Here is a 439570-nt window from a genome sequence, read left to right on the forward strand (position 1 = left end):
ATAGCTTCACTTTTTCCTCTATTTTACAACAATACTCAACCATTTCTGTGAACATCCTGTTCACAGTATTCTGAATTGTGCATCTGATAGGTTGGCCATCTCTTCATCACTTAGTTCTTTTTCTGGAGTTTTGATCTGTTCTTTCATTTAGGTCATATTTCTTTGTCTCAGTGCACCTGTTACATTGTAAGGTTCAGAGCCTTAGGTATTTTCCAAGGCAGGGCAACCCACTTTGCTGTGTTGGGGCACTGTATGTTTGAGAGGAGTCAGAGAGGGAACAGCAGCGCTGCTTCCTCACTTCCCAGCTGGCTTTCAGTCACTTCCCCCCAGTACCCACAAGCAAATTGGGCCCTTCTGGTGCTGATTCTAGGTGGGTGGGTTTGTGTACATTCTAGGACCCCATGGGTCTCTATAACGAACTCTCCTGTAAGGCTGGGAGTTTCTCCCACACAACCTACAAAGGTTTTAATAGCCGGAGGCTCTAAAGTTTTCCTTTCCCATGCTGGGACCCTGGGTTGCACGGTCTATCTTGCTCCCCAGTTAGTTGTTTCTCCCAGTTTATCCATTTGCAAATGTGGGACTACCAGCCACTGCCTAGCCGCTCATCCTTTCTACCCTGGCTGCCCATCTCTGCCCCTCCTACCACTCTGGTGAATGTTTCTTCTTTAACTCTTTGGTTGTCAGACTCCCAAACAGTTCAGTTTTCTGGCAGTTCTGGTTGTTTCTTGTTTTTAAATTTGTTTTTGTCCTTCTCTTGGTGGTGCAAGGAGGCTAAGTGTATTTATCTATCTATGCCACCATCTTGGCCAGGAGTCCTAATATAATTCAATAAAATTTAATACCAAACCAAAAAAATGTAAAGGACAGCCCTCCCTGGTGTGGCTCACTGGATTGAGTGCTGGCCTGTGAACCAACACTTTGCTGGTTTGATTCCCAGTCAGGGCACATGCCTAGGTTGTGAGCCAGGTCCCCAGTAGGGGTTCCGAGACAGACAACCACACATTATTGTGTCTGTCCTTCTCTTTTTCTCTCCCTTCCCCTCTGTGTAAAAATAGATAAATAAAAGCTTTAAAAAGAATGTAAAGGACACACTGAGCATCTGCATAAATTGGCCCTGAATGACAAACACTGAAACATATATTTTTTTTTTTTAATTTTAGGCTTAAAAAAGAAGGAAAAATTGTTTGAAAATCCAAACAAAGTACAAGTGATGAAGGAAAATTTTCACCATTATTTATTTTAATCCTCAACCAAGGATGCATTCATTGATTCCAGAGATAGAGGAAGAAAGAGAGAAACATCAATGGGAGAGAACATTGATAAGTTGCCTCCCCATCTTCACCCCAACCAAGGACTAACCCTCAACCAAGGCATATGCTTTGTCCTGGGATCAAACCTGTGACCTTTCAGTTTATGGGACAATGCTCCAACCAACTGAGGCACCCAACCAGACACCAGGCATTCTCGAAAACAATATTTTATACTAGTAGACCATAAATATAGGATAAGGAAGGAAAAATGTGAACCAAGAGTCTTTTACCCAGCAACTTAATTTTCAAATCTAAAGGATATAGAGAAATTGTCAACACATAGGCATGGGTCAACAACTTTCAGGAAAAAAAAAACAGACTATTTTTGCTATGAATTCTTACTTCAAGAGCTACTAGAGAATTATCTTTGGGCATCCATAATGGCTGGAATGACTATAATTGACATAAAGAGTGATAGTGAGCACTTTTTGAGATGTAGAACTAATGTATATTTAATGAGTATTTAATGAATGTATGCCTTGAAAAATTAGATACAAGACAGTAGAAGAAATGGTTAAAAGGCAGCATAGGCACATTTTTTTAAGCTGTTTTCAGTGATTATGTTTGTATCATTGTTGGTATTGTTATTCTGAGTCTTATGCATATATGGGATACAGCACATAAGAAATTATAGGGTGGAGCAAAAGTAGTTTACAATTGTAAGTACACAAAACAGAGAGGTTATTTTTATATTATTTATTATTGTATTTTTTCATAGGAAAATAATAAACTTACTTTTGCCCCACACTGTATATTCTAATTACATGGCTCCTGATGTCCTTGAGAATGATGTTTTTAGTATGAGAAAAAGAAGACACACACCTAAGACAAAACAGGTTGTTAAGTAAACATCGTTAGTACTGAATTTGAATTGGACATCATTGGTACTGAATTTGAATTGATAATATCAGTATGAACTCATGAAGTTTTTCTGAGGGGCTTCTTTTATTTAATTTTTAATTTTTAAGTTTTTTTATTTTTCCACTTACAGTTGACATTCAATATTATAAAACTTATGAAGTATTTCATCTTTTCAGGGGAGGGAGTACAGATAGAGATATAGGTCTCTCTATTCAATAGAGAGAACTAGACGATGGATTCCAGGTCTTGGCCCAGAGATGTACAACATGAGCCTAGAACATTTGTCACTCAAGACAGTGAAGACATTATCTAACACTAGTGGGTTTATGTTTAAAGTACTTGACAGCCAAATTGAAGAGGCTCCCACTTGACAAAGATAAAACAATTTGAGCAATAAATAAAATAATTAAATAGAAGTATTCCAAGTCATAAAAGGCAAGGAGCTACATCCAAGATTACTCTATCCAGCAAAGCTTTCATTTACAATGGGAGGGCAGGTAAAGTGCTTCTCAGATAAGGTCAAGTTAAAGGAGTTCATCATGACCAAGCCCTTATTATATGAAATGTTAAAGGGATTTATCTAAGAAAACACAGATAAAAATTATGTACAGTAAAATGACAACAAACTCAAAGTTATTGACAATCACACCTAAAACAAAAACAAAACAAACTAAGCAAACAACTAGATCAGGAACAGAATGACAGAAATAGAGATCACATGGAAGGCTATCAGCAGGGGAGTGGGAAGGGGAGAGAGGGGAAAAGGTACAGAGAATAAGTAGCATAAACAGTAGGTAGAAAATAGACAGGTGGAGGTTAAGAATAGTATAGGAACTGTAGAAGCCAAAGAACTTATATGTAGGACCCATGGACATGAACTAAAGGGAGTGGGGTGGGAGAGGATGTACAGGGCAGAGGGGAATAAAAGGGGGAAAATGGGACAACTGTAATAGCATAATCAATAAAATATATTTTTAAAAAAATAATAATTCAATGGACCAAAACACATTGGATATATTTAAAACCATGAACTCAAAAAAATTTTTAAATAAGGAAACAAACAAGAAAATAAAACCATCAGCTCATTATGAAATTACTTATAGAAAGAATTGCTCATCTTTGGGCCCTGACAGGTATAACAGTTTTGGTTGGGTGTCATCCCTGTGTGAAATGTCACTGGTTCAATTCCAGTCAGGGCACATGCCTGGATTGCAGGCCTGCACATAAGCAAGAGGGAACCAATGGATGTTTCTTACACACACCGATGTTCCTCTCCCTGTCTTTCTCTCTCTCTTCCCCTCTCTCTAGGAATAAATAAATAAAATCTTTTTGTAGAAAAAGAATTGCTCACCTTTGTTAAAATACAAGGGCCTTTCAATTGTTGAGCTGTAAGAGTTTTTCAGGTATTTTGGGTACTAGACCTCATTAGATATATGATTTACAAATATTTTCTCTCATTTTGTAGGTTTCCTTTTAACTTTCTTGACAATTCCCTTTGACACATACAAGTTTTTAATTTTGATGAAATTGAAATTATCTACTTACTCTTTTATTTCTGAGGTTTGGGCATTATATCTAAAACCCACTGACAAATGCAAATTTATGAAGATTTACCCTAGGTTTTCTTCTATGAGTTTTATAATTTTAATTCTTTTACTTGGGTCATTGATTCATTTTGAGTCAATTTTTATATATAAATTATTTTACACAAATTTTTTGTATGTGGGAACATATATAAACATTTTTATATGGATATCCAGTTTTCCCAAAATTACATGTTGAAGAGACTGTTCTTTCCCTAATTTGCCAGAAAAATTAGGTAAGAAAAAAGATTTTGTTTTTTATTTTTAAAAAGCATGGATGAACCTTGAGGATATTATGCTAAGTGAATTAAGACAGTCACAAAAAGACAAGTACTGGCTTTGGCCAGGTGGCTCACTTGCTTGGAGCATCGTCCTATACTTGTGGGTTCAATGACCAGTCAGGGCATACACCTGGGTTACAGGTTCAATCCCCAGTTGAGGCATGTTGGGAGGCAACCAATTGATGTTTGTCTCTTGACATCAGTATTTTTTCTCTCACACTCCCTTCCTATATCTCTAAAATTAATAAACAGCCTTGGCTGGTGTGGCTCAATGGATCGAGCACCAGACTGCAAAGCAAAAGGTCGCCAGTTTGATTCCCAGTCAGGGCGCATTCTTGGGTTGTGGTTCAGGTCCCCAGTGGTAGGTGCATGAGAGGAAACCACACATTGATCTTTCTCTCCCTTTCTCACTTCCTTCCCCTCTTTCTAAAAATAAATAAAATCTTTTAAAAAAATAAAATCAATAAACATAACCTCAGGTGAGGATAAAAAATAAAAATAAAATAACCAAATACTGTATGATTCTACTTATATGTCAAAATCCTAAAGACAGAAAGTAGAATGGGGATTGCCAGGGACAGGAGAAGGGGAGTATGGGGACAGAGTTTCAGTTTTACAAGATGACATATGGGAATAGTTGGTGGTAATGGTTGCACAACAATGAAAATATATTTAATACCACTAAAGAAGTATACACTTAAAAATAGTAAATTTTATGTTATGTGTATTTTACCACAATAAAAGAAAAGAGAGAGAATTTTAACATTGTGTCCATTAGGAGTTCCAAAAGAAAAAATTAAAATTGAGATGAGGCTGTAATTAAAAATCTAACAGTTGAGACTTTTCCCATATGAAAGAAAGACATACAACTCCAGAATGTAAAAATCACACTTAATTATGAACAAGATAATTAAGAACAAAACCTCACCAACAATCACAGTAAAATGGCAGAAAATCTAAGACAAAGAAAAACTTTAATACAGAAATGAAAGTGTCTATACAAAAAGTAAAATTAGAATAATTGTGAACTTCTGCTATGACTAGTGTGGTGCAGTGGGTTGGGTGTCATCCCACTAACCAAAATGTCTCCAGTTCAATTCCCACAAGTCTGGGCTGCGGGCCAGGTCCCTGGTTGGGGGCATGCAAGAGGGAACCAATTGATGTGCCTGTCACACATTCATGTTTCTCTCTCTCTCTTTCTCCCTCCCTTGCCCTCTCTTTAAAAAGTAAATAAATAAAATAGTTTTTTTAAGAATAATTATGAACTTCTCATTAGGTAAAATCCATACCTAAATATGATTCAATAGTATATTTAATGTGCTGAGGGAAAAACAAGGGTCAATTTAGAATTCTATACCTACTTCAAAAATCCTCCAATAGTGAGAGCAAATAAACACTTTTTATGACAGAAACTGAGGGAATTTGATTCTCACTGAAAAAACAAACAAATAAGATACTTTGATAAGCAAGAATTTTAAAGAACAAGAGTAACATCCAGGAAGCAATGGTAAACAAATGTGTGTATACATACTTTGGAGAATATAATCATGTACTATATAAGTAAAATAATAAGAAGAATCATGTTTAATTTGAAAAGTCCCCTATCAAAATAAAGGCTTTAGGCAGTGGCTTAGGCAATTTACCACCAATAGATGAGAAAACCATTAGCTGAAAATGAATGGAGACATTTATCATGGATAGACCAGCTGATATCACCTACGTCAGTTGTCATTTTATTGTCTCTCAGCTCCAAATTTGTCCTTTTTTTGCCAGCTCTGTGAAATGGGTTTGGGTCCTTCAAATGTGTTTTCTTTTATAACTGGCACGATGTTAAGTGTAGTCAGTATAGGGCACTGAAGAGTACGCTGCTGTAGGGGAAGGTTTTGCATTCTGGTCCGAGGGTTTGTTCACCAGGCTCCTACAATGCCTACAACCTCTTCAGCACCTACTTCCTGCAGGCTGGGTGGCTTCTCCAGAATCAGGCTCCCACAGCATTCACAACTCCTACAGGGCCTGAGTCCTATGGTGAAAGAGCCAGCAGCACCCTGCAGACAGTAGTTTCCCTCAGAACCTATTCCCTCATCAGGTTTTGTAGTAGAATGATTCTGGTGAGACAATTCCCTGTTGATAGCTTTCTCCAGTACCCTGAGAAGAGAATCTAAGCAAGTTCTGGAGGGTTGATTTCAGTAAGTTACAATGACACAACTCCAGGAATTCCAGTAAGTTCCAGCAGGCAGATTTCCAGAAAGTTCCACTGATGCAGCACCACAATGAGTGCTCTGCTATGCTGTGAGTAAGATCTGAGGAAACAGTTCCCATAAGAACTGTCCTTACTTCCAACAAGTTCAGGGAGTTCCTAAAACTATCCTCAGTTTCAATAATTTGCTGAAGCACACTCAGAATCCACAGAAAGTTAAAAATATTTAAAGGTTATTACAGGGAAAGGATAAAGGTTAAAATCAGTCAAGGGAGGGAGTACATAGGGCAGTATAGGGAGGATCCAAATGCAGACCTTCTGGTTGTCCACTCCATGTAGAAACATAAGGAGAGTTACCTTCCCCTGGCCATGACATGTGCACAGAGTACTGCCTACCATGTAGGCTCATCACACTTTTGGTGTCCACAGTTTTTATTAGCAATCAATCACATACTGCCCATGTGGCTGACTTTAGTCTTCAGCCATCCATTGTCCAAGTTAATAGCTTACTCTCCATGTCCTCCTGAGGCTGGAGCTGGCATGGCATAGCCAAAGTCCCCATCATAAATCTCACTTCGACTGTCCAGTGGCCAAGGCCCAGACAAACAAAGACACTCCCACCTGGTGTGCCTAAAAATCACCTCCCAGAAGGTGAGGGCAGACCAGACCTCTTCATACTATACACCTGTTATGTTTATAAATTTTTATTAATACTTCATTAATTGGAAAGTTTACATAAAGAGAATCTTTGTAGCAATAATTTCCTTATTCTAATATACAGTTTCCATAGTAAAATAAATCTTGACTATTTCTCTTTATTTACCAGTTTTCAAAATAATTAGTTTTAGAATTATACTTCAAAGGGATTGATTATTTTACTGGGATGAACACAATGATTAACTCAGGTATTGAAACATACATAATAGGAGGACCATATGGCTGTGGCAGTGAGGAGAACCACGCAGCTTTGGCCAGAGTGGGGGAGACACCCCCCCAGCCATGAGAAGAATCACCACTCAGCTTTAGCAGAGAACCACCATGTGGCTTTAGCTGGAGATCCTGGCAACACAGCTGATGGCACTGGGAACCAAGGAAAGCCTACCAGCAGAACATGGATTACTGGGAAGAAGCTCGAGCTGCCTGAGCCATGGATTTCTATTTCTTTCCCTGAGATACGAAACTACAGATAAGGCCCATCCTGGCTCCTGGGAAAAACAGCTGAGCTCCTGGGACACTGATAGAAAATTACTGCCTGGGGACATTTGAACCTTTGTTGCAGGGAGAGCGCAGATGACCACTCCTCCTCCCCCTTGGGAACAGCTAACTGCCCAGGACAGGAATGTTGCAGCTTCTGAATCTCAAAGACCTCACCGCACCTTGTTTGTCCTCCCCCATCCCTTTTATAAAAGATCTGGCCAGGAAAGAGAAGGGAAGATGGTTTGTTAGGGTATGAACCCGCTATCGTTTCAGATCGCTGGCTATCTGAATAAAGTACCCATAAAAGATTAAAAAAAACCATACATAATAGTTTTAATCCACTGTATTATCATTTATTAATAGTCATAATGCATTATCCTTGGTTATTTCAACTTTGCTCCTAAGTCCTTTGATATAATCTAAGTCATCTTTCATATTTCCTTGTTTTCTGTTACAACAAGATATTCCAGGCTCATCTCTTATATTTCTTGCCCCACACATGATGTAGTCATTTTTCCAAAGAACCATTGGCGTTTTTAGTGGGAAATAGTAGTCAGGGACCCTAATCTGGGCACCAGTAATCTTCATTGCTACTAGGGTTGTCATTGTTCATATGTTTTTCAGTGGACATAGCTAAAAATTAATACATTATATTAGGTTACATTATGTCATGCTATGTTGTATTAGTAATATAACATGAGTTCATACTGAACTACAAGGTTTTTACTTAAACTTATTGATCTTACATTTGTATTACCTTTGTTTCATGCCCCAAATCCAATTTCTCAAATATACAAACATAATTCTTATTTGCTTCATCCCACATACAGTCACAATGATCACAGCACAACAATAGACACAATACAATTACTGAAAATAGTTTAAAATTAGTGTGAAGCTAGTTTTTCCTTAGGAACAACTCAACTTAGCATGCTTGATAAATTAATGTATGTAAAGTCACTTGGCATTTCTTGCTAAATGGCTTTGCTACCAGCTGAATACACAAGTTTTACAAGTTTCATTTTGCTTTCAATTTTTATGGATTGCTTTTTAAAATTTAATTATGTTTGTAATACATAAAATACATGGAGTACAGGAAAAAATATAATTAAAATATTGTAAAGTACTTCCATATAATTTAAGTAGATATTTCTAAATCAAGTATATGTGTTAAAATATGTAAGAATAGCTACTAAAGGAATATAAAAATTAATACCAGTGAGAATAAGGGAAACTTGAGCAATCACACAAAAGGCAATATATTAGTTGCTATTAGTATAACTGAAGAAAACAGAGGTTTAGCTGCCTGCCACCACAAAAACCAAACTTGTGAAGCAAGTGCTGGTACAAAAAGAAAGAGGTTTTATTCAGGTGCATCATAGCCTGGGAGAATGGTGGACTCCTGTCTCAAAGACCATCTCAATCTTCCTGCTCAAGCCCAAGGTTCTTATGAGGATGGGGAGGGGAGAACTTTCTCTTTCTATCTGATTGGCACATGTGGGGCCCTGTCCACTCATATTTCTAGCTCTTAGCACTTGGGCCCTATCTACTCATGTCTCTAGCTTTCTGCAGGCTCAGTGTAAGAACCTCTCCCTGATGCCATGTTGGCCAATGGGAGAAGACTCCCCACTTTTTCAACTGTCTACAGTAACATTAGTGTATAACTAATTACTCCAAAACTTATTAGCTTAAAAAAGAAATATGTTTTATCTCACAGTTTCTTAGGTCAGCAGTTCAAAAGAAGTCCAGCTGGATGGATAGATCTCAGGGTAGATGGATAGATGGGGTTGCAATCCACAGGCTGGCCAGTGGTGTAGTTGTCCCAAGGCTTGATGGGGCTGATGTATCTGCTCTGAAGCCCAGTCACATGGCCACTAGCATTTGTCCTGTCCTTTACTAACTGTCTCCAAAGTTGCACACTGTTCCTTCCATTTTGTTTGATTCAGCAGATACAAGTAGCTAAATGCAGTCCCTGTTCAAGGAGATAAGAATTAGGCATCACAGATTAGATGGAAGAGTAGCAAGAATTTCTGGACATGTGTTAAAACCATCATAACCAGCCCTGGCCAGAGAGAGGCTCAGTTGGTTGGAACATTGTCCCAGAACTGAAAGGTTGCATTTCTATTCCCAGTCAGGGCACATACTTAGGTTGCAGGTTCAATCCCCTGGCTTAAAAAAATCTCCAGTTCAGGCACATATGGGAGGCAACTAATTGAAGCTTCTCTCTCACATTGCTTTTTTACTTTTTCCCTTCTCTCTCTAAAAGCAATAAAAAACTTTTTTAAAGTCCTCAGGTAAGGATTAAAAAAAACATCACAGTCAAGAAGGAGAAAAATGCATACACAAAGAACAAACTTAGTAAATAGGAATAACATCCATAAAATGAATACTGTACCAAAATATAAATAATTTCAGTGAGCATAAATAGGTTCATTATGCTTGCCTATTAAAAGAAAAACAAATTCTGAATCACTGGATTTTTTTAAAAAGGCAGCAATGTGCCTTAATTGGTGTTGCTCAGTTGGTTGGGTCATCCTACAAAATGAAAGGTTCGATTAACAGTCAGGACAAATGCCAGGATTGCAGGTTTGGTCCCCAGCTGGGGCACATACAAGAGGCAACGAATGGATTGATGTTTCTGTCACATCAATGTTTCTCTCGCTCTCTTTCTCCCTCCCTTCCCTTGTCTCTAAAAGTAAATAAAATCTTTAAAAAATAAAAGGCAGCAACATGCTGCTTATGATAAACGACACATCATAATATTAGAGAAGGTAAAGAAATTTAAAAAAGAATATATGACAAATACAGCGGGGGCAGAAGTAGGTTTACAACTGTGAGTACATAAAACAAAGTTTATTCTTGTATTATTATTTATTATTATATTATTTATTTGTACTACAACTATAAGCCTACTTTCGCCAATGCCTGCATTAAACAAAAGTTAGTGAAGCAACAATATCATATAAAATAAACATTATTGCAAAATGCATAATAGGTTTAAAAAAAGTAATTTATTGATAAAAGGAACAACTAACCAGAAAAGTAAAATTTTCTGATATTGTATGCACATTATATGCAAAATCTAAAATTATCAGGAGAAAATTTGAAAATCCATAATTATGCCACATTTTGATAAAATCCATTTATAAGTTGCTCCAGAGTCACAGCAACATGGACAATTCACTCACGTAGAAGAGCATGAAGGGAAAAAACAGAACCTTTGAACTTGCAGATTAAGTAACATGTGACATTTGTTTTCCATCTCCAGAAAAAAAGGACTGCAGGCTCTCCATGACAATCACAACAACAAGCAGAACACCCACTGCCACAGTTTTTAAATGCGTGTGATCTCCCACTGTAATCTTCAAAGTTGTCTCAAAAGGTTTTATCCTTTTATTTTTTCCATGTAAAATTTAGGTACAGCTTGTCAAGTTCCACAAAAATCTGAGACATGATTTGGATTGGAATTGCAATCAGTTTATAGATGAACCACAGTGACTTTTTTACAATCGATTTCCCACCAATAAGTGCTACTGGTCCCCTGACACAGAGCTTCTGTTCTGCCCTTCAGTGGTGGTGCTAAAGGACACTGCCCTTAAGGTCTCACACACCTTTCCTTAGATTTATTACTTACTCTTTTTAAAAATTTTATGTTTCAATTACAGTTGATATTCAATATTATTTTATATTATTTTCATCTGTATAGCATAGTGGTTAAATATTTATATAATTTACAAAGTGATCACCAACCCCCGAAAATTCACATACCAATTTGCACCACACATAGTTATTACAATATTATCACTATATTCTCTATGGCAAACTTTGCATCCTCATCACTGTTACGCCAGTACAAATTTGTACTTCTTAACCCCTTCACATGTGCCACCCAGTCCCCCAATTCCCCTCCTCTCTGTCAACCATCAGTTTGTTCTCTGTACCTGTGAGTCTGTTTCTACTATGTTTGTTAATTTATTTTGTTCTTTAGAATCCACATATAAGTGAGATCATATTGTAATTGTCTTTGTCTGACTTCTTTCACTTAGAATAATACCCTCTAACTCCACCTGTGCCATTTTCACACCATTTACCGAACAGACTGTCCTTACCCATTGTATGTTCTCGCCTCCTTTTTCATAAATTAATTAACCATATAGGTGTAGGTTTACTTCTGGGCTCTCTAATCTGTTCCATTGATCTATGTGTCTATTTTTATGCAAGTACCTAGGGACTTTGATTACAACAGCCTTGTATATAGATTGATATCAGGTAGCTTGGTATCTCCAACTTCATTCTTCCTTATCAAAATTGCTATTACTTTTCAAAATGTTGTGTGGTTCCATAAAAATTTTTGGATTATTTGTTCTAGTACTGTAAAAAACATCACTGTCATTTTGATAGGCATCACACCCATTCTATACATTGCTAAAGGTAATATGGACATTTTAATGATGTTAATCCTTCCTATGCATGAGTATTTTATATGCTTCTATTTATCTGTGTCTTCTACAGTTTCTTTATTCAGTGTCTTACAATTTTCCTAGTACATGTCTTTCCTTTTTATTGAATTTATTGGGGTAACATTGGATAATAAAACTAAATAGGTGTCAGGCACACCATTCTATAATACGTCATTAGTATATTGCATAGTGTGTTCACCACTCCAAAGTACAGGCCTTTACCTCCTTGGTTAAATTTATTTCAAGGTATTTTTTAAAGCAGTTGTAAATGGGATTGTTTTCTTAGTTTTCCTTTCTAATACTTCATTATTGATGTATAAAAATGCAGCACTTTAATGAATATCTATGTTGTATCCTGCTACTTTATTGAATTCATTTATCAGTTCTATTAGGTTTTTGGTGGAATCTTTAGGGGTTTTTTAATATGCAATATCATTTCAACTGCAAATAATGACAATTCTACTTCTTTTTTTCCAATTTGGCTGCCTTTTATTTCTTATTCATGTATGATTGCTGTGGCAAGGATATACAAAAGTATGTTTAATAAGAGGGGTCAAGGTGGCCATTCCTATCTTGTTCCTGATCTTAAGTAAAATTCTTTTAGCTTTTCCCCATTGAGTACGATGTTAGCTGTGGGTTTGTCATACATGGCCTTTATTATGTTCAGGTATGTTTCCTCTATTTCCACTTTGCAGAGAGTTTTTATCATAAATGGGTGATAGATTTTGTCAAATTTTTTTCTGCATCTATTGATATGATCATATGACTTGTATCCTTCATTATGTTTCTATGGTGTATCATGTTAATTGATTTGTACATATAGTACCAACCATGCATCACAGAAATAAATCCCACTTGATCATGGTGTATGATGCTTTTAATGTATTGCTGAATCCGTTTGGTAATATTTTGTTGAGAATTTTTGCATCTCTGTTGCATATACTTGTACATATACTTGTTGGTCATCTGTACATATACTTGTTGGTCATTTGTATGTCTTCTTGGGAGAAGTGTCTGCTGAGTTCCTCTGTCCTCTTTAAAACTGGATTAGTTGTTTCTTTTGTGTTAAGTTGTATGAGTTCTTCATATATTTTGGATATTAATCCCTTGTCAGAGCTGTTTGCGAATAATATCTTCAATTTAGTTGGTTTCCTTTTTGTTTTGTTGTATTTTTCTTCTGTTGTGCAATAACATTTTTGTTTGATATACTCCAATTCATCTATTTTTGCCTTTACTTCCCTTCCTTTTGGGGTCAAAATCATAAAATGTTTTCTATGACCAAGATCCATAACTTTAGTATTTATGTTTTCATCTATGTAATTTATTGTTTCATGTCTCATATTTAGGGAAGGCTTTGAGATTTTGCTACCCAGCATCTTTCATCAGTTTGTCTCAAATAAACTGACAAAAATTTTAAAATCTTATATTTAGGTTTTCAATCCATTTTTTTAAGGTTTATTTCTTTATATTTATTTTTAGAGAGGGAAGGGAGGTAGAGAGAGAAAGAGAAACATCAATGTGCGGTTGCTAGGGGCCACGGCCTGCAACCCAGGCATGTGCCCTGGCTGGGAATCAAACTTGCGATACTTTGGTTCGCAGCCCACACTCAATCCACTGAGCTACACCAGCCAGTGCTGTTTTAATCCATTTTGAATTAATTTTATTACATGGGGAGAAACTAAAATCTAGTTTCATTCTTTTGAACGTGGATTTCCAATTTTCCCAGTGCCACTTATTTAAAAGGCTCTATTTTCTCCACCATGTGTTTTTGGCACCTTTCTGAAAATATCTTTGCCCATATACATGGGGTTTTATTTCTGGGTGCTCAATTATGTTACATTAGTCTACATGGCTGTTTTTCTGCTAATAACATGCTGTTTGATTACTGTAGCTCTGTAGGATAATTTGAAGTCAGTTAGTGTGACTCCTCCAGCTTTATTCCTATTTCACAGGATGATTTTGGCTATACAAGACTCTTTTGTGGTACCATATAAATCTGATCATATTTTTTTCTATATCTTTAAAAATGGCATTAAGTTTTCGATGGGGATTGCATTAAGACTGTATATTGCTTTGGGTAACAAGGCCATTTTAACTATGTTGATTCTTCCAATCCATGAACATGGAATAGCTTTCAATTTCATTGTGTCTTTTTAAATCCCTTTTAATAATGCTTTTAATAATCATTTACATCCTTTGTTAAGTTGATTCCTAGTTATTTTATTCTTTTGGATATAATTGCAAAAGGAATTATTTTTTCTTTTTTTAAATTTAATTGTTAATATACAGGAATGCAATAGATTTTTTAAAAAGGTGTTTCTAAAGCCTCATCTAATCAGATGATGTTTACTGATGTTTACTGAAAATCAGATATGTTTACTGATTTTAGAGAGAGAGGAAAGGAGAGAAAAACATTGATCAGTTGCCTTCCAGAAGGGCCCTGATCAGGGTTTGAAACTACAAAGTTGTTATGTGGCCTGAGAGCAGATCAAACCTGCAATGTTTTGGTATACAGGATAACACTCCAACCAACAGAGGCACTCCGATAGGTCAAGCAGCAGATTTTTGTACATTGATTTTTGTATCCAGCAACTTTATTTTATTTTTTATTGCTTGTAATAGGGTTCTTTTGCATGCCTTTTATGTATTACTTTTGCCTGATTGCTCTGGGTAAGACTTCCAGAACTATGTTGAGCAAGAGTAGTGAAAGTGTGCAACCTCGTCTTGTTCCTGATTTTAGAGGAAAAATTTTTCGGTTTTTCACCATTAAGTATAATACTAGTTGAGGGTTTCTTATATATGACCTTTATTGTGGTAAGGTATTTTCCTTCTATACCCGTTTTATTGAATATTTTAATCACAAATGGATGTTGTATTTTACCAACTGCTTTTTCTGCAGCTATACATAAGATAACATGACTTTTATCCTTTGTTTTGTTAAGGTGCTATTACTATAGTAATCACTTTCCATATGCTGAACCATCCTTGTGCCACTGGAATAAATGCCATTTCACTGTGATGTATTAATTTTTTAATATACTGTTGTATTCAATATGCTAATATTTTGTTTAGGATTTTTCATCTCTATTAATCATGACACCAATCTGTAGTTTTCTTTTTTAGTGTTAACTTTGCCAGATCCTGGTGTCAGAGTTATGTTAGCCTCACAAAATGTGTTGGAAAGTATTGCCTCTTCAATGTTTGGAAGGGCTTGAGGAGTGCATTATATCTTCTTTGAAATGTTTATAGTAGAATTCACTAGTGAAGCCATCTGATCTTGGACTTTTATATTTGTGGAGGTTTTCTTCTGTTGTGGTTGTTCAGCTTTTATTTCATAATCATAAACGTAACTCTGCAAGCCAGCTAAACATGGAAGGGTAAAGAAATCATGAAACTCAATGAACTGTGTTGAGAGCATGAAGACTACAGAACATTCCAAGAAGATGGGGTTGAGAGGATGCTCTCCTGAGCTACAGAAGGAATGGTCTTGTGGTTAAGATAAAACACAAGTCAAATTTATTAGAGTTGTCCACAGTCTCTAATGGTGATCTCTGGTTGTGCCATTCCTGGGCCTGAGGTGCTCCACAGCTGTCAAAACATCCATGCTGTCTGTCACCTGACCAAAGACTACATGCTTGCCATCCGGCCATTCACTCTTGGCAATGCAGATGAAAAACTGGGGACTTCCAGCCAAGATGGAGGCATAGGTACATACTGAGCCTCCTCACACAAACAAAAGAAGAAAAACAAAAAATTAAAAAAAAAAACAAACAACCAGAACTGACAGCAAATGGAATTGTATAGAAGTCCAACAACCAAGGAATTAAAGAAGAAACATTCATCCAGACTAGTAAGAGGGGCAGAGAAGGGCAGCCAGGCAGAGGGGACTCGAGACAAGGCAGTGGCTGGTGGACTGGGCAGTCCCACACTGGAGTACAGATAAACTGGGAGGAACAGTGGAGGAGTGAGACAGACTGTGCAACACAGAGTTCCAGTTTAGGGAAATAAAACATTAAAGCCTCTGAAAGAAAACACCTGTAGAGGTTAAAGTAGCAGTGGGAAAAACTCCCAGCCTCACAGGAGAATTCATTGGAGAGACTCACATGGTCCTTAAACATACACAAACCAACCCACACGGGAATCAGCTCCAGAAGGGCCCCATTTGCTTGTGGATAACAGGGAAGAGACTGAAAACCGGCAGAGAGAGGAGCAAGCCCCATTGTTGCCTCTCAGAACTCTCCTTCCCACATACAGCATCACAACCCAGTGACATGGGTTGTGCCCCACCCCCGATACCTAAGGCTCTTCCCCTTACCACATAACAGGCATGCTGAGAAAAAAAAAATACAAATGAAAGGACAGATCAAAACTCCAGAAAAAAAATACAATTAAGAGACAAAGAGATAGCCAACTTATCAGATGCATAGTTCAAACAACTGGTAATCAGGATGCTCACAGAATGGATTGAATATGGTCCCGGATTAAAGGAAAAAATAAAGGCTATGCTAAGTGAAACAAAGGAAAATGTACAGAGAACAAACAGTGATGGGAAGGAAACCAGGACTCAAATCAATGATTTGGAGTAGAAGGAACAAAGAAACATTCAATCAGAACAGAGGAAAGAAACAAGAACTCAAAAAAATGAGGAGAGGCTTAGGAACCTCCAGGGCATCCTTAAGTGTTCCAACATCCAAATTATAGGGGTGCTAGAAGGAGAAGAGGAAGAGCAAGAAATTAAAAACTTATTTGAACAAATGAAGGAGAAATTCCCCAATCTGGCAAAGGAAATAGACATCCTGGAAATCCAGGAAGCTCAGAGAGTCCCAAAGAAGTTGGATCCAAGGAGGATCACACCAAGGCACATCATAATTACATTATCCAAGATTAAAGAGATGAAGAGAATCTTAAAAGCAGAAAAAGAAAAGGACGCAGTTACCTACAAAGAAGTGGCCATGAAACTATCAGCTGATTTTTCAAAAGAGACCTTACAGGCAAGAAGGGGCTGGAAAGAACTATTCCAATTCATGAAAGGCAAGGACCTACATCCAAGATTACTCTATCTAGTAAAGCTATCTTTTAGAATAGAAGGGGAGATGAAGTGCTTCCCAGATAAAGTCAAGTTAAAGGAGTTCATCATCACCAAGCCCTTATTATATGAAATGTTAAAGGGACTTATCTAAGAAAAAGAAGATAAAAAATATGAACAGTGGCCATGGCTTCTGTAGCTCAGTGGATTGAGCATGGGCTGCAAACCAAAGGGTTGCCAGTTCAATTCACAGTCAGGGCACATGCCTGGGTTGCGGGACAGGTCCTCAGTGGGGGCCATGTGAGAGGCAACCACACATTGATGTTTCTGTCTCTCTTTCTCCCTCTCTTACCCTCTGTCTAAAAATAAATAAATAAAATCTTTAAAAAATATGAACACTGAAATGACAACAAAGTCACAGTTATTAACAACAGAACCGAAACAAAAACAAACTAAGCAAACAACTAGAACAGGAACTGAATCACAGAAATGGAGATCACATGGAGGGTTATCAGCGGGGGAGTGGGTGGAGAGAGAGGGGAAAAGATTCAGGGAATAAGTAGCATAAATGGTATGTAGAAGATAGACAGGGGGAAGTTAAGAATAGTATAGGAAATATACAAACCAAAGAACTTATATGTATGACCCATGGACATGAACTAAAAGGGAGGAATGTAGGTGGGAGGGGTGTGCAGGGTGGAGAGGAAGAAAGGGGTGAAAATGGGACAACTCTAATAGCATAATCAATAAAATATATTTTAAAAAGAAAAAAGAAAAACTGGAAACAGTTTGTGTTGGGTCCAGCATTTGCCATGGACAAGATGCCATGACATGTGTGCTTCAGGATGAGATTCTCATCATCAAATTTCTTCCTGTAGAAATGTGCTGCCTGTGCTGTTGTGGCATGTGAAGTCACCACGCTGGCACATAAATCCCAGAATAATTCTGTGAAAGCAGGAATCTTTATAACCAAATCCTTTGTCCCCAGTGCTCAGAGCATGAAAGTTTTCTGCTTTATTTGGAACTTTGTCTGCAAACAAGTTGAAGGAGATGTGGCCCAAAGGCTTGCTGTCAGCAGTAATGTCAAAGAACAAGGTGGAGTTGACCATGGATGGGCACAGGAAGGTCCAAGATGGCAGTGACATCTGCGAGGCATTATTTGGGGAGGTTTTCAATGGTTGTTTCAATTGCCTCATTGTTGATTGGTCTATTTAGATTTTCTAATTGTTCATCATTCAGTTTAGGAAGTTTGTATATTCCTAGGAACTTATCCATTTCTGTAAGCTATTTAATTTGGTGGCACATAGTCTTTTGTAGTATTATAGTATGATCCTTTACACATCTGTGATGTCTGTAGTAAATTCTCCTTAATTTCTGATTTTATTTTTGATATCTTTAATTTCTTTTAATCCTCACCCAAGGACATGATTATCAATTTTTATTTTATTTTTTAAAAGATTTATTTATTTATTTTTAGAGAAGGGAAGGGAGAGAGAAAGAGAGGGAGAGAAAATTCAGTGTGTGGTTGTCTCTCATGAGTGCCCTACAGGAGACTTGGCCCCCAACCCAGGCCTGTGCCCTAGAGTGGGAATCGAGCCTACAAACTTTTGGTTTCCAGGGCAGCACTCAATTCACTAAGCTACTCCAGCAACAACTGATTATTAATTTTTAGAGAGAGGGGAAGGAAGAGAAATAAGAGAAATAAGAGAAAGAGGGAGAGAAATACTGTGTGAGAGAAAAATATTTATCAGTTGCCTCTCATGCATGCCCCGAACATGGACCAAACCTGTAACCTAGGCATGTGTCCTCAACAGGAATCGAACCTGTGACTTTTCAATTTATAGGACAATGCTCCAACCAACCAGGGCTGAGTTTTTTTATGAGTATGTTCTCTTTTTTCCTTAGTGAGTCTAGCCAGGGGTTTGTAAATTTTATTAATATTTACAAAGAGCCAGCTCTATTTTATTCAATTCTGCTTTAATTTTTAGTATTTCTTTTCTCCTGCTGACTTTGAGTTGCTTTTGTTCTTCTTCCTCTAGATCGATAAGATGTAATGTTATGTTGTTTACTTGGGATTTCTCTTGTTTCTTCAGATAGACATGTTTTAATATAAACTTCCCTCTTGTTACTGCATTCCAGAAGTTTAATTTGTTGTGTTATTCTCATTTGTTTCTATATATCTTTTTATCGCACCTTTTATTTCTTAATTGATCCAGGCAATTTTTAGTAGCATGTTTTTAAATCTCTACATATTTGTGGGTTTCTTCACTTCCTTTTTGCTGTTAATTTGTAATTTCAAAGCATTGTGGTCAGAAAATATGTTTGGTTTGATATCAATCTTCTTAAACTTCTTGAGGTTAGTATATGACCCAACATGTGGTCTGTCCTTGAGAATGTTCTTTGGGTACTGGATAATAATGTATAATCTAATATTCTGGGATGAAAGTCTCTGTAATGGTCAATTGTGTTCATTTGCTTCAATGTGTCACTTAAGGCCAATATTATTTTGAGGTGTTTTTTTAAATTGTTCTTCAAGTACAGTTTTCTGCCTTTTACTCCCATCCCACCCCACCCACCAGGCCTCCTGACCGCCCTCCCATTTCCAACCCCTCATTGTTATTGTCAACATGTCCTTTATACTTGTTCCTGCAAAACCTTCCACTTTTCCCCTGAAATTCCCTTCCCTCTCCCCTCTGGTCACTGTCAGTCTGTTCTCAATTTCAGTTACATTTTGATTGTTTGTTCATTTTGTTGATAAGGATCCTGTTAAAGGTGAGATCATATGGTATTTGTCCATCACTGCCTGGCTTATTTCACTTGCCATAATGCTTTCCAGTTCCATCCATTCTGTCTCAAAGGGTAGGAGCTCCTTCTTTCTTTCTGCTGCATAGAATTCCACTGTGTAAATGTACTATAGTTTTCTGATCCATTCATTTACTGATGGGCATCTAGGTGGCTTCCAGTACTTGGCTATTCTAAATTGTGCTGCTATGAACATTGGGGTGCATATGATCTTTTGAATTGGTGTTTCAGGGTTCTTAGGATATAATCCTGGCATTGGAATTGCTGGGTCAAAAGGCAGATCCATTCTTAGTCTTCTGCGAAAATTCCATACTGTTTCCCATAATTCCATACTGCATTCCCACCAACAAGGAACTAGGGTTCTCTTTTCTCCACAACCTCTCCAACACTTGTTGTTTGTTACTTTCTTTATCATGGCCATTCTGACTGGTGTGAAGTGGTACTCACTGCGGTTTTAATTTGCGTCTCTCTGATAGCTAGTGATATTGAGCATCTTTTCATGGGTCTCTGGATCCTCTCTATGTCCTCCTTGGAGAAGTGTCTGTTCAAGTCCTTTGCCCATTTTTTAATTGGGTTGCTTGTCTTATTAGAGTGGAGTTGTGTGAATTCTTTATATATTTTGGAGATTAAACCCTTGTCTGAGGTATCATTGGCAAATATGTTTTCCCATATGGTTGGTTCACTTTTTATTTTAATACTGTTTTCTTTAGCCATGCAGAAGCTTTTTATTTTGATGAGATCCCATTTGTTTATTCTTTCCTTCATGTCCCTAGCTCTGGGGGACATATCAGTAAAAATATTGCTGTGTGAAATATCCGACATTTTCCTGCTTATGTTCTCCTCTAGGACTTTAATGGTGTAACGACTTGTATTTAAATCTTTTATCCACCTTGAATTTATTTTTGTATATGTTGTGACTTAGTGCTCGAGTTTCATTTTTTTGCATGTAGCTGTCCAGCTCTCCCTGCACTATTTGTTGAAGAGGCTATTTTTACTCCATTTTATGTTGCAGCTCCCTTTGTCAAATATTAATTGACCATAGAGACTTGGGTTTATTTCTGGGCTCTCTATTCTGTTCCATTGGCCTGTGTGTTTTTATGCCTGTACCAGGTTGTTTTGATTACAGTGGCCTTGTAATACAGTTTGGTATCAAGTATTGTGATCCCTCCTACTTTGCTCTTCTAAAAATTGCAGCAGCTATTTAGGATTGTTTATGGCTCCACATAAATTTCTGAAGTGTTTGTTCTGTGTCTGTGAAATATACCATTAGTACTTTAATAGGTACTCCATTGAATCTGTAAATTGCTTTTGATAGTATGGACACTTTCATGATGTTAATTCTTCTGATCCATGAACACGGTATATGTTTCCATTTGTTTGTGTCTTCCTTGATTTCTTTCTTCAGTGTTGTGTAGTTTTCTGAGTGCAGGTCTTTTACTACCTTGCTTAGGCTTATTCCTAGGTTTCCTAGGTGTTTTATTTTTCTTCTTGCTATATCAAATAGGTTTTTTTCTTAATTTCTGCTTCTGATGTTTCATTGTTGATATACAAAAATGCCTTTGATTTCTGAGTATTGACTTTGTATCCCTCTGTTTTGACAAATTCACTTATTAGTTAGAGCAGTTTTTTGGCAGAGTCTACAGGATTCTCTATGTCCACTATCATGTCATCTGCAAACAATAAAAGTTTTCTTTCCTTCTTTCTGATTTGGAGGCCTTTTATTTCCTTTTCTTCTCTGATCATTGTGGCTAAAACTTCCAATACTATATTGAATAGAAGTGGTGAAAGTGGACAACCTTGTCTTACCTGTTTCTGATCTTAGTGGAAAAGATTTTAGTTTTTGCCCATTGAGTATAATGTCAGCTGTAGGTCTTTCATATATGGTCTTTATTATGTTGAGGAATGCTCCCTGTATTCCCACTTTGCTGAGTGTTTTTATCATAAATGTGTGCTGTATCTTATCAAATGTTTTTCCCACCTCTATGATATGATCATGAGGCTTTACTTTTGTTATGTGATGTATTACATTTATTGATTTGTAAATATTGTGCCATTATTGCATCCCTGGGATGAATCCCAATTGGTCATGATGTATGACCTTTTTAATATATTGTTCGATGCGGTTCGCCAATATTTTGTTGAGGATTTTAGTGTCTATGTCCATCAGTGATACCGGCCTGAAGTTTTCTTTTGTTGTCTCTTATCTGGTTTTGAGATTAGGATGATGTCAGCTTCATAAAAAGTGTTTGGGAGTCTTCCATCATTTTGCATTTTTTGGAATAGTCTATGAAGGACAGGGGTTAGCTATTCCTTAAATGCTTTATAGAATTTCCTATGAAACCATCTGGTCCAGGGCTTTTCTGTGTTGGGAGTTTTTGATTACTGCTTCAATTTTGTCTGCTGTTATTGGCCTGTTCAGGCTTTCTGCTTCTTCTTCATTGAGTTTTGGAAGATTATATTTTTCTAGAAATGTGTCATTTCACCTCGGTTTTCAAATTTCTTGGTATATACTTCTTCATTGTAATTCTCTTACAATCCTTTGTATTTCTGTGGTGTCAGTTGTAATCTCTCCTCTTTCATTCCTGATTGTGTTTATTTCAGTCCTCTCCTTCTTTTTCTTGATGAATCTTGCTTCAAGGCTTATCGATTTTGTTTATCCTTTCAAAGAACCAGCTCCTGGATTCATGATCCTTAGAATTTTAATTTTAGTCTCTATATCATTTAGTTCTGCTCTGATCTTGGTTATTTCCTTCTTTCTATTTGCTCTGGGCTGTCTTTCTTGTTGTTCCTCCAGTTCTTGTAGGTGTAGGGTTAGGTTGTTTGTTTGAAATGTTTCTATCTTTTTAGGTAGGCCTGTATTGTTATTAAGTTCCCTCTCAGGACTGCCTTCATTGTGTCCCATAAGTTTTGGATTGTTGTGAATTCATTTTCATTTGTTTCCAGAAACTTTTTGATTTCTTCCCTAACTTCATTCTTGACCCATTATTGTTTAATAGCATGGTATCATTCTCCACAATTTTGAGTGTTTTGGGTTTTTCTTTCCTTGGGGTTAGTTTTTAGTTTAAGTCCCTTATGGTCAGAGAAAATGCTTGATATGATTTCAATTTTTGTTGAATTTGTTGAGGCTTGTTTTGTGTCCTATCATGTGGTCTATCTTTGAAAATATTCCATGTGAATTTGAGAAGAATGTGTATTTAGCTTCTTTGGGATGAAAGGCTCTATATAGATCAGTTAAGTCCATTTGATCTAGGGCATTGGTCAATGCCACAATATCTTTGTTGATATTTTTTTTGGAAGATCTCTCCGTTTTGACAGTGCGGTGTAAATCCCCTACTATAATTGTTGCTGTCAATATCTTTCTTGAAGTCCTCTAAGATTTTCTTTATGTATTTGGGTGCTCCTATATTGGGTGCATATATATTTACAATGTTTATGTCTTCTTGGTGGATTGTTCCCTGAATATTATGAAGTGACCTTCTGGGTCTCTCTTTATGGCCTTTTTTTTGAAGTCTATTTCTCTGATATGAGTATTGCTACCCTGGATTTTTTTCCCTGTACTTTTCCTTGTAAAATTTATTTCCAGCCCTTCACTTTCTGCCTGTGTAGGTCTTTTGTCCTGAGGAGGGTCTCTTGTAGGAATGTGTGTGGGTCATGCTTTCTTATCTATTCAGCTATTCTATGTCTTTGATTGGAGCATTAATCCATTTATATTTAAGGTTATTATTGATAGGTATTTATTCATTGCCATTTTCATACCTGTGTTCCTCTCTCTCTCTCTCCCTCTCTCTCTCTCTCTCTCTCTCTCTCTCTCTTTCCTTCCTTTCCTTAAAACCAGTCCCTTTAGATCTCTTGCAGAGCTGGTTTGGTGGAGGTGTATTTTTTAGACTTCCTTTGTCTGGGAAGCTCCTAATTTGGCCTTGTATCTTGATTGGAGAGCCTTGCTGGGTAAAATAGCCCTTGGTTGCAGACCTCTAGTTCCCATTACTTGGAATATTTCTTGCCATTCTCTTCTGGCTTGGAGCACTTCCATTGAGAAATCAGCTGCTAGTCTTATCAGGGCTCCCTTGTATGTTACCTCTGTTTCTCTCTTGCTGCCTTGAGATTCTCTCTTGTCTTGGAATTTTGCCATTTTAATTATGATGTGTCTTGAAGTGGGCCTCTTTGGGTTCCTCTTAATTTGGACTCTCTGTGTTTCCTGGATTGTATGACTTTTTTCTCATCAAATTAGGAAAGTTTTCCATCATTACTTTTTCAAACAGGGTTTCTATACCTTGCTCTTCTTCTTTTCCTTCTGGTATCCCTATTATATGGATATTTTTACATTTCATATTGTCCTGTATTTCCCTTAATCCCTCTTCATTCTTTCTGAGTCTCTTTTCCTTTTCTTGCTCTTTCTGGGTGGTTTTTTTTTTCTACCTTGTCCTCCAGCTCCCTGATCAAATCTTCTGCTTCATCGAGCCTGCTTTTGATTCCTTCTACTGTGTTCTTCTGTTCAGAAATTTTATTCTTCATTTCCTCTTGGCCCTTGTTGATAGTTTCTATTTCCTTTTTCATGTTGATATAGTTTGCAGTTAGATCATTGTAGTTTCCCTGTAGTTGTTGGTAATTGTGAGCTCATTGAGCTTCTTGATAATCATTGCTTTGAACTCCATATCTGATAGTTGAGTTTCCTCTATTTCATTTAGCATTCTTTCTGAGGCTTCCTCCTTTCCTTTCATTTGGGGATTGTTTCTTTGTCTTCCTGTTGTTTGTGAGACTGTTCTTGTTAGCCTCTGCTTCTTAAATTGATCTGTTCTGACTCCCTGGGTTTATAGTGTGAACTTCTATGGTATAATACCTGGGAGATTCGGTGGGGCCATCTCCCTGATCTCCCGAGCTCACTGGTCTTCGGCTGTTGTTTATGTTCACTCTGTGTTTGTCTTTGGGTTTTGATTGTTGTTGGGTCTTTCTTTGGTGGGTCTTTCCCCCAGCTGGTTAACTGAAGGTCACTCTGTCCACCACCACTTGTATTTTGTTGTGCATGTGTGGACAGGTTGTGTTGAAGCTGGTTTTTTCGTGTGTACAAAGTTTTGAGGATTCTCTCTTGCTCTGACTCTTGTTTATTCTCAGTAATTTCTCCACTATTTAGTTGTAATTCTAGATAGTTCCTGGATTGAGGTTAGTGTGGCTTTCACTCCCTCCTTTACCTTCTTCTGTTGTCATCTGTTGGTGGTTCCTTTGTTGGTGGGTTCCTCTTCTAGCAGGTGTACTGGTGTTCACAGTATCCACCTACTTGTCTGGATTTTCAATGTCCACTAAAATTTTTTTGTCTCCTATGCTGGGGTACTGTTGGCTGTTTGCTCTCTTCCTCCATAGATCGGCTATGTTTTTCTTCCTTGTGTAGGGGGAAGTGGAATCTGCTCCCTCCTACCTCGCTGCCATCTTCAGTCTCCCCCAATATTTCTTAATTAATTTTCTATTTGGATGATCTGTCTAGAGCTACCAACGGAGTATTTAGATCCCCAACTATGATTTTGATTTTTGTCAGTTTTTCCATCTAGTTCTGTTAGTAATTGTTTTATATATTTTGGTGTTCCCTGATCGGGTCCATATTGAAAAGTGTTATATCTGCTTGATTGTAGTGTCCACTTTACCATTATAAAATGTCCATCTTTGTCTGTTACCTTTCTTTCTTCAATCTATTTTGTCAGACATAATAAGGCTACACTTGCTTTTCTGTCAATGCTATTTGCTTGGAGGATCATTTTCTAAGATTTCACTTTGACCCTCTCTTTTTTGTGTACAATAGTTTTTAATATCTTTTATTGATTATGCTTTTACAGTTGTCCCATTTTTACCCCTTCATTCCCCTCCACCTTGTGCACCCCCTCTCCCACTGCATTCACACCCTTTAGTTGATGTCCATGGGTCATATATATAAGTTCTTTGGTTTCTCCATTTCTATACTATTCTTAACCTCCCCCTGCCTATCTTCTACATACCATTTATGCTACTTATTCTGTGTACCTTTTCCTCCTCTCTCCCCACCCACTCCCATGCTGATAACTCTCCATGTGATCTCCATTTCTGTGATTCAGTTTCCTGTTCTAGTTGTTTGCTTAGTTGTATTGTTTTTGTTTTTGTTTAGGTTTGGTTGTTAATAACTGAGTTCTTGTCATTTTACTGTTCATATTCTTTATTGACTGCATGCCTGCTATTGAGAAGTTGTCAATGGATGTAAAACACACAATGAGATCCCTGCAACAACTTTGAGAGACCCATACTGCTCTTACAACAGTTCTTTTGGTTGTTTGCCCTGTACCCATGACATTCTGGATTGCTTCTATTATCATTTGTGGCTGAATGTGTACAATAAATAATCTCTTCTTTCTGAAAAAAAAAGTTTCTCTCCTTAATTTTAATCTTGGCTAGTGTAATTATGATGTGCCTTGGTGTGGTCCTCCTTGGGTCCAACTTGTTTGGGCATCTCTGAGCTTCCTTGATTTCCTGGATGTCTATTTCCTTTGCCAAATTGGGGAAGTGTCCTTCATATTTCTTCAAATAATTTTTCAATTTGTTGTTCTTTCTCTTCTCCTCTGGTACCCCTATAATTCAGATGTTGGAATATTTAAAGATGTCCTGGAGGTTCGCTAAGCCTCTCCTCATTTGTCTGAGTTCTTGTTTCTTCATGCTTTTCTGATTGAATATTTCTTTCTTTCTTCCTTCTGGTCCACAAACATTGATTTGAGTCCCAGTTTCCTCCCATCACTAATTGCTTCCCCAGTACATTTTCCTTTATTTCACTTAGCATAGCCTTTCCATTTTTCATTGTGACCATACTCAACATTCTGTAACCATCCTGATTACTAGTGTTTTGAACTGTGCATCTGATAGGTTGACTATCTCTTTGTCGCTTAGTTGTACTTTTTTCTGGAGCTTTGATCTGTTCTTTCATGATGTGGACCACTGACCAGCAAGTGACCTGTGAAGGCTTCGGATGGCTCGTCAACACGCGAGAAAAAACATACACAGAGACAACCAAGTCCTGTGGGGAAGTAGGAATGAATGGCCACTCTCTTCCGGTGGGGAGAGCGCCCTATTCCCCTTCAGAGAGGCTTTTTATTGGTTTCGTTTGCATAAGAATTTGGGTAAAGCTGATTACTGATTGCTAGGAAGTAAGGATCAAACAATAGATGACAAGGAGTCGAGGGCCTATTTTGAGTCAGGATCAAAGAGTTTGTAAAACTTTAAGGAAGAAACTTATTCTTCCTTGGACCCTCTATCATTCAAACAAGAGAATTCTAAACAAAGCAGGTTTCACAGGATTTTTACATATTCCCTTCCTTAGCCCTGATCACCCCGGGAACCCACCCTTTTCAGCACAGACTGCAGCACCACCCTGTCATCGTTCAGGCTTAGGGGAGCAATGGGAACTAAGCAGCCAAGAGATAGGAGATTTCTCCCAGACGGTGAGGACTCAGGCGTGTTCAAAGCCAAGGAGACGAGGGTCTATCACCCCTTTTGCTGTTAGCCCCAAAGTCCTTTCTTGGGGCCTCCCATGTGATCGTGCCTGTCATAGATCATTCTCCCTTGGGGAATCTTACCCATCATTGGCTAACCAACCAAGCATTGGGTTCAGTTATGAATGAAGCAGCAGAAGCAGCGCTCCTTCCAGTGGATAAGCTTTTGTCTCCTTGCTGCCTTATGGTCCAAGGTCATTCCTCAGCCTTAGCCTTGGCAGGTATTACAGCTTCTGACACAAGGCTGGGCGGTCCCCAACATTTCATTTGGTGCCATTTTTTTCTGTCTCAGTGGTGCTGTTACATAGTAAGTGGTGGAGCATTAGGTATTCGCCAGGGCAGGACAACTTATGTTGCTGTGCTGTGATGATGTATGTGGGGGAGGCATCTGAGACTGAACAGTATTGCCTGCTCCTCTCTCTGCCTGTTTTCAGTCTCTTCCCCTGCTACCCATAAGCAAATAGGGCCCTTGTGGTGCTGATTCCTGTGTGGGTGGGTTTGTGTACATTCAAGGACCCTGTGGGTCTCTCCAGTGAATTCTCCTGTGAGGCTGGGAGTTGCTCACACTGCTACGTTGACCCCCACAGGTGTTTTCAGTCAGACGCTTTGAGGCTTTATTTCCCCAAACTGGAATCCTGGGTTAAGCAGTCTGTCTCACTCCCCTGTTGTTCCTCCCAGTTTATCGGCACTCGAATGTGGGACCACAAAGTCCACAAGCCGCTGCTTGTCCTGGTCTGCCAACCACCTCCTTGCCCACTCCAGTCCTCTAGCTGCCACCTTGCAGCAAGTCCTCTCTGCCCAGCTGCCCATCTCCGCACCTCCTACTGGTCTGGATGAATGTTTCTTCTTTAACTCCTTGGTTGTCAGACTTCTATACAGTTCGAGTTCCTGTCACTTCTGGTCGGGTTTTGTTTTTAAATTTGTTGTTGTCCTTCTTTTGGTTGTGCAAAGAGGCACAGTGTGTCCTACTTGCCCCTCCATCCTGCTGGAGGTCCTCTTTGAGTCTCTCTTTATCTTTGCAAATTAGATGTGTCTCTTGAAGGAAGCATATGGTTGCGGGATACCGCTGAGACTTCATGGATTTGAAGCCCCATTTCCCACCACATTCCTTTCCAGTGTTGGTTCCCCAGGCTAGGGCAACCAGATTACACCTTCTCATTTTCCATCACCTCACAGAGATCTGAAAAGCCAGAGAAGTACAAGAGAAAAAAATAAGCCTATGACTCTTTGCCACTTACTGTAAACAATAGAAAGACTTCTTCTTATTTACTAGATAAGTGCCTTTCATACATAGATCCCTAGACAGAGAAGGAATTTATCTAATACTATGAAGAACCAATGTAGTGAGGCTGCTCAGAAAAGAAATGAAAAATCTCTAGAAAAATAACTTAAAGACATGGAAATATATAATTTAAACTATAGGGAATTTAATATTGCAGTTCTAAAAAAAACCCAGTGAGATGCAAGAAATACAGATAGCTAGTTAAATGAGCTCAGGAAAGAAATCAATGGAAAAAAATGAGTACTTTACCAAACAGACTGAAACTATAGAAATAACCAAACAGAAATTCTAGAGATGAGTAACTCAGTAAAAAGATTAAGAATAAACTAGCAAGGGACTTCAGGTCAAGATGGAGGTGTAGGTAGACATACTGCACCTCCTCAGACACCAAAATAAGGACAACTACAATTTAAAACAAAAACAACCAGAACTAACAGAAAACTGAATGGTATGGAAGTTTGACAGCCAAGGGTTAAAGAAGACATATTCATCCAGATTAGTAGGAGGAGTGGAGTCCAGCAGCCAGGGCAAAGAGGGCTTGTGGCCAAGTGGTAGCCAGTGGACCCTGGGCATGCAAGGCTGTGGCTGCCTGACCCAGTGAGGTAGCAGATTATGGAGCAGGCGGGGCCTGGCACACAAGGCAACTGACCAACCAGACAGCCCTACATTTTCATGCAGATAAACAAGGCAAAACTGGGAGTGGGGACAGACCACACAACCCAGGGTCCCAGCATGGGGAAATAAAGCCTCAAACCACAGATTGAAAACACCTGTGGGTTTGAGGTGCCTGGAGAAACTCCCAGCCTCACAGGAGAGTTCAGTGGAGACCCACAGGTCCTAGAACATACACAAACCCACCCACCCTGGAATCAACACCAAGAAGGGCCCAATTTGCTTGTGAGAAACTGGGGAAGTGACTGAAATCTGGCAGAGAGAGGAGCAAGTGCCACTGGTCCCTCTCGGACCCCTCCCCAACATACAGCATCACAACCCAGAGACCTGGGTTCCCTGCCCTGGTGAACAGCTAAGGCTCTGCCCCTCACTATGTAACAGGCGCGTCAAGACAAAAAAAAAAATGGCCCAAACGAAAGAACAGATCAACGCTGCAGAAAAAATACAACTAAGCGACAAAGAGCCAACCTATCAGATGCACAGTTCAAAACACTGGTAATCAGGATGCTCACAGAAATGGGTTGAGTACAGTTGCAAATTAGAGGAAAAAATGAAGGCTATGCTAAGCAAAATAAAGGAAAAGGTACAGTGAAGCAATAGTGATGGGAAGGAAACTGGGACTCAAATCAACGTTGTGGACCAGAAGGAAGAAAGAAATATTCGATCAGAAAAGCATGAAGAAAACAAGAACTCAAACAAATGAGGAGAGGCTTAGGAACCTCCAGGACATCTTTAAATATTCCCAACATCTGAATTATAGGGGGTACCAGAAGGAGAAGAGGAAGAACAACAAATTGAAAAATTATTTGAAGAATGATGAAGGAACAACTTCCCCAATTTGGCAAAGGAAATAGACATCCAGGAAATCAAGGAAGCTCAGAGATGCCCAAACAAGTTGGACCCAAGGAGGACCACACCAAGGCACATCATAATTACACCAGCCAAGATTAAAATTAAGGAGAGAATCTTAGAAGCTGTAAGAGGAAAAGGAGATAATTACCTACAAAATAGTTTCTCATAAGACTGTCAACTGATTTCTCAAAAGAGAGCTTTCAGGCAAGAAGGGGCTGGAAAGAAGTATTCCAAGTCATGAAAGGCAAGGACCTACATCCAAGATTTCTCTATCAAACAAAGCTTTCATTTATAATGGAAGGGCAGATAAAGTGCTTCACTGATAAGGTCAAGTTGAAGGAGTTTGTCATCACCACGCCCTTACTATATGAAATGTTAGCTCTCTGACTTCCGGCAAGATGGAGGAATAGGTGGGCGCACCGTACCTCCTCGCACAACCAAGAACAGAACCACAGTAATTTACAACAATGATTTGCAGTCATAATATCAGAACTGTCAGAGGATTTATCTAAATGGAAGTCGGACAGCCTGGAAGTTGAAGTAGACCCGTACATCCAGACTGGTAGGGGACTACGAGCCGAAGCGAGCAGGCGTGGGGCTGGCGCGGGTCGCAGGCGCGTGTAGGTAGGGGGAAATTTGGCGAGAATCGGTGCGACAGCAATCCGGGACGCAGGAGCGAGCGCAGCGGTGTAGCGGTGATCCCTGAGTACGCAAGCAGCGGCTAGGGGAATCAGTGGGGCAGCGACTGGGGATCAGGGCAGAGCTCACAGCCCAGAAGCCCAGGGAAGTGTCTGACTCCAGGAGAACAGAAGGGTCGCCATTGATCCCTCCTATCCCCGCTCCCGCCCCTGCCCCCACATATAACGTCACAAGCTAGCGACTGGAGCGCCCAGCACCGGTGAACACCTAAGGCTCCGCCCCCCCACCGTAACAAGAGCGACCAGAACCGAGAGAAAAATAAATAAATAAGTAAAATAATATGAGAGAACGGGGAAAGACGTAAGATATGTGTCCAGCAGAACAGATCAGACCCCAGGACTCATCCTTTTGAGTGACCAAGAAATAGCCAATCTATCAGATGCACAGTTCAAAACACTGGTGATCAGGAAGCTCATGGAACTGGCGGATTTTGGATCCAATTACATGAAAAATGCAGATTACCATAAAAGGGATGCAGGAAGACACACGGAGAAGAGCCAATTGTGAAAGGAAGGAATCTGAATCTCAAAACAACACAGTGGACCAGAAGGAAGATAGAATCAACCAAGCAGGAGAGCATGATGAAATAAGAATTCAAAAAATCGAAGAAAAGCTTAAGACCATCAAGGACACCTTTAAATGTTCCAACATCCGAATTATAGGGGTACCAGAAGGGGAAGACCAACAAGTGGAAAAGTTATTTGAACAAATAATAAAGGAGAACTTCCCAAACTGGCAAAGGGAACAGTCTTCCAAGAAATCCAAGGAGCGCAAGAGCCCCAAAGAAGTTGGACCCAAGAAGAACCCACCAAGGCACATCATAATTACATTAGCCAAGGTAAAAACGAAGGAGAGAATCCTAGAAGCAGCAAGAGATAAGGGGACAGTAACCTACAAAGGAGTTCCCATCAGACTGTCAGCTGATTTCTCCAAAGAGACCTTATAGGCAAGAAGGGGCTGGAAAGAAATATTCCAAGTCATGAAAGACAAGGACCTACATCCCAGATTGCTCTATCCAGCAAAGCTCTCATTTAGAATGGAAGAGAAGATAAAGTGCTTTTCAGATAAGGTCAAATTAAAGGAGTTCATCATCACCAAGCCCTTACTTTATGAAATGCTAAAGGGACTTATCTAAGAAAAGAAGATAAAGAAAAGACATGTATAGTAAAAAGGACAGCAAACTCACAATTATTAACAACCACACCTAAAGCAAAACCAAAAGAAACTAAGTAAACAACTAGAATAGGAACAGAACCACAGAAATAGAGGGCACAAGGGGGGGCTAAGCAGTAGGGGTGGCAGGAGGAGAGAGGGGGAAAAGGTACAGAGAATAAGTAGCATAGAATGTAGGTTGAAATAGATAGGGGGAGGGCAAGAATAGTACGGGAAATGTAGAAGCTAAAGAACTCATAAGTATTACATATGGACATGGACTAAAGGGGGGGAAGGTGGGTGGGAGAGGGGGCACAGGGGGGAGGGGAGTGAAGGGGGAAATGGGACAACTGTAATAGCATAATCAATAAAATATATTAAAAAAAAGAAATGTTAAAGGGACTTATCTAAGAAAAAGAAGGTAAAAAATGTGAACTATAAAATAACAACAAACTCACAGTTATAACAACTGAACCTATACAAAAAGAAAAGCAAACAACTAGAACAGGAACAGAGTGACAGAAATGGAGATCACATGGAGGGTTAGCAACAGGGGAGTTGGAGGAGGAGAGAGAGGGAAAGGTACAGAGAATAAGTAGCATAGATGGTAGGTAGAAAATAGACAGGGGGAGGTTAAGAATAGTATGGGAAATGTAGAAGTGAAAGAACTTATATGTATGACCCATGGACATGAACTAAAGGTGGGTAATGTGGGTGGGAGGGGGTGTGCAGAACGGAGGGGAATAAAGGAGGGAAAATGGGACAACTGTACTAGCATAATCAATAAAGTATATTTAAAAGTATATTACAAAGTTAAGAGATTCGAAAAGAGGGAAAAAGAAAGAAAGAAGAAGAAGAAGAGGAAGGAAGGAAGGAAGGAAGGAAGGAAAGGAAGGAAGGAAGGAAGGAAGGAAGGAAGGAAGGAATTCTTTCACAGTTCTGGAAGACAGAGTCCAAAACCAGTTTAAATGGGCCAAAAGCAAGGTGTTGAGAGTGCTATGGTCCCCTCTTGGAAGCTCTAGCAAAACATTCATTCCTCACCATTTTCAGCTTTGGGTAGTTACTGCAGTCCTAAAGAGGCAGCCATATCATTTCAATCTTTACTTCTATGGTCACATTGCTTTTTTGTGCTTTGTGTGTCAAATCTTACAAGAATTATAAGAATACATGTAAATGCAATTAGGCCCACACTGATTATCCCATACTCTTCCTTACTCAAAACCCTTAATCATTTACAAATCTTTGTTATATGAACAGACATTTACAGATTTCAAGATTAGGAACTGATATCTTTGGGAGACATTATTCAGTATACTACTGCTAGTGTGAGCCATTTATAATTGACTATTGTGTACTTTTTTTACTTTTTATTAAAGTTTTTTTTTAAACTTATACAGTATTCAGATTATCTGTTTCTTCTAGTCTTAGTTTTGGCAGAAAGTATCTTTCAAGGAATTAAAACATGAAACAGAGTTTTGGTACTTGGAAGTGGGGTATTGTTGTTATAAATGCCTAAAAATGTGGAAGTTGCTTTGCAACTTGACAGCATGTGGTGGCTGGAAGCTGTTAAAGAAGAAAAATTTCCTGATGAACATATTTTAAGTTAAAGCTTCACTCTGATTTTGCTTTGGGTCTTTCCCACATATTTTGACATTTTGTGTTATTACCCTTGTGTTCTTAAAGATTTCTTCATTTCCTTTACAATTTCCTTTTACCCCAACAGTTATGTAATTTTAAAACATCAATGGTTTCTACTTTTGTTATTATTTATATTTTATTGGATTATGGTTGGAGTACATGGTCTGTATGATATTTTTACAATTCATTAAGGATTACATATGGCTAAATCTGATCTATTGTTGTAAATGTTTTTATTTTATTTTACTTTTTCTCACCCGATGACATTTTTTCACTTGCTTTTAGATGGGAAGAGAGAGAGAGAGAGAGAGAGAGGGAGAGAGAAATTGATGGGAGAGAGAAAAAGAATGGATTGGTTGCCTCCAGCAAGCACCCACACTGGAGATAAGCAGTGGAACTGGAAATCACATGCCTCTGACCCAGGATAGAACCCAGAATCCAGGTATTTTCCCTGATGGAGAATCAGACCCACAATCCAGATCTATGCCCTGACCGGGAATAAAACCCTCAACCTTTGAGTTACCGGATGATGCTCCAACCACTGAACCACACAGGCCAATGCTATGTAAATATTTTTTTTCTGAAGATTTATTTTTAGTGACAGAAAGGGAGGGAGAAAGAGAGGGAAAGAAACATTAATGTGTGGTTGCCTCTTGCACGCCTCCTACTGGGTCCTGATCCGAAACTCAGACATGTGCCCTGACTGGGAATCCAACCCATGACCCTTTGGGTCACAGGCTGGCGCTCAATCCACTGAGCCATACCAGCCAGAGTGTGTGTAAATATTTTTAATGTAAAACTGTCTATTTGCTAATTGTGTGATTCTATATATACATATATGTATCCAGTGCTTATTAATCTCCTTGTTCCATCAATTTCTGAGAGTACGTATGTTAAAACCTTCACATGAAGGTGTTCATTGATTTATCTAATTCTTATTTCTTTTCTTTGTTTTTCTTTATGGCTATATTGTTCTAATAGTTTCTTAAGGCTGCCACAACAAATTACAAAAACTTGGCTTAAAAGATTTGTGGGAGTGGAGGATTAAAGGGAAAAGAAACTTGCCCTGGCTCTGGTGGCTCAGTGGATTGAGCGCCAGTTTACGAACCCCAAGGGTCACAGGTTCAATTCCCAGTCTAGGGTACATGCATGAGTTGTAGGCCAGGTCACCACTACTGGGCACACAAGAGGTGACCACACATTGATGTTTCTCTCCCTCTCTTTCTCTCTCCCCTCCTCTCTCTAAAAATGAATAACTAAAATCTTAAAAAGAAAACTAAGGGAATTAATACTTATTTTAGATAAACCAACAACAAAACAAGTGTTTTAAGCAAGAAAATGGAAAACGCTTATTAGAAGAGAAGAAACAAACATTGAAAAGCTTAAGATGGCTGGCTGATTTTTTAATGTTTCTTCCCCCTCTTTTAATAATGTTGAGGATGAATGCAATGATTTCCTACACGACTCTCTAAGATGCTGCAAATATTTTGTATCTGAGTTGCCCAACATGCCAGCTACTACTAGTGAGAGTTTAACTTGTTAGCTGATGATAAAGTTTCAAAGGCAGGCAATCTACCTCCAGAAAGTATACTCTTAGTTCCAACACTTCTGCCTTTCAACAAATGGTGAATCATTAATTACCAAAAGACCCTCCAAAAATAACACTGTCTTGTTCTTATCAGTTTCATACTTTTTAAATTTGGATCTTAACAACATCTTACATTATTATATTATAAAATAGGAAGTGAAGCTGAGAAAGAGTAAAAAATGGTCAAAGATTTGTAATTAGCCATGGACCAATTAAAAATTTGATTTCATATCTTTTGTCCTGGGAAGCTCAATGTCATTCAGCTTCATCTTACTGCTACCTTCTTTTAATTTCCTCTTGCGGTCTGTATAGAACCATTGTGTTTATCTTAGTAAAGAAAATTTATTTAGAGAATGAATTTTGTATGACATTAAATTTGTTAATGTGTATATATCATCAATAAAGATTTTTTGTTGTCCTATATTTTCAACATTCTCTGAAATTGTGGCAGCACACCACAGTTAGAGTTTTCACTGGAAAATGGACCTGGTACTCTGGCCATTATGGAGGAAAAGAAATGTTACCAGTTTTTTTATGTTGAAGAGTATCAAATTCCAGAGAATGATGAGCAAGTTCAGTGCTTCGGAAAATACATGACACATGGCTACTGAACTTGTAACACTTAAAGTCTCTGATAGACCTTACTTTAAATGATCTCCATAGAGCTTTTTCCTATCAACTCAATATACCTCTGGCTTTGCATTTACAAGTACTTAACCCACGAGGGATGACTATAATTAACGACAGCTATGCAAATGTTGGCATTTCTTTTTGTTATTTATTTCCAACCAATAATTGAGGGCTAAAAATAAAAATATTCTTGGTGACACTGTGTACACAAGAAACCCAGGACACTTCTCAATCCATAAACATGCTTTGTCTTAGATTATTTGCATCTGTAACTCAATAAACCTGTAAAACACTACATTAATTATGTTATTTGTATTACTAGACATTATGGCTGAATGTTTCACCAACTTCCCATTAAACCCAACTTCATAGTTGAAATAGCACTACTATCCACTAGGGGGAGACGGAGGAGGGCGGCGGGGGCTACCAGGGAGCCTTGGTGGGCTCAGCATCAGGGGCGACTGCATTGCCTCCATCTTGGCCGCTACGGGGGAGAGCGGTGTCTCAATGTCTCGGTTGTCTCCTTTCCCCGGGCCCCACTCGGACGCTGATAGCGGGCTGTCCTGAGGCTGAATTGCGGGTCACATGCCTTGTCCTGAGGGCTTCCCAGGGACAAGTTGTCCAGCCGCACTGGTCCTGTTCCGAGTGGGTCCCGGCAAGATGGAGGACGCCGTCTCCTCTTGCAGCCTTGACGGGAGTCGGGGCCACCCCTCAGGGACAAGGCATGGGTGGACGTGCGCCTGCCCCACATCGCTCGGGAATGCTTTCGCCCGCCGCCCACTGGCCTGCAGCAGCCCCTGCCCGGCGGCCCACATGGGGTGTCTAGGATCTGGACACTTGTGTTTGGGGGACATCCAGGCCCCATCCCTTCCCAGGCAGGGCCACTGGGAAAGACAGCGAGGGCAGGAGGGCTGGCCTCAATGTCTCGAGCCATCCTGACATGGGTGGCACCCCAAGCTCCTGTTCCTCAGGGACTGACTTAGTGGCCGGTGCAGCGGCAACAAAGGCAACGTCGGCCCACTGACCTAAGGAACAGGGAGGGGGCGAGAAGAGAGGGACTCGTCCCAGGCTAGGGCTGGCGGAGTAGGGAGGCCTTGGAAACGCCAGGGGGGTGTGGCCTGCGCCTGACGGACAGCCTCCCGAGCTGACACTTCAAGGGGACCCTGAAGGAGGGCATATGCAGCCAATGGACTCTCCCTAGGCGTCCTGAATCCTCCCCACCAGCCAATGGGGACGCGGAGGGAGGGGTGTGCTCGGATTTAGCTGCGCCGCAGCCGGTGCCAGCGCCACCGCCTCCTTCGCTTTCTCCGTCTCCCCTTCTGTTCGCAGAGCTGAACTCGGGAGTGGATCTTGCGGAGGTTGTGTGGTTTCCGAAGAGGGTAGGTCGGGGTGGGGAAAGTTCCTACCTGGGAGCCGCATCCAGAACCGGGTGAGGTGCGTCCTCGCGGTCTTAGCATTCTGGATCCGCAAACGGTGTGGCTGTGTGTAGCGCAGTTTCGAAAGGCGGGGATGAGTGAAGGCGGCTTCCGGAGCTTTCTACCGGCCCGGGGCTGGCCCCTGAAGCTCGGGTGCCGTTCCCGCTGCACGTTGGTTCCGGGGACTGGTCCGTACTTGCTCCTGGTATCGCTTGTGGCCTCAGGGCTTCCGTGAGGTGGGGAGGGGCCGGTGAGGAAGCAGGGTAGTGGAGTCGCGCGGGCATGTTCCTTTCTCTACGGGTGCTATGGGGGAGGGGCGCCCATTCCTCTCCTTCCCGGAGCTGAGCCAGATTGTGGCGGGGTCCTCAAGTTTGGGGGCAAGGTTCCGTGTCCACTCTTGAGTCCTGCTCCGTACACTCCTTCAGGCCTTATTAGGGCACGATTTTAAGGCGTAAAGGGACGGAAAATCTCGGGTCCTGGGCAAAACACTTGGGACAAGTGGGAGATTTCAACCCAGCGGGATGTGAGCTCCTACCTTTGAGTTGCTGTCTGGAGTGACTGGAGTGACGCCGGGTGGGCCCATTCAGGAGGGAATGCCATTCTCTTGCTGGTCCGGCACCCTTGCCCCTTACCCTTGAGTTGGCCAGGTACCTCCGTCCCCGTTCTGTAGTTTGAAGGAACAGATTTCATCCTGGTGGTTTTGTCACCATAGATTTTTAAATCTGGTTTCCCGCCGCATTGGTGGTTGGGGAGGGCAAAAGAGCGCTGAACTCCTTTATTCTTTGTCCCTCTGCTTCTTCCCTCTGCAGCGTAGGAATTGTGCAACATCCAGGTTGGCTGCAACTAAAGTGTTTTTCATCTTTTCTCTCATTTTAGGACCTAGAATCACCTTCAGGCCAATTTGGTGACGCTTTGGCAGAAATTAAGGAGGAAAATATACCCTTTGTGAGTAATTTTACCCTGCTTTTCTGTTTCATACACTGAGTGCAATAGTACATTGTTGTTTGTGTGACTTACCTCTCTTTTATCTTGAAGTCAAAAGAGCTAATTGCTTGGGGGGACCCTGTCCCCAGAGTCACACTCAGCCAACATCCTAACAGGAGATAGGTAGTCTAGTTATCACAGTACTCATGGTTTTGAGGTGGAACATTCAATTGGTAGTGACTGCCTGATCCTTTCATTATGACATGAATGTTTTTTCCTTTTTACCAGAAAGTAATCTGTTTGGTGTTTGTTTTGGCACAATAAAACACCCAGTTCTCTGTCAGCTATTCAGGTAACAGTTTTAACACCAATCCCTCCTTGACCCAATTGTATTAGGCTTAAAATGATGATTTTTTTTTTTAATGATTCTACATTCATTATCTGGGATTCTGGTGAAGGTGTCCACAGCCCACAGGTTGCATGTGGCCCAGGATGGTTATGAATGCAGCCCAACACAAAATTGTAAATTTACTTAAAACCTTTTTTTTTTGGCTCATCAGTTTTTGTTAGTGTTTGTGTATTCAATGTGTGGCCCAAAACAACTTTTCTTCCAATATGGCCCAGAGATGCCAAAAGGTTGGACACCCCTGCAGTACTGTCTTTGGTCTGCCTGTTTTGTCCTTTCAAGCTAATCAGATAGTTTCCATTGGTCATCAAAAAGAAACTTGTGGTTGGTTTTCTCCTGTTCTCCTAGTTCTCCTAGTATTCCTGCCTTCTCTTTCTTTGCCCTTGTTGCTCCTGGCCAAAGTTGGCTTTGCACTTACTCTATCATGCTTCACAGCACACCTTTTTAGTTAAGATCCAGGACAGTGTGTCGGGATGTAGAGTGCTATGTCTAGCTTTTAGGATTGAATAGTATTCAGCAGGGTAATTTTCTTACGAAACCTGCAGGGGTGATATTTCACATTCTCCAGTAGTTTGTGAAGATGATGGAATGTAGGTATGATTGTAGAGCTCTGATGGACCGCCTTAGCGAAAGGGAACTAGCAGGGACTGAGATTGACAGGGCAAGTCACTGACCCTGTTATAATCACTTAGAAAAGCCATTTTCTCATCAGAGTGTTTCTAGGGTATTTCATCATGATGTGGAAAAAAGGATCAGGTTTTAGTGGCAGCCAGAGTAGGATACACAACTGCTCTCTTTGACAAGTGTAAACGAAGGGTCAATACTTGCACCTTTGTTATGCATATTCACAAATGCACATTCTACTCAGTTAAATGTTTTTTTAGTATGCACATTTTATAAATGAGTAAGTTATGTTTCTCTCCCCAGGATTGCTATGAAGATTGAAATGAGTATAAAAATTGGTAAAGTGCCTGGCCCATAAATTGTGGGACACACACACACATAGACAGTCAAATCCTTTACTCATCTTGTTTTGACGAGAGAAAAAAATGTTTCAGCACTTGGCACTTGCTCGGAACTCATCCCCTCGCTAGAACTTACATGAGTCACAATGCTGTCCTGCAAGAGAAAATGCTTCATCACTTGTCGCTTGCTCACCATTTGGTGCCCCTCTCTCACGATGAAACACAGGTGGTCATATCATTCTTACAGAAGCCCATGAACATTGCAGAACCCCCACACATTCGTCATTAACTGTCTTGTTCTTTTGTGCAACTTAAGGGCTAACCATGGGTCGTAAAAAGGTTAAGAGTGATACTACTAAGCCTAAAAGGCAGTTAATAAGAACCACAATCGAAAAGAAAAAGAGATTGTAGCTAAGTATGAGAGTGGGATAGGTGTGACTGATATCGCTCTTATGTTCAAGATGCCGAGAACGACAATTTCAACGATAGTGAGAAATAAGGAAGCCATAAAAGCAGCAAGTGTTGCTAAAGGTGTAAAGTCTGTGAGTAAGCAACGTTCACAGACGTTGGAAGAAGTTGAAAAAGTGCTTTACATCTGGATTAATGAAAAAGAGTTAGCAGGTGACAGCATTTCTGAGGCAATAATTTGTGAGAAAGCTAGACAATTGCATGCTGATCTGTTAAAAAACAAGCCTGGAACAAGTGGTGAGAGCACTGAAGTGTTCAAAGCCAGTCATGGATGGTTTGATAAATTTAAAAAGAGAACTGGTATTCATAGTGTGGTAAAGCACGGAGAAGTCAATGATGGAGATGTTGAAGAATTAGTGGAGGAGCAGAGTGCAGAGCTCAGCACTGAGGATCTGCAGGAACTTCCAAAGGAGCAGCTGCAGATAGTGGCTGAGGACATTTCTGCGGGTGATACAGAGGAAAGGGAGGAAGCATCTACTGCATTGATTAAAGAAATGTGTGGTAAATGGGTTGAAGTTCAAAACTTTGTGGAAATGTATCACCCAAACAAAGCTCTAGCAAGCCGGAATGTGGACCTGATTAATGAACAAACAATGTCACACTTTAGAAACATTTTGAAACGTAGACAGAAACAAGTTTCTCTTGATAGGTTGTTAGTTGAGCTCCCTAAATCTGAGTCGCCAGCAGTGTTCAGTGAAGCCAAGAGACAAAAAACAGAAGAAACCCTTGAGAAATCTGAAATTATCTTGGAAGAGAACTCCACTCCCTCTACCTCACCACCATCCCATTATGTCAGGAACTCCTCTCAGTACAGGTAAAGTTAAATTTTATTTTATTTTATATAATTAATTGCTTTTTTATTCATGTCTGTTTAGTTTTATAGTTCTGTATTACAAACAACCTCATTACTTAATATTAGCCCAGTAAAATGTGAAAGTTCTGGGGAACTCTCTTTCTTTCTTTCAAGATTTTTTTTATTTTTATTTTTTTAGAGAGGGAAGGGAGAGAGAGAGAGAGAGAGGGAGGAAGGGAGGGAGGGAGGGAGGGAGAGAGAGAGAGAGAGAGAGAGAGAGCGCGGGAGAGAGAGCAGGAGAGAGAGAGAGGGAGAGAGAGAGAGACACACACATCAACGTGCGGTTGCTGGGGGTCATGGCCTGCCACCCAGGCATGTACCCTGACTGGGAATCGAACCTGCAACACTTTGGTTCACAGCCCGCACTCAATCCACTGAGCTACGCCAGCCAGAGATTTGTTTCTAATTACATTATTTCATATGGGAAAAATTCATTCAGCACTCATCACGTGACTATGAGTATTGAGATACCACTGCCTGTGTATATTGTTAATGATAGCTATAATTCTTATCCTTTATTGTTTGATTTCCTGAAATTTGCTTAGATTTATCTGTCAAGCCTTTTAACTGAGTTTTCCATATCTGCTAAAATTCCTGGAAGGTCTTTTTTATATGAGAAATGTTCATTTTTTATGGTCTTTTGCTCATTGGTGGAGAACCTCTTGAGTGCTTATCTTTAGGTCTTTCTTTTTTCATGGTTCCTAATTCCACAGGGAAGAGTAATTTTGAGAAAGAAGTCTTCCAGGAAAGAGTTTGCTGCCTGGAAGATAGAGGTTTAGATGCAACTCTCTGGGATCGGTGGGATTGGGGTCATTTCATTTACATGGTATTGAAGCATTTGACCTTGGTTGATGAACCCCAAAAAAGATCTTACATTCTATCCTCTCTAGAGAAAAAAGTCGAGAACCTGTTCCAGAGTAGGGAAAGACCTGTCAACATGAACATGCAGGGAGAAAAGGGATCAAGGATTTCCCAGTCTTCTTAGTTTAGCCACCTACCCCTATTTCAAGGGTATCTGAAGCCCTTTGAGGATTCTGCAGCCTAATTCAGATTCCCAGCTTTTCCATCACTGTTTCAGAGTTTAGCTCTTGGGTTGGCTGAGTTAGTTATCCACTCTACTGCTTATAAAATTTTGTTGATTTTGTTTCTTTTTTCCTGTGTGTTGTTTATGGAGACTTTAGAAGGGTGTGAAGTTAGTTGTGTATGATCAATCTACCAACTTAATCTCTGTCAATCAAAATCTCAGTCATACGATCCCCATTTACAGTTTAGAAAATGAAAACTTATTTAGATGAAGTAATTTGCTCAGTGGCACACAGCTAGTTAGCTAAATCATGGTGTTTTTTCTCTTTTTGAATAATATTATAGAAATAATAAAAACTGCCCTAGTTGCGTGGCTTAGTTGGTTAGAGCGTTGTCCAGTGCATTGAAGGTTGCCAGTTTTATTCCCGGTCAGGGCACCAGAGATAATTTGAAGGAAAAAAAAAAAAGAAATAATAAAAACTTTTCTGTAGTCTTGTGTTTATGGTTTTAAGGAAGCGTTTGATGGTTAAGTTAAATGCACACTGGCTTTTCAAGATTTTATTACTTATTTTTAGAGAGATGGGAACGGAGGGTGGAGAGGAACATCGATGTGTGAAAGAAACATTGATCAGTTGCCTCTTGCATATACCCATCTGGGGAACTAGCCCACAACCCAGGCATGTGCCCTAACTGGAAATTGAAACAGCAACCCTTTGGTTTGGAGGCCAGCATGCAATCCACTGAGCCACACCAGCTAGGATGATTTTATTTATTTTTATTTTTAGAGAGAGGGAAACGGAGGGAGAAAGAGGGAGAGAAACATAAATGCGTGGTTGCCTCTCACACTTCCACTACTGGGGACCTGGCCTGCAACCCAGGCCTGTGCCCTGACTAGGAATACAACCAGTGACCTTTTGCTTGGTGGACCAATGCTCAAGTAACTGAGCCACAATGGTTAGGGCTGAAATAGACTTTGTTGAATGTTAATTTTGTTTTAATGAATTTGCTTATTGTGATAAAAGATAAGTGATTTTATAAAAATTGTTTTATACATTAATTGCACGTTACATAGTAGCTATGAAATAGATTCTGGAGTCAAGTTTCTTAGATTTCAATTGACTCTATCCTTTCCAGTAATGGAGACTTGGGCAGACACAGATTTTTTTCCTTCTGAATCTTAGTTTCCTAATTGGTAGAGTGGGAAAAAGAATAGATCCTACCTCTTGTAAGCATTCATTGAAAGAGCATATTATTGACATAGTACCTATTAGGAATAAATGTCACCTGTTACGTGACTATAACTATCATCAATTAAATTACTTGTGAAAAATTTCAGAATAGAACTGTTACTTAGCATATTTCAATATGAGGTATTTCAAATGGAATGATGACTGCCAAATGAAGTTTTTTTAAAAACATTGGGCACCCATACAATTCCTGCCTCCTACACTCTCAAGTTTCTAGCTAGAAAACTGAGGCAAGCGTGGATAAACTTAACAGCTTCCCATCTGTCATTCCTATGTACTTATGTGCATTACAGTTATGCCTGCCTTTTTCCCTCTGGCCTTTTTGAGATAGTGATTCCTATTCAAGATCAATTTAACTACCGTCTGTGCACATATCTTCATCTCTCACCTGCAAGAGCCTTGTGGGGCCTCTTTTTATTCATTATTCACTTCTCCAAATTCTTCAACTGTATCCCTCTGTTAGAACCTTTCTTTTGTCATACTCAAGTGCATAGTAGGTACAAAGAAGTGTTTGTTGAATATAACAGAGTGGTGAATAATTTGTGGCCTACAATTAAAGCCCTGAGTTTAAGCCCCATCTGGGCTTACTCAGAATAATTTAATTAGCTTCTCTTTCCTGATCTGTGAAATGGATTAAATTATATCTGTGCTTCATGGTGTTGTTTTTAGAACTTTACATAGAAAATGTAGCATCATCTCTGACACTTCCTGGACAAGACAAAAATGATTTGGAGGGGGAGGACAGGGTTGCAAGCCTGCAGAACAGTGCCTCTTTGCAGCTGTAGCCCTGCCTCGAGCCAAGAGGCAGCAATGGCCCCCCTCAGGAGACCACTAAATTACCTCTTCACACAGCCTCGCCATGGCAACCTATGGACAGAGCTGTGCGTACCCAATGCATATCCCTCTATCATATGCTGGCTTTGGCAAGGCTGTCAGAGATATTTTCAACAAAGGATTTGGTCTTGGGTTGGTGGGACTGGACGTGAAAACAAAGTCATTCAGTGGCATGGAATTCTCAACATCTGGTTCATCTAATACAGACACTAGTAAAATTACTGGGACTTCGGAGGCCAAATATAAATAGTGTCAGTATGGAACACACTCACAGAGAAATGGAACACTGATAACACTCTGGGAACAGAAATTGTAATTGAAGACCAGATTTGTCAAGGTTTGAAACTGACATTTGATAATCACATTTTCACCAAACACAGGAAAGAAAAGTGGTAAATCAAGTCTTCTTACAAGAGGGAATGTATAATTCTTGGTTGCAATGTTGACTTTGTTTTTGCTGGACTTCCAATCCATGGTTCAGCTGTCTTTGGTTACGAGGGCTGGCTTGCTGGGTACCAGATGACCTTTGAGAGTGCCAGATCAAAGCTGATAAGAAATGACTTTGCAGTGGGCTTTAGGACTGGGGACTTCCAGCTATGCACTAATGTCAGTGATGGGACAGAATTTTGAGGTTCAATTTATCAGTAAGTATGTGCAGATCTTGACACTTCAGTAAACCTTCCTTGGACATTAGGTACCAACTGCACTTGCTTTGGCATTGCAGCTGTTTGTCATTTGGATCCCCTGACTTCCATTTCTGCAAAAATCAACAACTTGCCCTGGCTGGTGTAGCTCAGTGGATTGAGTGCGGGCCTGCGAACCAAGGGGTTGCTGGTTCAATTCCCAGTCAGGGCACATGCCGGGGTTGCGGGCCAGGTCCCCATTTGGGGCCATGTGAGAGGCAACCACACACTGGTGTTTCTCTCCCTTTCTTCCTCCCTCCTCCCCTGCTCTAAAAATAAGTAAGTAAAATGTTTGTGTTTTTTTTTTTAAATCAACAACTCTAATTTAATTGGAGTGGGCTAAACTCAGACTGTGAGGCCTGGTGTGATGCTTACACTTCTTCTGTGGTAGATTGGAAGAGCATTATAATGCTAGAGGCTACAAACTTGGGCTTGCCCCGGAGTTAGAGGCTTAATCCAGCTGAAAGAAAGCTTTGAGAATGGATCAACAGACCACCACCAACAACAACTATTAAAAAAGGAAAAATGGAAAGGGGGGGGGGAGCTCTGGGAATGGATATCAGAAGATTTGGTTTTAATATATTTACATTGTGAACAACAGGCTATTTTCCCCTCTAAGAAGGTGATCAAAACAAAGGCTGAGCTAAACAAGAGCTGTGTTTCAAATATTTACACAGTTATTTGTTGGTTTCAAGTTGAATTGGTTATCTACTTAATAGTGCAGCCTTTGTGCAGTTCCTTATACATTATTTAAATGTATTTATTAAACACACTGCCCAACAATAATGAAATAGACCTTTGTGAAAACTGCAGTTGTGTGCATGTTTGTTTTTATGTTCCTTTTAACATTGCATATTACCATGGAATAAAATGGATCAGTGGATTTAAGATGAGGTTAAAAAATTTTTTGTTAAATAGTAACCATTAGAATCACTTTTGGTAGCCTAAAACTTGACAAATTATGAATAAAACAAGTATACATTTAAAATTATTTGGGCCCTGGCTAGTGTGGCTCAGTGGATTGATGCTTACACTTTCTTCTGTGGTAGATGGGAAGAGCAATATAATGCTAGAGGCCACAAAGGTGGCCTCTAGCATTATATTTTATTCTAGCATTATATTTATATCCATTTTATTCAATGGCAATATTCAATGTTAAAAGGAACATAAAAGCAAACATGCACACAACTGCACAGTTTTCACAAAGGTCTATTTCATTATTGGTGGGTAGTGTGTTTAATAAATAAATAATGTATAAGGAACTGCAAAACCAAATAGTCGCTGGTTCGATTCCCAGTCGGGGCACATGCCTGGGTCGCAGGCCAGGTCTCCAGTACGGGGCGCACAGGGGGCAACCATACATTGATGTTTCTCTCCCTCTCTTTCTTCCTCTCTTCCCCTCTTGCTACACAAATAAATAAAATCTTTACAAAAATTATTTGGAAAGATTTAATCACATAGTTATGTTGGAAGTTTAGAGAATTTGAAAACAATAACAAAAGACTATGGAAATAGAAATTGGACAGTAACAATAATTAGTATTTGTAGTATATTGATTATATTTGGGCTCTAGGTTATTAATAGTTAGATAAGTTATTTTGTTAATGTTTTCTATTTTAAAGGAAAACAGGTATATTTTCCTATAAAGGGTGAGTGAGTTAAATTGAGTGCAGCAGTTCCTCAAATAATGTTTCATTATATTGTTGACGAAATGTTATAGGGACTTAGCTTTTGTTTGTATCAATTAGCCTGTGGTAAAATTGGTTTCCTTAAATATTTTGCGTAAAGTTGCAGAAGATACTGATGTTAAGTGAGGACTATACTGTTAGTTGAGTAGATTTTTTTTAAGGACTACCAAAAATCAAATAATTAGTTTTCATCAAACTCTGAAGAAATAAGCACAATATGGTTAGTGGGAAAGGAAAAACTGAATGGGTGTCTTAAAAGTTCAGTCAGCCTGGCTGGTGCTGCTCAGTGGATTGAGTACCAGCCCGTGAGCTGAAAGGTTGCTGGTTCAATTCCCAGTCAGGGCACATGCCTGGATTGCAGGCTAGGTACCCAGTTGGAGGCATGTGAGAGGCAACCAATTGGTGTATCTCTTTCACACATTGATGTTTCTCTCCCTCTCTTTCTCCTCCCCTTTCCCTCTCTATAAAAGTAAATAAATAAAATCTTTTTAAAAAGGTCAAAATCACATGAATATAACTTAAAATTTCTTCTGTGTCCTTTCTTATAATAATCATAATATACTATAACTTTTTTTCTTTTCTCTGTCTCTTATAGGTTCTTTGGCTTGAACACAGGTTCAGCAGGAGAATTAGACTTGACACAACAGACTCCTGTGTTTTTAGGTAGTAAAGCCATGACAGCTAGTCTCATGAAAGTAGGAAGTTCATTTGGTGACCCAACTAGTCCTTTAGTTAATAGATCTAGAAACTCAACAGTGGAAGATGATGATGATGATGTTGTGTTTATTGAATCTATACAACCTCCTTCCACTTCTTCAGCAATAGCTGATCAAAGAAATTTCATATTTGCTTCATCAAGAAATGAAAAGCTACAAGGAAATTATTCCATGATTCTTTCTTCCTCGAGAGATTTGGCTTCTCAGAAGGGAACTATAAGTGAGACCATTGTTATTGATGATGAAGAGGACATAGAAACAAATGGAGAGGAAAAGAAAACTTCTTCCAGTTTTACTGAATGGGGACTTCCAGAAACTAGAAACAGAACCAAAGATGTGGATTTCTCCACTTCCAGTCTTTCAAGAAGAAAGGTAAATGCAGGAATGGGTGATAGTGTTATCAGTGCAGAATCGACTCTGAAATTCAGATTGCTAGTTTTACAACCTTAGATACAGGTGTAAGCTCTGTGAATGCTGGGCGAGATATGAACTTAATGAGTACACTTGTAACATGACTGTAGAATACCAACTTGGGAGATGTCGCTAAAGGACTTCAGTCAAGTAACTGGTGTTAATATACAAACATACACCCCCATCTTTAACTTCACAGACCAAGACTGGAGTAGGACCTTTTAATCCTGGTAGAATGAATGTGGCAGGAGACGAATTTCAGAATGGAGGATTTGCAACTCATCATAGTCCTGGTAAGCCATAAGTGATCTTCTACCTTAAGTCAGTAAACTTTTGGCTTTAGTACTTGTATCATTTTGTTTATGTTTTATGTGTGGATGTTGTCTTTCTCTCAACTTTCAGGTTAATATAGAATATTTTAGTTAATAAAGCTGTGTGATCTACTTGTTCTCTGAATTTTCAGGAATTACTGTATTTTACCCATTGTGGTTTACATCTAAAGTGTTTTAATTGAAAATCTCCATAACCACTACCCCACCCTTGTTTACTAATATCTATTTTAATGTAAAAATTAGCCCCCCCAAAAGCCCCCACCCCTCAAGGCTGGTATATTTCACCATACCAGGCCCTTTTTATCCTTTCTTGGAGAATGAATAAAAACTTCACACTCTGCAAAAACAAAAGAAAAAAATTAAATAAAAACCATCCAATACTTCTGGCTAGTGTAGCTCAGCAGATTGAGTGCTGGCCTGTGAACCAAAGGGTTGTTTGTTTGATTCCCATTTAGGGCACATGCCTGTTTTGCAGGCCAGGTCCCCACTTGGGGACACACAAGAGGCTACCACACATTGATGTTTCTGTCACTTTCTCTATCCCTTCCCTCTCTCTTTAAATAAATAAATAAAATCTTTAAAAATATATCATCCAATAAAAAGGGTTGAAGTGAAGCGGAAGATAAAGTAATATTACTTAATCGAATTTTGTTTAATTTGTAATTATGTAACTTAAAATCTCAAATTTTTGCTTTACCAGTATTTACTGTTGAACTGCTTGTTTTCTGGTTTTCATTTTTAAATCAGTATTTTATTGCTTAATTTTAAGTTTCTTGCCTTTAATTCAGAGACCTATGTTTTAAAAACAGTCTTGTTCTGATAAAATTAAGATATAAGGAAAGTTATTTGCCAAATAGCAAATCTTTTTTTGTGACTTTTTCACGACACATGTGGTTTGGGGAGGAATTTTTTATATTTAAGACAAGGAAGGTGTTGTTGGTATTGGGTTTTGGCCTTTTTAGTGCTTTTTAGCTATTGACCAACTTAGACTTTTGGGAAAGGACTGAAAAGTAACTTAAATTACTTACTGTAACCTAGATACTTGCTGCTTTAATGGAATGCTGCTAGTAGTTTTTTTCCTTTTTTTTCCAATTAATCTTTTTCTCTGGTTATGCAAATACTATGTGGTTATTGTAGAATATTTGGAAGAAATCATAATACCTGTCACCTTACCCTTCTAACCAGAAGTAAGCACTGTAGAAATTTGGGGTGTACTTTTTTTTGCTTTTAGTCTTTGCTTCTATGGTTGTAGAAAATATAATTCAGAGTATATGACATATAGGTTTGTATTCTGTTGATTTGTTTAGGCTAAATTTTAGTGTGTTATGTCATTTTAAAATAGAAGTTTCATGGCTATAAAATAGTCCTTTGTGTCTGAGATACCTGTTCCTCTACTTTCTTTCAGCATTTATATGGTTTCCCATTTTTTACTGCAGACTTTTTTGGGTTTTGTTTCTGTTTTTGGATTTTTTGTTTTGCTTTGGGTTTTTTCTTTCTTTCTTTCTTTTTTGGACATGGCATCAAAACCTGGCAAATGGTAGTTTCTTAAACATTCTACAGTGAAGAATTTTAAACTATATACATAATGAACTTTTCATACTCTATTAAAGTCCAGGTGGTGAGCTCCAGAACAGTATTGACCAGCTGGTGTTTGAATGACAACCATAAGTGAAGATGATATTTTTTTCTTTTCTGCAAGTGCATGATAGTGGACAAAACTACTCAGCAGTTTTACCCATCATTGCTTTTTCACCAGTGGTGCAAATACCAACACAGTGAACAAGGCAGATAATTTTAGTATTATTATGGAAATATTTTGGCCTCCCAGGTTCTCTATTTATTTCTTTTTCTAATACAATATTTAGTAGAAGTGGTAAGAATATAAACCCTTGTCTTGGTCTTGACTTGGCATGGGCAGGGAGAAGCACTTGACATTTTATTGTTATATGTATTATTAGCTCCTCTCAAATATAATTAGCTCTTTATCTGTATATTTTATTTAATAATCTGTTATTTTAGGCAGTTTCTTAATTGTAAACAGGGTTCACAAGAATATTTGAAACTTGGCACACTTTTTTTCTTGAGAAAAGTTTCTGTAGGCAGAATTGCTAAGTCAAAATGTCAACATTTTTAAAGCTTTTGATGGTTAATGCCAAATTTTCCCCACCAAAGAATTGTATTACTTTCCATACAACAGAAGAGTTTTTGTTTCCATATTGTAAGCTTTCCTCAGGGGTAGGAATGGCATTTAATGTTTGCTAAACTGATCACTAAACTGTGGTATCTTGATTAATTTATACATCATTGAACTTGTAAAAATATATTTGCAAACGTTTTATGAATTTGTTCATTCATGTTTGTTGTCAGTTTACTACTATGTACACCTTTTGTTTATTGATTAAGAGTTGAGCCCGATAGACAGTATCATAAAAATTTAGGATCTCTATATTGAAAGATATGTTAAAAGTAATTGAATATGTTGAAGACTTAAAATAATATCCATTGAAAATCATTCTTTTGGGTATATTTCCTACATTGTTTTTCTTTTTTATTTTGTAATTATTTCTTAAGTTTTAGATGTGTTTGTTTGTATAAGCACAAACTTCATCTTATGTGCATTGATTATTAGAGAGAGAGGAAGGGAGAGAAAGAGCAAAACATTGAAGTAAGAGAAACATCTATCAGTTGTCTCCCGTACATGCTGATAGGAGGTTAAAACCAAGGTTCTGAAAGGAGGTTAAAACCAGAAGTCTTACCATGTATTTCTTTTATGTTTCAGTGTTCCCATTTTTCACCTGGACTGAAATGAAGTTGTTTATTTAATGTTGATGTGGATAAATAAGGTGCTTGTCAATTTTAAAGCATAGCAAATAATTGATAATTACAAAAAAGCAGCCTGTAGTTAGATACTTAATTGTGGACATAATTAAAACTTGCAGACCATTGTTTGCAAGTAGTTTTGATTACTGCTGGATTTTTTTTTATTTTTGTCCTTTTTATATTGCATTAAGTCAAACTAAACTATGTTTAGTTTATACTCTTCTCCTTATATAAATATCAGTGATTTTAAAATGTAACAGAAGAAGAAAAGGGTACTAAAATGACTCAGTTGAACACTCATTTATATAAGTGAAAAAAGTTTTGTTCTGGCTGGGTAGCTCAGTTGGTTAGAGTGTCATCCTGATATGCCAAGGTTGTGGTTCATCCCCAGTCAGGCACATATAAGAATCAACCAAGTGAATGTATAAATAAAATACTGGAACAAGAAATTGATTTCTCTCAAATCATAAAATTAAAATAATTTTTTAAAAGGAAAAATTTAGCTCTGGATGAGTGGCTCAGTTGATTGAAACATTGTCCTGTACAAACCAAAGGTTGCAGATTTCATCCAGTCGGGCACATACCTAGGTTCAGGTTGGTCCCAGTCTCAGCTCATATGGAAAGCAACCAGTAGATGTTTCTCTCACATCTTTGTTTTGCTCTTACCTCTTTCTCTCCCTTCCTTTTGCTCTAATAATCAATGAACATATCCTCAGTGGGACTCAAAAAGTTTCAGTAATGTTTAAACTATAGTTTATGATATGGTACAAATTTCTATTAGCTATGAAGTGTGAATGAATTAACATTCCTGAAGTTCTCAAGAAGTTTTATTTTGGGGGACAAAATTTATAAAACCAGATCCTTTGAATAAATAACATTTAGTCTAGAATTCTGAAAAGAACATTCATGAAGTTGTCAGATGAATTGTGATGAGATATGTTTGTAACTTTCTTAAAAGTTAGGTTACTTGTGGAAAGGACCAAAGGACCTTGTTTTTGTTGCAGTTTTTTCACTCTTTCTTTAACTTGAATGTAACATAGTAAAAAACTGTCTTATTAAAATATATTATTTAGATTTTGTTTTGCTTGCTATCAGCATTAATAAGTGAACCAATTTTTTACCACAAAAATGATAGAATGAGATGGAAAAAATTATTGTTGTTATTGTTTAGAGTCATAGCTCCCCTAGTGTCTTACCCTAGGTGCTCTTTGCTTCCCACTTCTATAAATTGAAGGATTCCAACACAGGACAATAAAAAAGTAACAGCAAGATAAGGATCTCTGGAGTGGAATCATAATTAACTGTAGGGCTTATGGGCTGATATTTCATATAAACATTATGGCTCTGCATTAAGTACACATAAAACTAAGTATTCCATCTTATGAAAAATAAGCTTATGTTCATTAGTGTGGACCTGTGAGGTCATTTAATTCTTTCTTTTTTAATGCTCACCCAAGAATATGTTTATTGATTTTTAGAGACAGATAGAAACATCTATGTAAGGGTAAATCTGTCACTTCCCCTTCTCAATCCACTAGGAGATTGAACCCACAACATTTTTGGTGCACGAACAATGCTCCAGTCAACGGTGCTACCCAGCCAGGGCTCATTTAATCATTTTATTAACCTTTTCTATCTTTTTTTTTTTAGATTTTTTTTTCAATTAAAGTTTACATTCAATGTTATTTTGTATTAGTTTCAGGTGTATAGCAATAGTGGTTAGACAGTCATATACTCCCAGTTTCCCATTGATATTTCCAGTAACCTAGAATTCTACATACTTGTTATAATATTATTGGCTATATTCCCTATACTGTACATTAAACATCCCCATGACTATTGTGTAACTACAAATTTGTGCTTCTTTTTAAAATTTATTTAGTTTTTACACAAAGGGGAAGGGAGGGAGTAAGGCAAGTAGAGATACACTGATGTTCACAGAGAAACATCAATCAGCCACCCCTTGCCTACATCCCAACTGGGGACAAAACCCCACAACACAGTCATGCCCTGATGGGAATCAAACCGGTGACCCCTCACTCTGGGGTCACTTCTCACTCCATTATGGGTTGGGATAATGCCCAACCCATAGCCCCACTGGTTAGGGCACAAATTTGTACTACTTAAATCCCTTCACCTTTTTCACCTGCCTGCCCTCCTCTTCCCTGTTGGCAACCATCAGTCTATTCTCTATTTATGAGTCTGTTTCTGTCTTATTTGTTCATCTGTTTTATATCTTGTTCTTTAAATCCCACATATAAGTGAAATCATGATATTTGTCTTTGTTTGACTTATTTCAATTAGCATAACACCTTATAGGTTCATTCGTGCTGTTACAGATGGTAAAGTTTTCTTCTTTTTTTTAAGTATTTTTTATTGATTATGCTATTAGCAGTTTTTCCCAATTTCTGCCCTGCCCGCCTAACCTTCCACCATTTCCTTCACCTTAGTTCATGACCATGGGTTGTACATATAAGTTCTTTGAGTCCTCTGTTTCCTATACCATTTTTTTATCTCCCCATCTATTTTATGCCTACCAATATACTGCTTCTTCCCTGTACCTTTTCCCCCCTTTTCCTCCCTTCCCCCTCCCACTGAAATCCCTTCATGTGATGTTCATTTCTCTGATTCTGTTCCTGTTCTAGTTGTTTGCTTAATTTTGTTTCCATCGCTCTTCTTTCCTTTAGGTTCATTTGTTGATAGTTGTGAGTTTGTTGTCATTTTACTGTTCATAGTTTTGAGCTTCTTTTTCTTAGATTGTCTGTTTATTTCATATAATAATGGATTGGTGATGATGAACTCCTCTAACTTGACCTTCTCTGGGACAGCCACTTTATCTGCCCTTCCATTCTAACTGAAAGCTTTGCTGGATAGAGCAATCTTGATGTAGATTGTTGCTTTCATGACTTGGAATACTTCTTTTCCAGCCCCTCCTTTGCCTGTAAGGTTTCTTTTGAGAACCATCAGCTGACAGTCTAACGGGCACTCCTTTGTAGGTAAGTGCCTCCCTTTCTCTTGCTGCTTCTAGGATTCTCTCCTTAATTTTAATATTGGGTAATGTAATTATGATGTGCCTTGGTGTATCCTTCTTTGGGTTCACCTTCCTTGGGACTCTCTGGGCTTTTTGGACTTCCTGGAAGTCTGTTTTCTTCATCAGATTGGGGATGTTTTCCTTCATTATTTGTTGAAATAAGTTTTCAATTTCTTGCTGTTCTTCTTTGGGCACCCCTATAATTTGGACATTGGAACATTTCAGGTTGTCTTAGAGGTTTGTAAGACTCTCTTCACTTTTTTGAATTCTTGTTTCTTCATTCTGTTCCCATTGAATGTTTATTTTTTCCTTTTTGTTCCAAATCGTTGTTTTGAGTCCTGGTTTCCATCCTGTCACTGTTGGTCCCTGAATATTTTGCTTTATTTCATTTTAGGTATCTTTCATTTGTTCTTTCATTTCTTGGCCAAGCTCCAACCAAGTTCAATCAGATCTGTGAGATGTTGATTATACCAGGGCTTTAAGTTCTCCATCAGATGTATTGGCTATGTCCTCATCATTTAGTTCTTTTTCTGAGGTTATGCTCTGTTCTTTCATTTTTGGGCCATATTTCTTTGTCTTGGCACACTTGAGAAGGTATAAGGGGGTAGGGCCTTAGGAACTCACCCAGGCCAGTGCTATGCTGCAGGTCTTTGCTGTGCTGTGGGTGCTGCCTGTGCGGGAGGTGCCAGACAGGGAACAATGAAGCTCACCTACTTGTCCCTAGCACACTTTCTGACGGACTCTTGTGTGAGACTGGGAATTTCTCCTACTGTATCAACCCTGAGTCTGTTTCCCCTTAAGTCAGCACAGCCTGAGCAGCCTGTCTCCAAGCCTCGGGCAGCCACATCCTGACCCAAAGGTCCGTGGATTGGCTTGGTTTTTCTCCACGGGCCTACGTTGTCTGCCACCTTACAGGTCTAGTTGTTCTGATTGACTTTTTTTTTTCTTTAATTCCTTGGTTGTTGGAGTTCCATGCAGCTTGATTTTTCTGGCACTTCTGGTTGTTTATTGATTTTAGATTGGTTGTTATCCTCATTTGGGTTGTGTGAGGAAGTGAAAGGTTTCTACCTATGCCTCCATCTTGACCGAAACCAAGCTCGTTCTTTTTTTATGACTGAGTAATATTCCATTCTGTAGGGAGAATGAGGGGGCATCAATAGGTGGTTGCCTCTCACGCCCCACAACGGGACCGGCCCACAACCCCCAGGCATGTGCCCTGACTGGGAATTGACCTGGTGACCCGGGGACCCTTTGGTTCATAGGCTGGCGTTCAACCTACTGAGGCATATCAGCCCAGCCAGGGCTGTGTACCATCACTTTATTATCCACTTGGCTATCTATCGACTCTTGGTTGCTTCCATATCTTTACTATCTTAAATAATGCTGCAATGAACATAGTGGTGCATATAATCTTTAAAATTAGTGTTTCGGGTTATTTTGGGTATATATCCAGAAGAGGAAACACTAGGTCATAAGATAGTTCCATTTTTAATTTTTTTGAGGACCTTCCATACCATTTTCCATAATGGCTGTACCAATCTATTCCCACCTACAGTGCACAAGGGTTCCCTTTTCTCCACATTTTCACCGTTTGTTGATTTCTCTATGATAGCCATTCTGACAGGTGTGAAGTAACAGATCATTGTGGTTTTTGTTTTATTTTTACTAGTATTTATTTATTCACAATTTATTCCCACAACATAAATTAATGTTTTTTATGGGATATTTTTTTTTCCTCTGCATTGCATCTTGGGAGCTTTGTTCATGTGGATGTGCTCAGTGACCAGAGAATCTATAGCTAAACCTTAAGTTCAGCATTACTTTCTGCATTTTTAAGCATGTGCAGCAAAAATTCAGCACTCATTTTGAGCCACTGATCCTGTTTCCACCCCACTGTTTGATGTGGGCACACCTACCAACTCTACCACTGTAATGATACAATGGCACAGCTTCTATAAAGTGATGTCCTTCAGATCCTTGGTGGCTTTTCAAATATGCATACCTTTCATGACCTGGGCAGTTTCTCGAGTGTTCTTAACATGAACACAAATATTTGAACCTCTTGATTTACGTAATTTTGCAGGTTTTTCTAGGTCAAGTGAATGGTGAACCATTTTCAGAGGTCACTTAAGGCCCCTTACAGGAAGCTCATTGTGTGTGGTTTTAATTAGCACTTCTCTGATAATAGTAAGTTGAGTGTCTTTTCATATGTCTATTGGCCATCTGTGTGTCCTCTTCAGAGAAGTGTCTATTCAGCTCCTTTGCCCATTTTTAAATTGGATTGGGGGGGGGTTCAAGGTTTATTTTGTTTCTTGATGTGTTGAGTTGTATGCATTCTTTATAAATTTGGGGTATTAGCCTTTTATTGGATGTATTATTGGCAGACCTTCCCTTATTCAGTAGGTTGTCTTTTTGTTTTGTTAATGATTTCTTTTACCTTGCCAAAACTTTTCAGTTTGATGTAGTAGCTTTTATTTTTTTGTTCTATTTCCCTTGCGCAAGGAGATATATCAGAAAAAGTAGTACTAAAAGAAATGTACGATTTTACAGCCAATGTTTTCTTCTAAGAGGGTTTTCTTTTTTTTTTTTTTTTAAGATTTTTATTTATTTACTTTCAGAGAGAGAGAGAGGGAGAGAAACATTGATGTGCCAGAGAAACACCAGTTGGCTGCCTCTCACAGGCCCACACCTGGAGATGTAGCCTGAAACACCAGGCATATGCTGCAAAAGGGAATCAAACCAGCACCCTTCAGTTTGCAGGCTGGGGCTCAATTCACTGAGCCACACCAGCTAGGGCTCTTGTAGGAGTTTTATGATTTCAAGTCTTATTTAAATCTTTGGTCTATTTTTGAGTTTATTCTTGTATGTGGTGTTTGAGGTGGTCTGGTTTCATTTTTTTGCATTGTCTATCCAATTTTCCAACACCATTTATTGAATAGGCTGTCTTTACCCCATGGTATGTACTTGCCTTCTTTGTCAAATATTAATTGACCATATAGGTGTGGGTTTATTTCTGAGCTTTCTGTTCCATTCCACTGATCTATGTATCTGTTTTTATGCCAGTACCATGTTGCTTCGTTACTATACCCTTGTGGTATAGTTTGATATCAAGTAGCATGATACCTCCAGCTTTGTTCTTCTTTCTCAAAATTGCTGGACTATTTGGGGTCTTTGTGATTCCATATAAATTTTGGATTATTCTAGTTCTGTAAAGTATGCAATTGTATTTTCATGGGAATTGCATTGAATCTGGAGATTGCTTTGGGTAGTATGGATATTTTAATGATAATTCTTCCAGTACATGAGCATTTAAATTCTTCCATGTATTTGTGTCTTCTCAGTTTCTTCAGTGTCTTATAGTTTTCTGAGTGAGGTTTTTACCTCTTTGATTAAAATTTATTTCTAGGCATTTTCCTTTTTTTTTAATGCAAATTATAAATGGGATTTTTTTTATTTTTCCTTTCTGATTGCTTATTATTGGTTTATAAAAGTGCAATCAACTTCTTAATACTTTGCATCCTAATACGTGAAGTTGTTTTAGTTTTAAGGTTCTGTATAACACTATTTTGTTATTTGCAAATAATGACAGTTTTTACCTTCTTTCAATTTGAATGCATTTTATTTCTTCTTTTGGTATGATTGCTATGGCTAGGACTTCCAATACTGTTAATAAGAGTAGTGAAAGTGGATTCCCTGTCTGTTCCTAATCTTAAGGGAAATGCTTTTAGTTTTTCCCATCGAATATGATGTTAACTGTGGGTTGTCATATATGGCATTTATTATGTGAGGTTATGTTCTCTTTGGTTGAGAGTTTTTAATCAAATTGGTGCTGGATTTTGTCAAATGATAATTTTCTATCGATATGTTCATTTTAATTTTTATTCTTTATTGTATTTATATGATATGTCATATCAATTGATTTGCAGATATTGTACTAACCTTGTATCTCAGGAATAAATCCCACTTGACCCTGGTGCATATGATCTTTTTAATGTAGTACTGAATTCAATTTGCTAATATTTTGTAGAGAGACTTTAGTGCAGGTCAGTGTCAGGCACTATCCATGACTGGCCCTGGGTTACCTGTTTGGAGCTACAAGTGAATCCACACTTTGTGACTGCCTGATTGAGCCTAGGTGCTCATGGGAGGGGCCAGGCTGTGTACCAAGGCCAGCTTCCACCTGATGGCTGCCTCTTCGGCTCAGTCATCGAAAGATCCTCTGGCTGTACATAAGTTGCATGATGTTCATTCTCAATGAGTCATGCGGTAGGGGTAAATGTTGTTCACCCTGTTGATAGAGATTCAAACTTGACACTCACGCTGGGTCTGAAATCGCTCAGCAAAAGTCTCATTGTACACCAAGGCTAGCCACCACCCACCTGATGCCTGTGGTTCTTTGTGGTGGGGCAGGGTCTTGGGGAATTGTTAGGGTGAGGTCAGTAGAATACATTAGCTAAAACAGATTAAGATTTGGCAATGTGGAGGGAGGGCTCTGTGCAGGAATGGTGGCGCTGAGTAGGGGCTTTCAGGGGGGAAAATGACCCCTTCGAGAGTCTTCCCCCCAAAATATCTGTTCCTCAGAGCTTCAGCGTAGCAGGGCAGGACTAGTACCTCTTTCTAGCCTAAATTGGCATGCAAGAGAGTGTTTGACCCAGGTAAAAATGGTGTGTATGAGCAGTATGGAAGAGAGACCTAGCACAGGGACATTAGCAGCTGTCCCTCTAGCTTTCTCCTCAAGGCTACACAGCCCAATTTCTCCTTGTATGACTCTGAGCCACCATCCCTCTGCTGGAGCCCAGGGTGAGTGTCCACAAATAAGATTTTTTTGCACTGGCCCTTTAAGAGGGCCCTGGGGGATCTAGCAGACTCCTGTTTCTCCCTGGTAGATACAAAATTCCCACTGGTTTCCTCGGCAAAATTCTGTGGACACCTTCCTGGCACTAGTGCTCTTAGCTGGGAGCCTACAGTGGAGTTGAGATACTAACTCCTTGGGAGGGGGTGGGGGGACCTTTTGTGGTTGCAGTTCAGATAACTTTCTAGATTCTCAACTATCACACATGGGTGCCAGGCCAGTCCTTTTTTGTGTCTCTGATCTTTCTACCAGTCTCAATTGGCTTCATTTGTAAATTCTTGGTTATAACATTTCTGTTCATTTAGTCTTCATGTGGATATTCTGGTTGACTGTTATATAATTTTGTTGTAATTTGGTGTTTTTCCTGGGAGAAGGTGAGTATGACTTCCACCTACTCCACTGCCATCTTGTATCCTTCCATCATTAACCTTTAGGGCAGACTTTTTTTTTTAATTGATTATACTGTTAGGGTTGCCCTGATTTATCTCCTTTTGCTCCTTTCCACCTGGCAACCCCACTCCCTCAGGCAATGCCCCCACCCTTGTTCATGTCCACAGGTCATACATGTAAGTTCTTTTGTTACTCCCTTTCCTATACTGTACCTTACATCCCCATGGCTATTCTGTAACTACCTATTTGTACTTAATCCCCTCACCTCTCACCCATTCTCCCACAACCTCCCCCCATCTCTTTATTTTTAATTTTTAGCATTTTAATTGTGATGTGTCTTGGGGTGGGCCTCTTTGTGTCCATCTTTTTGGAAATCTGTGCTTCCTGGATTTGCATGTCTATTTGCTTCACCAAATTAGGGAAGTTTTCGTTTCACTGTTTTTTTCAAATACATTTCCAATTTTTTGCTCTTTCTCTTCTTCTAGCACCCCTATGTGAATGTTGGATTACTGAAAGTTGTCCCACAGGCTGCTTACAAGCTATCCTCATTTTTTTGGATGCTCTTTTCTTCTTGTTCTAATAGGTTGTTTTTTGCTGCCTCATGTTCCAAATCGTTGATGTGATTCTCGGCTTCACCCACTCTACTGTTGTTACCATATAAATTGTCCTTTATTTTAATTAGTGTATCCTTTGTTTCTGATGAAATCTTTCTTTTTCTTTTTTTGTATTTTATTTATTTATTTTTAGAGAGGGAAGAGAGGAAGATAGAGAGAGAGAGAGAAACCTCAGTGTGTGGTTGCTGGGGGGTTATGGCCTGCAACCCAGGCATGTACACTGGCTGGGAATCGACCTGGGCACTTTGGTTCCCAGCCCCCCGCTCAATCCACTAAGCTACACCAGCCAGGCTTGATGAAATCTTTTTTAGGCTGTTAGGTCCTCACTAAGTTCCTTGAGTATCCTGCACCAGTGTCTTGAACTCTGCGTCTGAAAGATCACTTATCTTCATTTTGTTTAGCTCTTTTTTCTGGAGTTTGATATGTTTCTTTCCATTGGGCCATGTTTCTTTGTCTCTTCATTTTGGCAGCCTCCCTGTTGTTTTTTATGTGTATTAGATAGACCTGCCTGTGTCTTGGTAGTGTTGCCTAATGTAGTGGGGTGTCCCATAGGATCCGGTGGCACAGCTCCCCTATCAACCCACGCTAGGTTTACTTGAGGCACAACCTCCATATGTTGTGAGTACGCTCTCCTCTTGTAGTGAGCTTTGATTGCTATGACAGCTTAATGGAAGGGATTGACCCAGGTCATTCAGCTGCGAGGACTGACTGACCACTGACCACCATCCTCTGCCTTCCATGGATAATCAGCTGTGCAGGCATAGGGTGGTGGTGCACTGTCGTGGTCTGTACCTCTCCACTGAGTGTGCAGGCTCTGGGGTTCTCCAGATGGTGGAGAGTAATGTCAGTCTCAACACCTGGGCCACTCTGCCTGAGCTGTAAAGCAGTCTGAGATGACTGCTGCTAGTACCCAGCCTGAGGCTCACTGAGTCCAGGTATTGCTTGTTTGAGGGGATTTAGGAAGTTGTAAAGCATGTTAAGACCAGCCATTCATATGGAAAAGCAGCTGTGTGGGCCCATAAATTGGGTAGGGCAGAGTCTCAGGTTATCTCTAGGACTGGGCAAACAGTTTTACTCCAGGCAATGGAGACTCAGATATGGCACCAGCTTGCTAGCTCTGTGGGGAGAGGGTTCAGAAAAGGCACAGTGGCCTCTGCTTGCCTTGATGCCAGCCACTGCATTTTCTCCCTGGACGCCACTGTGTCTTTTAGGGGCTGCTTCCCCGCCCCCGCCCCGCCCGATGCTGAGCTCAGAGGGAATGGAGTCTGAGAGGTGAATCTTGTGTAGGTTTCTTCAAAGGAACTGCTTGGGGCTTTAGCACTCCTTCCACCAATTCAATCCCTGCTTTTTGTTTGCAGCCAGAGCAGCTTGTGGGGACTTATCTCCATTGTACTGGAACCCTGGGCTGGGAAGTCCTGTTATGGGGCTGGGACTCCTGGATCCTAAGATATTCCTCCTGAATTTTTATCCACATGTGTATGTGGACCAACCTGTTTCACGTATGTGTCCTCCTACCCTCTGGATGGTTGTGGTTTCTTGAATTCCGTATTTGTTGCACACTTCATTTACTTGATTTTGTCAGTTCTGAGTGATGGTGGTTCTATATTTAGATTGTAAATTTTGTTGTGGTTGTGTGAAGAGGCAAGCTATTTCTGCTTATAACCGCCATCCTGACCACAAGTAGCCAGCAGACTATTTTTCAGTGAAAGTTTTCTGCTTATCACATTTTTATATCAATAGTAAAAAACTCAACATGCAAAATACCTAACCCATTGGGAATGGCTCTTGCATCTATGTTGTATTTTTATTGCAATCTAAACATTTCTGACCATGATACTGATTCTAGGGAGTTCTTCTGATACTGATAAACTAGGTAATTCCTATCCCTCCTGGAGAGAATAATTAGGGAGGAAAAAGACAAAATGTATCTGTTGAAAGCATCACAGAGCTAGAAATATAGTGAAAAACTAGGGTTGTAAGATCTGAGAGGATTCTCAGCAAAGTAATCTGTTACTTGGGTCTGCTTTTCTTAGTGGTATGTGTTTATTTTCAAAAAAAGCTGCAGGGATAGCTCAGCATCTAAAAGGAACTTTCAACAGCCCTAACCAGCATGATTCAGTTGGTTGAGTGTTGTTCCACAAAGCAAAAGGTCCCCAGTTTGTTCCCCATTAGTGCACATGACTGGGTGCAGGCCCAGTCCTCCATTGGGTTTGTGCCAGAGGCAAACCTGTTGGTGTTTCTCTCCTTCTCTTTCCTCCCTCCCTTCCCCTCTCTCTAAAAATAATAGATATAATTATTTAAAAAAATAGATAAAAGGAGCTTTCAGCAGACTCTCAAGGGAACACACACATATACACATAAACCTCCAACCTTTGGATTGGAATACTAACATAAGTCAGAGCCTCGATTTTTTCCTTCAATTTTCTATAAAAATAATGAAAAACAATTAGAGTATGAGAAGATAAGACTATATAACAAAGTATCAATATTTTGCCCTGGCTGGTATGGCTCAGTGGGTTGAGTGCTGGCCTGCAAACCTGAGGGTTGCCAGTTCGGTTCCCAGTCAGGCACATGCCTGGGTTGTGGGCCAGGTCCCCAGTAGGGGGCACACAAGAAGCAACCACACATTGATGTTTCTCTCCCTCTCTTTCTCCCTCCCTTCCCCTCTCTCTAAAAATTAAATAAAACCTTTAAGCCCTGGCTGGGTGTAGCTCGGTGGATTGAGTATGGGCTGCGAACCAAGTGTCGCAGTTCGATTCCCAGTCAGGGTACATGCCTGGGTTGCAGGCCATGGACCCCCAGCAACCGCACATTGGTGTTCTCTCTCTCTCTCCTCTCTCTCTCTCTCTCTCTCTCTCCCTCCCTTCCCTCTCTAAAAATAAATAAATAAAATATTTTTTAAAAAAACTTTAAAAAATATATCAAATATTTTAAAAAGCAGAGAGTGGAGGTGAGCCCACAAGGGTATCTCAATAATTGGATTATCAGACACAGGTTTTAAGAAACTATGTTTTAACTTCATGATGGGACCCAGCTGAATAGAGGATGAGTGAACTTAAGTTATATCACGATATTATCCAGACTGAATCATACCCAAAAGGGGGAAAACACAGAAATGAATATGAGAGCCCTGACCGGGCAGCTTAGTTGTTTGGAACATGGTCCCACACACCCAAAGCTTGCAGGTTCAATCCCCATTTGGGGCACGTATGAGAGACAACCAGTTGATGGGTTTCTCACATTGATGTTTTTCTCTCTCTAAAATCAACAATAAAAAATATCCCCATGTGAGGATTTAGTTTTTTTTTAATTTTTAATCCTCAACCAAAGAGATATACATTGATTCTAGATAGAGAAGAAGTGAGAGAGAAATATTGATGTGAGAAAAACATCAATCAGTTGTCTCCGTGCACAGCTTAGCTGGGACTGAACTGGTACCTTTCTCAGTTCCCAATAAGATTACTGGGCAACCCTCCAACCAACAGAGCCACACCTTCTAGGGCACCAGTGATGATTTAAAGAAATGTGAGAGACCCTATGATACTTGATGAAAAAAAAGGACATGAAATTGATGTCCCAGAAAGAAGAGAAAAGAAATGAGTCAGAAGTACAAGTTTAAACTTTCTAAAATGAAAAAAAAAATTCAGAGTATGATAAATAACTAAGAAACCATTAAATGACAAGCACAGAAATCAAAAATTGGATGCATTCCAAGTGTCCATCAACAGTAGAATGGATAAGTGGTATTAGCCACACATTGGAATACTCCAATCAGTGAAAAAGAATGAACTACTATGTGCAATTGTTGAATGAACCTTAGACACGAGATGATGCCCTGACTAATGTGGCTCAGTAGGATGGGCATTGTATTGCAAAGCATAAGGTTGCTGGTTTGATTACCATTCAGGACACATGTCTCAGCTGCGGGTCAGATGGGAGAGGCAACTGATTGATGTTTCTCTGGTACATCTGTTTTTCTCCCCTCCTTCTCCTCTATATTAAAAAAATAACATCTTTAAAAAAAGAAAGATGTTGGGTTACGGAAACTAGACACAAAAGAGTACATATATAATCTCATGTATGTAAAGCTCAATATAAAACAAAATCAATTTTGAAGTCAGAATAGGGATGGCCTATGGGAAATTAGAGAAGTTTTTGAGTGGGAAAATACCTAAGGAAGGTTTCTGGGCTATTGGAAATTTTCTGTGTTTATCTGGGTGTTGGTCATGCAAATACAGTCATTGTGAACAAAAATTTCACTTGAGACCTGCACGTAAGATTTATAAACTGTGTGTGACATGTTATCCTTTACCAACTGGAATAAAATAAACCCCACCATGGCACTGAAAGAACTTCTCACCAACAGACCCAACACTAAAGAAATACTGATAAAAGGAAGAAAACTGTGCTTGATCAACAATTAAAATTAAAAAAAAAAGTGAAAGGTTGTTTAGGTAGAAGAGTTTAGATGCAGGAAGAAATGAAGAGTACCTGAAAGTCAAATAGTGGGTCTAATACTTACTGGATTTTCGGGCAAATCACCTAACTTGTAGGTCTTAATTTTCTTTGCATATAAATGAGAGACTTGAATTAAATAATATACTAGACCTCTTAAAATGTATTCCAGGAACAGGACATGGAGGAATTTGGAAGTTCTTTAAGTTTAATCTGGCCACACTAATACCAAAAATAAAATAAAAACTTGATAAAATATGAAATTTGAAATTAGGAAGAATAAATAATACAGTATAAACAAAGAAAATATTTGCTTTATTTATGTATGCACCAAAGCTAAAGTGAAAAAAAAATGTCAAGATCTAATTAGTGTCTTGAGCAGTGAAGTTGATATCTCATTTTCCATAATTATAGACATCTATGCCCCTTTAAATATGGATAACTTTACAAAATTAAAAGGCCCAATGTTTTTGTGGTCAGGTTTCTTATTTCTCCCATACTACTGGTAAGGAGAAATCATATAATAGTTGGCTTCTGTTTATTAAATATAGTTTTGCCCTTGCTGCTGTGGCTCAGTTGATTGGGTGCCAGCCTGAGAACCAAAGGGTTGCCGGTTCCCAATTAGGGCGCATGCCTGAGTTGCAGGCTGGGTCCCCAGTTGGCGGGTGTGCAGGGGGCAGCCATGCATTGATGTTTTTCGCCCTTTCTTTCTCTCTCTCCAAAAATAAATAAATGAAATCTTTAAAAAAGATAATTTTAAAAATAAATAAATATAGTTTCTTATCCAGATAATATTCAGAGAAGGTTGATTCCAGGATGCAATCTATGTTTATTTTTTATTTATTTTAGAGAGAGGAAGGAAAAAACATCAATTTTATCATTCCACTTATTTATTATGTTTTCACTGATGCTTCTTGTATGTGCCCTGAGTGGAGATCAAACCCTTAACCTTGGCGTATGGGTAGCTCTAACCAACTGAGCTACCCAGTCAGTGCAACCTATGTTTGTTTTATAGGTAAATATTAATTTTGGGGGGGTGGTGGTTCAGAATGATTTTGTTTTCTAAAGGTATAGCTTCAATTGAAGAAGAAAAATTTAGCAGTAAAGAAACTTCCTTTCTGATTACTTGGTGATAAAAATCCTTTTTTGGCATATATTCCATATTAACTAGCATGTCATCTTGTGGAATGAAATAATTCCTTTGTTACTTCTATTTTGGTTTTGCCTGTAAGATAAAGGATGTCTGGAAATAGAATGAAGAATATTAGAAGCAGGAAATAGAATGAAGAAAATTAGAAGCAGGATGCTCTTAATTAGAAAATTAGGGTGGGAATTTAGAAATGAAAATGGAATTATTAGTGTTGGAAGTATTATAAAAGGCCTCTGGAGCTGTAATAGGTAGAGGGGACCATAGGCCTCATATTGATGACAAAAGCTGTTATTGATGACAGCCTCATTTCTCAAAGTTTCATCATCACCCAAGAAATTCAGAATCTCAAGGTCCTCCCAAGACCTACTGATTTAGAATCTCTATTTAAACAAGATTCCCAAATTATCTCATGCATGTTAAAGTTTGAGAATCATTATTACCTGTACATAATATTACACCATTTTGAAGCCACAGTAATACATGATGGCGTGGGGGGGGTAGATTTCACTGTGCCAACTCTTTCCTGAATAATCTACTACATATATTAATGCCTATGAAATAATATTTTAGAAAGCTAGGAAGTAATTGTGGAAAGACTCAAGTTAAACTGTTATGTCTAAATTGCATGTATTTTGGAGAGAAATGTATTGATGTCTACATTTTACTTGTATTACCTAGGCCTGGTTGATATAGCTCAGTGGATTGAGCATGAGCCTGCAAACCAAAGAGCTGCTGGTTCGATTCTCAGTCATGGCACATGCCTGGGTTGTGGGCCAGGTCCCCAGTAGGGGGCATATGAGAGGCAACCACACATTGACGTTTCTGTCCCTGTCTTTCTCCCTCTCTAAAAATAAATAAAATCTTTTTTTTTTTTTTTTTTAAGAAACACATAAAAGAAGATGGATTGATTATTTAGAGGGATGAATAGATAGGAGGATGTGATAAAGCAAAAAGTAAAAAAGTGTGGAGGGACTGTAAATGTGGTCAAATACATCTTGACAGAGACTAGACTTTGGGTTGTGAGTACACAATGCAATATACAGATGTATTATAAACTTGTATGACTGAAACATATATAATGTTATTAACCAATGTTATCCTCAGAAAATTTAATTTGAAAAAATTGTAAATTACATTAGAATCTATTTGGTGAGCATATGGGAGGGCGTTCACTGTAAACTTCTTTCAACTTCTCTATGTGCTTTGAATTTTTCATAATAAAATGTTAGGGGGGAATGCTGTTATGAAAATGGATATCATATACCACACGCTAGTTATCTTTGTAGTTGCATATTTGCTTCATTTTATAATGCACTGATACTTTGTTCTTAGAGAAGGAAAAATGCTAATATTTTTTTGCAAGTGCCCTGGTACCAAACATAAGGCTTTACTGTAACACAGACACAGTTTAATACACTACTTGCACAACCTAGTAAGCTCAGGATATACCTTTTAAATCTGGCAAGACTGACTTTAGAGATGTCTACCACATAGCACAATTCCAGGCTCACCATTTACATCCTTAGCACAGTAGAGTATCAAATGTTTAGAATACAAAGTGAATAGTTCCCCTGGGGTTGGATAACAAGGCTTCCTGGCCTTAACCACTTGCTTCTATGGCTGCCTCACTATTTTCTTAGACTCGTACAAAATGAAAATTTTAAATATGAAAAATTTTATATTTAAACATTTTAAATATAAAAACATTTCTGATGTGAATTTCAAATTGTTCCATGATGTTTTTTTTCTGTTTTACTTTTAAGATTCTTGGATTTCCCAGTCAGCATCATTTCCACGTAATCAGAAACAGCCAGGGGTGGATTCTTTAGCACCAGTGGCCTCGCTTCCTAAACAGATTTGCCAGCCTTCAGTCCAGCAGCAACTTACTAAACCAGCTAAAATCACCTGTGCACACTGCAAAAATCCTTTACAGAAAGGACAGACAGCTTATCAACGGAAAGGATCAGCTAACCTCTTTTGTTCTACCACGTGCCTTTCCTCCTTCTCTCATAAGCGTCCTCCAAAGACACGCAATGTAATGTGTAAAAAGTAAGCTATGCTTTCCAACATGGCTCCATGTGTTTGATAATGACAGTGTAAATATGTGTCCTGGATGTAACTGAAGAGCTGCATAAATTCATGGGTAGAGGTGTCTACAAGTTTATTGAGCTTGAGTTATCTTAAGAATTTGTCAGAGCTCTGGGCTCCTTTACTGTCCTTACTCTTGACAGGAAAATGGAATGTAGATATGGAAATAAATGGACCCACTCCCCACCACTGACTCTATCTCACACCCTCCCCCATCCTCTACCTCAATTCTGCCAAGTTGATACCACCCTTTTTGATTGCTTCTAAAAGTCATCAGAGTCTGTAGCAAGGTTTTTCTGATGCAAAATATTTTTTACCTCCAAATCTTCTCTTCCCGCTTTAGGAACTCTTAGTGATGAACAGTGGATTTTGCTGAATCCAAAAATTATACTTGATTCCTACTGATTAGATTATGAGGAAATGAAGACTGTCCTTTAATTTTTTTATACTTGAAAATAAAATACAGCATTCTTAAATTGTGTTTATCCCTGTGTTTCAGAGATGCACCTGCAAAAAGGGCTAATGTTCCTCAAGTGCAATCGAGCCAGCCCTTCCAGGAATTCTGTAGTGCATACTGTGTGTCTCCCTATGAAGAAAACCAGAGTCTCAGAAAAAGAATTCTGAACAAGTCAAGATGTACAATCTGTAGTAAACTAACAGAGGTCTGAATTTTTATCTTATTTAGGTTATTATCTAGGATAACTTTAACTCTTTAAGTGCTATTCTATGCTCTGCCATCTACATATATAATGTATATGTCCTGAATCTGGACAGTGAAGTTAAACGAAGGAATAAGAATATGTGAGAACTATCTTATAAACAAATGTCCTATTTGCATAGTATGACAAATACACACCTGTTTTTATGGAGTTAGTTGTATTTGTCCACAGAGCAATAGTTATATGGTGAATTTTGTTCTTACAAGAAACGCTAAATAAAAATGTAGTATTCAGGACATGGAGGGAAGCTACCAATCCTGGTGCAAGAACATACAGAACATGTGGACTGAAAGTATGTCGATAACTTTGCATTCCTTAAATGGTATTGCCATCCTTCCAGTTGCTGAAAGAAGAAATATACATACAGGCTTTCCTCACTTAACACAGTCCTTAGTAACTGAGTTTGGTGTTGGTTGTCCCAGAGCTATGCAAATCCAGGACACATAAGAATTCTAAATCCATTTGTTTTAAACAGGTAGTATCAAAATTTGTAGATCTGTTTGATTTTTAGAATGAATAAGTATCTCTGGGGAAGTTATTACTGATTTTACTGCTTTTTGTTTTATGAATCTTTGTTTTCATAAGATAAATCAAAGATAAAAATGAAAGACTAAGGAAATGGGCCTTTTAGTCTTTTCCCTGAATATTTTTTCCTCTGAGAAGTTAATAATTTCTTTTTTTCTATTGAAGAAACTAGTTACCTCATTGCTTACTGTGTTAATGTGGCTCATTTATTTGATAAGTTCTCATTTTTCTTTTAGATTCGCCATGAAGTCAGCGTTAATAATGTGACACATAAACTATGCAGTAATCACTGCTTTAATAAGTACAGGTTGGCTAATGGTCTGATAATGAATTGCTGTGAACAGTGTGGAGAGTACCTGCCCACTAAAGGATCTGAAAACAGTGTTCAGGTGGTTGATGGCCAGCAGATGAGATTCTGCTGCCAAAGTTGTGTTAATGAATATAAACAGGTAATTCTTTTAATAAATTTTAGATGATCAGGTAAACAATAGTTTCTACCTGTTAGCTTACCTTACCCAGACTGATCTTAGAATCTCATTTAGTCTCACTTTTTGTCAGTCTGTCATTGAGCTGTCCCGTGTCAAGTGAGTATTGAAATAGCAAGCTTGTTTTTGTTTTTGTTTTTAAGATTTTATTTATTTATTTATTTGTTTTAAAGAGGGGAATGGAGGTAGAAAGAGAGGGAAAGAAATATCAATTGGTTGCTTCTCACCATGCCCCAAACATGGACCTGGCCTACAACACAGGCATGTGCACCAACCGAGAATTGAACCAGCGACCATTCAGTTTACAGGATGACATGCAACCCACTGGGATTAGAAAACTAAGAAATCGACCCACTAGGGGAGGGCTTAGAAAAGGAATGATGGTCTCTGCTGGGACTTCTGTCTGGGAGAAAGCTGTCCCCACCTCTTATCCTGATGCCAGACAATTCAATTTCTCCTTGTATGTTTTTGTTGCCTTTCAACCTGCTTCCACCATGCTAGAGCTCAGAGGGAGTGAATGCAAGTAAGTCTGTGTGTGGACCTACCTGAGACTCCAGTTTCTGTCTTCCATAGCCTCAATCCCTGCTGGATTTACAACCAGAAGTAATGGGGATTTATATTCCTGGCACTGGAACCCTCTGTTGGGGACCCTAGTGTCAGGTTGGGACCCCCTTGCTCCTAAGATATCTCTCCTGATATTTCCGCTATACATAGGTGTGGGACCAGCCCATTCCACGTCTCTGCCCCTCCTACCAGTCTTGATGTGGCTTCTGCTTTAATTCAGTAGTTGGTTTCTTCTTTAATTCCATAGTTGTAGGACTTCCATTCAGCTCAGTTTCTGAGGGTGCTGAATGATGGTTGTTCTATAGTTTAGCTGTAATTTTGAGGTGGTTCAATGTGGAAAGGCATATTTACATATGCCACTGTTACCAGAAGTCTTCAGCCATTTTTTAAATTGGATTGTTTTTATGTTATTGAGTTACAGAAGTTCTTTATATGTTCTTTATATGTTTTGTAAAATAAATGTATTGAGCCCTTGTGAGGGTTGCTCACTGGTTTGAGCACTGAGCTGTGAACAGAGGGGTTGCCAGTTTGATTCCCAGTCAGGGCATATGCCAGCATTGTGGGCCAGGTCCCCATTAGGGGCAGATGAGAGGCAACCGACCTTTGCTTCTCTCATACATCGATGTTTCTATCCCTCTCTTTCTTCCTCCCTTCCCTTCTTAAAAAATAAATAAACTTAATGTATTGGGAAGATTTTCTTGTGGGCAATATTATGTCTTTTCATTTTCTTAATGTTTATGAAAAGCCCAAATTTTTAATTTTGATAAACTGCAATTTACTATTTCCTCCTCTGATTAATACTTTTTGCATCTTGTTTTAAGGAATCTGTGCCTACCAAGGTTATGACGATACTTACCTTTACTTTTGTCTAGAAGCATTGTAGTTTTAGCCTTTATGTTTAGGTCTATGGTCTATCTTGTTAATTTTGTGTATGGAATAAAGTAAAGTTTAAAAAATTATCATTTTTCTGCCCTGCCTGGTGTGGCTCAGTGGATCGAGCTCCAGCCTGCAAACCAAAGGGTCCTGGGTTCAATTATGAATCAGGACACATTCCTGGGTTGCTGGCCAGATCCCCAGTAGGTTGCGTGCAAGAGGCAACCACACATTGATGTTTCTCTTCCTCTCTCCCCTTCTCTAAAAATAAATAAAATCCTTTTTTTTTTTTTTTTTTAATTTTTAAGAAGACCTTAAGGAAAAACTGAAATTTCAGTCATAAAATGGATAGACTTAATCTTGACCTTACCCAGTGATCTAACCAAGGGTGATTTGTTTCCCAGGGGATATTTGGCAATGTCTTAAACATTTTTAAATTGATTCTAGAGAAAGGAAGGGGAGGGGAAAGGGGGAGAAACATTGAATGGTTGCCTCTTGCATGTACCCTGACTGAGAATTGAGCCAGCAACCTTTTGGCTTGAGCCACACCAGCCAGGGCATCATAAACATTTTTGACTACAACTGTGGGGTTGCTGCTGGCATCTAGTAGATAGGGGTCAGGATTGCGGTTAAACATCTTGAAATGCCAGCACAGTCCCCACAACAGAATTAACTGGCCCAAGACGTCAGTAGTGCCAACATCAAAGTCTTGTAATCAAAGGATAAGTAGGTGCAGGAAGGTGAGTGTACAGTAATAAGCATAGTAAGAAAGATCTAAATTCCTGTCATTTTCATTGAGGACTCAACTGATGATACCTAAAAAAAAAACTAGGAGGAAAAACTAGTAAATAGTGGTGCAGAGATGCTACTTTGATATTTGGAAATAAACACCCAAAGAATCAGTTAAATGTGTTCAGAGTGGCTAACGTATGGGAAAGGAGGAAAAGAGACTAGTTGATGTTTTTTACTAAACATATACTCAATTTTGATTACATAATTAAAATTGTACAATATGTTAAAGATAATGAAATTCAGAGAAAACATCTTAGCCAGAATCATAGCTAGATTTGAACTCACATTTGAAACCTTAATTAGTGCATGATATAAACATTTGATTATATGTGTGCCTCATTCCCCCAAAATAAGTCCATAAGTCCCCTGAGGCAGGATCTATATCTGATTGAATTCAGAAGTCTCAGCATAACTAGCTTTATATGTGAGATGACTAAGCCATCTCACTAGGACACTTATGAGAGTGAAATGATCTTCCGTTAAATGTAGTTCTCTCCATCTTGGTATCTTTCTTCCCAGTGATTTCCCCCACTACCATTTTTAGAGGATTTAATTAATTGGTGCCTATCACCTGCCTTTTATTTGGCTTCAGTTTTCATCCTGATCATCAGTAAAAATGTTCATTTGACAAAATAATGTAGTATAGCACAGAAGTAATTTTGAACTTGATTTTCAAGGAATCTCAGTTGTGTGCCCCTGGAGAGAGAACCTGAGTGACATGGATGGGGAAAGACATTTTGACCTTCACCCTAGAGTATACAGAAAATTCACGAGTCTGCACCATGGAGTAGCTAAATCAACCACCTTTGTATTTTTTATCATCAGTTTTTCACTATTAGACCTTATTAAGTAATTGTCACCTAATTGCAAATGTTCTTGTATGAGTATATGCCAGTAAGGACAGCTAACATGAGTTTATTGTGGTGCCAGAAACAGCTTTTCATGTATTTTCACATTTAGTCATCTTAAGTTTTCCCTAGTTGAGTGCAATTAATGTCCTCATTTTGGTGAGAGGAAACTGAAGCATAGCTAATTAAGTAACTGGTTTGCCCAAGATTGTATAGCTGGGGAGTGGCCCACCCACTGAGAATTATAACATGAGAAACTCAGGTAGGAAAGAGGTAAGATCAGGCCTTGGCTTGGGTTGTGTTAAAATAACACTTCAGTCCCTGGTTTTCTGTGAGGGAGCTCCATCCTGCAGAGCCCCCCCAGCCACTGCAGAAGAGAAAAAATCTACCAAGGCATGATCTGCTTGGAGAGGAAAGGTACCCAATGTCTTAAAGGAGAAGGCCTTCAGCCTCTTTCTTAGTGGGCTTTTATTGTGTTAGTTTGCATAGGAATACAGGGCTTACATGTAAAGCTCATCAGTCATTGTCAGGCAGTAATGATCAAGGAATAGACAACATTCAAAGAGCTATAAGGGCTTATTCTGAGTCAGGGCCAGATAGATAGAGTGAAGCCAAAGGGCCATAAAACTTGGGGAAACAAACTCATTTTATGCTTGGACTCTTAACATTTAAATTGAGGGCATTCTTAGCAAAACAGGTTTCACAGGATTTTATGTATTCTTTCTTAGGCCTGATCCATCCTGCCTTCAAACTGCCTGTTCCAATACAGGGCTGCACCCACCTCCTGCATTGTTTTAGGTTTAAATCAGGTGGGGGAAGTAAGGCAGCCAAGAGATTAGCAGACTCTTAGAATGAAGGCTCAGGCTATAACTAAGCCGAGGGGTGAGGGTCTTTTGTCCCTCCTCCACAATCCCCTAAATCCTTCCCTGATGGCCCCTACGCAACTGTCTGTTTTAGGTTGTTCCTTCTTTGAGCAGTCTTTCCCGTCATTGACAATCCAGCCATCCTCCAGGGGCCAAGCTGGGTGAAGTAAAGAGGTCAGAGGCTGCGCTGCCACAGAGAGGATAAGTTTTGTCTCTTTACTGGCTTATGCCCTTACATTTTTACTCAGCTTTAGCCAAGGAGGGTTACAGCTTTTGAAACTAGGCAAGGCGGTTCCCAACGGTTTTCTATTTCTTTTTCTGTGTGCTCTTCTAGTATAGTCCCCTCTACCCCCACAGTTTCAGTTAATATATGTATTGATAACTTTGAAAATATCTGAAGATCACATTTCTAAATTTTCAGGCCATCTGTAATCTTCATTTGAATGTTTCACACATGCCTCAAACTTTATCGAAAGCTGAAACTCCAAACCTGCTTTCCTTATTTGTTTCCCTTGTTAGTCAATGATTCCATCATCCAGTCACATGCCTGAGCTGGGGTGGAGGTGATGGGATCACTATGAAACATATTCCACCAGAAGTTCTTTGAGATCATGCCGTGGAGGCATCTGATTTTTGAGTATTAGGGTCATTCTCTGCGTCTCCCTCCCCTTCAGCCTCCAAAGTCACTTAGCTACCAACTAACTAATCCATGTTCTACTTCATAAATATCTCTGGAATCTACCCTATCTCTACTATCATCCCAGACATAGCCTCCATCCTCTTGCCAGCATTACCCCAGCTTCCTGATTGGCCCTGTCCGATTGGTCTTTCTTACAGTTGGATATCCATATTGCAATCAGAGTGATCTATATAAAAGTACAGATTTGGTCGTGTTACTTTCTTTTTTTTTTATACTTCATTGCTACCCTACATTGCTTTCAAAATTAAATCAAGATAATGCTCTTTAGGTGGTTGTTTTATTTTGAGAGTATGTTTATGAAAGCTGGGAACACTGAAACAAGGAAGGGCTTAGGACAGAAAAAGCAGCAAGAGAGATCCTAGGTGGGGCTGCCGTTAGCTCATTTCTGAGCTAATAGAAACTCAGAGGAAAGGGAATCTTGGAGACAGGTACAGGGGATTAGCCCTGGTTGAGTTGCAGCTGCCCATTGTTTCTCTTGCAGTTTCAGATGGGATCCCTTATACTTCAGGAGATGCATGCCTGTGGAAGGAGAGGGAGAAAGGAAAGGCACAGTTGTGCTCCTGGAGGGAGAGTATGCCAGCTCTTTATTTCTTAAGCTCCATTGTATATGTTGCAAGTTGTGTTGTATACAGCTATCAGGCTTCCGGTCACATTGTTTACATCTTTATTCTTTTTTGTCTTTATTTTGCAGTTTTATTTTATTGACTCCAAAATAAATAATGTAATCTTTTTATTAAACAGAATCATATATGTGGTACTTTGTGACTGACTTTCATATATCATCCTGTTGACATTGCCCATCTATGTTATAGATATATCTTTGCTTCACTTTTTAAAATATATTTTATTGATCATGCTATTACAGTTGTCCCATTTCTCCCTTCATTCCCCTCCACCCTATACACCCTCTCCCACTCACATTCCCCCCTTTAGTCATGTCCATGTGTCATAAGTTCTTTAGCTTCTACATTTCCCATACTATTCTTACCCTCCCCCTACCTATTTTCTACCTACAATCTATGCTACTTATTCCCTGTACCTTTTCCCCCTCTCTCCTCCTCCCACTCCCCTGTTGCTAATTCTCCATGTGATCTCCATTTCTGTGGTTCTGTTCCTGTTGTAGTTGTTTGCTTAGTTTCTTTCGGTTTTGCTTTAGATGTGGTTGTTAGTAATTGTGAGTTTACTGTCCTTTTACTATACATTTTTTTTTAATCTTTTCTTAGATAAGTCCCTTTAACATTTCATAAAATAAGGGCTTGGTGATGATGAACTCCTTTAACTTGACCTTATCTGAGAAGCACTTTATCTGCCCTTCCATTCTAAATGAAAGCTTTGCTGGATAGAGCAATCTGCAATGTAGGTCCTTGTCTTTCATGACTTGGAATATTTCTTTCCAGCCCCTTCTTGCCTGTAAGGTCTCTTTGGAGAAATCAGCTGACAGTCTGATGGGAACTCCTTTGTAGGTGACTGTCCCCTTGTCTCTTGCTGCTTCTAGGATTCTCTCCTTCATTTTTACCTTGGCTAATGTAATTATGATGTGCCTTGTTGTGTTTCTTCTTGGGCCCAACTTCTTTGGGGCTCTCTGAGCTTCCTGCACTTCCTGGAAGTCTATTTCCTTTGGGGAAGTTCTCCTTTATTATTTGTTCAAATACATGCTCAATCTGTTGCTCTACCTCTTCCCCTTCTGGTACCCCGTATAATTCAGATGTTGGAATGTTTAAAGAGGTCCTGGAGGTTCCTTAGCTTCTCCTCGTTTTTTTGAATTCTTATTTCTCCATTCTTTCCTGTTTGGTGGTTTCTTTCTTCCTTCTGGTCCACTCTATTGAGTCCCAGTTTCCTTCCCATCACTATTGGTTCTCTGTGCATTTTCCTTCTTTTATGGTAACCTGCATTTTTTTCATCTAATTTGCACCCCAAATCAACTAATTCTGTGAGCTTCCTGATCACCAGTGTTTTGAACTGTGCATCTGATAGATTGGCTATTTCTCGGTCGCTCAAAAGGATGAGTTTTGGGGCACTGATTTGTTCTTCTGTTGGAGCCATCCCTCTGTCCCTTTTTTTTTTTTTTTTTTTTTTTTTTTTGGTCTGGTAGCTCCTGTTACGGTGAGGGGCAGAGCCTTAGGTGTTTACCAAGACTGGGCACCCCAGTCTCTAGATTGTGACATATGTGGGGGTGGGGGGAACACCTGCGGAGGAGGGAACAATGGCGGTAGCTCTGTTCTCTGTGGGAACTCAGTCCCTTATCTGGGATCCTGGGTTGCACGCTCTGCCCTGCTCCACAATCGCCGCCTGACTGGGTCTGCCAGCTGCCGCTTGCATACTCAGGGTTCACCCACTATGATCTTGCGTGCCCCAGTTGCCTTACGCGCCCAACTTTCTCTCTGCTCTCCTTGCTGCGACTGCGCCCGGTGGTTCGTCTCCACCCCTCCTACCGGTCTGGATGAACGGGTTTACTTCAACTTCTTGGCTGTCCAACTTCCATTCAGATAAATTCTCTGTCAGTTCTGGGTGTTATTCTGCCTCTAAATTGTTGTTGTTCCAATCTTTGGTTGTGCGTGGAGGTATGGTGTGTCCACCTATGCCTCCATCTTGGCCGGAAGTTTTGCCTCAGTTTTTATTCTCAAATAATATTCCATAGTATGGATAATACCACATTTTAAATTATCCACCATAATGGATTTTTTACTTGTTTCTACTTGTTGGCTATTGTGAATAATACTGCTGGAAACATTTTATACATGTCTGTGTTTGGACGTATGTTTCCATTTGTCTTTGCTGGGTCATATGGTAACTCGAACTTTTGAGGAATTTCATAACTTTTCTGAGCAGCTACACCATTTTAAATTTGCACCATCACCTTAGGAAGATTCCTGTTTTTCCATATGTTTGCCAATAGGTGTGTTGATATTATAGCCATCCTAGAGGTTATGAAGTGGAATGTGTTGGTTTTGATTTGTTCATCATGACTAATGATGAACGTCTTTTCATTGCTTACTTTTCATTACTTTTACACATACTAAATTTTTTCAGTGTTAACATTTTTAAGATAAAATTATAATTTCTTTCTTATTGTTTCTCATCTGTAGATGCTAGAAACAAAATCAAAAAAATTGTCCATATCAGAAAACAGAAAAAGGAAAGCTGTTAGAGAAGAAAATGGAAGAAAATTACATGGGTCATTTAATATACTTTTGGAAAAAGTAAAAGGAATACCAGAAAAAAAAGAAAAGACTTCAGAGTCACAGGTATCAGCAGAGTGCAACACAGATGCATCACTAACCAGACAGGATGTGAATTTACCTGCATCTGTGTCCACTATAGCTGATACATTTCAAGAGCAACTGGAAGAGAAAAAATCAGAAGATTCCACTCAACCAGTTGTGCTTTCTGCAGATCCAGGCACGTGGCCCCGAGTTTTGAATATTAAACAACGGAATATTCTTGTTGAAAATGATCCACCTCAAGTAAGAAATTTTAACTTTCCAAAAGACAATACAGGAAGGAAGTTTTCCGAAACTTATTATACACGAATTCTTCCAAATGGTGAAAAAACTACTAGATCCTGGTTACTTTATTCAACCTCAAAAGATTCTGTGTTTTGTCTATATTGCAAACTCTTTGGAGAAGGAAAAAATCAACTGAAGAATGAGAATGGGTGCAGGGATTGGCAGCATTTATCACATATTCTTAGCAAACATGAAGAAAGTGAAATGCACATCAGCAACAGTGTTAAGTATTCAAAACTAAAATCTGATTTGAAAAAAAAAACTGTTGAAGCCACAGATCACAGAGTACATAAGAATGAGAACAGTGACGGTGTACTGTTGCTGTACACATGATATACCTGACAGGATCTTACGTTCAACTCAGGATATCTGTACCTAATAGTCAGTACCATTGTGTTGTGAGGCTCCTACACAGAGTAACTCAAGTGTTCATTAGCAATAAGCATAATAGCAAATAAATAGTAAAGAATGTTTCTTTCCAAATTCTAAAGCTAGTTGGATTCAATAGTGATTAATGCAGGTTTCTATAAAGGAGTTGTTAATTTTTTCAGGCAGTTCACACCTTTTTAAAATGGCATTTTATAGGTTTGGTTAATTTTCTTTTCTGATTCCCTTGAAAGAGGGAGAAAAAGATTTAAATTTTTCAATACCAGTTTGAACAAAATACTTTGTGAACAATGCTTTTGTGCATACTTTTCTTCATCATTATTAAGATAAAAGCATCAGCCCTGACCTATGTGGCTCAGTTGGTTGTGTGTCATCCTATAAAGCAAAGCATCCTCCTCAGTTTGATTCTTGGTCAGGGCATGTGTCTGGGTGTGTACAAGAGGCAACTGATTGATGTTTCTCCCTCATATTGATGTTTCTCTCCCTCTTACCCAATAAATATAAAAATAAAAATAGATAATTTAATTAAAAACATCCAGAAGCCATTTAAAAACAGACTGGGATGTGAAACTGCAGCTTTTTACTATTAAACCAAATACTCATGATTTATTTCTTTTATTTGAGCAAAATAGCATCATCATTTGTTAAATAAAATTTTAAGGTGCATTTTATTGGTTCTGTTTTAATTGGTAAATGTTTTAGTTTTTATTGTTATGTGAGAACTATAAACATAAAGTGTATACCTATTTTTATGTTGGTACAAATACAAAAAATATGAAAATAAAAATATATTAAGTTAACCTTTAGGTATTGTGGCATTTTTTTTCTGAAGGAGATTTTATCCTTGAAATCTGAGAAGTACTGATGAAAATTAACAATCTCTTTTTTCTCAGGTGGTCAGTCAGTGTTCCCATGACTGTATATGTAATATATCTCCCGTTGTTTCTGGTTTCTGATACCAATTTTATCATATATTAAGTTCTTATATGTACTTTAACCTGTCTCATGGCCCTTCCCAGCAAACATATGAGCAGAGCAAGATGTATTATTCTTGAAGGGGCTGACACTTAGGGTACTTGTTGAATGTCAGTAAGGCTTGTGCTGGAACACCCAGGGAAATAATTAATTTATAACTTTTTTTTGCAGTGATCGTATGAGTCTTTCAGACTTGAATCTGAATGAGCTTTTCGGATGCTTCCAAAAATCCACTTTGCTCTCAGAGGCCCATGATGATATACTAGAAAATATAACAAGTTGTTCTGAAGTTCCTTTGCAAATGGTTAATATACTTAATTCATTAAAGCTAGAGTTAATTCAATGGCAGATTTGTTCTGTGATTATATTAGATAAACTGTTGATTAGCTAAGCAAAGTAATTAAATCAGCCAGGGACCACTTAAATAATTTAGTAAGGTCATCAAATTTATTCAGTGAGAAAACAAAATTAAATCCTCACCTTAAAATCCTTTTGTTCTTCCTGCACACTTGTCAGGCACCGTAAACCCTTCATGTAGTAATAACTTGAATGTAAAAAATTCAAAAGGTGGTCCTGGCTAGTGCCGCTCAGTGGACTGAGTGCTGGGCTGCAAACCAAGGGATTGCTAGTTTGATGCCTAGTCAGGCCACAGCACACCTGGGTTGTGGGCCAGGTCCCCAATTGTGGGTACTGAAGAGGCAACCACACATTGGTGTTTTCCTCTCTCCTCCCTCCCTTCCTCTCTCCAAGAATAAATAAATAAATAAATAAATATTTAATTTTTTTCAAAAGATGTAGATACTGGGTTTATCTGTGTTCACTAAATTTCAACTTTACTGCTGTATATGATGTTTTCCATAATGAAATGTTGAAGGGAAAATTAACTGTAAATTCAGGAGATAAAATTATCTCTAGGCAGAGGAATAACTTTTTTTTTTTTCATTGTAAAATTAGAATGTGTTTGTTATAAAGAAGGAAGGGACAATATGCAATGCAAAGTACAAGTTCTGTTTCCTGTGATGTGAAATAACCTAGAGTTTGTTTCCCATTTTTTTAGTTTCACCCAGTAAAGGCATTAGAAAAATGTATCTCCTACCACTAATTTATACTCAAAATTAGGAAGGACAATTCAGAATAACAGTTCTCAAGAAATGATAATTTTCTCACAAAGTAGAAGTGAATTTTTTTTTCATATACCTCAATTTCAGAATTGCCATCTTAAAAATTCTTAGTGGGAAGAAAAAATTCTTACAGTGAGCCATTTTCTTCCTGTGATTCCCTGGCCCACCATTGCTCAGTGCTATAAGCTAGTGAGAGTTGCTAATAGCTACTTTATGCGTACAATTTGCTACATAGATACAAAAGTGAGTAAGAGGTTGAAGAGCTCAAGCAATTTGGTAGAATAGTGCTATACCTATTTAGGTCATATCATTCACCTATTTCAAAGCTTTGAAGATTCCCGCCACTTCTAGTTTAAAACTCCAACTTAAGATAAAGAAAGGTAGCTACAGTCATCAATGGCAGGTAATAGGGAAAGTTGTAGACAGAACATGAAATACAAAATTTTAGAAATGGAATAGTCCTCTATAGTGCTGAATTATAGTGTGAACATACCAGGATGAAATTAGGAATTTGACATTTTAACTGGACTGAAAGGAAAATCTGGGCCAGATACACTTGTATATGAGAAAACAAGGAGTTTGTTTGAGGAGAGAGCATAATATTGGGGACTAAAGATAATTTTCAATAGCTTGTAGCTATTGTTACTGTGAAAAGAATTAGCCAATGGCATTTTACGAAGTTTAAGGACAAACACTAAATCATCCAATATAAAGGATGGTCACCCTGGCTAGTGTAGCTCAGTGGACTGATGCTGGCCTGAGAAGGAAAGGGTCCCTGGTTCAATTCCCAGTCAGGGCAGTTGCCTGGGTTGTGGACCAGGTTCCCAGTTAGGAACACATGAGTGGCAGCCACACATTGATGTTTATCTCCCTCTCTTTCTCCCTCCCTTCCTCTATATGTAAGTAAATAAATAAAATCTTTAAAAAAAGAAAAAGGGTGGTCAAGTGCCTTGTAATGGGTAATCAGCAGACACTGCAGAGTATAAGGACCTAGCAGCATCAACCAGTCTAGAGAGATAGAAAGATGATAAATAGATGAATAATAGAGCCACATTAAAATGGACCCTGGTTTGACATGCCAGAGGAACTGTCTTGTATGTCTTATGCCTCAAACCTTGAAATGTTAAAACAAGATTGGCAAAATAACCTTTGAACTGAGCCTAAAGCAATATTATGTTCCAAAAAAAAATGTTCACAAAGATAACAAACACCTCTTATGACTTCTAGAATATGGCTATAAGACTGAAACTTAAAAACATAGTTTAGAACTAACATTGCTATGTTAGCTTCCCTACACCAGTAGAAATGCCTTCCTTCTATTGATGTAATTGTTCCCCTTCCTCTCCTCTTTGCCTCTTAATTAGAACACTGTTTGGGCTTCTGCCTGAATCAATGTGTCCTGAATAACCTATTCTTTGATCTTCAAGTAAATGTAAGTTGTCCTGGCTGGTGTGGCTCAGTGGATTGAGCATCGGCCTGCAAACTGTGATTTGCAGTGTGATTGCTGGTCAGGGCACATGCCTGAGTTGTGGGCCAGATCCTTGGCTGGGGCCATGTAGGAGGCAGCCAATTGATGTTTCTCACTCACATCAATATTTCTCTCACTCTCCTCTTCCCCTTTCTCTAAAAAAATTAATGTGTTGCTACTCCCTTTGAAAGGCTTTTTTATTTGTAGGTTAAAAGAACCTCTAAGAGCCTGTGAAATGTAGCCCATGTTTGGAGGGCCAAGAACATGGGAACAGACAAGTTAAGAAGCAACAGTGCAGCCCCTGCTGGTGTGGCTCAATGGATTGAGCACTGGCCTAGGAACCACAAGGTTGCTGGTTCAGCTCCCATTCAGGGCACATACCTGGGTTGCATTGCAAGTACCCAGTTGGGGGCATGTCAGACACCAACCAATGTTTCTCTTCCGTTCTTCCTCCCTTCCCCTGTAAAAATAAATACATAAAACCTTAAAAATAAAAGCAAGTGTGCAAAGTAAACGAACAGAATAGACTAGGAAGAATAGGTAATGGGAACATTTTGATGGTTGCCATGTGGGAGTGGGTTTAGGGGATGGGTAAAAAAGGTGATGGGATTAAGAAGTAAAAAGTAACAATAGTCATGGGGTTGTAAAAAAGTACAGCATAGGGAGTATAGTAAATAACATTCTAGGAACTATGGTGTCAGATATGTTGTGGTCAGTGATGTGGGCTGTGAAAGAATTCAAAGAAGAAAAGGTAGAGAGCAAGGTTTTATTCACTTTCCAAGAGAGAGGAAAGGGGCATGCTGTGGAAAGAGGCACCAGCAGTGACATGTACAGACTTGGAATTTTTACTGTATTTTCTTTTGCCTGCAGCTGTGGGGGTAGGGGATGTGGTTAGTCACATTCTGTTCTTGCTTGCCAGTAATTTCCAGTCCTGGAACATAAGCTCAGAAAAGTAAAATGCCGGTCATAGGCCTGTTTGGCAAATGGTGCCAGACAGCAAATGGCACCAGCTTTATCCTTTCATTTCCGCTTCTCATTTTAAAAGTATTTTATTCCTAATGAACTGGCCAGGTTCTGGTTCTGGGGAGTAGGAATGAAGTTCTCTTTTTCTGTATCTGCTTCAAGCAGGTTAGGGTCATAGGGCTGTTCCTGCCTGTGGGTCCAGGTAAGGGGAAGAGGATGGACTTGGACAGCACAACAAGTGTGAGCTGTGGCTGGAGGCTGTTTGTGGAGGGAATCTCTCAGGGCCTGGATGCTCCATTGAATGAAGGATATGAGGTATTTGAGGAGACATGGTCAAAAAGCAAGAATTAAAAAAGGCTGCTATAGGTCCTATTAAGGGAGTTAGCCAGGAAAACCAGGAGCAGATACTGGTCTTAAAATCCCAAAAAGCGAGAGGCAGAGTAGTATGTAAATTCTCTATGGCTGACACTGCATCAGGATCTCTCAATAATTCCAAGTCAAAGGAAAGAAGAAAAAAGAAAAGGAAGGAAGGAAGGAAGGAAGGAAGGAAGGAAGGAGAAAGAAAGAAGAAAGAAAAGAAAGGAAGGAAAGAAAGAAAGAAAGAAAGAAAGAAAGAAAGAAAGAAAGAAAGAAAGAAAGAAAGAAAGAGAAAGAAAAAAAAATATTAGCTTGGTAGAAAACTAGAAATATTGGGATTTAACTCAGTCTGCGGGTGACAATTGAACATCACATATAAATTGTGATTTCCATTGAAACACAATTTCTCATCCTAAAATCACCCTCATTTTATCAAAGAGACTGTATTAAGTCAAGTTTCGATTTGGCCTGATTATTTGCATGAACATAATAAGAATTGTCATTGGTTACATAGGCTCTTTCAAATCTGCTTTGCTGGAATTTCAGAAGGAACCTTCAGATGGAGTTTTAGTTAGCTCTTCAGGGCACAGAAGCCAAGCCATACAGTTGCCATCGGGATTTGTCTGCAATACTTATAGTTTTGGATGGATTCCTGAAGTTTTTAAGGTGCCCAAAATGCCTTCAGATTCCTCCCTTGCCATTTTCAGGAAAGCAACCTTCATTTCCTACCTGGAAAGAGACTGCCATGAACCACATGACAAAGCAAGGTACCAGGCCATTTCTCCCAGGAACTCTTATTGGCTTCAAAAACCACAATGAGATACCACTTGACACCAGTCAGAATGGCCATCATAAACAAAGCAACAAGTGTTGGAGAGGTTGTGGAGAAAAGGGGACTCTAGTGCACCGTTGGTGGGAATGCAGACTGGTACAACCACTATGGAAAACAGTATGGAACTCCCTCAGAAAACTAAAAATGGATCTGTCTTTTGACCCAGCAATTCCACTGCTGGGACTATATCCTAAGAACCCTGAAACACCAATCCAAAAGAACCTATGCACCCCAATGTTCATAGCAACACAATTTACAATAGCTAAGTGCTGGAAGCAACCTAGATGTCCATCAGTAAATGAATGGATCAAAAAACTATGGTACATTTACACAATGGAATTGTATGCAGCAGAAAGAAAGAAGGAGCTCCTACCCTTTGCAACAGCATGGATGGAGCAGGAAAGCATTATGCTAAGTGAAATAAGCCAGGCAGTGAAAGATAAATACCATATGATGTCACCTTTAACAGGAATCTAAACAACAAAACAAAGAAACAAGCAAAATATAGTCAAAGACACTGAAATAGAGGACAGGCTGACAGCGACCAGAGGGGAGAGAAGAGGGAATTTCAGGGGAGAATCGGAAGGGTTTACAGGAACAAATACAAAGGACACATGGACAAAAACTAGAGGGGGGGTGGAAATGGGGCAGGTGGGGAAGGATGGGTGGGTGGGCTGGAATGGGAGTAAAGGACAGAAAAATGCACTTGAACAATGATTCAAGTCAAATCAAATCAAATCAAATAAAAAGAAATCAATCTTAATTCCTTAAGACTTTCTGGTGACATTCAGAGTCCAGGCATGATTCTTACCGTCACAACACTTCAGACAAAAACTTGGTTAATAAAACCACATTTGGAAACTGGTGCTAATATAAAGAGAAGAGATTCTTGTTGGGCTTATGCAAACAAACATATTGCCATGAAAATAATACTCATTAACAGTCTCGAAATCCTGCAGTAATTAGGGAGAAAAATATAAATGTTTCACTATTGTTTATGAGTATATAAATTGTTAAATTGCTCTGGGGAATAAAACAAGTTTCCTCATATCTGGAAAATAAAAAGATTTAAAATTAGCAATATTTTTAACAAAGTCTAAAGAATAACAATTATCTTTAGTTCATTTAATCCCATATAACCAGTTTTGTTTGTGTTTCAATTACTTACCAGTATTTCCATGAATCCAGTTATACTTTAGAGTTCTATAAAACTTCATTTACTTCAAGGCTTTGACATACTTAGATACCTGTAATTTAGAGTAAGTCAGAGTCCTTTTCATGAACCTATCCAAAGATACACTTGCAAATGCATTAGAGTAAAACAGTGACTGTTCATAAATGACCAAATTTAAAATGGTGAAGTTATATAGATTTGACTATAATGTAATGATAAAGAATATTGCTTTTCTGTAAAATACAACATTCCAAGATAACAATTTCTTGTTATGTAATAATTACTGTGAAATGACATAAAATAGTAATATAAAGCCCATATTTTTAGATTTAACACACAATCTCAATGTATATTAAGACCAAACAGTATGCAAGGTTTTAAAATGCTGTACAGGACTTACTGGAAGTGTGTATTGAGTATTGGAAACAATTTATACATTCCCAATGTGAGGGTTACAAATACACAGAGTACCACTGCTTGATGTCCCCACAGGGAATCATCACTCTTGGCTTGTCCAGTGTCACTGACAGGACACCTGCTACCCCTGAAAGCTTCATACTTGTACTTGATTCTAAATCTTTGCACGTTTCTTCCTAGGACAGGTTGAAATTTTTAGAATATCTATTTTGATAAAATACATGTATATAAGTAGAATATAGTTATTGTTACTTTGTTTGACAAAGTTTCCCATGTAATTTTTGAACATATTAAATAGGCCTAATTAGTTAAAAAAAAACTTCTATTTTTGTAAGTTGAGTGAGCAAGTCTTTGAGGTATTCCAGTGGCCTATTGGGATAACTCAAAGTCATTTTTTCAGTTTTTAAAAATTACACATTGGGAAGGTTATCAAATATACTTAACCAAAAGGTCATAACGAAGTTTTTGTAAAACAACACTTTTTTGGTTATAACCCTAAAAGACATCAGATCTAAGACTGCTTTTAATATCAAGTATCTAAAGATCTAATCAGATCTAAGACTGCTTTTAATATCAAGTATTTTGTCCAGATCATAAGATCCTGCTTAATTTATATAAGTATTTAATTTCTTTAGGCCAATAGAATATCACTAGTTATGCCATCAGGAGGCAGAAAGTGAACCACATGTAATACAGAGATGAACACATATCACATAAAGACCACACACATAAACACTGAACACATGAAGACCATACATATAATTTGAATTACTAATTTTTGTAAAGAAAGCACAAGAATTTTCTAATTTGCTTTTGACAGCTTTTAAGAATACTGGGAGAGGAAGATGGAAGGTCCTGAATACCAAGCAGAAAGACCTGTTGATACTCTTGATTAAAGTTTCAAGGACAGTAAATGAGTGGTGGAAGTAAAGAAAGTCCTGGCTTCAAGGAATCTAGCAGCAGGGAACAGCCTGGGCAGGGCTACTTTGGCCACCTGGAAGGTCAGATACCTGTGGACAGAAGATAACAGGATAAATGTTCCGGAAAAAGGACCTCGAGTTAAGTCTATAACAGCAGTGAAATACAAAGAGATGGATGAGTTTACCCTGTGCCTGAGGGTGACCTTACCAATGATGAGAGCACCAGCCAGATGGTCTAGGAATGGATTTAACCCACTCAGAGGACTCAACAGAAAACCCATTTGAGAGAGCCACACTGGCAGTAGAGAGAAAGCATGTTTAAGAGAGAGCCCATTTGACCAATGAGTGTGTTTACCCCATGCCCTAAGAGTGGCCTTACCAATTACCAGAGGACCAAAGAAAGGGAAAGGAATGGATTCCCTTTGGATGGCAGGGGTGATCATTTCCTGACTCACTGGATTCTGTGTCCAAGGTGTCATCTGGGGATGGTTATGAAGAGTTATTAAATGTCCAGAGGGAAACCTTACCTTCTTGTGTGTGTGTGTGTGTGTGTGTGTGTGTGTGTGTGTGTGTGGTTTTATTCTTTTTTTAAAATATATTTTATTGATTATGCTATTACAGTTGTTCCCCCCTTCTCTTCCCTCCACCCTGTACCCCCCTCCCACCCATGTTTCTCCCCTTTAGTTCATGTCCATGTGTCATACTTACGAGTTCTTTAGCTTCTACATTTCCTGTACCATTCTTGCCCCCCCCATCTATTTTCAACCTACATTCTATGCTACTTATTCTCTATACCTTTTCCCCCTCTCTCCTCCTCCCACCCACCTGCTGCTAACCCTCCATGTGTCCTCCATTTCTGTGGTTCTGTTCCTGTTCTAATTGTTTACTTAGTTTCTTTTGGTTTTGCTTTAGGTGTGGTTGTTAATATTTGTGAGTTTGCTGTCCTTTTACTATACATGTCTTTTCTTTATCTTCTTTTCTTAGATAAGTCCCTTTAGCATTTCATAAAATAAGGGCTTGGTGATGATGAACTCCTTTAACTTGACCTTATCTGAGAAGCACTTTATCTGCCCTTCCATTCTAAATGAAAGCTTTGCTGGATAGAGCAATCTGCGATGTAGGTCCTTGTCTTTCATGACTTGGAATATTTCTTTCCAGCCCCTTCTTGCCTGTAAGGTCTCTTTGGAGAAATCAGCTGACAGTCTGATGGGAACTCCTTTGTAGTTTACTGTCCCCTTATCTCTTGCTGCTTCTAGGATTCTCTCCTTCATTTTTACCTTGGCTAATGTAATTATGATGTGCCTTGGTGTGTTTCTTCTTGGGTCCAACTTCTTTGGGGCTCTCTGAGCTTCTTAGATTTCTTGGAAGAATGTTCCCTTTGCCAGTTTGGGGAAGTTCTCCTTTATTATTTGTTCAAATACGTGCTCAATTTGTTGCTTTTCCCCTTCCGATTCTGGTACCCCTATAATTCGGATATTGGAATGTTTAAAGGTGTCCTGGATGTTCTTAAGCTTCTCCTCAATTTTTTGAATTCTTATCTCATCATGCTTTCCTGCTTGGTTGATTCTATCTTCCTTCTGGTCCACTGTATTGTTTTGAGACTCAGATTCCTTCCTTTCACTATTGGCTCTCCTCTGAATATCTTCCTGCGTCTCTTTTATGGTAACCTGCATCCTTTCATCAAAATTGCGCCCAAAATCAACCAATTCCGTGAGCTTTCTGATCACCAGTGTTTTGAACTGCGCATCTGATACATTGGCTATTTCTTGGTCACTCAAAAGGATGAGTCCTGGGGGACTGATCTGCTCTGTTGAAAACATATTTTTCCCTGTCTCCCCCTTTTTTTTTCCCAGTCTGGTCACTCTTGTTACGGTGGGGGACGGAGCCTTAGGTGTTCACCAGGGCTGGGCACCCCAATCGCTAGATTGTGACGTTATATGTGGTTGTGGGGGCGGGGGCGGGGGCGGGAGCGGAGATGGGAGGGAACAATGTCGGTAGTTCCGTTCTCCTGGGCTCAGACCCTTCTCTGGGCTCCTGGGCTGCGAGTTCTGCCCTGGTCCACAATCGCTGTCCCTCTGGGTCTGCCAGCTGCAGCTTGCGTACTCAGGGATCACCGCTGCGTTCTTGCACCCCGGATGACTGTCGTGCTGATTTCGCGCCAAATTTTCCCCAACCTCCGCGCGCCGCCGACCTGCGCCAGCCCTGCACCCACCCGGCTTGTCTTCTCCTACCAGTCCGGTTGAACGCGTCTACTTCAACTTCTTGGCTGTCCGACTTCCATTCAGATAAATCCTCTGTCAGTTCTGGGCATTATTCTATCTGTAAATTATTGTTGTAAATTATTGTTGTTCTAATCTTGGTTGTGCAAGGAGGTACGGTGCATCCACCTATTCCTCCATCTTTGTGGTTTTATTCTTAGAACCTGGCCAGCCCCGGGAGGCTCACAGAGCTAGCGGCGCCAGCGTCATGTGACTGCCCAGAGTTGGTGCCAGGAGCCAGAGGGGAGCTAGGAACGAAGCCATGCGGAGCAGCGCGCAGCTGGGGCCCAAGCCAGAGCACAGGGCAAGCGTCTGCAGCACGCGCGCCCGTCTCCGTCCCTGTCCCCTGCGACCACCACCACCGCTGGCGCCCAGACTAGAGCACTGACACTGCTGCATTCGCGGGGTCAAAACCTTACCTCCTATCTCAGCATTGATGAGACACGTGTTGATGAAGGATTTCTTCCACAGCTGACATGTGGGTTTCCCAAATCAAATATAATAATATATGTCAACTGTAATTAAAAATATAAAATGTTTTAAAATGGGAAAATATAAATATCTTCCTGAAAAAAAGCAACAGCATCTACAGGTGTTCATTATTCCCACCTTCATTCCACAATTTCTTAGAACATGCCTGTGAAGAAATTGTTTTCATTTAGGAAAGAAATACTAGAATGAGAAATGAACTTGTTGTATCTTGGGCTCTTTTCTTACATGTTTTGATGAAAAGAGCTATTTCTTTCCAGGAAAGACACTTTCTTTACTATGTGATAAGTAAATTTAAATCTTTAGTGTTCCTTCCTTTTAAAAAAATATTTTTAGAGAGAAGGAAAAGGAGGGAGAAAGAAACATTGATGTGGGAGAGATACATGAATCGATTGTCTCACGCCCCCAACTGGGGACTTGGCCCACAACCCAGGCATGTGCCCTGACTGGGAATCAAACCAGAGACCTTTCAGTTCACAGGCTGGTGCTCAATCCACTGAGCCACACCAGCCAGAGCATATTCTTCCTTAAAGCCCAAAATACTAAAATAAAAAAGTTAATGACTTTATAATCTCAGAACATTCAAATATCAGTTCCTTGTGGGTTTTGATCCTTAATTTGTTGTTATTAGAAATATTTTCTGTGACTTTCTCAGAAAGATAATTGCTGTTTTCAGAGGTTTGGAGAAGTATTTTTCCACCTTAGAAGACCTGTGGAGGTTGTTTAATAAACTACAGATTTTCAGTGTGTGGTCCTGGAATATGTACTTTTCACATACTTAAGGAGTGATGCTGTTACTAGGTCACATTTTGAGAAATACTGTCCCAGAGGAACTGCTTCCTTACAACTAAATTCTGCATATGTGTGGTCCCGCTTTACTATGACTACACACCTATGAGAAAGGCCATAATCCAGAACACTGACAACACCAAATGCTAGCAGGTATGTGGAACCTCATTCATTACTGGTTGGAATGCTAAAATGGGGCAAACACTTTGGAAGATAGTTTGGCAGTTTTTTCAAACACCAAACACTTACCATGAAGTACATCTTATGGTTTTCAACTGTAAGGAATTGAAAACTTAGGTCCACACAAAAATCTGCATACAAGCAAAGTTGGAAACAACCAAGATGTCCTCCAGTAGGTGAATGGATAGATAAACTGTGGTACATTAAGACAATGAAATACTAGTCAGAATTAACAAGAAATGAAGCCTGGTCAGGAAGCTAAGTTGGTTAGAGCATCATCTCACTACACCAAGTTTGCAGGTTTGATCTCCAGACAGGGCACACATGAGAAGCAACAAATGAATGCATAAATAAGTGGAACAAGAAATTAATGATTCTCTCACATCAATAAATTTTTTTAGCTTTAATATATTTTGTTTATACACATCAATAAGTTTTCTTTAAATTTTTTAAGATTTTATTCATTTATTTTTAGAGAGGGAAGGGAGGGAGAAACAGAGAGAGAGAAAGAGACATCAATGTGTGGTTGCTGGGCCCATGGCCTGCAATCCAGGCATGTGCCCTGACTGGGAATCGAGCCTGCAACACTTTGGTTCGCAGCCCATGCTCAATCCACTGAGCTACACCAGCCACGGCTGACATCAATACGTTTTTTAAAAATGAGCTACTGAGCCATGAAAAGAATTCAAGGAAATTTAAGTGCATGTTACTAAGAGAAAGAATTCGATCCTGGCTTGTGTAGCTCAGTGGATTGAGTGTGGGCTGTGAACCACAGTGTCGCAGGTTTGATTATCAGTCAGGGCACATGCCTGGGTTGCAGGCCATGACCCCCAGCAACCGCACATTGATGTTTCTCTCTCTCTCTCTCTTTCTCCCTCCCTTCCCTCTCTAAAAATAAATAATAAATAAAATCTTTTTTTAAAAAAGAATTCAGTCTGAAGAGGCTACATGCTATATGATTCCAACCATATGACATTCTGGAAAAAAATGTGTGGAGAAAATAAAAAGGTCAGTAATTGCCCTGGATAGGTGACTCAATTGGAGCATTGTCCCATACACCAAAAGGCTTTGAGTTCAATTCTTGGTCAGAGCACATACCTAGGTTGCATGTTAGATCCCCAGTTGGGGTGCACATGGGAGTCAACTGATCGATGTTCCTTTCAATCCCTCTCTCCCTCTCTCCCCCTTCTGTTAGAGAACAAACAAGGGGGGCCTGGGACGATATACTATTACTGAAAGAAGCCCCCAGGTCTGTTATGTCCACTGCCAGAGGAAAGATGTCTCTCAATGCCAGAGATTTGTGAAAAGGAAAGGAAATGTTTATTTAATGCTATACAAACTAAAGTAGTGACCTAATGTCTTTATCAAAAATCCCAAAGTCCCTTAAAACACCAACAAACAGACACAGTCCTTCCTTCCTTCCCCCTTTGCCCAGTCCAGAGTACCGTATCTCAGGAAAGGAAATAGAAGTCCATGGCTCAGGCAGTCCTCTGGTTATTCCCAGTTAGTACTCCATCTTGACTGGGAGACCTCCCTGGGTTCCCGGCACCCTCTGCTGAGTCGCCGGGATCTCTGCTAAAATCAGGTGGTGGTTCCCCCTTCTAAAGCTGCGGGGGTCCCCACTCTGGCAAAGGCACGTGGTCCTCTTTCCCAGGGCCACGGGAGTCTTCACTCTGCTAAAGTTGTGTGGTTCTCTCCTCAATGGCTGTGATCCTCCCTGCACTTCCACAGCTGCATGGTTCTCCCTCTCAGGGCTGCGCATGGTCCTCCCTCCAATGGCTGCTGCATCTGGGTTTAAATCCCCGCGCCAGTCTTCCTCTGCAGCCCCATTTCCGACTCCTCCCACACTCGGCTTCACATGCCAGAACTCATACCCTTCCAGCTTTACTGGACTGCCATCATGAGTCTGGGCAGGTGTGGCCCCATGTTCTGGAGCCAATCTTCTCCAAGCTCCCACGCAGGTGCTGTAGCTCCGGGAACCTGCCCCAAGTCACATCTTGGTGGGGAAGTTACTTCCATTCCCCTGGCTCAGAGCATGGCCACAGCTATTTAACATATCTAAGCGACCAGCCAAAGGCTATAGATATGTTAAATAAGCACACCAGAGGTTAGCTGCAAGGCTGTTGCTATGCAAAACAGCTCTCAATGGCCCTGCTCCCTTTGTCCCTTCCCCCAACGCACACCTGGGGAGTGGGAGTGAGGACATCCAAAAATCTCTTGGACACCTTGAGTTCTGGACCCCATTTTAAATGCCCATTTGGGGTCCCCCCTCTTGGCTGCACCCTGTAACACTTCCTCTCTCTAAAATCAATAAACAGTGGATCTGCTCACTTACTGATATGCCAAAGATTTAAAGAAAGCAGTCCAGGAGTTCCAACCAAGATGGAGGCACAGGTAGAAATGTTTCCTCTCCTTGCACAACCAAAAGAAGGTCAACAACAAATTTAAAGACAAAAAAGAACCAGAAGTGCCAGAAATTCAAACTTCATGGAAGTCTGACGACCAAGGAGTTAAGGAAACATTCATCCAGACTGTTAGGAAGGGTGGAGACGGGCAACCAGAGCAGAGAGATTGCACAGTCCAAGAGTTGGCTGGTGGACTTGTCAGTCTCACATTTGTGGGCCAATAAGCTGAGAGGAACATCTGGGAAGTGAGACAGACTGCAGAACCCAGGGTTTCATCGTGGGAACTAAAGACTCAAAACCTCTGGATGCAAAAATCTGCCGGAGTTGTGGCAGTGGGAGAAATTCTCCGTCTCACAGAAGAATCTGTGGGAGAGACCTACGGGGGGGGGGGGGGGGGGGGTCCTAAAATGTACACAAACCCACCCACCTGCAAATCAGCATCTGAAAGGCCATAATCCACTTGTGGGAAGTGAGGGAAGTGATGATTAAAGAGGAAAGATTAAGGATAAGGAGAAAATCTTAAAAGCAGCAAGAGAAAAGGAGACAGTTACCTACAAAGGAGTTTCCCTAGGCTATCAGCTGATTTCTCAAAAGAAACTTTACAGGCGGGGGGGGGGGGGGGCGGGGGGGGGGGCGGGGGCTGGAGAACTATTCCAAGTCAGGAAAGGCATTGGCCTATGTCCAAGATTACTCTATCCAACAAAGCTATCATTTAGAATGGAAGGGCAGATACAGTGCTTCCCAGATAAGGTCAAGTTAAAGGAGTTCATCATCACCACACCCTTATTATATGAAATGTTAAAGGGACTTATCTAAGAAACAGAAGATGATAAAAAATATGAACAGTAAAATAAGAAACTCATAACCATCAACAACTGAAACCAAAAAACAAAAACTAAGCAAACAACTAGAACAGGAACAGAACCACAGAAATGGAGATAACATGGAGGATTATCAGTGGGGAATGGAGAGGCAAAGGTACCGGGAATCAGAAGCATAATAAGTAGGCACAAAATAGACAAGGGGAAATTAAGAATAGTATAAGAAATATAGAAGCCAAAGAACTTATATATACAACCCATGGACATGAACTAAGTTGGGGGGAACGCTGGAGGGTGGTGGGGTGCTAGGAGGAAGGGGATAAAGGGGAAAATAAATTAATTAATAAAATCAATAAACATATGTTCTGCTGCTTTGAGGTGAAATGCTCTGAAGATAACGATTAAATCCATGTGACCTAGTGTGTTGTTTAAGGCCACTGTCTCATTGTTGATTTTCTGTTGGACGATCTATCCATTGAAATTAATGGGCTGTTAAAATCCCCCACTATGGCGCATTTCCCTTGATCTATCTCTTTTTGTCCATCAAGATTTACTTTACAGTCCTGGGTGGTGTGGCTCAATGGACTGAGTACCAGCCTATGAATCAAGGGATCTCCTTTCTATTCCTAGTCAGTGCCCATGCCTGTGTTGTGGCCTGGGTCCCCAGTGGGGTACTCTCAGGAGGCAGCCACACATTGATGTTTCTCTCCCTCTTTTCTTCCCTTCTCCTCTCTACAAATAAATAAATAAAATCTTTAAAGAAACATTTACTTTACATATTTAGAAACCCAAAACACTAATTCAAAAGAACAAATGCGCCCCTATGTTCACTGTATCATTATTTACAATTGTCAAAGTATGGAAGCAGCCCAAGTGTCCATCAACAATAGATGAGTAGATGAAAAAACTGTGGGGATAGCCCTGGCTGGTATAGCTCAGTGGATTGAGCATGGACTGTGAACCAAGGTGTCACCAGTTCGATTACCAGCCTGGGTTGCTGGACCAGGTGCTGAGTAGGGGGGCTACGTGAGAGTCAACCACACATTGATGTTTCTCTCCCTCTCTTTCTCCCTCCCTTCCCCTCTCTCTAAAAATAAATAAATAAAACCTTAAAAAACTATAGGGATATTTATACAATGTAATACTACTCAGCAGTAAAAAAGAAGAAAATTTTACCTTTTGTAACAGTTTGGATGGACATGGAGAATATTATGCTAAGCCAAATAAACCAGCCAGAGAAAGACAAATACTGTATTATTTCACTCATATGTGGAATGTAATGAACAAACTGAACTAACAAGCAAAACAGAGACAGACTCATAGATGGAGAAAAGATAACAGCTAGTGAAGGGGGTAGGTTAGGCTATGAAGGAATGGAGCAAAAAAGGAAAAAGGACTCATTGACATGGACAACAGTGTGGTGATTGCTGGGGGTGAGGGGGTATAAAGGCATAAAATGGTAATGGAAAATATACAATAAATATTAAATAAAATATAAAATCAATAAGCATATCTTAGGGTGAGGAATATCAATAAATAAATAAATAAGATCAATAGTTGCCAGGGGTGGATGGGGAGGGGGATAAATAGATGAGGCACAGGGGAGTTTTAGGGTAGTCAAAACACTGATACTATAATGATGGGTAAATGTCATTAAAATTTTTTCTAGACCCATAGAATATGCAACACCAAAAGTGAATTTTGATGTAAGCTCTGAACTTGATGATCAGATGTGTCAATGTTGCTTTATCTTTTATAACATGTACCAGTATGGTAAAAGATGTTGATAATGGGAGAGGCTGGGCAAGTGTGGGGCAGGGAGTGTTTTGGAAATCTCTGTACTTTCCTGTTTTTTAAAAAATATGTTTTATTGAATATGCTAGTACAGTTGTCCCATTCCCCCCCCCCCCTTTACTCCCATCTGCCCTGTACACTCCCTTCTATCTACATTCACCCCTCTTTAGTTCATGTCCATGGGTCGTACATATAAGTTCTTTGGCTTCTACATTTCCTATACTATTCTTACCCTCCCCCTGTCTATTTTCTACCTACCATCTATGCTACTTATTCTCTGTACCTTTTCTGCCTCTCTCCCCCTCCCACTACCCTGTTAATATTCCTCCAATATGATCTCCATTTCTGTGGTTCTGTTCCTGTTTAGTTGTTTGCTTAGTTTGCTTTTGTTTTTGTTTGAGGTGTGGTTGTTAATAACTGTGAGTTTGCTGTTATTTTACTGTTCATATTTTTTATCTTCTTTTTCTTAGATAAGTACTTTTAACATTTCATATAATAAGGGCTTGGTGATGATGAACTCCTTTAACTTGACCTTATCTGTGAAGCACTTTATCTTCTCTTCCATTCTAAATGAAGGCTTTACTTGATAGAGCAATCTCGGATGTAGGTCCTTGCCTTTCATGACTTGTAATACTTCTTTCCGGCCCCTTCTTTGCCTGTAGAGTCTCTTTTGAGAAATCAGCTGACAGTCTCATGGGAACTCCTTTTTAGGTAACTCTCTCCTTTTCTCTTGCTGCTTCTAGGATTCTCCCCTTAATTTTAATCTTGGGTAATGTAATTATGATGTGCCTTAGTGTGTTCCTCCTTGGGTCCAACTTCTCTGGGCCCCTCTGAACTTCCTAAACTTCCTAGAAACCTATTTCCTTTGCCAGATTGGGGAAGTTCTCCCTCATGATTTCTTCAAATAAATTTTCAGTTTCTTGCTTTTCCTCTCCTCCTTCTGGTACCCCTATAATTCAGATGTTGGAACATTTAAAGATGTCCTGGAGGTTCCTAAGCCTCTCATTTTTTTTGAATTCTTGTTTCTTCATTCTTTTCTGGTTGGATGTTTCATTCTTCCTTCTGGTCCACACCATTGATTTGAGTTCCTATTTCCTTCCCATCACTACTGGTTCTCTGTACATTTTTCTCTACTTCAACTAGGATATCCTTCATTTTTCCATCTAATTTGTGACTAACCTGACTACCAGTGTTTTGAACTGTGCATTTGATAAGTTGGTTATCTCTTCATCACTTAGTTGTATTTTTTTTTTTTTGGAGCTTTGATCTGTTCTTTCATTTGGGCCTTTTTTTTTTTTTTTGGTCTTGATGCACCTGCTAAGTAGTGAGGGACAGAGTCTTAGGTATTCACCAGGGTGGGGTAACCCACGTTACTGCGTTGCTATGTTGTGAGCCTGTTTGTGGGGAAGGGGTCCAAGGGGGAACAATGGCGCTTGCTCCTCTCTCTGTGGGATTTCAGTCACTTTCCCCACTTCCTACCAGCAAATTGGGCCTTTCTGATGCTGATTCCTATGTGGGGGTGTTTGTGTATGCTCTGGGATTCTGTGGGTCTCTGCAGAGAACTTTCCTGTGAGGCTGGGAGTTTCTCCCACTGCTATGCTAACCCCCACAGGTGTTTTCAATCAATGGTTTGAGGCTTTATTTCCGTGAGCTGGGGCCCTGGGTCTTGCAGACCATCCGACTCCCTAGTTGTTTCCCTGGTTTATCTGCACATGAATGTGGGACCGCCTGCTCCACCAGCCGCCACCTTGCTGGGTCCACCAGCCACCAGCTTGCCTACCTGGGTCCTCCAGCGATGGCCTTGCTGGGAGTCCTCTCTGCCCATCTCTGCCCTTCCTACTGGTCTGGATGAGTGTGTCTTCTTTAACTCCTTGGTTGTCAGACTTCCTTACAGTTCAATTTTTTGTCAGTTTTGGTTGTTTTTTTGTTTTGTTTTTAAATTGTTGTCCTTTTGGTTGTGGGAGGAGGCACAGTGTGTCTACCTACACCTCCATCTTGGCCGGAAGTCCTGTACCTTCCTCTTAAATTTTGTGAACCTAAAACTGCTTTTTTTTTTTTTTCTAAAACTGCTTTTTATAAAAAGGTCCAAATAAATGGAAAACAATCAGAATAATGCCTGGTATATTTTGGTTTGTCACATCTTGGAGTAGGGTGCTATTGGCACCCAGTTGGTGGGAGCCAGTGATGCCGTTACACGTACTTTCAGAAATAATTATTTGGTCCCAAGTATCAATAGTGTTGAGGTTTTAGAAAACCTTCTCTGATGCTTCTAAGGCACCCTGGTATCTGACTGAGAAATGAGTAGCTAGAGAAGAGAGGAAAGGTGGACTTAGACATATGGCTTTCTAACATATGAAGTGAAGATTCCTACAAAAGACGTTGAGACTATGGAGTGGACAGTGAGGTATAAAAACACCAGAGAATATGGTAGAATGGAAGACAAAATGCTGTTTCAAAAAGGTAGGAGGGAAACGATCAATAATAATTTTATAGTGTCATAATATTTTCCAAAGACTGTAATTAATTCATTTAACATGTACAATAAGCCTATGAAGTAGGTCTTTTTCCCACATTATACAAATGAAACTCAGACAGAGATCTACTATTCAAGTGCTGTTGAATAATCTGAGGTTTGACACTTGCATCTGGTAAAGAAGAGGCTGTTGCCCACTGTAATGAGAAAGGTTTCTGAGGAATGGAATGTCAGGGTAGACATCTGATTAGTGGGGCTTAAGGAGAAATCAAGAGATGAAAGTGAAGAGACAAAGTATAGATGACTCTTCTTTCTTTTGTAAAGAAGTAGTAGCTAAAGGACATGTTATCTAAAGAGTTTTTATTTCTTTTCTTTCCTTTTTTTTAAAAGATGGAAGTTATATCAGCAGTTTGTTTTGCAGCTGGGAATAGTTCAGTACTGATCAAAGAACTGATCATCTGGGAAGGTGATCAGATAAAAGCAATGTACTTGGAAAGAAGATGCTATCCAGCTCTGACTGGGTACCTCAGTTGGTTAGATCATTGTCCTGATACACCAAGGCTGCAGCTTCAGTCCCCAGTTAGAGCACATACAGGAATCAACCAATAAATGCATAAATGGTTGGAACAACAAAATTGATGTTTCTCTCTCGAGCGCCCTCTTTTTTTTCCTATCTCTCTCTGTCAAATCAATAAATTTAAAAATAGATTTTGATTAGAAAAATAAGGATGCTACCCAGTGAGTTGTTATTATAGAAGATCAATGGCAATTCATTCAATGTAACAGGAGGGAAGGCAGTGTATATGGCTACATATGGAGTTAGGTTGGTAGATTTCATGCTTAAAGAATGAGGTACTTTTATTGTGTCTTTTCCTTCAGTGAAATTAATAAAAGTTGGCAATATCAGCTATGAGTGATGTGAGAAGCATTGGTTGGAGGGGAGAAAAAAATGTATGAAATTGTTGCATAGGAAATAAAGAGAAATAACTTGGGGCTGAGGTCCTATCTGATATCTGTGGCCATAAGTTTAAAGAGTCGACAGAAAGTTACTAAAGTGGGAGAAAGAAGGGAATGAAGAAGAGGGGGAGGGGAGAGAGGGAGTTTATGTTGGCATGAGCTTCTTGGATCTGGGATTTTTGTTTAAGGAGCAAAGGATAATGGTGTCCAAGTTTCATGAGATCAAGGAGAGTGTCCAGTGACACATGGGACATAGGAAAAAAACATCCACTTCTAGCGATAGCTGCAGGGGAAGCAGTCTTAAGAGGAAAACCATATTCCAGTTAAAGCAGGAAGGGGAAGACATGTTTAGAGGAGGGATTTTGCTGATGACAGAGAGTTAGTTTCTAAGGACTTTGGAGTGACTGAGCAGGCTGGGAGAAATGGGTAAGTTTGAGGAACTTGCTAAACTGTCTGTAGAGTCTGAGTGATTAGAATTTTGGTAGTAACCAAGGCAGATAGGGATTAGTCCTGTGGTGTTTTTATTTCTTTTGATAATTTATTTTGTTTAAGATATAATTTAAATACTGTAACATTGGCCCTTTTAGTGCCCAGGTTTGAGTTTAGACAAATACACACAGTTGTATAGCCAACACCGTAATCAATATATAGTTCCATTTTTCCAAAAATTTTCCGGTATCCCTGTGTAGTCAACCCCTCCCTGTCTCCCAGCTCCTGGTGACCACTGATTTGTTTTCTGGAGCTACAGCTTTGTCTTTTCTAGAGTGATATATACAGAATATAGCCTTCTGAGTCCCATTGTTGCTATTATCAGTAGTTTATTTTTTTAAATTTTATTTGTTGATTTTTAGAGAGAGAGAGAGAAAGAGAAACATTGATTTGTTGATTCAATTATTGATGCATTCATTGGTGGATTCTTGTGCCTTGACCATGGATGGAACCCACAACCATGGTGTATTGGATAATGCTCTAACCAACTGAGCTGTCTGGCCAGGGCTGTATTAGTAGTAGTATATTTTTTATTGTGTAGTATATTCTATTATGTGACTCTACCACTGTTTATCCATTTACCAGTTGGATATTTGGGTTATTTCAAATTTTTTGCTGATCATGACAAAAACCCCTCAGTTTTGTTTTTTTTTTTGCAGATTAACACAAAAGCCCCTTTAAACATTTGCATATAGATTTTTGTGTGAACACAAGTTTTTACTTCACTTGGCAGTTAGGAGTTGGATTTCTGTTTTAAAGTCATCCTATATGTAACTTTATGAAAAATTGTTGAACTGTTTTGCAATGACTGTGAATTCATTTCTTAACATTCACTGAAGACTTACCATGTACTAGGAGCAGTACTGGACAGCACCGAAGAGTTTATTAGACACTGGTGTGGCTGGCTCTCGTATCGTAAAATATTTGCCTTCAGGCCTTTTACAGAAAACGTTTGTGGACTCTTGTTACAGGGTAGTGCTATAGGAGTTCTGGGGCTGGTTGTGTTACTTTCATAGACACAAGTTATTTTATAGAATTGGAGTGTCTTATTAGGAAATATAATAAAAACCTTGCTCTTGAAACAGGCAAAACGTGTTTCTACTTGTTTCAATTATTGGCAAATACGCTGTTACTAAAAGCCATGCATACAATGTGTAGATTTTCATTTTCCAGTGGTCTTGAATTGGATATTTACCTAGAATATCGTATTTTAATACACTGCTGCGCACATCGCACAATTTTCCCTGTATGTACAACCAAGAATTCCTGTTATTTTAGGGAGTTGGAAAACTACTTGCTTGAGCTAGATGGAATCCTGTAAAGGTAACACTGGTAATACTGCGCGCAGAAGTGTGCTAGCTCAGGTGCGTTGGCGCCAAGGCTGCGCATGCGTGCTGGGGTTAGCATGTGGGCGGGGCTTAAGACCCGCGTCCCTTCCAACTGCGGCTGAAGGCAGCGCCATTTTGAATGTGTAGTGGCTGCGGGCTTGGGGAAGGTCGGGTAGCGCTGCTGGCTTGACCATCTCGTGGTTTTGTTTGGCTTTCTCCTTTTCCAGTACCATCTCCATACGGAGGCACGGAGCCGCAGACATATCTGTAGGGTTGGCTGCGGGCCCGAGGCGAAGCCCTCCGATGATGTTGAGGGGAAACCTGAAGCAAGTCAGAATTGAGAAAAACCCAGCCCGCCTGCGCGCTCTTGAATCGGCGGCAGGGGAGAGTGAGCCGACGGCCGCCATGGCGCTCGTGCTGGCTGGGGAGACCGCGCCACCCACTCCTGCTCCCGCGGAGGAGCGCCCGGACGAGGAGGTGGGCTTCACCATCGATATCAAGAGCTTCCTCAAGCCGGGCGAGAAGACGTACACGCAGCGCTGCCGCCTCTTCGTGGGCAATCTGCCTACTGATATCACAGAGGAGGACTTCAAGCGGCTCTTCGAGCGTTATGGTGAGCCTAGTGAGGTCTTCATCAACCGCGACCGCGGCTTCGGCTTCATCCGCCTGGTGAGTGTGGGGCGGAAGCAGGTCCTCGTCCTCTCCCGGCCGGCAGGTCTCCTGAGGTTACGAGCAGCTTGCGTTGCTGGCGGTTAGTCCTGTCCTGCTGATTGCGGTCACCGATACTGGGAACCAGTGGAGTGGCAACTCCAAGTCCAGGCAAAATGGGTTTGAAAAGAGAATGAATGGGAAAGGAATTGGGAACGGGAACTGAGGCCTTACCGGAAGTTTCATGGGGCACAAAGGCCCACCTAGCAGTCTAACTTATTATAAAATTACCGAAGTCGTCACCTTGGCTTCCACCAGACCTTCAAATATTTAACAGTAAACCCCGTTGTTCTTCACCGTGCCTCGCCTTAGTGCAACCCGCATTTATCCTACATTCCGCAGTGTTGGAACTGTGCTGAATTTATTACCTAGTATAATGTGTCCCCACTAACATTTGGGAAGTTTCCACATTTTGGAATTACATACTATTTTAATACTTACACACTTTAACACTGAATGTTATTTTTTTTGCTCATTTTTAATTTAAATCTTAGTTATTCAATGGGATACACAGTATGTGCCTCCTCTATATATTTTCTAGAGTCTGAACGGTGAGGGTTTACATTAAGGACACAGTATCATCTCCTTTCTGTTCCTAAGTGCTTTCTGGTGATATTCCATCAGTGTCAGTTTTATAGCACTGTTGTAATTCATATTTAGATGCTGAATCCTCCCCCCCCCCCCCATATCTTTCTTGGAGGGAGGCTTTTTACCCAAGTATATATGTGTGTTGTCTTGTTTGACCCTCAGATTTACTGTCAACGGTAGTTTGGGGAAGCTTTCCTATTGGAACTTCAGCTTTACTTTATTTATATTTTTAAAGATTTTATTTATATTTAGAGAGAGGGGAAGGGAGGGAGAAAGAAAGGGAGAAAAACATCAGTGTGTGGTTGCCTCTTGCAACCCCAATGGGGATCTGGCCTGCAACCAGGCCTGTGCCCTGACTGGGAATTGTCCCAGCAACCCTTTGGTTCACAGGCCGGCACTCAATCCACTGAGCCACACCAGCCAGGCCGGAACTTTAGCTTTTACTACTGTGTTCTCTCAGTGAGTGGTGAAGACAAATTTTAATATGAAGATAAAATTGATTGCGATTAAATGGCACTACTTTCTGGGAGGACATTTGAACGTCCTAAACGGCCTTAAGAGAAGGGGAAATCTTAATAGGGTATTAATGAGATGTGGAAATTTTCTTAACTGTGTATTTTCAACATAAATTAATGCACTTAATTATGTTTTTTAAAAAATAAATTACTTTTTATTGTTGTTCAAGTATAGTTTTCTGCCTTATCCCTCCCCCCTCCCCCCAAGCTCCCCCCTCCTTCCCTCCATTATGTTTTGGGACATCAGAGAAGCAGCCTGTCACTTGGTAAAAGTTGTTTTTAATATATATGTGTTCAGAAGTTTTCTTAAAATAAAGGCGTGTGTTAAGAAGTTTTCTTAAAATAAAGGAAGTTAGGTTTCTACAATAAATATTACTGACAACTTTTATTAAACTTTTCCGAAAGGATGGTATTTAACATTTTCGACATCTTTAGCCTCTAGCATCATCTTAGTCTATGCTGAAGTCGACATTCTGGAAGAATGGTAGGGCTGCATTTCTCTCTTTTGGAAGTCCTTACACTTAAACATTTTATTGACATGGAGAAATCTTTTTCTTATCTTTAATAATCCTTTATAAAAGCTGTGCAACAGAACTGTCTGCAATGATAGGAATGCTGTGTATGTGTGCTGGTGTGCTGTGTAATATAGTAGCCCCTAGACATGTGATTGTTGACTAAAATAAGGCCGTTGTGACTGAGGGGTTGAATTTTAGATTTTATTTATTTAATACTTTATTTATTTTTCTTTATTATATATTTTCTACATTTTTTAAGTTGTTTACTTACTTTTGAAGAAAGAGGAAGGGAGGGAGAAGGGAGGGAGAGAAAGCTCAGTGTGAGAGAAAATATTGATTAATTGCTTTTTGTATGCTCCCCTGACTTAGACTGAACCCACAGCCAGGCAGGTGCTCTGACATGGAGTCCAGTGACCTTTCGCTTCATGGAGTTACACCCAATTACTTGAGCCACACCAGTTAGGGCTAAATTTTATATATTCTTAAATAGACACATGTGGCCAGTGGCTACTACATTGGATAGGAGAGCTCATTGCTTTCTTTTCTTAAAAAAAAAAAAAAATCCATGGGATTATGAAATGGGGAGGTGAGAAGGGTTGCTGTAGTCTTGTGCCTTTTGCATATGCTCCTCCAAACCTATGACCCTAAGTTTTTGTGTAAGAATATTAAAAATTTGTCAGCTGGAAATTACAATTTGGTGTACAAAATTTGACTCTTTGGACTAATTTTATTATTTAACCTGAGCTCTATGCTGCATAGGTAAATGTAAAAAGTTTATGTATATTTGAGCTATTATGTATTTTTTTCTGTTTAGGACAATTATAGAGTATATGCCTGATTTGAATGTAAGTAATGGCATAGTGGCTGTAGTGTGTGTATAGGGGTGGTGTAGTAGCTCTAAAATAGTGATAGTTTTATCTGATTTGTGTTTTTAGACATACTTTTTATGCCCTGGCTGCTGTGGCTCTGAATCGAGTGCTGGCCTATGAACCAAAGGGTAGCTGGTTCGATTTCTAGTCAGGGCACATGCCTGGGTTTGCAGGCCAGGTCCCCAGTAGGGGGCGTGGGAGAGGCAACCACACATTGATGTTTCTCTCCCTTTCTTTCTACCTTCCCCTCTCTCTAAAAATAAATGAAATCTTTACAAAAAAGAATACTTTTTACTCATTTAGTAATTTTAAATGCAAATACATTTTCTAGAATGGTAGTTGTAGTTTGCAGTTAATTGATGAGGTCAGACATGTTTTTCAGGTGGTATAGGGTCAGCATATTACAGGTATGTAATGGTAGGGAAAATAATTAAAATGTATTTATTGATTTATGATAGAGAGGGAGGGAGGGAAAGAAGGAAAGAAACATCAGTTTGTTCCATTTATTTATGCATTCATTGGTTGCTACTTGTTTGTTCCGAGACAGAACAAACCTGCAACCTTGGTGTATTGTGATGATGGTCTAACCAACTGAACTACCTAGACAGGGCAGGGAAAAGAATTTAGGTGGCACTTCCTTGTGGTGACGTCCTAATCCATAGTGTTGAGGCTGTGGTACATTGGGGATGAAATAGACTGTATTTGTATTTTAGACACATTTTTCTGGAATTTTAGACCCAACAGGTTCTTTTTATGTTTTGACTGGTTACTGCCAATTTAGATCGGATACATTAACTCAAAAGTTGTAGTGCATTTTAAAGGTAGTGTAATGTAGTTAAAGATGGTATTTTATCTGGACTTGGTTTCTGCTTTTATTACCCCATCTCCTACTTTTATCTTTAGTAATCTAGATTTCTGGAGCCGTGATTCACAGAACTGTTGGCCCTGTCCAACTGCTTCAGATTTCTTCCTAGTGTAAGCAGAAGGCCACTTAATTTATTTCTCCTACTGTTCATGCTAGCAATGCTTACCTTATACTGTCTCAAAAATTGTCTCACTTCAACAATCAGTTAACTGGAAATTTGTTAGAAATGCAAATTTTAGGGTCCCTTTGTAGATCTACTGAGTCAAAATTTTGGGATTGGGATCCAGCAATTTCTGGTATTATTCTGATGGTAAAGTTTGAGAACCATTTTTCTAGTTAAAGAATTAGAAGTCATCTGGATTTACTTGTACTTATTTATAGGGGACTTAACCACCTCCCCTTGTGCTTTACATTTTTTAAAAAAGGTTTTATTTATTTATTTTCAGAGAGAAGGAAAGCAGGGGGAAAGAGAGGGAGAGAAACCTTGGTTAGTTTGCATGTCCCCAAGGTAGCATTGGTGGGTTGCCGCTTGCATGCCCCCAGCCTTAGACCTGAAAACCAGTGATCTTTCAGACTACAGGGTGGTGCCCAATCCACTGAGCCACACCAGCTGGGGCTTAGTTTTAGTTGTGAAATAATGTATGCTTTTAACAGAATGTTCAATATTCATTAGAGAAGACAATACAAAAGGTACTTAGTGGGCGTGTTCAGCATATGATTTCAAGTCATGTTTTATTTCAGGGAAGCTCTCTTGATTACAGTTTACCCTAGTGAAAGAAAGACCTTCCCTTTTCTAATGCACTTACTAAACATGATCACTGTTAACCTTTGTATATTTTTTCCATAAAAATAAAGCCATACTATGTACATCGTATTGTGATTTGAGTTTTTCATTATTATATCTTTGACATCTTTTTGTTTTACTAGTTTTTTTTTTTAAGATTGTATTTCTTTTAGATGGGGCAGGGGTCGAAGGGAGGGAGAAAAAGGGAAACATTAATGTGTGGTTGCCTCTCATGTGCCCCCTGCTGGGGACCTGACCTGGCCAGCAACCCAGGCCTGTGCCCTGACTGGGAATGGAACTAGTGACCCTTTGTTTCTCAGGCGGTGCTCAAGCCAGTGAGCCACACCAGCCAGGTCATCATTAGATTGTTTTTAATGACAATATTTCACAGTACAAACATACTGCAAGTTATTTCATCAACTTTCTATTGATCAGTTTAAAGGCTGTTTCCATTTTGCATCAGTAGATTTCCTTACAGTTATTAGTACTCTTGCAGTGGGGAATTTTAACCACTAATAAATAGTGAGAGAAAAGATCATGTGCTTTGGAAAGAGCTTTCAGAAGGGGTCTTGTGATAATCATTAGACCCTAGTTCAGGAATGTCCAACCTTTTGGTGTCTCTGGGCCACACTGGAAGAAGAATTGTTGTCTTGGGCCACACATCAAACACACAAACACTGATGAGCAATAAAAAGGTCTGTGCATAATTTCCGTGATATCTGTCACCACAGATAAGCAAAAGAGTAACCCTAATTATGCAGTAGCATAATTAGATGAAAAGGATGATCTTTTAAAATCATTGAGCACCTGACTGATGTGGCCCAGTGGGTTAGGCCTAAAATTGTTGAGCAGGTCCCAAGTTTGCAATCACTAATATGGAAAATGTATATTTCAAAGTAATAAAAGTAAGTAGTGTGTTAAGTAAATTTATGATTTTGTGTTGGGCTGCATGCATAGCCTTTGTGGGCTGTGGATTGGACACCCCCTGCCCTGGTTTAAGCAGTCTCTGTCTTGGGTAGTCACTTAGTTTCTTGTTTTTATTTTATTTTTTTCTATTGCTTTCAGTTAAGAACCTGTAGATTTACTTTTTATTTAGAGTGATGCAGGGACACCAGCTGGAAGGTGGGATCTATGGTATATTAGTGGAGATTGTGATTTGTGTATAGGTTCAAGTCAGCATTTGCAGTGTGTGAAACAACTTACTTTGTAAGACTGCTGGCAAGGATGATGAAAGAAAATATACGTGTGTGTGTGTGTGTGTGTGTGTGTTGTGTGTGTGTCGTAATGAATGGCTGGCATATAGTAACTACTTGGTTACATATATTTTTAATTGATTAAAAATACACATTTAGAGTGGTGGTTTGCAAATAAGGTAATTTTGCTTCCCATGGGATATTTGATAGTGTCAAGAGACATATTTGGTTGTTAAAATTGGGGTTTGGTTCTACCAACATACACATCCTACAATGCACAGGACAGCGCCCACACAAGGATTATCTTGCCCATGATTTCAGTGGTAAAAAACCCTGATGTAAAACCATTTAAAATCATGAACAATATAAACTTTAAAAAAAAAAAGATTATGATGCTGAAAATTCCTGACAGTATAAACACATTTCTTGGGCCAAAAAGTATTAAAAATTGAACTCATTTCTAACAGTAAAAAGTTACTTGATTTAACAAAAATTGAGTTCCTTGCTTCCCCTGGGGAAAAAAAGGGCATTGTTTATGTATTTGAATCTGACAATGTGATTTCTGCTAGAAACACTCTACAGTTTTACCATGTCCTCACTAAGCTCTCTATCCTCCTGTCCCCAAACATTTTGTTGTAAAAGATTTGAGGCAGATCATATATGTGTATATATGCATAACTTACCACCTTGATTCTACAGTTAAATGGTGTTGTATATATTTTTTCACATATCTGTTCATCTCTCCATCATTCATCAATTTATGACTCTTAAACAAAAACTCCCCCATGCTTATTACCTAAAGTCTAGTATTATTTCTTGAGGTACTTGAAATCTGTATTCAGTGAAATCTTCAACTTTTAAGTGTGTCATTTGGTGATTGTAGACAATTACATCAGTCTGTTTAACTCAAACTCTTACAAGGTACAGAACATTATTATCATCCCATGAAATTTCCTCATGTCCCTTCCCATTCCCAATTAATTATACTTGATGGCATTTTAGTTCAAGACTCCATTCCTAAAATCTTCCTTTCAGTTGTTGGATTATTACATATTGGGTACATAGTACCTATTCCTTGTTGGATACTCATTAAATATTTGTCTGGGCTACCACTATTAAGAGTAAAAAACAGTGGCCATTTTGAATATCTGTAAAAAGGTTAGATTCATTTTTCTTTGTAATATTTTGTAGGTAGATTTTTGTGTAAGTGCAGTATTTTAAAGCTGTATGAACATTTTAGGGATTGAGGAAAGAGCTTTTGTGATTTTAAGGCTTTTTTCATAAGATTTTTCATAAGATAATACATATTTGTATTCTTAAGAATGTATGCAAAGCCTCCTTTAAGTCTCCGGACAGTTCTTACAACACAAAGAAAACCACTATATCTGTGCTACTATATTTAGCAGTTTGTTGTTTATTGTTTTAGATATCTATATTCTATACCAGCTTTGAATTCAAGAAGAAACATCTCTTGGGGTTTCATCAGTGAACAAAATTCTAGTTTATATAAGTTCATGTGCATTTATTCCTGTATGAAATGGAGAGAACTCTTATAGTTCCTCTGTGTGTGTGTGTGTGTGTGTGTGTGTGCACACTTCTCAAGTGTAATTGTGAGAAATAGGTAGCCCATGAAAGTATTTCTGGAGAAGTGATTAACAGTACCTCTTAGTAGTTTTCACAGATAGCATAAAAGAGAAATGGAAATAAAAAGGAAAAGATGATTTTCTGACATTGGAGAGGTGATATATTTTATTAAGATATAAATAACCCTGGCCAGTTAGGGCAGTTGGTTAGAGCCTTGTCCCAATACAACCACGTTGCAAATTTGATCCCTTATCAGGGCACATACAAGAATGAACCAATGAATGTGTCAGTAAGTGGAACAACTATTCCTTGTTTTTCTTTCTCTTTCTCCCTCTCCCTCCCATTCCTCTCTTCTCTCTCTAAAGTCAATTAAAAACAAGATAAATATTAAAAACTTAGAGTGCATAGAAAATTTTGTTTTCAACAAGTTTCTAGTAACTGGTACTTGGTCTTGAAAAATAGGTATTTAAGTTTTTGATTTAATCTTTATTGTATTTTCCCCATGACTATTTAGTCTCTTTATACCTACCGCCTTCCCCCTATGTATTTCTTTGGATATATGTAGGAGATTTTTAAAAAAGATTTTGTTTGAATATTTAATAGTTTGTAATTTGTTTATGAGCAGATAATCTTTTAAGTGATGGCTTTTTAAAAATCCTTACGAGAGAGAAAGAGAGAGAAGAGAGTGTGTGTGTGTGTGTGTGTGTGTGTGTGTTTTAAAGATTTTATTTATTTTTAGACAGAGGGAGGGAGGGAGGAATAGAGGGAGAGAAACATCAGGGTGTGGTTGCCTCTTGTGCGCCCTTCACTGGGGACTTGACCTGCATCTCAGGCATGTGCCCTGACTGGGAATCTAACCCATGACCCTTTGGTTTGCAAGCTGGCGCTCAGTCCACTGTGCCACACCAGCCAGAGGTTTTTTTTTTTTTTTTTTTTTAATTGATTTTAGAGAGAGAGAAACATCAATCAATTGCCTCCCATAGGAAACCTGACAGGGCTCAGAACCTGCAGCCTAGTTTTTTGCTTGGATTTAGGATTGAACCTGCAATCCGGTGCATTGGCCAGAGCTCCAACCAACTGAGCCACCTGGCCAGGGCAAAGTGATGGCTTTTAATAGGACATTGGGGTTGGGACCTTGTACTTAGGATGTTTAAAATTATATCAAATAATGCATAAGTGCATGTTATACCAAGATTGAAAGACACAAAAACAAATTGATTCTATTACAAGTTACCTAGCTGACTAGCTAGTCTCCCTAGAAACAAACTGCTATTTCTAATTTTTCTGTTTCTGTCATCTTTAAAAGTAATTTTTTCCTCCTAAAAAGGAATCCAGAACGCTGGCTGAAATTGCAAAAGCAGAGCTTGATGGCACCATTTTGAAGAGCAGACCTCTCCGGATTCGTTTTGCTACACATGGAGCAGCCCTAACTGTCAAGAACCTTTCTCCAGTTGTTTCCAATGAGCTGCTAGAGCAAGCATTTTCCCAGTTTGGTCCAGTAGAGAAAGCCGTCGTGGTTGTGGATGATCGCGGTAGAGCTACAGGAAAAGGTTTTGTAGAATTTGCAGCAAAACCTCCTGCACGAAAGGCTCTGGAAAGATGTGGTGATGGGGCGTTCTTGCTAACAACGTAAGTTGTAAACATTTTGTCATTTTTCTAGGCAGTGACGTACTGGTTTTTCTCTGTTCTGAACTTCTGTCTTTCCTTGTAGTTCATACTGTCTTGGCATATGGTAAGTAGATGTTGAGTAAATACTCAGTGAATATAAATAAGGAATTTGTGTCTACCTCTAGGAATCAGGGTCATACTTTCTTCCAGCAGGAGTTTGTTGATTCATACTTGTATCTCAGGAATGTTTCATATTATGATTTTCATTTAACTTACCGAACTTCTATTATATGCAAAGCAAAGTTTTATACAGAAATACAGGAGATATTGTGGGTTAAATTACTGACCATTACAGTAAAACAAATGTGATGATAAAGCAAGTCACATGAAATATATTGGTTTTCTAGTGCATGTAAAAATTAAGTTTACACTATATTGTAGCCTATTATGTGTACAGTAGCATTATGTCTAGAAAATATACATACTCTAATTAAAAAATACTTTCTTGCTAAAAAAGCAAATGCTATTGGAGAAATGGTGCTGATATATTAACCAATATAGGGTTGTTACCAGCTTTTAATTTGTAAAAAATACAGTATCTATCAGGTACAATAAAAGAAGGTATGACTAAGTAGTGAATAAATGATATTTTAATTAACTTTATTGATGTTTAGTTTACATATATATTTTTAAAGGATTTATTTATTTTTAGAGAGAGGGGAAGGGAGGGAGAAAGAGAGGGAGAGAAACATCAATGTGTGGTTGCCTCAGGTGGCCTACACTGGAGACCTGGCTCACAACCCAGGCATGTGCCCTGTCTGGGAATGGAACCAGCAACCCTTTGGTTCACAGCCTGTACTCAGTCCACTGAGCTACACCAGCCAGGGTGATAATTTACATATATTAAAATGCACCCAATTTTAAATCAGTGAGTTTTAACAGATGTATGTATATTCATACAACTTATGACCACAATTACGATGAAGAATATTTCCATCATCCAATAAAAGTTCCTTTGTGTCATTTTGTTTATTCCCCACTCCTTATCTGTATCCTAGGCAGCTATTGATTTTTCTGTTGCTATAAATCAGTTTTGTCTTTTTCAGTATTTTATTTTATTTTTAAAAAGATTTAAAAAAAAAATTAAAATTAAAAAAAAAAGACTTTTAAAAGTTTTTAATGTTTATTTTTAGAAGGGGAGGGAGGGAGAGATACATTGATGTGCGAAACACACATCGATTGATTGCCTTTTGCACACTCCTAACCCAGGCATGTGCCATGACTAGGAATTGAACCAGCAACCTTTGGGTTTATAGGCTGGCACTCAGTCCACTGAGCTATACCAGCCAGGGCATGTATTTTCTAACATTTTATATAAATGAAATCATATAGTATTTACTCTTTTGTGTCTGACTTATTTTGCTTAGCATGTCATTCTATTCATATTTTCCTTAAAAAGATTTTTAATTTTGATTTTAGAGAGGGGGAAGGGAGAGAAGGGAAGGGAAGGAGAAAGAAAGGGAGAGAAACATTGATGTTGCAACTCAAGACATGTATGCCCTGACTGGATATTGAGCTGGTGACCTTTTATTCATGAGCCAATGCCCAATCAATGGAGCAACACTGCCTGGACTCAGTTTTGTTCCTTTTTATGGCTGAGTTGTATTCCATTGTCGATCATAACCACAGTTTGTCCAGTGACCTTTGGGTAGACGTCTGAGTTGATTCCAGCTATTGACTGTTAAGTAGAAGTCTTCCTGTGAACATTATACTTTTGTGTGTCTTGAATAATAATTTATGAGTAAATGGTTGTATATTCAAGTTTATAAGAAACTGCCTAGCTCTTTCAAAATGCTTATACCATTTAACACTCCCACCAGCACTGAATGAGAAAGTTCTAGTTGTTCCATGTCCTTACCAACACTTGAGAGTCTTCATCTTTGTGTGTGTGTGTGTGTGTGTGTGTGACAAAGGAGTCTTTATCTTTTACATATTCTGAGTATAGGTGTGTCTATTGTGGTTTAAATTTTATATCCCTACGCTGGCTGGGAGGCTCTATTGGTTGGAGCATTATCCTGTGTAAAGTTTGCGGGTTTGGTCCCTGGTCAGGGCACATACCTAGATTGCAGGTTTGATTCCTAGTCGGGTTATATACAGAGGCAACCGATCAATGTTTCCCTCTCACATCAGTGTCTGTTTATCTTTCTCCCTCTCCCTCCCTTCTTTCCTTTTTCCCTGCCCCTCTTTCTCTGAAATCCATAAACACCCTTAGGTGAGGGTTAAAAAAAAAAGCTATGTTAAACAAATTTTATATTCCTAGCAACTAATAATGAACATCTCTTTTCATGTGCTTTTTAGCTATTTTTATATTTTTTGTAAAGCACATTGACAATTTTTGCCTATTTTTTCATTGGGTGGTTTGTCTTAATGCCTTAACAAATAATGGGTACAGGTGTATATTATGACTATTTCTCCTAGCCTGTGGCTTTTTAATTTTCTTTATTAGCATACTATAAAGAAGAGAAGTTTTTATGTTTTGTGAAGTCTAATATCAATGTTTCTGTTTCATGATTTGTGCCTTTTTGTATCCTTGTATGAAATCATTGCCATTCCTAACATAGTAAAGCATTTCTCATGTTTAGTTGAGAATTTTTTTTTAAAAGCTTTTGCACAGCAAAGGAAACATTAACAAATTTTTTTTAAATTTTTATTTTATTTTATTTATTTATTTTTAGAGAGGGAAGGGTGGGAGATAGAGAGAGAGAGAGAGAGAAACATCAATGTGCGGTTGCTGGGGGTTATGGCCTGCAACCCAGGAATGTACCCTGGCTGGGAATCGAACCTGGGACACTTTGGTTCCCAGCCCGCACTCAATCCACTGAGCTACGCCAGCCAGGGCGAGAAATTTTTTAAAAATTGTTTTTATTGATTCTAGAGAGAGGATAAGGGAGGGAGAAAGAGAGGGACAGAGACATTGATATGAGAGAGAAACATTGATAAGTTGCCTGTTGCACGTGTCCCAACTGGGGATTGATTCCATGCATGTGCCCTGACCCAGAATTGAATCGGCAACCTTTGTAGGATGATGCCCAACCAACTGAGCTACAGTGGCCAGGGTTCTTGAGAAATTTTATGGCTTTTTAATTTATCCCTATGATCCCATTTTGAGTATGATATAAGGTAACAATTCAGTTTTTTTTTCATACAGGTATCCCAGTTGTTTTAATACCATTAATTGAAAAAAATCCTCCTTTGTTACTTTTTATCTTTATCAAACATCTGGGGAAAACATCTGCACTGTTTCCTGTTTCATTGATCAGTATATTTTTATACCTGTATTGTACTTTATTTCTTTAGCCTAAACTTTGAAATCGGATGGTATCATCCCACTTCATTATTTTTTTCAAATTGTTCTGGTTATTTTTAATTTTTTTAAAGGTTTTGTTTCTTTGTAGAGAGAGGGGAAGGGAGGGAGGGAGGGAAATACTTTGGTTTGCAGGCCAGTGCTCAATCCACTGAGCCACACCAGCCAATGGCAAACCTTACTGATTTTAAAATTACTCTCCCTGGCTGATATGGCTCAGTGGATTGAGCTTTGGCCTGAGAACAAAAAGGTTGCCAGTTGGATCCCTGTAAGGGTATGTGCCTGGGTTACACACCAGGTCCCCAGTTGGGGGGCATGCAAAAGGCAACAGAATGTTTCTCACATTGATGTTTCTTTACCTCTCTTTCTCCCTCCCTTTTTCTCTAAAAAAAATAAATAAAATCATTAAAAATAAATAAAATCAGTTTGTCATTAAAAAAAACGTGCCACTGGGCTTTTGATTGGAATTGCATTGGGTTTGTAGCTCATTTGGGAAAAACTGACATCTTCACAATATTGACTTTTATAAATCCATGAACATGGGACATTCATTTACTTAAAAACAATATGTAATTAAAATAGTCATTAGACCTGTTGCCAAGGTAACATGTGTTTCCTTTCATTTTGCCCATGAAGAAGTTTTTGATGTTCATCCTTAGTCTTTGACTGGATTTGGTATGAAAGCTTTTTATTTGATTTTTGCATTGATTCCTTTTATCTCTGAAACAGCACCCACCTCTGGCACTTACTTTGTTATTGGTTGGGATCATTCAACTGTTTTAGGGCTTAGGGAATTTAGATATAAAGACAATTTTGTAAAAAAAAAATTGCTTCTTGGCCTACGTGCTTAGTTGGTGATTTGTAGGACATTTTTCAATTTGTTTCAGACAGTTAAGCATTTGTGCCATGTCTGCTGTTTTACATCCCTGCCACGTTGTTTTCTTTGAGTCTTTGGTTTTGTTTCCTTTGCTTAGAGAATTTTCTCCAAATCATGACAGGTCTTGCTCTCTCCTATTTGTTTTATATTTTGCTAAGATGTTATTTCCTCAGAGAAGCTGACTGTTTTATATTGAACCAACCATTCCTTCTATGATCAGTGGCGCTTTACTTTCCAATTTATTTTTCTTAGAGCACTTACTGTTTTAATTGTATGTCTTTCTCTGCAGTAGAATGTAAGCTCCACAAGGCCAGGGCCTCGGTTTAGTTCAACACTGTAATCCCAGCACCTGTATTCTTTTATTTTTTAAGATTGTATTTATTTTAAAGAGAAAAGAAGGGAGGGAGGGAGAAAGAGAAGGAGAGAAACAGCAATTGCTTGCCTCTTGTAGGCCCCCAACCGAGGACCTGGCCTGTTACCCAGGCATGTGATGTGCCCTAACCAGGAATCAAACCAGTGACTGATGTCCACCCAACTGAGCCATATAAGTCATGGCTCAGCACCTATATTCTAGTAATTCCTGGCCACATAGTAAGCTTATAATAATTATTTAATGAATGAATAAGGGAAAGATTGAAAACAATAGGCAAGGTGTGTAATATATTTTTTTCCACTTCTACTTTGGTTAATTGGTGTTTTTTAAAGTTATAGCTAGGTATTAATTAATATGTAACTGTTTCTTACAGGTAGCTTTTAGAATTATTTAAAAACAATTTAAATATATATTTATTGATTTGAGAGAGAGAGAGAGACTGATTTGTTATTCCATTCATTCTTGCATTCATTGATTGATTCCTGTATGTGCCCTGACTGGGATTGAACCTGCAACCCTGGAGTGTCAGGACAGCTCTCCAACTGACTGAGCTACCTGGCCATGGCCAAAAACAATTTTAATGGAATAGGGAAGGTGTTGAATATATATTTTTAATATGTTATTTATTTATTTAAAGAGAGGGATGGTAGGGAGAAAGAGAGGGAGAGAAACGTTACTTGTTCCCTTCTTGCATGTGCCCCAGCCAGGGACCATGTCTGCAACCCAGGCATGTGCTCTAACTGGGAATCAAACTGGTGACCTTCTGTTTTGCAGGAGGAAGCCCAACCAACTGAGCCATGTGGCCAGGGCGGTGTTGAATATTTTGTTATCTGTCACATATTTCATAATCATGATCTCAGATTTCCACAACACTGGTTATTTGCTCCATGAGTCAGGTGTAAAAATTGGCCCAGAGATGTTAAGGAATTTGCTTAATATTGCATAGCTAGTAAATGGTGACATTTAGTTGGAAGCTAAATCCTTTTTATGTTGTGGTACAGGTGGAGTGGTTTATTCCTTCTGTAGAGTCTATGCTCAGGGACTTTGTTAATAAAACTTTCTCATGGAGCTCAGGTTGTTCTTTTCCTTGCTGTTTGATTAGTGGGTCTCAGCTGAAATGTCACTTCATGGAAAGGAGTTCCTGACTGACTTATCTAAAGTGGGCTTCTTCCTCTGTTATTCTTTCTGATGTTTCTTAAAATAATCATTTTATTTACTTTTTTTTTTTTTGTCTCAGAAGATTTCAGGGATTATTTTGTTTACTCTTGTATTCTTGGCCCCAAATACAATGTTTATACTTATTAAGTAATCAGATACTTATTGATTGACTGACTGAACCTCAGGAGATCTGTGATAATTCAAGTGATTTATAGGTTTGGTATCATAGGGATTTAGTTTCCAAATGTAGATGTTGTGTAATCAAAATTTCTATTTAAAACTCCTTTAAATTGTCATAAAATACTGCATATTACACATGGATTATACACTTGTACAGTATATATAATTATTAACATATTGCAAAAGTATGTGTAAATTATGTACTAATGCAGTTTTGAAATTACAGGAGGTGGAAAAATGGAGGGGTTAAGAACTTTTATCTCTGATGATAATGGTGCATCCACATTGTTAAGCATTAGAATTACAACTAGACCATTAGAGGTGTTCGTGCCCTAGATCTGCACAGGCATGGTAGGTGCTCAGTAGTCCAGTTTTTCTTGCTCTAGCTTTTTTTTGTTTTTAAAGATATTGCAGGTCAAGTCAAATGAAAATACAGGGTGGGGCAAAAGTAGGTTTATAGTTGTGCATATGGAAAATATGATAATTAAAAAATAACGAGAATTGTGTTATCAAGTACTCATCTGAAGACCTGTTTTTTTTTTTTTTTTTTTTAATGATTTTAAAGAGAGAGAAAGGGGCAGGGGAGAGAAATAGAAACATTGATCAGTTGTCTCTGTACACACCCCAACTGGGGCTTAGACTCACAGCCTAGGTATGAGTCCTGACAGGGAATTGAACTGGCAACCTTCTGATGTACAGGATGACACTTCAACTAAATGAGCCACCCAACTAGGGATCTTTCTTTCTTTTTAAGAAAGATTTTACTTATTTATTTTTAGAGAGAGGGGAAGGGAGGGAGATAGGGAGAGAAACATCAATGTGTGGTTGCCTCTTGCGTGTCCCCTACTGGGGACCTGGCCTGCAACCCAGGCACGTGCCCTGGCTGGCAACCAAATCAGCAACCCTTTGCTTTGTAGTCCAGTGCTCAGTTCACTGAGCCACACCAGTCAGGGATCTCTCTCTCTCTCTTTTTTTTTTTAATTTATTACATTGGTAAAGATATAAAAATATAAGTGAATGTGAGGACACAGGGAGAAGAGCCCAGGTCTTAGAGACCAGTGTTGCTGACTTGATTTTGGACTTCTAGACTCCAGAGTTGTGATAAAGTAAATTTCTGTTAATTTAATAAAAAAAAGTTAAATAAATAAAATACCCAGTGAATGAAGTGAAGCCAGATGAGTGTTTTTATAACTCTTGTAAGAGAAATTGGTCATTTTGTTTTTGGGAGGGATTTGGGTACTAGGTATAAAAACCTTAAGATTATTTGACTCTCTGATATCATAGAGGTATTCTTGAAGTAAATATTTTAACTGAAAGGATTGGCATATTGTATCTGGTTTATCACTATTTCTAATAATAAAATATTGGAAAAATCTGAATTTCTTCATAGAGAATTGGTTAAGCTGATACTACAGTGGATTAGTGGGTAGTTAATTTTTATAAGAATATTTTATGATACCAGAAAATGTAACACTCATGAAAATAAATTTTTAAAGGTAGGATATGCCATAGAGTACTAGTTGCCAGAGACTCGGGAAAGAGAATGGGGAGTTGGTGGTTAATGATTTTGGCATTTTTTTTAGGATGATGAAAATGTTTTGGTCTTGGCCGGGTATTTCAGTTGGCTTTGTCCAGATATGAAGGTTGCAGGCTTGATCCCCAGTCAGGGCACATACAAGAATCAACCTGAATATATAAATACATGAAACAACAGGTTGATATTTCTCTCTCTCCCTCTGCCTCTCTCTGGGATCAACTAAAAAATATTTTGTGATTACACTGGTTGTACATACTAAAAACCACTGAAATGTATACTTTAAAAGGGTACTTTTTTGGTGTGTGAATTGTATCAATAAAAATGCAAACAAAACTAAAATTATGCACCACATTTGTTTATGGCAGAGCATTTAGCTATAAGTGTTCTAAAACTTTTTTAAAAGACATTTATTTAGCAAATAAAAAAAGGACGCAAAACCAGAGGTATGCTGCGATCCAAATTTGTGTTAATAAACTGATTGTAAATAAAAACAAGAATATGTCAGAAGTTGTATTTGATTTGTGTACTTTTAGGTGTATTGGGGATGAAACAGGTTCCAAGATCACCTTAAGGTTTGATAGTTCCATAGAAGGACTCAGGCCTCAGCATATATAGTTTCCCAACTAAGATTTGTTACAGTGAAAGAATACAGAGCACATTCAGCACAGGAAAAATGCATGTGGGATGAAGTCTGGAGGATACCAGGTGTAAGCTTCCTGTAGTCTAGTCGCATGGGACAGGCCTGCCTCCTACAGCAACTAGTTGAGAGAACAAAAACAAAATGTTAAAACTACTAAAAGAAGTTCATCTACCCCAAGGGGATTTGGGGTAGAGGGTAAATTGTCAGTTTTGGAGTTTCCTTGGGAAAATGGTAAACAAAGGGGTTTTTAAATCATATCATTTATCTTCTACTTTTTTAATTAAAATTTTTTCAATTATAGTTTATCTTTTTTTTTCCTATTCTTGACTTCCTCCTCCCCTCGACTTGCTCCTTGTATACATTATATCTTCTGACTTCCTCTCTTTCTCTTTTGCCTAACTGATATCTTTTAGGTCTCATTTTAGGTTTTAGAAAGACTTTTCTGAACAAGACTGGTTAGACACAGAAAAAGGCTAAAGGTGGGTGGAGATGAGAATTTGAGGTCCTAGGACACAAGGACATGATACTACATACATAAAACATGAGTTAGGTACTCACTCATCCTTTGTACTTTGTAAAGGTTAACTACAGTGGTTACAAAGGCTCAGAGTTGGTTTACTTTTCTGTCATCTTGAATAGATTGTTCTAGAAACAAGGATTCATCTTAGTCTGACTTTGCTGTTCATCTGTGGCACAGCACATGCTAATTGACCGATTTTATGAGTATGTATGATGGCCTTTGAGAACTTCTTATTGAGGGATATTTCCCAAATATGTATCTTGGAATTACAAAAAATTGCTAGGAGAATGTTAATTCCAGACTCTGTATTATTATTAATGTTTTCTACCTATCCAGGACCCCACGGCCAGTCATTGTGGAGCCAATGGAGCAATTTGATGATGAAGATGGCTTGCCAGAGAAGCTAATGCAGAAAACTCAACAATATCATAAGTAAGATTTTATTAATAAAGATATATATATATATATTATCCCCATCCTAGGATATTTTTTTTCATTGCTTTTTTAGAGAAGAAGGGAGAGAGAAATATCAGTGTGAAAAAGTGGCATCAGTTGGTTCCATTCTGTACTCATGTGGAGCAGGCACTGAAACTATAACCTAGGCATGTGCCCTGACTGGGAATTGAACCTGCAACCTTTCAGTTACAGGATGACACTCCAACCAACTGAGCTGCACTGGTTAGATGTGTGCCATCAAGGGTATTTATTATCTCACATTTGTTTTCTAGTATTGTTGGATTATAAAGTGTTCTGTTTATTCATATAATGTGGTTCTTAGAGTAACCTGGTCTACATGGAATACTAGTTTTCTTTGTATATGGCTAAACATCAACTGAATACTTAGAAAAGCCTCTATTTTATAACTAGCAGGGTTGGATTGATAGAACACTGGCAATAATATTTATGCTAAAGTAACAATGAAAACTGAACATCATGAAAATGTTTAATTATTATGTTCAGGTAGAGATTAAAAAGGAGACTTTTTGGAAGGTTGAGTAGGGGAGGTCCTATAGAAATAACTTGATACAATTTTATCTCTTAGAGATAAAAAGGAAAAGTAGCCTATTTTCAAAATGTTGTATATTATTTCACCAATTGCTTTTCACTCAGTGTGATGCAACTTTTAATGTTAAGCTGCCTGTATATATAAATTTTAACCACTTGTTTATTATAATAAATTGTTTTTTATTTATATAATAAATTATTATAATAGTTTATTATAATAAATTGTAACATGAATTGAACAAATAATTGGAATGCCTTTGTGCCAGGCACTGTTCTAGGTGTTACCAGTGCAACTTGGCACTGTTTTTGCTCTCATGACACTTACATTTCTAGTGGTGGAAGATGTATGATAAATAATGAACCATAGAATGGAATATAAGAACAAAAATGAAAAAAAGTAAAAATAATAAACTGAAGATTCTAAAACATCTATTAATTAGTGACAAGTACTATTTAGAGAGACACTAAAGTAAGATATAAAGGCTTAGCTCAAAAAGGATCCATATTTAGACAAATGGTTCTCTAGAAGTATTATACCAGTTTATACTCTTGGTGTATACATAGAAGTGCTTTCTTTCATCCTGACAAATGGATGTTAGGATTTTTTAAAGATTTTGTTTGTTTGTTTGTTTGTTTGTTTATTTTTAGAGAGGGAATGGAGGGAGATAGAGAAAGAGAAACATCAATGTGCGGTTGCTGGGGGTCATGGCCTACAACCCAGGCATGTACCCTGACTGGGAATCGAACCTGCGACACTTTGGTTCGCAGCCCGCACTCAATTCACGGAGCTACGCCAGCCAGGGTGGATGTTAGGATTTTAAGATTTCATATTCTGTGTTCAAAATGGAATTTTATGCATGTTATTTTAAGTATCATTCTTTGATTTTAGTGTAGCTGAATGTTTTTCCCTTCAATAATTCAAATGACAAGTAGGAGTGTGTGTTATATACCTAGTGCTGAAGATGTTTCAATGAACACAATAGAGTAGGAAGTCATGCTGTGTGGTAAGGGGTTGGTGAAAAGACAGGGAAAAGTGGGTGCAGGGGAGCAGAGGACTATGGCTCTTGTACATGAGGTTAGGAAAGCCTACCTGAGACAGTAATATTTGAAGGTGAACAGCTCAAAGTTTGGGAGAGAAGCTGGCTCTACAGCTTGCGGTTGTGGGGAGGACTCTGTCTGGCATCCAGGAACAGTGAAGAGGTTGGTTCAGCTGGAGTCTGGTGAGTAAGGGGGAAGTAGTAGGGATGAGGTAGAGTAAGTGACATATTGGGAGGAGTACAGGTTGCTAGCCGTTACACACTGTCAGGCTAATTTTGGCGTTTGTGTTTTAGGAGAAAGGAACAGAGCAGTGACTTAATTTTAACAGGAACTTGCTTGGCTTAACAGGAGTTTGCTGGCTTTGTTTTTAGAGTAGATTATAAAGAGCCTAGTGTGGAGTCAGGGAGATAAGTTCAGGAGCCTATGGACATGGAAAAGTAGTCACAATGGTAATAGTAAGAAGTTATTAGATTATGGATATAGTTTGAAAGTAGACTTTGGATTTTGCTGAATGATACGGACATATGGGAGAAATGTATGGGAGTTCATATGGGAGTTCAAAGTATGGAAACTACTAATGATTTGAAGACTACTCCTGTAGGAGGAGCAGATTTGTGGAGGAAGATCAGGAACTCTGTTTTGGACATACTAAGTTTGAGATAACTTTTGAACATTCAGGTGGAATATCAAGTCAGTAGCATTTTCATCTGGATTTTAGATAAGCTGTCTGGGCCAGAATTATCTCATATGATAGAAAACTATGTCAAAGGACTGAACCCTGGAATACTCCAGTATATATACTTCAGCTTGGGAAGATTAGAAGGAATCAGCAAAGACTGAGTGGAAAGCAGTCATTGGAGTAGGGAAGACAGCTAGCAGAGTGTATGTCCTGGAAGCAAGGAAGGAAATTATTCCAGGGAAGCAGGATTAGCAGTGATCAGTGGTAATTCATAACCATTTAAATCTCTTTCATGCTATTTTTCAAAAACTTACTATGATATCCTATTCTCTTGACCTTTTTTCCTGGTTATTGCCTATCATTACAAATTTGAAATAGAGTATACCTTTGGATTTAGGAATTAGAAAACTGGAATGATAAGGGTTATAAGAAATGGTATTATAAGTAGTTGTAAGAACTGGAATTTATAGACAATATTTGTTTATATAGTGAGTCAGTTATCCCAGCAAACCTGTAAGGTCTTGTTATAGTCCCAGTTTTATTACTCAAGAGTTACATTCAAAAGGAAATGTTCACAAAGCATAAGAACCACCATTCAAATTCATTTCTAACTCCCCAAATTCATATTGTTTGAAAAGTATTTCTCTTGGGAGAAAGAAGTATTTTTAATATTTATTACTATAATATTATTATCAGTTTGCCTTAGGAACTGCTGACTAATAAACAATTCTTTCATAAAATTAGTGGGTGGTAGATCCTACTATTTCTTCCACTTTCCTAGTCTGTTTTTTTAATAAAGAACAAAATCCAAATCTATTTTAGTGTCACATTACCTAACGCATGGTTAATTTCTATTTTCCTTATATACCTCTAATCCTTGAAGCTGTTTTGTTACTGCATCTTACCCTCTGTGACATCTTCCATGGTTATCTCTGAACTTTGTCCCACTCAATGCAACCATCTTTTCCTCCTCACCCCCAAATAGAAGTTAAATTTATGAATGCAAGGCATATATACTTTTATTGGTGTGAAGATTGTGTTCTTATCAGTACTTTCTAATTGAAGCTATGATAGGCAAATATAATTGAATTTCTTTGAATGTCAGGTATTTTCATACAATTTTATTTTTAAAGAAGTTCAGGTTATTTGTTTGTTCATCATTTATTTAGGAAATATTAAATGTATACAATGTGCTAGGTACTGCGGGTACTTGAGGTACAGCCATTAACAGACCTTTCATGTCTTTATTGAGTTTATAATGTAGCAAGGGAAACAAGTATTGAACAAATAACTACAATAAGTTAGGCCTTTATTTTTGGTCCTAGCCAGTTTACTTAGTACATAAAATTTAATAAATTCTCTGCTTTTACTACTATGCATAAAAGTTATCACTTATAGGGAAAAAAATGTTTCTAGACAGGGCACATTGGATTCGTATGTTGCGGATTGCCTTGTCTAACAACATTTGTTAAATGAATACCAGAAAGGCCTTATTGAAGGTGATAATTAGGGGAGTACAGGTTGTTGCATCCAATTGCTTAGTTTTGAGTCCTGGTTCCATTGCGTTCTCAAACTCAGACTTGTTAAAATTGGCATCACAGTATTGCCACGAGGCAATTTATGTAGAATATTGATGAACTTTGTAAGGGCTCAGTAAATGGTATTTATTTTTAGTTGTTGTTTTTGCCATTTAAACATACATTTCTGTTTGTTTTTAAATATAAACTTAGGGAAAGAGAACAACCACCACGTTTTGCTCAGCCTGGGACGTTTGAATTTGAGTATGCATCTCGATGGAAGGCTCTTGATGAAATGGAGAAGCAGCAGCGTGAGCAGGTTGACAGAAACATCAGAGAAGCCAAAGAGAAGCTGGAGGCAGAAATGGAAGCAGCCAGGCATGAGCACCAGTTAATGCTGATGAGGCAAGGTAAGGTGGGTTCATGTAGATAGGTTAAGATTTCTTTTTCTTGGGGTTCATTTATAGTTCCTACTGACATGTATTGTATTCCAGTTGAGAGTTAGGAGTTTAGATAACAGTTGGAACTCAACACATTAGAAAAACATTTCTCCCTTTTTTGAGAGAACGTCCTTAAAAAAAACAACAGTAAGTTTTCCCTACATAAGTAGTGTTGTTGGAGGTAATTAAGGTTGAATTTTGCCAGTAGCTAATATATGATTCTGATGGCAAAAAAAAAAAAAGACAGAAAAGAAAGCATAGGAGGTAATTCTTGGTATGTAGATAATGGCTTAAAGTCATGAATCAAGATATTTTTTGGTAGAAAGAATGAAGACAAATGCTGTCTACTTAAGATTACTACCACATGCCAAAAGATTACAAATGGATATTTGGCAGAGATAAAGAAAAGATTCATATGTGCTGGTAGATATGTAGAATCAGGAACACTAGATTCTAACATTTTAAACACTTGAGACTGAGCTAATATTTTCTAAGAGCTAATAATAGAATAGTTTACTGTCATTATTACTAGTTAAATACCTAACAACAGAGAAGCTGGTTTTTGTTTGTTTTCTTTTTAGTTTTCATTTTAAAAAAGATTTTATTTACTTATTTTAGAGAGGGGGAAGGGAGGAAGAAAGAGAGGGTGAAAAACATTGAGGTGTGAGAAACATCAACCAGTTGCCTCTTGCACTCCCCCAAGCGGGCACCCCCAACCCAGGTGTGTGCCCTGACTGAGAATCAAACTGGCAACTTTCATTTAGAAGAACAATGCTCAATCCACTGAGCCACACCAGTCAGAGCATGATAAACTGTTTAAATATATACCAAAAGCTTACTTGTCTACTTTTCCTCTTTCTAGGTTTCTTTTTATGCCTGTTTTTATTATTTCTCCTCTCCCTGTTTTTGTTCTTTAATTCTCCAAATTATCTTTTCTGGTTCTTCCTATCACTCATCTTTTTTACTATCTGTAACAGTTTGTATTTCTTAAAATAAGCACCTAGTTTGAGTTATTTTGCTCTTAAATTTTTTGTTTTTGTTTTTTAATCCTCACCCTAGGGTATGCTTACTGATTTTAGAGGGAAGTGGGCATGGGAGAGAGGGAGACAAACATTGATGTGAGAGAAAAACATCGATTGGTTGCCTCTTGCCTGTGGTCCAGCTGGGGAGCAAACCCACAGTCCAGGCACATGCCCTGACTGGGGGTCAGACCTGCGACCTTTTGATTTATAGGACAGTGCTCCAACAAACTGAGCCATGCTGGCCAGGGCTGTTTTTCCTTTTTTAAGTTAGCATTTCAGTAAATGTTTATATACTGTCAGTTGGCTGCCTCCACAGATGCCTGCCTGGATTTCTGCAGCAGTTTTGTTGCTGGATTTTTTACCATCCTCCTCTAAACTATTTTTTCAATACTGGAGCCAATATTTCTTTGAAAGGTGGAAATTTGATCACCACTTAATCTCTGAATCCTTTTGGTAGATTCTCATTTCTTTTAGAATAAAAATCTGGAGCTTTCCCCTTTCTCTCTGTTCAGTAAATGTTTATTAAACAGTTATGGTCACATTGCTGAATAACTACGCTGATGCCGTGTAAGTTAAGACAAAATCTTGCTCAACAAACAGTAGAAACTAGTCAGATATTTCTTTTAGTTTGGACTCTAAACTTAGCAGTTCAGTAAGTTTTCTAGTAAAACTGAACTTATTCGTATCATGTATTATGTTTAAAGATAAAGAAAGTCTCTTGCAGAAAATTTGAAAATTGTTACCTAAGGTAAGATCAAGAATCCTTGGCTGGTTAGAGCTGGTAGAGCTTCAGGTTCATTTAGTCTGGTGGTTTTGTGGTTTTAAAATTTTGTTACATTCTTTCCCAGAATGAACTGGGAATTTAAAAAAACTTTAGTTTCCTAAGCCTATGATTGTTCTGGCAGTTCGGTGTGATAAGGATTGTTCTCTGCTCATTGCCTCCTAGGCCTTTTACGGTGTTACTTTCCCACTATCTACAGTCATTACATGGCTAGGAAATAACAAGTTGAAAGCATTAAAAATACTTTGTTGCTGCTGCTGACAATAGTGTAAGTCATTACTTCAACATGTCCTTAATGTTATTTGTAGGAGATGCTGTTTGAGGTACTGGGGATTTACTACTGATGACAAAGAACAGTATTTCTTTTTGCCTCAAAAAGTTGTGAGCTCTTAGAAAACTTTGCCTTACCCCTAAGAGTATTTTGACTTCTGAAGGATAGTAATTTGCAGTTATTTCCCATGAGCTTTTATTTTATTGCTTTTTCTGGTGTTTATTTATAACCCTTGATCATAATACTTTGGTTTATAATATTAGGAAAGCCATTGCTTAAGGCATCCTGCTCTGTGCTTCTGGGTTTTCTTCTGATGAAGTACATCTTGTATTTCAGCAAAGGTTGCAGGTGATAAATTCTTTTCGTTGTTAGTGTAAAAATTTACAGTTTTTCCTTTTTTGATCTTAAAATTATATATTTCATTTAACAATTCTAAGGATGTATTCAGATGAATGAAGGACTTTAGGTAATTTTAGTTTCATGGGTCTACGGAAACACAGGAGAAAACTCATCAAACAATATGAAAAAAGTCCCTCCTTCCTCCCCTTCTGTTTTCTGTGGGAGTCACTATTTCTTTATTTAAATTTGTTTTCCTTTTTCTCTCTCTCTCTCTCTTTTATTTTTTAGAGACGGGGGTAAAGGAAGGGGGGGGAGAGAAACATGAATTTGTTGTTCACTTATTTATGCATTCATTGGTTGATTCTTGTGTGTTCCCTGACTGAGGATGGAATCCTTTGCCATGGAGTATCTGGACTACTCTCTGACCAAGTGAGCTACCTGACCAGGGCCTCTTTTATATCTTTTTTTGTGTGTTTCTTTAATTCTCACCAGATGATATGTTTATTGACTTTAGAGAGAGAAGAAGCAAGGGGTTGGGAGAGAAAGAGAGAGGAAGGGAGGGAGGGAGAACATTGATGTGAGAGAGAAACATTGATCGGTTGCCTCTAGCATGTGACCTGACCAGTGTTTGAACCCACAACCTATGTTATGTGTCCTGACCAGGAATCAGACCTGCAACCTTTTGGTGTATGGGCTGCTCCTGTCAACTGGGCCACCCAGCCAGGGCCTCTTTTGTATATATATTTTTAAAGATTTTATTTATTTATTTTTAGAGACAGGGGAATGGAGAGAGGAAGAGAAGGAGAGAGACATCTGTATGAGAGAGAAACATTGATCTGTTGCCTCTCTTAGATAGGTGCCCCTTCCATGTACCAAACCAGCAACATAGGCATGTGTCCTGACTAAAATAGAACTGGTAACCTTTTGCTTTGTGGGACAATGCCCAACCAACTCAGCTAGACCAGTCAGGGCTTTTGTATCTTACAGTGGAAAAAATTTTTTGCATATCTTGCTAGTGTGTGTATTTATAACGAAAAAAACCCCAACTCTTTTGATCTTTTTCTGCATCTTTCTTATTTTCATTTCTACATAGGTGCATAGATACAGGGCCCAACATATAAATAGTGCCCCTTTATTTTATTACAAAATCTTTTATCACAAAATCGTATATAATTCTGTAACATAACAATATCACACTCAGGCATACCATATGACATTTTAGGTGAAATGTTCAAATCAAAACTATAAATTATTGCACACATATTTATTACTCTACCAACCACACTCAAGCAGGCATTATTTCTGCTAGACCCTGTATAAATCTGACTCAGTTTTTAAATAGCTGCACTATATTCTGTTAAATATCTGTAATTAATTTGACTCATCTTCCCCTGATTGATATCTAATTCTGTTTCCAGTTTGTTAAAGAAAAGCAGTGCTGCAATGAATATTTATGTATATGTCTTGGCAAATTTTTGTAAATGTTGATTTTTGTTGGACACACCAGCACTTTTGATGATTGCTTCATTTATACTCTATTTAGTTTTTTCCAGATCCAGATGCCTTTTACTCATTACCAATTATCTTTTCTTTCTGTGTCTGTGTTTGGTTATTAGTAGGCAGTTCCTGAATTTTCCTATTTTTGTGTTCCCTTTGTTGTATAATTACAAAACTCTTGGTGGATAATGTTAACTCTGACATTCTTTTTGCTGTTATTCTCCACTCTTGCATCACTGAATTTTATTTGATAATATTCTTCTTTATAAATGCCTTTGTACTGATAAATCAAGTAATAGAAATATATTTATTTCCTCTAAATGATATCTTTTGATTCTTGGTTACCAAAGAAAAAAGAACAAGGAAATAGGCATATTCAGCTCCTCCTTTCTCTTGACCCCTTCAACATTTATTAATTCTGCTTCCAATTTGTGTGGATTTATGGCACCGGTTAATTTTTTAAAGTATGAAGCTAGTTTTACTTATTTTTTAGTGAGAACATTTAAGTTCTAATCTCTTTAAGTAGCTTTCAGTTATATCATACAGTGTTATCAACTATAGTTGTCACCATGTTATACATTGGTTCCATACTCTTTTTTTAAATATATATATTTTATTGATTATGCTATTTACAGTTGTCCCGTTTCCCCCTTCACTCCCCTCCACCCTGTACAACCTCTCCCACCCACATTCCCCCCTTTAGTTCATGTCCATGTGTCATACTTATAAATTCTTTAGCTTCTACATTTCTCATATTATTCTTACCCTCCCCCTGTCTATTTTCTACCTACAATCTGTGCTATTTATTCTCTGTACCTACCCCCCCCCCCCCCCCCCCTGTTGCTAATCCTCCATGTGATCTCCGTTTCTGTGGTTCTGTTCCTGTTGTAGTTGTTTGCTTAGTTTCTTTCGGTTTTGCTTTAGATGTGGTTGTTAATAATTGTGAGTTTGCTGTCCTTTTACTATACATGTATTTTTTTTTTAATCTTCTTTTCTTAGATAAGTCCCTTTAACATTTCATAAAATAAGGGCTTGGTGATGATGAACTCCTTTGACTTGACCTTATCTGAGAAGCACTTTATCTGCCCTTCCATTCTAAATGATAGCTTTGCTGGATAGAGTAGTCTGGGATATAGGTCCTTGTCTTTCATGACTTGGAATACTTCTTTCCAGCCCCTTCTTGCCTGTAAGGTCTCTTTGGAGAAATCAGCTGACAGTCTGATGGGAACTCCTTTGTAGGTTACTGTCCCCTTATCTCTTGCTGCTTCTAGGATTCTCTCCTTCATTTTTACCTTGGCTAATGTAATGATGATGTGCCTTAGTGTGTTTCTTCTTGTTCCAACTTCTTTGGGACTCTCTGAGCTTCCTGGACTTCCTGGAAGTCTGTTTCCTTTGCCAGAATGGGGAAGTTCTCCTTTATTATTTGTTCAAATACGTTTTCAATCTGTTGCTCTACCTCTTCCCCTTCTAGTACCCCTATAATTCGGATGTGGGAACATTTAAAGGGGTCCTGGAGGTTCCTAAGCTTCTCCTCGTTTTTTTGAATTCTTATTTCTCCATTCTTTCCTGTTTGGTTGTTTCTTCCTTCTGGTCCACTCTATTGTTTTGAGTCCTAGTTTCCTTCCCATCACTATTGGTTCCCTATGCATTTTCCTTCATTTCTTTTATGGTAACCTGCATTTGTTCATCTAATTTGCGACCAAAATCAAGCAATTCTGTGAGCTTCCTGGTCACCAGTGTTTAGAACTGTGCATCTGATAGGTTAGCTATCTCTTGGTTGCTCAGAAGGATGAGTTCTGGGGCACTGATTTGTTCTTCTATTTGAGCCATCTCTCTCTCTCTCTCTCTCTCTCTCTCTCTCTTTTTTTTTGTCTGGTAGCTCCTGTTATAGTGAGGGGCAGAGCCTTAGGTGTTCACCAGGGCTAGGCACCCCAGTCTCTAGATTGTGACGTATGTGGGGGTGGGAGGGGAACAATGGCGGTAGCTCTGTTCTCCTGGGACCTCAGTCCCTTCCCTGGGATCCTGGGTTGCGTGCTCTGCCCTGGTCCACAATCGCCCCCTCACTGGGTCTGGCAGCTGCTGCTTGCGTACTCAGGGTCCATCCACTGCGATCTTGCGCGCACCAGATGCCTTATGCGCCCAATTCTCCCTGTTCTCTGCGCCGCGCCCTGTGCCTAGCTGCTCGTCTCCGCTCCTCCTACCAGTCTAGATGAACGGGTCTATTTCTACTTCTTGGCTGTTGAACTTCCATTCAGATAAATTTTCTGTTGTTCTGGGTGTTATTCTGCCTCTAAATTGTTGTTGTTCCAACTTTGGTTGTGCGTGGAGGTACATTGCGTCCACCTATGTGTCCCTCTTGCCGGGAGTCCTCTACTCTACTATTTGTATGGGTTTGACTTTTTTTTTTTGATTCCAGGTGCAAGTTATACCATGCAGTATTTGTTTTTCTCTGGCTTATTTCACTGAGCATAATGCCCTCAGAGTTCATGCATGTTGTTTTAAATGGTAGGATATCAGAATTTACAAAAATTTGCTAAGATACCTGTGTTTCTCATGGCTGAATAATATTCCATTGTGTATATGTATGTATGTTTTTGTAAATATGTTATGTATATATGTGAGCATGTGTTTGTATATTACCACTTTGTGTGTCATGTATACCACATGTTTTTTACATGCACATACATTTTATTGACTTTATTAGGGTGACATTGGTTAATAAAATAAGGTGTCAGGGATACAGTTCTCTTTCACCTCATCTGTATATTGTATTGTGTGTACCACCTCAAGACAAGTCTCCTTCCATCACTATTTATCTTTACTACTACATGCCCTCTTGATCCAGTCATCTGTTGATGGACACTTAGGTTTTTTCACATGCTGTCTAGTATGAATAATGCTACAATGAATGTGGAATACTCAATATATTTTTTAAAGATTTTACTTATTAATTTTTAGAGAGGGGGGAAGGGAGGGAGCAAGAGAGGGAGAGAAACATCAATGTGTGGTTGTCTCTCGCACTCCTCCCACTGGGGACCTGGCCTGCAACTCAGGCACATGCCCTAACTGGAAATCAAACTAACAACCCTCTGGGTCACAGCCTGACTGACACTCAGTCCACTACGAACCAGCCAGGGCTATCTTTTCAATATTATGTTTTCATTTCAACATGTTCTTTAACCTTAATCCTCATGTGTTTTACTGAGTTATGACTTTTTTGTTCATCACTTGATTGTCTGATGTTTATCATAATTTCTTTAAGAAGAGTTTATGGAAACGTTACTGGAGTTCTTGCATGTTGTGAAGTACTGTGTGATCCTTGTATTTTAAACTGACAATTGAATGGGTAAAATTCATGAAATTTTGCCCCCCTTATTTCTTAAGTACTTGACAGCATTTTTCATTGTCTCCTTGCATTGAATGCTTCTATGGGGAGGTCTGAAATAAGCCTGGATTTTTTCCCTTCTTGCAAGTGACTTGATCCTTTTTTCAGGCTTCCATATAAAAATTTTCTCTTTAAAGGCTAATAACTTATTCAAGATGTTGCCCTGCAAGATTTTGTTGTGAGAAGTTTTTTTTCCAAAATTTTCAAAATATATTTTATTAATTACATTATTACAATTGTCCCATTTCCCCTGCTTATTCCTCTCTACTCTGCAACCCCCCAGCAGCAGCCCCCTCCCACCAGTTCATATCCATGGATCATACGTAAGTTTTTTGGCTTCTGCATTTCCTGTACTATTCTTAACCTCCCTATTTTGTACCTACCATTTGTTTCTTATTCTCTGTATATTTCCCCCATTCTCTCCTTCCCACTGATAGCCTTCCATGTAGTCTCCATTTCTGTGATTCTGTTCCTGTTGTAGTTGTTTGCTTAGTTTGTTTTTGTTTTTGTGTTTAGTGGGTTCGTTGCCATTTTACTTTTCCTATTTTTAATTTTCTTTTTCTTAGATAAGTCCCTTTAACATTTCATATAATAAGGGATTGGTGATGATGACCTCCTTTAACTTGACCATATCTGGGAAGCACTTTAACTGTCCTTCAATTTTAAATGATAGCTTTGGTGGATAGAGTAGTCTTGGGTAAAGTCATGAAGCCTTTCATGACTTCAAATACTTTACAGCTCCTTCTTGCCTGCAAGGTGTCCTTTGAGAAATCAGCTGACAGTCTCATAGGCACTCCTTGGTAGGTAACTCTCTCGTTTACTCTTTCAGCTTTTCAGATTCTCTACTTATCTTCAATCTTGGGTAATGTAATGATGATGATGTTCCTTGGTGTGTGCTTCCCTGGGTCCAACCTCTTGGGGACTGTCTGAGCTTCCTGGACTTTTTAGAAATCTATTTCCTTTACCAGGTGAAGGAAGTTCTCCTTCATTATTGTTTCAAAAAGTTTTCAATTTCTTGCCCTTGTTCTTCTCCTTCTGGCACCCCTATGATTTGGATGTTGGGATGTGTAAAGTTGTCCTGAAGGTTCCTAAGCTTCTCCTCTCTCTTTTTTTTTTTTTAAATTTTTATTTTGAATTCTTGTTTCTTCATTGTCTTCTGGTTGGATGTTTGTTTCTTCCTTTTGTTCCGAATTGTTGATCTGAGTCCCCCTTTCTTTCCCATCACTGTTAGTTTACCTGTATATTTTGTTTTATTTATTTCACTTTTCATAGCCTTCACTTTTTCCTCTATATTGGGACCATACACAACCATTTCTGTGAACATGCTGATTACCAGTATTTTGAACTCTGCATCTGGTAGGTTGGCTATTTCTTCATCACTTAGTTCTTTTTCTGGGTTTTTGATATGTTCTTTAATTTGGGCCATAATTTTTGTCTTCGTGTGCCAGTTACATTAAAAGGGGCGGAGCCTTAGGTATTCACTTAGTTGTGGTGCTATATGTGGGAGAGGGTTCTGAAAGGGAACAGTGGCACTGGATTCTCTGGCTGGCATCCATTCATTTATTCTGCTACCCACAAGCAAATTGGGCCCTCTCGTGCTGATTTCCAGGAGGATGGTTTTGTGTATGTTCTTGTAGCTGTGGGTCTATCCAACGGACTCTCCTATGAGGCTGGGAGTTTTCTCCTGTCACCTTAACCCTGACAGATTTTACAGTCAGAGGTTTTGAGGCTCTGTTTCCCCGCACTGGAACCCTGGTTTGCATGGTCTCTCTCACCCCCCCAGTTGTTCTTCCCGGTTTATCCACATGCAAATGTAGCCACCTGGTCTGACAGCCACCACCTTGCTGTGAGTCCTTTCTACCCTGGCTGCCTATCTCTGCCCCTCCTACAGGTCTGGATGAATGTATCTTTACCTCCTTGGTTGTCAATCTTCCATACAGTTTGATTTTCTGACAGTTCTGATTGTTTTTTGTTTTTAAATTTTATTGTTGTCCTTGGTTTGTGGAGGCACAGTGTGTTCCTCTGTCTCCATCTTGGCCAGAAGTCTCTTTATGATAAGTTGTGAACAAAATAACTTAAACCAATATGAAGGTGTTCTCTTTATATTTGTTCTTAAATTTAGATTCTGTTTAACATTTTACCATATTTGCTTTATTACATTTTTCCATTTTTCCTTTCTTGTGTTCAAGATATATTTTATTGTACACCATAATATTTCAGCCTTTTCTGGAAGTAGATCTTTTCAATATGTAGTTTCAATTCTTATATTTTTAGAAAGTGAACTTGTTAGGTCAGAGAACATACATTCAGTTTTCATTACTTGAAGGCTTCTCAATAAGGGAAACAGTTTCCTACAGTCTAGTAAATCAACCTTTAAATTTATCTATAGTTTTCTCTGTTCACTTTTGCTGTGTACCTATATTTATGATATATTGAAATTATAGTGTTAATACAATTTTATGTTCTTTTATCATTAAATTTGTTAGGGTAAGCATTTAAAAATACTTACTTAGTCTAGTCCTGATGGTGTGCCTCAGTGGGTTGGGTATTGTTATGCAGACAGAAAGGTCACCAGTGCGATTTCTTGTCAGGGCACATGCCTGGGTTGCAGGCCAGGTCCCTGGTTGGAGGGGTGTGTGAGAGGCAACAGATTATGTCTCTCACATCAATGTTTTTCTCCCTCTCTTTCTCCCCACCTCTCCTTTCTATCAAAATTAAATAAAATCTTAAAAAATATAAAAATGTTAACTTGGTCTGGTAATCAGTAGTATACTACAGCTAGTGTCTTCTTGTCTATGGATTCCTTTGTGTTATATTTTTAAGCAATATTCCGATTAGTTTGTTATTTAACAGGTCAAAGGATAAAAGCATATCTAGTTATAAATTTTTTTTAGTAATTTTTTTTCCCAGAAGGATATTTTTTGGTAGTGTTTACATCTTAGTGAAATTTTAGGAACTTGGGATATTAACAAAATAAAAGAAATAATTTATTAAAAATAAAATGTTAGTTTCAGGTTGATATTGCTGGTTTTTAGTATCAGATATTTGCTTATCTGATAATTATATTGTCCAGTAGTTTCAGCTAATTTAAAAGAATTTTTAGCCCTGGCTGGCATAGCTCAATGGATTGAGTGTGGGCTGCAAACCAAAGTGTTGTAGGTTCGATTCCCAGTCAGGGAACATGCCTGGGTTGCAGGCCACGGCCCCCAGAAACCTCACATTGATGTTTCTCTCTCTCTCTTTCTTCCTCCCTTCCCTCTCCAAAAAATAAATAAAAATATTTAAAGGAATTTTTAAAAAGTTATTGAATGATTTTCAGAGAGAGAAAGAGAAATAAAAACATGGATTTGTTGTTGTACTTATTTATCCATTCATTGGTTGATTCTTGTATGTGCCCTGACTGGAGAATCAACCTGCAACCTTGGCATCAGGAGTATCAGCATGATACCTAGCCAGGGCTTTGAGCTAACTATTATACCAATATTTCAGGTAAGGAGATGTTATCTGAGAAGTTAAAGCAGTTTTCTCAGCTGGCACAGCTTAAAAGGAGAAGCTCCAGTTGTCTGAAAAGAAATGTTTCTTTTCTTACTCCTTTTCATGGATGAAAATGTATTCCCTATTTTTACTTTCATAATTATATATTGTAGATAGTCTCTAATTTTAAGAACAGCTAACCTACAGCAACCTCCAAAACTATGTTGAAATTGTTACAGGCGATAGTGGGACATTTTTCATTCTTTGGCTTAATGAAGAATTTCCTCTTAGGAATATAAGTGCATTACATTTTCGGTCTCTTCTTGGTTTCTCCTACTAAATTAATTGTATGGTAGTTGCATGGCTCTCAATGTTGGTTGCACAATGGAGTCATCTAGGGGGTTTCAAATAAAAATACTAATGTCTGGTCCACATCTCAAGGTATTTTGATTTAACTGATGTGTGGTTAAAAGGTATTTAAGTAATTCTAATAAGCAGTTAGTTATAGCTGACAACTAATGGTGTAAATGTTTGAAATCATTGTCATATTTGGTGTCCTTTAATATAGCTAAGTGTTATCTCAACTGACATTATAATCATCTGGTCCCTACCCCATGTATCAAAACTGACTTTCCTTAGCATAGTCTCTAAATCTGTTTTTTAATTTTTATTTTTTAAGTTTCCCAGTTGCATCTGATTATCTAGGTTTGGGGTACTAGAAAGTACCCCAGTTTGAAGGAGTATCTGATATTTTGTTTTCTTTGGCAAAATACACAGTTCAGTCTGTTTCCAATGTATGAAATTGGAGGATAATATTCACCTTGTTAGGGCTTTGTTGCCAACCATATTATGGTTATGATGGTAGGGTTATTGCTACATAGAAAGTTAACTGAAACAAACTATTAGTATTATGTAAGTTTTGAATGTAGTGATTTATTAAAAAAACATTTAGGTAATTTGTGTTCATTTTAAAAAATCAGATAACCTGAAGAGACAAGAAAAAATAAAAGTAACCAATAATTGTGCTTTTCAGAGTGTTTTAATGTTTTCGTATTTTTAAATACGCATGTATGCAGACATAATTTGGTAAGATATTACAAAGATTTTTAGCACTTGGAAAGTTAATGTACTACTTCTCAGATGTTCAGAAAAAATGTCCTTTTTATTATCTTTTACTACTGTGGAGCCCCTGTTCTTGATACAGCAAGTATGGTGTCAGTGGGAATGCTTGTCTTATTTAAAATGATCTTGTTCATCTCAGTATTTAGCCTTTTTCCTCTTTCAGGAATTCTTTGCTTGTTGCCTTTTTTCCCCCTAAGACATTGACTTGGTGTAGGAGGAATCTTACACTAATTGTGTTGGGAGGGATGATCTCTGAGCTTCATGCAGTGTCTTACCACTTTCCCTACAATTTGTCTGGTGTGGTTATGACCTGCTGTCTGCTGACATCTCCCAAGGCATCTTTTTGGGCTTTGCACTTGCTGCTGAAAAATTCTAATATAATTAAAATATGTAAGTGAAAATTAATGTATCATTTTATTTTGTTTTTAGTATGTTTTAATTCCTATGTTAAAAAACCTTGCCTATTTTAATTTATGAGCAGAAGGACAAATTTTATTCTTCTCTTCATACACATGAAGAAACAGTCCCAGAAAGGATATTAATTTGATTAGTTAATTACACAGCTTATAATCTTTTGTTATAAGGTGATATAGGAGATACTGGGTGCATGAATATGAATAAATTATATATTGCCAGTAACAGAGAGTTTGTATGTTCATGTATATAAAAATACACAAGTGCAGCTAAAATATTAATGGGACATCAATATTTTATAGATCTCATGAGGCGTCAAGAAGAACTGAGACGCCTGGAAGAACTCAGGAACCAGGAGCTGCAAAAACGAAAGCAAATACAACTGAGGTAAAAAGAAAAACCTGTGTAACACAGATGTGAATACACATAGTCCTTGTGTGTTACTAATAAAACTTCATTCTTCCTTTGGGAACAGATTGTACAGGTTGGAAAAATACAAATAAAACTGTCCATTTTTTATTGTACTTGGGCAATTACTCCACAGACTAGCATAATTCTTTGTTATTCTTAGGATGCATTTAGCTGGTTATTGACACTTTGGTTGCATACACTATGACTTTACATCTGAGGTCTAGGCATTAATGTGTATAATTTAGTATAAGAATGCATCACTGTTTATTTCAGTTTCTCTTTTTGTTTTCCTGTGTATAGCATTGCTGTGAATGGCTTTATGTATAAACAAATTAACAGCTTTCCATATACCTGTAATATTTAATTATGAACTATAATTAGATAAATGTTACCCTTACAAGTTTCAAATATAATAATTAAGAAATGTTATGATCAAAGCTGTGATTAAAGCAAACTTAAAATTTGTTGAAAGTGCTATGAAAGTAGTAAATGCTTGTGTACAAAGTAAGGTGCTCATAGGAAATAAAAGATAAAGCAGAAAGTGCAAAACCATGGATCAGTGTGAAGTGTCTTCACAGTCTGGGGGTAGGTAGTATTCAGTTTATTTTAGTTTACTTTTTTCAACAGTGTATCTGGTTTATAGTCATGCTTCTGTCTTGGAACTATTCTGGTTTTACTTTAACCTACTTGGACAAAGCTGCACCAGCGTTCTAACCTGGGTAATTGTTAGAAAGTCTCAAACTTCTCCCTATAAAGTATAGGGGTAGAGCTTTAATAAATTATCCAGGTAATTCTGGTATACCCTAAAGTTCAGAGTCAATATTGTATACAGCTCCCCACATCAACTCCTTACATGAGGGACCTTTTTTTTTTTTTTTTAAGATTTTATTTACTTTTTTAAAGAGAGAGTTGGGAGGGGAAAAAGAGAGAAACATCAGTGTGCAAGAGGAACATCTATTTGTTGCCTCTTGCAGTGCTCCGAACTAAGGACCTGTCCCTGCATTCCAGGCAAGTGCCCTGACCAGGAATGAACTGATCTTTCAGTTTGCCTGATGACACCCAACCCAGTGAGTCACACCACTCAGGGCTAGGGGCCTTTAAAAAAAAAAAATTATTTATTTATTTTTAGAGAGAGGGGAAGGGAGGGAGAAAGAGTGGGAGAGAAACATTAATGTGGTTGTGTCTTGCGTGCCCACCAATGGGGGCCTGGCCTGTAGCCCAGGCATGTGCCCAGGACTGGGAATTGAACCTGTAACCCTTTGATTAGCAGGCCAGCACTGAATCCACTGAGCCAAACCAACCAGGGCTGGGATCTTTTTTAAGGGTCTGGCTGCTTGTTTTTTTTTTCTTTTTTTTAATGTAAATGTGGTAAAATCTGTTCTACTTAACACAAATTAAAGGAAACCTCCCCTTCTGTAACAAAAAAAAAGCCCTATCTGAATCCAGTTTTCTCCTGTTATATTTATACTTGACAGTTTTTTGTGTTTTTTTCAGACCTTAGTGGTATTTTGTCTTTTTCTAATTTTATATTTCAATTACTGTTTATATTCAATATTACTTTGTATTAGTTTCAGGTGTACAGCAGAGTGGTTAGACAATCATACACTTTACAAAGTGTTCCTTATCCCCGACATTTCCAGTATGTACCTAGCATTAGACATAGTATTGGATTGGCCAAATCGTCTGTTTAGTTTTTTTTGTAAAGTAAAAGGTACATTTTTCATTTCCACCAATAACTTTATTGATTTGGATATCTTGAGTATGTCAGCTATGACTTGCTATTGGCTTCTAGTGGGTGGAGGCCAGGGGTGCTGCTAAACATCATCCAATGTATAATACAGACCCCCAGCAAAGAATTATTTTGGAGAAGTGGTTGATTTTTAGAACTGAACAGTTTAAGATTAGCCTGAAATATTTTTGCCGGGCAGCAAGAACATACTTCAAAAGAGGTGGGGCATGTTGAAAGGATACAGGAGCCAAAAATAAAGGAGCCCCTAATGGCCAAAGTTGGAACCATTTCAACAACAAAGTAAAAAATAATACTATTAGATTTAAATGTTTATAATTAATTTCTTGATTTTTGAGAGAGAGGGACATGTATTTGCTATTACATTTATCTATTCATTCGTTTATTTACTTTTTTTAAAAGATTTTATTTATTTATTTTTAGAGAGAGGGACAGGGAAGGAGAAAGGGAGAGAAACATCGATGGGTGATTGCCTCTTGCATGCCCCTCACTGGAGACCTGGCCTGCAACCCAGGCACATGCCCTGACTGAGAATCGAATGGATGACCCTTTGATTTTCAGGCCCATGCTCAATCCACTTAGCTATACCAGCCAGGGCCTGTTTCACGTATTTATACATTCAGTGGTTGCTTGTTGTATGTGCCCTGAATGGAGATTGGATTTTCAGCCTTGGTGTATTGGGACAATGGTCTAACCAACTGAGCTGCCTATCCAGGGCCGATAGTGTTAGATTTTTAAATTATAGAGTAAATATCCATGAGTCCATATGATAGTAGTAAATAAATGAATGAATAAATAAATAAATGGAGGAGAATTCCAATTAATAAATGCTGGCCCTGGCTGGTGTGGTTCTGTGGGTTGAGCCCTGGCCTGTGAACTGAAAGATTGCCAATTTGATTCCCTCCCTGTCTAGGCATGTCTGGGTATTAGGTTGGGTCCCACATGGTATGCGAGAGGCAACTGATTAATGTTTCTCTTGCACATCAATGTTTCCCTCTCTTTCTCCCTCCTTTCCCCTCTCTCTGAAAAGAAATAAAGTCTGAAAGATAAATAAATAGATAAATAAATAAAGGAGGAAGGAATGCTAGGGAGAGAGAATCACCAGTGGACAAACACTACAGTGATGATTGTTACACACATGGTCTACTGATGGGTGCTCAAGTTGTTATGCCAAACTTGAGAAACAGGATTTATGTACACAGTCTCAAATTTGTACTAGGTACCGAGGGAAAAAAAAGTAAACTTAAAGTGGAGAAACCCAGCAGATACCACCATTTCCAAGTGTTAAGGTTTATGTCACCTGTAATAAGACATTGACACCAGGGCCCCCTTAATATGATGCACTTAGAAGGATAGTGTCATTTTTGTGGTTTTCTTGTCAAAAGCTTATAGCCTCATGCTTGTTAAGAGGAAACGTAAGACAAACCCAAATTGAAGGACATTATACAAAATAGTTCTCTTTAAAAGTGCCAAGTTTATGAAAGATTAAGAGCAACTGAACTGTTACAGACTGGAGGAGATAGTAATTAAATGCAATGTGGGAATTTGGATAGGATCGTGGTACAGAAAAAGGACATTAGTTGGGGAAAGTGGGTGAAATTGGAATAAGATCTGTAGTTTAACTGTAGCATTATATTAGTGTTAATTCCTGGTTTTCATAATTGTACCATGCATATGTAAGGTGTTAGTATTACAGAATGCTGCATGAGGGATATGTAGGAACTCTACACCATTTTTACAACTTTTCTGTAAGTTTAATTAGCAGTAAGGGGAAAAAAGAAAAAGTACCTTAGTTATTGGGGATACAGTGGGGAACAAAGCACATGTGCTGCCACTATGGAACCTACCATTGTATAGAAGGGAAGCAGATACAAATTGGAATAATCAGATGATTAAAAAGCAGATAAAGTGCACAGAACTAGTGTGGAGTACTTACTTGAATTTTTAATAGGCTACGTACTGTCAAAGGTGAAATACTGGTTGCTTGACTTGGTAACCATTCTATGTGTATGGTAGTTTTTTACTGAATAGATTTTCATTAATTTTATTAATGTGCGTGGTTATGTCAGATTCAGTTTGAAATTCAGATAACTATATACTAACAGTAAAAACACATTGATAATTTGATGGGAATTTTTTTTTATGCATCGCTTGTTGTAATTATTTTATTTATTTATTTTAGATAGAAGGGAAGGGAGGAAGAGAGGGAGAGAAACATAAGTATGTGGTTGCCTCTCGAGCGCCCACTGGGGACTGACTTGGCCTGCAACCCAGGCGTAAGCCCTGACTGGGAATTGAACCAGTGACCCTTTGGTTCACAGGCTGACACTCAGTCCACTGCGCCACACCAGACAGGGCTGTTGGGAAATCTTTATGCTTCTTTACATTCTAACAGATAGGGGGCAGTGACAAATTTGTTAACTAGCTTACCTTGTGCCTGGTGGTGGGGAGTTACTTTTGAAATTGCTGTGATAATTTTGATTTAATTATGTGAACAACTTGTCTTCAAATCAATAGTTTTATAGCATGTGTCAAGGGAAGGGGAAAATTGCTGTGTTTGGGAATTTAATTTCATGTGAAATTATGAATTTCATAATACTTGTAAGCCAATAAAACTCTAGTAGTAAAACTGCAGAGTTGCCTGACTGGGCTGCTACCACATAAGAATTGTGAATTGTTAACAAACCAGATAGTTGGGACTGTGCCTTTTTGTTTTAAATTAGTTGGAGATTGAAAAAACTAGTTTAAGAAAGTATATTTTGAGAGAAATTATATGATTTGTGTGGAGTATATATGTATACTTTTCCTTTCAGTGCTACAAATTAATTTAGTTTTTCATGGGTCACTTAGGTCTTCAGAGGCTGTTGCAGTGAAGAAGGAAGGCCAGTACAAAGGAGTTATATGTGTTAGTTCACTTAGTTGTTCATCTGTTGCTTGTTCTTGTGTTCCTTCATTCCTTCTCTGACTGCCCTCCTACCTGCCCACCTAATCACCATTCTTTCTCATTTATGTCATTTGACATAAATATCCTGTGAAAGGTGTCTGGGGCTTAGCGCTGAACAGGAACAAAGAGCAACAGGGCTTTTCTCACTAGTCATATTTCAGCTTAGTGCCTAGAGCCGCTCATTTTTCAGAATCCTACAAAAATATATAAGACCTGAAAACAATTAATTGGCTTCAAGTTAAATCTTGAAATTTAGGTTTTTATCAGTTTCAATTATGTATAACAGGAAGGATGTTAATATTTATCACAATTCCTTATTAGTTCCATTTATGGCCATAGATGACCATTAAAGCATTAGTGGATTAGAAAAAAATGCACATCAGCCTTGTCTGGTGTGGCTCAGTGAATTGAGCAATGGACTGTGAAGCAGAGGGTCGCTGGTTCAATTCCTGTTCAGGGCACATGACTAGGTTGCAGACCAGGTTCCCCAGTGCAGGGAACATGAGAGGCAACCACACATTGATATTTTTCTTTCTCTCCTCTCTCTCCCTTTCTCTACAAATAAATAAAATCTTAAAAAAGAAAAAAAAGGGGGAAAAAGACAAAATGCAAAGCAAACATGTACAATAAAGGAATGTTCCTGTGTACATTCCGTGAATTTAGATTATTGACTTGTGAGTGTTGTATAATCACAGTTCAAAGTAAAAAAGAAACAAATTTATGGAGAAAAGAAAGGAAGGAAAAATAGAAAATGTTTAAAGTGAATTTGCCTTTTTACTATGTTTTTTCTCCTGATTTATAAATCTGTTTTTATGTTATCGGAAAAAGTTGCTTTAGCAGTGGGAGAAGTACATTTTAAATTTTATTTAAAATACTTTATCTGGCCTGGTCAGGTTGCTCAGTTGGTTGGAGCATCAGCGCTACACTGAAAGACTGCAGTTCAATTCCTGGTCAGGGCACATAACCCAGATTGTGGGTTTGATCCTTGGTTGGGGTGCATAAAAGAGGAAATCAGTGTTTCTCTCTCTTTCTGCTCCCCTTCTCCCCCTCATCTCTCTCCTTTCCTCTGTCTAAAAATCAGTAAACATATCCTTGGGCGAGGATTAAAAAAATACTTTATATGGTTTTTGTTTCAAAATGTTACATGTTACAAAATTCACATACATTTGTATGTAAAAATAAAAAGGGCAATGTTCCTGTTCCCTAGATATTTCCAGTGTGGCATAAACTTTTCATGCTCTCTTCTGTGCTCATACAAATTATATTTATTTTTAATTTTAAATTTTTATCCTCAGCAGAGGATATGCTTTTTGATTTTAGAGACAGGGGAAGGGAGGGAGAAAGAGAGGGAGAGAAACATCAGTGTGCGGGAGATACTTTGATGAGTTGCCTCTGCCACATGCCCCAACCAGGGACTAAATCCTCAACCTAGCCATGTGCTCTGACAGGGAATCAAACGTGTGACCCTTTGGTTTTCAGAATGATGCTCCAAATAACAGAGCCACCTTGGGTCAGAGACATACAAATGATTTTTTAAAAATATTTTTACTTATTTATTTTTAGAGAGAGGGGAAGGGAAGGAGAAAGAGAGGGAGAGAACCATCAATGTGTGGCTGCCTCTTGTGTGCCCCTCACTGGGCACCCAGCCCACAACCCACCCATGTGCCCAGCCTGGGAATCGAACCAGCAACCGTTTGGTTCACAGCCTGCATTGAATCTACTGAGCTACACCAGCCAGGGCCATACAAATGATTTTTAAAAGCAGCTATAAGAGTACCATTCTGGTACTTGCCTTTTTTTTTTCTAACAGCTGTACCACATTTTTTTATGTCTACATATATGCACATTACCTCTTTGTGACAGTTGTATTATGTTCCTTTGCTTCAAGAGACCATAGTTGTATCCCACGTATACTTAATTGTGTCTTCAACCTTTTCCATGATATATATCTGTGTATAGACAACCTTGCATATGTGTGCAGATATTTCTTTTTAGTTTACTGGAAATGGACATTTAAAATTATCTTGAGTATTGTAAGTTGGCCTTCAGCAAGGTCATTGTTGCAATTCTGAAGACCAAAAAGCTTTAAAAACCAAAAGCCTTCTCATGCCATAATGTGGTATGATCAGATATGGGTCTATTTGATAAAAAGACCTGCCCTGCCCTTATGTTGTGGTCACGTCAAACCTTTACTATGCCAGTGTAAGAAACGTCCCAACTTGTAAGAATTTTGCAGGTTTATTTGAGCCAAGTTGATGACAGTTACTGGAAAACAAAATCTCAACCAACTGAGAAAACCCCCCGGGAAGATGGGAGTTTAGCACTTTACTGGTCTACAGCAGAATCAAAGGAAATGATATAATGGGGTTTCATAAAATCCTTTGGAGATAGATAAGGGGGCCGGAGACAACAAAGTGGGAAAACCTCTGTGATTGGATAAAAGATAAAATGATAGACACACAGTGTTGCACAGGTGGGTATAGGATAGTTGACAGTTAACATAACAATAATGGGATTTGTGTTCTCCCATTGGTGTAGTACCTGTGCTTTGAAGGGGGTGGTGGTGTGTGGATTTGACATTCCACAGGTATGTTGTTGTAGATGCAAAAAGACAACAGACTAGCTCAGTTAAAGTAAAAGGCCTTTGTTAGGGAAAATACTGGCCTAGGACATGACTACCTGCTGTGAACTGCTTTTACTTAATAAATTTTTTTCATATCATCCTTTGTGGTTAAATTAGGTCTCTGAGTTTGTAAGGCTGATAAGCAGGGCTCCCCTGAGCTTGACTGGTTTAGTGTGTGGCCCCTTTTCTTCCCACAACTGTGTTCACAGAATGTGAATGTTCATTTAATGCAGAAATAATTAATGTGGTTGACTATTGGGTTTTGTCTGAGATCTCACTGGGGATATTATTATAGTATATTGGCTCATTTTTCAATAAGTACTCAATTTGAAAACATGTGGCCTTAAGGTGTTTTGAATAAGGGAATTTTTACCTGTTCTGTGTATTGTCAGCAGTGTATGAATATAAAACTATTTTAAAACATTGTGTTTATTGATTTTAGAGTGTGAGAGGTAAGGAAATAGGAGAAAAATACAGAAATACCGATTTGTTGTTCCACTTATTTGTGCATTCATTGGTTGATTCTTGTATGTGCCTTGACCAGGGATCGGACCCTCAACCTTGGCCTGTGGGGCCAATGCTCTAACCAGCTGAGATACCTGACCAGGGCTGAAGCTATTTTCTTTTTTAAAAAAATTATTTTTCAATGATAGTTTAAGTTCAACACTATTTTATATTAGTTTCAGTTGTAATATAGTGATTAGACAGTCATGTACTTCACACAGTGGTCTCTGATATTTTACCCGCCTGGCACCATACATAGTTATTACAGTATTATTGACTATATACCCTATGGTTTGTATCTCTGTGACTCTTATAAACTACCAATTTGTACTTTTTAATCCCTTCATCTTTTTCACCCAGTCCCCTAAATCCCCTTTGCTCAGTCTGTTGTCCTCTATATCTATGAATGTTTCAATTTTATTTATTTTGTTGTGAAATCATATAGTATTTGTCTGAAAGTATTTTCTTAACAGTAAAATTTATGTGTTAATGTCGAAGAAAGTGGGTTAACCAGTTTACTTGAGTAGAGTTTTATGTTGGGAACTTAGACTTCTCAAAATAGTAAGTAACTTACTTCTTACTTCTCAGATTTTGCTTGAAATTCCTTAGGAACATTGTCTTGTTACTTGCATGTGGCCTGACATGAAATCCTAACAGCCTTTTTGTTCTGCTGGCTGAGGGAGATACCACCATGTCTTTTAGTTCAGTGACTTGTATTGTGGGGGAGTATTGTACAACAAAGAACAAAAAAGTTTCTTGAATTTTTAATATTAATGCTCAGTGTAGAAAGGTGCATATAACAGTGACCTGGAAAATGAGACCTACTAAGGCGTATCAACATCATATAGTCTTTACTATTTGAATTACTTTTTTGTTTTAGGGTGGAGGGCATGTATATGTGAATTTGATTTTAATGCCACTATTATATCAGTTACTTCAATATTGTAGATTTTCCTTCTTAATCCTATAATAACTAATTACTGATTTAATAGTAATCCTGCAAATATTGTTTTATTTTTTTCCTTAATGCATGAATATACCTTTAGGACAGAGGTGTACAAACATTTTTGGGGAAAGGTTAGATAGTAAATACTGTTTTAGGTTTTGCAGGTCATATGGTCTATCTTAACTAATCAACACTGCTGTAGACTAAAGGTGGTCATAGCAGTAAGTAAATGCTTGTTCTATAAAAACTAAATCTACACAAATAGGGTATATAGACTGACCCTTGCTTCAGTGGGTTGTTGAAATGGGGGTGAGAGGGTTTGTTAAGACCTCCTTCTACAGATAATAGAATTTTTATGTAGGCATTGAGGTTTTTTGCACTGGCTTACATAGGGATAGATTCTGAGTGTCTTTGTACTCTGCTATACCAGTGATGGATCCCAGGCTTTTCTCTTTAAATAGCAACAGAGTACATCTTTGAGGTTTTAGACTCTGAATTTTATTTCTCTTAAGCATTTAAGTACCCTGGTTATATGTTGTTCCTTTTTTGAATTTATCCTAGTTAAGCTACTTTATTTTTTGGAAATATTCGATTTATTGAAGTTTTAGAGCAAAACAGGAAGGTAAATCTAAGGCAGTCATTATTGAAAGATTTAACATAATGCGACTTACATAAATTGCTTTGTTTAACCTGAAATAAAACACCTGATTATGGCTTACTAAGCTATCATGCTGAAATTTTATTTAAATATCTTTTAGACATGAAGAAGAGCATCGTCGTCGTGAGGAAGAAATGATTCGACACAGAGAACAGGAGGAACTGAGGCGACAGCAAGAAGGCTTTAAGCCAAATTATATGGAAAATGTAAGTAAAATACCAGTTTAACTAAAATTATTTTCTGTTAGGTCAACATTGTATGTTTAAAATTCTTTAGATATTACTTTATATATTAGCGTATTTTCTAATCTTTCTGAATTTATTTTTTTATGTTAAACTAATTTTTTCAAACCTCTTTCAGGTAGTAAATTAGAATTAGTTTCTGAAGGTAATTCTCATGTTTTATGAAATGGATGTTAAATTGTTCTTCAGTTTTATTTTTAAAAAATATATGGTACTAAATTAGAAGTCTTTATAAATTCATCTCCATTTGACTGATTTTCACCATTTACTGAGATTAAAAATTTTTTATTTTGGAAGATTTTAGATATTATAAAAGTAGATTAGTATTATGTGTTAATCACCCAACCATAACAGTTATCAACACATGGGTGATCTTTTTAGTCTTCTAGTGTACCTACTTTTCTAAACTATTTTGTGTGAAATACCTTACTTCATATGATTTTATTTTTCAGTATTTTAATATAGATTTCTAAATGATAAGAATTTTTTAAGATGTCTTTATATCTTAAAAATAGTCAATTCTTTAATTTCAATAAAAGCCCAAATTTTCTCAGGTCTTAAATGCTTTTTTTTAATTTTTATATTTTAAAAAGAATTTATTTCTAGAGAGAGAGGTAGGGAGGGAGATAGAGAGAGAGAGAAACATTGATCACTTGCCTCTCCCATGCTCACAACTGGGGACCTGGTGGGCAATCCAGCCATATGTCCTGACTGGGAGTTGAACCAGTGACCTTTCTGCTCACAGGTGGTACTCAGTGCACTGAGCCATACACTGGGGCTTTTTCTTTTCTTTTCTTTTTTTTAAACAGTTGTTTTCTTCAGGTTGTCTGATCCAGTCTTTTTAGTCCATAGGTTTTCCTGTTCTTTTTAATTTTTTTCCTTTTTTTTAAATATAAAGAAACAAAGTCTCATTGCACACAATGTCTTACATTTTGAATTTCGTTGATTGTATTCTTGTGGTTGTCAAGTTTCTCCATTCCTGAATTTCTTGTAAACTGAAGTTAGTTCCGAAGACTTGATCTGACTCGAATTTTTGTTTTGGGGAGGCAAAAATGGTAGGGCAAATAAGAATCCTTCAAATGTTTAAAATATGTAAGTTCTTTTTTTTTTTTTTTCAAAGATTTTATTTATTTATTTTTAGAGAGGGAAGGGAGGGAGGGAGCGAGAGAGAGAGAAACATCAATGTGCAGTTGCTGTGGGTTATGGCCTGCAACCCAGGAATGTACCCTGGCTGGGAATCGAACCTGGGACACTTTGGTTCCCAGCCCGCGCTCAATCCACTGAGCTACGCCAGCCAGGGCTGTAAGTTCTTAATGTTAACCAACATAGTCATTGTTTACCTAAGGTGAATGACAGTTTAACTCATTCTGAAAAATATTTACTAGTATTTTTTTTCTGTAGATGTTTAAAAGCCATAATTATTTAGTGAGTTTGTGAAGCTAGAAGTATTCAGGTCATTGGTGTCCTTTAGTTCCAGTTCCTCTTTCCCTAGAACGTAAACTTTCTAATTTGAAAGAATGCATATACAGTAAAATAAGTTCTTTTTAAAAAATATATTTTATTGATTATGCTATTACAGTTGTCCCATTTTTATCTCCCCTTTATTCCCCTCCACTCTGCACCCCCTCCTTCCACCAGCATTCCCCCACCTTAGTTCATGTCCATGGTTATAAATGTAAGTTCTTTGGTTTCTCTATTTCCCACACTATTCTTTACAGTAAAATAAGTTCTTACTTGCATAACAACAAGAAATTGTTATCTTCCTATCAAGTAAATATCCATTGAATGAAAATTGCGGCATTTAATTCAATTAGAGATATTTTTATTTATAAGTCATATGAAAGATTTGATTTAATTGATTTTCAGTTCATCACCAAATTAGTTGAGTAGGTTTTTAAAGCATTGTTAAAGTTTTTTCAGTAATTTCTAACGTTTTGAATTCTCTTTTTCTCCTTGAGTGCATAGGACTTGGTCAGTGGCATATTTGAAACCATGGTTTTAGGTTTTTTGGCTGTTATATTTGAATATAAATCTGTTAGATTTATCATTGTGAGGAAATTTTCTGATGTTGATAAAAGAAAGTAGAATTAAAAATTTCAGGCTCGTATTTTGAAAACTAGTTGCTAATATTTTTCTCTTCAAATATAGTCAAGATAAAAACTACATGTGTTCTGTTTTTTACGGAAACTTTATTTTGTTCTATTAAGGATTAGGCAATCTGTCTGAGTCTTTATGTATGTGAACATGTCTTTTACTAAAATGCTTTGCTTATAGTAAAATGGGTAGAATTAACACTTTTCTGGCATAAACTTGACATTCTTGGAGCATATGTGTAGCTGTTTGCAATAATGTCATATATGTGTTTTAGGGGTCTAGAAGGAAATGATTAAAATGTATCTTACCGTTAAACTTTATTAAGTTGACTTGTCACAAATTTGTTTGCAGACTGTTCCTTGAAGTCATTTAAGTTTTTCAAAACATATACCAGTGTTTCAATATGCTCAGTGGCATTTAATATGAGTATAACTAATGGACAGATAGTTTCAATTTTTTTACTTTTCTATTAAAAACTGATTTGGAAACATTGCAATTTAAAATTGAAATACTGCATGTTATTTTAATTTAAAAATACTTGTATGTTTAAAATGCATTTTAATGGTGGGCAGAAGTTTGCAAATACTGAATGAATTTTGCAATTAAAATAAATTTGATATTTAAATACTTATGTTGGATTTGTTAGCATTTTAAAAATAGACTGTTGTTCCACCCTGCTACAGAGCTAAGTATGGTATTTATATTTTTAAAGGGTTAATGGATGGTAGGAAAAAAGAAATATTAGAGATACCTGTGACCCGCAGAACTTAAAATACTTATTATTTGGCCCTTTACAGAAAAAGTTTGCTGAAGCCTGGGCTGGAGTGTTGGTGACTTTTAAAAAATAAATTAATACTCATATAAGGGTACAAAGTTACTGTGTTCTTAACTTTTTGAAGCAGAACCATATTTAAAATAGTGTGTAACAATGAAATTAAATCTTTGGGGGGGGATAGTTCTTGTTCTATTTTTAGATCTCTTTGAGATTAGAGATTATGAATGGTTACAAGTTTTTCGTCATTTTCCTGTCAGTTTTACGTGGTTTCTAGCTTCATGATGCTTGTTAATTTATACTAATGAATTAGTAAAGAAACATTAGGAAAAGTTCTTTATAAGACTTGAATATTTTTATGTTAATACAGAAAACATTTAGGCAGTTTTAGTTATTTTATATTTACTTTGAAAATTGGCTTTGGAAAAGATTATTAAACAATTTTAATGTTTATTTTTGTCTTAAAAGCCTTGAAATTAGGCCCTCTCATATGCTTTCTCTTTTCTACTGTTCAGTTTAAAGGGAAGAATCAAATGGTAAGTTTTTAGCTCCTCAGATAATGAGAGTAAAGTAGATTTACTTGGTTTGTTTTAATATGCCACCTCTTATTTTTTTCTAATATTTCTGTTAGAAATATTCCAGTACAACTAATAGTATGGGTTTTGAAGTATAAAATAAATAGTGATTTCCATATTTTGTGTATTTGAATAGTGCTTATAAAAAATGTGACAAAAGGGAAAGCACACATCATGTGTGGTCATGCTTTCTTTGTTAGCCTGGAACTTTATAATACTATGACATACATATGAATACATTTTTTTAAAAGTTTCAAGGATATGCCATCTCTTCCTCACTTAGAAGTTGTCATTTTTACTTTATAGTTTATTTTTTCTTAAAAGAATATCAAGCTTTTTGACAGTAGCTCTAATAATTATAAATTAAACATGTTATTTTTCATTCTTGTAGCATAATGCATTTTTTACTATCATAGCAATGTGTATATATATATTTTTATGCTGTTCCTTCATTACATTGAGGTTTGTATTTACTAGAGTGTAAAGTGTATTTGAACCATTTTCTAGGTAGTATTTACTAGGTTGAAATTTTCTACTTACCATGGTTTATAGCTTTTGGACACATCACAAGATGTTATTCTGTTTTTTAAAATTTATTAATTTTATTGGGTGTTATTCTGATAACAGTAAGAATTTATAAGATTGTCTTATGATATAAGATTGTCTTATGATTGTATATTCATGTTAGTTTGCTCCACTTACTGTTGGTCAAAGTGGTCTAAATATTGAAGTATTACAATGTCCCAGCCTTTATATGTAGATGCAGTGTGGGCTGGAGTAAAGGGGAGATTTTTTTTAATTGATATTTTGGTAGGGAGAGAGGGAGAGAGAGAGAGGGAGGGAGGGAGGGGGAAAGGGGGAGAGAGAGATCAATTTATTGTTACACTTATCCATGCATTCATTTGTTCATTCTTGTATGTGCCTTGACTGGGGATTGAACCCACAACCTGGATGTATCTGGATGACGCTCTAACCAACTGAGCTACCAGGCCAGGGAAGGGGGAGATTTTAATTAGATTTTTTAACACAATGCCATCTCTAGAGTAAACTTTGTTTTCTTGGGAAAATGTTTTTTAGGTAAAAATACCTAAATGTCATTCTAGCTGTATTAGTTATAAAATACTTTGTTTAGTAAAATTGGGGCTGTGTTTAGAATGGGTGCTATTTGTTAGTAGTGTCTTTTTCTGGTGTGATACATGTTAATGTTTGGTTTTCAGTGAAGAAAAGAGTAGACCTTCCTATTTCTTTCAAATACATACCTGAATTGATATTGCAGAGTTTTTATTCCTATTTGAATAGGTGGGAATAGCCCTGGTTATTTCAACACATATACATAATAAACCCAAAAAGATATTTGTATTATATACTAAGGCAGTAATTTGACCCAGTTATGTTTGTTTCTGTCAGTGGCTGTCCCATTAAAGCTCCAGGGATTATTAATTAGTGAGACCAAAAGCATTAAGGAGATGTGACCAAGACACTAAGGGTCTACTGTCTTTTCCGTGGCAGTGTTTTTCAAACAATGCATAAATAGTTGGGGAGGTTTTAAAAACTATGGGTTCTTAGGTCTCCAACATACAAATTGATTTGTTTTGTGGTTTCAGTAGATTCTGATACATTGTTTTGATTGCTTTTTTGGCTAAATCCAGTAGCTGACAACCTTTGTACCACATGGAACTTAAGAAAATGCCCAAGATCAAACCAGCAAATAATTTGATACAGTGAATCTGGGTTGGAGCCATGGGACCTGCATTTTCAGAAGTTCTTCAGCTTACTTATTTTCTTCAGCAAAGATAGAACACTGCCAGCCATGTATGGAAATGAGAATAGGAGTAGTTGAAATTTTTATGGGCTCAGAGTCATTCTACTTGGGGGACGGATTCATACAGTTAACAGTGTAAATAGGACCACATTCTGTATGAATAGTTCTCTGTGTGAGTTTGGTATGAAAACTTAATTGGGCTTTCAGCCTGTATATGGGGGGAGAGTATTGTCTCAACTGATATGTTAATTTTTAGTTTTTTAAATGTTTCATTTAGACCAGGGGTCCACAGACTAGGATAGGCCAGGTCAAGTCTGAACACTGACTGTTTTCAGAACATTTCTATTGGAGTACAGCCATGTTGATACTTTGTTTATGGCTGCTTTACCTCAAAATGACATAGTTGACTAGTTGTGACACAACTGTATGAAATGATATCAAGACTCTGTGATTTTCAAAACCTTAAATATTTACTGTCTGGGCCTAAACCAGTAAAGTTTGGAGACCCCTGATCTAGGGATAATCTGGGGGTTGGGGGGAATCTATAAAAAGTGGCTCATTAAATGTTAACCAAACTCATAGAGTTTGCACATTAAAATGCAAATTTATTAATTTATATGTTCTTTTCCAGTGTTTTTAGAAGGCTCATTGAGCAGAGCACCTCATATCCTAGACCCAAGGTTCCTGAAGAATCCAAATTAGTGCCAGAAGTTACATTGATAGTCATGGTTATGGATAAGAGCAAAGTTACGAGAAGACTGATAAAGCATCTCTGCTCACAGCTAATAATTGAACTTTTTAAATCTTTTGTTTTAGTCAGTAGAGACATAAAGCATTGTTCTTGATCAGATGTTACCTCTTCTTGATCAGTATTGCCAAATTTAGCCTGCTGTTCAGTCAGCCACTTCTTCATGTCAGTCTCTTTTTTTCCTCTTGAGTGTTGGTATCATGTCTCTTATCATTTACCCTTGATTTAGTGCTAACCTAACTTGCACTGATGTACCATGTACAAAACTCAAAACGGACAGTTTGACCAATAATATCTCAGTAGGTGCTGGCAGAGAGAGCTGATCCTGATTATTATTAATGAATAGGTGCGAAATACATTTTCTGAAATGGTGTATGAATTTTTGAGAAGTTGCCATTTTGTGGTTTCCACATGGCTGTCATTCCTCTTTTTCTATGAATTACTTAGCTTTAATAAGAGATATGATTGTATTTCAGTAGAAGATTTTTTTGAGGTCTAAACACCTGAAACATTTGAACAGAGTAGTATTTCATAAGGATTTTAATAGCCTGTTCATCATTCTCTATAAGTCACTGAATAATTTTTGATGTCGAGTTTGTTGTTAGATTTAGATGTGACCTGCACTAGGCAGGTTATTGCGAATTACTGGTGTAATTGCAGCCCAGTTCCAGTGGTTTGAACATGATGGTGAAAATCAAAATGGATAATAACAATTAATATTGCAGTGGTCTGAAATATAATGCTGTAGTTGTGACCATTTTTATATTGTTAATATGTTCTAAAAATTCGTTAAAATAATTGAATTGATTTCCTACAACGAGCTAAGAACTTTTCTGAATATTTGGGATGCTACAAAATTGGAACTTAACAAACTTTTATAGTCATGAAAACAAAGCAAGATAGATGTTTATAGTGTTCACATATACTCTTGGAAGTGATCTCTAGGATTTTTACAAATCGGGTTGAAGATATATGTCAATTTAAACCAGCTGTTGAAATCTTCGATCACTTCTCAAAAGGATTATTTGTTTTAATAATATCCAATCATATGTAGGGAAAACAAAGGTTCATTCAAACTGGAAGAAATGAATATGGGTATTATATAAAATTAGTTTTTTATAGCGGACATGCCATGTCTCTGGCGAAGTAGGATAAATGATCATGGTAATTGTATGTTCAGATTATAGTAGTTTTCTTCCCCCGTTTTATTACTTCTATTTAAAAGTCTTCTGAGTGAGTCTAGATGGAAATGGTTACTGAGTCCCTTATACCCTGAATACATACTATCAGAGGGCATACTATTGTACTTATTTATTTATGTGTCATATTAGATGATTCTGTCTCATTGTGTTACCTTCCACTAGGGTTTCAGAGAGGCTCATAATCAAGAAACATTTTCATATCTTTTTCCCTCTTGGAGTAAGCCTGTATACGTATACTCAGTGCATACATTACCTCCTTTCACTAGTAACCCCTGCTGTGGTCCTGTATCCTTTTCAATATGATTCTGACTTTGCTGTCCACTTTGAGCTCTGAATTTTTTCAGGTTGGAAACCTATGTCATGTTGTAGTCACATAGATATGAACTGGGAGAATTAAATGGTGGTTTGATGTCTGATTTTTCAAATACCAGTGCAGTTTATTCATGTGGTTTTCAGTGTTCTTTATAGGGCCACTGTACCTCAACATTGATTGAATACCACTATCACATGTTAATATCAGTAGTTTTCGAAACATAGGTGGTATTGAGCCACAACTGTTTTTGTAGACTTCATGATGGAATTACATAATGAAGAGTGAATTTTAAAGAGTTAAATAACCCACAATTATTTATGCTTGTTTTTTTCACCTAATTTTTCTTCCTCTTTAAAAAGATTTTATTTATTTATTTATTTATTTATTTATTTATTTATTTATAGGGAAAGGGAGGGAGAGAAACATTATTGTGTGGTTGCCTCTCATGCGCTGTCTACTGGGGATCTGGTCTGCAACCCAGGCATGAGCCCTGACTGGGGATTGAACTAGAAGTACTCTGGTTTTCAGGGCGGTGCTCAATCCACTGAGCCACAGCCAGAGTTTAATTTTTCAGTATGTGGATTCCACTTGAATATCCTTTCAGAGCATTACACTTATAGGAAAACTCAGAGGTTTCCATTTACTGTAGAGGATACAGAGGTGAATTAAGCCCAGGGTCCTGTCTGAGGATTTCAGAGTATTTTGGGTACAGAATATCTCTGTAGAGTATGAGAGAGATAGAGCTAAAAAGTTCAGAGAATTTAGAGATTCTCTCCTAGCATCAGGATTATCATTGAACATTCTCAGCACTGTTGTGCAACTGATTTTTTTTTCTTAAATGATATGATTGGTTTATTATTCCACTGTACTGTAGGTATACCACATGTCTTTTCATTTGAATTGGTAAGTTTTTCTAATCTTAACTTGGTTCAGAATGGTAAGATCTTTTAGCTAACATTTATCTTTTTTGAGGAGTTTGAAGAGAGTCAACATTGGTGAATAGAAGTATTCAACTGAAGTAAACAGGTTTTTGAAATGTCCAGTATATGAATAATGAGAATTTTGTTTAATTACTAAATAATTTGAATTAATAGCAAAAGATTTTATTTAACTTGTTACTTTTGCTTTGTAACTTCTTAATATTTAGAGCCCTTTTATAGAACCTGTCCTACAGTGTAACATGATTTTATCTATATATTTTTAAATCCTTACCCAAGGATGTGTTTATTGATTTCAAAGAGGAAAGGGGGTAGGGAGAAACAGACAGATGACACATCGATGTGAGAGAAACATTGGTTGCGGGATTGATCCCACAACCAAGGTATGTACCCTGGTTGGGAATTGAACCTGCAACCTTTTGGTGTACTGGATGACACTCCAACCAACTAAGCCACCTGACCAGGGCATGGTGATTATAGTTTTAAAAATCTTTTGTAGGCCAATCAATATCTAGTTATCTTCTGTACTTCACATTAAGGGCAATAAGCTCTGGTAGTATCACCTGAAATGGCAGAATTTTATACCAGATCACACAGAATAGATATGAATGTCAGTTTCCATGTGTAGCTATTAATTAAACTACTAGTAATGTAGGAGATAGGGATTTGAGTTTGTAAGCATGCTCTGCTGATGAAATGTATGTGTTTCTGCTTCAAATTTCAAATAATTAAAAATACATGGGTAAGTTTGCGTCTTTTACTTAGGACATACCTTACTATATTGTGTTTCATGTTTCAAATCCTTTCTGGTTGTAAATTTGTCGTGTTTCTCACAAGATGTTTCCTTGATTTGGCATATTTTTTTTTTTTCTAAATCCTCTTTTTTAAAAATTAATATGCTTGTTAGAGTAGTTTCTCTTGTAAAAAACTTTGAATTTTATTCCATTACCACTTAAATATTATTTAAAAATTGCTATACATATATTGAATCTGTTGCTTTGAGTTATCTACATAGAAAAATATATACTGGGACACAGTTTGAAATACATTAAGTTCATTAAGATAATTTGCTTAATATCTAGTATCACAAACAGAAGAAGATACTCTCTATTAAATATGTGTTTAATTTTCCACACATTAGAACACATTGTTTGCTTCTTCCACTGTTTGCTTCTGTTTGTGGTACTAAGTTGGAATAGTTTCGTATGCAGTTTATATTTATTCTTTGGCTTCATCTTTCGTACCTTAATCTGGCCAGTCATGATAGTAGTGTTTTTTTTTAAAGATTTTATTTATTTATTTTTAGAGAGGGAAGGGAGGGAGAAAGAGAGAGAGAAACATCAATGTGCAGTTGCTGGGGGCTGTGGCCTGCGCCCTGACTGGGAATCGGACCTGCAATGCTTTGGTTTGCAGCCCGTGCTCAATCCACTGAGCTGTGCCAGCCAGGGCATGATAGTAGTTTTGACTTTGATGAGAAAATATACTGGTAAGGGGTTGGTAAAAAAGTGCAAACTAGTCTCTAGTGTTATGTGAGGTTTGGTTTGATACTATATTATAAAGTTCTGTGTTTGTGTTATAGCTGTGATACTGTTATTGATACCATTGTTGCTGATTTACAATTTCTATTTAAAAGTCGTCTGAGTTTGGGATAAAATAACTAAATTTGAAGACTAATTCCTAATCAATATCATTTTTTAAAACATTTTATTGTTTATGCTGTTAGTTATCCCAAATTTTCCCCCTTTGCCCATCTCCGCCCAGCCTGCCTTCCATTTCCATTATTAGTCCACATACCATTGTCCATTTTCCATTTTCCATTGGTCCTTCATATATGTTCCTTGACTAATCCTCATTTCCTTTCAAATAGTCTCCCACTCTCCTCTTATACTGCTGTCAGTTTATTCCATGATTCTGTGCATGTGGTTCTCGTTGGCTCGTTACTTTTGTTCATTAGAGTCTTCTTGTGAGATTATATCGTATTTGTGATTGCAGTTTTTCAAAAGATTTTATTATTAATTAATTTATTTATTTATTTATTTTAGAGAGGGGGAAGGGAGGGAGAAAGAGGAAGAGAAACATCGGGGTGTGGTTTCCCTACTGGGGGCCTGGCCAGCAACCCAGGCATGTGTTCTGGACTGGGAATTGAACTGGTGACTCTACTTTGCAAGCTGGCACTCAATCCAATTATTTTTTTTAAAGAATTATTTTACAATAATTCTTTACAATTACAGTTACAATTATTTTTTTTTAAAGAATTTGCTTGTTTATTTTTAGAGAAGGAGAGAAACATCAATGTGTGGTTGTCTTTCATGTGCCCCCTAACTGGGGACCTTGCCCACAACCCAGGCATGTGTCCTAGGCTGGGAATCAAACTGGCAACCCTTTAGTTTGCAGGCTGGTGCTTGATCCACTGAGCCACACCAGTCAGGGCTACAGTTACAGTTTTTAAAAGCGCCTCCTCAGAGAGAGTTTGCCATAACTCTTGAAAATGTCCCTCAGTTATATAGATTGAAAATAAAATTCTCAGCTGAATGTTAATTTGTTTGAAATCTTTATTCCCCTCTGTCCTGATGCATGCTGGATTATATGTAATTACATTTAATTCATGTTTAGTTAGAAAGCTACCCCGTATATTACAAAGGGCGGCATTTAATTTTGCTACATAGTCCGTTGAATTTGATGGTGACATCAGAATAATCTGCTTACTGAGTTACCTGAACCGGACTTTAAAAATACATTGTTTAGCCTTGGCTGGTGTGGCTCAGTGGATTGAGCACTGGCCTGTGAACCAAAGGGTCACCAGTTCGATTCCCAGTCAGGGCACATGCCTGGGTTGTGGGCCAACCCAGTAGTCCAGTGGGGGTTACTCAAGAGGCAACCACACGTTGATGTTTCCCTATCTTTCTCCCTCCCTTACCCTCTCTAAAAAAAAAAATACAGTCTTTAAAAAAATTGAGTGAATCTAGTTTGAAGTATATATCTTTAGATTAATGAGTACAGTGAGCTAAACATAAGTCCCCCTACTTGGATTTGTTCTGTTTCTGGTCTGAAATTTAACCAGTATTATTTTGTGACTAACACTTGTGATACAAAGTAAGATAATTCTGCAAAACACTTTAAAGGTTTTTTTTTAAAAGGTAGACTTTTAAAAAATAGTTTCAAGTGTACCACAGAATTGAGCAGAAGGTACAGAAAATTTTCATGTGCCTCTTTCCCCCACATATACACAGACTCCTTCACTATCAGATTGTCACACCACAGAGGGGTACATTTATTGTAATTTACACAATCTTCACCACCCGGAGTTTATATTAGGATTCACAATTGGTATTGCACATTCTTTGGGTTCATACAAATGTACAATGTTTTGGATACACTGTTTTAGTGGCACACAGAGTAGTTTCGCTGCCCTAAAATTTTCTGTGTTCAGCCTGTTTCTCCCCAACCACTGTTTCTTAATTGATTGATTGATTTTAGGGAGGGAATGAGGTACTTCCTTCCTTTTAGAAAAAATATTTATTGATTTTTAGAGAGGGAAGGTTGAGAGAGAGAGAGAGAGAGAGAGAGAGAGAGAGAGAGAGAGAGAGAAATATTGATCTGTCGTTCCACTTACTTATACATTCATTGGTTGATTCTTGTATGTGCCCTGATTGGTAGTGAAACCACAACCTTGGTGTATCCAGACAACCCTCTAACCAACTGATCTACCTGGCCAGGGCCACTGATTCTTGTACTGTCTCCATAGTTTTGCCTTTTCCAGAATGTCATATAGTTGGAATCATATTAGCCATTTGATAGTGTCTGTTTTCTGTTTTAAAGAGTTTGTTTATTTTTAGGGAGAGGGAAAGGGAGGGAAAAAGAAAGAGAGGGAGAGAAACTTGGGAGACACATTGTGATTGGTTGCCTCTTGTATGTGCCCTGACCAGGGACTGAACCCACAACCCAGGAATGTGCCCTGATGGAATTGAACTTGTGACCTTTTGCTTTGTGGGATGATGCCCAGCTAACTCAGCCACACAGAGTTAGGGCTGATACTGGCTTCTAAGTAATATTCATTTAAGGTTCCTCTGTGTTTTCATGGCTTGACAGCTCATTTATTTTTAGTGCTGAATAATATTTTATTGTCTGAATGTACCACATCTTTGTTGCTTGTAAGTTTTGGCCATTATAAGTAAGGCACCTACATACATCCATGTGCAAGTTTTTGCATAGACATAAATTTTCAACTCCTTTTATTATATACTTAGGAGAGTGATTGCTGGATCCTTATTGTAAGGGTATGTTTAGTTTTGTAAGAAACTGTCTTTCAAAGTGGGTATACCAGTTTGAATTTCTACTAGCATGAATGAGGAGAGTTCCTGTTGCTCCACATCATTGTCAGCATTTTCTGTTGCTAGTGTTCAAGATTTTGGCCTTTCTAATAGGTGTTATGGTATGTCATTGTTTTAATTTGCAATTTCCTGATAATATATGATGTAAAGCTTTATTTCAACAATGATAAAACTGAGGGCCATTTCCTCAATATTGATGGGTGCAGATATTTTGGCATGCATGCAAATTAAGGGGAAAAACACCATTGATTTTATATATTAAAAGATTGTTTTATGTTACTGAAAGTCTGTTGCCCTATCCCTATCCAGCTCTGTGTGTGTGTGTGTACAAAGTGTTTTGGAAATTGTTTTTAATTGCCTCGTTTAAAAATGTTAAGTTTTCCAAACATTCTCTGTTGGTTATGTTGGAAAGTTTGCATGATATTGGGTTGTGTCAATGGGAACATGTCTTCTTTCCCTTTTTAGTTTAAAATTATTTTACTTTTTAAAGGAAGAGATAGCTTTGTTAATGCATACTTTTTAGTATCTCAACACGCCTTTTTAAAACATTTTTTATTGTTGCTCAAGTGCAGTTTTCTGCCTCTCCCCACCTCCCTCCCCCCCGTCCCCCCGCCCCCCCTTGTTATTGTCCATGTGTCCTTTATAATTGTTCTGCAAACCCTTCATCAACACCTTTTAAATGAGTAATTTTTTTTTTGACAAAGAGGCCTACTTTCATTTTCAGATTTTTTTATACCTATTTAAATATTTCATGTACTTGAATTTTGTTCCATTCTTTATTTTAAAGTTCATTGTGTTTGTTACCTATTATTTCTGGATACTAATCCTCTTTAATTTCTCCCTGGACAATTTGGCTCTCTAATAATCATATTATTCTTTTAATTCTCTAATGAAAAAGAAAAGATATGTTTCCAAGTGGTAAATGTAATTTGTATTTAGGAAAATGTTTTGGAATATTGGATGATAAAACGATAGAATCTTGTTACCTGCCAGAATGAATACGTTTTTCTGAAACCATATTTCCTTTAATAGGCTTAAATTTTCTATATCTGTATATTTACATCAGGATTTTTAGCAATTTCTTTATTAAGACATGGAACCTAAATAGCTCATGGTGATCCCCAATCTTTAGAATCTTTTTAGAGACATACATGAGATGTCTTTATGAATTAGAGTAATGATGGTGGTTATTAACTGAGTTCACTCAAACAAAAATTTAGATTGATCACAGTGTTAAATTAACAAACGTTGTTTCTGAATGCAAAATGTTGTCCCAATTGATACATATGAACTATTTCTTGACTTCATTGTTTCCTAAACCTTTGGCATTCATAATACACATTATTTTAGCCTTGTTTATGTACTGTGTAAAACCTTTAAATTAGGTTACCTAGAAAAATAAAGACACTGTTTAAAGTCACAAATTGGTATCCTAAGTGGTAAAGAAAAGAAATCTGTAAATTACACTAAGCAGCATCAAATTCTGCACTTTTGGTATATACTGCTTTAGTTAATTTACATTACTGCAAATTGTCTGCTATTTTATGTTACTCAGACATTTTGGTTTTGAAATTATAGGCTTAAAAATTACTGATGAGACTCCAATGAGCTTTTCTTTAGATTGTATCAGTATTTTACCATATTAGAAATTTAAAAGTATTTTGAAAGAAAATGGGTTTTATTGGGAAGAGTGGCCTTATTTTACAATTAAAATTGTTATAAAAGATTTATTTATTTGAGAGAAAGGGAGGTGGAAAGAGAGGGAGAGAAACATTAATGGGTTGCCTCTCACTGCCCCCAACCTGGGATCTGGCCTGCAACTTAGACATGTTCCTTTGCTGGGAATCGTATCCCAAGCCAGTGCCCAACCCACTGAAACATACCTGCCGGGGCTTATTTTACACTTTTTTTTTTTTTTTTTTGCTCATTTCTGTAATGTTCAGCTGTAATGTAGGAAAAGTGATAGTGTTTTACTGTTTTGTAAATTTGCTTAATGTTTGACTTTATGGAGAATGGCTGGCTCTCCATACTTGTTTATGCATTCTATTTATTGCAGAATGCTCTTGGTTAAAGTACATGAAAAAAATCTAACTTCACACTGGAGATGTGTTTTAACCTTTCCCCATAATTGTGGATATTCTTGTTTGATACTACAGTAAAACTTGATAAGCAGTGGTTTCTTGGAAGTACTCTTTTACATTACAACCTATTGGTCTACTTTGAACTTGAACTCTGGCGTGATTTTTGTAATGCGATTACCCAACATTAGAAAAATACTGATTTATCCAGTTACACAAATATTTCAAATTTTAATGTATTTTATTATACAAAATTAAAAACCACATCTTAATACCAGTCACTGGGAACTTAACCAGAAAATGGGAACATTCGCCTGTCCAATGCTATTTCAAGAAAAGTTCATGTCCCAAGAAAAAAGTCTCATTTCTGTTTGCAGCACAGTTACAAGAATTGTTTTTCTTGAAATAATCACTCTACTTCAGAATGCAGCAGACATACTTTATGTATATATTCTATGTTGTTGAATAGAGCATTAAAAAAGACATACCCAAGGATAATGATTTAATAACATTAACATTTTTTATGTCTTCATTAAGATAGTCATAATTGCATGTGAAGAATACAGTGATTTCTAGTAGGAATTGAATGCAAATGCTTTTGGTGTTTTTTAAAAAAGTATCATTTGTTTATTTGAGAGAGGGAAAGGGAAGGAGAAAGAGGGAGAAAAACTTCAATGTGTGGTTGCCTCCCGCACATCCCCTGTTGAGGGCATGACTTGGCTTGCAGCCCAAGCATGTTCTGACTGGGAATCGAACTGGCGACCCTTTGGTTTTCAGGTTGGTGGTCAATCCAGAGCCACACCAGCCATGGCTCTGAATGCAAGTGCTTTTGATTTGTGCCAAAACAACAGGATTTTTGCCCATGTCATTGCTTTTGCACCATCCAGCAATGTCGAGAGAGTGAAAAGTCATTAGATTATAATATGACTATGTTCTGTTGGTAATAAGACATGAAATAGTTTTATTTTTTAAGATTTTATTTAGTTTTAGAGAGGGAAGGGAGGGAGAAAGAGAGAGAGAGGGAGAGAGAGAGAAACATCAGTGTGCTGTTGCTGGGGGTCATGGCCTGCAACCCAGGCATGTACCCTGACTGGGAATCGAACTTTGGTTCGCACTTTGGTTCGCAGCCCGCGCTCAATCCACTGAGCTACGCCGGCCAGGGCTTGAAATAGTTTAAAATATGTACATTCCCCGAAAGGTTGTTGGGGACTCTGAGTACTCCATGAACCACACTTCCAAGAACTGCTTTTTGAATGGAGTGCTGCTTTAATAGGTACTGCTGAAAAATTAGTTACACTTTGCTTATTTTGTTGGTCACTGAATTTAAGCTCTTCAGTGACGAGCTGTTAGGAATACCAATGCATAACTCTTAATAGAAAGTCACACTTTATAAACATTGTAAGATTAAGTTTTAAAATCTCGTCTTTTGTTTTTGTTGGAATTCTTAAAACATGAAAGAATCTTATGAATGTGAAAATTTCACAAAGTCTTATTTTGGCAGAATTTATAGATCAGCTCAACTACTTTATATGTTATGACCTTGAATAATTATTTAACAGCTCTGTGCCTCAATATTATGATCCTAAAATAAAATGATAATAAACCTACTTACAGGCTTGCTATGAGGATTAATTGAGTTAAAAAGTTTCATTATAACTTTTATTGTTTCATTGCATTGTAGTCTTTGGAGATTTGTTTATAGGTTATTTCATGTTAAACAAGTCTTAATTTTTGCTGATATAATTATTAAAATTTGTATTATAAAATTATGACATGTATTATGTGCCACTTCTAATTTAAAATTATTAGTAATTCAAGGTGGCTCCGTGGTGCAATGGATAGTGCATTGGACTTCTAAAATTATTAGTAATTCATAGAAGTGAAGGCCTTGTGTATTACTTCAGTTATAGTGAAATTCTTCAAGTGATTCTCCTTATTGATACTTGATATATCAAGTTATAGTAATAAGTGCTATGTTAATTTCCATTGATAATACTATCCATAAGTAAAAGCTCTGCATGTTTTGTTTTACTAGAAGTATATAATATTGGATTTATGGAAAGAAAATAACCTTAAGACATGACTGATTAGGTGAAAACTTCTTTTGCTTCTTCTGAAATAATTTAAAAATGATCTGTTATCTATTCTTTTTTAAAGATTTTGTTTATTTTTAGAGGGGAAAGGAGGGAGAAAGGCAGGGAGAGAAACATCAATGTGTGGTTGCCTCTTACGTATCCCCCACTTGGAACCTGGCCCACAACCCATTCATGTGCCCTGACTGAATTGAACTGGTGACCCTTTGCTTCGCAGGTCTGCACACAGTCCACGGAGCCACACCAGCCAGGACTAATTATTATTATTTTTTAAATTATGAGTAAAGTTGTATAAAATAATACCAAATGATGTTCTTTAAAGAAATGTCAACATTAATAAATTAATTGAATGTATGTATATTCAGTGAAACATGCTATACTATGCAATATAAATTATTATTTTAATAATAGTTTACAATAGTTTTAATAATAATAATAGTTTACATTAGCATGGATAATCGTAAGGCATGCTGATTATTTCATTTAAAGAAATGTATTTTAGAACTGGAATCAGTTTATAATAGAGCATCAGGAAGGGAAAATATTATAGCAGCTGTTGAATAATTGATTTAAAACTATAGATCTCTTCAGTGTGTTAATTAATGTTTTCCACAAAATTCCATTAATGAAGAAAATGGAGTAATAGAATAATTTAAGAATAATATTTAAAAAGTGCTTAGCCTTATGAATAAGAAATCTAAACATTGTTCAGAAAGTGATAGGTATAGGTAAAGCTGAAGTTATAAAAAGAATAGAAATGGTAGTCTCTCTCCCTTGTTCCCACATGTGAATCAGGCATTCAGTTAGGTGTTAGGTTATATAAGAGAGATTTGAAAATTGAAGTTTAAGCAGTGAGACTATAATAATTACCTCCTGTTAATCATTAGGTATTGCATTTCTAATCTTTCATAGTTAAGGCAAATACAAAAGTAAAAATATAACTTAAACCCTTGTTTTCCCCCACAGGATATCATTGTTATAAAATGCACATATTAAATATCTTACATAAGTAATACCTGGAAGATTTGGGGTATACTGATGCTGTCCACACTCTGTCAGTATATTTGGATATGTCAACTTGTTTTATTGATAATAGTGCTAAGTGTGATTGTAAAATAGTATTTTCCATATAATTGGAAAATTATATAACAGTTTAATAAAATACTCTTTTTTACTGGTCATTATTAGCATCCATTAATAACCAAAAGTTTTAATTTTAAAGATTTTATTTATTTTTAGTGAGAGTGGAAGGGAAGGAGAGAGACAAGAGAAGCAGCAATGTGTGGCTGCCTTTTGCATGCTCCCTAGTGGAGATCTGACCTGCAGCCCAGGCATGTGCCCTGACTGGGAATCCAACTAGCAACTGTTTGTTTCGCAGGCCCGTGCCCAGTTCACTAAGCCACACCAACCAGGGCTAATAATCAAAAGTTTTATGGACATTTATTTTTAGGGAAGTTAACAAATAGCTTTGAGAAAGTTTTGGCATTTAAATTTTCTAAATAATGTAGCATTTTCTCAAGATGCTGGGCACATTGGTATTTTTCTTGTTCTGTGCTTAAAGGTTTCCTTTTGAGGCATCTCCATTAGGTTAGATAGGCAGTTATTTGTTGCTTAGTGCCATTTATGCATCACATACTTGTATTTCCTTTATTTCTAGCTTATAGATGCTTTTCACTAGTATTTTGTATTATTAACTGGTATTTTAAACAAACCCTAATAAAATGGCTTTTAACAATAGAAATACACCTTATTTAGATTCAGGCATTGCTACTTTTGTCTGAAATGTCCTTTAGGCTCACTACATTTAACATACTTGTCTGATATTGGGAAAGATAATCAAATAATAATTCAAATTGCAGCTATTATATGTTGAGTCATTTCACCAAGAGAATTCATTGAAGTGAATTCTTTATGGTTGGTGTTACTAAATTTAGAGTTTTGTAGGAAGCAGTTTCTATACTGAAATTAAGATATTTTTTACATTTGTGTGACTTTTTGTGTCACAGTTAAAAAGTCAGGAGCATTTTGTTTTAGAACTTGTCAACTGTGTAAGAGAAGGGATGTTATGTTGAATGTTTAATAACTACATGTGCATAGTAGAGACTTTTAAGGTAGACCTATATAGGTCCTAGTTGAAATAATGCTTCAGCACTTGAGTAAAAATGCAAGCATGAATTACAGTATTTCAAAAGTGAAAAGAATCTGTAACTTTTTAGCTTAGTGCCTCACAGCTGTTAGTGCTGTGTGTTTGAATGCATTTGAATATTAAAGTGGTAACAGTCATTTCTGTTTTAAGAGGTTAGTGACCTGGGAGAAAAAAAATCATTGGCCTTGGTGGTTATTAGTTTTTTTTTTTTTAATCCAATCCTCTGTCTTTGATCTATTGGAATAAAAACACTTAAAATAATTCTGTGGTTAATTTTATGCAATCTGATTGATTTATAATCTAGTATTATAAACTGGGTGCTTTGAACATTGTAGTAGTATAATAAGCCTGGGAGACTCAAGTTTCTTTTCAGTGTTCTTATTAAGTAAAAGATGTTGGAAAATTAAAGTTTTTTAATGGAAAGTGATATCCGAATTTATTCTTTTCTTTTTGATTTTAGATGGGAAATGTGATAAGATCGATAGGTTGACTGTGACAACTATGTTTACTTACAGAGAGAACAGGAAATGAGAATGGGTGATATGGGTCCCCGTGGAGCAATAAACATGGGAGGTAGGGATTGGAAGCAGAAGGCTTCTATAACTTACTTGTAATTCTTTGGGGAACTGTACATGCTGTTTGTGGTATCTACATGTCAGTAACAACAATTTGGAATAAACAGTTAAATGGTGAAATTTCTTACATTTATTAAATTGAAAAATACAAGTATATAAAAACATATGGCTAGGAAGAACCTTTTCATTTTGTTTAACTGAAGGCTAAAAGATGTACTAACTTTTAATAGATTTAATGAAAGAAACCTGTAACCAGGTTTTGATAAAATACTGAATTTGTTTAGTATTTGTGTCATGTAATATTTTAAAATTAAAGTTTACATCTTCAAATTGGCTTTTTTACCTTGGAAATTTTAGTACTTTTGTGTTATATATAGTGTTTCTAAAATTTTGGGGAATATTTTCTAAAATTTCTATTTTAATAGAAAATTTCTATTTTCTATTTCTATTGTATAACTTTGTGTAGCTAATTTTATTTGTTTTACTAAGTGTCTAACATTTTGCCTAACCTACAGTGTTGTGCACAGAAATGTGCTGTTTGGAGACATTACTTGTGAAGGAAATGAGATGTGCTTTGTACACTTAGATTAATGCATATCTTTAGGGTTGATACAAAGTTTTTTTCATTTTTGTTTTTTAAGAAAATGCCTATATTATTAACATCTGTAATATTGATAGGCTTATAACCAGGTTGTCAGGGAAACAGCACCAAGTAAATAAGCTAAGGAAAAATAAGTGTGGAAATTTTTTGTGTTATTAAATTTGAAATGTGATATGCTTAAAAAAGTTAGATAAGTAACTAAATTTTATATATTCCTTTTACATTGTCCCACTGAAGTTGTCAGGACTTTAAAATCTTTACATAACTGAAATGTACATATTGTAAAGAACACATTACCTTTACATTTCCATATGCATAATAACATGCACACCAATTAAGAAAATCCAGATTGTACTTAGGGTACATAGTGTATGGAATAAAAAATCTTAAAAGCATCTAATGTGTGGAACAAGTATTTTCCATGATGAGCTTCCTTTTCTCTTCTATGACAGTTTCTTTGCCACTGTCGGTTAGATGGTCTAAAATCATTTATTGATTCATTTGGTCACTTTTCTTATCTACCGAAGTAGTAATTAAGCATCTCGGGTATGTAAAATAAGCAGGAAACATGATCTTTAGCCATAAACAACTTCATTGTTAGTTAATATGATGGGTACATAAAATAATCAGTTGAGTAAATAAGTTGTAAAAATTGTGAATTATGAAATACAGTGGTATATATAATAAATACAAGTAGTTCCCTATTTATGTCTTTTTCAAAGTAAATTTTGGGATGGTCCATGTGGTTTTAAAGATGTGTCATAGTGACATAGGTCATTATGGATTGTAGGTCATTTGAAATGCCATTATAACTATTAGATTGCCATTAACATCAGAACTAAATTTCATATATTTCTGATGTTACAAGAGACCCAAAAACATTCTGGATGACTGCTTGATTAGCAATTTTACCAGAAGAAATATGAGACTATATGCCTTTAGATTCCTTAGTTAGTAAGGAATTTAAGAGAATTAAAAGTTTTATGGCATTTTATTCACCAGAGAACCATATTTACATTCAAGCATTTACTTAATTTCCTGAAGTCTAATTCATATAATTTTCTCCTCTTTATACTTTATTCAACATGAGACTTTATCCTAATGGTTTACTGGTGTTATGTATCATGAAGCAGTTGAGTGTTGCTGGTGACTCCGTAAATTGTCAAATTTTGTCAAGTTACATTGATAGAATGTGTCATTAGATGTCCTGGTGTATTGCCAGTGTGCATACCAAGTGAAACATAGGTTATAAAACAGTTTTTTAGGGAAACAGATAATTCTAACATTCTTTAGAATAGGTCTTTTTTAAAATTTTTTTAAAAAAATTATTTATTTTTAGAGAGGGAAGGGAGGGGGATAGAGAGAGAGAAACATCAATGTGCGGTTGCTGGGGGTCATGGCCTGCAACCCAGGCATGTACCCTGACTGGGAATCGAACCTGCGACGCTTTGGTTCGCAGCCCGCGCTCAATCCACTGAGCTACTCCAGCCAGGGCTAGAATAGATCTTTAAATTTAATTATAACTGTGTGGTAGAAGATACAACTCCTAAAAATAAGACCGTATTTCAGCTATTGATACTGGGAAATATTTTTGTTATTTTACTATACCTTTAGAATCTCACAAGTTAGATGTTAACAGTTATGTTCTATTAAAAAAAAACCAACTAAACAAAATGAAAAATGTAATCCTTCATCTGTTTTTAGGAAAGTTGAGGTAAGATTGATTCTTCCTAGATAGTGTCTTCACTCTTTCTCATTTCCATTGTGAGAGATGTTCTGGAAGTGTATTAACATTTATATTTATAGTTATACTAGGGGAATGTAAATGTTCTTGGATAGTTAAAAGTTATAGATTTATTAGCAAGAACACCTAGGGACTTAGGAAATAATTTCTTCCCTATGAAGTTTTGAAGTTTTCAGGTTACTAGGGAATGGGTTCAGAAAGAGCAGTGTTTTGCCAGATACTGACAGGAAGTAAGATTTTTCTTCCTTTCAGTTACTTCCTGGACTTAGCCATGTATGAAGTTCAGCTGCATAAGATACTGTGTAGAGTTGTGGGTTTCAGTGAATACATCAACTCCTGTTATAATGTGTTTTTGAGAAATTAAGTTTAAACTCATAAAATTTACCAACATAATGAAATACTAGAAGAGAACTGAAAGTTGAAGTCAATCTTTGTTATAAATTGTTAATGCTAAACAAGTATATGAAGAGTTTAAAAATGAAAAATTTGAGGAAGGTACCTAAAAGGCCATGTTTGAGGCCATTATAAGTGTAGTATTATATTATAGCACAAACACTATTGCAATTGACATGAGGCTGGGGTATGTCTTTCTGATGAAGAAGTTTGAAATATACCTGCTTGTTTTCATTTGCAGAATTTCAGCATGGCGAAAAATCTAAAAATCAAATGTATTAATACTTATTTGGTTGCAGTTGTTTTTAAAAATAAGCTTTGTCATGTTGAGTCATTTCAATTTTTTTTTGTTTAGATTACATATTTCTAACATAAAGCACCTCCTATAAAATTTTGGGAGGAGTTCTATACCTTTGTAAAAGCTACAGTGAACTTTATATATTAGAGGGAATGGATTCTCTTCTCTCAATGCAATTTACATGCTAATATTTTTAATCATAACTTTAAGAAAATCTTTTGTGGTTAAACTGGTAGAGTTTAGTCATCATTGTAAAGGGAGTGTTTTGTTAAAAAGCTAATCTAGCAAATAATACAGATTTTTTAAAAAGTTCTCAAGCTTTTACAGTCTCCAATGTCCTTAAATGATAGCTGTCTCATTTGTTTTATATACTTTTGTTTTTGGAATGAAAATTCTATTAGCGTAGGTAACAAACAGTTTGTTAACAGAATAGGTAGTTGAGTGTCCCATTTTCACGGAAGGAAAATTATTTTGATGATGTGGTCTGTATATATTGAATAAGTGTTGTTACATTTTTAATGCTTACTGAACTAAGATAGGACAGCTCTAAGTATAGATTGTTTTGCATAGATGCGTTTAGCCCAGCACCTGCTGGTAACCAAGGTCCTCCTCCAATGATGGGTATGAATATGAACAACAGAGGAACTATACCTGGCCCACCAATGGGTCCTGGTCCTGCCATGGGACCAGAAGGAGCAGCAAATATGGGAACTCCAATGATGCCAGATAATGGAGCAGTGGTAATGTATCATAAACATTATTTTGATTATATTAAATAATATTTACTCTGCCCCAAAGGTAACTTCACACTTAATATAGCTTGGCATCATTTGTTTTGGCAGTAAAGTTCAATGTGAAATGAGTAAAAAGTAATCTTGTGATGTTATATGTTGACATGAGAGGCAATGTTTAAGTATCTAGAGAGAGTTATAATTATCACCCATGGCATGCTTTATACTTAAGTGTGTAGCAAACACATGTTAATTACAGTTATTTTTATAGTGCTTTTAATTTTTATCCACCTCTTAGTAGCATTCAAGTGTTTTATGATTGTGTTCCGTTCCTGTGTGGACTCCTTATCTTTGTTGGGGGACAAAACTCCAGTGTATGTGAAAAACAGTTGTTAGTAAACATTTCTAAGGAAATGATCACTTGTTAATTTCAAAGAATTTAACTGTAAAATAATTTATATTATAGTTTAAAATTTTCATTCTTATATTGTAGAATTACTAATTACATTTGTTACTGAGTTAAAAGTAACAAATTTCATGTCTCGGTTTCAGAGTGTGAAGATATCTTTGTGTGCATTAAGTATTATAAAAAATGCTTTTCAGTAGTAATGCTTATATTTGAATTTCAGTAGCAAGACTTGATACCCGTTTCATTTCCTTGAAATCTATCACTGTTTAAATGAAGCTTTGTATTGGTAAAACATTTTCTAATTTGGCTTTTGTTAATGATTGTTCTAAATACCATTTAGAAAAGGAAGATTGGTTGATTATATATTTTGAAAAGGGTTTAGTTTTGGAACTACTACAAAAGTCTTAAGCGCCATTGCTGCTAAGAAAGAAAAAGCACTGCAAATTAAAATCAGTCATGCCATTAGCTGTAACTCCTTCCTGGTTTTGGAGATGAAAAAAGTAAATGTGTTTCTTAGAATTGATGGATGCAGTATTTTAGCATTTTAAAATTTATTTTATTTAAATGCTATGTTTTATGAATTTGGAGAAATTAGATATGTTAACTTTTAATTTTAATGAGTGTACAGAGACAAAAGGGCAGTGCTGTCATATCTACTATGACAGATGGCGCATTATATATAATTAGTATACTGTTTCCTTTAATGGAGGCTTAATTTTATAGTAAAATGTCTGAAAGCTAGTAAAAACTTAAACCACTTTGGTTAAATTTTTGTTTACCAATATAATCATTGATAGTAATTTTGAAGTACTATTAAGTGGCCCATTTTTCCACCCCTACCTCCGAAATTGTAAACTTCATTTAAATATTTTCTTCGGTCTTTTTCATAATGGTGTTCTACTACTGCACAAAGGGAGTCTATTCAGTTTTTGAGATTAATTAGTATATGTGGTTTTACTGTGAAATCTTTCCAACTATGAGATTCGGGTGTTTAATTATGCTGTTAGTAGTACATGTTAATAAAGTGTCAATTTAAAAATAACTATTTTCTCAATAATAGTTTTTCTACAAAATATCTCAAAAGATTTCATAATAACAGTTTACTTACTGAGTGTGGTGCTGTTCCCCAGTTTTAACTCTGATTTTTAAAGAGTATTTTTTAATACACCACAGTTAATGCATACTTTTATAAAAAGATACCAGAATAGTACTATAATATTGATTAGGTTTAAGATAGCATTTGCTTTAAGAAATCAGTTCATTCTTTATGAAATTGGGACATAGTAGCAATATGTAATTCTTCAGATGCTTTTTTAAAAAATAGTAACTAATTAAATTGCTCCTTTCTTCCTTCTATGTATGATCCTGATTCTGCTGGACTTTCTGCTGAACTTCATGACATCACCACTTGGGATTTTGCCAATTTTTCTTGTCACTTATATTTGGCGTGTTCCAAATGGACTTCATATTTATTGTGTTGTATTCTAGCCCAATGATAGATTTCCACAAGGACCACCATCTCAGATGGGATCACCTATGGGTAGTAGAACAGGTTCTGAAACCCCTCAAGCACCCATTAGTGGTGTAGGTCCTGTTAGTGGTGGTCCTGGTGGTTTTGGTAGAGGAAGCCAAGGGGGCAACTTTGAAGGCCCTAATAAGCGTCGTAGATATTAAATATTTCTAAATCATAACTAGAGAAGAAAATTCAGTGGTATGCCTTTACACTTTAACCTGTTACCTTGGAAGAAATGGTTTTATTGTTAATGTATGTAGAATTTAAAGTATTTCTTTTTGTAAAACTTAAGGTTTTTGTATTTTTCTTTATTCATGAGCTTTGTAGATTAGAATGGTAATGCTTATGCTCATCATTGTGAATGTTAAAATGTGTTTGTGACCTTAGATAAATAAATATGCCATAGTACTGTGAAATCTATGTAGTTACTTCAATAAAGAAATAATTTTGGATAATTTACAAATGTTATTAGTGGTATTCTCTTACAGTTTTAATAAACTTTGCTGTAACAGTAGTACTTGAGTTGCTTTAACTAATCCCATTCGTTTAAAAATGAAAATAAAAATGAAAATAGACTTTTCTGCTTTTTAGTTTGTCTAAGTAGCACTGAAGATAGCAGCTTAGTGAAAGCTAATGTCAGTAAGGCTCGGGCCTGGGAGTTTACATCTGTAAACCATTGATGTTCTGTGAAACGAGAGTTGCTGTCAAATTTCATATAGATTATGAATATTCAGATATTCTGAGAGGAATATTAAGGATATCTCTGTCCTGTGCTGATTTTTTTTTTTTTCAAATAAATCTTTCAGTCTTGGAAAAAAACAAAGTGTTTGAAGGCAAATCTCTTGCTTATGAAATAGTGTCTATTTTTAATCTTATCTGCCATTTATTTGGTGTCAATATCTAAATCTTACCTTTTAAGTTTCTTTAAAAATCAAACAGTACTGTTAGATTGGATGTTAAGTGAGGATTTGCTGTGTGATTTAGAAGAAATTAAACATTTCTTGAGAAGGTTGCTTTCTAGAAGTATTAAAGATGGCTTGACTCTTCAGTGTTGCAAATATTTCCCAGTAGTTGGTAACTCTCTAGTAAAACTTGTCTGACAGACTAGCTGTGTTTGTCTCCAAGAAATACAAGTTCAAGGGGTGATTTCAAAAAAATAGAATTAACTTGAGAATGGCTGGGGTCATTGGAATCATGTATATCCCTCTACTATCGAATATGTATTTTGAAATGTGATTTTCAGTACTAGGAAAAAACTGATTTTATGACATTATAAATTTTATTCCAAAACAAAGTCCTTGCTGTATTTAAAATTTTATTTGTCAGCCATGTTTAATTTAAAATTACATTTAAGGAATTAAATCTTTAAACTATAATTCTAACATCAGACATTGATCACAGTGTAGTTATTTCTCACAAAATGTTTCAGTGTTACTATATCATGCTATTAGCATTTTTTTTGGAGAATAATGTGCTATTTTAAAATGAACAGTATGGAAATACCTCTGTTTGTGCATGGCTTCTATTTTTGCTAAAAGGCATACTTTGGAAAGAAATCAATTTGTTTATAATTTAAAATCTTGCATAAAACCAGTTGTGTGTAAAGTGTAATTGGGGTGACTTCTTCTGTACCAGTTTAATTTTTCTTATGTATTATTTCATGGTTTGTGTTTTTTTAGATACAACAGTATGGTTGGAATTATTTTCTAAAATTTATATCATTCACAGGCTTTTGTTTTTTGGCAGTCATGGGGATTGTAAAATAGTAGTCAAAAACTTTCTCATTGTGCTTTCCATGAGTATGAGTTAGCAGGGAGAGTGGGGTTTGTTTTAATTTGGATGTTCATTGCAGTACAAGGAATTTTAACATTAGCTATAATTTTTAAAGTACTATCTAGTGCACCTAAATATACCTTCCCCATCATCTATATTTTTGTTCACATAATTCTTAAATAATCTTTAGCTTTGCATTTTGCTTCAAAGCTGAATTGAGATTGGGAGGAACTTTATCCTTTAATGTCAATACCAAGCTATGTTTGGCCAAGGCTATGGAATTCTGTAAGATTCATTCAAGAACGTTTGCAAGCCAGTGCGCAAAGATATGCTAATCTGCTGAACATTCTAGTGTCCAACTCAGCTCTGGCTCCAAGAAAAGAGTTCTACACAGCTTTTCCCCTGCATCAAGAAAATCCTTGTTCCAGTACTTACCAAGTTTACCCTGGGAACAGTCAGCTTCTGGGAGACAGTCAAATGGAGCATCTGTGAACTTCTAGCTATTCAGTTTTTAGTGTTCACATAGCACTAAACACCTCTGTGGCTGGTTCAGTCAATATTTTTTTCTTGTGATTTAGTATACTAAGGAATATATTTGAATGTCATTTGCTTAAAAATGGTAGATATAAAAATAAAAATTTAGCTTTTCTATATAAGTGTAAGTTTGTCGTATATGCTACCATAGTTCTTTCCATGAAAAGGTAATGAAACAATTTTAGTATAATACCACAATATTATGTTTCTTGCTGTGTCATGATTTGAAACACTGAGTTTAAAGTCTGCAGGATTTAGGTTTCATATGCTATTATGTAATTAACATGCACAAAATAAAGGAACATTCTTTTTCTAATTATTTTATTTTAGCGGTGTATTTTTTCAGAATTGCCCTGTTTTTGTTTATTTTACAAATAAATGCATTTTCTTGATAGATCCAGTTTTTCTTTGAAGGATTTTTTTTCACTTGTGTTTCATAAAGCTTAATTTGTTATTCTTCCTTGAGTTTTTGGATTTTTCTGTTTGGATCAGTGCTGATCTTTCAGCTGAAGATATTAAATATTCATTTTTTAATTCTGGTTACAATATCTCTAATGTTAGGGGAGAAATGGTTGTTTTAGTTGGAATGGCAATTTAAAAGAAATAGAAATTATCAATAAGGACAGTAACTGAAATGGATCTTGTTCCTCAATTACTAATTGAAATTATACCTTTTACGTTTTAATTATACTTGAATATTTCAGTAACTTGGTGTTTATGTATAAAGTCTGCAATAATTGCTGTGTCAATATTAATGTGTCAGTAATAATGAATAACAGTCACTAATTAAAAAATGGGGGTTAGATTGATAATTACAATCTAGATTCTGAATGAGGAAGAAAACCTATATGTGTGGTTGAAAGGAAATGTTTTATGAAAGAATGTGATGAACTGTATGTTTAAACCTTTATTTTTTTTTTTTAAAAAAAGATTTTATGTATTTTTAGAGGAGAAGGGAGAGAGAAAGATGGAGAGAAACATCAATGTGTGGGTTGCCTCTCACATGCCCCCTACTATGAATCTGGCCTGCAACCTGGGCATGTGCCCTGACGGGTAATTGAACCTGCAACCCTTTGGTTTGCAGGCTGGCACTCAGTCCACTCGGCCACAGCAGCAAGGGGTGTATGTTTAAATCTTTAAAAGATTTGAAATTTAGTGTCAAATGGGACTAGTCAGAAATAAAAGGAAATTTTTTAATAACAGGAAATTTCTTGGGGAGTTCTTTGGTGTTTAAATGTTGTGTGTGTGTGAGAGAGAGAGAGAGAGAGAGAGAGAGGGAGAGAAGAGTTTTGTTACAATAGCTAATAATATGTTAAAATATATTCCTGAAATTTGAGAGGATGGTGATGATTTAAAAAGTCAGACTTCTTATTTTCAAGAATAAGCTGGTGAACACCCACATGCCTAACTCCTAGATGTTGTTGTAAATGTTTTCCTGTGTTTACTTCATAGACAGATATTTTTAGATAAGAGCTAATTTTGGTGGGTTGAGGGAGGAGAAACTTCTTTAAGTTTCTAGTGGTATAGTCCAGTATGGGTTTATTTCATGGTAAACAAATCATGATTAAATGAATAGAGTACTTTTGTATTTAACAAGAACAGTATTTCCTTTCCACCATCTTTCATTCTAATTTAAAAATAGAAAAAAATTTCAATATGCTCACTTTATACATTGCTTTTCCCAGTTGTGTAAAATAAGTAGACTTACAGTTTTCCAGTTGAATATGGTCAAGTAATTTATGGGATGTCACTTTGGGGAAATAGTCAAGTTTCACTATTTTATAGTATCTGATCTTCAAAATCAGGATTTGTGCATTATATATTGTATTAGCTTTTATTTTTTTCTGTCAACAGCACTGCCTTTTAAATGTAAGAAAAATAGTTTTTAATTTTGGTTTCTTTGATTATAACTATTAATGATTGAAGTTTGAATCTACAAGACTGAATATTTAAAGGCCCACTGAAAGTGCTGTGTTGTTATTTTAGGAGTATTTTTTAACCACTTGTCATTTTCTTTAAAACCATGTTTAGATTATAAATATGTAATGGGTTTTTTTGGTTGAAATTTCTTAGTAATACTTGTATTTACCTGGTAGTCTATACTTTCTTTGTTTTGTGATATTTAATTTTCCTTTTCAATAAGAGAAGCTTATATTTTTCTAGATGGAAGATACTGCAGCCCTTAAAGTAATTTAGCTAGCTAAGTTCATAATTTCCAGTTTAAAAATTCCTTTTCAAGTGTATTGCTTTATTGCTCAAATTACTGTTATCTCTGCCAAACTGTTATCTCTACCAACCGCTTCTTCTGTAGCAGTGTATTTTGTTGACTTGTTTACCTAAAAATTCTTTAAGTTATGATTTTTCTTTCTCTCTGAGTTAAAACATTGAATTTTAGGAGGGCTGGTGTTCTGCTTATACATGTAAATAAAATTTATTTCTTTTTCATAGAGTATAGTCACCTAAATTTCATTTGAGGTACTTCTGTCTCAAAATCGAGACTCAAAATTTTAGGTTTAGGTAGAATTAAGAAGTATGCTTAGGTAGTAGGGGGTTGGTTGGCTGGAAGTGGAAATCGGTATGAGGGGAATAAATGGTAATGGAAAAATAGAATGAAAAACTCTTAAAGTAAAAAAGTAAACTTAGTTTGAATATATGACTTTTTTCTGTTGAATTTTCCTTATTACTAAAAAATTGTAATTAATAATAAATGCCTTTTGTGTTCATTAAATACAAGGGTCCTGCATTGCATCAACAGTAATGTAAATGGATCTTATATTTTTTAAATGGTCTGTATAAGCAAAGGTATCATTGGTGGTTGGATACTTTGAATTGATGTTTATATCTAAAAGTTGTTTCTAGCTTTGAAATTTCCATCATAGATTCAACTTCACATTTTTATTATATATTATACATCTCAGTTTGAGGTAGTATCAAACTCTTAAATGAATAGCCACAGTGGTTTATTATGTTTTATATCTTTGACTGGATTTTTAAGACATAGTCTTCCTTGTTCTATCTTTTATGGAAATTGTCACCTAGCTGGATTTTAGTGAATGTGAAGTTTTAGGTATATTTTTGGGTTTTAGAAGAGCTGTATAAATATACTCCTATCCCTGTGAATTACCTACATTTTTGGTTTTGTATGCTTAATTAAATTTATTTTCTTCAAATTATTCATGTTATGTGGAAATAGAGAACCTCTTATTGTATAGTTTGTTAGAATAATTTTAGTTAATTTTTTATCAGGGTATTTGCAGATTATTAGATAATGTCAATCTATATCAAACATTGCTTAGTTTACAAATCTTTTTTTAATGTCATAAGAAAGTAAATCACACACATCGTGATTCTTTTAATAATAATTTCTGATCTTTTTAGTTTTGGACATAGTAATGACTTGCTGAATAATTATTTAGTCTATAATCCTAATTTGAGTTGGTTAGAATATTTGTATGTTCAAGGATTTGGTTAGAATGTTTTAAACATTAGGATCATTATGGAACCAACAGTTGAGCAAACAGCATAGTAATTGGAGTAATTGTCTACAAAGTAATACTTTCTTAGCCATATAGAATTTATGGGGGAGCTAGTCAGAATTTTCCTGTATATGTTTATTCACTCTACCAATATGTATCAAAGGGTCCTGTTGTGTACTGGACCCTTTCCTAGGGCTGATGTAACAGCAACGGAAGAATAAAATCCGTGCTGTAAGGTAAAAGGCCTTGAACATCTCTAGTTTGTTGGTTCTTGATGAGTCAGAATCCCTTGGAGAGCTCATTCAAACAGACGTCTGGGCTGCATCCCAGAGTGTCCCACTTAGTGGGTCCTAAGAGGACAGTAAATAATATATATGCTTTTCTAACAAGTTCCCAGCTGATACTGATATTGGGTTTGGGGACCTTACTTTGAGAACCTCTTGTTCTAAAATGTTACTCAAAAGAGGCACAGAAGTGTTTTTGGTTGGTGGTGGTGGTGGTTGTTGTTGTTGGCAGCATAATGGCTGTCCTGGTACACTTTGTGTCATCTAGGATCCCTGGTCAATCCAAACCTCACCAGACTCTTCCAGCTACTATCACCTGAGAAGTGCTCCACAAACTTCATTATTTTTGAATAGGCAGTGTCATTGACATTGAGTGCTAAATCATATACATAATATGTATATTTAAGCTTTTTTGAACTAGGATTTTGTGTTCACAAGCCTAGTTAATTCAAGTGAAGAGGTAATAGAAGAGTACATTTTGAAAAGTTTGTAAAGTGTTTTTTTACTTAACCTATTTTCCACTATTCATTCCAGTATGAAAAATGAAACGATGTAGTAATCTATATCTGTATTGGTATGTTTGAACTTGCTTATTATGCCTGCTGGATGAAGGTGCTAGAAAACTATCATTGTCTTTGCTTACCATCCTGGAAAATGAGTAGATTGACGCCATTTTATTCATTTTTTTAAAAGGTTTTATTTATTTATTTTTAGGGGGGGGAGAGAAACATCAATGTGCAGTTGCTGCAACCCAGGCATATGCCCTGACTGGTAATCGAACCTGTGATGCTTTGGTTCACAGCCCGCACTCAATCCACTGAGCTATGCCAACCAGGGCTGACGCCATTTTAATTAAATTACAGCCTGACCTTTATTTGTGTGGGCTTGTCTTTGCCCTTTTTTTTCTTTCTTATTTTTTAATCCTTACCTGACAGTATGTTTATTGATGATTTTAGGGAGAGTAAGGGAAAGGGAAATACCAATATGAGTGAGAAACATAGGTTCGTTGCCTCCTGAACTTGCCCAAGCTGGGATCAAACCTGCAACCTATGTATGTGCCCTGACTGGAAATCAAACCCACAATATTTTGGCATATGGGACGATGTTCCAAATAACTGGACCAACTGACTGGAGCCTAAAGGAGACTTTATTAACCTATTTTTTAATGGAGGAATTCTCATGCAGGCTAATGAGTAAAACTGTTTCCTCTACTAAAAAAAAAATGTATGTGGATATGTCCCTTGATAGATTTGGGCTTTTTTTTTTCTTTTTCCTGTTCGGTTCATTACTAATCTTCTGAAATCAGGAAATTATTTTAATTTGTTTGACTACAATGAGTTATATCTCTACAGAAGTCAGTGCTTAACTTTAATATTTGGTACATGAATGCAGAAAAATAAACATTTTGACAAAGGAAACTGTCTTGAGTTTGTTTCCCAATTTATACACTACTGATGTTTTCTTATTCAGATTATAGTTTTTTCTATGCTTCCTGCTTTCCCCTTCCATATTTTCACAGCCCCACTTTTATCCTACTAGAAAAACCAAAAGTTTTAGATTAATACATGAACTGTCACCACAATTTATATTTATGCATGAATATTATAACTAGGAAAACTGAAAAGACTTTTTTTTGTTTGTTTCTTAGCTGTGTATGTATACCTGGAACCATTAGATCTTTTAAAATATCAGTAAGAGGAAGATCATAAGTGTATTGAAAATGATGTGCTCCAAATTTGGGGAGTGGGAAGTATAATAAAGAAACGGTATATTCAGATTCTTTTATTTCTAAATTATTGCATTTTGCTGTGTATAATGTGCACTTTTTTGCCCGAATTACTGAGGGGAAAAAAGAGGGCGCACATTATACATAGGTGGTACTAATTCCCATGTATAATAATGTGAATTATATACCATATTTTGCCAACAATAATGTGCTCCTGTGTATAATATGCACCCATGCTTTTATGCATGTAATATCCACAGGGTTATTATGCCTGTTGTTATACCCATGGCATGTCATCATTATACCCATGTATAATGCGCACCCCTATTTTTCTCCTCAGAATTGGGGAAAAGTGTATTATTCATAGCAAAATATGGTAATAAGCTTTTATTTTAGGATGAGTAAATGGCAACATTTAGAATACTCAGTACTGGGTTTCTACAGTAGCTTTATTGACAGGTCCTTCCAGTTTGAGCACTTGAGATATGGCTGTGCACAAAGTAGACCAACCCTTAGCTCCTATACATATATTCTCAACCTAGAGTGAGAAAGAGTGACAAACAGTTTAAATAACTTGATGTCACAAGGGGAGAGGAAATGACAGCTACTGTTTTAGATAAGGGGATTAGAAAATGCTTTGTTAGTTACTGACCAGTATGCCTCAGTTGGGCGTTGTTCTGCAAGTGAAAAAGTTGCCAGTTTGATTCCCAGTCAGGACACATGCCTGGGTTGCAGGTTTGATCCCTGGTTGGGGTAATTAAGAGAGGCAGCTTGTTGGTGTTTATCACATTGATGTTTCTCCCCTCCTTCTCCCTCCCTTCCTGTCTCTAAAAATACAAAAACCTTAAAGAAAGAAAGAACATGTCTTTGCAGACACAGGAAGAGCATCCAGTTTGATTTAGTGTCTGCTGGCAAAATGGATGTGGGATAATGAAGAAAGTGGATGCAGTAAGAGTACTGTGGGAGCATGGTGACCATTGTGGTTGTCAAGGTTTAGGAATAGGACCAGTGTGACTGATTAACTTTAATTCAGCTATCAAGTATTAGCATACTTGGAAAAATGTGAGTGTGTGCATCTAATTTTGCATCTAAATTTAATGAACTCTAAATACACACAAGTATTGAAGAAAATTTACCAATTAGATGTGTGAAATATACACAGGATTGCAAAGACTTTGGTGTGAAGAAATCAATGTAAAATACCTATAATTTTTACATGGATACATACTGAAATGGTATATTGGGTTAATTAAAATGTGTATACTATTAAGCTAACTTCATCTGTTGCTTTTTTCCACTTTAACATAGCTTCTAAGAAATATAAAATTTATGTTTGCATTTTTCTTTTGTGCAGTGCTGGTTTACAGTAGTAACATTGTCACATTTTTATCTTTATATTACATGGTCTGTAATTATGTAATCTATTTTCTTGTTAAATAAGTAATTGGAGGTTGAAGTTGAAAGTTTGTTAATAAGCACATACTCACCATTAGGTGTCAGGGTGAGACCCATTACCTGTGGCAGAATTAATTGGTGCTTGTGCGGGAATGCACAAAGGGCATTGGAGCACCCAGTTCTCAGGAGATAAATTGTACACATTAAGCTTATATTTTATTCATTTCACCTTTATTACTGTTTGTGTGTTTATTATCTACTTGGTACTCCATAAAATAAATTTTGTTATTCATGATTTGTCTTAAAACCTTTGTGTGAAATTTTCATGTTGTTTACTTCATTCCAGGATGTCAGCCCTAACAGAGGAGGGATCTTATTTATCATTGAATAATTTATTCTCATTTTCCAGCAAGTCTTTATTAAGTGTTCAGTGAATGAATGATACCAACACTAGGACAGATGGTGTTTATTAATGAGATTACAAAAATGAACAAAATGCAATGCCTGCACTCTTGGGATTTGTAGTTTATTGTGTGTTGGTAGTGCTGTAAGCAAATTCTTAGGCTAGTTGGTATAGTAATGGATGGAATTGCAAATGCGCTGAAAACATAGAAGCAAATACCCAACTCTGTTGGGAGGACTTCACTCAGATGATAACTTCTGAGCAGATCTTAAAGGTGAGTATGTATTTGCCAGTTACCATATTTTGTTTTCTCTTCTGGAGGAGGTTAGGGAGGATGTGGTCAAAGGGTTAATGAGAATGTCAGTGAGACAGGGTCTTGAGCAGTTCAGGGGAAGGAAGCTGTCCAAGGGAAGGAAAGTAAGAGTGGAGAAGGCAAGAAGTTTAGATAAAACTGATTACTAGTAATCTTAAAAGAATTTTGAGCTTTTATCTTTTTGGTGACTTAGAATCAGGACAATTATTTTAAGTGTTATACAAGAATAATTGGATCAGAAATAGAAAGCAGAGGGATCACATAGAAGATCAGTCCACTCCCCCATCCTCCTCATAATATCTGAAAGGATCTCAGATTCCAGACAGAAATGACTCAGGTAGAGTGAATTAACACACTGGTTGTGTAGGTGGGATTGAGGGTGATGCAGTAATCTGGGAGGTTCTGGTTAGGAAGGTGGAGTGATGATATCATTAAAAGATAAGGAGGTAAGTGAAGACTGGGGTGTGATGAGTGTGGGTGCCTGAGAGTGAGGAAGATAGAATATGTTGGATTTTATATATTTTGTTTTTTTCAGTAACAATGGTGGTTTGTTGGGATTTTATTAACTAGACAACCTGTCTGTCTGGATAATGTGTTACTTTTCAGGGCACTACCATGTATTCCTGAAGGTGACTGGTACCCTGACTGGTCCTCCTTTTCCTTTTGCAATTTACTCTCCATTTAATACCTGCTGCATCCTTTTGAAATGTTAATTAGATCGCGTTTCCTGTCTTTCAAATACAGTCCTTGTCTATCCGAATCCCAATCCAGCTGCACTGTGGGACACAGTTTTATTTGACCTGCTCTCAGTCAACCTTTCCAGCTTCATCCACCCTCAGCTCCCTAAATACTTTGATGTTACTTTCTGTATCTCCCCAGGTATTTTTGTAGGCCTCTAAGGGAGGAGCTTTTTCCCAGTAGGGACACATCACTTCTTGTCATTGCTATCACTTTGTTCAGTATATGATTGTTGTGCCTACATTTTACTCATCTTTTACTGTTGTTCTCAGTGTCATAGCACAATGTTTGGCACACAGTATTTTTTTTAATCAGTTTGAAGGAAAATCCAGCAGAAAAATATGGAGTGATGGCACAGATTTAAGTCTCCAGTTTTTATGACCAGATGAAGTGTGGAAGTGGGTGAGAATCACAGATGTCTTCTTCATTCAATAAATAGTTATTGAAGCCTTGACTGGTGTGGCTCACTGGATTGAGCACCAGCCCGCAAACCACGGGGTTATGGGTTTGATTCCCTGCCTAAGGCACATGCCTGGGTTGCAGGCCAGGTCCCTTATCCTCAGTAAGGGATGCACAAGAGGCAACCACACAGTGATGTTTCTCTTTATCCCTCCCTTTCCCTCTCTAAAAATAAATAGATAAAATATTTAGAAAAAAGGTATTGAGCTTTTTAATCCCAATAATTAGTGTTCCCTGTCTTGAGCTTGGGCTCTGGCAGGTGGCTGAAGAAATGGGAAGCAGTGAATTCTCAAACGGTATCTTTGTGTCAGAGCAACAGCCAGCAGAGAATGAGTACTTCTGTTTTAATAGAATTGGGATAATGTGTACTCCTACATAGGAGTAAATAGAAGTATGTCTTTAAAGAAAGTACTTAGACAAAGGGAGAAAATGTGTTAAGTGAGTAATTTGGGACAATGGGTGGGAGTACAGACATTGAGTCTGGAAATTGGATACGTTGGTCAAAGGGTAGAAGAAGGTTCTTAACAGTTGGAGCAACAATCTCAAGGATTCTTAATTTAAATTTCTTAAATTTTTTAAATGGTATTCCATTAGTACTTATCATTTATAAGGAACACATTTTTTTTAAAAAGATTTTATTTATTTTTAGAGAGGGAAGGGAAGGAGAAAGAAACATCCATGTGCGGTTGCTGGGGGTCATGGCCTGCAACCCAGACATGTACCCTGACTGGGAATAGAACCTGCAACACTTTGGTTCACAGCCCGTGCTCAATCCTCTTGAGCTACGCCAGCCAGAGCATTTTTTTTTTTTTAATTTAAAAAAATTACAGCCACCTTAGCCTGTGTGCCTTGGAGCATCATTCCATAATCCTAGTTTTCTAAGAAAGTAATGGAAACATTTATTTTTGTTTTTGATTTTTAGGGGTGAGGAAGGAGAGAGAAACAAACCTGTTATTCCAATCACCCATGCATCCATCAATTGATTCGTACATGCGCCACTAGGTGGGATTGAACCTGCAACTCTGGTCTTTAGTAGGATGATGCTCTAACCAACTGAACTGTTCAGCCAGGAGAAAAGTTATTTATTTCTAATTGAGTGTAACATGAAGGCTGCTGATTTAGAAGTTATGTATTTTCCTCTTGCAAATTGAAAAGGAAATGTGCAAATCTTGTACATTGAAGAGACAATTAGAAGTAGCAGAAGTGGGGCATGTTGGCAGTTAAGAGCAACTCATCAGGAAGTGTTCATAAGGGTTTCCTTTGAAAGTGCAGTAACTTTTCATCGTTGTGGCTATCTGCACACACTTTTATGAAATCCATCATATCCACATCCATAGACAATGAAAATCTAATGATGGTGATCCTCCTAGTAATTGAACTTTAAAATGACAAAGTGATTAAGGTGTCCAACAGAAATAATTCAGTAAAATTTCTCTGTTATGAAGGGCACACACAGTCCCATCAGAGGCTTTGATCAATACATTGGGTATTACACCAAAAATATTGAAAAATAATTTTCAATATGTAGTTTGAAAAAATATTTAACTTGTTCTTTTTTTGCTAATAGTTTCAATTTGAGAATGGATAATTATTCAAATACTCTAAGAATTTCTTAAAGGTGACTGATTCCCTGACCTGTTATTTTATCTTGATCTTTAAGTTTACCTTGATTATTGTTTAATTGGGTGGTTTGTAGAGATTTTAAAAATTACCTATAAAGTAGGCATTGTTTGCTTTTCAGGATTGCCTTTAAAATTATTTGAAGTATTTCTGGAAGAAGACAGATGAACATTTTTTAGTGATATAGTAGACATTCCTGAAGTTCTTGTATTTTTCAGTTATGCAAGTCAGTATGTGTAGGTCAGGAAGAATGGCATTACCACCATGTTCAGGGACCTCCCAGAAACTATCCCATTTTGCCTTTTTTTTTCTCTCTTTGACGTGGTGAAAAGCTGGGAGGTGAGTGTATAATGCAATATTTTAAGAAGATTTGAAGTTTTTCTAAGTTACTTTACGGTACAATTTTGGTTAATAATCAACATGTTACAATGGTGTGTATACTGTCTGACATCTTTTGGAGGACAAATGGAATCAAGTTAGCCAAAGTTCTAATGTAATTTATTTCTATATAGCTCATATATAGTATGTGAGATACAAATATATTTAATACTTATTTACTCAATCATGGTGAAATCTCTGTCTTTATACTTAATTGGATGTGAAGAAAATTGGTTTAAGACGATTTGTAGGTTGAACTCATTTGTATAAGTTTTCCATAAAGTTTTTGCCTAGCACTTAATACCTCTACCGTTTCCTTAATTTTCCATGCTCTATATCATCCCATCTCTAGCCCCCATCCTCATCCCAGACTTCCTTTCCCTCTGGAGGCCTGCCTTTCTTTGCTCTAACCTGAGCTCTTGTTGCCTAGATAACACGTCAAAAACCAGCCTCTTAGGACTGCAGTGGTCTTCTAGACTCTTCGTGCTCTCAGCTGGATTATCATTAAGTGAATATTGATAGTTCATTTTGATATTTAACTTTTTTCTTACGTGTTTTTTAATAGTTATTTTCTTCAGGATAGTATGTAAGTGCATGCACACACAGTAGCCTGGGTGCTAGTACTACAATGAGTTGTTTTATTTAAAAAATTTTTTTAAATTTATTTTTAGAGAAAGGGGAAGGGAAGGAGAAGGAGAGGGAGAAAACCATCAATGTGTGATTGCCTCATGTGTGCCCCCAATTAGGGACCTGACCTGCAACCCACGTCTGTGCTGGGAATTGAATTGCAGGGAGTGTTTGGCTTGAAGGCCAGCGCTCAGTCACATTGTTAAAAATAACTAAGGTATTAAAATGCTGATTTAATGTACATGCTTTGTTTCCATCAAGTGATACTTGGGTATGTATTAACATTGTATTTGGTCAATAAATCATTGTAAAAACAAAATATAAAGGGCCTGTGAATGAATTATAAGGGATTGTATTGTTATTCTACATGGAAATAGCATAGGTTAGTATACACCAGATGTGGTCATAGGTTATAAATGACTATTTCTATGTAAGTATGGGTGACATGGAATATCAGCTTCATTCAGAAAGTATTTGCTTCATTTAGGATTAAAGTAACTGTTGTGGGTTAGGTACAAGGTGTTTTTGTTCTTGAGCAACACCACACTTAGAGGTGAGAATACAGCATGTTATTTACAATAAGGTCCAAAGGAAAACCAAAGAACGTTAGCACAAATAGGGGTAGTACCTTTTAATAATCAGTTTGAGACTTGCACTACATTTGCATGGATTGAAGCAGGCAGAAGAAAGGAAAATGAAAGTACACAGGACTAGAAAACAAATCTTGGAATCTTGCTATTAGGAGTGCATTTTGTGTGATTGGCGTATTAGAGCACCGTGCAGTTGGTTGTCAAGTACCCATAACCCATTTGAAAAAAATTGCCTGCACATTGTATAGCTCATTAGCAATGATGGATATACTCGATGACTTCACACATGAAACTTCTTGTCCAAAATTGAGTGTTAGAGGGAGTTCAGAGAAAAGGGGGCAGGGGAGTCTAACATAAACTAATTGGGAAATATTTACATAGGATGAGTGAGGATGTTCTTGCTGAGGGTTGGGGAGGGTTAGAGGGCCATTTAGAACACTAGGGTCAGAATTACCTTAGTTTGCTTATTATCTTCAACACGAGTTCTATCTTGTTTTGGTAGCATGCATTATCAGAGGGGGGCACATATGAATGAAGGCTGGATGCTGATACTTTTACCTGAAGCTGGTAGTTCCCTGAAATGAGACTGGAAAAAAGTATTAGATACTTCGTGGTAAGGATCCAGGAGACCAGGAGTTTTTTTGGCAGGAGAGAGATGGTAGTCATATCTGTGTTTCAGAAAGTTTGCCTTATAAAAAAGTTTAACTAGATTGTGGGAAGGTGCACTTGTAACACAGACTGTGGAGAAAGGAAACAGTCCATACAGGGTGGCAGGATTGGAGAACAGTATAAATCAAGATATACTGATTAATTATGAAGATGTGGAGGGATATGTGGCAGAAAGAAGGTAGAGGTGATTGGTGTTTAATGAAATGGCAGGTACTTTTGGTTCTACCACCTTCCAGAAATAATTACAGCAGCAAGTCAAGATGGGTGGCATCAGGTCCTTGTGACATCTAGAAAGGGCATTGAGCATAGGAAGTGGTGCTTAGGAAAAGGCCTTGGCTCAGGAATTTGATGGTCGTCAACAAAGTGGGTAATAATGGGCAAGTGAAAGTATGAGACATAAATAGTTCACCAATGCAAACTTTATATAGGTTAGGGTGCAGAGATAGCCCCTAAACACCTACAAACAAGATGAGGTGGAGCTGGAAGGGTTTGGTGATGGACTTAAGTCTCATGCCAGAATACACCTAACCCTTTAAGCCTCGGTAGAGCACTGTGGTCACATTCATTGGTTAAGGAAACATGCCATATTAAAGAAATGGCATTTATTGAAGGTTGGTTGTTTTATTCGTACTTGGTCAAAGACAGCAAGAGTAAATGTGGAAACCACAGGTGTATTAACCTTAGTCTCTTATTCCTCAAAAGTAAAGTTACCTCAATAGGCCCTGTTTTGTCATTATTCAGATCGTTCTTTGAGATCTAGAAATTGTCACACCAGTGTGCATTCACTATCCTTCAAATGCTGTTAATGCATAAACTAAATAGTTTTGACGTTTTTGAGTAATGTGTGTCTGGTACACAAGGAAATAAAAATCAGTACAGTAAGTAAATCAGTACAGTAAATTTACAGAAAGTAAATTTCCCATGTGTCCACCAGCCACTCAGCTTCTCTGTCCGTGGGCAACCATTGTGATTAAATTTATTGTGCATTCTTTCAGAAGTTTGACTCACAGGCAGAGTTGTCTACTTAATACATAAGCAAGTGCACTGCACAGTGACCATTTGCTTATTTTCTCACTGTATCTGGAAGATTGTTTCAAATAACTATGAGAGGGAGTCATTCTTTTTACACCCATTAGTTGAGCACTGTTAGGTGTGTACCAGATCTTTTTGGGCTGATGTTTAAATGATGTTCCCCCATCCTTTTATATGATCTGTAGTATGTTTTAGGACCTGTGTTACGGAGTGTGTGTGTGATTGTATTTATTAGATGAAGTTTAAGATGCTGCTTATCCTAACTGCACAATGTGATCTTAAATATGTTCCTTGTATTCCTCAACTAAATGCATAAAGTCAATAAAATAAATTAAGATACTAATAAAACAGATTGTTACAGGTAAAAAATAGGAATAGAAATTTTATGATTGTACTTGGGAGATCTTTAAAGTCTAAATTTGCCAGTGAGAATTCCAGGAATTAGAGCCCTAAAGTCTTGTGCTTTAAATATTAAATTATATTAAGTGATGCCTGTTTTAGTAAATATTAGTATATCAGAAAGTTATATATGTTTAAGGTTATTAAATGGCATGATGAATGTTAACAGTTTGCTTTATGAGTTACTGTACTGAGTTTAATAATGGCTTAGTTTTAATTTTTTTATGATTGAGAAGGGGACATTAGACTCAAAATCATAAACCTTCCTTTTAAGAACATTCTGCACTTCAGCAGTGGGAAATGGGCATTATTAACATTGCTGTGACTAAGTAGCTACTCCTCAGTGGAAGCTTGAAACTGCGGATAGTTTTGAACCTTGTATATACAATGTTTTTTCCTAAACACATGTACCCATGATAAAGTTAAACTTATAAATCAGTCGCAGTATACCCTGGCCAGTATGGCTCATCCTGTAACTGAAAGATTGTGGGTTTGATTCCTGGTCAGAACACATAATTAGGTTGAGGTTTTGGTCCCTGGTTTCAGTGCATATGGGAGGCAACGAATCAGTGTTTCTGACATTAATGTTTCTGTCCCTTTATCAAAAAACTGAAAAAGTGAGCACTGTATGGCTTCTGTTTGGCATATCTGAATTGCCAGCATAACTGATTTTGCGCTTTGGAGCCACTAAGTAAAATAAGGGTCACTTGAACACAAGCTCTATGAACCTCAACAAGTGAACCAATGACCTGGGCAGCTGCCAATGGGAGGGGAGCATATACGTATGCAGATACACGTGGGAATAAGATGAGTCATGTCCTGGAAGGGACAGAGTGGGATGGTATGAGGTTTCATTACAGTACTGAGTATGGCACACAAGTTAAAACTTATTTACTTTTTTGTTTTAAACTTTATGTTTTGGGACCACAGTTAACTGTAGGGAAATGAAATGGTGGATGAAGGAGTTCTACTGTACTTCATTTATAAATCAAGGAAGGATGAGGCTCTAGGCTCCAGCTTCCTCTAGAATTAGTAAAAAATCAAACACTTGTGTTTATCCCCAAAGAGTTGTAGATCATTATTTAGGAAACTATTACATAAATTTGAAGTCATATCAAAATGAAAATTTGTTTTAATTAAAAAATTTGTCTTAGGATAGTAACTTAAAACAATAATGAATACATTTATACCTAAGGACTTGAATGAGTACAGTTGGCTATTTTAAAATCAGAAGTCTCTACTTTGTACTTGAATATTTATTAGAATTGTGAATGTTACTCTACAAGTTATGATAGAGAAAAAAATGTTTGCTTCATCATATATTGTAGTTATTAGGCTTACTAACAAATATTTATTGAGCATGTATTATGACAGGACTAGGGCCCATTATAAGCACTGGAAATATCTTCTACTCTGGGTTGTGAACACAGGTATGTCCATTTTTGTAATGATTTCACTTACTTTTAGAGAGAGGGGAGTGAGAAAGGGAGAGAAACATCTATTAGATTGGTTGACTCTTGCACACCCCCAACTGGGGACTGGTCCAAAACCCAGGCACGTGCCCTGACTAGAATCAAACCAGTGACCTTTGGCTTTGTAGGATGACACTCAACCCACCAAGCCAGTCAGGTCCAGGTATGTTCATTTTAGCTAAGATGGTCAGGGAGGCCTCTTTTAAGGAGACATTTGAGGTGATACCCAAGAGATCAAAAGGAGGGGGCTTGCAAAGTTGGAGGTGTTGAGTTGAACACAGTTCACTGTGAAGGATATAATGCAAGGAAGGGGAAAATTTCTATTGTGTATGGAATTAGTGAACCAGGCAAGTTTTTTCTCAACTCATTTTTTCTAATTGACTCAACCATCTAATGAAATTTTAGCACCCCAGATAGCTGTTTATGTATTGTAGATGTATCTTTTATTTGTGTCTTAATAATACACGAGGGGTTAAGATTTTTGCTATCCCTTACATCCACCTCCAACTAATTTTGTCCCTTTGGGGAGGTATGATGTATTGGGTTGGCCAAAAAGTTCATTATGTTTTTTTCTGTAAAATAAAAGACTGAAGATTTTTTCTGAAAAATCATCATTTTTCATTTTTGATTTGGGTAGTTTGAGTATGTCGGCTATCTTATGCTATTGGCTTTTAGTGGGTAGAGGTCAGGATGCTGCTAAACATCTTCCAATGCCTGAGACAGCCCCACAACAAAGAATTATTTGGCCAAACTTCACAAACCACTTTTGACACTTCATCAGTCACAGCACCTTCTCCATACACTGCACAAATATATATCTTTTTGAGTTTCAGTTTTGATTTTACCTTTCTTGAAGTAATAAAGCATAATAGTCTGAAAATGTTCTATCTTCAACATTAAAATGGCTGCACAAAAATTTACCAATTTTGATTTTTGTAAAATACACATTGCTATGACAACTGTCACAACACAATCTTAACACCAAAATTGTTTCCAATGAAGTTAAAGAATGCAGTTAGGGCACTATTAGAGCTATCATATGGAGAAAACTAAATGAACTTTTTGGCCAACCCAATAGAATGACAGTGTATGCCCAGATGCATAGTTGAGACTTTTCTTGATGAATAAGAAATGGTAGGAAGAACTTGGGCCCCATATTGGTATGATCTAGTTTATATTTTAGAATTTTTTTTAACTGCTCATGGAGACTTGACTGATGAAGAGCCAGAAGAAAAATGCAAACAAATTTTGTCAGTAATATGAGGTGGAAGGTAATGGTGGCATGGTTTGTCTACAAAGACTATTGATACATAGATAACAGAAAAGGGAGAGAATAATTGGATGTCACATTAGTGGTCATAAATAAGGTGTGTCTGATTATAGTATTTAATATTAAAGCTTAGGGAAAATGCTGTCTGAGACACAGAGGGGTTGCCCTCTGCAGGCTATTTTATTGTAGGAAGAGAATGTCTCTTGGGAAATAAGAAACAAGTTTGATTTTTAAACTTGGTATCATTTTGTTTCCTACTTTTCAGTCATTTTGATATAAGATTACTCTCCTCTCCCCCAATAATTTAGAATGTCAGAACTCTAGGTTTATTTCAAGTTTTTAATTTTATTTTGTTTTTAATTTTAAACTATTTTATTGTTCAATTACAGTTGTCTGTATTTTCTCCCCACCCTCTCCAAACCCACCTCCCATTTTTGCTTCCACCCTCCCCTTTGGTTTTGTCCACGTGTCCTTTATAAGTAGTTCCTGAAAACCCTTTTCCCCACTGCCCCTCCCCCTCCCCTCAAGTTTTTATTTTGTCTCAGTAGTAACATGCCCCCACCCCCATATTTTGTGCCTTCCATTTATTCCAGAATTTTTCACTGGGGAATCTGTTTAAAAGCTTGTCTATTCTTTCTTGTTCTGGCTTAGTTGGTTGGGCTTCATATTGCAAAGTGAAAGGTCACTGGTTGGGTTACTGGTGAGAGCACATGCCTGGGTTGCAGGCCCAGCAATTTTTTAAAAACATGTTAGCATCATGTGTTCAGGACAACCCATTAAAAGTTAACAATGTTAATGTATTCTTGTGTTCTCATGTAAATATAGTAAAGGAATACACTTGTAATTAGAAGTTAGTGTACCTCTTCCTCCCCTAAGTCAAGTACCCCAGCGAGGACTTGCTAAATGAAGCACTAGATAAAGAGGCTTCTCACTGCTGTTCACCATGTTGCTTTATCACCGATTTTGTTCAGCACCGGTTTCCACCCTATTTTAAAATAGATTTAAATAGGTGGTCAGCACTGATCAGTGCAGATTGCACTTGTTTGATGTCTGAGTAATTTCTCCTGCTTACAGCACTGATATTTATTTACTGCATAAATCCATTTCATGGATTCCATAAGAAATGTTTTTCCTAGTAAATTGATTTACATGGGATTTTCAAAGTAACAGTAGCTGCTATTTTTAAATGGTTTTAAATGTATGGTGAAAAAGAAACCATTGACTGTCATTTGGTAATTGTTCCCAGTGTTGCTTGGTTATATATGAACATGGTTGTACATTAAATAACTGACAGTGATTCTTTCATGAGGTAGTAATTTTCTTGACATACTGAAATGTTAAAAGAAAATAGTGAAGGCTGTACAGGTAAGTTCGTAGTAATCATCTGTCATCTGGAAATAGAAAAGTAATTTATTGTTATTGTAGCCCACCTTGTTTTTAAACCTTAACTTTGATTACATGATGATTAAGGATAGGTTTTTTGTTGTTTTGGAACTTTTGAAGAGTGGTGCTACAGAAATCTTGGGTCATCACAAGAGGATAATGCTGCTTTTTTTTTTTTTAACTGAAATTATTCTATAGGTATTTGGGGACAAAATACATTTTAAAATTTTCATCGTCTTCAACTTCCAATCCTTTGTTTACCATCACAGTTGCTTTGCAAATATAGCATATACATACGGATCTGGACCATTGAATCTAAGTTAATACTAACTACTAACTCTTTTTACAACTGATTACTTGAGCCATGGCTGGTGTCGCTCAGTGGATTGAGCAGCAGCCTGAAAACCAAGGGGTTGCTGGATCGATTCCCAGTCTAGGGCACATGCCTGGGTTGCTGGCCAGGTTCCCCCAGTACAGGGCACAGGAGAGGTAACCACATGTTGATGTTTCAGTCCCTCTTCTTTTCCGTCCCTTCCCCTCTAAGAATAAAATTAATTAAAAAAATGATTAATTGAATATGTTTGATAAAAGTTCTGTCGAATTGTATGTTATTTATTAGATTTCATATGAGTCTTTTCTGTACTTTACATTTCTTTAATAACTTCAGGGAATGTTACAACCCTTGGAGAAGATTATATATTCTGTTTGTAAATTAGTTTCCTGAAAAATTTAGTTGCCATCAGTAAAGCTTAAAATAATACAATGTATCTTGTGGCTAAAAAAAGTTACAATCTTTTTTTTTCTTTAGTATGTTGTAGATTTCCATGTTAACATTGATTATTCTTATTTACTTGAATAGGACCTTATTTTACGTACTTATTTCTTAATTTTGAGTTGCTACATGAACTTTAAAGTATTTTTTTTCTGATTCATCAATTTAAAACTTAAATCCTGCTTTTAAAAACATTTAGACTAGACCTAGCTGGCGTAGCTCAGTGGATTGAGCGGGGGCTACGAACCAAAGCATCGCAGGTTCTATTCCCAGTCAGGGCACAAGCCTGGGTTGCAGGCCACAGCCCCCATCAACCGCACATTGATGTTTCTCTCTCTCTTTCTCCCTTCCTTCTCTCTCTAAAAATAAATAAATAAAATCGTAAAAAAATTTAGACTAGTCTGTCTCTATATTTGTGATTTTTGTTTGATTTAGCAGTGCCAGTTTTTACAGATTTCAGATCTTATGAGCTTCTTTACAGTCAGTTCACCCTACATCAAAGGTAACCACTATTATTTAATCAACATTGGTCAGTGTTGCCTGTTTTTGAATTTCACATAGACACTTAAAATGTATAGTCTTTTGCCTGGTAGCTTCTTACACTCAGGATAGTGCTTTTCAAACTCCTGTGTTGTTGCATATGTCAGTAGTAGCTTCTCTTTTATTGCTGCCTAGTGTAACCATGAAGTGAAGGTGACATGTTTTGTTTGTCTAGTCTCTTAATTGATACACCTTTGAAGTAGTTTGCAGTTTGGGATATTTTGAATAAAGCTGCTATGAAAATTCTTTTACAGATCATTTAAGCATTTCATTTTTCTTGGGGTAGAACTCTAGAAGTGGAATTACTGAGTACGGGGCACATGTGTGTTTCTTAGAAACTGTCAAAACAATTTGTCAAAAGTGTCTGTCCTGCTTTATGTTCCCATGAACAATGTGTGTGGTTCCCATTGCTCTACATTCTCTCTACAAGCAGCATTGCCAGTCATCTTAGTTTTAGTCATTGCAGTGAGTGTGTAGAGGTCATTGTGATTTTAATTTACATTTTTGTAGTAACTTTTCTTATGAGTACATTTTCTTATGTTTTTGGTTATTGAGATAACTTTTTTGTGTTTGTGAAGTACTTTTGCATTTCCCCATTCATCATACTGTCATTGCCCTCTATAGTTAGGATGTGTGGTTTTATTGGTATGTGATGTAAAACATCGACCTGTGTATAATAGTGATATAAAACAAAAAGGTAATGTGTAGCTTTATTAGATTTTTGAAAAGCAGATGATATTGGGAATCCAGAATTGAATGTTCATAGTGTGGATTTTGGTTTTTGCAAAAGAACTAGAAGATGGAACTTATTCATTATATATTTAAATTTTTATAATGACTGACATGCTAACCTGGGGGAGGTCCATGGATTTGATGGAAAATCAAAGCCTTAGTTTCCTATTTTTATTTTATCACAGGTTTTAAATACATGAGTCATGAAAATCACACATGTTGAAAATTTGTATTTAAAAGTTTTATTCATTGATTCAAGAGTAGGAAACATTGATTTGTTGTTTCACTTATTTATGAATTTCATGGTTGATTCTTATGTTTTGCAATTTAAAAATTAATTGTTTATTTCTGGAGTTTTTAATTTAATATTCATTATTTCCAAATATTTTTTCCATTATCATTAAGTCCTTTTATGCCGCTTCCTCTCTGCAATCCCCATTCTGTTGTCCATGTCCATGAGTTCTTTTTCCTGAGTTCCTCCATATCCAACAGTACTACCCCCACCCCAGCTGTCATCCAGCTATCTGTCTGTTTCTGTTTTGCTTGTTAGTTCAGTTTGTTCATTGGATTCCATGTATGAATGAAATTGTATGGTATTTTTCTTTCTCTGATTGTACTGTAGCATGTCATCTGCAAATAAAGACAGTGTTACTTCTTCCTTTCCATTCTGGATGCCTTTTGTTTCTTCTTTTCTAATTGCTGTGACTAGAATGTTGAATCTCTCTTGTTCCTGGTCTTAAGGAGAATGCTTGTAGTTTTTGCCTGTCGAGAATGAAGCTGGTAGTGGGTTTGTCAGATTGGCCTTTGTGTTTACGTATGTTTCTTCTATTCTCACTTTGCTCAGAGTTTTTAATTATAAATGGGTGATGCTTTTATCAAATGCTTTTTCTTCATCTATTGGTATGATATGTTTTTTATCCATCTTATTTATGTGGTGAATCACATTTATTGATTTATGATTATTGTACCAACCTTGCATTCCCTGAATAAATCCCACCTGATCTTGGTGTATGATCTTTTTGATGCATTGCTTTATCTGTTGGCTAATATTTTATGGTGGATTTTAGCATCTCTGTTCATCAGGCATGCACTTCCCTTTGCAGTGTTGTTTTAAAATATATATTTTATTACTTATACTATCACAGTTGTCCCAATACCTCCCCCATTGCCTCCCTCAACTTGGTACTACCCATTCCTTCCAGGAATCCCTCTCTTTAGTTTATGTCCATGGGTCTTACACATAAGTTCTTTGTCTACTCCATTTCCTATATTGTTCTTAACATCCCTGTCTGTTTTGTACCTACCAGTTTATACTTCTTAATCCCTGCACCATTTTCCCCATCCTTCCCCATCCTTTCCCTTCCCCTTCCCAACTGATAACCCTCCAAGTGATCTCCAAATCTATGATTGTTTCTGTTCTGCTCGTTTGCTTAGTTTGTTTTTTAGCTTTGCTTGTTGATAGTTGTATATTTATTGCCATATTATATTCATAGTTTTGATCTTGTTTTTCTTAAATAAGACCCTTTAACATTTCATTTAATAATGGCTTAGTGATGATGAACTCCTTTAGCTTTACTTTGTCTGCGAAGCTTTTTATCTGCCCTTTGATTCTAAATGACGGCTTTGCTGGGTAGAGCAATCTTGTCTGTAGGTCCCTGCTTTTCATCACTTTGAATACTTTTTGCCAGTTCCTTCTAGCCTGCAAAGTTTCCTTTGAGAAATCAGCTGACAGTATTATGGGAACTCCTTTGTAAGTAACTATTTGCTTTTCTCTTGCTGCTTTTAAGATTATCTTTAACCTTTGGCATTTTAATTATGATGTGTCTTGGCATATGTGTCCCGGTTGTCCAATTTGTTGGTATAGAGTTTATAATGTTGTACAGTCCTTTGTTTTTCTTTGGTGTTAGTTTCTCTTTCATTTCTGATTTTATTTATTTGGGTCTTCTCTCTTTTGCTTGATGAGTGTGGTTAAAGGTTTGTCAATCTTGTTTACCTTTTCAAAGAACCAGCTCCTGGATCAATGAAAAGGTTCATTGATCTTTTGTATATCTGCTTTTTTAGACTGTATTTTGTTTATTTCTTCTCTAATCTTTATTATTTTCTTCCTTCTGCTCACTTTGGGCTTTGTTGTTGTTTGTCAAGATCCTTTTAGTGTAAAGCTAGAATGTTTATTTGAGCTTTTCTTGTTTTTTTTGAGATAATGCTATGAACTTCCCTCTTAAGATTATTTTCCCTGTGTCCCACAGATTTTGGATTGTTGTGTTCTCATTTTCATTTGTTTCAGAGTATATTTTGATTTCTTACTTGATCTCGTTGTTGACCCATTTACTGCTTAGTTAACAAGTTAGGTAGCTTCCATGTCTTTTTGTATTTTTCAATGTTGTTTTTGTGATTAATTTCCAGTTTCATAGTGTGGTCAGAGAAGATACTTCATATTATTTCAGTCTTCTTGAATTAATGAGACTTGTTTTGTGTCCTAACATGTGGTCTGTCCTAGAAAATGTTCCACATACATTTGAAAAGTATGTATACTCTGCCTTTTTGGGGTGAAATGCTATAAAGGTATCAGTTAAATCTATTTGATGTAGTGTGTTGTTTAAGGCTACTGTCTCTTTGTTGATTTTTTTGTCTGGAAGATCTGTCTACTGAAGTCAATGGGGTTTTAAAATCCCCAACTATGAGTGTATTCCTGTATATCTCTTCATTTATTTCCATAAAGATTTCCTTACACATTTAAGTGCTCCTATGTAGGGTGTATAAATGTTTACTAGGGTTATATCCTCTTGTTGGATTGTTCCCTTTATCATTAAGTAGTGTCCTTTTTTGTCTCTTACTATAGTCTTGGTTTTAAAAATCAATTTTGTTGAATATAAGTATTGCTACCCCAGGGTTTTTTTTTTCAATTTGAATGGAATATCTTTCCCATCTGTTTACTTTTTTAGTTTCTGTGTATCTTTTGATCTGAGGTGGGTCTCTTGGAGGCAGCATATATATGTGTCTTGTTTTCTTACCCATTCAGCTACCCTCTGTCTTTTGGTTGGAGCATTTAAGCTATTTACTTTTAAGGGAATTATTGATAGATAGGTATTTAGTGCCATTTTACTGTTAGACTATTTTCCTCTATTTTGTTTTTCTTAGTCTTTGTCGTGTTCCGCTTGTTCTTAAAACAGCAGAATATATGTTGCAGTGCTGGTTTGGTGTTTACAAACTCCTTTATAAGCTTTTTTTTAGTCTGGGAAGCTCCTTATTTGTCCTTTGATTTTAAATGATATCCTTGCTGGTGAAAGTAGTCTTGGTTATAAGCCCTTGGTATCCATCAGCTTGAATATATTATGCTTCTCCCTTCTGTCCTAAAATGTTTCTATTGAGAAATAAGATGACAGTGTCATTGGTGCTTCCTTGTATGTAAATATCTGCTTTTCCCTTGTGGGTTTTAGGATTCTCTCCTTATCTTTAAGCTTTGACATTTTAATTATGATATGTCTCAGTGTAAGCATATGGGTCCAACTTTTTCAGGACTCTCTGAGATTATTGGACTTGTGTGTCTTTTTCCTTCACCAGATTAGGGAAATTTTTGGTCATTATTTGTTCAAAAAGTTCATAATCCCTTGCTTACTGTCTTCTCTTTTTGGTATTCCTTTGACGCGGGTGTTATCACACTTCATGTTGTCCAAAATATTTAAGTTTTCCTCATTTTTTAAAATTGTTTTTTCTCTTTGTTTGTTGTTCTGCCTGGGTGTTTTTTTTTTTCTTTTCTACATTACTGATTGATCCTCTCCTCATCAATCTACTGTTTATTCCTTCCAGTGTATTATTTATTTCAGATATTGCATTATTTATTTCTGACTTGTCCTTTTTTTATGGTTTCTGTGTCTTTTTTCATGCTGTTGAGTATCCTTATAATCATTACTCCAACCTCTCTAACTGATAAATTGCTTGTCTTCATTTCATCTAGCTCTTCTGGAAAATTCTCTTGTTCTTTCACTTGGGGTCTATTTCTTGTCTTTCCATTTTGGCTGTTTCTATGTATTTTTATGTATTAGTTAGATCTGCAAAGACTCTGATGCAGACTTTGGACAGACACTGCTTTTAACTGCCCCTGGACAGCCTGTTTGGAGCTTTCAGTGATGCACAGAATGTGGCTCTTACTGCTATGCCTGAGTATGTGCAGAAAGAACCAGGCTACATACCATGGCCCGCTTACCATCACTGGGCCCAGGGGACAGTCAGTTAAAAGCCTTACAGCTCTCAGGGAACTTCCTTAGTTCAACTTAATCAGTTATATAGCTTCAAACTGTACTCAGCAGCCAGGCTTAAGTATCACATTGTGGAGCAGAGTACTGTATTTTGCCATGTATAATGTGCTCCTGTGTATACTGTGCACCCATGTTTTTGGTCCAGTGTTTCAGGAAAAAAAACTTCTGCTTTAATTTTTTAATTCAGTAGTTCCTTGTTGATATGTAGATACTTGGTTTTTTTTGCATTAGAAAGGAATTTTAGCATTTGTTTTTGAGTATAATATGGTACAATTTTATGTAACAAATAATTATAAAACACAAGAACAGATATAAGGCATTTCAGGTGCTACCCATGTATAATGCACATCCTTACTTTTCCCTCAAAAATTTTGGCAAAAAGGTGTGCCTTATACATGGCAAAGTATGGTAATTCCTGTGGGTGTGGCCATTGCTTTCCCTTAGACTGATACCACTTGCAGAGGAGTGCTGTGCCTGAGAGAGATGGCTCCTGGAGTATGGGGGATGACCCAGCATATGGATCCTGGTAGCTGTTCTTCAGTTCTCTCCCCAGAGCCACAGGCCCCAGATTTTCTTCATGCATCTCTAGTCCACTCTGCCCTCCTTCTGTTGGAGCCCAGGGTAAGTGGCTGCAAATGGAATTTTGTGTTTTGGCCCTTTGTATCTTGAGCTCTCTCTGGCGGACAGAAACCCCACTGCTTTTCACAGCAAGATGTTTACTGGGTTACTTTTTCTGCTCTGGTGCTGTAGGCTGGGGAGTCCAGCTTGGGGTTTAGACCCCATGCATCTCTGAGTGAAACCCCTGGCCACTGAAACATCCCTCTGGAACTTCAGCTGCCACTTGTGGGATCCTAGTCAGCCCTCCCGTGCCTTCTCCACACTCCCTGCCAGTCTTGTTGTGGTGAAGTTGTTTCTTCTGTCTGCTCTTCATTACAAGGCTTCTCTCCAATTAGTGTTCAGTTGGTTAGTTAGGATGATTTCTCTACAATTGAGTTGTAATTCCAGATTGGTCCTGGGAGAAGGTTATTGCAGCTTCTACCTACTTCTCCTCCATCTTGGGTCTCCCTTTTGTTGATTTTGTATGTGTCCTGACTGGAGATTGAACCTACAATTTTAGTGTAATGGCACAACGCTCTAACCAACCGAGCTACCCATTCACAGCTGAACACGTCTTTTTTTATTTCCAGTTAAATGTTAATTGAAATTGTATTCTGTAACATCATTCTTCACCAGTTGAAATTGTATTATATCAGAAAGGATAAACTTGGTGTGTTTTCAAGTGTTTTACATACTTGCTTTTGTGAGCAGTGTCTCAAGTTCCTTTGGGAAATGATGGCTTTTGAGTTTTTGACCTTAATCTTTGGCTTTTGATACTATTGTTTCCACAAACCATTTCTTTATATTGTTGATTTTCTTTAATGCTTAAGTAGAATGTTAGCAAGTATCCTGCATATTTTGCCTGTTGTGACTTTCCTGTAATAAATTTGGTTGTTAATTGCTTTAATCCGTGTCTTATCATGAAAGCAAAGAATCAAATTCAGGTGTGACTACTGCTCTTAGATCTCTCCGATGTTCTTGTTTGACCTGGCCATGTTTTTAGCATGTGGATAACAACGTGATTCCTTCATAGTTCTCTGCCAGCAGTGTCCATTTCCCAGGAAGCCTGTCTTTGAGGTTGACTTCTGGCAAGGTGTATTTCAGTATGAGCCTTTACTAATGTCCTGTTTCTTGCGTTTTTACAATTCATATGGTGTAATTTTAAACAGCTTTGTGGAGCCGTGTTTAGCTTCTGTGCTTTCTGAATTATGTCTTATTTATATTTTAAAGTCCTTTCTTATACATTACATAATATAAACTATATGTAATATACAAATGATAGTAGAGTCCTGTACTCAGTGGAAAAGGATACCTTCTGTAACTTAAAGACCGGGAGAATATTAGGTCCATTGTTAATTAAGAATGGGCCTATGTATCTTCAGTGTTTTATTCTTCATGAAAAGTCATTGGAAAAGTATGTGTGCTATTGGCTGTTTAAATTTTTGATTACATAGAAAAACCTAGGGTGTGTCTGGAGATGCCTTTTCTACTTTTACCAATTTAAATGTTGTGGCATGGGAGGGTAAAATCCAATGTTAACTTGCACATGGTTCTTACTGACCCAGTTTTATTCTAAAATTAATTTAAAACATTCTACTTTTGTCCAAAGTTGTGTCACAGTCTTGTTATACTTTGATTTCAATTGAAGGATATCCCCCCCCCGCTTTTTAAGTTTTATTCATTTATTTTTTGAAAGAGGGGAAGGGAGGGAGAAAGAGGAGGAGAGAATCCTGCCCTGCAACCAGGGCACATGCCCTGACTGGGAATCGGAACTGGTGAGCTTTCGGTTTCTAGGTTTGCATTTAATCCACTGAGGCACAGCAGCCTGGGCAGAGACCCTTTCTTTTTATGCAGTTATTGATTTTTAGAAATATATTTGACAGTACTATGATGGAGAACAGCTGTTCCTTAGATTTAGAAATATTAAAGTCCTTATGTTTTTGTGTATGAACTTTTCTCAGATTTTAAAATCCTAAACCCAATGTCACTGAATGGATGCACATGTGCAGGAGTTCCCTGTGATGCGTCATTAGGGTTGACTATACTGCAGTGTATAGTAAACTTGGTCACAGAATTTGTGATTGACTTTGAACTCTGAATTCGGGTATTGAGGCAAGTCCCCCCTTTAAAGTCTAAATATTGGCAACTAGAACTGGCTAAATGGTACAGATCAGTATATTTAATGGTATGTAAAATGCACGGTCACTATTGTAAAAGTTAAGACTTAAAAATTCTAATAGCCCTGGTATCATTAAAAATTAAGTAATCCAGTTTGGTTTGGTTGATGGTTCCATTTATTCTTCTCAGCCTTAACTTGACTAAAGTCATTATGTATATAGTAGTAACCAAGTTAAAATGTGGATCACTTGAGGAACATATACCTAGCAAGTATTACATGCAGTAGAATGCTAACTGCAGGTAAAAATATGTAAAAGATATTTTTGTTATGTCTTATTTGAAACCATATTTAAGGTTTTATATCTGGGTCCTTGGGTCATGTTGGATCATCAAGGCGTATTAATCTATGAAACTTTTTAAATTACACGTAGAATTTTGAGAATTTGTTTGTAGGTTCTAGCAGGGGAGTACAGCTACCTGTATACCCTTGACTGAAGACCAGTGCTCTCCTGTGGTTGAGAAGGTCTTCGACTGAGCACGCAGCTTTGGGAGGGACACATGTGGATCAGGGAGGAAGGGGACACCCACCTAGCTGGCCAGATCAGCTGAATCAACCCCTGTGGTCAGTGGGGTGACAGATGTCACAGTGAGATCACCCTCACATCCTACATGCAGAATTTTCTATACATATTTTTGTATTCATATTTCTTGGGGATGGTCATACTTCATCCAATCCTCAAGTGAATTTGAGACACAACAGGGTTTTGAAAATAGTACTCATCTAGGGTAGTAATTTTCATTATTTTTGGGTCATTACCCCCGGTAGTTAAAGAGAAATGAGGCAATGTGCATATCTAAATTGTAATTGTGTAATACTGTACTAATATTTCAGGTATGACACATTTTGTAAGGATAAACATAAAGCTGTTCCCCAATCAAAAATCTGGGGTGTATACTCTCTTCAAAAAACATTGTTCCAAGCTATTATTAGGATAGGTAAGAATCTTTCTTGTGGAGCACAACAGATATTGGTATACCCTGCCTTGATACAAGTAGAATATAATTTTGTAGATACAGTAGGAAATGCAGACCCTGTGTAGGATTATAAGGTTCTAAGCTTTCAAGAGGACCTAGCTATGGAAATAAAAAAGGATTTAGCAAAATAGAGCCAATATTTTAAAGTCATTAGCAGAGATGATTTAGTGTTTAGGATTTACTATTACTTAATGCTAAAACATAAAAGTAAGCTGAATGTAGTATCAATTGATGTTCTTTGAAGCAATGGATTAAAGGAAAATCTTAGTGAATGGAAATAACCAAATGTGGAAAGACTTTAAATAGCATCCTAAGGGAAAATGATTACTGTTAAGACTTTTAAGAAATTGTGTGTTACTGAATCTAGTTTATTAAAGGCTAAATCTGACTTTATTGTATCCTAGGAGGATAAAAACATGGATAAAGCTACCTGAAATTTGACGTCCAGCACAGATCAAGTTTAGAGATGAGGATGTACTGGAGTTGTTTCCTTTCAGGTAGTGTGTTGTAATGGCTCATCCTTTCCTTCCTTAAGATTCTCCTTATTTATTTTTAGAGAGGGTAAGGGAGGAAGAAACAAACATTGATGTGTGGGAGATAGTGATTGGTGGCCTCTTGCACACCACCAGCTGTGACCTGACAAGGAATTGAACCGATGACCTTTAGGGTTCATAGGCTAGCATTCAATCCACTAACTACACCAGCCAGGGCTCCTTCCTCTTTTAGTCATTTTTTCTGGTGCTGACTGTGGACTTTGTGATGAACATTCCTTTGAAGAAGGCTGGAGATTAATTTTAAGATCTAAATTGCCCTTGTCTTTCCTTACTGGTAGTAATGTGTTTTTTCTTTAGGTAAAACTGTTTTGAGAACAGAGACAGAATTGATATATTAAAACATGTTATTTACTAAAGGAAAAACATCCCTCTTATGTTCAGTGATCTGAAGCTTAAAATTTTAGTCTTACATTCATTTGGAGAGACTATAACCTTAAAATGGTTTAATATCATAAAATCTTATCAATGCTAAAGGGATAGTAGGTAAACTTCTTCCTTGCCGCTTTGCAGCCTTTGTAAAGAACAATTTTTGTATTATTTTGCTAAATTAGTAGACACAAAATGTTATGGTAACATTTATTGTGTGGTCTTTTTGACAGAATTCGGATGATTGTGTATTGTCATCCTGATAGATCCAGAAAGTATTAGGTGTATTCCTTATTGGTTGATGACAAATTCCATTCTCTTCTTGCTACTACAGGTGTGGCCTCAGACCAGGAGTGTGAGCATACTTGAGTTTCTCAGAAGTGCTGAATCCCAGGACACACAGTAGATTGAGTCAGACTGCCTGTTTCGACAAGACTCAGAGGATTGGCATGAGACTAAGGACCACTGATGTAAGCATACCTTACCTTTGAGAAATTTGACCTTTAAAGTATCCAGCACCTCATGGAGCCCTGAAATGTGACAGCGCTTTTGCATACTGTTGTCCAGCTCTAGTAAATTAACGTTTGGCAGTGATTGTCAAAGCTAATTCCTAGTGTCATTATCATCTGGGAACTTGTTAGGAAAACAAACTCTTAGGGTAGGATCTAGCAATATTTTTTTAAAAAATGATTTTAAGCCCCCGAATAAATCTGGTTTTCTACTAGAACCACTGACCTGTGTGTACAGAAGAAAAAAAAATCTAAATGTATCCCTGGCTGGCGTAGCTCAGTGGATTGAGCGTGGGCTGCGAACCAAAGTGTCGCAGGTTCGATTCCCAGTCAGGGTACATGCCTGGGTTGCAAGCCATGACCCCCATCAACCGCACATTGATGTTTCTCTCTCTATCTCCCTCCCTTTCCTCTCTAAAAATAAATAAATTAATTAAAAAATATCTTAAAAAAAATCTAAATGTGCCACAGTCAAAAGCTGTGGCATTGTGTGGCCATCAGAGAGAACTTTGTCAGCTTGTCAAGGGAATGTCATAGGAACTTTATGATTTTGAAGTTAATGTTTTTTGAAAAAGTGAATACTGGTAATTTACAGTAACTGCTTTTCATTATACATTTTTGTTAGTGAAATGATACATATGTTCCAGGAAGATAGTAAGTTTTATTAACCTTGTGAATATTAAATTAATAAAATACTAAATACACATTTAATTCTCATAGAAGGAAGTGACCTGGTACTATCCTCCTTCAAAAATCTTATTAAAATAATCACTTCATTTTCAGGCTATCCTTTGAAACAGTGGTTCTCACACTTGGAGGTACAGGATAGGTCACTGAAGGGCTTGTAAGAGCAGACCCCCGTCAGCCTGTGTGTGATTTCTGCCTGAATGTTCTCGTTTCTACTTCAGGGGGCAGCTCTGTTTGGGAACCACTGCTTTTTATTAGTAACATATTTACCCCTTCAGGTACTTAATCTTAATCTCTATATAAGCTTACAACAAAATGCCAGCTCTAGAAGTGAATTACTGAAGGACATTTTTATAGTTCAAATAGACTAATTCAGTTCCTGAATATTTTTGGATCTGTTGCTCTTAACTCAGTGGATTAGTTTCTTTATTAACAAAATGCTCATAATGACACAGGAGGAAAAAAGCTAGAAAACCAATTGTATTTCATTTGTGAGTTTATTACTCCATATAAGTAGTGTATGGATATATGAGCAGTAACACTTGATACTTAAAAAAGGAGGCCTCACAGACTGGTTCAAAGATATCTGGAATAGCACAAACATTACATTTTCACTCAGTTTGTTTTATTCCAGTTCGTTTTATTTTAAAGATATGTACCTACTCTTTTATGGTCTTGCTGGTTAATCTTAGAAAATATTAGGGTAACAGCCTACAAATAAGAGTGAACCATTGGAGGGACTGTCACCATCCCATGCAATCTCTAATTTTGGTCAGTTCCCAAGATAATGGACCACTCACGAAATCTGGCACTGTTGTGAGAAAAACTATTTTGGCTATAATGCATTTATCTTGGCCCAAGGAAAGTAAATAATGGGTCATATAAGTAAGGCTGAGATAATATGTTGCAGAGTAATAGAAATTAATATTCTTACAAGTTGAAATGCTGCCAGATATTATTAGGTTTAGATCCCAACTAGGGGTCTTGTGGGAGCTCTGGGGTATGGACAGATAACTATTTCCCGATTTTGTTTTATTTGTTCCTGATTGAATTGTGAACCCTCACTGTCATTACAATTCCTAATTGCTAGTAGGACTCCTGCGTATGGAGATCAAAAAGCCAGGCCTAGAGATCCCAGATTGGGTGGGAAAGGTGCGGTGTACCTTCAGGTCACCACAGGATGGAAGAAACAGGGTGGATTCTATCACTCATCCTCTGAACTGAGCAAAGTTTTAAAATTTTAGAACTTTAATTCCAGGGTTTTATCAGTATGCAATATTAACTGTATGAAAATTGAAATTCTCAAAGTTCTCATTTCCTAAGTCACTCTCTGCTATTTTGGTGTATATAGAGCTGGGCAAAAGCATGTTTCACTTGCTACTTTATTCTTGTATTAGTAGTTATTACTCACTGCATCATTTCCACTATGAACTACTAGTGATAAGCCTCCTTTTGCCCTACCTTGTGTGTTCTGCTTCTCTGCTCTGTGCTGAGCCGTCTCCTTGTACTTTTCTGTTTCTTTCCGATTTTACTCAAAGACTGGACTTCCATGATAAATGCTTTCTGAGGCCTTCTCATAGTAAGTTCTCAAAGCAGTACCTGAGTTTCAAATTGCTACCTCCTGACATCCCACCTGAATAAATTCTACAAATTTAGAGTTCAGATGGGAGTGATTTGAGAAGATATTGTATGAAATTTAAAAATTTCACATTCCTGGACTGAAACCAAACCCCCATCTAATTGTAGTTTATCATTTAGTGAGTGTTATGAGGTATTGCAAATGTAATGTGCTGTTTATAGCCACACTCACCTGAATGGTGCAGTCAGGAAGTTAATCTGAATAACTTGAGTATATGTCCGTTTGTACTGAAAAGGAGTAATGGCTGAGGAGTGATTTTCTTTTTCAAGATAAAACTGAAGCAAAAAGCTGTGAACTAACTGCTTTTCAGGGAATCAGGCCACAGTGTAATGCCTCCCATTTGTGATGACTGGCTTAGTCGTGAGCTCGCTTATGTCCAAGAAGATTAAGTTCAGGTATGTGTTCTGTGTCATACATATTTTATACAAGGATATTGCTTTGATTTTCAGAGAAATCACTATCCACACTTTGTACATATAAGAAACCAAAACTTTCAGCACTTTCCACTCAGGGACAAGTACTTCACCTGCTATAGAGAAGCTTTAGTTCTGAGCAAAACAACTGTATTAAAATTGTGTGACTCATATTCCTAATACACACTGTTCACAGTTTACTAGCATACCTGTCACAAGGCAGGTAGAAGCTGACACAGACAAGGTTTTACTGATTTTAAACCTGTATGTTCCCTGTTTGTCAAAATAACTCGCCCATTTTCACATTCTGCCCTTGCTGACTTCACAGAGCTTTATTTCTCTGCCTTATCTCCTAAAGGAATTGTGCTCAGATTCTCTATTTTTCTACCATCCTAGATAGCCATGCCTCCTGACAAATAGTGTATGCTCACTTAATATGTTCTTGTAAGGTTGTAGGATTATCTTAGGGTAGGATTTGGACATAATGGAAATTTTCTTAAAAAGCCCATTTCTCTTATATGTGTTCCTTTTCTGTGCACTGTTGCTAACCCAAATCTCATTAACTGTTTTCTAGAAAGCTATGAATTTGTATACAGTACTAGTACAAAATTCAATCTAGTTGAAGGAGTCCAACGCCAGCCACCATTTAGCTGAAAATCTATAATACACACTGCATCTCAAAACAAGGTGGGTACCAAAAGAAAATGGAAAGACCAACACTGTGGTGTTTTCTTGAGGAAACTGTCAAGAAGGGCAGTTTTAGTATGTAAAGTAAAAATGGCTAATTTGTAAACAACGATGGGTCTAATACATGATATTCTGAAACGTTTTCATTAAAATTAGAACTCATAAAACTAACCAAGAAATAAATTTTATGCCTTTCCATAGTCCATACTGAGTTTCATTTATTACTTTGCCAAATATTTCTTAAAAGAATGCAAAAGTCAGACCTATGGAAAAGTCCGTAGGAACAATAACCCCACATGAGCCTCACTGGCATAGCTCAGCTGACTATCCCAGTGTTCAAAATAAGGATATTCCCTTTTGGGCCACTAAAAGGGAATATCTTTACTTTGTTTTGGTGGACACTTTCTTCTATTTCTTACTTTCTTTTTCTCTTCAAATAAGGGATAACTGGAAACATACAAAGTTGTCACCTCCAACTTGGAACATGTGGCAAATTAAAAATAGATCAGACCTCTTCCCTCAAACTTCAAGGGTGGCAAATTCATGCTTGGGGACACAGATTCACCTAGGGTAGTAGAAAATTTCAAGCTAAAAATTTTCTTGACCCTCTATGTACTATTCCACGTTGTGGAAAACTGAAATACGCAGTTTGGACACAACACTGATTATTGAAAACTGGCACAAAGGACGTACATTTCTGTATTTTATGATGTATAGAACACACTATAGAACACACTATTCTTAAGAGACTTAAACTGCATGAGGTTTACAGATGAAACTTTAAATCTGGAAGTGTTAGCAGTGCCAAGAATTCCAAACTGCTTGTAACAATATTTAGCAATGCACAGGTTTGAAAGCCAGTCCATCCTGATTCATTGTTTGGTCATTGTAGCTGCACTCTGTACGCACCTATTAGCAGTTTTACCTATAAAAAGAAAACAAGGCATAGGGATCAGCACAAACATAGGTCCCCTTATACTTCCAAATTAAGTAGTTATCAATCAGGTATTTCAATGTTTTAATTAAAATAGTCATGATCTAAATGCTTACAATTTGAACTTTTGTTATAAATACCAAAGCCTAGAAGAGAACCCAGACTGCTCGACACTATAGAGATGTAGTACACAGGTATGTGTACATATATCCGTCATGTTTTAGATTCAGAAAGGGGCATGTCGCACGGACTGCTACCTGAGGGAGCACTGGTCTCTAGGAGAGGTATACCAGGAAACCACATGAGAGAGTCATTTAGAAAAACAATTCAAGTAGGAATACTGAATATGGGGAAAGGCTTCTCACCTTAGCAGTGGGTGCTTCTGTTAACCTTATGAAGAGTTTATTGAGGCCTGCAACAGGGCTGAATGAGTAAACAAAATGACTATCCTAGGGAAGAAGACCAAAAAAGGGTCAGTATTTTTTCTAGCATCTCCACCTACAAACAGGCTAGGTCTAATAGTATAACGTTAATCTAAAGAGGCTAGAACCCTTTAGGACTGTACAAGTTTTATATTTGAATTCATGAGGCAATAAGCTCTGATTTATTTGCTTTTCCTTTGATTTACTAAAAAGATACAGATGACAAAACAATATCCAAATATTTAGGATTAGAATGTGTTAGTCATATTGAGTGTTAAAGGTCTTCATAACTATTTAATTTTGGTTATTAAATCATGCATGAAGGTTCTTCAGGAGCATTTTTTTTTAATCCTCACCCAAGGACATGTTACCATTGATTTTAGAGAGAAACATCAATCAATTGCCTCTTGCCCCCTTTGGGGATTGAACCAAGAACCTAGGTATGTACCCTAAGGATCAAACTGCCAACCTTTTCCAGCGCTCAGTTGGTTGGAAATGACATTCCAACCAACTGAGCCACATGGTCAGGGCCAAGAGTGTTTTTTATATTAAAAAAGAATGTATATAGCCACTAATAGATCAGTTATTACATTATTTTTATTTTTAAATGTTTATAATAAAAACCAAAATTATATCATGACCAGGCATACTTTTCTTTTAGAATTTCCTTTAAATGAATGTTGTTTATAATCACAATGATGGGAAAAGGCATACTATTTAAAATTGAATTTATATTCTGAATGTTAATTTTAAGACATGACAAACATAATTTAAGGTTCAAAAATCAAACATTTAGATTTTTGATAAAATTTAGGATGATTGGCTATTGCCTCATTTCAAACAACAGGTTTACTGAATTATAATTAAGACTTTATTATAATATAGCATTTTAAAAGTTTTCTTTTAATTAAAAAATGTACTTTTCAGTAATGAATCACAGAAAATCTTACCAGAAAAACAGGTAGCTGAAATTTATCATTTAAAACTACAGCTTGTACACTACATGGTCCACAGAGCCGAGCAATAACATCTTTACCCAAAAAGTTTGCATGGAAAATGAACAGCAGGATGCCAGAGCCTGAGCAAGGGAGATGCAAACACAAGAGTTTATTTAACCCAGTCCTTGGAACTCCACCTTTGAGAGCCCCAAAGGGAGAAGCATGGGTGGGAGTAGCACAGCATGGTACATGGAAGTGCCCCACCCACTTTCTCCTCCCCAGTGGAGAAGTCCTTCAATTGCCAAACCACAACACTTTTTAAATTTTCTTTTGTTCTATTGATAGCTCATGGAACAGACTTTTTAAAACTTGCTTTTCTATATTAAAAGTGGCATTTGCTGAATGCATAAATATCCACGGAAACAAACTGCTGGACATTCTATGGTGGTTGGGTTTGAGTGATTTCCCATTTTCTTCCACATACTGTTTGTATTTTCCAAATTTTGTGATTAACAGCAAAACTTATTTTTTGGCGGCGGGGGAGGGGGAAAAGCATGAGTTGAAGCTGTCATTTAATGTCCAAAATATTCTGCAAGATTCACTTTGAAGAAAAGCTATACTTTTTAATAATACAACAAAACAGCTGTATCAGCTCTCTTATGGGTAAACTATTTTTAATGTTCAGAAGACACTTCCTCCTAAAAGACCATAAAGAACAATTTGTTTTATTTATTTTGGTCCCAGCATTAAAGAGCACACCTTATACTTCTGTAAAGATTTTTCTCCAGATCTATAATGTGAAATGTCTGCTTGAATAGTCAAAATGACAAATCATGACTCTCAATGCCAAGTTCACCAAAGCTACAAATGCCTGTCTTGACAAGACTAGATTCAAAAAGAGTCAGTGGGGACGGTACATGGCATTGAGTGAGCATGTGTACTGTGTGGCTGTCTTTAGAAGGGCCAGAGCTATGGCCAACTAGTGATTGGCAGCTTCATCACAACAACATGCCCACTCATGCACCATGTCTTGCGTAGAGTTTTTTGGTGGAACATCAAATCACCCACGTGACTCAGCCACCCTACAACCCAGATTTGGTACCCTGTGACTTCAGAGTTTTCCCAAAACTAAAATGACCTTTGAAAGGGAAGAGATTTCAGACAATCGATGAGATTCAGGAAAACACGATACTGCAGCTGATGGTGACTGGGAGAACTGTGTGAGGTCCTAAGGTACCTACTTTGAATGGGGACTAGGGCATCATCCTATGTAGTGTATCTTGTATCTTGAATAAATGTCACTTTTTCATATTACATGGATGAATACATTCTGAACAGACCTCATATAGACTTTTAATGGGTGGCAGGGTTTTATTTATTTAAACAAAACAAAACAAAAAAGCCAGAGCTCAGTTTCCTACTTTCAGGCAGACACTCCGCTTTCTAAAAGCTTGTGGCACCTGTGTCCTAGAGAAAGCAGTCATGCTATCTGCAAAGCAGAGGCCAAGAGGCAGAACTGAAGTTTATAATTAATGCTATTGAAGGGCAGACATCTTCTGTTCCTTTTTTAAAAAGCAATTATTAGCATTAACAAAAATTCAGGAAAAACATTGATTTTGAGCTCAGAATCTAAAAAACTAGTAGTTATTATTCCCAACTTCCATACTTTTTAAACAAGTTATAACACCATTTTCTGTGGATCCTTCAAAGTCACATGGGATGGTATGTATCAGCTGGTCTCTTTTTCTGCCAGAGTAGCTGTTTTTAACTATTTTACATAATTACTGATACTAACAGAATTTTTTAAAAAAGATTTTATAAACTTTTAGAGAGAGGGAAAGGGAAGGAGAAAGAGGAGAAACATCAAAATGTGGTTGCCTCTCACACGCCCTCTACTGGGGACCTTGGCCACAACCCAGGCATGTGCCCTGACTGAAAACTGAACTGGCAACCTTTTGGTTCACAGGCTGGCACTCAATCCACTAAGCTACACCAGCCAGGGCTGGAAATTTTTTAAGGTTTGTTTATATAAAGAGATCTAATAGTGTCATATTTCAGACTCATGGAAAATTTCAGACTCACGGAAAACATATGCTTACCTTCTGGTATGTTCGGTGGGGGTTTATAATTGAAATCCATTGAAAAATCTGGCCCCTCACAGAGACGATGACATGCTATTGGAAAAACTGGTTCTAGTAAAGCAAGGCGTGCTTCAAAGTAATCCTTTATTGTCTCTTCTGCTACCCTTGAAAGTCTAATCAAAAAGTATGTAGAGTCGTTAATGAAAAAAAGAATCACGAGCCATAAAATTATTACTGATGAATGCAGATCAACCTTAAAAACTACCTCTTTCCTCTTCCTGCCTGCCTGCATCTAATGTGCCACCTGTCTTTCTCACTGTCTGTCCTTTCCTGGGAATTTGGGTTCCATGAGGTCAAGTCTTCTCCCCACTGCCCTCTCCATAGTACTTGGTGCATAAACAGTACTCAATACCATCCTTTTAATAAATGAATGATCAATTTGGAGAATGGAAAACAAGATTTCTATTTAAAAAATAAATTCAAGAACTGCCATACACACTTCTTGCTAACAGTGCTTACTTTAGGAAGCAAATAAAATGATTAGTAGTGCTAATTCAGAAATTTTGTTTTGATTTTAACTTTAAAAAAAAGTTTATTTTTAGAAAGAGGGGAAGGGAGAGAAACGTTGACTGGCTGCCCTTTGCATACCCCCAACTAGGGTTTTGGCCTGCAATCCAGGCATGTTCCCTGACCAGGAATTGAACCACAGACCTTTGTTTTGTTCAGACAACACCCAACTCACTCTGAGCCACACCAGTCAGGCCTTCATTTTAACATTTTTTAAAAAGTGTATTTTACTGTCTATGCTATTACAGTTGTCCCATTTTTTTCTCCCCTTTATCCCCCTCTATCATGTACCCTTCTACCACCAGCATGCACCGCCCCCCTTACTTAGTTTTTGTCATTGGGTCGTATATGTAAGTTCTTTGGCTTCTCCATTTTCTGTACTGTTCTTAACCTCCTGCTGTCTATTTTGTACCTACCAATTATGCTTCTCATTCCCTGTACCTTTTCCCACATTCTCCCTTCCCCCTCCCCACTGATAACCCTTCATGTGATCTCCATTTCTGATTGTTCCTATTCTAGTTTTTTCCTTAGTTTTTGTTCTTAGATTCAGTTGTTGATAATTGTGAGTTTGTTATTTTACTGATTGTATTTTTGACCGTATTTTTCTTGGATACGTCCCTTTAACATTTTATATCATCAAAGCTTGGTGAAGATGACCTCCTTTAACTTGACCTTATCTGGGAAGCACTGTATCTGCCCTTCCATTCCAAATAATAGCTTTGCTGGATAGAGCAATCTTGGATGTAGGTCCTTTCCTTTCATGACTTCAAATACTTTCCAATTCCTTCTTGTTTGCAAGGTGTCTTTTGAGAAATCAGCTGATGGTCTTATGGGAGCTCCTTTGTAGGAAACTGTCTCCTTTTCTCTTGCTGCTTTAAATTCTATCCTTATCTTTAATCTTGGGTAATACAGTTATGATGTACCTTGGTGTGTTTCTCCTTGGGTCCAATTTGTTTGGGAGACTCTGATCTTCCTGGACTCCCTGGAAGTCTGTTTCCTTGCCAGATTGGGGAAGTTTTCTCCATTATGTTTTTTCAAGATCGTTTTCTCCTTCTGGCTCCCCTATGATTTGGATATTGGAAAGTTTAAAGTTGTCCCTAGGTTCCTAAGTCTTATTTTTTTTTTTTTGAATTCTTGTTTCTTCATTTTGTTCTGGATGAATGTTTATTTCTTCCTTATGCTTCAAATTGTTGATTTGAGTCCCAGTACCCTTCCTGTCACTGTTGGTTCCCTGTACATTTTCCTTTATTTCACTTTTGATGCCTTTCACTTCTTCCTCTATTTTGCAACCACACTCAACCATTTCTGTGAGCATCCTGATTACCAGTGTTTTGAACTCTGCATCTGGTAGGTTGGCTCTTCATCGCATAGTTCTGTTTTTGGAGCTTTGATCTGTTCTTTCATTTGGGCCATATTTTTTTTGTCTCTGTCACCTGTTACACAATAAGGGGTGGAGCCTTAGGAATTAGCCAGAGCTGGGCAACCCACATAGCTGTTTTTTGGTGCTGTATGTTGGGGAGGAGGTCTGAGAGGGAACAATGCCACTTACTTCGCTCTCTGCAGGCTTCTAGTCACTTCCCCTGCTACCCACAAGCAAGCTGGGCACTTCTGGTGCTGATTCCTAGGTGGGTGGGTTTGTGTATATTCTAGGACCCTGTGGGTCTCTTCGACAAACTCTTCTGTTATGTTGGGAGTTTCTCCTGCCACCGCAGCCCGCCCCCAGGTTTTTAGGCTTTATTTCCATGCGCTGGAAACCTGGGTTATGCAGCCTGCCTCACTCACCAGTTGGTCCTCCTGGTGCATCTACATGCAAATGCGGGACCACCTGGTCTTCCAGCTGCGGCCCTGCTGCGAGTCCAGGTCTTCTCGGCCCCAGCTGCCTATGTCCACCTGCTCCTACCAGTCTGGATGAATGTTTCTTCTTTAACTCCTTGGTTGTTGGACTTCCATTCAGTTTGATTTTCTGGCAGTTCTGGTTATTTTTTTTGGTTTTAAATTCGTTGCTGTCCTCTTCTTGGTGGTGTATGGGGGGAAAAGTGGATCTATCTATGCCTCCATCCTGGCCAGAAGTCCCATTATGAAAAGCTGTATATAAGCATCTTCTCTCTCTCTTAAACTATTTGCTCTTTTTTTTTCCTATTTGGCAAGGATCTTTTTGCTGTTTGTTCAGCTCTAGTCTCATAACTACTTTGCTGAGGTGAATGCCCACATGAACAGTTGTACCATCAGCTTTCTACAGGCTGCACTTGTTCAGTGTAAATGAAATAATTCTTCCTGTAAACCTGGATTACACTGCCAATTTGCTGCCTTTTAATGCTGTCCTTACACAACCTGAACTTCCCTGTCATTTGGAATGGGCATGGATCAAAATGCTATACTTCTGTCTCAGTTCTTTGGAACCAGGAGAAGATATAACCTTTCTGCAAATGTGGGAAGGTGCACTGAAATGCCTTTTATGGTTCTTGCTCCGGTCAGAAGTAATAAAAGTACTGAATTATGTTTTGGGTGCTGGTGTTTCAGTTATGACTGCAGAACGGCAGTAAATGTTTTTACATTATCTCACCAGCAAGGTAACTAACTAACTCATGTAGTTTGGCCCAAATATTCTGGTTTTACGAGGTAAGTCCGGCATTCCAGGAATCCTGTCTCATGCAAACAAGGAAGACCAGAATCAGGATACCTGAATTTGTTACCCATGTGAACAAACCAAGACGTTGGCTTCCCAGGATTCCTTGCAGCCATAAATACTAGCCAAAGTCATATAGGAATTACTGCTTGGGTCCTGACTGGGTGGCTCAGTTGCTTAGAACATTGTCCCATATACCAAAGGTTGAGGGTTTGTTCCTTGGCCAGGGCATATACGTAGGTTGTGGGCTTGATCCCCAGTTAGGGCACATATGGGAGGCAACCAATTGATGTTTCTCTCCTCTCTCAAATCAATAAACATAAGCTTGGATGAAGATTAAAAAAAATTACTGCTTGGGTGAGGCTGCTAAAGACAGCACATTCATCAGATACATATCCCTTCATTTTGACCTTTGCGGTTTTTTTGGCTTCTTGTCCAAAATTTACCTTACTTTTTTGTTTTCTCGCAGACATGAAGATCCAAGTCACATTCTAAGCATGGTGGATGAGGATAAGAAGCTCTTCCTGCCCAAGACTGTATAGTCTTATACTCCCTGTTATATGAACAATAAATGCCTAACTTTTGTTAGCTAATGTTTGTGACACTTCTATTATGTGTTACCAAAATAAATGATTCAGAATTCATTTGAAAGAGAATGAAACAGATGCATCCAGACAATGGAATGATCATTTAGGAAAGGCTACCTACATACTGTATCAATTCCAACTATATAACATTCTGGAAAAGGTAAAAATGTATCGAGACAATAAAAGGATCAGTGGTTGTCTGGGTTTACTGGGGAGGGAGAGAACAATAGGGGAGCACAGGAAGTTTTAGGGTGCTGAGGCTAACAGGTCATACATTTGTCAAAACCCAGAGAACATATGCCAGCAAGGTGAACCCTAACATAAACTAAGGACTTCAAATGATAATTGTCCAGGTAGGTTAATTAATTGCACCAGTCTGGTCAGGGATGTTGATGAGAGGGGAGGCTGTTTATGTGTTGAGGCAGGGGCCCTGTGGAAAAATGTGCTTTCTGTTTAATGTCACTGTGAACTTGGAAGTGCTTTAAAAATTGCATCCATTAAGTAAAACAACAATGAACTAAAATTCAAGATTTTAAGGAGACACTTCTGGACAGGATGATGTTAAATTTGAAAGTTTCTAAGACTTCAGTGCTTGAAGAGAAATAATTCATATGCCACTTTACTTTGTGATCTTTTGAGAACAGAAGCCCAAAGGGACTTCCACTTGATAGTCTTTTTCTAAGCAAGGAGATACAGACCAGCCCAGTTTTGGTATGTGTGGTCCTGTGACGTATCCATGGCATAGTTACAGCACACTTACGTGTCTAAATGATTCTTCAGCAAGTCGTACACCAATACGTTGTTACACTGCTTTGCAAAATGCATTGCGCTATTTTGGTGCTTTGACAAAATATTGCAGTCAGCTCCACATTCAATGACGAGTCGTACAATGTCTGAATTTCCTCTTTTACAGGCCTACATCCAAAAAAAAAGAGTAATAATTACTTAACTGTAAAATAAATACCAGTCAGTGTTTATCCCTTTCTCCACACATGAACTAGCCTGGGAGCTCTTTGTGAAGAGAGGGAAGGAATATTGGAAAAACCCTGGATCTGGGTGTCCCCAAGCATTAGAAAGTTACATAAACAGGAGGGGACCAGTCCAGAAACCTGTGTGCTACATTCAATTCCTTTTGTGACTGATTCCTTGGGAAAAGACCAACTTTGAAAAAGATACTTCTGTCCTAAACTGGAAGAAACATCAGATCTTTCTAAGCTCTGCTCTCCACCCATGTCCTGTCTAGTGGCTGACACCTCAGCAGAGGCACCCAGGGGAGAAAGCCTGCCTCACTCTTAGAGGGGTAAGCCCTGGGATTTTAAAGCACCTCTTAGCATCACAAAATTTTAGAATTTTCCTAGTAACTGCCCTAAAGGAAACTAATAAGCACAGACAAATCTGAATTTAGGAAATCTAGAGCAGTGCCAAGGTAAAGACCACTCTGGAGTATCTGTTTAGAATCTACCTGGTGATTTCTCAGTAAGATAAAGTTGTGCCATGTCTGCCCTAAATATATGGCAGTATTTCAAATATATGGTAGAAAACTGACTTTCAAAAGTAGGACTCCTTAACAAAATAAACATTTCCGAGAGCCACAAATGAAACAAAGACAAGCAGTGAGCTGAGTTTAAACCCCAAGACTGGAAAAACACTGAAGTGGCAGGCAGGCCAGGCCTCTGGAATGAAGGATTAGGGAGCATACTCTGGGACCCCATGGTTAACCTGGCCATGGACAACGCTCACTTACTGACTCATGAAAGATGGCTGAAACAAATGGCAGGCAAATGCCAACTCAGCTTAACAGGTAAAAAAGCTGTGTCTAGGGAGGAAGGATTAGCACAGCCTGCACTTGGGGAACTAAACCACTACTAGGTACCAGGAACTGCTGTGTTCTAATAGCATTTTAGGTGAGGAACCTAAAACTGCCCCAGGAACAGGCTACATAGAAAATGCTGAATGGGCCCCTGTAGACACAAATGCAAACTGCTAAACAGCAGTGCATGGGGAGGCTTTAACAACCTCCACTCAAAACTATCTGCATGGCCCTGGCCAGGTATGAGTTGGTTGAGCGCTGTCCTCATGTACCAAAGTTGTGGATTTGACCCCTGGTCAGGGCACATACAAGAATCAATCAGGAAATGCATGATTATATGCAACAAATTGATGTTTCCCTCTCTCCTCCTCCTTCCTCTCTCTAAAAAAGGGCAATAACACAAACAAAAAAATCTACCATTCCGAACACAGGAAGGACTCTAAAGCTCAAGAGATACATTCACTAATAAAAACCAGAGTACAGCCTTCACTTCCGCATTCTTTAGGTTCTGGTGCATAGCCCACTCCAGCTCCCCTTGGCATAGTCCAGTCCCCTTCACAGCGACAGTGTAGCCACATAACACAGCCACCCTAAGGCTGTCTGGAAGTCACAGGACTTAGCCTGGTCTGGATTCTGATGTAATTCCTTAGCTCCATGCTTACTCCTCTCACATCACTCATCATACTAAATGTTAAGCGGCTCTCTGACAGTCTGTCTTCTCCCACTCATCTGCATGTGCCAGTCCAGAGACTGCCCTGTTCCCCATCATGTCCCCAGGCCCCAACACGCACATCTGAGAGATAGAGCGAGATGAACGAACATGTGAGGCATTTACCTTCATTAAAGCAGTCTCACCATTGCTCTGCTGAACATTTACAAAAGCTCCTGCTTCCAAAAGAATAGCCACTGTAGTTAAAAAGTTCTATTAAAAGAAAAAAAAAACAAATTTAGTTCTTCAAATTCTCTCAAACTAAGATATTTTCAGATGTTTTGAAACTTTTAGTGATCATGAAAAAAATTCTACCCCAAGCACATAGGTGAATGCAGTTTCCTGTTTCTTTACTATGCAGGATCCTGGAAGAGCTGGGAGGTGCCAGCAACCTCAATCTGAAGTTTAACCACTGCTTTCTACATAAGAACCACTAAATAGCAATCCTCTAGAAAGATATATATGGGAACACTTTAATTATACTCACCAAAAGGAACAATTATACTTTCAACTGAAAAATATTTTTAAGACCTAAGATTGAACTGATTTTAGTATATTAGAGGTTTGTTTTCAATACAAATCACTTCCAACTAAATAATCATTTTGAAAATTCAACTGCAAAATACTACTGTTGGTAAAAAAAAACCATTCATGACAAGTTGTAGATGAACTGAAATATAAAATTTTTAAGTTGACTGTACAATTGATATTTTACCACAAAAACATTCTGTCTTAGTCCATGGGTAGGAATTCCTGTAAGACTATGAAATGACCCACCTTTTCAGCTGCATGAATGAGTGCAGTGGTCCCATTCTTCTGTCTGCCATTCACTTTGGCTCCCTTTCTGATGAGGAGCCTCAGCAGGTCATCCTGCCCTCCTGCTGCAGCCAGCATCAACAGTGTCATCCCACTTGAATCCTTCATTGGTTTTGTTTTAGGGAAAAAAGTCAATGGTTAGGAAGAAAAATTTTAGAATTAAGTTATTTCCATCTAGACTGTTTCAATGTGAAATCATGAAAGTGCACTTATGTAAGCATCTACTTACAATAAAAAATAATCTTTAGTATTTTGTACGTTACCATAAAATTTTACAACTTCCATGTATTAAGTTCTAAAGGTATCTCAATACTTTGCATGAATCTTTTTTTTTTAATTTACTTTTTATATTAGAGAGAAGAGAAAGGAGGGAGAAAGAGAAGATGAGAAACATTGATGTGAGAAGCATTAACTGGTTGTCCCCCTCCCAACCCTGTACATGCCTCAGGGGACCAAACCTATAACCCAGGCATGTGCCCTGACCCAGAATTAAACTGGTGACCTTTTGTTTCTTGTGATGAGGCTCATCCAACTGAGCTACATCAGCCAGAGCATGAATCCGTATTTTTTTTTAGTAGTTCATTTTTTATTGTATTTTTTTTTCTACTGCCATTTATCCTCCCAATACCCTTTTCCACCTCCACTCACCCCCTTCCCGTGCAATCACCACACTGTTGTCCGTGTCCATGAGTTTTGTTTCCTTTTTGCTCTAACCCCCCACCCCTCCAAGTTCCCCCCAGAGCTGTCATCTGCTCTCTATAAGGCTGTCTCTCTTTTGCTTGTTAGTTCAGTTTGTCTATTAGATTCTACATATGAGTGAAATCATATGGTATTTGTCTTTCTCTGACTGGCTTATTTCACTTAGCATAATGTTCTCCAGGTCCATCCATGCTGTTGAGAGGTAAAATTTTCTTCTTCTTTTTTTTATGGAAAAGTGGTATTCCACTGTGTAATGTACCACTGTTGTTTTATCCACTTATATATTGTTGAGTACTTGGCTGCTTCCAAATTTGGCTATTATAAATAACACTGCAGTGACCACAGGGGTGTATATATGCTTTCGAATTAGTGTTTTGGGTTTATTTGGGTAAATTCCCAGAACCGAAATTGCTGGGTCATAAGGCAGATCCATTCTTTATTTCATTTTTAATTTTTTGAGGTATCTCCATATTGCTTTCACAGTGGCCACACCAGTCTGCATTCCCACCAACAGTGCAAAAGGGTTCCCCTCTCTTCATATTCTCACTAGCACTTGCTGTTTGATTTACTGATGACAGCTATTCTTGACAGGTGTGAAGTGGTATCTCATTGTGGTTTTAATTTGCATTTCTCTGATGATTAATGATATTGAGCATCTTTTCATGTGTCTATTGGCCATCTGGATGTGCACAAATCTTGGTGCCTTCTAAATGGCAAAGGTACTTATCTCAAATTTCAGGTCTGAAAGTTTCCTTGTGTTCTATGTAAAACTCCTATGTTGATTATATTAACCTAGTTGCCCAAAGATGTAACGCTAGAAATAACCACTGGTCACCCAAGCCTACTCTATTGAGGACACAATGAAATGAATGCTATCTAGGTTAGACAACTGTTGCTAACTACTGGGAAGTAAGAGTTTGATTGCTCTAAGGATAAGGAAGATTCTCGTAAGTAGGAAACAGGATGCTGATATTCAAAATTCAGTAAAAAAAAAAAAACCCCTGCTTGAAATAAGATACAATTACATAAAATTGATGAATAATAAAAAGGTAACTACTAGCTGAAATATATCTCATTACTAGTTGAAACAAACTTGAGAAAAACAAACAATTAATTAAATATCATTTGATATAACTACATTCCAATATTATGAGTTAATCTGGTTATAACCTGAAAGTTTAGCAGAATTTACTGGTATGAGTAATCTGAGGGAACACAAATGTAAGAAAAATTATTCCTAGCAGTAGCGCTTTAGATGAACTCAAGAGGATCCACTCAAACTGAAGTAGGAGTATAACTACTTTCTCTCATTTGGAAAAATCTAACTTTAGAAAGTTTCTCTGCAGGTATCTGCAAAAGAGCTGGATGGGGTGGTGACTGGGGGGCCATAGTCAGGGTGGTAGGAGGAAGGGAGGAGGGGGTGGCTTTGAATTCTATAAATGGCACCTAAATGGCACCGAAGTAGTACCCTAAGCCTAAATTCCAGGAGGGTGAGCAAGTGCTGTGCTTTTAGGGGCCTCCTCTTTATGAGGCAAAATCGGGGAATGTTGCCATAAAGGACATTTATATATTACAGTGGCTAGAACAAAAATTGGGACCTATGAGTTCCAGAAAGCAAAGTACTCAAGTTCATGGACAATAATATGCAAAAACAGTGAGAACTTCAAAAAGACAGGAACATATGCAGGGGGGAAAATGAGAGGGGCTGACCCAGGTAAGAAGACAGCTTGGTCTGTAATAGAAAAATGTTTAAGTGAAAACAACAAAAACCAACAGAAAACACACTTGGAAATGTAGATGGTGGCAGTACCAGTGAGACACATCAGCCTCTTTGCAAGATGTTACTTCTGAAAATGAGGAAGCATTTATGAACAGAGTTGAAGTTAAAGCTGATTCTTGAAGAACTAAAACTATGGCTTGTTGATGACTGGGACTTAATTACCTGGCAGAAATAGCTCTTTCATTTTCCTGCCAACAAGAATGTGGATTCCATTCTGGAAGATTATGCAAATTACAAGGCAACAAAAACAAGAAAGATTAAGCTGCTAATGAAGTGTCAGGGATAAGGGAATACTTCAATATAATGTTGGGCACTCAGCTACAAAACAAATTTGAGACAGCAGTATGCTGAAATCCTCAATCCTCATGTATCTCCCTGAAGTACCCATGTCTCAAGTGTATAGAGCCCCCACATGTCTTGAGAGTATTTATATAGACTGGAGCAATGTTAACCTATACAACTCAGAATGAGAGGAGTCTTGCTTTAATTACTGAGTAATTTTTTGATTTCCTAAAATACCTTGCAAAGAACTGTGCAACTATGTTTGATGCCCCAGTAATTACAAAGTGGCTCCTCCTGTGTACCACTGGAAAGCTGTGTAAGGTACTTGCTTACACTATGTTTGGATCTCTGCAAACATTTCTAGTCTTAGTCCTTCTTTTGTACAAATGATGTACCTTGATTTTCTTTACTGTTAGTTATAACTGAATTGATGTTTGGTTTCTGTTTACTTTTAGATAGAGAGTATAAAAGGGGTTTTAGCTCCTTCTTTCTTCTTCTTCCTCTCTAAATGGCTACCAGTGTATTGATGGACAACGGAGAGACATGCTGTAGAGTGTTCTAGTGCCTATTTAACAAAGATGCTTTGGATACTAGTGGTTCTATTTCTCTGACACTGTGTACTTTCATAATATGTATTTATGCTATAAGACAAAATGCTAATTCCTAGTTCCAAAGGTTTAATTTAGTGTATATAAATGAGGATACTCATCCACTTGTGCTCCTTTTTTAAAATTGGTAAAGAGCCCATCCTTTGTAAGTCATCCACATTGTCCCCCAGGCATTTTATCTTTGTTCAGATCGCTAGAGTGGTGGCTTGTTTTATGGTTTTTGTATTTATGTGTAATGCACATTTTAACATGATAGACACAATGCATTGTGTAGCTACAATTTTCTGGAAAAGTCAATCTTTTAGGAATTGTTTTTCAAATCTTCAATAAATCTATTCCTTGACTAAAAAAAAGAAACAAAGTTCCCTGCAGCCACTGTTCTTTTAATAAAGTGCACAACATGCATAAAAACTTAATGCAGCTAAAAAAATGATAAAAACTTAAGCAGCTAAAAAAAAATGGGTACAGGAGGTAAAGGCTATCCATTGGATACTACCACAAAGAAATCAAACCTGACACCGAGACAATCCCACTCAGACCGAGAATAGAACAGATCCCATTTAACACGGCTGTTGTTCAAAATGCCACCCATTTCACAAGACTTGAGAAAGAAATATTACTGGAAAAAAGAGAAACAAAATAGCTATTCTAAGAAGATGATCAAACTCTCTATTTAGAATATCCAAGACAAGTAACTTAAAAATTATCATGGTACGAGAATTTCCTGTAAGTGACTGGAGACATACACACACACACAACACACAGAGAAATCAATACCTTTACCACACACATACGATAATAACCAGTTAGAAAACAAAACGTGGGGCTTGAGGCCAAGATGGAGGTGTAAGTAAATTTGCTTCACTTCCTTGCAGAACCAAAAGAAAGACAACAACCAAGTTAAAAACAAAAACAACCAGAACTTCCAGAAAACTGTATGGATGTCTGAAAACCAAGGAATTAAACAAGAACATTCACCCAGACTGATAAGAAGGGGGGAGACAGGCAGCAGGGGTAAAGAGGATGCGTGGCAATGCGGCAGTAGCTGGCGAACCAGGCAGTCCCACATGCATGGAAGAACCAGGAGGAACAACTGGGGAGAGAGACATATAGAGCAACCCAGTCTTCCAGCATGGGAAACTAAAACCTCAGAACCTCTGGTGGTAAATATCTCTGGGGGTTGTGGGGTGGGAGAAACTCCCAGCCTCACAGGAAAGTCTGCTGGAGAGACCAATGGGGACCTAGAAAGTACACAAACCCACTCACACAGGAATCAGCACAAGGGCCCAATTTGCTTCTGGGTAGCAGGGGAAGTGACTGAAAGCTGGCCAGGAGATGAGCAAGTGGTATTGTTCCCTCTCAGACCCCTCCCCCACATATGCTCCACCCCTTACAAATAGGTACTCTGAGACAAAAAAAAAAAAAAAAAAAAAAAAGTCCAAAGGAAAGAACAGTTCAAAAGTCCAGAAAAAGAACTAAGCGATGAAGAGATAGCCAACCTATCAAATGCAGAGCTCAGAACATTGGTAATCAGGATGCTCACAGAAATGATTGAGTATGGTTGCAAAATAGAGGAAAAAGTGAAGACTATGCAAAGTGAAATAAAGAAAAATATACAGGGAACTGCCCTGGCTGGTAGCTCAGTGGATTGAGGGCGGGCTGCGAACCAGGCATTGCAGGTTCGAATCCCAGTCTGGGCACATGCCTAGGTTGCAGGCCATGGCCCCCAGCAACTGCACATTGATATTTCTCTCCCTCTCTCTCTCTCTCTCTCTCTCTCTCTCTCTCTCTCTCTCTCTCCATTCCTTCTCTAAAAATAAATAAATAAAATCTTAAAAAAATATACAAGGAACTAAAAGTGAAGGGATGGAAATCGGGACTCAAATCAACAATTTGGAGCATAAAGAAATAATAAACATTCAACCAGAACAGAATGAAGAAACAAGAATTCCGAAAAATGAGGAGAGGCTTAGGAACCTCTGGGACAACTTTAAACATTCCAACATCTGAATCATAGTGATGCCAGAAGGACAAGAGGAAAAGCAAGAAACTGAAAACTTATTGGAAAAAATAATGAAGGAAAACTTTCCCAATGTGGTGAAGGAAATAAACTTCCAGGAAGTCCAGGAAGCTTAGAGTCCCAAAGAACTTGGACCCAAGGAAGAACACACCAAGACACATCATATTAAATTACCTAAGATTAAAGGTAAGGAGAGAACCTTAAAAGCAGCAAGAGGAAAGGAGAGGGTTATCTACAAAGGAGTTCCTCTAAGACTATCAGCTGATTTCTCATAAGAAATCTTACAGGCAAGAAGGGGCTAGAAAGAAGTATTCCAAGTCATGAAAGGCAAGGACCCACATCCAAGATTGCTCTATCCAGCAAAGCTATCATTTGGAATAGAAGGGCAGATAACATGCTTCCCAGATAAGGTATAGTTAAAGGAGTTCATCATCATCTGGCTTTTATTATATGAAATGTTAAAGGGACTTATCTAAAAAAAAGAAGATCAAAACTATGAATAGTAAAATGACAATAAACTCAAAACTATCAAAAACTGAAACTAAAAAACAAAAACAAACCAAGCAAACAACTAGAACAGGAATAGAATTACAGAAATGGAGATCACATAGAGGGTTGTCAGTGGGCAGGGAGATGGGAGAGAATGGGAAAAAGGTATAGGAAATAAGAAGCATAAATGGCCCTGGCTGGTATAGCTCAATGGACTGAGCATGGGCATTAAACCAAAAGGTTGCTGCATCAATTTCCAGTCAGGGCACATGCCTGGGTTGTGGGCCAGGTCCCCAGTAGGGGGTGCACGAGAGACAACCACACATGGATGTTTCTCTCCCTCTCTTTCTCCTTTTCCCCTGTCTCTAAAAATAAATACATAAAAAAATCTTAAAAAGAAAAAAGGATGCATAAATGGTAGCTACAAAACAGACAGGGGGAGGTTAAGGACCGTACAGAAAACAGAGAAGCCAAAGACCTTATATGTATGGCCCATGGACATGAACTAAGAGGGGGAATGCTGGTAGGAGGGGGTTGGAGGAGGATAAAGTGGAGAAAATGGGACAACTATAATAGCATAATCAATAAAATATACTTATAAAAAAAGAAAACAAAATGTGGGAGGAATAAAATTCTGAAGATCACAGTAAGATTATTAAAAATTTTAACACATTTAGGAATATACCTAAAATAAATGTACAGTAACTATGAAAAACTCAAAAAAGTTTGCTTAAAGGAATAAATGAAGAGCTATGGGGAATAAATGAAAAGTTATCATTTTCCTAGATGAAAGACTAAAAAATATAAAAAAGTCAACTCCGAGCCCAATTGATCTATACATTTCATGCAATTTTATTCAAAATCTCAGTAGTTTTTTGAAGTGTAATCCCAAAAGATTAAATCTAAAAAATCCATGACTACAGCAAAGAAAACATAAAAATCTTTTCTAAGCAATAAAAGATTAAAAAAACAAACCCTAAAACCCATGAAAAAAGGGTTAATATGCTTCCATATAAAAACCCTTCATGAATCAGTATAAAACTCCCAGCAACAAGAGGAAGTCAGGCAGTTGCTGTTAATAGGCAGCTCCACTGAAATGCAGTGACACAGAACACCCTCACAGAAGCAGCATTAAACCACAGACCACGTCAGAACCACAGCTAAACCAGTCACTGTAGGGGTGGGAATCCTGGGGCTAAAATTATCTACATTCTACACTTCTACAATGTTTGAATTTTATAAGGTGAAATGCATAACTTTTGGAGTTATAATAAAGTAACTATTTTAAAAGAGCTATTTTTCATCTTCCTTTCAAGTGATTTTATAAAGATATATTTACTACCTCTTGGTCCAGGTTATATTCTTCATTTGAATTAAGTGCAATCTTCACAGTAATATAATCCCCATTTTTCACAGCATCCCTCAACAAAGCTAAAATGAAAAAAAAAAAAATTAGGTTTCTGTATTTAGATTCATGAAAAGTATCCCCATAACTCCCAAACTACTTACTACTAGGAATGGCAACTGTTTCAGAAAAGTTCTCATCTTCCCCATCTAGATGCTTTTGAAAATCTTCTAATTTCATCCATTCCAGTTGCAGGTCCATGCCCAGACTCAAAATCTGCTGTCTGTTGTCTGTAACATGAAAGGGCCTTAAGATACTTTTTTTCTATACTATAAAAGAATACAATGTCATTTTATTAAATTGGTGGTGCCTTAACCAAAATTTTATATATACCTTTAACATAGGTCAGTATGTCATTGAATCTTTAATGAAATTTCTGATTTTCTTTGGAAGTAACATGAAGTTACAGTGTTTTACATTTAGAAGTTGGAGTGTTTGGGCCCTGGCTGGCGTAGCTCAGTGGATTGAGCGTGGGCTGCGAATCAAAGCATCGCAGGTTCGATTCCCAGTCAGGGCACATGCCTGGGTTGCAGGCCACGGCCCCCAGCAACCTCACATTGATGTTTCTCTCTCTCTTGTTCTCCCCCACTTCTCTCTCTAAAAAAATAAATAAATAAAATCTTAAAAAAAAAAGTTAGAGTGTTTGAAAGGTATAAATTGGTAAACTACAACTATAAAGTAGTAAAATATGAATTTTAAGTATAAGATTAAATAGATCAAAGGACAAGAGACACCACAGGCATTCTGTTAGAGGAATTGCTAACATTTATTTCTTTGGCCATTCTTCTTGGACATACATTGCTTTCAGTTCTTTATGTAGGTAAAGTCACTGGAAATGTGTAAATCAGACATGTGTGTAAACAAGAGTAATTGCCTATTGATCCTTCCAGATTCTGCTCCTCCTTGCTAAAAGCCCCGCCTACTGAGAGTCTCCAGGCTCCTCTCCTTGCACTGTGAAGCAAATGCTGGTCTCAGCTGTCTGATCCATGTACTCATCGACACTAGGATGGATGGCTCATCCCCTATGGACAGTGTAGTAAGTGAGCCTTGAGCATAACTCACTTGGGAGTAATTAAGTATGACTGAAAAGTACAAATGTTTGATGGTAAGAACTAAAGAATTTTCACCTAAAACCAATTCCACAAACGGATGTTAGGCAGTTAACCTTGTTGGGGCAAGTGCTGCTCTTTTGTCACCTCTGAGTATGGAGACCTAACAGCACAGCCTCTGAGTGACACACCTGGATCTGGACACCAGCTTCCTGTTAGCTGTGTGACTTGGAGTAAGTATCAGAACTCATGCTACCTCCCTCTCTAAATATAAAAACTAGCTAATACTCCATAAATAGTGTGTAACTATTTCCAAGAATCAATGCATTTAGATCTACGGTGACCACCATACAATGACCTATGAGGAGATATAGGTCACTGATGAGGAAAGTGAGGAGCCACATTTGTGCTAAGCCATATCTGAGTCCACAGTACACTCAACTGAGTCCCACAACTGTGGGACACCACAGACCACAGGAAGTACAGGACAGAAGAGAGGCCATATAAAATGAGACATGCCATCTCATTTACAGGGCTATTAAGTAAGAGAACACATAGAGCTACAAGTGAAGTGCTCACCCTCCCCATGAAACCGTGTCTACGTGGTTTTTAGATCCGCAAGGGTCTCACTTTGAGGTGTCTGAACTGCTAATGAACCTTCTCCATGCCCAGTTAAGTGCTGTATCTCCTGTTGTAGTTTTATAGTTGCCTACCTAGGAAACAGGATTCTTGCTGATGCCTGGTACACAGATAGTCTAGTTGGGCAACCTGTCTACAAGGGCTACAGCTATTATTCAACCTAACATGACACTGTCTGCACGGAAACAGAGAGGGCCTGCAGTAGCCAGTGGGCTGAACTCAGTATTTGGCTGGTGATCAGTTAGGAGCCCTGGCAATGAACCCTTTTCACTGACAGGTGGACTGTTCTAAAGGGACTGACTCTATGGCTTGTACAGCAGGAACCCACAGGGTGGATGATCATGAGAGAGCCCTTGTGGGGTCAGGACAAGCGGAAAGACATTTGGGTCTGCCTGCAAGAGTCTGAGGCTCCTCACTTTTCTGCATCCCAGCTCATGAGGTATTGACACCCCCTGGCAATTAGAAAGGTGAGGACCTGGCCAGGCAGAAGCCCATGCAGTTGACCCATCAGTAGATACAGTGGATGGATGTATAGAGGCAGTCACCATAGTGCCTGGGTAAACAGAGTATTGCCCCTAATATACCATGACTTGTTAATGCAGTGACAGCATTAAACAATGACCACCCATCAGAACTGGTAAGGGATTGGCACATTCACTGTATCAGCCCCTTCCTCCAAGTGAGGGGTCTAAATAATGTGACACAACATCTGGCCAAACCCAAGCTGTCCTCTGTTGCTATGCAAACCAGAATGACACCATCAGAAGTTTAGAGAAACTGAGCGCCATCTACAGATACCCTTGTTGAGCAGACAGTAATTGGGGCCACAGTTCAGAGGTCTTGATGTGGAGCCTGGGCGAAAGAATGTGACACTGAGTGGAGGCCCATACCCCCTATGGGGGATGATAGAAAGGAAGGAGTATGAAAGCCATAGATTACATTACTAACAGGTAAGCCATGTTGGCCAGGTAGACTAAAGTACTGTCCCAGGCTTTCGTATACCAGACTAAGGACCCATGTTGAGGCATCTAGTGCCATAAAGGGACGTTAAGTCACAAGAGGCAGCCATTGCCCTGACTCCCACTGTGGAACAATGTGCTGTGCTGCTGAGAACATGGAGCTCCTCACGCCTGGGAGAGGGGTCATCTATAGGAATTTGCAATGGGATGTGTCACTGGGATGAGCATAGCTTAGCACCCCAGGGTGAGGGGAACTACACAATCTCCACTGGACCAGCTGTCCTGCTAGCTGGACCAGTGGAAAAACACCTGGAATATAACATGTATCACTGAGAGAAAGTATGAGCTTGGGGGTCCTGGTCTGGCATGTCCCACTCCCAGTCCCTCTCATGCAGTATCCCCTACCACATGGATGGTATGCATGTCTTGGTCAGGTTCCTAAAGCTGCCAACCCCCCTCTCCTCTCTGCTGGTGTGATCATTTGGCCACTGTCTTTGTTCCCTCTGTTGTCCTGGAGGACATTACAACACATAAGGAAGCCCTTAATAAACTCACTCAGCAAGCCTTGAGTGTCAGCTGACAAAGCCTGTCTCCACTGAACGCTGAAGTGTCCCTAGTGAGAAAGCTGCCCTCCAAAATAGGATGTCCCTGGACATGATTACTGCCTCACAGGGGGACACCTGTATCATTATCCAAAGAGAATGTGTTCATACCATGAGTCTGCTAATGTATCATCTTCATTAATTCACATGAAGACACATGCGAATGCCCTCAATGATCTGACCCCCAGCCTAGTGGACATAATAAATCATTGGTTCTTGATCTTGGGGCACTTGGTGGAAAAAATTATTTCTTACTTTGGGAATCATTACCTTAACCTGTTTCCTCTTGCATGTGCCTGTACTGATGTTGTGGTCTTTGCCTTGAATGCAGCCAGAGCCACTAAATAAGCCACCTCCATGCTGACCACCAGGGACACATCATAGAAGAGGAGGCAAGTGACATTGTAAGGGTCAGTCATAAGGGGTGGAGTGCTGAAGAAGGTCATCCAAAGGACCTGATCACCAGTTGAGCAGTGAGCCAGATGCAGGCAACTGGAAACTCCTCAACCCTCCCTGTATGTCCTGACCACCATTCCCACAGTGGGAGTCACTTCAGGGATGCAGCCTTGAGGGAGGAAGGAACTGTGAGACCACCCGGACTGAACCCCATTAAGTCTTTCCTATAAAGTTTTAAGACTTGGCAGGCAGTGTGGAGATCTACTTGTCTAGTGGTCACCCAAGATGACCTTGTATGTATGTTCCCTTGCTTATTCCACCTACCACCTGCCAATCTGAGGAGGCTGCATTTTCACAGTCTCTCCTCGTCCTCAGTGTAACAGGTGGTTCATATATCATCAGGAACGCCTAAGAATGCACACCAACATCTACTGCATGTGTCCTCATTGTCTGGCATCCCAAACAGCAGAGCTGCTATTTGGCACCTCGCCTCTAGGCAACCCACTTCCTCCTCCCCGTTGTCTATTGGTCCTAACAATTGTCCCAGTTTCCTGCAAGCTCAGCAGTGCACCAGAAAGCATGATTTACCTGACGCCCAGGGCCTAGTGGTTTTGTATTAACAGGGACACCCAGATGATCCATTCTGCCATATATTCAGAAACATGTGAAGCTTTACAATTATTGTAAATAATTATCTTTAACTGTTTTAAGATTCACAAACTACATGGTCTTATCACATTAACTGTGTTTATTCTGTCCTAGTTATAAATATGTATATATGCACTCTTTCTTCTAGCCTCTCATACCCAGTGTGCCCAATATCCCACACATGGCTCTCCTTCTGCAGCTGATCCCAATAACCTTGGGAGGACATTTACAACCATCTTATTTAGGAAATGTCATTTACTACCAAGTTAAAAGGACAGGATACAAGTAAGTATGCATTTGATAATTTCCTGAAAGACGCCATTAAGATATATAACCAGGCTACTTGGCAAGAGTAGAAAAAGTAGAATACCCGAAATCTTTAAAATTTTTAAATGTGCTGAGAACATCACAAGGACTCAAAATATTTGTGTGGTCAATTTAGAAACCACAGAATGACCTAAGTCTTCAATATAAAAAGCTGTTTATCCAGGAGATTCAAACAAAACTGTCTACATCATTATTTTCTGATCTGGAGTTACAGTGGAAAAAAATGAGGTAAGTGAAATCATACTGCTCTGAAAAATATGCAAACTGACTGCAGACACACTCACCAGAATTCTCAGTGGTTTGGTATGCACCATCGAGGACTTCTTGATCACCCTCCGCAGCTATATATGCCCATGTGTCAGTCTCATCTCTTGTGTTTCTCCTTTCTTTAAGTACCTGTTTGTTTTCTTTAGCTTTGTGATCTTCTGTGAAATTACAATCCAGTGGTATTTCTTCTCTTTTCTGATTATTCTCAGGAAAATCATTTTTTTCTTCTGGAGTTAATTTAAAGAAATCAAATGCATTTCTAATTTCCTTAAATGCTGGTGAAAAAAATAAAATCAGTAAGGACTAGGAACCACAAATTTCTTTTATAATCAAAAGAAAATCTGGGTTTGTATTAAAGAAACAGGTATTTCCTTTCTTTTTCTTTTTTTAATTCTTACCTAAGGATAGGTTTTTATTGATTTTAGAGTGAGGAATGAAGAGGGAAAACAGAAACATCAATGTGAGAGAAAAACATCAACTGCTTGCTTCCCGTATGTGCCCCAACTGGGGACTGAACTCACAGCTTTTTGGTGTTTAGGATGATATTCTAATCAACTCAGCTGCCCAGCCAGGGCATCGTTTTAAAAAATTTTTTTTTGATTTTTTTTTTAAAGAGTGAGCAACAAAGTAGGAGGTAAGGGGGAATAGGGGGAGAGGACGGTGGGGGAGAGGTGGTGGGGGGAGAGATTTGTTGTTCACTTACTTATGTATTCATCAGTTGATTCTTCCATGTGCTGTGGCCTGGCACTGAACGCACAACCTTAGCATAATGGGACGACACTCTAACCAGCTGAGCTACCTGGCTAGGAACCAAAACAGACATATTCTTAACTTTTACTAATATCTTCTGTGGTTGTAAAGCATGACCAGATCAAAGCCATTAAGAGGTTTCAACTGATCTTTCTACTGGCTGCTCTATGTTTCGAAAGGGTTTCTGTCCAACAGGAATGGCTGATCCTAGTGTTGTGAATCACTCTTAGTTTCCACAAAGGCCTACTGAAGACAGAACAATCCCAGACATGCCATCAGCTGTTCTACTAGGACAACTGCCTACAACTGTATCCTGAAGCTAATCTTGTACACAGACGATCTTGGGGGTGACTGGAAAATAGTAGGGTATACACGCCAGCATGCTGACAGTGTACCTAGTAAACTACCTGATGCCTGTGAAACTCCATTGAAAGTGAAAAGAAGACTGGCTAAGTACTAGATCTGATATAATAACCCCAAAAAGCAGCAGAACAAAACATAATTAGAAAGAACTCTATTATAAACTCTGGGTATATAGCTAGTCGGTGTTATTAGCAGAGGATACTGAAAATCGGACTCCCAGTAAATATCCTTATAAATAGAATAAGCAGTTGTTTAAGACAGTATGTTCACAGTAAAAATGTACCTGACAGTGACAAATAAGACAGTAGGGGGAAGAAAGAATTAATTACCTACTCCAATTATACAATATTTTGAATCTTCAATCACTCTTTGAAGGAGCAATTATAGTCACTTAGTGCATGAGCCATGAAAACAATAATTGATCTTTACTAGCTTCCATTCTGCAGCTACTTAGTCTGAAGTCCTAGACAAGGCATAAAGGCAGAAAATACTACCTTAGTTACATATAGCTTTTGGGAGAAAACCTGGAGGAACAATCTATCTTTAGGAATTACTGTTTCCATGCAAACATGCATAAACTAAAATACCCTCTGAGGCCTATTCAAACACTGTGATGAGGGATATTTTATAAATTACTTGTCCCAGTAGTGCAAGTGTTATGGTATATATTAACATAATCCAAAATGAATATTCAACATTATGTTTGTATAACTGACACAGAGCTAAAAACAATAAACACAGTAAAACAATAGTTTGCCTCATCTGGTATTTACCATTCACTTTTCTGCCACAGCTAACTTCCTGTTTCTAATTATTCCACCGTGATAAACAAAAGGACAGAAAACAAGGTGAGCAGGAGGAGAAAATGTTACAAACAACTGAAGCTGTTAAATAATAAACTAAGATAGCCCTGGCTGGTGTGGTTCAGTGGACTGAGCACTAGCCTGTGAACAGAAAGGTTGCCGGTTCGATTCCCAGTCAGAGCACATGCCTGGGTTGTGGGCCAGGTTGCCAGTAGGGGGCATGCGAGAAGCAATAGATCAATGTTTTTCTCTCTTTCTCCCTTCTCCTCTCTCTAAAAATAAATAAAACCTTTCTTTAAAAAAATTAAAATAAAATAACTGGTGAAACAAAAGCAGCCCATGGTTCTAAACTGCCCAGTGAATGAAGTTTTTAAGTTTTGAGGTGTTCCTGGAACTTTTTAGTCAATAGGGTGACATAGGTAAACATGGTACTTGAATCCTCCCATAAACACAGCAAATTTATAGTTACACTACAGAACAATCATCATTCAGAACTGCCTGAAATCTAGCTAAATGGAAGTCCAACAAGTAGGGATTTAAAGCAGCAGCCACATCAAGACTGCTAGGAGGGGAGGAAATGCAGAACAGACTGATCCCATACCTACATGTAGTGGATAAAAATTGAGAGGAATTATCTCAATTGCAGAGGCCCCCACTTGAGGAGGAAGAGGTCCCAGCCCCATACCAAGTCTCTCAGTCTAGGATTCTACAGTCAGGAAGAGAAGTCTTCACAAGTTCTGGCTATAAAAACCAGTAGGAATTGTGGCTGAGTGAGATGAAGGACTTCTGGAGTCCCAGATTTTCCTCTTACTGGGCCTGCGCAGGGACTTACATGGAATCACTTGCTTTGAGCTCTGGCACTGGGGGAGCAGCTTGAAAGGCACTAGGGACATATGGGGAAGAACTGCATTGTCTGGCATCAGAGTGAGAGGTGGGGGAGGCAACTTTCTGACACAGAAGTGCTAGCAGAGGCCACTGTTCCTGTTCTTAGCCCTGCTCCCACAGAGATGGCAGATGGGCACCATACCTGAGTCTTCATTAACCTAGGCATCACTCACTATGTCCTGGTGATTCCCTGAGACCCCTCCCCACCCAACTTGCAAGATCCACCCAAGCTATTTCTAGTGGCTTTCCATACAAATGGTCTCTCTTGCCTCATTCTTTAGACTTCCCTAAAATCCCTCAAACAAGTACCATCTGGCCTCTGCGTACCCCATACCTCTTGCTAAGTGACCCCAGGTCTGGCACTGTATCAGCAGGCCATGGTTCACACCTTGGCCTTTCATGGGTACCTGCAAGCCCAGTAAACGTAGCAACCATACGAAGATCACTCTGTAGCTCAAGCCAGGTATCCCCAGGCAGGTCATAGGCAGTGGCTTACCTTGCATCTCCTGGGAGGCCCCAGAGTCAGTGCACCCAGTGGACAGCTTCATACCACACTGCATTACAACCCTACCACTTCCATGAATGACACACTCAAGGAACAGACTCAGGGTACACCAAAGCCCCACTGATGCAAGTCCTGCTCCATACGGTTGACTCTGGCATAGCAACTCCTCTCTGTAGCTGCATGTGGTTCTTGCAGCAAATCAGCCTGGGGGTCAATCCCTCCCAGTGACTCCAGTAGTAATCAAGGCTCAACTACAATAGACAGTGCACACAGCCCACACAGGGGCACACCCGTAGCATCCAGCTTGGGTGATTGGCACATCAGCTGGATGCCAACATCCGTGCTGGATATGCCATTAGCTTTACAGGACACATACTACATACACAAGGCCATTCTTCCAAGTCTGGGAGACACAGCAGCCCTAAATAACACATAGGAACAAACACAGAAAAACAACCAAAACACAGAAACGAAGAAACAGGTCCCAATGAAAGTATAGGAGAAATCTCCAGAAAAACAACTAAATGAAAAGGAAACAAGCAATCTGCTAGATGCAGAGTTCAAAACACTGGCTATAAGGCTGCTCAAGGAACTTAGTGAGGACCTCAAGAGCATAAAAAAAAAATTCTAGTAAGGGACTTCCAGCCAAGATGGAGGTGTAGGTAATACACTGTACCTCCTCGCAGAACCAAAAGAAGGACAACAAACATAAAAACAAAAAACAGCAAACGGAACTGACAGAAAATTGAACTGTATGGAAGTCCGACAACCAAGGAATTAAAGGAGAAACATTCACTCAGACTAGTAGAGGGGCGGAGATGGGCAGCAAAGACAGAAAGAATGTATGGCAAGGTGGTACCTGGAGGACCGGGTGGGCAAGGTAGCAAAGTGCAGAGTTCCTTTCTGATCCCTCCCCCACAGACAGTGCCATAACACAGTGATGTGTGTTGACCCGCCCTGGCAAATACCTAAGGCTGTGCTCCTGACAATGTAAAAGGTGCACTGAGACAAAGAAATATGGCGCAAATGAAAGAACAGATCAAAACTCCAAAAATAAGCCCTTAATGGTATGGCACAGTGGATTGAGTGCTGGCCTGCGAACCAAAGGGTCACCAGTTTGATTCCCAGTCAGGGCACATGCCTGGGTTGCAGGCGAGGTCCTCCAGTAGGGGACACGTGAGGGGCAACCACACATTGATGTTTCTCCCTTTTTCTTTCTCTTTCCCTTAGCCTCGCTCTAAAAATAAATAAATAAAATCTTTTTAAAAAAAAGTAGAGGTAAAACTCCCAAAAATACAACTAAGTGATGTAGGATAGACAAGTTATTAGATGCAGAGTTCAAAACAGTGGTAATCAGGATACTCACAGAAATGATTGAGTATGGACTCAAAATAGAGGAATAAATGAAGGCTATTCAAAGTAAAATAAAGAAAAATATATAGGGAAACAACAGTGATGGGAAGGAAAGTGGGACTCAAATCAACAACTTGGAGCATAAGGAAGAAATAAACATTCAACCAGAATAGAATGAAGAAAACAGGAATTCCAAAAAATGAGGAGAGGCTTAGGAACCTCTGGGACAACTTTAAACATTCCAACATCTGAATCACAGGGGTGCCAAAAGAACAAAAGGAATAGAAAGAAATTAAAAATTTATTTGAACAAATAATGAAGGAAAACTTCCCCAATCTGGCGAAGAACATAGACTTCCAGGAAGTCCAGGAAGCTTATTAGAGTCCCAAAGAAGTTGGACCCAAGGAAGGACACACCAAGACACATCATAATTAAATTACCCAAGATTAAAGATGAGGAGAGAATCTTAAAAGCAGCAAGAGGAAAGGAGAGGGTTATCTACAAAGGAGTTCCTCTAAGACTATCAGCTGATTTCTCAAAAGAAATCTTACAGGCAAGAATGGACTGGAAAGAAGTACTCCAAGTTATGAAAGGCAAGGACCTACACGTCCAAGATTACTCTATCCAGCAAAGCTATTGTTTGGAATAGAATGGCAGATAAAGTGCTTCTAAAAGAAGGTATAGTTAAAGGAGTTCATCATCACCAGGCCCTTATTATATTTAATGTTAAAGGGACTCACCTAAGAAAAAGATAAAAAATACATGTAGTAAAAAAAAATATGGACAGTAAAACAACAATAAACTCACAACTTTCAACAACTGAATCTAGAAAAAAACAAAAAAACTAAGCAATCAGAACAGGAACAGAATCACAAAAACGGAGATCACATGGAGGGTTTTCAGCTAGGAAAGAGGTGGAAGAGAATGGGGGAAACAGTACAGGGAATAATCACCATAAATAGTAGGTAAAAGTTAGAGGGAGGTTAAGAATAGCACAGGAAATGGAAAAGCCAAAGAACTTATATGTACAACACATGAACATGAACTAAGGGGGCGGCGGAGGTGGGTATGCCGGTGGGAGAAGGGTGCAAGGTGGAGGGGAATAAGAGAGAAAAAAATGGGACAACTGTAATAGCATAATCAATAAAATATACTTTAAAAAATCCAGTGAGAAAAGGTTACACTAGTTGAAATAAAGAACAATTTATAAAGAATCAAGAGTAGAGTGGATGAAGCCAAGAATCAAGTCAGTGATTTGGAATATAAGAAAGCAAAAAACCCAATTTGAACAGTAAAAAGAAAAAAGAATCCAAAAATATGAAAATTGTATTAAGAGCCTCTGGGACAACTTTAAGTGTATCAACATTTGCATCATAGGGTTGCTGGAAGGAGAAGAGAGAGAACAAGAAATTGAAAATCTATCTGAAGAAATAATGATGGAAAATTTCCTAACCTGGTAAGGAAATCAACAAGTCCACGAAGTGCATACAGTCCCAGATAAGATGAACACAAAGAGGCCCAAGCCAAGAAACACTGTAATTAAAACACTAAAGGTTAAAGACAAAGAGAGAATCCTTTAATGTATCAAAGGAATAGCAGCTGGTTACCTAACAAGGGAGCTCCCATAAGACTGTCAGGTAGATTCTTAACAGGAACTATGCAGGACACAAGGGAGTGGCAAGAAATATTCAAAGTGATAAAAAGCTAGGACCTACAACCAAGACTATTCTACCTAGCAAAGCTATCATTTAGAAAGGAAAGACAAATAAAGAGCATCCCAGACAAGAAAAAGTTAAAGGAGTTTGTTACCACCAAACTACTACATAAAATTTTAAAGGGTCTTCTTCAAGGGAAGATAATAAAAGATCAAAAATACAAACAATAAAATGATAATACATACATATCTATCAACAATTGAATATAAAAAACAAAATAAATGAAGAGGCAGAACAGACATAGATATAGAGAACATTTTGAAGGTTGCCAGATGGGGGTAATGGGTGAAAAAGGTAAAGGCATTAAGAAGTACAAATTGGTTGTTACATAGTCATACGGATGTAAAGTACAGCATAGGGAGTAATAATATTCTAATAACTTATATATGGTGTCGCATACATACAAGATTTATTGGGATGATCACTAGTGGGTTATGTAAGGTCTAATCACTACACCTGACACTAATAAAATACTATATGTCAACTTTAATTGAAAAACAATAAATGATTAAAGAAAATAATAATTAGCCCTGACTGGCATGGCTCAGTAAGTAGGGTGTCGTCGTATAAACTGAAAAGTAGCTGGTTTGATTCCCAGTCAGGGCACATGTCTAGGTTGTAGGCCAGGTCCCCAGTTCAGCATGTGCGAGAAGCAACCAATTGATTTTTCTCTTGTGCAACAATGTCTCTCTCTCTTTCTCCCTCCCTTCCCCTTTCTCTAAAAGTAAGTAAATAAAATCTTAAAAAAAAGAAAATCTTAAAAAAAGAAAGAAATTTACCAGTTCAGTGACATTGCAGGTTAGAAGAGAGACTGTTTCACAGTACATTAAATTCCTTGAATAAAAGATGGCAATGGTAAATGGTATTAACACTCACTCTTTAATCCTTTTGGCTCTTTGCGGCCTTTTTCTTCCTTGTCTAAATCATGCCTTTTCTGGTATTTTTCTTTGGGTTCATTTTTTTTGGTCTCTTTTTCCTGAAAGAAACACATGTAAGACCCAAAAAATAAGAGCTGCTACCATCTGACACCTTTGTGTGCCATGGCACCTGACCACTCAATTGAGATTTTTATTCACCTATAATTTATAGCCCTGGCTGGTGTGGCTCAGCCTGGATTGAGCACCAGCCTGCAAACCAAAGGGTTGCTGGTTCAATTCCCAGTTAGGGCACATGCCTGGGTTGCACACTGGGTAACCAGTGGAGAGTATGCAAGAGGCAACCACACATTGATGTTTCTCTCCCTTTCTCTTTCCCTTCCCCTCTGTCTAAAAAACAAATAAAATCTTAGGAAGAAGACATAATTTATAAAACATCAAATTAAAAACCCAATACCAATTTCCTGAACTCTCTGTTAAGAATTTATTACTAAAAATAAAGAAAATTCCAGCTCTGACTGGTGTGGCTCAGTGGGTTGGGCATCACCCCACAAACTTCAAGTTTGCCAGTTTGATTCCTAGCCAGGACACATGCTTAGGTGTGGGCCAGGCCCCCGACTGTGGGAACAAGAGAAGCAACTGACTAATGTTTCTCTCCCTCTCTTTCTTCTTCCTCTTCTCCCTCTAAAATGTAAATACAATCTTTAAAAATAAAGAAAATTCCCAAAAATGTTATCCTACAGTCCTATTAAGCAAACATGACCTTTTATTTATGCACATTCTGCCTTCTCAGCTAATTTTGCTGACAGTTTTGTTGTTTAAAATTCTTTTAAAAAATTTACATTGCATAGACATTTTTATATGAACGTGTTCATAAAATTTTGTAAATTCTTTTATTTTGGCTATACTGACCTCATAATTAATATTTCCATGGATATATAATAGGTCTCAAGTTGATGCAACATTTTTTTAACTATTTCCCTGTTGGGGACCGCCCTGCCTGGTCTCAGGAAGCTATAACCCCCCCGTGACTTAGGTTAAGTGAAAGACCTCTGGACCACGAGCCACTGAGGAGACAAATCTTATTTCCCTGGCATGAACACTGCCTGTTCTAATGCCTGGCTTCCCTTTTGTATGATCGGCAGTCAATGGCGGGTAACAATTCTCTAAGAAAGAGAATGAAGCTAAAATAGACATGATCACATGGGAATGCCTAGGGAAGAAACTCACAGGGCTATGGATATGAAGGGGTGATCGACATCAACCCCTGCCTCCCCCCTCCTCCCGCCTCTGTCATCTGCCTGCAGGGGTGGTGCAGCCCAGACCAGAAACGGTGGGCCCCCCGGGGTAATCAGGCCTGGGACATAGAATATGCAAAATCCTGTGAGATCTGTTTGCTGGAGGATGTTACTAACTTGGAATTTAAAGGCACAGGCAGGAAACCTTTGGAATCCGTAGCCTTTCATATGTTAAAGACCACAAACCTTGGCCAGAATCACAGCAGGGGTTCTGTCCCCACCTTTGTAAGTTGCCTACATCTTTTGATCTTTTCTGCCAGACTGTGAATCCACAAACTAAGTCTGTTTTCTCAATAAAAATCTGCTTGGGTATGGACATGGGGCACTCCCCACTAGAGAGAGGGTGGCCATTTTGTCCCTATTCCCCCACAGGACCTGGTTGTCTCTGTGTATGTTTTTCTCGTGTTTTGACGAACATCTGCAGCCGAGATGGATACTGCTGGCGGGTATCCTCTACATTTCCCTCATGGCTAAACAGTTAGACTGGTGATTAATTTATGCGATGATAATACTACTATAAATATCTATGTCTACAGAGCTCTTTCTCCCTTGAAAATGATTTCTTTAAGATAAATCTACAAAACTGAAAATAATGGATAAAAATTACTGTTTTTATAGTGCTTGATAAATAGTGCATGTATCAATACATATATGAATATTTTCATAATGTGGAAAATGTTTCCACTTTGAAAACCCATTTAAAACAATTTTTACAATAAGGGGATAAGCTATTAAATATATTTTTACAAGAAAAGACTTAATGGCAGAAAAACTGTTCTTATAATTCTACTGTTTTCTTATTATTTGTGAAACTCTGACTATTCAAAGGAGAGCTAGCTGGACAGGAACATTCCTTATAAGATTTTAACACAGAGTTCTTCAAACAACCCCCCTAGTACTTACTTCCCTGGCCAAGTCAGTGGATAGGAGGCCCCTCTCTTCCTCACCCAGCCTTGAGCTCTTCTGTGTATAGGAAGATGCATGTGTCAGATTATCCGATTCTGTGGTATTTCTGCTTTTGTCTTGATTCCGTTGCTTTTTATGTGCATTTTTCTTCTCTAAAGAAAGGTTCTTGTTTTCTAGCTTTTTGCTTTCTTTAAGTTCCTCGGCCTTTCTGGGTTTCTTTTTGTTTCTCTTTCCTCTGACATCAGCATCCTCATCAGCACTCCCAGAGCCATCCAGCTGTTTATCTAGAACAACGTCTTGAGCTCCATCTGGCCCTGCTTTGTCTTTTCCACTTTTAATCTTCAGTTTCTCTTCTCTGTTGTCAGGCTGTACATCTTCACTGTCCCCCTCATGAAAGGGAGGGTCACTGAGTACACCTGATTCAGATTCCAACGGAAATTCAACACATTTGTCTTTTTTTGTTTTTCTGTTTTCTTTGAAATCTTCTTTTATTTTACTTTTAAAATCTCTTATTTCACCCTTTTTAACTTTCTTTAATTCCTTAGTTTCTTTTATATCATCCTTTTTGGGCTTTTTGGATTCCTTTAATTCTTCTTTGGCTTCAGAAATTCTTTTCTTTGTCCTTAAATCAAAAACTGAAATTTCAAAGCTCTCCAGGTCTGGCTTCGATTTCTCTTTTAGTTTACCAGTCTTTGCTTTTTTCTTCTTCAGATCATCAGGGCTTTTCTCTTCTCTCTGCCTTAATTTTTTCTTTTTCTTTTTTGGAGAAGTATCTTCTTTTGTCTCACTCTGCTGATCGCTATCAGAGTTTGCCTCAAATATGTCATTATTTAAGGATAGTCTCTATAAAACAGAAAAAATTTAAATACTCATTAACATAGTAATTTGAAAGGTTTTGAAAAGTAGTACTGACAATATCTGGTAGAAATGTTTTTTTCCTCCCTAGAAGTTTTTCAACTCCTTAAAATTACTTACCTAAACAGAAGATGTTTAATATTACCTAGATCTCTGATTTAGCAAATAGGTGTTACTGATGAAGAGCTTCAATTTAAGAAAGCAGATATGAAAATAGTAACTGTCTTATGTATGGTGGTGTTGGGGGGGATAGGGTTGTAAATGGTTTGAATTACAAAATTCCCCAAATCACCAAGTAACTAATTTATACAGACTGTCTTGGTTATCATTAAAAAAAAAAAAAAAAAAAGTAGTTGCCAATCCAAACACAAAGGATTTTTTTTTTTTTTTTTTTTAAGTTTTTGGGTTCTGTGGGAGGGAGGGCTGGATTGGGAGTAAAAAGGAGAAAACTGTATTTGAACAATGATTTAAATAAAATAAATAAATAAATAAATAAATAAATAAAAGTATTGAGGAAATATCAGGCTCACTAAACTAAAAAAAAAAAGTTTTTGGGTTCCAAAATGTCCATAAACTTGCTGTTAAACTTCACTATTGTATATGGAATGAGTAAAGATGGCACCCAAATCTCACCTCTGCAACTGATTTATTACATACAGTTGATCCTTGAACAATGCAGGAGTTAGGGGCAACAAGCCCTGCACACTTGAAAATCTGAGTATAACTTTGAATCCCCCAAGATTTTACAGCTGTGGGGGACTGGTTTCAGGACTGCGCCCCCCCACCAATAGCCACAGATACAAAGCTCCATGCATGCTCAACTCCCTTATATAAAATGGCATAGTTCCAATATAAACATAGTAGGTTCTTACATCCACAGACTCCCATGGTTGAATCTGCAAATGAGGAATATGAGAATATGGAGGGCTGGGATTGTGGTATATTTACTGAAAAAATCTGTATATAGGTGGACCTGTGCAGTTCAATCCCATACTGTTCAAGGATAAACTTACTTCAAATTAGATATGGAGAGCCTGGAAGGCAGGGAGAAAAGAGATACTAATTAACAAATAAATGCACCTATTTATCAAATTGATAATATAACCACAGAGAAGAAAAACAAAAGAATTAATCCAAGTAACTTTGATACTAAACACCCCCAGTGAATCTTGTAAGTACAGCAAACTTGCATATAAATTTGGAATTTTACAAGAAGTGGTGTAGCAAATCCGAAGCTAATTTCTAATCATTGTAGTACGGAGAAGTCAGTACAAATAGAGCTGATGGGAACCAGTGTTCTCAGGATATAAAAAGGAAGCTAGTATGATGACCAATGAGAATGACAAGAAGCCCCTGTAGCAATGGACTGAACAAATGTGTACTTTTTCCTTTAGTTCTACTTTGGGCTTAGAAATAATGGTATCCTAGCAGCAGTTAGTACATCTTCGTTTCTAAAACCTCTTCCCTCCTAAAGAGAACCAGGCTGGAGCAGAGAAGTTCATGGCAATACTGAAACACCTCTGCCAGAAAGCAATGATGTGCTCAAAAGCAACAAGAGAATATCAAAAAGATGCAGGAGGTGGCTTGAAGGTAAATTTGGAACCATTCTGGAACCCACTAGATAAATGCGGAACGATTTTAGCATTAAGGCAAGTAACAACAGTAATGGACATAATGCATTGACAAAAGGGTCCATGAGTATAATATGGACACGAAGGGAGAGGGAGGAGTGGCCCTTTATAGACACAGACTGAAAAATACAGAATAAAAGAATTAGAAAAATCAATATTTTACAACCACCACAGTAATAACTAATTGAGGCATGAATCATACAAGTATTTTAAAATCAAGGGGTGAGAAGGTTATTGGGGAACAAGAAGTTCTCAGTTTCAAAGATTACTTGTTATTAGATTATTTATTATCAGGTTACTTATTATTTTAAAAGTAAAAGGTATTTTTAAAAAGGGAGAAAAATGGGCCTTGCTATCATATAATTTATAATATATGTAATAATAAATTAGAAACTGACATATCTTGATGTAATTAATGCACATGATACTGAATCTAATCATGAGGAAACAAATCATCTAATTCCAATTTTTTAAAAATACAGTTTATTTGTGATTTAACATTAATAAGCATTCATCTAATTCCAATTTGAATAACTTTCTAGAAACAACTGGCCTAGACTCATAAAAACTGTCCATGTCATGAAAGATAAAAGGTTATGAATATCTAGAAAATAGGAAACTAGAAAGATATGAGATGAAGCCCCCTGCATGACAGAAAGCAATAAAGGACTTTCAGGAACAATGGGGAAGCCCTACTGAATGCAGCAATGTGTTAGCTGCACATCAGATAACAGTGTTGCTGATATAACACTAATGATGTGTCACAGTGAGGAATCTGAATTTCCCTGATGATGTCTCTGTAGTTAAGAGACACATGCTGAGGAATTCAAGAAAGTCTGCAATGTGCTCTGAAGTTATCGTCTCCTCACCTTACAGCTATCCCTCTGCTGTAAGTAATTTCTGTAAGAGTACTGAATGACTTCTACTTTCTCATTTTATCCTCTGTCCTAAAGCGTTTACACTGCAGTCCATCCCCTTGAAAAGCATGCTGCTAAGGACTGGTGTTGATCTTATTTCCAAACTTGAAGAATTAAATATCCTGGTTTTACTTACATTTTCTGCAATGATAAAGGGAAAAGGAGGGGGGGAAAGGAGGACTAAATTTAATCTTGCCAGGTGTATGATTAATATTACTTCAAAAATATTTTAAAAGAAGAATTATAAAACTGATTTTTTAAAAATACAGTCCATCAGATTATGACTTGGAAAATAGTAATAACAAGAACTATCTTGCATCCTATACCAATTCCCAGCCCATGCCTTTTTCTTTAACTCAGGCCTGTATTTCTAGTTGGAGACTTGACATCTTCATGAAATGACAAGTAAGTAATGTGTTCAAAACTGGACCCATTCCCTAAATACACCATCATTTATCTAGGTTCCCAGACATGTAATCTTAGTTATCTTTGACTCCATTTCCCCTCCTACTTCAGATCAGTCACGAAACCCTGTGGAATATGGAATCAGTGCTCCAACCTATACTACCTGAATTCAGTTTCTTACCTCTCCCTTTTGGCAGTCTCTCCCCATTCCAGAATCAATTATATCCCTGCTAATAAAGGCAGAAGGGATGAAAGAATTAGGAAATTACTATTTTCCAACCTCTAATGAATTAATGGTTCTAGGCAATGATCATCAATGGCTCCTAAAATCTACACATCAAATATTAGGAGCACCCCAATAATGGAGCAGATGGAAAATACCTAATCTCACTGATCACCTCAACCTCACTGTGAGAGTTAACTAGACGTTATGTGCTTTCTAATAGGTTGGGGTGCATAACACCAATTATGACTTTCCCTGAAAAAACTAACTAAACCTGAACACAGTCATCCTTCCATGTCTAGCTACCAGCTTATAGAAATAGGGGGGATAGAGAAACATATTAAAAGACAACACACTCAGTCAAACCCAGAATATAGGAAATTCTACAAAAAAATGTGGTTTCTTCATCAATAAACAGCATGGGGAAAAATGATGGGAGGGTTAGGGGTAGAAATAATTGCATATTAGGAAAGATTTTAGAGTTTATCAATAATATACAATGTGTAGGCCTTTCTCAAATCCCAATTCAATTAATTCAACAAAAAATGTTTTTGTTTTGAAACAACAGGAGGAAACTGAACATATTATTAGATATTAGAAGGTACTAAGAACTAAGTATAAACTTCTTGGTATGATAATAATATAGTGGGTGTTTTAACAATTCCTTTTACATACTGAAGTATTTCAAGGGGCAGCAATATGACATCCAGAATTTCCTTTACAATACTCCAGCAAATCAAAAGGGAGGGTGAGAAGCAAAGAGGAAAAAGAATGTCAAAGTACTGATAGATGCGGTGATGATAGTATAGCCTTATGATACCACCCTGTCCATTTTTAGATGTTCAAACTGTCCTTAATAAAATTCTTTTAAAATCACCTTTCTGAAACATCAATCTCATGATATAACTTCCCTCAAATTTCTACTGTTTTTTTCTAATGTTCCAATGGTCAGCTTGGACCCAAGCTGCACACCAACTTCCCCGGCTTCCCTTATGCTTCATTCCCATGTAACCCTTTAGCTCTTCCCACCATTCGTAAGGCAGGTGCTTCTGCACAAACTCTGTTGGTTTGTCCCTGTCTCACCTCCTAAGGTCCCTTGAATTCATCAATTTTAAAAAAGATTTTATTTATTTTTAGAGAGAGGGGAATGGAGAGACAAAGAGAGGGAGAGAAACATCAATGAGAGAGAGAGAAACATCCCAACTGGCAACCCAGGCATGTACTCTCATCAGGAATTGAACCAGTGACCTTTCAGTTTGTGGGACAATGCCCAACCAACTGAGCCACACCAATCAGGGCAAACTCCTCATTTTTAAGGGCTCAGGACAAATCCTCTGTAACTTTCATGTTCATCTCAGAAAGTTGGTCACTCCTTTCTGTTTGACTCTTCACAGCACACACAGCTACCTGAGAACATATGTCCCTGCTTCAACACCTCCCCACCCTGTCCTGAGTTCTGTGAAGACATACCTCACACCTTTTTCTGTGTGCCTAGTGATGGACACACATTATAGCTGGACTTTTAGATGAATGAACATGAAATGATTAGCAAATGAGGCTGGTGTTATCCCTTTTATTGGGTAAACAACTTAAAAGAATTCTAAAATTCTGAAAATCCTAAACTGTATAAAGAAAGAAAGTCCTCTGGGGAGTTTCCATTCACCAACTTTAAAATGTAGCCTCCACAGAAATAAGATCAGCCTCCTTGCTGTCATAGCCATTCTACACCTTATCCACTCTCTCAGCTTTGTCCCTGTCACCCGGCAGTGTTTCCTGCCCCATTTGGTGTCTGCTGTGGCTATCACACAATAGGGTGGCAGGGTCACTTGTAATCTTCTGGTCCTTCTAACTCTTCCTCAGTCATCTGGGAGAAGCTTGAATGCTGGCTCCTTAGCAAGTATCTCTGAAAAATGACTTTTCTTTAGTCATTAGTTTATTCCAAGAGAGTTACAACCTGAAGGTTTTAAATATAAAACAAGTTGATTTGACTAGTTTATAAATGTAGCAGCTAGATTTTAGGCACCAAAATACTCTATTTGAAAAAATCAGTTAGCTGTTTTTTAGATGAATTGGTAGGTTTGCTCCCTGGGTGATCCAGACCTGGAATCCTTAGCCAGATTCACTGAAATTAGGACATAAAGATTTGCTGCCATCTACCTCATAGCATTATTGTCTGCTGTCACACATTACCAGATAATAGAAATATTGATCTATTAGTGTTCACTTTAAAATAACTATAGTCCTGGTTGATGTTGCTCAGCTGTATGAAGCATTGTCCTGCAACCAAAGGGTTGCAGGTTCAAGTCCCAGTCACTGCACATGCCTCGGCTGCAGGTTCAATCCTGGTCCAGGTGCTTATGGTCCCTGGTCTGGGTGCATATGAGAGGCAACTGACTGATGATTCTCTCTCATGTCAGTGTTTCTCTCTCTCCCTCTTCTTCTCTCTCTCTGAAAGCATGAAAAAAATGTCCCTGGGAAAGGATAAAAATAAAAAGTAGTAACAAATAAAAAGTATAAAACAATCACAACAAAGATTTTAAAATCACATGCCACAAGCCTGAGCACTTTTAGTATACTTGCAACCTGCCTTATTACTCATTTTAATAGTCTCATCAGTAAAATAAGCCTATTAGTTATTATTCAAATGAAGACAACTCTGAAAATAAAATGGGGCTCTACCAGTAATTATACCAAGTCAGCAGACAGACTGGGGCTGACCCGGCAAATCATGCCAATGTGGTTACATGACACCTTGGTCTATGGGGATCTTCAGCGATACAGTATACGAGAGTGTGGTGACAAGAGTGCCTGATGACACATTTGTGAAATGCACAACACAGACATGCCAGGGTCATCTCCTCTGGAAACCATGAGCCTCTGGCAGTACACTCTCATGCTCTCAGAACCATTACCACTTTTTTTGAGAACTATCTTGAGTAAAACAGGTGGTGTCACTAGAAACTGGTTTCTTATACAACATTGTATGTTCTAATGAAGACAATTCTAAAAGAAAAAATTAAAAACCATTTTGGGCCATGACACTATTGCAACAGATGTTTACTTCACAAAATGTATACTCTTCAAAATAATGCTTATTTGGATGTGCAAATTCTAATTCATTTTACATTAAAAGGGTATATATAATAATTATTCTACAGCTACACTTTAACAAACAAAACAGAAGTATTTCAGAAAGCTACCCCTAAATCAACCAAACAAAAAACCTATTCTCAAATTTTAAAATTAAGGCAAAACTAATCTCTTAGCTGAGAAGTAAGTATGCAGGTGATTATTTCATAATAAAAACATTTGTTCGCTAGTTAGAAAATGTTGATAAAAATTATTTTCAAAGAAAAGCAGAAAGCAAAATCCTCAATATATGGTACTACCCTTAAAACCATGTGTACAACCTGCAAGGAACCTCAAAAATAAAAGCTGGATGTTACCTATCTTTGTGTAATTATGACCATTTAAATGGTCATATTTAATGAGCCATTTATATGGCTCATATAAGATATTCTATGTGTATTAAAAAACAAGCTCTGTCTAAAAAGGTAGGAAAAAACCCTCAAAAAGGTAAAAACAGTACAATGTTGCTGTGATAGTAGAGGTTCACCTGTGTGAACCTGTACACATAACAGCCATTGAAGTGTGAGGCAGGCCAGTAACTATCTAATTTGTACACTTTCAGGCCATTAAAAATGAAGGGCTGCATCACACATGAATGTTAAGAACCTCAAGCCCTAGCTGGGTGGCTGAGCTGGTTAGAGCATTGTCCCATACACCAAAAGGTTACAGGGTTTGATCCCCTGTTGGGGTGCATGCCAACAACAACTGATCACCTATTTCTCTCTCACATCTCTCTATCACCCCCCCATCCCTTCCCCTCTCTCTGAAATCAATAAAAAACTTCCTCGGATTAGGATTAAAATTTTTTTTAATCAGCAAAAAGATAATAATCTATTCAAATGCTAAATGATAAAATATTTTAATAAACAAATACCATTTCTGCATCATGTGTATTTTCTGGTAAATAGCATTAACAACCACTTCTGAGTTACTTTCAGAAAACACTTCTAACTTCTTGTATGCTTTCTAAGTTCTAAGCAAGTAGTGCTCCTAGAATTAAGGAGAAAAAGCAACCAATCAAGTATTCTTACAGAGGTTACTATGGTAAAACCTCACAAGACAAAAACTTTGGGGCCTGGGAAATATCACAATTTTCATAAGCAGCACATATGCTGCTTATATGAGCACAAAGAGATGAACAAAGCAGTTTTCTCCTACTAACAATCTATTTCTCTATCTACAAAGAATCACAGAAGCTTATAAATGGCAAAACTAGCAGGTTAGGAACCAGATACAGTTTTGCAATATGCTTGTTCACTGATACTACCTCAACAATTAGGCCAAAAAGTCATTAGCAATGTAAACACAGGAATACTTTATGAATGACAAGCCATGAGAAGGCAAACCTGAGACAGGAATTGAGACTTTAGTGTAGGAGACCATTCTTTGTGGTGTGGGTCCAGCACCCACTTGGAGATGCACAGGACCCATACCCACAGATAGGTTCTCCCGTGGGGAATCAGGCCTGCAATGTACCTAGGCCGCTATGAGACTTGCTTTTGCTAAAACTGCCTCACCCTGAATTGAGGCAGCAAATATTTACTGCAAAGTAGCTTCCTAAAATCCATGCTAAACCTTCCAAGGACAAGTGTAACTGGTCCAACCACTTTTCCCTTTTCATTTGTAAATATCCTTCTTCTATGATGTGATTAGCAGCATCCTCTCCTTTGTTTTCTGTAAAAGGTAACCACCTAAAGCCAACCTGTGCATAGTAAATGAGGACCATCATGTAATGTGCCCAGAAACCCAATAAAGGTCAGTCACTGCAAGGGCTGCGGCTTTTTCTCCCCTTGAGAGAAAAGCCATGCTCGCCCTTTTCCTCCACAGAACTTGGTAGGTCCATGTGAATGTCTTGTATCTCATCCACAATGTCGCAGACCCCACAAGCTGGGGTCCGCATCACTTTAGTCTTAAAAAGATTCAAAATGTTAATAGTGCCTGGAATTTAAAATTACTTTGGAAATAGGAAGGACTGCTTACAAAATGATGAAGTAGAGAAGTATCTTTCTAAAATTAGGACAAGGATTTTTTAAGCTTAAAACGATACCTCAAACACACTTGTCATCATAAATAATTTTAAATCAAGAAAGAGAGTTGCTGTTGGGTTTCACTTGAGGCTTGGTAAAGGCAAATAAAGGGATGAGAAAGCCAGGTTTCTGTAAGACAACACTTCATGGGAGAAGTTTCAGCAATGTGTTGCTAATAAGGCAAGACATTGAGAAATACACCTTAGGAAGACTTCAGTCACAAAGTCTAAATTTTAGAAGTAATATGAACCAAATCACTTATTAAAACATGTGCATTTGTGTTTGTGTGAGTTTTGAGGGGAAGAAGTAGGGAAGGAGAGAGTAGGCATCCATTCTAGAAAAGTGAAGTACAACTATAGTAAAAAATTTGGGGAAAAAAGTTTTTCCTTTAACCTGAACTCATTTTGTAAGGGGTTTCTCCTTTGTAAACATTTTTAAAATACCGAGCATTTTGCTTAGTAACTTAAGGCCATTTTTATTAAAGGCCCTGCCGTGAAAGCATAATTTTAAAACACTGATATTCTACTTCTCTAAATGGATTTCAAGCTATAGCCCAAACCAAAAGTCAACTACAGTGGTTAAGAGTGCGGTTGCCTAGCTCTATCATTACTAACCTGTGAACTTGGGTTAGTTTCTTATCTAAGCCTCGGTTTCTCATCTGAATCCATATAAAGTGCGGACTTAGTATTTGTGCATACATAGTACAAGTGTTCAGTAAATAAAATCTGCCTCTGATGTTGCTGCTATTATTATTAACACTAAACACAGTTAAAACTGGGTCCTAATATTGTTTTAGTCATTTAAAAGATACTAAGTATTTTTTAAAATGTGGTTGAAAACTCAAATTGTAGAGAGAGAAGGAATGACTATTCAGTCCTTAATAACTTCAATAAAAATCTGTTTCTTGTATCAATTTTCATTATATAGTTCTAAGTCCAAGAACTTCTGGCTAGGATTAAAAAAAATTATTCTATAAAAACAAAAACTCAGAAGCAAGAGGTTGAGTCAGAATTGGCTCAGTTTATAAATAGAAGCTATAAATGAAATTTCATTGTAAAGTAAATTAGGAACTTCTTCCAAGATTGATAAATAAAGTCAATTCAATTATTTGTAGAATAAGGGAATCAAGAATAAAAGAGTGAACAAATCAAAAGAAGAAAACCCTTAAACCAAATTTGTGTGGTAGTTTTAACATTATCCCTCTCTAGCCCACCATCAAACCTTTTTCCAAATTGCTGATGAGAAAATTTAACTTCTGTGAGTTCCTTCAATCTTGTTATCCTTCCTTATCATTAGGAAGAGCTACAAAAAGCAAGAAAGTAGCTAAAAATTAAATTGGAAACTGAAGAGAAAAACAAAAGACCTGGATAATCAAACCTGTGGATAATCTAAAATAGATTAAGATTTATCATTTCATAACATGATCTAATCATTGTTTTATTTTAATTAGCAGAAAAAGCACACATAAGAAATATGTTAAATAATGCAGATTAAATACAAAAGTATGCACTTTATCTGTAGCAGTAATGCGAATGGCACACAAAATACTCCTGAGGTACACAAAAACAAGATGCTTACATCATGGACAGTTTATACATGCCTTTTCCCCTATATTTATCTTACTCTTAAGTTAAAGGAAAATATTAACACATCTAAATTATACTTTTTCATGAACTGCAACCACAGGCTGGCTACAGAAAGAAGAGTCTTGCGAAACTCAGTGAAAGCATTTTGTGAGACCTAACTGGCTACATAGAATTGGCAATAAGAGTAGTATATATTTTACTATTATTTATAAATTCTTTGCTACATTCTCTATACTAAGTAAACTTTACAAACTTATTGTACTAAAAACAGTATGAGATAAAAAATGATACCTGAATCTCTTTCTTGACTGGTTTAGCTTTGTTATCCACAACTTTCTTCCTAAATTCAAGAAGAACTTCTTTACAGTCCTCAAGATGAACCTCAGGCTCCCAGGTATCATCATCTGATGTATATCCTTTCCATCGAACTTTGTAAAGGATTTTACCCTGTTATATAAATTAAAAACAGGCAAATAAAGGACATTACTGACTTGATCAAATTTCCAAAACAATACAATTGCTGAGAATACAGGAACAAACTTGAAATGGAGATTAATATCATTATAAAGTATGTTCATATCCTGCCATGGTTAAAAGCTACAGGAGCACACCAAAGGCAAAAACAAACAAGTGGGACTACATCAAACTAAGAAGCTTCTGTACAGCAAAGGAGATAATCAACAAAATGAAAAGGCTATCTACTGAATGGAAACAAATCATGTAAGGGGCTAACATACAAAATATATAAAGAACTAATACAACTCAATAGCAAAAACCCAAACAATCTGATTAAAAAATGAGCAGAGAATCTAAACAGACATTTTTCAAAGAAGATATTAAATGGCCAACAGGTACATGAAAAGGTGTTCAGCATCACTAGTCACCAGGGAAATTCAAGTAAGAACCACAGAGATATCACCTCATACCCATTAGAATGGCTGTTACCAATAAGGACAAAAATATAACACATATTGATGAGGATGTTAGAAAAAAAGAAAACCCTGTGCACACTGTTGGTTGGAATGTCATTTGGTGCAGCCACTATGGAAAAGGGTATGGAGGTTTCTGAAAAAGTTAAAACTAGAACTAACATTGATACAGCAATCCCACTTCTGGGTATTTATTTGAAAAAGATAAAAATATTAACTTAGGGAGTTGGAAGATGGCAGCGAGGTAGGTGTGCGCACAGGTAGAACACCTAGCTGATCTTCTGAGGAACAGCCAAAGGAATCCCAGCATATATGGAAGTTGGAGGCCAAAATTGTAGAGGACATTGAAAAACAGATGGCAAGGAGATTGCATTGGGATGTTAAGGTCCCTGGGACCTATGCGGACACCAGGGCTGCTGCAGCCTCTGGCCCGGTGCCTGCTGGGCCTGCCGGGCCTGCCACAGGATTCTTTAGACAAGAGCCAAATCAACCTCTCCTTCCCCTGCCAAACAGGGAGGACAGAGCAGCACCAGGATGGACCCGGATGCCTGAAGTTGCTGTGGGGGAATAAAGACAAAGTGGGAGATGCACAGGGGGAGAAATCACCCACTGAGACTGTGGATGCTGCCTGGATCATTACCAGAGAAGTTGGGGAGCCGGGTGATGCCTGGAGAAAAGATAAGAGTTGGGAAATGATGGACCCTGACCCAGATAGTCTCTGGTCTAGTTGGAAAGTTGGGCTGTGTGAGAGGCTGGGTGCTTGTTAAGAGTGGCAGGCTTAAACAGGAGGATTTTATTCAAAAAAGGCTCTCGGTTGCTATTTAAGTAAGTCTCCTGCAGTGCCTGCCTCCCACAGTGGCTGCCCCCCACAGCAGCCACAGCCACAGCCACAACCACAGCTGCCCCTGTTTCAGCCTGGGCAGCCTGGGTGCTAAGAGGAAGGAGGAGGCACCCCTTCACCGCCCCCCACCCCCAGGCAGAGGAGAGTGGCAGGGCTAGGGGACTTAGAAGTCCCCCAAAAGACTTACCTCAATGGGGGAACTGAACTACCCTGAAAAGACTCTGAGAGTGTCTAGCACCTAGGACAGTAAAGAGGGAAAAGGTGGCGCGTGAGCTGCCCCTAATTAGTGCACCTCAAGGATGGCACAACTGGTGGATTGATGGCACCGTCCTGGTGCACACGGGCAGTGGGGACACAGCAGAGAATGAGGGACCTGTGCTGGAGGCTATGCAACTGTGAAAATTGTGACCCAGACCTGGCCCCCATCTTCACAAAACCATAGGAAGGGAGAAAAGTGAAGCCCAACCCCTCTTAGCCTACAGCACCCAGGAAGATCAGAACTCGCCTGACAGTTTTAAAGCCAGCAGGAAGCATTGTTTTCCTTTTTTTTTCCCCAAGTGAAACAGAAGGACATGGAGCTGTGAAAGGTCCAGAGACAGAACCAGAGAGAACACAAGGCGTTAGCAGGAAATGAGAAACTGAGACAATTTCACTTTGCCGTTCCAGAGAACTTACATGTTATTGTTTATTTGTATTATTACTTTTTCATTATTTTTACTTCTTTTACTTTATTAGTATTTTTTAAAATTTCTCTTCTTTCTGTTTAGCTTTCTTCGTTTTATTAGTTCATTTAATTGCACTGTTTGACTGGTTTTCCTTGTTCTTTCATACTGTATTTTAATTTTCCTTCTTTCATTTTACTTGTGCTCCAAAAGCACACTACTCTAGGTCATGTACTTCCCATTTTTGTTATTCAAATCATATAGTTCCTGTCATATTATTGTTGTTATTGTTATTATTGTAAATAATTGCTGTTCCATATAATTTTAAATACTAGACAGCACCCCTCCTCTATCTTAGCCCATTTCATTATCTTCCAGAGCTTTATTATTGTTGTGGTTAGGGTAACTTTATTCTCTCGCACAGAACACACACTTTCTATCCTTTACTCTCACTGTATCTCATAATCTCACCTCCCACAAGACCTCAGTTTTCTGCATTCAGCTCACAATCCTTTCTCCATCTAACAAGAGCCTTATCTCTTTTGTACCCTTTACAAAAAATGGATAGTTGGATAAAATATCAGAGTTAACACTATACTTATCCAAAGCACCTCCTATCTCTTCTATATGTGTTGGTACTTTAAATCTCACAGAATATACTCCTGCTGCCTTCATTTTGCCTTCCTGTCCAACTGATCACATAAAAGAGTAGGGGGGAGCTGTGAACAACAACATACCTGCTGGAAGAGAGAACCCACAAAAAAGGAACCACCAACAGATAATAAAGGAAGAAGGTAGAGGAGTGGAAGCCACACTAACCTCCACCCAGGACCTATCTGGAATTACAACTAAACAGTAGAGAAATTACCCAGAACAAACAACTGAACAAGAGCAAGAGAGAAGCCTCATAACCTCAGACAGACATAACCTGTCTGCACCTGCACAACAGCATATAAGGAGTGGTGGGCAGAGTGACCCTCAGTCAATGAGCCGGAGGGAAGGACCCACCAAAGAAAGACCCAACAACAATCAAAACCCAAAGACATAGAGAGAGCCAACATAAACTACATCCCAAAAGCAGCAAATTCAGGAGATCAAGGAGACTGCACTACTGAATCTCACAGGTCTCCTACCATAGAAGTTCACACCACAAACTGAGGGAGTCAGAACAGATCTATTTAAGAAGCAGAGGCTAACAAGAAGAGTCTCACAAACAGTGGGAAGGCAAAGAAACAATCCCCAAATAAAAGGAAAGGAGGAAGCCCCAGAAAGAATACTAAATGAAATAGAGGCAAACCAACTATCAGATATTGAGCCCACAACAATGGTTATAAGGAAGCTCAATGAGCTCACTGAGAATTACCAAAAACCACAGGGAAACTACAATGAACTAACTGCAAACTATATCAACATGAAAGAGAATACGGAAACTCTCAACAATAGATGAGAAGAAATGAATACAATTTCTGAACTGAATATACAGTAGAAGTAATCAAAATCAGGTTAGCTGAAGCAGAGGATTGACAAGCTAGAAGACAAGGTAGGAAAAAAAAAACACTCAAAAAGAACAAGAAAAGGGGACTTCAGGCCAAGATGGAGGTGTAGGTAGACACATTGTGCTCCTCACACAACCAAAATAAGGACAACAAAAATTTAGAAACAAAAAAACCAATCAGTACTGACAGAAAATTGAACTGTATGAAAGTCTGACAACCAAGCAGGTATAGAAGAAACATTCATCCAGACTGGTAGGAGCGGTGGAGTTGGGTGGCTGGGCGGAGAGTGCTATCAGCAAAGCAGCGGCTAGCAGACACCAAGTGCGGCAACGCAACAGTGGGTGGACCCAGTGAGGCAGTGGATTGTGGAGGGGTGGGCACATGAGGCAGCTGGTGGACCGGGAAGTCCCACATTTGTGCATACACAAACCAGGTGAAACAGGAGAGCGAGACAGACCACATAACCCAGGGTCCCACCTCAGGAAATAAAGCCTCAAAACACCAATTGAAAACACCTTTGGGGGTTGAGGCAGCAGAAGAAACTCTCAGCCTAAGAGTCCTTCAAAGGAGGTGGTTGGAGAGACCCACAGGGTCCTAGAAGTACACAAACCCACCCACACAGGAATCAACACCAGAAGGGCCCAATTTGCTTAGGGGAAATGGTGGAAGGGACTGAAATCTGGCAGACAGCAGAGCAAGTGCCATTGATCCCTGTCAAACCTCTCCCCAACATAATATATCACAACCCAGTGACTGGGTTGCCCTGCTCCAGGGAACACCTAAGGCTTCGCCCCTCACCATATAACAGGCGTGTCAAGACAAAAAAAGAAAAAAAAAAGGCCCAAATGAAAGACCAGATCAAAGCTCCAGAAAAAATACAACTAAGCAACGAAGACATAGTCAACCTACCAGATGCACAGTTCAAAGTACTGGAGATCAGGATGCTCACAGAATTGGCTGAATATGGCTGCAAATTAGATGGAAAAATGAAGGCTACCGTAAATGAAATAAAGGAAAATGTACAGTGAACCAATACTGATGGGAAAGAACCTGGGACTCAAATCAATGGAGCAGAACAGAAGGAGAAAAGAAAAAACAAACAAAAGAATGAAGAAACAAGAATTCAAAAAATGAGGACAGGCCTAGGAACCTCCAGCACACCTTTAAATGTTCCAACATCCAAATTATAGGGGTACCAGAAGGAGAAGAGGAAGAGCAACAAGTGGAAAAGTTATTTGAACAAATAATAAAGGAGAACTTCCCCAATCTGGCAAAGGAAATGGACTTCCAGGAAGTCCAGGAAGCTCAGAGAGCCCCAAAGAAGTTGGACCTAAGGAGGAACACACCAAGGCACATCATAATTACATTAGCCAAAATTAAAGATAAGGAGAGAATCCTAGAAGCAGCAAGAGAAAAGGAGACAGTTACCTACAAAGGAATTCTCATGAGACTGTCAACTGATTTCTCAAAAGAAACCTTACAGGCAAGAAGGGGCTAGAAAGAAGTATTCCAAGTCATGAAAGGCAAGGACCTCCATCCCAGATTGCTCTATCCAGCAAAGCTATCATTTAGAATGGAAGGACAGATAAAATGCTTTTCAGATAAGGTCATGTTAAAGGAGTTCATCATCACCAAGCCCTTATTTTATGAAATATTAAAGGGACTTATCTAAGAAAAAGATAAAAAACATGTACAGTAAAAGGACAGCAAACTCACAATTATTAACAACCACACCTAAAACAAAAACAAACTAAGCAAACAACCAGAACAGAAACAGAACCACAGAAATGGAGATCACATGGAGGGTTAGCAACAGGGGAGTGGGAGGAGGAGAGAGGGGGAAAAGATACAAAGAATAAGTAGCATAGATGGTAGGGAGAAAATAGACAGGGGGAGGGTAAGAATAGTATGGGAAATGTAGAAGCTAAAGAACTTGTAAGTATGACACATGGACATGAACTAAAGGGGGGAATGTGGGTGGGAGAGGGTGTCCAGGGTGGAGGGGAGTGAAGGGGGGGAGGAATGGGACAACTGTAATAACATAGTCAATAAACTGTATTTAAAGAACAAACGGAAAACAAAAGAACAAGAAAAGGAAAAAAGAAAGACTCAGAACAAAGAGAGGTTAAGGGAACTGCAGGACAATATGAAATGTAATAATATCCATATAATAGGGATACCAGAAGGAGAAGAAGAGCAAAGTAGAAAACCTGTTTGAAAAAATAATGACAGAAAGCTTCCCTAACTTCATGAGAGAAAAGGTCACACAAATCCAGGAAACAGAGAGAGTCTCAATCAAGAGGAACCCAAAGAGGCCCACTTCAAGATACATCATAATTAAAATGGCAAAATTCCAAAACAAAGACAGAATCTTAAAGGCAGCAAGGGAAAAACAGGACATAACACACAAGCGAGTCCTGATAAGACTAGCAGCTGACTTCCTGATGGAAATGCTCCAAGTCAGCAGAGACTGGGAAGAAATATTCCAAGTAATGAAAAGCAAAGGCCTCTTACCAAGACTACTCTATCCAGCAAGGCTCTCAATGAAAATGGAGGGTGAAAGAAGGAGTTTCCCAGCTCAAAGATTACACCTCCAGCAAACAAGTACTGCAAGAAATGCTAAAGGATCTACTTTAAGAAAAGGAGGAAAACGGGTGAGCGGAGAGGAACACAGCTATGAAGGAAGGGAAATGGCAATGAATAAGTACCTATCAACAATAACCTTAAACATAAATGGATTAAATGCTCCAATAAAAAAAACATAAAATAGCTGAATGGGTAAAAAATCATGACCCACACATATGCTGCCTACAGGACATGCACCTCAGAACAAAGGACCTACACAGATTGAAATTGAAGGGCTGGAAAGAAATATTCCAAGCAAATGGACAGGAAAAAAAGCAGGAGTAGCAATACTCATATCACACAAAACAGACTTCAAAAGAAGAACCATAAAGAGAGACCCAGAAGGTCACTTCATAATACTCAAGGGAAAACTCATCAAGAACACACAAACATTGTAAATATATGCACCCAACATAGGAGCACCCAAATACATAAAGAAAATCTCAGAGGACTTCAAGAAAGACACTGACAGCAACACAATTATAGTAGGGGATTTTAACACCCCATTGTGAAAAATGGACAGATCTTCCACACAAAATATCAACAAAGATATTGTGGAACTGAACAATGCATTATATCAAATGGACTTAACTGACATCTACGGAACCTTTCATCCCAAAAAAGGAAACTACACATTCTTTCCAAATGCACATGGAAAATTTTAAAGACAGACCACATGACAGGACACAAAATAAGCCTCAACAAATTCAAGAAAACTGAAATCAAATCAAGCATTTTCTCTGATCACAAGGGACTGAAACTAGAAACCAACCTCAAGGAAAAAACTAAAAAACAAAACCAAACCAAAAAACACCCTCAAATTCATTGAGGTTGAATAGCATGCTACTAAAGAATGAATGGGTTAAGAATGACATCAAGGAAAAAATAAAAAAAGTTTCTGGAAACAAATGAAAATGAATTCACAACAATCCAAAACTTATGGAACACAGCAAAGGCAGTCCTGAAAGGGAAGTGTATAGTGGTACAAGCCAATCTAAAAAAGATAGAAACATTTCAAATAACAACCTAACCTTACACCTACAAGAACTTGAGGAACAACAACAAAGACATCCCAGAGCAAGTAGAAGGAAGGAAATGACCAAGATCAGAGCAGAATTAAACAACATAGAGACTGAAGGAACAATTCTAAAGATCAATAAATCCACGACCTGGTTCTTTGAAAAGATAAACAAAATCAACAAGCCTGTAAGCAGACTCATCAAGAAAAAACAAGAGAAGACCCAAAGAAACACAATTAGAAATGAAAGAGAGATTACAACTGATATCACAGAAATACAAAGGATTGTAAAAATTGCTACGAAGAATTATATGCTAAGAAATTTGAAAACCTAGGTGAAATGGACAAATTTCTAGAAAAATATAATCTTTCAAAACTGAATGAAGCAGAAAGCCTGAACAGACCAATAACAGCTGACAAAATTGAAGCAGTAATCAAAAAACTCCCAACTCACAAAAGCCCTGGACCGGACAGTTTCACGGGAAAATTTTACAAAGCATTTAAGGAAGAGCTAACCCCTATCCTTCACAGACTATTCCAAAAAAATCCATGAAGATGGGAGACTCCCAAACTCTTTTTATGAAGCCAGCATCATCCTAATCTCAAAACCAGATAAAGACACAACAAAGAAAGGAAACTACAGGCCCATATTGCTGATGAACATAGACGCTAAAATCCTCAAAAAAATATTGGCAAACCGCATCCAGCAATAACAACCTAGCAAAAGATCATACACCACGATCAAGTGGGATTCATCCCAGGGATGCAAGAATTGTACAATATTCACAAGTCAATAGACGTAATACATCACATAAACAAAAGGAAACACAAAACCCACATGATCATATCAATTGATGTTGGAAAATCATTTCATAAGGTACAGTACCCATTTCTGATAAAAACACTCAGCAAAGTGGGAATAGAGGGAGCATTCCTCAACATAATAAAGGCCATATATGAGAGACCTACAGCCAACATCATACTCAATAGGTAAAAACTAAAAACTTTCCCACTAAGATCAGGAAGAAGGCAAGGATGTTTGCTTTCACCACTCCTATTCAACATAGTATGGGAAGTCCTAGTCACAGCAATCAGACAACAAAAAACAAAATAAAAGGCATCCAAAGTAGAAAGGAGGAAGTAAAAGTGTAATTGTTTGGAGATGACATGAGAGTATACATAGAAAATTCTAGACTTCACCCCAAAACTCCTTGACCTAATAAGTGAATTTGGCAAAACAGCAAGATACAAAGTCAATATTCAGAAATCAATGGCATTTTTGTACACCAATAATGAAATATCAGAAACAGAAATCAGGAAAAAAAAATCCCATTTGGTATAGAAACAAGAAAAATAAAGTACCTAGGAATAAACCTAACCAAGGAGGTGAGAGGCCTGTACTCAGAAAACTACACAACAATGAAGAAAGAAATTAAGGAAAACACAAACAAATGGAAGCGTGTACCATGTTCATGGATTGGAAGAATTAACATCATCAAAATGTCCAAGCTACCCAAAGGAATAGATAGATTCAATGCAATCCCTATTAAAGTACCAATGACATATTTCAATGATATAGAACATTTCAAAAATTTATATGGAACTATAAACAACCTCGATTATTTGCAGCAATTTTGAGAAAGATCAATGTAGAAAGGACCACAATACCTGGAGGCAATGTGGTCCCTAGGTTGGTACTGAGGAGCTACATTTGGCGTCGGGAGCCGACCAACAGCCGACCCTTGATACAATCAGGTTGGGTGAGATGCATCTGCACAGCAGAGGTGACTATGGCCAGATCTCCTGCCCATCTCCTTCTGTATGCCTGTCCCTGTTAGCAATAGGTGGTGGGATTTTTAGATACCTCTGTGTTATAACAAAAACTCTGCATGATGCCTCTGATTCTGCAGGAAATGACTTGCTGACCACAGAATAGAGACCCCTAGCAACCCTAATGCTGCCTGCTTCCTCCACCTGGGAAGTTAAGGACAAAATTAGACTATGGGCAGACCAACTGCCAGAACGCTGAAGGAAAGTGTTGCTAGGAATGTTTCTTAAGGAGTCACCACTCAAAAGCTTAAGATTTATTAGAGCCACTACCCTTCCCATACCCTGGACAGGAGTGTAAAGAAGCAAGGAGTTCTAGTTGGAAATAATAATCTCAATACATGGAAATGAATATAAAACATGCCCCCCAAGATGTATAAATTAAAAAACCTAGGCAAAAAAAAGTTATTTAACTGAGATAAATTTAACCTTAATGGATAATAGTTGATTTCTATATATCTATAAATCACCCCTTGCACCCTTTTAATTTAAACCAACCCCTAGAATCTTAATAAATACCTAGTTACTAATTGGTACCTGAAAGTTTGTGCCTGTATAGCTTCGTTGGCTATCTGATTAATGTCCCTCTTGGTCAAAATAACCTTTGTTTAATATGGTTGATCTGTGGGACCTCCTGTACTTTTTCCATTATTTCTTTAACATGATTAATCTGTAAAACCTTCTGTGTTTTTAGTAATTATTTCTATGGTAACCATTTGTTTTAATAATCACACTATGCATCGAATGTTGTATAACCTCCCCTATAAAAATAAAGATTGATTTTTCTCGGTGAGTCAGTCAGGCCCAAAATGCCTCCGGCACCTCACCAGGTGTCTCGCTCCAGTCTCTTCACCTTAGCGCCTTAGCACTTCATATGCATGCATCCTTTGGGGACCCCGAGACCCTGCCGAGGCTGGACCCTGGCAATTTGGAGTCATACAGGTGGGCCCAGGGATTGGTGCAACCAAGAGACATGCTAAAGGTACAGAATCACTGGATGGGGTTCAGATGGGTGCTGGTAAGGTGGGACAGTTTTAATAGTGTTTCTCTAAACATGTCATGCCCTGAGTCTTGGAATTTATTAGTTCATTTAACTTCAAAAATATATTTATGTTACAGTTATTGGGGTAACATTGGTTTAAGGTATATAATCCTATAATACATCTTCTATATATTATTGCCTTGTATGCTCACCACCCAAAGTCTAATCTCCTTCCATCACCTTGTATTTGACATCCTTTACCCTGTTCTACCTTCTCCCAGCCCTTTTCCCCTCTGGTAACCACTATTTTGTTGTCTGTTCCTGAGTTTGTTTTCTTTGGTTCATTTGTTGCTTCCTCTTTTATACCCCCCATATGAGTGAAATCAGAAGGTTCTTACCCTACTTCATCTGAATTATTTCTCTTAGCATGATACTCTCAAGACCCATTCATTTTGTCACAAATGACAATACTTCGTCTTTTTTATGGCTGAGCAGTATTCCTCTGTATATATGCACTTCATCTTCTTTATCCATTGAAGGACCCTTTGCCATGTTTTGGCTACTGTGAATAATGCTACAATAAAGACAGGGGCAGATATACCTTTACAATGTTTTCAAATTTTTCATCATTTAATCTTTGCAACAATACTGTGAAGTGCTATTACTCATTTTAATGATGAGGAAATGGGAGCTTCTAGACAGAGTAAGTAACTAGTAAAGACTATTATACAGCCAATGAGGTGAGCTGAAATTTAAACCCAGAGCCATTGCTCCTAACTTGCTTCTTCACATGAAGTTTTCCAACACTGGAGGCCAGAATGTATAGCTACCAGAGGCAGGTGAAGAGAACACATTCCAGTGAGTTCGCAAGAGAGATGCACATTGTCTTTGAAAGAAAAAATGGTTTTTAGGAGAATGAGGTCACATTTCTACCATAATAGAAAACACTTTAAACCACATTTTGCCTCTCAACCCCCAATATCTAAAATATGTAATCTATGGCAATTTACCAAAAAAAGTCTGTTGACTTCTGTTCTATACCACATCCACTTACATAATAAATCATTAAGCATTTTACATAATTTTCTTTTAAAAATTACTTGTATGGATACTTTTATATAAATTAAACTAATGAAGAAGGCATAGGTGAGTTTTCCTATAGGACTGCTCTAATGAATCCTGTTTCATCATTAAACTTCATAAAATGTCATTCTTACATAAAATATTTACATTTAGTCTCAACTTTCAGTAGACTAAAAAGTTAAGGAAATCACATTTTTAATTTGGGATTAAAGTTGAATCGATATTGGTCTTTACTAGCTCTACCTAAAACAGACTTTGAGGCAAAAATATTTTGTATACTAACTTATTCCTTTATCATTTAAAGCATCTAATATACAGGGTGGAGCAAAAGTAGGTTTACAGTTGTGAGTACATCAAACATAGTTTATACTTGTATTATTGTATTATTTCCATACAAACAAATGTAAACCTATTCCCCCCCACCCTGTATATAAATGGTACAGGTTGTAATACCTCCATTCCTCCACGTCTATTTTTTTTTGTTTCTGAACTCTTTTCTTGCCTACTTTATTTTTCTCATTATTTTTTTTCTACCTATCATACTATACATTTCATTTTTTGTTTTGTTGGTCATCTTTTTCTTTTCACTGAAATTAAACTACTTAGGAACAAGAATATTTTCCTGTTCTGTTCACTGATGTATCCTTACAGCCTAGAATACTGTGTGTATAGTACTCAATAAATTTCTGTTGAATTAATGAATTATAAAAAAATTACCTGTACGTGCCCACTTTCACCAGTACTATTCAACACTGTACTGAAAGTTCTAACAAAAGCAATTAGATAAGAAAAAGATATTATAGAAGTCATCCAAGTTGGAAAAGAAGGGTGAAGCTTCACCCTTCTCTCACCCTTCCTGTCATTCACAGATGACAGGATTCTATATATTTTAAAAATCTCAAAGAATCCTCAAGAAAATGACCAGATCTAACATGTGAATTCATCAGAATTACATGGTTCAAGATGAACACAAAAATCTGTTGTGTTTTGTGGGGGGATAAAAAAATTAATTTTCTTCTCACCTTCTAAGTTCTTCTATCTGGGCTAATAATCAAATTAACAGACACAGATTAACAGGATAAAATAAAATTTTAATACATACACAGGAGAATTCAAATAAGCACAAAAATTCCAAAGACAGTGAGGCAAAATAAGGTACGTATGTTATTTTGGACAAAGGAGCAAGTTGGGGGAAAGGGTCTGAGATTTCACTGAAGAATTAGGCAGTTTACAGGTAGCAAACAAATTCTGGCTAGGCAACTCAAACAATGGGATGGAGGAACCCTAGTGAACAGATTTTTGCATGGATCCTTCCTGTTTACCATACTTAGTTCATATGTGCTCAAGTGACTATGCTAAGGTCCCCTTCTCCAAACAGGTTTTTGTGTGAATCTCTTTAAGAGGGAAAGGGGGAAGTAAAAAACTCTTCCTGAGTTTGTTGAGTTTTAATTGTTTGCAAATCAGAATAATCTGCATGCCAGAGCGGCACATTCCCATGAAACTCATTCCTGACACCCATAGTTTCTATATACCTGCAACATATAATCCAAAAAGGAAACTAAGAAACCAATTCAGTTTACATTAGCATCTAAAAAAAATAGAAAACATAAATAGTTTTAAACAAGGAATTAAAAGCCTTGTACATTAACATTAGAAAACACTGCTGAAAGAAATTAAAGACACAAATAAATGGAAAACCATCTAGCCCTGGCTGGGTTGCTCAGTTGGTTGGTGCAGCATCCTGTACAACAGAAAGGTTGCGAGTTCAACTGCAGTAAGGGCACATGCCAGGGTTGTGGGTTTGATCCCCAGTAGGAGCATGTACAGGATGGGGGGCAACCAACTGATGTTTCTCCCCCTCTCTCTCAATAAACATATCCTCAGGAGAGGAGAAAGGATGGGAGGGGAGGGGAGGGGAGGGGAGACGATTTATGTTCCTAGGTAGGAAGACAATATTTTAAAGCCAACATTTCCAACGTGATCTACAGATTTAACACAATCACTATCAAAATTCCAACAGCCTTGTTTCCAAAAACAGAAAAGCCAATCCTCAAATTCCCATGGAATTTCACGAAACCTTCAATAGCCAAAACAAACTTGAAACAGAACAAAGTCAGAGGAGTCACACTTCTTGATTTAAAACTTACTACGAAGCTGCAGCAATCAATACAGTGTGGTACTAGCGTAAGGACAGATATACAGAGTCCAGAAATAAATTGATTATATGTACAGCCAATTGATTTCTGATTCGAGTGCCAAGTCCAATTAACAAAAAAACAGACTGTGCCAGGACAACTGGACTTCCACATACAGAAGACTGAGGATGAAACTGGACATTAAGAAACTGGACACTAAGCCCTGGCTGGGGTGGCTGAGTGGACTGAGTGCCAGCCTGTGAATCTAGGGTTTGCTGGTTTAATTCCCAGTCAGGGCACATGCCTGGGTTGCAGGTCAGGTCCCCAGTGGGGGGCATGTGAGTGGCAACCACACACTGATGTTTCCCTCCCACTATCTTCCTCCCTTTCCCTTCTCTAAAAAAAATAAATATAAATAAATAAAATCTTTTAAAAATAAGTAAAATAAAAAAGAAGCTGGACACTAACCAAGTTTTTACAGTATCCTACAGAAAACCACAGGAGGCTCTTCTCAGTCCCTCCACAGGAGCCAGCCAAATCAGCCAACAGCTCCTGGAAGAGTCCAGCTAACCTGAGTCTGCACAGTTAGCAGTCAAATGATCCAAGGTGACCTTGAGAGCTCAGCAGAACCAAAGTTCATGCTACCACCAAACTAACATGTAAAGACCTGGTCCTCAGACCTATGAATGCATAAATGAGTAGACCAACAAGTTGATGTTTCCCTCTCAACTCCTTCCTCTATCTCTCTAAAAATCAATCAATAAAAAGTTTTTAAAAAGTAAAATAAAAATAAACAGAGCAATTTCTGCAAGTGTGAGATACCTAATAAAACTATTAACCAGCAGGAAAGAAAACCAGACACTACTAGGAATGTGTGGCTCCAATCAACCAGACCCTGCCACATTAGAATTCCTTTGTACATTTTCTTCCCCAGACTTTACCTTAAATGGCTATATTCCAAAATTATCCAGTCAGACCCTCCCAAATCAGAATTTATGACTCTATATAACCTCTACTTACCCTTACCTTTTAAAACGTATCTTAAGGTTTTGTTCAGGCAGACAGACTTGAGCTTTGTCTCCTTTCTCCTTGTTTAGCTGCCTTACAAGAAATTCCTTTTCTTTGAAGACCACTACCTGGGAATTTGGTCTTTCTGTTGTGGGATAGTCACCAAACCCACTTGTTTGATTTGGCTTCAGGTTGGACCCCTACCTTACACTGTATACAAAAAATTAACTCAAAGTGGATCAAAGACTAAATTAAGAGATAAAACCATAAAATTCTTAGAAGAATACATAGGTGTAAATTTTCAGGACTTTAGATTTGACAATACCAAAAGCACAAAGAAACAAAAAATATATAAAAGAACTTTATCAAAGTTAAAAACTTTTGTGTAACAAAGGACATTACCAACAGAGTGAAAAGAGAACCCATAGAACTGGAGAAAATGTTCGCAAACCACATTTGATAAGGGATCAATATCCAAAATACATACACAACTCCTACAACTCCAAAACAAAACAATAAACCCACTTTAAAATGGACAAAAGACTTGACTAAACATATATCCACAGAAGACATACTAATGGCCAGGAAGCCCATGAAACAATGTTTAACATCTTTAGTCTTAGGAAAATGCACATCAAAACCTTAAGGTAAGAGTGACAACAAAGGAATGGTGACATAAGAGATTGTCCTTTGTCTCTCCTCCTGAAATTTCAAAAGTTGATCAGCTATAACTCAACAAATAATTCCCAGCTCAACATAAACACATGCCTGAGAGATTCTTGCACTGAAGCAACTAAAGGTGGGCAAATGAAACAACCAGGAAAGACGAGAAGGGAGAAGAGCTCAGACGGAGTATAGTTACAGCCCTGCAGCCCAGAGTTCATGCTGAGCTTGGCTCAGAGAGGGGAGAAAGCTGGCTGTAGCTGGAGTTTCCTTCAGCCAGGAGGAGTGGAAAGTGTTGTTGGGTACTCCTGCAGGAGTGAATGATGCTAAGTGCAGCTGAGCCAGCCCAGAGGTCTGGGTAAGGACACAGCACAGAGGTTCTGCAGCAACTGTCAGATGTCCAGTGGTCAGTGTTCCAAACAAAGAAATATAGAGCCACACAACCCTGATGCCTTTTAGACTCCCAAAACATGCCTTCTGTGGCCCTTGGTTTTGGGGTACATTATCTCCAAACCTGAGAACTTTTACATTAGAACCACTATTTCCCTCTATGACTGATCTTCAGTTGTGGCACGTGGTGGGAGACCCTGCAGAAGTCTGAGGTCACCTCACTGAGAGGGCAAAACAAACCCCACCGTTAAACATCGCTGCTATGCACAGCTACACTGACAGAAGCTGCAGAGGTAAGTTTTGGGACTTCACAGAGCCTAAAACTTTGTGATTCACTGCCACCCACTGGAAAACAGTAGAAAGACCTCTTCATACAAATCTGTTAGTGAAGTGCAATAAATACAATAGATGCCTAGTCAAAGAAGGAGCCAATGAAATGCCATGAATAACCAAGATAGCAAGGAAGCCAAGAAAATGAAAAAAATCTCCAGAAAGCAAACCGAAACACTTGAAAATATGTGATATAAATGAAAGAGAATTCAAGAGTGCAATTCTGAAAATACTCAACGAAATGTGATAAAGTACTAAGGCACTGAGTACTTGATGCACTGAGAAAACAAATTAGAGAACAAAACGAGTACTTTACCAAATAGATTGAAACTTAAAAAAAAAGAACCAAACAGAAATCCTGGAGATGAAATATTCCATAAAGGTGATCAGGAATGAACTATTGAGCACAGGAAACAGAGCCTACAAAATGGAGGCAAGAATTAGTGATATACAAGACAGGAATCTAGAAATGATGCAGAAGGAAGAAGAAAGAAACCTAAACATTTAAAAAAAATGAAAGAGCTCTACAAGAAATATCTGACTCCTTCAGAAAAAGCAATATAAAAATGACAGGTATTCCAGAAGAAGAAAAAAAGAAGGGAACAAGGAACCTATTCAAATAGTGGATGAGTTTCTCCCAAACCTATAGAAAGAAACAGATCCTCGAATCCAAGAAGCAAACAGAGCACCTAGTTACCTTAATCCAAAGAGGTCCTCCCCAAGACACATTGTATTAAAACTGTCAAAAGTCAGTTTTGAAAAAGAAAAAAATTCGCAAAGGAGGTAGGGGGATAAAAAACAGTAACATGCAAAGGAAAGTTCACCAGGTTATCATCAGACCTCTCAGCAGAAACTCTACAAGCCAGAAGAGAGTGGAACCGAATATTCAAAGTGCTGACAGAACATTTACCAGCCAAGAATAATATATCCAGCAAAATTATCCTTTAAATATGAAGGAGAAATAAAGACCTTCCCAGATATACAGAAGCTGAGGGAATTTGTCACCACAAAAACTCCACTGCAGGAAATACTCAAGGGGGTTTATTCTACCTGAAACAAAGAGCAAAAAAGGTCACAACACTACAAGTAAGATCACCAAAAGAACAGTACGAACAGGAAAAATGTGTGATGACAAAAACATAAAAGGGGAGGGAGCAAATGTTTGAAATGGCAAAGGAAGATAGAGATCAGATGCACTCAAAAGAAAAAAAACTACTGTATACAAGCAAAATTTTTACATAAACCTAATGGCAACCACATACTAAAATCCCAAAACTGAGGCACATTAACTTAAAAAAAAAAGTAAAGCACAGAAAACCATCAAACAAAATAAACAGACAAATACTAAGGAAAAACAACAACAATGGAGCCAGAGAGCTACCAGAAAATAAAGGACAAAGTGACTATAGGAAATCCTCATACATCAATAATTGCCCTAAATGTAAATGGACTGAATTCACCAATAAAGAGGCACAGAGTAGCAGACTGGTCCAAAAAACAAAACCCAACCACATTCTGCCTTCAAGAGTCGCATCTAAGCTGCAAAGACAAAGGTAGATTCAAAGTGAAAGGGTGGAAAATAATTCTTCAAGCAAATATCAACCACAGAAAAGCATGTTTAGCCATACTTATATCTGACAAAATAGGTTTCAAAATAACAAAGATAACAAGAGACAAAGATGGACATTTTATAATGATGAAGGGGTCACTATTTCAAGAAGACATAACACTTCTTAATACATATGTACCTAATCAGGGAACACAGAAATATATAAAGCAATTACTCACATAACTAAAGGGAAAAACAGCCCTGGCTGGTGTAGCTCAGTGGATTGAGTGCGGGCCTGCGAAGCAAAGGGTCATGGGTTTGATTCCCAGTCAGGGCACATGCCTCGGTTGCAGGCTGGATTCCCCAGTGAGGGGGGCGCAAGAGGCAACCACACATTGATGTTTCTCTCCTTCTCTTTCTCCCTCCCTTCCCCCTCTAAAAATAAATAAAATCTTTCCCTGTCTAAAAGTAGAGAGGGGAAACATCAATTAAAAACATCCTTTTTTAATTTTTTTTAAGATTTTATTTATTTTTAGAGGGGGAAGGGAGGGAGAAAGAGAGAGAGAGAGAGAAACATCAATGTGCGGTTGCTGGGGGCCATGGCCTGCAACCCAGGTATGTGCCCTGACTGGGAATCGGACCTGCGATGCTTTGGTTCACAGCCTGTGCTCAATCCACTGAGCTATGCCAGCCAGGGGGTAAAATCTTTAAAAAGAAAGGGAAAACAGACCAAAACACAATCGTAGTTGGGGACCGTAATACTCCATTGACAGTTCTAAGTACATCATACAAACAAATAATCAATCAAGAAATATTGGTCTTAAATGACACATATCAAGTGGACATAGATGACATCTACAGAGCCCAAAACATGAAATTATACATTATTCTCCAATGCACATGGAATACTCTCAAGGACAGACCATATACTGGGTCACAAAACTAGCCTCAACAAATTCAAGAAGTCTGAAATTATACCAACTATATTCTCTGACCACAATGCTTTGAAATTAGCAATCAACTGCAAAAAGGAAGTAAAGTAACTCACAAATATGTGGAGGTTAAACAACATACTAAAAAAAATGACTGGGTCAAAGAATAAATAAAAAGTGAGATCAAAACATGAGAATGAGAATGAGAAATGACAATGACATATAAAAAAACTGAGATGCAGTGAAAGTAGTAATAAGAGAGAAGTTTTTATCATTACAGGCCTATCTGAAAAAACAAGAGAACTCCCAAGTAAACAACCTAACATTGCATCTTAAAGACCTAGAAATAGAAGAACAAAAGCAACCCAAAGTCAGCAGAAGAAAGGAAATAATAAAAATTATAGACCTAAATGAAATAGAGAACAAAGAAATTATACAAAAAATTAGTACAACAAAGAGCCGGTTCTCTGAAAACATTAATAAAATTGGCATATCCCTGGGAAGACTTGCCAAAGAAGAAAGAGAAAAGATCTCTATACAAATAAAATCAGAAATGAAAGAGAAGTTAGCTCAGACACCATAGATGCACAAAGGATCATACTAGAATACTATGAAACACTATACGCCACCAAAATCAATAACCAAAAGAAATGGGTAAGTTCCTAGAAATATACAACCTTCCTAGACTAAATCATGAAGAACTGGGTAATCTAAAAAGACAAATCAGTAGTGAGAAAATTGAAGCAACCATCAAAAACCTTCCAAAAATCAGAAGTCTAGGACCAGACAGCTTCACCAGTAAATTCTACCAAACATTCAAAGACTTAAAACCTATCCTTTTCAATTCTTCCAAAAATTGAAGAAGCAATACTTCCTAACACATTTTGTGAAGCCAACATAACCCCAATACCCAAACCTGGCAAGGGTAACACACACACACACACACACACACACACACACACACACAAACACTACAGACCAATATCTCTGATGAATACAGATGTAACAATCCTAAACAAAATACTAAGATGTAACAATCCTAAACAAAATACTAGCAAATCAAATACAATAATACATCAAAAAAGTACTACATCATGATCAAGTGGGGTTTATACCAGGTGCACAAGGACAGTTCGACATATGCAAATCAATCAATGTAATACACCACATTAACAAAAGAAAGCATAAAAAGCACACGATCTTATCAATATATGCAGGAAAAACCATTTATAAGCTACAACATTCATTTATGGTTAAAACACTCAAAGTAGGAATAGAAGGAAAGTACCTCAACATAATAATGGCCATATACGACAAATCCTCATCCAGTATCATACTCAATGGTGAAAAACTGATAACTATTCCTCTAAAATCAGAAACAAGAAGACAAGGATGCCCACTCACCACTCTTACTCAACATAGTTCTGGAAGTTCTAGCCAGAGCAATAGGCAAAGAAAGAAGTAAAAGTCATCTAAATTGGAAAAGAAGAAATAAAGTGTAACTTTTTGCAGATGACATGATTTTGTATGTAGGATGAAATGACTGATGCAACGATTTTATCAAAAAGCTCTGAAACAGTAAACACAGTAAAGTTGCAGGATACAAAATCAATGGACAAAAATCCATTGTTTTCCTGTATACTAACAAGGAAACCTCAGAAAAAGAAATGAAAAATTTCCTTTCTCAATGGAACCAAAAGAATAAAATAACTAAAAATAAACTTAACAAAGGATGTGAAAGACCTATATACTGAAAATTACAAAGCATTATTAAAAAAAGGTACAAAAAAAGGGAAAGATATTATGTGTTCAGGGAATGAAAGAATCAACATAGTTAAAATGGCCATATTACCCAAAACAATACACCGATTTAATGCAATCCCCATCAAAATCCCAATGTCATTTTTTAAAGAAATAGAAAAAATCATGATAATACAGAACCCCCCAAACGTTCTGAATACAAACAGCAATTCTTTTTCTAAAAAAATTTAAAGTATATTTTATTGATTATCCTATTGCAGTTGTCCCACTCCCTCTTTTTTCCTCCTTTATCCCCCTCTGCTCTGCCCCTCCCTCCAGCACTGACCACCTTTAGGTTCATGTTCCTGGATTGTACATTTTAAGTTCTTTGGCTTCTACATTTCCTATACTGTTCCTAATCTCCCCCTGTCTATTTTGTACCTACCAATTATGCTTCTTATTCCCTGTACCTTTTCCTCCATTCTCCCCACTCCCCTACCCTACTGATAACCCTCCATGTGATCTCCAGTTCTATGCTTCTGTTCCTGTTCAAGCTGTTTGCTTAGTTTGTTTTTGTTGTTTAGGTTCAGTTGTTGATAGCTGTGAGTTTGTTGTCATTTTACTGTTCATATTTTTTTATCTTCTTTTTCTTAGATAAATCCCTTTAACATTTCATATAATAAAGGCTTGGTGATCATGAACTCCTTTAACTTGACGTTATCTGAGAAGCACTTTATCTGCCCTTCCATTCTAAATGATAGCTTTGCTGGATAGAGTCATCTTGGATGTAGGTCCTTGCCTTTCATGACTTGGAATAATTCTTTCCAGCCCCTTCTTGCTTGTAAGGTTTCTTTTGAGAAATCAGCTAACCGTCTTATGGGAACTCCTTTGTAGGTAACTCTCTGCTTTTCTCTTACTGCTTATAAGATGCTCTCTTTATTCTTTAACCCTTAGCACTTTAATTATGATGTGTCCTGGTGTGGTCCTCCTTGGGTTCAGCTTCTTCGGGATTCTCTGAGCTTCCTGACTTGCATGTCTATTTCCTTCACCAGATTGGGGAAGTTTTCTTTCATTATTTGTTTAATAAGTTTTCAATTTCTTGCTCTTCCCCTTCTCCTTCTGGAACATCTATGATTTGGATGCTGGAAGGATTAATGTTGTCTTGGAAGTTCCTAAGCCTCTCCACATTTTTTTGAAATCTTGTTTCTTCATTCAGTGCCGGTTGGATATTTATTTCTTCCTTCTGTTCCAAATTGTTGATTTCAGTCTCAGTTTCCTTCCCTTCACTGTTGATTCCCTGTATATTTTTATTTCACTTTGTATAGCCTTCACTAATTCCTTTATTTTGCATCTTTAATTAAGCATTTCCGTAAGCATCCTAATGACCAGTGTTTTGAATTCTCCATCTGATGGGTCAGCTATCTCCTTGTGGCTTAGTTCTTTTTCTGGAGTTTTGATCTGTTCTTTTGTTTGGACCATATGTCTTTGTCTCAGTGTATCTGCTGCTTTATAAAGGGTGGAGCCTTAGGTATTTGCCAAGGCCAGGTAACTCACTTTGCTGTTTGTGATACTATATGGGGAGGAGTCAGAGAGGGAACAATGCCACCTTTTCAGTACTCGCCCCACTTCAACACACTGGCAATTTCTCCCACTGCCACAACTTGCATAGGATTTTACAACCAGAAGTACCGAGAGTTTATTTTGTCTGTGCTGTTACCTGGGTTGCATGGTCTGTCTCACTCCCCAGCTGTTCCTCCCGGTTCATCTGAATATGAATGTGGGATCACCCTGTCCACCAGCCACCACAACCACCATCTTGCTGCTTGTCTTCTGTCCTGGCTCCCCAGCACCCCCACCCACCCCCTACCAGTTTAGATGAATGTCTCTTCTTTTAATTCCTTGGTTGTCAGATCTACACAGTTTGATTTTCTGGTAGTTCTGGTTGTTTTTTGTTTTTACATTGGTTGTTGTCCTCTTTTTGGTTGTGTGAGCAAACAAAGTTTATCTACCTATGCCTCTACCTTTAACCAAAACAATTCCAATAAAACAAGAGCAAGGTCAGAGGTACTGCACACTACTTAACAAAATTATACCACAAAGTGACAATAATTAAAACAGCACAGTATTGGCAGAATAAACAGTCACATAAACAATGGAACAGAATTGAGAACCCAGATATAAAATAACATGTATATTGGTAGATAATTTTCAATGAAGGAGCCAGAAACACATAATGGAGAAAAGAAAGCCTCTTCAATAAAAATGCTGAGAAAATTGGAAAGCCACATGCAAAAGAATGAAACTATATTACAGTTTGTCCCCATGTACAAAATTAATTCAAAGTGGATCAAAAACTTCAATATAAGATCTGAAACAATACATTACATAGAAGAAACACAGGTACTAAACTTTATGAATCTTCGCCATGGAGAACACTTTTTGAATTTGACCCATAAGGCAGGGGAAATAAGGCAAAAATAAATGAATGGAACTATATTAAGCTAAAAGGCTTCTGCACAGCAAAGAAACTGACAACAAAACAAAAGGCAACCAACCGAATGAGAAATAATGGTTGCAGACAGCACCACCAACAAAGGCTTAATATCCAAAGTATATGAAGAAGTCATAAAACTTAACACCAAACAAACAATTCAATTGAAATATGGGCAGTGGACCTGAACAGACACCTGTCCCAAAAAGACATACAAATGGCAAAAAAATATATGAAAAAATATTCAACCTCACTAGCTATCAGGGAGATGCTAATCAATACTTCCATAAGATATTACCTCACACCTGTTAGGATGTCTATTATCAGTAAGTGATAACAAGAATTGGAGAGGTTGTAGGGAAACGGGAACCCTCATTCACTGCTGGTGGGAATGTAGACTGGTACAGCCACTATGAAAACATCTCTTGGTTCCTCAAAAAAATTAAGAATAGAGTACCATGTGACCCAGTAATCCCTCTTCTGTGTATCTACTCGAAAAACTCAAAAACACGTATCTGCAAAATATATGCACCCCTACGTTCACTGCAGGATTATTCATGGTGGCCAAAACATGGAGACAACCAAAGTGTCTTTTGATAGAGTACTGGATAAAGAAGATGTAATATACATAGACACAATGGAATACTCCCCAGCCATAAGATGAAATACTGTCATTTTTGACAACATGGATGGACTTTGAGAATATTATGCTAAGTGAAGTAAGTCAGTCAGAAAAACCTAAGAACCAGGTGATTCTACTCATATGTAGGATATAAGACTGAAATTCATGGACACAGACAATGTGGTGGTTGCAAGAGTGAAGGGGTTTGGGGTGGGAGGCCTAATATATGGTGATAGAAGATAGTTTGACTTTAGGTGGTGACCACATAGTGCAATATAGTGATCTAATATCATAGAAATGCACACTTAAACTATATAATCTTATTAACCAATGTCATCCCAATAAATTTAATTAAAACAAACACAACAAAAAACGAACCACAAGATACTACCTCACATCTACTAGATGACTAACAAAACAAACAAAAACATAGATAATAACTCATGTTGGTGAGGATGTGAAGAAATTAGAAACTTCTTACATTGCTGGTCGAAACGTAAAATGCTGCAGCTACTGTGGAAAACATTTGCCAATTCCTGAAAAGTTAAACAGAAGTACCTCTCGATCTAGCCAATTACACACCTAAGTATATACCCCAAAGTACTGAAAACAGGGAAGGGACTCAAACAGATATTTGTATACCCAAGCTCAGTGCAGCACTGTTCACAACAGCCAAAAAGTAGAAACAACCCAAGTATCCAATGACAGATGAATGGACAAAATGTGTTTCATGCACACAATGGAATGTTATTCAGCTTTAAAAGGGGAGGAAATCCTGACATATGTTACATCATGAATGAACCTTAAAAACATTAAGTCAGCTCTAACTGGTGTGGCTCAGTTGGTTGGGCATCATCCCCCAAAGCAAAAGGTCATTGGTTTGATTCCTGGTTGGGTCACATGCCGGGGTCACAAGCCTGGTCCCTGGCTGGGGATGTGTGTGAGAGGCAACAAATTGATGTCTCTCTCAACATTGATGTTTCTACCCCTCTCTTTTTCCCTCTCTTATCCTCTCTCTAAAAAATTAAATTAAAAAAAATTTTAAATAAGCTAGGTAAAATAACCCAGTCACAGAAAAACAAATGTTATGTGAGTCCATTTATACAGATATATTTTCTGTTCAATACCCAATCTCACTAAGGAACAAGTACAATACTTAGGTAACAGTTTCCCATAGGAACTGCAGAAAAACATTCTAGCTACACACTTGTGGACAAAAAGGATCCATATACTAAACCTGAAAGCTCAGGGGAGGCCTGCCTGGTGGCCTTACAAACTCAGACCTAAAGTAACCACACAGAATGGCCTAAAATGAAAACTTCATAAGTAGCCCTGACCGATGTGATTCAGTTGGTTGGAGCAGCATACCATGCACCAAAAGGTTGTAGGTTCAGTCACTATTTGGGAAATGTATGGTAAACAACCAATTGAGGTTTCTGTCTCACATCAGTGTTTCTCTCTTCCCCTCTAAAATCAGTAAATTTCTTGGGTGAGTATTTTTTAAAAAGCTATATTGTTTTAAGATGGAATGCAGCAATATGCTAATTTTTTCAATAGGGCCTGCAAACTAATGATCCTTATTTGTGGGCTAGACTATTTTTGTGTGCAAATAATGGTAAATTTGTTATGTAATGTAGCTTTTCGAAAACACCATATACTTTCAAATAAGCCAGGAAAAAGGGTATATATAGAAAAAAGATGAAGCCAGTATTAAAAACTGAGGATCTGGATGAAAATCTAAGGAAGATTCTATGTAATTCTTACAACATTTCTCATTATTAAAAAGAGGCAGTCAAAACCTTTGCCCTGGCTGGTGTGGCTCAGTGGGTTAGGCATTGTCCTGCAAAGCAGAAGGTCGAAGGTTCAATCACTGGTCAGGTACACACCTGGGTTGTGGGCCAGGTCCCTGGTTGGGGGCATATGAGAGGCAACCAATCAATGTTTCTCTCTCTTTCTCCTCCCTTCCCTTCTGTCTAAAAATAAGTAAAATCTAAAAACAAACAACACTAATAAACCTTTATTTCTACACTGAACAGTCATCAATTTAATGCTAGTTATCAATTAAATCTGGTCTAATCAATGAAAGTGAGGGTATTAACCACTATTCTCAAGCATTAAAGAGCACACCTCATTTCTAGCTCTGCGTTTAATTTACTGATACTTGTCATCACCCTTTATTTCTGTTTGTTTCATTCACTCATTCAACAAATTGTCAGGAACCTTTTATAAACCCCCTAAATTACATATTCTTTTATAGGAGTCATGTAGATCCAAATATTGTCCAGGGCTTTGCCATACATTAACAAACTTCATCGTAGCCCTAGAATTTACTAACTTTTCCTAAAAATTCCAGAAACAGACTATATTCTTGGCAGCCAAGTTTTCTATTAGCTTAATCAGTGAGCCAAACTAAAAGGCAGAAGATCTCCCATCCTCTTAAATCATATACTAGAAAATTAATTAAAACTTTTCATTAAGTCCTGGCTAGGTAGCTCAGTTGATTAGAGTGTCATCCTGATTTGCCATGGTTGTGGGTTCAAACCCCAGTCAGGACACATACAAGAATCAGCCAATGAAAGCATAAGTTAAGTGGAATAAGCTGATGTGTATGTGTGTGTGTGTGTCTCTCTCTCCACCTCCTCTCTCTTTTAAAAGCAATAAATTAAAAAAAATTTAAAAACTTTTTGTTTAGAAAAAAATTCAAGGATGGTGGGTCCAAGGGTGTTATAAACATGAAACATTTAAAAGAATGCAACTGCCCTGGCTGCTGTGGCTCAGTGGATTGAGTGCCAGCCTGCAAACCAAAGGGTCACTGGTTCGATTCCCAATCAGGGCACATGCTTGGGTTGTGGGCCAAGTCCCCAGTAGGGGGCATGTAAGAGGCAACCACATCTTGATGTTCCTTTCCCTCTCTTTCTCCCTCTTTTCCCCCCCTCTCAAAATAAATAAAATCTTAGAAAATAAAGTAAAACAGCACAACTAATATGAAGCATTTCAATAGACTTCAAGTGTGTTAAGAGTAGAAGTAAAAATACCTTTTATTTTTAATACTGCTTTCAGCTCCCAAAATGACACATCATTAAAAAAATGAAAGAATAATCAATAACATCAGGTATATGAGGTTAGATCTAGAACAGTCTCCTGCAAATTACTCTCAAATTATTTTCACATATTCCCAGTTTCAAGTTTTAAGTGATTAATAACTGATGTGCTTGCAAGGAGCTGTATTAATAGGTTTTAAATATTTAATGTAACATAACATATGAATATGTCAGTAAAGTCAAACATTCTGTTAAAGCACATGGAACATTTACTAATGCTCTCAAATGTTTGGAAATTAAGCAATATATTTGATACATAATTTATGGAAATAGGAAAATATTTTTATCTGAATGAAAACAAATATACCACATGACATAATGAGAGCTGCAGCTAAACTACATTGGAGGGTAATATATTGTCTTAAAAGCACATACTCTGAAAAGAAGGCTGAAAAAGCAATGTATTTAACTCAAGTTGTTAGGAAAATAACGTTAACATAAATAAAGAGCTATATCACAACCAACTTTGGTTTATTCAATGAACACAAAGTTGACTTATGTTTTATTTATGTACTTTATTTTTTTACATAGTGTTTTTTTACATAGTGTTGACACTATTACAGATGTCTCCATCTCCCCTCCTTTGCTCACCTCTAACCAGCCCCCACCCACTTTCCCTCCAGCCATCAGCACCCCACTGTCTGTGTCTATCTATGAGTTATGCATATAAGAGGGGGAACCCAAAACCCCCCAAAATTTGTTTATATAAATAATGTATTTTTACATGTTTAAACTCAGTAACCTTCAAGGTACTCTCCATCTGATGCAATACAACTATTGAGACTTTTTCTCCACTGCTCAAAACTGTTTTTGAAGTCATCGATTTTGATACCTTTTAGTGCTTCTGCTGTTTTTTGTTTTACCTCTTCCACGCTGGAGAAACATTTCCCTTTGAGGACTTTTTTTCATCCAGGGAAACAAAAAAAAGTTGGTGGTTATGAGATTGGGTGAATAGGGAGGGTGGCCCATAGGGATCATGCCATTTTTGGACAAAAACTGCTGAAAACTCAGTGTGGTATGAGCAGGTACAATCATAAATCAGCCATCATTAAACGGGCAAATGCAGTGAGTCTTCAAAAGAAATTCACTGAAGCCAAATTAAGCCTCTTACAATGCCTGCTGGTACACTGATACAAATGGGTCCCTAGAACACTCACCTAGCAGGGAAAGCCTAGAAGGGGCCCAACCTCCAGAAGATAATTTCCAGGGGTTTTTTTTGTGTCCCTCCTCGTAAATTCTTTGGCCAATCCCTTCATCTTCTTTCATCTTCTTCTCCTTGTTCCCCCTGACAGCTGTTAGTCTGTTCCTTGTGTCCATACCTCTGTTTCTATTTTGTTTGTCCAAACAAAATATTATTTTGTTCATTAGATTCCACATAAATGTGAGATCATACAATATTTGTGTTTTTCTGACTGATTTATTTCACTCAGCATAATAATTTCTAGGTCCATCCATGCTGTCACAAAAGGTTAGGATTCACTTCTTTTTTATAGTTGTATCATATTCCATTGTGTAAACGCACAAATTTTTTAATCTACTCATCTACTGATGGGCACTTGGTGTTTTTCTAGATCTTAGCTATTGTAAATAATGCTATGAACATAGCGGTGCACATTCTTTCACACTGGTGTTTTAGGAGACTTAGCACATATTCCCAGCAATGGGAACATTGGGACAAAAGGCAGTTCCATTTTTAATTTTTTGAATGAACTACATACTGTTTGCCATAGTGGCTGCAACAGTCTGCATTCCTACCAACAGTACATTAGGGATTTCTTTTCTCCACATCTTCGCCTGTACTTGTTTGTTGAATAACTGATGGTAGCCATTCTGGCAAGTATTAGGTGATACCTCATTGTGGTTTTCATTTGCATTTCTCTGATGATTATGATGCTGAGCATTTTTTCATACATCTGTTGGTCATCTTTATATCCTCCTTGGCAAAATGTCTATTCAGGTCCTCTGCCCATTTTTAATAGGATTGTTTGTCTTCCTGGTGTTGAGTTGTTGTGTAAGTTCTTTATATATTTTAGAAATTAACCCCTTGTGTATGTTCTCTCATACAGTAGGTTCCCTTTTCATATTGTTGAAGGTTTCTTTTGCTGTGCAAAAGCATTTTAGGTTGATATAGTCCCATTTGTTTATTTTTTTCAATATTTATCTTGCTCTAGGAGACATATGAGATTGCTACGAGATGTCTGAAGTTTTACTGCTTGTGTTTTCTTCTAGGATATTTATGGTTTTGTCACTTAAGTCATCTATCCATTTTGAATTTATCCTGTGTATGGTGTAAGTTGGTGGTCTAGTTTTATTTATTTTTTGCATGTCTGATCAATTTTCCAAACACCATTGATTGAAGAGACTGTCTTTACTGCATTGTATGCTCTTGTCTCCTTTGTCAAACATTAATTGCCCATATAGGCATGGGTTTATTTCTGGGCTCTCTGTTCTGTTTCACTGATCTATATGCCTGTTGTTATGCCAGTCCCAGGATGTTTTGATTATAATGACATTGTCATATAATTTCATATACAGTATTGTGATCCCTCCAGCTTTGTTTTTTTTCAAGACTGATGAGGCTATTTGGGATCTTTTATGGTTCTAAATAAATTTTTTGGAATATTTATTTCGGCTCTGTGAAATATGCCATTGGTATGTGAATGGGAATTGTGTTGAATCTATAGATTGCTTTAGGTAATGTGAACACTTTAATGATGTTTTAATTCTTCCAATCCATGAGCACAGAATGTTTGTACTTATTTGTATCTTCTTCAGTTTCTTCTATGTCCTATAGTTTTCCAAGTATGGGTCTTTTACCGCTGTAGTTAAATTTGTACCCAGTCACCCTTTTTTTTCAATAGTAAATGGGATTATTTTTTTAGATTCTCTGATACTTCATTATTAGTGTATAAATGTGCCATCAACTTCTGAATGTTGATTTTGCATATTGTTACTTGGCCAAATTCATTTATTAGCTCTAGTAACTTTTGGGTGGAGAATTTAAGAGTTTTCTATGTACAATATCATCTGTGAATAATGAGTTTTACTTCTTCCTTTTCAATTTGAATGCCTTTATTTCTTTTTCTTGTTGGACTGCCATGGCTAGGGCTTTCAGTACCATGCTGAGTAAGAGTAGTGAAAGCAAACATCCCTGTCCTGTTCCTAATCTTAAGGGGAACGCTTTTAGTTTTTGACCATTGAGTATAATGTTATCTATGGGTTTGTCATATACGGCCTTTTTTACATTGAGGTATGTTCCTTCTAATCCCACTTTGCTGAGAGGTGTTTTTTTTTTTTTTTTATCATAAATGGGTGCTAGATTTTATCAAATGCTTTTTCTGCATCTATTCATATGATTATATGATTTTTAGCCTTTGTTTTGTTTATGTGGTTTATTGTGTTTATTGATTTGCAGACATTGACCAACCTTGTGACCTTGGAATAAATAACACTTGGTCATGGTGTATGATCTCTTTAATGTATTGCTGGATCCAGTTTGCTAATATTTTATTGAGGATTTTAGCAGCTATGTTCATCAAGGGCATTGGCCTAGAATTTTCTTTATTTGTAGTGTCTTTAGGATAAAGACACTACAAATTAGGATAATGGTAGCCTCACAAAATAAGCTTCAGAGTTTCCCTCCTCTTGGATTTTTTGGCATAGTTTAAGACAGGTTTAGCTCTTCTTTGAATGTTTGGCAAAATTCCCCTGTGAAGCTGTCCAGTATTTACTGGGAATTTTTAAATAAAGATTTTATTTATTTATTTTTTAGAGTGGAACAGAGGGAAAGAAACATCAATGTGTGGTTGCCTCTTGAGCACCCCCTACTGTGGATCTGGCCCACAACCCAGATATGTGCCCTAGACTGGAAATCAAACTGGCCACCCTTTGGTTTGTAGGCTGGCACTCAATCTACTGAGCTACACCAGACAGCAGTTTTTATTACTGCTTTGATTTTACTAGTTGTGATCTGTCTATTCAGATTCTCTCTTTCTGATTCAGTTTTGAAGATTGTATGTTTCTAGTAATTTATCCACTTCATCCAGATTGTCCAATTTGTTGACATTGAGCTTTTTGTGATATTCTTTCACAATCATTGTTTCTTCTCCTCTTTCATTTCTAATTGTTTTTATTTGGGTCCTCTTCTCTTTTTTTCTTATTGAGTCCCGTTAATGGTTTGTTGATCTTACTTTTTAAAATAACCAGCTCTTTGTTTCATTGATCTTTTGTATTTTTTTAAATGCTCAGTTATTTCTGCTCTGATCTTTATTTTTTCCTTCCTTGTAACTCACTTTGTGCTTTATTTGTTGTGTTTTTCCTAGTTCCATTAAGGGTAAATTTAGATTATTTTTTTTCTTGTTTTCTGTGTTAGGCATGTAATCCTCTGAACTTTCCACTTAGGGATACTTTCACTGTGTCCCCTAGATTGTGCTCTCATTTTCATTTGTTTGATGGTAACATTTGATTTCTTCTTTGATCTCACCGCTAACCCATTCATTGTCTATTGTAATATGTTATTTAGCCTCCATGCTTTGTGTGTTTTTTAGTTTGTTTCCTGTGCTTGATTTCTGTTTTCATACCATTATGGTCAGAGAACACAAAGTTGATTTAGTATTAAGAAATCAATGCAATTTACCATATTAATGGAGTAAAGGAGAAATATTACGTGTTCACCTCAATACATGCAGAAAAAAGTTTAATAAAATTCAACATCCAGCCCTGGCTGGCATAGCTCAGTGGACTGAGCGCGGGCTGGGAACCAAACTGTCCCAGGTTCGATTCCCAGCCAGGGTACATGCCTGGGTTGCAGGCCATAATCCCCAGCAACCGCACATTGATGTTTCTCTCTCTCTCTAACTCTATCTCTCTATCTCCCTCCCTAGAAATAAATAAATAAAATCTTTAAAAAAACTTCAACATCCATTCATAAAAGTATTTAGCAACTAGAAATAAAAGGAAATACCTTTAACAAAAGGTAAATTAAAAATTTTGTTGTACTTCTATATATTAGCAACAAAAGACAATGAAAATTTTTTTAAAGATTTTATTTTATTTATTTTTAGAGAGGGAAGGCGGGGGGAGGGAGAGAGAGAGAGAGAGAGAGAGAGAGAGAGAAAGAAACATCAATGTGCGGTTGCTGGCGGTTATGGCCTGCAACCCAGGAATGTACCCTGGCTGGGAATTGAACCTGGGACACTTTGGTTCCCAGCCCGTGCTCAATCCACTGAGCTACGCCAGCCAGGGCTGACAATGAAATTTTTAAAAAGATAGTTTACCACTGCATCAAATATACCCAAAAATTTAATAAAAGATGTTCAAGACCTCAACAGAGAAACCTATAAAACATTACTGAAAAAATTAAGTTGATCTATATTTATTTTTTAATATATTTTATTGATTATGCTATTACAGTTGTCCCACTTTCCCTTCACTCCCTTCCACGCTGTACACCCTCTCCCACCCATATACCCCCCTTTAGTCATGTCCATGTGTCATACTTATAAGTTCTTTAGCTTCTACATTTTCCATACTATTCTTACCTTCCCCCTATCTATTTTCAATCTACAATCTATGCTACTTTCTCTCTGTACCTTTTCCCCCTCTCTCCTCCTTCCACTCCCCTGTTGCTAACCCTCCATGTGATCTCCATTTCTGTGGTTCTGTTCCTGTTCTAGTTGTTTGCTTAATTTCTTTGGGTTTTGCTTTAGGTGTGGTTGTTAATTGTGAGTTTGCTGTCCTTTTACTATACATGTCTTTTCTTTATCTTCTTTTCTTAGATAAGTCCCTTTAACATTTCATGAAATAAGGGCTTGGTGATGATGAACTCCTTTAACATGACCTTATCTGAGAAGCACTTTATCTGCCCTTCCATTCTAAATGAGAGCTTTGCTGGATAGAGTAATCTGAGATATAGGTCCTTGTCTTTCATGACTTGGAATATTTCTTTCCAGCCCCTTCTTGCCTGTAAGGTCTCTTTGGAGAAATCAGCTGACAGTCTGATGGGAACTCCTTTGTAGGTTACTGTCCCCTCATCTCTTGCTGCTTCTAGGATTCTCTCCATTTTTACCTTGGCTAATGTAATTATGATGTGCCTTGGTGTGTTTCTTCTTGGGTCCAACTTCTTTGGGGCTCTCTGAGCTTCCTGGATTTCCTAGAAGTCTATTTCCTTTGCCAGAATGGGGAACTTCTCTTTTATTATTTGTTCAAATACATGTTCAATCTGTTGCTTTTCCTCTTTCCCTTCTGGTACCCCTTTAATTCAGATGTTGGAACGTTTAAAGAGTTCCTGGAGGTTCCTAAGCTTCTCCTTGTTTTTTTGGATTCTTATTTCTTCATTCTTTCCTGTTTGGTTGTTTTTTTCTTCCTTCTGGTCCACTCTATTGTTTTGAGTCCCAGTTTCCTTCTCTTCACTACTGGTTCTCTGTGCATCTTCCTTCATCTCTTTTATAGTAACCTGCATTTTTTCAACTAATTTGCACCCAAAATCAACCAATTCTGTGAGCTTCCTGATCACCAGTGTTTTGAACTGTGCATTTGATAGATTGGCTATTTCTTGGTTGCTCAAAAGGATGAGTCCTGGGGCATTGATGTGTTTTTGTGTTTGAGACATGTCTCTCTCTCTCTCTCTCTTTTTTGTTTGGTCTGGTCACTCCTGTTATGGTGGGGGGCGGAGCCTTAGGTGTTCACCAGGGCTGGGCACCCCAGTTGCTAGATTCTGATGTTGTGGGTGAGGGTGGGGGTGGGAGGGAACAATGGCAGTAGCTCCATTCTCCTGGGGCCTCAGTCCCTTCTCTGGGATCCTGGGTTGTGTGCTCTGCCCTGGTCCACAATCGCCGCCTCAGAGTCCACTAGCTGCTGCTTGGGTACTCAGGGTCCACCTGCTGCGATCTTGTGCACCCGATACCTTACGTGCTCCTGGTTGCCTTATGCACCCAGTTCTCCATTCTCTGCGTGCCTCAACCTGGGCCCGGCTGCTCGTCTCCGCCCCTTCTACCGGTCTGATGAACGGGTCTACTTCAACTTCTTGGCTGTCTGACTTCCATTCAGATAAATTCTCTGTCAGTTCTGGGTGTTATTCTGCCTCTAAATTGTTGTTGTTCTAATCTTGGTTGTGCGTGGAGGTACAACCAAGGTACATCCTTGGTATGACCATAGATACGTCCACCTATGCCTCCATCTTGCCGGAAGTCGATCTAAATTTATTAAGATTCAATACAATCCAAATTTTTATGTGTGCAAGAAAACCGACAAATTGATTCTAAAATATACAAGGCATTATTAAAGAATAACGAGGTTTACTCATGAAACCTGACCCCTATATTACACTAAACACAAAATCAACTCCAAGTGAAGTGTAAATATAAAATCTGACAGGCAAATCAGTATAGATTTTAGAGAAAAAGAAAGTGAAAAATAACTAAGGCAGAGAAGGTTTCTCAAACTGTATATAAAAAGTACTCGACATCAAGATGAATTTGCAACACACCCTGAAAAAGGGTCTGAATCTAGACCATGTACAGGACTCCAACAAATCAGTAAGAACAATTTAGTAGGAAAAGGCATTTCATAAAAAAAATTATCAAATTACCAATAAACAGGGTGGAGCAAAAGTAGGTTTATAGCTGTTCATAAGGATAACCATACAATTAATAAATAGCAATAAAGTGTTTCATGCACTCACAACTGTGAACCTACTTTTGCCCCACTCTGTAATTATATGAAAAGATAATAATTTCAACATTGACTACTAATGTAGGATGCGGAGAAATAAAAGTTAAAAGTAGAAAATCCCACCAAATACCCAGAAATACTGGCCAATAATAAAAATGCTGACAATATCAAATATTGGAAGGGCACAAAACAAAAGGAATTCTCACAAACCATCTCTAGCATAAACTGGTACAATCACTTTCAAAGTTTCCACTTAAAACTGTAGATATAGCCCTGACCATTGTGACTCAGTGCGTTTGGTGCTGTCCCACAAAGTGAAAGGTTGAGGGTTTGATTCCCTGTTAGGGCACATGCCTGGGTTACAGGCCAGGTCCCTGGTTGGGGGTGTACAAGAGGCAATCAACTGATGTCTCTCTCCCTCTCTTCCTTTCTCTCTAAAAATAAGTAAGTAAATAAATAAAGAAATAAATACAATCTTTTAAAAAAATTCTGTAGATATGTGCATGCTTTATGTCAGAACAATTCCACTCCGTAGTGTATATAATAGAGAGAAATGTACATGCACAACACCCCAGGTGACATGTTCAATAAAGTTCATTCCAGGGTTATTTATAACAGCCCCAAACTGGAAACAACCCAAATGCCCATCTACAGTATAAAGTACAGATTGTATACTAGTATATTCATACAACAGAATACTACTCATCAATGAAAATGAAAGAAACCACAGCTCCACACAATATGGATTAAATCTCACAGAGGTATTGTTGAGCCTGCCACCCCCCCAAGACAAGTATTGGGAGATTCCATCTAAATGAAGAAAAAATCTGTCCTGGCTGGTTAGCTCAGTTGTTAGAGCATTGTCTGGATACACCATGGTTTCTAGTTCAATTTCTCTGGACATATAAGAATCAACCAATGAATGTGTGAATGGGTGGAACAACAAATTAATGTTTCTTTTTCTCTTAAATCAATAAAAAAATTAAATGAAGGAAAAAAATCAGGTAAAACTAAAGTGTTGAGCAATGCATGGTTAGGTGGAAAAATTACCACACAATAATTCAGGCTAGTTACTCTGAGAGATGGAAGGGATTATTGATCAGAAGGGGAACCAAAAGGGATGCCTGGGGCTGACAGTTTAATAATTTCTAGTTTGGGAGGGGGTTACAGAGGTGTTGGTTTTGTGATAATTCACTAAGCTATATAATAAAATATATTTATTTATATACTAAATAATCAAATAGTCACAAATGTTAGAAAAAGTGCCACTTTATTATATAAAGATGACTCCTGCTCAAAATTGAAGCCAAAACCCTGAGATTCTGTTGGATTCATTTCACTTTTCTGACAACAAAAAATTGCATTAGTAATAAACTAAAAAAGAAAGGACACAGCTAATACATAAACTCAGTGTTAATAGTATTCCCCCTAGTCGACATTCACTACAGTGACTGTACTAGTCTGTTACAGAACATTGCAGACCAGTGGCTTATGGACAGAAATCCCAGACTGGGTAATTCAAACCCTTGGACTACAGAGAGGCCTAACAAACCACCAACAAAGCCCCATGTTTATCAACTGATTGGCTTACTCGGCGTTTATACAGTAAGTGCAATAATCCTGTTCTGCTGAGCTTTTATCTTATAAATCACTCATTCACCTACAAATCCAAGGCCCTGAAAACCAGACTTTTTAAAATTCTCATCAGAGGACATGCCTATTGATTTTAGAATGGGGAAGGGAGAGAGAAATAAGCATGGATATGGGAGAGAAACATCCATCAGTTGTTCCACACAACAGACTGGAAATGGAACTGCAACCTAGGCATGTGCCAAACCAGGTATGGAAACTGTGACCACTGGATTTACTGGACAACACTCCAACAGAGCCACACAAGTCAGCCTTTAAGAGAACTAAAATTTTTACTCACATTACTAAAGTCTAACTGTCCTTTATTTTCCTAATCATTTCTTAGTTTCATCCACTTTTGAGGCTTTACATACACTGCCTACAATTCTTTGGAACCAGCAAAATTAATATTGTATGAATAGGCAAACACTCTTAACTCTAAAGATACTACCCTCCCAGCCAAATATTTTCTATGTGTGAAGCATAGTGTTAAATGCAGGTTATACAAAACACTAGAAGGTCGGCTCCAACTCTCACCTCAAGGCACATACAATATATTTGGGAAAATTATACCTAAAAATGTTCCTATCTTTACTGTACTGCAACTAACAATAGTATTAATGGCATTGGACTTGAATTATTTACTGGACAGTACTTTTCACGTCAGCAAGTGCATACACTACGATTCATCTCTATATCCTCAGGACCCAACACAACCCCTTGCATACAGTAGCTCATTAAAAAGTTTACTTAATGACTGAACAAAAAAATTAACACAAGGTAGCACATGACGAATGAGAAATTAATAGACGATGAAGAGAATCCAAAATAAAGGCATGACTACCATGTGGGGCCTTTGGTCACCCCTCCCCTTCATTCCAGCTTCCAGCCCACAATTCATTCCCTCATTTAATAACGAACGGGATATACACGAAGAACTAACTGCACGCTGGACACTGGATTAAATACCAAGATTAACAAAATCATATTCCCTGTATTCAAGTTGCCACACTCTAGCAGACCAACATTTAAGGAAGCTGATGTTTTACGGGCCGAAATAGAGGCCACAGGAAGACGCAACTCACTGCTGTGGGGGTCAGGGTCAAAACAGGCTGAAAAAGGTGGACTCAGGAAGGGGAACCGTGAGCGCCAGGCGGTGGGAGGAGGGGTGCTAGTTATGGCTGTTGGCAGCTATCAAATGATGCCAGGGGGACACAGTGGCAGTGGTCAGGTTCTAAAGACCTTTGAATGCATCCTTTACGGTTGAGATACTGGGCTAATGGACGGTTATATTTTTTTTTATTTTTAAATTACAGTTCATAATCCCGATGATTTCACACCAGAAAATTGACTATGGCTTCGGCAAAAACGGAAACGACGGCATGGACGTGGACTCTGAGCTGCAGGCTAATTTCAACGTCACCCTTTTCAGGCAGCGTGGCCCCAACCAGGTGTGTCAACACCGAGTACCCTGTAAACCCGTCACCAACCCTCACACCCAGCCCCCCAGACGGTTCCGGCCACGCAACCCTCACAACTTCCCGAGACCTCCCCTCCGTGGCCCGGCTGGCTTACGCACCCCTTCGGTCTTCATGTCCAGGATTCTCTCCACCTCAAACACATCCTCCCCGTCCTCCTCGCTGTCCCCCAAGGCCTCCGCTCCTTTCGTGCCCGTGTCCCTCTCATCGCCCACGGCTCCCTTGCTTTCGCCTACATGCGGCTCGCTGTGAGAGCTCGATACGGGAACCGCAGCAACGCTCCCCCCATCTGCAACCGTCGCCGCCATAGCAAGAGAGCGGCAAACCAGCGCCGCCGGAGCAGTCGCGACGTACGCCCAGCACGCCCAGCGCTCCAAGCGCTTGACCCTTGCCCGCAAGCTCCTTGTGACGCTACTGGAGGGGAATTAGCAAGGGCGGGCTCGGAGTCCAGAGCGACACGCTCACCAACCAATCGCGTCGAGGCGGGCCCGGCTGAGCCCACAGGAAATGGGTGGGCGGGCCGATGGGCGCTGAGCGGAAGAGGAGCAGGTTGGGTGCCTGCGGGGCCTGTAGGGAGGGGCGGGGGAGGAACAGTGAGGGGTTCGGCGCTGCGGTAGGGCAGGCGTAAATCGGACCACTGGTTTACCTGGGCCCAGGGGGAGGGGTCGGGCTTCCAGGAGTAGCACCAGCGCTGGAGGGGACTGGCTGTACTCTGACCCTCACCCTCTATAGTTGGGCGGTTGGATCCGTAGCTTTCTAGGAAATGCGCGGGCTGCTCCGGAGACTCCGGCAGGACCCGAGCACCCAGTAATTCACCTGTAAGATTGGGGCGCGGCTGCCGCGTGTCAACAACTCAGAGAGCTGTACACTCTAGTGAGTATTGTTTAAAGGACACTTTTTTATTATTAGGGTGAAAATCTAGTTTTCCAGATAAAATCTGGGTGGTTTTTTTCTGTTGAAAATACCTGACGGGGGTGTGGTGGGTGGAGTGGAAAAGGTGAAGGGATTAAGTGTAAGTTGGCAGTTACAAAATAGGGGATGTAAAGTAAAGCATAGGCAATGTAGTCAGTAATATCGAAATTAGGTACATGGCAGGTGTTAGGTCGGAGTCACTCAAGAAACCGGACAGACGCAGCGAGCTAAGGAGCAGGGTTTATTAGTGGGGAATAAGAGGAAAAGGGGAGCCAACCTAGTAAGGTTAGGACTCGCTAGGTTATTTTTTTAAATTTTTGTTATTTTAAAAAAGATTTTATTTATTACTTTTAGAGAGGGAAGGGAGGGAGAAGGAGAGAGAGAGAGAGAGAGAGAGAGAGAGAAATCAATGTGCGGTTGCTGGGGGCTGTGGCCTGCAACCCAGGCATGTGCCCTGACTGCGAATCGGACCTGCGATGCTTTGGTTCGAAGCCCGCACTCAATCCACTGAGCTAGCCAGCCAGGGCTCTAGGTTGTTATTAGGGCAGGGTTTTTAACCGCAAAAACCCGCGAGGGGTGACTGATTGGGGTGTCAGAGTCTGACTGGCTAGAGGTGGTTGCTGGGTGCCATTTCTGCTGACTATTGTTCTTGATACATCTTGTCAGGCTCAAGTTAAAGCTGCATCCTGTTATGTGGGATAGGCCGACCCCAGACCGCAATCGTAGCCAGGCATCTGTTTGTCCTGGGTAGGCTCGGCAGGCATTTTCCCAGGCTACAGTTTCTCACAGTACAGTGTTCCCACCTGGTCATTTTCCATTCCTGCCAGGCCTACCTAGGTCTGTCAACAGGTGGGTACTAGAAGTATTAGGGGACTACTTTGTAAAGTATTTGATTGTCTGATCACACTAAACTTTACATCTGAAACTAATGCAAAATAGTATTGAATATAAACTGTAATTGAAAAAGAAAACATCAGAGGTTGTGTTAAAATTATCTTCTCCAGGTTGTGAATGATTGACAATGCAGTCACCTAAAGTTGCTAGGGAAGTCCACTTAAGTGTAAATGTTTTTCTCACTTTGAACTGCAAATGAAGTCTTTATGACAGCAAGCATTTTATTTTTGTTTCTTCCAACGGTGTGCTTAACCTACAAGATTAATTTTTAAAATTTAATTATGAAGTTGACTAAAGATACTCTGAACAACACATCTTTGAGTTAGTGCAGCTAAAAACAACCATCTTTGAGTTGGTGCATTATTTTGTCATTTAGTGAGCTTACAAAATGGACAGTACTAGGCATTAGGAATATAATGAAGAGTCTGCCTTCCAGGGATCCAGTCTATAAAAGGAAGACACACAACAATTGTAATAATTAGATATATTTTTAAGATAAGTTTTTAAAAAATATTATAATCAAATACCATTAGTTGATGGGGAAAAGCTCATTATTTCAGAAGGATACCAGCTAATAAGTTCCGAAGAGAGAATCATAATATTTCATGAAAATCATTCGGGTGACAAAACTGTTAGGTGAATGCTGGGTTAGGAACTGGATGCCAAAGTATTTCTCCACAGATTTAGGGAAAACACACCATCACTGGAAACCCATTTATCAATGTGAGCATTATTAATAGTAGAACGACCACCAGACTCTATGGCTTCTGTGGACAAAAATGTTGATCCTTAATCCACTTAGGACTTGAGACCTATTTTCCTGTCAGATAAGTAACATGAAGAAAGAGAAAAGGAAACAAATGGGACATACAACTGACCCTGTTTCTTCAGCGAGTCAACAGCAGAAGAGGAAAGAGAAGAATGTTCTAAATTTATAAAAACTTGGCAGAATATTTTAAATCTTGAAATAAAAAATTTAATTGTAAAAATTTTTGAACTAACCCAAAATATATAAAATAAAAATAGAATGTCTACTCAAAGGTAACACTTTGGAATATGACATGACATATTTTTATGTAATACAAATACCCATTTATATAATTTTAATATGAGTTTTAGTGTACATCTTTCTGTGTGTGTCCATATTTCTGTAAGATGAATTTCTGGAAGTGGAATTCCTTTCAGTGAAATTTATATGTCAAAGGAGGGTAGTGATTTAAATTTTGATAAATATGTGATTTGCAAAATTTTGCCTTAGTAGAATATTCCCAGTAACAATGTAAGGAAGTATCTGTGTACTCACATATTCTGTTACTGGGTCTTACCAATCTTTTAAATCCCTTAATCTAATAAACCATGAAAACACTTTATCTTCTGTGCTTATGGCAATCAGGCAAGGCCAAGTCCCGACTGATTCTACCAGTAAAGATAAAACAAGCTACTGTAGATTTAGATGATTTATTACTTATATAAACAAGAGGAAGAATAGTACAAGACACCTATCTCCCCTTGTCCCATACTCCCAAGGAGCTAGATAATTGCGACAAGAGTTGTGGGACACATTGTTGAGGAACTGATTCTAAATGCAGCTAGGTTTTGTGTGTGTGTGTGTTTTTTTTTAGTCTGCAGTTGTATTCTAAGCTTCATACCTCATCAGAACTAGGAGGTAACAAGAAAGCATCTCATGATAGCCTTCCAGGAAGACACAAGGGCAAGTGGGAGAAGTCCTCATAGCAATTCCTCACAAGCCTCTTATCTTGGGTACCAACAGGATCACAAGCTACAGTTCAAGTCCAGGGAATTAGAATGGGTCACACGTCAGGATGTTGGAAGTCACTGAAGATGAAGGCAGGACTAACAGTATGAAAGGAAATCCTGAACCATGTGAATGACAGGCAGTGCTGGACAGTTGGTGAATCGCAGCAATGGTAGGTAAGAGGATAGCCAAAAGACTGTATCCCTAAGAAACAGGTTTTATGTAAAGGTAGAGAGTCAATGGCCTAGGAGGGACAGTGTGAAGGAAAGTGGACTTTACACTTTATTTTTTTTTTAAAGATTTTATTTCTAGAGAGAGAAGGGAGGGAGGTAGAGAGAGAGAGAGAAACATCAATGTGCAGTTGCTGGGGGTCATGGCCTGCAACCCAGGCATGTACCCTGACTGGGAATCGAACCTGTGACACTTTGGTTTGCAGCCTGCGAGACTTGACACTTTTCACAAAAAATAAATGAAAATGGATCATAGACCTAAATATAAAATTCACAATCATAAAACTTCCAGAACATAGGTGAAAATTTAGATGACCTTGGTTTGCTGATAAGATTTGAGACTCCAAAAGCAAGAGCCATGAAAGCATTGCTCAGGACACACAGTTTGTCTTAAGTAATAGGAGTATCAAGGATCCACAGACTTAAGACCCACACCAAGGAGTATGCGTACTGGGGATCAAGGTCTGGATATCCAGGACCCTGGAAATGGGAATGCGGACATCGGCCAAAGATTCTTGTTTTTTCCCAGCTTGCTCAGTCCGGGTTCCTCAAAGGGGAGAAGCAACAAACTTCAAGGACTATCCAAATGTGTCTTATCACCTTAAAACATTAAAATACAAGAAATCTGTAATACTGTAATTTTTACTTGATGATTGCTTGTTTATTAAATAATTCTGCTTCTATTTAAAGTGACATTGCTATATTTGATAAAACCATAATTAAATTTCATTATAGGTATCTATTAATACTTATTTTATAGATAAAAGCATGAAAAAGTTTAAAACACAGCTTCCTCTGTTTTAGCCTTGACCATAATTAAGAACTCTGTGAAGAGGAGAGGTGGTATTCATGGGTTGGATTCCCAATAGTTGTTTAGTGGCAGAGTCCCAGTCTTTACCCAGTTCAAGCCGTTGGCAGATAGATGGATATTGTCCTTCTGTTCTTCTTACCCATTCACTTGCTTTCTTTATTTTCTCAAAAGCCCAGGGGATATTCCTAGATTTAAAAAAAGCAATGTTTCCATCAATTTCAGAATATAATTACATATAAAATGTAATGTGGTACCAAATCAAGCACATTAGCTTAGACAAAATGATTAGTCAAACATTAAGATATTTAATAAAAGCAGTCCTCTGACATGTTATTAAAGTTGTACCAGCCTCACATACTTTTAACTTATTAAATACATTTTTAAGCATGTTACACCCATCACCTCCACTGCGCATCACAGACTTCCCAGCTGCCTCTGGGACCATTCAAGCATCTTCTAACCTTCATACATCCATTTATTGTTATTCTTTTTCTTTTCCATCTGAATCCTACCTTTTTCATGTACAACTTCAATCCTATTTTGCAAACTAGGCTTCCAATTCTCTCTTCACTGTACCAGGAATTCTCAATTTTTGCTAGTTATTTGCAAAGTACCTGAGAATCACCCATGAAACTCATATATTTAACTCTGTCACATAAATTTACTAGTAAAATGTGCATATCAAAAACTTCAAGTTTGTGTCTGCCAAGTGCTATCAAATATTCCAGACTGTCAAATATTCAAGTCCATTCAAAACTCAGAAAAAATCTGAAAAATTTTAATTAACATTAGCTGCTTCCTCTTTTGTCATCTGCTAGAACTTCTTAGCAAACAAGTGGTAACATGTACTAAAGTTTTAAAGAAAACCGGGGAAAAACTTAAGATTTGAAAAATTTTCTTCATCTTTCTGATTTTTTCCCTATAAACTGGGAAAGGGCCAGCAGAATAGTGTGGTGGTTAAGATCTGGGTTCAAATCCTGATTCTGCTGTCACACAGCATTGCCTGTGTGATATTTGGCAGCTTTCATTCCACACTGGAAGTCTCAGTTTCCTCAAATATGATAACAATGTGTGATCTTGTGGGTTGTGGGGATTAATGAAACACATGTTTAACAGCCCCTGGCACAGAGTAGGCATGCTGAATATCATGATGACATGGACATACCAAATAGCAAGAGGCCGAAGTGGTTAAATGATTTGTTTCTCAATAATTAGTCTACTTACAGTTACTAGCAACTGAAAACAACAAAACTGATTTTAAATATTCTCACTAATTCAATTGGCCTTACTTTAATCCAGGTAGCCTTGAGACTTCTGACTGATTCAGTAGTGTGAAAGTTTTTTTAATACACCACCATGCAATGTGCTACTGCATTCATATTATGTACATCATAAAGCAGGAAAAATAGAAAAGCTTTAAATAGGCAATAAACAGGAAATCAAGTTATTTAAACATTTTATTTATTAAAATGCCAACAACCATTTTGCTTTCACAATAAGAATAATATAGTGAGAGCCATATTTTACATCTTAAAATCTTGCTTTAATACTTTGATTTGCAATTCAAAAGTAAGTTCAAAGTTATTAATACTTGTTTTAGAGGCTACCATATTGGAGAAGATCAAAACAGAAATGTCTCTTTGTAAGATAGTAAAAATGGGTCTAATTTATTTTAATTTCATCTTTAAATATGTATCTCTAAGGGATAAGAACTTTTTCTGACATTTAAAAATAATTATAGATAATTCCCTAATATAACAACATAGCCAAGTAATCCCTAATTGTGTTTTTTAAAATACAATGGATTTTGTTCAAATCAGGATCCAAACAAAGTCTACACATTGCCTTCTGTTCATATGTCTATTAAATTACAGGTTTCACTTCTCCCCTCTTTTGTCTTGCCATTTATTTCCTAACATCCTAGGCACTGCTGAGTATATTCCCATGTATAATTTAATATGTATAATCTCTATTCTCTGATATTTGATCTTTTTTATGAAAAATATTTACACAGGTTCTAAGTCAAAATCATAAAACAAGGTATATTAGGAGAAACCTAGTTTTCATCCTTGTTTCCTCCTCCTCTAGATAATACTTTTATTAATTTTCCCCTTATCTTGCCTTTTAAAAAAACATAAGCAAATTACATTTGTATATATGCGTATACACAAGGGTGGCCATTTGCATGTGGTATGGATGGAGTTTTGATAGGTAAGGGGTATTCATAGGTGCACTGAAGGCCTCTTGTGGTACCAGGGGGTTAGCCAAGGGCTAGCAGCCAAGACCTGAGAACTGGCTCTCTCCACACTACAACATTTTGGCATAAAACTTAAAGTGATCCCAGAATTCTAAATTTGAACCTGGTCTTCTAGGTGGTTATGAAGTTGGATTTATCAAGGTAAAACTTTGGGACATTTTAGTTTAACTTATAACTTCTAAATACATAAATGTATAGCATGTGGGTTTGCATTTGTATTCTTGGCCCACAGCCTGCAATTGTTGGGATCAGGCCTAGTTCCAACAATCAGATTATGGACTTTCCAAAAACACATAGAATTCATATACTATAGTGAAAAGAGGTCTAAGCCAGAAGTCAAAGACCTAGGCTCCATTGTAAGCTACACTTAAACTCTCTGAGTTCCAGTTTCCTGTGCAGCCAGAGGCAAAAGTTCTGTGTCTGCCCTGCCAATGGAAGAATGTGAGCAAAAAATATACCCTATGAAGAAATTCTTTTTGTACCTAAAATTCTGTGTGGCTTCTTATTAGGTTTAAGAAATGATTGAAAATATAAGTCAGTTGCTTGGTACTAGAGTTAAATGGAAAAAATATAGTTAAATATTAAAAGATATTTAAAAATATATACTTAAGTGGAAAAAAATCACCAAAAACCTGGAAGTGGAGGCATCGTCCAATTTCATCAGGGATTTGAAGACTATTCCCATGTGTTCCAACCTGGTGCGAAGAAACTGCAGTACCAGAAGAGTGGCAATCAGGTCCAGAAGACATTCTCTTCCTTTGATACCTAAGAGTGGAAAACTCTTTTATGTCTGCTGGACACTCTGCACCTCATCTACGCCCATTTATAAGTTCTACGAAAGAACTGATAATACTGTGAAACCAAACCACATTAACAGATCATAAAACTATTACTCGTCAAGGTTCTTAATTAGTCTGCTATTTAAATAAACAATGAGGAGGATTGGAACATATGCCTGTCATATTATCCTGAAGGTTGTCAGCAGACAATTAGATCCAGATTTCCACTCCCTTGCCATCTTTTAATAACCAAAGAAGTCTGAACTATGCAGAGAAAAATTCAGCTTCTAGGTTCTGGCTACAAATAGCTCAGAAGAGAAAACCTAAGTACACAATAAATAGACAATCAATATGGCTGATTAGACAAGTGTATCAAATTATTTCAACCTCTGGACTCTACACTTTGATCTTTCCAAATAAGATCAGATATGTACCCCTGGACAAAGCAAGCACTTCTTCCTTGTTTCCTGCTTGCCTCTTTCTACAAAAGCTTGCAGCCCTTTCCCCTTATTTCATAGTTCTCTGGACTTGAGAGGGGAGGCAGCCCTTTTCATGAAGTATGAAATACAAGTTTTTAGATCAATGAAATTATTCTTTTGATTATTGTAATAGTAACTACAGGTAGCCATTATTTATCCAAATCAAGATATTTTACTTATCTTTGTTATATTATGAAATAACAAAATTGCAAATGAAAGTTAACATATATTGGACCCAGAGATTAAGAACTTTTTATTTTTCAAAAATGTAAGTCATGTATTTGAGATCACTTTATATAATAAGCTAGATTTCAAATATTGTTATTTTTCCAATCTCACATTTTACAAAACTAGACTTTCCACAGCTACTTTGAGGGGGTTCAGAACATGCCATCACAGAATTTGCCACTTTGGCATGTGGATAATTTTGCACTGAAGGTAATCAAGACACAGCAGACTCAGGAAAAACTTTTTACCTCCCCCCATAACTACCAGAAATAACATTTTCATCTGAGGGGTTTATCTGCATGTCAGGGAAACATCTGTTACCAGACATTGCTTCCTCTCACCTGGGTGAATTGCTTTCCCCACTTTGAAGCCCCAGACCACTATCCTTTTTTTTTAGCTCAGTTGCCTGGCTGCCTTTTGTCTCATATTTTTGTGGGGCTTCCATTGGCACAGGTACATGTGTGTGTATGTAATTAAAATAGTTTTCTCTTGTTATAATCTATCTTTTATTAAGGGGGTGGAGGTGGTGGTCTCGGCCAAAAACCTAGAGGATTACAGGGAAAGTTACTTTTCCTCTTCCACAATCTTCTTTATCATTAAAGCACAGTGAGTCATCTGATAATTTCCCAGGTAAATTATTTCCATCTAAGATATTTGATATATGGTAGCATTATTTGTACCACTACAACACAACCACTGAATGTTTTTTGATTATGAAATATTTTAAACATACAAAAAAGTAAAGAGAAAAATACAGGGGTGGGCAAAAGCAGGCTTATAGTTGTTCATGTTGGAAATAATACAATAATTAGTAAATAATGATATAAGAATAAACTTTTGCAACCATCCTTGTGTAAAATATTCGTATCATTGCAGGGCATGTCAACTTTTAACAGCTTCCCATATCTGCTTCAAATGTCTCTCTTTTCTTTTTTTTTTATTTTTTATTTTAATCATTGTTCAAATACAGTTTTCTCCTTTTTACTCCCAATCCAGTCCCCCCCCACCCTCCCCACTTCCCTCCCATTACCACCCTCCCCTTAGTTTATGACCATGTGTCCTTTATGTTTGTTCCTGTGAACCCTTCCCACTGTCCCCTTAAATTCCCTCTTCTCTCCCCTCCGGTCACCGTCAGCCTGTCCTCTATTTCAGTGTCTTTGGTTATATTTTGTTTGTTTCTTTGTTTTGTTATTTAGGTTCCTGTTAAAGGTGAGATCATATGGTATTTGTCTTTCACTGACTGGCTTGTTTCGCTAAGCATAATGTTTTCCAGCTCCATCCACGCTGTTGCAAAGGGTAGGAGCTCCTTCTTTCTTTCTGCTGCATAGAATTCCATTGTGTAAATGTACCATAGTTTTTTGATCCATTCATTTACTGATGGCATCTTGGTTGCTCTTTTCTTTAAAAGAGACAGGATATTACAAAGTTGCAACCTTCCCCCTTGTCCTTCAACCCATTCCCCAGCTCTTCAAAGGTAAACACTATCCTGATTTGGGACTGGAGATTGCTTTTGAAAGTGATCTTCAACGGGCTCTTTAAATGGTATTGAGTGTTTGCAACTTTCATTTTCCAAGAAAAACTTAATAAACTGTTAAATTCCTTCTACTTCCCTTAGGATTTCTGTCAGATAACTTCCCTAAGTATCCAAAATCAACACTAATTACAGCCATTTTGGGCTGAGTGCTCTCCCAATTGACACCTTGTTATTCAAAATAAAATATAGTAACTGAGCAAACACTTTACAATACAAAATATCTGTGAAGACTCAAATATGTCTCCTTTTCTGTGTGACTGGTTTTCACAAAACCCTGTCTTGTAATTATAAATATACAATTTTGGGGGTAAAGACAAAAAGATATGCGCATAGTATGTACATAGCTGCACATACAGCATTAATTTTAAATCATCCAAAGAGCTGAAAATACCAAAATGATATTTTTTAACACAGGAAATGGGAATTGAAGACTTTTTTTTTTTGTTCAGATATTATTTATTTCTTTTTAGAGAGAGAGGAAGTGAGGGGCATCAATGTGTGGTTGCCTCTCAACCACACATTGGGGGACCTGGCCTGCAACCCAGTGAGGGACACTGGTCCCCCAGTGGGGTACCTGGCCACACAGTGAGGGACATCAATGTGTGGTTGCCTCTCAAGCACCCACTACTGGGGACCTGGCCTGCAACCCAGGTATGTGCCCTGATTGGGAATCAAACCGGCAACCCTTTGGTTTGCAGGCCGCACTGAATCCACTGAGCCATGCCAACCAGGGTGGGATTGAAAACATTTTAAAAAACAAAACAACACAACAAACCCAATCCATTATTCCATAAAAGAAAATCAATGAAGACGAAAGAAAAAATGGAGACAGTTTAATTTAGGTTTCTTTTGGAGGTTTTTCTTAGTATTATAAATAAAATCGTAGACTAATTTTTAAGTGATTAATAATAAGCAACATATAACTCACAAGTATGATATTCAAGACTATCATAAGTGATAAAATATCAAAATGATAGAGCCATATAAAAAATAAATTCAGAAGTGGAAGGAAAGAAAAAAGAAAATAAGGAAGAGGATAAAAGAGAAAGGAAGCTGTGTAGAGAAATATAAAAACAAGTCAGAGAAAAAAAATCAGACATCTTGAGACTACATTACAGGAAAAAAGGCAGAAAAGCCCACACGTGCAGAGGAATAACAGATAATCTGGAAGTATACAGAGCTGCACAGGGAAAACCCATGTGAATGGTATATCCATAAAGAAATTTCGCCTTTCTAGCTTTCCTCTTATTCCTCTGCCATTCCTTCTCAGCCTGTTGTGTTTCCTGTTCTGTATGATTACTAAACAGTGGTGTGCCCAAGGATGGCATAATAACCTCTTCTCTGTCCTAAATTACCTTTTTCTCTAGGTAGTCTCTGTACAAACACATGGTCCATGGCTTCAAATACTATTCTGACCTCTTCCTGAGCTCTAGCCTCATATCATAACCATATATTTCTTTCCAATATCCACTAGGTATCTCAAAATTTAAATGTCCGAAACTTAACTTTATTAGCATTTTTTTCAGGCTCAGTCTCCAGGTGATCAATGATTTGCCTTTCTCACACTCAACCCTCCTTCCCCTCTACTGCCCACATCAAATCAATCACCAAAGCTTGATGGTTTTTAAAAAAATTAAATCTTCCCAAGTATACACTGAAGTTTTAGAAATTAAACATTTAGTAGATACAACTGAAAATAATATATATCTAGGGGTATAAATAATATAACAAATACTGAAGTATGAAATACTAATATACAATATTTTAATTGTAGTAAAATACACAAAACATAAAAGTTACCATTTTAACCATTTTTAAATGTACAATTCAGCACTAATACTAATGTGCTGTCATCAACACCTCTATCTCCAGAACTGTTTCATCTTGTAAAACTAAAAACTCTGTACCCATTAACCAATAACCCTCCCCCCCAAACTCCCTACTCCCCATATCCCATGGCAGCCACCATTCTACTCTCTGTCTCTATGCATTTGAATATTCTTGATACATCATATAAGTGGAATCTTACAGTTATTTGTCCTTTTGTTGCTGGCTTATTTCATTTAGTGTAATGTATTTGAGGTCCATCCATGTTGTAGCAAATGTCAGAATTTCCTTCCTTTTTAAGGCTGAATAATATTCCACTGTATGTATATACCTTAATTTATCTGCGTTGCAAATATTTTATCCCAGTTTGTGGCATGTCTTTTTCACATTTAAATATTATTTATTTTTAACAAAAAAGGCATTGCTGGGACTTCCGGCAAGATGGGGGAATAGGTGGACGCACTGTACCTCCTCGCACAACCAAGATTAGAACAACAATTTACAGACAGAATAACACCCAGAACTGACAGAGGATTTATCTGAATGGAAGTCAGACATCCAAGAAGTTGAAGTAGACCCGTACATCGGGACTGGTAGGAGAAGATGAGCCGGGCGGGCGCAGGGCTGGTGCGGGTCGGCGGCGCACGGAGGTTGGGGAAAATTTGGCTCGAAATCGGCGCGACAGCCATCTGGGGCGCAAGAACACAGCAGTGATCCCTGAGTACGCAAGCTGCGGCTGGTGGACCCAGTGAGGCAGCGATTATGGACCAGGGCAGAGCTCGCATCCCAGGATCCCAGAGAAGGGTTTGAGCCCAGGAGAATGCAACTACCGCCATTGTTCCCTCCTGTCCTGCTCCCGCCCCCGCCCCCACATATAACGTCACAATCTAGCGACTGGGGTGCCCAGCCCCAGTGAACACCTAAGGCTCCGCCCCCCACCGTAACAAGAGCGACCAGACCAGAAAAAAAAAGGAGAGACAGGGAAAGATATGTTTCCAACAGATCAGATCATTCCCCCAGGACTCATCCTTTTGAGTGACCAAGAAATAGCCAATCTATCAGATGTACAGTTCAAAACACTGGTTATCAGAAAGCTCATGGAATTGGTTGATTTTGGGCGCAAATTACATGAAAAGATGCAGGTTACAATAAAAGAGATGCAGGAAGATATACGGAGGAGAGCCAATAGTGAAAGGAAGGAATCTGAGTCTCAAAACAATACAGTGGACCAGAAGGAAGATAGAATCAACCAAGCAGGAAAGCATGATGAAATAAGAATTCAAAAAATTGAGGAAAAGCTTAAGAGCATCCAGGACACCTTTAAACGTTCCAATATCCGAATTATAGGGGTACCAGAATCGGAAGGGGAAAAGCAACAAATTGAGCACGTATTTGAACAAATAATAAAGGAGAACTTCCCCATTCTGGCAAAGGGAACAGTCTTCCAAGAAATCCAAGAAGCTCAGAGAGCCCCAAAGAAGTTGGACCCAAGAAGAAACACACCAAGGCACATCATAATTACATTAGCCAAGGTAAAAACGAAGGAGAGAATCCTAGAAGCAGCAAGAGATAAGGGGACAGTAACCTACAAAGGAGTTCCCATCAGACTGTCAGCTGATTTCTCCAAAGAGACCTTACAGGCAAGAAGGGGCTGGAAAGAAATATTCCAAGTCATGAAAGACAAGGACCTACATCCCAGATTGCTCTATCCAGCAAAGCTCTCATTTAGAATGGAAGGGCAGATAAAGTGCTTCTCAGATAAGGTCAAGTTAAAGGAGTTCATCATCACAAGCCCTTATTTTATGAAATGCTAAAGGGACTTATCTAAGAAAAGAAGATAAAGAAAAGACATGTATAGTAAAAGGACAGCAAACTCACAATTATTAACAACCACACCTAAAGCAAAACCAAAAGAAACTAAGTAAACAACTATAACAGGAACAGAACCACAGAAATGGAGGGCACATGGAGGGTTAGCAACAGGGGGGTGGGAGGAGGAGAGAGGGGGAAAAGGTATAGAATGTAGGTTGAAAATAGATATGGGGAAGGCAAGAATAGTACGGGAAATGTAGAAGCTAAAGAACTCATAAGTATGACACATGGACATGAACTAAAGGGGGGAATGTGGGTGGGAGAGGGGGTACAGGGTGGAGGGGAGAGAAGGGGGAAATGGGACAACTGTAATAGCATAATCAATAAAATATATTAAAAAAAAGGCATTGCTGATGTTATGCAGTCGACTTTATTAGTCTTTTCCTTTATGGCTTGTGGGGTTTTTTTTGCATTAAGAAACTCTTCTTTGATTGATAAATCAAGTGTTTCTAAATGTTAACATCTGGGAAATTTGGGCAAAGGATATATGGGAATTCTTTGTACCATATTTGCAACTTTTTGTCAATATTCAAATTATCTCAAAAAGTTTTTAAAATGTTTCCTATCTGAAAACCATAAAAATACTTTCCTGTATTTTTTTCTAAATGTTTATGGTTTGCCTTTCACACTTAAGTCTTCAATCTATTTGGAACTGATTTTTGAGTATGGTGTGAAGTAGAGGGTCAAACTGTACCTTCTCTCTATTGTCTGATGGTCCTAGCACCAGACAGTGATTACAAAGTACATCTGTGGTATAGTGCTTGGACATTAGAGGTCCTTACATGGCCCTTTTCAGGTTTTCATGGACAGGCTGAGATATTTATCAAGTCTCTGTTTTGTTGTCATTTGAAAACCAAACTTGTCTCCCCAACACTTGGCAGTGGCTGAAATTTCTGCTCAGCTTTTGCTTTTTCCTGGACAGCCAAGGATCTGAGGGAAATTATAAGCAGATTTCAGAGTTCCCCCTTCCTAGAATTTTCCCCCTTAATTTCCAGTCACTCTGGCAGCCTGGACCTTTATTTCATCTTTGTGCTGAGAATTTGTTTCGGTTCTAACCCCCATGTGCCTCAGGAACAGAGAAGTGCCTTCAGGTAAAAAGCTGGATAAACATGGTATATGCCTGGTTTGCTCCCTTCTTTCAAGGACTGTGTCCCCTACCCCTCCTCCAGTTCTGCCTGTTATTTTTTTTTTAATTGCATTCTAGACCTTCAGTAAGAAGTTTTCAGATAGGTGTCCAAGGCTAGTAAATGTTATTGGCAGGAGTATTAGTTAGACACAAGCTCTTGTAGTCTAGAAACCAGAACTCTCTCACATGTAAATTTTCATTATTCCTTTTTAGTGTAGTGCAAGTCAAACAGGAGAAGAAGAGTTTGTTCCCTGAAACAGGTTTGAAATATGAAGACCCTGGCATTTTAGAGGTGATGGCAGGGGAATTAGACACTGCTGTTCAATGAATACTTGCTAGTTGTTTAATAATGTTTTTTTTAATTAAAAAAAATCTCTTAACCCAGGGCTAGCATTTGTCCTTCAAACTACTTGCTGGTTTGAGGATGTCCAGGATCCCCTCATCCATCTGATTCATTATCATAAAAAGAAACATGTTGGGCTCTGGAAGAGACTGACTGACTGCACATCAAAGTTGTCTTCTCCTTCAGGGCAGAAAGCCTTGTATCTGGCCGGGTCTCTGTGACTAGTTCCTGCCACATTTTTTCTCTCTCCCTCTTGTCTTCCTAGTAAATAATGCCAGAGTCATCTCTTTTCTTTCACCAGGGTCATTTAAAAAGACACATACTGATGATCGTAGAGCCACAACATGGAAACAGCCTGGGTTTTTAACTGACTATATGGAGTGAAACGTCCCTGCTGACTGATATTTGACTGTGACATGGTCAAGAAAGTAATCTTTGTGTCAAGTGACTTAAGGTTTGGATTTTTTAAAACAGCAGTTATTGCTACTTATGCTAATAAATTTGCACAGGTAATACCATTATTATTGGTAAAAATATGACTAGAAACTAGTCCCCAGTTTCCTTTGTTGATTAATAAATATAATTCTATTCATTGTAATTTACAAGTGGGACCCCCCCAAAACAGAATTATCGTTGGAGTGGGAGCCCCTCGTAGTACAGGCTTCTCCAATAGGTAAGTGTTCTAGGAACCCATCTGTATCAGTGTACCAGCTGGTATTGTTGTGAGAGGCTGTGTTTGCCTTCAGTGATTTTTTTTCGAAGACTCTTAAAATGCACTCACCCATTTCATGATGGGTGACTTACAAGCTCACCTGCCCACAATGCACTGAGTGTTCAGCAGTTTTTGACCAAAAATGGCATGCCCCCGTACTCTGCCTATCCAGTTCACCTGATCTCACTCTGAGCAACTTCTTTTTTTGTTTCCCCAGATGAAAAAAGTCCTCAAAGGGAAATGTTTTTCCAATATGTAAGAGGTAAAACAAAAAACAGCCGAGGCACTAAAAGGCATCAAAATCAACAAGTTCAAAAACTGTTTGATTGGTGGAAAAAAGTCTCAATAGGTGTACTATTGATATCAAACTGAGAGTACTTTGAAGGTGACTGAAGTTGAAACATATAAGAATACACATTTTTTAAAATAAATTCTGGTTTTGGGGGGTTCCCCTTGTATGTTATTATATTAATGCACTCACAAAAAATTATAACAATTAAAGCATGTCATTTAATAAATAGGAAAACAGTAACTTACCTAGAGATCGAATGCCTTTTTGTTCAAGAAAACTGTTTAAAATAGTTGTATTAAGATTTAATATAAATCCCAGTGCTGGTGTAAGTTTCCAGAAGCCATCCTATGAAGTTCAGAAAACAAATTTAAGCAACATTCTTGAAATTTCATCACATAAGAAGTTATGGGATAAATATGTTTCCAATTATTTCAATTCAGCTTAAGATATTTCAATTCAGTCTAAAATTTTTATTACTGTAAAATCAAAGTATTATTGGTAATCTCATAGATACTATAAACACTTAGTATCTGGTATCATTTATAAAAAGTCTGAAAAAGGCTCATGTGTAAACATTTTTAAAAATGATATTATATCTTTTCTTCTAACATAGCTTTGTTTCTCAAAACAATGTTCCTCAAACTTTTAAATAACATGATTTCTTTGTTAGACATTTAAAAATGTGTGCTTATGAAACCTGAAATATGAAAATGACTGTTTTTACTAAGTATAAAATTATGTTGAATATACTCTTTAAAACCACTTCCTTGTACTCACTGTCCCATCCAATGCAGCCAAGCGTCACTGCTTTTCAGGCTGACCTTTGTCATATGCTGATGGGAGTGAAGTAAGCTTCTACATGGGGATCCTAAGCTTAAAGTAGACAGACTCTGGGTCCCAGATGAACTCATACAGGGAGCAGAAAAGAGTGTGATATCATAGGCAGGTTCACATATTCAAGCACTAGGTGTCAAATACAAGGCCTGTGGGCCGCTCCACCTTGTTTTATCTGGCCTGGCACCTTGTTTCTACCTGGTGGCAGTACCAAACTCTGGCTTAACAGTTAAGGAGTAGTTACATTTACACAGTCCTAAAATTACATTTGGCCCTTTGAAGGTAACCACAAGGCTGATGTGGCTCCTAGTGAAAATGAGTTTGACATCCCTGTATTAAAGGATCTATGTCCATAATTTGAAAAATACCTGCAGTGATAATATGTGCCAACCAGTACCAAACAAGTACCAGGTGGTATTTTATCTTGCCAGCCACTCCTTATAAAGGTATTATTACTATGCCCACTTTGCAGATTGAGGATACTGAGGCGCAGAAAAGTTAAGGCACTTGTCCCAAGTCACACCACTAACAAGTGGCATAGCCAGGATACAGCCCCAACAGTCTGGCTCCAGGGTCCAGCAGTGGCTACTCATTCTGCTTTTGTGTGCATCTTTCTGGGTAAGGGCAGCTGGGCAGCTGTTATTATCTTGTTTAAACCTCAAACCACAATATGAAGTAGACACTATTATCATCCCCCTTATATGGATAAAGAAACTGAGGCTGAAAAAGATTATCTGACTTGCCCCAAATCACCAAGCAGCAAGGCTGGGACTCAAACTTAGTCTTATACTAAATAAGTTGCTGTTGCTACTAAACTACTTTACATCAAAACAAATAATTACAGCAAGTCCCTTAACTCACTGTGTACTGGTCATACATAGTTCAATGACCAGCTACTTTGAATAGTATTGTTCTCAGCTATGAAGCAAATTAACTACAGACGTAGGAGAAATAAGACTAATACCTCAGTTTGCAGACTGAAGAGTTCAGACGCAGCCACAAAATTCTTCCAGCTTTCTTTGCAGCCTGTGTCATCCTCCCTGTTTTACCATCAGAAACCTCCTTCTTACATCAGATTTTTCTACTGTTTTTTTAAAAACCTACTTGCCAGAAACCGTGGTGTTTTGTCACTTTTTGTTTCAGAAGAACTTAAGTCAGCCAAACATGTATCTGGGAGAGAATCTGATAATGCAGTTCTCACAGAAATATTTGATGGAGAAGTCTCAAATGCTGGAAAAGCCCTAAATGATGGAGAAGGCTCATGGAGAACAAGGCCAGTTTGATGTATTGGCGGCTTGTAACTGGTGCTCAGGGGAACTGGGGAATTTGGAAACTGGAAAGGAGAACAACAAGGAACAAGCTGAAAGCCAGACCTTCTGGTTGAACCAGGGGGAGAAAGTCTAGGAGGAGAGAACAAATGATTCTGCTGCAGGGGAAAGTCCAAGTCAAGGGAACTGTCAGTAGAAGGGCAGAACAGAGGTCCTTCTGACATTTTAGGTACATAAGACTCTCTGCAGCTAAACAGACTACCTGAAACAGCAGAACCAGTAAAAGATCCAAAAGGTGGGTTCTGGGAAGGCAGGCTAGGAGGAGAACCCATCTCGAGGGAAATGCCAGTACAATCGCCTATCTCAAGGCCTTGGTCATTCTTAGCTGGACCAAATGGTTTGGGACTAGCAAGAGTACCAAAAAGAGGGCTTGGAGGAAGTAAGCTGGGAGGACAGAGGGAAGCAGAATCAATAGGGGAAGCAGCTAGGAAACTGGTTGAACCTGGGGCAGCAAAAGAGTTGGAAACAGCCATTTTTGGTGAAATGACTTTTGTAAATACTGGCTTAATTCCTGAGTGCTCAAATGAATCTATCTGACTTAAATCCAATGGCATTTCCATATCTCTGTATTCCACATTGAGTGTTAAAGGTTTTTCTGGTAGGTGGGAACCTAAGCTAAACACTTCAAAACCTTCAGAAATTCCCAGCTTAGATGATTTACGTTTTTTTTAGTCAAACATTTAAGTTGCAGTTCTTCGTGCATTCAGAGGATGCTGAAAGAACCTGCCCAGAAGAAAAAATATGTCAGGTAGATCAATGGAACAGAATAGAGAGCCCAGAAGGAAACCCATGTCTCTATGGTCAATTAATATTCAACAAAGGGGACAGAAACATAAAAGGAGTAAAAATAGTATCTTGAACAAATGGTGTTGGGAGATTTGGATAGCTACATGGAAAAAATGAAACTAGACCACCAACTTACACCATACACAAAAATGAACTCAAGATGGATAAAAGACTAAATATAAGTCACAACACCATGAAAGTCCTACAGGATAACATAGGCAGGAAAATCTCAGACATTCCACACAGCAATATTTTCACCAACATGTCTCCTAGAGCAAGGGACATAAAGGAAAGAATAAACAAATGGGACTTCAAATTAAAAAACTTCTGCACAGCTAAAGAAAACACCAGCAAAATGAAAAGGGAACCAACTGTATGGGAGAATGTATTTGCCAATGATACATCAGAAAAGGGTTTGATCTCCAAAATATAAAAAGAACTCACATGACTCCAAGAAGACGAAAACCCAATTAAAAAATGGACAAAAGACTTGAACAGACACTTCTCGAAGGAGGACATACAGAGGGCCTAAAGACATATGAAAAGATGCTCAGCATCACCAGCCATCAGAGAGATGCAAATTAAAACCACAATGAGATACCACATCACAGTGTTCAGAATGGCCATCAGAAACAAATCAACAAACAACAAGTGTTGGAGAGGATTGTGGGGAAAAGGGAACCCTAGTGCACTGTCCCCTTTTGGGAATGTTCCCTGTGGGAATGCAGCCTGGTGCAGCCACTGTGGAAAACATATGGAATTTCCTCAAAACTAACAATGGATCTGCCTTTTGATCTGCAATTCCACTGCTGGATTATACCCTAAGGATCCTGAAAACACCATTCAAAAGAACCTATGCACCCCAATGTTCATAGCAGCACAATTTACAAGAGCCAAGTGCTGGAAGCAACGTAAGTGCCCATCAGTGAATGAGTGGATCAAAAAACTGTGGTATATTTACATGATGGAATACTATGCAGCAGAGAGAGAGAAAAAAAGGAGCTCCTACCCTTTGCAACAGCATGGGTGGAACTGAAGAGCATTATGTTAAGTGAAATAAGCCAGGCAGTGAGGGACAAATACCATATGGTCTCACCTATAAGTGGGAACTAAATAGCAAAACAAACAAGCAAGCAAAATATAAACAGAGACACTGAAATAAAGAACGAACTGACAGTTAAATTTAAAGGGATTTATCTAAGAAAAAGAAGATAAAAAATGTGAACAGTAAAATGACAACAAACTCACACCTATCAACAACTGAACCTAAAACAACAAAAACAAAAACAAGCTAAGCAAAAAACTAGAACAAGAACAGAATCATAGAATGGAGATCACATGGAGGTTATCAGCAGGGTGAGGGGGGTGGAATGGGGGAAAAGGTCCAGGGAATAAGTAGCATAAATGGTATGTACAAAATACACAGGGGGAGGTGAAGAATAGTATAAGAAATGTAGAAACCAAAGAACTTATATGTATGACCCACGACATAAACTAAGGTGGGAGAGGGCTTGGGGGACTGTGGGTGGGAGGAGGAATGTAGGGCAGAGAGGATTAAAGGAGGAAAATGGGACAACTATAATAGCATAATCAATAAATATATTTTAAAAAAGAATCAACCAATTTATGCATAAATAAGTGGAATTACAAATCAGTATTTCTCTATCGATCCCCTTCTCTAGCTGTAAAATCAATAAATAAAAACTTCAAATAACTACCCATTTTAATTGTTTTAATGTTCAAAAAACTTCCTTTGGATCTGTTTTGTGTGATATACCATGGGTTATTTGATTATGGTGTTTTTTAAATGTCTATATTTTGACTCTACCCTGATGAAATGCTTGAGTTTCAAGTAAGGAAAAGTGAAATCACAAACAATTTGAAATTGTTTTTGACAAACTTAAGCTAACAATGAAAACAATCCTAAAAAATATACAGAAGGCAAACTGGGAAACAAATTTGCAACTCATATCACAAAGGGCTTCCATGTGTCTAATAAATATTTTGGGTGTCACAACTAGTGTAGTTATCTTAGATGACTATTTTTCATCACCAGAGGTTCAGTTTGGATCTTTTTATCTTCTATATCTCTAGTTAACATGTTCTGCCTTCTTAAACATATAGGGTATATTTATAATAGCTGTTTTAATATCCTTGTCTACTACCTCTATTATATCTTAATTTCTGGGTTTGTTTTATTGCTTGGTTTTCTCCTCATTATGGTCATCTTCTCACTTCTTTGCCTGCCTGATAATTGTAAATGAATGCTAAACATGTGAATTTTACACTGTTGAGGTGCTGAAATCCCTTTACATAGTCTTAAGCTTGGTTCTGGTACATTGTTCAGTTATTTGGAAATAATTTGATCCTTTGAGTCTTGCTTTTAAAGTGGAATGGAATAGCTTTAGTCTAGATCAGAGGTGTCAAACTCATTTTCACTGGGGGCCACATTAGCCTCATGGTTGCCTTCAAAAGGGCCAAATGTAATTTTAGGACTGTATAAATGTAACTACTTCTTAACTAGGGGCAAGGAGCTCTACATTGGCCCTTTGAAGGCAACCATAAGGCTGATGTGGCCCCCGGTGAAAATGAATTTGACACCTCTGGTCTAGATCTTTTGGTAAAGTGCTTCAACTATGGCAGTAGCTTTCTGGGTGCTCCTTTGGAGATCTTTCCACAGTCTCTGCAAATGTAAACGTTTCTGACCCTGCATGAACTCCACAATGATTGTTCTACCTGCTTCTTTCGGTGACTCTTTCTCTGGCCTTGGTTTTTCCTCACACATACACTGATCTGGACCCAGCAAGACCTAGAAAGGAACCTGATACAGGTCTTTGGAGCTCATTTGTGTGGTTTTCTCTCCTCTCCAGTACTTTACCTCTTAACTTGAGGCATCTTGGCCTTGCTGATCCTAACTCTGTCCCCCTAATTTAGAGGCCTACCAGGCTGTGTTTGGGTCCACCATCCTTGGGCTACTGGCTGAGGACTCTGCCCAGGCAGTGAGCTAACAATCTAGCACTCAGCCTTGTTTGTTTCCATCTCTGAGGGATCACTGCTCTGCTCTGTCTGAAACCACTGGTTCATATATCCAGTGGGTTTTGTCCAGTTAAATATATTTTGCCACATATATTTTTGGTTGTTTAAGGTAGGAGAACACATCCAGTTCCTAAATGCATGCTGTTTATTCTATCACAGTTAGTAGCAGAGCTTCCCTCATTGTTTAAAATTTCAAAATGCAGCCCTGGATGTTATGGCTGAATGGATTGAGTGCCCACCTGAGAACCGAAAGGTCTTAGGTTTGATTCCTAGTTAGAGCACATGCCTGGGTTGTGGGCTGGGTCCCCAGCTGGGGGCATGCAGGAGGCAGCTGATTGATGTTTTTTCTCTCCCTTTCTCCCTCCCTTCCCCTCTCTCTAAAAATAAATAAATAAAACCTTAAAAAATAAAATTTAAGAAGCACATATCCTCTGGCCTTGTAGTCTGCTTTAGAAATATCTCCTACAAATACACTAAAATACATGAGAAGTAACACATGTGCAAAGTTATTCCTATAGCACTGTATAGACAGGAAAATAAATTTAATGTCCATGGACAAAGGACTTAGCTAAATAAATTCTAGCACATCCCTATGATATAGTGTCATCAGCCATAAAAATAAGGAAGCTGCTCTTCAATATATCTCCAAGGTATTGATTAAAAACTGTATAGAACAGTATGAATAGTATATATATTGTATATAGTACAAACAGGTGATAAAATTGGACTTTTAGCTCATATATGCATGTGCTGTCCTGAAAAGATTTCACAAGGACCCAGTAAACCATGGGTACTCTAGGGAGGGAACTGGGTGAATGCAGACATTGGGGAAAAATTCCTTTCTCTCCCCTTCTGGGCTGTTTGGATTTTGAACCATGTGACTATGCAAGAAATAATTTTAATAAATTAACAAAAATAAGGTTATATCCTAGCACAATTCTTCAACTGACCAAAATTACTTTCTTCCTCTCCTCCAAGTTTCCAATCTTTAACCACCATCATCTACAAGGGACAAGGAAGGCCCTCAGGAGAAAGAATGCTGAAATACAGGGAAGAGTTCTAATTTCATTCATAACACTTGATTTGTTGCTAACAAGAGTTGAAGTATTGAAGTTTTTAATAGTTTACTTTAAAAATGAGACCAGAAGTTATTTTTATAAACTCTTTGCCTTTCCCTTGGCCAGGGCCCTTCCAAGTCCTGTTGTCTGGCTGCCTGGTACTGATCTGACCTGAATCATTCCAAATAGAAGTCTTTCTTAGTCACATTTGTTTTTAAGATTTACTTAATTTTAGAGAGAGGGGAAGGCAGGAAGAAAAGAAGAGAGACAAATATCTATGTGCAAGAGAAACAACGATCAGTTGCCTCTCCCATGACCCCAATCTGAGACTTGGGCTCACAACCCAGCATATGCCCAGACCAGGAATTAAACTGGTGACCTTTTGGTTTGGGCAGGATGATGCTCAGATCCACTGAGCAACACCAGTCAGTTGCTGTGTCACATTTTGGTAAGTAAAATAATTCAGGAGGGATAGTCACAGAGGCTTGAAATATTTTGCTAAATTTGATGGTTTATTCAAAAAATTATTGTAGCTAAAATAATTATCAAGTCATCAATTTAATTTGTAAGTCTTCATCCTATAGTGTTAGATATGGAAGTAATTTGTAAATTTTCATCTTATAGGTTTAGATAATGGAAGTATAAGGTCCAAAGCATTATAGCATAGAGAATATTGTCAATAATGTAATAGCTATATATAATGGTCAGTGGGGTCCTGGACTTATGGGGTAATCATTTTGCAAATTATATAAATGGTGTTAAGTCAACTATTTTATACACATAATATTGTATGTCAACTATAAGTGGAAAAAATTTTAAATTTTAAAAAGTGCAAAGTATTTGCAAAATTAGTATGAAATAATTCATGATCGCACTGTAGTAAAACCCAAATGAAGTTAGAACCAGTTTTGAAACTAAATTAAAAAATTTTACAAACAATATACATGTACTATGAGAATACCAGAAAACACAGGTAGACACAAAGAAGAAAATAAAAATCACACAGACTCATATCCAATGTCTGTTTGGCATATATCTCGTCAGGTATTTTCTGTGTGTTTGATACATATTTAAAATAAATATACATTTTCAAGGACCCATTTTGACAATAGGCTGTCTTGCCGGAAGAACAGTAGTTGATTATGAGTTGTACATCAGATGATTTTACAAAATATGGCACTCAAACGGCCGCTTGTGGGAGTAACAGAGAGTACAGAGTCACCATCCCTCAGCACGGTACCTTTCCTGTCTTTTGATAATTCCTGAGCCACATCCCTGAGGTGGAATCTGGAAGTCTCAGAATGACAGTTGTAGCCTCATACTGATGCTTTCAACACACACAATAACTGTGTGTAAGGCTGCTAGGCCACCCTCTGTTTGCTTCAGCTTACCATTGTGATCAACACACACACACACACACACACACACACACACACACACACACACACATCTTGTACCTTACCAAACTCCCTCAAACACTTTGTGTTTTCCTAAAGTGTATTTATATTTTGGGTGGGCAATCCATGCCTATGGTACAAGGTTCAAAGTATTGAAAAGGGTACACTGCAGTGAACAAGCCCCCACAAAACCTCCTGGCCACCCGCCGACCACCCTGGATGAGAGTTCTGTCACAGCACCTACTGTCTCTCCCCAGAAATGGTAAACATTCAGACATTTTAAAATAAGAACATAAACAAATAAGCAAAGAAATGCCCATTCTTTTAATTTTTGTTTTTCCACAGGGAGTAGCATGTTATTCACAATGTTCTCTATCTTGCTTTCCCTGCTTACCATTTCTTAGGGAATTTTCCCATAACAGCACATGAAGATGCCTCACTCTTTTTAAGGGCTGTGTAGATGTACTACATTGCACAGAGGCTGCACTGACCTCCTGTGCCCTCAGCTTGTAGGTGGGTGCCTGTTTCAATACCCTTGCTAATAACAATGAGAGCTCACATTTACTCAGCATCAAACGAGGACCAGGCCTACTTTACTGGCCCTACATGCATTAATTCCTGCACCCTTCACAATAACCGTGTGGCAGGTTTTCTTACTACTTTCAATCATCTCCCTTTCTGATCTTTGCCCACCTAACAGATGAAAAAATAGACCTCATTGCAGTTTTAATTTGCATTTCTCTTAGCCATAATGAAACTGAGCACTTTCTCTTATGTTTGAGAGCCACAATATTTCCTTATTCATGATCAAACCCTTTGCCTGTTTTTCACTTAGATGACTGATCTTGTTCTTAATTCATGGGAGCTATTTATCTATTAAGGAAATCAATCTGTCTCTGGTAAAAGTTTTTTTCCCTCATTTTATCACTATTTTAGGATTTTATCTATCATATGCCTAATCTGTTTCACTGTTTGTAAAATACCCTTCAAAGACCTATCCTCAAGGGATCACCATACCTGATATTAAACTGTACCACAAGGCTACTGTAATCAAAACAGTTTGGTACTGGCATCAGACAGACACATAGATCAATGGAACAGAATAGAGAGTTCAGAAATAAAACCATGGCTCTATGGTCATTAATATTTGACAAGAGGGGGGCATGAGCGTACAATGGAGTAAAAATAGCCTCTTCAACAATGTTATGGGGAGAACAGGAATGGTACACAAAACATGTAACTAGAAAATGAAACGAGACCACCAACTTATATGACCAATAAATTCAAAAATAGGACAAAAGATTTAAATATAAGTCTTAACACCATAAAATCCTAGGGGAAAACATAGACAGTAAAATTTCATATATCCCACATACAATAGTTTGTCCCAATATATCCCAGTATATATCCCAATATGTCCCAGTATATCTCCTAGGGCAAGGAAATAAAAAGAACCAAAGAACAAATGGGACTACATCAAATTAAAAAGTCTCTGCATGGCTAAAGAAAACCATCATCAAAATGAAAAGGGAACCAACTATATGGGAGATTGTATTTGCCAATGATACATCAGAAAAGGGTTAATTTCCAAAATATATAAAGAACTCAGAAAACTCCAACACCAGGAAGATGAATGATCCAATTAGAGAAATGGGCAAAGGACCGAGCAAACATTTCTCCAAGGAGACATACAGAAGGCCCCAAGACATATGAAGAGATGCTCAACATCATTAGCCATCAAAGAGATGCAAATTAAAACCACAATGAGATATCAACTCAAACCTGGCACATACGGCCATCATTAACAATAGTCAACAAACAAGTGCTGGAGAGGCTGTGGAGAAAAAGGGAATCCTAGTGCACTGTTGGTGGGAATGCGGACTGGTGCAAGCCACTGTGGAAAACAGTATGGAGATTTCCTCAAAAACTTAAAAAGTGCATCTATCTTTTCATCCAGTGATTCCACTGCTGGGAATATACTGCTAAGAATCCTGAAAACACAATTCAAAATTTGGGGTAGCCCAAATATCATAGCACACAATTTATATAGCCAAGTGCTTGGAAAACAGCCTAAGTGCCCATCAGTAGATGAGTAGATCAAAAAGCTGGTGTATTTATACAACAGAATACTACTAGCAGAAAGAGAGGAAGGCCTACATTTTGCAACAGCATGGATAGAACTGGAGAATATTATGCTAAGTGAAATAAACCAGTTGGTGACCAACAAGTATCATATGATCTCACAAAAGAAGAGGAATCAATGAACAAAAGAAACTAATGAGTAAAATAGAACCAGAGGCATGGAAACATGGAACAATTGACAGTGGCCCAGATGGGGAGTGGTGAAGGGATAATGTTGGGAATGGGAAGGTACTAATCAAAGAACATGTATGAATAAGCCATGAACGTGGACAACTGTGTGGGGCTTAACTGTGGGAGCAGGGTGTGGGCTGGGCAGTGGAGGAAAGCAAAGGAGGAAAATTGGGATAACTATAATAGGATAACAATAAAAAATTTTAGAAAAAAGAACTATGAAAAAGAAACACACAACAAAAAAACAAAGACCTCAATATTAGCTTTTTCAGTACAATGTTGGTTTATTTACTCCTCTGGCTCATTTGAGGAAACATTTGTGGTTTTGTTGTTGATGTTTTGTTTATTTACCACCTTAAACATACTAAACATTATTCTAATGTATGGTACCAGGTGGATACTAGACTTATCAAGAGTGATCACTTTATAAGTTATATAAATGTCTAATCACTATGTTGTATACGTGAAACTAATAAAATATTGTATGTCAACTACATTTGACAAATACATTTTTAAAAAATCATACTAAATATGACTTTTATGAGCAAAGCCCAATGACAACTAATATGTTTCTATGTTTCTTAATTGACATCATAACTTTAAAATGAATCCAAGAAAAAGAATGTTGCCTATATTGTGCAATATTTTCCAAAAATTCCTCTCCTCACAAATTTTTTTCCTTTAGATTCTAATTCCTAAAATTTGGCAACTTTAGTTCTCTAAACCTGGATACTTGAGAGCATTGTTTTATTCCTTTTCTTTTGAATATGCCTTTCAATGTTTAGTTAAGTCACATTTCTAAGTTCTGTTAGGTCTCTGGTTTGTAAAGGCTACACAGTACAGAGCACTATAAACTTTAAGAAACATTGGTGGTGAATTTAGGTTATTAGGTAAGACTTTTAACACTACTTCATGATGAATCTATTATATTACTGAGAGCAAATTACTTTAGCTTCCTATGTGATAGTTTATCTGTCTCTGGGAGAAACAGAACTACACTTTTCCCTTTTTGTACTAACAGCTACATTTCTATATGGTGACTTTCTCAGTCATGTAATAGCATTATTATAAATGTACAAGTGTTTGTATATGTATTCTGCATATACAAATATTAAGGCTTTGAAAAATATTATTTTTCAGAGTTCCCCTCACCACCATAAAATAGGAAAACACAGTACCAATCTATGCAGTAATTAATACTTACCTCGGGTATGCTGGTGACTGGGTGCTCTTCCTGCCAATTCATGTATGGCAGGAAATCTACATCTTCTTTGGCAATAAGTTCCAAAATATTTGGAGTACTAGGAAAACGTGACTCATTACCATCCTATATTGAATCACAATTAAGTAAAAACAAAACAGATATTATCAAATGAAATGATTATTATACATCCTAAAGCCCTGTGAATGTTTGGTTTGGAATAATGTGTGGGTGTCAGATTGGATCCTGCATCCAGGGCCTCAGGTGAAGAGTAAAAGAGGTGAAGACAGACATCCTCATTTGAGTGGTGTTCCTCTTTACTGAGCGGTCACTGAAGTAAGTGACCTAAGTTTATGGGCTTTTCAGAGGGAAAGGGAAACCCAGGCCTTTTCTATTTTTTGAAGGGCTTGGATTAGTAAACAATGAGAAATGCCAAAAAAGTAACAAAATTGAAATGAACCTTAAAAGTACACATGAAACTAATTAATAATTATAACATTAAAAATAATAACATATGTATCTCATTTAGAGAGGTCACCATGGGCCCTCACGTTGAGACCCTGGCTTAATGACCCTCCACCTCTCCCCTCCTTGTTCATTCAGGCCAAGGATGTGGATATTGTTAGCGACAGAGTAAGAGTAATTTTGTTAACATGTAAACACAGAAAATAACCAAGGCCCTGGCCAGTATGGCTCAGTTGGTTGGAAGGTTGTCCCATAAACTGAAGTGTTACAGGTACAATTCCCGGTTAAGACACATATCTAGCTTGTGGGTTCGGTCCAGGTCAGGGCATATATGAGAGGCAACTGACTGATGTTTATCTCTCACATCAATGTTCTCTCCTTTTATCTCCCTCTCTTCCCCTCCTTCTAAACTAAAATCAATAAGCATGTCCTCAAGTGAGGATTAAAAAATAAGAAAGATAAGAAACATGAATTAACACTATTACATACCCTTTTCTCAACAGCTACAAAGCTTGTAAATTGTGTTATAAGAGAGTTTTCTTTACTGAGTCGAATAATCAGAGATTTTAGGATATGCTTCTTCATCTAGGATAGAATAAAACAAATGCAAACATGTCTTGTTTTATTTTTTCATTAAAAGTGCATTAGGTAATCTAAAAGGTGTTGTTCTATAAAAAGCAAATCATTTCATAGGTAGAATTTCAAACTAAATATTGAGTCAATGTCCCTGTCTAAATATCTCAAGTTGATGACTAAAAGTTCCCTACTCAACTGAGCAGCCAAGTTTTTGAAGGAATAATTCTATTTATAGAGCCCTTTGTAGATTACAAAGAACTCTCACTCTGGAGTATGCTGAACTTCTGAAATCTTTTATAGGAAGTCTATGTGGCCCATTTTCAAGATCAGACTCTAAGGCATGGACAGGTGAAGTGCCTTATTCAGGACTGTCTGGTGGCAGGGCTGGTCAGGTCCCCCAGATATAAGAGGGCAGTAAGCAAAACAAACTCAAGGCTGTAACAGAAGGGCAGCACAGGACAGTGCTGAAGGCACAGGCCACATATCATGAGCGGTAACTGTTTGCAAGGGAATGGATGGCTCTGTGTGGCATGCTGGTACCCTCTTTTGGGGCCCTAATGTTTCTAAACTCATTTTAGATCAGAGCCTCAGAGGGGCCAGCAGGGCTGTCCTGGCTGAGTGGAACCCCCAGCCAGGGGCCTTGTCAGCCTAGAGAGGAGGGAGTAAGGTGGCTTTTTCTGCATTGTGTGTCCATAGGCAGGCTGCCCACCTGTCCTGCATCTGGCTCTTCATCAGGACAAGGGGACTATGACCATTAACAGCACATAAGAGCTCTGAGAATAGATGCTCTCAAAGCCCTCCTCCAGCCTCTCTCTGATGGTCACAATCACCATGGAGTTCTCAAGAAGCCGCAGAGCAACTTGAACCCTGACATGACAATACATGCCCCTGATACTGCATGTATCTCCATCCTCTAGCCTCACTCTTCAGGTCTGTGGAAAAGTCCATTTAAGAAGAGCCATGAACAAAGCACAAAGATTTTTGCTGTGAAAAGAGCAGACCTCATGATCGGTTGCATTTTCATGGAGAATGCCAACTTCATAATCTCTGATCAGAGCTCGTGCTGTCAGCTTGTGAATCATCTGTGTGAGCAGCAAAGAAGGAAAGGTTTGAATGTCTTTTAATTGCAGTCATATACAGAAACTCATTTTTAAAACAGAGGTATAATCTACATATACTAAAGTTCACTATTCTAAAGTGTACAGTTTAATAAGTTTTAATAAACGTGTGTGACCACCACATTTATATAAAGACACAGAGTAGTCCCTTCACCTTATAAAACCCTGCATGCCCCTTTGCAGGCACCTCCAGACCCTGCCAATGGCTCACCTGTTTTCTGTCCCTAGAGTTTTGCTTTTTCTATAAAAGGCCTTTGCCAGTTCAATTTATTTCAAAAACTTTAAATTGTTCTACTGTAGGAGGAACCAGCTTAGTGCTGTGATGCCCTAGCATGAGTGTGGTCTCCATGCTGAAGGGCAGGAAGAAGGGCTCCTTCCTCTTCCTCTCAAATGACTACAAACAGAGCAGATCTTAAATGGCCATATCTACTTTCAGTGAGAAGTCCAATTCTTATCATTGTGTTATCGATCACATTACAGTTCACAGAGAAAGCACAACTATAAAAATTGTACTTTTATGAAAATGACATCTTCCCAGGTACAATCCTTTTACTTTATTTCTGCCTAAAATTCAACTCATTAAATAACAAGGAAATTCCCTTATGTTCTATATATAAGTTACTGGCAAGTAATAATTATAATTATTGATTCAATGAGTGCTGAAAAAGCCATATTGTATTTAAACAAAACAAAACAAAAAAAATCCCAAACCCAGCAATGTTTGGGAAGTGGTTTCTCTGGCTTTATAAATACTCCTATGAAAAGAAAGCTACATATACTATAGCACAGATAGTTTAGGAATTTTCTAGGTCAAACTAAAGTAGATTAAATACTAATGCAAACACTACAAACTTTTTAGTGCTAATTCATTTGTTCTTAATCAAAAAGTAGAAAAATAAACATAGCCTCAATAAATGTTTTATTTAGTTTACTACTGTTATTTACTATTTTTAAATAATATAGGTGCCCCAACCAGTGTGGCTCCATTGGATAGGTGTCATCCCACAAAGTGATAGTTGCTGTGATTCCTGGTCAGGGCACATGCCTGGTGGGGACCAGGTCCCCAGTTGGGGGTATGCAAGAGGCAGCCATTTGATATTTCTCTCTCATGTCCAGGTTTCTCTCCCTCTCTCTCTCTTCTTTTCCCTCTCTCTAAAAAATAAATAAATAAATAAATAAATAAAATCTTTAAAAAAAAGAAAAGAATCTGGAGGAAACTGTCCTCACTTGTACTGAAATGTTAACACAGAAAAACAGCAATAACAAAGGAAACATACTGAGAATTCTACATTAAAATATAAAATTATTACAGCTTTCAAGCACTAGGTCCACAATTTAAGTTTTGAATCTTACAGTTCCAGTTGTCTTCTGAAGTTCAGTAGTTGATACCATTGTAGAAAATTCTTTTCCTTGAATTAATGCACACAGAGTTGCCTGAAGTGGGAAAAAAAATTCCTTATTACCTTTTCCACTCCCCAGTATTTTGGTCAGTCTGACAGTGATTCTTTTAGCGATTTCCTTTCTCTTTTCAAGGGAAATTAAAAGGCTTTCCAGGGCCCCTGGTAAACCACCCACTGTGTTCCCAGAAGGAGAAAATTTGCCAACATATGATTCGGTGAAGAAGGAGAGGGAAAAAAATCTGACAGAAAAGAAAATTACTAGCAAAATACATTGCTCTTCCCACAGTGAAACAAACTATGTGCCTCTTTACCTGAGTACAATGAGGAGTAAAGCTGTAGACCAGGAGCCGGTCATTGTGGAACAAGGCCTGCACGTGGGCTGGGGCCTGCAGGGGCTCTGGTGTGTCTGCACCAAACTGATGCCATTTCACAGAGACCGAGTGGCAGCTTGGGGATTGAGACCGAGTCATTTGGTCTTCTATCTATTTGTTAAAGAAGAGTGATTTCTCTTTCAATGCTGTATCCAGAAAATAGTTACTGAACACTTAAACTTTACATTCTATTCTTTGGGACTGAGAACTCTTTTTTTTTTTTAATGCACTAGCACATTATTTAAATGTCAAAACATCCTAAAATTATTGCACTAGTTAATTACTAATATACAGCTCTGGCATGGAGTAAATTCCAGTTATAAAAATTAATCCTATAAAAGACTTGAGTAGACAGTTCTCTAAAGAAGATACATAAATGGCTAATAAGCACATAAAAAGATGTTCCACATCATTTAGTCATTAGGAAAATGCAACTCAAAACCCCAGTGAGATACAAATGCACACCCATTAGCATGGTTATTATAAAAACAAAACCAAAAAATGGTAAATAAGGACTGACCAGGATGTAGAAAAATTGGAGCCCTGGTATGTTGCTGGGGATGTAATGAAATGGTGCAGCAACTGTATGAACAATGGCATGGCAGTCCCTAAAAAAACTAACCCTAAAATTACCATATGATTTGGCAATTGCTCTTCTGGGTATATGCCTAAAACAACTGTAATGAGTGTCTCAACCCATCCTTGTGCACCAACACTCACAGCAGCATGGTTCACAACAACCAAAGGTAGAAACAACCCAACTGTCTACCAGTAAATGAATGGATAAACAAAATGTGGTAGATACAGACAATGAATATTATTCAGTCATTAAAAAGGAAGATAATTCTGACACATGGTACCACATGGATGAATCTTGAGGACATTATGCCAAATGAAATAAACCGGGCATGAAAGGACAAATACAGTAAGATTCCACTTACAAGGGATATCTAAATATCTAAAGCAGTCAACTTTATAGAGACAGAAAGTAGAAGGGTGGTTGCCAGGGGAGGGAGAGAAAGAATCAGTTGTTGTTTTATGGGTATGGAGTTCTGTTCGAGAAGATGAAAAAATTCTGGAGATGGAGTGTGGTGATAGTTGTACAACAATGTGAACACAATGCCACTGAACTGCCCACTTAAATATGATTGAAATGGCAACTTTTATGTTTATTTTGCCACAATAAAAATTAATTTTAGTAAAACATGTATAATACTTCACTTTTAAAAGTCAACCCAAGACATTTGATAACACAGAAAACAAACCACTAACTAGGAGAATGACCCAATTTTGCATTCACTGTGCTCCTGCCAAGGAGGTCAGGGGTCACCAGAGGTGGGTGCACATTGTGGGGCCTCTGCCTCTTTCTAGCTCCTATTCCCATTCATGAAAACATGAATGTACAAAGATAACATTTCCACGTGTAAACATAAGACTAGTAATAATGTATTTGAGAAACATACCTGTTTTTTCCAACTATGTTTGGATTTTGAGTTAAAATATTCAAATAGTCCAGCACCACATTGGGACAGAGTCCTTAAGATATGACGATTTGCTGTAGAACTGATCACATTTCACAGGCATTACTTTTTAAGAAATTCTAGAAACATTTTAGAAGTCCATGTAGTTAATAAGATTGACACAGTTCAGAACCCAACATAAGAGACATTACATACAGAAAAACTTATTCTTCTATAGCTGAGGTTCAGGAGATAAAACATATGACAGACAGTATGAAACATCAAAAGGTTTGGGTAACAAGCTGCACACATCAGAGGGCTTATTTCTCTCTCATAACAGAATAAAAGCAGAAATTCTTGACTTTTGATTTACTGAAGGAGGAAGCAGATGATTCTTCTGCAAAAAAAAAAAAAAAAGAATCCCAAAAAGTACCAGAATGCTGATAAAGCTCAACCTACTTTCAAGGAGTGTCAAAGCTACCCAAATTTGATCCCAAAGGCCAAGAAATGGCATAGGGGTTAATAAAGTCTATGGCTTGAAATCTGATCCACATCTAGATAGCAAAAGGTATAAATAAGTAACTCTCATCCTAGCAAAGATAATCTAGTATTTAAATGACAATGTCGTTTTAAATTTCTCTCAATAATCTTACACCTATCAAGAATGACTTTCTTAAAGAGTTTCCTCCTGAAATATTAAAGAAATGATCAATAACTTTTCAGAAAGAGAACTTAAGAAAGTTATCTCTGAAACATATTTTAGCATATTAATAAAAGTTAGATTTGTCTTCAGTCCTTGAAATTGACTGGTGGATTATAACACTGGTTAGAAAATCCTTCAGCTGGAGTTTAACTGCATTTTATAAATTCCATCTGTTGGTAGGGCTACTTGGAACCTTTTGTGTGTGTAGACTTGTTACAATGGCAAGAGGAATCATCTCTACTCCTGGAGAGTTCCCAGCATTTTGCTGGAGTTTTTGAACATAAATGATGCAAAAACATTTAGAAAGGTCCTGAAAACTGGACTGAAAGTCAGTAACAATTACAATTCCCCAGCTGGGTCATGTCAACCAGCACAGTTAGCCCTCACACCCCCTTTCCTTCCTGTCTGGCGCTTAGGATCCCATCTCCCTTTGAGGTTCCAGATTGTTCTCGGTCTCCCACATGCAGTACTGCAGCCTCAGCTGAGCAGTGTTTGTGCTACAACAGACCCTCAGCAAATACACACAGCCTTGTATGCTGAGACACCTGAGCCTGACCACAGCATAGCGGGCCCCTGGCACACAGTGTGGGGAGCAGGCAGGTATTGCTGTGACCAGGAAGATGAAAGAGGGAGCCGATTCAGGCAGGGAAAAGACACCTCCCTGCAGCAGGCTTAGGGCTGGCCACCTGGTATCAAAAGGTGCAAGTTGTTCACTGTTAGACACACTTCCTGGTTGGTGAGTAATGCCCTGTTAGGCCTTAGATTACAGAAAACAGGACTAGGAGCTGGGACTGAGGAGGTGCAGAGAAGAGCCCTCTGGGCAGGTAGGGAGAGCCATCCAGGGGCAATAAGGGCCCAGATCACTACAGTAGCCCAGGAGCCTAGGACAGCACAGTGTGAGGGAAGGGAGGCCTGGTGACTGCTTGTCAGGAGGGTGACTGTGGGTGGGAAGCACAGGTAGGCACAGGACAGGTATGTTCTGTGCAAACACCAGTCTGACCTCTTTGGTTTAGTGTTTTCCTTCTATTTACATCATATGCCTCAGTTCAACCAGAAAAGCTAACTATAATTGTGGAGGGGGTTTATTCCAACATAATAGGGTTTAGACTCCCCAGAGAAAGATTCTCCGTACATCTCAGGGTTTGACAATGTGAACCTTAGTGGTAAGGTGCTATGAGGAGCAGAGCAGCGGGATGGGGCCCTAAAGCAGCAGGCCCTGCAACCCCAGTCAGAAACCACCTTGCGCTTCTCAGGATAGGTTGGAAATTTGGACTTCTATGCAAAGTAACACTAATATTGATTTGGTGCTTGCTATGGGCCAGTTTTGCTTTCTATATGTGAGTTCATTCAGCCCTCAGAGGTAGTGTTTACATCATCACCTTCATGTTATAGAGATTAAACAAATTGCCTAAGGTCATGGCTAATGAGTGGCTAGCTCGGGAGTTGAGACCCACGCAGTCTGGCTCACAGCCAGACTGGGCTCCATAACTGTACCCTAAACAGCTTCTCTACACAAGTATCAACCTTACAATTGCCGAGAACCCTTTGTGAGCCAAGACATTCCCTCCCAGGTTGCTTCCCACTGTGGCCTTCATGGGCAATGACCTGCCACTCACCCAACCCCGCAGGAGAACAGCCGGGTGTGCTGCACGTGCCTCTTCACGAGCTGCAGAGTCAGGCGCTCCTCCTGCAGGTGGCCATCGGATATGAGGAGGATGTTCCTTAACCCTTGAGAGGGAGGCAGTAAACTTAAATATCGAAGCGTTTTCCAGAAGTCAGTGTTTCCCATGGTGGGCAAGGCAGACTGAAGAAAATGAAGAGGAAAATTATCCCTTTTTGGGGGATATTCAATGTTCACTCTAGTCATTTACTGAGCATGTCTCTCAATGAGGGTTTAGAAGTATTGTCACTAAAAAGTTACTTTTCTCTAATTAAACTTTGTGGAACAACTGCATTTACATCCTTTGAGTTTATTTCATGTTACACAGTATCTACAATATTATCAATCAGCACTTATCTATTCTTTTATGGTTTTCAAAGAACTATTACATTAAATACCCCTGTGTGACAGATACCAGCCAGCAGTATCCGTGGCCGCTGCAGATGCTCAAGATATGAGAAAACATACACATGGACTACCGAGTCCTGTGGAGGAATAGGAATGGCATGGCCACTCTCTCTAGTGGAGAGCACCCTGTTTTCCTGCCCAAGCAGGCTTTTATTAAGAATACAGATACAGTTTGTTGATTACAGTCTGGCAGGGAAGATCAAATGAATAGGTAATTTTCAAAGGGGCTGACAGAACTCACGCTGAGATTTGGGAGTTTTATCACTTAAAAAGACTACAGGACCTAAAAGCTAGTTTTGTTTCCTGCCTGTGCCTTCATATTATAATTCAAGAGCATCCTCCAGCAAGCAGGTCTCACAGGATCTTGCATATCCTATGCCTAGGTCTAATTACCCTGGGGGTCCGCTGACTCTGGTCTGGACTGCACCGCCCCTGTTATTTCCACAGGCCTGAGTCAGGCAGAGCAGACAAAAGCAGCCGGGAGACTTGGATTTCTCACAGCCAGAACAAGGACTCAGGCTTTGTCAAAGCTGGGGGGGCAGGGGTTGATGTCAATCACCCCCTCATTTCCACAGTCCCCTGAGACTCTTCCCTGGGGCCTCCATGTGATCATGCCTGTCTTAGATTCATTTTCTTTTTAGAGAATTGTTACCCATCATTGACTGTCGATCATGCAATGGGAGCCAGGCATTAGAACAGGCAGCGCTCATGCCAGGGAAATAAGTTTTGTCTCCTTAGTGTCTCCTGATTTGGAGGTCTCTTACTCAGCCTTAGCCATGGGGGTTACAGCTTCCTGAGACCAGGCAGGGTGGACCCCAACACCCTTGGGCCTGCCAGCCTGGACTGAAGTGGAGACTTGGTTGTACTGAGCGTGCTCCATATAAAACACAGGAGAAGAGGGACAGAAGAAAACACTGTTAAACTGTTAATGCTAAATTGTTAATGCTCGTTGGTGGGACTGTGGGCGATATTCTCTTTCTTCCCTTTTTAATTTCCAGTTTTTCTTCAGTGAGTTCACATTGCTTTCATCCGTGAAATGAAAGAGCCCATCAACATGCAAAGTGGAAAGGCTGGGGCTGTTGTGACACTGCTTCTCTCGGGCAGCACTGATAAAATGGACAGATGGACACTCAGGAGGAGGAGGCGGGGGCTTTTACTCACCGTAATGAATTCAGCTGGCACGTCACTGCTTGTGATGAACTTAGAAAATGGAAATAACTCCTTGTATCCTATGTAATGAGATTGGTGTGAGGTGTTGCCATTAACTATTAACTTTATTGACTACTAACAAACAATGAAGCTCAATAATTTTAACATATAAGTTAAAATCACCACAGCATTCCTTTAAATAATAAATTCTAGTGCAAACTATGTACTCTACTGTGCAAAACGTTCTGAGTCAAATTATGTGTGCAGACTCTGTTTGTTTTGTAGTAGATTGCTTATTCAAAGTCAGATGCAGGTATCATGATAACACAGTCAGCCTGGTCATCAGAGGGACACATTCTCCTTCTATGACCTCTGTCTCCAGCAGTGGCAGACCCTGGCTCCTTCATAAAGGGGCTAGGCCTTTGCTAAATAACACAGAAGAACCAACAGGACATGAGGTCCCTCACTGCACTTTGTGATCCTTCCCTCATTGCTACAGTGCCTTCTTCTGGTGGCTGATATGGTCCTGGGCACCCATCAGGACATGGCATTACCTATTTTCTAATAGGGCTGATCTCATGCTTGCTGAGATCATTCCTTATAAATTTTCTTCTACAGTACTAATCTCAAATGTTTTTCCATATCCATGGGATGCTCATAATCATCAGACCAAAAGTCTTGCATTTGGTCTAGATGGAGATAATGATTGTAGTGTTTATTTAGCACTTACTAGGAATGACACCCTGTTTCAAATCCTTTACATCCATTATCTCACTCCTCACAACCACATTGTGAGGTAGGAACTACTATTACCCTCAGAATACAGATGAGGAAACTGAGGCACAAAAAGGTCAAGTAACTTGTTCCTGCAAGGGGACACCCAGAGCTACTTAAGTTGTAGAGCTGGGATTTGAACCCAGGGACCTGGGTCCAGAGTTCTTGAACACTGTGCTATGTTAATTCTCACTGCAAAGGTCAGGTCAGGACACTGACAGCCATCATCTCTGTTCATAAACATGATGATATTAAGGAGGAGGCTCACTGTGGATGCCAGTCAAAGATCACTCACCTGAACCAAACTTGACAATGTTTATCTTCTGCTTCTTACCCACCAAGGACAGTGCATATAAGGCAATTTGCTTGGCTTGAAAGAATGTCACACCCTCCATGGAATTGGAGCAGTCTAGACATATAACCATTTCACTCTCCTCAGGTGCATCAGGGAGGGTGATGTTGAGGTCTGGATGGAAAACGAGCATGCAGGCCTGCGAGGAGAGAGAGGTGCTAGACTAATGTTTCTCATAATGTAAACCGGTCTGGCTGATTCAAAATAGCATAAATCTGTGTGTCAATGACCACAACACTTTGCTCCCAAAACCCACCCACACAATCTCTCCAAACAGCACACATGTGTTTGGGATAGACTAATGAAGAGGAGGGCCTCCCTATAAATCGTGAAGACTCCCTGGGTTAAGGCACCAATTTATTGGCATTCCCACCAATACTGCACAAGAATTCTCCTTTCTCTGCATCCTTTCCAACATTTGTCTTTTGTCTCTTTGATGATAGCCATTCAAACAGGCATGAGGTGGTATCTCAGATCAGTGATGTTGAGCACTTTTTTCCCCCACATACCCAGTAGCCATCTGTATGTCCTCTTTGGGAAAATGTCTGTTCAAATTCTTTGCCTATTTTTAAATCAGATTATTAGTATTTTGCTCTTGAATTGTATGAGTTTCTTACATATTTTAGATATTAACTTTCTTATGTGATATATATAGTTTGCAAATATTTTCTCCCATTCCATAGGTTGCCTCTTCATCTTCTTGATGGTTTTCTTTGCTGTGCAGAAGCAGCTTTTTATTTTGATATAGTCCTACTTGCTTATTTTTGCTTTTGTTGCTTGTGCTTTTTGATATCATATTAAAAAATTGTTAGCAAGACCGATGCCAACGGGCTTTCTCTTTTGAAGTTACATAGTTCAGAAATTATATTTAACTCTTTAATCCATTTTGAGTTACTCTCTGTTGAGTGGTATAAGATAGGGTCCATTTTCAAAAGGTATGTGGTTATCCAGTGTCTCCAAAACCATTTATTGAAAGGGCTATCCTTTCATTATTGGGTATTGTATTTTAAGTATATTTATTGATTATGCTATTAGTTTCCTAATTCCCCTCCACCCTGCCCCCCACAACCTCCAGCATTCCCCCAGTTTAGTTCATGTCCATGGGTTGTACACATAAGTACTTGACTTCTCTGTTTCCTATGTCATTTTTTGATCTCTTCCCCATCTATTTATGCCTACCAATTATGATTCTTTTTTTTTAAATATATTTTATTGTTTATGCTATTACAGTTGTCCATTTCCCTCCTTTATTCCCCTCTGCCCTGCATACCCCCTCCCACCCACATTCCCCCCACCTTAGTTCAGGTCCATGGGTCATATATATAAGTTCTTTGGCTTATACATTTTCTATACTATTCTTTTTTTGTTGTTTTGGCAGTGATTTTTTTTAATATATTTTATTGATTATGCTATTACAGTTGTCCCATTTCCCCCTTCGTCTCCCCCTCCACCCTGTACCCCCCTCCCACCCACGTTTTCCCCCCTTTAGTTCATATCCATGTGTCATACTTATGAGTTCTTTAGCTTCTACATTTCCCGTACTATTCTTGCCCTCCCCTAACTATTTTCAACCTACATTCTATGCTACTTATTCTCTATACCTTTTCCCCCTCTCTCCTCCTCCCACCCCCTGCTGCTAACCCTCCATGTGCCCTCCATTTCTGTGGTTCTGTTCCTGTTCTAGTTGTTTACTTAGTTTCTTTTGATTTTGCTTTAGGTGTGGTTGTTAATAATTGTGAGTTTGCTGTCCTTTACTATACATGTCTTTCTTTATCTTCTTTTCTTAGATAAGTCCCTTTAGCATTTCATAAAATAAGGGCTTGTGATGATGAACTCCTTTAACTTGACCTTATCTGAGATGCACTTTATCTGCCCTTCCATTCTAAATGAGAGCTTTGCTGGATAGAGCAATCTGGGATGTAGGTCCTTGTCTTTCATGACTTGGATATTTCTTCCAGCCCCTTGTTGCCTGTAAGGTCTCTTTTGAGAAATCAGCTGACAGTCTGATGGGAACTCCTTTGTAGGTTACTGTCACCTTATCTCTTGCTGCTTCTAGGATTTTCCTCCTTCGTTTTACCTTGGCTAATGTAATTATGGTGTGCCTTGGTGTGTTTCTTCTTGGGTCACAACTTCTTTGGGGCTCTCTGAGCTTCTTGGATTTCTATTGGAAGACTGTTCCCTTTGCCAGAATGGGGAAGTTCTCCTTTATTATTTGTTCAAATATGTGCTCAATTGTTGCTTTTCCCCTTCCGATTCTGGTACCCCTATAATTCGGATATTGGAACGTTAAAGGTGTCTTGGATGCTCTTAAGCTTTTCCTTGATTTTTTGAATTCTTATTTCATCATGCTTTCCTGCTTGGTTGATTCTATCTTCCTTCTGGTCCACTGTATTGTTTTGAGACTCAGATTCCTTCCTTTCACTATTGGCTCTCCTCCGTATATCTTCCTGCATCTCTTTTATGGTAACCAGCATCCTTTCAGTTAAATTGCGCCCAAAATCAACCAATTCCATGAGCTTTCTGATCACCAGTGTTTTGAACTGTGCATCTGATAGATTGGCTATTTCTTGGTCGCTCAAAAGGATGAGTCCTGGGGGACTGATCTGCTCTGTTGAAAACATTTTTCCCGGTCTCTTCTTTTTTTTTTTTTTTTCCTGGTCTGGTTGCTCTTGTTACGGTGGGGGGCGGAGCCTTAGGTGTTCACCGGGGCTGGGCACCCCAGTCGCTAGATTGTGACGTTACATGTGGGGGCGGGGCGGGAGCGGGTACGGGAGGGAACGATGGCAGTAGTTCCGTTCTCCTGGGCTCAGACCCTTCTCTGGGCTCCTGGGCTGTGAGTTCTGCCCTGGTCCACAATCGCTGCCTCACTGGGTCCACCAGCCGCAGCTTGTGTACTCAGGGATCACCACTGCATTCTTGCGCCCCGAATGGTGTCGCACCGATTTCGAGCCAAACTTTCCCCGACCTCTGCGCGCCGCCACCCCGCACCAGCCCCGCGCCCGCCCCGCGCCCGCCTGGCTCGTCTTCTCCTACCAGTCTGGATGAACGCGTCTACTTCAACTTCTTGGCTGCCCGACTTCCATTCAGATAAATCCTCTGCCAGTTCTGGGCGTTATTCTATCTGTAAATTATTATTGTAAATTATGTTGTTCTAATCTGGTTGTGCGAGGAGGTATGGTGACGTCCACCTATTCCTCCATCTTGCCGTGAAGTCTGGCAGTGATATTTTTCCTCCTATACTATTCTTAACATCCCCTGTCTATCTTGTAACCTACCATTTATGTTACTTATTCTCTGTCCCAATTATGATTCTTATTCCCTGTACCTTTCCCTCCTATTCTTCCCCTCCCCTTCCCCACTGAAACTCTCCACATGACGTCCATTTCTCTGATTCTGTTTCTGTTCTAGTTGTTTGCTTAGTATTTATTTTGTGATATAGTTTTTTCTTTAGGTTCAGTTGTTGATAGTTGTGAGTTTGTTGTCATTTTACTGTTCATAGTTTTTGATCTTCAATTTCTTAGAAAGTCCCTTTAACATTTCATATAATAAGGGCTTGGTGATGATGAACTCCTTTAACTTGACCTTCTTGAGAAGTACGTTATCTGCCCTTCCATTTCTAAATGAAAGCTTTGCTGGATAGAGTGATCTTGGATGTAGGTCCTTGCCTTTCATGACTTTGAATAGTTCTTTCCATCCCCTCCTTGTCTGTAAGTTTTCTTTTGAGAAATCAGCTGATGTCTTATGGGAACTCCTTTGTAGGTAACTATCTCCTTTCCTCTTGCTGCTTTTAAGATTCTCTTTATCTTTAATCTTGGTAACTTGATGATGATGTGCCTTGGTGTGTTCTTTCCTCTTTGGGTCCACTCTTGGACACTCTGGGTTTCTCCTGGACTTCCTTGAACTCTATTCCTTCACCAGATTGGGGAGTTCTTCTTCATCATTTGTTCAAATAAGTTTTCAATTTCTTTTTTTAAACATATTTTATTAATTGATTATTACAGTTGTGCCAATTTTTTTCCCCTTTGCCCCACCTCTACCCAACCTGGAACACCACTTCCCTCCAGCATCCCCCCTGCCACCACTCCCACTTAGTTCTATCCATGGGGCCTGCATATAAGTTCTTTGGCTTCTCCATTTCCTATATTGGTTCTGAACACTGCCCTGTCTATTTTGTACCTGACAATTATGCTTCTTTTAAACTATGGTTCTTTTATTCAAAGATATCAATATACTATAACTCCAATTATAGTTTTAAAGGGTGTTACATGTATTTCTTAGTGTTTTTAAGTAAATCATTTATTTATTTATTAAGTATATTTTATTGCTTATACTATTAGAGTTGTCTCACCCCACGCTTTACTCCCTCTGCTCCTTGAACACCCCCTCCCACCCACATCCCACCCTTTAGTTTCATGGCCATGGGTCTTACATATAAGTTCTTTGGTTCTACATTTCCTATACTATTCTTAATCTCCCCCTGTCTATTTTCTACCGTACCATTTATGCTACTTATTCTCTGTACCTTTTCCCCCTCTCTCCCTCTCCCCCTCCCCTGTATGATACTCGTCCATGTGATCTCCATTTCTGTTCCTGTTCTAGTCGTTTGCTTAGTTTCGTTTGGCTTTTTGTTGTTAGGTGTGGCTGTTAGTAACAGCCACACCTAAACAGCCACACCTTTGACATTTCAGCCTAACAGCCTAACACCACACCTTTTGACATTTCATATAATAAGGGCTTGGTGATGATGAACTCCTTAACATGACCTTATCTGAGAAGCACTTTGTCTGCCCTTCTATTCTAAATGATAACTTTGCAGATAGAGTAATCTTAGATGTAGGTCCTTCCCTTTAATGACTGGAATTCTTCTTTCCATCCCCTCCTTGTCTGTAAGGTTTCTTTTGAGAAATCAACTAATAGTCTTAAGGGAACACCTTTGTAGGTTACTGTCTCCTTATCTCTTGCTGCGTCTAAAATTCTCTCATTTTAATGTTGGCTAATGTAATTATGATGTGCCTTGGTGTGTTCCTCCTTGGGTCCAACTTCCTTGGGACTCTCTGAGCTTCCTCGACTTGCTGGAAGTCTATTTCCTTTGCCAGATTGGAGAAGTTCTCCTTCATTATTTGTTCAAATAAGTTTTCAATTTGTTGCTCTTCCTAAGCCTCTCCTCATTTTTTTTTTGAATTCTTGTTTCTCCATTCTTTTCTGGTCGAATGTTTCTTTCTTCCTTCTGTCCACACCATTGGTTAGAGTCCCACTTTCCTTCCCATCACTGTTGGTTCCCTGTATATTTTCATTTCACTTAGCATTGCTTTCATTTTTTTCATCTAATTTGTGACCAAATTTAACCAATCCTGTGAGCAATCCTGACTACCAAGTGTTTTGAACTGTGCATCTGATAGGTTGGCTATGTCTTTGTCACTTAGTTGTATTTTTTTTCTGGAGCTTTGATCTGTTCTTTCATTTGGCCATTTTTTTATTTTTTGGTCTCGGCCTGCCTGCTATGTATGAGGGGTGGCGCCTTAGGTGTTTACCAGGGAAGGGTAACCCATGTAGCTGCTTTGTGATGATGTATATTGGGAAGGGGTCCAAGAGGGAACAATGGTGCTTGCTCCACTCTCTGCCGGATTTCAGTTACTTCTTCCACTACCCACAAGCACAGTTGGCCACTCTGGTGCTGATTCCTGGTGGGCTGGTTTGTGTACGTTCTAGGACCTGTGGGTCTCTCCAGCAAACTCTTCTGTGAGGCTTTCTCCCACTGCTGCCTTAACCCCTATAGTTGTTTTCAATCAGTTGTTTGAGGCTTTATTTCCCCATGCTGGGACCCCAGGTTGCACAGTCTGCCTTGGTCCCCAGGTGTTCCTCCCGGTTTATCTGCACATCAATGTGGTACTACCGGCTCCACCAGCCACCACCTTACCCACCCCAGTCCTCTACCACCGCTTTGCTGGGAGTCCTCTCTGCCTGGTTGCCCATCTCCACTCCTCCTACTGGTCTGAATGGATGTTTCTTCTTTAACTCCTTGGTTATCAGACTTCCGTACAGTTCGATTTTCTGTCAGTTCCAGTTGTTTTTGTTTGTAAATTATTGTTGTCCTTCTTTTGGTTGTGCGAGGAGGCACAGTGTGTCTACCTATGCCTCCATCTTGGCTGTGGGCGGAAGTCCTAAGTTTTTCAATTTCTTGCTGTTGTTTTTCTCCTTTCTGGCACCCCTATAAATTCAGATATTGGAATGTTTTAAGTTGTCCCAAAGGTTCCTAAGCTTCTTCATTTTTTTGAATTCTTGTTTCTTCATTCTATTCCGGTTGGATGTTTACTTCTTCCTTTTTGTTCCAAAGTGTTTCATTTGAGTCCTGGTTTCCTTTCTGTCACTGTTGGTTCCCCCAAATATTTTGCTTTATTTCACTTTGGGTAGCCTTCATTATTCCTTCATTTTGCAACCAAGCTCAATCAGTTCTGTGAGCATCTTGATTACAGGGTTTTGAACTCTCCATCAGATAGATTGGTTGTCTCCTTGTCACTTAGCTCTTTTTCTGGAGTTTTGCGCTGTTCTTTCATGTGGGCCATATTTCTTTGTCTCAGCACTCCTGTTATGTTGTAAGGGGTGGGGCCTTAGGTATTCACCGGAGCAGGGCAACCCTCCTTGCTGTATTGTGGCACTGCCTGTGGGGGAGGGGCCAGAGAGGGAACAATGCAGTTCCCCTACTCAGCTCTAGCTCACTTTCCAACGATCTGCAGTGTGAAACTGGGAGTTTCTCCCACCACAGCAACCTCCATATTCCAAGTCAGTTCTGAGTCTCAGTTGCCCTTTCAGCCAGCACTGTCCATGCAGTCTGCCACATTGTGGGGGTTTCTCTCAGCGGGTCCCACCTGTGCTGTCCTCCGCCCTCACCAGGTTCTTACCAATCTGGTTGTTCTGGGTGACTGTTTCTTAATTCCTTGGTTGCCAGAGCTCTGCGAAGTTTGATTTCTGGGCACTTCTGGTTGTTTATTGATGTTAGATTGGTTGTTATCCTCCTTTGGTTGTGCAAGGAATTGAAGGGTTCTACCTACACCTCCATCTTGGTCGGAACTCCAGTCAGTACTCCTTGATATTTCCAATCAATCCAGCCCACAGCCCTGTTCATGGAGCAATATTGACAGCTTCAATGTTCTATTTCTGACTGTTTCTGACCTACTAGCTACAGATTAGAGGTTCCAACAGTCTCCTCAGGATTCCCAGAGCAGCTCACAGAAACAGAGAAACATTTTACTTACTAGATTACCATTTTTCTTAAAGGATATAACTCAGCAACAGCCAAATGGAGAGGCAGAGGGCACAGAACTTCCACACCCTCTCTACCAGCCAGTATTCCAGAATCTCCATGTGTGTGCTGCTTGGAAGACCTCTCTCTTTATTGAGTATTCTTGGCTCCCTTGTCAAATATTCATTGATCATACATGCATAGGTTTATTTCTGGGCTCTGAATTCTATGCCAGTACCATATTGTTTTACTATAGCTTTGTAGTATAATTTGAAATCAGGAAATACAATGTTTCTGGCTTTGTTCTTCTTTCTCAAGATTCTCTATTTGTGGTGTTTTGTGGTTCCATCATGGAATACCTTTCCATTTATTTGTGTCTTCTCCAATTTCTTTTATCAATGTCTTATAGTTCTGAGTGTACGGATCTTCCATCTCCTTGATTAAATTTATTCCTAAGTATTTTATTGTTTTTGTTGGTATTGTAAATAAATTATTTTATTTCTTTTACAGAAGTTCGTTGTTAGTATACAGAAATACAATTGATTTTTGTACACTGGCCAAGTTTGGTGGCCTTACCTCCAGGGAATCCTGGACCACAGCTGACAGTGGCAAGATCCAGTTTACTGGCCGCATCAGGGTTCACAACTGGGACCAAGTTTGTATGCCTATTACTTAGTGCTGAAGTGGATCTGACTTCTCCTGACGTCTCCTGGGATGGCATATGATGCTGATGACAGGACCCAGCTAAACAGGGCTGTAGCCAATTTCTCAGGGATATGAAGCCGTTTCTATTTCAGAAGCCAGGTCCATTGCCAGCAAGTCAGCGGTCTATGTGTGAGCCTGCTCACTCAAAATGACTTTCCTGGTTTGGAATTCACTGGGATTTCACAGTTTCCTAACTGGATTCCAAAGCTCTTACATAGGCAAGATGGATAGACAGATGTCAAATTACTGTTGGTAGGGAAAATACATGCAAGTGACATTTATTCAGCCATCTTGTTGACGTCACTTTCAATTTTTATTTTCAGAAGTAGAGATTTTTTTTGTCACTGCCATACAAAATGGTCATATGGCCATAAATAATTTTGTAGCTTGGTATTTCAAAACTACAAAAACTATACAGGTGCACCGTGTGAAGGCAGATATCTAAAGTCAGATTTTCCTTTTAGTGGGGATTAAGGTAAAATTTATAATCTTTACAAGGCTCTAAACCACAATGGGGTTTTGGTTGAAACCTCGAAGTTTGTCATGATTGATATCATAAGTAATTTTAGTTATAGAATCTTGGGATGGGGAGAGCTCATTTAGAAATGCTAGTTTCAAGACTCGCAATAATTTTCAAGTTTAAATAATTTATTCCAAAATATTTTTTTAATAGCTTCCTACTTTTAAGTAAGAAGGACTATACCTCACTTTCCTTTCTGGATGTTTTTCAACCCACATTCTTGGGAGATATGCATCAGACAAACCAATGCGGAGAGAAAATCCACTGCTGTCTAGGAGCTCCTGTCCCATGGTGCTAATCACAGCTTTGCAGTCTGTACTCTACAAACAAACAGCCATGACAACAAAGTGAATAATGGAATATCACAGTACCAGTATGCACTTACCTGTCAAGTAGCAAAGACCGCATAATTTATATAGCTCCATTAAGAATCAAATTTATAGTAACAAATTCTAAAATCATGAACTGTAGCTTTTAGAAGTGTAACCAGTACTTATCACCTACCCTCCTGAATTCTAAGGTTGATATAAATTTAGGTAAGTTTGAGACAGCCTCAAATTCTGGGTCCAAAGATATCAAATCTAGTGAATCCAGTTACACTTCTCTGGAGATTGCTATACCGACAGTCATAACTTAGAATAGCACAATAAAAATTCAACATAAATCTGAGGATTATATCTTTTTTTACTTTATATTGTTATGAATATAAAATCACTTCAAAACTTAAAAACATATATTTATTACTTTTAAGAGAGAGAGAGAAAGAAGGGAAGAAGGGAGAGAGGGTGGAGGAGAGACAGAGAACCTCCAGATTGTTTGTACCACCCATTAATGAATTAATTGGTTGCTTCCTTATATGTGACCTGATAGGAATTGAACCTACTACCTTGGAGTTATTGGGACTATGCTTTATCAACTGAGCTACCCAGACAGGGCCAGCATAAAAATGACATTTAACATGTAGATGCTGCTGGCTGGTGTGGCTCAGTGAACTGAGAGCTGGCCTGCAAACCAAAGGGTCACTGATTCAATTCACCACTTAGGGCACATGCTGGGTTGCAGGCCAGGTTGCCCATTGGGGGCACATGAGAGGCAACCACACATTGATGTTGCTCTCCCCTTTTTCCTCCCTTCCCCTTTCTCTAAAAATAAAATAAATAAAATATTTTTAAAATAAATAATAAAAATGCAGACACTAAGCTTTAAAACATAAAAGACAATGTTGTAGATTATAAAATGACCACAAAGTCTTTCCACTCTGGTGTGCTACCCTTAGCAATGCAATTTGCAGCTCCTTCTGTAGGAGGTGGCATCTTTTTCCTCTGCCTTGACTCTGGAGTTGGCCAACATGACTTGCTTTGGCTAGTGGGATATTGGCAGATGTGAGGCAGACAGAGGCTTGAAAAGCATTTGTGCAGTGGTGTCTGCCTTCCCTTGTTGCTACTGCAAAATCTTGGTACTAGAAGAAGGGAAACCACGCCCCCACCAAACTGGAATTATATTCTGGAAGGCGAGCCCCTCTGTAGTACAGGCTTCCCCCACTTGGTGAGTGTTCGAGGAACCCATTTCTATCAGTGTACCAGCTGACACTGTGGTGAGATACTGTGTTCGGCTTCAGTGAATTTTTTTTTGAGGACTCAATGCGTTTGTCCATTTCGAGATGGGGGATTTACAAATGCACCTGTCCACACTGCAGTGAGTGTTCAGCAGTTTTCTACCAAAAACCGGTGTGACCCATCCTCCCTAGTCACCCAATCTGTTCCCGAGTGACATTGTTTTGTTTCCCTGGATGTAAAAAGTCATCCAGGGAAACGTTTTGCTGATGTAGAAGGGTAAAACAAAAACCAGCAGAAAGCCTACAACACAGGTGTCAAACACAAGGCCCAGGGGCTAAATCTGGCCCTCCACACTTATTTTTTCAGACTGGCACCTTGTTTCTATGCGGCGGTAGCACTGAGCTCTTGCTTAACGGTTAAGGGTAGTTATAGTTATACAGTCCTAAAATTATATTTGGCCCTTTGAAGGCAACTGTGAGGCTGATGTGGCCCTGCCTGGTAAAAATGAGTTGGACACTCTCTGCCTAAAAATGTATCAAAATCAACATCTCAAAAACTGTTTTGAGTCAGTGAAAAACAAGTCTCAATAAGTATATTACATCAAATGGAGAGTACTTTGAAGTTGACTGAAGTTTAAAAAACAGGTAGAATACATAATTTTTATAAATAAATTTCTGGTTTTTGGGGGGTTCCCCATCATATAAACAAACCTGAGCTCACCTGCTGGATGCCCAGAGACACATGGCTATCACCCCAGCTGACACTAGGCCAGGCATGTGTGTGAGGTCATGCTAGACCATCCTGTTCCAGCTCAGCAGAGAACTGCCTGGCTGCCTGACACACTGTGAGAAATAACACATGCTTGTGGTGTTAACACACAAAGTTTTGGGATTGGCTGTTATACAGAAAAGCTCTCTGAAGCAAAGACCTTCTTCTTCAGGATGGATTAAATCTATGTGGCTACCGCCATTCCCTACAATAAAAGGGAAGCAATGAAAAGGGTATAAACCCATAAAGATATTGAGAACAGGAATAAAGACAATAGCAGATGAGTGATGTCAATAGTTTAAGAGTATGGGAAGTTGATAGAGGGGTGGTAAGTGACTTAGCCAGAGTGGAGGAAACAACCCCTTAGTAATAGTGATGGGCAGCAATGTCTGAACATTCCCTTATTCTAATATATGCTGCTCTGAACCACTTGGTGAGGTACTTAATCCTAGTTGGAAATCATCTTCCAGGGCACGAAGGTGCATGGGCCATGGCAGTGGACTCAGTGATCCTTCAGCAACCTGGGGTGGCTCACACAGGGGTGAGGTACCAGGTGCTGCAGGAAGAAGCAGTGCTCATGAACACACTATATACTAAGTTGTTGGATGTTCAGGCCCTCTTCCTGTTCTAAGAAACCAAGTAGGTGGTACCGAGAGCTAGCACCCTATTCTCTCACTAAAAAATGCTGGAGAAATTCAACCAAATGGAATCAGACTCTGGAACCATATGCATAATAGAATACAGGAGCACAGGGCTACAAATGGGACTGAAGTGACAGCATATCAAAATATAGGGCCCCCCGTTGCCCTCCCTGTCATACGTTATGAACATCCTGGAGGTGTTCTGATAAGCACAGGAGTGGCCAAAACACCAACATTCTACTTACCACCAATCAGCTGCTGTTGGCCTTCTGGTGGCACGCCCTTTGGTAACTTAGAATTACCCGCTCCCCTCAGAGCATCTAACTGGCTTTCTTGTGTCTCCATTAAAGATGAACATGGACAGATCACCCAGACATTTGAGGAAAAGCCTCTAACATGACATATGGGGACCAAACAAACAAAATACCAGAAGGAACTCAAAACACACACAGAGAACATAAGAAAAAATGTATTATAAGTATTTCAGAGAGATGAAAGAGATGATAATGCATCTATGAAGCATGCAAAATGTAATACAAGAGGAATACAGAGAAGAAAAGAGCTCTAACAAACAAAAATATACAAGAACTAAAATAAATATTTCAGTAGAATTTAGAATTTAAAAAATCACCCAGAAAAAAAAAAGACAAAAGGGACTTCCGAACCAAGATGGAGGTGTAGGTAGACACACTGTGCCTCCTCCCACAACCAAAATAAGGACAACAATTTAGAAACAAAGTAACAAGCAGAACTGACAAAAAATTGAATTATATGGAAGTCCCACAATCAAGGAGTTAAAATAAACATATTCATCCAGGCCAGTAGGAGGGGCAGAGTCTGGCGGCCAGGTAGAGTGGGGTCATGACAAAAAGTGGTGGCACCGGGCGGGCAAGGCAACAGCTGACAAACCCCAGGTGTGCAAGACAGCACAGCAGACCCTGGGTGCAGGTGTGTGGCTGACAGACCCTGGGCATGGAGTGGCATGGGCAGACCCAGCAGTGCGGTGAATTGTGAAGCAAGGCACGGGCACACAAGGCAGCTGGCGAACTGGGGGTGGGGGGGGTCCCCACATTGTGTGCAGATAACACCAGGTGAAACCACACAACCAAGGATCCCAGTGCCAGGAAATAAAGCATCAAAACACTGATAGAAAACACCTTGGAGGTCAAGGTACAGGGAGAGACTCCTAGTCTCACAGAGTTCACTGGAGAGACCCACAGGGTCCTAGAACATGCACAAGCCCACCCACATGGGAATCAGCACTAGAAAGGCCCAGTTTGCTTGGGGAAGCAGCAGAAGGACTGAAATCCAACAGAGAGCCATTGTTCCCTCTTGGGCCCCACCCCCACATACAGTGTCACAACCCAGCAATGTGTGTTACCCTGCCCTGGTGAACACCTAAGGCTCTACTCCTCACTGCTTAACAGGCATGTCAAGACAAAAAAAAATGGCCCAGATGGAAAGAACAGATCAAAGCTCCAGAGCAAATTCAACTAAGTGACAAAGAAATCACCAGCCTATCACATGCACAGTTCAAAACACTGGGTAATCAGGATCCTCACAGAATTGGTTTGAATTTGGTCACAATTAGACAAAAAAATGACGGCACTGCTAGGTGAAATAAAGGAAAATGCACAGGGAATCAATAGTGATGGGAAGGAAATTGGGACTTGAATCAATGGAGTGGACCAGAAGGAAGAAAGAAACAACCAAACAGTAAAGAATGAAGAAATAAAAATTCAAAAAAATGAGGAGAGGTTTAGGAACCTCTAGGACATCTTTAAACGTTCCAATAGCCGAATTATAGGGTACCAGAAGGGGAAGAAGAGCAACAAGTGGAAAAGTTGTTTGAACAAATAATAAAGGAGAACTTCCTCATCTGGCAAAGGAAATAGACTTCCAGAAAGTCCAGGAAGCTCAGAGAGTCCCAAGGAAGTTGGACCCAAGGAGGAACACACCAAGGCACATTATAATTGCATTAGCCAAGGTAAAAATGAAGGAGAGAATCCTAGAAGCAGCAAGAGATAAGGAGACAGTAACCTACAAAGGAGTTCCCATCAGACTGTCATTTGCTTTCTCAAAAGAGACCTTACAGGCCAGAAGGCGCTAGAAAAAAGTATTCCAAGTCATGAAAGGCAAGGACCTCCATCCCAGATTGCTCTATCCAGCAAAACTTTCATTCAGAATGGAAGGGCAGATAAAGTGCTTCTCAGATAAGGTCATGTTAAGGAATTCATCATCACCAAGCCCTTATTATATGAAATGTTAAAGGGATTTATCTAAGAAAAAGAAGATAAAAAAATGTATAGTAAAAGGACAGCAAACTCACAATTATTAACAACCACACCTAAAACAAAAACAAAACAAACAACTAGAACAGGAACAGAACCATAAAAATGGAGATCACATTGAGGGTTAACAACAGGGGAGTGGGAGGAGGAGGGGGGGGGAAGGTACAGAGAATAAATAGCATAGATGGTAGTTAGAAAATAGACAGGGGGAGGGCAAAAATAGTATGGGAAATGTAGAAGCTAAGGAACTTATGACACATGGACATGAACTAAAGTGGGGGAATGTGGGTGGGAGAGGGTATGGAGGGTGGAAGGGAATAAAGGGGGGAAAATAGGACAACTGTAATAGCATAATCAATAAAATATATATTTTTTAAAAGGCAAAAGGATAAAATAAATGGCCAATAGAAGAGAAAACATTAAAAAAAGGGGGTTCAATCCAGTGTACACCTGACTAAAAGGCATTGCAGAAGGCAAAAGAGACAGGATCAACTTAAAAAATAAAATAAAATTTCCTAGAACACAAGTCTATGAGTTACACACAATGAATGAATATCACATTGTTATAAAATTTCAGAATACCAGTATGAAAGATCTGAAATTCTTGTAGAATATTAAAAAAAAACTTAAATGACTAAAGGCAAAGAATAGGAGATAAAACATCATTTACTTTTCAAAAATAACATTGGAACTCACAAGACAAAGTTCTCATATTCTGAGAGAGGGTGATTTCTAACCTAGATTAAGCACCTCACCAAAAGTAGCACATGGAATGTGGTATTTTCTGATATTGCTGCCCATCACTCTTATTTAGGAAGGAAATGAGGTTGTACTCTGCCAAATGGAGGGAAGAAAACAAGAAAGAGGATAAAGATAAGACCCCTACGAAGAAGAGTCAAGGCAGGCCCTTGGATAACAGCTGCCCTATAGCAGCCAAGCTGGGTGTAGTGGAGAGACAGGAGGGCATGTCTGGAGTGGGGAGGCATAAACTAATGGTTTCTCTAAAGCATTCAAAAGCATGAAAATAATATGGGGAGGGGTTTTAATCTATGTGTTAGAGCAGATGTGAAGAACTGTTCCAGAAGTCTAAGCAAATGAACAGCTCAATTTTTCCCAGGAAAAACTATAAAAAGAGATGAAAAAAAAAAAAAGAAAATGTGATAACAATACATTTCTTGGTTCAATAGTAAACATCATTTACACAGTCATAATAATGTAAACAGTAACTTAATTTAACCCAAAATTGTGATATAACTTTTGGAATGGTGGGGAGTAAGGAAAGTGAAGGGGGTAAGGAAGTTAAATTTTCATCTACCATAACAGAAAGTCAAAAGAAAATATCTGAAACAGTTGAATTAAGAACAAGCAGCAAAAAATTTTATTTAAAACTTTGGAGGCCACCAGAAAAGAGCTAAGAAATGAAAGAGGTTCACTGTTTTGGGACTGCTGCTGCTGGTAAGAAGCTGTCAGTACCATCATTTCACTCCTTATACCATGTGCATATCTTTCTTCCATAACATAAATTAATGTTAAAATAAGAGCTCTTAAGAAATAAAGCAAAGATTTACTAACCTTTTTTTTCAGTTCATGTGTATCACTAGAAATGAATTCAATCACATATGGCATCTCGATAGACATACTGAGAGAGAAGCTACCAAAATTGAAGAAAAGGAAGTTGTCTTAGTCTGTCTTAAATATTAAACAGCTACCTATAATTGTTTCACATAATTTTAAATGAAAATTGAAGCCATAAAAAAGCTATAATGCCCATTGAATAGTTGTCAGGTTTTATATTTTAGGTACTAACCGTTGCTTTGTTCCTATTTCCTTTATATAAATCTTCTCTACTGTATCCTGTTAAAAAAATATATATGTACAATATAAGTATCAAGTTTTACAATGAGACTCTAAGTTGAATGTAATGTCACTGAGGGCACCATCTATAGCAGCAATAAGACAGTTGGTCTCACTGTGGAGTAGTGAGACATTAAGCATTTGCTCATGGAATGACAGTAACTTTGAAAAGTAACTGATAATTAAGATAGTTTATGACCTTTCCAACTCTACATATGTATGTGTGTGTATGTACACACATACATACCTATATATCCATACAAACACACACATATACACACAATTTATAAAGACATGCAAAGTAGAAAGTCTGAATAGATCTATACCAAAACATTAACCAGCAGCTTTATGTTACTATGTCTAGTGATGGAATTAAAGATGGTTTAAATTTTCCTCTTTGGCTTATTTGCATTCTTTAGGCTGATCTGAATTATTTGTGATGAATATGTAACATAAACACAAACTTTTTAAAGTGTCTAAACAGAATAAAAATATGCCCACTGAGCATATCTATCCTTATCCTTTTTATTTTACAAACATTATATGTGTCTTAATGCATGTGTCAGTAACATTGACTTTATGTCAAAAAGGTTAGATTATTTTGGATATTTTTTCTTCCCTATGCATAAATTATACACAAAATTTCTCAAAATCTTATCTTAAGCACACGAACCTGGATATTTTCATTCAAAGCTTTGTCCTGTTGCCAGGGAGCAACGGTGGCAGGCATGAAGAAGATGGCCACGGTGCCTTGGATGCTGAGTTCTGTGATGTAGGTAATTTTGATAAGAACCTTAGCCTTGGGGGGTAAATTTCCAACACTTACAGTAAAAACATCCTGAAACAGAAACATGTTACTTAGCTTGTGACTCAAATGCATATCCATTCTATGCTAGTTAATCCTGTTACATGAACCACTTGAATTTCAACCTGCCATATTCTTCCTCAGAAAACAAGAATACAGCCTACAAGCCAAGCACTGGTGGTGCTAAAGGAGATTCGTAGAGCCATTCCCCAGGGGTGGAGACACTGTGATGTCTACAGGGGCCTCCAAAACAAGAGGCCCCTTGGCAGCAGGACCCTGCCCTGACTGGGGAGCATCACCCAGTGGCCTCTCTATACCAGAGCCCTATGTGCAGGGCTCTGCATAGGGACCACCCCCTCCCACTGACCCTTCTGGAAAAACTGTGCACTCTCTGACCTCCAGAGCTTCCAACACCATTTCCACCAGTGGCTGTAGAGCCAGAGCAGCTCTCACTGAGCTTGACCCTCACATCACTCTTTTCCCTACAGTCAGCTCATCACTTTATTTTTTAGAAAAAGGTATTTCATTTTCCTTCAATGGGGTATTGATAATCACTGCATAAAGGGACAATCTCATGACTAGCTAGGGTAGAAAAATAAGAGGCTAGATGTATTTTTTTTTGATACACAGAGAACCTCTTAACCTCCCAACCATATCTTTCTTCCATTCTATTTGACTATGCTGCCATGAAAATATAACATGTTTAGATTAAGAATATATAACATTAATGGTTAAAGAGATTAAAAGGGTAGATTATTATTTTTGGCATCAAGGATATCCATTTGCAGGATAGGAATAAACAAGGAAGAGATGATTATTAAACAATCAATAGTGATAACTTTAAAAAAATTTATTGAATTTATTGGGGTGACATTGATTAATAAGATTATGTAGGTTTCAGGTGCACAATTCTATAATACATCATCTGTATGTTGCATTTTATGCTCACTACTCAAGGTTAAGCCTCCTTCTGTCATCATATATTTGACCACCTTTACCTTTTTCTACCAACTCCCACCCTCTTCCCCTCTAGTAACCACCATACTGTTTGCTCCTCAGCATATAAAAGCCTGGGGTTCATTTGAGAGACTACCACATAACTGTGTAGGGTTGTAGTGCTGTTTCTGTGCAGGATATAAATGGATGAAATATGCCACTTCCATTGTAATAAACTGGATGATCTACAAAATCACATAGGCATATAAGATAATATCCTTCTGATACTTAGGAAGACTGAATATATAACAAATAATGTATATCACCATTTTATCATATATAATATTTTATATAATGCTATATATATTTTTATACATATATAATACATGACAAAAATATATTATGTATATATAATGCTATATATGTAAATTGTTCTCAACTGTCAGAAGACTAACAAATAAATAATATATACAAGGTAGGGCAAAAGTAGGTTCACAGCTGTTCATATAAAAATAACACAATAATAAATAAATAAGAATACAAGAATATATTCTGTTTTGCATACTCACAACCATAAACGTACTTTTAGCCCCACCCTGTATTTATATAATATATTTAATGAACAATAGTACACATACAGTTGACCATTGAACAATGTTGTGACTGGGGGTACTGCACTCTCACACAGTCAAAAATCCACATATGTCCTGGCTGGTGTGGCTAAGAAGAGTGAGTGCCAGCCAGCAAACCAAAGGGTTGCCGTTTAGATTCTCAGTCAGGGGACACACCTGGATTTGTGGGCCAGGTCCCCAATAAGGGGTGCACCTGAGGCAACCACACATTAATGTTTCTCTCCTTCTTTTCTCCCCTCCATTCCCCTCTCCCTAAATATAAATAAATAAAAATCTAAAAAAAAAAAGTCCAGACTCTTGGCCAAGATGGAGGCATAGGCAGATACACTTTGTCTCCTCGTAAAACCAAAAGAAGGACAACAACTAATTTAAAAACCAAAAATAACCAGAACTGCCAGAAAATTGAACTGTATCGAAATTGGACAACCAAGGAATTAAAGAAGAAACATTCATTCAGACCGGCAGGAGGAGCGGAGACAGGCAGCTGGGGCAGAGAGGACGAGAGGCAAGGCAGCAGCTAGAGGACCAGGCAGTCCCATATTTGTATGCAGAAACCAAGAGGAACAACTGGGAAGCAAGACAGACTGCACAATCCAGGATTCTTGCTCAGGGAAATAAAGCCTCAAAACCTCTGGCTATAAAAACCTGTAGGGGTTGCAGCAGCAAGAAAAACTCCCAGCCACAAAGGAGAGTTTATTGGAGAGACCCACAGGGTCCTAGAAAGTACATAAACCCACCCACCCAGGAATCAGCACCAGAAGGGCTCAATTTGCTTGTGGACGGCAGAGGAAGTGACTGAAAGCCAGCCCAGAACTGAGCAAGCAGCATTGTTCCCTCTCAGATGCCTTCCCCACATACAGCACCACAACAAAGCATGTGGCTTGTCCTGCCCTAGTGAATAGGCAAGGCTCCACCCCTTACAATATAACAGGCACCCAGAGACAAAAAATATGGCCAAAATGAAAGAACAGATCAAAGCTCCAAGGAGAGAACTAACCGATAAAGAGATAGCCAACCTACCAGATGCAGAGTTCAAAACACTTGTAATCAGGATGCTCACAGAAATGGTTCAGTATGGTCACAAAATAGAGGAAGAAGTGAAGGCTATGCAAAGTGAAAGAAAAATAACAGGGAACCAATAGTGAAGGGAAGGAAACTGGGACTCAGTTTAATGGTTTGAACCAGAAAGAAGAAATAAACATTCAACCAGAACAGAATAAAGAAACAAGAATTCAAAAAAATGAGGAGAGGCTTAGGAACCTCTGGGACAACTTCAATGTTCCAACATCTGAATCATAGGGGTGCCAGAAGAAGAAGAGGAAGAACAAAAAATTGAGAACATATACGTTATGCATTCATGATATACTTATTTTAGTTAATTTCCCTTAATTTCTTAATTTTTTCTATGTTTCTATGCTACATGGTTCATCTATGAGTTTTTCAAATTGTTATAAGCCTCCATTTTTTTCCATATATTTATTTAAAATATACATATATAAAGCCCTGGCTGGTGTAGCTCAGTGGATTGAGTGCGGGCTGCCAAACCAAAGCATCGCAGGTTCGATTCCCAGTCAGGGCACATGCCTGAGTTGCAGGCCACGGCCCCTAGCAACTGCACATTGATGTTTCTCTCTCTCTCTCTCTTTCTCCCTCCCTTCACTCTTTAAAAATAAATAAATAAAATCTTTAAAAAAAAAATCCACATATAAGTGGACCTGTACAGTTCACATCTGTGTGTTCAAGGGTCAACTGCATAATAATATATAACATTTATATAATATATTATTTATTATGTCATTAACACAATATGTAATGGGTATAAATATAATATATAATATTTATATAAATATTACACATTATGTTATTAGTATAATATAGGATGAAAACACCATAGTCACTGCATGGCAAAATACATTCTAGGGCACTCAAAGGCTTGGGTTAGCAATGGTTCTGACTAGGCTTTACCTATTAGTAATGTTCTTTGGGGAAAACTTTTTTCTTGTGGGTCACATTCCTAGGGAAATGTGTTAGCATCAAGGAAGAAACATGCAGACCAATTCATGTATGACAATAAGCCCACACTGTTCAGTGGCAGCCTGTCAAATGAAGCTAGACTCTTTTTTTAAACATACACTTTAGCAAGGGGGACTGAAACTGGTTAACAATGACCTCTTTCTTGCTGAACCCCCACTCTGCAAACGGATATCTTAGATATCAAAAGTAATCATTTATCACTTAAATCTATATTACTCTTAATAACTCTCCCCTCCAAACATCAAATTTCCACAATACTGTGGCAATGTGTCCTCCTCAGAAGTGACACCTGAAACCTATTGCCTATCTTTAAAAACAACTAAATATCTACACTAGAGATACTAGTTAGAAACTGATTTCATGAAATCTAGTATCTGCCAAGGGCACATTTAAAACGCCTTGTCCTTAAGAAAAGAAACCCAGTGGACATAATACTTGTTCCTTCATCCAGATTCTCCACACTTAATTCCTATGAAAGCAAATCAGAAAAGAAGAGAACATGGACATATCTCAAGACCCTGAAGAAATGCCTTCCTGCGTTATGATTTGGTGAAAATGGAATAAATTGCTAAATGAGTTTAGTTCTAGGAAATATGTAAATATACTACACTCTTTTATCAGAAGAGGAAAACTATGTATCCCAAGTGTTTTTGTTTTGTTGTCACTTCTGGGAAACTCAGTTCCCAGTGACAGAAATGGCTTATTTGTTTGGTCACATTATTTAGATAAGTCCAAAGGGTCTGACCAGCTTGACCTCCCTTTGGTAACAGCAAGTGAAAGTCTAGGGCCAAAATAATGTAAATTATCCTAGTTCCTAGTATGAATTTTATACTTCAGATTATGTTCCAAGTCCTTGTCCCTTTCTACTAAGTGTGCTAGACTAATGGGTGAAATGCCCAGTCTTACGGGTACATCCTGGTCCATCAGGTAAGCGCCATGGCCTTGACTGATGGCTTCTCGGTATTCTTGGTGGGCAGCATCCTTCTCTTTGATCTGGAAAAGATGATTTAATACCAGTCACAATATGAATAGTGACTTCAGACTTTACTATGGAAAACTTCATCATTAAAACCTATGCAACAAAGAGAAAATTAACACTCTAAGATGAATGGAAATATAGAAAATGGTCATTGACCATTTTTATCTAATAAGAATTTGAATCAGAAAAGGCCAACTATACAGAATTCTCTTTAAGTTAGGATCAAAATATTTTAGTCAATAGTGAAAAAAAAGTTTGAGACTTTATGTTGAACAAAACAATACTAAATTGAACTATCTTAAATTTAATGAAATATGAGTTATTATTGCAACTGTGAGCTAATCCTTAGAATAAACAAAGAATGAGTCAACTGTTACTTCTCTTGTTACAATTTTTCTTAAAAAGTTAGAACAACAGCTTTCGCTTCAGTTTGACTTTTTTTCTGCAAAAAGATTTATTGTTTTCATCTGGTCCCAGGTATGGGCAAGGGTTCCAAGGTGGTTAAAAGGATTTCTAGTGGTTTCAGGGAGAGGCTCAGACAGAAGCCAGACACCAGGGGGATGCAGAGAGGCCCCTCAAAGGTGTCTGAGCTCCAAAGGCTCCTAGCTGTGCTTGAGGATGAGCCGTTGAAAGAGACACTCGCCCAGCCCAGCCTGCAGGTCAAGCAGCCTGTAGAGGTTATTCAGGTGGTCCCCATCTTCTTCATGAGTTTCACCTCCTCATCCAGGAAGTCACAGAGATGACAGTTTGTGTGGGTAAGAACCCAGGGCATGCAGATCTAAAGGGCCTGGTTCAGGTTCTTCTCCAAGGCCACAGTGGCTTCCATGGCATCCTGAGTGTCACCCCACTCGTCTTGGGAAGGTTTCAGCATGTCTTGGAAGAGAATGGAGCCAACAGCTGGTTTTGCAACTTCAAGAGACTCTCAGCTCCCTCATGCTTCTGCTTGGCCAACTCATGGAAGAAGTGGTCCATGCCCTCCAGAGCCACGTCATCATGGTGGAAATAGAAGCCCAGAGAGAAGTAGGTATGGGAGGTCTGCACCTGCAGGTTGACCAGGCAATTGATGGCATCTCCACCTCAGTGGAATAATTCTGATGAATTTAAGAGCTCATGGTTGCTTAGCAAGAAAGAGTTAAAGTAAAAAACAGTGCTGGCTGGTCTTGGGGGCTGAGGATGGCTGAGGTGGTCCCAAAAGTGGTGACTGGAAAAGCAGTTGGAGGGTGGTCAGAGGCTTGGAAGAAGGAGCATCTCTGGTTCTTTTCTTTCTAAACACTGCTGAAGCAAGAGACAGATCCAGGAGACCACCGAGGGTACTGCCCAGTTTGAATTTTATAGCAGAATACAGAAGATCGGTTTTTTGCAAAAATATATCAGGGCTTCACTAATTTCCCAACATGCCTCTATTATATTTTCAGTACTGAAATCACTGTTTTTTTTAAGTGCCTGGTTTGCAAGGCACTGACTAATGAAGAATGAACAGGTAGGAATAGAAACCAGGTAATCAGGGAAGATGGGTGAGTGAGGCTAAATGTGTAAGTGGTTCATTATTCAAAAAGAATACTTTTGTTTTATGATAAGGCTGCTACTTAATTCCATACTGTAGGGACTGAAATAATGAAGATTTGGGTAAATGAGAAACTGACTTTAGAACCAGAGAGCAGTCACAATGTATTTTCTCCCCTTACCTCTCCCACTATGTGCTTCCCATTGATGAATGCTTCAAAACCACACACAGCTGCCTTATCATCCAAAGGAAAAATATATTTTGCCTCAATGGGTACATTACTCTGATTTGTGTACGTCTGAAAAACAGTGACCTGAAGAAGAAAAAACATCCATAAACTTGATGAAACCATATGGAACAACCATTCGCAGAACAACTATGATTGAAAACTATTATGCATATTTTTAGCACAACTGGCACTCAAAAAGTAAGTAATTTTAGATAACAATGATAAAAGTATTTTTATTATGACCTGACTGATATGGCTCAGTTGGTTGGAATGTTGTCCTGTAAATCTAAAGGTCAGGAGTTCAATTCCTGGGTCAGGGCACATGCCTAGGTTACAAGTTTGGATCCCAGTCAGGGCACTTATGAGAGGCAACCAATCACTGTTTCTCTCCCTTCCTTTCCCCTTCTCTCTAAAAATAACAAATAAATAAATAAATAAATAAGCATGTCCTTGGGCAAGGATTAAAAAACAATATTTTTACTGGGACATGGAACAGGGGTGTCAAAGTAATTTTCACCAGGGGCCACATCAGTCTTTTGGTTGCCTTCAAAGGGCTGAATGTAATTTCAACTCCTTAACAGTTAAGGAGTAGTTACATTTGTACAATCCTAAAATTATTTTGGATCTTTGAGGACAACCACAAGGCTGATATGGCCCCTGGTGAAAATGAGTTTGACAACCCTGACTTAGAACTAATATGCTGTACAATTTAAAAATTTTTTTAAAGATTTTATTTATTCATTTTTAGAGAGGGAAGGGAGGGAGAAAGAGAGAGAGAGAAACATCAATGTGCAGTTGCTGGGGGCCGTAGCCTGCAACCCAGGCATGTGCCCTGACTGGGAATCGAACCTGCGATGCTTTGGTTCGCAGCCTGCACTCAATCCACTGAGCTACGCCAGCCAGGGATTAATTTTTTTAAATTTTTAAAACATTTTATTTATTTATTTTTAGACAGAGGGGAAGAGAGAGAGAAAGAGAAGGAGAGAAACTTCAATGTGTAAAAGAAATAATCAGTTGACTATTCCATGACCCCAACTGGGAACCTGGTCTGTACCCTAGGCATGTGCCTGACTGGGAATCAACCTGAGACTTTTCTGTCAGTGGGGTGAGGCCCAATCCACTGAGCTACCCAGCCAGAGCTATACAGTATAAATTTTTGACACCTTGACTTTCCTCCTTCAGGCAAAACTATTATATAACTAGGCTAAAAACTTTGAACTCATTCCAAGAAGAGACAAATGTGCAAACCATCGAATATACAGGCTCTCTGCTGCTAGGCTTCTGCCTGAAGACTCAAGGTCAACCTACAGGCCAGCTGTCACATTAGCAGCTAGTGAAGACCACTCTTCTAGCCAAGATGGAGATGTAGGTAAATATGCTTTGCTTCTGTGTACAACCAAAAGAAGGACAACAAATTTAAAAACAAAAAAACAACCAGAACTGCCAGAAAACTGAACTGTGCAGAAGTCTAACAACCAACGAGTTAAAGAAGAAATATTCATCCAGACTGGTAGGAGGGGCAGAGAGGATGTGTGGCAATGTAGCAGACCTGGCAGGCGAGGCAGCACCTGGTAGACTAGGTGGTCTCACTTCCCATGTGGGTAAGGTGGGAGGAACAACTAGGGAGTGAGAGGCACCACACAACCCAGGGTTCCAGTTCAGGGAAATAAAGCCTAAAACGTCTGATGGGAAAAATCTGTAGGGGTTGTGGTGGTAGGAGAAGAATTCACTGGAGAGACCACAGGGTACTAGAATGTACACACACCCACACACACGGGAATCAGCACCAGAAGGGCCCAATTTGCTTGTGGGTAGCAGGGGAAGTGACTGAAAGCTGACCCAGAGCTTAGCAAGAAGTATTGTTCCCTCTCTGACCCTTCCTCCACATATAGCACCACAATGTAGCAATGTGGGTTGCCTCACCCTGGCAAATACCTAAGGCTCCAGCCCATACAACACAACAAGTGTGCCAAGACAAAAAAAGTATGGCCCAAATGAAAGAACAGATCAAAACTCCAGAAAAAAAACTAAGTGATGAAGAGATAGCCAACCTACCAGATACAGAGTTCAAAACACTGGTAATCAGGATGTTCACAGAAATGATTGCATACAACACGAAATAGAGGAAGAAGTGAAGGCTATGCAAAGTGAAATAAAGAAAAATATACAGGGAACCAACAGTAAAGGGAAGGAAACCGGGACTGGACTCAAATCAATGATTTGAAATGGAAGAAATAAACATTCAACCAGAATAGAATGAAGAAACAAGAACTCAAAAAAGTGAGGAGAGGCTTAGGAACCTTTGGGACAACTTTAAATATTCCAACATTTGAATCATAGGGTGCCAGAAGAAGAAGAGCAAGAGCAAAACGTTGAAAACTTATTTGGAAAGATAATGAAGGAGAACTTCCCCAATCTGGCAAAGGAAATAGACTTCCTGGAAGTGCAAGAAGCTCAGAGAGTCCCAAAGAAGTTGGACCCAAGGAAGCACACACCAAGGCACATCATGATTACATTGCCCAAGATTAAAGATAAGGAGAAAATCTTAAAAGCAGCAAGAGAAAAGGAGACAGTTACCTACAAAGGAGTTCCCATAAGACTATCAGCTGATTTCTCAAAAGAAAACCTATAGGAAGAAGGGGTTAGAAAGAAGTATTCACTTATATAAGGCAAGGACCTACATTGAAGATTACTCTATCCAGTAAAGCTATCAGTTAGAATGAAAGGTCAGATAAAGTGCTTCCCAGATAAGGTCCAGTTAAAGGAGTTCATCATCACCAAGACCTGATTATATGAAATGTTAAAGGGACTTATCTAAGAAAAAGAAGATGACTAAAAACATGAACAGTAAAATGACAATAAACTCAAAACTATCAACAACTGAACCCAACAACAAAAACAAACTAAGCAAACAACTAGAATAGGAACACAAATTACAGAAATGGAGATCACATGGAAGGTTATAAGTGCGAAGTGGTGGGGGGATAATGGGGGAAAAGGTACAGAGAATAGAAGCATAAACGATAGGTACAAAATAAACAGGGGGAAGTTAAGAATAGTATAGGAAATGGAGAAGCCAAAGAACTTATATGTACAACCCATGGACATGAACTAAGTGGGGGGAATGCTGGTGGCAGGGGGCTACAAGGTGGAGGGGGGTAAGGGGGAGAAAAAAATGGGACAACTGTAATAGCATAATTAATAAAACAATTAAAAAATAAAATGCTTAGGGCAAAATTTTTTTAAATTTCTTAACAGAATGGCTATTTATTGAGATGCTACTTAAAAGGAAGGCACAAACACCATTTAATTCTTAAAACAACATTTCAAAGTCAGCATCACTCAAAATTTATACAGAAGGTAAAATGAAGTAGATTAAGTAATTTGCCTAAGTCAAACAACTGGAAAGCAATAAGACCAGGAATCTGCTCTACTTAATTCTGCTCTACTTAATTCCAAAATGTGTGGTTTTTCCATAACTGTTTCTCAGAATTTCATAGCTAGAATGTACATTGTTTAATCAAGACAGGAAAAAATTGATAGAGAAAGAATTTGGTTTAATGGTATATCATATGTATGCATGTGTGTATGCATTTGTATGTGTGTTTATATATGCCATAATATTTTAAAAAATCATTTTATAAATTATACATTTTCTATTATAGAATTTTATGTTAAATAGAATCACCTTGCCCACAGAAGTTGTCTTATTCTCCATTACTTTATCAGCCTCTTTAATAGCACCTAGAACTTTGGCAGACATACTTGTATTATTACTATCCACTTCATGAAGAACATCTGAAGTCTCAAGCCTATAAGGATTTTGATAAAACATTTGAAAGTATGGTGTATTTTTGGTACGCTCCAAGTGAGTTATATTGAAAGCAAATGAAACAGCTGATAGGTGATCATCCCAGTTGTCTGGGTGGTCAGTACAGTGTTTGGAAAGAAATGTTTTGATGATGCTAATCTTCAGTTTGGTTAGCAGTTTTAGAGGCATGAGAAATTACAATTTGCTCACAAAAAGGTTTTTTTTAAAAAAGCTAGTGAAAAAGCTACTGTTAAGTCTTGAGGTAATTTCTGGGCAAAGTTTCCCAAGAAAAAAGTCTTGAGGTTTGAAATATCAGATAGTACCAGGTGTCTAATCCAAAGTAATACAGGGAGTACACAAGCCTCTTCTCATAGCAAAGTCCTCATTTGTTTTGCATCTACTGTATATAAAAAAAATGCCCTGGGTTCTTGTATATTATAGTCACAACATTGACTGGCAGATATTATTATTTCCATTTTATACATGAAGAAACTGAGGCAGAAAGTAGTTAATAACTACCCTAAGGTTGTGATGCTAGAAAAGAATGAGCAAGGACTCACAGCTAAGCCTTCCAAACTTCAAATCCTTTGCCTTCTACAGTCCATACCAGCCTGCATTACAGCACAGTGGTTAAGAACCTGGACTTCAGAAGGAATTCAGGCTGATGACAGGGTTCTACCTTAGGGCAGACATGGGGGTGTAGTGGGGTGGGGCAGGGCGGACAGGGTTGCTACCATCTCAAATTTACTCAAAATATCTTTTCAGTCTTTGCAACCCAATCTTTCAAACAATTGTGACTGTTCAAAGTTATACCTTAGAACTCAGTCTTTCCATGTATTGCTTTGACTCCTGTTAAAATGTAAAGTATGTGCACCAACGTTTAAATAATAATCAGTTGTTTATACCTTAGGGAAAAAAAATATAACCTGGGCCTTAGAATCAGTTCAAATTTGTGCTTTAGTATATAATTTTATATGTCTGAACATCAGTATCCTCATCTAATGTGGATAAGTATCAGAGTGGGACTGGGTGTAGAGGTCAAATAGATGCAAACTGGTATACACACAGGTGACATGCTCTTGCCCACCCCACTACACCTTATTTTCCCAGGTTAAAGCAATCACCAAATTTAACTTGATTTCCTTCTGAAGGGAAAGCAATTCTGGACTCAAGTGTTGTTATTTTCCTAAGAGGTCTTTAGAGTTATTCAATGTAATCATTAGTGTTAGAAGCCAATGAAGCCAATAGTGCAGTCAACGCTTAGAAAACAAATAGTTTTAGAAAATTGAACACTTGCAGAGCTCTACCACAACATCTGCCCAACCTACATGCATGTAGTGTCATCTTCAACTCATGTCTTTCATGTTCCATATCCATCAGCAAATCTTACTGGTTCTACCTTCAATCCTTTGATGGACCCAATCACTTCTTACCACCCCCACTACTAACATTTGGTCCAAGTCACCATCACCTTTAACTGAATTACTCAATAGTCACCTACATTTGATGCTGTGGCATGCCCCCAGCTGTCCCATTCAGGACCAAGGCTGCAGGAAGTGTTGCTTGCTATGTCCCTCCCCAGTCAATGTCCTGTGCCAAAGATGAACTGCCTCAGGATTATGGTCCTGCCCCCAGGGGCAGCCACATCCAATAACTAATCCCTTTGGGGGACAAGGCTTGACCCTGCTTGCTTCATTTCAGAACATCTCTGAAAGGCCAACCTCAGAACTCCCTTGGAGACTGGGGACTCTGGTATGCCTGTATTACAGTCCATGTCTCCTCTGCCAGGTCCTTCCTCCCACGCTCTCTTATAGGTGTTGCTCCAGAAAGTACTTCCCAACAATTTTCTTAAAACAAATTTCTATCTAGAATCTGTTTTCTAGAGAACTTGACCTATGGAGTCTCTAACTGGTCCTCTTCTGTCTGTTGTCAACATAGTGGCCAGCATGATCCCAATCATATCCCTCCTCTGCCAAACATATTTAAAAGGTTTCCATTTTACTCAGAGTTAAGGATAGTACATCCTGTGTCCTGATGTGAGCTCCCTTCCCACAACCCACCTCTCTGACCCAATCTCCCACCACACTTCCTCTTTCCACTGTGCTCCAGCCACAGTGAATTCCTTTGTGTTCCTTAACCACATCAGGCTTGCTTCCACCACAGGACCTCTGCATGTGTTGCTTCCTCTGTCCACATGGTTTAGTCCCTCACTTCCTACACATCTGTATTTGGGGGTCACCTTCTCAGTTAGGCTTTCCTTGGGCATCCCATTTTTAAGTTGATATCCTTCCAATCCGTGCAGCTCTCATCCCTTCCTGCTTTGATTTTTGTCTTTAGCACCTACCACCATTTAATATGGCATGTATTTTATTTATTGATCATGTTTGTTGTGTGGTTCCTCAATGCAATGCATGTTCTGTGAGGCCACAGTTTTTATACCATTCATTGCTGTATGCCCAGAGCCTAGAACAGTCCCCAGCATGTAGTAGGTGCTCAATAAGTAAACAAATTTTAGAAATGTACATGTTCTGTTGAGTTCACGCTACTATAATCCAACACTCCTTTATGATTGACATCCATCTGGTTTAAGTATCATAAAACCACAATGAACTCACCTGGGCTACAAAGTCTATTATTTTCCCCTTGATGTGCAGGTCCTCAAGGGGAACTGAATTCCCACAGGTGTCCTGGAGGCCAGCCTTGATGCTGCTAAAAGGTTCAGTGTCTGGTAACTGGTAATCTATACATTAAAAATAATATTATTAGCTTTTAAAACTGTCCCTTGAGCTCTCTATTTTTGTTATCTTGATCTTTAATCCTTCTCCTCCTTAGGAGAAATGGATTATAATTTTCAGCAGCCAATATTGAAGGGTCAGTGACTCCACATGAAAAGAATGGGGGCAACACTGTCAACAGACACTCTACCTTTTAAATCTACAGATGCTGAAAGGTCACCTTGAAAACCCAGAGTCATACCACTACCTGAAAGGCATACGTTTAAGCATATACACAAGTACACAAAGGTCTTAAGAATATCTGAATAAGAGTAGCTTAGGATGACTCTAGATATTTGCACTTCCTGGCTTGTAATTTTGAACTGGTCAGTCACTATTATTTATTGTACTATAAAAGTATACTGGGGAAATATGAGGTTCCCTAGACTTTTGATCCAAGGAAGACTAAATCAAACTCCTAATATATCATACTGAAAAAATGTTCACATGCTTACTAGATGGTACAAAAAATACAGATAAGGTTAGAGGTATAAATATGACTCCCCCAGAGAAAAAATGGGAGTATTCTTCTTAAAGTATGACTTCTATAAAGTCATACATTTCTGATAAAAAATACTTTGACCACAATTAAAAATGTTTGTGTGTTTTTACAAGCTATTAATTAACATTGCAGTAGTTTGGGCTTATGATTTCCTAAGAAGCTATCATCCCCTCATTTATTTGTGACTAATGTAGAAGCTACACTTTACAATTTTGGGGGGTGCCTTCACTTATCCCATGCAATCCTTATAGCAGCACTATGATGTGGATATTGGTCTCATTTCCCTTTGAGAGAAGCTGACACCTGGAGATCTTATGTAATTTGTCACAGATCCCACAGTCTAGAATCATGAACCCAAGCTTCTTGATTCTAAAGCTGTGTCTTCTGTTTATCCTACCAGCCACACTACACTTTCTGCACATTGACATCTTGAATGTTTCAGTGGGTTTTTGTGGCTATCCTGAGTGGATGAGCTCAGCTTTGGTGTATTAGTGAAGTAGTAATTTTGAGATCACTTAAACTCTCTCAAGCATTCTGGTTTTTATTTTCACAGAATATAAAAAGAAATAAAGTATTTATATCTGCAGTCATGATATAAAAAGGATACTGGATAGTATACCAAACACGAATATAAATTCCACTGAAAATATAATATTGAGTTCTAGAAATATCATATTTAACTGCTTTCAAGAAAATTGTTGCCTAGCTGGGTGTATCAGTTGGTCGAAGTATTATCCCATAGACTGAAAGGTTGTGGGTTCAATTCCCAGTCACAGCATATATCCAAGTTGTGGGTTCAATCCCCAGTTGAGGCATGCATGGGAGGAACAAATCAATGTTTCTCTCACATTGATGTTTCTCTCTCTCACAACCTTCCTCTTTCTCTAAAATCAATAAACATATTCTCAGGTAAGGATTTAAAACAAAACAGTCTTACCTTCAACCTTTGAAAAATTTGAAATCTCAGGTGTGTGTTCCTCTAATTCAGTAATATTACAAGGATGAAAGTCCTTTACTTCATCTCCAGGTATACAAAATTTAATAATATATTTCATTTTCACTTGACTGGTTTTATATACAACAAATTCATCATCCTAGAGCAAACAGAAATAGATGAAAAAAACCTTTATTGACATGTTTTCATAAAACCAGGGTTTCGTGTTTGCTAATTATTGAGTATGAAAATATTGAATTCAGATACTAGATATACAATAATTACTTAAATATAAGCATATTTAATAAAAATGGCAGCCTCTCTGCCTGTTTCTTGATATAAATACCTCAAAGTCTGTGCTGGCAGTGGCTGTTTTAGGGACCCCATGGACACTGTCATAACCTGGTGGTGCTTCCGTTAAGGAAAAGTCTTTCTTGTGTAAGTCCATGCACTTCCCGAGGGCAACATCGCAGACGACCAAGAGTCTCGTGCCATCTGTCTCTCCTGGGAGCGAGTACTTAATACTTGTACTGCATGTGAAAGGAAGTACAAATTTATAGTTTATAGTACCATGACAATAACATTTTATTTTATGTATGTATATATGTGTATATGTGTATGTACACACACACACACACACACACACATACATATATATGAAAGATATTTTAAAAAAGACATTGCTGGTAGAATGTCCCAAATTCTACTGTTACTGAAATATCTCTGAGGATTCATTTACAATTTAATTAATTAATTATTTATTAAAAAATTTGGAGGACTTCTGGTCAAGAGAGAGGTGTAGGTGAACATGGCTTGCCTCCTTGCACAACCACAGCAAAAACTGCCACTAAACTACAAAACAACTATCACCGAGAATCATAAGAAAATTGAGTTGTATGGAAGTCCAACAACCAAGGAATTGGGAAGTCACATTCATACAGACAGGTAAGAGGAGTGGAGAAGCAGAGCTGGACACAGAGGTAGAGATGTGGGATGGGTGATCCTACACCCACATGTGGTAGATAAAAATCAGGAAGGACACCTCAGGAGTGAGGGATCCCAGTCCCACACCAAGCCACACAGCCCAGGGTTCCATTGCCAGGAAGATTATTTCCCATAAATTCCCATAATTTCTTTTTTTTTTTTAACTGCTTCAACAATTTATCACTTTTTTTAAAACTTTTTTTTAAAGATTTTATTTATTTATTTTTAGAGAGGGAAGGGGGAGAGAGAGAGAGAGAGAGAGAGAAAGAGAGAAACATCAATGTGCGGTTGCTGGGGGTTATGGCCTGCAACCCAGGAATGTACCCTGGCTGGGAATCGAACCTGGGACACTTTAGTTCCCAGCCCGCGCTCAATCCACTGAGCTACGCCAGCCAGGGCTAAATTCCCATAATTTCTATCTGTAAAAACCAGTAGGGGTTGGGGCAGTAGAAGAAACTGTGGGGTTCTCAGGCATCTCCTCTTAAAGGATCTGCAATGGACTTAGGACTTACAAAGAGTCATTGCCTCTGGGCTCCAGCACTGGGGCAGCAGCTGATAGGGCACCAGAAGCATACAGGGAGAAATTGAAGTGTCTGGCAATAGGGCAAGTGCTGGAGAATAGCTTCCTACCAGACAAAACTCCAGAGGCCAGGCAGCAGCACCGTCCCCTTCCTGAGCCCAACCCCTCACAGAGCCACAGAGTAGGCCACACCATATGGGAAACTCCATCAACCTGGTTTACATGGGTTGCCCCACCCTGAGGATTACCTAAGGCTGCAGCCCATCTAACTTACTGGTGTGCTTTTCCTAGTAGCAATAGTCTATGCTACTAAGACAGGGACTCAAAGCAGTTCTACCTACTACATAGAAACAAACACAGGGAGCCTGCCTGAATGTGGAGACAAAGAAATATGCCCCAGTGAAAGAACAGAACTCCAGAAAAAGAATGAAACAAAATGGAGATAAGCAATCTATAGATGCAGAGCTCAAAACACTGGTTATGGAGAAGGAAGATAACAGAGGAATGCATGGAAGTAACAGTGACCTCCTCCCAGGACCAATCAGGAATTATAACTCAATTGTGGAGAAACTACCCAGAATAAACAACTGAGCAATACCCAGAGAGAAGCATATAACTTCAGACATATAGAACAAGCTTCGGCACTACCAGTCTGTTAAGGAGTGTGGTGGAGACTCTTGAGGGCTGGCTGGGTGCCCACAGGTGGCAGCACCAGTGGGATAGTTAAGCAGCCAGTTGGACCCCCCCAAAGATAGGGGTCTAAACCATAAGCTAGGTTTCCCAGCCTAGAACACCAGAGCCCCAAAAGTACACAGATAACAACCAGTGGAAAAAGCAGCAGGATTGCTCTCTGCCAGGGACAAACAGTTGAAGACACAAGGGCTGTTTAAAAGGGCCAACATACAAATTTTCATTTGTAGCTATTTACCTAGGGCTCAGGCAAAGTTAGGGGCAGAGTGGCCTGGAGAAACCTGAGGAGAAACTGGGTACAGAAGTCTTGGGGAGAGAACTGAGAGTAGCTGCAGGGATGCTGGTGCCAAGTCATCCCCCAGGAGGCAGCAGCCTTTGTGCTCAGGAAGACCACTCCCCTCTGAGGGGCAGTAGCCTGAGGGAATATAATATCCCCGACCCCAGGAGGGTCTCTGCCCTGGCCCTTTAGTGCTTAAGCCTGATTGCTGAGTTGACCAGATAAACAACCAAAGGCAACAGCCAGAGACAGTACATCACTGGAAAATGTCAGGCAGAGTGAACTAGAGAGACTTGAAGAGACACTGGGAATGGAGGCTTTGGGAAGCAAATTGAGAAAGTAGCCACCAGGATCTGGGATCTGGTGCTAAGCCATCCCCCATACACAACAACCATCCTGCTCAGGCAGACCACTCCCCTCCAAGCAGCAGCTACCCAAGGGGAAACAATAGCCCCCACCCCAGGAGGGATTTGGCCAACCCTGTGGTGCTTAAACCTGACTGCTGAGTGCAGAGGGACTAGATTAACAATTGGAGGAGACAGTCAGTGAGAGCAGTTCATTGGAAGTATTCCACAGGCTGCCTAAGGTCAGATGGGGTCAACATCTGACATCACCAGAGGCAGATCCAGAAAGAAAAAAACAGTGGTAAATACAAAAGGCTACCAATACGAAAGCCACTGTGGTCTTCTTCATGATTTGCGATATTTTCTTTCCTGCATAGCTTTATAACATTCATTTCTTATCCAGTGACTTGGTATATAATAAGTCACTAGATTTTATACTATTGTGCATTTTAATTCACATATTTTGCCCCTCCCTTCTCTTAGCCCATCTTACCTTCCTCTTTCCTTGCAATATTCTCATTTCAAATTTGGTTTTCTCTCTAGCTACAACTTGTTTCCATTCTACACTCTCGCTATTTCTCTCCTGTCCAGACACTCAAAACGAATTCTCTTGTCAAGGGTCATTTCACATCCTTTTGCCCAGCTACTAAAAAACCAATGTTCTCTCTATACCTGTAACAAATATTGCTACTTGGTTGTGGGTAGGGTAGTAGCTGTTGTTGCATTGCTTTTACAAGGTTATTTATAGAGCTTCACTAATTCTGTATTTCAAATAACAAATTTTAATGGAAACCTCTCCCATCTTTTTTTTTTACTCAGATTTTAATTGTGCCATCTTACCCTGTTTTTTTTCTTTTTGTCTTTCTTTTATTTCTCTTTCATCCTGCTCTTTTATTTTTCCTTATTCTCCTTTTTTTTGTTTTCCTTTACATCCCAATTTTAATTTTTCCCTCACTTAGTCTATCTTTTGTTCCTCACTGTTAGTATTCCCTCTCCCTCTATCATTACAAAATCACTTCCCATTCCTCTACACACCTCTTGCACTTTTCTTTGTTTCCTTTTTATCCTCTTATTCCCATAACACATATATTAATTTTGGCTCATTTGTTGTTGATAGTTCTCCAGTGGATCTTTCTCTCCAATTTAGCTCCTATATTTTTATCAATTATTTAATATTTTTCTTCCTTTTTCTTTCTCTCTCTCACTTTGTTTTATTTTATACTATTTTGATTCCTGTTTGAACCTAATATTATACACTTCTCTTCTGACACTCTTCATTCTCTTTCTTTATTCATGAGGTAAACTTTACCTTCTCTCTGTCCATTGTTCTAACTGCCAACTCTTACTAGTGCTCCTCCCTCACAAAATCATTTCTCTTTCAGTAGGTCATCCCATGCCCACTCTCTTTTCTTATAATAGTCTTAATCTCATTACACCATTATTAATACTGGTTCATTTGCTTTTGATAATGGGATTGTGGGAGGGAGATATACTTGTGGGTGTGGATTTGTTTCTTGGGCTCTGTGGTTTTGTTCAGGCAGCACATGCACAATAGCACACAAGACGTGGTGGGAAAAGTGAACCTCAGTCAACCAGTGGCAGGGAAGGACCCACAAAAGAATGACCCAACAATAATCAAAACCCAATTACAGCATAAAAGGCATAAAGGTCATCCCAACAACATCAAGTTGAGGTGATCAAGGAGACTGCACCACTGTATCTCACAGGCCTCCTACCATAGAAGTTCACACCACAAAGTCAGAAAGTAAAAACAGATCAATTTAAAAAACAGAAGCAAACAAAAAGGGTATCACAAACAGTGGAAAGACAAAGGAACAACCCCCAATCTAAGGGAAAGGAGGACTCCTGAGAAAGAATGCTAAATGAATAGAAGCAATTCAACTACCAGATATTGAGTTCAAACCAATAGTTATCAGGAAGCTCAATGAACTCAGTGCAAACTACCAAAAACTACAGGGAAATTATGAGGAACTTACTACAAACTATATTAGCACAAAAAAGAACATAAAAACAATCAACAAGGGACAAGAAGAAATGAAGAATACAATTTCTGAATTAAACAATGCAAAATGATTCAAAAGCAGGCTCAATGAAGGAGAGGATCACATCAGTGAGCTGGAGGACAAAGTAGAAAAAACCTCCTAAAAGAGCAAGATAACGAAAAAAGACTGAAAAAGAATGAAGAGGGGATAAAGGAAATACAGGACAACATGAAACAGAATATCTGTATAATAGGGATACCAGAAGGAGAAGAAGAGGAGCAAGGGATGAAAAACCTGTTTAAAAAAGTAATGATGGAAAACATCCCTAATTTGATGAAAGAAAAGTCACATAAGTCCAGGAATCACAGACAGACCAAATTAAGAGGAACCCAAAGAGGTCCACTCCAAGACATATCATAATTAAAATGGCAAAATTCAAATTAAAAGTGAGAATCTTAAAGGCAGCAAGAGAGAAACAGGAAGTAACATATAAGGAAACTCTGATAACGCTAGCAGCTGACTTCTCAAAGAAACATTATAAGCCAGAAGGGAATAGCAAAAAATATTTCAAGTAATAAAAAACAAAGGCCTGCAACCAAAACTACTCTATACAGCATGGCTCTCAATTAAAATGGAAAGCCAGATAAGGAGTTTCCAAGAAAAAAAGAAGGCTCAAAGAACATACCTCCTCCAAACCATCCCTGCAAGAGATGCTAAAGGGACTGCTTTAAGAAGAGGAAGAAAAACTGTGAGAGAGAAAGGAACAAAGATACAAGGGGAGTAAAATGGCAATGAATAAGTATATTCACGCTATCTACAATAACCTTAAATGTAAATAGATTAAATGCTCCAATCAAAAGACACAGAATAGCTGAATGGATAAGAAAGCATGACACACACATGTGCTGCCTACAAGAGACCCACCTCAGAACACAGACTGAAAGTGAAGGGCTGGAAAAAAATATTCCATGCAAACAAGCAGGAAAAAAAAAGCTGAGGCCCTGGCTGGCGTAGCTCAGTGCATTGAGTGCGGGCTGCAAACCAAAGTGTTGCAGGTTCGATTCCCAGTAAGGGCACATGCCTGGGTTGCAGGCCATGGTCCCCAGCAACCGCACACTGATGTTTCTCTCTTTCTCCCCCCCTTCCCTCTCTAAAAATAATAAAAATAAAAAGCCGGGTAGCAATATTTATGTCTCACAAAATAGACTTCAAAACAAAGGCCATAAAAAGAGACCCTGAAGGGCACTTCATAATACTCAAGGGAAGAAACCACCAAGAACATATAAACATTATAAACATATATGCACCCAACATAGGAGTACCCAAATACATAAGGAAGATTTTGGAGGGACTCAAGAAAGATATAACAGCAACACACTTACACTAGGAGATTTTAACACCCCACTGTTCAAAAATAGATAGATCTTCCAAACAAATATCAACAAGGACATTGTGGAACTGAATGATGTGTTAGATCGAATGGACTTAACTTATTATATATATTATATATTATTATATATAATATATATAATAAGATTATATATATATATAAAATCTTTCATCCCAAAGAAGCAAAATACACATTCTTTTCAAATGCACATGGAACATTCTCAAAGATAGACCACATGATAGGACACAAAACAAGCCTCAACAAATTCAAGAAAGTTGAAACCATAGAAAGCATGTTCTTAGACCACAAGGGCCTGAAACTAGAAACCAACCCCAAAGAAAAAACTCAAAAATACTCAAACTCATGAAGATTGAATAGCATGCTATTAAATAATGAATGGGTTAAGGAAAAAAACAAAAAGTTTCTGGAAACAAATGGAAATTAACTCACAATGACCTAAAACTTATGGGACATAGCAAAGGCAGCCCTGAGAGGGAAGTTCATAGTGATACAGGCCTGAATAAAAAAGGTAGAAACATTTCAAATAAACAACCTAACCCTACATCTACAAGAACTCAAGCAACAACAACAAAGACAGCCCAGAGCAAGTAGAAGGAAGGAAATGACCAAGATCAGAGCAGAATTAAACAACATGAGACTAAAGGAACAATTCTAAAGATAAATAAATCCAGGAGCTGGTTCTTTGGAAAGATAAACAAAATTGCTAAGCCTTTAAGCAGATTCATGAAGAAAAAAACAGAGAGGACCCAAATAAACACATTCAGACATGAAAGAGGAGAGATTACAACTGACACCATAGAATACAAGGACTGACAGAAATTACTACAAACAACTATATCACAAGAAATTTGAAAACCATGGTGAAGTGGGTAAATTTCTGGAAAAATATAATCTTCCAAACCAGAATGAAGAAGCAGAAAGCCTGAATAGACCAATAACAGCTGACAAAATCAAAGCAGTAATAAAAAAATTCCCAGGACACAAAAGTCCTGGGCCAGACAGTTTCACAGGAGAATTTTACAAAACATTTAAGGAACAGCTAACCCCTATCCTTCACAGATTATTAAAAAAAAAATCCAAGAAGAGGGAAGAATCCCAAACTCTTTTAATGAAGCCAGCATCACCCTGATCCCCAAAACAGATAAAGACATAACAAAGAAAGAGAACTATGGGCCAGTATCACTGAACAACATAGATGCTAAAATCCTCAACAAAATATTGGCAAACCACATCCAGCAGTATGTTAAAAAGATTATCCACCATGACCAAGTGGGATTCATCCCACGGATATGAGGATGGTTCAATATTCACAAATCATTAAACATAATACATCACATAAACAAAAGCAAAGACAAAAATCACATGATCATATCAATAGATGCAAAAAGAGCATTTGATAAGGTACAGCACCCATTTATGAGAAAAACACTCAGCAAAGTGGGAATAAAGGGAGTATTCCTCAACATAATAATGGCCATATATGAGGGACCTACAGCCAGCATCATACTCAATGGGCAAAAACTAAAATCTTTTCCACTAAGATCAAGAACAAGACAAGGTTGTCCACTTTCACCACTTCTATTCAATATAGTATTGGAAGTGCTAGTTGCAGTGATCAGACAAGAAAAGAACATAAAAGGCATACAAATTGGAAAGAAGGAAACAAAACTGTCACTGTTTGCAGAGGACATGATAGTATACATAGAAAATCCTATAGACTCCACCAAAAAACTGCTCAACTTAATAAATGAATTTGGCAAAACAGCAGGATACAAAGTCGATATCCAGGAATCAAAGGCATTTTTGTATACCAACAATGAAACAGCAGAAGCAGAAATCAAGAAAAAATCCCATTCAATATAGCAACAAGAAAAATAAAATACCTAGGAATAAACCTAACCAAGGAGGTAAAAGACCTGTATGCAGAAAACTACAGAACACTGAAGAAAGAAATCAAGGAAGACACAAACAAATGGAAACATATACCGTGTTCATGGATCGGAAGAATTCACATCATTAAAATGTCCATACTTCCCAAAGCAATCTACACATTCAACGCAATCCCTATTAAAGTACCAATGGCATATTTCACATACATAGAACAAACACTTCAAAAATTTATATGGAACCATATATGGCCCTGAATAGTTGCTGCAATTTTGAGAAAGAGGAGCAAAGAGGAGGGATACCTGATACCAAACTCTATTACAAGGCCACTGTAATCAAAACAGTCTGGTACTGGCATAAAAACAGGCACATGGACCAGTGGAACAGAACAGAGGGCCCAGAAATAAACCCAAGTCTCTACGGTCAATTAATATTTGACAAAGGGGGCAGCAACATAAAATGGAGTAAAAATAGCCTCTTCAACAAATGGTGTTGGGAGAACTAGACAGCTACATGAAAAAAAAAAAGAAAGAAACTCAAGAACCAACTTACACCATACACAAAAATAAATTCAAGGTGGATAAAAGACTTAAATATAAGCCATGACACCATTAAAGTCCTGAATGAGATCATAGGCAGGAAAATCTCAGATATTTCATGCAGTATTTCCACTGATATGTCCCCTAGAGCAAGGGATATAAAGGCAAGAATAAACAAATGGGATTTCATCAAAATGAAAAGCTTCTGCACAGCTAAAGAAAACAGTATTAAAGTAAAAAGAGAACCAACTGTATGGGAAAACATATTTGCCAATGATACCTCAGACAAGGGTTTAATCTCCAAAATATACAAAGAACTTACACGACTACACTCTAAGAAGACAAGGAACCCAATTTAAAAATGGGCATAGGACTTGAACAGACATTTCTGCAAGGAGGACACACAGAGGATCCAGAGACACATGAAAAGATGCTCAATATTGCTAGCTATCAGAGAGATGCAAATTAAAACCACAGTGAGATACCACTTTACACTGGTCAGAATCACCATCATAAACAAAGCAACAAATAACAAGTGTTGGAGAGGTTGTGGAGAAAGGGGGACACTAGTGTACTTTTGGTGGGATTGTAGACTGGTACAACCACTATGGAAAACAGTATGGCATTTTTTCAGAAAACTAAAAATGGATCTGCCTTTTGACCCAGCAATTCCACTCTAGGATTATATCCTAAGAACCCTGAAACACCAATCCAAAAGATTCTATGCACCCCAATGTTCATAGCAGCACAATTTACAAGAGCCAAGTATTGGAAGCAACCTAGGTGCCCATCAGTAAATGAGTGGATCAAAAAACTATGGTACATTTACACAATAGAATTCTATGCAGGAGAAAGAAAGAAGGAGCTCCTACCCTTTGCAACAGCATGTACGGAACTGGAAAGGATTATGCTAAGTGAAATAAACCAGGTGGTGACAGACAAATACCATATGATCTCACCTAAACAACAAAACAAACAAACAAACAAGCAAAATATAACCAAAGACACTGAAATACAGAACAGGCTGACAATGACCAGAGCAGAGAGGGGAGGGGATTTCAGGGGAAAGGGGAAGGGTTTACAGGAACAAGTATAAAGAACACATGGACAAAAACTGGGGGTGGGGGGTGGAAATGGGAGGGAGGTGGGGAGCACGGAGGGTGGTGGGCTAGGAAGTGAGTAAAAGACAGAAAACTGTACTTGAACAACAATTAAAATTTAAAAAATGTTAAAAAAAAATCATACACCATGATCAAGGGCAATTCATCCCAGGGATGCAAGAATTGTACAATATTCACAAATCATTAAACATAATACATCACATAAACAAAAGGAAACACAAAACCCACATGATCATACCAATAGATGTCAGAAAAGCATTTGATAAGGTACAGCACCCATTTATGAGAAAAACACTCAGCAAAGTGGGAATAGAGGGAGCATACCTCAACATAATAAAGGCCATATGTGAGAGACCTACAGCCAACATCATACTCAATGGGCAAAAACTAAAATCTTTTCCACTAAGATCAGGAACAAGACAAGGGTGTCTGCTTTCACCACTTCTATTCAACATAGTATTGGAAGTCCTAGCCACAGCAATTGGACAAGAAGAAGAAATAAAAGGCATCCAAACTGGAAAGGAAAGTAAAACCGTCATTGTTTGGAGATGACATGACAGTGTACATAGAAAACACTACAGACTCCACCCAAAAACTCCTTGACCTGATAAATGAATTTGGCAAAACAGCAGGATACAAAGTCAATATTCAGAAATCAAAGGTATTTTTATACATCAACAATGAAATATCAGAAACAGAAATTAGGAAAAAAAAGTCCTATCTGCTATAGCAACAAGGAAAATAAAATATCTCAGAATAAACCTAACCAAGGAGGTAAAAGATGTGTACTCAGAAAACCACACAACACTGAAGGAACAAATTAAGGAAGACATAAACAAATGGAAGCATGTACCATGTTCATGAATTGGAAGAATTAACATCATCAAAATGTCTACATTACCATAAGGAATTTATAGATTCAACACAATCCCTATTGAAATACCAGTGACATATTTCACAGATATAGAACACTTCAAAAATTTATATGGAACCATAAAAGACCCCGAATAGCCACAGGAATTTTGAGAAAGACCAAAGTAGGTAGGATCACCATACCTAACATCAAACTATATTACAAGGCTTTGGTAATCAAAACAATCTGGTATTAGCATAAGAACAGACACACAAGTCAATGGGACAGAATACAGAGCCCAGAAATAAACCCAAGATTCTATGGTCAATTAATATTTGACAAAGGGGGAAGAAGCATAAAATGGAGCAAAAATAGACTCTTGAACAAGTGGTGTTGGGAAACCTAGACAGCTACATGCAAAAAATGAAACTTGATCACCAACTTATACCATGCACAAAAATAAATTCAAGGTGGATAAAAGACTTAAATATAAGTCGTGATGCAATAAAAGTTCCAGAGGAGAAGATAGGCAGGAAAATCTCAGATATTCCATGCAGCAATATTTTCACCAATATGTCCCCTAGAGCAAGGGATATAAAGGAAAGAATAAACAAATGGACTTCAAAACAAAAAGCTTCTGCATGGCTAATTAAAACATTAGCAAAATGAAAAAAGAATCAACTGTATAGGATAATATATTTGCCAATGATATCTGGGACAAGGGTTGATCTCCAAAATATATAAAGAACTCACACGACTTCACACCAGGAAGACAAACAATCCAATTAAAAAACGGGCAAAGGACCTGAACAGACATTTCTGCAAGGAGAACATACAGAGGGCCCAGAGACATATGAAAGGATGCTCAGCATCACTATCTATCAGAGAGATGCAAATTGAAACCACAGTGAGATACCACTTCACACCAGTCAGAATGGCCTTCATAAAGATATCAGCAAACAAGTGTTGGAGAGGTTGTGGAGAAAAGGGAACTCTAGTGCACTGTTGGTGGGAATGCAAACTAGCCCAGCCTCTGTGGAAAAAAGTAAGGAATTTCCTAAAAATAGAACTGCCTTTTGATCCAGCAATTCCACTGCTTGGTTTATCCCCTAAGAATCCTGAAACACTAATTCAAAAGAACTTATGTACTCCAATGTTCATAGCAGCACAATTTACAATAGCCAAGTGCTAGAAGCACCCTAGGTGCCCACCAGTAAATGAGTGGATTAAAAGCTATGGTACACTTACACAGTGGAATAGTACCCAGCAGAAAGAAAGAAGGAGCTCCTACCCTTCGTGACAACATGGATGGAACTGGAAAGTATTATGCTCAGTGAAGTAAGCCAGGCAGTGAAAGACAAATACCATATGATCTCACCTATAAGTGGATCCTAATTAACAAAACAAAGTAGCAAGCAGAATATAGCCAGAGACATTGAAATTGACAACAAACTGACAGTAACCTGAGAGGAGGGGAGAGGGAAATAACATGGGAAAGAAGGGAAGGGGATGTAAATGGACATGAATGAGGGATCCATGGACAGAGCCAAGGGAGCATGGGATTGAGGGTGGGAGGTTAGCATGAGTAGGGCAGGGGAAGGTGGTGGTGGAAAAATGGAGACAACTGTATTCGAATATCAATAAAAAAATGATAAAAAAAAACCCCACAGTGGTTATTAGGGTGCTCAAGGAACTCATTGGGTACTTCAATGGGATAAAAAAAACCCAGGTAAAAATGAAGGTTACACTAAGTGAAATAAAAAAAATTTATAGGGAACCAACAGTAGGATAGATGAAGCTGAGAATCAGTTCAATGATTTGGAACATAAGAAAGATAAAAGCATTCAATCAGAAAAACAAGAAGAAAAAACAATCCAAATAAACAAGGATAGGCTAAGGAGCTGCTGGGACAACTTCAGACATACAAACATAGGTTGCTGGTCAGGTCCCCAGTAGGGGGTGTGTAAGAGGCAACCATACATTGATACCTGTTTCCCTCTCTTTCTCCTTCCCTTCTCTTCTCTCTAAAAATAAATGAATAAAATCTTTTTTTTTTTAAAGAAAGAGAAGCAGGCAGTTATCTATGAAGGAATTCCCATAAGACTATCAGCAGATTTCTCAAAAGAAGTCTCGCAGGCAAGAAGGGGTTGGCAAGAAGTATTCAAAGTGATGAAAAGCAAGGACCTACAACCTAGATTACTCTGTCCAGCAAAGCTATCATTTAGAATGGAAGGGCAGATGAAGTGCTTCCCACACAATGTAAAGCTAAAGGAGTTCATCATCACCAAGCCATTATTATTTGAAATGGAAGAAACACTATTTAAGAAAAAAAAAGATCAAAACATTGAACAACAAAATGGCAATAAATTCACAACTATCAACAATTAAGTGTTTTTTTAAAAAAGATTCCATTTATTTATTTTTTAGACGGAGGGGAAGGGAGGGAGAAAGAGGGAGAAAAACATCAGTGTGTGGTTGCCTCTTGTGTGGCCTATACTTGGGACCTAGCCCCAAACCCAGGCATGTGCCCTGACTTGCAATCAAACTGGTGATCCTTCAGTTTGCAGGCCAGTGCTCAATCCACTGAGCCACAGCAGCCAGTGCCTCAACAATTAAATCTTTTTAAAAAACTAAGCAAACAAGCAGAACAGAAACCGAATCACGGATACAGAGATCATTTGGAGGAGTATCAGTTGAGAGAGGGAAGGGGTAGAGTGGGTAAAAATGTACAGGAATTAAGAAGTACAGATTGGTAGGTACAGAATATACAGGGATGTTACAAATAGTATAGGAAATAGAGTTACCAAAGAACTTGAATCCATGACCCATGGACAGGAACTAAGCAGGGGGGTATTGCTGGAGGGAACGTGGGGTACTGGGTAGAGAAGGGCAAACAAGGAAAAATTGGGACAACTGCAATAGCATAATCAATAAAATATGTTATAAAATACAAATTTGATGAAGCAGACACATAGATTGCTTTTCTTTTGTGCTAGGAGGTGTTGAAAGTACTATATGCCCAAGGAGAGAATTCCACTGTACCCCAAATCTTTACTAGCTACTAAAACATATGCATTTCTGTTTAATAAACACCAGAGAGAGTTTAAGAGAAGCACAAAAACCCACATTATTAAGAAAAAGTAGCCCTGGCTGGTGTAGCTCAGTGGATTGAGTGCAGGCTGCAAACCAAAGCATCGCAGGTTCAATTCCCAGTCAGGGCACATGCCTGGGTTGCAGGCCACGGCCTCCAGCAACCGCGCATCAATGTTTCTCTCTCTCTCTCCCCCTCCCTTCCCTCTAAAAATAAATAAATAAAATATTTAAAAAATTAATTAATTAAAAAAAGAAAAAGTAGATTAATTCTATGCGCTGAAGCTCAGAAAGAACTTTAAATACCAAGTAAGACAGGAAAGAAGAGTGCTATATTCTCATGAACCTTCTGATTCCAAATGGAAAAACAAAAATTTCAAATGACACCCAAGTGAGAGATTTTATTTTAACTTTCCTCAGGAATCTGTACCTTTAATAAGTAACCTTACTATGAGAAACACAGGTTGGGACACCTTTGGGAACATTTTGGGAACATACCTTTATTTTTTCAGAGATCAAGACAAAAATGTAATAATGTTGCCTGATGACCATTTGTTCCATACCCTCTAAGACAGGGGTGTCAAACTCATTTTCATGGGGGGCCACATTAGCTTCTCATTTCCCTTCAAAGAGCTGAATGTAGAGCTCCTTGATCCTAGTTAAGGAATAATTACATTTATACAGTCCTAAAATTACATTCATCCTTTTGAAAGAAACCGAGAGGCTGATGTGGCCCTTGGTGAAAATGAGTTTGATACCCCTGCTCTAAGACTTGCACTGTAAAAAAAAAGTAATCAATTTCTCCCATTCCTCCTATACACCTCTCTTTCCTGTGGGCTCTTTTTCCATAACTACAAACATGCTAACTCCTTCCCATGGAACCTGGACCTTGAGTTTGCTGCCTAGACCCTCTCTTCTGCTCCCTCTGTGTCTTCCCTTTCTCACCACCATTCATGGAATCAGTGGCTGCTTTTCAGTCTACTGCAGTTTGGTTCTACTCACGCTTCTTCATTGAAACTACTCTGTTGGGAATCATGAAGGACTTACTTCAACTTGGTAAAATTCAACCAAATGCCAGTTAATTTTTTTATCAAATTTCTTTTATTTTTTTAAAAAATAAAAATGTTTAAGAAGGTAGTCTAGTTTCATATTTTTTGCATATTATCTGTCAAGTTTTCATAGCTTGTTTGCTGACCACTTTTCAGTCCACTGCAGTCTGGTCCTATTCACACTCCTTCTCCAAAACCACTCTGTTGAAAGTGATGTAGGACTGCAATTTGGTTAAATTCAACGGAATGCAAATAGTTTTTTTAAAAGATTTTATTTATTTAATTTTAGAGAGGGAAGGGAGGGAGAGAGAGAGAGCGAGAGAGAGAGAGAGAGAGAGAGACAGAGAGAGAGAGAGGGAGAGAAACATCAATGTGTGGTTGCTGGGGGCCATGGCCTGCAACCCAGGCATGTGCCCTGACTGGGAATCGATGCTTTGGTTCGCAGCCTGCACTCAATCCACTGAGCTACGCCAGCCAGGGCACAAATGATTTTTTTTAACTCATAAGAACAGATACTACACTTGATCTTAGCTAAAAGGTGAAGAAGTGATAAGTGATTCAATGATTTTTTAAAAAAAGATTTAAATATCTTAGAATTTTCATGTTGAAATATTTTATACATGAAAGAACATTTGTAGCCCTGGCTGGGTAGCTCAGTTGGTTAGAGCACTGTCCCATTTGCCAAGATTGTGAGTTTTATCCCCAGTCAGGGTACATACAAGAGTCAACTAGTGAGTGTATAAATAAGTGGAACAACAAATCGATGGTTTTTTTCCTCTCTCTCTCCCTACCCCTCTCTCTTTAAAATCAATAAATAAAAATGTTTGGCTTCTGGTCAAGATGGGGGCATATGCAGACATGGCTTGCCTCTTTGCTCAACCACATCACACTTACAACTAAATATTGAACAACCATCACTTAGGAACATCAGAAATTGAGCTGAATAGAAGTCTAACAACTATGAAATTAAAGAAACCACATCCATCCAGACTGGTAAAAGGTGTTCAGATGCAGAATGGGCTGGTCCCAACACCCACGTGAATAAAAATTTGGGAGGGTATCTCAGGAGCAAGGAGTCCCAGCCCCACACCAGGCTCTGCAGCCTGGGATTCCAGTGCCAGGAAGATAAGTTCTCACAACTTCTGGATGCAAAAACCAATGGGGATTGAACTGGGGGAAGGAACTTCTGGAGTCCCAAGCAGTTCCTCTTAAACACACACACACACACACACACACACACACACACACACAGACTCACCTACTCTGACTCACTTCCTCTGAGCTCCAGCGCTAAGGTAGCAGCTTGAAAGGCACCAGTGGTATACAGGGAGGAACTGAAGTGTCTGGTGTCAAGGAGAGCAGAGGCCATTGTCCCTTTGGTAAACCCTCCCTCCACAGAGCCGACAAGCTTGTCCCATATCTGAGACTCCATCAACCTGGTAAACACTGTTTAACCCCTGTTTAGAGCCCCAGAGGCTTTGCCCTACTCAATTTATGGGCCCACCCAAGCTGCTTTTCCATAAGAATGACTAGTCTTGGCTCCTAAATCCTATCAAACAAGAAATAGTTGGCTTCAGTGAGCATTAGCAGCAGCCAGATTAGAGTCACAGCTTGGCTTCACCTGGGAATCTCCAAGCCCAGCACAAGCAGCAGCCAACTCAGATTGCTTTACACCTCAGGCAGGGTGCACTGGGCAAAACATAGGTGAGGGGCTGACCTTGGCCTGCACCACCTGGGAAACCCCAGTACCAGTGCACCCAGTGGACAGCTATATACCACATCGAAGCACCACCACCCTGCCCATGCACAGCTGATCTTCCATGGAGAGTGGAGGTTGGTGGTAAGTGATCAGAGCCAATCCTTGCAGCTGCCTGCCCTGGGTAAATTCCTCCCATTGGTCTGCTGACAGCAACCAAGGCTCAACTAACTACAAGGGGAGGGTATACTCAGCACACACAAAGGGAACATCCTGAGTACCTAGCTTGGGTAATAGGGGAGGCTGTGCCACTGGCCCTATAGGACACCTACTACATTAGGCCACACTACCATGACACAGAGTCAAAGCTGCTCTACCTAATACATAGAAAGAAACACAGGGAGGCTGCCAAAATGAGGAGACAAAGAAACATGGCCCAAATAAAAGAACAGATCAAAAAGAAAAAGAGCTAAACGAAATGGAGATAAGCGATCTATCAGATGCAGGGTTCAAAAGACTCATTATAAGGATGCTCAAGGAACTTAGTGAGGATCTCAGTAGCTTAAAAAAGGCCCAGTAAGAAACAGAGGATACACTAACTGAAATATAGGACAATTTAGAGGGAAACAACAGTAGAGTGGATGAAGCCAAGAATCAAATCAATGATTTGGAACATAAGGAAGCAAAAGCAACCAATCAGAACAACAAGAAGACAAAAGAATCCATAATATGAGGGTAGTAGAAACAGTCTCTGGGACAACTTCAAGAGGTACAACATTCACATCATAGGAGTTCCAGAAGAAGAGAAAAAGCAAGAAACTGGAAATCTGTCTGAAAAAAATAGAGGAAGAATACTTCCCTAATTTGGTGAAGGAAATAGACATAGAAGTCCAGGAAGCACAGAAAGTCCCAATTTTGATGGATACAAAGAGGCCCATTTCAAGACACATCATTATTAAAAGACCAAAGGTTAAAGACAGAGACTCTTAAAAGCAAGAGAAAAAAGTTAGTTACCAGAGGTTGCCAGATGGGAGGGCAGAGGGGAAGAATGGGTGAAGAGGTGAGGGATTAAGAAGTACAAATAGGTGGTTATAGAATAGCCATGGGGATGCGAAGTATAGTGTAGGAAATGAAGTAGCAAAAGAACTTATACACATGACCCATGGACATGAACAATGGTGGGGGGATTACTTAAGGGAGTAGGGGGCACTGTCTGGAGGTGGGTGAAGGGGAAAAAATCAGGACAACTGTAATAGTATAATCAGTAAAATATAATAATAAAATAAATTCCTTTTTTAAAAGAGCATTTGCAATATAAATGTTAAGTTTAAATAATTATAATAAGACACCCATATAACTATCTAGACCTAGTTTAAGAATAGAATATCATCAATATTTCTGTTGGTATCACCTCCTCTGCCATCCATAGGTGATCTAATCACTATCTTAATTTTTGTACATATCATTTTCTTTCTTTCATAGTACTGACACATAGGTATGTGTCCCTCGACAATATAAAATGTAGTTTTGCTTGTTTTTGAACTTTTCGTATATATAGAATCATATGGTCTTTTTTGCTCTGTGTTATGTTGCCAGGCTCATCCAATTTAACATGTGCAGCTGTAAGATCACCTGTTAAAAGTGCTATGTAGGGCCCTGGATGGGTCATTTAGTTGGAGCCTTGTCCATACAGAAAAAGGTTATAGATTCATTTCCTGGTTGGGGATGTATAGGAGGCAACTGATCAATGTTTCTCCTTCTCTCTCTCTCTTCCTCTATCTAAAGTCAACAAAACATATCCTCGGGTGAGGTTGAAATGATTAAAAAGTAAGTAATTAAGTAAGTAAATAAATGTCATGTAGGACTCCATGAAGGGCCACACTAAAATGTATCGATTCATTGCATTGTCATTGGATGTGTGCATTACTTCTAGAATTTTGTTAGTAGTGATCTTAGCCACTCCCATACATGCCTTCTGGTCTAGAGTTTTTCTAGGGTAGTGATTCTTGACCTGAGCTGCATATTACAATCATCCAGGAGTTTAAAAACTATTGATACCCAGGCCTCACCCCTAGAGATCCTGAGTTAACTGCTCTGGGGTGAAATCAGAGCCATTGTGTTTGCACCAGCGGAATTCCCCTGGTGATTCCAATGTGCAGCCCAGTTGGGAAGCATGCTTTCTGGCTCATAGGCCAACCTACAGGATTCCTGGGTCATGCCATCAACTCTTTTCTTCAATTATACCAAATAATGAGAAAACTTTTATCAAGAAGGTTTATCAATTATAGTCTTCTTACTAGCAGTCTTTGGGATTTCAGATTGTTCTAGAGTCTTACCAACACCTCAAGATGTTAAACTATTTTTTTGGTCAATGTGATAAATATAAAAAATCGTAGCATTATGGTTTACTTTTCAGTTTCTTGATTACTTATCTTCAAATGTTATTTTCCACACATGTTCTTCTGTTAGGTTCTTATTCATATTTTCTGCCCATTTGCTTATTGGGTTGTTTATCTTTTTCTTACTGATTTGTAGAACATCTTTACATAGCTTAGATAATTAAATATCCTGAATAATTATCCTTTGTCTCAGGTTCCACCTTTAATTAATTTGGTGACCTTAGTCAAGTTACTTAATCTCTATGATTCTATTTCCTTTCCATAAAATGATGGGATAATACCAGTTGTGAGGTTTATGACAATGTACATGAAGCACTTAGGCTTACCTACCACAGGGCAGGCGCACATAGATTGTGGTTATTAAGAGGACAGATTTAACTATTAATGAGGTATTAAAGATGAAATATTATTCCAGGCATATAGCATTCATATAAAATAAATTGCTTAGAAGAGAGGTCATGTGCTATAGAAGTTAAAATTACTGTGTCTAGAGAAACACAAAATGCTATGTGACTTTGGACAAGGTACCCTCACTGCAGTGTTCTTACATGTGATAAGGGGATAACAATGGGATAATCAGGAGGCTGTTTAAGAATCAATTGGTACATATATGTATAAGCTCTTAGGGTAGTAAAATCACCAAGAAAATTTCAAATATAATTTTCCTACTGTCTAGCACAAAAGACACTTCTATAGTATACTGGGGAAAGTGGCTACTTTCAGTCACCTGTTTCTTTTTTTAAAATTTTTTCATGAGTTTTTAATTAAATTATTGCGGTGGCATTGGTTAATAAAATTACATAGGTTTCAAGTGTACAGTTCCATAATACATCATCTGTATATTGTATTGTGCATTCACCACCCCAAATCAAGTCTCTTTCCATCACCATTTATTCCCCCTTTACTCCCTCTTACCTCTTCTACCTCCCTTTCCCTCTGGTAACCTCCATACTATTGTCTGTATTTATGAGTTTCTGTTTGTCTTGTTTGTTCATTTGTTTCTTTCAGTTTTATATCCCACATATGGAATCATATAATTTTTAACATTTTTGGCCTGACTTATTTCACTTACTATGATATTCTCAAGATTAACCCATGTTGTTGCAAGTGGCAGTATTTTGTCTATTCTGGCTGAGTGATATTCCATTCTATGAGGTCTGTTCAGAAAAAGTCCAACCATTGTTAATATAACAAGAATGGTTTGTGCAACATCAATGTAACTTGGTAGCCAAGGAGAGTGGACTGGAATGCACATGCATGAACAATGACAACTTTACTGTACTAGTCAGTGGGGGCAGTAGATGCCACTGGGTGAGCATGTGTACTGTGTGGCCACTGCATTCAAAATGACTGAATGAGTAGAGCTACATATCTGCATCAAATTTTGTGTTAAATTTGACATTCCTCCATGGAAACTATTTGGATGATTCAGAAGGCCACAGCTATGGCAGCTTCATTACAACAACGCGTCCGCTCATGTATCACGTCTTGTACAGAGTTTTTTGGTGAAACATTAAATCACTCAGGTGACTCAGCCATCCTACAGCCCATATTTAGTGCCTTGAATCCTCTGGTATTTCCTAAAACTAAAATCACCGTTGAAAGGGAAGAGATTTCAGACTGTCGATAAGATTCAGGAAAATATGATGGGGTATCTGATGGCAATTGGGAGAACTGTGTGAGGCCTCAAGGTGACTACTTTGAAGGGCACTGAGGCGTTGTTGTCCTGTATATAATGTTTCTTGTATCTTGTATCTTCTTCAATAAATATCTCTATTTTTCATAGTATGTGGCTGGATACTTTCTGGACAGAAAGAAGATAATGATACTTGTCTTGTTGATAGTGGACATCCTAACAGATGTGAGGTAGTATCTCATTGTAATTTTGATTGGCATTTTCCTAATAGTTAGTGACGTTGAGCATTTTTCTATGTATCTATTGGCCATTTGTATGTCTTTTTGGGAAAAGTGTCTAAAAAGTCCTCTGCTCAATTTTTAATTGGATTGTTTGTTTTTTGGTGTTAAGTTGTATGTGTTCTTTATATATATATTGAATACTAAGCCCTTGTCCAAACTGTTGTTTGAATATATCTTCTTCCATTCAGTTGATTGCCTTTTTGTTTTGTTGGTGTTTTCCCTTGCTGTGCAGAAGCTTTTTAGCTTGATAAAGAAATGAGTTATCTGTTCTTGGGTGAGAAATCCCTCACCAAAAAAAGACAGAGGAAAATATATAGCAAGCATTCAGCAATTATTCCTTGATAACGGGTGTGAGACATCATTAAGGATATAATACTAACCTGATTGAATTGCTGAAATATATTCCACTCCCAAGATTTCCAATGTCTGTTCTTTTTACTCCATGATCTTCAACTACTTTGGGCAAAAGCAACCCCCTAAAAAGAAAAGGATGTATTATAATATTTACTATGAAAAAGAATTTTTATTATAGTCTCGTAATTCATAGGTGCTATTTAAAGGATATTATGCTAAGTGAAGTGAACCAGACACAGAAATACTGTATTACCTCCTTATATGCGGAATCTGAAAATGTAGAATTCATAGAACCAGAGAATAGAATGATAGTTTCCAGGGACTGAGGGAAATGGGAAGATGCTGGTCAAAGGGTATAAACTTTCATTTATAACATGAATAACTTCTATAGCTATAATGTACAGCATGGTATTATAATTAATAATACTGTACTATATATTTGAATTTGGCTAAGAGCATAGATTTTGTGTTCTCACCATAAGAAAAAAAGTTAACTATATAAGACATGGAATTGTTAATTAACTTGATGGTGATAGTCATTTTACAGTGTATACTTATATTAAATCATCACTTTACATACCTTTAAAAAACACATTCTACAACCTAAATACATACAGTTTTTATTTGTCAATCATACCTCAACAAAACTGGATAAGAATAAATATACCAATTAAAATACAAATAAATAGCATGTAATGAAAAGAAAAATACATTTCAAAGTAACCCTACAGAAGGCATTCCAGGTGCCATGAAAATGACCTAGGCTATGGCCTGTTTCTCATCACTGTCTTGAGCAGCCTTGGGCCTCTGGTTATTTCTCCTGTCCCTGGGCTTAGCCTCTTTCTGGCCCAAGGCCCCCAGTGCTCAGCTGGACAATGTTTAAGCCCAATACTGACTGTGTTTCTCCCCTGCTCAAGGTTATATGCAGTTACTACTGGACTTACAGCATTCAGACAACTCATTTATCTCTGGGAAGGTGAGAAAAGGAGATGTCTGCCTTTTTATTATATAAACATCCAATTTTTGAATTTTGTATTATGAGAGGAAATTAATTTTTTTTAAAGATTTTAAAAAATTTATTTATTTTTAGAGAGGGAAGGGAGGGAGATAGAGAGAGATAGAGAGAGAGAGAGAGAGAGAGAGAAACATCAATGTTCAGTTGCTGGGGGTTATGGCCTGCAACCCAGCAATGTACCCTGGCTGGGAATCGAACCTGCGACACTTTGGTTCACAAGCCCTCGCTCAATCCACTGAGCTATGCCAGCCAGGGCAGAAATTAATTTTTTAAAATGTTTTTTTGTTTTAGTCCTTTTTAGAAAGGCCACTCCTGGTTACACAGTTAAGAAGATGGCGGTGAGATAGGTGGGAGAGGAGTCCACTTGCCCCTGTGCACGGGTGAAACACCCAGCCAATCTTCTGAGGAACAGAGTGAACAGCCAATAGTACCCCAGCATATATGAAGATTGGAGACCAAAAATTGTAGAGGACATTGAAAAATCAGGTGGTAAGGAGAGTGCTTCAGGACAATAATGTTTCCCTGGACCAGGGCGGCTGCAGCCCCAGGCCCAGAGCCCACTGCTCTGCCATAGGATTCTAGGGAGAGAGCCAGGTCAACAGCTCCCTCCCCTGCCAAACAAGGTTTGAGCAGCACCAGGAGGGACCTGGATGCTTGAAGTTACAGCGGGGGAATAAGGATGAAGTGGCAAGCACAGAAGGGTGGTATGCACCCACTGAGACTGGACGCGGCTGGTAATAGTTAGGCAGTGACAGACTCTGACCCAGATAGTCCCTGGTCTGGTTGGAGAGTTGAACTGTGCAAGAGGCCAGACACTTGTCTGGAGAGGCAGGCTTGAATAGGAGGAATTTTTCAAAAAGAAAAAGAAAAAAAAAGAGGCACTCAGTGGCTGTTTAGGAATTCTCCCTCAGCAGCAGCCTCCGCCTCCTGCACCCCTTCCCCCGGCAGTGGCTGTGCTCATGCCTGCAGCCCTGGGCAGAAGGTGCCTGATGCCACTGCCCCCACCTCCAATGGGCTGGAGGCTGGGAAACTGTGAAGAGTATGGCTCAGGAAGGGAGAAAAGTGAAACCAATCACCCCTCAGCCTGCTGTAGCCAGGAAGACCAAAAGAACTGGCCTGACCAGGTTTAAAGCCAACAGAAGGCTTTTTAAAAAAAATTTTCAATTCCTTCTTCCTTCCTTTCTTTCCTTCTTTCTTTTTTATTCCTTTCTTCCTTCTTCCTGTCTTTCTTTTTTATTTCTCCTTCCTTCTTTTTTATTTTATTATTTTAAAAAATTTTTTTAAGTCCCACAAGTGAGACAATAAAACCTGGAACTGTGAAAGGACCAGGGTTAGACCCAAAGAGGGGTCATCCCAACAAGTGAGACAGTGAGACAAAGTTCACTTTGCTACTGTAGAGAACTTGCAAGTTATTGTATATTTGTATTATTATTTTTTCATTATTCTTACATCTTTTATTTTATTAATATTTTTATTTCTCTTCTTTCTGTTCAGTCTTCTTCACTTGGTTTGTTAAATTGCATTGTCTGACTGGTTTCCCTTGTTCTCTCTTTCATAGTATATTGTTAATTTCTTGTCTTTCACTTCACTTGTATTCCAATAACACACTACTCTAGGTTCTGTTCTTCCTATTCTTGTTATTCAGATCATGTAGATTCTGTCATATGATTGTTGCTCCATTACTATTGTAAAAAATTGCTGTTTCACACACTTGCAAATACTACACAGCACCTCTCCTGGATCTTAGCTCACTTCATTGTTTCCTGAACTTTATTACTGTTGGGGTTAACTCTATTCTCTCACATGCCACACCTATTTTCTATCCTTTACTCTCACTTCATCTCATAATCTGACCTCCCACAAGCTCACTGCTTTCTAGATCCAACTCACAACCCTTGCCCCCTCTAACAAAAGTCTTATCTTTTTCCACCCTTTCTAAAAAGTGTCTAGGTGGGTAAAATATCATGGTTAACACTATACATGTCCAAAGGATCTCCTATCTCTTCTCTATTGGTTGGTACTTTGAAAAACATAGAATACACTACAGCTCTCTTAAACCATTTTGCCTTCCCCCTCCAACTGATCACAAAAAAAGAGTAGGTGGGAGCTGCTGGAAGCTCCCACCAGTATACCTGCTGGAAGAGGAAACCCACCAACAAAGGAACCACCAACAGATAACAATGGAAGAAGGTGAAGCAGGGAGTGGAGGCCACACTAACCTCAACCCAGGTCTGATCTGGAACTACAACTAAATGGTGGAGAAGTTACCCAGAACAAACAACTGAACAAGAGCAAGAGAGAAGCCTCAAAACCACAAACAGAAAGAAGAACCAGCTTCAACATGATCTGTCCACACATGCACAACAGAATACAAGATGTGGTGGACAGAGTGACCCTAACGTAATCAGCTGGAGGGAAGGACCCACCAAAGAAAGACCAAACAACAATCAAAACCCAAAGACATACAGAGAGCCAACATAAACAGCGGCCCAAGAGAAGTGAGCTCAGGAGATCAAGGAGACTGCACTGCTGAATCTCACAGGCCTTGTATCATAGAAGTTCACACCATAAACCCAGGGAGTCAGAACACATGAATTTAAGAAGCAGAGGCTAACAAGAAGAGTCTCACAAATAATGGGAAGACAAAGAAACAATCCCCAATGAAAGGAAAAAAGGAAGCCTCAGAAAGAATGCTAAATGAAACAGAGGCAACTCAACTATCAAATATTGAGTTCAAAGCAATGGTTATCAGAAAGTTCAATGAGCTCACTGAGAATTACCAAAAACCACAGGGAAACTACAATGAACTCACTGCAAACTATATCAACATGAAAAAGGAAGCAGAAACTATCAACAAGGGCCAAGAGGAAATGAAGAATACAATTTCTGAACTGAAAAACACAGTAGAAGGAATCAAAACCAGGCTACATGAAGCAGAGGATCAGTTCAGCAAGATGAATGACAAGGTAGAAAAAAACCCTCAAAAAGTCCAAGAAAAGGAAAAGTGACTCAGAAAGAATGAAGAGGGGTTAAGGGAAATGCAGGAAATATGAATCATAACAATATCCATATATAAGGGATACCAGTATGAGAAGAACATCAAGGTATAGAAAACCTGTTTGAAAAAGTAACGATGGAAAACTTCCCTAATTTCATGAGAGAAAAAGTCACACAAATCCAGGAAACACAGAGAGTCCCAATCAAGAGGAACACAGAAAGACCCACTTCAAGACATATTATAATTAAAATGTCAAAATTCCAAGACAAAGAGAGAATCTTAAAGGCAGCAAGGGAGAAACAGGAAGTAACATACAAGGGAGCCCCAATAAGACCAGGAGCTGACTTCTTAATGGAAACGCTCCAAGCCAGAAGAGAATGGCAAGAAATATTCCAAGTAATGAAAACCAAGGTCCTGCAACAAAGACTACTTTATCCAGCAAGACTCTCAATTAAAATGAAAGGCCTAATAAGGAGCTTCCCGGACAAAAGAAGCCTTAAAGAATATACCTCTTACACCAGCTCTGCAAGAGATGTTAAAGTGTCTGCTTTAAGAAGAGGAAGAGAAACAGTGAAAGAGAGAGGAACACAGAGAGAGAGGTATGGAAATATGGCAATGAATAAGTACCTATCTATAATAACCTTAAATGTAAATGGACTAAATGCTCCAATCAAAAGACATAGAAAAGCTGAATGGATAAGAAAGCATGATTCACACACATGCTGCCTACAGGAGACCCACCTCAGAACAAAAGACCTACACAGACTGAAAGTGAAGGGCTGGAAAAAATATTCCATGCAAACAAGCAGGAAAAATAAAAAGCTGGGTAGCAATATTTATGTCTCACAAAATAGACTTCAAAACAAAGGCCATAAAAAGAGACCCTGAAGGGCACTTCATAATACTCAAGAGAAGAAACCACCAAGAACATATAAACATTATAAACATATATGCACCCAACATAGGAGTACCCAAATACATAAGGAAGATTTTGGAGGGACTCAAGAAAGATATAACAGCAACACACTTACACTAGGAGATTTTAACACCCCACTGTTCAAAAATAGATAGATCTTCCAAACAAATATCAACAAGGACATTGTGGAACTGAATGATGTGTTAGATCGAATGGACTTAACTTATTATATATATTATATATTATTATATATAATATATATAATAAGATTATATATATATATAAAATCTTTCATCCCAAAGAAGCAAAATACACATTCTTTTCAAATGCACATGGAACATTCTCAAAGATAGACCACATGATAGGACACAAAACAAGCCTCAACAAATTCAAGAAAGTTGAAACCATAGAAAGCATGTTCTTAGACCACAAGGGCCTGAAACTAGAAACCAACCCCAAAGAAAAAACTCAAAAATACTCAAACTCATGAAGATTGAATAGCATGCTATTAAATAATGAATGGGTTAAGGAAAAAAACAAAAAGTTTCTGGAAACAAATGGAAATTAACTCACAATGACCTAAAACTTATGGGACATAGCAAAGGCAGCCCTGAGAGGGAAGTTCATAGTGATACAGGCCTGAATAAAAAAGGTAGAAACATTTCAAATAAACAACCTAACCCTACATCTACAAGAACTCAAGCAACAACAACAAAGACAGCCCAGAGCAAGTAGAAGGAAGGAAATGACCAAGATCAGAGCAGAATTAAACAACATGAGACTAAAGGAACAATTCTAAAGATAAATAAATCCAGGAGCTGGTTCTTTGGAAAGATAAACAAAATTGCTAAGCCTTTAAGCAGATTCATGAAGAAAAAAACAGAGAGGACCCAAATAAACACATTCAGACATGAAAGAGGAGAGATTACAACTGACACCACAGAAATACAAAGGACTGACAGAAATTACTACAAACAACTATATCACAAGAAATTTGAAAACCATGGTGAAGTGGGTAAATTTCTGGAAAAATATAATCTTCCAAACCAGAATGAAGAAGCAGAAAGCCTGAATAGACCAATAACAGCTGACAAAATCAAAGCAGTAATAAAAAAAACTCCCAGGACACAAAAGTCCTGGGCCAGACAGTTTCACAGGAGAATTTTACAAAACATTTAAGGAACAGCTAACCCCTATCCTTCACAGATTATTAAAAAAAAAATCCAAGAAGAGGGAAGAATCCCAAACTCTTTTAATGAAGCCAGCATCACCCTGATCCCCCAAACAGATAAAGACATAACAAAGAAAGAGAACTATGGGCCAGTATCACTGAACAGCATAGATGCTAAAATCCTCAACAAAATATTGGCAAACAACATCCAGCAATATGTTAAAAAGATTATACCCCATGACCAAGTGGGATTCATCCCACGGATACGAGGATGGCACAATATTCTCAAATCAATAAACGTAATACATCACATAAAAAAAGCAAAGACAAAAATCACATGATCATACCAATAGATGAGGAAAAAGCATTTGATAAGGTATAGCACCCATTTATGATAGAAACACTCAGCAGAGTGGGAACAGAGAGAGTATTCCTCAACATAATAAGGGCCATAGACAAGAGACCTACAACCAACATCATACTCAATGGGCAAAAACTAAAATCTTTTCCACTAAGATCAGGAACAAGACAAGGGTGTCTGTTTTCACTTCTATTCAACATAGTATTGGAAGTCCTAGCCACAGCAATTGGACAAGAAGAAGAAATAAAAAGCATCCAAAGTGGAAAGGAGAAAGTAGAACTGTCACGGTTTGCAGATGTCATGATAGTATACATAGAAAATCCTACAGAGTCCAACAAAAAACTACTCTACTTAATAAGTGAATTTGGCAAAACAGAGGATACAAAGTCAATGTTCAGAAATCAAAGGCATTTTTATACACCAACAATGAAATACCAGAAACAGAAATCAGGAAAAAAATTCCATTTGATATAGCAACAATAAAAATAAAGAACATAGGAAGAAACCTAGCCCAGGAGGTAAAAGACCTATACTCAGAAAACTACACAACATTGAAGAAAGAAATTAAAGAAGACACAAACAAATGGAAGCATGTACCATATTCATGGATTAGAAGAATTAACATCATCAAAATGTCCACACTTCCCAAAGCAATTTATAAATTCAACGCAATCCCTATTAAAGTACCAATGGCATATTTCACAGACATAGAACAAACATTTCAAAAATATATATGGAACCATAAACAACCCTGAATAGCTGCAGCAATTTTGAGAAAGAAGAGCAAAGTAGGAGGGATAACAATACCTGAGATCAGACTGTATTACAAAGTCACTGTAATCAAAACAGCCTGGTACTGGCATAAAAACAGGTACATGGACCAGTGGAACAGAACAGAAAGCCCAGAAATAAACCCAGGTCTCTACAGTCAATTAATATTCGACAAAGGGGAAAGAAGCATAAAATGGGGTAAAAATAGCCTCTTAAACAAATGGTGTTAGGACATCTGGACAACTACATGCAAAAAAATGAAACTTGATCACCAACTTACACCATAGACAAAGACAAATTCAAGGGAGATAAAAGAGTTAAATGTAAGTCACAACACCATAAAAGTCCTAGAAAAAATCGGCAGGAAAATCTCAGACATTCCATGCAGCAACACCTTCACTGATATGTCCCCTAAAGCAAGGGACTTAAAGGAAAGAATAAACAAATGGGACCTCATCAAATTAAAAAGCTTCCACATGGCTAAAAAAAACAGCATTAAAATGAAAATAGAACAAACTATATGGGAAAACATATTTGCCAATAATACCTCAGACAAGGGTTTGATCTCCAAAATACAAAAAGAACTCACACAACTCCACTCCAAGAAGACAAAAAACCCAATTAAAAAATGGGCAAAAGACTTAAAGACACTTCTCCAAGGAGGACATACAGAGGGCCCACAGACATATGAAAAGATGCTCAGCATCACTAGCCATTAGAGAGATGCAAATTAAAACCACAATGAGATACCACTTCACACCAGTCAGAATGGCCATCATAAACAAAGCAACAAACAAGTGTTGGAGAGGTTGTGGAGAAAAGGGAACCCTAGTGCACTGTTGGTGGGAATGCAGACTGGTACAATCACTATGGGAAACAGTATGGAATTTCCTCAGAAAACTAAAAATGGAACTGCCTTTTAACCCAGGAATTCTACTGCTGGGATTATATCCTAAGAACCCCGAAACACCAATCCAAAAGAACCTATGCATCCCAATGTTCATAGCACTAGAATTTGCAATAGCCAAGTGCTAGAAGCAACCTAAGTGCCCATCAGTGAATGAGTGGATCAAAAAACTATGGTACAACAACCGGCCAAATTGGAGGCGTAGGCAGACATACTGTGCCTCCTCACACAACCAAAAGAAGGACAACAATTTAAAACAAACAAAAAAAACAACCAGAAGTGACAGAAAATCGAACTGTATGGAAGTCCGAAAACCAAGGAGTTAAAGAAGAGACATTCATCCAGACTGGTAGGAGGGGTGGAGATGGGCAGCCAGGCAGAGAGGATTTGAGGCAAGGCGGTGGCTGGTCAGCAAGGCAGTAGTGGGCAGACCAGGTGAGGTGGTAGATTGCGGACTGGGTAGTCCCATGTTCTCATGCAGATAAACCAGGAGAAATAACTGGGGAGCGGGATGGTCTGCTCAACCCAGGCCCTAGCTCTGGGAAATACAGCCTCAAACCTCTGCTTGAAAACACCTGTAGGGGTTGAAGCAGCAGGAGAAACTCCCAGCCTCACAGGAGAGTTTGTTAGACAGACCCACAGGGTCCTAGCACATACACAAGCCAACACACTCGGGAATCAGCACCAGAAGGGCCTAATTTGCTTGTGGGTAGCAGGGGAAGTGACTAAAATCTGGGAGAGAGCAGAGCAAGCACCATTGTTCCCTCTCTGACCCCTCCCCCACATACAGCATCACAAAGCAGCTACATGGGTTGCCCCGCCCTGGTGAACACCTAAGGCTTCCCCACTTACACATAGCAGACATGCCGAAACAAAAAAAATGGCCCAAATGAAAGAACAGACCATGCTCCAGAAAAACACAACTAAGGGACAAAGAGATCACCAGCCTATCACATGCACAGTTCAAAACACTGGTAATCAGGATGCTCACACAATTGGTTGAATTTGGTCGCTAATTAGATGAAAAAAATGAAGGCTATTCTAAGTGAAATAATGGAAAATGTACAGGGAACCAATAATGATGAGAAGGAAACTGGGACTCAAAACAATAGAGTGGACCAGAAGGAAGGAAGAAACATCCAACCAGAAAAGAATGAAGAAACAAGAATTCAAAATAATGAGGAGAGGCTTAGGAACTTCCAGGACATCTTTAAATGGCCCAACATCCGAATTATAGTGGTACCAGAAGGAGAAGAGGAAGAGCAACAAGTGGAAAACTTACCTGAACAAATAATGAAGGAAACTTTCCCAATCTGGCAAAGGATATAGACTTCCAGAAAGTCCAGGAAGCTCAGAGAGTCCCAAAGAAGTTGGACCCAAGGAGGAACACACCAAGACACATCATAATTACATTACCCAAGGTTAAAATGAAGGAGAGAATCCTAGAAGCAGCAAGAGATGAGGGGACAGTAACCTACAAAGGAGTTTCCATAAGACTGTCAGTTGCTTTCTCAAAAGAGACCTGATAGGCAAGAAGGCGCTAGAAAGAAGTATTCCAAGTCATGAAAGGCAAGGACCTCCATCCCAGATTGCTGTATCCAGCAAAGCTATCATTTAGAATGGAAGGGCAGATAAAATGCTTTTCAGATAAGGTCGTGTTAAAGGAGTTCATCACCACCAAACCCTTATTATATGAAATGTTAAAGGGACTTATCTAAGAAAAAGAAGATAAAAAATATGAACAGTAAAATGACAGCAAACTCACAATAATTAACAACCACACCTAAAACAAAAGCAAAAGCAAACTAAGCAAACAACTAGAGCAGGAACAGAACCATAGAAATGGAGATCACATGGAGGGTTATCAACAGGGGAGTGGGAGGGGGAGAGAGGGGGAAAGGTACAGAGAGTAAGTAGCATAGATGGTAGGTAGAAAATAGACAAGGGAAGGGTAAGAATAGTATGGGAAATGTAGAAACCAAAGAACTTATATGTATGACACATGGACATAAACTAAAGGGGGAACGTGGGTGGGAGGGGGTGTACATGGCAGAAGGGAGTAATGGGGGAAAATGGGACAACTGTAATAGCATAATCAATAAAATATATTTAAAATTAAAAAAAAATAAAATGCCTCAATTATATCATAAACAAACAAACAAACAAACTGCAGTACATTTACACAATGGAATGCTACATAGCAGAGAGAAAGAAGTAGCTCCTCTTCCCTTTGAGAGAGCGTGGATGGAACTGGAGAGCATTATGCTAAGTGAAATAAGCCATGTGTTGAGGGACAAATACCACATGATCTCACCTTTAACTGGAATATAGTCAACCAAAGAAAAAAGCAAACAAAGTGTAACCAGAAACATTGAAATTAAGAACAACCTAACAATAACGAGAGAGGAGGGGACAATAGGGAGAAGGGTTTGCAGGAACTACTATAAAGGACACATGGACAAAACCAAGGGGGAGGGTGAAAGCAAGGGAGGGAGGTGTGTTTGGCTGGGGTGGAGAGGAGTGGTGGCAGGAAAATGCAGACAACTGTTATTGAACAACAATAAAATAATTTTTAAAAAGGCCACTCTCATTCAAAGATTATTATTTTAAAGATTAGTATTTTTATATTCTCTTGTTTTCAAGTAGTACCTTTACAGTTTTATTGTTAATATTTAAATCTTTGCTGCATGTGAAGTTAATTTAAATGTGAAAAACAAGATAAGGGTCTAACTTTTTGTTTTTTTCCAGGTGATTATCTATTTATCCCAATATATAGTATTGAAAATATTATGTTCCTTCCACAAAGATAAAACCTACTTTTATCATATATAAATTCTCTACTTTTTATTTGTGAACTCTTTATTCTGTTCACTCATCCATTTATATACCACCTCACTGTTTTAATATAGCTTGAAAATATATTTTTAATACATGCCTGTTTAATCTCCCTTGTTAGTCTTCTCTTCAGAATTATCCTGGTAATGTTAAATTTTTAGAAAAATGTATGCTGTAGAATTAGCTTTTTATTTCTTTTAAGAAAATCTCATTAATATTTTTGCTATGATACCACTAAATTTATTGGTTAATGCAAGGAAAATTGGCACACTTCTGATGGGTGCAAGTGTCTTCTGGGCCCCTCAATGGCTGTGGAAAGTTTTTTCCTGGTGGATATAGTATGATTCTTTTTAAGTTTCTTATTAGGTATTAATTATAGTCCAGATTCAATCATATTTTCGCCTGCTTCCTATGACTTCAGTTTCAGTCCTAATATTAAGCAGTTATTCAAAGCAAATAGAAAACTACAGTGATATATTGAATTGTATCTGGACATTCTAATTAGACCTTTCTCTTTAAGTTTTGGACTATGCTGAGATGCAACACACATGGAAAACTCATAAAATAGATAATCACCTTCTTCCTGTGATGCTGTCTTCAAGAACAATTCATACCCATATACTATACTTAAAAAATATATATATAATAAACACATCATTTAAATTATATACTCATAATTTAAAGTGTTCAATTTTGTCTGGAATGCAGTTAGCTGGCTGACTTTAACTGAAGAGACTCATATCATATATGAAAAAAAAACTGAGAAGAAGTAAAACACTTCACATTTGTGGGGCTGAAAAACTTGGGGAAGGCAGATGGCACACTTACCGGGACAGGATTCCCACAAAGCTCCGCACAGGAGAGCCGTGCAGCAAGGGCTTCACAGTGCCAAGCTGGCTCAGAAACTCTGTGCTTTCATTCACTCTTCCAACTCTAAATATCTGCAGGACGTCCACAGGTCTTTTACTGTAAGAATTAGGAAAAAATCTTGAGGTTAAATAATTGAAAGCAAAGTGAAAAATCATTATTAGCAACAGAAACCACCAAATAGCCCAAACATCTGATGCAATGAATCATAACACATTATATCTTGGAAATATTATGCAGCCATTAAAAATCACACTAAAAAAATAAATAAGAATGTGAAGTAAAACTTACAGTAAAATATAAATTTTAAAAGTAGGTTACAAGGCCCTGGTTGACAAGATTAGTTGGTTGGAGTGTCGTCCCAAAACATCAAGGTGGTGGGTTCAATCCCTGGTCAGGGCACTTAAAAGAATCAACTGATGAATGTATAAATAAATGGAACAACAAATCAATGTTTCTTTCTTTTTCTCTCTGTCTTTATTCCCCTCTCTGTCTAAAATACTTTTCAAAAAAGTAGGCTACAAAACTTACTGATTCCAAATTTTGTCATATACTATATACTATATAAAATACACAGGTTGAATGAGCCCATTCATTCATTCATGTGTTCATTCTATAAAGAGACTCAGTGCCAAGTATTCTGCCAGGCACTGGAAGTAAGATAACATGGTCTCTTGCTTCATGGAACTTACGTTCTAATGAGAGACAAAAATCAATAAGTTAACAAATGCCTGATTTTAAGTGCTTCTCAGGAAAACAACCAGGTTCAGAGAGAGGTGGTCAAGAAAGGCCTCTCTTTGGAGGTGACATGTATTGGAACATGGCATACATAATGCTGTACATATTTTCGAGATCTAACTGCCTCTTATGGGAAAACATATTGGACTGGGCAGGAGTGGCAAGAACATCAGGAAGCATGCTATAGATGAGACAACAGTGGTCTGCACTAAAGGTGGCAGCAGTGTAAAAGAAAGCCAGTGGATTAAAGATATTTGGAAGCAGAATGGACAGAACATGGCAATGTGGGGACAAGGGAGAAAGACTCATCAAAGGTCAGGTGGGTGGCTAAGATGGGGAACCATGGGAAAAAACTGGGGGTACCACTGAGGGAAAGAGCTGTGGGTGCTGAGGGGTTAAAAAATGCCTCAATAAGAGGCATAATGAGAGCTTATTGAGCAAGTCTTCCCAGCTCCATGCTCGATGGTGTCAAGTGATATAAATACTCCTACCATAGCTCTGGACAAAAGCCAAGAAATATTACAAATTGGGACTTTTATTCAGAGCGCTAGTCCACCAGCATACCACCGGATGGAGAAAAGAACCAGAAATTCGGTTAGATCTATGTTCTGCACCAGTGTTTGCAGTAGTTATATAATCTCTGGGCTATCCTGAGTGGTAAGATATGGGGTGATCTTTAATTCTCTTCATGTTTTTACATAGTTTCTAAACTTTTTTAATATATATTTTATTGATTATGCTATTACAGTTGTCCCATTTTCCCCCTTCACTCCCCTCCCCCTGTACCCCCTCTCCCACCCACGTTCCCCCCTTTAGCTCATGTCCATGTGTCATACTTATGAGTTCTTTAGCTTCTACAGTTCCCGTACTATTCTTGCCCTCCCTGTATCTATTTTCAACCTACAATCTATGCTACTTATTCTCTATACCTTTTCCCCATCTCTCCTCCTCCCACCCCCCTGTTGCTAACCCTCCATGTGCCCTCCATTTCTGTGGTTCTGTTCCTGTTCTAGTTGTTTACTTAGTTTCTTTTGGTTTTGCTTTAGATGTGGTTGTTAATAATTGTGAGTTTGCTGTCCTTTTACCATACATGTCTTTTCTTTATCTTCTTTTCTTAGATAAGTCCCTTTAGCATTTCATAAAATAAGGGCTTGGTGATGATGAACTCCTTTAACTTGACCTTATCTGAAAGCACTTTATCTGCCCTTCCATTCTAAATGAGAGCTTTGCAGGATAGAGCAATCTGGGATGGAGGTCCTTGTCTTTCATGACTTGGAATATTTCTTTCCAGTCCCTTCTTGCCTGTAAGGTCTCTTTTGAGAAATCAGCTGACAGTCTGATGGGAACTCCTTTGTAGGTTACTGTCACCTTATCTCTTGCTGCTTCTAGGATTCTCTCCTTCATTTTTACCTTGGCTATTGTAATTATGATGTGCTTTGGTGTGTTTCTTCTTGGGTCCAGCTTCTTTGGGGCTCTCTGAGCTTCTTGGATTTCTTGGAAGACTGTTCCCTTTGCCAGATTGGGGAAGTTCTCCTTTATTATTTGTTCAAATACGTGCTCAATTTGTTGCTTTTCCCCTTCCCCTTCTGGTACCCCTATAATTCGGATGTTGGAACGTTTAAAGGTGTCCTGGATGCTCTTAAGCTTTTCCTCATTTTTTTGAATTCTTGTTTCATCATGCTTCCCTGCTTGGTTGATTCTATCTTCCTTCTGGTCCACTGCATTGTTTTGAGACTCAGATTCCTTCCTTTCACTATTGGCTCTCCTCTGTATATCTTCCTGCATCTCTTTTATGGTAACCTGCATCCTTTCATGTAATTTGCGCCCAAAATCAATCAATTCCGTGAGCTTTCTGATCACCAGTGTTTTGAACTGTGCATCTGATAGATTGGCTATTTCTTGGTCGCTCAAAAGGCTGAGTCCTGGAGGACTGATCTGTTCTGTTGGAAACATATCTTTCTCTGTCTCTCCTTTTTTCCCGGTCTGGTCACTCTTGTTACAGTGTGGGGCGGAGCCTTAGGTGTTCACTGGGGCCGGGCACCCCAGTCGCTAGATTGTGATGTTATATGTGGGGGCGGGGGCGGGGGCGGGAGCGGGGACGGGAGCGAACAATGGCGGTAGTTGCATTCTCCTGGGCTCAGACCCTTCTCTGGGATCCTGGGCTGCGAGCTCTGCCCTGGTCCACAATCGCTGCCTCACTGGGTCCGCTAGCTGCAGCTTGCATACTCAGGGATCACCGCTGCGTTCTTGCGCCTCGGATGGCTGTCGCGCCGATTTCGCGCCAAATTTTCCCCGACCTCCACGCGCCGCCGACCCGCGCCAGCCCCGCGCCCACCCGGCTCGTCTTCTCCTACCAGTCTGGATGTATGGGTCTACTTCAACTTCTTGGCTGTCCGACTTCCATTCAGATAAATCCTCTGTCAGTTCTGGGTGTTATTCTGTCTGTAAATTATTGTTGTAAATTATTGTTGTTCTAATCTTGGTTGTGCGAGGAGGGACGGTGCGTCCACCTATTCCTCCATCTTGCCAGAAGCCCCCAGTTTCTAAACTTTTAGCAAAGTATAAATTTCAGAACAAAAATTAACATGAAATAAATCATTACTAGTGAAATGAAATGAAGAAAATCTAATTTTTCTCAGCAGCAGAATCTCTTCCTAGAAAAAAGCCCACCTTTGGTGGGTGGGATGGCAAGGTCTCCAAGGGCTTGCTTGGCTTGTATGAGGTGGTTGAACTGCACTGCCTCTTCAGGTCTTCCCTTTGACTCCCTGGGAAAAGCCAGTCACTCTCCTCCTGATTCTACCTTCACTGTCGCCAGGTTCTTCATTAGTATTAAATCACAGCAGAGACTTCCAGCAAGATGGAGGCATAGGTGGACGTACCGTACCTCCATGCACAACCAAGATTAGAACAATCACAATTTAGAGGCAGAATGACATCCAGAACTGACAGAGAATTTATCTGAATGGAAGTCGGATAGCCAAGAAGTTGAAGTAGACCCGTTCATCCAGACCGGTAGGAGGGGCAGAGAGGAGGAGTGGGCGCGGGTAGCGGCACGCGGAGATCAGGGAGAACTGGGCGCATAAGGCAACCAGCCGGGCGAGTAAGGCAACCGAGTGCGTAAGCCTTCCGGGATGCGCAAGATTGCAGCGCAGCAGTGGACCCTGAGTACGCAGGCGGTGGCGGGCAGACCCAGTGAGGCCGCACTGTGGACCACGGCAGAGCATGCAACCCAGGATCCCAGAGTGGTTACTGACACCCCAGGAGAGCGGAACTACCACTATTGTTCCCTCCCACCCCCACCCCGCCCCCACATACAATGTCACAATCTAGTGACTGGGGTGCCCAGCCCCGGTGAACACCTAAGGCTCTGCCCCTCACTGTAACAAGAGCAACCAGACCGGAAAAAAAAAAAAAAGGAGAGAGAGAGAGAGAGATGTCTCCAACAGAAGAACAGCTCAATCCCCCAGGACTCATCCTTTTGAGTGACCAAGAAATAGCCAATCTATCAGATGCACAGTTCAAAAACACTGGTGATTAGGAAGCTCACGGAATTGGTTGATTTTGGGCACAAATTACATGAAAAAATGCAGGTTACCATAAAAGAGATGAAGGAAGATGCACAGAGAACCAATAGTGAAGGGAAGGAAACTGGGACTCAAAACAATAGAGTGGACCAGAAGGAAGAAAAAAACATCCAAGCAGGAAAGAATGAAGAAATAAGAATTCAAAAAAATGAGGAGAAGCTTAGGAACCTCCAGGACATCGTTAAATGTTCCAACATCCGAATTATAGGGGTACCAGAAGGGGAAGGGGAAAAGCAACAAATTGAGCACGTATTTGAACAAATAATAAAGGAGAACTTCCCCAATCTGGCAAAGGGAACAGTCTTCCAAGATATCCAAGAAGCTCAGAGAGCCCCAAAGAAGTTGGACCCAAGAAGAAACACACCAAGGCACATCATAATTACATTAGCCAAGGTAAAAATGAAGGAGAGAATCCTAGAAGCAGCAAGAGATAAGGGGACAGTAACCTACAAAGGAGTTCCCATCAGACTGTCAGCTGATTTCTCAAAAGAGACCTTACAGGTAAGAAGGGACTGGAAAGAAATATTCCAAGTCATGAAAGGCAAGGACCCACATCCCAGATTGCTCTATCCTGCAAAGCTCTCATTTAGAATGGAAGGGCAGATACAGTGCTTTCAGATAAGGTCAAGTTAAAGGAGTTCATCATCACCAAGCCCTTATTTCATGAAATGTTAAAAGGACTTATCTAAGAAAAGAAGATAAAGAAAAGACATGTATGGTAAAAGGACAGCAAACTCACAAATATTAACAACCACACCTAAAGCAAAACCAAAAGAAACTAAGCAAACAACTAGAACAGGAACAGAACCACAGAAATGGAGATCACATGGAGGGTTAGCAACAGGGGGGTGGGAGGAGGAGAGATGGGGAAAAGGTACAGAGAATAAGTAGCATAGAATGTAGGTTGAAAATATATAGGGGGAGAGTAAGACTAGTATGGGAAATGTAGAAGCTAAAGAACTTTTAAGTATGACACATGGACATGACTAAAGGGGGGTATATGGGTGGGAGAGGGTGTACATGGTGGAGGGGAGTGAAGGGGGGAAAGTGGGACAACTGTAAGAGCATAATCAATAAAATATATTTTTAAAAAATCACAGCAGAAATCAAGGGGAGGGTCAAAAGTCAAACCAAAAGAAATCAAAATAATCTGATTATATATGAAAGCAAAATAAGGAAAGGATCTAAAGAATGGATTTTTAAAAATTGAGGCAAAATTCACATAACATAAATTTAACTATTTTGTTGTGTACAGTTCAGTGGTATTTGGTACACTCAAAATGTTGTGTGACCACCACTCTATCTAGTTCCTAAACATTTCGTCACCCCAAATACCACATACTCATTTAGCAGTCTGCCTCCATTCCTCCTTTCCTGGAACCAGGCAATTTGCTTTTTGTCTCCCTGCATCAGATTTACCTATTCTAGACATTTCATATAAATGGAGTCATACAATATGTAGTCTTTTCTGTCTGGCTTCTTTCACTCAGCATCATGGTTTCAAGGTTGATCTATGTTGCATCATGTGTCAGTGCCTCATTCCTCTTAATGGCTCAATAATATTCCATTACATGTATATATCCTATTTTGTTATTTTTTTAAAAGATTTTATTTATTTATTTATTTATTTATTTATTTATTTTTTAGAGAGGGAAGGGAGGGGGAGAGAGAGAGACAGACAGACAGACATCAATGTGCGGTAGCTGGGGTTTATGGCCTGCAACCCAGGAATGTACCCTGGCTGGGAATCGAACCTGAGACACTTTGGTTCCCAGCCCGCGCTCAATCCACTGAGCTACACCAGCCAGTGCAGCTATTTTGTTATTTAAATCATTCACCCATTAATGGATATTTCAGTCATTTCCACCTTTTGGTTTTTGAATGGTGCTGCTGTGAACATTCATGTACAAGTATCCGTTTGAGTACTTATTTTCAGTTCTTTTGGGTCTGCAACTAGGGTGGACTTGCTGAGGCATGTGATCATTCTGTGTTTAATTTATTGAGGAATAGCCAAATAGCAGCTCTGCCATTTTACACTCCACAAGCAATGTGTGAGGGTTCCTATTTCTCCCCATTTTAATCAACACTTATAATTTACCACTTTTTAAAATATAACCTTCTTAGTGGGTAGAAGTGGTATTGGGAATGAAATTTAAAGATTACCACCTGAGAAAGACAGAACATATTTTAAGATAGGTCTGAATCCATCCACAGGAAGGAGTGGCTAGGTCTGGTTGGAGTAGAGCACTGGAAAACCAACTCCTAACAACAACGAAACCTACACATGACCTGATTGGGGCATTTGCAGACTTCCATGGTATAAATTCTCCTACTAGTGGTTGAACAATCAGTTAACAAAATTTCTAAAAATTTAACCACTGGTCCCCCAAGCTGGTATGAGAGCTGCCATTCACCACTGTTGGCTCTAAGGCATATGCAAGGCTGAAGCAGGTTTACCTGGATGTTACCTAAGATTCAACATGCCAGCAATGCCCAAAAGGGAGACTTCAGGCACAGGGGTGCTGCTGTGGGTTGAACGACCAAGCCAATAAAAGTAGTCTCCACCCTTGAGAAAAATCAATGAAAGTAATTTCTGAGCCTTTGAGGCTGGATCCAGGCTCTTGGCTGGGGTGATTCCACAAAGGCCCTAACACCACTGAGAGCTGTCTGAGCAGCTGAGCAGCTGTGTTTGTTATTACTACTGCTGCCACAGGTTGCAGAATGCATACCAGCACAGGAAACAGGAACGTGCACAGTGAGTGAGGAAAGAGGTGACTGATATGGAGGGGTGCCATAGCTCTTATAAGTTTTCAAGATGCTTATGCCATAGAATGGTCATTTTAGAAACTTACACACATATTTTTGTGTATAACACAAATATATGTTAAAATCTTAATTTAAATTCATTTTCTTATGTAACACCCTTCAAACAGAACCTTAACATCCTTTGACTTAAATTTTTTTAAAAACCTCATTTATTTATTTTTTGTTTAGAGAGAGGGGAAAGGAGTGAGAAAGAGAGTGACAGAAACATTGATGTGGGAGAAAACATTGATTGGTTGCCTTCTATACTTGCTGCAGCCAAGGACTGAACTCACAGCCTAGGCATGTGTCCTGACTGGGAATCAAACCTGTGACTTTTTGGTTTGTGGGATGATCCCCAGCCAACTGTGCCACATCAGTTAGGGTTGATTTCAATTTTTTTAGTTTAATTCTCATCAAGATTTGGTAACCCTGAAATCCAAGTGGAATAGTAGAAAGTGTTTTTCAAGCATAGCACACTGCCTCATGCCCTATTATAAATACAGAAGAGTCCTGGCCAAGCAGCTCAAGGGTTAGAGTATCATCCCCATGCACCAAGGCTGTGGGTTTGATCCCTGGTCGAGGCACATACAATGAATGCATAAATAAGTAAAACAACAAATTAATGTTTCCCCCACCCCTCTCTAACCCTTCCTCTCTTTCTCTAAAATCAATTACAAAATTTAAAAAAAAACATACACAGAAGAAGTAATTGGTCATCACAACACAGTTACCTCGTTACCAAGAATACATGTATCTAGGGAATTGTGGCAATCGATTGTTTCCAAATCTGAAATAACATTACAGAAGAACAGATCGAAATGCATTTCTTCATGCTTACCTGTGGTTATTTTGCAATACCTCTTCTCTGAGTCTTAAAAACTCCTCTGTGTTCTGTCCTACATGCTCAATCTTGCATCGCAAAGCTCGGTATTTGGCAAGAGATGGTGGGTTGGGTTTGGAATGATTAGTTTCACAGACATTAACCATGTCTCTTATTAGCTGTGGATGGAAATGATACACAGATGTTAGAATTACCACATATCCAAAAATTTACATTACATTTCCTCAAAAAGATTGAAAAAGTAAGCTTTATTCACCAAAGCTTTTGATTAATATCTACCTGTATTGTAAGTGGCATATTTTTTTTAAAAGATTTCATTCATCCTATTTTTAGAGAGAAGGGAAGGGAGGAAGAGAGAGAGAGAAACATTAATGTGTGGTTGCCTCTTGCATGCCCCCCACTGGTGACCTGGACAGCAACCCAGGCATGTGTCCTGACTGGGAATCAAACCAGCAACTCTTTGGTTCACAAGGTGACACTCAATCCACTGAGCCACATCAGCCAGGGCATGTAAGTGGCATATTAAAGGTAATATAGTCACTTCAGTGACAGCAAACTACAGGGTCTGGTAGAAGTAATGCCTGCCTGAGTGTGGTTGGTAGGGTAATAATGTGGGTGTAATAATTTATAGTTTTAATTGAAACATTTCACCTAAAATATCATATGCTTGTGCTTGGATGTGATATTGTTCTGTTACAGAAATACATGCTTATGATTTTGTAATAAAAGATGTTGTAATAAAAAAGGGGCATTATTTGTGCCAGACCTGTACACGGTAATAATAACAGTGGCCATGACTGACATGGCTCAGTGGGTTGGGCATCATCCCACAAAGCAAAAGGTTGTTGGTTTGATTCCTGGTCAGGGCACACACCTGGATTGTGGGCCAGATTCCCAGTGGGAGCACACGAGAGGTAACTGATGGATATTTCTCTCACACATTAATGTTTCTCTCCCTGTCCTTCTCCCTCCCTTTCCCTCTCTCTGAAAATGAATTTAAAAAGTAAAAAAATCTTAAAAAATAATAATGGTGTACATGAGGACAATACTTCATTATTCATAAAGTGTTTTAGGGTACATTATTCCTTTAACTATACTACAATACTGGACTTACTATTATTAGATCTTATTGTCCTCATTGTATAGGTGAAGAAAGTGAGGCTCTGAGAAGTTAAACTAATTAATTGCTCATGATCGTGTAGTGAGGAAGGGAGAGTGACAAAACAGGAACTCAGATCCACAGGCTGCGAGTTCAATTCTGCTTAACGAAAAAGTCATTAATCGTGTTCTGTATGGCATGCATTGTATTAGACTTGAAAGATACAAAGATGCATAGGACATGGGTCCCTTCCCCAAGTGGGAACCCAAGAAGGTTAGTATACTCATAGGTAATGGAGTTTGGAGGAGAGAACACAGCTCCTAGATATTCTGAATTAGGGTTAATAGAGGATTATGCTGCTTTTAGCATCATTGGGAATAAAAAGGATATTGCCACAAGTCTTCATGATGCATCAACCATAAAATAAAGGATTAAGAAGTACAAATTTCCAGTTACAAAACAGTCACAAGGATGCAAATTACAGCACAGGGAATATAGTCAGTAATATTATAATAACTATGTATAGTGCCAGATGGGTACTAGATTTTTTGGAGTGATCACTTCATCAGTTATACAAGTATAATCACTATGTTGGACACCTGAAACTAATATAATGCTGTATGGCAATGGTAATTGAAAACTAAATTTTAAAAAATGGATACATTTGTCTAAATAGAAGTAAAAATTTCTGTATGGTAAAAGAGAACAAGTTAACTACCACCAACACAGTCATCACAAGCAAAGTAAAATAACCAAATAACTGCAGAAAATACTTGCAACTTATATCACAGATGAAGCTTCCTAACTTATAAAGAGGACCTAAAATCATGAAGAAAATGACCAAGACCCAAAAGAAAAGAGACAAAGGCCATGAGTAGACTGTTCACAGAAAAAGAAACACAAACATCCCTTAACCATTTGAAAAAGTGCTCAGGCTCACCACACGGAGGGATCACTTCCAATCAAGAGATTGGTAAAGTCTGAAATTGACAAATACTCTGTTGGTATGAATACCAGAAATAGAAACTCATGCATTGGTGGTGGGAGGGCAGAACAGTATCACCCCTGTGAGGGAATCAGACAAAGTCTATCACAGTTACATCCTTTAGTCCAGCATGTTGACTGTTGGCACCATATCCCAGAGCTACCACTGTACACGGAGAAGATGACAAACATACACGGTTATTCCCTGTGGCTCTGTTTGTGATAGCAAAGTCCAGAAAGAATTGAAATGTGCAATGACAGGCAGTATGCCCTCCAATGTGGCACATCCCACAGTGGACTACTATGAAGATAATCCCCATGTACAGAGTATTTTAAATGAGGGAAGTCGGTACAGAATGGCAAAGATAGTACACTATTATTATTATTAAATATTATTCTACCCTCTATTTTTATATAAAGTAATATGCTATATTCTTATTCGTATTGATTTGCATAAAGAAACTGTACAAACACTAACAAGAAACTAGTCAAAATGTTTATCAGCATGAGGAGTGGGGATGGGTCAGAGGGAACAGTGTATAATAGAAATCGTTCTGAGTGTACTTTTTTAGTATCATCTTGAATTTTAAATTAGGTAGATATATTATCTTCTGAAAATATAAAATTTAAATTAAAAAGTATCTGGATGGGCAGCATCCATACCCTCTCAGTAGCAAAACCATTGATAAAGGTTCTTCACTCTGGATGCAAGACAAATCATGGAATTTACATTCGGAAGGGTCCTATATCATCTCATTGTTGATTCTTCACTGATTTGGGTTACAGACTCCTCTGAGAACCTGTTGAAAGCTATAATTTCCCCCAAATGTGCAAAATTTCACATCTATAAACTCCTCTGAAGTTTAGGTCAGGCATCTCTGACCTTGGCTCAATCCCTTCAACCATGAACAAGACAACTCAGAGCCAGAGAGGCACACGAGTTCATCCAAGGTGGGGTGGACTGTGGCTGCCTCCATGCTATATTCCTTTTTGCTAACTGAGCCTTAATCCTCCCCCCCGAAGCTTGAGGGGGATGACCCATTTCTGAGCAGTCACAGTAACTCCATTCCCCTGGCCAGTGACTGCCTCAGGAGTGTACATAACTCAATTCTGACTAAAGCAATAAAAGTCTGCCAGGGGCTTCCCCTAAGATAAACCAAAACACATATTCTGGGTGGAATGCTATGAATTGTAGCTGTAAGCTGATGGAAAGGGGAGTCAGGCTTACAGAAGCTGTCATTTTATAGGCAGGTCAGAGATATAACCTTGAAGTGCACTGGACCAGCAGCCACTATACATCTGGACTTCTTGTTATACAAGGTAATAAATGTCCTCATTGTTTAAGTCAGGGGCAACTTCGTTTCTTTGCAGAAAGAATCCCAGCTCATCTTCTGATCTGGAAAATTATTTTACAGAGTAGCAATTCTAAACATATTTGCAATTGTACTACTATTCCGACACCTTCCAGTTTGGAAATATGGTTCAGATAACTTCCATGAGGACTGAAAACATTCTAAAATGGCTCAGCAATTTATTTTTGAGCAAACTCTAGAGATAACTTCTGTGACTCAGTGTTAATTTGTTCATCAGATTTGAAAACACCCCTCCCCCAACATATTTTAAACTGAATTCTATATTCCAGAGATTTACCTGGCAGAGGTCCTCTTTCTTGGCTAATAGTCTCAGGTTAACCTTTTCTGTTGTTGTACCTCTGTGAGGTATTAATCTGTAGAACTCACTCATCATCTTTTGCAGTTGCTCTTCTGTCTCTCCATTTTTCAGTGCTTGCTTTACTAGGAGGAGAATTCCCTCTGCTTTGCTCACCTTTAAACAGAAGATGATATACTTATTAAAATGAGATCTTAATCATATAGAAAGTGAAGAAATATATAAAAATAGCTAAAATAGTTGCCAGACATGTTGTAAATGTTAGTTTTCTGGACACCTGTCATAAAACAAACACGGTGTTTACTGGAGATATATCCTGGTGGTGATGACAACGCCATGAGGAGTTTCCCAAACTGGCTTGGCTTAACGAGAGGGAAGAACCACAGTCTGTACTACATACAATCCATATGTCTATATCTATATATTCACAGAGAAAGGAGTACTCATGCAATGGTAGGAGACCTGCTTTTCACATGAGACACTTAGAAATATGTCAGAATCAAACTAGGAGCAAACTGCACCAGAACATGTTTTGAATGACACAAGTACTTTTTGGACTCTACGCCAGGAAACGTTTTTGCCCTGAAATAAATTCATTTAATTCCATAGAGGAATTGTCTGTATTATTTGAATATGAGAATGTACTTGTACAAGTTGGACCACTGAGAACATTTTCTTTCATCTGCTCTTTTAATTGTATATAATTAAGAAGAGCAGTTTCTGGCGGGCTGGGAGCCTGCCTCTCTTTCCCTTGGAGGGTCAGAGGTACAAGGCTCTGAAGTAGGTAAAATGGAGTAGATTAGGATCTGATTAGGGATGAGAGGACCAAGAACATCCATGTCTCTCAGGCCTGCTACAAACCTCCTGACCAAGAGAAGTGGGCCTCCTGATGAGCCAAGCTTTGATCAGCAACCATGCCTGACATTTTACATGTGGGAATGTCTGGTTTTCTTAAAAGCTTATCTCTCCTCAGTGTGGCCTGCTCCACAATAAGAAGAAAGAACAGGAATGTATCTAAAAATAACAACCATTGCTCAAACAGAAGTGGTGCCACTGAGGCTAAGAAACCAGGAAAGTAGATTTGTTAGGGTGCAGGCTCTGTTTCAAGGACACGTGTGACTTACATCATTAAGACTGATCCTGCTCATGGACTCGAGGAGCGTGTGCTCCAGGTGGCCAAGCGCCTCTGCCCAAATCATCTCCACTAAATCACTCACTTCTTGGCTCAGAGTGCTTGAATGTATTACCTCCTCCAATAGCAACTGCAACAAAATAGCAACAAAACAGAAAGTTTTCATGCTGTAGGTTTATTTTTAATAGAGATGATCAGAGGTATGAGAATAATTACAGCCAAGAGAAGGCTGCTCACACACAAGTAACTGTTGATACTATGGGCCTCCCCTTTCTGTTCAGCTCTCCCTCTACCTCCTCCCTAAACCATCCCTCTTCCCCCCTTCTCTCTTTTAGTCCCATTTTATTTTTCCTTTTGCCATTTTCTTCACTCTAAACTTTAGGCCTGCCAATGGAATGAGGTTAAGTGGTATTAAGGGTGAAGGACCCCTGACTCCTGGCTCAGGTTGTAGGAGAATCTGATAGCTGTGATGATCTGTTGCTGGAATAAGCCCTAAGTTTTGAGGCTCATCCTGGAACTCCTTTTGTAGCTTCCAAGCCTTTCTGTGGGTTCACTGTTCCTTTTCCTAACTCCCACTCTTCTCTCTGTCCAGTTTTTCATTTGCCATAAAGAAAACATTTCTCTTAAAAATAGTTGATAACACAAAATAACATAAATAAATCAATCTTACTGCTTGCAATTTCTCGGATGCTAATTGGGTGGCTTCAGGGGTAAAAGATTCTCTCAGTAGAAATCCTTGTTTCTTCAGCTCTTCAATGTAATTTTCATAGTATTCACTTGCATCAGCAGAGGTGTGCTTTACAGAGAACTGATCTCTAGGCTGTGAATATAGTATGTAGCAAAAATGTGAGCATATGAGGATACAGTAACTTAGTGTCCATCTTTACTGAATACCTACTATGTACCATGGGGATAGGAACATAAACAAGGCCTTGGATCCCTGCTATTGTCAAGGGAACCATGACACTGACAGACCTCCTCCTGGACTGGTAGCTACAGGACACCTCTAAAACTTGGCAAAAAACTATGTCATGTTCAAGTACTGCATTGAAGGAGGTAGAGTTCTGACTACTGAAAAAAATTAATAAAATTTAAAATAAACCATTAAAAGTAAATAAAATCTTTAAAAAGGTGGAATTATTTCCATCAAAATGGTTTAATAAAAGAGAAGGGTCTAGAAGAGAATCTCTTCTGGAACAGCTCCTTCTCTGCTTGTTAAGTGAGGGTCATTTCTATCAAGGTGAACAGACTCGCCATGGAGACACATGTCTGAAGAATGTGCCCAGCAACAAGTCCTACAGAGAGCGGGAAGAGACTTGCTGGCTTAGGCAGCGTCATTGTTTTTTTCTCAATAAAGGAAAAAAAATGATAACATTGTATCATTATTTCCAAGTTGATTTTTAGTTTTTACCCACACAACTAAATCCTCCACCAAAAATAGCCTACATGTTGATGTGAAAGGTTAACAAAACCCTTTCCCCTTCTTGGACACACCTGAACTTGGATTAACTTTTTATAGGTGTTCCCATGGAAACCTTTAAGGGTGGAGTGCCAGCTGTAATATTAGGCAAAATAGCTTTGGTAATAGTGACTTGTCAGTCAATTGCATTGGCACTGGAAATTCAGTGAATAAACCATAAACAGCGATGGGAAACCTGCGTGATGGGGCTCCCCTGGGAGAAGTGACTCCAATAACAGACTCTTCCCTTAATTAAGGGCATCTCAACCCCAGGCCCTGTTCTAAAAGTCAGGGGCTCCTGGGGGTGAGCTTCTACGCCAGGCGGATCTGCACCCATCTGATATGAGCCTCCTTCCTTGCCCAGAGCTAACCCTGGTGTGGGCACAAAGCAAGCATGTCCACAGCCTGAGCCAAGTGCTGGGAGGACCACCAGCCCCACTGAGCAGTGCCCATGCATGCTGCTGTTTCCTGACTGTAAGCTGAATGTCTAATAATAGAAGACAGTCTGACGGTTTTGTAGCATTTTCTTTGAACTTTAGGTATTAGTTCTGAATTTATTTTTGTTTCATAGTTGTTTTAGGTTGGTCTCTACAAAGCCTTCCTTGCAGCTCAAAGCCTACAACAGCTCAGACATTTCGCTGTCACAGTGGGTCACCAGTGGGTCACAGTGGGTCAGTCATAAATGTGCTATTTCCTCCCAGGTGGCAATTTCTGAGGAGCAGGTATAAGTATTCTTTATACTTGGATTCTGGCCTCTAGTAAAATGCTTGGTACATAGTAGCTGTGTGAATGGATTGCTTCGAAAGGTATGGAAAGTTTCTGTAAGCAGCTCAGTACACGGGTAAGAACTCTATACAGTGAGTGTCTTACTCCAATGAGCCCCTCTGTGCTGTTCTGGTCAAGGGGTGCTGGGCTCACCCTGCTCTCCTTACCTGGCAATTTTCAAAAGGGAACACATTTTGACTTTTCAAACCTATGTACCAGGCAAAACGAAAAATATGAATAGGTTGGCTACTTCACTAGCCAATGTTAAGGGAACTAGTTATGAATGAGGGTAGATAAACATGCAGAAATTGATAGAAAGACCATTACCTCAGTGCCACCGGCCGGGAGGAAGTGTGCGGCTATGAGGAAGGCTGGGTCCCCTGGGTCTTGGGAGCACTGCAACTCCACGACAGCAGTTTCCTGACTTCCCTGGGGCCCCACCTGGAAAACAGCTCGGTCTATCATAAGCAGCTTTCATTAAACAACAAATTGTACATGCCATTTAAAAAGGCTGATTATAAAACTAGTACATGCTCATTTGGAGATATCATGCAGAAAATTCAAAAAGTTCAAAGAAAAAATAAAAAATAAACTGAAATCATAGTATAGATATATAACCACTATTAATATTTAGGTATATTTCACTCCTGTATTTTTACTATAGGTCTAGCTGTATATGTTTAAATGACACCAGTTTTCTTTTTTTTAAATATATTTTATTGATTATGCTTTTACAGTTGTCCCATTTCCCCCCTTCTCTCCCCTCCACCCTGTACCCCCCTCCCACCCACGTTTCCCCCCTTTAGTTCATGTCCATGTGTCATACTTATGAGTTCTTTAGCTTCAACATTTCCCGTACTATTCTTGCCCTCCCTGTATCTATTTTCAACCTACATTCTATGCTACTTATTCTCTATACCTTTTCCCCCTCTCTCCTCCTTCCACCCCCCTGCTGCTAACCCTCCATGTGCCCTCCATTTCTGTGGTTCTGTTCCTGTTCTAGTTGTTTACTTAGTTTCTTTTGGTTTTGCTTTAGGTGTGGTTGTTAATATTTGTGAGTTTGCTGTACTTTTACTATATGTCTTTTCTTTATCTTCTTTTCTTAGATAAGTCCCTTTAGCATTTCATAAAATAAGGGCTTGGTGATGATGAACTCCTTTAACTTGACCTTATCTGAAAGCACTTTATCTGCCCTTCCATTCTAAATGAGAGCTTTGCTGGATACAGCAATCTGGGATGTAGGTCCTTGTCTTTCATGACTTGGAATACTTCTTTCCAGTCCCTTCTTGCCTGTAAGGTCTCTTTTGAGAAATCAGCTGACAGTCTGATGGGAACTCCTTTGTAGGTTACTGTCCCCTCATCTCTTGCTGCTTCTAGGATTCTCTCCTTCATTTTTACCTTGGCTATTGTAATTATGATGTGCCTTGGTGTGTTTCTTCTTAGGTCCAACTTCTTTGGGGCTCTCTGAGCTTCTTGGATATCTTGGAAGACTGTTCTCTTTGCCAGATTGGGGAAGTTCTCCTTTATTATTTGTTCAAATATGTGCTCAATTTGTTGCTTTTCCCCTTCTGATTCTGGTGCCCCTATAATTCAGATATTGGAACATTTAAAGGTGTCCTGGATGCTCTTAAGCTTCTCCTCATTTTTTTGAATTCTTATTTCATCATGCTTTCCTGCTTGGTTAATTCTATCTTCCTTCTGGTCCACTTATTGTTTTGAGACTCAGATTCCTTCCTTTCACTATTGGCTCTCCTCTGTATATCTTCCTGCATCTCTTTTATGGTAACCTGCATCCTTTCATCTAACTTGCACCCAAAATCAAGCAATTCCGTGAGCTTTCTGATCACCAGTGTTTTGAACTGCGCATCTGATAGATTGCTATTTCTTGGTCGCTCAAAAGGATGAGTCCTGGGGGACTGATCTGCTCTGTTGAAAATATATTTTTCCCTGTCTCTCCTCCCTCCCCTCCCCGGGTCTGGTCGCTCTTCTTACGCTGGGGGGCGGAGCCTTAGGTGTTCACCGGGGCTGGGCACCCCAGTCGCTAGGTTGTAACGTTATATGTGGGGGCGGGGGCGGAAGCGGGGACGGGAGGGAACAATGGCGGTAGCTCCGTTCTCCTGGGCTCAGACCCTTCTCTGGGCTCCCGGGCTGCGAGTTCTGCCCTGGTCCACAATCGCTGCCCCTCTGGGTCTGCCAACCGCAGCTTGCGTACTCAGGGATCACCGCTGCGTTCTTGTGCCCCGGATGGCTGTCGCGCCAAACTTTCTCCGACCTCCTCGCGCCGCAGACCGGCGCCAGGCCCGCGCCCGCCCGGCTCGTCTTCTCCTACCAGTCCGGATGAACGCGTCTACTTCAATTTCTTCGCTGTCCGACTTCCATTCAGATAAATCCTCTGTCAGTTCTGGGTGTTAGTCTGTCTGTAAATTATTGTTGTTCTAATCGTGGTTGTGGGAGGAGGTACGGTGTGTCCACCTATTCCTCCATCTTACCGTAAATCCAGTTTTCTTTTTTTTAAAGTATAGTTTATTGATTATGCTTTCAGTTTTCCTAATTTCCCCTTTATCCCCCCTCCATTCTGCATCCGCCACCCTCAAGCATTTCCCCCCTTAGTTCACATTCATAGGTTGTACATGTAAGTTCCTTGACTTGTTTCCTATATCATTCTTAACCTCTCCCCATCTATTTTATGCCTACCAATTATGATTCTTATTCCCTGTACCTTCCCCCCTATTCTTCCCTCCCCTTCCCCACTGAAAACCCTCCATGTGATGTCCATTTCTCTAATTTTGTTTAAGTTCTAGTTGTTTGTTTAGTATTTGTTTTTGGTGGGGTTTTTTTTAGGTTCAGTTGTTGATAGTTGTGAGTTTATTATCATTTTACTGTGTTGTACATAGTTTTTGATCTTCTTCAATTTCTTAGATAAGTCCCTTTAACATTTCATATAATAAGGGCTTGGTGATGATGAACTCCTTTAACTTGACCTTCTCTGAGAAGCACTTTATTTGCCCTTCCATTCTAAATGAAAGCTTTGCTGGATAGAGTAATCTTGGATATAGGTCCTTGCCTTTCATGACTTGAAATACTTCTTTCCAGCCCCTTCTTGCCTGTAAGGTCTCTTTTGAGAAATGAGCTGAGAGTCTTATGGGAACTCCTTTGTAGGTAACTATCTCCTTTCCTCTTGCTGCTCTTAAGATTCTCTTTATCTTTAATCTTTAAACTTAATGATGATGTGCCTTGGTGTGTTCCTCTTTGGGCCCAACTTCTTTGGGACTCTCTGGGTTTCCTGAACTTCCTGGAAGTCTATTTCTTTCGCCAGATTGAGGAAATTTTCCTTTATTATTTGTCCAAATAAGTTTTCAATTTCTTGCTGTTGTTCTTCTCCTTCTGGCACCCATATAATTCAGATATTGGAACATTTAAAGTTGTCCCAGAGGTTCCTAAGCCTCTCTTCTTTTCTTTAAATTCTTGTTTCTTCATTCTGTTCCAGTTGGATGTTTACTTCTTCCTTTTGTTCCAAGTTGTTTATTTGAGTCCTGGTTTCCTTCCTGTCACTGTTGGTTCCCTGAATATCTTGCTTTATTTTACTCTGTATAGCCTTCATTTGTTCTTTCACTTTGCAACCAAGCTCAATCAGTTCTGTGAGCATCTTGATTACCAGGGTTTTCAACTCTCCATCAGATAGATTGGCTGTCTCCTTGTCACTTAGCTCTTTTTCTGGAATTTTGCTCTGTTCTTTCATGTGGGCCATATTTCTTTGTCTCAGCACTCCTGTTATGTTGTAAGGGGGTGTGGCCTTAGGTATTCACTAGGGCAGGGCAACCCTCCTTGCTGCGTTGTGGCACTGCCTGTGGGGGAGGGGCCAGAGAGGAAACAATGCAGCTCTCCTGCTCAGCTCTAGCCCACATTCCAACAAACTCTCTGTGAGACTAGGAGCTTCTCCTACTATGGCAATCCCCCTGCCATAGTCCACAGTCAGCTATGAGTCTCAGTTTTCCGTTCAGCCAGCCCTGCCCTCACAGTCCTCCACCTTGCCACAGGTTCTTTCTGTCTGCCCCTCTGCCCTGTCTCACTCCTACTGGATTGGTTGGTCTGGTTGCCTGTTTCTTTAATTCCTTGGTTATCAGAGTTCCATGCAGTTTGATTTTTCTGGTACTTCTGGTTGTTTATTGTTTTAAAATTGGTTGTTATCCTCCTTTTGGTTGTGTGAGGAAGTGAAGGGTTTCTACCTACGCCTCCATCTTGGCCAGAACTGCCTAAATCACAGGTGGCAGACAGAAGGCCTGCGAGCTGTATCCGGCCCTCCACCTTCTTTTATCCAGCCCAGCACTTAGTTTCTACTGATGGCAGTGCTGATCTCTCACTTAATTGTTAAGGAGTAGTTACATTTATACACTCCTAAAATTATATTCGGCCCTTTGAAAGCAACCATGAGGCTGATGTGGCCCCCGGTGAAAATAAGTTTAATACCCCTGCCCTAAATGATACCACTTTTTATATCTTCTTTAACACAGAGGGAATGTCATTTTCAAGTTACATTTTATTAAAATACAAAAAATATATAAATGGAGATCATTTTGAATGTTAAAGTTAATTTGCATTTGTGTGATGTGGGAGAAAAGTATTTTTATTTTTCTTTTAAATGAAAAGTATTGGAAATTCAAGATGGTATAAATACTTGTATCAAATCACTTAATATATCAGAAACTGTTAAAAACAGGGAGGGCCTTTATTTTTAATGTTCTATTATATTTTATACTATTTATACTTTATTACAAGCATGCATTACTTTTACAATAATTACAAACAATTACTTTTACACTAAAAATTAAACATTATATATTTTTTAAAGATTTTATTTATTTATTTTTAGGGAGGGAAGGGAGGGGGAGAGTGAGAGAGAGAGAGAGAGATACATCAATGTGCGGTTGCTGGGGGTTATGACCTGCAACCCAGGAATGTACCCTGGCTGGGAATCGAACCTGGGACACTTTGGTTCCCAGCCCGTGCTCAATCCACTGAGCTATGCCAGCCAGGGCATAAACATTATATTTTAAATGCAAAAATTTTCTTGACTGTTAAACATCAACTCATATATTAAGAAATATCGGGCCAAGATGGAGGCATAGGTGGATGCACTGTACCTCCATGCACAACCAAGATTGGAACAACAACAATTTAGAGGCAGAATAACATCCAGAACTGACAGAGAATTTATCTGAATGGAAGTTGGACAGCCAAGAAGTCAAAATAGACCCGTTCATCCACACCAGTAGGAGTGGCGGATATGAGCAGCCAGGTGCGGGTCACGGCAGGGACAGCAGAGAGAGTTGGGCACATAAGGCATTGAGAGAGCGGAAGGCATCTGGGGCACGCAAGATTGCAGCGGGTAGACCCTTAGAACACAAGCGGCAGCTGGCAGACCCAGTGAGGCAGCAATTGTGGAGCAGGGCAAAGCGCGCAACCCAGGATCCCAGAGAAGGGACTGAAATCCCATGGAGAACAGAGCAACTGCCACTGTTCCCTCTCGACCCTGCCCTCACATACAACGTCACAATCTAGTGACTGGGGTGCCTAGCCCTGGTGAACACCTAAGGCTCCACCCCTCACTGTAACAGGAGTGACCAGACCCCCCCCCAAAAAAAAGATTGAGAGTGAGATGGCTCAAACAGTAGAACAAATCAATGCCCCAAAGCTCATCCTTTTAAGCGACCGAGAGATAGCCAATCTATCAGATGCACAGTTCAAAACACTGGTGATCAGGAAGCTCACAGAATTTGTTGATTTTGGTCTCAAATTAGATGAACAAATGCAGGTTACTATAAAAGAAATGAAGGAAAATGCACAGGGAACCAATAGTGATGGGAAGGAAACTGGGACTCACAACAATAGAGTGGCCCAGAAGGAAGACAAAAACAACCAAACAGGAAAGAATGGAGAAATAAGAATTCAAAAAAAAATGGAGAAATAAGAATTCCCCTTCTCAGAAGGAGAAGCTTAGGAATGTCCAGGACATCTTTAAATGTTCCAACATCAGAATTATAGAGGTACCAGAAGGGGAAGAGGAAGAGCAACAGATTGAAAACATATTGGAACAAATAATAAAGGAGAATTTCCCCATTCTGGCAAAGGAAATAGACTTCCAGGAAGTCCAGGAAGCTCAGAGAGTCCCAAAGAAGTTGGACCCCAGAAGAAACACACCAAGGCACATCATAGTTACATTAGCCAAGGTAAAAATGAAGGAGAGAATCCTAGAAGCAGCAAGAGGAAAGGAGAGAGTTACCTACAAAGGAGTTCCCATTAGACTGTCAGCTGACTTCTCAGCTGAAAAGAGAGCTTACAGGCAAGAAGGGACTGGAAAGAAGTATTCCAAGTCATGAAAGACAAGGACCTACATCCCAGATTACTCTATCCAGCAAAGCTATCATTTAGAATGGAAGGGCAGATAAAGTGCTTCTCAGATAAGGTCAAGTTAAAGGAGTTCATCATCACCAAGCCCTTATTTTATGAAATGTTAAAGGGACTTATCTAAGAAAAGAAGATAAAGAAAAAACATGTATAGTAAAAAGACAGCAAACTCACAATTATTAACAACCACACCTAAAGCAAAACCAAAAGAAACTAAGCAAACAACTAGAACAGAAACAGAACCACAGAAATGGAGATCACATGGAGGGTTAACAACAGGGGAGTGGGAAGAGGAGAGATGGGGAAAAAGTACAGAGAATAAGTAGCATAGATTGTAGGTTGAAAATAGACAGGGGGAGGGTAAGAATAGTATGAGAAATGTAGAAGCTAAAGAACTTAAAAGTATGACACATGGATATGAACTAAAGGGGGGGATGTGGGTGGGGGAGGGTGTACAGGGTGGAGGGGAGTGAAGGGGGGAAATGAGACAACTGTAATAGCATAATCAATAAAATATATTAAAAAAAGAAATATCCTTTAGGATATGCATAATTTTTCAAAACAATGAGACAATTATCAAACAGGAAGAACAATTGCAAGACATTCAGACAGCCTTTTTTTCCAAATAGAAATCAAACTCTTACTTTTTCCAAGATGTCATACTTTGCAACTTCAAAATCTTGAGGAAAATGAGGAATTTCAACATTCTCAGTATAAAACCTGAAATTTGTACAATTAAAATTTTAATATTAAAATCAACTTTCAGACTAAACAGGATTTTCGTAAAATTTTTCTTGTACTTCTAACTCCATTCAAAATGCATTGTAAGGCCCTAATGCCTCCTTAGATATTGTAAAATTAGTTAAAAGATCTTGTGGAATGAGTTGGATTCCTCCTTTACATAATTCTAGAGCTCTGATGTCTGCATTGAATGGTGGGCATGGCACAAAGCACAAGCATAAAAGAAACAGTCCAGCATGTTGGACAAATCACAGCTCTTCACAGACAGGCAGCCTGTATTCACTCTGAGATGGACCCTTAGACACCATGTCACTCCAGACAGGCCCACACCTCTCTGCACTACAGTCAATTTCCCTTAAAAATAAAGGTGTCAGACTTCTCATCATTTGTATTTCTGATTTTGATACTTGTTCTCTCTTTTAGCATTAGTGTTAACAAGTAAAATAAGGCAAAATGTGATGCCTCTCTGACACTGCAGTCTTGGGTATGCATTAAGAAACCATTCAGAGCTTCAGACTCACATACTCCACTTGGAAGGTTATTATTATTTCCACTTTTAAAAATATCAGGAGGAAAATAAGGAACTCTCTCTAAATGCTATTCAGTAAGGTAACAGAATAAGCAGACAGCTCATATTTCATCTCCAGTGGTTTTTCTTTTTTCAAATCAATGTCACAATTACATCCAATCTCATAATACTGAAGATAAAAATAATTATCACTATACTAGTTGAAGTAAAACATCTTAAATAAATAAAAACTTAATAAGGAGTTTGAAAAGCAACAAAAATTAAAATACTACCAAAAATACTGCTATACTAATAGTATTTTAATACTGTGCTTGAGGTTTGTAAAACATTTTGCAAACTGTCCAGTTTTAGTGACCAGAAGTAGATTACTTAGCAAGTTTCATGATGCTCTCTGTCTCTGTGGCATTATCCAGGCATAGCTTGTCTGTTTTCACATCTAGAATTAAAACAAACAAAACACTTGTTTACTACTCAAAGTTTTATTAAAATTGGCTAATAATAAATGCTTGAACTGTTAAGATTCTTGAATGTGGGGCATATTTGCCATGTTATTCTATCTTTTTAAAGTGTTCTTAGACTTCCATCCAAGATGAGGGTATAAGTAGATATGCTTTGCTTCCTCACACAACCAATTTGAAAACAAAAAACAACCAGAACTGGCAGAAAATTGAACTGTATGGGGAATCCAACAACTAAGGAGTTAAAGAAACATTCATCCAGACTGGTAGAAGGAGTGGAGACAGGCAGCCAGGACAGCGAAGACACAGGGCAAGGTGGCAGCTGGGAAACCAGGTAGGCAAAGCAGCAGCTGGTGTGCTAGGCAGTACCACATTCATGTGGTGAGAAACTGGGAGGAACAACTGGGGAGCAAGACAGACTGTGCAACCCAGAGTTCCAGTGCAGGGAAATAAGGCCTCAAAATCTCTGTAAAAACCTATGGGGGTTGTAGCAGTGTGAGAAACTCCCAGCCTCACAGGAGAGTCAGTTGGAGGGAACCTTTGGGTCCTAGAACCTACACAAATCCACCCACTTGGGAATCAGCACCAGAAGGGTCCAATTCGCCTCAGTGTAGTGGGGGAAGTGAGTGAAAGCAGGAAGAGAGCCCAGCAAGTGGTATTGTTCCTTCTCAGACCTCTCCCCTACATATAGCATCACAACATAGCAAAGTGGGTTGCCCTACCATGGGGGATGCCTATGGCTCCGCCTCATAGAATGTAACAAGTACACTGAGACAAAGAAATATGGCCCAAACGAAAGAACATATCAAAACTCCAGAAAAAGAGCTAAGTAACAAGAAGATAGACATCAGATGTAGAGTTCAAAAACTGGTAATCGGAATGCTCACAGAAATGATTGAGTAGAGATACAAAATTAAGGAAAAAGTGAAGGCTATACAAAGTGAAATAAAGACAAATATACAGGAAACCAGCAGTGAAGGGAAGGAAACCGGGACTCAAATCAATGATTTGAAGCAGAAGGGGAAATAAACATTCAGCCAGAACAGAATGAAGAAACGAGAATTCAAAAAAATGAGGAGAGGCTTAGGAACCCTTGGGACAACTTTATACATTCTAACATCTGAATCATAGGGGTGCCAGAAGGAGAAAAGAAAGAGTAAGAAATTGAAAACTTATCTGGACAAATAAGCAGGAGAACTTCCCTAATCTGGAAAAGAAAATAGACAGCAGGTCCAGGAAGCTCAGAAAGTCCCAAAGAAGTTGGATCCAAGAAGAAAAACACCAAGACACATCATAATTAAATTACCCAAGATTAAAGATAAGGACAGAATCTTAAAAGCAACAAGAGAAAACAAGGGAGTTAGCTACAAAGGAGTTCCTATAAGGCTATCAGCTGATTTCTCAAAAGAAACCTAGCAGGGAAGAAAGAGCTAGAAAGAAGTATTCCAAGTCATGAAAGGCAAGGACCTACACCCAAGATTACTCTATCCAGCAAAGCTATCATTTAGAATGGAAGGGCAGATAAAGTGCTTCTCAGATAAGGTCATGTTAAAGGAGTTCATCACCATCAAGCCCTTATTATATGAAATGTTAAAGGGACTTGTCTAAGAAAAAGAAGATGACTGAAAATATGCACAGCAAAATGACAACTAACTCAGAACTATCAGCAAATGAACCTAAGAACAACAACAAAAGCAAACTAAGCAAACAGGAACAGAACCACAGAAATGGAGATCACATGGAGGGTTATCAATGGGGAAGGGGAGGGAAGAGAATGAGGGGAAAGGTACAGAGAATAAGAAGCATAAATGGTGGGTATAAAATAAACAGAAAGATGTTAAGGATACCATAGGAAATGGAGAAGCCAAAGAACTCATGTGTATGAACCATGAACATGAACTAAGGGTTGGGAGGAGTACTGGAAGAATGGGGATGCAGGGTGGAGGCTGATAAAGGGGAGGAAAAAAATGGGACAACTGTAATAGCATAATCCATAAAATATACTTAAAAATAAAAATAAAAAAATAAAAGTGTTCTTAAATTAGCTAAAGTTATTGGTGATTTAATATTAACACAAGTGGGAAAGGAGGATGGTAGTTAAAAGACAGTGAGAACATACCATTATTCTATTTTAATAGCCATATGAGGAGAATTGCCATGTAATTTGCATTATGTGAAATTCACTGATAAGCATACAATTTCAAATGGCATTTTTCTCTTCAGAAAATAATGGTGAGCATAGTTATGAAATGCATTTCTAGCACAACACAGGATCAGAATGAGTCCCTGAGTGCCATCAGCTCACACACGTGTTCCAGATTGGAGGAGGGAAATTCAGTGATCCTATGTAAGGCTGAGCAATGTTTGCTTCATACTTTTCTTGTAGAATAGTATCACTATCTAGAGCATTATGATAGAGAGGATTAACTCTTCTAATGTGAGAATTTCTTTTTAGTTTTAATTATGCTACCTACATTTCAAAAGTCATCAGTATATTTTCAGTAATTCTGGATCTGACTATATTATTCTGGATGCTGAAAAATTTTTTCAGTGTAAAAGGAATTTATCATTCTACCTTTTTGTTTCAGCTATAATTTTCTGAGACAGCAAGATAGTCTGATGACAGCATTTTTGGACAAACATTTGTCTAAAGAGGCCAAACCACACCCAAACACTTAAGATGTCTACTTTTACAAATAATACAATTAATATAATACCAGATGATATTTAACATATCATGTGCTTATTGGTATTTATCAGAACTGCTTGACTTGAACGTGTCTCATGAGGGGTGCATTTCTCTATGTCCAAAGGCTTTCTTCTCAGCCAGATTCCAAAATAAAATCTGGGTTTATAAAGGAGACATGCTGCTTTGGGAGACATCATCTTTTGGAAAGAACCTCTTTAGCCAATCCTGGTAATAAAATTTGCAGTCATTAAGTTTTGATGATAATTTTTTAACACAGAGGTTCTTCCTCTTCCTAGTTAAAATTACACATCAAGTTTACTAGACTATTAGTCTTTTTTGTAGTCATTTTGATTCTGATCACACTAGAATGGATATGGACAAATCTATTTCTATAGCTAAAGAAGTCTTTGTCCTTCACTATTTGCTGCCCATTTTCCTGAGACAACAAGAAGCCTAATTTTTTACGTAGTATTTCTGAACCATGCTTTGTCTATATCTTTGACAAACCAAAATGTTTACTATAACACCTATAATACAATGAGTAATTGATATGAAATGCTTACCAGAACTGCTTGCCTCTTGACAAGGAGGTGGTGTGCTGTCCAGTGACTTGTTAGGGTTGTAATCCTTTACGTCCAAGAGTCTCCTTTCTTTGATAGATTCCCATATAAAATCCAGGTTTGCAATGTGGATATGGTGCTTTTGGATAGAGTTCAGTTGGTACTGACTCAGAATATCAGCACTGTCTAAGATTACATGTGTACACTAAGAAGAATAGAATCAATTCATTATGTGTTAGTAAAAGCAAAATTTACATGGTTTTGTACCTGTGATTTTCACCCATGAAAAGTCTTGTTGGAAGGTAATTTGTAACAATTTCTCCCAGATTTCTAAAACTCTTATAAATAGTAGAATTAATTGTTACATTAAAGTTAAAAAAAATCAAGTTTTTAAAGAGTATAGATATGGATGTACCATGACTAATTAACCATCCTAGAGGTCATTTCCAAATTTTCACTCCTCTAAACAATGTGCTGAATATCTTCATATACAGTTTTTTGTACAACCTATTTTTTCCTTAGGAGTGGAATAGGAGGTTTAAAGGGTATTCATTATTATTTATTTTAATTTGTTAATTTGCAATTTTATTAACTTATTTAAAAGTAAGTAGTATATGTATATGTACATTGTAGACTATGCAGAAAGTAAAATTATAATAATAAGTTAACTTATTCCCCACCATTTCTCCAGGTTCCTCTTCCCAGAGGCACCTGCTGTAGCTTGTTCTCAGCTATGCTTGCAAAGCTATCCTACATAGGTAACACACATACAAGTACACAGCCCACTTGTAGCCATAGATAGCAGCATACTAAACACTGCTTTTCCACTTGACAACTTATTTTGGAGATCATTCCTCATCATTACATACTGTGCTAACTCTTTCATTACAATAGCTGGTACACACATTTCAAATGTTTATAGATACTGGCAAAGCAACTGCTGAAAAGGTCGCAGTCTATATGTGAGAGACTCTAAAAGTGAGAGCCCGTGTTAATATTCTCTGTGCAGAAGGCACACTGAGAGGGTATAAGGGACATGAACTATTATTCATCATTTATAAAAATGGTAAGACAAGTCAGTGAGAAAAGTTGTATAATGGAAGTACAGACAATTCTGCCTTACCTGGAGGAAAACAGGGCCATTCCATATCTAATATTCATGGGCAAACTACCAAATGCTAGAAAAGCACCCAGCATCCAGCCAGAGTTGACTGTGCTTCATGGAACAAACTCGGCCCCCGTAAGCAAGCCCAGGGTTCTGGTCCAGGAAGGGACAGCCCCCTCAGCCTGCTAACACAGGGAAGAGTATGCACAGGGCAGGACATGCACTTGCATGCCACCTAAAGACTTTGAACTACAATTTTTACTTCTTATGATGAGGTGGTTAAAACAGAGCAGGGAAGCCATTTTTCTATATCTAATCTGCTAGGCCTACAGTTTAAGAAAGAAGGTAGCTTCCTTCCACCTTTAAATAAACAAAGAGTACAAAGATCAGTTTACAACACATGTTTTTTTTCTGTTCCCTAGGAGCAACCCTTATGGGTGTCATTCCAGTGTTGACATACTGGAGAGTGATAGCCGTGCTTCTGGCAAACGCTGCACATTCTAACTTTTCTCCTTTAAGAACAGATTTGGCTGGTCTGATATTACCTCTATGGATGTCATTGGCTATGCTCTAATGATACCAGATTCACAGGGCAAGTAGGTTTGCCTACAGCTCACAGGAACAGGAGAAGATGGGACTGGGTGGCCTTCCCTGTTCTGTCTTTTTCCAGCCCAGATTCTTCGTTAGCCATGTCACTCCCCTGTCTTTGTTGACTTCCTACTGTCAGTTGTCTCTGTCTACTCTTCTCACCACCACCTGCACTCCCCTCAGGCACAATGCCTATCAGAGAAGAGTTCTTAGGAAACTTGCAAATACCTGAGGATTTAATAAAAAGGAAACATTTCCACCATTTTCCTTAATGTCAGTTTGTAGCTTTTTCTTCTGTTGACGAGGTAAGTGCTTGACTTTCAAACAGAAGGTACAATTTGCAAAGACTCCCAAAGTCATCCTGTAGGAAAAGAAGTTTCAACTCATAGCTTTTAAGAATTTTCTTTTCAATGAACATAAATGTCAATGACTTTAAAATTGTTCTACATGCAAACTGTGGGAAAGTTGGGCATTATTTTAAAGAAAGAGAGATTACAATCATGTTATAATCACAAAAGTTGAATATTACCTGTGTTTGCAATATATATTTTGGTTTTAGAATCATTTCTAGCTTTTATGTCTGATATTATGACACCAGAAAATCCTTTTTTATAGACTCAATTTACATTTAAAAAAATATGACAGATTTCAGTTACAAATCAAATATAATTTAAGAATACAGAAGCATAGCCCTGGCTGGCGTAGCTCAGTGGATTGAGTACAGGCTGCGAACCAAAGTGTCACAGGTTCAATTCCCAGTCAGGGTACATGCCTGGGTTGCAGGCCATGACCCCCAGCAACCGCACATTGATGTTTCTCTCTCTTTCTCTCTCTCTCTCTCTCCCCCTCCCTTCCCTCTATAAAAATAAATAAATAAAATCTTAAAAAAGAATACAGAAGCATTAAAAAATGTGAAAAATAAATAAAGAAGCATTAGTTTCTAAATTCAACATTAACATTATGATAATGTTATAGTAATAGTGAAACCATGGATTTTTTAAAAAGGTTTTATTTATTTATTTTTAGACAGAGGGTAAGGGAGTGAGAAAGAGAGAGAGAAACACATCAGTGTGTGGTTGCCTCTCACACGCCCCCTATTGGGGACCTGACCTGCAACCCAGGCATGTGCCCTGACTGGGAATTGAACTGGTGACCCTATGCTTCAAAGTCTGGTGCTCAATCCACTGAGCAACACCAGCCAGGGAAAACCATGGATTTTTATATGTAAGTCTTATATAAATTCAAAGAGACATTAGTTAATTTGGGTTTCTCATAAGCCATTCTAGAGATAAATTGAATAATTAGTAATAAAAACATACAACTTACAGTCAAATGGAAATATATGTATATATATTTAAAGTTAATTTCTTTTACCTTTACACATATAGAATGACTTCTAAGAAAAAAGCATATTTTTGAATTGAATGAAATATTATGTGTATGTTACAATAAACTAATTAAATGGTGAGATATTGTATTTAATTCACAATAGTTATTTGTCGGTTTTTAAAAACTGAAACCATTTCTAACAGGTGGGGTTTGGTGAAAAGTAGTTCTTGGGTCTGATATTCATTTAAAGAAGGTTAGTAAGGAATTTCCTCGTAAGACAACTAGGCCTGCCATCTGCAAGGGTGCCTACCAGGAGCAGTCCCCTGAGGACATGGTTACAACTTGTGTTCCTCCTACTCCTCCTGCCTGAAAGGTTCTGTTCTCCCAAGCGGACTAGAACCCTCACTATTGTCCCTTTACCTGAGCAATGTGCCCATTCCTCAAGGCCCTACAAGCCATCAATATGCAGACAACACCTAATTTAGGACAAAATGCCCATTGTCTCCCAAATGGTCATACCTCATACGTGCCAAGTCCCCAGTCTAGGGCTCCCCTTGTTCCCCTCTTGGAGATGGCTGCTGTGTCCAGCTGGCTGCTACCCTTAATTTCTCCCCACTTTGGGGATATCCCTTCAGCCATCAGTATCATGTCATCACTGCCCCTAAATACAGCTGGAATCTATCCTTGTTCTCCATTTCCAATGCCACTGGGGCCCATGTCCCATCAGTAAAGTCCTGACTCCTCTCCCCACTTCTGCTCCTCTCTGCCTCTAATCTCTTCTCCATGCTGTAGCTTGTGTAAACATTTTTAAAAGTATTTTTATTTTATATTTTTAAGATTTTATTTATTTATTTTTAGAGAGAAGGGAAGGGAGGGAGAAAGAGAGGGAGAGAATTGTCAATGATGTGCAGGAGAAACATTGATCAGTAGCACATCCCCAACAGTGGACCCAGCCTGCAACCCAGGCACATGCCCTGACTGGGAATTGAGCCAGTGGCCCTTCAGTTTGCAGGCTGGCACCCAATCCACTGAGCCACACTAGCCAGGCACTTTTTTTTATTCCATTTCAAATGAAATTCAAATTTCTTATGGTTCAAGGCCTAGCCTCTCTTCCCAGCCTCATCCTGCACACCACTCTCATTCTGCCCTGGCCACATTGGCTTTTTCTTCAGGTTGGCAACAACCTTAAACCTAGTCCTCAGGGCCTTCACACATGCTGTTCCTTCTTGCTGGGACTCTTTCCCCCTACACTCACCCCACACTTGTATATCCCACCCAGGACCTAGTAGGCACTTTTCAACAAATGAACATATTAAGAGTTCACTTTTTCTTTCCTTATGTGATGTAGTTAAACTGAAGTTGCTTGACTTCAACCTTTCCGTAGCATTAATATTTATAAATTTCATATGTGTTGTCTTTTACATTCCAAATGATTCATAATTATCATGTTTGGTAGATGAGAGATGATAATACTGTGAAAGATATTAGACCATCCTATTCAGATTAACCTATTTTGCTTTTAAACTCTGACAGTTAAAGATCAAAGAACAAATGAACAAAACACCAAAACTCTCCACTAAATCTTTAGCAATTTCCAGAACAGTCTCTAAGCTGGAAGAAGCCAGCTGCCCAGCTCCACCTCTTCAGATAAGTGTGTCTGTCTTCCAGCCATCAGACCCTGGCTTAGGGACACAGCCCCAGGGTCCAGGTTCAGGGTCCTGGTTCTCAGCCTCCCTTTCACAAATTCTGGCAACTCCATCCAGAAACCATGACAGCAGTTGGGAGCCTCCTCTGGAACCCTCAGGCTCTGATCCAGGTCCCCTGCGGATGGGGCCTCCCCAATACCCCCAGCAGGCAGTTGTAGTCACACAAATCCCTAGTACCGCTGGCTGTTCTCTTAACTCTTGTCAGCTTCTCCAGGAGTGCAGATTCCATGCAAGTGCTGTGTCTTTTTTATCTTTATATCCCTAGGCTCTGGGCTATACAATAAGCATTCAATAAGTGCTAGGGCACACAGCAGGCATTCAATAAATGCTTGCTTACTAAAAATTCACTCATCCATTAAAGCCTAGGATTACAGAAGGGGCTTCTGAAACTATTTGCATATTTGGACCCAAATGGCATCAATTCTGTACATCCCTAAGGGGACTATTGAACCCCTTAAAAGTAAGGCCACCCACTCTTGTGCTTCTCCAACTGGGGCGGCACACAGACAGGAACTTGTAAGTGCTCACTGAATACACGCTCAAGTCAGTGCACTGAAAGGGTCTGCAACATGCACATACTCAGAGTGAATTTCTCCCTTATTCTAACGCCACATTCAATAGATCTTCACGTTTACTGTCATTCTGTAACCCAGAGTGGAAAGGCTGAACACTGGGCAGAGCCCTGCTTTTCTAGAAGCTGAGACTGAAGGAATCCGCCCCAGCAGGGATTACTGATCTAATTACCAGGTTTTTGACTTTGGACTTCAACTGATATTATGTGTTCCTATCACATACAGTGTGCCCAATTATTCACGGTATTCCCTGATTGTCCACTAAAATCCTGGACTTTTGCAAAAGTTTGCTTTGAAACTCAAATTTCATAAGACACACATGCTGTTGTGCTCGTCGGAAACAAGAAATGCGGATCCCAAGTGCGATCTCCAAGTTCCGGGAGACCCGGGCCTGAGCCCAGTGCCCAAGACTGTCCCCGTCTTCCAGATCGCAACCCAGGCTGCCAACTCAGGACACCCCGCGGCGCCCACTCACCTGCCAAAGGGTCAGGCTGTTCCAGATGCCTTCGGACTCTGGGGTCTTCGCCTCTGGGCGCTTCCGAGCTCCCGACTCCCCTCCACGGAAGACTGTAGCGGGGCAGAAGAGACCTCGGAGCCCCGCCCCTGCCCCGCCAGGCCTCCTTCCGTGCGCAAGGTCCTTGTTCCTTGCTGCAAGGTCGCGGCTGCGCAGGCCCTCCTTCTCCTCCCCGACCAGTCCCAAGGTTAAGGTTTGTTTGGTTGGGTTTTTTTTTTTTTTTTTTTCTGTTTCAGCTTCCAGGTCCGATTTGGCCCCTGGAGGGGTGACTTCAAAGTTGGAATTTGAGACGTGGGTGCTGCCATTTAATTGAGAAGTGAGGGTGATTTCCCGGGAGCTGGAAAGAAGCAAATTTTGGGAGGGTTTAGAGTTGTGGAAACAGGAGGATAAAATAATGAATTTAGTTTAGGACTTCCAGAATTTGAAATTTGCGGTAGTGTTCCTAACGAGTTAGAAATATAGATCTGCCATTCCAGAGACGGGGCAACTGCAGATTTATTGAGAAGATGGTAGTGTGAAAGAATAAAATTACCTAGATAATGAAGAAAATGAGAGTAGAAAAGGTGTAGAAAGGTTACAGATCCAGAATTTACTACATGCACATCTCAGTCATATTGCAGGTTGGGCTCCAGACCACTGCAATAAAACCAGTATCACAGTAGAACTAGTCACATGAATTTTGGGGTTTCTTCGTGCATTTAAAAGTTATTACAGGACACAGGTCTCAGGTGTGGGTGGTTCTGACAGTGCTGTTGTTACTAAATGTTAACATGTAGCACAGCATTTCTCAGATGCAGCTGTAATGGGATGAGCTTGACCAAGCACCCAACATCACTACTTTAGCCAACTGCCAAGAAGAAAACATAATTAACTGAATAGTGTGTGTAAGAAATGGCCAAACATCCCTCCCGGGAGACAGAGCTTTGGTTATGAATCCCATCTCCTTTACTTCCTGCAAGTAAATAAAACTACCAAATAACCAACATGTCTTGTGTTTTTTTAAATTAAATTAATTTTTTTTTTTGTTTTAGAGAGAGGGGAAAGGAGGGGAAAAGAGAGGGAGAGAACTAATGATGTGAGAGACAAACATCAACCTTCTGTACTGGTGACTGCAGACCAAACCTACCTCTTGACCAGGAATCGAACCTGTAAACCAATGAGACCTAAAAGACATATACAGAACACTTCATACAATAGTGATAGAATATATATTCTTTCATTTTTTCACTTTTTAAATATATATTTTATTGATTATGCTACTACAGTTGTCTCATTTCCCCCTTCACTCCCCTCTGCCCTGTACACCCTCTCCCATCTACATTGCCCCCCTTTAGTTCATGTTCATGTGTCATACATATAAGTTCTTTGGCTTCTATATTTCCTATACTATTCTTACCCTCTCCCTGCCTATTTTCTACCTACCATTTATGCTACTTATTCTCTGTACCTTTCTCTCTTTTCTCCCTCTCCCACTCCCCTGTTGATAACCCTCCATGTGATCTCCATTTCTGTGGTTCTGTTCCTGTTCTAGTTGTTTGCTTAGTTTGCTTTTCTTTTTTGTTTTAGGTGTGGTTGTTAATAATTGTGAGTTTGTTGTCATTTTACTGTTCATATTTTTTATCTTCTTTTTCTTAGATAAGTCCCTTTAACATTTTATATATAAGGGCTTGGTGATGAACTTGTGTGATTTAACTAACCAACAGTTCCCTCTGGGAGAAGGGCCAGTTCTCCCTGAGAGACAGCATGCTTATATTTCATTTTTACAATAAAGGTCACAGCTTTGTCATAAACAGGGAGGATTCTCAATGTTCCTTTAACCCGTCACATGAGTATGCCCATCTAGGCCAAACACTTTATAAGGAGCACTACCTAAATGTTCTTCATCAGTTGAGAGATGCAATGTGATGAAAACGGCTGCAGGAATGGGCATCTGGTGATTGGCAGCTTCATCACGACAATGCACCTGTTCACGCATCACGTCTTTTGCAGTTTTTTGGTGAAACATCAAGTTATCCAAGTGACTCAGCCCCTCTACTGCCCAGATTTGGTACCCTGTGACTTCTGACTTTTTCCAAAACTAAAATCACCTTTGAAGGGAAGAGAATTCTGAACATTCATGAAATTCAGGAAAATATGACGGGGCAGCTGATGGTGACTGGGAGAAATGGTGTGAAGTTCCAAGGCACTTACTTTGAAAGGGACTGAGGCGTTGTTGTCCTATGTACAATGTTTCTTGTTTCTTGTATCTTTTTCAATAAATGTCTCTATTTTTCATAGTACTTGGTTGGATGCTTTCTAGACAAACCTTGTATATGTTTTGGCTACTATATTCCCTATGCTGTCCTTTACATCCCCATGACTATTCTGTAACAACCAATTTGTACTTCTTAATCCCTTCACCTTTTTTGCACATTCCCTCAACCCTTCTCCAATCTGTCAACCACCAAAATTTTCTTTGTATTTATGATTCTGTTTCTGTTCTGCTTGTTCATTTATTTCATTTTTTTAGATTCAATTCCTGATAGGTATGTGTTTAAGACATTTTATTATTCATAGTTTCTATCTTTTTTTCTTAAATAAGTTTCTTTAACCTTTCAAATAATAATAGTTTGGTGATGATGAACTTCAGTTTTTTTCTTGTCTGGGAAACTCTTTATCTGCCCTTCCATTCTAAATGACAGCTTTGCTGGGTACAGCAATCTTGGCTATAGGTCCCTGCTTTTCATGACTTTGATTATTTCTTGCCAATCCTCCTAGCCTTGAAGTTTCATTTGAGAAATTAGCTAACAGCCTTATAGGAATTCCCCTGTGGGTAACTAACTGCTTTTCTCTTGCTGCTTTTAAGATTCTCTCTTTGTCTTTAATTTTTGATATTTTAATTATGATGTGTCTTGGTGTGGGCCTCTTTGGATTCATCTTGTTTGGTACTCTCTGTGCTTCCTGGACTTGCATATCTATTTCCTTCATCAAATTAGGGAAGTTTTCTGTCATTTTTTCAAATATGTTTTCAAATGTTTGCTCTCTCTATTCTCCTACCAGCACCCCCATGATGCAAATGTTGGTTCACCTGAAGTTGTCCAAGAGGATCCTTCCAAATCCTCATTTTTTAAATTCTTTTTTCTTCTTGCTGTTCTTATTGGGTATTATTTGCTTCCTTATATTCCAAATCACTGATCTGAATCTTGGCTTCATCCACTCTACTGTTGATTCCTTATAAATTATTCTTCATTTCAGTTAGTATATTTTTCATTTCTGACTGGTTCTTTTTAATGGTTTCCATGTCCTTTTTTAAGCTGTTGAAGTTCTCTCTGAGTTCATATGCTCTTACCCGAGGTTCATTGAGCATCCTTATGACCAGTGTTTTGAACTCTGCATCTCATAGATTTCTTGTCTCCATTTTGTTTAGTTCTTTCTCTGGAGTTTTGCTCTTTTATTCATTTTGGCCATGTTTCTTTGTTTCCTCAGTTTGGCAGCGCCCCTGTGTTTTGTTTTTATGTGTTAGGTAGAACTTCTACAATTCCTTCGCTTGGTAGACTAATGTAGCAAATGCCCTGTAGGATCCAATGACACAGCCTCCCCTACAAACTCAAGCTAGGTACCCTAGTTACAACCACCATGTGGGTTATGTACACCCTCCTCTTGTAGTTGAAACTTGGTTAATGTTGGCAGGTCAATAGGAGGGGTTTACCCAGGCCAACCAGCTACAAGGACTGGTTTTGACCACTCATCACCACCCCCAGACCACCATCATGGATAAGCTGTGAAGAGGCCCAATTCACAGAGCAGAACTTACTTCAGCAGGGCTCTGGTGCCCACTGAGACTGCTCCTTGAGTGTGTTGCTTGTGGAGGGGGTTGGGTGTGGTGCTCCAGAGTGGTGTGTAGCTGTCCATCAGGTGTACTGGCTCTGGGGCCTCCTTGGAGGTTCAGACCAAGGTCAGTCACTGCCTGTGTTCTGTCTGGGGCCCCCTGGCATAAGCTACAAAGCTATCTGCAGATGACTGCTACTTGTGCTGGGCTTAGAGATGCCTATGGGAGGCCAAGCTGTGTACTGAGACCAGCTGCTGCTAAAGTGGGGTCTGGGGCCATTTACCCAGAGGTATGGGGTTCACTGAGGCCAGATGTTGCTTGTTTAAGAGGATTTAGAAAAATCTGAAGCATAAGCCAAGACAAGTCATTTGTATGGAAAAGCCACTGGAAACAGCTTGGGTGGGCCAAGAAGTTTGTGGGATGGAGCCTCAGGGAATCATCAGTGTGGTGCAAATAGTGGGAGCCAACTTGATTGAGTCTCAGATATGGCACCCACCTGCCAGCTCTGTGGGGATAGGGCTTAGAAAAGGAACAATGACCTCTGCCAGCACTTCTGTCTGGGAGAAAGGTGTCCCCCAGCTTTTGTCCTGACGCTAGACATTTTCGTTCCTACCCGTATGCCTATGGTGCCTTTCAAGCTGCTGGTCTAACGCTGGAGCTCAGAGAAAGTAAATCCATACATGGGCCCTTTAAGAGAAACTTCCTGGGAATACAGCAGTTTCTGTTTCTCACAGCCTCAATTCCCACTGGTTTTTACAGCCAGGAGTTGTGGGGACTTATCTTCTGTGCACTGGAACCCTGGTCTGGGGGATCTGGTATGGGACTGCAACCCCTCACTTTCAAGACATCCCTCCCAATTTTTATCCACCACATGTGGGTGTGGAACCAGCCTATCTTGTGTCTCTGACACTCCTACCAATCTTGATGTGATTGCTTTTTAAAATTTCTGTAGTTATAGGACTTCCATTCAGCTCAATTTCTGGAAGTTCTGAGTAATGGTTGTTCCGTAATTTTGATGTGTTTGTGTGAGGAAGAGAGCTGTTTTTACATAGGCTGCTGTCTTTGCTTCTGAAACAAGATGAACTGTACATTGTGGGTTCAATCACCAGTCGGGGTGCATTCAAAAGGAATTGATTGATGTTTCTCTCTCATGTAGATGTCTCCCTCTCTCTTATGTGCCTCTTTTAATTTATTTCTCTTTCCAATGACTGTTGGCACCTGAGCTTTCTGCCTTGGTGACCTTCTGTACCTGGTCTATTATCCTTGCTTCAGTTTTGTTTGTGCGTAAGTGAAAAACAGAGCTTTGAAGACAATTAACTGAACTAGAGCTTAATATCCATAACTATATATTATAGAGTCTATTGAAACACAATTTCTCCCCTACAATTACCCTTATTTTTATCAAAGACCCATATCAGGAAATACTCATTTACTGCATTAAGTCCAGTTTCAATTTGGTCTGATTATTTGCATAAACACAAGAGAATAGCAATTGATCATACAGTTTCCCTTAAATGTCCTTTGTTGGAATCTTATAAGGAATTTCCAGACTCAGCTTTAATTAGCCCCACAGGGTGGAAAAGCCAAGCCACCAAGTTGCCATCAGGTTTTGCCTTCAATATCTATAACTCTAGGTGAGTCCCTTAGGTTCTCAAGGTCCCCCAAATGTCTTGGGGTTCTTCTTTGCCATCTGCCAGGAAAGCAGCCTTCACTCCTTACCTGGAAGAACTGCCATAAACCTTATCAGTAAGCAAGGGGACTTTATTGGCTTCAAAGTCAATCTTTATTCCTTAAAGCTTTTGCTGACATCTAGAGTTTAGGCGTGTCTCTCTAAGATGTGACATTTCAGTCAAAGTCTTGGTTAATAGAATCATAATTAGAAACTGGTTGTATGTGTCCGGTTATGAAGAAATCAGATTCTTACTGGATTTATGCAAAAACATATATTTCCATAAAAATAATAGTACTCATTCTAGTGCTTCCAAATTCCAGAGGGATTAGGTAAGGAGGAAAAAAAAGCCTCAATATTGTTTATAAATGTATAATTTACCAGTTGATTTAGGGAAAAAATCAAGTTTCCTTATGTATGAAAAACAGAAGGATTAAAAATTAGTAATATTTTCAACAAAAAAGTTACAAAAACTACAATTATCTTTAGTTAATTCTGTCCCATAATCAATTTTTGTTTATCCTGATTATTTGCCAATATTTCTATAAATCCTTTTATTCCATAGACTTCCAGTAATTTTCATGCAGTTTAATAATATAATCTGAAAATTTATTGTCAGAAATATGTAATTTAGAATAAGTTAGAATTCTTTCCATAGATTGTTCTGAAGATGTAACATATTTGTAAATGCATCAAGGTAAAACAATGACTGCCCCATGACAAAAAAAAGTTAATACAACATGGTTACAGATTTGATTATAATGCAGTTGACAAAAGAATTTGCTTTCCTGTACCTATACTTTAAGATAACTAAAATTATAAATGGAAGTATATCAGAACATTGTAGACTCTTGGAGATTTTTATATATCTCTAGAACATTTGCTTTAATAAAAATCTGTGTATACAGATAGAACATAGTTACTACTTATTTATTTGACAAAGCTTCCTGTGTATTGTAAGCATATCAAGTAGCCTAATTGCTTCAAAATTTCTTCTTCATGAGGAGAAACAAAACAAAACAAAAAAATACCTGCAGCATTCCAGGGACATAATGGAATGACCCAAAGACAATTTTTGGTTGAGAAAAAAGTCTCTTAAAATTTAATCTGTGGAAGGCTGTCAAACATATCTGACCAAAGGTTATATGTCATTATGAAACAATATTAAATTATTTATTTATACAAAGTGACAATAAATGTATCAAACATAAATACAGGCCAGCAAACTTTAGTTCTTTTGATAAGGAATATGGGGTTTTAAGTAATAAAGTACCTGATTAACACAATATAGCACATAGCTACTTTTATTATGGATTTATTTATTTTTAGAAAGAGGGGAAGGGAGGGAGAATGAAAGGGAGAGAACCATCAATGTGTGATTGCCCCTCATGCACCCCCACTGGGTACCTGACCCATAACCCAGGCATGTAACTGGGTATCAAACCAGCAAACCTTTGGTTAGGAGGCCAGTGCTCAATCCACTGAGCCACACCAGCCAGGGCCACATAACCATTTAGAAAATATACATAGAGTCTTGACTTCTGGTTAAGATGTAGGTGTAGGTAAACATGCTTTGCCTCCTTGAGCAACCACAGAAAGAATTACAACTAGATCACAAAACAAATAATACTGAGAACTGTAAGAAAATCGAGCTGTAGGGCAGTCAGACAACCAAGGATTTAAAGAAGCAACATTTATCCAGATGGGTGCCTTTTCTACAATAGGCTATGCTACTAAGATAGGGAGCCAAAGAAACTATCTAATATACAGAAACAAACACAGGGAGGCTGCTAAATTGAGGAGACAAAGAAATATGGCCCAAATGAAAGAACAGAACAAAACTCCAGAAAAAGAACTAAACAAAATGGAGATAACTAACCTATCAGATGCAGAGATCAAAACACTGGTGATCAGGATGGTTGAAGGGCTCATTGTGTACAGCAACAAAATAAAAAAGACACAGGAAGTAATGAAGTTTACACTAAGTGAAATAAAGAAAAATCTACAGGAAACCATCAGTGGAAGGGATGAAACCAGGATTCAGATCAACAATTTGGAACATAAGGAAGAAATAATCATTCAACCAGAACAAGAAGAAAAAAGAATTAAAAATACAAGGATAGTAGCCCTGGCTGGCGTAGCTCAGTGGATTGAGCGCGGGCTGGGAACCAAAGTGTCCCAGGTTCGATTCCCAGCCAGGGTACATTCTTGGGTTGCAGGCCATAACCCCCAGCAACCGTACATTGATGTTTCTCTCTCTCTATCTCCCTCCCTTCCCTCTCTAAAAAATAAATAAATAAAATATTTAAAAAAAAATACAAGGATAGTATAAGGGGTCTCTGGGGGCATCTCCAAATGTAACAACATTTGAATTATAGGGATGCCAGAAGGAGAAGAGGAAGAACAAGAAATTGAAAACTTATTTGAAAAAATGATGAAAGAAAACTTCCCTAACTTGGTGAAGGAAACAGACATACAAGTCCAGGAAGCACAGAGAGTCCCAAACAAGTTGGACCCAAAGAGGACCATGCCCAGACACATCATCATTAAAATGCCACAAGTTAAACAGAGAATCTTGAAAGGAGCAAGAGAAATGCAGAGAGTTACCTACAAAGGAGTTCCCATAAAACTGTCATTGATTTCTCAAAACAAACTTTGTAGGCTAGAAGGGATTGACAAGAAGTATACAACAGTGATGAAACATCCAAGGACCTACATCCAAGATTACTCTATCCAGCAAAACTATCATTTAGAATGGAAGGGCAGATAAAGTGCTTCTCAGATGAGGCAAAGCTAAAGGAGTTCACCATCATCAAGCCCATATTACATGAAATGTTAAAGGGATTTATCTCAGAAAAAGAAGATCATTACTGTGAACATTAAAATGAAAACAAATTCACAACTATCAACAATTCAATCTGAAAAAACAAACTAAGCAAACAACCAGAACAGAAACAGAATCATAGATATGGAGATCATTTGGAGGGTTATAAGCTAGGATAGGAAAGGGGGGAAGAGGGAAAAGTTTCAGGGATTAAGAAGCATAATTGGCAAGAAGAAAACAGACAGGGGGTGTTAACATTAGTATAGGAAAGGGAGTAGTCAAAGAGCTTATATTCACATCCCAGGGACATTAACTAAGGAGAGGGACTGGTGGAGGAAATGGGGTTACCGGGAGGAAGGGGATAAGGGCGGGGGTAATTGGAAGAACTGTAATAGCATAATCAATAAAATATATTAAAAATAAAAATAAAAAATATAGAATCTTTGCTTTCTAGGCAGATACAGTAAACCTTTTTCCCTTTTAACAGACTGAAGACCAAAACAAATTCTTTATTAGATTACTTTCTGGTATTTAGGATAGAAGGGCAGCAGCCACTGGAAAGCAGGTCTGTGTAGAGGGTTTGGGGTAGGGATCTGGCGTAGGGGGGCTGCAGTGGATGCTACTTAGTGTCTAGCCAGGCCTTCACGGTATTCCTCTCCACTCCTGGGGCTCTGGTGGTACATGACGACCACCTTCAGGCCGGTCCAGCTGGCAGTATTGGATGGTGGGATGCTGCGAACCGGGAAGTGTTTCTGGTGCTCCAGTGGCTGCACATGACCATTTTCCCCCCAAGTGTCTCACCCTGCAGGAAGTTCCTGGTGTCCGGCAACAATTATGGGGAAATATCCATCTTCAACTTGTCTGCTGCTTTCAGCTCCAAGGCCAAAAAAGAAAGTAAGAAACCCACAGTGACCTTCCAAGCCTATGACGGGCCCGTCTACAGCATGGTCTCCCCCCTTGGACATTTGTTCAGCGCTGGAGATGGGGAGGTGAAGGCCTGGGTTTGGGTGGAGATCCTCAAGAAGGACCAGCCTGGAAGTGCCTGAGATCAATGCTTTGCTTCTTGTCCCCAAGGAGAATTCCCTCATTTTGGCAGGGGCAGACTGCCAGTTGCCTATGATGGACCTAGAGATGGGGACTTTCACACAAGCACTTCCCGACCACAGAGACTACATCCACTGCCTGGCACTGCGGAAGCGAAACCCTGAGGAGCTGTCAGGCAGTGAAGATGGGGTTGTGCAGCTTTGGGACCTCCACATGGCCAAGGAGGTCCAGACTATGGAGGTCTACAAGCACAAGGAGTGCTCAAGGTCCCACAATGGGTGCTGGATTAGATGTTTGGCAACTGACTCAGACTGGATGGTCTGTGGAAGGGGCCCAGCACTCAACCTCTGGCATCTCTGATCCTCCACGCCCACCACCATTTTCCCCATGTGGGCACCACAAAAGCATGTCACCTTATATCAAGACCTGATTCTGTCAGCTGGTCCAGGCTCCTGTGTCAATCAGTGGCAGCTGAGTGGGGAGCTTAAGGCTTGGGTGCCTGGCCTCTCCCAAGGACTGCTCAGCCTCAGCCTCAACCAACAACCAGCAGCACCAGAGTGCAAGATGCTGACAGCTGCAGGTAGCAGCTGCCCCGTGCATGTGTTCACCAATCTGGGCTACAGCACCTTCTCCCCATCTTTCTGACCTCCGGCAACTCCCTCTCTTTGCATTCCAGGGGTCTGAACTGGTTTTTCTTTTTACAAATAAAATTTCAGGCTTTTCAAAAAAATTACATTTTGGTATTTAGATTCATTTACCTAATTATATTTATTACTCAGCTTGCTTACATAATTTCCTTTCACAATCTATCTTTACAAACCTTCAATTTGCATGGACTCTATGATGTATACAATCTTTCTGAAATTTACACAGTCCCTTTTAGTTTCCTTGTAGTAAGTCATTCAGAAATAACCAACTTAGGAACAAATTATTTTCTTCTTTTACATTAATAAGTGTTTTTATATTTTATACTTTCTTTTACCAGACTATACAATTTCTTTTCAACTTAATTAAAATTCTTAATCCTTAGAAATCTTGATTTTTAGTGACAATTAAAAGTAATTAGCATTCTGTAGATTGATGCTTTTATAAATACACATCATAATTTTTAGAAACAGGTTTTCTTCCCCCACTGGTAAACATGGTGACATTTTCAAGAGACATACTTATTTCATATAAAGTATTTATTTATTTTTAAAATGATCTTTATTTTTATTTCTTAGTTTATTTTTATTTTTAATATAGTTTATTGATTATGCTATTACAGTTGTCCCATTACCCCCCCTTCATTCTCTTCCACCCTGCACACTCTCTCCCACCCACATTCCCCCACTTTAGTTCATGCCCATGTGTCATAAGTTCTTTAGCTTCTACATTTCCCATAGTATTCTTGCCTTCCCCCTATTTTCTACCTACCATCTATGCTACTTATTCTCTGTGCCTTTCCCCCCCCTTTCTCCTCCTCCCACTCCCTTGTTGTTAACCCTCCATGTGATCTCCATTTTTATGGTTCTGTTCCTGTTCTAGTTGTTTGCTTAGTTTGTTTTTGTTTTTGTTTTAGGTGTGGTTGTTATAATTGTCAGTTTGTTGTCCTTTTACTATACATATTTTTTATCTTCTTTTTCTTAGATAAATCCCTTTAACATTTCATAAAATAAGGGCTTGGTGATGATGAACTCCTTTAACTTGACGTTATCTGAGAAGCACTTTATCTGCCCTTCCATTCTAAATGAAAGCTTTGCTGGATAGAGCAATCTCAGATGTGTAGGTCCTTGCCTTTTATGACTTGGAATACTTCTTTCCAGCCCCTTCTTGCCTGCAAGATCTCTTTTGAGAAATCAGCTGACAGTCTAATGGGAACTCCTTTGTAGGTTACTGTCTCCTTATCTCTTGCTGCTTCTAGGATTCTCCCCTTCATTTTTACCTTGGCTAATGTAATTCTGATGTGCCTTGGTGTGTTCCTCCTTGGGTCCAACTTCTTTGGGACTCTCTGAGCTTCCTGGACTTTCTGGAAGTCTATTTCCTTTGCCACATTGGGGAAGTTTTCCTTTACTATTTGTTCAAATAACTTTTCCACTTGTTGCTCTTCCTCTTCCCCTTCTGGTACCCCTATAATTCAGCTGTTGGAATGTTTAAAGATGTCCTGGAGGTTCCTAACCCTCTCCTCATTTTTTTGAATTCTTATTTCTTCATTCTTTACTGTTTGGTTGTTTCTTTCTTCCTTTTGGTCCACTCCATTGATATGAGTCCCAGTTTTCTTCCCATCACTATTGGTTCCCTGTATATTTTCCATTATTTCACTTAGAATAGCCTTCATTTTTTCCTCTAATTTGCAACCAAATTCAACCAATTCTGTGAGCATCCTGATCACCAGTGCTTTGAACTGTGCATCTGACAGGTTGGCTATCTCTTGGTGGCTTAGTTGTATTTGCTGTGAAATTTTTATCTGTTCTTCAGATAAAAATCTGAAGATTTTTTTTTTTTGTCTTGTCATACCTGTTACGTATGAGGGGTGGAGCCTTAGGTGTTCATTAGGGTGGGACAATCCAGTCATTGAGTTGGGACTCTGTATGTGGGGGAGGGGTCAGAGAGGGAACAATGGTGCTTGCTCCACTCTCTCTTGGATTTCAGTACCTTTTGCCACTCCCCCCAAGCAAACTGGGCCCTTCTGGTGCTAATTTCTGTGTGGGTGGGTTTGCATACAATCTAGGACCCTGTGGGTCTCTCCAGCAAACTCTCCTGTGAGGTTGGGGGTCTCTCCCTCTGCCTCAACTCCCACAGGTGTTTTCAATAGGTGTTCTGAGGGTTTATTTCCCTGTGCTGGGACCCTGGGTTGCTTGGTCTGTCCGGCTCCCGAGTTTCACTTGTTTTATGTGTGTGCAAATGTGTGACTCCCAGGTCAGCCAGCTGCTTTGTGCGCCTCACTGGGTCTTCCTGCTGCCACCCCATGCCCAGGGTCATCATATGCTGCCTTGTGAGCCCAAGGTCCGCAAGCCACTGCCTTTTTTTTTTTTTGCCAGGACCCCTCTCTGCCCGGCCGCCCTACTCCTCCTCTCCTACTGGTCTGGATGAATGTGTCTATTTTAACTCCTTGGTTGTCGGACTTCCATACAGTTCAATTTTCTGTCAGTTCTCATTGTTTTTTTTTTTGTTTCTAAATTTTTGTTGTCCCTATTTTGGTTGTGTGAGGAGGCACAGTGTGTCTACCTATGCCTCCATTTTGGCTGGAAGTCCTTAGTTTGTTTTTATTTTTAGAGAGAGGATAAGTGAGGGAGAAAAACATCAGTCTGTGGTTGCCTCTTATGTGCCCCCTACTATGAACCTGTGCTGCAACCCAGGCTTGTGCCCTGACTGGGAATCAAACTGGTGACCCTTTTGGTTCACAGTCCAGCACTCAATCCACTGAGTCACAACAGCCAGGTATAATATATTTATTAACAAATCCATTTCCTAGCTTCTCTGCAATAAGAAGCAAAAGTAGGTAAATTCAGATCAATTAATATTTTAGCATCCTGTTATTTCAAAGTATCTAGATATTTAATCATTTTTACCATTTAACCCAGCAAAACTCCAAAGTTCCAAGTCACTCAAGACTTTGGAAAACTATGTTAAGTTATATTTACAATTATTACTGAAAAGCTTTATTAAAAACTTTTCATTTTAGTGACACCCATTTATGAGGATTTTAAAGTCAGTTATTACCCAAGCCATTTTCTTGACAAATTTGTAACAGAGATAAATAACATGAACATATTCCTGCAAACCAAGGGAAAACAAACATATATTTTATGTTAATAACTCTAAATTATGTCAATTAAATTTGAACTGTTCTAATTATATTATTGATGGCTGGACTTTTTCTGGACAGACCTCATATACCTATTTTTTGTTGTCAGACTGGCAAAAATTATACTTTTTTGGAGTGCTGCAGAATTTTAGTAATTGGTTTATGTATGCCATGAGAGGAAAAGGCTGAAAATTGCTACTTTAAGAAATAGTGTGGCAAATTAAAAAGAGGTATGTGGTATGCAGAGGTCAGATGCTACTTGTTTGAGTTTAGGAAAGTCTGAAGCATGAGGCAAGGGAGGCCATTTGTATGGAAAAGACTTTGAAATTGGCTTTGGTGGGCTCTCCAAGTCTCAGGGTGGGGTGAATAGTGTGAGCCAGGTTGACGGAGACTCAGATCAGATATCATGCCTGCCTGCTGGATCTGTGGTGGTAGTGGTGGGGTCTCAGAAAAGGAACAGCTGCCTCTGCCAGAATTTTTTCTGGCAAAAGTGTAGCCTCCCAACTCTTGCCCTGATGTCAGACAATTTGGTTCTTCCCGGGTTCCTTTCAAGCTGCTACTTCAGTACTGGAGGTCAGAGACAGTGAGTTTGAGTGAGTCCAGAATGTGGCCTCATGCCTGGTACTAGCAACAGCTGGCCTTATTTTGTAGTGTGGCTTATTTTTGGTACCTCCAAGCCCAGCACAAGGAGTGGCCACCTGCAGATTGCTCTGTAGCTCCTACCAGGTAACCCTACAAAAGGCACAGGCAGTGGCTTACCTTGCACCTCCTGGGATGCTCCAGAACCACTGCACCTGGTAGACAGCTTCAGACCATGCTGAATTACAACCCTACTACTTCCATGAGTGATACACTTAAGGGGTAAAGTTGGTGAGCGCCAAAGCCTCACTGAAGTAAGTCCTGCTCTGCAGGGTCAACTCCTGCACAGTAGTTCCTCCCCTGTAGTTGCAGCAGGTCCTCACAGCCAATTGGCCTGGGGGGTCAATCCCTCCCAGTGATGCCAACAGCAGTCAAGGCTCAACTACAACAGGACAGTGCATACAGCCCACATAGGGGCACAAGTGGAGTGCCCATCTCAAGTGATTGTGGAGGCTGTGCCATTGACCCTACAGGAAACCTACTATATTCACTAGGCCACTCTACCAAGTACAGGAGATGTAGACACTCTAATACATAGAAACAAACACAGGGGAGCAGGCAAAATGCAGAAACAAAGAACTGGGTCCCAAGTGAAAAAACAGCAGAAATCTCCAGAAAAAAAAAGCTAAATGAAATGGAGGCAAGCAAACTACCAGATTCAGAGTTCAATACAATGGTTATAACGATGCTCAAAGAACTTAATGAGAACTTCAACAGCATAAAAAATGACACAGAAACCATAAAAAAGAATCAGTCAGAAATGAATGACACACTGACATGAAGAACAATTTACAGGGAATCAACATTGGAGTAGATGAAGCAGAGAACCAAATCAGTGATTTGGAATAAAAGTAAGCAAAAAGCACCCAATCAGAACAGCAATAAGAAAAAAAGAATCCAAAAAAAAAAAAAAAAAGAAGAAGAAGAAGAATCTATGAGGAACCTCTGAAAGAAGTGTACCAACATTTGCATCATAGGGGTGCCAGAAGGAGCCTAGAGAGAAAGAAATTGAAAACCTTTTAAAAAATGACAGAAAAACCCTAATTTGTTAGAGTAAGTAGACATACAAGTCCAGGAAGCACAGAGAGTCCTAAACAAGATAAACCCAAAAAGTTCCAAACCAAGACACATCATAATTAAAATGTCACGGATTAAATACAAGAGAGAATCTTAAGAGCAGCAAGGGAAGAGCAGTTATTTACCTACAGGGAGTTCCCATAACACTGTCAGCTGATTTCTCAACAGAAACTTTGCAGGCCAGAAGGGACTGGCATGAAATTTTCAAAGTGATGAGAAGCAACAACCTACCACCAAGATTACTCTACCCAGCAAAACTATCATTTAGAATCAAAGGACAGATAGCTTCCCTCACAAGAAAAAACGAAAGGCCCTGGCTGGTGTAGCTCAGTGGATTGAGCGCGGACTGGGAACCGAAAAGTGTCCCAGGGTACACTTTCGATTCCCAGCCAGGATACATGCCTGGGTTGCAGGCCATAATCCCCAGCAACCGCACATTGATGTTTCTCTCTCTCTCTGTCTATCTCCCTCCCTTCCCCTCTAAAAATAAACAAATAAAATCTTAAAAAAAAAAGAAAAAGTGAAAGGAATTCATTACCACCGTACTAGTATTACATGAAATGTTAAAGGTCTTCTTGAAGAAGGAGAAGGAGAAGGAGAAGAAGAAAGAAGAAAAAGAAAAAATAAAAGTATGAGGAATAAAATGACAGCAAATACGTATTTGACTTTAAAATATGACAACTGTGTCTAAAAATTAAAATAAACAAAGCAGCCAAACAGAGACAGACTCACAGATACACAGGACATTTTATAGTTGCCAGATGGGAAGGGGGGTTGGGAGATGGGTGAAAAAGGTGAAGGGATTAAGAAATACAAATTCATTGTTACAGAATAGTCATGGAGAAAGTACAGCACAGGGAATATGAGAGGGTATTATTGAATAGCAAGTGGGTCCTGCTCCCTGTAGCCACCCTCTAGGCAAATTCCAGAGGCAGATTTTTGGTAAACAAGGAGTCTTTATTGAAAAGCTACACAATTTTGAAATAACAGCTTTCCACATGCATTAGTCACTTAAGCCTATCAACTAAGGCTGAAATCTTTAACTCTTGAGGTACAGCTTTAATTACTTAAGCCTATCATTTAAAGCTAAAATTAATGGCAGTCTTCTTCCTCAGAGCCTATCCTCTTGATAACACCCAAAGAAACATAACCCTCCACCCTCTGCCATGCCAGACCAGTCCTAGGTTGTGTCTGGAGTTCCTTCGCCCATTTAAAATACCATCCTTTGGGAAACACAGATGGCTACAGCATGATCATTACGCATCCTCAAGGAAGAGAAAGAGCCTACCTTCCTTCAGTTTAAATTTTCCAGCCCATAATTCCATGCTCACCTGAGGCGTTCAGCTTCTCAACCAATCCTGTCCTAGACAGTTTACCAATGCCTCAGGCAACCTCCTTCTATGGCCCCTCCCTAATCCTCCCATGATCCAGTCGGATCTCTCAGTATCAGAAGACCACCCCCCCCATCTCCGGAATTTTTGTATAAATAATTGTGTATTTAAACTTCAGCCACCTTCAAAGTACTCTTCATTTGATTTAATATACCTATCGAGAGTTTTTACTACTGCTCAAAACAGTTTTTGAATGCATCAATTTTGATGCCTTTTAGTGCTTCTGCTGATTTTTGTTTCACCTTTTCCACATCAGAAAAACTTTCCTTTTGCTAGGTTGGGGTCGCTCAAAAATCTGGATGGACACAGAGAGCTAAGGAGAGCAGGGTTTATTAGCGGAGTATGGGGGGGGGGGCCGAAAGTGGAGCCAACCAAGGGGAGGTTGGGACTTGCTCAGTTGTTCTTTTTTTTTTTTTTTTTTTCTTTTTTTTATTTCAATCATTGTTCAAGTACAGTTTTCTCCCCCCTACTCCCGTTCCAGCCCCTCCACCCAACCCTCCCCCCTTCCCCCCATTACCCCCCACCCTTAGTTTTTGTCCATGTGTCCTCCAAATTTGTTCCTGTAATCCCTACCCCTTCCCCCCTGAAATTCCCTCTTCTCTCCCCTCTGGCCACTGTCAGACTATCCCCTATCAGTTGTTCTTAGGTCAGGGTTTTTAAACGCAAAGACCTGTAGTTGGGGTATCAGAGTCTGATCAGCTAGAGCTGGTTGCTGGGTGAAAGCTGCATCCCGTTATACTGGATAGGCCGACCCTAATCTTCCTGGGTAAGGTCTGCAGGCAGCTTCCTGTGGTGCCATTTTCTCACCTAGTGATTTTCATTCCTCCTAGGCCTGCCTAGATCTAACACCTTTGAGGACTTTCTTTCATCTGGGGAAACAAAAAAAGTTACTCAGGGGAGATTGGGTGAATAGGGAGGGTAGAACACAGGGATCATGTTGTTTTTTGGTTAAAAACTGCTGAACATTCAGTGCAATGCGGGTAGATGCACTTGTAAATCACCCATCATGAAATGGAAATATGTCGAGTCTTCAAACAGTTGCCTAGGCTGGTGTGGCTCAGTGAATTTAGTGCCTGCACCAAAGGGTCACTGGTTAGATTTTCAGTGTAGTGCACATGCCTGGGTTGCGTGCCAGGTCCCCAGAAGAGGGTGTGTGAGAAGCAACCACACATTGATGTTTCTCTCCCTCTCTTCCTCCCTCCCTTCCCTTCTCTAAAAATAAATAAATAGAATCTTTAACAACAACAAAAAAAGTGTTCAAAAAGAAGTTCACTGAAGCTGAATCACAACACCAGATGGTACACTGATATAGATGGGGGCAGTTCTATATATCCTAGAACACTCACCTAGTGGGGGCAGCCTACACTACAAGGGACTTGCTCTCTAGAAATAATTCTGGGTTTTTTTTTTGGTCACCCCTTGTATTGTCAATAATTTTCTAATAACTATTGTGGAAGAAAAGGAACCACATACTAAACCTGACAAGCTCAGGGAGGCCTATGTGGCAGCCTTACAAACTCTGAGACCTAAAGTAACCAACCACAGGATGGTCTGACATTAAACACTTTCTAACAGCAGGTCATGGTGGCTAGTCATGTCCTAGGCCGGTATTTTCCCTAACAAAGGTCATTCTTTACCTTAACTGAGCCTGTCTGTTGTCTTTTGCATCTACAATAACATACCTTTGTAAGGTCAATCTCCTTTTGCCAGACCCCTAAAGCACAGGCACCACACCAGGGGTAGACCGCAAATCCCCTCATTTTTATTATCATGTTAATTGTTGACTGTTACTATCCAGTACCCATCTATGTAACCCCCACGTCTCTGCTTTGCTTTCTTCCATCCCCCTAATCTATCACCAATGGATTTCATATAACCCCCTTACGAGTGCTCTTTTGATTGTAATGTACAAAATAAGGTGCTAAATTGCCATTCTCCAGGGCATTTTCTCAATTTGTTGAGGTTTTGCTTCGCGACAATTGTTTTTCCCAAACTTACAAAAATTCGCTACAGGTTTGAGTTTCTTACGTTGAAAGTGCGTATGTTGTCAAATGCGTGCAAGATTTATGGGATGATCACTTAGTAACTTATATAATGTATAATCACTTGGTTGTACACCTGAGACTAATATTGTAGTGTACGTCCAAGGCAACTGAAAAATAAAAACAATGATTTAAAAAATAGTTTGGCCATCGCCTGTGTGGCTCAGTTGGTTAGAGCGTCCTCCCGAGACTCAAGGTTTGCAGGTTCGATTCCCGGTTGATCGCCTCTCTGGGCGTCCGGGATCCCCAGTCCGTTCAAGAGGTAATGGGTCTACTCTCTTAATTTTGCTCCTTTTTCTCCCCTCCCCTCTCTGGTAAAGCAATTTTAAAAAAGGACTCGCGTAAGGCTTAAAAAAATAGTGTGGACGACTGCTTACTTTTACTAAGTCACACTTAGCCAAAGTGGAAAACAAAGACTAAGAGAAACTAAACCTCTAAATCAGACTGACAGTAAGCAGAAGGACCCTCCCCGCACCGCCTCTACTAACGGGCTGAAAGGTTAGCTCCGCCTCCGAATTTTCCTACTCCCGCAAA

The 439570-nt window shown here is 38.5% G+C and overlaps 4 protein-coding genes, 2 long non-coding RNA genes and 4 pseudogenes across 10 annotated transcripts; 6 read left to right on the forward strand and 4 right to left on the reverse strand.

Annotated features, from left to right (window-relative positions):
• Positions 1-15327: 15327 nt before the first annotated feature.
• LOC114512614 lies at positions 15328-18024 on the reverse strand (annotated as a pseudogene).
• An 18977-nt stretch (positions 18025-37001) lies between these two features.
• Positions 37002-78162, forward strand: ZMYM5 (zinc finger MYM-type containing 5). 2 transcript variants are annotated; one of them, XM_028531780.2, is made up of 9 exons: positions 37002-37108; positions 38021-38089; positions 39402-40721; positions 46831-47323; positions 47562-47655; positions 66770-67055; positions 67594-67756; positions 68575-68787; positions 76550-78162. In XM_028531780.2, the coding sequence occupies exons 3-9, from the start codon at positions 39892-39894 to the stop codon at positions 77300-77302; spliced, it is 2832 nt and encodes a 943-aa protein (XP_028387581.1). In that variant the 5' UTR covers positions 37002-37108; positions 38021-38089; positions 39402-39891; the 3' UTR covers positions 77303-78162. The 2 variants fall into 2 exon arrangements, with proteins under 2 accessions (XP_028387581.1, XP_035874284.1); XM_036018391.1 differs by lacking the exon at positions 76550-78162 and adding an exon at positions 70209-70353 and having other exon boundaries at positions 37009-37108.
• LOC114512747 lies at positions 42661-45529 on the forward strand (annotated as a pseudogene).
• A 21525-nt stretch (positions 78163-99687) lies between the features above and the next one.
• Positions 99688-213426, forward strand: PSPC1 (paraspeckle component 1). 4 transcript variants are annotated; one of them, XR_004901435.1, is made up of 10 exons: positions 99688-100235; positions 108515-108816; positions 117781-117876; positions 121897-122093; positions 134731-134815; positions 144362-144467; positions 197105-197281; positions 200815-200907; positions 201665-201800; positions 213303-213426. XR_004901435.1 is itself a non-coding variant. In XM_028531731.2 (9 exons), the coding sequence occupies exons 1-9, from the start codon at positions 99870-99872 to the stop codon at positions 169978-169980; spliced, it is 1566 nt and encodes a 521-aa protein (XP_028387532.1). In that variant the 5' UTR covers positions 99691-99869; the 3' UTR covers positions 169981-171964. The 4 variants fall into 4 exon arrangements, 2 of the variants coding, with proteins under 2 accessions (XP_035874285.1, XP_028387532.1); XR_004901436.1 differs by lacking the exons at positions 197105-197281; positions 213303-213426 and adding an exon at positions 204435-206649 and having other exon boundaries at positions 99690-100235; XM_028531731.2 differs by lacking the exons at positions 197105-197281; positions 200815-200907; positions 201665-201800; positions 213303-213426 and adding exons at positions 164071-164128; positions 167737-167906; positions 169795-171964 and having other exon boundaries at positions 99691-100235.
• LOC118498947 lies at positions 152416-154609 on the forward strand. The gene is made up of 2 exons (XR_004901438.1): positions 152416-154164; positions 154354-154609. It is a non-coding gene; the product is annotated as an uncharacterized LOC118498947 (long non-coding RNA).
• On the reverse strand, positions 204421-286742 carry MPHOSPH8 (M-phase phosphoprotein 8). The gene is made up of 14 exons (XM_028531791.2): positions 286455-286742; positions 249443-249598; positions 238376-239221; positions 236176-236275; positions 228943-229200; positions 224143-224268; positions 223976-224064; positions 216717-216857; positions 216066-216152; positions 214181-214335; positions 209659-209813; positions 207572-207699; positions 206565-206648; positions 204421-206190 (listed from the first exon to the last, which is right to left on the reverse strand). The coding sequence occupies exons 1-14, from the start codon at positions 286659-286661 to the stop codon at positions 206149-206151; spliced, it is 2574 nt and encodes an 857-aa protein (XP_028387592.1). The 5' UTR covers positions 286662-286742; the 3' UTR covers positions 204421-206148.
• LOC118498945 lies at positions 218103-220415 on the forward strand (annotated as a pseudogene).
• On the reverse strand, positions 237009-238369 carry LOC118498946. Its single transcript, XR_004901437.1, has 2 exons — positions 237930-238369; positions 237009-237155 (listed from the first exon to the last, which is right to left on the reverse strand). It is a non-coding gene; the product is annotated as an uncharacterized LOC118498946 (long non-coding RNA).
• Positions 286743-290776: 4034 nt separating the features above from the next.
• On the reverse strand, positions 290777-420843 carry PARP4 (poly(ADP-ribose) polymerase family member 4). The gene is given in 36 exon segments (XM_028531896.2): positions 290777-291141; positions 293846-293978; positions 302651-302750; positions 304204-305231; positions 305234-305269; positions 305272-305290; positions 314362-314484; positions 315313-315408; positions 316401-316481; positions 317871-317951; positions 318229-318399; positions 319752-319851; positions 322068-322255; positions 323681-323748; positions 324738-324957; positions 333448-333579; positions 340088-340166; positions 340323-340369; positions 341043-341207; positions 345683-345769; positions 347441-347572; positions 353915-354039; positions 355513-355669; positions 355856-356039; positions 376670-376765; positions 388446-388583; positions 396450-396610; positions 400186-400359; positions 401328-401465; positions 402006-402155; positions 403887-404000; positions 410609-410684; positions 411604-411670; positions 414945-415146; positions 416863-416995; positions 420717-420843. Coding segments are annotated over 35 exon segments (5196 nt in total). The 5' UTR covers position 416995; positions 420717-420843; the 3' UTR covers positions 290777-290945.
• An 8640-nt stretch (positions 420844-429483) lies between these two features.
• Positions 429484-430830, forward strand: LOC114514123 (annotated as a pseudogene).
• Positions 430831-439570: the final 8740 nt, after the last annotated feature.

The sequence above is a fragment of the Phyllostomus discolor genome, chromosome 2 (assembly GCF_004126475.2).
Source record: "Phyllostomus discolor isolate MPI-MPIP mPhyDis1 chromosome 2, mPhyDis1.pri.v3, whole genome shotgun sequence".
Classification (NCBI taxonomy): domain Eukaryota; kingdom Metazoa; phylum Chordata; class Mammalia; order Chiroptera; family Phyllostomidae; genus Phyllostomus; species Phyllostomus discolor.

Excerpts from the sequence above, each read along its gene's own strand:
- ZMYM5 (XM_028531780.2), top strand. The coding sequence starts at position 39,892 with ATGTTCAAGATGCCGAGAACGACAATTTCAACGATAGTGAGAAATAAG. Across the intron at positions 40,722-46,830 it reads AGGAACTCCTCTCAGTACAG|GTTCTTTGGCTTGAACACAG; the intron begins GTAAAGTTAAAT and ends TGTCTCTTATAG. Across the intron at positions 68,788-76,549 it reads GTGTTAATGAATATAAACAG|ATGCTAGAAACAAAATCAAA; the intron begins GTAATTCTTTTA and ends TCTCATCTGTAG.
- PSPC1 (XM_028531731.2), top strand. The coding sequence starts at position 99,870 with ATGATGTTGAGGGGAAACCTGAAGCAAGTCAGAATTGAGAAAAACCCA. Across the intron at positions 108,817-117,780 it reads GGGGCGTTCTTGCTAACAAC|GACCCCACGGCCAGTCATTG; the intron begins GTAAGTTGTAAA and ends CTACCTATCCAG. Across the intron at positions 144,468-164,070 it reads AGCCAAATTATATGGAAAAT|AGAGAACAGGAAATGAGAAT; the intron begins GTAAGTAAAATA and ends GTTTACTTACAG.
- MPHOSPH8 (XM_028531791.2), bottom strand. The coding sequence starts at position 286,661 with ATGGCGGCGACGGTTGCAGATGGGGGGAGCGTTGCTGCGGTTCCCGTA. Across the intron at positions 239,222-249,442 it reads CAGTCAAGAAAGAGATTCAG|AGACTATCCTTAAATAATGA; the intron begins GTATCATTTTTT and ends TCTGTTTTATAG. Across the intron at positions 209,814-214,180 it reads CTGAAGAATCATTTAGACAC|ACTTTCAAGGGTAGCAGAAG; the intron begins GTAAGTGTGCTG and ends CTTTTTGATTAG.